Genomic DNA, 486,863 nt, shown 5'->3' with positions numbered 1-486,863 from the left:
CCAAGGTAGTCCAAATTGGGGGTGCTACCATCCAATACCTGGATTAAAGCTTTCAAAGCCATCTCTTTGATATCATCCAATACTTCTCTGGGGATACCTGCTGCTTGATCATCTGGTAGCCTGTGTTGTCCTTCTCCAGCTAGATGGCTGATTGTCAATTCTGTCCTTGCCTCATTATTAGCATAGTCTGCTATTAATTGATTTAGTAAACACTTCCATCCCCCTTCCCATAGGGTGTATTCTGTACGTGACAACCACCTGGTCATGATATAATTTAAATTATAGGGGGTTAAAGCATGTGCTGTAAACATGGCCCTCATTAGGCCATTAAAACAAGGTAAGTCCTTCCTATGGTCTTTAGCTGCCCTACACAGATCCTTGATTTCCTCATAAACCAATGGCTGTCACCTGGGATTCTGCCCCCTTCTTTCATAACATACCAGGGCAATGTGGAGTTTCAAGACTATTTGCCAGTCTCCTTCCTTAACTGCTTCTTTCTGGATCCTTTCCTAGGGATATTTTGGGCCTGAGGGGCAAGGTGGCTCTGAGGAATCCAAACTGTCTTCTGGGGAGGAAGAATAACTTGGAGCAGAAACATTTGGATCAGAAATAGTGTGACAGTTGGGCTTAGTATCTGTGATTATGGGGTTATATTGTTGCTGGAGGGTGAGGCAAAGGCCCCTGCCATTTTTTCAGGCGTTCCGGGCCTTGATTTAGGATGGCGGACTTATGGGGTGGAGTTCTGGAGGCATGGCCCAGGATGGAGGTGGAATGATTGACAGTGGGGGCGTGACCCGCAGTTGTGGGGGTGGAGTCTGGAGGTTCATTCAGGGCGGAAGAGAAGGCTGTGGTAGCAGGAAATGGAGGAGCCAAGATGGAGGGAGGATAGTCGAGCTCCCGAGCCACATTCAGGCTCCTTTCGTCCTGAGTCTCCAGGGCATGATGCTCCAAGACAGCGTGGCCATTGCCATCTTGGACCATCATGGAAGGTCTGAGAAAGGCAGGTTTGAGGGGAGGTCCCGAGTTAGGAGTGACCAATGGATTGAGTTTTCGAGACACTGCTTGCTGGCGAAGGGTGGTGTGGAAGATGGGGAGCATGTGGGATGCAATGGGGTCCATTTTGATCAAAAGGTTGTGTATTTTAACTCCCACTGAGTCCCAAAATTCAGTGGTATGGATTTCATGAGCAGAGGCATATGGAAAATTTTTAATGATCCTCCTCATTATTGATTTTAATTTCTTCTTTGAAAATATTTGGTCATGATCAGAGAGAATTAAAGCACCTATATATGCTCCTTTCTACTTTGGACATCTGGCTGCCCATTTTTCTCTTTCTCTGCCTTATGGGGAAGAGCCACCGGAGGACCCCAAGTCAATTATGGGACGTGGGTGCATGTTGTAAAAACACAGTGGCAAAATGGGCAATAAATGTCTTGCATTTCCCCAAACCCACCTGCAATCCTGTGCAGGTGAAGCTGTCGCTGTCCCTGCTGATCCTGTGCAAGGTCCCTCAAAGCAACAATGAATCCACTGAGCCGGGCACAATCCAAAATCCCAGGGAGCGCTGGCCTATCCATCAGCCAACCCCAGCTGACGTGACTGACACAGGGAGCCCTGAGTGTCATGGTCCCTGTTTGGGTGCCAAATGTCACAATGAGGGTGGCTGTGACAAACCTCTCTGGTTCCCTGACTTCAGGGCCAGGGTGGGGAAAATGAAAAGGTGTGGGTTCGATGGAGTTGCCCAAAAAGAACTTTAATAACAGGGTGAAAAACAATAAACATGGAGAAATTGAGCACAGTACAAGGGGCAGGATCCGAAGACCTGAGAAAAAGGGGAAGCAACAACATAGACACTTGGGGATAGCACACTCTGGAACAATCCTTGTTTCCATATAAGGGAAACAAGTAACCAATAGGAGAATAGAACTTGGACAAGTTAGCATAGAAACACCAAAGGCTTATTGGGGAACTCTCAAGCTCACCCTAAGTTAAACAAATGATTCCCAGGGCTTGAAACTCACGCCCAGTTCTTTCGGGGTATAATCTGGCTGACTCTGAGTTACAGCCAGGCTAACTCCCAAACTGCTGCTTTGCTCTGGCCCCTTGGTTCCATTGCAGTCCAGTAGTGCAACAATGATTCCCTTGGTTCCACAGGTTCCCATAGTGTCACAATGGCCCCTTCCCTCCATGGGGCCCTGCGGGGTCACAATGGTCTCCATGATTCCATGGGGCCTTGCAATGCCACAATGCTCTCCATGGATCCACAGTGCCCTGCAGGATCACAACGGCCCTTTGGCTCCACGAGGCCCTGAAATGCAGCAATGGCCTCTTGGCTCCACACTGGCCCCTTGGGACCATGTGGCCTAACAGAGCCACAAAGATGTCCTTGCTTCCACAAGGCCCCACAGTGTCACAGTGGCCCCTTGGATCCATGGTACCCTGCAGGGTCACAATGTTCCCCTTGGTTCCACAAGTTCCTACAGTGTCACAGGTTCCACAAGGGCCTGCAGTGTCACCATGGCCCTTTGGTTCCACAATGCTCTGCAGTGTCACAATGGTCTCCATAGGAAGGAAACAAGTGAGCCCCAGTGGTGCAGGGGCAGATGAGAGGCAGTCACCAGAGGCCAAGGCTGTCCAGACTTGACTGTATGGGCAGATTTTGTCTGGGAGTAACCCTTGGATATAGGGAATTTTAGATGCAGAATCCCAATTTTGGCCATGGGTGCCTAGACAAGAAAGACAGTTCTTTCCCACAGGAATAAAAGCACAGAGCCCCAGTGCTTCACGGTCAGATGGGAAGTGGCCCTTGACATGTTAAATTCAGTGGGACCTGTGAGGCAGTCCCCAGGAGGCCAAACGAGGAATTTTAGAAGTCCAGGGGTCCTGCAGGGGTTTGAGGATCCATGGTGGCTATTGGGTGTCATTTCTCCACCTCATGTCTCAGCAGGAATTTCTCCAAAAAAGAAATAAAGCTTTTTCCTGAAGCTCCCACTGTGCCCATGGCAGGAACCCCTGAGAGTGTCTGGGACATCCCGGTCTTTGGCAGCCTGGGCAGTCCTGGGATGTCACCGTGGAGCCCCCGTGAGTGCCTGTGACAGATCGGTGCCTTTGCAGCCCAAGGTGCCCTGGGATGTCACCATGGAATGGCTGTGACTGCCTCTGACCACAGGGCCTTTACCATCCCAGAAAGCCCTGGGAGGTCTCCATGGAGCCCCTGTCCATGCCTGTGACATTCCAGCTCTGGAACAACCTGGAGACTCTTGGAAAGTCCCCATGGAACCCCTCTGAGGGCCTGTGACAAATCTCATCCTGAGCAGGCAACCATTACCAGCCCCCTGTTGCTTGGTCAGTTTCCATGGCAACCATCCCCAGCCCCCTGTTGCTATGCTCAGTCCCTTGGCAGCTCCATGGAGACCCCATGCCAGGGGTGGTTGCCATGGACACCAGCTCAGGCCTGCAGCCAGAGCCTGTTGCCATGGCAACCATTGGCAGCCCCATCCCCAGGCTGATGGGATCCCAGAAGCACAGAATTGGCTGAGCTGGGAGGGACCCATCAGGATCCTCCAGTCCAACTGCTGGCCCTGCACAGGACACCCCAACAATGCCAGCCTGGGTCTGGCAGCGCTGGCCAAACGCTGCTGCAGCTCAGAGAGCCCTGGAGCTGGGACCCTTCCCTGGGGAGCCTGGCCAGGGCCCCAGCAGCCTCTGGCCAAAAACCTTTTCCTGACATCCAACCTGAGCCTGCCCCGACTCAGCTGCAGCCGCTCCCTCCACTCCTGTCCCTGGGCACCAGAGGGAAGAGGTTCCCACAGCCCCAGCCAGGGACCCGCTCCCAAGGCTGCTGCCATGGCCACCAGGGCTGCCACCAGCTGGGATGCTCGGTTTCCACGGGCCGGGCTTCAGCAATGGGATTCCCCAATTTCCTGCTCCCACTAAAACCGCGCTGCCCTCGCTGCCCTCCCGCCTCCCATGGAAAGCACAAAAGGCAAAGATCCCAGGCTGGGATAAGAACAATTTATTGGGAACAGAAACAAGATAAGGAACAAACAGGAATAGAAACAATATTGATAACAGAAGGAATAGGAAAATTATATACAGGGAAAAGTACAACAAAACTGACTGGCTCTTTCCAGCATTTTATTTTCTCTTGCCTGGAAAGGACGCCATTCTACTCCGGGACAGAAAGAGAGAGTCCCTTTCCTGCCCCTGGCAATGACCTGAGGTGGGAGTGAATGTAATGACAGGGCCATGGCCAGACCCTCATGTGCTTCATTCCCACCTCATGCCATTGGTAGGAGCAGGAAAAGGGACAGGTGTCTTCCCAGCATGGATCAGAGGGAAAATGGATCACCAGTGCTCTTCCCAATATGGATCCTCCAATGGGGGATGAAGCTGGAACTAGGCATAAAGCTCCTCCTGAACTTGGAGCATTCGCAGGACTTCCCTTACTGGTGCCTCCATTGGTGTCTGGTCAAGTCATTGCTCTGGATGAAGTTCTTGCCACAGGTGGGACACTCGTAGGGCCTCTCCCCAGTATGGATGCGCTGGTGGCAGATCAAGAGGGACTTCTGCCTGAAGCTCTTTCCACATTCCCCACATTCATAGGGCCGTTCACTGGTGTGGGTCCTCTGGTGGCAGATCAGGTTTGAGCTCTGGCTAAAACTCATCCCACATTCCCCACACTCGTAAGGCCACACCAGTCTCCCTGGTGTGGATGTGCTGGTGCCTGATGAGGTGGGAGTTGCGCTTGAAGCCCTTCCCACAGTCAGGGCAGGGGACGGGCCTCTCATCCATGGGAATCAGCTGGTGGGGGAGGAGATGGGAGCTGGTGTGAAACCTCTTCTGACACTGAGGACACTCGTAGGACCTCTCCCCGGTGTGGATCATCTGGTGGCTGATCAGGGTGCTGCTCTGCCTGAAGCTCTTCCCACACTCCAAGCACTTGTGGGGCTTCTCCCCATCGTGAAGCTGCTCAGGGACCACCAACTCTGAGCTCTGGCTGAACCTCTGTCCACCTTCCTGGATCAGGGTGGGTCTTTCCTCCTTGGAACACACTGGGCTGGGGGGAGTGTGGGAAGGGCTTCAGCTGCAGATCCACCCTTTTGACCCTCCAATGCATCCACACTGGGGAGAGGCCCTACGAGTGTCCTGAGTGTCAGAAGAGGTTTCACACCAGCCCTGATCTCGGCAGGCACCAGCAGATTCACACAGAGGAGAGGCCCTTCCACTGCCCTGATTGCGGGAAGGGATTCAAGCGCAAGTCCCACCTCAACAGGCACCAGCGCATCCACACTGGGGAGAGACCCTACGAGTGCCGCACGTGTGGGAAGAGGTTTCGGACCAGCTCAAATCTCCTCCTGCATGCGCAGATTCACACGGATGAGAGGCCCTTCCGCTGCCCTGACTGTGGGAAGGGCTTCAAGCACAATTCCACCCTCATCAGGCACCAGCGCATCCACACTGGGGAGAGGCCCTACGAGTGTCCCCAGCGTGGGAAGAGCTTCACCCAGAGCTCTAGCTTGACCAGACACCAACGGAGTCACCAGTAAGGAAAGGCCTGCAAATGCCCCAATTGCAGGAACAGCTTCATGCACCACTCCAGCTTCATCCCCCATGGGAGAAGCCAGATTGGAAAGAGTCCTGGTGATCCATGTTCCCTGTGATCCATGCTGGGAAGACACCTGTACCTTGTCCTGCCCTTGCCAATGACCTGATGTGGCATTGAAAAACATGAGGGACTGGCCATGGCCCTGTCATTACATTCAGTCCCACCTCAGGCCATTGCCAGGGACAGGAAAGGGAGACTCTCTCTCTCTCTCTGTCCCTGAGGAGAAGGCTGTCCTTTCCAAGCAGGAAAAATTTTAGCCAGCAGACCCTGTGAGTTGTGTTGTACTTTTCCCTGTATATAATTTTCCTATTCCTTCTGTTATCAATATTGTTTCTATTCCTGTTTGTTCCTTATCTTGTTTCTGTTCCCAATAAATTGTTCTTATCCCAGCCTGGGATCTTTGCCTTTTGTGCTTTCCATGGGAGGCGGGAGGGCAGCGAGGGCAGCGCGGTTTTAGCGGGAGCAGGAAATTGGGGAATCCCATTGCTGAAGCCCGGCCCGTGGAAACCAAGCATCCCAGCTGGTGCCAGCCCTGGTGGCCATGGCAGCAGCCTTGGGAGCGGGTCCCTGGCTGGGGCTGTGGGAACCTCTTCCCTCTGGTGCCCAGGGACAGGAGTGGAGGGAGCGGCTGCAGCTGAGTCGGGGCAGGCTCAGCTTGGATGTCAGGAAAAGGTTTTTGCCCAGAGGCTGCTGGGGCCCTGGCCAGGCTCCCCAGGGAAGGGTCCCAGCTCCAGGACTCTCTGAGCTGCAGCAGCGTTTGGCCAGCGCTGCCAGGCCCAGGCTGGCATTGTTGGGGTGTCCTGTGCAGGGCCAGCAGTTGGACTGGAGGATCCTGATGGGTCCCTCCCAGCTCAGCCAATTCTGTGCTTCTGGGATCCCATCAGCCTGGGGATGGGGCTGCCAATGGTTGCCATGGCAATGGGCTCTGGCTGCAGGCCTGAGCTGGTGTCCATGGCAACCACCCCTGGCATGGGGTCTCCATGGAGTTGCCAAGGGACTGAGCATAGCAAGAGGGGGCTGGTGATGGTTGCCATGGAAACTGACCATAGCAACAGGGGCCTGGTGGTGGTTGCCATGGAAACTGACCATAGCAACAGGGGGCTGGTGATGCTACCTGCTAAGGATCAGATTTGTCACAGGCCCTCAGAGGAGTTACATGGGATCTATCCAAGAGTCTCGAGGCTGTTACAGAGCTGGGATGTCCCAGACACTCACAGGGGTTCCTGTCATGGCCACAGTGGGAGCTTCAGTCAAAAGCTTTATTTCTTTTTTGGAGAAACTCCTGCAGAGTCATGAGGTGAAGAAATGACACCTAACAGCCACCATGGATCCTCAAACCCCTGCAGCACCCCTAGACTTCTAAATGCCTTCTAAGAGAGGAGACTGGGAGTGGCTGGATCCAACTCCTGCCGCAGACTTTGTCAAAGGTGTAAAAAATTGAACAGGCGGAATTGAACTTTAACACAATTTGTCCTGCAGGATTAATGATAGAATGCCAGATAGATTTATTTAACTATGTCTCTGGCTCGTTCTGATCATGGTCAGATGGAAAGATCACTTGCACAGTTATTTAACCCACAGTTCAATTCCTATAACAATTATCAGAATATAATGCTGTAGGAAGCAATATTGAAGTCAACAGGCCCTTGCTGGAGTTGTTGGAGCCCATTGCAGGCAGAGCCTCCTGCTCCAGCAGGAACTGCCTTTCCTGTGCCATCAGCAGGGCAGGTCCCACTGCAGGAAAAGCCCCAGGCCAGCCCCAGCACAGGGAAGGCCTCGGGCACAAGGGCAGAGTGCCATGCTGGGAGCTGTGCCAGGGAGAGCCTAAGGCACCAAAGGCACCTTGGCAGCAGCAGCTGCTTGCAGGCCATGGCCAGAAGCCTCCCTTGGCAGCCCGGCCTGGTGGCCACCACTGCAGAGCTGCTGCCTCAGGGCTCATTCCTGGCTGGCCTCTGAAAAGCCACTTCTGCTCCAGGAGCCTGACTGGGAAGCCATTTGCCTCAGCACCTTGGGGACAAGATATCAATGACAAAACTCTTCATGCCAGCAGAGCCAAGGCAGGGGCAGAGGAAAGGGCAGAGCCAGGCCCAGGGGACAGGGCTGCCATGGTGATGGCTGTGAGGTCACTGCCCCTGCAGCAGCCTGGCTGCCCTCAGCAGACATTCTGGCCAGAAGCGTTGTGAGGGCACCCAGCACATCAGAGAACCCACACTACAGGAATTCTGTCATGGGGGAGGGCAGGGGGTTTCACTGGGTCAGGTTGCACAAAGCTCCTGCTCTTGGACAGTTCCTGTGATGGGGCATCCAATTCTCTGGAATAACTCTTGCAGTTTTTTTCCACTCCTAAAATTCTAAAATTTTTCCTCTTTCTAACAAATGTACATCCACCCTCATTCAGTTTAGTGATGTTCACCGTTGTTTTGTCACTTCAAGATTTGGGAGAAAATCACTTTGATGACTATTTTTCCATTTTCACAGACCTTGGAGAGGACCCAAAAATCTCCCACAATGGGGTTTGGAGGCCTCATCATAAAACTGGCAGGGAGAGGCTGAGGTCTCTGGGGTCAGTGGTGTGGAGACTGAGGACAGAACAGGAATAGCCTGGGAGGGATGGAAGGGTGGTTTCAGAGAGGCTGGAGCTTTTCTTCCTATTTGGAATGAGCCTGAAGAAGACATAATAGCACCAAGGGCAGCTGAGGAGGCCCAGAGTGGACACCAGGAGAAAGGAATTTCCCTGCCAGGGCAGGGCTGTGGTGCAGCACGTCCCCCAGCAGGAGCCTGGAGCAGCCCCAGGCTTTGTGTGGGCAGGCAGAGGCAGGCAGGAGGCAGAGCTGTCAGCAAAGGAAGGGGCCAGCCAGGTGGGGCAGCCGGGGGATGCCCACAGCCTGCAGGGACAGAGGCGCAGGTTTGCTCAGCACCAGAGACACCTTTGCCTTGCTTGTCCCCAGCTGTCATCACTGCCACCAGTGCTCTGCTCTGCCTGGAACCTGGGGACATTTTCTCAGTCCTGTCCCTCAGGAGGATCTATTTAAAGTATGAGAAACATCAGTGTTTCAGCCTCTTTTGAGTCCCTGAGAAGTTCTTTGAGCACACTCTGAGGGACTGAGTCTGATGCAAAGAGCACCAAAGCCCCAGAGGGTCATTACAGTCCTTGTGCTGTGTCTGTGCTGCTGAGCTGGGCCGGGCTCCTGGCCCAGAGGCAGCTCCTGGCAAGGGCAGCAGAGCTGCAGAGAGACAGCTCTGGCCAGGAGCAGCTCCTGTGCACAGCCCAGCAGGGCTGGGGCACTGCCAGGGCCCCTCAGGGACACCAGCAGGGCACAGACAGAGCTCCCAGGGGCTCAGCACTGGCAGGGGCTGTGGCATGTCCCAGAGGGGGCTGTGTCACAGCAGCGCCTCTGTGGCTGTCATGGAGGCACAGAGCAGCTGTGATGTCAGCAAGGGGCTGTGTGACAGCACAGAGTGGGTTGTGTGAGGTCACCGATTGGGCTATGACATCACAGAGTTTGTTGTGTGAGGTCACTGAGCAGCTACAGCATCATAGAGGGAACTGTGTGACATCACAGGGCAGGCTGTGACATCATGGCATGGCTATATGATATCATAGAGCAGACTGTTAGGTCAAAGTGTGCGCTGTGACATTACAGAGTGGCAGTATGACATCACAGAGTGGGTCTTGTGGCAGCTCTGAGGGAGTTGTGACATCACAGAGCTGTCTGTGACATCATAGTGTGAGGCCATAGAGCAGACTCTGCCATCATAGAGGGTGGCTCAGTGACATCCGAGAGTGGTGACATCACTGGGTGACTGTGTAATATCATAGAGCAGTCTGTGCTGTCACAGAGACTTCTGTGACATCACAGAGACTTCTGTGACATCACAGAGCAGCTGTATCACATCATAGGGTAACATCTCATCGTTGACTGTGTGACATCACAGGGCAGCTGTGTGACATCACAGGGGACTGTGTGACATCACAGGGGACTGTGTGACATCACAGGTGCTGTGTGACATCACAGGGGCTGTGTGAGGTCACTGGGGAGTTCACTCTGCCCCGGCCCCCCTCACAGTTCCCCCAGAGCAGTCCAACCCTGCTCGTGCACAGCAGGGTCCCCTGTCCCCCCGGGTCCCCCCGCCCCCGGCGCCGCAGCCTCCCCCAGAGGATGTTCCACGAGATCGACCCCAGAGCCTGACACGGGGACGGGGCCCGGGGCCCTGGGGGTGGCACAGGGGGACAGGGACCCCCCCAGCAGCGTCCCCATGTCCCCCAGGGCCAGAGCCTGGGCCAGGGCTCCTTCACCCTGGTACAAACGAGGCCTTGAGAGCGCTGAAAAAATCCCCAGCAAGGGATCAGCAAAAACCAGATTGAATATTAAGGGACAGCAGCACAAAGTTCCTTGGCAAGAGTCACTGAGCTCCTGACTGGACACTTCAGGCACACCAAGGAAACAAAGCAACAACAAAACCAAACAGAATCCAGGCAATCAAACCAGAAATGAGCTGAGAACTGGCCCAGGAGAGCTCCAAGGGCTCCTTTTGGAGCGCTGTTTGCAGGGCCCCAAGAGAGGGGCTTCAGTCCCAGCAATGGTTCATCCTGGCCACACTTGGCACCAACAGCTTTCTTTGGCAGTGTGAGAACAGGGATGTTGTGCCACTGAGGGAACAAAACCAGTTCCCAGGGCTGCTCCTCCAGAAAGCAGGAGCTGGTTGGGCAGCAGCAGTGCCTGGAGCAGACAGTGTTTGTGATGAGCTGCAGAGGAACTGAGCCCAGGGGCTGTTGGCCAAGGCCGAGCCCCAAGGAGAATTTCTCAGCTGGCAGGGTGGCCTGAGATGGGGAGAAGGGAATGCAGCAGCACAGGGCCCATGGAAGCAAGGGACCATTGTGACCCTGGGAGCCCTGTGAGACCAAGGGACCATTGTGACACTGTGGGGCTCCATGGAATTTAGGGATCATTGTGACACTGAGAGGCCCCATCAAACCAAGAATCCATTGTGACACTGTGAGACCCCATGGTCTCACAATGGTGCCAAAGGTCCATTGTGACATTGCAAGGCTTCATGGAACCATGGAGACACCATCAGGACAATTTACAGCCTCATGGAACCAAGGAGACCATTGTGACACTCTGAGGCCCCATGGAACCAGTGAGACCATTGTGACCCTGGGGGTTCCCACAGAACCAAGAGGATCATTGTGATACTGTGGGGCCTCATTTAACCAAAATGCCTTTGTGGCACTGCAGGACTCCATGGAACCAGAGGTCCATTGTGACATTGTGGAACCTCGTGTCATCAGGGGTCCATTGTGACACTGGGAACCAAAGGAGACCATTGTTACATGGCAAGGCTGCATGGAAACTTGGGACCATGGTGACATTGCGGAACCCCATTCAACCAAGGGTTCATTGTGACACTGCAGAGCTTCATGGAACCAAAGCTCCAGGGTGACACAGAGGGGCCTCCAGTCATCAATGGTCCATTGTGACACTGTGGAGCCAAAGGAGACCATTGTGACACTGCAAACCCCAGGGTCCAAAGGTCCATTGTGACATTGCAGGGCTCATGGAACAGAGGAGTCACGTGTCATTGTGGGGCCTGTGGAACCGTGGAGACCATTGTGAAACTGCAAGGCCTTCTGGAATCTTGGGGCCACTGTGACATTGTGGGACCCCATCAAACCAAGGGTCCATTGTGATACTGCAGGACTTTGCCATTCTGACACTGCTGGACCCCATAGAAACCAGTGACCCTTACGGTACTGTGGGGCCTCACGGATCCAAGGCATCATTGTGACACTATGGGGCCCCCAAAACCAAGGGAGCACAGAACAGGTCTGGCTGCTTTGGCCTCCCATGGGCTGCCTGACTGCTCCAGCTGACCTTGGCATGTTGAGGGTCTCTTCTCTTCTGCTATTAAAGCACTGGGCCTCCGTGCTTTCCTTCCTAAGGAAAAGAACTGTCCTTCTTCTCCAGGCACCCTGGCCAGATTTGGGATTTCACTTCCAAATTTCCTTATATCCAGGGATTATTCCAATAGGAATATTGTCAGGACAGGTCTGGCTGGCAATGGTTTCACAATGGTCACCTCTCATCTGTCCCCAAAACACTGGGGAAGGCTCCGTGCTTTCCTTCCTATGGGAAAGAACTGTCCTGCTTCTCCAGGTGCCCATGGCTGAGACTCGGTTTCCACCTTCAAAATTGCCTTAATTGAAAGACTGATCCCAGACAAAATCTGCAATTCTTGAGAAGTCTGCCTGGCCATGGCCTACTTAGGCTCTCACCTGCCTTCCAAACACTGGGGCTCTGGGCTTTCCTTCCTATGGAAAAGAACTGTCCTTCTTGTCCCAGTGCCCATGGCCAGACTGGAATTCCACCTCCAATACTGCCTTACTGTGAGACTGAAGGAGATTGTTGACCCAAAACATTTCATGTGTGGGGGAGGAAGGGGCAGGTCCAGCCTTGCCCTGCCCTGGAAACCCAGCCCTGCCCTGCCCTGGAACCCCAATCCCCCCAGAGCCTCTATCCCAGCCCAGCAGTGGCTGCCAGTCCCTGGCACAGCACAGGCAATGCTCCACAGCCACCTCTGCAGCCCCAGCCCAGCTCCTGAGGGACCAAATGAGCCCAAGCCCCACCTGGGGGAAGGGCCCAGGGAGACCAAGGGGTATTGAAGGCTGACCACAAGGCAAGTAGAGTTCTTGTCCCTACCTCCTCTTGGAATTTCCATCAGAACTGCACTGGAATCCAGGAGTTGGAAGCTCTGTGTGTGCTTCTCTAAATGTTATTTGTCTTTTACTTATTCCCCCTTCTTGCAAAATTTGAGTAATTAAAATGGAACAGGCTTAGAGTTTGTGAAGTTGAATGAGCAAAGTTAATGTTATGAGAAGTGTTCCTTGTTGATTGAATGTTGTATTAAACCTTTGGCCAAAGTTTCTCTGATATTCTAAATTTCCCAGTAAAGTTCCTGTTTTGTTGTTTAGAGCTCCTGAGAATCTCTTGCGGATATTTATCCAGTGAGTCCAACTCAGTGTACACAAAGAATTGTAATTCCTTTTAAATGTCTTGTTGAGTAAGCTTTTTAGTGGATATGGGTCAGGGCTTGTGTGTTCTGCTTGGCCCAGCCCAGGCAGGGCTTTCCCAGCCACATTCCACACTCCATTGCCCAGCTGGAGCCGCTGGTGTCTCTGGGTTGTGCTGGCAGGAAGGACATGGAGGGGCTGGAGTGTGTCCAGAGAAGGGCAACAAGGCTGGGGAAGGGTCTAGAACACAAGTCCAGTGAGGAGCAGCTGAGGGAGGTGGGGTTATTTATCCTGGAGAAGAGGAGGCTCAAGGGAGACAAGGCAGTGTCAGGGCACAGGTTGGACTTGATGATCTCCAAGGCCTTTTCCAACCTTGCTGATTCTGGGATTCTCTGAAACCACCCTTGGAGCAGTTGCAGGATGAGCCCTGGGCCTCCTCTTCAGCAGCTCCAGCAGCCCAGGTCCCTCAGCTTCTCCTGGCAGCCCCAAAGCCCATCCTGTCAGTCCTGCAGAGCCCCTGCAGCTCCTCCTCATTGCCCAGAACAGGGAGCCCCAGAGGCAGACACAGCAGCCCAGATGTGCCCCCCTGGCCTGGGGTGCCTCTGGCAAGGGAGCAGCAGCAGGCACTGCAGGAGCCTGCAGACAATTCCTGCAGCACTTGTAGGATGATCCTGCTGCCCAAGGGACGTTCCCATGGGGCCAAGTAAGGAACTGCAATGGGGAGTGGGGCCAGAGAGGAAAGGGCAAACAGGGATGGGCTGTTTGCAGGGGAGGGAACAGGGCTGGGCATTGGGTAGAAATTTCTACCAGGAAGTGTAAAGAAAGCAAAGGTGAAGCAGAGGAAATGCTCAGGGCAGTTTGGGGGTGGCTGCCAAGCAGCCCTGGCTCTGAGCAACAGCATCTGCAGTGGCACAGGAAACTCCCAGCTGATGGGAACAAACTTTCTGGCTGAGTGCAGAGGCCAGGACAAAGCTGAGTGGTTTCCCTGGTGTCCCGCAGGCCTTGCTGGCCCCAGGGGCTGCTGGCATTTGTGCTCCCTCAGGTTCATGTCCCCACAGCAACAGCATGGGGGTGCTGGCCCTGCTGTGTGCAATGCAAACAGGGGCTGCTGAGGCAGTGCTGCCGTGTCTGTGCCTGCAAGGATGGGGCACCTGTGTGAGCTGGGGGAGAGGCCAGGGCTGCAGAGGGGGGATGTTGTTGGCAGCTGCATGAGGACGCTCTGGGACGCTGCCCTGGGCTGTGCAGCGCACTGGGCATGGATCAGCTCCTGCTCTGCTGCTCCTTCCCGTCTGCCCCAGGGCCCTTGCAGAGCCCCAGCCATGCTGTTTGCCCCCAGCCTGCCCACGGCCAGCCTGGGGCTGCTGACGGGGGTTTCTGTGCTGAGCATTGGCCTGGCCGTGTTCTTGAGAGAGCCTGGGCAAGGAGCCTGGAGCCCCCAGGGCCTGGCCTGAGGCGTCAGCGCTGCCCCAGCAGTGCCCATGGCCTGTCCCTGCTGCAGCCCCGGCACTGCCACCCCCAGGGCTGTGCCCGGCCCCGAGAGCACTCAGGCCCTGCAGCAACACCAGGGCCACCAGGGCAGCGGGGCAGGGCCACGGCAGCAGCACTGGCAACACCAAGTGCTGCTGCTGCTGCTGCTGCTGGGCACAGCTGCTGGGCCAGCACTGATCTGCCCCAGCTCTGCACACAGACATTGCTGCTGCAGCTCCCGAGAAGGCAACACAAGGGCATCTCGGCAGAAAACTCTGCTGGGAGATCCTTTAGTTCCTTTAAAGGCACCAAGAGCACAGCCCCTCATTGACACAGTCTGTGGCCACAGGGAAGGTTGAGAGAAACAAAATGAGAAATGGCACATACAATGACATTTATTTGTGGACAACATAAAAAAATGTAAAAAACCAAAAAGAACCTTAAAAATGAAACCAAAAACAAGTATCAAAAATAAGTTTTATTAGAAGTGATTCGGCAAAATAGGCCAGCTGTTTAATGTTCCTGAAACCATCCAGTCATCAGTGACCACACTGCAGCCTTGAGCTCCTGGTTCCTCAGGCTGTAGATGAGGGTGTTCAGGGCTGGAGGCACCACTGAGTACAGAACTGACAGGGCCAGATACAGGGATGGGGAGGACAGGGAAGGGGGCTTCATGTAGGCAAACGCTGCAGTGCTGATAAACAGAGAGACCACAGCCAGGTGAGGGAGGCAGGTGGAAAAGGCTTTGTGCCGTCCCTGCTCAGAGGGGATCCTCAGCACAGCCCTGAAGATCTGCACATAGGAGAAAACAATGAACACAAAACAGCCAAATGCCAAAAAGAAACTAACAGCAATGAGCCCCAGTTCCCTGATGTTGGAGTGTGAACAGGAGAGCTTGAGTACCTGGGGCACCTCACAGAAGAACTGTCCCAGGACATTCCCCTGGCACAGGGGCAGGGAAAATGTACTGGCTGTGTGCATGAGAGCAGTGAGAAAGGCACTGGCCCAGGCAGCTGCTGCCATGTGGGCACAAGCTCTGCTGCCCAGGAGGGTCCCGTAGTGCAGGGGTTTGCAGATGGACACGTAGCGGTCATAGCACATGATGGTCAGGAGAGAAAGCTCTGCTCCCATGAAGAAGAGAAAGAAAAAGACTTGGGAAGCACATCCAGTGTAGGAGATGTTGCTGGTGTCCCAGAGGGAATTGTGCATGGCTTTGGGCACAGTGGTGCAGATGGAGCCCAGGTCAGCGAGGGCCAGGTTGAGCAGGAAGAAGAACATGGGCGTGTGCAGGTGGTGGCCGCAGGCTACGGCGCTGATGATGAGGCCGTTGCCCAGGAGGGCAGCCAGGGAGATGCCCAGCAAGAGGCAGAAGTGCAGGAGCTGCAGCTGCCGCGTGTCTGCCAATGCCAGCAGGAGGAAGTGCCTGATGGAGCTGCTGTTGGACATTTGATGGGGCTGCACATGGGCACCTGTTCATGGAGAAAGGACAGTGAAGAGTTAGAGGAGATACCTGTAAACAAAATCAAAGGCTTTTCCCATACACCTACCCTGGAACACACATAGATACACTTCTCTTTTTAAGAATTCTGGTGTTTACTTTAAAGCTTCCCCATACCTCTGCTGGTGTTCTTGAATATCAGAAACCCTCACCATTTCTACTGCCCTTAGGGAATAGAGAGCATGTTCTGAGAGGCAAAGTGATAAGTGGAGAGCTAGTGGACATTGTCTGTCATTCTGACCTGTTCATAATTTCGCTGGGCTTTAACCTTTGCCAGTTGGAAGGTGATCACCTCCCCATGTTTCCCTTTAAAATTCCCCCAGGTACTGCTGAGAGCAGATGGATCCACCACAGCCCAGCTCCACATTTGTAGCCAAGGACTCACTTTGCTCATTTCACCAACCCAGCAGCATTTTCAGTTTCACAACACCTCTGCCTTTCCCCATCAATCTCATAACTCCGAGATGCTCTAGGACAGGTTTGCACCCTGGATTGGAGCTCCCAGCTTGGACTGAAATCTCAGGGAGACTCCCAAGTGTCCTTCTGATGGCATTGGATGAAGGGAGATGCAGCTCCTTCCCTGGCTGCCCTGACAGCATTGCCCAGAGCCGGGCCCTGGGGACAGCGTCACCCTGAGCCAGCTGTGCCCCCTGCCAGAGCCCCCAGGGCCCGGCAGCTGCTCCCAGCCCTGTGCTCTGCAGAGGGAACTGGGCCCGGGGCTGCAGAGCTGCCCCACGGCTCTGCTGCAGCTCTGCCTGCACAGGAGGGGCTGCACGCCTTGGAGCCCCGGGCCTGAGGGCAGAGGCTTGGCTGGGGCACAGGAGGGAGGGGGCTTGTTCAGAGGGAGGGGCTGCACTGCAGGGGCTCCTGTGGGCATCTCTCAACTCTCCCTGCCACAGCATTGCTGAGTTTGTTTTCTCTCATTGCCTGATCTTCTCTCTGCTTCCTGCAGATTTCGCTCCTGCAGGTGTTTCCCTGTGCCTGATCTCTCCCTGCCAGCACTCACAGACCCCAAATCTCTGTGCACTCTCCTTGGCCCTAAAGAACCCTGCCTGTTGGCAGGGCACTGGCTGGGGGCAGGTTCTGTTTGCAGCTTGGAGAAAGGACAGCTCAGGCTGAGCCTGATGGCTCCAGCAAAGGTGATGCTGCTGCTGTCCATGGGCAGAGTGGCAGAAAGCACATTAGGGATCTCCTACCGTTCACTAAAAGAAACATTTGGATGTCTCAGGCACTTGTCAAAATTAATAATTATAATTCATAATCAACCTTTATACTTATCCCCCCTTCTCTGCCATTGTCCAATAGTAGGAAACTGAATACAAAGTCTTTAAAAGTTTCCTCATTTTTTACAAAGTCCTTGTCTTGGAAATATTCTGTGAATGATCAGAACCCCTCAGCATGTCAGATCTTCATGATCATTTCACCTCCCCTGCACCAGAAATACCCAGAGTTGTACTCACAGGCTCTGCAGGCATTGGGATGTTCCAGCTTGAGGAGATGGCTCCAGGAGCTGCAGCTGCATTGTCCTGCAGCCAGAGGTTCCTGTGCCAAGGGCTGGCAGTGATTGTGCCCCAGGCACTTCTCAGCCCCTTCCCAGCCCTGACTGATTGAAGCTCTCTGTGCCTCTGGGCTGTGCCCGGGCTGGCTGCAGGCAGTGCCCCAGCCCTGCTGGGCTGGCACAAGAGCTGTTCATCAAGAGAAATGTGCTTTTGAAGCTCTTCTTGGTGACCAGGAGCTGCCTCTGGGCCAGGAGCCCAGCCCAGCTCAGCAGCACAGACACAGCACAAGGACTTTAATCAGCCTCTGGGGCTTTGTGCTCAGGCCCTGAACATCAGTCCCTGAGAGGCAGCTGAAGAAACCTCTCCAGAACTCCAAGGCAGAATCCAACTCCAAAGTTTCTTGGACTTTTAATGGGTCCCAGAGAGGGACACGACTGAGCAAGTGTCCCCAGGCCCCAGGCAGAGCAGAGAACTGCAGGCAGTGATGACAGGTGGGGACAAAGAGAAGCCAAGTCTTGGTGCCCTGGGGCACAGCAGGGTCTGTGCCAGCAAGGGCTGGGAGGAGACACCTTGTCCTGAGGCCCTGGGGCCTCCTGGCACAGCCCCAGCCAGGCTGGGCACTGTCAGCCCCTTGTGCTGCCCTCAGCATCCCCCCCTAGCCCACATCCCAGTGGCCTCAAGGATCTGCTGCAAGGAGTCCCTGGGGAGCCTTGCTCAGCAATGGCCCTGGGGGCTCCTTCATGCTCCCTGCAGGGACTGCAGGTTTTTCAAAGGACTTTGGCTTTGGCTTTTGCCTTGGAGTCTCTGAGAGGTTTGTGCAATCATGGCCTCCAATTATCTGCTGTAATTAGTCCCTGGAGAGGCTTTGTCAGTAACAACACTCAGTGGGGCTCATTAATACTTCAGGGTACTTCAGTTATTTGAAGGTACTTGGTGTTTCCCTTTTGATATAGACTCTGTGAGGAGTTTGTGCAATCATGGCCCCGATTATCTGCTTTAACAAGTCCCTGGAGATCTTTGTACTGACACTCAGTGGTGCTCAGTAATGCTTTGAGATACTCAAGGTTTTTAAGGTACTTTGGATTTTCCTTTCCACTTTGAATCTCTGAGAGTTTTTTTGTGCCATCCTGGCCTCCAATTGTCTCCACTTTGCTCTGCCAGTGGGCACACCCAAAAAGCATCTTTTACGTCTATCATGCTAAACCACTGGTGTTCTGGGGGGATATTACTCAGTAGTGTATAGGGGTTAGGCACTACTGGGTAAGGATTCACTGTTCTTTTGTTCAGTTCTCTCAAATCGTGGACAAACCTGTAAGTCCCATCTGACTTCTTTACTGGTAATATGGGTGTATTATGGGGGGACATACATGGTTCTAAGGTCCTGTCCTCAAGTGGGTTCTGGATCAGTGGCTGCAGTCCTCGTCTCCCTTCCCGGGAGAGTGGATATTGCCGTACCCAAACTGGATGGTTCTCATTAACTATTTTTATTACTATAGGTTTCATGTTCAATTTACCTTGGTTTTTTGGTTTTGCCCACACCATCTCATGAATTTTCTCCTCATCTTCTTCCCTTAATTGGAGAAGCTTAACTATCATTTTCCCTTACTCTAGAAGCACTCCAATGTCAAACTGCACCTGTAAATCCTGTCCTAATAAATTTCACCCTGCATCTGGAACTAATAGAACATCCCTGGTTCCTATTTTCTTTGTTCCTTCAAACTTTATTTGCTTTACAACTGAGGCTTTGAACCCTTTCCCTTTAGCACCTACTACTTGCTCAGTATCTTGACTCTTTCTGCACCCCTTTAGGATTCTACAAACACAAGTTCTTTCAGCCCCTGTGCCTACTAATAATTCAAATTCTTCCTCCTGGGGATCTATTTTTAAAGTTATCAAGGGCTCCTGATGGTATTCTGTCCCCAGGAGGTAGAGCCCCTGACACCCCTAGTCTTCCACTTCTCCTTTTTGCTCAGTCTCATAGACCCTCAGATCCTTTTCCTTCTGGGGGCAATTCTTTCTTATATGCCCACTCTCTTTACAGGAAAAGCAAACTGGTCCTGGGTTCCCTTGTTTCCTAAACTCTCCTTTTTGTGTGGAGGCCCAGGGGCCTGCATCCTCCCTCCACCTATCCTCCCGCACTCAGAATCTCCCTCCCTTACCTGAGTTGTTCTTTGCATGCTGGTTTCCTTCCCTAATGGCAGCTACCATTTGATTTTGCCTTGGCCTTCACTTCATCCCTTTTTACATACACCTTCTGTGCTTCCCTTAAAAGGTCTTCTAACCTCCTTTCTTGCCAACCATCTAACTTTTCTAACTTTCTCTGTATATCTGGCCAGATGGGAGTGACAAAATTTATCTTTAGTAAGATCTGTCCAGCCACCGTGTCATGGTCAACCCCTGAATACTGCCTTATATATTTCCTCAACCTTTCTAAACACTCTGTGGGGGTTTCTTTGCTCTTTTGCTGCTCATTGAAGGCCTCATGGGCATTTTGGTAAAGTGGAGCTGCTTCTTTGATGCCTCTTATAATCAATGTTCTATATTCCTCCATGTCTTGCCTCCCCCCAGTGCTGCTGTGGTCCCTGGTGGAGCGCACTATGGGCATTTTCAGATCCCCAGGAGGTCCTTGCACATGCTCCCTTTCCCATATTTGTATCCCAGCCGCTCGGATCATGTGTCTTTCTTCTGGTGTGAACAACATAATCATTAATGATTGCATTTCCTCCCATGTATAAATATTGGGCCCCAGAAACTGGTCTAACTGCTCTGTGGCGTCGTGTGTTTTAAAATGTTTATGTGAGTTCAGTTATGAACTTGTTTATCCCTTCTATAAGTTAGAAATATGGTTTGGCCCTCGGTTCCCCCCGTGTACTTCCCTCATAATGGTTTCTCCCTAAGTTGGTTACCCCTTGTTTTCCTGCCAATGGCTTTGTCCCTCAAGGTGACTGATCCCTTGATCCTTCCCTTTATGCCCTTATAAGTTTATTTCCTCCCTCCTGGTGCTGCCCACTTCCCCTGTCTATCATTGCAACCACCCCTCTTTATTTCGAGAACCTTCTGTGTCAATCATCCCTTACTCAATGTATGATTTGCCTCCAGAGGCTCTTCCCTCCCTTATGTAATCCTTATTGGTCCCGCTGTGTCCCACGCTCCTCCCCTGATCTCCGTTTATTGGTCACCTTGAGTCTCCTCCTGTCACGCTCATTCCCTTTATCAGTGCCTCCCTAAGCCGTCCTCCTCTGAAACCCATCACTGGTCGGGCCTGGGAAATAAAGCACTGTGGCATCCACACGAGTGTGCACTCTCTCCTTCCTTTATCTCGGGACTTGGTAGCCACGCTCTTGCCTGCGCCCCCCAGGCCGCAGACAGCACCACTACCCAAGGGTTTTTGAGGAGAGCCTGGGGGTGGCAGATCTTGTGCTCTCCTCCGGCCACACACCGGGAGCAGCTGGCCGGCATTTGTCCAGCTCCCGTGGCCGCAGAGCAGGCTACAGGGAAAAAACTTTTCCTGAGATCCAAGCTGAGCCTGCCCCGACTCAGCTGCAGCCGCTCCCTCCACTCCTGTCCCTGGGCACCAGAGGGAAGAGGTTCCCACAGCCCCAGCCAGGGACCCGCTCCCAAGGCTGCTGCCATGGCCACCAAGGCTGGCACCAGCTGGGATGCTCGGTTTCCACGGGCCGGGCTTCAGGAATGGGATTCCCCAACTTCCTGCTCCCGCTAAAACCGCGCTGCCCTCGCTGCCCTCCTGTCTCCCATGGAAAGCACAAAAGGCAAAGATCCCGGGCTGTGAGAAGAACAATTTAATGGGAACAGCAACGAGATAAGGAAAAAAGGGAACAGAAACAATATTGATAACAGAAGGGATCAATAAAACTGTTTACAGGGAAAACTACAACATCAACTAATGGCTCTCCCCAGTTTCGTATTTCCCCTCCCTGGAAAGGACACCCTTCTCCTCAGGAAGAGAGAGAGAGAGAGTCCCTTTCCTGCCCCTGGCAATGTTCTCAGGTGGGAGTGAATGTAATGACAGGGCCATTGCCAGACCCTCATGTTCTTCCATCCCAAATCATGTAATTGGCAGGGCCAGGAAAAGGTACAGGTGTCTTCCCAGCATGGATCAGAGGGAAAATGGATCTCCAGGGCTTTTCCCAATATAGATCCTCCAATGGGGAATGAAGCTGGAGCAGTGCACAAAGCTCCTCCTGCACTTGGGGCATTTGCAGGACTTCCCTTACTGGTGTCTCTGTTGGTGTTTGGTGAGGTCAGAGCTCTGGGTGAAGCTCTTCCCACACTGGGGACACTCGTAGGGCCTCTCCCCAGTGTGGATGCGCCGGTGCCTGATGAGGGTGAAGATGCGCTTGAAGCCCTTCCCACAGTCAGGACAGCGGAAGGGCCTCTCATCAGTGTGAATGCGCTCATGCAGGCGGAGATTTGAGCTGGTCTGAAACCTCTTCCCACAGGTGGGACACTCGTAGGGTCTCTCCCCAGTGTGGATGCGCTGGTGCCTGATGAGGTGGGAGTTGCGCTTGAAGCCCTTACGACAGTCAGGGCAGAGGAAGGGCCTCTCCTCTGTGTGAATCTGCTGGTGCCTGGCGAGATCAGAGCTGGTGTGAAACCTCTTCTGACACTGGGGACACTCGTAGGGCCTCTCCCCAGTGTGGATGCGTTGGTGGATGATGAGGGCAGAGCTGCAGCTGAAGCCCTTCCCACACTCCCCACACTCATAGGGCCATTCCCCAGTGTGGATCATCTGGTGGCTGATCAGGCTGCTGCTCTGCCTGAAGCTCTTCCCACACTCCAAGCACTTGTGGGGCTTCTCCCCATTGTGAAGCTGCTCATGGACCACCAGCTCTGAGCTCTGGCTGAAGCTCTGTCCACCTTCCTGGCTCAGGGTGGGTCTTTCCTCCTCAGAGCACTCTGGGCTGGGTTTGGAGCCCCTCCTCTTGTGGGATCTCTGGGGATTTTCCTCCACATTGGATTCCTGTGCCCTGGAGTCACGCAAAATGGCCTCTTCCATGAGGTCCTGCCCTGGGGATTTTTCCTCCCTGGTCTCCATCCTCAGCTTCTTTTCTGGGGGAGGAAGGCCAAGGAGAGGATGGGATTTGCCTCCGTGCCAGAGGGAAGGGGAAGGAGATCCCCCCAGTGCATCCCCAGCAGGACAGGGTTGGCAGCAGGGTTGTCCTGCAGCCGGGGGCTGTGCTGGGCTGGGAGATGGAGCAGGAGAGAGGGGGAAAGGGGCACTGACTTCCTCCTCACCTGCCTGAATGTCCCGGGGCTCCTTCCTTTTCCTTGCAGCCTCCTCCTCCATCTGGCAAAGGTTTGGGGATGTGAAATCCTGTTTTGGGAGGAAAGAAAGGGATGAGCACATTGAATTTTGTAGTGGTTTCAAGGCAAACCTGTGGAGGGTCTAGGCGATAATTACAATTTAATAAGAGAATGAAGATCAAGGCAATGATACAGAAACACTGCCCTAAACTGACAGAGTCAGGATATAACCTGACACCCTGTTGCTGGTCAGGCTGGTATCAGCAGTCCCATTAAATGGTGGCTGCAGTCCTGTTGGAGAGATGAACGTGATTCTGTCCAAGCAGTGATCCTGTAGAAGGGTCTGGTCTTCCTCTGGAGGTCCAGTGGTGGTTCTGGAGCTCTTGTCCTCTGGGAATCCAGTAGGCAAGCTGCTCCTGGTGTTGCAAGGCTCAGCTTATATGCAGGTAGGAATGCTTGGATCCTCCCCCTGGGCGGAGCATCCCACAATGGGAGGATGGAATTTGATCAGTCCTGCAGTGACACTCAATGGCCCATTCCCAGAAGATATCTCCCCTGGAGGGCGTTATCAGGGCTGAGTCATGGAAGAGATCAAGAACACTGCCCCACCTGTTTCTAGCAGTTGATGAAGATGGGGATTGAAAACATGGATTTGGTTCCATCTTACACTGCAGCCTGAAACAGTGGGGGAATCCCTGCTCAGGGGGTGAACACCACCCCCCTTACCCAAACTGGCTCAGGTGTGAAACCCCCACCCTGGGAAGGCCACACACACAGGGGACAATGTCACACTTGCCCTGCCCCAGGGGAGGTCTCTGTCCCTGTCACCCTGTGGCTGTCCCCCCTTTTCTCTTTCACAGGCTGGGAGGCTTTTTGAAATGTGAGAATAATTTTTCTCTTTGTCCCTGTCACCTTTGTGACAACTACACAGAGCTTTCCCTTCCTTTTCATAATCTGTGTTGGGCCAAATTTCCACATTTCTTCTTATCAGAATGTGCCAGCAGCTGAGCTGGAGCTTTCAGGCACCAATGAGACTTGGAATTGCCACAGAATTGTTTGTACTGTCAGTTTATTTAAGTTTGGGATTTGTTGCATTTCCATCACAAGTGACTTGTGGGAAGAGAAAATTCAAGGCATTTTATGTAGGGTAAAGTTTTTTTTTCTGACAAGAAACAGCTTTATTTTGTCCGGTGCCCAGGGGATGCTCAAGAGGTCTCTGTGCCTCTCGCCCTGGGGGATGCTTGGGAGGAACTTGGGGGGGTTGTCCCTGTCTCTGTAACCCCCGTCCATTCCCCAGGGGTGTCCCTGTCCCTCTCACCCCAGATTTTCCCCCCTCTCTTTCCTGTGGGATGATGAAGCCCAGCTGCCCTTTTCTTCTGGTGCCTCCTCCTCTCCTCGGCTGAGGATGTCAAACTCCCCAGGAGCAGGAAAATCCCCATTCCCTGTTTGCTTGTGGCTGCAGCCTGGAACATCCACCCAGAGTGAAGGACTTTCTGACAGCCCTGCTGAATGACACTGGGAGGATGTTTGTGAGAAGGGGAAGAAATTGTATTTTGATAGGAAATAAATATGCAAAATTATTTCTTTCTCTCATATTCCTTTTCAGTCTGTTCTGTTGTGTTTTCAGAGTGCCACCTTCTCAGCTGATTGTCTTTGTGTCCCCCTTTCTCTCCTGCCTCTCTTTGCCCGCTCTGTTTCTCTCTCAGTGTCTCCCTTGAACCAGGGCAGCTCCCACCAAAGACCCTGCCCTGATTTAATTCCCAATCCAGGAGCTACAACAACCATGGGTGAAGTTATGAAGGCCAGCAGTGAAATGTCACTGTAAGATCTTGCTCCACTTGACCTTTGGCTCCTTCTTGAGAGCTTTGCCTTCCAGGGCAGGAACATCTTTTGCTGGCTGGGAACTGGAATTCCAGCCCCTGGCAGTGTGTGCCATGGATCCCAGAGGGGCATTCCCGAGGCTGCCAGGGTGCTGCTCCTGCCGTGCCTCCCAAGGAGCTGTGCAGGGCCAGGGGACAAGGTCCAGCAGCTCTGTGGGCTCCCAGAGCACACGGCAAAGGTGGCTTTGATGGACATTTCCCAGCACCTTCCCCGCTGGAAGCACAGGGAGGGAGGAAATGGAAGCGAGTCCCAGACAAAATCTTGGAAGGATTGGGCTGGGAATGGACCCTGCCCGTGGGTTACGATTTCGCGAGGGAGAGACGCCTCTGCCCCAGTGAAGGTGCGAATGAGAGCGTGGGAACGCAACCTGTGGATCTGCTCGAACTTGGATTGAACTGAACAAGAAATGGGGAGGAGAGAGGGAGAGAAAGAAATCGGGAAGAGATCTCAGAGAGAGAAAGAAATAGGAAAGAGTTCTCAGAGGGGGAGAAAGAAAGAGGAAAAGGCTCCGGCCCGGACTCCGCAGCTCCCAGGGCCACCCGCAGGGCGCAGCGCCTTTCACAATTCCAGCCAATCAGAGGAGGCGCTGAACAATTTCCAGCCAACCAGAGCTTTTCTCGCCGGTGACTCACCGGTTGCCAGGCGGACCCGCAGAGCCCAGCGGCCCCGGAGCGGAGTTTGGGGCTCGGGCCGGGGGCACGGATCCGCCCCGGGGGGGTCCCCGAGCCCCCTGCCCACCCCTGGGGCCGATCGGGGGCTCCCCCACCCAGCAGCCGGGGCCGCGGGGCCGCGGGGCAGAGGGGTGGGAAAGGGGGGTCCGGGCTGGCAGCGGAGGAAATGCGGGAGGAAGAGGAGGGAGAGGAGAAGCAGGAGCGGGAGCGGGAGCGGGAGAATCCCGGCGCTCGCAGCGCCCGCACGCTGAGCCTGCAGCAGCCCCTGCCCCGGGAGCATCGCCCCCAGCCCCGAGCCGCAGGTGAGGGCGAGGCCGAGCTCGCCCCGGCTCCAGCCAGGGGTGTCCGGGAGGATTTTTTTGGAGAGTGTTCGGAGCCGGCAGATCCCGGACTCGAGCCCCGGGTATCTCCGGGCTCCCTAAGAGGAGCTTTTTCGGGGGCAGAGGAGCCGCGATCGCCCCTCGGGAGGGTCCCGGGGGTCCACGTGGGGATGGCCCGGTACCGACGGGGCGGGACATTGGTTTTGGGGATCCCCGTGAGAGCCGGGGCTGTGGAACGGGGGACCCCCGGGGCGGGGAGAGGGGAAGGGGCGATACCGGAGCTGGGGCACCCCCGGCAGCCCGGAGATGAGGCGGGGACGGGACCCCCTGACCCTGACAGGGGCGCGTCCTGGGGTGACTTCATGATGCTCGTGCCCCATCGGTCCGTTTAGCCCAGAAATGAGTTCTGCACCTTTAAGGCTGGTTCTGAGAGCCAAGGGGAGGAGGAAGAAGCTGCAGTTTGTTTTCAGACACTGCACTCACTCCTCCGCATTCCGGCTCCTGGATGGACAGAAGGCGGGACAGAGCTCTCCTTTGCTTTTAGTTAGTTATTAGCTCTCTGAGGCAGAGAAGTTCCCTGGACTGTGGTTTTTCTTTTTCTTTGGAGCTGTTTACACCTGCTCTGGACTGAACACCCAGAACACCACCGGCAGCTCCCACCTGTGGCCCACCGGGCTGAGCCTGGGTTGCAGCATTTCCAATACAGGAGGGACTGATAAGAAACTGATAAGGGACTGATAAGAGACTGATAAGACACTGAGTGAGCCAAGCCCCAGCCCAAGGAAGGACTTTGGGAGTTTGTCACCTATTTTCCAGCAGCAGGAGGTTTTATTGGTTAATATTGTTCAAATTTTGTGCTGGTGAATGCTTTGCCTGTTAAATAAAGTGGTTTTTTCCACTTTTCTCCAAGGAAATATTTTCCCAAACTGGCTGAGGGTGGGGCTGCTGAATCTGCATTCTAGAGGAAACCCCTTTTGGGAGTTTTCTCCCAAATTTGCCCTAAAGCAGGACAGGGTGGTGGGAAGAGGGGGGAACCCCAAGTGGCTGGATTGAGGGGAGGCTGGAGAGAGGGACCTTGGGACCCCAAAACCCCCCAGCATCCCCAAGCAGGACCCTGGAGAGGGGGGATCCCCAGGACCCATGGGATCCCCAAAAGCCCAGAGACAGGGGACCACCAAAACCCCAGAGGGATGAGACTGGAAATGGGACATTCCAGGTGGCTTTTTTTTTATTCACTCTTGATTTTTGGAGGTTTTTATGGACATCAGGTGACTTCTAGAGATGGACTTGGTAAAGAGGAATCCCCAACCCAAGGCATTCACACCTTGTTTCTCCCCAAACCAGGATTTTCCCCAAACCTTCCCACAGTGACATCCCCTCCTGTCCTGCTCTGGATGAGCTCACTCCCAAACCTGACCCTGATCCTGGTCTCAATCTCACTCCATGTTCAGACACACTCACAGTTCTGTATTAAATCTCATCCCAGCCCCAAACTCATCTAGCCCCAGACCCAATCCCAACCCCAGCCCTAAAGCCAATCCCATGTCTAGCCTTAGCCCCAATCCCAGCTCTAATCCAAATCTCAGCCCCAACTCCAAGCCCAGGCCCAATTCCAGCCCCTTCCTAAATCCTCAGCCCCAAACCAAATCCCAGGCTCAGCCCTTCTGGGGCTTTGGGGGTGTCTCTGTCCCTGTGACCCCGATGACGTTTGGGTGGGGTCCCAGCAGGGCTGAGAGGGACAGAGACCCCCCCGGCCTCGCCAGGGGTGAGAAGGTGGCAGAGCCCCCCCAGCCCCGAGCAGCCTCAGCGGTGAGAGGGACACAGAGCCCCTGGTGCCCAGCCCTGCACAGGCATTGCCTGAGGCCAGAGGGATGGAGACCCCCCGAGCATCCCCCAGGGCCAGGGGACAGAGAGCCCCAAGCATCCCCTGGGCTGAGAGGGACAGAGACTGCCCCGAGCACCCCCTGGCACAGGGGAGAGAGGGAGGGAGACCCCCCAGGCATTCCCTGGGTGAGAATGATGGAGACCCCTGGGGAATGGCCTGGGGTGACAGGGACAGGGACACCCCTGGGGAATGGCCTGGGGTGACAGGGACAGGGACACCCCTGGGGAATGGCCTGGGGTGACAGGGACAGGGACAACCCTCCCAAGCCCCTCCCAAGCATCCCCCAGGGCGAGTGGAACAGAGACCCCTTGAGCATCCCCAGGGCACTGGACAAAGTAAAGTTGTTTCTTGACAAAAATCAATCTTAACCCTACAGAAAATGCCTTGAATTTGCTCTTCCCACAAGTCACTTGTGGTGAAAACGCAAACAAATCCCAAAATTCAATAAACTCACAGTAGAAGCAATTCTGTGGCAATTCCAAAATCCATTGGTCCTGCACAGCTCCAGCTCACCTGCTGGCACATTCTGATAAAAGAAAAGTGGAAATTCGGCCGAATACATTGTGATACCTCTTTTCTGAAAAGAGTATGAAAAGGAAGGGAAAGCTCCGTGTAGATTTCACAAAGGTGACAGGGACAAAAGAAAAATTATTCTTAGAATTGGCAAAGCCCCCGGCCCGTGAAAGAGAAAAGGGGGGAAAGCCATGGAGTGACAGGGACAGAGACCTCCCCTGGGGCAGGGCAAGTGTGACATTGTCCCCTGTGTGTGTGGCCTTCCCGGGGTGGGGGTTTCACACCTGAGCCAGTTTGGGTAAGGGGGGTGGTGTTCACCCCCTGAGCAGGGATTCCCCCACTGTTTCAGGCTGCAGTGTAAGATGGAACCAAATGCATGTTTTCAATGCCCATCTTCATCAACTGCTATCAACAGGTGGGGCAGTGTTCTTGATCTCTTCCATGACTCAGCCCTGATAACGCCCTCCAGGGGAGATATCTTCTGGGAATGGGCCATTGAGTGTCACTGCAGGACTGATCAAATTCCATCATCCCATTGTGGGATGCTCCGCCCAGGGGGAGGATCCAAGCATTCCTACCTGCATATAAGCTGAGGCTCTCAACACCAGGAGCAGCTTGCCTACTGGATTCCCAGAGGACAAGAGCTCCAGAACCACCACTGGACCTCCAGAGGAAGACCAGACCCTTCTACAGGATCACTGCTTGGACAGAATCACGTTCATCACTCCAACAGGACTGCAGCCACCATTTAATGGGACTGCTGCCACCACCCTGAGCAACAGGGTGTCAGGTTATATCCTGACTCTGTCAGTTTAGGGCAGTGTTTCTGTATCATTGCCTTGATCTTCTTTTCTTCTTAAATTGTAATTCTGGTTTAGACTCTCCCCCAGGTTTGCCTTGAAACCACTAAAATATTCAATGCGCTCATCCCTTGCTTTCCTCCCAGAACAGGATTTCACATCCGCAAACCTTTGCCAGATGGAGGAGGAGGCTGCAAGGAAGAGGAAGGAGCCCCGGGACATGCATGAAGGTGAGGAGGAAGTCAGTGCCTCTTTCCCCCTTTCTCCTGCTCCATCTCCCAGCCCAGCACGGCCCCCAGCTGCAGGACAACCCTGCTGCCAACCCCGTCCTGCTGGGGATGCACTGGGGGGATCTCCTTCCCCTTCCCTCTGGCACGGAGGCAAATCCCATCCTCTCCTTGTCCTTCCTCCCCCCGGGAAGGATCTGAGCATGGAGACCAGAGAGGAGAAATCCCCACAGCAGAAACTCATGGATGAGGCCATTTTGAGGGACTCCAGGGCACAGGAATCCAATGGGGAGGAAAATCCCCAGAGGTTCTGCAGGAAGAGGGGCTGCAAACCCAGCCCAGGGTGCTCTGAGGAGGAAAGACCCACCCTGAGCCAGGAAGGTGGACAGAGCTTCAGCCAGAGCTCAGAGCTGGTGGTCCATGAGCAGCTTCACAATGGGGAGAAGCCCCACAGGTGCTTGGAGTGTGGGAAGAGCTTCAGGCAGAGCAGCACCCTGATCAGCCACCAGATGATCCACACCGGGGAACGGCCCTATGAGTGTGGGGAGTGTGGGAAGGGCTTCAGCTGCAGCTCTGCCCTCATCATCCACCAATGCATCCACACTGGGGAGAGGCCCTATGAGTGTCCTGAGTGCCAGAAGAGGTTTAGACCAGCTCCAGTCTCCTCCAGCACCAGCAGATTCACACAGAGGAGAGTCCCTTCCGCTGCCCTGACTGTGGGATGGGCTTCAAGCGCAACTCCACCCTCATCACCCACCAGCGCATCCACGCTGGGGAGAGGGAGAGGCCCTACGAGTGTCCCCAGTGTCAGAAGAGGTTTTACACCAGCTCTGATCTCCTCCTGCATGAGCGGATTCACATGGATGAGAGGCCCTTCCGCTGCCCTGACTGTGGGATGGGCTTCAAGCGCAACTCCCACCTCATCAGGCACCAGCGGATCCACACCAGGGAGAGGCCCTACGAGTGTGGGGAATGTGGGATGAGCTTCAGCCAGAACTCTAACCTGATCTCCCACCAGAAGACCCACACCAGGGAACGGCCCTATGAGTGTGGGGAATGTGGGAAGAGCTTTAGGCAGAAGTCTCTCTTGATCTGCCACCAGAGGATCCACACTGGGGAAAGGCCATACAACTGCGGGGAATGTGGGATGACCTTTAGTAGGAAGACCCAAATGATCATCCACCAAATGATCCACACAGGGGAGAGGCCCTACCAGTGCCCCGAGTGTGGGAAGAGGTTTCACACCAGCTCTCAGCTCCTCCAGCACCAGCGCATTCACACGGATGAGAGGCCCTTCCTCTGCCCCGATTGCGGGAAGGGCTTCAAGCACAACTCCACCCTCGTCACCCACCGGCGCATCCACACTGGGGAGAGGCCCTATGAGTGTCCCCAGTGTGGGAAGAGCTTCACCAGCAGCTCTCATTTGACAAGACACCAACGGAGGCACCAGTGAAAGAAGCCCTGCACATGCCTCAACTGCAGGAAGAGCTTCATGCACCGCTCCATCTTTATCCCCCATTGGAGACCCCACGTTGGTCAGAGCCCTGGTGATCCATGTTCCCTGTGATCCATGCTGGGAAGACACCTGTACCTTTTGTTGCACCTGCCAATGACATGATGCGGGGTTGGAGAACATGATGGTCTGGCCAGGGCCCTGTCATTACATTCACTCCCACCTCAGGTCATTGCCAGGGGCAGGAAAGGGACTCTCTCTCTCTCTCCCTGAGGAGAAGGGTGTCCTTTCCAGACAGGAGGAAATACATTGCCAGGAAGAACTAGTTGTTGATGTTGTAGTTTTTTCTGTAAATAGTTTTACTTATCCCTTCTGTTATCAATATTTTTTCTGTTCCTGTTTGTTCTTTATCTCCTTGCTGTTCCCAATAAATTGTTCTTATCCCAGCCCGGGATCTTTGCCTTTTGTGCTTTCCATGGGAGGCGGGAGGGCAGCGAGGGCAGCGTGGTTTTAGCGGGAGCAGGAAATTGGGGAATCCCATTCCTGAAGCCCGGCCCGTGGAAACCGAGCATCCCAGCTGGTGCCAGCCCTGGTGTTCATGGCAACCACCCCTGGGATGGGGTCTCCATGGAGCTGCCAAGGGACTGAGCATAGCAACAGGGGGCTGGTGATGGTTGCTATGGAAACTGCCCATAGCAACAGTGGACTGGTGATGGTTGCCTGCTAAGGATCAGATTTGTCACAGGCCCTCAGAGGGGTTCCATGGGGACTTTCCAAGAATCTCCAGGCTGTTCCAGAGCTGGAATGTCACAGGCAGAGACAGGGGCTCCCTGGAGACCTCCCAGGGCTTTCTGGGGATGGTAAAGAGCCCTGTGGTCAGAGGCAGTCACAGCCATTCCATGGTGACATCCCAGGGCACCTTGGGCTGCAAAGGCACCGATCTGTCACAGGCACTCACGGGGGCTCCACGGTGACATCCCAGGAGTCCCCAGGCTGCCAGAGAGCTGGGATGTCCCAGACACTCACATGGGTTCCTGTCATGGGCACAGTGGGAGCTTCAGGCAACATTTATTAGAGAAGCTCCTGCTTGGTCACAAGGTGCAGAAACGATCCCCAATGGTCCCCATAGATCCCCAAATGTCACTGTTGAATCAGTGTTCCGTGGTTTCTTTCCAATGGAAAACAACCATCCTTATCCTCCAGTGTCCATGTCTGAAATTGGGATTCCACCTCCAAAATTCTGGATATCCAAAGGTTACTCCCAGGAACAATCTGCCAGTACCATCAAGTCTGGCTGGCCTTGGCCTCTGGTGACTGCCCCTGCAACACTGGGGCTGGGTTCTTCCCTTCCCATGGAGATCACTGGGACACTGTGGGAATCTCATGGAACCATGGGGATCATTGTGGCACCACTGGAGCCCATGGAACCAAGGGGCCGTGGTGACCCAGCGGGGCTTCATGGAACCCAGAGACCATTATGGCTCTGTGGGGCCTGATGGAACCATGGAGACCATTGGGACCCTTCAGGGCCTGGTGTCACCAAGGGGGCATTATGGCACCTCAGGGCCTCATGGAAGCAAGGGACCATTGGGACACTGTGGGGCCTGATGGAACTGAGGGAACATTGAACAGGCCTGGCTGGCTTGGCCTCCCAGGGGTCCCCTGACAGCTCTGGCTGATGTTGGGATGTCAAGGGCTGCCTCTCATCAGCTCCTGGAAAACTGGGGCTCCGTGCTTTTCTTGCTATGGGAAAGAACCGCCCCCCTTTTCCGATGCCCATTGCCAAAATTGGAACTCTCCCTAAAACAATTCCTATATGCAAGGATTTCACTCAGAACAAAATCCTGCTTGCTCTGGCTGGCCTTGGCCTCTGGTGGCCATTTCTCATCTGCCCCTGAAACACTGGGGCTCTGTTCCTTCCTTCCTATGGAAAAGAACCGGCTTTCATGTCCAGGGACCATGGCCAAAATTAGAATTTGGCCTCTCAATTCTGTTTATCCAAGGACTGATCTCAGACAAAAGTAGCCAGGACAGACAGGTCAGGCTTGCCCTGTCCTCTCGTGATTTTCTTAGACCTTGAGCTGAATGTTTTCATTTGAAAACACCTTGGACGGGGCCCAGAGATCTCCCAAGGAGGCATTTTGAAACCACGGGCACATGAGCACTACATATGGACAAAGGAGCTCTGTGCTCTGTGCTGTTGTGGTGATTTTGCATCACAGAAGTGATGTCCTAAAAGAAGCTGCTAGCAGTTTCATCTGTGTCTGACAAAAAAAAACAATCAGTAATTATCTTTGAGAATTGACAATCTGTTAAACCACTAAGGAAACTGTACACGCCTCTGTGAAGACACATGTTAAAGATGGGAAAGCCTGGCAGGGTCTCTTTCCCTTCTGGCTGGCACAGAGGTAACAAGGCTGACCCGGCCCCGTCTCAGCCAGGCCGGGCCGGGCGGCTCCTGCCGTGGGGCCGGGCCCCTTCCCAGGGACCCCGCCAGGCCCCATCGGCTGCCGGGCAGGGCAGGGGAGGCCGCGGGGCCGAGGCCGGGCCGGGCCATGGCTGCAGTTGGGAACATCTGGGCCCTGCTGAGCCCTGCCCAGCCGCCAGCCTGGGCCCAGCCAGGATCCGCCGGGCCCCAGGAGCAGCCCCGGGCCGGGCCGGCTCGGCCAAGATTCTGCCACCCTTGGGCTTCAGCCGCAAGCCCCGGGCAGGGGCAGGAGAAGCCATCGGCCCCCGGCCGTGCTGCTGCTGTGCTCTGGCCTGGCTGCTGAGATCCTGGCCCTGCCCCAGCGCGGCCCATCCTGACACAGCCCCAGCGCAGCCGCTGCAGAAACCTCCATCGTAAAACAGCTCCGGCCGCAAGCACCGAGCCCGGCCGGGGGCACGGAACCATCTGCAGGCCCCGGGTGAGATATGAACTCTTTCAGTGCTTCCATCCTCCCTCCAGTGAGAGAAAAGGACAAACTGCAGGCACAGAGAGGAGCAACATGAAGACACCCAGGTAAGTGAAGGGGAAGTTGAGTCCCAGATGGAAGGGATGAGGAGATGCCTTGATCTTGGGGCTGAAATCCTCTTGAAAAGCTATGGGGAAGGATGTAATTAATATATCAGACTGTCTTTTTCCCTATAACTAATTGAAAATATGGGGAGATGACCTGTTCAGCAAAAACCTCCATGCTAAAGTCGGCAAATGTTGAAGTAGCTGTGATCCTATGAGAAGTTTAAACAGAGAAAGAGAGAAGATTGGTGAGATCCTGTGCCCTCAGGGAGTGAAGAAGAAGATCTCTGTTGTCAGAGATGAAGATGATTTCAGAAATAGATGAAGAGAATCTTTGCCCTTGAACAGCTCATCTTTAAACTCATACCCCATAAGTTGACATGACCCATAAAAACAGCTGTGGGAAAAGCTTTGAAAAATGGGAGGGACTTCACATTTGAAGATTTTCTGGGCAGCTGCTCTTCGTGGCAACTGAGAGCCGTGAGAGAACTTTTTTCTTATGGAGAAGTCTCCATAGCATGAAAGAGAGACTCCTCTCCCTAAGTGAACTGAAGAAAGACTGTTCTAGATGGTGTAAACTGACTGAAACTTTCAGGTTTTGTCTCCTTACATTGTCAGTAAGAAAGAAAAGGTTATAGGGAAAGGAGAAGTGTTCAGATCCTTATTACTCTTTCTTCTATTTACTGGTAATAAACTTTTCCATATACTCTTTTAAAATTTTGAGACTACTTTGCCTTTCTCCTAATCCTATCTCACAGCAGGAAATGAGTAAATATATTCCAGTGAGTGCAATGATAATTAGCCAACACAGATCCCACTGCACTAATAGATGCATTGGCAGAGAAATCTCAAATTAGCAAACCAAAATCACTCCAGATACATTCCTGATAAACTGCATAAGAGCAGAGGAAAATCAAGGCAGAGCCATGGTTTGTCAGGACTTGCTGCATCCTGATGAGCCCTGTGGTGCATTTGGAGCTGAGCCCTTGAACCTCAGGGCCTGAGAGGAGATTGCACAAACCTTTCCAGGAGTCAAAGCCAGAAGAAAACCCCAAAGTGTGAAATGGGTCTCAGTGAGGTCCATCCCAACACAGGCTCCTCATGGACTCCTTGGAGGAGACAAGTGGAGAACAGGATTGACCAAAAACCTCTCAGAGTCTCAGTGTGGAAAGGAAATTCCAAACTACCTTAAAAATTTGGGAAGCTCAAAGCCTTACTGAGCACCTCTGAGTGTCAGTACAAAGCTCTCAAGGGACTAATTAAAGCAGATAATTGGGGCCTTGATTGCACAAACCTCTCACAGAGTCTGTATCAAAAGGGAAACACCAAGTACCTTCAAATAACTGGAGTACCTGAAAGCATTAATGAGCCCCACTGAGTGTTGTTACTGACAAAGCCTCTCCAGGGACTAATTACAGCAGATAATTGGAGGCCATGATTGCACAAACCTCTCAGAGACTCCAAGGCAAAAGCCAAAGCCAAAGTCCTTTGAAAAACCTGCAGTCCCTGCAGGGAGCATGAAGGAGCCCCCAGGGCCATTGCTGAGCAAGGCTCCCCAGGGACTCCTTGCAGCAGATCCTTGAGGCCACTGGGATGTGGGCTACGGGGGGATGCTGAGGGCAGCACAAGGGGCTGACAGTGCCCAGCCTGGCTGGGGCTGTGCCAGGAGGCCCCAGGGCCTCAGGACAAGGTGTCTCCTCCCAGCCCTTGCTGGCACAGACCCTGCTGTGCCCCAGGGCACCAAGACTTGGCTTCTCTTTGTCCCCACCTGTCATCACTGCCTGCAGTTCTCTGCTCTGCCTGGGGCCTGGGGACACTTGCTCAGTCGTGTCCCTCAGTGGGACCCATTAAAAGTCCAAGAAACTTTGGAGTTGGATTCTGCCTTGGAGTTCTGGAGAGGTTTCTTCAGCTCCCTCTCAGGGACTGATGTTCAGGGCCTGAGCACAAAGGCCCAGAGGCTGATTAAAGTCCTTGTGCTGTGTCTGTGCTGCTGAGCTGGGCTGGGCTCCTGGCCCAGAGGCAGCTCCTGGTCACCAAGAAGAGCTTCAAAAGCACATTTCTCTGGATGAGCAGCTCTTGTGCCAGCCCAGCAGGGCTGGGGCACTGCCTGCAGCCAGCGCGGGCACAGCACAGAGGCACAGAGAGCTTCAATCAGTCAGGGCTGGGAAGGGGCTGAGAAGTGCCTGGGGCACAATCACTGCCAGCCCTTGGCACAGGAACCTCTGGCTGCAGGACAATGCAGCTGCAGCTCCTGGAGCCATCTCCTCAAGCTGGAACATCTCAATGCCTGCAGAGCCTGTGAGTACATTCTCTGCTTGTCTCTTGTGCAGAGCAGCCAGGGGTGCCCAGGGCTGTCCTGCAGAGCAGGGTCCTGCAGCCCAGGGCGCTGTGCTGGGGCAGGGACTCTGCTGCCTGCCAGGGACAGCTCTCAGCCAGCCCTGGCAGCTGCTCCCAGCACTGGGGGACAAGATCTGGCTGGGAGGAGACAGCTGGTGAGGCTTGGAAGTGTTCTCCTTGTGTGGGGAGGATGCTGCATTGTTCAGGACTGCTCCCAGCATGGCATTTAACTGCAGAACATTTCCAAGTAGATTATACAGGGAGCATAGCAAGGGAGGGGCTGCATAAAAGGAAATTCCTGCTTTCTAAATCTACTGTTGTGGGTTGCTGGATGAGAATCTTCATGTATATTTTCATCTCTCAGTTCAGGGAGAAAAAAAATAAAGAAATTTTCTCTGACATCTGTAAAAACCAGGCAGCAACAGCAATCACCACAGGACCCCTTAGAGGCAACATCAGTGTTGCTTTTCCAGCCTCCTCAGGGTTGCTCTGACGTTGCCGTCAGAGCCTGCAGAGCCAGAGCTGCCCCTGGGCAGTGCCTGAGCTGGGAGGGCTCTGCAGGGCAGAGCTGAGCCCCCAGGGCTGGGCTGGGCTCTGGCAGCACTGGCAGGGCCCAGCCCTGGGCACAGGGAAGCAGCTGCTGGCAGGGACAGCTCCAGGCAGCAGAGCCCTGGGCAGGCAGTGGGGGGAAAGTGTCCCCAGCCTGTGCTGGGATATCTCAAGTCCTCTCCAAACCCAACTATTCCATGATTATTTGTTTACAGATCGTTTTGCCAAGGCACCACAAATGTCGAACAGCAGCTGCATCAGGCACTTCCTCCTGCTGGCATTGGCAGACACGCGGCAGCTGCAGCTCCTGCACTTCTGCCTCTTGCTGGGCATCTCCCTGGCTGCCCTCCTGGGCAACGGCCTCATCATCAGCGCCGTAGCCTGCGGCCACCACCTGCACACGCCCATGTTCTTCTTCCTGCTCAACCTGGCCCTCGCTGACCTGGGCTCCATCTGCACCACTGTCCCCAAAGCCATGCACAATTCCCTCTGGGACACCAGCAACATCTCCTACACAGGATGTGCTGCTCAGCTCTTTTTCTTTGTTTTCTGTGCTACAGCAGAGTATTTCCTCCTGACCGTGATGTGCTACGACCGCTACGTGTCCATCTGCAAACCCCTGCACTACGGGACCCTCCTGGGCAGCAGAGCTTGTGCCCACATGGCAGCAGCTGCCTGGGCCAGTGCCTTTCTTTATTCACTGCTTCACACAGCCAATACATTTTCCCTGCCCCTGTGCCATGGCAATGCCCTGGGCCAGTTCTTCTGTGAAATCCCACAGATCCTTAAGCTCTCCTGCTCCAAATCCCACCTCAGGGAAGTGGGGCTCATTGCTGTTAGTGTCTGTTTGGTACTTGGTTGTTTTGTGTTCATTGTTTTCTCCTATGTGCAGATCTTCAGGGCTGTGCTGAGGATCCCCTCTGAGCAGGGACGGCACAAAGCCTTTTCCACCTGCCTCCCTCACCTGGCTGTGGTCTCCCTGTTCCTCAGCACTGCAATGTTTTCCTACGTGAAGCCTCCCTCCATGTCCTCCCCATCCCTGGATCTGGCCCTGTCAGTTCTGTACTCGGTGGTGCCCCCAGCCCTGAACCCCCTCATCTACAGCCTGAGGAACCAGGAGCTCAAGGCTGCAGTGTGGAGACTGATGACTGGATGCTTTCAGAAACATTAAACTGTTAGCCAGCTTCTGCAAATCACTTGTAATGAAAGTAATCTTAGATCCTTCTTGTTCATTTAATTTTGGAGGTTCTTCTCCTTTGTTTTAGTATTCTCATATTGTCAACAAAGAAATGTCAATCTTTGTGCCATTTCACCTTTTGTTTCACTCCACCTTCCCTGTGACCATAGACTGTGTCAATAAGGGGTTGTGCTCTTGGTGGCTTTAAATGAGCTAAAGGATCTTTCCCAGCAGAGTTTTCTGCAGAGATGCCCTTGTGTTGCCTTCTCTGGAGCTGCAGCAGCAATGTCTGTGTGCAGAGCTGGGGCAGATCAGTGCTGGCCCAGCAGCTGTGCCCAGCAGCAGCAGCAGCAGCACTTGGTGTTGCCGGTGCTGCTGCTGTGGCCCTGCCCCGCTGCCCTGGTGGCCCTGGTGTTGCTGCAGGGCCTGAGTGCTCTCGGGGCCGGGCACAGCCCTGGGGGTGGCAGTGCCGGGGCTGCAGCAGGGACAGGCCATGGGCACTGCTGGGGCAGCGCTGACGCCTCAGGCCAGGCCCTGGGGGCTCCAGGCTCCTTGCCCAGGCTCTCTCAAGAACACGGCCAGGCCAATGCTCAGCACAGAAACCCCCGTCAGCAGCCCCAGGCTGGCCGTGGGCAGGCTGGGGGCAAACAGCATGGCTGGGGCTCTGCAAGGGCCCTGGGGCAGACGGGAAGGAGCAGCAGAGCAGGGGCTGATCCATGCCCAGTGCCCTGCACAGCCCAGGGCAGCGTCCCAGAGCGTCCTCATGCAGCTGCCAACAACATCCCCCCTCTGCAGCCCTGGCCTCTCCCCCAGCTCACACAGGTGCCCCATCCTTGCAGGCACAGACACGGCAGCACTGCCTCAGCAGCCCCTGTTTGCATTGCACACAGCAGGGCCAGCACCCCCATGCTGTTGCTGTGGGGACATGAACCTGAGGGAGCACAAATGCCACCAGCCCCTGGGGCCAGCAAGGCCTGCGGGACACCAGGGAAACCACTCAGCTTTGTCCTGGCCTCTGCACTCAGCCAGAAAGTTTGTTCCCATCAGCTGGGAGTTTCCTGTGCCACTGCAGATGCTGTTGCTCAGAGCCAGGGCTGCCTGGCAGCCACCCCCAAACTGCCCTCAGCATTTCCTTTACTTCTCCTTTGCTTCCTTTCCTCTTTCCTAATCCAGATTTCTTCCTCTTGCCCAGCCCTGTTCCCTGCCCTGCAAACAGCCATCCCTGTTTGCCCTTTCCTCTCTGGCCCCACTTCCCATTGCAGTTCCTGACTTGGCCCCATGGGAACGTCCCTTGGGCAGCAGGATCATCCTACAAGTGCTGCAGGAATTGTCTGCAGGCTCCTGCAGTGCCTGCTGCTGCTCCCTTGCCAGAGGCACCCCAGGCCAGGGGGGCACATCTGGGCTGCTGTGTCTGCCTCTGGGGCTCCCTGTTCTGGGCAATGAGGAGGAGCTGCAGAGGCTCTGCAGGACTGACAGGATGGGCTTTGGGGCTGTCAGGAGAAGCTGAGGGACCTGGGCTGCTGGAGCTGCTGAAGAAGAGGCCCAGGGCTCATCCTGCAACAGCTCCAAGGGTGGTTTCAGAGAATCCAGAATCAGCAAGGTTGGAACAGACCTTGGAGATCATCTAGTCCAGCCTGTGCCCTGACACTGCCTTGTCTCCCCTGAGCCTCCTCTTCTCCAGGATAAACAACCCCATCTCCCTCAGCCACTCCTCACAGGACTTGTGCTCCAGACCCCTCCCCAGCCTTGTTGCCCTTCTCTGGACACGCTCCAGCCCTTCCAAGTCCTTCCTGAATTGGGGGGCTCAGAACTGCAAACAGCACTCGAGGTGCTGCCCAAGCAGTGCCCAGCACAGGACAAGAATCCCTGCCCTGCTCCTGCTGGCCACACCATTCCTGATCCAGGCCAGGAGCCATTGGCCTTCTTGCCCACCTGGGCACACTGCTGCCTCATGTCCAGCCTGCTGTCCATCAGTCCCTGCAGGTCCCTTTCTGCCTGGCTGCTCTCCAGCCACTCTGTCCCCAGCCTGTAGTGCTGCAGGGTTGTTGTGGCCAAAGTGCAGGACCGGGCACTAGGACTTGTTAAACCTCACCTTGTTGGATTTGGGCCCTGGATCCAGCCTTTCCAGGGCCCTGTACAGAGCCCTCCTATGCTCCAGCAGATCCACACTCCCAGATAGCTTGGTGTCACCATGGTTCCATGAGGCCCCTGAGTGTCCCAATGCTCTCCATGGTTCCATGAGGCCTCCCAGTGTCACAATGTCCCTTTGTTTCCATGGGACCCCTTGGTGTCACAAAGTCCCTTGGATCCTTGGGCCCTGCAGTGTCACAATGGCGCCATGGTCCCCCCAGGCCCTGCAGTGTCACAGTGGATCCTTGGTTCCATGAGGTCTGGCAGTGCAGCAATGCTCTCCTTGGTTCCACTGTGTCACAATGGCCTCTTGGTCCCAAGGGCCACCACAGTGTCAAACATGTTTCCTTCATTCCAGGAGTCCCTGAGGAGCAGCCCTGGCCCCTTGGTTCCATGGGGCCCTGCAGTGTCACCATGGCCCCATCGTGACACCAGCTCCTGCTCTGTCACAATGCTCTGCATGGTTCCACAAGGCCCTGCAGGGTCACAGTGGCCTCTGTGGTTCCAGCAGGACCCAGACTGTCACCATGGACTCCTTGCTTCCATTCAGCCCCACAGTGTCACCATGGCCCCTTGGCTCTGTGCTGCCATGTCGCACACAGTGTCACCATGGTCCTCTTAGTGCCACCAGGCCCTGCAGTGTCACAATGGCCCCTTGCTTCCCCAGGGCCCTGCAGGGTCACAATCATCAGAGAATCAGCCAGGCTGGAAAAGACCTTGGAGAGCATCCAGTCCAATCTGGGACCCAACACCACCTTGTCACCCAGACCATGGCACTGAGTGCCACATCCAGTCTTTCTTTAAACACTTCCAGGGATGGTGACTCACCCACCTTCCTGGGCAGCCCATTCCAATGCCCAATCACCCTTTGTTTTAAGAATATTCCCTATTGTCCAGCCTAAACTTCCCCTGGTGCAGCTGAAGGCTGTGTCCTCTTGTCCTGTCCCTGTTCCCTGGGTGAAGGGCCCGACCCCCACCTGGCTGCACCCTCCTGTCAGGGAGTTGTAGAGAGAGATGAGGTCTCCCCTGAGCCTCCTCTTCTCCAGGATAAACAACCTCAGCTCTCTCAGCTGCTCCTCACAGGACTTGTGTTCCAGACCCCTCCCCAGCCTTGTTACCCTTCTCTGGACATGCTCCAGCCCCTCCATGTCCTTCCTAAATTGGGGGCCCAGAACTGGACACAGCCCTCGAGGTGCTGCCCAACCAGTGCCCAGCACAGGGGAAGAATCCCTGCCCTGCTCCTGCTGGCCACACCATTCCTGATCCATAGGAGTGCCAGGGGTTGGACGAGGGAAATGGTGGGGAGGGCGTAGAGACAGAGTCTGATTGATTGTCAGCCATGAAGGGTCTTGATTTTCCTATCTATTCAAACTGCACAAGGAGGTACCTGGATTCAATGCCAACTGGAGATTGCACATATTAATATATCAACAGGAAAAGAAAACCTAAATAGGACCTAAAAATTCTTTTCTCGGTGTCTTTTAAAATAGAATTTATTCAGTTTGAATACACTACTGAAATCTGTCAAATTAACCAAAAAGGATTTGAAAATTAAAATCAAATTACTCCCAGAGTCTTGGCTTGTTAAGGGCCTGGGACACTGAATTCCTGCACTGAAGAGCTGAAGGCTGAACAAGCCTCTGGAGCAGGAAAATTCAGCAACGGCCTCCAAGTTGCTGAGGATGTCAGCAGCCCCCATTGAGGCCATCCCTGCCCAGAGACTTTGGGGGAATGGGCAGATGTCATGGTTTAGGGCAAATTTGGAGGAGAATTTCCAAATTAGGGCCCCTCCAGTAAGCAAACCCACACGGCCCCTCCCCCCAACCGGTTCGGGAAGGATTCCTCGGAGAGGAGTGGAAAGAACCTGTTTATTTAACAGGCACAGCATCCCCCAGCACACAAAATGAACAATACCGGATGACACCGCTCTGAAAAAAGATGAAAAATTCAGAAAGTCTCTCTTGGGGGGTGGTCACTCTGTTCTCAGTCCCTCCGGCGCTGGGGCAGCTGCTGCAGGCCACAGGGTGCAGATTCTTGGTGTTTCCCAGGTCCCAGTCCGCAGCAGGTTCAAAATGGTCAGAAAAAGGAAAGGAGAAACAGTCCAGGAAGCAAGTAGGACAGTTTGGCTAAACTAGCTAATGAGCAGAAGCAAGCAGAAGCGAAGCAAGCAAGAGCGAGAGAGCAAAGCAAAGCAAATGCAGAAAAAACAAAAGCTGCAGTCTCTGTGTCCCGCCAGGCTGATAAGAAAACCAAAACAAAACTTTCCCTCTTCAGAGCCGGTCTTAAAGGCATAGAACATAATATCCAACATTAACAGAACACATGAATGGGGATACAAGCATCATAATGTCACCCTAGGACATTCCACCCCTTTTCCCCATATCATCAACATACTACCACACATCATGCAGTTATTCACACAAAATTTCCATCTGTTCCCCCAAAAATTACAAGCAATACCCATCATGCCCTCATCACATCCCCACACTGGACCACTGAATCCAGGCCCTATGCTACAGAGCTGCAGGATTTCACCCCTTTCACCTTACTCACTCAAAGCTCCATCTTTCACTTCCTCAGATCTTCGACACTTGCACATCTCCTTCTCCATCTTCCACTTGCCCAGACCTTCAGCACTTACACATTTCCTTCTGTCTCATGTCTGTATGGTGTAATGTACAGACAATGGCAGTAACATCCAACAAACAGTGATATTGCATATCATTCTCACCCCACAATCAGATCTCCCTGAGGTACACATGGTGTTGTTCCATCTCTTTGCATTATCCACCATGTGCAACCTGGTCCCTGAGCAAAGACAACCCCACAAATGGGTTTGTCTGTACTCGAGGCAGAATTGATCCACACAGTCTTCCCTAACAAATCTCTGACATGCACCACTGGGACTTTATCTCCATCTATTACATTCAGGGACTCAGACTGGGCAGGACCTGCTCGGTTGGTGGAACCTCGGGTGTTAACTAACCAGGTGGCCTTTGCTAAATGCTGCTCCCAATTTTTGAAAGATCCCCCACCCAAAGCTTTCAGCTGGGTTTTAGTAGTCCATTGTACCTCTCCACTTTGCCTGCAGCTGGTGCATGGTAGAGGATATGGTTCACCCACTCAATGCCATGTTCCCTAACCCAGGTGTTGATGAGGCTGTCCTTGAAATGAGTCCCGTTGTCTGACTCAATCCTCTCAGGGGTACCATGTCTCCACAGGATTTGGTTTTCGAGGCCCAGGATGGTGTTCTGGGAAGTAGCATGAGGCACAGGGTAGGTTTGCAACCATCCAGTGGTGGCTTCCACCATGGTCAGCACATGGCGCTTGCCCTGGCGTGTCTGGGGCAGTGTGATGGAGTCAATCTGCCAGGCCTGCCCATACTTGTACTTGGACCACAGCCCACCGTACCATAGGGGCTTCACTCGCTTGGCCTGCTTGATGGCAGCACACGTCTCACAGTCATGGATAACCTGAGAAATACTGTCCATGGTTAAATCCACCCCTTGGTCTCTTGCCCACTTATAGGTGGCATCTCTGCCCTGATGGCCTGAGGCATCATGGGCCCATCGAGCTAGGAATAACTCTCCCTTCTGTTGTCAATCTAAGTCTATCTTTGACACCTCTATTTTTGCTACCTGATCTACCTGTTTGTTGTTTTGGTGTTCCTCATTAGCCGAGAGCCCCGGGAGTTGTGCCAAGGTTACATTTAAAGGGAGGTGGAAACCCAAAGTAGATAACATTTTACTAACCAAGAAGTGACCCTAAGGGATGGGTACTGGGGGATGGACATTTAGGACAGCGTATGGGGCAGGGCTTGGGGGGCTGACCCCTGGCCTCTGGCTGATCACTCGACATCCTGGACCGAAGCTTCTGGATAGAGGGGATGGGATGCTGAGTGATTGACAGAGAGCCAGGGTGGGGGTTTGGGGATGATCTCAGCAAGGGAAAGGGATTACACAGGTAAAGGGAGGGGGGTACCATCTGGGATTAACCATTTGGGAAAAATACGGGGATTCAAAAACAAAACTATTACAAAGTATTACAAAGTATAAAAACACACTACAACACACCACCCAGATCTGGTGTTTGCTGCGCAAGTGCCCAGATCCGGAAATTTCCCTGTTCTGGCACAGCCCAAGTTCAGCAATTTCCTGGCACAGAAAGCCAAAATGCGGCAATTTCCTGATGCCAATACAGGTGCCCAGACCTGGTGTTTGCTGCCACTGCCAGTGCCCAGATCTGGGTATTTCCCTGTTCTGGCAGAGCCAAGTCCAGCAATTTTCTGGCAAAGAAAGCCACAACCCAGCACTGCCAAGATCTGGTGTGTTGGGGTTTGTTTAAAAGAAGAGGGAGACCTCGGCTTAAGGCCATGGGAAAACCCTCTTTAGTCAGGGTCAGCAGGAGCTCCCACCCATAATCCTCTTGTTCAGTTATGCAGATTGTTACGAGAAAGTTCTGAGTTCTCTTTGCTACCATTGGTTACTTTATACTGCAAAAATTGTAATATTCTTAATCCTTCCTTCCTCTTGGATCCTTCCCTCAGATCCCACCTTAACCCCTCCCCATAAATAAATGGATAAATATCCCTGCTAGACCCTGGACCCAGGCTTTTTTCTGCTTTGCTCTCTCTACTGTGCACACCGTCCTGTTTGTTGTGTTTGCCTTCATTAAAGTTCTGTTTCCAGAGCACCAGATGAAAGCAGTCTCTGTCTGTAAAGTGGCCAGAGCTGGTTCTCAGGGAAACCACTGGTCAACGGTCCGGATGAGGGCCAGAAGGTTTCACTGGTGTTTGCTGGCACCGCCAGTGCCCACATCTGGAAATTTCCCTATTCTGACACAGCCCAAGTGCAGCAGCAATTTACTGGCACAGAAATCCAAAACCCGGCAACTTTCTGCTACTGGCTCTGGCACCACCCACATCTTGTGTTTGCTGCGCCAGTGCCCAGATTTGGAAATTTCTCAGTGCCAGCGGAGCCCAAATCCAGCAGATTTCTGTCACTGGCAACGACACCACCCAGATCTGGTGTTTGCTGGCAGTGCCAGTGCCCAGATCTGAAAACTTCCTGGAGCCAGCACAGCCCAAGTCCAGTGATTTGCTGGCACAGAAAGCCAAAATTTGGAAATCTGCAGGTTCTGGCTCCAGCACCATCCAGATCTGGTGTTTGCTGGGACCGCCAGTGCCCAGATTTGGAAATTTCCCAATGCCTTCACAGCCCAGGTCCAGCAATTTGGTTTTAGGCTAGGTTAGGCAGAGAAGTTCCTGGGACTGTGACTTTACTTTCTCTTGGAACTGTTTAAACCTGCTCTGGACTGAAAACCCAGAAAAACACCGGCAGCTCACACCTGTGGCCCACCGAGCTCTGGGACGCTGCATTCCAGCACCAGAGGGACTTAGAAGAGACCGAGTGAGCCAACTACAACCCACAAAAAGGACTTTCTGAATTTGCCATCTCTTCAGCACTGTCAGAGGTTTTATTTAATATTATGCATTTTTCATGCTTCTGAATACTTCACTTGTTAAATAAACTGGGGTTTTTGCACTTTTTTCGAGGGAAGTCTTTTCCTGAACTAGTAGGGGGAGGGGCCGCTTGAACTTGCTTTCTAGGCAGATCCCCTTTTGGAGGTTTCCTCCCAAAATTTGACCTAAGCCAGCACAAACAGTCATCATGAAAATTTCACCAGTGGCATAATTTCCTGCTGGCAAATCTTGTGACAGAAGCTTGACCTTGTTCTCCATGAGACATTCTTGGGAAGAGAGACAGGAGAAGATTCCTGGAAAACTGAAACAGCTTTCCAGAAGGGAAATGAAAATGAAAGAAACAATCCAAGATGTTTTCCTCTATTTATTTCTATGCTCCCCTTTTCCATGTTGCACTACTTCTCCATCCCAGGAATTCCAGATGCACCGCACCTCTAAGATCGGTGACTTAGTGATTTTTAGACACTCGAAAATACCATGAGCCACACAGAGATTTCCTTCCCCTGTTTTTACGGGAAGGCAACACTGGAGATGTAAGTGCAGTGCTGGGGTCAGGTAGGAATCCTACAGCAAGGGAAGGTGGCCCGACAGTGTTTGACCCTCAGCCAGGCCAATGCAGAGCAGCAAGCGAGGGGATTGCTGTGCCAGTGTGCAGGAGTCAGGGCTCTGCATCTGGGCTCACCGCTGCAAAGTTCCCGTGTTTGGACAGACTCAGGGGCTGTGCCCGGGGCGCGCGGGGCTCGAACGTGGGGCTCGTGGGGCGAGCGGGGAACGGACACGGGGACGAACGGCCCCGGTGCTTCAGTTGCAGCGGCGGCAGCGGCGGCAGCAGCAGCGACAGCAGCAGAACAGATATTTTAGATCACTCTTTCTTACTTTCTCTTTATCTTTTTCTTTCTCTATCTCTCCCTTTCCCGCGGTCGGGCACCCTTCTCTCGGGGTCCCTTGCCCGGCGTCCCTCTCCTCTCCCCGCCTCCCTCTCCCCTGCCGGGCCGGGCCATGCCCCCGGCCCGCCCCCGGCCCCGGGCGGGGCTGCCCCGTGCCCGGCCCCGCCCGTCCCGCCGCACTCTCGCCTCCGCCCGGCTCTGGCCGTACTGGCGGTGGCGCTGCTGGGCGGGCGTCAGTGCCTGGTGCGGGGGCGGCATCGCCGCCCTTCGGCTCCGCCTGGCCCGAGCCCGGCCCCGGACCCGACGCAGGGTCCAGTCCCGGCCCCGGCCCCGACCCCGCCCCCGCCCCCGGCCCCGGCCCCGGCTCCTCCCGGGGCCCGCGGAGGACACAGGCGGCGCGGCCGCTGCCGCCGCCTCCGCTGCGGCTTCCCCGGCCCGAGCTCCGCCGCTCGGCAGCGCGGCCGCCGGCCCCGAGCCTCCCGTGCCGCGTTCCAAAGAGCGAACGCCCGGGCATGGCCGGCCCGGGGCGGCTGAGGGGCGCTCGGGGGCCGTTGCTGGCCCCGGGCCGAGCTCTGACAGCCGCGTCTCGCCCGCAGGGAAGGCGCACGAGGCCCTGCAGGAGCGGTACCGAGTGGGTTCGCTGCTGGGGCGCGGAGGATTCGGCAGCGTCTTCGCGGCCACGCGGCTCTCGGACGGCGCCCCGGTGAGCGGCGGGGCCGGCGGCGGGCGCAGGAGGAGGGGGCGGAGGAGGAGGAGGAGGAGGATGGGGCTGGGCAGGGCGGGCGGCGAGCTGAGCCCGCTGCTGTCCTTGGCTTGCAGGTGGCCATCAAAAGGGTGCCACGGAACCGCGTCCGGCACTGGGGCGAGCTGGTGAGTGAGCGGGGCCAGCGGCAGCAGCCGGGGCTGCCGGGCGGGGATGAGCCGAGGCCCGGCACGGTGGAAGCCGCCAGGACGCCTCGACGGAGAGCGGGCGTGGGTCCAGCGCAGGGCGCAGAGCATCCCGGGCTGGCTGAGGGCTCCCCGAGCCCCGGCACGGCATCGGCCCCACTGAGGGCATCGTGCTCCTCCCGCAGCCCGACGGCAGCAGGGCCCCGCTGGAGGTCGTGCTGCAGGCCAAGGTGTCCACTGGCTTCCCTGGTGTGGTGCAGCTGCTGGAGTGGCTTGAGCTGCCCAACCACATCGTGATGGTGCTGGAGCGGCCAGAGCGGTGTCAGGACCTGCAGCGTTTCATTGGGGCACGGCGGTTCCTGCCCGAGGAGGAGGCGCGGGAGCTGTTCCGCCAGGTGCTGGAGGCCGTGCGGCACTGCACCAGCTGCGGGGTCCTGCACAGGGACATCAAGCCAGAGAACATCCTGCTTGACCTGGCCACCGGGAAGGCCAAACTGATCGACTTTGGCTGTGGCACCTACCTGCAAGAGACAGCCTACACTCACTTTGCAGGTCAGCCCACGTAAGGGTGTACTCCTGGTCCCGGGATCTCATGGCCCAACATCTCCCAGCCCAAGCTGGCTGTGGCAGAGGGGATTCTCCCTTTTGCTGCCAGTCAGGGGACTGAGTCTTCAGCTGAGTTGCTTTAGAGCGGGGCTGGGTGGGGAGCCATCTTCCAGCCCTGCTGGCAGCCTTTGCCAGCCACTCTGCCCAGGACTGGGGCTGGGCTGGGGCAGCCAGCCCGACCAAAACCCCCGTGGGTGGGGGTAGCAGAGATGGGGGCGGAACCTGTGCCCCAGCCAGTTTGGTGTGCAGGCAAGAGGAAGGGCTTGGACTGATCCACTCTCCCTGTTTGCCTTGGCTTCCTAATATTTTTGGGGCAATGCAGGCAGGGAGGATAAGGGCATGTTTTCCCCAGCACAGAGAGGGTTTTTCCTTTGCAGGTCATGGTCAGGCTTAGCCAGGGCTTCCTCTGCCCTCTTCTGACACCAGTGGCTTCTTTTCCAAGCCTTAGCTTGTGCACAAGTCCCAGGTGCTGGCGAGAGGGCAGTGGTGACCCTGTGTGCCACTGATGCAGCCCCCGCAGGCCCAGGGATGCTGGGGCCAGGCTCTGGGAGCAGCAGCATCCCCCTGCTGAACTCCATCTGTATTCCATAGGAACACTGTCCTACAGCCCCCCGGAATGGAACGACTTTGGCTGGTACCATGGCGAGGCAGCAACGATCTGGTCCCTGGGCATCCTGCTGCACCAGATGGTCTGCGGGGAGCACCCGTTCAGGAGGGGCCGGAACCTCAGCTGGGGCCAGCTCCCGCTGCCACAAGGGCTCTCTCAAGGTGGATCCTCTTCTCTGGGCACGGGGGGAATCCCAGTGCTGGGAGCCAGCAGCGGGCTCGTGAGCATCCCGCTCTGGCAGCTGCTGAGGAGGTGGCACATGTCCTGCTCTCCTCCAAAACAGGGAATTGATGGGAAAGTTTAGGCCCAACCCTGAGCACATCCAGAATGGCCTGGCCATGGGAATAGTGGGACAAAGCAGACAGGAGCCTTCTCTGGCTGACCGTCAGTTTCTGCTTTCTCTTGCCAGAGTGCAAAGATCTGATCAGGTGGTGTTTATCCGTGAACTCCTTGGAGAGACCCACATTAGAAGACCTGGTCTGTGATCCTTGGGTGCAGGATATTCCTCTGCCATAGAAGAAGGGAGAGAGCCACAGGCACACTTTGATCCAGGGCCCTGGTAAGTTGCAGCTCCACACATGCTTTGGCAATGAGAAGCAAAGGAACCCAGACCTTTTTGTGCTGCCTGTGTCACTGCACTGGGGCCATGGGATGGGCACACGCAGCCCTTGTGCTGGAGCTGAGCTGCTCTGCCCAGCACTGGTGGCCGCCATCCAAGCTGGTTTTGCTTGTGCTGGTTCCCTGACAGCTGGGGCCCTGGGCAGAGCCCTGAGAGCCTGGTCTCCCCCCAGGGAAGGAGCAGGAGCCCCTGGAGAAGCTGTACCGGGTGGGGATGCTGCTGCTGCTGCTGCTGCTGCTGCTGCTGGAGACAGCCAGGATGACATCAAGGATGACAAGCTCTTCCTCAACCTGGCCACTGGAGGCTGAAGGTGATGGACTTTGATTCTGGCACCTTCTTCAAAGCCAAACTCCACAGGGAATTTGCAGATGAGTCCCCAGCTGGGGAAATTCTGCCAGATTTGGGCATGGCCCAGCCTGGCTGGGAAGCAAAGGTTCCCCCTTTGCTGGGGCAGATGCAACTCATCCTTCAGTCGCTGCCCAGCTGCTTTTTGGCAGGGCTGGGGCAGGGGCTGGGCTGGGTATGAAATGGGAGTGGGCTCCTGGCCCTGCCAACAGCCCCCAGCACCCACCGTGCCCCGGGCTGGGGCTGGGGCTGGGGCTGGGGCAGCCAGCCCGACACAAACAAAGCCCCATGGTGGGAGCAGAGGTGGGACTCCAGAACCTGTGCAGGGGCTGCTTTGCTGTGCAGGCAAGGAAGGGCTTGGGCTGCTCCACTGCCCTCGTTTGCTTTGGGATCACGGTGATTTTGGGGGGCAGTGCAGGGGGGAAGAGAGAAAGTGTGGGCGTCCCTCAGCCATGGCTGGGTTTTTCCCTACCATGTAGGAGTTGGGCCTCCCTCAAGGCCCTGACAGAGATAAGAGTTTTTCCCGTTTTTCTTGTTTTCCCTTTTTGCATTTAGTCTATTTTCAATAATGTGTTGTTTGTTTTTCCAGAGGAAGCGTTCTAGGTGGTCCAGTGTGGATGGGGAAGTGCTTGGGAGCAGCTGTGGCGTGGATGGGCCGTGCCCTTGGAGAAGGCTGAGGCCATGGTTTGGGAGCAGCTTTTCTTGCAGCCGTGGCTGGCGTGAGGTGGGTCCCTGTGTGCTTGACAGGGTGGGATCAGAGCTTTTGGGAGATGGCAGCGAGCACAGGAGCATCCTGCTCTGGGCAGCTGCTGAGGGCTGGATGTGCCGTGGCTGGCTGCAGGCTGGGCACATGTCCTGCCCTCCTGCTCTGCTGCCAAAGGCAGCAGGGATGGGCAGCTCTGGGCACAGCTCTGGGCACAGCCAGCATAGCCTGGGCCCCGCAGGCCTTGGCACAAGGGCACAGGAGCCCTCAGCTGACGGGCGGTTTCTGCTTTCTCTCCTTGCAGCCGGGCTCTGCGGCTGCTGAGGCTGCTCTGGGCTCTGCCAGGGCTCTGCTGGGCTCAGCCCTGGGCCCAGCTGGGCTGGCTCTGCCCTCACATTGCTCTGACAGCTCTGCATCAGATGAGCCCGTTGTGAGCACAGCGCCTGAGCTTTCTGCTTTGGCAGCTGAGTGAGACTCTGCTGCAGGCCCAGAGATTGCAGCTGGGGACACACATCCAATTGGCAAGGACCCAAACTCTCCACAGTCCCAGCTGAACGCCTGCATCTGCACAGGCGTTCCATTCTTCCTTCTTGATTGGCTGGAATTGTGCAGTTGCACTTTCTTCCTCCTCTAGCAGTGCCACGAGTGGGCCAAAGCTGGCGAGTGGGCCGTGCTCCTGAGGCAGTGCAGTCTGGAGCTGGTGGATGGAGAATTGCCCTTCTGCACTGCCAAACCAGAGCAAAAAGCTGCAAGTGGGACTTTTTGTCTTTAAGAAACCCCTGACATTTTCAACGGGAATGTGCAGCTCATTCACAGGCTGAGAAGGAAGGGCATCTTCTAAAGGATTTGGGGTTTGACAGAGTTTCCATTCCCAGTCCTGCTTGGAGCTGGCAGGGCACAAAGCAATTTCCCATTGCTTCACCCACAATTTAACAATATTGGAAACAACCTCAAAAACTTATAAAAAGGGGTGCTGAGGTCAGCAAGATGGATCCATGCCATCAGCACATTTACAATGTAAATAACTGAGTTCTCTTTTTCAAAAGATCATTTACCTCCTAATGCAAAGAATGTAACTTTGCATTTATGTTTTGTTTTTTTCACTAACATTATGTTCAGTTTTTTCTCTAACACTTGGATTTTATTCTTATCTTTTACAATTTACCTATTTTTTTCCCTTTTTCTTTTTTTTTCCTTTAAATAGAAAACATGTCCTATCGAAAGAATGTCCTCTGCTCCTGGTTCCCGTGTGGAGCAGCTCCCTTCCTGCTGGCTGAGCTGCTCAGGCAGAGCCCGGCAGCTCCTGGCCCTGCAGGGCTGAGGCTTTTCCCCGTTGCTGGGCACAGACTGATGGAGCAGCACTGCTGAACACGGGCACACAGAGGGACCAGGAGCAGCTGCCTTTGCACACCTGAGGCTCCAGGGCCCAACCTCTGAGCAGCCAGGGCTGGAAGAGACTGGCAGGATCTGATCCCTGACTCTGGGCCAGGGCTGCACAAATGACCCCACAGCAGCAGCAGCAGCAGCAGCAGCAGATGGAGCTGACTTTCAGCACAGCCCCTGCCCCTGTTCCCTCCCGTGTGCAGCGGTGTCACAGCAGCCTGAGGCACCTGGGAGCCCCCAGTGCCAGCAGGGACTTGAGATGGCAGCCCTGGGCTCCTGGAGGCTGTGCAAGGAACGGAGCTGGGCACTCCCTGTCCATGGGGAGCTTGCAGATGGAAAAGGCTACTGTGCCCAGGCAGCTCCAAGGGCACAGAAAGGAGGCTCTGGAGCACTGGATCTGTGCCAGTGCCACAGTCCTGGGCAGCAGCCAGCCAGCCCTGGGGGAACAGAGGGCACAGCACGAGGGACAGAAGCAGGCAAGGGCAGAGACTGGAGAGAGCCAGAGCCAGGAGCAGGAACAGCTGCTCCATTGCACTCTTGGAGAAAGCTCTTGGCTGGTTCCAAGCGCTGAAAGGCGTGAAGGGCAGAGAGGAGGCCACAGCAAACAATGCTCCTGTTTGCACAGCCTCCCCTCTCCGTGTCCCAGAAGGAATTGCATGGACTGTGCTCTTCTCTCCGAGTCGTCTCGTTCAGCATGAGCAGCTCAGCACCAGGAGCTGAAGGAGCTGAAGCCTCAGGCCACAGGAGCTGGGCAAGAGGAGACTTTCTGAGCAAATGAATGCTGCTAACATGGACCCAGCTGAATGCAGTGGATAGAATCATGGAATCACAGAATCCTTTCTGTTGGAAAAGCCCTCTGAGCTCACCCAGTGCAGCCGCTCAGCCAGCAGTGCCAAGCCCAGCACTAAACCACGTCCCTGAAGTGCCAAGGCCTGGACAGCAGCCCTGAGTGAGGCCTGAACAGCAGGCCCTGAGCCAAAGGTGGCCTCTGGAGGAACCTTCCAACCAAAGGTTATCTTTGTATCTGCTCCCTAATCAAATATGCATGGTCATTAGCACTGTGATAGATGTAGCCACTCCTTAGTGAAACATGTATTGATCTTTGTGTATTTAGAAGCCAGGCAAGGCCATGAAATCTGACATCTGGCCTTGTTTGGGGCTGAATGGTCAAAGTCACCTCCCTTGGTTCCTCCTGGGGCCCTGGCCAGGCTGTGGGAGGGAGCCAAGAGGAGGATGAAACCAGATGTTGCCACACTAGCAGTGCTGTCAGTTTGTCCATTCAGCACTGTCAGAGCTGGGCCCTCTCCCAGCGGGGTTGGAGCCTCAGCTGTGGCTGGAGGCACCTGCAGGAATTGCCAGTGCCCAGGAGTGGCTCTGCAGCCCTTGGCTGTGACAGCTTCCCCAGCTGCTGTGTGGGTCTGGGGCATGGTAAAGGCTGAGGGTAACTGGGGCTGGATCTTTCTCAATCACTGCAGGCAATCTTTGGTGGGGATGGTTGGGTGCATTGCTGAACTGCTCCTGTTGTGATTCTTTGCTGCTTTGAGCTGCAGGAAATGACACTGATTCCTTCAGTTGGTGTCTGTGTCTTTGGTGCTGACCCTGCCCACTGGCAAAACAAAACTGGCACAGTCTGGCCAGATCCCAACAAAATGTCACTTGTTCAGTGTAACTGTGAGGAATCAGTGCCATCAGAAATTCCCAGATGGGAAGCCCTTCCCTCGAGTTCCCTGGCTCTGGAGTGGGCTGAGGTCGGAGCCCCGTGGGAGCAGTGGGGCAGTCAGGTAAAAGAGGCTGAACCCCTGGATGGCTTCAAATGCATCCAAAAATTGCACATGGAAAAGGAAAAGAACTTGTGGGTTTGGGAAGACGAGGGTGAACTTTGTTAATGACACTTTGGAAACAGCACCAACAGAAGGAAAAATTGTTGTTGTCACTCCCACACGGAGTGACAGAAGGTTTCAATCTTGAGCTCAGGTTCATTTGTGCTAGTGATATAATTATAATGATAGTAGTAATAATAATAATAATAATAAATTAATCGTAATAGTTATATATAATACAACACAATAATTTATATTTTTATCTATGTAATTAGAAATTGATACTATTAAATAAGGCGGACAGTACTAATATGTCAGCTTTAGCTGCTCATTTTGACACTAAATACTCTACAGAAAAGGACTGCCCAAGACCCAAATGTCAGTGGTAAACTTTGTGAACTCTATACAAGGCATAAAGGAGGAAGGGATGAAATTGGCTATTTCTATAGGATTTGCTGATACTGTGATGCAGAGTGCTTTTTCTATTACTGTGAGAAATGCAGTGATTAAGACTGCCGGGTTTTTCATATCCCAGACAAACCACAAGTTGCAGGATTGGTTGAATGGGTGAAGGGGTTGTTAAAAGAGCAGCTGAAAAAATGAGGAGATGGGAACCTGTCCCCATGGAGAACCCATCTCCCAGATGTGCTCCATGCCCTTAACAATGGCCCACTGGGGAAATGGAAACCCCTGGCTGTGCATGGCTGCACCCAATTTACATTAATGAACTAAATCAATTATTAGAAGAAGTAAGAAGTGATGCTGTTAAAATATCCAACAGCACATCCTGCGAGCTCCAACAAACACAAATGGGGCTCTGCAGAACTGCACGGCCTTGGATTATCTGCTTGCTGGCCAGGGAGGATCCTGGGCTATTCCAGGACAGGAATGTTGCAGGAATGTCTATCAGTGCTGGGTTTGAGGTCCAGCAATCAGGAATCACCTCAATAGAAAGATGGGTAGAAGACAGTCAGAAAGAAGAAAATTCCTCATGCTGGGATTGGCTCCCAAATTGGAGGCTGCTGTGAAATGCATTCGTGGCAGTCACTGGAATCATTGCATTGTGAGCACTTGGTGTGTTATGATTCCATGTGACACCTTGTGCTGGAAATGGAGTACTGGGACTTGTCTGAAAAGAGACACAGTCTCAAGGATAAAAGGGGCATTTGATAAATAACAGAGAATAGCAACTAATTAGGCATGTTTTAAAAGGAATGCAAATTGTAGCTCTGAGTAATGAACTTGAGCAGCACTTAATTGAAGAACAAGAGCTGATGCCTTTGTGCCTAATACCTAAATTTAAACTGTGTTATTGCAATTGTTCTGAAGGTTGCAGTTCATCTGTAGGTCAAAGCACTGAGTGAAGCACTGAGGCCTCAGCAGGCCCTGAGTGAGGCCTGAACAACAGGCCCTGAGGCAAAGCTGAGCTCCAGATGAACCTTTCAACCAAAGGTTATATTTGTATCCACTCATCAATGTATCATTATTAGCAATATGATCTCTGTATGTGTTCATTGGTGAAATATGGATTTACATTCCTGTATTTAGAAAGCAGGCCAGATCCCATCTGGCTTTGTTTGAGGCTGTGGGATCAAAGTCACCTCCCTTGGTTCCTCCTTGAGCCCTGGCCAGGCTTTGGGAGAAGCCAATCAGGAGAATGAAACCAGATGTTCCCACACCAGCAGTGGTGTCAGCTTGTTTGTTTAACAGTGTAAAAGCTGGGCCCTCTCACAGTGAGGTTGGAGCCTCATTGTCTGCAAAGGTGGGTGCACCTGCAGGAATTCCCAGTGTCCAGGAGTGGCTCTCCAGTCCTTGGCTGTGAAAGGGTTAAAAGCACTGTGCCCGGGCATACCTGGGCAAGAATAAGAGACACTGCACCCAGTATGGAAGCTTGCAAAAATTCAGCCACAAGCTCAAGAGACAGGATGAAACTTGGCAAGAAACAGGGAACAAAACTGGCAGAAATGAAGGGCAGAGCTTGCTAAAACCAGTGAGGAAATTGCTGAAACAGCCAACAAGAGACTGTGCATGCCTAGAGGAGAAAGGTGCAAAGGGCATGGCGATGAAGACGTCCAGCCTTCATCAGGAGACTCCCGAGGAAGACGCGGAGCCTTCCTCAGCGCCAGCACCAGTGCGCGCTGCACCTGCGCCTGGCGCATGCTAATGATGGTAATGAGTGCTGAGAGATCGTTTGCATAACCACACCTTTTCTAAGGAAAACCATGAATGTGCATAGAGTATAACCATCCATTGTAATCTCTGTGTGCTGTGTGCTGTCAGGAGGAGATATCCCCGCACACCCGGCGCTGAATAAAGCAAATCCCCCTCCCTGGGCTTTGTCTGGGAAGTGTCTCTGGGCCCCGTTTGGGGCCATCCACGTCCATGGGGTTCTGTCAAGTCCCAGTGGAACCTTGGTGCCACGTTGTTCCCCAGCCTCACAGTGCTCTCCTGCTGCCATGAGGTCCCTCCCTGTGTGACACCCTGCAGCCCTGGCTCCATCAGGGTCTCTGGGGTTCCTTGGTGCACGCCTTTCTCCCATCTGAGCCTTGCTCCCATGGGTTCCATGGACTGACAGTGGCCCTCTGCATTCCATGGGGCCCAGCTAGATCACAGCAGAGCCTGGCTTTCATCAGGTTCTGATACCTGTTCTGCCAGCTGACAGGGCTGATTTAAAGAACACAGAAACCAATGGGAAGAATGGTCTTATTTTACTGTGAGTGTTAAGGCAACACAAAAGTAAAATTCTACATTCAATAAAACTACGTCCTTGGCTTTAGCAACAAGCAAAAAGAAGCAAGGTAATACACCTAATCATTATTACAGGAGAGAAGGGATAGGGACTGAGAAAGACACATCCCCAATTGCCTAAACACTTTACCATCATCCAGAGTCTGCAGTCACTGGGGAGCCCCATTTCACAGCGAGGACCTGGAGAACTCTTGGAAGCACTTGGGAAAATCCACGTGGTGCATCCACCCGTAGGTGAGGTCTCCAAATTTGCTCCAAAAGTGGGTCCAGGTATTTAGGCCCAAATCAGCAAGTCAAAAGAACTGGATTATATTTTTAGTCCATGAACTCCTGGGTCTCCTGGCACTTTTGCTGACCAGGAGGACCCATGGCTTGGCCAGAGCCCAGTCCCTGGCTTGGAGGGTTTCCCCTAAAATATCCTACAAGCCTCTATTCATGTCAGTTGGGAAAATTTCTTGGAATGACACATTTCTTGCAGGTAACTACACAAGATTATGTGAAAGTCTCCAAAGCAGCTGGCTTGGTGTTAAACAGCTGCAGAAGCACCTTGGTCATCTATTTTTAGCTAACTAAAACTGATGGTGTTAGTCACATAATGCCCAGGGTTTGTCCTGTAAGCCAGCTCTGGCTGAGGGCTGCCACTCAGGCCTGAGCACATCAGCAGCTGAAGTGGCCACGACTAGGAATGGCAAAAACACCCCCTGGGACTGGCCCAGAGGCCCTGGGACTCCCTGGCATGGATCACCTCAGGAGACAGGATTTCAGGGAGCCCAAAGGACTTTTGGGAGAGCTGCTGTGGACACAGAGGGAATTGCACAGCTGGATCCCTTGCCTGGGCTCCCAGAGGACCCTTCTGCTGTGGGGCTGCTGAGGGTGGAGGAGCAGCAGGAACCCATGGCCACCCCAAAGCAGGGCCCCGTTGGCAACACGGCCCCGACCGGGGCTGCGGGACCCCATCCCTGGGATGAGTCAGGAGCTGCAGAGCTGGGAGTGCTCAGCCAGAGCCGCTGAGCCTTCAGCAGCCCCACACGGCCAGAGCGTGAGCCCAGTGGGGAGTGGGCACTGACAGGGACTGTGGGGCCTGAACCAAGGCCCAGCCCCACTGAGAGCGGCTGTGCCGGACACGCTGCAGCTCCAGGAGCAGCTGGAGCCCCAGGCAGCCAAGGGGAGCCACCATGGATGTTTCTTTCTTCCCCTCAGAAAGGACACTGGGAAGCTGGGGAAGTGTCAGTGAAAGGAGCAGGGATGGTGGGAGCTGTGGAACAGCACTGACACGAGAAACCCAAACTCTCCTGAGAAAGGAGGGCAGAAATCCCTGGTGTCCAGCATCCTGCCAGAGAAACCCATTCCCAGAATTACCAACATAAAGCCATCCTTCAATTCTCTGGATTGTGCTGCTCCTGACCCACTTACACCTTCCCCCCAGAGTGAAGCTCTGAAGTGGGATTGATGGAGGAAAGCTGAGCCCTGAGCCAGGCCAGGGTCAGTGCCAGGATCATCCCCTGGCGCTGTTTGACAGCGGCTCTGCAGGAGCTGGGGATGCAAACAGGACAAACCTGAGCATCTCCCACCATCAGATACCTCAGAGCTCACACAGCAACACGGCCGTGGCTCTCCCAAACTGGATTTAGGAGTGGCACACCTACTGCAGCCATTGGATCCAGATCAGCCCAGATCCCTTTGGGACTGTTATAAATGAGAAACTTGACTGGGCCATTATTCAAGCACAAACCAGTGCCAGCAGTGAGCGGGGCCCATTGTTTCAGGACTGGTTCCCATGGGAAACATCCCGCTTCCCATGGCAGACATCCCGCTCCAGTCAGGCCAGCACCCCTGGGTTAGAATTTGAAGGGTCTCAGCCTCAGTCCTTGGGGAGGGCTTCAAGCTCCATCCTTGACAGTGATTATGAGGCATGTTATGAATAAGAAGCTTGACTAGGCCAATATTCAAGCAGCAATCAATTTATTAATTAATATGGTCAAGTATGAGCAATACAGCGCTGGGGACAGTGGGGGAAGTTTTCCCTCCAACTGCACCCCGATAATTGAGGGTTACAGGTATTTATAGGGGTACTCATCAGCTTTTTTCAACAGTTTATATTTCCAATTTTTACTCATCAGCAATTTTTATTCCAAATTATTACATCACAATTTTATACACTATTGTGATTTTAATTTCTCAGGACGTATTTTCAAAGGTGTATCCCCAGATGGTGATGGTCCAGTTTCCAAAAGAAGAAAGACGAATCCCATCTGGTGGAGTCCAGCTCCCCAGATGTGTCCACCTTTTAATTGCAGAGACTCTAAATCTCATAACAGTGATGTCCAGCTTCCCTATGGACGAAACCATAAATCCTTGAGGTGATGTTCATCTTCCTTTCTCAAACTGTTTTTCTCTGCTTCAATAAGGCGTGAGATAAGCATATTTCCTATATATATGATCCAAAGCTATAGTTTCAAGGATACAAGTAATGTTCTAAAATTATACTTCAAAATGTTATTATTGCAGAGCTTTTTTATGGATTAAATGCAAGAAAAAAGCAACATCCTTAACACCTTAATTCCAATGCTCTTAAATCAACCAGGGTTAATTGCAAACAAAAGATAGGGTCAAAGGCCTTTTTCCATGCTTTATTTTCCTCAGTTATTATTAGAATTCGCAACTATCCCATTGTCGATGTCCTCACATTTTGCATTCGCAAGTACACACTTCACCTGTTTGCACCTGACATGAAACACAGCTTTGCATCTCACAGGCAGATGAGGGATCTTTGCACCATCTTTTACAGACTGACATCCCAAAACATAAAAATAATCATGCATTTCCTCTTAAAAATAAAATTTACTGAATTAATAAAATTATTTTTCTTATTTATAAAAGAATTATTCTATATTTGTATTACCAAATTTGAATGTTTATATTGAAAATCCATACCATTTTAGCAAGCAAAAAATTTATTGGTCATTGGTTCTAAGTAACACAATTCCCTTCATTAATTCATTGACCAGTGTGGCTATTGATTTCTCCGTCTTTATGCTAATTAGTCCTATTTTCAATCCTTCTGTCATCTTTTTTATCATTTTCACAGGCAGGATAAACGGGGCCACTTTGGGGTCCAGGGAGAACTTTCTGGGGCACATTTGGGGCAGTTCTGGGTCTGGGGAGGGAATTCAAAGAGAATTGAGGGTCTGGAGGACACTTGGGGGAGCCGGATGGGCACCTGGAGGGGCACTCAGGGATTCCGAGGGACAGTTCGGGGTCCGGGACAGCACTTGGGGGTCCAGGGGGGCCCTTGGAAGTCAGGGAGGAGAATTTGGGGCCCTGCGGGGTCCAGGTGGGCCCTTGGGGGCGCTGATGGGGCTCTCTGGGGCGCGGGGGGTAATGGGAGTTGTAGGCGCGGGTCTAATACAGTTTAACGGGGCCGGGGAGCATCACGGGAGTTCGACGCGCAGCTGCAATGGCTCTCGGTGGGGCGCGGGGCATGATGGGAGATCAAGTCCCGGCTGGAAAAGCTCTGGACGTGCGCCGCGGAGCATGATGGGAGCCGTAGTCCCGGAAGTGGTTCGAACGCTTAGTTTAGGGGTCTGGGAAGGCACTTGGGGGACACTTTTGCGTCCGAGCCGCGACTTGAGATCCTCGTGGTAACGTAAACGGTTCGGGAGAACTTGCGGGGATCTCAGGGAGCTCTAACCGGGCTCTTTAGGGCGTGGGGCACAGGAGGAGTTTTCGGCGCTGGACCGTGTTATAAGGGCTCTGGGGCCGCGGGGGATGAGAGGAGATGAATTCCCAGAAGTGGCTGTACCGGGCATCTGTGGGCTTGGGAGCTCTGGGGGGTCCGGGAACGCTTCTGGGGGGGTTCTGAATGGGCGCTGAGGGTGCACTGAGGGATCCTGGAGGGTCTGGGGGACACTTAAGGGATAGAGGGGGTGCGGATACCGGGGGTTCTGTGGAGCGCGCGGCATGACGGGCGTTGTAGTCCCGGCTCCAATGGGGCTCAATCGGCCCGCGGGGCATGACGGGAGTTGTAAGCACAATGAAAATATGTTGCCCACCCTAGACACCGCCTTCGAGGCCCCGATCCCGGCGCTGATTGGCTGCGGGTGGTGATGGGCGGAAGCCTCGGCAAATGGGATGCGGTGAAGACCGGAACAGCCCATTCCACTTCTCCAGTCCCTCCCAGTACAGCCCAGTTCATCCTCAGTACAGACCAACTGATCCCAAGTAGAACCCAGTACAACCCCAGTGCCCCTCCAATCCCTCCAAGGACAGCCAAGTCCCTCCCAAGACACCTGAGTTTATTCCCAGTCCCTTCCAGTTCTGCCCAGTATCATCCACAGGATGCCCCAGTGTCTCCCAGTCTGCTCTGCAATGGCCCCAGTGTCCCCAGTTTGTCCCAGTATCTCCCAGTATCACTCCCAGTATGTCCTGGTATGTCCCGGTCTGTCTCAGTGCACCCCCACAGTCCATCCCAGTCCACAGATTCTCCTTCAGCATTCCTCATGTCCCCAGTATGTCCCAGTGTGTCCCACAGCACTCCCAGTGTCCCCAGTATGTCCCAGTCCTCCCCAGTGTCACTCCCAGTATGTCCCAGTGTCTCCCACAGCGTTCCCAGTGTTCCCCAGTATGTCCCAGTCCCCCCCCAGTGTTTCCAAGGACAGTTTAATTTCTCTCGGTGCCCGTGGCAGCCAAACCCAGCAGTGGGGTCAGTGCAGTGCCCATGGCCACAGCCCCTTGCAGTGGCCCAGTGCAGCTTGGGCTGATGATCCACCCTCACAGCCGGCCCAGGGCAGCTCTGCAGTGCCTTTGGTGGCACCTGGGGCTGGCACACACCTGAGCAGTGTGTCTGTTTGCAGTGGGGAAACTCAGGAGTTTGAGATTGCTGCAAAAAGCACAAAAAGGGAAAACCCCTCTTCGGATGGGTGCAGCCAGCTCTCCAAGCACAGCAGGTCCCAGGGCAGTGAGGACAGACAGGATGGGACTGGGCAATGTGGAGCAAGGTTGTCCACGCTGGGTCAGAGCTCCAGGCACAGCTTCTGTGAGCAGGCCAGGGCTGCTGAGGAGAGACCCTGGGTCAATATCAATCACAGAATGCTGCAATCACCTCTGCTCTAAAGAGAAATAAAAGAAACCCCTTAAAATAGGAATGTGTATTTCTTACAAGTTCTTTGAAATCTTTTTCCATAACTGGACTAGGAAAACTTTAATGACCCTTTCAGGGCTTTGGTGTTGTTTACATCAGACTCAGTGCCTGAGAGTGTCTTGAAAAAACTCAAAAACTCCAAGTCAATTTCAAACTCCAAATTTTCTTGACGTTTTAATGGATCCCACTGAGGGACTTGACTGGGAAAATGTCCCCAGGTTCCAGGTAGAGCAGAACACGGGAGGCAGTGATGGCAGCTGGGCACAAGCAAGGCAAAGGTGTCTCTGTTGCTGAGCAAAGCTGGATGTGTTTCAGGAATGCAAAGGATCAAGGCCTGAGCCCCAGCCCCTGGCCAGGCAGATCCTGTCCCTCTCTCATTGCTCAGGGTCGACAGCCTGCAGGGACAGAGGCGCAGGGCAGGGACACCGTAGGACAGCCTGGGCTGCACAGGGCACAGGGATGGGCAGCAGCTGCAAGACAGCCCTGACAGAGCCAACTTGGGCAGCACTTTGGCCATGGCTGCTGGCCCTGGGCCTGAGGCCACGAGGGGACAAGTGACCCTTGCAGGCCTGGGGCCTCATTGCCTCCTTGTCCCTGCTCAGCAGCCTGGCAGGGGCTGTCCCATGCTCCTGCCCTTAGCATTGCCCATCCCCACATCCCAGTGCCCATCCCGGGAAGAGCCCTGAGCAATGAGGGAGGGACAGGATCTGCCTGGCCAGGGGCTGGGGCTCAGGCCTTGGCACTTTGCATTCCTGAACCACATCCAGCTTTGCTCAGCACCAGAGATGTTAGTGTTCACAAACACATAATCACATCAGCGATTATATGTGGTGCTTTTTATTCAAGAGCTCTGGGAATCGGGGTAGTTTCCACCCAAATCTGATTCTAACCATACATTCGAGGTGAACGTGTTTTATACTCTATCATTACATAACTTTCATGTTAATTATTAAACTTATATTGTTCTATTGTATACACAGATTTCAGCTAAACATAGCCCCCTTTAAATTTCCAACATAGTTTCTCATGATTCTTCTTATGGTTATGTAATAATTACATTTAATTACTAAACAACCACCACATCTAATAATTATATCTTTTATCATACTGCTTACGCAGGTGCAGCAATCTGAGAAAACACAAAGCCCAATATTTTCAAAGACTATTTTTAACATTTTCCAGGGCTCCACTATCAGAGACACCTTTGCTTTGCTTGTCCCCACCGGTCATCACTGCCTCCCGTGTTCTGCTCTACCTGGAACCTGGGGACATTTTCCCAGTCGTGTCCCTCTGTGGGACCCATTAAAACTTCAAGAAAATTTGGAGTTTGAAACTGACTTGGAGTTTTTGAGAAGTTTTTTCAAGACACTCTCAGGCACTGAGTCTGATGTAAACAACACCAAAGCCCTGAGAGGGTCATTAAAGTTTTCCTAGTCCAGTTATGGAAAAAGATTTCAAAGAACTTGTAAGAAATACACATTCCTATTTTAAAGGGTGTCCTTTATTTCTCTTTAGATCAGAAGTAGTTGCAGCATTCTGTGATTGATATTGACCCAGGGTCTCTCCTCAGCAGCCCTGGCCTGCTCACAGAAGCTGTGCCTGGAGCTCTGACCCAGCGTGGACAACCTTGCTCCACATTGCCCAGCCCCATCCTGTCTGTCCTCACTGCCCTGGGAGCTGCTGTGCTTGGAGAGCTGGCTGCACCCAGCCGAAGAGGGGTTTTCCCTTTTTGTGCTTTTTGCAGCAATCTCAAACTCCTGAGTTTCCCCACTGCAAACAGACACACTGCTCAGGTGTGTGCCAGCCCCAGGTGCCACCAAAGGCACTGCAGAGCTGCCCTGGGCCGGCTGTGAGGGTGGATCATCAGCCCAAGCTGCACTGGGCTGCTGCAAGGGGCTGTGCCCATGGGCACTGCACTGACCCCACTGCTGGGTTTGGCTGCCACAGGCACCGAGAGAAATTAAACTGTCCTTGGAAACACTGGGGGGGACTGGGACATACTGGGGAACACTGGGAGCACTGTGGGAGACACTGGGATATACTGGGAGGGACACTGGGGGGACACTGGGACATACTGGGGACACTGGGAACATTGGGGGAAGACTGGGAGACACTGGGGCATCCTGTGGATGACATTGGGTGGGAACTGGAAGGGACAGGGAATGTACACTCAGGTGTGTTGGGAGGGACTGGGGAGGAACTGGGGTTTTACTGGGCTGTCCTGGGAGGGACTGGAGGGGCACTGGGGTTGTACTGGGGTAGTACTGGGGATGAACTGGGCTGTACTTGGGATGAACTGCGCTGTACTGGGAGGGACTGGAGAGGTTGAATGGGCTGTTCCCGCCTCCACCGCATCCCATTTGCCGAGGCTTCCGCCCATCACCACCCACAGACAATCAGCGCCTGGAAAGGGGCCCCGAAGGCGGTCCTCGGCTGGGCGCCATCTTTCCTTTTTGCCTACACTCCCGTCATGCCCCGCGGCCCGATTGAGCCCCATTGGAGCCGGGACTACAACGCCCGTCATGCCCCGCACTCCACAGAACCCCCGGTACCCGCCCCCCCTCTGTCCCCTAAGTGTCCCTCAGACCCTCCAGGATCCGTCAGTGCCCCCTCAGCGCCCATTCGGGACCCCCCAGAAGCGTCCCCGGATCCCCCAGTCCTCACAACCCCACAGATGCCCGGTACAGCCACTTCTGGGAATTCATCTCCTCTCATCCCCCGCGGCCCCAGAGCCCCTCAGAACAGTCCCGCGCCGAAAGCTCCTGCTGTACCCCGCACCCTAAACAGCCCGGTTAGAGCTCCCCGAGATCCCCGCAAGTTCTCTCGAACCGTTTACGTTACCACGAGGATCTCAAGTCGCGGCTCGGACGCAAAAGTGTCCCCCAAGTGCCTTCCCGGACCCCTAAACAAAGTGTTCGAGCCACTTCCGGGACTACGGCTCCCATCATGCTCCGCGGCGCACGTCCAGAGCTTTTCCAGCCGGGACTTCATCTCCCGTCATGCCCCGCGCCCCACCGAGAGCCATTGCAGCTGCGCGTCGAACTCCCGTGATGCTCCCCGGCCCCGTTAAACTGTATTAGACCCGTGCCTACAACTCCCATCACCCCCCGCGCCCCAGAGAGCCCCATCAGAGCCCCCCAAGTGCTGCCCCGGACCCCGAAGTGCCCCAAATTCCCCTCCCTGACCTTCAAGGGCCCCCCTGGACCCCCCAAGTGCTGCCCGAGCCGCCGAACTGTCCCTCGGAATCCCTGAGTGCCCCTCCAGGTGCCCACCCGGCTCCCCCAAGTGTCCTCCAGACCCTCAAGTTCTCTCTGAATTCCCTCCCCAGATCCAGACCTGCCCCAAATGTGCCTCAGAAATGTCTCCCTGGACCCCAAAGTGGCCCCTTTTATCCTGTCTGTGAAAATGATAAAAAAGATGACAGAAGGATTTAAAATGGGACTAATTAGCATAAAGAAGGAGAAATCAATAGCCACACTGGTCAATGAATTAATGAAGGGAATTGTCTTCCTTAGAACCAATGACCAATAAATTTTTTGCTTGCTAAAATGGTATGGATTTTTAATGTAAACATTCAAATTTGATAATACAAATATAGAATAATTCTTTTATAAATAAGAAAAATAATTATAATGTTATTAATTCAGTAAATTTTATTTTTAAGGGGAAATGCATAATTATGTTTTGGCATGTCAGTCTGTAAGAGACGGTCCAAAGATCCCTCATCTGCCTCACAACCACTGTCAAGGACAGAGCTTGAAGCCCTCCCCAAGGACTGAGACTGAGACCCTTCAAATTCTAACCCAGGGGTGCTGGCCTGACTGGAGCGGGATGTCTGCCATGGGAAGCTGATGTTTCCCATAGGAACCAGTCCTGAAACAACGGGCCCCGCTCACTGCTGGCACCAGTTTGTGCTGTTCAGAACTGGGCTGTCTGTACCTGTTCTCAATGCATTTATTCTCCACTGTTCCCTCCATGTGCCGTCCTGCTCCCCTCCCGGTGGTAGATTATAAAAGAGCCCTGAGTTAACCAAAGACTTTGAGATTCTCCCCGATGTGACAAGACAGATCTATTGGCCGGACCACGAGGATTTCATCTCTCTGTTGGCAGCTATTCCCCCCCTCCTTTTCTCTGTCTCTCTATCCTTTATCTGCTTTCCAATCCTTGTGTTGCATCTGCTATGGGCACTCAATAAAAGGTGCATTTGTTTTGGTTAATACTGAAGGTCCCCTGCTGTGTGTCTTTGCGCTCTGAGATCAGTAAAACGAACCATTGTGACCCCCCTTGTGCCAGGGGATGGTGACACGGCCTGATGGGGTTGCTGCCCACAGCATGTGAACGTGATCTCCTTGGTGGCGACTACACTGGCTCATCTGCTCTTGCTTTCTGGTCTGCCTATCCCAGAATTACCCATGCCACCTGCTTTTCTTATATTGTGGTTCTCTGTGGTTCCTTCAATAGTCAGCCCTTCTTAGGTTCACTCTTGGAATAGGGGATCATCACCTCCCCATCATATCGAGTGCATTGGAATGCATTCAATGCATTTTGCATGCATTCAAAGTACGGTCCCTGTTTTTGCTTTACTGTGGAATCTCTGTTTGTATTTTCTACCTCTGTCGAGGCTGGGACTGAAGATACTTGAGATGATATTTTGCATTCAGATTCAGGTTGTTTTTGTTTCTTATCAGTGACACAGCCTCACAACCGTGAGTTCTGCAGCCTTTCATCTAAGGCACAAAATGGCTCAGTACCTCTTGTTACAAGGCCTGGATGGTACCAAGGAGACCATGGTGATACTGGGGATCCAAGGAGACCGTGGTGACACCATGGAAACTCATGGAACCATGGGCATTGTGACACAGAAGGGCTTCATGGAACCAAGGAGTCAATTGGGACTCTACCAAACCTCATGGAACCAAGGGCCCATTGTGACACTGAAGAACTTCAGGGACCCAAGAGTCTCTTGTGACACAGGGGGTACTCGTGAAACCATGGAGACCATTGTGAACCTTCAAGACCTGATGGAACCAAACCATACTGGCACTTCTGAGCCTTGGAACCAAAGGGACCACAGTGACACAGTGGGGCTCTGTGGAACCAAGGGGCCGTGGGGACATTGTGGAGTGTCATTGAACCAACTGTCCATGGTGACACTGCAGGGCCTGATGGAATCATGGGCACCATTGTGACACTGCAGGGCGTCATGGAAGCAAGGGGCCATTGTCACACGATGGGGCCTCTTGGGATCCAAGGGCAGTTGTGATACCATGGAAATTATGGCAGCTGTGGCACCATGAAACCAAGGAGACCATTGTGACCCTACAGGGCCCCATGGAACTAAGGATTCATGGAACAGTGCAGGACACATGGAACCGAGGGGCCATAGTGAAGCTGTGGAACCAAAAGAGCCCATTGTGACACTGTGGGCCCCCATGGATCCAAAGGTCCATTTTGACATTGCAGGGGCTCATGGAATTAGATGAGATTTATAGTCCTTGCAATTAAAATGTGGACCCACATCTGCAGAGCCGGACCCCACCATGTGGGAGACTTCTTCCTTCTTTCAGAAACCGAACCACCACCATCTGGGGATACTCCTTTCTGGGAAACATCCTGAGAAAGACTAAATCACAATAGTGTATAGAATTGTGAGGTAAAAATTGGGAATAGAAACTGCTGAGAAAGCTGATGAGTACCCCTATAAATACCCGTAAGCCTCAACTATGGGTGTGCAGTTGGAGGGAAAACCTCCCCCACGGTACCCAGCGCTGTATTGCTCATGCTTTACCATATTAATTAATAAATTGATTGTTGCTTGAATATTGGGCTAGTCAAGCTTCTCATCTATAACACAGTGCTCAGTGGATGCTCGAGGGGTCTCTGTACCTCATGCCCTGGGAATGCTTGGGAGGGGCTGGGGGGGTTGTCCCTGTCCCTGTCATCCCAGGCCATTCCCCAGGGTTGTCCCTGTCCCTATCACCCCCAGGCCATTCCCCAGGGGTGTCCCTGTCCCTGTCACCCCAGGCCATTCCCCAGGGCTGTCCCTGTCCCTGTCACCCCAGGCCATTCCCCAGGGGTGTCCCTGTCCCTGTCACCCCAGGCCATTCCCCAGGGATCTCCATCATTCTCACCCAGGGAATGCCTGGGGGGGGTCTCCCTCCCTCTCTCCCCTGTGCCAGGGGGTGCTCGGGGCAGTCTCTGTCCCTCTCAGCCCAGGGGATGCTCGGGGCTCTCTGTCCCCTGGCCCTGGGGGATGCTCGGGGGGTCTCCATCCCTCTGGCCTCAGGCAATGCCTGTGCAGGGCTGGGCACCAGGGGCTCTGTGTCCCTCTCACCGCTGAGGCTGCTCGGGGCTGGGGGGGCTCTGCCACCTTCTCACCCCTGGCGAGGCCGGGGGGGTCTCTGCCCCTCTCAGCCCTGCTGGGACCCCACCCAAACATCATCGGGGTCACAGGGACAGAGACACCCCCAAAGCCCCAGAAGGGCTGAACCTGGGATTTGGTTTGGGGCTGAGGATTTAGGAAGGGGCTGGAATTGGGGCTGGGCTTGGAGTTGGGGCTGAGATTTGGATTAGAGCTGGGATTGGGGTTAAGGCTAGACATGGGATTGGCTTTAGGGCTGGGGTTGGGATTGGGTCTGGGGCTAGACGAGTCTGGGACTAGGATGTGATTTAATACAGAACTGTGAATGTGTCTGAACATGGAGTGAGATTGAGACCAGGATCAGGGTCAGGTTTGGGACTGAGCTCACCCAGAGCAGGACAGGGGGGATGTCACAGCAGGATGTCCCTGGCATTGTCCCAGCCCTCCTCAGGCACCTCCAAACATGGGGGGCAGCTGGGTGCCCCAAGATCCAGGTGCTCCCACGCTGCCCCTCAATACCAGATGAGCATTCCCTGAGGGCAGCCCTGACTGTGACCCTTGGGGCTCTGGGATCAGCCCTCACATCCCTGTGGGAGCAGCTGCAGACAGGATGAGAGATTTCCCCCCTCTCTTTCCTGTGGGAGGATGAAGCCTGGCTGCCATTTTCTTCTGGTGCCTCCTCCTCTCCTCAGCTGAGGATGTCACTCCCCAGGCGCAGGAAAATCCCCATTCCCTGTTTGCCTGTGGCTGCAGTCTGGAACATCCACCCAGAATTAAGGACTTTCTGACAGCCCTGCTGAATGACAACGGCAAAAGGTTTGTGAGAAGGGGAAAAAATTGTAGTTTGATAGGAAATAAAAGGTGCAAAATTATTTCTTTCTCTCATATTCCTTTTCAGTCAGTTCTGGTCTGTTTTCAGAGTGCCACCTTCTCAGCTGGTTGTGCTTGTGTCCTCCTTGTTATAAAATTGACTCAAAACGAGTAATTTCCAATCAAAGAATTTATTAATTATTGAAGCAGTTATACTACGTAAGCAAAGGCTCAGCGCTGGGCAACAGGGGAGTCTCCGCTCCACCTACTGCCGCCCCAACTAGTTTCTGATTCAGTCCTTTTATCCTCTCTATCCTTCAGGAGTCCATGTCATCTCGGAGTTCTCTGCGCCTGCGCTGGTTGTTGCTAGAGGGTCATCCTTCTGTCTCCTGGTGGTCGGTGATAAAGGCTGCGGAGTCTTCCTCAGCTGCGTCTTCTTCACCCTATGTCCTTATTTGGTGACTTCTCCGTGGAAAATTACCAAAATCTTATGATTAACGCAATATGTGTCCTATCAAGCTTAAGCAAGCAAATATCCTGTCTTGCAGATTGTTTATCTGTCCCTGCCCCTTCCCCAGCCTTTCCCTGGTCGTTATTTCTGTTATTTATCTGTTTGTACCATTTGCTGGGTGGGACTATGTGTGGGCTCCTGCAACCCCTTCCCTGGTATCCTTGTGGCTCATATCTCATGAAGTAGTACAGAAATAGTCAGCAGACAACTCTTGTAACACACTGGTCTCTTTTTCGTGATGAACAAAATGTAGTCCCTCATCTCACTCCTTTCTCTCCTGCCTCTCTTTGCCTGCTCTGTTTCTCTCTCAGTGTCTCCCTTGAACCAGGGCAGCTCCCACCAAAGACCCTGCCCTGATTTAATTCCCCATCCAGGAGCTACAACAACCATGGGTGAAGTTATGAAGGCTGGCAGTGAAATGTCACTGTAGGATCTTGCTCCACTTGGCTTTTGGCTCCTTCTTGAGAGCTTTGCCTTCCAGGGCAGGAACATCTTTTCCTGGTTGGGAACTGGAATTCCAGCCCCTGGCAGTGTGTGCCATGGATCCCAGAGGGGCATTCCCGAGGCTGCCAGGGTGCTGCTCCTGCCGTGCCTCCCAAGGAGCTGTGCAGGGCCAGGGGACAAGGTCCAGCAGCTCTGTGGGCTCCCAGAGCACACAGGAAAAGTGGCTTTGCTGGACATTTCCCAGCACCTTCCCCGCTGGAAGCAGAGGGAGGGAGGAAATGGAAGCGAGTCCCCGACAAAATCTTGGAAGGATTGGGCTGGGAAGGGACCCTGCCCATGGGTTACGATTTCGCGAGGGAGAGACGCCTCTGCCCCAGGGAAGGTGCGAATGAGAGCGTGGGAACGCAACCTGTGGATCTGCTCGAACTTGGATTGAACTGAACAAGAAATGGGGAAGAGAGAGGGAGAGAAAGAAATCGGGAAGAGATCTCAGAGAGAGAAAGAAATAGGAAAGAGTTCTCAGAGGGGGAGAAAGAAAGAGGAAAAGGCTCCGGCCCGGACTCCGCAGCTGCCGGGGACACCCGCGGGGCTCAGCGCCTTTCACAATTCCAGCCAATCAGAGGAGGCGCTGAACAATTTCCAGCCAACCAGAGCTTTTCTCGGCGATGACTCACCGGTTGCCAGGCGGACCCGCAGAGCCCAGCGGCCCCGGAGCGGAGTTTGGGGCTCGGGCCGGGGGCACGGATCCGCCCCGGGGGGGTCCCCGAGCCCCCTGCCCACCCCTGGGGCCGATCGGGGGCTCCCCCACCCAGCAGCCGGGGCCGCGGGGCCGCGGGGCAGAGGGGTGGGAAAGGGGGGTCCGGGCTGGCAGCGGAGGAAATGCGGGAGGAAGAGGAGGGAGAGGAGGAGCAGGAGCGGGAGCGGGAGAATCCCGGCGCTCGCAGCGCCCGCACGCTGAGCCTGCAGCAGCCCCTGCCCCGGGAGCATCGCCCCCAGCCCCGAGCCGCAGGTGAGGGCGAGGCCGAGCTCGCCCCGGCTCCAGCCAGGGGTGTCCGGGAGGATTTTTTTGGAGAGTGTTCGGAGCCGGCAGATCCCGGACTCGAGCCCCGGGTATCTCCGGGCTCCCTAAGAGGAGCTTTTTCGGGGGCAGAGGAGCCGCGATCGCCCCTCGGGAGGGTCCCGGGGGTCCACGTGGGGATGGCCCGGTACCGACAGGGCGGGACATTGGTTTTGGGGATCCCCGTGAGAGCCGGGGCTGTGGAACGGGGGACCCCCGGGGCGGGGAGAGGGGAAGGGGCGATACCGGAGCTGGGGCACCCCCGGCAGCCCGGAGATGAGGCGGGGACGGGACCCCCTGACCCTGACAGGGGCGCGTCCTGGGGTGACTTCATGATGCTCGTGCCCCATCGGTCCCTTTAGCCCAGAAATGAGTTCTGCACCTTTAAGGCTGGTTCTGAGAGCCAAGGGGAGGAGGAAGAAGCTGCAGTTTGTTTTCAGGCACTGCACTCACTCCTCCACATTCCAGCTCCTGAATGGACAGAGGGCGGGACAGAGCTCTCCTTTGCTTTTAGTTAGTTTTTAGCTCTCTGAGGCAGAGAAGTTCCCTGGACTGTTGTTTTTCTTTTTCTTTGGAGCTGTTTAAACCTGCTCTGGACTGAACACCCAGAACACCACTGGCAGCTCCCACCTGTGGCCCACCGGGCTGAGCCTGGGCCGTGGCATTTCCAATACAGGAGGGACTGATAAGAGACTGATAAGAGACTGATAAGAGACTGATAAGACACTGAGTGAGCCAAGCCCCAGCCCAAGGAGGGATTTTTGGAGTTTGTCACCTATTTTCCAGCAGCAGGAGGTTTTATTGCTTAATATTGTTCAATTTTTGTGCTGGTGAAAGCTTGGCCTCTTAAATAAAGTGGTTTTTTCACTTTTCTCCAAGGAAATATTTTCCCGAACTGGCTGAGGGTGGGGCTGCTGAATCTGCATTCTAGAGAAAACCCCTTTCGGGAGTTTTCTCCAAAAATTGCGCTAAAGCAGGACAGGGTGGTGGGAAGAGGGGGGAACCCCAAGTGGCTGGATTGAGGGGAGGCTGGAGAGAGGGACCTTGGGACCCCAAAATCCGCCTGCATCCCTTAGCAGGACCCTGGAGAGGGGGGATCCCCAGGACCCATGGGATCCCCAACAGGCCAGAGACAGGGGACCACCAAAACCCCAGAGGGATGAGACTGGAAATGGGACACTCCTGGTGGCTTTTTTTTTATACACTCTTGATTTTGGAGGTTTTTATGGACATCAGGTGACTTCTAGAGATGGACTTGGGCAAGAGGAATCCCCAACCAAGGCATTCACAGCTTGTTTTTCCCCAATCCACGATTTTCCCCAAACCTTCCCACAGTGACATCCCCTCCTGTCCTGCTCTGGGTGAGCTCAGTCCCAAACCTGACCCTGATCCTGGTCTCAATCTCACTCCATGTTCAGACACACTCACAGTTCTGTATTAAATCACATCCTAGTCCCAGACTCGTCTAGCCCCAGACCCAATCCCAACCCCAGCCCTAAAGCCAATCCCATGTCTCGCCTTAACCCCAATCCTAGCTCTAATCCAAATCTCAGCTCCAACTCCAAGCCCAGCCCCAATTCCAGCCCCTTCCTAAATCCTCAGCCCCAAACCAAATCCCAGGTTCAGCCCTTCTGGGGCTTTGGGGGTGTCTCTGTCCCTGTGACCCCGATGATGTTTGGGTGGGGTCCCAGCAGGGCTGAGAGGGGCAGAGACCCCCCCGGCCTCCCCAGGGGTGAGAAGGTGGCAGAGCCCCCCCAGCCCCGAGCAGCTTCAGCGGTGAGAGGGACACAGAGCCCCTGGTGCCCAGCCCTGCACAGGCATTGCCTGAGGCCAGAGGGATGGAGACCCCCCGAGCATCCCCCAGGGCCAGGGGACAGAGAGCCCCGAGCATCCCCTGGGCTGAGAGGGACAGAGACTGCCCCGAGCACCCCCTGGCACAGGGGAGAGAGGGAGGGAGACCCCCCAGGCATTCCCTGGGGTGAGAATGATGGAGACCCCTGGGGAATGGCCTGGGGTGACAGGGACAGGGACACCCCCGGGGAATGGCCTGGGGTGACAGGGACAGGGACACCCCTGGGGAATGGCCTGGGGTGACAGGGACAGGGACACCCCTGGGGAATGGCCTGGGGTGACAGGGACAGGGACAACCCCCCCAAACCCCTCCCAAGCATCCCCCAGTGTGAGAGGGTCAGAGACCCCTTGACCATCCCCAGGGCACTGGACAAAGTAAAGTTTTTTCATGACAAAAATCAAACTTAACCCTACAGAAAATGCCTTGAATTTGCTCTTCCCAAAAGTGACTTGTGGTGAAAACGCAAACAAATCCCAAAATTCAATAAACTCACAGTAGAAGCAATTTTGTGGCAATTCCAAAATCCATTGGTCCTGCACAGCTCCAGCTCAGCTGCTGCCACATTCTGATAAAAGAAACATGGAAATTCGGCCCAATACATTGCAATTCCTCTTTTAGGAAAAGATTATGAAAAGGAAGGGAAAGCTCTGTGTAGATATCACAAAGGTGACAGGGACAAAGGAAAAACTTATTCTTAGATTTGGCAAAGCCCCCGGCCTGTGAAAGAGAAAAGGGGGGACAGCCACAGACTGAGAGGGACAGAGACCTCCCCTGGGGCAGGGCAAGTGTGACATTGTCCCCTGTGTGTGTGGCCTTCCCAGGGTGGGGGTTTCACACCTGAGCCAGTTTGGGTAAGGGGGGTGGTGTTCACCCCCTGAGCAGGGATTCCCCCACTGTTTCAGGCTGCAGTGTAAGATGGAACCAAATGCATGTTTTCAATGCCCATCTTCATCAACTGCTAGAAACAGGTGGGGCAGTGTTCTTGATCTCTTCCATGCCTCAGCCCTGATAACGCCCTCCAGGGGAGATATCTTCTGGGAATGGGCCATTGAGTGTCACTGCAGGACTGATAAAATTCCATCCTCCCATTGTGGGATGCTCCGCCCAGGGGGAGGATCCAAGCATTCCTACCTGGATATAAGCTGAGCCTTGCAACAGCAGGAGCAGCTTGCCTACTGGATTCCCAGAGGACAAGAGCTCCAGAACCACCACTGGACCTCCAGAGGAAGACCAGACCCTTCTACAGGATCACTGCTTGGACGGAATCACGTTCATCACTCCAACAGGACTGCAGCCAACATTTAATGGGACTGCTGCCACCAGCCTGACCAGAAACAGGGTGTCAGGGTATATCCTGACTCTGTCAGTTTAAGGCAGTGTTTCTGCATCATTGCCTTGATCTTCATTTTCTTATTAAATTGTAATTCTGGTTTAGACTCTCCCCCAGGTTCGCCTTCAAACCAGAAAAAAAGACAATGTGTGCACCCTTTGTTTGGTTCCCAGAACAGGATTTCCCATTCCCAAACCTCCCCTCCTCAATGGAGGAGGAGGCTGCGAGAAACAGGAAGGAGCCCTGGGATACCCAGGCAGGTGAGGAGGAAGTCAGTGCCCCTTTCCCCCTCTCTCCTGCTCCATCTCCCAGCCCAGCACGGCCCCCGGCTGCAGGACAACCCTGCTGCCAACCCCGTCCTGCCGGGGATGCACTGGGGGGATCTCCTTCCCCTTCCCTGTGGCACGGAGGCAAATCCCATCCTCTCCTTGGCCTTCCTCCCCCAGAGAAGGAGCTGAGGATGGAGACCATGGAGAAAAAATCTCCATGGCAGACCCTTGTGGAAGTGGCAGTTTTGAGTGACTCCACAGTGCAGAATTCCAATGGGGAGGAAAATCCCCAGAAATCCCCCATGAGGATGGGCTCCAAACCCAGCCCAGTGTGCTCTGAGGAGGAAAGACGCACCCTGAGCCAGGAAGGTGGACAGAGCTTCAGCCAGAGCTCAGAGCTGGTGGTCCCTGAGCAGCTTCATGATGGGGAGAAGCCCCACAAGTGCTTGGAGTGTGGGAAGAGCTTCAGGCAGAGCAGCACCCTGATCAGCCACCAGATGATCCACACTGGGGAATGGCCGTACGAGTGTGGGGAGTGTGGGAAGGGCTTCAGCTGCAGCTCTGCCCTCATCATCCACCAACGCATCCACACTGGGGAGAGGCCCTACGAGTGTCCCCAGTGTGGGAAGAGGTTCACCAGCAGCTCTCACTTGAGCAGACACCAACGGAGCCACCAGTAAGAGAAGCCCTGCCAATGCTCCAATTTCAGGAGGAGCTTCCTTCACTGCTCCAAATTCGTCCTCCATTGGAGGTCCCACATTGGGCAGAGCCTCGGTGATCCATGTTCCCTGTGATCCATGCTGGGAAGACACTTGTCCCTTTTCCTGCCCCTCCCAGTGACATGATGTGGGATGGAAGAACATGAGGGTCTGGCCATGGCCCTGTCATTACATTCACTCCCACCTCAGGTCATTGCCAGGGGCAGGAAAGGGACTCTCTCTCTCTCTATCCCTGAGGAGAAGGGTGTCCTTTCCAGACAGGAGAAATTGTGGCCAGGCAGACCCAGTGAGTTGTGTTGTAGTTTTCCCTGTAAACAGTTATATTTATCCCTTCTGTTATCAATATTGTTTTTGTTCTGTTTGTTCCTTATCCCATTGCTGTTCCCAATAAATTGTTCTTATCCCAGCCTGGGATCTTTGCCTTTTGTGCTTTCCATGGGAGGCGGGAGGGCAGCGAGGGCAGCGCGGTTTTAGCGGGAGCAGGAAATTGGGGAATCCCATTGCTGAAGCCCGGCCCATGGAAACCGAGCATCCCAGCTGGTGCCAGCCCTGGTGGCCATGGCAGCAGCCTTGGGAGCGGGTCCCTGGCTGGGGCTGTGGGAACCTCTTCCCTCTGGTGCCCAGGGACAGGAGTGGAGGGAGCGGCTGCAGCTGAGTCAGGGCAGGCTCAGGTTGGATGTCAGGAAAAGGTTTTTGGCCAGAGGCTGCTGGGGCCCTGGCCAGGCTCCCCAGGGCAGGGTCCCAGCTCCAGGGCTCTCTGAGCTGCAGCAGCGTTTGGCCAGCGCTGCCAGGCCCAGGCTGGCATTGTTGGGGTGTCCTGTGCAGGGCCAGCAGTTGGACTGGAGGATCCTGATGGGTCCCTCCCAGCTCAGCCAATTCTGTGCTTCTGGGATCCCATCAGCCTGGGGATGGGGGCTGCCAATGTTTGCCATGGCAACGGGCTCTGGCTGCAGGCCTGAGCTGGTGTCCATGGCAACCACCCCAGCATGGGGTCTCCATGGAGCTGCCGAGGGACTGAGCATAGCAACAGGGGCCTGGTGATGGTTGCCATGGAAACTGACCATAGCAACAGGGGGCTGGTGATGGTTGCCTGCTAAGGATCACATTTGGCACAGGCCCTCAGAGGGGTTCCATGGGATCTTTCCAAGAGTCTCCAGGCTGTTCCAGAGCTGGAATGTCACAGGCAGAGCCAGGGGCTCCATGGAGACCTCCCAGGGGTTTCTGGGATGGTAAAGAGCCCTGTGGTCAGAGGCAGTCACAGCCATTCCATGGTGACATCCCAGGGCACCTTGGGCTGCAAAGGCACCCATCTGTCACAGGCACTCACGGGGGCTCCACAGTGACATCCCAGGAGTGCCCAGGCTGCCAAAGAGCCGGGATGTCCCAGACACTCACAGGGGTTCCTGTCATGGGCACAGTGGGAGCTTCAGGCAAAGTTTATTAGAGAAGCTCCTGTTGGGTCACAAGGTGCAGAAAGGATCCCCAATAGCCCCCACAGATCCCCAAATGTCACCACTGAATCAGAGATGACACAGACTCAGATCAGAAGGCTAAGGACTAAAAGCCACCTGTTTTTTCAATCCTCTTGTTTTATGTCTTGTTTTGCTACAGGTGGACCTCATTGGTCATTTAATCAACACATTTCATATGATTGGCTAATTAAGCCAACACCCTTCAGTAAACAACTTTATGGAAAAAACCCAACTTATTTCAAACCTTGTCAGAGCACCAGTTTTTTATGTTTGTTTTACATTGGGCCTTTCTGGGGGCTCCCTGGATGGGAGAAACCCTCCTGTAGCAGTTCTGTGCCAGGTAAAAGGAGATGCATGGGACTTTTTTGGTCTTCAGCTTATTGATATCTTAAATAAAGTTTTGCACGCTGTCCACACCAGGCTCAGCACGCTGGAAATGCACCACAAAATGGCCCCAAAATGTACAGTTTCAAGGTCTTTTAAAGTTGTCTCATCCAATTAACTCTTAAAACATACATTATTTCTACTTATCGACCAATAACTCATCCCTTGACTGTCCACATAACCTCTGCACTGTGCTTTCCTTGACCAATGACCCTGTCCCACCAACACTGTAAAAAATGGAGTAGATGAAGAAGACAGGGACTACACCCAAATTCCTGCATCTTGCTTCCTATCTACACCATACTAAAAATCCCAAAACCTAAATTTCTCACCCAAGGAACATAGTGCACTCCCCTCTAATCTATTCCACACTTTGCTAAATTCTAGTCGGTCTCTATGTCCTGGAAGTCCTCTCCATGGGTGAAGGTTAAAGGCAGTGTTTCTCTGGGGGACAGGACTCCTCAGAGCAGACAGAGAAATATTCCCTGTGCCCTGGATTCCCACACATTTAACCTAAAAAACTTTAACTTTTAAGATTTTAAGTTACCCAGAAATGTTCCAGGTAAGTAGGATTAGAAGGAGAAGAAATAGAGAACAACAGAAAGACAGAAGATCCATAGAAAGACACACACATGGGTACCTACTGCTGGGGTTCCAGCATCGCCAACAGAGGAACCCCAGCAGAAGGCAGGATCCAGACCCTGGGCTGGCCTCGTGCTCCGGCTTTTAACCTCCTGGGCCTTCATGGCCCCGCCCCTGGGGTGGGACTGCCAGTTGCTTGTCCAATCACAGCCAGGGTAGCACCAGCTGCTGGTGTGTGATTGATTGATTGATTGATTGACAGCTGGGCCAGTCAGAGCTGGGTTAGCACTGCCCCTGCTGTGTGATTGACAGCTCTGCCAGGCCAGGGCTGGGGGCGGGGCTCTGTCCCACCACAAACCAAGGCCTGACCCGGCCCTGGCCCCACACGGGCATTCCGAGCATCCCAAGGTGTCTCGGGACATGGATCTCATCCAGCCTCTGACAGCAACCACGGTGACACTACGGAACCTCATGGAGCCATGGGCCAGTTGTGACAATGGAGATCCAAGGAAACAATGGTGAGACTGTGGAATCCAGGAATCATGGAATCAAGGAGACCATTGTGCAAATCATGGGCCCTATGGAAGCAAGGATCAATGATCAAACTGTGGTTTGATTTGGATTGATTTAAAATAGAAACAAGGAGCCATTGTGACACAGCGGGGCCACATGGAGCCACGGGAACCCTGTGACTCTGTTGGGTCTCATGAAACCAAGAATCCATTGTGACATTGCCAGAGCTCATGGAATCAAGGATTACAATGTGACAGTGTGGGGACCCATGAAATCAATGGAATATGGAACAGGTCTGCCTGGTTTGGCCTCCTGGGGGCTGTCTGACAGGTCCCACTGAATTTGGCATGTCAAGGGCCACTTCCCATCTGACTGTGAAGCACTGGGGCTCCATGCTTTTCTTCCTATGGAAAAGAACTGTCTTTCTTGTCTCGGCTCACATGGCTGAAATTAGGATTCTACCTTTAAAATTCCATATATTCAAGGGTTACTCTCCAAAATAATCTGCCAATACAGTCAAGTCTGGCCAGCCTTGGCCTCTGGTGACTGCCTCTCATCTGACCTTGAACCACTGGGGCTCACTTGTTTCCTTCCTATGGAGACCATTGTGACACTGCGGAGCATTGTGGAACCAATGGGCCATGGTGACACTGCAGGCCCTTGTGGAACCTGTGACACTGTAGGAACTTGTGGAACTAAGGGGATCATTGTGACACTTTGGGGCCTCGTGGAACCAAGGACATCTTTGTAGCTCTGCTGGGCCACATGGTCCCAAGGGGCCAGTGTGAAGCAGCAGGGCTTTGTGGAACCCAGAGGCCATTGCTGCATTTCAGGGCCTCATGGAGCCAAAGGGCCGCAGTGATCCTGCAGGGTACTGTGGATCCATGGAGAGCAATGCAAGGCTCCATGGAATCATGGAGACCATTGTGACACTGTGGGGCCCCATGGAACCAAAGGAACATTGTGACCCTGCAGGGCCTCATGGATGAAAAGGGCTGTTGTGACACTCTGGGAAGTTGTGGAACCAAGGGAATCATTGTTGCACTACTGGACCCCAATGGAACCAAGGGGCCATTGGACACAGCCAGGCTTCATGGAACCCAAAGACCATTAGGACACAGTGAGGCCTTGTGGAACCATGGAGACCATTAAGATCCTTAAGGACCTGTGTAATCAAGGGGCCATTATGACACCTGAGGGCCTCATGGCAGCAAGGAGCCATTGTGACACTGCAGGGCCCTGTGGAACCAAGGGAACATGAAACAGGTGTGGCTGCCTTGGCCTCCCAGGGATCACCTGACAGGCCTGGCTGGCCTTGGAATGTGGAAGGCCACTCCCATCTGCCCCTGAAACATTGGGGCTCTGGGCTCTTCTTTTTATGAAAAAGAACTGTCCATTTTTTCCAGGCATCCATGGCCAAAATTAGGATTCCACCTCCAAATTTTTGTGTGCTAAAGGATTGCTCCCAGACAAAAGCTGCCAGGATAGACAAGTCTGGCTGGTCTTTGATTCCTGAGGGGCTGCACTCAGCTATTTTCCAAACACTGGAAAGGGCTCTGTGCTTTTCCTTTTATGAAAAAAAACTCCATCCCTCTTCTCCAGGCCAAATGTCTGAAATTAGGATTCCACATTCATAATTTCAAATATCCAAGGGTTGCTCCAGGCAAACCTGCCAGGACAGACAGGTCAGGCTTGCCTTGGCCTCTGGTGGTTGCTGTTCATCAGCTCCTGAAACATGGGGGCTCCGTGGTTTCCTTCCTATGGAGACCAATGTGACACTTGGGAGCCTTGTGAAATGAAGGGGCCATTGTGGCACTGCAGAGCACCATGGATCCAAGGGACCATTGTGACACTGTGGGGCCCCGTGGAACCAAGGACATCATTGTGGCTCTGTTGGCCACATGGTCCCAAGGGACCAGAGCAAAGCAGCGGTGTGGGAGTTAGCCCAGCTGTAACTCAGAGTCAGACAGATTTTACCCTGGAAGAACTGGGCACGAGTCTCAAGCCATTGGAATAATTTGTTTAATTTAGGGTGAGTTTGAGAGTTCCCCCATAAGCCTTTAGTGTTGTTATGCTAAGTTGTCCAAGTTCTCCTCCCCTATTGGTTACTTGTTTCCCCTATCGGGTTATTGTTCCGGAGTGTTCTACCCTCAAGTGTATATATTGTTGCTTTGCCTTTATCTCAGGTCTTTGAATCCCACCCCTCATACTGTGCTCGACTTCTCCATGTTTATTGTTTTTCACCCTGTTACTAAAGTTCTTTTTGGGCAACTCCATTGATCCTGCTTGTAGGAGTGTCGGGGGGTAGGACAGTTGGGATGGATGGAGACGAGAGATCTCTGAATCCAGGTCTTGGAACTTGTGGTTTATTGCAAAGGGTGTGGGTGCAGGGGCCCTGTTTGGAGCTGCCAGCCACAGCTCGGAGCAGGCCGAGAGAGGAGCTCGAAAGAGGCGCCCAAAATGGATGCCCGAAAGAGGAGGGGAGTTCCCATTACAGTACAATAAATCTTCTTCTGTGCTGCATATTCTAATTTTCACTAACCAATCTGGTACAAGATACAAATCTTATAGCATTTACATACAGCCTATGAGAATCATTACATTACCATACTGTGTTACATTTTAAACCCTAAAAACGACTCTTTGGACCCCTTCTGCCAAGCTAGTAGGGTCTGCTCTGACCCTTGGACCTGTCTGCAAGCAGAGGGTATTGTTTCATCATAAGAAGATTACCTTCAGCTGGCCATACCATTGTTTTCCAGTTGTTCAGTAACTAAGGCTTGGTATCTCAAAGCTTGCTTTCATTTCAATCTCCCTTATAGTTTCCATATTCTCAAATTTTTTTGCCAGGCAATCATATTTATAAGGCTTTCCTGTTTCATCTTCCCCAGCATCTTCTCCTTTTCATTTTCACCACCCTTGCCCTGAAGTTGGGGAACCAGAAAGGTTTGTCACAGCCACCCTCATTGTGAGCTTTGGCGCCCGAACAGGGGTCCTGACATTCAGTCAGGTCAGCTGGGGTTAGCTGATGGATAGGCCAGGGCTCCACGGGATTTTGGATTGTGCTGGGCCGGCAGATTCATCATTGCTTCAAGGGACCTTGGCCAGGATCCACAGGGACAGCGACAGTTTCACCTGCATAGGATTGCAGGTGGCTTTGGGGAAACACAAGACATTTATTGTCCATTTTGCCACTGTGTTATATGGGATATGCACCCACATCCCATAACTGATTTGGGGTGTTCCGGTGGCTCTTACCCATAAGGCAGAGAAAGAGAAAAATGGGCAGCCAGATGTCCAAAGTAGAAAGAAGCATATATGGATGATTTAAGTAATTCCCACTGATAACGGCAAAATATTTTCAAAGAAGAAATTAAAATCAATCATGAGGTGGATCATTAAAAATTTTCCAGAGGCCTTTCCTGATGAAATCCATACCACAGAATTTTGGGACTCATGAGAGTTAAACTGTACAACTTTCCATCAAAGGGACCCCATTGCACCCCACATGCTCCCCATCTTCCACACCACCCTTCACCAGCAAGCAGTGTCTCGAAAACTCAATCCATTGGTCACTCCTAACCTGGGACCACCCCTCAAACCTGCCTTTCTCAGACTTTCCACGATGGTCCAAGATGGCAATGGCCACGCTGTTTTGGAGCATCATGCCCTGGAGACTCAAGACAGAAGGAGCCCGAATGTGGCTTGGGAGCCCAACCATCCTCCCTCCATCTTGGCTCCTCCACTTCCTTCTACCACAACCTTCCCTTCTGCCCTGAATGAACCTCCAGACTCCGCCCCCATGACTGTGGGTCATGCCCCCACTGTCAATCATTCCACCTCCTCCCTGGGCCATGCCTCCAAAACTCCACCCCAGAAGTCCGCCATCCTAGATCAAGGTCCTTCCTCCCCAACACCTGACAAAATGGCAGCGCCCTCTGCCTCACCCTTCGGCAACAATATAACCCCATGGTCAAAGATACTAAGCCCAGCTGTCACACTATTTCTAATCTGAATGTTTCTGCTCCAAGTTATTCTTCCTCCCAGGAAGAAAGTTTGGACTCCCCAGAGCCACCTCGCCCCTCAACCCCAGAAGATCCCTGGGAAAGGATCTAGAAGGAAGCAGTTAAGGAAGGCGAATGGCAAATTGTCTCAAAACTCCTTGTTGCCCCCATATGTTATGAAAGAAGGGGGCAGAATCCCCCGTATCAGCCATTGGTTTATGGGGAAATCAAGGATCTGTGTAGGGCAGCTAAAGACCATAGGAAGGACTTACCTTGTTTTAATGGCCTAATGAGGGACACGTTTACAGCACATGCTTCAACCCTCTATGATTTAAAATATATTATGACCATGTTGTTGTCACCTATAGAATACACCCTGTGGGAAGAGGGATGGAAACGTTTGCTAAATGAATTAATAGAAGACCGTGCTAATAATGAGGCAAGGGCAGAACTGACAATCAACAATCTAGCTGGAGAAGGACCACACAGCCTGCCAGATGATAAAACAGCAGGTATCCCCAGAAGAGCATTGGATGATATCAAAGAGATGGCTTTGCAAGCTTGAATCCAGGTACCGGATGGTAGCACCCCCAGTTTGGACTACGTAAACATAAGACAAGAACCTGGAGAGCCCTACATGAAATTTATTGATCACCCTAAACAGGCACTAGAGAAACAAGTCTGGAATGAAAAGACTCAAAATGAATTACTAAAATCGTTGGGGGTAGCCAATGCCAACCCGGAATGTAAGAAAGTGCTGTGTGCCCTTCCACTAGAGCTGGAACCCACACTCCTGCAGATGACTGAGGCCTGAAATTGCTTCAGAACAACAGAACACAGAGCAGCTGTACAAGCCCAGGCCTTTGGGCAAGGAGTTGCAGAAGCCCTAGGGGCCATGAAATTCCCCTTTAAGGGGCCCCAGCAACATCTACAGGGCCCAAAAATATGTTTCCAGTGTGGTCAACAGGACATTTTAGAAAAGATTGTCCCCAAGGAGGAGGGGCCTATCCGGTCCCTAATGGATAATCAACATTAACTTAGGTGGAATTTCTCAAAAGGTAACTACACCAAGCAGCCAAAAACTGCCATTGGAGTGCAAGGTGGCCTCAGGCTATGACACAAATGTTCAAGCCAATGATGCCTACAATCGCTGAATTGTACACCCATTACAGATAATGTAGCCCTAAACTCCAGCACCTCATCTCCCATTTGCCAACCACCTTACCACCAGGGGCAAAATTGAAGTTGGTGAGTCTGGAATCTGTTGTTTTAACTGATTATTTTGCCCATGAAATATCGACAGGACAGCTGGGGCCCGAAGATCAGCCCTGTGAACTATTAATTTTAGTAAACTGCCAATCAAGCACTGAAGGATTTTTTGTATTGCCATCCATACTATCAATGTCCTCACAATGAGAAATTACAGTGCTGGCCCTGTCTCCCAACCCACCTTGTTTTATACCCCAAGGACTAACAATTGCCCAAGCAGGATGCTGATGACACTTCACTAGGGATGTGATAAATCAGGATTGACCAAAAATCACCTGCACTCTGGAACTTAACAGTGAAAAGATTGTTTTGACAGGGCTTCTGGACATGGGAGCAGATGTGACAGGTATCTCACGTTCCAAGTGGGCTCCTAACTGGGCGTTTACAGCTACTGCAGGAATATTGTCCGAGATTGGAGGTGACCGTGACAGTATCCGAAGTGCAGAACTTATTAACATCAAAGGACCTGAAGGCCAAATTGCCACAATGAGACCAGTTGTGATAAAGGACCTTGGTGTATCCCAGATAAGAACATCAAGCCCTGCCTGTAGCCACTGAGTGTGGATTCTGCAAAGGAACCCCCAAGTCCACCCCAAGACAAAACCCACCAGACAGTGACTCTAGCACCTGGACTAGACAATTCTTTTGAAGATGACACATAGGAAGCTTCTACTCACATTCCTCAGCCTGTTTGCAACCATGCTCCTGACGAGTGGATGGGTAGCCCTCCAAAACACAAAGCACAGTGTATGGGTAACTCTAGCAAAGCCATGAAACAAGACACCCTGTGCCTGTCTGTCGCTAGCCCTGACGACCCCTTCTCCACCTGCCTACTGGGGTTGCCTACAGATGTCTGGCCAATACCTGAGGGTGCCATCTGCAGTATGCCAGGGGACAACCCTGACAGCAAATAAAGTGTAACCCTGTCGGTGCTTGGGACTACTGGACCCAGAAGCTCCTGCATGCACCACTCGAACTCAGGGGGTAGAAATTCTCAGCTCTGTAAAAATGGACTTTTGTGTAAGGTTTTATTACTGTCTGAGATGGGGGGAGGGTGAAAGACACAAAATTACAAGAAAAAAGAAACTATCAGGAGAGACATCTCCCCATACCATCCCACTTACAAAAACCAGACCTGATGGTGTAATTACACCTCTTCCATCATTTCTTGGTCCAGTAGCTACCCACTCAACTTGCTGCAGGGTGTGTTTCTTATTTGCAAGGATAGAGCATGGCCTGTGAAGGTGTCCCTTCACACATCAAAGGCAGACTTGTAGCTTGGGGACGCTTACCTTTCTGGCACCCAAAACAAAAATGATTACTGGTCAGAGAAACAGAGCAAAAAGATCTACACACTACTTTGAATCTGATTGCAAAAATAATGTCATCTATTGGAGTCAAAACAAAAGAATAGCAGCCTCCACCTTACTACTTTGGGTGGCTGCAGCTAAAGCTTTAGGACAATTAGACCATCCTGGGTGCCTGTTAAGTAAGCAAACCAATGCTGCCTCCCTCACATTGAGTGGGCTGCTCTCAGACACAGAGACCATCAGACACGCCACCTTGCAGAACAGCGATAGAGTTTTGACTCTGGGCACATGGGCATGGCTGTGTAGACTCTGAGGGCATGTGCTGCATGAACCTCTCCAGCCACAGCCAGTCAATCCACAAGAGCATTCAGGTACTGAAGGAAGGGTGCAAGAAGCTTCAAGTGGAAAACAAAGACGGAGTCAAAATACTTTTCCAATCCTGGGGACTAAAGGGCTTGGATGAGGTTGAGCTAAAAGAGGACAATAATTTCTCTTAGTGGATATTGTCGTATTCTTAATTATCCCATGTTTTTTTCGATGCTTTTAGAAAGTCCTACAAAATTCTTTCAGTTCCATCTTTGTTGTAAAAGAGAAAGGGGGAAGATACCCAACACAGGCTCCTCATGGACTCCTTGGAGGAGAGAATTGGAGGCCAGGATGGCACAAAAACCTCTCAGAGACTCAGTGTGGGAAGGAGAATCCTTAAAAGTACCTAAAAATATTCTTAAATCCATAAAGTACCTTAAAAACCTTGAGTTTCTCAAGGCATTAATGAGCACCACTGAGTGTGAGTGCAAAGTTCTCAAGGGCCTCATTAAAGCAGATAATTGGGACCATGATTACACAAACCTCTCACAGAGTCTGTATCAAAATGTAAACACCAAGTACCTTCAAATAACTGAAGTACCCTGAAGTATTAATGAGCCCACGGAGTGTTGTTACTGACAAAGCCTCTCCAGGGACTAATTACAGCAGATAATTGGAGGCCATGATTGCACAAACCTCTCAGAGACTCGAAGGCAAAAGCCAAAGCCAAAGTCCTTTGAAAAAGCTGCAGTCCCTGCAGGGAGCATGAAGGAGCCCCCAGGGCCATTGCTGAGCAAGGCTCCCCAGGGACTCCTTGCAGCAGATCCTTGAGGCCACTGGGATGTGGGCTAGGGGGGGATGCTGAGGGCAGCACAAGGGGCTGACAGTGCCCAGCCTGGCTGGGGCTGTTCCAGGAGGCCCCAGGGCCTCAGCACAAGGTGTCTCCTCCCAGCCCTTGCTGGCACAGACCCTGCAGTGCCCCAGGGCACCAAGACTTGGCTTCTCTCTGTCCCCACCTGTCATCACTGCCTGCAGTTCTCTGCTCTGCCTGGGGCCTGGGGACACTTGCTCAGTCGTGTCCCTCAGTGGGACCCATTAAAAGTCCAAGAAACTTTGGAGTTGGATTCTGCCTTGGAGTTCTGCAGAGGTTTCTTCAGCTCCCTCTCAGGGACTGATGTTCAGGGCCTGAGCACAAAGCCCCAGAGGCTGATTAAAGTCCTTGTGCTGTGTCTGTGCTGCTGAGCTGTGCTGGGCTCCTGGCACAGAGGCAGCTCCTGCTCACCAAGAAGAGCTTCAAAAGCACATTTCTCTGGATGAGCAGCTCTTGTGCCAGCCCAGCAGGGCTGGGGCACTGCCTGCAGCCAGTGCGGGCACAGCCCAGAGGCACAGAGAGCTTCAATCAGTCAGGGCTGGGAAGGGGCTGAGAAGTGCCTGGGGCACAATCACTGCCAGCCCTTGGCACAGGAACCTCTGGCTGCAGGACAATGCAGCTGCAGCTCCTGGAGCCATCTCCTCAAGCTGGAACATGCCAATGCCTGCAGAGCCTGTGAGTACATTCTCTGCTTGTCTCTTGTGCAGAGCAGCCAGGGGTGCCCAGGGCTGTCCTGCAGAGCAGGGTCCTGCAGCCCAGGGCGCTGTGCTGGGGCAGGGACTCTGCTGCCTGCCAGGGACAGCTCTCAGCCGGCCCTGGCAGCTGCTCCCAGCACTGGGGGACAAGATCTGGCTGGGAGGAGACAGCTGGTGAGGCTTGGAAGTGTTCTCCTTGTGTGGGGAGGATGCTGCATTGTTCAGGACTGCTCCCAGCATGGCATTTACCTGCAGAACATTTCCAAGCAGATTATACAGGGAGCACAGCAAGGCAAGGGCTGCATGAAAGGGAAAATCCTGCTTTTTTAATCTACTACTCTGTGTTGCCTGGATGAGAAATTGCCCATAGATATTCATCTTTCAGTTGAGGCTGAGAAGAATAAAAAAATTTTTCTCAGATTCTACTGAACCAGGCAGGGACAGAAATCAGCACAGGGCCCCTCAAAGGCAGCATCAGTGTTGCTTTTCCAGCCTCCTCAGGGTTGCTCTGACGTTGCCATCAGAGCCTGCAGAGCCAGAGCTGCCCCTGGGCAGTGCCTGAGCTGGGAGGGCTCTGCAGGGCAGAGCTGAGCCCCCAGGGCTGGGCTGGGCTCTGGCAGCACTGGCAGGGCCCAGCCCTGGGCACAGGGAAGCAGCTGCTGGCAGGGACAGCTCCAGGCAGCAGAGCCCTGGGCAGGCAGTGGGGGGAAAGTGCCCCCAGGCTGTGCTGGGATATTTCAAGTCCTCTCCAAACCCAATTCCATGATTACTATTCCATGATTACTTTTCTTACAGATCCCCATGCCAAGGTAGAGAAAATGTCCAACAGCAGCTCCATCAGGCATTTCCTCCTGCTGGCATTGGCAGACACGCGGCAGCTGCAGCTCCTGCACTTCTGCCTCTTGCTGGGCATCTCCCTGGCTGCCCTCCTGGGCAACGGCCTCATCATCAGCGCCGTAGCCTGCAGCCACCACCTGCACACGCCCATGTTCTTCTTCCTGCTCAACCTGGCCCTGGCTGACCTGGGCTCCATCTGCACCACTGTCCCCAAAGCCATGCACAATTCCCTCTGGGACACCAGCAACATCTCCTACAAAGGATGTGCTTCCCAAGTGTTTTTTTTTGTTTTCTGTGCAGCAACAGAGTTTTATCTGCTGACCATCATGTGCTACGACCGCTACGTGTCCATCTGCAAACCACTGCACTATGGGACACTCCTGGGCAGCAGAGCTTGTGCCCACATGGCAGCAGCTGCCTGGGCCAGTGCCTTTCTCTTTTCACTTCTGCACACGGTCAATACATTTTCCCTGCCCCTGTGCCATGGCAATGCCCTGGGCCAGTTCTTCTGTGAAATTCCACAGATCCTCAAGCTCTCTTGCTCCAAATCCTACCTCAGGGAATTTGGGCTCATTACTGCTAGTGTGTGTTTAAATTTTGGTTGTTTTGTGTTCATTGTTTTCTCCTATGTGCAGATCTTCAGGGCTGTGCTGAGGATCCCCTCTGAGCAGGGACGGCACAAAGCCTTTTCCACCTGCCTCCCTCACCTGGCCGTGCTCTCCCTGTTCCTCAGCACTGCAGCGTTTGCCTACCTGAAGCCCCCCTCCATGTCCTCCCCATCCCTGAATCTGTCCCTGTCAGTTCTGTACTCAGTGGTGCCTCCAGCCCTGAACCCCCTCATCTACAGCCTGAGGAACCAGGAGCTCAAGGCTGCAGTGTGGAGACTGATGACTGGATGCTTTCAGGAATATTAAACTGCTGGCCAATTTCTGCAAATCACTTCTAATAAAGAACATGGCCAGGCCAATGCACAGAAACCCCCGTGAGCAGCCCCAGGCTGGCTGTGGGCAGGCTGGGGGCAAACAGCATGGCTGGGGCTCTGCAAGGGCCCTGGGGCAGACGGGAAGGAGCAGCAGAGCAGGGGCTGATCCATGCCCAGTGCGCTGCACAGCCCAGGGCAGCGTCCCAGAGCGTCCTCATGCAGCTGCCAACAACATCCCCCCTCTGCAGCCCTGGCCTCTCCCCCAGCTCACACAGGTGCCCCATCCTTGCAGGCACAGACACGGCAGCACTGCCTCAGCAGCCCCTGTTTGCATTGCACACAGCAGGGCCAGCACCCCCATGCTGTTGCTGTGGGGACATGAACCTGAGGGAGCACAAATGCCATCAGCCCCTGGGGCCAGCAAGGGCTGCGGGACACCAGGGAAACCACTCAGCTTTGCCCTGGCCTCTGCAGTCAGCCAGAAAGTTTGTTCCCATCAGCTGGGAGTTTCCTGTGCCACTGCAGACGCTGTTGCTCAGAGCCAGGGCTGCCTGGCAGCCACCCCCACACTGCCCTGAGCATTTCTTCTGCTCCACCTTTGCTTTCTCCATTCCTCCCTCTTTGAATTTCTTCTTCTTGCCCACCCCTTTTCCCTCCCCTGCAAACAGCCCATCCCTGTTTGCCCTTTCCTCTCTGGCCCCACTCCCCATTGCAGTTCCTGACTTGGCACCATGGGAAGGTCCCTTGGGCAGCAGGATCATCCTACAAGTGCTGCAGGAATTGTCTGCAGGCTCCTGCAGTGCCTGCTGCTGCTCCCTTGCCAGAGGCACCCCAGGACAGGGGGGCACATCTGGGCTGCTGTGTCTGCCTCTGGGGCTCCCTGTTCTGGGCAGTGAGGAGGAGCTGCAGAGGCTCTGCAGGACTGACAGGATGGGCTTTGGGGCTGCCAGGAGAAGCTGAGGGACCTGGGCTGCTGGAGCTGCTCAAGAGGAGGCCCAGGGTTCATCCTTCAACTGCTCCAAGGGTGGTTTCAGGGAATCCCAGAATCAACAGGGTTGGAAAAGTCCTTGGAGATCATTAAGTCCAACCTGTGCCCTGACACTGCCTTGTCTGCTCTGAGCCTCCTCTTCTCCAGGATAAACAACCCCAGCTCCCTCAGCCTCTCCTCACAGCACTTGTGTTCCAGACCCCTCACCAGCCTTGTTGCCCTTCTCTGGACACACTCCAGCCCCTCCATGTCCTTCCTAAATTGGGGGGCCAGAATTTGACACAGCACTCGAGGTGCTGCCCAACCAATGCCCAGCACAGGGGAAGAATCCCTGCCCTGCTCCTGCTGGCCACACCACTCCTGATCCATAGGAGTGCCAGGGGCTGGATGAGGGAAATGGTGGGGAGAGAGTGGGGAAAAATTCTGATTGATTGTCGGCCATCAAGGGTCTTGATTTCTATATCTGTTCAAACCGCATTAAAAGCTGCTGGGGATCAATATCAATTGGAAATTGCTAAGATCAAGCTATAAACAGGAAAATAAAACTTAACTGAACAAAACTGTACTCTCGGCATTGTTTTATACTATTGTATATTCACTTTGAGTACACTTCCGTCATCTGTCTAATTAACCACATTAAGAACTGAAAACTTGAAATATTCCCCATGGGGCCTTTTTTTGTTCAGGTATTCTGAACAAATGTTTATGAGCTCTTCTCACTGAATTCCTGAACTGAAGAGCCCAATAAACAAGAAGCCTCTGGAGTTGCAAAATTCATCAGCAACCTCCAAGTGGCTGAGGATCCATCTCCATCAGAGCATCAATGAACAGAAATGGGCACAGCTTTGTGGCTGACCCAGCTCTGGCATGGGCCCTGGTCCTGGAGCAAGAGCAGCTCTTGAGGGTCACAAGGCCGGGGCTCTGGTGCTGCCCTGGGCAGATGGGATGGCAGCAGGGGCTGCAGAGCTCTCAGCACCTCAGCCCCAGGGGAGCAGGGCAGCCAGGGAGCCTCCTTTGGCCTTGACCAAGCACCTTCCCCCATGGCTGGGGCTGAGTCCTGTGGCAGCTGCAGCTGCTGCTGTGGCCTTGGCAGGGGCTGAGGCCGTGGGGCCAGTGCCCAGAGCAGCCTGGCCTGAGCAGAGCTGTGGGGCCAGAGCCGGCTGGGCTGGGGTGGGCTCAGAGAGGCCCTTGGTGCTGCCCAGAGCTCAGGGCAGCTGGCAGAGCTTGCAGGGAGCTGGGCTGGGCTCCGAGAGCCTGGCCCAGAAACCATCAGTGTCCATCTCAGCCTGGCCGAGCGTGCAGGGGCAGGACTCAGGCCAGGCCTTGTGGGGCAGGGCCAGCGCCTGTGCAAGGCATTGCAAACAGGCAAGTGGCCCAGAGAGGAGGCTGCTCTGTGCCCTTGGTGGCATGGACAGAGCAGGGAGGGGGCCCAGGACATTTGTCAGTGCCAGCCTCTGTGCCCATGTGTTGGCAGCCCTGGCTGCTGAGCCCAGCTTTGGCCTGGGCTGAGTTTGGCTGTGGCCCAGCTCCATCCTCCTGCGGGGCTCAGGGCCTGTTCCCGGCCATGGCCAGCCCTGGCTGCCTCTCTGCTGGCCCAGAGGCCGGCAGAGCCCGGGGCAGGGCTGTCTGTGCAGCCCCACAGGTGCCACGGGCTCTGCAGGAGCTGGCAGAGGCTGCCCAGCAGGGAGGCCATGGGGCACAGAGCCCCAAGGCTGCTGTGGGCACCACGGCACAGGGGCCGTTCCCAGCCGCAATGCTCCTGGCCTGGGCTGGGCCTGCACAGGGGCTGGGCCACCATGGCTGGGCCAGCACAGGGCCACAAAGGGGCCACGCAGCCGCTGCCGGGGCTGACAGCAAGGCCAGGCACACACAAGCAATTGCTGAGCATGGCCTGCGCTGGCCAGGCCTGACTGTGCCAAAGGCAGAGCTCAGCTGCCCTTGGCGGCTGCGGCAACACTCCAGAGCCCAAAGAGCCTCCATGGCTGGGCTGGAGACCAAGGCTGCAGCAGGGAAATGCAGGGCTGCTGTGGGATGGGGAGGCCATTGAATTCCAGCACACACCTCAGCTCTCTGATGATCCCGGCACCATGCTGGGCCCTGTTTCAGACTGGAGCAGAGCAGATGTTGATGGGGCAGGAGCCCTGCGGGGCTGTCAGGGTCCTGCAGCTTGCAAGGTGCTCTGCTCTCCCTCAGGTGCTCTGGGAGAGATCCAATCCCAGCTGGGCACCTCAGGGCACAAGTGGCACTACCTGTTCATGGGCACACAATTGATGTCTGCCTGGAAAGGGGCACAGGTTTTAATTCCTGTTAGTTTTATAATATACAAGCAAATCTTTGTTATCTGGGTCACTTGAGTATTTTAAGTAATGGCAACGTTTTCCCACCAGGAAGAGGAATTTCCTGGATCTACTGGATCCTTCTACTGATGTCACGGGAAGAAATACAGATCTTCCCCTCTGCCACTGACATTCAGTCTTATATTTAATGACCCCCTTCCTTCAGGTTTATTGGCTACAGGTTTCCAGCTCTCCTGTTTAAATGGCCGTGTTTAAGGACATCTCTTCACTGGATCAGCTGGATCTATGTCCTTCCTGCTGCTCTCAGATTTCCTCCTCCAGATGCTGTCTGGTCATTTGAACGCCTCTCAACTGACTGGTTTCATGCTTTGAACTTCAGGGAGTGGCCAAATATTTCATGTTAAAAAAAAAAGTATGAATTGAGTATCTCACTGTGGTTATATCTATCACTGAATTTCCATTTCTTATGTATTTGCTTAAAAACTATTCCTGTTCAGAAAGCCGTGGGTGATGGTGGACATGTCAGATGCTGCTGGGACATCCCAGAGAGCTGAAGGAAGAGCTGTGATGGTTATTAAATTGTTCAAATGTTCAACTTGTGTTTGTTGGCAAGAAACCTTTCTGTGCCTCTGAGTGTCACCAGGCCCTGAGCCCAAAGGACACAAACCTGATGAGTTGTGGTTCCCACTGCAGGGGCTGCACTTGGACCTTGACTCTGCACAGGAGAGCTCTTCATCCCCTTTCTCTCTTTTCCGCCCTCTGGGCATGGAGGGAGCTCCTGACTTCAGCCTGTGACTCGTGTGTGCAAAGAGCAAATCTGGGCAGAATCGGGGCAGGGAGGGTTTGGGGGGACCTTGGGATCTGTGCTGGGCACAGAAGGTGTTTTCCATTGCTCTGAGACTGTCTGCAGTGCAAAGTGGATTTAATATCCAGCAGAGGAATGACTTTTGCATTTGATGGAGCTGTGCCTTCCCTTGGCTTTGCTGGCTGACAAGAAATGAACATCCCTCTGTGTCTCGGGCAGCTCCTTCTCCAAGGAAAGCAGGTGGGAGTTGGAGCCAAGGAGCTGAAAGCTGCAGGTGCAGCCGGGGCTGGAGGGAGCTCAGATTTGCACAAGGCTGCTCTGAGTGCCAGGGCTTGGATGGGGGAAATGGTGGGGTGGGGGTAGGGACAGAGTCTGATTGATTGTCAGCCAGGAAGGGTCTTGATTTGCATATCTATTCAAACTGCATGAGGAGGTACCTGGATTCAATGTCAATTGGAGATTGTGCATATCATTGTATTAACAGGGAAAAAAAAAACCTAAAAAGGACCTACAGAATGTTTTCTCACTGTCTTTTTAAATAGAACATATTCAGTTAAATGCACTTTGAAATCTCTCTTATTAACCACACAAGATTTGGAAACTGAAATCAAATGATTCCCAGAGGCTTGGCTTGTTCAGGTGTTCAGGTGCCACTCAAAATGGCCTCTTCCATGAGGTTCTGCCTTGGGGATTTGTCCTCCGTGGTCTCCATCCTCAGCTCCTTCCCTGGGCGAGGAAGACCAAGGAGAGGATAGGATTTGCCTCCGTGCCACAGGGAAGGGGAAGGAGATCCCCCCAGTGCATCCCCAGCAGGACGGGGTTGGCAGCAGGGTTGTCCTGCAGCCGGGGGCCGTGTTGGGCTGGGAGATGGAGCAGGAGAGAGGGGGAAAGGGGCACTGACTTCCTCCTCACCTGCCTGGGGCTCCTGGGGCACCTTCTTCTTCCTCACAGCCTCCTCCTCCATCTGGCCAAGTTTAAGGGATGGAAAATCCTGTTTTGAGAAGAAAACAAGGGATAAGTACATTGAATTTTGTACTTGTTTGAAGGCAAACCTGGGGAGGGTCTAAACCAGGATTACAATTTAATAAGAAAATGAAGATCGAGGCAATGATGCAGAAACACTGCCCTAAACTGACAGAGTCAGGATATAACCTGACACCTTGTTGCTGCTCAGGGTGGTGGCAGCAGTCCCATTAAATGGTGACTGCAGTCCTGTTGGAGTGATGAACGTGATTCTGTCAAAGCAGTGATCCTGTAGAAGGGTCTGGTCTTCCTCTGAAGGTCCAGTGGTGGTTCTGGAGCTCTTGTCCTCTGGGAATCCAGTAGGCAAGCTGCTCCTGGTGTTGAGAGCCTCAGCTTATATCCAGGTAGGAATGCTTGGATCCTCCCCCTGGGCGGAGCATCCCACAATGGGAGGATGGAATTTGATCAGTCCTGCAGTGACACTCAATGGCCCATTCCCAGAAGATATCTCCCCTGGAGGGCGTTATCAGGGCTGAGGCATGGAAAAGAGATCAAGAACACTGCCCCACCTGTTTCTAGCAGTTGATGAAGATGGGCATTGAAAACATGCATTTGGTTCCATCTTACATTGCAGCCTGAAACAGTGGGGGAATCCCTGCTCAGGGGGTGAACACCACCCCCCTTACCCAAACTGGCTCAGGTGTGAAACCCCCACCCCGGGAAGGCCACACACACAGGGGACAATGTCACACTTGCCCTGCTCCAGGGGAGGTCTCTGTCCCTCTCAGTCCGTGGCTGTCCCCCCTTTTCTCTTTCACAGGCCGGGGGCTTTGCCAAATCTAAGAATAAGTTTTTTCTTTGTCCCTGTCACCTTTTGATATCTACACAGAACTTTCCCTTCCTTTTCATAATCTTTTCATAAAAGAGGTATCACAATGTATTGGGCCAAATTTCCACTTTTCTTTTATCAGAATGTGGCAGCAGCTGAGCTGGAGCTGTGCAGGACCAATGGATTTTGGAATTGCCACAAAATTGCTTCTACTGTCAGTTTATTAAATTTTGGGATTTGTTTGCGTTTTCACCACTAGTGACTTGTGGGAAGACCAAATTCAAGGCATTTTCTGTAGGGTTAAGTTTGATTTTTGTCAAGAAACAACTTTACTTTGTCCGGTGCCCAGGGGATGGTCAAGGGGTCTCTGTGCCTCTCATACTGGGGGATGCTTGGGAGGGGCTTGGGAGGGTTGTCCCTGTCCCTGTCACCCCATGCCATTCCTCAGGGGTGTCCCTGTCCCTGTCACCCCAGGCCATTCCCCGGGGGTGTCCCTGTCCCTGTCACCCCAGGCCATTCCCCAGGGGTCTCCATCATTCTCACCCAGGGAATGCCTGGGGGGTCTCCCTCCCTCTCTCCCCTGTGCCAGGGGGTGCTCGGGGCAGTCTCTGTCCCTCTCAGCCCAGGGGATGCTCGGGGCTCTCTGTCCCCTGGCCCTGGGGGATGCTCGGGGGGTCTCCATCCCTCTGGCCTCAGGCAATGCCTGTGCAGGGCTGGGCACCAGGGGCTCTGTGTCCCTCTCACCGCTGAGGCTGCTCGGGGCTGGGGGGGCTCTGCCACCTTCTCACCCCTGGCGAGGCCGGGGGGGTCTCTGTCCCTCTCAGCCCTGCTGGGACCCCACCCAAACATCATCGGGGTCACAGGGACAGAGACACCCCCAAAGCCCCAGAAGAGCTGAACCTGGGATTTGGTTTGGGGCTGAGGATTTAGGAAGGGGCTGGAATTGGGGCTGGGCTTGGAGTTGGGGCTGAGATTTGGATTAGAGCTGGGATTGGGGTTAAGGCTAGACATGGGATTGGCTTTAGGGCTGGGCTTGGGATTGGCTCTGGGGTTAGACGAGTCTGGCACTGGGATGGGATTAAATACAGAACTGTGAGTGTGTCTGAACATGGAGTGAGATTGAGACCAGGATCAGGGTCTGGTTTGGGACTGATCTCACCCAGAGCGGGACAGGGGGGATGTCACTGTGGGATGGTTTGGGGAAAATCCTGGTTTGGGGAAAAACAAGGTGTGAATGCCTTGGGTTGGGGATTCCGCCCACACAAGTCCATCTCTAGGAGTCATCTGGTATCCATACAATCCTCCAAAAATCAAGAGTGAATCAAAAAAAGCCACCAGGAGTGTCCCATGTCCAGTCTCATCCCTCTGGGGTTCTGGTGGTCCCCCATCTCAGGGCTGCTGGGGATCCTCAGGGGTCGTTGTGATCCCCCCTCTCCAGGGTCCTACTTAGGGATGTTGGGGGCTTTGGGGTCCCCTTCTCCAACCTCACCCCAGACCAGCCACTTGGGGCTCCCCCCTCTTCCCAACACCCCGTCCTGGTTTATGGCAAATTTGGGAGAAAATCTCCAAAAGATTTTCCTCTACAAAGCAAATACAAGCAGCCCCTACCGCAGCCGGATCGAGAAAAGATTTCCTCGGAGAAAAGCGAAAAAAAATCTGTTTATTTAGCAGGCAAAGCATTCACCAGCACAACAAATGAAAAATATTAAACAATAAGACTTCTTGCTTCTCCAAAAGAGATGATGAACTCGGAATGTTCCTCCTTGGGCTGTAGCTCAGCTCACTCAGTCTCTTATCAGTCTCTTATCAGTCTCTTATTAGTCTCTTATCAGTCTCTTATCCGTCTCTTTTCAGTCTCTGCAGTGCTGGAAATGCCAGGGCCCAGGCTCGGCCAGGTGGGCCATAGGTGGGAGCTGCCGGTGGTGTTCTGGGTGTTCAGTCCAGAGCAGGTTTAAACAGCACCAAAGAAAAAGAAAAACCACAGTCCAGGGAACTTCTCTGCCTCAGAGAGCTAAAAACTAACTAAAAGCAAAGGAGAGCTCTGTCCCGCCCTCTGTCCATCCAGGAGCCGGAATGTGGAGGAGTGAGTGCAGTGTCTGAAAACAAACTGCAGCTTCTTCCTCCTCCCCTTGGCTCTCAGAACCAGCCTTAAAGGTGCAGAACTCATTTCTGGGCTAAACGGACCGATGGGGCACGAGCATCATGAAGTCACCCCAGGACGCGCCCCTGTCAGGGTCAGGGGGTCCCGTCCCCGCCTCATCTCCGGGCTGCCGGGGGTGCCCCAGCTCCGGTATCGCCCCTTCCCCTCTCCCCGCCCCAGGGGTCCCCCGTTCCACAGCCCCGGCTCTCACGGGGATCCCCAAAACCAATGTCCCGCCCTGTCGGTACCGGGCCATCCCCACGTGGACCCCCCGGGACCCTCCCGAGGGGCGATCGCGGCTCCTCTGCCCCCGAAAAAGCTCCTCTTAGGGAGCCCGGAGATACCCGGGGCTCGAGTCCGGGATCTGCCGGCTCCGAACACGCTCCAAAAAAATCCTCCCGGACACCCCTGGCTGGAGCCGGGGCGAGCTCGGCCTCGCCCTCACCTGCGGCTTGGGGCTGGGGGCGATGCTCCCGGGGCAGGGGCTGCTGCAGGCTCAGCGTGCGGGCGCTGCGAGCGCCGGGATTCTCCCGCTCCCGCTCCTGCTTCTCCTCTCCCTCCTCTTCCTCCCGCATTTCCTCCGCTGCCAGCCCGGACCCCCCTTTCCCACCCCTCTGCCCCGCGGCCCCGCAGCCCCGGCTGCTGGGTGGGGGAGCCCCCGATCGGCCCCAGGGGTGGGCAGGGGGCTCGGGGACCCCCCCGGGGCGGATCCGTGCCCCCGGCCCGAGCCCCAAACTCCGCTCCGGGGCCGCTGGGCTCTGCGGGTCCGCCTGGCAACCGGTGAGTCACCGGCGAGAAAAGCTCTGGTTGGCTGGAAATTGTTCAGCGCCTCCTCTGATTGGCTGGAATTGTGAAAGGCGCTGAGCCCCGCGGGTGTCCCCGGCAGCTGCGGAGTCCGGGCCGGAGCCTTTTCCTCTTTCTTTCTCCCCCTCTGAGAACTCTTTCCTATTTCTTTCTCTCTCTGAGATCTCTTCCCGATTTCTTTCTCTCCCTCTCTCCTCCTCATTTCTTGTTCAGTTCAATCCAAGTTCGAGCTGATCCACAGGTTGCGTTCCCATGGTCTCATTCGCACTCCCCTGGGGCAGAGGCGTCTCTCCCTCGCGAAATCGTAACCCACGGGCAGGGTCCTTTCCCAGCCCAATCCTTCCAAGATTTTGTCGGGGACTCGCTTCCATTTCCTCCCTCCCTCCCTCTGCTTCCAGCGGGGAAGGTGCTGGGAAATGTCCATCAAAGCCACCTTTGTTGTGTGGTCTGGGAGCCCACAGAGCTGCTGGACCTTGTCCCCCGGCCCTGCACAGCTCCTTGGGAGGCAAGGCAGGAGCAGCACCCTGGCAGCCTCGGGAATGCCCCTCTGGGATCCATGGCACACACTGCCAGGGGCTGGAATTCCAGTTCCCAACCAGGAAAAGATGTTCCTGCCCTGGAAAGCAAAGCTCTTAAGAAGGAGCCAAAAGCCAAGTGGAGCAAGATCCTACAGTGACATTTCACTGACAGCCTTCATAACTTCACCCATGGTTGTTGTAGCTCCTGGATTGCGAAGGAGGGGCAGGGTCTTTGGGGGGAGCTGCCCTGGTTCAAGGGAGACACTGAGAGAGAAACAGAGCAGGCAAAGAGAGGCAGGAGAGAAATGGGGACACAAACACAATCAGCTGAGAAGGTGGCACTCTGAAAACACAACAGAACTGACTGAAAAGGAATATGAGAGAAAGAAATAATTTTGCATATTTATTTCCTATCAAAATACAATTTCTTCCCCTTCTCAAAAACCTCCTCCCAGTGTCATTCAGCAGGGCTTTCAGAAAGTCCTTCATTCTGGGTGGATGTTCCAGGCTGCAGCCACAAGCAAACAGGGAATGGGGATTTTCCTGCTCCTGGGGAGTTTGACATCCTCAGCTGAGGAGAGGAGGAGGCACCAGAAGAAAAGGGCAGCTGGGCTTCATCCTCCCAGAGGAAAGAGAGGGGGGAAAATCTGGGGTGAGAGGGACAGGGACACCCCTGGGGAATGGACGGGGGTTACAGAGACAGGGACAACCCCCCCAAGTTCCTCCCAAGCATCCCCCAGGGCAAGAGGCACAGAGACCCCTTGAGCATCCCCTGGGCACTGGACAAAATAAAGCTGTTTCTTGTCAGAAAAAAAAAAAAACTTTACCCTACATAAAATGCCTTGAATTTTGTCTTCCCACAAGTCACTTGTGATGGAAATGCAAAAAAATCCCAAACTTAAATAAACTGACAGTACAAACAATTCTGTGACAATTCCAAGTTTCATTGGTTCCTGCAAAGCTCCAGCTCAGCTGCTGGCACATTCTGATAAAAGAAATGTGGAATTTTGGCCCAACACAGATTATGAAAAGGAAGGGAAAGCTCTGTGTAGCTGTCACAAAGGTGACAGGGACAAAGAGAAAAATTATTCTCACATTTGAAAAAGCCTCCCAGCCTGTGAAAGAGAAAAGGGGGGACAGCCATGGAGTGACAGGGCCAGAGACCTCCCCTGGGGCAGGGCAAGTGTGACATTGTCCCCTGTGTGTGTGGCCTTCCCGGGGTGGGGGTTTTACACCTGAGCCAGTTTGGGTAAGGGGGGTGGTGTTCACCCCCTGAGCAGGGATTCCCCCACTGTTTCAGGCTGCAGTGTAAGATGGAACCAAATCCATGTTTTCAATGCCCATCTTCATCAACTGCTATAAACAGGCGCGGCAGTGTTCTTGATCTCTTCCACGACTCAGCACTGATAACGCCCTCCAGGGGAGATATCTTCTGGGAATGGGCCATTGAGTGTCACTGCAGGACTGATCAAAAATTCCATCCTCCCATTGTGGGATGCTCCGCCCAGGGGGAGGATCCAAGCATTCCTACCTGGATATAAGCTGAGCCTTGCAACAGCAGGAGCAGCTTGCCTACTGGATTCCCAGAGGACAAGAGCTCCAGAACCACCCCTGGACCTCCAGAGGAAGACCAGACCCTTCTACAGGATCACTGCTTGGACAGAATCACGTTCATCCCTCCAACAGGACTGCAGCCACCATTTAATGGGACTGCTGCCACCAGCCTGACCAGCAACAGGGTGTCAGGTTATATCCTGACTCTGTCAGTTTAAGGCAGTGTTTCTGTATCATTGCCTTGATCTTCACTTTCTTATTAAATTGTAATCCTGGTTTAGACCCTCCCCAGGTTTGCCTTCAAACAAGTACAAAATTCAATGTACTCATCCCTTGTTTTCTTCTCAAAACAGGATTTTCCATCCCCAAAACTTGGCCAGATGGAGGAGGAGGCTGTGAGGAAGAAGAAGGTGCCCCAGGAGCCCCAGGCAGGTGAGGAGGAAGTCAGTGCCCCTTTCCCCCTCTCTCCTGCTCCATGTCCCAGCCCAGCACAGCCCCCAGCTGCAGGACAACCCTGCTGCCAACCCCGTCCTGCCGGGGATGCACTGGGGGGATCTCCTTCCCCTTCCCTCTGGCACAGAGGCAAATCCCATCCTCTACTTGGCCTTCCTCGCCCAGGGAAGGAGCTGAGGATGGAGACATGGCAGGGCAAATCCCTGTGGCAGAACCTCATGGAAGAGGCCATTTTGAGCGTCTCCACATTGCAGAATTCAAACAGGGAGGATAAGTCCCAGAGATCCCACAAGAGGAGGGGCTCCAAACCCAGCCCAGGGTGCTCTGAGGAGGAAAGACCCACCCTGAGCCAGGAAGGTGGACAGAGCTTCAGCCAGAGCTCAGAGCTGGTGGTCCATGGGCAGCTTCGCAATGGGGAGAAGCCCCACAAGTGCTTGGAGTGTGGGAAGAGCTTCAGGCAGAGCAGCACCCTGATCAGCCACCAGATGATCCACACTGGGGAATGGCCCTACGAGTGTGGGGAGTGTGGGAAGGGCTTCAGCTGCAGCTCTGGCCTCATCACCCACCAACGCATCCACACTGGGGAGAGGCCCTATGAGTGTCCCCAGTGTCAGAAGAGGTTTCACACCAGCTCTGATCTCGCCAGGCACCAGCAGATTCACACAGAGGAGAGGCCCTTCCTCTGCCCTGACTGTCGTAAGGGCTTCAAGCGCAACTCCCACCTCATCAGGCACCAGCGCATCCACACTGGGGAGAGGCCCTACGAGTGTCCCACCTGTGGGAAGAGGTTTCAGACCAGCTCAAATCTCCGCCTGCATGAGCACATTCACATGGAGCAGAGGCCCTTCCGCTGTCCTGACTGTGGGAAGGGCTTCAAGCGCAACTTCACCCTCATCAGGCACCGGCGCATCCACACTGGGGAGAGGCCCTACGAGTGTCCCCAGTGTGGGAAGAGCTTCACCCAGAGCTCTGACCTGACCAAACACCAACAGAGACACCAGTAAGGGAAGTCCTACAAATGCCCCAAGTGCAGGAGGAGCTTCGTGCACTGCTCCAGCTTCATCCCCCATTGGAGGATCTATATTGGGAAAAGCCCTGGAGATCCATTTTCCCTGTGATCCATGCTGGGAAGACACCTGTACCTTTTCCTGGCCCTGCCAATTACATGATTTGGGATGGAAGAACATGAGGGTCTGGCCATGGCCCTGTCATTACATTCACTCCCACCTCAGGTCATTGCCAGGGGCAGGAAAGGGACTCTCTCTCTCTCTCCCTGAGGAGAAGGGTGTCCTTTCCAGGGAGGGGAAATACGAAACTGGGGAGAGCCATTAGTTGATGTTGTAGTTTTCCCTGTAAACAGTTTTATTGATGCCTTCTGTTATCAATATTGTTTCTGTTCCCTTTTTTCCTTATCTGGTTGCTGTTCCCAATAAATTGTTCTTCTCCCAGCCCGGGATCTTTGCGTTTTGTGCTTTCCATGGGAGGTGGGAGGGCAGCGAGGGCAGTGTGGTTTTAGCGGGAGCAGGAAATTGGGGAATCCCATTGCTGAAGCCTGGCCCATGGAAACCGAGCACCCAGCTGGTGCCAGCCCTGGTGGCCATGGCAGCAGCCTTGGGAGCGGGTCCCTGGCTGGGGCTGTGGGAACCTCTTCCCTCTGGTGCCCAGGGACAGGAGTGGAGGGAACGGCTGCAGCTGAGTCGGGGCAGGCTCAGGTTGGATCTCAGGAAAAGTTTTTTCCCTGTAGCCTGCTCTGCGGCCACGGGAGCTGAACTAATGCCGGCCAGCTGCTCCCGGTGTGTGGCCGGAGGAGAGCACAAGATCTGCCACCCCCAGGCTCTCCTCAAAAACCCTTGGGTAGTGGTGCTGTCTGCGGCATGGGGGGCGCAGGCGAGAGCGTGGCTACCAAGTCCCGAGATAAAGGAAAGAGAGTGTGCACACTCGTGTGGATGCCATAGGGCTTGATTTCCCAGGCGGGACCAGTGATGGGTGTCAGAGGAGGACGGCTTAGGGAGGCACTGATAAAGGGAATGAGCGTGACAGGAGGAGACTCAAGGTGACCAATAAACGAAGACCACGCGAGGAGCGTGGGACACAGCTGGACCAATAAGGATTACATAAGGGAGGGAAGAGCCTCTGGTGGCAAATCATACATTGAGGAAGGGATGATTGACACAGAAGGTTCTTGAAATAAAGAGGGGTGGTTACAATGATAGGCAGGGGAAGTGGGCAGCACCAGGATGGAGGAAATAAACTTATAAGGGCATAAAGGGAAGGATCAAGGGATCAGTCACCTTGAGGGACAAGCCATTGGCGGGAAAACAAGGGGTAACCAGCTTAGGGAGAAACCATTATGAGGGAAGTACATGGGGGGAACCGAGGGCCAAACCATATTTCTAACTTTATAAAGGGATAAACAACTTCACAACTGAACTCATATAAATATTTTAAAACACACGACAGCCACAGAGCAGTTAGACCAGTTTCTGGGGCCCAATATGTATACATGGGAGGAAATGCAATCATTAATGATTATGTTGTTCACACCAGAAGAAAGACACACGATCCGAGCGGCTGGGATACAAATATGGGAAAGGGAGCATGTGCAAGGACCTCCTGGGGATCTGAAAATGCCCATAGTGCGCTCCACCAGGGACCACAGCAGCACTGGGGGGAGGCAAGACATGGAGGAATATAGAACATTGATTATAAGAGGCATCAAAGAAGCAGCTCCACTTTACCAAAATGCCCATGAGGCTTTCAATGAGCAGCAAAAGAGCAAAGAAACCCCCACAGAGTGTTTAGAAAGGTTGAGGAAATATATAAGGCAGTATTCAGGGGTTGACCCTGACACGGTGGCTGGACAGATCTTACTAAAGATAAATTTTTTTACTCACGTCTGGCCAGATATACAGAGAAAGTTAGAAAAGTTAGATGGTTGGCAAGAAAGGAGGTTCGAAGACCTTTTAAGGGAAGCACAGAAGGTGTATGTAAAAAGGGATGAAGTGAAGGCCAAGGCAAAATCAAAGGTAATGGTAACTGCCATTAGGGAAGGAAACCAGCATGCAAAGAACAACTCAGGTAAGGGAGGGAGATTCTGAGTGCGGGAAGATAGGTGGAGGGAGGATGCAGGCCACTGGGCCTCCACACAAAAAGGAGAATTTAGGAAACAAGGGAACCCAGGACCAGTTTGCTTTTCCTGTAAAGAGAGTGGGCATATAAGAAAGAATTGCCCCCAGAAGGAAAAGGATCTGAGGGTCTATGAGACTGAGCAAAAAGGAGAAGTGGAAGACTAGGGGTGTCAGGGGCTCTACCTCCTGGGGACAGAATACCATCAGGAGCCCTTGATAACTTTAAAAATAGATCCCCAGGAGGAAGAATTTGAATTCTTAGTAGGCACAGGGACTGAAAGAACTTGTGTTTGTAGAATCCCAAAGGGGTGCAGAAAGAGTCAAGATACTGAGCAAGTAGTAGGTGTTAAAGGGAAAGGGTTCAAAGCCTCAGTTGTAAAGCAAATAAAGTTTGAGGGAACAAAGAAAATAGGAAGGAGGGACATTCTATTAGTTCCAGATGCAGGGTGAAATTTATTAGGACAGGATTTACAGGTGCAGTTTGACATTGGAGTGCTTCTAGAGTAAGGGAAAATGATAGTTAAGCTTCTCCAATTAAGGGAAGAAGATGAGGAGAAAATTCATGAGATGGTGTGGGCAAAACCAAAAAACCAAGGTAAATTGAACATGAAACCTATAGTAATAAAAAGAGTTAATGAGAACCATCCAGTTCGGGTACGGCAATATCCACTCTCCCTGGAAGGGAGACGAGGACTGCAGCCACTGATCCAGAACCTACTTGAGGACAGGACCTTAGAACCATGTATGTCCCCCCATAATACACCCATATTACCAGTAAAGAAGTCAGATGGGACTTACAGGCTTGTCCAAGATTAAGAGAAGTGAACAAAAGAACAGTGAATCCTTACCCAGTAGTGCCTAACCCCTATACACTACTGAGTAATATCCCCCCAGAACACCAGTGGTTTAGCGTGATAGACGTAAAAGATGCTTTTTGGGTGTGCCCACTGGCAGAGCAAAGTGGAGACAATTGGAGGCCAGGATGGCACAAAAAAACTCTCAGAGATTCAGAGTGGAAAGGAAAATCCAAAGTACCTTAAAACCTTTGAGTATCTCAAAGCATTACTGAGCACCACTGAGTGTCAGTACAAAGCTCTTCAGGGACTCGTTAAAGCAGATAATTGGGGCCATGATTGCACAAACTCCTCACAGAGTCTGTATCAAAAGGGAAACACCAAGTACCTTCAAATAACTGAAGTACCCTGAAGTATTAATGAGCCCCACTGAGTGTTGTTACTGACAAAGCCTCTCCAGGGACTAATTACAGCAGATAATTGGAGGCCATGATTGCACAAAGCTCTCAGAGACTCCAAGGCAAAAGCCAAACCCAAAGTCCTTTGAAAAACCTGCAGTCCCTGAAGGGAGCATGAAGGAGCCCCCAGGGCCATTGCTGAGCAAGGCTCCCCAGGGACTCCTTGCAGCAGATCCTTGAGGCCACTGGGATGTGGGCTAGGGGGGGATGCTGAGGGCAGCACAAGGGGCTGCCAGTGCCCAGCCTGGCTGGGGCTGTGCCAGGAGGCCCCAGGGCCTCAGGACAAGGTGTCTCCTCCCAGCCCTTGCTGGCACAGACCCTGCTGTGCCCCAGGGCACCAAGACTTGGCTTCTCTTTGTCCCCACCTGTCATCACTGCCTGCAGTTCTCTGCTCTGCCTGGGGCCTGGGGACACTTGCTCAGTCGTGTCCCTCTCTGGGACCCATTAAAAGTCCAAGAAACTTTGGAGTTGGATTCTGCCTTGGAGTTCCTGAGAGGTTTCTTCAGCTCCCTCTCAGGGACTGATGTTCAGGGCCTGAGCACAAAGCCCCAGAGGCTGATTAAAGTCCTTGTGCTGTGTCTGTGCTGCTGAGCTGGGCTGGGCTCCTGGCACAGAGGCAGCTCCTGGTCACCAAGAAGAGCTTCAAAAGCACATTTCTCTGGATGAGCAGCTCTTGTGCCAGCCCAGCAGGGCTGGGGCACTGCCTGCAGCCAGCCCGGGCACAGCCCAGAGGCACAGAGAGCTTCAATCAGTCAGGGCTGGGAAGGGGCTGAGAAGTGCCTGGGGCACAATCACTGCCAGCCCTTGGCACAGGAACCTCTGGCTGCAGGACAATGCAGCTGCAGCTCCTGGAGCCATCTCCTGCAGCTGGAACGTCCCAATGCCTGCAGAGCCTGTGAGTACAACTCTGTGTATTTCTGGTGCAGGGGAGGTGAAATGCGCATGAATTTCTGACATGCTGAGGGGTTCTGATCAGTCCTAGAATATTTCCAAGTCAAGGATTTTGATAAAAATGAGGAAATTTCAAAAGATTTTATATTCTGTTTCTTACTACTGGAGAATGGCAGGGAGAAGGGGATAAATATTAGAGGTTGATTATTAATCATTAATTATGAATTCTGACAAGAGCTTGACACATCCGCACTGTTACTTTTAATGATCACTAGGTTCACAGTAGATCCCTAATGTGCTTTCAGCCACTCTGCCCATGGACAGCAGCAGCATCACCTTTGCTGGAGCCATCAGGCTCAGTCTGAGCTGTCCTTTCTCCAAGCTGCAAACAGAACCTTGCCCCAGCCTGTGCCCTGCAAACAGGCAGGGTTCTGTCAGGCCAAGGAGAGTGCACAGAGATTTGGGGTCTGTGGGTGCTGGCAGGGAGAGATCAGGCACAGGGAAACACCTGCAGGAGGGAAATCTGCAGGAAGCAGAGAGAAGATCAGGCAATAAGAGAAAACAAAACCCAGCAATGCTGTGGCAGGGAGAGTTTAGAGATGCCCACAGGAGCCCCTGCAGTGCAGCCCCTCCCTCTGAACAAGCCCCCTCCCTCCTGTGCCCCAGCCAAGCCTCTGCCCTCAGCCTGAGAGTGCCTGATATCTAAGAATATAAGGAGAGACATAGGGGGAGCTTAAAAAGAAAACCCTAGAATTCTTAAAGACCAAAGGCTGTCTGTGTGTGCCAGGGGAGGGTGTATGGGAAGAGGCTTTGATTTTGGTTACAGGAATCTCCTCTAACTCTTCACTGTCCTTTTCTCCATGAACATGTGCAGCCGCAGCAAATGTCGAACAGCAGCTGCATCAGGCACTTCCTCCTGCTGGCATTGGCAGACACGCGGCAGCTGCAGCTCCTGCACTTCTGCCTCTTGCTGGGCATCTCCCTGGCTGCCCTCCTGGGCAACGGCCTCATCATCAGCGCCGTAGCCTGCGGCCACCACCTGCACACGCCCATGTTCTTCTTCCTGCTCAACCTGGCCCTCGCTGACCTGGGCTCCATCTGCACCACTGTCCCCAAAGCCATGCACAATTCCCTCTGGGACACCAGCAACATCTCCTACACTGGATGTGCTGCTCAAGTCTTTTTCTTTGTGTTCTTCCTGGCAGCAGAGCTTTCCCTCCTGACTGTGATGTGTTACGACCACTACGTGTCCATCTGCAAACCCCTGCACTACGGGACCCTCCTGGGCAGCAGAGCTTGTGCCCACATGGCAGCAGCTGCCTGGGCCAGTGCCTTTCTCTATTCATTGCTGCACACGGCCAAATCATTTTCCCTGCCCCTGTGCCATGGCAATGCCCTGGGCCAGTTCTTCTGTGAAATCCCACAAATCCTCAAGCTCTCCTGCTCACATTCCTACATCAGGGAACTTGGTCTCATTGTGGGTAGTCTTTGTATAGCTTTTGGCTGCTTTGTGTTCATTGTTTTCTCCTATGTGCAGATCTTCAGGGCTGTGCTGAGGATCCCCTCTGAGGAGGGATGTCACAAAGCCTTTTCCACCTGCCTCCCTCACCTGGCTGTGGTGTCCTTGTATATCAGCACTGGCATATTTGCTCACCTGAAGCCCCTCTCCATCTCATCCCCATCCCTGGATCTGATGGTATCAGTTCTGTACTCGGTGGTGCCTCCAACCCTAAACCCCCTCATCTACAGCCTGAGGAACCAGGAGCTCAAGGCTGCAGTGTGGAGACTGATGACTGGAAAATTTCAGAAGCATTAAACTGCTGGCCAGTGTTTGCAAATCACTTGTAATAAAATTAATCTTTCATAATTCTTGTTGGTTTGATTGTGGGCTTTTTTTCATTTGTTTTAGCTTTTTCATATTGTCCACAAAAAAAAGCTGTTTGTTGTGCCATTTCTCATTTTGTTTCTCTTCACCTTCCCTGTGGCCACAGACTATGTCAATGAGGGGTTGTGGTCTAAATGGCTTTAGCGGAACTAATGGATCTCTGAGCAGAGTTTTCTGCAGAGATGCCCTTGTGTTGCCTTCTCTGGAGCTGCAGCAGCAATGTCTGTGTGCAGAGCTGGGGCAGATCAGTGCTGGCCCAGCAGCTGTGCCCAGCAGCAGCAGCACTTGGTGTTGCCAGTGCTGCTGCCGTGGCCCTGCCCCGCTGCCCTGGTGGCCCTGGTGTTGCTGCAGGGCCTGAGTGCTCTCGGGGCCGGGCACAGCCCTGGGGGTGGCAGTGCCGGGGCTGCAGCAGGGACAGGCCATGGGCACTGCTGGGGCAGCGCTGACGCCTCAGGCCAGGCCCTGGGGGCTCCAGGCTCCTTGCCCAGGCTCTCTCAAGAGCACGGCCAGGCCAATGCTCAGCACAGAAACCCCCGTCAGCAGCCCCAGGCTGGCCGTGGGCAGGCTGGGGGCAAACAGCATGGCTGGGGCTCTGCAAGGGCCCTGGGGCAGACGGGAAGGAGCAGCAGAGCAGGGGCTGATCCATGCCCAGTGTGCTGCACAGCCCAGGGCAGCGTCCCAGAGCGTCCTCATGCAGCTGCCAACAACATCCCCCCTCTGCAGCCCTGGCCTCTCCCCCAGCTCACACAGGTGCCCCATCCTTGCAGGCACAGACATGGCAGCACTGCCTCAGCAGCCCCTGTTTGCATTGCACACAGCAGGGCCAGCACCCCCATGCTGTTGCTGTGGGGACATGAAGCTGAGGGAGCACAAATGCCAGCAGCCCCTGGGGCCAGCAAGGCCTGCGGGACACCAGGGAAACCACTCAGCTTTGTCCTGGCCTCTGCACTCAGCCAGAAAGTTTGTTCCCATCAGCTGGGAGTTTCCTGTGCCACTGCAGACGCTGTTGCTCAGAGCCAGGGCTGCCTGGCAGCCACCCCCAAACTGCCCTGAGCATTTCCTTGGCTGCACCTTTGCATTCTTTACTCCTCCTAATACAAATTTCTTTCTATTGCCCACTCCAGGGAGCCCAGAACTGGACACAGCACTCGAGGTGCTGCCCAACCAGTCCCCAGCGCAGGGGAAGAATCCCTGCCCTGCTCCTGCTGGCCACACCATTCCTGATCCAGGCCAGGAGCCATTGGCCTTCTTGGCCACCTGGGCACACTGCTGCCTCATGTCCAGCCTGCTGTCCATCAGTCCCTGCAGGTCCCTTTCTGCCTGGCTGCTCTCCAGCCACTCTGTCCCCAGCCTGTAGTGCTGCAGGGGTTGTTGTGGTCAAAGTGCAGGACCCGGCACTTGCACTTGTTAAACCTCACCTTGTTGGATTTGAGCCCTGGATCCAGCCTGTCCAGGGCCCTGTGCAGAGCACTCCTACCCTCCAGCAGATCCACACTCCCAGCCAACTTGGTGTCACCATGGTTCCATGAGGCCCCAGAGTGTCCCAATGGTCTCCATGATTCCATGAGGCCTCCATGTGTCACAATGTCCCTTTGATTCCATGGGACCCCTTGGTGTCACAAAGTCCCTTGGATCCTTTGGCCCTGCAGTGTCACAATGGATCCTTGGTCCCATGAGGTCTGGCAGTGCAGCAATGCTCTCCTTGGTTCCACTGTGTCACAATGGCCTCTTGGTCCCAAGGGCCACCACGGTGTCAAACATGTTTCCTTCATTCCAGGAGTCCCTGAGGAGCAGCACTGGCCCCTTGGTTCCATGGGGCCCTGCAGTGTCACAAGGGTCCCATTACGACACCAGGTCCTGCTCTGTCCCAATGCTCTGCATGGTTCCACAGGGCCCTACAGGGTCACAGTGGCCTCTTGGTTCCAGGAGGCCTAAGAGTGCCACAATGAATTCCTTGGTGCTGCAGTGTCACAATGGAGCCCTGGTGACACAAGATCCTGCAGTGTCACCAGGGACCCTTGGTTCCATGGGGCACCACAGTGTCATAATTGTTCCCTCAGTTCCCAGAGTCCTTTCAATGCAGCAATGGCCCCTTGATTCCATTGTCCCCAGGCTCTCCCAAGGCTCTCCTTGGTTCCACAGTGGCACAATGGCCCCTTCGTTCCACAAGGCCCTGCAGGGTCACAGTGGCCTCTGTGGTTCCAGCAGGACCCAGACTGTCACCATGGACTCCTTGCTTCCATCCAGCCCCACAGTGTCACCATGGCCCCTTGGCTCTGTGCTGCCATGTCATACATAGTGTCACCATGGTCCTCTTAGTGCCACCAGGCCCCGCAGTGTCACAATGGCCCCTTGCTTCCCCAGGGCCCTGCAGGGTGACAGTCATCAGAGAATCAACCAGGCTGGAAAAGACCTTGGAGAGCATCAAGTCCAACCTGAGACCCAACACCACCTTGTCACCCAGACCATGGCACTGAGTGCCACATCCTGTCTTTCCTTAAACACCTCTAGGGATGGTGATTCACCCACCTCCCTGGGCAGCCCATTCCAAAGCCCAATCACCCTTTGTGTGGAGAATATTTCCTAATGTCCAGTCTAAAAATCCCCTGGTGCAGCTGAAGGCTGTGTCCTCTGGTCCTGTCCCTGTTCCCTGGGAAAAGCACCTGACCCCCACCCGGCTGCACCCTCCTGTCAGGGAGTTGTAGAGAGTGATGAGGTCTCCCCTGAGCCTCCTCTTCCCCAGGATAAACAAACCCAGCTCCCTCAGCCGCTCCTCACAGGACTTGTGCTCCAGACCCCTCCCCAGCCTTGTTGCCCTTCTCTGCACATGCTGCAGCCTCTCCATGTCCTTCCTAAACTGGGGGGCCCAGAACTGGACACAGCACTCGAGGTGCTGCCCAAGCAGTGCCGAGCACAGGGGAAGAATCACTGCCCTGCTCCTGCTGGCCACACCATTCCTGATCCATAGGAGTGCCAGGGGTTGGATGAGGGAAATGGTAGGAAGGGGGAGGGGACAAAGTGTGATTGATGGTTATTGATTGTCAGCCATAAAGGGTCTTGATTTTCATATCTGTTCAGACTGCATTATAAGGTGCTGGGGGTGAATATCAATTGGACATTAGAATGCACTTCGGAAATTTGTCTAACTAACCAGAAAAGAATAGAAAACTTAAATTATTCCCAGGGGCTTTTCTTGTTCAGGTGTTTCGAACAAATATTTATGCGCTTTTCTCACTGAATTCCTGAACTGAAGAGCTCAAGAAAGAAGAGGCTTCTGGAGTAATAAAATTCATCAGCAACCTTCAAGTGTCTGAGGATCAATCTCCATCAGAGCAGCAATGAACAGAAATGGGCACAGCTTTGTGGCTGCCCCAGCTTTGGCATGGGCCCTGGACCTGGAGCAGGAGCAGCTCTTGAGGGCCCCAAGGTTGGGGCTCTTGTGCTGCCCTGGGCAGATGGGATGGCAGCAGGGGCTGCAGAGCTCTCAGCACCTCAGGCCGAGGGGAGCAGGGCAGCCAGGGAGCCTCCTTTGGCCTTGGCCAAGCACCTTCCCCCATGGCTGGGGCTGAGTCCTGTGGCAGCTGCAGCTGCTGCTGTGGCCTTGGCAGGGGCTGAGGCCGTGGGGCCAGTGCCCAGAGCAGCCTGGCCTGAGCAGAGCTGTGGGGCCAGAGCCGGCTGGGCTGGGCTGGGCTCAGAGAGGCCCTTGGTGCTGCCCAGAGCTCAGGGCAGCTGGCAGAGCTTGCAGGGAGCTGGGCTGGGCTCCGAGAGCCTGGCCCAGAAACCATCAGTGTCCATCTCAGCCTGGCTGAGCGTGCAGGGGCAGGACTCAGGCCAGGCCTTGTGGGGCAGGGCCAGCGCCTGTGCAAGGCATTGCAAAGAGGCAAGTGGCCCAGAGAGGAGGCTGCTCTGTGCCCTTGGTGGCATGGACAGAGCAGGCAGGGGGCCTGGGACATTTGTCAGCGCCAGCCTCTGTGCCCATGCGTTGGCAGCCCTGGCTGCTGAGCCCAGCTTTGGCCTGGGCTGAGTTTGGCTGTGGCCCAGCTCCATCCTCCTGCGGGGCTCAGGGCCTGTTCCCGGCCATGGCCAGCCCTGGCTGCCTCTCTGCTGGCCCAGAGGCCAGCAGAGCCCGGGGCAGGGCTGTCTGTGCAGCCCCACAGGTGCCACGGGCTCTGCAGGAGCTGGCAGAGGCTGCCCAGCAGGGAGGCCATGGGGCACAGAGCCCCAAGGCTGCTGTGGGCACCACGGCACAGGGGCCGTTCCCAGCCGCAATGCTCCTGGCCTGGGCTGGGCCAGCACAGGGCCACAAAGGGGCCACGCAGCCGCTGCCGGGGCTGACAGCAAGGCCAGGCACACACAAGCAATTGCTGAGCATGGCCTGCGCTGCCCAGGCCTGACTGTGCCAAAGGCAGAGCTCAGCTGCCCTTGGGGGCTGCAGCAACACTCCAGAGCCCAAAGAGCCTCCATGGCTGGGCTGGAGACCAAGGCTGCAGCAGGGAAATGCAGGGCTGCTGCAGGATGGGGAGGCCATTGAATTCCAGCACACACCTCAGCTCTCTGATGATCCCAGCACCATGCTGGGCCCTGTTTCAGACTGGAGCAGAGCAGATGTTGATGGGACAGGAGTCCTGCAGGTGTGGCAGGGACCTGCAGCTTGCAAGGTGCTCTGCTCTCCCTCAGGTGCTCTCGGAGAGATCCAATCCCAGCTGGGCACCTCAGGGCAGAAGTGGCACTGCCTGTCCATGGGCACACAACTGATTTCTACCTGGAAAGGGGCACAGGTTTTAATACTTGTAAATTTTATAATATGCAAGCACATTTTCATTATCTGGGTCATTTGAGTACTCTTTAGACATGGCAAAATTTTCTCACCAGGAACAGCAATTTCCTGGAAGTATACTGATGGCAGGAGAAGAAATACTGATCTTCCTCTCTGCTTGAGTCTCCAATAATCTGTGTATTATATCATCTCCCTTTTCCTCACCGGTGTTACCTGTGCTGTTTAAATGGCCGTCTCTGTGTATGTCTCTTCACTAGACACACTGGATCTTTGTCATTCCCACTGCTTCCAGATTTCTTCCTCCAGATGCTCCCCGGTCATTCAAGTGCCTCTCAACTGACTGGATTCCTGCTTTGAACTTCAGGGAGTTTCCCAATCTTTCTGATATTCAATAAATATCACCTTAGTCAACATCCTAATTGTGTTTATATCTATCACAGAATTACCTTTTCTTATGTCTTTATCTAAAACTGTTCCAGTACAGAAATCCCTTGAGGATGGGGGACATGTCAGATGCGGCTGGGACATCGCAGAGAGCTGAAGGAAGAGCTTGATGGTTATTACACTGTCCAAATGTTCATCTTGTGTTTGTTGGCAAGAAACCTTTCTGTGCCTCTGAGTGTCACCAGGCCCTGAGCCCAAAGGACACAAACCTGATGAGTTGTGGTTCCCACTGCAGGGGCTGCACATGGACCTTGGCTCTGAACAGGAGAGCTCTTCATCCCCTTTCTCTCTTTTCCTCCCTCTGAGCATGAAGGGAGCTCCAGACTTCAGCCTGTGACTCGTGTGTGCAAAGAGCAAATCTGGGCAGAATCGGGGCAGGGAGGGTTTGGGGGGACCTTGGCATCTGTGCTGGGCGCAGAAGGTGTTTTCCATTGCTCTGAGACTGTCTGCTGTGCAAAGTGGATTTAATATCCAGCAGAGGAATGACTTTTGCATTTGATGGAGCTGTGCCTTCCCTTGGCTTTGTTGGTTGACAATAAATGAACATCCCTCTGTGTCTCGGGCAGCTCCTTCTCCAAGGAAAGCAGGTGGGAGTTGGAGCCAAGGAGCTGAAAGCTGCAGGTGCAGCCTGGGCTGGAGGGAGCTCAGATTTGCACAAGGCTGCTCTGAGTGCCAGGGCTTGGATGGGGGAAATGGTGGGCTGGGGGTAGGGACAGAGTCTGATCGATTTTCATATCTATTTAACTGCTTGAGGAGTTACTTGGATTCAGTGTCAATTGGAGATTGCACATTTCAATGTATTAACAGGAAAAAAAATCCCTAAACAGCACCTAAAAAAATCTTTGCTTACTGTTGTTGTAAATAAAATACATTCACTTTGAATACACTACTGAAATCTGTCAAATTAACCACAGAAGATTTGGAAACTTAAATCAAATGATTCCCAGAGGCTTGGCTTGTTCAGGTGTTCCGAATGTTAATGAGCCCTGGGACACTGAATTCCTGCACTGAAGAGCTGAAGGCTGAACAAGCCTCTGGAGCAGGAAAATTCAGCAGCAGCCTCCAAGTTGCTGAGGATGTCAGCAGCCCCCAGTGAGGCCATCCCTGCCCAGAGACCGTGGGGGAATGGGCAGACAAGGAGAGCGTCCCTGGGGCTGGGGCAGCACAACTCAGAGGCACCAGCGGCTCCAGCTGGGCAATGGAGTGTGGAATGTGGCTGGGAAAGCCCTGCCTGGGCTGGGCCAAGCAGCACAGACAAGCCCTGACCCCCATTCCCCAAACAATTCTCTCAAGGAGACATTTAAAATAATTGCAATTGTGTACTCTGAGTTGTATGTACTGGAGAAATACCAACAAGGGATTCTCAGGAGTTGAAAACAACCAAACAGCCTTTACTGGAAACTTTAGAAAATCAGAGAAACTTTGGCAAAAGGTTTATTACAACATTCAATCAACAAAACACTTCTCAAAGCATTAATTTGTGCCATTCAACTTCACAAATTCTAGGCCTGTTCAATTTTAAGTTGCTCAAAATTTTACAACAAGTGGGAATAGGAAAGATACAGGGAATCACACACACAGCTACCAACTCCTGGATTCCAGCACTGTTCCAATGGAAATTCCAAGAGGAGGTAGGGTCAAGATGTGTGCTTGCCTTGTGGTCAGCCTTCAATACCCCTTGGTCTCCCTGGGCCCTTCCCCCAGGTGGGGCTTGGGCTCATTTGGTCCCTCAGGAGCTGGGCTGGGGGCTGCAGAGGTGGCTGTGGAGCATTGCCTGTGCTGTGCCAGGGCCTGGCAGCCACTGCTGGGCTGGGATAGAGGCTCTGGGGGGATTGGGGTTCCAGGGCAGGGCAGGGCTGGGGTTCCAGGGCAACGCAGGGCTGGGCCTTCCTCCCCCACACATGAAATCCTTTGAACCACAATCTCCTCCATTCTGTCACAACAGGCAGTGTTGGAGGTAAAATCCCAATTCTGGCCATGGGCACCTGGCCAAGAAGGGCAGTTCTTTTTCATAGAAAGGAAAGCACAGAGCTCCAGTGCTTGGAAGGCAGGTGAGAGCCTCAGTAGGCCAAGGCCATCCAGACTTGTCAGAAATGACATATTTTGTCTGGGTCCTATGTTTGGATGTAGGTAATTTTGGAGGTGGAAGTCCAATCTTGGCCATGGGCACCTGGAGAAGCAGGACAGTTCTTTCCCATGGGAAGCAAAGCTCAGAGCCTTTCCCAGTGTTTTGGGGACAGATGGGAGGTAACCCTTTTAAAACCAATGCAAGACAGACTTGTCCTGGCAATATTCCTCTGGGAACAGTCTCTGGATACAAGGAAATTTGGAGGTGAAATCCCAAGTCTGGCTCTGGGTACCTGGTGGAGAAGCAGAGTTCTTTTCCATTGTGAAGGAAAGCACAGAGCCCCAGTGTTTCAATAGCAGATGAGAAGAGACCCTCAACATTCTAGGGTCATTTGGACCAGTCAGGCAGTCAATGGGAGGCCAGACCAGCCAGACCTGTTCCGTGTTCCCTTGCTTTTATGAGGTCCTGCAGTATCACCATGGTCCCCTTGGTTCCATGGGGCCCCGTACTGTCCCAGTGGTGCTTTGATTCCATGGGGTCCAGCAGTGTAACAATGGACCCTTGGTTCCAGAAGGCTCTGCAGTGTCACAATGGTCTCTGTGGTCCACAGGAGACGCCCCACAGTGTCACGGGACTCCTCTGTTTCATGAGCCCTGAAATGTCACAATGGACCTTTAGACCCTGGGGGTTTGCAGTGTCACAATGGTCTCCTTTGGCTCCACAGTGTCACAATGGACCAATGATGACAGGAGGCCCCTCTGTGTCACCCTGGAGCTTTGGTTCCACACACCCCTGCAGTGTCACAAAGGCCTCTTGGTTTCACGAGTCCCCACAGTATCACAATGTTCCTCTTGGTTGTGTGGGGACTCCCAGGGTCACAATGGTCTCACTGGTTCCATGAGGCCTCATAGTGTCACAATGCTTTGCTTATTCCATTCGCCGACATAGCACCACAATGATCTCCGTGATTCCATGAGTCCCCTCAGTGTCACAATGGTCCCTCGGTCCCACAAGGCCCCACAGTGTCACAATGGTCCCTTGGTCTCACAGGGCCCCACGGTGTCACAATGGTCCCTTGGTCTCACAGGGCCCCACAGTGTCAGAATGGTCCCTTGGTCTCACAGGGGCCCCACAGTGCCACAATGGTCCCTTGGTTCCATGGGCCCTGTGCTGCTGCATTCCCCCCTCCCCTTCTCAGGCCGCCCTGCCAGATGAGAAATGCTCCTTGGGCCTGGGCCTTGGCCAACAGCCCCTGGGCTCAGCTCCTCTGCAGCTCATCACAAACACTGTCTGCTCCAGGCACTGCTGCTGCCCAACCAGCTCCTGCTTTCTGGAGGAGCAGCCCTGGGAGCTGGTTTTGTTCCCTCAGTGGCACAACATCCCTGTTCTCACACTGCCAAAGAAAGCTGTTGATGCCAAGTGCGTCCAGAATGAAACATTGCCTGTAGGTAAGGTTAATTCACAAGGTCTGTTGTTTTGCGGAGAGAGAGAGAAAAAAACTCCACAACATTGTGAAAGTTGTAAAGTCGGTATGTTTATTATTACAGCGCTGGATGCTGGACACATGCGGAGATTACTCTCTGTAAAAGGCATGTGTACCTCTGGGAACTTCAGGTCCCTTTTTATCCCCCTTCTCAAATACATATGCATACAGTTTCCCAACAGGTTCAAAATATTCATTTTTACAAATTTCGCATGACATTTGCCGCCAGTTCTTCTTTATCAGAAAGAATTCCTAGGTCAGGCTGACCTGCTTTTACAGCAGTCTTTCTGTCTCTCTTTATCACCCTCTGTCGTGTCGTTCCCCCCCCCCCCCCTCTTATCTCTGTCCTTCATTCATGCAGTTTCCCTTGAGCCTAGGCCTTGAAGTCAGGCCACATATACTTAGAGATGTATATTTCACCTAAATCAAAATGGATTTCTACTCTGGGGAATTTTTACTCTGTCTCACTATGTGAAGTTAAATGCTGCTAAGAGTTCTTTTGCGAAGTTATGTTTTATTTAAGGTATAAGCTGAGTTAAACACTGTTAAATGTTAATCCTCTGTTAAATGAAAACTCATAGGTTGTAGGTTAGGTTAAATACTGTTAGCTACTGAGCTTTTTTTGGCAAAATTGTCCCCTTAAATTTGAGCTACATTAAGCTTTCAGGCCGTATTCCTTTCATCCTTGTCCTCACTGTCCTTGTGTCTCACACACACACACACAGGGACAGTTCTCGGCTCATTTCTGGTTTGATTGCCTGGATTCTGTTTGGTTTTGTTGTTGCTTTGTTTCCTTGGTGTGCCTGAAGTGTCCAGTCAGGAGCAGAGTGACTCTTGCCAAGGAACTTTGTGCTGCTGTCCCTTAATATTCAATCTGGTTTTTGCTGATCCCTTGCTGGGGATTTTTTCAGCACTCTCAAGGCCTTGTTGGTACCAGGGTGAAGGAGCCCTGGCCCAGGCTCTGGCCCTGGGGGACACGGGGACGCTGCTGCCGGGGGGTCCCTGTCCCCCTGTGCCACCCCCAGGGCCCCGGCCCCCCGTCCCCGTGTCAGGCTCTGGGGTCGATCTCGTGGAACATCCTCTGGGGGAGGCTGCGGCGCCGGGGGCGGGGGGACCCGGGGGTACAGGGGACCCCACTGTGCACGAGCAGGGTTGGACTGCTCTGGGGGGAACTGTGAGGGGGGCCGGGGCAGAGTGACCTCCCCAGGGACCTCACACAGCCCCTGTGATGTCACACAGCCCCTGTGATGTCACACAGCTACTCTGTGATGTCATACAGTCCCAGTGATGTCACCCAGCTTCCTCTGTTTTCACACAGCCCCTGTGATGTCACACAGCCTCCCTGTGATGTCACAACCCACTCTCTGATGTCACAGAGCCACATTCTATTATGGCAGAGTCTTATCTATGGCCCATCATCCTACTCTATGATGTCACAGCCATCTCTATGATTTCACAACCCCCTCAGTGATGTCAAAAAACCCTCTCTGAGATGTTATACTGACACTCTTTAATGTCACAGCACACACTTGGACCTCACAGCCCCCTCTATGATGTCATACAGCCATGCCATGATGTCACAGCCTGCTCTGTGATGTCACAGAATCCCCTCTATGTTGCCATAGCTGCTAAATGACCTCACACAACAAACTCATGTCATAGCCCAAACTGTGACCTCACACAGCCCACTCTGTGCTGTCACACAGCCCCTTGCTGACATCACAGCTGCTCTGTGCCTCCATGACACAGCCACAGAGGAGCTGCTGTGACACAGCCCCCTCTGGGACATGCCACAGCCCCTGCCAGTGCTGAGCCCCTGGGAGCTCTGTCTGTGCCCTGCTGGTGTCCCTGAAGGGCCCTGGCAGTGCCCCAGCCCTGCTGGGCTGTGCACAGGAGCTGCTCCTGGCCAGAGCTGACTCTCTGCAGCTCTGCTGCCCTTGCCAGGAGCTGCGGCCCAGCTCAGCAGCACAGACACAGCACAAGGGCTTTAATGACCCTCTGGGGCTTTGGTGCCCTTTGCATCAGACTCAGTCCCTCAGAGTGTGCTCAAAGAACTTCTCAGGGACTCAAAAAGAGATTGAAACACTGAAGTTTTTCAGACTTAAAACAGATCCTTCTGAAGGACAGTACTGAGAAAGTGTCCCCAGGTTCCAAGCAGAGCAGGACACTGGAGGCAGTGATGACAGCTGGGAACAAGCAAGGTAAAGGTGTCTCTGATGCTGAGCAAACCTGGATGTGGTACAGGAATGCAAAGGGCCAAGGCCTGAGCCCTTTGGAATTAATTCTTCCTTTCTCCTGCTGTTCTCTACTATGTCAAAAGGATCCACCATCTCTGAAACCACCCTTCAATCCCTCCCAGGGCTCTCCTCCGACATCCTCAGTCTCCACCCCACTGAGCACAGAGCTCCTGTGTCCCTATACAGTGGTCAAGTGCTTGAGGCCAAGAGCACCTGGACAAGAGGCACAGTTCTTTTCTATAGGAAGGAAACCACAGAACCCCAGGGTTTTGAAGGCAGATGAGAAGCAGTCACCAGAGGCCAAGGCAAGCCAGACTTGTCTGTTCTTGTTGCTTTTGACTGAAAGCAGTCTTTGGTTATATGGGGAGTTTTGGGGGTGGAATTCCATTTCAGCCATGGGTTCCTGGACTGGAATGACAGTTCTCCACACAAAGGAAAGGGTGGAGTTCCAGTGTTCCAAAGGCTGATTAGAGGCAGCTCCAAGGGGGCCAAGGCCAGCCAGACTTGTTGTCAGGGAAGAATCCTTGGAGAGACAGAATTTGGGAGGTCAAACCCCACTTTTGTCTATTGGGCTCTGGACGAGAAGGACAGTTCTTTTCCATAGGAAGGAAAGTGCAGAACCCCAGTGCTTCAAAGGGAGATGAGAGCTGGCCCTTAGGAAGCCAAGGGAACCTAGATAGTCCTGGAAGCTTTTGTCTGGAGCTGTCCTTGGATTTAAGGAATTCTGGAGGCGAATTTTCAGTTTTGGCCATGGATGCCTGGACTTGAAAGATGGGTTTTTTCCCATGGGAAGAAAAGCACAGGCCCCTGGTGTTTTGAAAGCAGATGAGAGGTGGCCCCCAAAAGGCCAAGGCCAGCCAGAGCTGTCTGTCCCTCCAGGTGACATATGGGAATAATCCTTGGATATAATCAAATTTGGAGGAGGAATCCCAATTTCAGCCATGAACCCCTGGAGGAGAAGGACAGTTCCCACAGGAAGGAAAGCACACAACTCCAGGGTTTCAGTGGCTGATGAGAAGTGACCCTCAATGGAGCGGTGGCCGGTGGAAAGTGAAACGCCCAGGCTAGATAAGTGTCCAGCCAACCTCCGGCCAGTAAGGCACTTCCCCAACCCGAAGTCAGGGCTTTGTGCCCAAGGCGATGTCAAGCCTTGCGGATGTGTGGCCGCAGTAGAGAGCTCCGAAGTCGCAGGATTAAATGAAGAGGCGACCCTCAGTTTCTTCAGGGAGGGTGGTTTTATTGGTAGGGAAACGTGGAGTTTTTCGGTGGAAGAAGCTGAGAGCCCCGAGGCAGGGAAAGCCTCGGGTTTTACAGAGGGTGGGAGGGGTGAAAGATTGCAAATCAGAGAGGGATACATTAAGGATTGGCATGATCGGAGAACCCATCAAACACAGTTGCGGGAGGGACCCTGGCCCCTAACCCAATCACTCGACACCCTGGCCCGAACTCTCTAGAAAAAGAGGCAGGGGTGTCGAGTGACAGGCAGGCTGCCAGGGGTGGGGAACAAGAAAGATAACCAAGACAACTGGGGAGGGGTTTGGGGATTGACACAAACTGGTAACAGGGCAGGACCTTCTGAGAGAACAATGGGGGGGAAAATTGAACAAACATAAAACACACCACAACATCTCCCCCTTTTTCGTTTAAAAACGAAAGAACTGTAAGGGCAAACACCGTTCAAGTAAACCTAAAAGGGTGGAAAGTATAGTCTTCAGGATGGACTCAGCCCAGCTTGACAGGCCCCATCCTTGAAAGAGGTCCCCCAGCCAGTCTGATGTCTGTTGTTTTATTTGGTGGACAAGGCCTTGCATTTTATCTATGGCCACCCTCGCGTCCTCGGCCCGAGATGACAAATTAAGGCAGCAGAGGCCCTCAAACTCCTCGCAGCGGTGGTGATGCAGTAAAAGCAGGAAGTCAATTGCCGCGCGATTTTGGAGGGTCGCCTTCCTTGTAATTTCCTCGTCTGTGAGGAGGTCTGATAGCGTCGCTGATGTTAAATTGGCTTGCTTAGCTACCCAACACTCCAGGTGGGCCAATTCACCTAGAGACTTGGCCACAGACACCCAGGGCAAAAACAGGGTGAGGGCTACAGTTTTTGGTTTCGATCAATGTTCAATTTGGGAGTTACAATCTGGGTCGAGATCTTTGAGATCTCTTTTGGAGCGGGCCGAATTCGGTTGTGCTCTTTTCATTTTCCAATCGCGAATTTGGGTAATGTTGGGTGTAAGCAGCGACAGCCGCCCAAAAGTGCAGATTCCTCCGGCTAGACGAGCGGGGATGCCAGCCCAAGCTCGGTCTCCGCAAATGAAAAAGATACCTCGGGGCAGGGACAGCGGTTGGCTACCCAGGGTGGAAGCAAGTGGCATCTCGATGGTCATTCGACACCACTGGGCAGCTTTGTACTTGGGCCTTGATGGTTTGATCCACGAGTACCTGCTGTCCCAAGGGTTAGGGGCGAACTGAAACCAAATACAGAGGGAATCATTGGCTGAGCCGAGCAAATTAAGCTCTGGAGGTTCAGAGCTCAAAGGGGCCAGCCCCTTGACTCCTTCTCCCCAGGCATTTTGTGCATTGATTTTTAGAGGAGGGGTCTTGGATAAGAGGGAGGTAAGGGAAGTATTGAAAGGGGAGGGAAATTCATTAAGGGAGAGAGAGATCCCCACAAGGCATGACGACATAGGGTCCTCTGCTGAGCCCATATCTAAACATATGTGTTCTTGGCCGAGGGCACTCGCGAGGGTGCGCCAAACGTTGGCCTTGGGCTGAGGGACGATCCATGGGCCCACTGATGGCATCAGGGTCCAGATGAGGACGGCTGTCAAGCGGGCTAAGACGTAGACACGTTCCATCGGGGGAAAACTAAAATCAAACAAGAGACAGACATAAGGAATGACTCTGAATCAGGTCCTGCCCGGGGCAGGGAGAGGGTTAAACTGGGAGTGGCTCCATCCCTGGGAGCTTCCGCCGCCGCCGCCAACATGCCTCCGTGACCTGTTCTACGTTTCCTGCTCTCAGAGTCTTCCCAGGGCGGAAGGGCTTGACCCACTTAGCGGGGATCCATCTCGGACCTGAGGGGGTGGACACGCAAGCGTATCCCCTTCCCCAGGTCACGAGATCGAAAGGCCCTTCCGTTTTCCAGGTCTCCGGATCCTTAATCAGGACAGGAGGCCTGGCCCTGGCCTGCAGCTGCTCATGTCTCCCGAAATGTCGCACGATAGGCGGATTGAGATTTTCAAACAAACAGTTTAGGAAATTAATGGTAAAAAGAGCCTTCGCGAGATGGATATGGGGGGACTCCACCTTCACGGCCACTCGTTGTTGTTCCAGAACTCTTTTTAAGCTCTGGTGGGTCCTTTCTACCACGGCTTGACCTGTCGGGGAATAGGGGATGCCGGTCTTATGCTCTATTCCCCATTGTTGCAGGAAGCTTCGCAGCTCCCTGGATTTATACGCTGGGCCATTGTCTGTTTTCAGGACCTTGGGGATGCCCAGGACAGCGAACGCTTGAACTAGATGTTTTTCACAATCTGCTGCCTTTTCCCCTGTGTGGGCAGAGGCATAGACTGCGCTGGAGAAGGTATCCACTGAGACATGTACGAATTGCAGACGGCCAAAGGAAGGAATGTGGGTAACATCCATCTGCCACACCTCGCAACTAGATAGACCTCTGGGGTTAGCTCCCAAGGGTATTGTTGGGAGCTGGTGGGACTGGCATTGAGGACATGTAGCCACGATCGCTTTGGCCTGTTCGCGTGTAAGATGGAATTGTCGAACAAGGCCAGGGGCGTTCTGATGAAATTGCTGGTGGCTGATCTTGGCCTGACTGAACAGATCAGGGAGTGGGGCAGCTTGAACAGGAGCGGCAAGGGCGTCAGCACGCCTATTGCCTTCCGCAATAAACCCAGGCAAATCGGTATGTGACCTGACATGCATCACATAAAAGGGTTGCTCTCGGTGGGAGACTAAGTTCACAAGCTTAGAGAGCAAGTTAAACAAAGGGATGTTTGATACCTCCTGTAAAATTGCATTTTCGGCTCTGGAAACTACACCCGCGACATAGGCTGAATCAGTGACCAAATTGAATGGTTCAGAGAACCTCTCAAAGGCTCTGACGACTGCGTCCAACTCAGCAACTTGAGGTGAGCCTTCCACCTCGGTGACATCTGCCTCCCACCGCTGAGTCTGAGGATCCTTCCAAGTCATCACTGACTTGTGGGATGCTCCAGACGCGTCTGTAAAAACTGTCAAAGCCTTCAGAGGGGTTCTACTCTGAACTGATTTTATAGACAATGTGAATTCCTGATTGAATAATTTGTGGGCCGGCCGATCTACTGCAATTTGGCCGGTGTAGCTGTCCAAAGCCAGTTGAAGCGTCTCATTTGTTTCCAGAAGGTTATCAATCATCTTTCTTTTTAGATGGCCTGAATTGAATTTTAAAGGAATGTGGATGCAGTCAAAGTCACAACCTGCCAACTCTCTGATCCGTGATCTAGCCTTTCTGATCAATTCTGCCACCAGCTCAGCTGGCTGCGTCATCCTTTTGGACCTGTGATGGCTGAGGAACACCCACTCTATGATTAAGAGGGGATCCCCCGAGCCCCGGTCCTTGCCCTTGATGGAATCGTCCCACTGGAAAATCACCCCATGGAGGTGTGGCAGCTTACCTAGAACAATAAATTTAAATGGCAGGCCCGGGTGATATCTGTGGGCCTGCCTGGCCAAGATGGAGTTTTGGATCTTCTCCAGCGCTGTCTGGGCCTCTGGGGTAAGGACCTTGGAGAACTAAGCTCTTCTCCCCCTTTCAATAAATTGAAAAGGGGGGCTAGGTCTTCTGTTGGAATGCCTAGCCAAGGCCTTACCCAATTCAAGGACCCACACAGCTGGTGGACATCCGCCAGGTTTTTGATGTTAGTTTTAATAGCCAATTTTTGCGGAACAATGGTCCGCTTCGTTATTTCCAGGCCCAGGTACTTCCAGGGTGGCATCTGTTGAATCTTATCTTGCTGGAGCTCGAACCCTGCAACAACTAATGCATCGATTGTCAGGTCAAGCGCGTGGGTAAGTAGGTCGTTGGTCGGAGCACACACTAGGATGTCATCCATATAATGGTAAATAATGGTGTCTTTGGTGGCTGCACGTACTGGGGACAGCAAGGAGGCGACGTACCATTGGCAGATCACTGGGCTGGCCTTTAGGCCTTGTGGAAGGACCCGCCAATGATAGCGCTTGCTTGGGGCTTCACGGTTGATGGCAGGAACCGTGAAGGCGAAACGCGGAGCATCGTCCGGGTGTAAGGGAATTTGGAAAAAGCAATCTTTTATGTCAATTACGACCAAATTCCAATTTTGGGGGAGCATCGTTGGGGATGGCATCCCTGGTTGGAGAGGCCCCATATCTTCAATGATGTTGTTAATTTGGCGGAGGTCGTGAAGGAGCCGCCACTTATCTTTGTTGGGCTTTTTGATAACGAACACTGGGGAGTTCCATTCGGACATGGTCTCCACCAGGTTGCCCTTCAGTAGCTGCTCCTTGACAAGCTCATTGAGCGCCGCTAATTTTTGCTTGTTGAGCGGCCACTGCACTACCTGCACTGGTTTATCTGATTTCCAATTCAGTTTCCAGGTAGGGCGCTCATCAGTGACCGCTGCCCGAAAAACCTGGGGAGCTACTGGGAGGTCAGTTTGGGCTCCCCACTGGGCCAAGAGGTCTCTCCCCCACAGGGGTTCCGTGTAATCTAATACGAATGGGCGCACTGAAGCCAATTGCCCATCCGGCCCCGTAATTTGTACAACGCTCTTAGATTGGCGTGCCAATTGTAAACCCCTGACACCTCGGACGTGGCCAGGCGCGTTTTGCAATTCCCACTGTGACGGCCATTCCCGGGAAGGAATGATCGTCACATCTGCTTCAGTGTCCAACAAGCCTTTAAGAGGCTTGCCCTCTCCCCCTTTCGAGATATGGCAGGTGATATGAGGCCTTTCCCGCCCCAGGACCTGGGCCCAAGCTACTGTTGGATTTTGGAGTTCAGCCGGAGGAAACCCCAGGGCCCAAGTCATTTCGGGAACAGGGATCGCTTGTGCAATCACCTGTCCCTTGGGCAGGAAAGTGGGGGGTTGGACACAGTGCAGCCCCACAGCGAACAGTCCCAGGCCAGATGGCAGAAGACCCGGGATTATGTTCACCTCTAAAGGTGTGTGTTTAGTGTCTCCGACAACGACGTACTTACACCTTATCCGCCCCCAGTTTCCTGGGCATTCCGGGCTGACTGACACGAGTTGAAAATTGGAGTTCTTAAGATGTAGCGGTTCCGTCAGCTGCAGCCGGAAGGGTCTGAAAGCAGAAAAGGTAGTTAGCACGGGTCTAGGTTGGAGACATGCAACATATGACAAGTCCGGTGAGAATATGTCTTGTTTGGCAGGCGGCGGTCCCTGAGATCTCCCCTCCCTGCGTGGTGTTGGTTGTCCCGCCCTATTTTTATCATGGCGCAGGGGGGAACTGCGCTCAGATGTTAGTTTTTTGTCTGGGTCTTCCCCAGGAGTCCCTGCCCCTTTTTGAATTCATAAAATTCCCGCCGCAGCGGGCAGTCGGGCATCCAATGCCCGAGCTTTCCGCACAGATGACAGGGTGATTTGGCAGCGGAAGGACCGGGAGCAGGTGAGCGGCAGGTGGCTTCAGAGAAGGTGTTTTCAGGCGCTTCTTCTGCGGCGCTGACTCGGGGCGGCAGCTGTTTTTTCTTCTCTCCCTCCCTAGATGGCATGATTAGGACCTTCTGGGTGCAGACCTCGAGCATATCGTGCAGCGAGGGGGGCGGGTGCACCGGGAGGCTGAGGATGGCGTCCCTACATGCAGAGTTTGCATTCGTGGACGCCACTTCCTTCAGGATATGTTCCCGGGCAACCTCGTCCGCCACTTGCTGCTCAACAGCTTTTCGAAGACGCTTGACAAAATCGAGGAAAGATTCCTCGGCGCCCTGAAAGATCTTGGAAAAAGAAAGGAGAGGAGCCGCCCCCGGCAGCGCCAGGAACGCCTTCTCGGCTGCCCGTGCTGACTCCCGGAGCGCTTCCTGGGGGATGGCACTCGCCTGCGAGTGCCCATCTGCCCAGCTCCCGGTCCCAAGGAGTTGATTGACGGCCAGGACATTGCCCGTTAGGTCCAGCCCCGTGTGGGGCTGTTCCCCCAGGCTCGGGAGGGCTTCCGTCACTCCCCTCTTCCAGGCTGCCTCCCACATAGCCCGCTCGGTGGGATTGAGCAGGCACGTGAAGAGGCGCCGGATGTCAGAGGGGGTGACATCGGCTTCGGTAAGTGTTGCCTGCAACACTCCCCGAAAGTATTCGCTGTCCCAGCCGTAATCTTTCTGTGCCTTGCACAGCTCCTTGATCTGAGAATGGTGTAAGGGGACCCATTGGCGACGCATCCCACCATCTCCCTCTGGATGGTAAACAACCAGGGCTGCAGATGGTATCGCAGCAGACCCCGGTTCCCGGTTCCCAACTCCCCCCCCCCCCCCGGAACCCAAAGCGCGGGAGCCGGCAGGGAGAGCGTGGGAACCGGGAGAGGAGGAGGTAGGGGCATGGCTGGGAACTTGAGCAGGGTGGTCCGATATCGAGGGACCCTCCCAGGAGGCGGAGACAAGGGGTGGAACTTTTTGACTGGCAGGGGGTGGAGAGATGGGAGGTGATATGGGAGGGACCAAGGGAGGAGCCATGGGCGGGCATGTGGGAGGAGAAAGGGGAGGGACTACTGAAGGGGAGGTTTCTGGAAAGGAGGAGGGACTAGGAGGGGGGAAGGACGAGGGGGTAGAACATTGGGAGTGGCCGAATGGCAGGAAGGGGTTGGAGCTTGGGAAGAAGGGATTCTGGGGAGAAGAAGAGGGCTTTCCCGCCATTTCGGCCATGTGGCTGCCTCCATCTTGGGCCCCATAGGAGCCATTTTGGGGAATTGGAGGCGACTGGGAGCAAACTGGGGACTTAGAAATTAGGGTTTTGGATTTTGGGGTTTTAGAAACTGAGGACCTGGGGACGGGAACAGGGGAGGTAGGGGAAGACGAGGAGCCCCTAAGAGACTGGCCAGGACTCTTAGGGCGGGGGGGCCGAGGATTCCGAAGGGGGCCAGGGGACGAATGGTCACCCTGCGCGGGGCTGGAGCGTGCTGCACCCTTCAGAATCCCGGTTTTACGTTTATGGGGACGGGAAGGGGGTTAGGGGTAGAGGGAGAGGCGGAAGAACTGGGGTGTGAACTAAAACTGACCGAAGGTTTTTCTGAGTTTCCTCCTGCTTTCAAGATAGATCGAATTTGTGAAATCCAAAAAGCTAACGGAGAAAGCGAGGTGTCTCCTGATCTAATCAAGTTTGATAACTTGGCATTTGCCCTCTGCCAAAAGGCAGGATCCTTAATTAGATCGGGGGAGACTTCGGGAAACTCAGAAAAAAGCCATCGGATTAATTTTTTAACTTCCTTTTTATCAACTGAACAACCCCCCCCAACTAGGATACCCACAACTTGGTAAAACAGCCCCTTCTGAGCTGCCGAGAGCAAAAAGTTCGCACCCATCGCTCGATGTTATAAGTGGCAGCTGCGGTTAAGCCCCCCCGTTCCAGTAAACGCAAAAGAAAGAAAGAAATAAGGGTGCCCACCCCCAGCCCCTGTCTAGAGAAAAAGAAGGGTGGTGACGAAACACCAATAGAGGGGAAGGCGACAGGGAGAGTAGCAGAATACTCACAAAGTCCGGAGGCGACAAACGAAAAGCTGGAACGAGGAGGGTCCTGCGACAAGGACGACTCCAGGGTGCAAGGAGCTGCCGTCCAGGGTCCCTGGGGAGCGCTACCTCGCGAACAAGGTCTGCTCGACCACAGGGTAGTTCCGTGACTGCTGGGATTCTCGAAATCCTGTCCGTGGGGTCCACGAATCCGAAAAGGGGGGCCCCATGCCGGGCGCCAAAACTGGCGTAGTGGCCGGTGAAAAGTAAAACGCCCAGGCTAGATAAGTGTCCAGCCAACCTCCGGCCAGTAAGGCACTTCCCCAACCCGGGGTCAGGGCCTTGTGCCTAAGACGATGTCACGCCTTGCGGACGTGTGGCCGCAGTAGAGAGCTCCGAAGTCGCAGGATTAAATGAAGAGGCGACTCTCAGTTTCTTCGGGGGGGGGTGGTTTTATTGGTAGGGAAACGTGGAGTTTTTCGGTGGAAGAAGCTGAGAGCCCCAAGGCAAGGAAAGCCTCGGTTTTACAGAGGGTGGGAGGGGTGAAAGATAGCAAATCAGAGAGGGATACATTAAGGATTGGCATAATCGGAGAACCCATCAAACACAGTTGTGGGAGGGACCCTGGCCCCTAACCCAATCACTCGACACTCTGGCCCGAACTCTCTAGAAAAAGAGGCAGGGGTGTCGAGTGACAGGCAGGCTGCCAGGGGTGGGGAACAAGAAAGATAGCCAAGACAACTGGGGAGGGGTTTGGGGATTGACACAAACTGGTAACAGGGCAGGACCTTCTGAGAGAACAATGGGGGGAAATCTGAACAAACCTAAAACACACCACAACAAACTGTGTACGACATGGCAGCACAGAGCCAAGGGGCCATGGTGACACTGTGGGGCTGGATGGAAGCAAGGAGTCCATGGTGACAGTCTGGGTCCTGCTGGAACCACAGAGGCCACTGTGACCCTGCAGGGCCTTGTGGAACCATGCAGAGCATTGTGACAGAGCAGGACCTGGTGTCACGATGGGGCCATTGAGACACTGCAGGGCCCCATGGAACCAAGGGGCCAGGGCTGCTCCTCAGGGACTCCTGGAATGAAGGAAACATGTTTGACACCGTGGTGGCCCTTGGGACCAAGAGGCAATTGTGACACTGTGGAACCAAGGAGAACATTGCTGCACTGCCAGACTTCATGGAACCAAGGATCCATTGTGACACTGCGGGGCCCAAGGATCCAAGGGACTTTGTGACACCAAGGTTTCCCATGGAAGCAAAGGGACATTGTGACACATGGAGGCCCCATGGAGTCATGGAGACCATTGAAACACTCAGGGGCCTCATGGAACCATGGTGACACCAAGTTGTCTGGGAGTGTGGTTCTTCTGGAGGGTAGGAGGGCTCTGAACAGGGCCATGGACAGGCTGGATCCAGGGCCCAAATCCAACAAGGTGAGGTTTAACAAGTCCAAGTACCGGGTCCTGCATTTTGGCCACAACAACCCCTGAAGCCCTACAGGCTGGGGACAGAATGGCTGGAGAGCAGCCTGGCAGAAAGGGACCTGCAGGGACTGATGGACAGCAGGCTGGACATGAGGCAGCAGTGTGCCCAGGTGACCAAGAAGGCCAATGGCTCCTGGCCTGGATCAGGAATGGTGTGGCCAGCAGGAGCAGGGAAGAGATGGGCTGTTTGCAGTGAAGGGAACAGGGGTGGGCAATGGGAAGAAATTTGTACCAGGGAAGAGTAAAGAAAGCAAAAGTGAAGCCAAGGAAATGCTGAGGGCAGTTTGGGGGTGGCTGCCAGGCAGCCCTGGCTCTGAGCAACAGCGTCTGCAGTGGCACGGGAAACTCCCAGCTGATGGGAACAAACTTTCTGGCTGAGTGCAGAGGCCAGGACAAAGCTGAGTGGTTTCCCTGGTGTCCCGCAGGCCTTGCTGGCCCCAGGGGCTGCTGGCATTTGTGCTCCCTCAGCTTCATGTCCCCACAGCAACAGCATGGGGGTGCTGGCCCTGCTGTGTGCAATGCAAACAGGGGCTGCTGAGGCAGTGCTGCTGTGTCTGTGCCTGCAAGGATGGGGCACCTGTGTGAGCTGGGGGAGAGGCCAGGGCTGCAGAGGGGGGATGTTGTTGGCAGCTGCATGAGGACGCTCTGGGACGCTGCCCTGGGCTGTGCAGCGCACTGGGCATGGATCAGCCCCTGCTCTGCTGCTCCTTCCCGTCTGCCCCAGGGCCCTTGCAGAGCCCCAGCCATGCTGTTTGCCCCCAGCCTGCCCACGGCCAGCCTGGGGCTGCTCACGGGGGTTTCTGTGCTGAGCCTTGGCCTGGCTGTGTTCTTGAGAGAGCCTGGGCAAGGAGCCTGGAGCCCCCAGGGCCTGGCCTGAGGCATCAGCGCTGCCCCAGCAGTGCCCATGGCCTGTCCCTGCTGCAGCCCCGGCACTGCCACCCCCAGGGCTGTGCCCGGCCCCGAGAGCACTCAGGCCCTGCAGCAACACCAGGGCCACCAGGGCAGCGGGGCAGGGCCCCGGCAGCAGCACTGGCAACACCAAGTGCTGCTGCTGCTGCTGCTGGGCACAGCTGCTGGGCCAGCACTGATCTGCCCCAGCTCTGCACACAGACATTGCTGCTGCAGCTCCAGAGAAGGCAACAAAAGGGCATCTCTGCAGAAAACTTTGCTAGGGGAGATCCTTTAGTTCCTTTAAAGCCAGAGAGTGTTAGGAACATTAATCCACAAACGCCAGCGTTTTATGTCCAAAATGGAGACAGGGGAGTAGTTTCTAGCTTTATTCGAATAAAGGGAGAAGACATGGGGAATTCCCCTGGGATCTCTCCAATTTTTACAGGATGCAGCTGTCTTTTTATCCTAATTTCCTGGCTGCATTTCCCTTCTCTCTTTCCATATTGGCTGAGGTACTTGGGAGGTACAGACTCCCCAATAGGCCTGATACTGAAGATTTTCCAAAGATTTCCCTCTAATGTATAACCCTGCCTTTTAATTTTAATTCTTATGGAATTTAGGGATTTTTCTTCCCCATTGTTTTTTATATCTCTCAATCTTTCATTTCATTCATCAGCAAAGCTAAAGTTTATTTGTAAAAGCAAATATCTTTTTCCATTCATCAATCAGTGGAATCCTTCACGTTGTTTCTTTTATCTTCCAGATCTAGTTTTATCTATCAGCAGACCCACAGCTTTTTTGTAAAGACAAATCCTCTATTCCTCTCAATAGCACAGCCCCTCATTGACACAGTCTATGGCCACAGGGAAGGTGGAGAGAAACAAAATGAGAAATGGCCTAGAGGAATGAGATGTCTTTGTGCACAATCAGAAAAAAGTAAAACAAAAGAAAAAACCCCACAACCAAAGCAATGAGAAGTATCCAATACTACTTTTATTGCAAGTGATTTGCAGAAATTGCCCAGCAGTTTAATGTTTCTGAAAGCATCCAGTCATCAGTGTGCACACTTCAGCCTTGAGCTCCTGGTTCCTCAGGCTGTAGATGAGGGGGTTCAGGGCTGGAGGCACCACTGAGTACAGAACTGACAGGGCCAGATCCAGGGATGGCGAGGACATGGAGGGAGGCTTCAGATAGGTGAGCAATGCGGTGCAGACAAACAGGGAGACCACGACCAGGTGAGGGAGGCAGGTGGAAAAGGCTTTGTGCCGTCCCTGCTCAGAGGGGATCCTCAGCACAGCCCTGAAGATCTGCACATAGGAGAAAACAATGAACACAAAACAACCAAACACCAAAAAGGCACTAACCCCAAGAAGCCCCAGTTCCCTGAGGTTGGATTTGGAGCAGGAGAGCTTGAGGATCTGTGGGATTTCACAGAAGAACTGGCCCAGGGCATTGCCATGGCACAGGGGCAGAGAAAATGTATTGGCCGTGTGCAGCAGGGAATAGAGAAAGGCACTGGCCCAGGCAGCTGCTGCCATGTGGGCACAAGCTCTGCTGCCCAGGAGGGTCCCATAGTGCAGGGGTTTGCAGATGGACACGTAGCGGTCGTAGCACATGATGGTCAGCAGGGAAAGCTCTGCTCCCATGAAGAAGATAAGCAGAAATACTTGGGCAGCACATCCAGTGTAGGAGATGTTGCTGGTGTCCCAGAGGGAATTATGCATGGCTTTGGGGACAGTGGTGCAGATGAAGCCCAGGTCGCTGAGGGCCAGGTTGAGCAGGAAGAAGAACATGGGCGTGTGCAGGTGGTGGCCGCAGGCTACGGCGCTGATGATGAGGCCGTTGCCCAGGAGGGCAGCCAGGGAGATGCCCAGCAAGAGGCAGAAGTGCAGGAGCTGCAGCTGCCACGTGTCTGCCAATGCCAGCAGGAGGAAGTGATTGATGGAGCTGCTGTTGGACATTTGCTGTGCCTTGGCAAGAAGATCTGTAAGAAAAGCAATCATGGAATAGTTGGGTTTGGAGAGGACTTGAAATATCCCAGCACAGCCTGGGGGCACTTTCCCCCCACTGCCTGCCCAGGGCTCTGCTGCCTGGAGCTGTCCCTGCCAGCAGCTGCTTCCCTGTGCCCAGGGCTGGGCCCTGCCAGTGCTGCCAGAGCCCAGCCCAGCCCTGGGGGCTCAGCTCTGCCCTGCAGAACCCTCCCAGCTCAGGCACTGCCCAGGGGCAGCTCTGGCTCTGCAGGCTCTGATGGCAACGTCAGAGCAACCCTGAGGAGGCTGGAAAAGCAACACTGATGCTACCTCTAAGGGGCCCTATTTTGATTTCTGTCACTGCCAGGTTTAATCAGACCAAAGGGAAACTTTTTTTTTTTTTTTTCCCCCTCAGGCTGAACTGAGGGATGAATATCAATGTGCAATTTCCCATCCCAGCAAACCAGATTAGTAGATTAAAAAAACAGGATTTTCCCTTTTATGCAACCCCTGCCTCACTGTGCTCCCTGTATGATCTACTTGGAAATGTTCTGCAGTTAAATGCCATGCTGGGAGCAGTCCTGAACAATGCAGCATCCTCCCCACACAAGGAGAACACTCCCAAGCCTCACCAGCTGTCTCCTGCCACCCAGATCTTGTCCCCCAGGGCTGGCAGCAGCTGCCAAGGCTGGCTGAGAGCTGTCCCTGGCAGGCAGCAGAGTCCCTGCCCCAGCACAGCGCCCTGGGCTGCAGGACCCTGCTCTGCAGGACAGCCCTGGGCACCCCTGGCTGCTCTGCACAAGAGACAAGCAGAGAATGTACTCACAGGCTCTGCAGGCATTGGCATGTTCCAGCTGCAGGAGATGGCTCCAGGAGCTGCAGCTGCATTGTCCTGCAGCCAGAGGTTCCTGTGCCAAGGGCTGGCAGTGATTGTGCCCCAGGCACTTCTCAGCCCCTTCCCAGCCCTGACTGATTGAAGCTCTCTGTGCCTCTGGGCTGTGCCCGGGCTGGCTACAGGCAGTGCCCCAGCCCTGCTGGGCTGGCACAAGAGCTGCTCATCCAGAGAAATGTGCTTTTGAAGCTCTTCTTGGTGACCAGGAGCTGCCTCTGTGCCAGGAGCCCAGCCCAGCTCAGCAGCACAGACACAGCACAAGGACTTTAATCAGCCTCTGGGGCTTTGTGCTCAGGCCCTGAACATCAGTCCCTGAGAGGGAGCTGAAGAAACCTCTCAGGAACTCCAAGGCAGAATCCAACTCCAAAGTTTCTTGGACTTTTAATGGGTCCCAGAGAGGGACACGACTGAGCAAGTGTCCCCAGGCCCCAGGCAGAGCAGAGAACTGCAGGCAGTGATGACAGGTGGGGACAAAGAGAAGCCAAGTCTTGGTGCCCTGGGGCACAGCAGGGTCTGTGCCAGCAAGGGCTGGGAGGAGACACCTTGTCCTGAGGCCCTGGGGCCTCCTGGCACAGCCCCAGCCAGGCTGGGCACTGGCAGCCCCTTGTGCTGCCCTCAGCATCCCCCCCTAGCCCACATCCCAGTGGCCTCAAGGATCTGCTGCAAGGAGTCCCTGGGGAGCCTTGCTCAGCAATGGCCCTGGGGGCTCCTTCATGCTCCCTGCAGGGACTGCAGGTTTTTCAAAGGACTTTGGCTTTGGCTTTTGCCTTGGAGTCTCTGAGAGGTTTGTGCAATCATGGCCTCCAATTATCCGCTGTAATTAGTCCCTGGAGAGGCTTTGTCAGTAACAACACTCAGTGGGGCTCATTAATGCTTCAGGGTACTTCAGTTATTTGAAGGTACTTGGTGTTTCCCTTTTGATACAGACTCTGTGAGAGGTTTGTGCAATCATGGTCTCAATTATCTGCTTTAATGAGTCCCTTGAGGGCTTTGTACTGACACTTAGTGGGGCTCATTAATACTTTCAGATACTCAAGGTTTTTAAGGTACTTTGGATTTTCCTTTCCACTCTGAATCTCTGAGAGGTGTTTTTTCCAATTCTGGTCTCCAGTTCTCCCCTCCCAGGAGTCCATGAGGAGCCTGTGTTGGGGATGGACCTCAGAGGGACCCATTCATGCTTTGAGACACTCTGAGTTTTTCCTCTGACTTTGACTCCTGGAAAAGTTTCTGCAATCTCAGGCCCTGAGGTTCCAGGGCTCAGCTCCAAATGCACCATGAGGCTCATTAGGGTCAAGCAAGTCCTGACACACCATGGCTCTGCCTTGATTTCCCTCGGCTCTGGAGCGTTTATTAGGCAGATTTCCTTTTACAGTTGTGAAGAAATATTTCAATGACCTTCTAAGGAATAAGTAATCCTATTTTCAAGAGTGTATTTTATTACTGTTCTCTTCAGAGAAGAGCTGATTGCAGCTTTCTGTGATTTATATTGATGTAGGGCTGCTCCTAAGGAGGTCTCACCAGGTCAGAGAAGTTTTACCTTGAGAGTTGACCCAGTGTGGACAACCTTGCCCCACATTCTCCAACCTCATGTGAGAAACCATTTTCACTTTCAAAAATTTAAAATATCAAGATCTTATCAAAACACAACAGAAAACTGAATAAAGAAAATAACACAGTGCGAGAAGCAAAGGATTCAGTCAGGATGTGCTCATCTACAAAATGGATGCTCTGTCTTTTATACCTCTGGCCCCTCCCAAAGTCTTGTCAATCGACTCCTTCTTCACTGTCCAGTGGTGGAGATCACTGTCTCACACCTTGATTGGAGGTCAGGTGTCACAGACATCTTTTCATGAAAAATCCTTTCTTTAGGATGTTTCCTCCTGAGAAGCTGAGAGGCCTCAGGAACAAAATGTAAACAATGGTTATCTGCTGCTGTGGAATGCAACAGGTGGATCTGTGATTGGTCTCATAGAGTTGTTTCTAATTAATGGCCAGTCACGGTCATCTGGCTTGGACTCTCTGTCTGAGACAGAAGCTTTTGTTATCATTCCATTCTATTCTTAGCTTAGCTAGCCTTCTGATGAAAACTTTTCTTCTATTCTTTTAGTATAGTTTTAATATAATATATATAATAAAATAATAAATAAACCTTCTGAAACATGGAGTCAACATTCTCATCTCTTCCCTCATCCAAGAACCCCTGTGAACATCACCACAGTCAGGTGCTGCCATAGGAACAAGCCAACCCTCCCAAATGCCCCAACTACTGAGGCCATCCTGTGATAACAATGCAAGGGGGAGGGGAAGGATAACTGTACACCAACAAAACTTCTCATAACATATATTTAATATTCACCCCTTAATTGTGAGAGCCAACCATAGGATTACTCATCTATAACAAACCCCCGTTTTCTTTTTCTATAAGTCATTTTGCTCAAACAGTTAAGTAAAAAATTTTTTCTCTCTCTTGAATGAGTCATACCAGCATCTGTTGATGTGGGCAAGGACAGTGGGAACAGGAGAAAAAAATCTCAGGTTTTCCTTAGACACACTCATTAGGAATGGACAAAAGGGCATCCCAGAGGTCCAGTGTGGCTTTGACTCCCATCTACCATGCCTGTGCTGCTGCTACCCATAGTTGGTGCATCTTAGGGGTGAGTCCAGAGGCCAACTCGGTCCTGCCCTCCAGTCCCTGTTGAATTAAAAGACAACTGAGGAATGACAGAGGTCTGGTCTGGCCTTTTGTCCCAACCTTACCGTGCCTACAGGGTTGCTGCCCACAGCAGGGCTATGGAGCCTTCTTGGTAGTGAACAAAGGGGCCAACCCAGCCTTGCCCTCCTTCCTTTGTCTTATTTTCTTGAAGAAGCTGTCCCATTACCTTTTACAGTCCCTTGTGTACTCCCCCTCAACAGATGCTGGTAATTCTCACCCATGAAAACAGGAAGACAGTTCTTGAGATGGTTGGTGGAAGCTTGACTCTACTTTTTGGGAGTCTTGGTGTTTTTCTGGTTTTCTCTCAGTCTGTTTTAGAGTCAATCTTGTTTCACCCAGCCTGGATGTTACAGTCACTCTTTGGGTTCTTCTCCTGGGCCTTTGACTCTGTTGCCATGAGTCCATCCCCGCTCTGCAGCTCGCACGGCCGATTCGGTGCTGAGCAGTGCCTGAAAGGGACCTTCCCACTGAGGAGTTAGAGGCTGATCTCTCCATGGCTTAATCATCACCCAATCCCCAGGATTAATATTATGGATTCTGAAATCCAGGGTGGTAGTTTGAGGAATTGCCCCTTTATGTCTTAGCCCTTCTAAGGTTTGTGCTATAGACATCATTTATTTCTTGGCATTGGCTTCCCCTTCCTCATAGGTGGCAGCCTTCTGGGGTGAGGTCAGGAAGGGAAACCCAAACATCATTTCATAGGGTGACACCCCCAGATCTGACTGGGGTTAGGTTCTCATTCTTAATAAGGCCAAAGGGAGACATTTTATCCATGACATTTGCATTTCAATCATTAGCTTAACTAGAGCTCTTTTAAGAGTTGGATTCATTCTCTCAACCCAATGGGAACTCTGTGGATGCCATGGAGTGTGTAATTCCCATTTTACTCCCAGGGCCTGAACAACTTTCTGCAATATCTTCAATGTGAAATGAGTTCTCTGGTCTGAATCAATCCTGTTTGCCATCCCATATTGGGGAATGATTGATTCTAGAAGTGTTTTACTCACAACATTGGCATTGGCTTTCACAGTGGGTACCACCTCTATCCAATGAGCTACGTGATCTACTATCACTGGTAAAAACTTCCACCATTGTACCTGGGGAAGCTCAGTAAAGTCTACTTGGATGTTTTGAAGGGCCTTAAGGCCAGTTCTTGCCCTCCTCTGGGTGTTTGCCTCATGATTTTCTTATTCACTTGTTGACATATCACACCCTGTTCAGTTACTTGCTTAGCGATTCTGAAAATTCCTGTGCATCCCCAATTCCTTAGAAATTGATCCCTTAGCACTTGTGTACCCCAATGTGTTGTTCCATGTATGCCTTCTAGCATTTTCCTGGCAAGGGGTTTATTATTATTTCCTTCCATCTGCTCATTTCCCTTTGTTATCTTTCTTGGCTCCTGTTTTAAGGAGTTCTTCTTCTTCTGTCCCACTGAATACAGGGACTTTTTGCATTTCTCTCATGGGGGTTAATACTATTATTAGTTTTTCTGTCTCTGATTCAGTTGCATTTTTAGCTTCTAAATCAGTGAAATTGTTCCCTTGCTCCCTTCTTGATGTCCTTTAACATAAACCACCACTACTTCCTCTGGTAATTGTAAGGTTTCTAACTCTTCTAAGACAAATTTTTCATGAATCAGTCCCTTTCCCTTTGAATTTACTAGCTCCCTCTCTTCCCAAATTTTTCCAAAGATATGCACTGTTCCAAAAGCATATTTTCAGTCTGTATATTTTGTTCCCCTTTTCTGTGCCAATATTTCCAGAGCTCCTTTTAGGGCATACAACTCACATGCTTGCGCTGACCAGCTGGAAGGTAACTTTCCCTTTTCTATGGCCACCATCCCTTCATGCACTGTAGCGTACCCCGATACCCTGTGCCCTTTTATTACCCGTGAAGATCCATCGATGCTCAGTCATTTTCCACCTTGGAGTGTTTGATCTCTTAGGTCCTCTCTTCCTTTAGTTTGATAGTTTATAACCTCTAGGCAATTATGTATTAGTTCCTCACTTGGTTCTCCATACAAAAACTGGGCAGGGTTGAGTTGGTTACTCATGATCAGCTCTAAACCATTATCTATTAAGATGGCTTCATACTTTAGCACTTGGGAATCAGTGAGCCATTTCTCAGCCTTTTGGCTCAGGATACTCCTTACTGAGTTTGGGATATATATCTTCAATTTTCCCCCAAAGGGTAATTTTTTGCTTTCTGCTATGAGTAGGGCAGTCACTGCCACAGCCTGAATGCAGGTTGGCCACCCCGGGCTGACAGGGTCTGGCAGTTTTGATAAATAGGCCACTGGTTTCCTGGATCCTCCCCAGTCCTGGGCTAACACTCCATGTGTTATCCCTTTTTCTACATCCACAAACAATAGAAAGGTTTGTCTAATGCAGGAAGACTCTGTGCCAGTGCACTGACTGATTTTTGCTTTAAAACTTCAAACTTTTGTTCATTGTCTTTTCCCCACCTAATCTCTTCTTCTGCTAACTTTTCATACAAGAACTGGATGGACTGCGTGTATCCTTCAATCCATAGCCTACAATATCCCAACAGGCCTAAAAACCTTCTGACTTCCCTCTTAGTTTTTGGCGGTGGGACTGAAGCAATCCCTGTAATTCTCTCAGGGTTCAGCCGCCAGCTCCCTTGACAAATCACATGTCCTTGGTATTTTACTTCCCTCTCTACAAAATCAAGTTTCTCTTTTAATATCCAAAGTCCTTGGTCCCCCAGAAAATTTAACAACACTATGGTGGATTCCCAAACTTCTTTTTCTTCCTGTCCTGAGAGAAGCAAATCATTTACACATTGGATGAGCTTTATCTCAGGTTTGATGGAGAAGAGTTGTGTTACTTCTCCTAGGGTTTGACCAAAGAGGTTTGGGGATTCAGAAAACCTTTGGGGTAACCCAGTCCAACAGAGCTGTTGTTTCCTCCCAGAATCAGGGTTCTCCCATTCAAAGGTAAATATATCCGACTTTGCTCTGCCAGTGGGCACACCCAAAAAGCATCTTTTAGGTCTATCACGCTAAACCACTGGTGTTCTGGGGGGATATTACTCAATGGTGTATAGGGATTAGGCACTACGGGGTACGGATTCACTGTTCTTTTGTTCACTTCTCTCAAATCTTGGACAAGCCTGTAAGTCCCATCTGACTTCTTTACTAGTAATATGGGTGTATTATGGGGGGACATACATGGTTCTAAGGTCCTGTCCTCAAGTAGGTTCTGGATCAGTGGCTGCAGTCCTCGTCTCCCTTCCAGGGAGAGTGGATATTGCCGTACCCGAACTGGATGGTTCTCATTAACTCTTTTTATTACTATAGGTTTCATGTTCAATTTACCTTGGTTTTTTGGTTTTGCCCACACCATCTCATGAATTTTCTCCTCATCTTCTTCCCTTAATTGGAGAAGCTTAACTATCATTTTCCCTTACTCTAGAAGCACTCCGATGTCAAACTGCACCAGTAAATCCTGTCCTAATAAATTTCACCCTGCATCTGGAACGAATTGAACATCCCTGGTTCCCATTTTCTTTGTTCCCTCAAACTTTATTTGCTTTACAAATGAGGCTTTGAACCCTTTCCCTTTAGCACCTACTACTTGCTCAGTATCTTGACTCTTTCTGCACCCCTTTGGGATTCTACAAACACAAGTTCTTTCAGTCCCTGTGCCTACTAAGAATACAAATTCTTCCTCCTGGGGATCTATTTTTAAAGTTATCAAGGGCTTCTGATGGTATTCTGTCCCCAGGAGGTAGAGCCCCTGACACCCCTAGTCTTCCACTTCTCCTTTTTGCTCAGTCTCATAGACCCTCAGATCCTTTTCCTTCTGGGGGCAATTCTTTCTTATATGCCCACTCTCTTTACAGGAAAAGCAAACTGGTCCTGGGTTCCCTTGTTTCCTAAACTCTCCTTTTTGTGTGGAGGCCCAGGGGCCTGCATCCTCCCTCCACCTATCCTCCCGCACTCAGAATCTCCCTCCCTTACCTGAGTTGTTCTTTGCATGCTGGTTTCCTTCCCTAATGGCAGCTACCATTTGATTTTGCCTTGGCCTTCACTTCATCCCTTTTTACATACACCTTCTGTGCTTCCCTTAAAAGGTCTTCTAACCTCCTTTCTTGCCAACCATCTAACTTTTCTAACTTTCTCTGTATATCTGGCCAGATGGGAGTGACAAAATTTATCTTTAGTAAGATCTGTCCAGCCACCGTGTCATGGTCAACCCCTGAATACTGCCTTATATATTTCCTCAACCTTTCTAAACACTCTGTGGGGGTTTCTTTGCTCTTTTGCTGCTCATTGAAGGCCTCATGGGCATTTTGGTAAAGTGGAGCTGCTTCTTTGATGCCTCTTATAATCAATGTTCTATATTCCTCCATGTCTTGCCTCCCCCCAGTGCTGCTGTGGTCCCTGGTGGGGCGCACTATGGGCATTTTCAGATCCCTAGGCGGTCCTTGCACATGCTCCCTTTCCCATATTTGTATCCCAGCCGCTCGGATCATGTGTCCTTCTTCTGGTGTGAACAACATAATCATTAATGATTGCATTTCCTCCCATGTATACATATTGGGCCCCAGAAACGGGTCTAACTGCTCTGTGGCTGTCGTGTGTTTTAAAATGTTTATATGAGTTCAGTTGTGAAGTTGTTTATCCCTTCTATAAGTTAGAAATATGGTTTGGCCCTCGGTTCCCCCCGTGTACTTCCCTCATAATGGTTTCTCCCTAAGTTGGTTACCCCTTGTTTTCCCGCCAATGGCTTGTCCCTCAAGGTGACTGATCCCTTGATCCTTCCCTTTATGCCCTTATAAGTTTATTTCCTCCCTCCTGGTGCTGCCCACTTCCCCTGTCTATCATTGCAACCACCCCTCTTTATTTCGAGAACCTTCCGTGTCAATCATCCCTTCCTCAATGTATGATTTGCCTCCAGAGGCTCTTCCCTCCCTTATGTAATCCTTATTGGTCCAGCTGTGTCCCACGCTCCTCGCGTGGTCTTCGTTTATTGGTCACCTTGAGTCTCCTCCTGTCACACCCATTCCCTTTATCGGTGCCTCCCTAAGCCGTCCTCCTCTGACACCCATCACTGGTCGGGCCTGGGAAATAAAGCACCTTGGCATCCACACGGGTGTGCACTCTCTCCTTCCTTTATCTCGGGACTTGGTAGCCACGCTCTCGCCTGCGGCCCCCAGGCCGCAGACAGCACCACTACCCGAGGGTTTTCGAGGAGAACCTGGGGGTGGCAGATCTTGTGCTCTCCTCCGGCCACACACCGGGAGCAGCTGGCCAGCATTTGTCCAGCTCCGTGACCACAGAGCAGGCTACAGGGAAAAACATTTTCCTGAGATCCAAGCTGAGCCTGCCCCGACTCAGCTGCAGCCGCTCCCTCCACTCCTGTCCCTGGGCACCAGAGGAAAGAGGTTCCCACAGCCCCAGCCAGGGACCCGCTCCCAAGGCTGCTGCCATGGCCACCAGGGCTGGCACCAGCTGGGATGCTCGGTTTCCACGAGCCGGGCTTCAGCAATGGGATTCCCCAATTTCCTGCTCCTGCTAAAACCGCGCTGCCCTTGCTGCCCTCCCGCCTGCCATGGAAAGCACAAAAGGCAAAGATCCCAGGCTGGGATAAGAACAATTTATTGGGAACAGCAACGAGATAAGGAAAAAAGGGAACAGAAACAATATTGATAACAGAAGGGATCAATAAAACTGTTTACAGGGAAAACTACAACATCAACTAATGGCTCTCCCCAGTTTAGTATTTCCCCTCCCTGGAAAAGACACCCTTCTCCTCAGGGAGAGAGAGAGAGAGAGTCCCTTTCCTGCCCCTGGCAATGACCTGAGGTGGGAGTGAATGTAATGACAGGGCCATTGCCAGACCCTCATGTTCTTCAATCCCACATCATGTAATTGGCAGGGCCAGGAAAAGGTACAGGTGTCTTCCCAGCATGGATCACAGGGAAAATGGATCTCCAGGGCTTTTCCCAATATAGATCCTCCAATGGGGGATGAAGCTGGACCAGTGCACGAAGCTCCTCCTGCACTTGGGGCATTTGTAGGACTTCCCTTACTGATGTCTCTGTTGGTGTTTGGTCAGGTCAGAGCTCTGGGTGAAGCTCTTCCCACACTGGGGACACTCGTAGGGCCTCTCCCCAGTGTGGATGCGCCGGTGCCTGATGAGGGTGAAGTTGCGCTTGAAGCCCATCCCACAGTCAGGACAGCGGAAGGGCCTCTGCTCCGTGTGAATGCGCTCATGCAGGCGGAGATTTGAGCTGGTCTGAAACCTCTTCCCACAGGTGGGACACTCGTAGGGCCTCTCCCCAGTGTGGATGCGCTGGTGCCTGATGAGGTGGGAGTTGCGCTTGAAGCCCTTACGACAGTCAGGGCAGAGGAAGGGCCTCTCCTCTGTGTGAATCTGCCGGTGCCTGGCGAGATCAGAGCTGGTGTGAAACCTCTTCTGACACTGGGGACACTTGTAGGGCCTCTCCCCAGTGTGGATGCGTTGGTGCCTGATGAGGGCAGAGCTGCAGCTGAAGCCCTTCCCACACTCCCCACACTCGTACGGCCATTCCCCAGTGTGGATCATCTGGTGGCTGATCAGGGTGCTGCTCTGCCTGAAGCTCTTCCCACACTCCAAGCACTTGTGGGGCTTCTCCCCATCATGAAGCTGCTCATGGACCACCAGCTCTGAGCTCTGGCTGAAGCTCTGTCCACCTTCCTGGCTCAGGGTGGGTCTTTCCTCCTCAGAGCACCCTGGGCTGGGTTTTGAGCCGCCCCTTCTGTGGGATCTCTGGGGCTTTTCCTCCACGTTGGAATTCTGCACCGTGGAGCCATTTATAATGGCCTCTTCCACGAGATTCTGCTGTGGGGATTTGTCCTCCCTGGTCTCCATCCTCAGCTTCTTCCCTGGGGGAGGCAGGACAAGGAGAGGATGGGATTTGCCTCCGTGCCAGAGGGAAGGGGAAGGAGATCCCCCCAGTGCATCCCCAGCAGGACGGGGTTGGCAGCAGGGTTGTCCTGCAGCCGGGGATGATGCTGGGCTGGGAGATGGAGCAGGAGAGAGGGGGAAAGGGGCACTGACTTCCTCCTCACCTGCCTGGGGCTCCTGGAGCACCTTCTTCTTCCTCACAGCCTCCTCCTCCATCTGGCCAAGTTTAAGGGATGGAAAATCCTGTTTTGAGAAGAAAACAAGGGATAAGTACATTGAATTTTGTACTGGTTTGAAGGCAAACCTGGGGAGAGTCTAAACCAGAATTACAATTTAATAAGAAAATTTAGATCAAGGCAATGATACAGAAACACTGCCTTAAACTGACAGAGTCAGGATATACCCTGACACCCAGCTGGTCAGGCTGGTGGCTGCAGTCCCATTAAATGGTGGCTGCAGTCCTGTTGGAGTGATGAACGTGATTCTGTCCAAGCAGTGATCCTGTAGAAGGGTCTGGTCTTCCTCTGAAGGTCCAGGGGTGGTTCTGGAGCTCTTGTCCTCTGGGAATCCAGTAGGCAAGCTGCTCCTGGTGTTGCAAGGCTCAGCTTATATCCAGGTAGGAATGCTTGGATCCTCCCCCTGGGCGGAGCATCCCACAATGGGAGGATGGAATTTGATCAGTCCTGCAGTGACACTCAATGGCCCATTCCCAGAAGATATCTCCCCTGGAGGGCGTTATCAGGGCTGAAGCATGGAAGAGATAAAGAACACTGCCCCACCTGTTTCTAGCAGTTGATGAAGATGGGCATTGAAAACATGCATTTGGTTCCATCTTACATTGCAGCCTGAAACAGTGGGGGAATCCCTGCTCAGGGGGTGAACACCACCCCCCTTACCCAAACTGGCTCAGGTGTAAAACCCCCACCCTGGGAAGGCCACACACACAGGGGACAATGTCACACTTGCCCTGCTCCAGGGCAAATGGCATCTCTCTAATATTTTCTTAACCAGATTGCAAAATTATTTTGGCACAGTGAGTTCAGGGCACTGTTCTTTGACCCCAGTTGCCTTTGACAACAGCATGGTTCCTTCCTCTGAGGAGGTTGTGTGTCTCTCTGGAGGAACTCTTGGAAACTTGGATGCAGCTTCGTCTGAGCGACCTATGGGGGAACTGATGAGGAAAATGGCTGTTGTGGGACTGGAGTGTAAAGAAAATACTTTGTTGTCCCTACTTGAAAAGTTTGTTAAAATCACTGGAGGAAATGGAGCAAATGATACCAGCAAGACTGACAAGGTTCATTCACCACATGGTGAGGAACACAAGGCTGCTAAAAGTCCCACAAGAAGCCCAGCTCAAGTAGCTCAATTCCCAAATAACTACTGAATTCCCAGGCTTGGGTTTTTTCCAAATGTGAGAATCATTATTCTCTTCATCCCTGTCACCTTTGTGACAGCTACACAGAGCTTTCCCTTCCTTTTAATAATATCTGTATTGGGCCGAATTTGCACTTTTCTTTAATTGTAACCTGCCAGCAGCTGAGCTGGAGCTGTGCAGGAACCAAGGAAACTTGGAATTGCCACAGACTTGCTTCTATTGTCAGCCGGTGCTGCGGCGGCCGTGGGGCAGAGGGGTGGGAAAGGGGGGTCCGGGGTGGCAGTGGAGGAAATGCCGGGCCCGGGGGCTGAGCACAGGGCTGAGCACGCAGAGATGGTTTTGTTCTTGCTGAGCTCGCACTGAGCCAAGGCCTGTCCTGCCCCTCATTCGGCCACGCTGGGGAGGGGCTGAGGGTGTGGGGGAGCTTGGGAGGGGACACAGCCAGGACAGGAGATCCCAGCTGACCCCAGGGATACCCCAGACCATAGGACATCATGATCAGTGCATGAAGTGTGGGGAACAAGGAGGAAGGGGGCACATTTGCAGTCAGGGTTTTGTCTCCCCAGGTAACACTTAGGCAGGATTGGGCCCTGTTTCGCCAGTGGGCAGGGCCCGCACCAAAGACACAGACACCAAACTTAACTTAAGGAACAGTGTAATTAGATAATGCAAATTTGCAAAAAATTACAAAAATATTAGGTACGCAAAGCAAATAATCATTAGTCAATAATTCCAAAAGAGAAGATGTTGAAATGAGTATCACACAACTGTCCATTTCTGGCTGCAGGCTCTGGAGATTCTATCTCTGCCTTCAATCAGGGTTGCATTCCCTAAAGAATCCTGGTACCAAATCCTGCTTTCCAAGGCTGGAACAGTGTCTCAGGTTTAGCTGGGTGTGTATTCAATTACCCTTTGTTAAAGGTGGGGCAATTATCATCTGTTGATTGAGCAATTTACTTTATCTTTTCCACATGAATCCTCCCTCCAGGGAGATATCTTCTGTTAATGGGCCATTGAGTGTCACTGATAAAAATTCCATCATCCCATTGTGAGAAGCTCTGCCCAGAGGGAGGAGCCAAGCATTCCTACCTGGATATAATCTGAGAATGTGAACAACAGAGTCAGCCTTCTCCCACAGGATTCCCAGAAGAGCAGCTTTCAGCTCCACTGGATCCCAGAGGAAGACCAGGCCGATCGACGCCACAACTGGACCTTCAGAGGAAAACTCCACCCTTCCACAGGATCACTGCTCCAACAGAACCACACCTGTCCCTGCAGGAGCACTGCAGCCACCATTTAACAGGAGTGCTACCAACACTCTGACCCACAGGGTGTCAGGACGTATTCTTACTCTGTAAGTAGTTTTTAGTACTACTGCATGTGTATTTTTAATTTTCCTTCTGAAGAATTGTTATTCCTATTCCCATAGACTTTGCTTGACAGCCTCTTGTTTTGAAAATTATAATTCCAAGTGAAGGGATTAACATTTTCCATTTCAAGGGAGTCTCCTGCCTTCCTTAGCAGACACCTGTCTTTTCAAACTGACACAATGCCCTGGGACAGCCAGGCAGGTGAGGAGGAAGTCAGTGCCCCTTTCCCCCTCTCTCCTGCTCCATCTCCCAGCCCAGCACAGCCCCCGGCTGCAGGACAACCCTGCTGCCAACCCCGTCCTGCCGGGGATGCACTGGGGGGATCTCCTTCCCCTTCCCTCTGGCATGGAGGCAAATCCCATCCTCTCCTTGTCCTTCCTCCCCCAGGGAAGGAGCTGAGGATGGAGACCAGGGAGGAGAAATCCCCACAGCAGAATCTCGTGGAAGAGGCCATTATAAATGGCTCCACGGTGCAGAATTCCAACGTGGAGGAAAAGCCCCAGAGATCCCACAGAAGGGGCGGCTCAAAACCCAGCCCAGGGTGCTCTGAGGAGGAAAGACCCACCCTGAGCCAGGAAGGTGGACAGAGCTTCAGCCAGAGCTCAGAGCTGGTGGTCCATGAGCAGCTTCATGATGGGGAGAAGCCCCACAAGTGCTTGGAGTGTGGGAAGAGCTTCAGGCAGAGCAGCACCCTGATCAGCCACCAGATGATCCACACTGGGGAATGGCCGTACGAGTGTGGGGAGTGTGGGAAGGGCTTCAGCTGCAGCTCTGCCCTCATCAGGCACCAACGCATCCACACTGGGGAGAGGCCCTACGAGTTTCCCCAGTGTCAGAAGAGGTTTCAGACCAGCTCCAGTCTCCTCCAGCACCAGCAGATTCACTCAGAGGAGAGGCCCTTCCACTGCCCTGACTGTGGGAAGGGCTTCAAGCGCAACTCCACCCTCATCACCCACCAGCGCATCCACGCTGGGGAGAGGGAGAGGCCCTACGAGTGTCCCCAGTGTCAGAAGAGGTTTTACACCAGCTCTGATCTCCTCCTGCATGAGCGGATTCACACGGATGAGAGGCCCTTCCGCTGCCCTGACTGTGGGATGGGCTTCAAGCGCAACTCCCACCTCATCAGGCACCAGCGGATCCACACCGGGGAGAAGCCCTACAAGTGTGGGGAATGTGTGATGAGCTTCTGCCAGAACTCTAACCTGATCTCCCACCACAAGACCCACACCAGGGAACGGCCCTATGAGTATGGGGAATGTGGGAAGAGCTTTAGGCAGAAGTCTCTCTTGATCTGCCACCAGAGGATCCACACTGGGGAAAGGCCATACAACTGCGGGGAATGTGGGATGACCTTTAGTAGGAAGACCCAAATGATCATCCACCAAATGATCCACACAGGGGAGAGGCCCTACCAGTGCCCCGAGTGTGGGAAGAGGTTTCACACCAGCTCTCAGCTCCTCCAGCACCAGCGCATTCACATGGATGAGAGGCCCTTCCACTGCCCCGACTGCGGGAAGGGCTTCAAGCACAACTCCACCCTCGTCACCCACCGGCACATCCACACTGGGGAGAGGCCCTGCGAGTGTCCCCTGTGTGGGAAGAGCTTCACCAGCAGCTCTCACTTGACCAGACACCAACGGAGGCACCAGTAAAAGAAGCCCTGCACATGCCCCAACTGCAGGAAGAGTTTAATGCACTGCTCCAGCTTTATCCCCCATTGGAGACCCCACGTTGGTCAGAGTCCTGGTGATCCATGTTCCCCATGATCCTTGCTGGGAAGACACCTGTCCCTTTTCCTGCCCCTGCCAATGACATGATGTGGGGTTGGAGAACATGATGGTCTGGCCATGGCCTTGTCATTACATTCACTCCCACCTCAGTTCATTGCCAGGGGCAGGAAAGGGACTCTCGCTCTCTCTCTCCCTGAGGAGAAGGGTGTCCTTTCCAGACAGGAGGAAATACATTGCCAGGAAGACCTAGTTGTTGATGTTGTAGTTTTCTCTGTAAATAGTTTTACTTATCCCTTCTGTTATCAATATTGTTTCTGTTCCTGTTTGTTCTTTATCTCGTTGCTGTTCCCAATCAATTGTTCTTATCCCAACCTGGGATCTTTGCCTTTTTTGCTTTCCACGGGAGGCGGGAGGGCAGCGAGGGCAGCGCGGTTTTAGCGGGAGCAGGAAATTGGGGAATTCCATTCCTGAAGCCCGGCCCCTGGAAAGCGAGCATCCCAGCTGGTGCCAGCCCTGGTGGCCATGGCAACCACCCCTGGCATGGGGTCTCCATGGAGCTGCCAAGGGACTGAACATAGCAACAGGGGGCTGGTGATGGTTGCCTGCTAAGGATCAGATTTGTCACAGGCCCTCAGAAGGGTTCCATGGGATCTTTCCAAGAGTCTCCAGGCTGTTCCAGAGCTGGAATGTCACAGGCAGAGACAGGGGCTCCATGGAGACCTCCGAGGGGTTTCTAGGATGGTAAAGAGCCCTGTGGTCAGAGGCAGTCACAGCCATTCCATGGTGACATCCCAGGAGTCCCCAGGCTGCCAAAGAGCTGGGATGTCCCAGACACTCACATGGGTTCCTGTGATGGGCACAGTGGGAGCTTCAGGCAACATTTATTAGAGAAGCTCCTGTTGGGTCACGAGGTGCAGAAACGATCCCCAATGCTCCCCATAGATCCCCAAATGTCACTGTTGTATCAGTGTTCCGTGCTTTCTTTCCAATGGAAAACAAGCATCCTTATCCTCCAGTGTCCATGTCTGAAATTGGGATTCCACCTCCAAAATTCTGTATATCCAAGGGTTGCTCCCAGGCACAATCTGCCAGTACCATCAAGCCTGGCTGCCCTTGGCCTCTGGTGACTGCCCCTGCCACACTGGGGCTGGGTTCTTTCCTTCCCATGGAGAACACTGGGACACTGTGGGGACCTCATGGAACCATGGGGATCATTGTGGCACCACTGGAGCCCATGGAACCAAGGGGCCGTGGTGACACCGCGGGGCTTCATGGAACCCAGAGACCATTATGGCTCTGTGGGGCCTGATGGAACCATGGAGACCATTGGGACCCTTCAGGGCCTGGTGTCACCAAGGGGGCATTATGACACCTCAGGGCCTCAGGGAAGCAAAGGACCATTGGGACACTGTGGGGCCCCATGGAACCGAGGGAACATGGAACAGGCCTGGCTGGTTTGGTCTCCCAGGGGTCCCCTGACAGGTCTGGGCGATGTGGGGATGTCAAGGGCTGCCTCTCATCAGCTCCTGGAGCACTGGGGCTCCGTGCTTTCCTTGCTATAGAAAAGAACTGTCCCTCTTTTTAAATGTCCATTGCCAAAATTGGTATTCTCTCAAAAAATTTTCCTATCTGCAAGGGTTTCTCTCAGAAAAAAACCTGCCACTTCTGGCTGGCCTTGTCCTCTGGTGGTCACTCTCTTCTTCCTGGCAAACACTGGGGCTCTGTTCCTTCCTTCCTACGGAAAAGAACCAACCTTCATGTCCAGGGTCCATGGCCAAAATTAGAATTTGGCCTCCCAAATTCCATATATCCAAAGATTGCTCCCAGAAAAAAGTAGCAAGGACAGACAGGTCAGGCTGGCCACGTCTTCTGGTGATTTTCTTAGACTCTGAGTTGAATGCTTTCAGTTGAAAAAACCTTGGAAAGGGCCCAGACATCTCCCAAGAAGAGTTTTTGAGGACTTGGGCACATGACTACTACATATGGACGAAGGAACTCTGTGCTCTGTGCAGTTGTGAGGGTTTGGCATCATGGAAGTGATGTCCTAAAAGAAGCTGCTAGCAGTTTCCTCCGTGTCTGACTAAAAAACCAATCAGTAATTAACTTTGAGAATTGACAATCTGTTAAACCGCTAAGGGAACTGTACACCCCTCTGTGAAGACACATGTTAAAGATGGGAAAGCCTGGGAGGGTCTCTTTCCCTTCTGGCTGGCCCAGAGGTAACAAGGCTGACCCGGCCCCGTCTCAGCCAGGCTGGGCTGGGCGGGTCCTGCCGTGGGGCCGGGCCCCTTCCCAGGGACCCCGCCAGGCCCCATCGGCTGCCGGGCAGGGCAGGGGAGGCCGCGGGGCCGAGGCCGGGCCGGGCCATGGCTGCAGTTGGGAACATCTGGGCCCTGCTGAGCCCTGCCCCGCCGCCAGCCCGGGCCCAGCCAGGATCCGCCGGGCCCCAGGAGCAGCCCCGGGCTGGGCCGGCTCGGCCAAGATTCTGCCACCCTTGGGCTTCAGCCGCAAGCCCCGGGCAGGGGCAGGAGAAGCCATCGGCCCCCGGCCGTGCTGCTGCTGTGCTCTGGCCTGGCTGCTGAGATCCTGGCCCTGCCCCAGCGCGGCCCATCCTGACACAGCCCCAGCGCAGCCGCTGCAGAAACCTCCATCGTAAAACAGCTCCGGCCGCAAGCACCGAGCCCGGCCGGGGGCACAGAACCATCTGCAGGCCCCGGGTGAGATATGAACTCTTTCAGTGCTTCCATCCTCCCTCCAGTGAGAGAAAAGGACAAAGTGCAGGCACACAGAGGAGCAACATGAAGACACTAAGGTCACTGAAGGGGAAGTTGAGCCCCAGATGGGAGGGATGAGGAGATGCCTTGATCTTGGGGCTGAAATCCTCTTGTAAAGCTATGGAGAAGGATGTAATTAATATGTCAGACTCTCTTTTTCCCAATATGTAATTGAAAATATGGGTAGATGACTTGTTCAGCAAAAACCTCCATGCTAAAGTAAGCAAATGTTGAAGGAGCTGTGATCCCATGAGAAGTTTAAATAGAGAAAGAGAGAAGAGTGGTGAGATCCTGTGCCCTCAGGGAGAGAAAAGAAGATTTCTGTTCTCGAAGATGAGGATGATTTCAGAAATAGATGAAGAGAATCTTTGCTCTTGAACAGCTCATCTTTGAACTAATAACCGATAAGTTGACATGGCCCATAAACACAACTGTGGGGAAAACTGAAAAAAAATGGGAAGGACTTCACGATTGCAGATTTTCTGGGCAGCTGCTCTTCGTGGGATTTGAGAGCCACGAGCAAACGTTTTTCTTATGGAGAAGTCTCCATAGCATGAAAGAGAGACTCCTCTCCCTAAGTGAACTGAAGAAAGGCTGTTCTAGATGGTGTAAACTGACTGAAACTTTCAGGTTTTGTCTCCTTACAGTGTCAGTAAGAAAGAAAAGGTTGTAGGGAGAGGAGAAGTGTTCAGATTCTTATTACTCTTTCTTTTATTTACTGGTAATAAACTTTTCTATATACCCTTTTAAAATTTTGAGCCTGCATTGCCTTTCTCCTAATCCTATCTCACAGCAGGAAATGAGTAAATATATTCCAGTGAGTGCAATGGTAATCAGCCAACACTGATCCCACTGCATTAATAGATGCATTGGCTGAGAAATCTCAAATTAGCAAACCAAAATCACTCCAGATACATCCCTGATAAACTGCATTAGAGCAGAGGGAAATCAAGGCAGAGCCATGGTTTGTCAGGACTTGCTGCATCCTGATGAGCCCTGTGGTGCATTTGGAGCTGAGCCGTGGAACCTCAGGGCCAGAGAGGAGATTGCACAAACCTTTCCAGGAGTCAAAGTCAGAAGAAAACCCCAAAATGTCTCAAAGCATGAATGGGTCTCAGTGAGGTCCATCCCCAACACAGGCTCCTCATGGACTCCTTGGAGCAGACAATTGGAGGCCAGGATTGACCAAAAACCTCCCAGAGTCTCAGTGTGGACAGAAAATTCCAAACTACCTTAAAAAATGTGAAGTACCTCAAGGCATTACTGAGCCCCACTGACTGTCAGTAGAAAGCTCTCCAGGGACTCGTTAAAGCAGATAATTGGGGCCATGATTGCACAAACCTCTCACAGAGTCTGTATCAAAATGGGAAACACCAAGTACCTTCAAATAACTGGAGTACCTTGAAGCATTAATGAGCCCCACTGAGTGTTGTTACTGACAAAGCCTCTCCAGGGACTAATTACAGCAGATAATTGGTGCCATGATTGCACAAACCTCTCAGAGAGTCCAAGGCAAAAGCCAAAGCCAAAGTGCTTTGAAAAAGCTGCAGCCCCTGCAGGGAGCATGAAGGAGCCCCCAGGGCCATTGCTGAGCAAGGCTCCCCAGGGACTCCTTGCAGCAGATCCTTGAGGCCACTGGGATGTGGGCTAGGGGGGGATGCTGAGGGCAGCACAAGGGGCTGACAGTGCCCAGCCTGGCTGGGGCTGTGCCAGGAGGCCCCAGGGCCTCAGGACAAGGTGTCTCCTCCCAGCCCTTGCTGGCACAGACCCTGCTGTGCCCCAGGGCACCAAGACTTGGCTTCTCTTTGTCCCCACCTGTCATCACTGCCTGCAGTTCTCTGCTCTGCCTGGGGCCTGGGGACACTTGCTCAGTCGTGTCCCTCTCTGGGACCCATTAAAAGTCCAAGAAACTTTGGAGTAGGATTCTGACATGGCGTTCTGGAGAGGTTTCTTCAGCTCCCTCTCAGGGACTGATGTTCAGGGCCTGAGCACAAAGCCCCAGAGGCCGATTAAAGTCCTTGTGCTGTGTCTGTGCTGCTGAGCTGGGCTGGGCTCCTGGCACAGAGGCAGCTCCTGGTCACCAAGAAGAGCTTCAAAAGCACATTTCTCTGGATGAGCAACTCTTGTGCCAACCCAGCAGGGCTGGGGCACTGCCTGCAGCCAGCGCGGGCACAGCCCAGAGGCACAGAGAGCTTCAATCAGTCAGGGCTGGGAAGGGGCTGAGAAGTGCCTGGGGCACAATCACTGCCAGCCCTTGGCACAGGAACCTCTGGCTGCAGGACAATGCAGCTGCAGCTCCTGGAGCCATCTCCTGCAGCTGGAACATGCCAATGCCTGCAGAGCCTGTGAGTACATTCTCTGCTTGTCTCTTGTGCAGAGCAGCCAGGGGTGCCCAGGGCTGTCCTGCAGAGCAGGGTCCTGCAGCCCAGGGCGCTGTGCTGGGGCAGGGACTCTGCTGCCTGCCAGGGACAGCTCTCAGCCAGCCCTGGCAGCTGCTCCCAGCACTGGGGGACAAGATCTGGGTGGGAGGAGACAGCTGGTGAGGCTTGGAAGTGTTCTCCTTGTGTGGGGAGGATGCTGCATTGTTCAGGAGTGCTCCCAGCATGGCATTTAACTGCAGAACATTTCCAAGTAGATCATACAGGGAGCACAGCAAGGCAGGGGCTGTATAAAAGGGAAAATCCTGCTTTTTTAATCTACTCCTCTGGGTTGGAATTTGCACATAGATATTTACCTCTCAGTTCAGGTTTTAAAACACAATCTTCTCAGATGTTTATAAACCAGGCAGTAAAAAAATCAGCACAGGGCCCCTCACAGCAGCATCAGTGTCACTTTTCCAAGCCTCCTCAGGGTTGCTCTGACGTTGCCATCAGAGCCTGCAGAGCCAGAGCTGCCCCTGGGCAGTGCCTGAGCTGGGAGGGCTCTGCAGGGCAGAGCTGAGCCCCCAGGGCTGGGCTGGGCTCTGGCAGCACTGGCAGGGCCCAGCCCTGGGCACAGGGAAGCAGCTGCTGGCAGGGACAGCTCCAGGCAGCAGAGCCCTGGGCAGGCAGTGGGGGGAAAGTGCCCCCAGGCTGTGCTGGGATATTTCAAGTCCTCTCCAAACCCAACTATTCCATGATTACATTTTCTTACAGATCCCCATGCCAATGCACAGCCAATGTCCAACAGCAGCTCCATCAGGCACTTCCTCCTGCTGGCATTGGCAGACACGCGGCAGCTGCAGCTCCTGCACTTCTGCCTCTTGCTGGGCATCTCCCTGGCTGCCCTCCTGGGCAACGGCCTCATCATCAGCGCCGTAGCCTGCGGCCACCACCTGCACACACCCATGTTCTTCTTCCTGCTCAACCTGGCCCTCAGCGACCTGGGATTCATCTGCACCACTGTCCCCAAAGCCATGCACAATTCCCTCTGGGACACCAGCAACATCTCCTACACTGGATGTGCTGCTCAGCTCTTTTTCTTTGCTTTTTTTATTTCAGCAGAGCTTTCCCTCCTGACCATCATGTGCTACGACCGCTACGTGTCCATCTGCAAACCCCTGCACTACGGGACCCTCCTGGGCAGCAGAGCTTGTGCCCACATGGCAGCAGCTGCCTGGGCCAGTGCCTTTCTCTATTCACTGCTGCACACAGCCAATACATTTTCCCTGCCCCTGTGCCATGGCAATGCCCTGGGCCAGTTCTTCTGTGAAATCCCACAGATCCTCAAGCTCTCCTGCTCAGACACATACCTGAGGGAATTTGGGCTTCTTGCTTTTAGTGCTTTTCTTTTTTTGGGTTGTTTTGTGTTCATTGTTTTCTCCTATGTGCAGATCTTCAGGGCTGTGCTGAGGATCCCCTCTGAGCATGGCCGGCACAAAGCCTTTTCCACCTGCCTCCCTCACCTGGCTGTGGTCTCCCTGTACCTCAGCACTGGCACATTTGCTCATCTCAAGCCCCCCTCTATGTCCTCCCCATCCCTGGATGTGGTTGTGTCAGTTCTGTACTCGGTGGTGCCTCCAGCCCTGAACCCCCTCATCTACAGCCTGAGGAACCAGGAGCTCAAGGATGCCCTGAGGAAAATGATGACTTTATCTTTCAGAAATAATAAACTCTCTCTTTTCTGCTTCAGAACCTTCAGAATGTAACTCTTTACAATCTCTCAGACATTTTTTCCTATTTGTCTATTTTTTCATGGGGACTTTTTCTTATTATTTTTCCAGTGTTATAATGTTTTTTATAAAATGCTGTAATACTACACTGAGCATTTCTACATGAACATCTACTTTTTTTGAAACACAAAGAGTTTCAGGAGGCTTGTTCCCTGTTCATTTCAATAAAATCCAGTGTCTGCCCTGCCTTGTGTGTCCAAGGCATTTCCTCAGCCCTTCTCTGGCTCTGCAGGGGCAGTGCCTGTGAGCAGAGGCTGAGGGAAGGGGCTCCCAGCACAGCAGCACGGCCAGGGACAATGGCCCTGCCTCTTTGCACATCTGCTCCCCCCAGCTCCACACTCCCCTCCCCAGCCCTGCTGTGGGTGCAAGGCCAGAGTGCTCTGGCAGCTTGGTCCCTGTCCTGCTGCGTGTCCCTGCTGTGACCCCAGGCAGGGACAGGCCATGGGCACTGCTGGGATACAGCTGGGCTCCAGCACAGCAGCTCCATCAGCAAAGGGCATCTCCTGAGGCAGGGCAGGGAGGCTTTGCTCCTCTGCAGAGACACTCTAAGGCCTCTCAAGAGGCTCCTTGTGTTCCTTGCTCTCCCAGGGCTCAGTGGGATGAGATCAGGGTCTCACTGGGGCCTTCAGGGGACTCAGGTCTGGGTCAGGCTTTGCTGGTTGCTGGCCAGTGCCCATCAGATGCTGAATGGTCTGTGCTGAACCTTCCTGGGGCTCTGCAGCTTGTGCCAGGGCTGATGGCAGGGGAATGTTTGTCTGGAGGGCCTTGGGAGCTGCAGGAGAGCACAGGGGACCTGCAGGGACAGAGTGTGCCAGGGACCAGCAGGGAGTGGAGCTCACTGGGCACAGGCCTGGCCAGCGTGGGGTCACCCTGAGATCAAGGCCTGAATGTCTGCTGTGAGCCAGGAGAGCTCTGCAGCCCAGGGACACAGCAGGCACAGGGAAAGGAGTCTGGGCACTGACTCCTCTGCCCCTCAGGGATCTCCCCCAGGAGGATCCAGGGCAGCCCCGAGCCCCTCTAGCAGCCCTGGAACAAGGCAGGCACCTCTGAGCCCCTCCATGGCCCCGCAGAGCCCGTGTGGGAGGGGGTCAGGGCAGAAGCACCCTCAGCTGCCTCTGTGTCCCAGGCTGAGCAGCAGAGCCCAGCAGAGGCAGCCCAGGGCCCCGGGCAGCACAGCCCCCGTGCTCTGCAGAGCAGCAGCCCCAGCTCGGGGCTCTGGGCAGCAGGGCAGGGCTGCAGCAATGGCTGCTCGGGCCAGCACAGACGTGTTCCCCTGGGAAAGGCTCTGGGGGCAGCTGGCATGGGCCAGGAGCAGGGCAGGAGCCCGTGGGGGTGCAGAGGAGCCCTGGCAAGAGGCTGCCCTGTCCCTGGGCCAGCAGGAGCTGCCTGAGGAGCCCCGGGGCCAACTCTGCTGCTGGGCTGGGCAGCGGGGCTGGCCCTGGGGCTGCAGGAGCTGCCCGAGCTGAGCATCTGCTGAGCATCCCAGACACAGAGTGGCTGTCCCTGACCTTCAGGGCCTCCAGTTCCTGCTGCAGGGCCTGACCTGACTCTGCTGCTCTGCTGGGCTGGGGCAGGGGCAGGGAAAGGCTGAACTGGGCAGTGCCAGGGAGGGGAAAACAATGGACCCCTTGTCCCCATGAGTCCCCACAGAGTCAGAATGGTATCTGTGGTTCCTTGAGCCCCACGGTGTCACAATGGCCCCTTGGTTCCATTAGGCCCCATAGGGTCACCACGGTCCCCTGGTTACAGGAGGCCCTGCTGTGTCACAAGGGTCCCCTTGGTTCCATGGAGCCCACAGGCTGAGTTTTGCCAGTGGGCAGGGTCAGCACCAAACACACAGACACCAACTGAAGGAATTGTGTAATTTATCTAATGTATGTCTGCAAAAAATTACAATAGGAGAGGCTCAGCAAAGCACATAATCGTTAGAAAATAATTACAAAAGCAGAAGCTCAGCAATGCACCCAACCATCCCCACCAAAGATTGCCTGCAGTGATTGAGAAAGATCCAGCCCCAGTTACCCTCAGCCTTTACCATCCCCCAGACCCACACAGCAGCTGGGGAAGCTGTCACAGCCAAGGGCTGCAGAGCCACTCCTGGGCACTGGCAATTCCTGCAGGTGCCTCCAGCCACAGGTGAGGCTCCAACCCCGCTGGGAGAGGGCCCAGCTCTGACAGTGCTGAATGGACAAACTGACAGCACTGCTAGTGTGGCAACATCTGGTTTCATCCTCCTCTTGGCTCCCTCCCAAAGCCTGGCCAGGGCCCCAGGAGGAACCAAGGGAGGTGACTTTGACCATTCAGCCCCAAACAAAGTCAGATGAGGCCTTTTCTAGTTTCCAAAAACAAAAAAAAGTAAATCCATATTTCACCAATGAACATGTACAGAGCTTATATTGCTAATAATGATTTATTAATGAGCAGATACAAAGATAACCTTTGGTTGGAAGGTTCATCTGGAGCTCAGCTTTGCCTCAGGGCCTGTTGTTCAGGCCTCAGTCAGGGCCTGCTGAGGCCTCAGTGCTTCACTCAGTGCTTTAACCTACAGATGAACTGCAACCTTCAGAACAATTCTTTGGATAACACAGTTTAGATTTAGGTATTAGGCACAAAGGCATCTCTTGTTCTTCAATTATGTGCTGTTCAAATTCATTACTCAGAGCTACAATTTGCATTCCTTTTAAAACCTGCCTAATTAGTTGCTATTCTCTGTTCTTTATCAAATGCCCTCATTTTTCTTGAGACTGTGTCTCTTTTTAGACAAGTCCCAGTACTCCATTTCCAGCACAAGGTGTCACAATAACTCCAACATGGAATCATAACACACCAAGTGCTCACAATGCAATGATTGCAGTGACTGCCACGAATGCATTTCACAGCAGCCTCCAATTTGGGAGCCAATCCCACTATGAGGAATTTTCTTCTTTCTGCCTCTCTTCTCCTGATCTTTCTATTGAGGTGATTCCTGATTGTTGGACCTCAAACCCAGCACTGATAGACATTCCTGCAACATTCCTGTCCTGGAATAGCCCAGGATCCTCCCTGGCCAGCAAGCAGATAATCCAAGGCTGTGCAGTTCTGCAGAGCCCCATTTGTGTTTGTTGGAGCTCGCAGGATGTGCTGTTGGATATTTTAACAGCATCACTTCTTACTTCTTCTAATAATTGATTTAGTTCATTAATGTAAATTGGGTGCAGCCATGCACAGACAGGGGTTTCCATTTCCCCATGGGCCATTGTTAAGGGCATGGAGCACATCTGGGAGATGGGTTCTCCATGGGCAAAGGTTCCCATCTCCTCATTTTTTCAACTGCTTTTTAAACAACCCCTTCACCCATTCAACCAATCCTGCAGCTTGTGGTTTGTCTGGGATATGAAAAACCCTGCAGGCTTCATCACTGTATTTTTCACAGCAACAGACAAAGCACTCTGCATCACAGTATCAGCAAATCCTGTAAAAACAGCCAATTTCCTCCCTTCCTCCCTTTATTCCTTGTATACAATTCACAAAGTTTACTACAGACATTTGGGTCTTGGCCAGTCCTTTTCTGTAGGGTATTTAGTGTCACAGTGAGCAGCCAAAGCTACCAAATTAGTATTGTCAGCATTATTTCACATTATCAATTTTTAATTACATAGATAAAAATATAAATTATTGTGTTATATTACATTAAAGTATTACATATTATAATTAAAATTATTATTATTATTATTATTTCTTCACTTGTATAGGTGAACCTGAGCTCAAGATTAAAACCTTCTTCTGTCACCCCATGTGGGAGTGTTCCCACAACAGCTTTTCCTTATGTTGGTGCTGTTTCCAAAGTGTCATTTACAAAATTCACCCTCGTCTTCCCAAACCCACAAGTTCTTTTCCTTTCCCATGTGTAATTTTTGGATGCATTTGAAGCCATCCAGGGGTGCAGCCTCTTTTACCCGACTGCCCCACTGCTCCCACGGGGCTCCCACCTCAGCCCACTCCAGAGCCAGGGAACTCCAGGGAAGGGCTTCCCATCTGGGAATTTCTGATGGCACTGATTCCTCACATTTACACTGAACAAGTGACATTTTGTTGGGATCTTGCCAGACTGTGCCAGTTTTGTTTTACCAGTGGGCAGGGTCAGCACCAAAGACACAGACACCAACTGAAGGAATCAGTGTCATTTCCTGCAGCTCAAAGCAGCAAAGAATCACAACAGGAGCAGCTCAGCAATGCACCCAACCATCCCCACCAAAGATTGCCTGCAGTGATTGAGAAAGATCCAGCCCCAGTTACCCTCAGCCTTTACCATCGCCCAGACCCACACAGCAGCTGGGGAAGCTGTCACAGCCAAGGGCTGCAGAGCCACTCCTGGGCACTGGCAATGCCTGCAGGTGCCTCCAGCCACAGGTGAGGCTCCAACCCCGCTGGGAGAGGGCCCAGCTCTGACAGTGCTGAATGGACAAACTGACAGCACTGCTAGTGTGGCAACATCTGGTTTCATCCTCCTCTTGGCTCCCTCCCAAAGCCTGGCCAGGGCCCCAGGAGGAACCAAGGGAGGTGACTTTGACCATTCAGCCCCAAACAAGGCCAGATGTCAGATTTCATGGCCGGGTCTGGCTTCTAAATACACAAAGGTCAATACATGTTTCACTAATGAGTGGCTACATCTATCACAGTGCTAATGACCATGCATATTTCATCAGGGAGCAGATACAAAGATAACCTTTGGTTGGAAGGTTCCTCCAGAGGCCACCTTTGGCTCAGGGCCTGCTGTTCAGGCCTCACTCAGGGCTGCTGTCCAGGCCTTGGCACTTCAGGGACGTGGTTTAGTGCTGGGCTTGGCACTGCTGGCTGAGCGGCTGCACTGGGTGAGCTCAGAGGGCTTTTCCAACAGAAAGGATTCTGTGATTCCATGATTCTATCCACTGCATTCAGCTGGGTCCATGTTAGCAGCATTCATTTGCTCAGAAAGTCTCCTCTTGCCCAGCTCCTGTGGCCTGAGGCTTCAGCTCCTTCAGCTCCTGGTGCTGAGCTGCTCATGCTGAACGAGACGACTCGGAGAGAAGAGCACAGTCCATGCAATTCCTTCTGGGACACGGAGAGGGGAGGCTGTGCAAACAGGAGCATTGTTTGCTGTGGCCTCCTCTCTGCCCTTCACGCCTTTCAGCGCTTGGAACCAGCCGAGAGCTTTCTCCAAGAGTGCAATGGAGCAGCTGTTCCTGCTCCTGGCTCTGGCTCTCTCCAGTCTCTGCCCTTGCCTGCTTCTGTCCCTCGTGCTGTGCCCTCTGTTCCCCAGGGCTGGCTGGCTGCTGCCCAGGACTGTGGCACTGGCCCAGATCCAGTGCTCCAGAGCCTCCTTTCTGTGCCCTTGGAGCTGCCTGGGCACAGCAGCCTTTTCCATCTGCAAGCTCCCCATGGACAGGGAGTGCCCAGCTCCGTTCCTTGCACAGCCTCCAGGAGCCCAGGGCTGCCATCTCAAGTCCCTGCTGGCACTGGGGGCTCCCAGGTGCCTCAGGCTGCTGTGACACCGCTGCACACGGGAGGGAACAGGGGCAGGGGCTGTGCTGAAAGTCAGCTCCATCTGCTGCTGCTGCTGCTGCTGCTGCTGTGGGGTCATTTGTGCAGCCCTGGCCCAGAGTCAGGGATCAGATCCTGCCAGTCTCTTCCAGCCCTGGCTGCTCAGAGTTTGGGCCCTGGAGCCTCAGGTGGGCAGAGGCAGCTGCTCCTGGTCCCTCTGTGTGCCCGTGTTCAGCAGTGCTGCTCCATCAGTCTGTGCCCAGCAACGGGGAAAAGCCTCAGCCCTGCAGGGCCAGGAGCTGCCGGGCTCTGCCTGAGCAGCTCAGCCAGCAGGAAGGGAGCTGCTCCACACGGGAACCAGGAGCAAAGGACATTCCTTTGATAGGACATGTTTTCTATTTAAAAGAAAAAAAAGGAAAAAGGAAAAAAATAGGTAAATTGTAAAAGATAAGAATAAAATCCAAGTGTTAGAGAAAAAATATAACATAATGTTAGTGAAAAAAACAAAACATAAATGCAAAGTTACATTCTTTGCATTAAGAGGTAAATGATCTTTTTAAAAAGAGAACTGAGTTATTTACATGGTAAATGTGCTGATGGCATGGATCCATCTTACTGACCTCAGCAGCCTTTTAAAAGATTTTGGGCTTTGTTTCCAACATTGCTACTTGAAATTGTGGTCGAAGCAAGAGGAAATTGCTTTGTGCCCTTCCAGCTCCAAGCAGGACTGGGAATGGAAACTCTGTCAAAGCCCAAATCCTTTAGAAGATGCCCTTCCTTCTCAGCCTGGAAATGAGCTGCACATTCCCTTTGAAACTGTCAGGCATTTCTTAGAGACACCAAGTCCCACTGACAGCTTTTTGCTCTGGTTTGGCAGTGCAGAAGGGCAATTCTCCATCCACTAGCTCCAGACTGCACTGCCTCAGGAGCACGGCCCACTCGCCAGCTTTGGCCCACTCGTGGCACTGCTAGAGGAGGAAGAAAGTGCAACTGCACAATTCCAGCCAATCAAGAAGGAAGAATGGGACAGACAAAACAGCCTGTACAGATCCAGGCGTTCAGCTGGGACTGTGGAGACTTTGGGTCCTTGCCAATTGGATGTGTGTCCCCAGCTGCAATCTCTGGGCCTGCAGCAGAGTCTCACTCAGCTGCCAAAGCAGAAAGCTCAGGCGCTGTGCTCGCAACGGGCTCGTCTGATGCAGAGCTGTCAGAGCAATGGGAGGGCAGAGCCAGCCCAGCTGGGCCCAGGGCTGAGCCCAGCAGTGCCCTGGCAGAGCCCAGAGCAGCCTCAGCAGCCGCAGAGCCCGGCTGCAAGGAGAGAAAGCAGAAACCGCCCGTCAGCTGAGGGCTCCTGTGCCCTTGTGCCAAGGCCTGCGGTGCCCAGGCCATGCTGGCTGTGCCCAGAGCTGTGCCCAGAGCTGCCCATCCCTGCTGCCTTTGGCAGCAGAGCAGGAGGGCAGGACATGTGCCCAGCCTGCAGCCAGCCACGGCACATCCAGCCCTCAGCAGCTGCCCAGAGCAGGATGCTCCTGTGCTCGCTGCCATCTCCCAAAAGCTCTGATCCCACCCTGCCAAGCACACAGGGACCCACCTCACGCCAGCCACGGCTGCAAGAAAAGCTGCTCCCAAACCATGGCCTCAGCCTTCTCCAAGGGCACGGCCCATCCACGCCACAGCTGCTCCCAAGCACTTCCCCATCCACACTGGACCACCTAGAACACTTCCTCTGGAAAAACAAACAACACATTATTGAAAAGAGATTAGATGCAAAAAGGGAAAACAAAAACAACGGGAAAAACTCTTATCTCTGTCAGGGCCTTGTGGGAGGCCCAACTCCTACATGGTAGGGAAAAACCCAGCCATGGCTGAGGGAAGCCCACACTTTCTCTCTTCCCCCCTGCACTGCCCCCCAAAATCACGGTGATCCCAAAGCAAACCAGGGCAGTGGAGCAGCCCAAGCCCTTCCTTGCCTGCACAGCAAAGCAGCCCCTGCACAGGTTCTGGAGTCCCACCTCTGCTCCCACCATGGGGCTTTGTTTGTGTCGGGCTGGCTGCCCCAGCCCCAGCCCCAGCCCCAGCCTGGGGCACGGTGGCTGCTGGGGGCTGTTGGCAGGGCCAGGAGCCCACTCCCATTTCATACCCAGCCCAGCCCATCCCCCAGCCCTGCCAAAAAGCAGCTGGGCAGCGACTGAAGGATGAGTTGCATCTGCCCCAGCAAAGGGGGAACCTTTGCTTCCCAGCCAGGCTGGGCCGTGCCCAAATCTGGCAGCATTTCCCCGGCTGGGGACTCATCTGCAAATTCCCTGTGGAGTTTGCCTTTGAAGAAGGTGCCAGAATCAAAGTCCATTACCTTCAGCCTCCAGTGGCCAGGCTGAGGAAGAGCTTGTCACCCTTGATGTCATCCTGGCTGTCCCCAGCAGCAGCAGCAGCAGCATCCCCACCCGGTACAGCTTCTCCAGGGGCTCCTGCTCCTTCCCTGGGGGGAGACCAGGCTCTCAGGGCTCTGCCCAGGGCCCCAGCTGTCAGGGAACCAGCACAAGCAAAACCAGCTTGGATGGTGGCCACCAGTGCTGGGCAGAGCAGCTCAGCTCCAGCACAAGGGCTGCGTGTGCCCATCCCATGGCCCCGGTGCAGTGACACAGGCAGCACAAAAAGGTCTGGCTTCCTCTGCTTCTCATTGCCACGGCATGTGTGGAGCTGCAACTTACCAGGGCCCTGGATCAAAGTGTGCCTGTGGCTCTCTCCCTTCTTCTATGGCAGAGGAATATCCTGCACCCAAGGATCACAGAACAGGTCTTCTAATCTGGGTCTTTCCAAGGAGTTCACGGATAAACACCACCTGATCAGATCTTTGCACTCTGGGGAGAGAAAGCAGAAACTGACGGTCAGCCAGAGAAGGCTCCTGACTGCTTTGCCCCACTATTCCCATGGCCAGGCCATTCTGGATGAGCTCAGGGTTGGGCCTAAACTTTCCCATCAATTCCCTGTTTTGGAGGAGAGCAGGACCTGTGCCACCTCCTCAGCAGCTGCCAGAGCGGGATGCTCACGAGCCCGCTGCTGGCTCCCAGCACTGGGATTCCCCCCGTGCCCAGAGAAGAGGATCCACCTTGAGAGAGCCCTTGTGGCAGCGGGAGCTGGCCCCAGCTGAGGTTCCGGCCCCTCCTGAACGGGTGCTCCCCGCAGACCATCTGGTGCAGCAGGATGCCCAGGGACCAGATCGTTGCTGCCTCGCCATGGTACCAGCCAAAGTCGTTCCATTCCGGGGGGCTGTAGGACAGTGTTCCTATGGAATACAGATGGAGTTCAGCAGGGGGATGCTGCTGCTCCCACAGCCTGGCCCCAGCATCCCTTGGCCTGCGGGGGCTGCATCAGTGGCACACAGGGTGACCACTGCCCTCTCGCCAGCACCTGGGACTTGTGCACAAACTTAGGCTTGGAAAAGAAGCCACTGGTGTCAGAAGAGGGCAGAGGAAGCCCTGGCTAAGCCTGACCATGACCTGCAAAGGAAAAACCCTCTCCGTGCTGGGGAAAACATGCCCTTATCCTCCCTGCCTGCATTGCCCCAAAAATATTAGGAAGCCAAGGCAAACAGGGAGAGTGGATCAGTCCAAGCCCTTCCTCTTGCCTGCACACCAAACTGGCTCGGGCACAGGTCCCGCCCCCCTCTCTGCTACCCCCACCCACGGGGGTTTTGGTCGGGCTGGCTACCCCAGCCCAGCCCCAGTCCTGGGCAGAGTGGCTGGCAAAGGCTGCCAGCAGGGCTGGAAGATGGCTCCCCACCCAGCCCCACTCTAAAGCAACTCAGCTGAAGACTCAGTCCCCTGACTGGCAGCAAAAGGGAGAATCCCCGCTGCCACAGCCAGCTTGGGCTGGGAGATGTTGGGCCATGAGATCCCGGGACCAGGAGTACACCCTTACGTGGGCTCACCTGCAAAGTGGGTGTAGGCTGTGTCTTGCAGGTAGGTGCCACAGCCAAAGTCGATCAGTTTGGCCTTCCCGGTGTGCAGGTCGAGCAGGATGTTCTCGGGCTTGATGTCCCTGTGCAGGACCCCGCAGCTGGTGCAGTGCCGCACGGCCTCCAGCACCTGGCGGAACAGCTCCCGCGCCACCTCCTCGGGCAGGAACCGCCGTGCCCCAATGAAACGCTGCAGGTCCTGACACTGCTCTGGCCGCTCCAGCACCATCACGATGTGGTTGGGCAGCTCAAGCCACTCCAGCAGCTGCACCACACCAGGGGAGCCAGTGGACACCTTGGCCTGCAGCACGACCTCCAGCGGGGCCCTGCTGCCGTCGGGCTGCGGGAGGAGCACGATGCCCTCAGTGGGGCTGATGCCGTGCCGGGGCTCGGGGAGCCCTCAGCCAGCCCGGGATGCTCTGCGCCCTGCGCTGGACCCACGCCCGCTCTCCCTCGAGGCGTCCTGGCGGCTTCCACCGTGCCGGGCCTCGGCTCATCCCCGCCCGGCAGCCCCGGCTGCTGCCGCTGGCCCCGCTCACTCACCAGCTCGCCCCAGTGCCGGACGCGGTGCCGTGGCACCCTCTTGATGGCCACCTGCAAGCCAAGGACAGCAGCGGGCTCAGCTCGCCGCCCGCCCTGCCCAGCCCCATCCTCCTCCTCCTCCTCCTCCTCCTCCTCCTCCTCCTGCGCCCGCCGCCGGCCCCGCCGCTCACCGGGGCGCCGTCCGAGAGCCGCGTGGCCGCGAAGACGCTGCCGAATCCTCCGCGCCCCAGCAGCGAACCCACTCGGTAGCGCTCCTGCAGGGCCTCCTGCGCCTTCCCTGCGGGCGGGACGCGGCTGTCAGCGCTCGGCCCGGGGCCAGCAACGGCCCCCGAGCGCCCCTCAGCCGCCCCGGGCCGGCCATGCCCAGGCGTTCGCTCTTTGGAACGCGGCACGGGAGGCTCGGGGCCGGCGGCCGCGCTGCCGAGCGGCGGAGCTCGGGCCGGGGAAGCCGCAGCGGAGGCGGCGGCAGCGGCCGCGCCGCCTGTGTCCTCCGCGGACCTCGGGAGGAGCCGGGGACGGGGCCGGGGCCGGGGGCGGGGCCAGGGCCGGGACTGGACCCTGCGTCGGGTCCGGGGCCGGGCTCGGGCCAGGCGGAGCCGAAGGGCGGCGATGCCGCCCCCGCACCAGGCACTGACGCCCGCCCAGCAGCGCCACCGCCAGTACGGCCAGAGCCGGGCGGAGGCGAGAGCGCGGCGGGACGGCCGGGGCCGGGCACGGGGCAGCCCCGCCCGGGGCCGGGGGCGGGCCGGGGGCATGGCCCGGCCCGGCAGGGGAGAGGGAGGCGGGGAGAGGAGAGGGACGCCGGGCAAGGGACCCCGAGAGAAGGGTGCCCGACCGCGGGAAAGGGAGAGACAGAGAAAGAGAAAGATAAAGAGAGAAAGAGTGCTCTAAAATATCTGTTTTGCTGCTGCTGCTGCTGTCGCTGCTGCTGCCGCCACTGCTGCTGCCGCTGCCGCTGCCGCTGCAACTGAAGCACCGGGGCCGTTCGTCCCCGTGTCCGTTCCCCGCTCGCCCCACGAGCCCCACGTTCGAGCCCCGCGCGCCCCGGGCACAGCCCCTGAGTCTGTCCAAACACGGGAACTTTGCAGCGGTGAGCCCAGATGCAGAGCCCTGACTCCTGCACACTGGCACAGCAATCCCCTCGCTTGCTGCTCTGCATTGGCCTGGCTGAGGGTCAAACACTGTCGGGCCACCTTCCCTTGCTGTAGGATTCCTACCTGACCCCAGCACTGCACTTACATCTCCAGTGTTGCTTTCCAGTAAAACCAGGGGAAGGAAAACTCTGTGTGGTTCATGGTTTTTTTGAGTGTCTAAAAATCACTAAGTCACCGATCTTAGAGGTGCGGTGCATCTGGAATTCCTGGGATGGAGAAGTAGTGCAACATGGAAAAGGGGAGCATAGAAATAAATAGAGGAAAAGATCTTGGATTGTTTCTTTCATTTTCATTTCCCTTCTGGAAAGCTGTTTCAGTTTTCCAGGAATCTTCTCCTGTCTCTCTTCCCAAGAATGTCTCATGGAGAACAAGGTCAAGCTTCTGTCACAAGATTTGCCAGCAGGAAATTATGCCACTGGTGAAATTTTCATGATGACTGTTTGTGCTGGCTTAGGGCAAATTTTGGGAGGAAACCTCCAAAAGGGCTCCGTCTAGAAAGCAAGTTCAAGCATCCCCTCCCCCTACTAGTTCAGGAAAAGACTTCCCTCGAAAAAAGTGAAAAAAACCCAGTTTATTTAACAAGTAAAGTATTCACAAGCATGAAAAATGAATAATATTAAATAAAACCTCTGACAGTGCTGAAGAGATGGCAAATTCAGAAAGTCCTTTTTGTGGGTTGTAGTTGGCTCACTTGGTCTCTTCTAAGTCCCTCTGGCGCTGGAATGCAGCGTCCCAGAGCTCGGTGGGCCATAGGTGTGAGCTGCCGGTGTTTTTCTGGGTTTTCAGTCCAGAGCAGGTTTAAACAGTTCCAAGAGAAAGGAAAGTCACAGTCCAAGGAACTTCTCTGCCTAAGCTAGGTAAAACCAAATTGCTGGACCTGGGCTCTGCTGGCACCGGGAAATTTCCAAATCTGGGCACTGGCGGTCCCAGCAAACACCAGATCTGGATGGTGCTGAAGCCAGAACCTGGAAATTTCCAAATTTTGGTTTTCTGTGCCAGCAAATCACTGGACTTGGGCTGTGCCAGCACCAGGAAGTTTTCAGATCTGGGTGCTGGCACTGTCAGCAAACACCAGATCTGGGTGGTGTCGTTGCCAGCGACAGAAATCTGCCGGATTTGGGCTCTGCTGGCACCAGGAAATTTCCAAATCTGGGCACTGGCGCAGCAAACACAAAATGTGGGCAGTGCCAGAGCCAGTAGCAGAAAGTTGCCGGGTTTTGGATTTCTGTGCCAGTAAATTGCTGCTGCACTTGGGCTGTGTCAGAATAGGGAAATTTCCAGATCTGGGCACTGGCGGTGCCAGCAAACACCAGTGAAACCTTCTGGCCCTCGTCCGGACCATTGACCAGTGGTTTCCCTGAGAACCAGCTCTGGCCACTTTACAGACAGAGACTGCTTTCATCTGGTGCTCTGGAAACAGAACTTTAATGAAGGCAAACACAACAAACAGGATGGCGTGCACGGTAGAGAGAGCAAAGCAGAAAAAAGCCTGGGTCCAGGGTCTAGCAGGGATATTTATCCATTTATTTATGGGGAGGGGTTAAGGTGGGATCTGAGGGAAGGATCCAAGAGGAAGGAGGGATTAAGAATATTACAATTTTTGCAGTATAAAGTAACCAATGGTAGCAAAGAGAACTCAGAACTTTCTAGTAACAATCTGCATAACTGAACAAGAGGATTATGGGCGGGAGCTCCTGCTGACCCTGACTAAAGAGGGTTTTCCCACGGCCTTAAGCCAAGGTCTCCCACTTCTTTTAAACCAACCCCAACACACCAGATCTGGGCAGTGCTGGGTTTTGGCTTTCCTTGCCAGACAATTGCTGCATTTGGGTTGTGGTGGCACAGGGAAATTGCCAGATCTGGGCACTGGCAGTGCCAGCTAACCGCAGATCTGGGTGGTGCCGGTGCTATCACCAGAAAATTGCCGGGTTTTGTCTTTCTGTGCCAGCAAACTGCTGGACTTGGGCTGTGCTGCCACTGGGAAACTGCTGGATCTGAGCACTGGCAGTGCCAGCAAACACCAGATCTGGGTGGGGCCAGCACCAGGTATTTGCAAGGTTTTGGCTTTCTTTGCCAGAAAATTACTCGACTGGGGCTGTGCCGGCACTGGGAAATTCCTGCATCCGGGCACTGGTGGTGCCAGCAAACACCGGATCTTGGCATTGCCAATGATGGTAGCAGGGAATTGCCAGATTTTGGCTTTCTTTGCCAGAAAATTGCTGGACTTGGCTCTGCCAGAACAGGGAAATACCCAGATCTGAGCACTGGCAGTGACAGCAAAGACCAGGTCTGGGCACCTGTATTGGCATCAGGAAATTGCCGGATTTTGGCTTTCTGTGCCAGCAAATTGCTGAACTTGGGCTGTGTCAGCCCTGGGAAATTTCCGGATCTGGGCACTTGCGCAGCAAACACCAGATCTGGGTGGTGTGTTGTAGTGTGTTTTTATACTTTGTAATATTTTGTAATAGTTTTGTTTTTGAATCCCCGTATTTTTCCCAAATGGTTCATCCCAGATGGTACCCCCCTCCCTTTACCTGTGTAATCCCTCTCCCTTGCTGAGATCATCCCCAAATCCCCACCCTGGCTCTCTGTCAATCACTCAGCATCCCATCCCTCCATCCAGAAGCTTCGTTCCAGGATGTCAAGTGATCAGCCAGAGGCCAGGGGTCAGCCCCCCAAGCCCTGCCCCATACGCTGTCCTAAATGTCCATCCCCCAGTACCCATCCCTTAGGGTCACTTCTTGGTTAGTAAAATGTTATCTACTTTGGGTTTCCACCTCCCTTTAAATGTAACGTTGGCACATCTCCCGGGGCTGTGGGCAGGAGTGCCCTGAGGTGTAGGGGCTCCTTTGGGACTCCTAGAATAAAACCTTGGATTAACCCCTGCTAAGAGTCGGCCCTTTATCTTCTACCGATGTCTCTGGTGTCTCTTGTGCTGCACAGGCCACCAGCCCAGGTGCCCTCAGTACCCTCGGGGCACAGAGAGTGTCTCCCCGCTGTCGGCCATGTCGGGGCTGCCCCCGGTGTCTGCCGACTCGGGACTGGCTCAGGGTTCCTGAGAGGCTCCCAGATGGACAGAGACAGCACCCATATAGGTAAACTGAATCACCCTGGGATTTTGGAGGTAATTACAAATGGGCCTGAAGGTGAGAATTTTGGTGTCACAGATGAAGAACAAGAACCAGTGACACGGGCTGAAGAGGCTCCTCCATATAACCAACTGCCCCCAGAGGAAACACGCTATGCTCTTTTCACTGATGGTTCCTGTCGCATCATAGGGATGAACAGGAAGTGGAAAGCAGCCGTATGGAGCCCCACACGACAGGTCGCTGAGGCCACTGAAGGAGAAGGTGGATCAAGCCAACTTGCTGAACTCAAAGCCATTCAGCTGGCCCTGGACATTGTAGAAAGAGAGAAGTGGCCAAAGCTCTACCTCTACACTGATTCATGGATGGTAGCCAATGCTCTGTGGGGATGGCTAGAGAGGTGGAATGAGTCCAACTGGCAGCGTAGAGGAAAACCAATTTGGGCTGCTGAAGACATTGATACCAGGGTAGGGAGGCTACCTGTGAAGGTCCACCATGTAGATGCTCATGTCCCCAAGAGTTGGGCTAATGAGGAACACCAAAACAACAAACAGGTAGATCAGGTAGCAAAAGTAGAGGTGTCGAAGATAGACTTAGATTGGCAACAGAAGGGGGAGTTGTTCCTAGCTTGATGGGCCCATGATGCCTCAGGCCATCAGGGCAGAGATGCCACCTATAAGTGGGCATGAGACCGAGGGGTGGATTTAAGCATGGACAGTATTTCTCAGGTTATCCATGACTGTGAGACGTGTGCTGCCATCAAGCAGGCCAAGTGAGTGAAGCCCCTATGGTACGGTGGGCAGGGGTCCAAGTACAAGTATGGGGAGGCCTGGCAGATTGACTCCATCCCACTGCCCCAGACACGCCAGGGCAAGCGCTACGTGCTGACCATGGTGGAAGCCACCACTGGATGGTTGGAAACCTACCCTGTGTCTCATGCTACTGCCCAGAACACCATCCTGGGCCTTGAAAAGCAAATACTGTGGAGACATGGCACTTCTGAGAGGATTGAGTCAGACAATGGGACTCATTTCAAGAACAGTCTTATCAACACCTGGGCTAGGGAACATGGCATTGAGTGGGTGTACCATATCCCCTACCATGCACCAGCTGCAGGCAAAGTGGAGAGGTACAATGGACTACTAAAAACACAGCTGAAAGCTTTGGGTGGGGGATCTTTCAAAAATTGGGAGCAGCATTTAGCAAAGGCCACCTGGTTAGTTAACACCCAAGGTTCCACCAACCGAGCAGGTCTTGCCCAGTCTGAGTCCCTGAATATAACAGATGGAGATAAAGTCCCAGTGGTGCATGTCGGAGGTTTGTTAGGGAAGACTGTGTGGATCAATTCTGCCTCGAGTACAGACAAACCCATTTGTGGGGTTGTCTTTGCTCAGGGACCAGGTTGCACATGGTGGATAATGCAAAGAGATGGAACAACACCATGTGTACCTCAGGGAGATCTGATTGTGGGGTGAGAATGATATGCAAATATCACTATTTGTTGGATGTTACTGCCATTGTCTGTACATTACACCATACAGACATGAGACAGAAGGAAATGTGTAAGTGCTGAAGGTCTGGGCAAGTGGAAGATGGAGAAGGAAATATGCAAGTGTCGAAGGTCTGAGCAAGTGAAAGATGGAGCCTTGAGTGAGTAAAGTGAAAGGGGGGAATCCTGCAGCTCTGTAGTATAGGGCATGGATTCACTCGTCCAGTGTGGGGATGTGATGAGGGCATGATGGGTATTGCTTGTAAATTTTGGGGGAGCAGATGGAAATTTTGTGTGAATAAATGCATGATGTGTGGTAGTATGTTGATGATATGGGGATAAGGGGTGGAATGTCTTAGGGTGACGTTATGATGCTTGTATCCCCATTCATGTGTTCTGTTAATGTTGGCTATTATGTTCTGTACCTTTAAGACCGGCTCTGAAGCGGGAAAGTTTTGTTTTGGTTTTCTTATCAGCCTGGCGGGACACAGAGACTGCAGCTTTTGCTTTTGCTGCTTTTGCTTTTCGCTTTGCTCTCTCGCTCTTGCTTGCTTCGCTTCTGCTTGCTTTTGCTCATTAGCTAGTTTAGCCAAACTGTCCTACTTGCTTCCTGGACTGTTTCTCCTTTCCTTTTTCTGACCATTTTGAACCTGCTACGGACTGGGACCTGGGAAACACCAAGAGTCTGCACCTTGTGGCCTGCAGCAGCTGCCCCAGCGCTGGAGGGACTGAGAACAGAGCAACCACCCCCAAGAGAGAGTTTCTGAATTTGTCATTTTTTTCAGAGCGGTGTCATCTGGTATTGTTCATTTTGTGTGCTGGGGGGTGCTGTGCTTGTTAAATAAACAGGTTCTTTCCACTCCTCTCCGAGGAATCCTTCCCGAACCAGTTGGGGGGAGGGGCTGTGTGGGTTTGCTTACTGGAGGAGCCCTAATTTGGAAATTCTCCTCCAAATTTGCCCTAAACCAGGACAGAGACCAAGAAGAAGAAGGAGAAAGACTGGACAACACCCAGATTTCTCCATCTTGCCTCCTGAACCCCCATTCTAAAAACTCCCAAAAATCTATTTTTCACCCCATGACTAACTATTATTCTACTTAGAATTTCGTGGCTTGCAGATCTTCATATAAAGGTTGGTAATTTTTTTTTCCATGGGTCAAAATCCAAGTTACAGGGGTCATGGGCTCTGTGCCAGCGTCTCTGAGCCCCCTGGGCAGGGGCTAGAGCCCTCCAGGGCAGCCAGAGGAATTTCCTGGGTTCTGACACTTACCAGTAACTCTGTGTGGGGATTTGCATCCCTTGTCAATAACCCAAAGGAAAACAATTTAAATGATGCCTTCACTTAGGCCAGGGATCTTGCCTCAAGTCCCTGAAGGTCTAAAGTTGAGGTTCTCCCTGAAAATTCCTCAGTGCTGGCTGGAGATCTGTGGATTCATTGAAGCTCTAGGCTGATCTTCTGGCTGGCTCTCCAATTTACTGCCACAAAATCTCCAAAATACTGGAACAAGACTCCTTAACACTAATTTGGTTTAAAGAGGCATAATTTATTCAGGCCTGAGGTCACACAAAGGATACTCCTAACCATTCGTGCACACATGATTTTACAAGTAAGCAATTTACATATTACAATTTACCCATTACCATCAAGCTCAGATTCAGTCCTTGTTTTGTCTATTCCTACATTCTTGAGCCGGATGTCCTTCTTCTTCTCTTCCAACTGTTCTTGCTGGGAAAAGCAGTTTTTGTGTGCCTTGTTTCTCTGCTGAAAGTTCACAGGCCCAGTAAAAACTAAATTAATTCCTTTGCTGTCACATAGCACGGAAGCCTCTCTCCAGCTTCCTTCCCTGAGCCCTCCTGCTCCTGCAGAACCACCCTGATAATGGATCTGCGTGTGTTGGACATGGTGGCTGTCACCTTGACGTGGCCAACACTCACCTGGACGGGCTCCTGGCAGGTGTCCAGGGTGACGTGGCAGCACGCAGTGGTCCCGTTGGTGGTGAAGGATGTTCTCATCTGGGACATGCGGTGGTAGGTGTCCTCCAACCTGCCCAGGTGAGCTTTGAGCAGGGACAGCTCCAGGCCCAGCTCCATGGCAAAGCGGTTGTAGTCCAGGGGGTTGGAGAAGAAGATGGCCACGGTGAAGGTGGGGGCCTCATAGACCAGGACTCCACAACAGCCACGGAACAGGGGGCTGGAGAACTGGCAGGTGTCAGAGGAGCCTGGGGGCACGGAGGGGCTGGGGGGGATGGAGCTGTGCCCGCTGTAGAAATAGGTCCTGGGGAGGAGAAACAGGGGTGTGCCATCAGGGGAGGATGGTGAGACCACCAGTGTCACAGACATCTTTTATGAAAAATCCTTTTCTTGGGATTTTTCCTCCTGAGAAGCTGAGAGGCCTCAGGAACAAAATGTAAACAATGGTTATCTGCTGCTGTGGTATGCACCAGGTGCATCTGTGATTGGTCTCATAGTGTTATTTCTTATTCATGGCCAATCACAATCAGCTGGCTCAGACTCTCTGTCTGAGACACAAGCTTTTGTTATTCATTCTTTCTTTTTCTATTCTTAGCTAGCCTTCTGATGAAATATTTTCTTCTATTCTTTTAGTATAGTTTTAATATAATATATATCATAAAATAATAAATCAAGCCTTCTGAACCATGGAGTCAGATCCTCGTCTCTTCCCTCATGCTAAGACCCCTCTAAACATGGTCACACACCAGGAGATGCTGGTGGAGCAAGTGGTAGGTGGTGGAACCAGCAGGAGACAGTCTCAGCACCACTGGGAGGTGCTGGGAGCACTGGGAGGTGCTGGGGGCACTGCTGGGAGGTGCTGGGAGCACTGGGAGACAAGTAGGAGATTGACCAAGCCCTAGGAGATGCTCCCACCGTGGGATGATGACCCCACCCTGTGGTGGTGTTCACAGGGGTCTCAGGATGAGGGAAGAAATGAGAATGTTGACTTTATGTTTTAGAAGGCTGATTTATTATTTTATGATATAGATTACATTTAAAGAAAATGATATATTAAAACTTACTAAACGAAGAGAAGATTTCATCAGAAAGCTAGCAAAGAATAGAAATTATAATAAAGAAAGCATAGAATGATAATAAAATCTGGTGACTGACCAGAGAGTCTGAGACAGCTGGACTGTGATTAATTATTAATTAAAAACAATTACATGGGACCAATCAAAGATGCACTTGTTGCATTCTACAGCAGCAAATAATCATTGTTTACATTTTGTTTTTGAAGTCTCTCAACTTCTCAAGAGAAAAAATCTTAAGGAAAAGATTTTTCATTAAATATGTCTGCGACACCACCCTGTCCTGGTTTGGAATGGGAGGAAAATTCAGGGAAGTGATGCAAAGCTTTTTGTGTAACTGACGGGCTGCTGAACCCCTGAGAAGCTGGGCACAACTCTGTGAAACACACACATTAAAAACCAAAAACCCCAAAAACTCTCTCTTTCCTTTCCAATCAACAAAACGCAGCAAACCCCAACCTCAACCCCCATCTCAACCAAACCAAGCCAAACAGTGTCACCGTGATATTTTATGGAAAATCCCTTCACCAGGATTTCTTCTCCTGGGAAGGTGGGAAGCTTCAGCTTCTCCCTGTTTTGCTGCTTTGGAATGTGATTTGGAGGATTGCTTACCCAGCATGGGAATTGTTTTAATTTAATCACCAATCCCAGTCCAGCTGTGTCAGGACTCTGGTCAGTCACAGGTTCTTATTATTCATTCTTTTCCAGCCTTCTGATGTATCCTTTCTCTTTCTTTAGTTTAGTTTTAGTATATCATTTGTTTTAATATAATATTGAGGGAACTCACGACATTCCTCTGGCTGCCCTGGAGGGCTCCAGCCCCTGCCCAGGGGGCTCAGAGACCTTGGCACAGAGCCCAAGATCCCTGTGCCTTTGATTTAGCCCTTGGAAAAAACAATTTCCAACCTTTATAGGAAGAATTACAAGTCAAGAAAGTTTAAGTAGAATAATAGTTAGTTTATCACGGGGTGAAAAATAGATTTTTGAGATTTTTAGAATGGGGGCTTGAAGTCCAAAGATAGAAGAATTTAAGTGTGCCTTGTCCCTTTTCCTTCTTCTTCCTTCCTTCCTTTCCTTCTTCCTCCATCTTTTAAGTGATGTTGGCATTTTTAGATTAGTTTAGAGTAAACACCCACTGTCTAACATAGGTGATAAGTATTGAGAAGTTATTGTAAATAGTGTACACGTAGTTTTTAGTATAAAAAGATAACACCACCCCAAGGATGGGCAGGGTGCCTCAGCCCGACCTGCCAGACAGAGCTCAGCGAGGCAAAAAAAGAATTTTATAGATAAAAACACCAATAAACAACCTTAAGAACAGGAATAGAAGAGTTCTGACTCCTTCTTCAACTACAGGGCTGGGAAAAGAGACTTTCTAACACATCTCGGGGTCACTGTGACCAGCAGAGATTCTGAGATAATATAATATCATAAAATAATAAATCAGCCTTCTGAGGACATGGAGTCAAATTCAAATGTAATGTTAACCCTTTCAGTGCCTCAATCCTCCCTCAAATGAGAAAAAACCCCAAAATACAAACATGTAAAAGAACAGCATAAAGTCATCAAAGTCAGTGTAGAAGAAGTCCCAAATAAGAAAGAAAAAGAAATGCCTTGTTTTTTAGAGCTAAAATCCTCTCATAAGCAATAGAGAAAATGCTCTTTTTCCTTGTAGCACATAAAACTATAAAGAGATAAAAGTGTATCAAATTGATATCAAACAAAAGCCTCCATACTAAAATAAACAAATGTTTATGGAGCTAAAATCCTCTTATAAGCTATAGAGAAAAGACTCTTTTTCCTTATAGCCCATAAAACTATAAAGAGATGTGTTCAAATTAATATCAAACAAAAGTCTCCATACTAAAATAAACAAATGTTAAAATAGCTGTAATTCCATAAAAAGTTTAAACAGAAAAAGAGTAGTCCTATGCTTCCAAAAAAAAAAAGAAAATCTCTATTCTCAAAAATAAAAGTAATTTTAAAAATAGACAATAAAGAGAATTTTTCCTTTTAAACAACTCATCTTTAAAACAATCATCATAAATCAATATAACCCATCAATAAGCTATGAAAGTGCTTATAACAATAAGAAAAATTTCATCATAGCAAAATTCCACAAAGAACTGTTGTTCGTAACCAATTAAGAACCACAAAAAACCCTGTTTCCTTTCCTCTTATAAAAAAGTCTCCATAACCTTAAAAGAAAAGACTTCTCTCCCTCAGTAAACTATTTTAAAAGTCGTAAACTAACTAAAAATCTTAAGTGTAATTTCTTTACATTATCAGTGAGGAAGAAAAGTTGTGAGAAGCAAAGTGCTCTAAAAGGTTTGTTTTAATTCTTACTATTTTTTTGCTTCTAATTACTTCTAATAAAATTTGCTTTATACCTTCTTAAAGTTTTAAAACTACTTTATCTTTCTCCTAATCCTATCTCACAACAAAAACTAAATGTATCAGTAATTAGCCAACACCAAACCTACCACATTCTTTAGTACATCAGCCAAAAAAACTTCAAATTAAAAAAATCCTTAATTAGCAAACCTAAACCACAACACACAATTAGCTTTTCCACCCAATTTCAAACTAAAACCACCACATACCCAGGGGTCCTCCCATGCCTTCCCCTCACCTGGGGTTCTCCAGGGTGACATTCCGGGTGCTGTTGGATATCTGGATCTCCACAGCCCTCTCCAGGAAATTCCACATCTCGGCACGCGATTGGCTGCTCCAGGGGGACAGAATCTACTCCTCCAGTCTGGGGTTTCCTCAGATCTGGGATCGTGACCTTGGAGACAGAATTTTCTCAGCTCTGGGGTCTCCTTGAATCCGTAATCTTCTCACTCCAAGGTCTCCTCCTCAGCTCCAGATTCTCTCTGTTCCAGAGTCTTCTTCCTGAATCTAGGATCTTTTCCGCAGCTCTGGGGTCTCCTTGGATTCAGAATCTTCTCAGCTCTGGAATCTTGTTCCTGTCTCTGGGAAATTCTTGAATCTGGAATCTCTTCAGATCTGGAATCTCCTCAGATTCAGTGTCTCTTCGGATCCAGGGTCTCCTCAGCACTGAAATCTTCTCCTCAGCTCCGGGGTTTCCTCAGTCCCGGGCTCTCGTCAGCACTCCTTGGATTCAGGGAGATCCTGGATCCAGAATCTCCACCCCAGCCCCTGACCTTCCCTGTGGTCTCCCCCTCTGAGCACCTTCTGGGTCTCCGCTGGTGTTGGGAATGTCCTGGGGCAGGGAAATCCCTCCCCTGGCTGGAAAAATCCTAAATTACAACTTCCTGGTGATAAAATGGAACCAACTTCCTGGTGGTGAATCTGGGGCAAAGTCCTCCAGGGCCTGGCACCTTCAGCTGGTGTAACTGGTTTAACTGGCTGAATTGTCTAATGTAACTTGTTTAATTGATTTCTCTAATTTAAGTAATTTAATCTAATCTATTTTACCAGATCTAACTCAGCTGGTTTAAATGTTTTAAATTATGTAAATGGTTCCACAATAAGTTTATAACTGGTTCAACCGGTTTAACTGGTTCATCTAATTGAACGAGTTTAATTGGTTTATCTAGTTAAACTGGTTGAATTCTCTCACTGCCTGAATTGGTCTAAGTGGTGTAGCTGACCAGAGGAGCAGATGATTGGCTCAAAGCAACCCAGTGGGGAGTGGTGGGTGATTTGTGGAAAAAAACTCCTCAACTTGTAAAAGATGTAAAGCTGGTATGATTTATTTCATTGCTGGCCATGCTCCCCAAGGACATGTGCACCCCTGAAAATTCCCAAGTCTACTTTATCCCCTAATCTGTGCATTTGCATTAAAAATATGCCTATGTATTCAACTTATCAATTTTATGAGCCTGTGCAGTTCTTCAGTCATGTAGTTGTAATTTGGTGTTTATAACCCAGATTCAGTTTTTCTGTTTGCTTCAGTCTCAAGATCAGCAGGGAGCCTCTTCTTATCTCCAGCATTACTTTCTTGCCACATTCACATTTTCTGAAAAATCCCTTGGCCCAGGATTTTTCTCCCGGGAAGCTGAGAAGCCTCAGAGGAAAAGGAAAACAATAATTATCTGATTTGCTTCTCCTGTATTTTGCTGCTTTGGAATGTGTTTGGAGATTGTTTATCCAACAGGTGACTGTTTCATTGGTTTCATGTGATTTGTTTTGACTTATTGACCAATCAGGGTCAAGCTGTGTTGGAGCTCTGGAAAGAGTCATGAGTTTTCATTATTATCTTTTTAGCCTTCTGTAAGTATCCTTTCTGTATTCTTTAGTATAGTTTCCTATACTATTCTTGAATATAATATAGTATCTTAAAATAATAAATTAGCCTTCTGAGGACATGGAGGCAGATTCATCATTCCTTTCTTCATCTGGGCACCCTGCAAATCAAATACAATATTTTCTGAGTTGCCTTGAGTCTCCTTTGTTCTCTCTCTGCAGGCCTTTTGGCGAGCATGCAAGTTAAAAGACTAAACAAAAAAGTAAAAAATTGGTTTCTACCCTGAGTTAAATTTCCAATCCCCTGCTTCATTCCTCCCTTTTCTAGAAACAAGTAAATTATTTTACTTAGTACAAATTTCTACGATAATAGGTGTCCCTTAATGCTTTGCCATGTACATTTGATAAGGAGGTCAACACTGCTATTTGCTGTAGTATTCTCCAATTCCAAATTAGCACTAGATAACCCTAAACTCGCCCTAACTAATACCAATAAATTTGTAAGGCTGCCAACAACAGTCTCCTTGGTTCCACAGTGTCACAACAAACCCTTTGCTCCATGGGGTTCATCGGTGTAACATGGACGCCCTGATTCCATGAGGTTGTGTAGTGTCACAATGATCTCCTTGGTTCTGCAGCCCTGCTGTGGCTGCTGTGTAACAATGGACCTGTGCTACCATGAGGTTCCATAGTGTCACCATGGTCCCTTTGGTTCCACAAGGCCTTGCTGGGCCACAATGGCCCCTTGGTTCCAAGAGCTTCCATCCTGTCAACAATGATCTCCTTGGTTCCACAGAGTCACAATGGACCCTTGGTTCCATGGGGTGCCTGGCCTCCCACAGCCCCTCACAGACTCTTATGGCCCTTCATGGCCCCTCACAGCCCCTCATGGCTCCCTCACAGTTCTCCATGGCCCCTCATAGCTCATGGCCCCTCATGACCCCTCACAGCCTCTCATGGCTCCCTCACAGTTCCCCATTGCCCTTCATGGCCCCTCACAGCCTCTCACAGCTCATGGCCCCTCACAGCCCCTCACGGCTCCCTCACAGTTCCCCATGGTCCCTCACAGGCTCCCCATGGCCCCTCACAGTTCCCCAAGACCCCTCACATCCTCTCACAGCTCATGGCCCCTCACAGCCCCTCACGGCTCCCTCACAGTTCCCCATGGTCCCTCACAGGCTCCCCATGGCCCCTCACAGTTCCCCAAGACCCCTCACAGCCCCTCACAGCACTTCATGGATCCTCACAGACCCTTATGGCCCCTCACAGCCCCTCATGACCCCTCATGGCTCCCTCACAGTTGCCCAAGACCCCTCACAGCCCCTCACTGTGGATGCCATGGGACAGAGAGAGAGAGAAACAGCAAGTGTTTCTCACAGCAGCTTGTGAGAATTATTAGCAAGTTGTAAGAATGTGAGAACTTAAGTAGAAACAATCTGCAGGTGGTGTTCTTCTACTTCGTCTTTCTCTTCTTCTCAAGGACAGTGTATAAAGAATGTTTTTTGTTAACTAGCCAATCAAATAGAATATATCGTATCACTCTATAAAAACCGCACGGTTCTCTTGAATAAAACCTTCTTTTAGTCTTTCTGCAATACTGCCTCCTGTCTGTTCCTATGGCATTCTCGGCGCAAGAGTGACACCTCACGGCCCTTCATGGACCCTCACAGCTCAAGGCTCTTCACGGCCCCTGAGCCGCCTCCGGCCTCGCCATTGGCAGCGCTCTTTGCTGCTCGCCAATGGCGACCCGAGTCTGCAGTGACGTCACCGGTCGCCGGGCAAAGGACGGCCTGGGGCTGAGGTGCCCCGGGCTGGCCGGGAATGGGGTCCGAGGGTCCCCGGGCTCATGGAAACGGGGGATCCAGGGGCTGGGAGAGGAGGATACCCGGGAAAGGGGGTGCAGGGGGTGACGGGGCAGGATAAGGGGGTGCAGGGGGTCCTGCAGCTGGGGAAGGAGATGCGAAGGGTCCCAGTGCCCAGGAATGGGCATTCAAGGGGGTCCCCGGGGGGCTCCCCAAAGCCCCTCCCAGGGGGCAGCAGGAGCTGGCTCAGGAGCTCTGGGCAGAGAAAAAGGGGTGACCCCGGCTTGCGGGGACATGGGGGACTCACACACGCTCCCGGGGGACACGACCCCCGGGGACCCCCCCTCACCTTGTCCCGCAGGGGAGGCCGAGCCCCAGCCCAGGCAGACGAAGCCCCCGAGCCCCGGCAGCATCTTGGGGGGCGTGCGGGGCCGGGAGGGGCAGGATCCGGGAAAGGGCGGCGGCTGCCGGGTTCCGCGAGTGCCTGGAAACCACGAAGGCGGCGGCAGCGTCTGTGACAGCGGCGCGGCCTCAGTTGCCTGAGAACGCGGCCCTGGCTGCTTGTGCGCAGCCTGGGCTCCTGCAGGCGGCTTCACTGGGCGATTCGCCAGGGGAATTGTTCGCGGAGCATTGGCCTCTGCAAAGTTCCTGAGCGTGCAGAGCACTGGCCTCTGCAAGGAGGTCATCAACGTGCAGAGCACTGGCCTCTGCAGAAAGTTCCTGAATTTCCTTTGAAGGTAAAGATTGACTCAAGTTGAACTTTTTGGTTTTGTCTCATCTGCACTCTGAGAGAGAATGCCAAAGGGAAATACAGGATGGGATAATGCCCGTCTTCTGGTGCAGCAGTTCAGTGGCCTGCACTGTCACAGACATGTTTTATGAAAAATCCTTTCCTTTGGGTTTTTTCTCTTGAGAAGCTGAGAGACCTCAGGAACAAAATGTAAACAATGGTTATCTGCTGCTGTGGAATGCAACAGGTGCATCTGTGATTGGTCTCCTAGAGTTGTTTCTAATTAATGGCCACTCACAGTCAGCTGGCTCAGACTCTCTGTCTGAGACACAAGCTTTTGTTATTCATTCTTTCTTTTTCTATTCCTAGCTAGCCTTCTGATGAAATCCTTTCTTCTATTCTTTTAGTATAATTTTAATAGAATATATATCATAAAATAATAAATCAAGAGTCAGATCCTCATCTCTTCCCTCATCCTAAGACCCCTGTGAACACCACCACAATGCACAGCTGAGTGGATGAACAATATATGCTCTACTGATTGTGCTTTTTTTTTTTTGCACTGAAGGAATGAAACATTTTCTAAATGTACTGGTCTATACTTTTTTTCCTGTATAGTGGTTGCTTAAACTGCTTAAAGGTGAATGAAGTCTGTTCAAGTTTCAGTGGGTTGTTATCATCTGGTTATTAAAATTATTAGGGAGAGGCCTGTGAATTATGGTGCAAATGAGACCATATGCCAAAATCAATAGTCTGGATTTTATGTAACAGTAAATAGGAGGAAGAGAGAGAGAAAGGAAAAGAAAAAGAAGCGGGGGGGGGGGGGGGGTGGAATGGGGGGTTGGGAAGAAGGCAAGAAAGAGAGTGACAGAGACAGATTAAGTGAAAAACATCACCATTCCATGGATCCCATTGGCATACCATTAAATCCTCTTCTGGTCTTCTCTGTGGTGAGGTCTGGCAAAAGGTAAGACTCCAATGGATTCCTGCAGATTTGGGCAGGGTGGGACCTCCCAGGTGCCTCCCTGGGGTGGGGCAAGTTGGACTCTGTCTATTGCTACTTTCAAATAATATAAAATCTTTAGCATCTGTCTGTCCTTTGAGTCTGCCATCAATTGGCTTCTGGATTTTCAGATCTGTTGTGTTACTTTGCGTGCCCTGCAGTCGTCTGGTGCAAGGCCTCAGGAATGGGTCTGGGGGCACTGTGGAGGTCTTTGATGGAAGGTTTGTGTGCAAACCTGGCCTCAGCAGACGAGTCTGTGGCTATGACTTGCCCACCTTGAAGCCAGACAGAGCTGATTTTCAGGACAGCTGCTGGGTTTGGCTTTGTTGTGGATAGGTTTTTCTCTGCAGCCTTATTTACTTCTCCCCAGACCTGAGCTAATGGGACAATAGTGTCACCTTGATCTTGTCTCAAGTTCCCTTAGGCAGCTTAACTCACAGTCCCAAGTTCCAGTCAGGAGACATTTTCAGGGAGGGGTGGACTTCGGTGGTCGCAGCTTCTTTATACAGTTTTGTCACAATGGGCAGAAAGTCCTTTATGATGATATTTAAGCCATTAGCCATAACATTCCAGTCTCTCACGAGTGTCTCAGCTGTGAGGAACAGCTGAGAGAGCAGGGGTGCTTTAGCCTAAAGAAGAGGAGGCCCACTCTAGCTATCTTTAAGTAATATTTAAGCTACAGCTTTGTCTGTTCCAACTATTATTAATGTTCAGATTTTTAGCTCCAGGTTTCAGTACGATCCATCTTTGAATTGCACAAGGCAGCCATATAGTTCAAATAAAGTCCTACTAGAGGCCTAACTATACTAGCTACTTAGACCAAACAAGCTCTTAGCTACTTTCAAATAATATAACATTTTTAGCACCAGTATATCCCTAGAATCTGCCATGAATTGGGTGCTGGATTTTCAGAGTTCCATTGTTGCTCCTTCCAGTTTTGTTGAGGCATTGTCGCTCATCTGCGACATCCTCCCTAGGAAATGGCATCAGGATTGCCAAAGAAGACACCAACACCTCGTCTTTTGTCCAGGGAAGGACTGAAGCCTGATACTGTGAGTAGCCCCTGGGGCTGTGTTCAGGCTGGCAGTGCCCTGGTGTCCCTGCTCTCCCTGCCCCTGTTGTCCAGCAGTGCTGTGGAGCTGCAGAGCCCCTCCCCAGCCCTTTGTGCCTGCTCCTGCTGCTGGGGCTGTCCTGGTGCAGTAGGGAACACTGTGGGATGCTTCAGTTGTGCCTTGCCTGGCTGTGCCAGCAGAGCCAAGTGAAACCAATGTACAGATGAAGCCCTGAGCATGTGTTCTGTCCCTTTCCCTTTGCCACAGGAATTCCTTCTGTCAGGCTGAGCACTCACCTGTGCTGCTCTGACCATCTGCCCTTGGGCACCTGGGCATGTGGGGGGGAAGCTCAAACTCTGCCCAAAGCCTTGAGAGCTATAGAATATTAATCCCGATGTTTCCGGGTGTGTCCTGCCTGGCTTCGTCTGGCCCTTGCTGCTGGACCAAAGGCTGCAGCTGTGGCGTTTTCACATCAGAGATACCTTTGGCCGGCTGGATGCTGCAGCTGGGCAGTCGGAACAAATCCAGGCAAAGTAGGAACTCAGTTTACCTCTGGTGGAAAAGGTTCAGGCAACAGTGAAGAGAAAAGAATGGATTCTATTGTAGAGTCTTAATCCAGAGTTTTATTTTAGGGTGGTAGACCTCTGAATGTGGTAACAGCTCCCAGAGAGACACCGGCCGCGTGGTCTCGTGTCCTTTTAAGCCCCGGGGACAGGGGGAGGGGAAGGGACAGGTGAGGGCCAACCAGGTGTGAGGAGGGGAAGGATCAAGGGATGTAGATGCTTGGACAGGCCAATGAACCCGGACCTAAGGGGCATCTTTTGAACTTCTGCCAACCACAGGATGCCCTTGCTGGAATGTTAAGATTGATGGACAGCTCTTAGCAGGAGGGCAAAAGGGAGAGGGGAAAGGCTGGCACACCTTGGGGGAATCACACTGCAACAAAAGTGTGTACTGTGACCATACAAAGTGGCAATATGACATCACAGAGAGGGTTTTGAGATATCACTGAGGGGGTTGTGACATCACACAGCTTTCTGTGACATCATAGTGTGAGGCCATAGAGCAGATCTTGCCATCATAGAGGGTGGCTCTGTGACATGAAGGAGTGGGTTGTGACATCACCAGGTGGCTGTGTAACATCATAGAGCAGGCTGTGACATCACAGAAAAAACTGTGACATCACAGTGTGACTCTGGCATCAGAATCATCTGTGACAACACAGAACAGCTGTGTAACATCACAAGGGACTGTGTGACATCACAGGATGCTGTGTGACATCCCAGGGGCTGTGTGAGGTCACTGGGGAGGTCACTCTGCCCCGGCCCCCCTCACAGTTCCCCCCAGAGCAGTCCAACCCTGCTCGTGCACAGCGGGGTCCCCTGTCCCCCCGGGTCCCCCCGCCCCCGGCGCCGCAGCCTCCCCCAGAGGATGTTCCACGAGATCGACCCCAGAGCCTGACACGGGGACGGGGGGCCGGGGCCCTGGGGGTGGCACAGGGGGACAGGGACCCCCTGGCAGCGTCCCCATGTCCCCCAGGGCCAGAGCCTGGGCCAGGGCTCCTTCACCCTGCTACCAACGAGGCCTTGAGAGCGCTGAAAAAATCCCCAGCAAGGGATCAGCAAAAACCAGATTTAATTTTAAGCAACAGCAGCACAAAGTTCCTTGGCAAGAGTCACTCTGCTCCTGACTGGAGACTTCAGGCACAGCAGGGAAACAAAGCAACAACAAAACCAAACAAAATCCAGGCAAGGAAAACAGAAATGAACTGAGAACTGTCCCTGTGTGTGTGCGTGACACAAGGACAGTGAGAGCAACGATAAAAGGAATATGGCCTAAAGGTTCAAAGAGCTCAAACTAAACAGGACTTAACTTACACCTTAACTTTAACTGATACCATCAATTTCACAATTTAGCAAAAGAACAGCACTTAAGAGTATTTAACCTAACTTATAACCTATGACATTGCAATTTAACAAATCTAATAATTAAACTTAAATAATAATTTAAATTAAACTTAACAACTTAGAAAAAGAACAACTCTTAGGAGCATTTAACTTAGTTTAGACCTTTTGATTTAACCTTACTTACTGATGTTTGGATATCTGACTGACACAGCTATCCAAGGCTCTCAAGCCCCTCAGAGAGCAGATTTCTGCCACAATGCCCCAGCATGGGCACTCCTGTGTGCACACAGACACAAAGAGTCAGTGCAAGGCACCTGGGAGAAATTCCCTGAGGGCAGGAAATGCTCCCTGTGGATCCTTTGGCATCTCCCCAGAGGGTGAAGGGTTGAGCCTGGAGGAGAGGGGGGATCAGCCCAGGCTCCGTCGTTGTTGGGGATCCCCGAGTGCAGCAAACGGGAGAGTTCCCGGCTGGGAGAGGCCCCACTCAGAGGGAGTCGCTGGCCCAGGAGAGCTCCAAGGGCTCCTTTTGGAGCGCTGTTTGCAGGGCCCCAAGAGAGGGGCTTCAGTTCCAGCAATGGTTCATCCTGGCCGCACTTGGCACCAACAGCTTTCTTTGGCAGTGTGAGAACAGGGATGTTGTGCCACTGAGGGAACAAAACCAGTTCCCAGGGCTGCTCCTCCAGAAAGCAGGAGCTGGTTGGGCAGCAGCAGTGCCTGGAGCAGACAGTGTTTGTGATGAGCTGCAGAGGAGCTGAGCCCAGGGGCTGTTGGCCAAGGCCAAGCCCCAAGGAGCATTTCTCAGCTGGCAGGGCGGCCTGAGAAGGGGAGGGGGGAATGCAGCAGCACAGGGCCCATGGAACCAAGGGAGCATTGTGACACTGTGGGGCCCTGTGAGACCAAGGGACCATTGTGACACTGTGGGGCCTCATGGAATCATGGAGAACACTGTGACATTGCTGGGCCTCATGGAAACAAGGGGACAGTTCTGATGCTGTGTGGCTTCATGGAATGTTGGGATCATTGTGACACTGAGAGGACCCATGAGACCAAGGGTCCATTGTGACAGCACGGGGCCTCATGGTACCGTGGAGACCATTTTGACACTTTGGGGTGTCATGGGACCAAGGGGCCATTGTGACACTGCGAGACCCCATGGAGCCAAAGGTTCATTGTGACATTGCAAGGCCTCATGGAACCATGGGGACACCATTAAGACACTTCATGGCCTCATGAAGCCAAGGGGCCATTGTGACACTGTGGGGCACCATGGAACCAAGGAGACCATTGTGACACTGAGGGGACTCATGGAATCAAGGAGACCATTGTGATGCTATGTGGGCTAATGGAATAGGGAAAGCATTGTGACACTCTGAGGCTTCATGGAACCAGTGAGACCACAGTGACCCTGGGAGTCCCCACACAACCAAGAGGACCATTGTGATACTGTGGGGCCTGGTGAAACCAAGAGGCCTTTGTGACACTGCAGGGCTGCATGGAACCAAAGGTCCAGGGTTATATTGCAGGGCCTTGTCATCAGTGGTCTATTGTGACACTGTGGAGCCAAAGGAGACCATTGTGACACAGCAAACCCCCAGGGTCCAAAGGTCCATTGTGACCTTGCAGGGCTCATGGAACAGAAGAGTCCTGTGACATTGTGGGGCCTGTGGAACCACAGAGACCATTGTGACACTGCAAGGTCTCATTAAACCAAGGTGTCATTTTGACACTATAGGGAACCATAAAATTAAGGGAACATGGAACAGGTCTGGCTGCTTTGGCCTCCTAGGCTCCCTTATGGATCCAGCTATCCATGACATAGTGAGGGTCTCTTCTCATCTGCTGCTGAAACACTGGGGCTCCATGCTTTCCTTCCTATGGAAAAAAAGTGTCCTTTTCGGCCAGATGCCTATGGCCAAATTTGGGTTCCACCTCCAACATTCCCTGTTGTGACAGACTTGAGGAGATTCTTGGCTCAAAACATTTCATGTATGGGGTATGAAAGGGCAGGTCCAGCCTTGCCCTGCCGTGGAAGCCCAGCCCTGCCCTGCCCTGGAACCCCAATCCCCCCAGAGCCTCTATCCCAGCCCAGCAGTGGCTGCCAGTCCCTGGCACAGCACAGGCAATGCTCCACAGCCACCTCTGCAGCCCCAGCCCAGCTCCTGAGGGACCAAATGAGCCCAAGCCCCACCTGGGGGAAGGGCCCAGGGAGACCAAAGGGTATTGAAGGCTGACCACAAGGCAAGCACACATCTTGACCCTGCCTCCTCTTGGAATTTCCATTTGAACCCCATTGGAATCCAGGAGTTGGTAGTTGTGTGTGTGTGCTTCTCTAATTTTTTTTTTTGTCTTTCTCTCTGTGTCTTCTTCTTTTGCTTCTGACTTCTTGCAAATTTTGATTAACTTTAAATTGAACAGGTGAAAACTTTGTGAAGTTGAAGGGCCAAGTTAATGGTTTGAGAAGTGTTTTTTGTTGATTCGATATTGTATTTAACATTTTGCCAAAGTTTCTCTGATTTTCTAAATTTGCCAGTAAAGTCTATTTTGTTGCTTTGAGCTCCTGACAATCCCTTGTTGGTGTTTCTCCAGCACATCCAACTCAGAGGACACAAACAATTGTAAATTCCTTTTAAATGTCTCCTTGAGAGAGTTGTTTGGGGGATGGGAGTCAGGGCTTGTGTGTCCTGCTTGGCCCAGCCCAGGCAGGGCTTTCCCAGCCACATTCCACACTCCATTGCCCAGCTGGAGCCGCTGCTGCCTCTGAGTTGTGCTGCCCCAGCCCCAGGGACGCTCTCCTTGTCTGCCCATTCCCCCACGGTCTCTGGGCAGGGATGGCCTCACTGGGGGCTGCTGACATCCTCAGCAACTTGGAGGCTGCTGCTGAATTTCCCTGCTCCAGAGGCTTGTTCAGCCTTCAGCTCTTCAGTGCAGGAATTCAGTGTCCCTGGGCTCATGAACATTCAGAACACCTGAACAATCCAAGCCTCTGGGAATCATTTGATTTTAATTTTCAAATCCTTTGTGGTTAAGTAATCTCAGTAGTGTATTCAAAGTGAATACATGATATTTAAAAAGACAGTGAGAAAACATTTTTTAGGTTCCGTTTAGTTTTTTTTTCCTGTGAATTCATTGAGACCTGCAATCTCCAACTGACATTGAATCCAAGTACCTCCTCATGCAGTTTGAATAGATATGAAAATCAAGACTCTTCATGGCTGACAATCAATCAGACTCTGTCCCCACCCCCAGCCCACCATTTCCCCCATCCAAGCCCTGGCACTCAGAGCAGCCTTGTGCAAATCTGAGCTCCCTCCAGCCCAGGCTGCACCTGCAGCTTTCAGCTCCTTGGCTCCAACTCCCACCTGCTTTCCTTGCAGAAGGAGCTGCCCGAGACACAGAGGGATGTTCATTTCTTGTCAGCCAACAAAGCCAAGGGAAGGCACAGCTCCATCAAATGCAAAAGTCATTCCTCTGCTGGATATTAAATCCACTTTGCACAGCAGACAGTCTCAGAGCAATGGAAAACACCTTCTGCGCCCAGCACAGATCCCAAGGTCCCCCCAAACCCTCCCTGCCCCGATTCCGCCCAGATTTGCTCTTTGCACACACAAGTCACAGGCTGAAGTCAGGAGCTCCCTCCATGCCCAGAGGGAGGAAAAGAGAGAAAGGGGATGAAGAGCTCTCCTGTGCAGAGCCAAGGTCCAAGTGCAGCCCCTGCAGTGGGAACCACAACTCATCAGGTTTGTGTCCTTTGGGCTCAGGGCCTGGTGACACTCAGAGGCACAGAAAGGTTTCTTGCCAACAAACACAAGTTGAACATTTGAAGAGTTTAATAACCATCCCAGCTCTTCCCTCAGCTGTCTGGGATGCCCCAGCCGCATCTGACATGTCCACCATCCCCCACGGCTTTCTGTACAGAACAGTTTTAGGCAAAGACATAAGAAAAATTCAGTGATAAATAGAGACACTATTAAGATGGTGACTAGTGTGGTATTTATTTGAACTTCATAAATATTGGGCAATCCCTGCAGCTCAAAGCATGAAACCAGTCATTTGACAGGCACTTGAATGCCCAGAGAGCATCTGGAGGAGGAAATGTGAAAGCAGCAAGGTGGACATAGGTCCAGCTGGTCTAGTGAAGGGGTGTCCTTAGACATGGGCATTTAAACAGGAGAGCTGGAAACACCTGAAGGAAGAGGGAGAGGAAGTAATACAGTGGATATTGGTGACACAAGTCCACATGAAGACCAGCATTTCTTCTCCTTCTGCCATCAATACACTTCCAGGAACTTCGTTTTCCTGGTCGGAAAATTTTGCCATTTCTTTAAAGTACCCAAAAAATAAAGATTTGCTGGTATATTATGAAACTAACTGGTATTAACACTTGTGTCCCTTTCCAGGCTGACATCAGCTGTGTGCCCATGAACAGGCAGTGCCACTTGTGCCCTGAGGTGCCCAGCTGGGATTGGATGTCTCCCAGAGCACCTGAGGGAGAGCAGAGCACCTTGCAAGCTGCAGGTCCATGACAGCCCCGCAGGGCTCCTGTCCCATCAACATCTGCTCTGCTCCAGTCTGAAACAGGGCCCAGCATGGTGCCGGGATCATCAGAGAGCTGAGTTGTGTGCTGGAATTCAATGGCCTCCCCATCCTGCAGCAGCCCTGCATTTCCCTGCTGCAGCCTTGGTCTCCAGCCCAGCCATGGAGGCTCTTTGGGCTCTGGAGTGTTGCTGCAGCCCCCAAGGGCAGCTGAGCTCTGCCTTTGGCACAGTCAGGCCTGGCCAGCGCAGGCCATGCTCAGCAATTGCTTGTGTGTGCCTGGCCTTGCTGTCAGCCCCGTGAGCGGCTGCGTGGCCCCTTTGTGGCCCTGTGCTGGCCCAGCCATGGTGGCCCAGCCCCTGTGCAGGCCCAGCCCAGGCCAGGAGCATTGCGGCTGGGAACGGCCCCTGTGCCGTGGTGCCCACAGCAGCCTTGGGGCTCTGTGCCCCATGGCCTCCCTGCTGGGCAGCCTCTGCCAGCTCCTGCAGAGCCCGTGGCACCTGTGGGGCTGCACAGACAGCCCTGCCCCGGGCTCTGCCGGTCTCTGGGCCAGCAGAGAGGCAGCCAGGGCTGGCCATGGCCGGGAACAGGCCCTGAGTCCCGCAGGAGGATGGAGCTGGGCCACAGCCAAACTCAGCCCAGGCCACAGCTGGGCTCAGCAGCCAGGGCTGCCAACGCATGGGCACAGAGGCTGGCGCTGACAAATGTCCTGGGCCCCCTCCCTGCTCTGTCCATGCCACCAAGGGCACAGAGCAGCCTCCTCTCTGGGCCACTTGCCTGTTTGCAATGCCTTGCACAGGTGCTGGCCCTGCCCCACAAGGCCTGGCCTGAGTCCTGCCCCTGCACGCTCAGCCAGGCTGAGATGGACACTGATGGTTTCTGGGCCAGGCTCTCGGAGCCCAGCCCAGCTCCCTGCAAGCTCTGCCAGCTGCCCTGAGCTCTGGGCAGCACCAAGGGCCTCTCTGAGCCCAGCCCAGCCCAGCCGGCTCTGGCCCCACAGCTCTGCTCAGCCCAGGCTGCTCTGGCCACTGGCCCCACGGCCTCAGCCCCTGCCAAGGGCACAGCAGCAGCTGCAGCTGCCACAGGACTCAGCCCCAGCCATGGGGGAAGGTGCTGGGCCAAGGCCAAAGGAGGCTCCCTGGCTGCCCTGCTCCCCTCGGCCTGAGGTGCTGAGAGCTCTGCAGCCCCTGCTGCCATCCCATCTGCCCAGGGCAGCACAAGAGCCCTGGCCTTGGGGACCTCAAGAGCTGCTCCTGCTCCAGGCCCAGGGCCCATGCCAAAGCTGGGGCAGCCACAAAGCTGTGCCCATTTCTGTTCATTGCTGCTCTGATGGGGATGGATCCTCAGCCACTTGGAGGTTGCTGATGAATTTTACTCCTCCAGAGGCCTTGTCTTTTTTGAGCTCTTCAGTTGAGGAATTCAGTGAGCAAAGCTCATAAATAATTGTTTGAAACACTTGAAAAGAAAAGCCCATGGGAATAATTGAAGTTTTCAATTGTTCTGTGGTTAATTAGACATATTTCAGAAGTGTATTCAAAGTGAATATGCTATATTGCAAATAATGCAGAGTGAATAGTTTTGCCTCTTTAAGTTTTCTTTTCCTGTTTATAGATTGATATCAGCAATGTCCAATAGATATTCGCCCCCAGCACCTCCTCATGCACTCTGAACAGATATGAAAATCAAGACCCTTCATGGCTGACAATCAATCACACTTTGTCCCTATCCCCTCCCCACCATTTCCTTCACCCAACCCCTGGCACTCAGAGCAGTTGAGGAATGGAGTCACATCCAGGGGTGTCCCCAGGGCTCGGGATTGGGGACAGATCAATTCAATCTCTTTATTGCTGATCTGGATGAGGCCACCGAGGGCACCCTCAGTCAGTTCCCAGGTGAGCCCTGGCTGGGTGGGAGTGTGGCTGTGCTGGAGGGCAGGAAGCTCTGCAGAGGGATCTGGACAGGCTGGAGCCATGGGCCCAGGACAATTGGATGAGACTCACCAAGGCCAAGGGCCAGGTCCTGCCCTGGGCTCACAACCACCCCAAATCCCTGGCATGCCCTGCCCCTGATCCCCACAGCCTGTCCTGTTTCCTTCATCCCTGCATTGCCAGGGACTCTCTGGGACAAGGGAGCTCTGCTCTGGGGATGGAGGGAGGTGCAAGTGCCACCACTGGACTGGGAACCACAACTCATCAGGTTTTTGTCCTTTGGGGGTCAGGAACTGCTGAGACTCAGAGGCACAGAAAGTTTCTCTTCATGGCAAAAACACCATGGTTGAACAGGACACAATTTAATAAAAATCACACTCTTCCCTGAGCCATGTGCAACGTCCCAGCAGTGTCTGATGAGTCCACCATCCACAAGGGATTTCCATCCTAAAAGTAATTTCAAACAAATGTGGGTCTGTGATCGATATAAACACAATTAAGTTCTTGTATCAGGATGCTCATCCTGGAGTGGGGGCAAAACAGCTCCAACAATTCCTGATTTGCAAAGCTGTCGGTGGTGGATGGAGAAGGGAGGTCAGGCTGCTCTTGGTGCTGAGGAAATGCTGAAACCAGCCTGACTCATTTCATCTCCTCCTGTCCTGGCTGATCTCCCCTCTTTCCCCTTCCACCCATTGGCTTTTGTCTCCCACCAGGCCCCCGGTGAAGAGCCTGGCTCTGTGTTCTCCATCCCCTCCTCGCTGGCACTGCCAGGCTGGGATGAGGAGCCCCTCAGCCTTCCCTGCTCTGGGCTGGACAAGCCCAGCTCCCTCAGCCTCTGCTCACAGCCCAGGGGCTCCAGCCCCACCTTGGAGGCCCTTCCCAGACCCTGCTCCAGCTGCCAGACATCTTTCCTGCCCTGGGCAACCCAACCCAGGCCACAGTGACCTGGATAATCCCCGTCCTTGATGTCCTGGTCACACAGCCCTGGCCCCTTGTCCCCATGTCAGGCTCTGGGGTGGATCCTGTGGAACATCCTTTGGTGGAGGCTGTGGCTCCAGGTGGGCCGGGGGGATCCCGGGGGACAGGGACCCTGCTGGGCATGGACAGCATTGGACTTGTTGGGAGAAACTGTGAGGGGGAGCTGGGGCAGAGTGACCAACCCAGTGACCTGACACAGCCCTGCTGGGATGGCACACAGCCCCTCTGGGATGTCACAGCCCATTCTCTAATGTCACACAGCTGGTCTCTGATGTCACAGCCAAGTCCGTGATGTCATAGTCTGCTCTGGGATGTCACAGCTGGCTCTGTGATGTCACAGAGGCAGTCTGTGATGTCATAGCTGATCAATGACCTCACATTACCCACTCTGTGATGTCATAGCCCACTCTGTGACCTCATGTTACCAGATGATCAATTGCCTACACCAGGTGAGCTCACACCTGGAGCTTGTTCTCCACATCCCCAGGCCTATGGAAACCACACAGTGCCCATTGTGTGAGAAGGGGAACTGGAAGTTCAGCAGCCTCAGGGTCCTGCCAGCTCAGCCAGGCCCACTGGAACATTGGGGTTTTCAAGTTTTCAATATTCTGGGTAAGAGAGTGAGGCAGTAACAAAACATCTACACAGCAATTAGGAAGGGCAGACTTTGGCCTGTTCAGGATGCAGATTTGGGGAGTACTAAATAAGGTACTGATTTTTTTAAGGGAAACAGCCCTTAAAAACAAATGGGGTCTGGGATGGGTGGACACATTTCAAGAAAGTAATTTTAAGGGGGAAGGAGCAGCCTGTCCCAGTGTGGCAAAAGATGAGCTGGTGAGGAAAATGACTGGCCTGGCTGCCCATGGAGATTTTGTGGGAACTCGGGAAAGAAAAGGATACATGAACTTTTGACAGAAGATCAGGCAACTTAGGAAGGGTTTAAGGATGTTGTTAGGTTATGCAGGAATAAAAGATCAGATGTGAAAGCTCAATTAGAGCTTAACCTGGCCCCTTGTGCGAAAAATAATAGAAAATGTTTCTATAAATAAATTAATTTCAAATTATAAGATAATGAGAACCTCTACTCTTTTTTGAGTGCAGTGGGGAATACAGTAACTTAAGATAAGGAAAAGGCTAAGCTACTTTACACTTGTTTGCCTCACTTTTCAATACAGGACAGGTTGTCCTCAGGACAAGTGTTCTCCTGAGCTGGTGGATGGGCACAGGGAGCAGAACAGCCCCCTGGAATCCAGGAGGAAGCAGCTGCTGACCTGATGAGCCACTCAGATGCTCACAGGTGTGTGGGATCAGATGGGATCCATCCCAGGGGGATGAGGGAGCTGTGGATGAGCTCCCCAAGCTGCTCTCCATCATTTACCATCAGTCCTGCCTCAGCAGGGAGGGCCCAGAGCACTGGAGGTGCCAGTGTGAGCCCATCCCCAGGAAGGGCTGGAAGGAGGAGCTGGGGAACTCCAGGCCTGTCAGCCTGACCTGGGTGCCTGGCAAGGTTATGGAACAGATCACCTTGAGTGCCACCACAGGGCACCCACAGGATGGCCCAGGGATCAGAGCCAGCCAGCGTGGATTTCAATACCTGCATTGATGATCTGCATGAGGGGATTGAGTCCATGATCAGCAAATTTGCAGATGGCACCAAGCTGGGTGTGAGTGGATCTGCTGGAGGGTAGGAGGGCTCTGCACAGGGCCCAAATCCAACAAGGTGAGGTTGAACAAGTCCCAGTGCCGGGTCCTGCACTTTGGCCACAACAACCCCTGCAGCACTACAGGCTGGGGACAGAGTGGCTGGAGAGCAGCCAGGCAGAAAGGGACCTGCAGGGACTGATGGACAGCAGGCTGGACATGAGGCAGCAGTGTGCCCAGGTGGCCGAGAAGGCCAATGGCTCCTGGCCTGAATCAGGAATGGTGTGGCCAGCAGGAGCAGGGCAGGGATTCTTCCCCTGTGCTCAGAACTGCTTGGGCAGCACCTCGAGTGCTGTGTCCAGTTCTGGGCACCCCGATTTAGGAAGGACATGGAGGGGCTGGAGCATGTCCAGAGAAGGGCAACAGGGCTGGGGAGGGGTCTGGAGCACAAGTCCTGTGAGGAGGGGCTGAGGGAGCTGAGGTTGTTTATCCTGGAGAAGAGGAGGCTCAGGGGAGACAAGGCACTGCCAGGGCCCAGGTTGGACTTGATGATCTCCAAGGTCTTTCTGAGCCTTGCTGATTCTGGATTCTCTGAAACCACCCTTGGAGCAGTTGCAGGATGAGCCCTGGGCCTCCTCTTCAGCAGCTCCAGCAGCCCAGGTCCCTCAGCTTCTCCTGCCAGCCCCAAAGCCCATCCTGTCAGTCCTGCAGAGCCTCTGCAGCTCCTCCTCACTGCCCAGAACAGGGAGCCCCAGAGGCAGACACAGCAGCCCAGATGTGCCCCGCTGGCCTGGGGTGCCTCTGGCAAGGGAGCAGCAGCAGGCACTGCAGGAGCCTGCAGACAATTCCTGCAGCACTTGTAGGATGATCCTGCTGCCCAAGGGACGTTCCCATGGGGCCAAGTCAGGAACTGCAATGGGGAGTGGGGCCAGAGGGGAAAGGGCAAACAGGGATGGGCTGTTTGCAGGGGAGGGAACCGGGCTGGGCAGTGGGTAGAAATTTGAAGCAGGAAGAGTGGAGAAAGCAAAGGTTCATCCAAGGAAATGCTCAGGGCAGTTTGGGGGTGGCTGCCAGGCAGCCCTGGCTCTGAGCAACAGCGTCTGCAGTGGCACAGGAAACTCCCAGCTGATGGGAACAAACTTTCTGGCTGAGTGCAGAGGCCAGGACAAAGCTGAGTGGTTTCCCTGGTGTCCCCCAGGCCTGGCTGGCCCCAGGGGCTGATGGCATTTGTGCTCCCTCAGGTTCATGTCCCCACAGCAACAGCATGGGGGTGCTGTCCCTGCTGTGTGCAATGCAACCAGGGGCTGCTGAGGCAGTGCTGCCGTGTCTGTGCCTGCAAGGATGGGGCACCTGTGTGAGCTGGGGGAGAGGCCAGGGCTGCAGAGGGGGGATGTTGTTGGCAGCTGCATGAGGACGCTCTGGGACGCTGCCCTGGGCTGTGCAGCGCACTGGGCATGGATCAGCCCCTGCTCTGCTGCTCCTTCCCGTCTGGCCCAGGGCCCTTGCAGAGCCCCAGCCATGCTGTTTGCCCCCAGCCTGCCCACGGCCAGCCTGGGGCTGCTGACGGGGGTTTCTGTGCTGAGCCTTGGCCTGGCCGTGTTCTTGAGAGAGCCTGGGCAAGGAGCCTGGAGCCCCCAGGGCCTGGCCTGAGGCGTCAGCGCTGCCCCAGCAGTGCCATGGCCTGGCCCTGCTGCAGCCCCGGCACTGCCACCCCCAGGGCTGTGCCCGGCCCCGAGAGCACTCAGGCCCTGCAGCAACACCAGGGCCACCAGGGCAGCGGGGCAGGGCCACGGCAGCAGCACTGGCAACACCAAGTGCTGCTGCTGCTGCTGCTGGGCACAGCTGCTGGGCCAGCACTGATCTGCCCCAGCTCTGCACACAGACATTGCTGCTGCAGCTCCAGAGAAGGCAACAAAAGGGCATCTCTGCAGAAAACTCTGCTGGGAGATCCTTTAGTTCATTTAAGGACACCGAGAGCACAGCCCTTCATTGACACAGTCTGTGGTCACAGGGAAGGTGGAGAGAAACAAAATGAGAAATGGCACAAGTAATGATATTTATTTGTGAACAATACGAAAAAGTTACAACAAAGGAAAAAAAATTCATAATCCAACAAGAAGAATCGAAGATGATTTTTATTACAAGTGGTTTGCAGAAATTGGTCAGCAGTTTAATACTTCTGAAACCATCTAGTTGTCAGTCTCCACACTGCAGCTTTGAGCTCCTGGTTCCTCAGGCTGTAGATGAGGGGGTTCAGGGCTGGAGGCACCACCGAGTAGAGAACTGACAGGGCCAGATCCAGGGATGGAGAGGACATGGAGGGGGGCTTCAGGTGGGAAAACACTGCAGTGCTGATGAACAGAGAGACCACGACCAGGTGAGGGAGACAGGTGGAAAAGGCTTTGTGCCGTCCCTGCTCAGAGGGGATCCTCAGCACAGCCCTGAAGATCTGCACATAGGAGAAAACAATGAACACAAAACATCCGAATGCTAAACAGGAACTCACAGCAATTAGCCCAAGTTCCCTGAGGTAGGATTTAGAGCAGGAGAGCTTGAGGATCTGAGGGATTTCACAGAAGAACTGGCCCAGGGCATTGCCATGGCACAGGGGCAGGGAAAATGTATTGGCTGTGTGCATGAGAGCAGTGAGAAAGGCACTGGCCCAGGCAGCTGCTGCCATGTGGGCACAAGCTCTGCTGCCCAGGAGGGTCCCGTAGTGCAGGGGTTTGCAGATGGACACGTAGCGGTCGTAGCACATGATGGTCAGGAGGCAAAACTCTGCTCCAATGAAGAACATAAAGAAAAAGAGCTGAGCAGCACATGCAGTGTAGGAGATGTTGCTGGTGTCCCAGAGGGAATTGTGCATGGCTTTGGGGACAGTGGTGCAGATGGAGCCCAGGTCAGCGAGGGCCAGGTTGAGCAGGAAGAAGAACATGGGCGTGTGCAGGTGGTGGCCGCAGGCTACGGCGCTGATGATGAGGCCGTTGCCCAGGAGGGCAGCCAGGGAGATGCCCAGCAAGAGGCAGAAGTGCAGGAGCTGCAGCTGCCGTGTGTCTGCCAATGCCAGCAGCAGGAACTGCCTGATGGAGCTGCTGTTGGACATTTGCTGGGGCTGCACATGGGCATCTGTAAGAAAAGTAATCATGGAATAATTGGGTTTGGAGAGGACTTGAAATATCTCAGCACAGCCTGGGGGCACTTTCCCCCCACTGCCTGCCCAGGGCTCTGCTGCCTGGAGCTGTCCCTGCCAGCAGCTGCTTCCCTGTGCCCAGGGCTGGGCCCTGCCAGTGCTGCCAGAGCCCAGCCCAGCCCTGGGGGCTCAGCTCTGCCCTGCAGAGCCCTCCCAGCTCAGGCACTGCCCAGGGGCAGCTCTGGCTCTGCAGGCTCTGATGGAAACATGGTAAAAACCTTAAGGAGCTCTTGGAAAAGCAAAACTGATGCTGCCCCTAAGGGCTGATTTCCTTAACTGCCTGGTTTTGTAACATCTGAGAAAAAATATTTCTCTACCTGAACTGAGGGATGAATATCTGTTTGCAATTTCCCATCCATGCAACCTAGAGCAGTAGAATAATAAAGCAGGATTTTCCCTTTTATTCAGCTCCTCCCTTGCTGTGCTCCCTGTATAATCTACTTGGAAATGTTCTGCAGTTCAATGCCATGCTGGGAGCAGTCCTGAACAATGCAGCATCCTCCCCACACAAGGAGAACACTTCCAAGCCTCACCAGCTGTCTCCTGCCACCCAGATCTTGTCCCCCAGTGCTGGGAGCAGCTGCCAGGGCTGGCTGAGAGCTGTCCCTGGCAGGCAGCAGAGTCCCTGCCCCAGCACAGCGCCCTGGGCTGCAGGACCCTGCTCTGCAGGACAGCCCTGGGCACCCCTGGCTGCTCTGCACAAGAGACAAGCAGAGAATGTACTCACAGGCTCTGCAGGCATTGGCATGTTCCAGCTTGAGGAGATGGCTCCAGGAGCTGCAGCTGCATTGTCCTGCAGCCAGAGGTTCCTGTGCCAAGGGCTGGCAGTGATTGTGCCCCAGGCACTTCTCAGCCCCTTCCCAGCCCTGACTGATTGAAGCTCTCTGTGCCTCTGTGCTGTGCCTGGGCTGGCTGCAGGCAGTGCCCCAGCCCTGCTGGGCTGGCACAAGAGCTGCTCATCCAGAGAAATGTGCTTTTGAAGCTCTTCTTGGTGAGCAGGAGCTGCCTCTGTGCCAGGAGCCCAGCCCAGCTCAGCAGCACAGACACAGCACAAGGATTTTAATGAGCCTCTGCGGCTTTTTGCTCAGGCCCTGAACATCAGTCCCTGAGAGGGAGCTGAAGAAACCTCTCCAGAGCTCCAAGGCAGAATCCAACTCCAAACTTTCTTGGACTTTTAATGGCTCCCAGAGAGGGACACGACTGAGCAAGTGTCCCCAGGCCCCAGGCAGAGCAGAGAACTGCAGGCAGTGATGACAGGTGGGGACAAAGAGAAGCCAAGTCTTGGTGGCCTGGGGCACAGCAGGGTCTGTGCCAGCAAGGGCTGGGAGGAGACACCTTGTCCTGAGGCCCTGGGGCCTCCTGGCCCAGCCCCAGCCAGGCTGGGCACTGTCAGCCCCTTGTGCTGCCCTCAGCATCCCCCCCTAGCCCACATCCCAGTGGCCTCAAGGATCTGCTGCAAGGAGTCCCTGGGGAGCCTTGCTCAGCAATGGCCCTGGGGGCTCCTTCATGCTCCCTGCAGGGACTGCAGGTTTTTCAAAGGACTTGGGGTTTGGCTTTTGCCTTGGAGTCTCTGAGAGGTTTGTGCAATCATGGCCTCCAATTATCTGCTGTAATTAGTCCCTGGAGAGGCTTTGTCAGTAACAACACTCAGTGGGGCTCATTAATGCTTCGGGGTACTTCAGTTATTTGAAGGTACTTGGTGTTTCCCTTTTGATACCAATTCTATGAGAGGTTTGTGCAATCCTGGCCCCAATTATCTGCTTTAATGAATCCCTGGAGAGCTTTGTACTGACACTCAGTGGGGCTCATTAATGCCTTGAGATACTCAAGGTTTTTCAGGTACTTTATGGATTTAAGGATACTTTTAGGTACTTTTAAAGATTTTCCTTTCCACACTGAGACTCTGAGAGGTTTTTGTGCCATCCTGGCCTCCAGTTCTCTCCTCCAAGGACTCCATGAGGAGCCTGTGTTGGGTATCTTCCCCCTTTCTGGTTTACAACAAAGATGGAACTGAAAGAATTTTCTAAGACTTTCTAAAAACATGCAAACAAACATGGGACAATTAACAATACAAGAACAACAACTAAGAGAATTCATAGCCCTGTTTTAGCTAGACATCATCCAACCCTTTAGTCCCTTGGATTGGAAGAGTTTATTGAACTAGTCTTTCTTTTCCACTTGAAGCTTCTTGAACCCTTCCTTCAGTACCTGAATGCTCTTGTGGATTGACTCGCTGTGGCTTGAGAGGTTCATCCAGCACATGCCCTCAGAGTCTACACAGCCTTGCCCATGTGCCCAGAGTAAAAACTCTATCGCTGTTCTGCAAGGTGGCGTGTCTGATGGTCTCTGTGTCTGAGAGCAGCCACTCAATGTGAGGGAGGCAGCATTGGTTTGCTTACTCAACAGGCACCCAGGATGGTCTGATTGTCCTAAAGCTTTAGCTGCAGCCACCCAAGGTAGTCCAAACTGGGGGTGCTACCATCCTAAACCTGGATTAAAGCTTTCAAAGCCATCTCTTTGATATCATCCAATACTTCTCTGGGGATACCTGCTGCTTGATCATCTGGTAGGCTGTGTTGTCCTTCTCCCGCTAGATGGTTGTTTGTCAATTCTGCCCTTGCCTCATTATTAGCATAGTCTGCTATTAATTGATTTAGTTAACACTTCCATCCCCCTTCCCACAGGGTGTATTCTATAGGTGACAACAACATGGTCATGATATATTTTAAATCATAGGGGGTTAAGACATGTGCTGTAAACATGGCCCTCATTAGGCCATTAAAACAAGGTAAGTCCTTCCTATGGTCTTTAGCTACCCTCCACAGATCCTTGATTTCCCCATAAATCAATGGCTGATACCTGGGATTCTGCCCCCTTCTTTCATAACATATGTGGGCGACAAGGATTTTCGAGACTATTTGCCAGTCTCCTTCCTTAACTGCTTTTTTCTGGATCCTTTCCTAGGGATCTTCTGGGGTCGAGGGGCAAGGTGGCTCTGGGGAAACCAAACTGTCTTCTGGGGAGGAAGAATAACTTGGAGCAGACACATTCAGATTAGAAATAGTGTGACAGTTGGGCTTAGTATCTTTGACCATGGGGTTATATTTTTGCTGGAGGGTGAGGCAGAGGGCGCCATTTTGTCAGGTGTTGGGGAGGAAGGGCCTTGATTTAGGATGGCGGACTTCTGGGGTGGAGCTCTGGAGGCATGGCCCAGGGGCCCAGGGTGAAGGTGGAATGATTGACAGTGGGGGCGTGACCCACAGTTGTGGGGGTGGAGTCTGGAGGTTCGTTCAGGGCGGAAGAGAAGACTGTGGTAGCAGGAAGTGGAGGAGCCAAGATGGAGGGAGGATGGTCGGGCTCCCGAGCCACATTCAGGCTCCTTCCACCTTGAGTCTCCAGGGCATGATGCTCCAAGACAGCGTGGCCATTGCAATCTTGGACCATCGTGGAAGGTCTGAGAAAGGCAGGTTTGAGGGGAGCTCCTGGGTTAGGAGTGACCAATGGATTGAGTTTTCAACTCGCTGCTCGCTGGTGAATGGTGGTGTAGAAGATGGGAAGCATGCAGGGTGCAATGGGGTCCCTTTTGATCGAAAGGTTGTACAATTTAACTCCCGCTGAGTCCCAAAATTCAATGGTATGGATTTCGTCAGCAGAGATGTCTGGAAAATTTTTAATGATCCACCTCACATTTGATTTTAATTTGTTCTTTGAAAATATTTGGTCATGATCAGTGAGAATTAAAGCATCTATGTATGCTCCTTTCTACTTTGGACATCTGGCTGCCCATTTTTCTCTGTGTCCACCTGAGGGGGAACAGCCACCGAACACCCCAAATCAATTATGGGACATGGGTTCATACTGTAAAAACACAGTGGCAAAAAGGGCAATAAATATCTTGCATTTTCCCAAAACCACCTGCAATCCTATGCAGGTGAAACCGTTGTTGTCCCTGCTGATCCTGGGCAAGGTCCCTTGAAGCAACGATGAATCCGCCGGGCCCAGCACAATCCAAAATCCCAGGGAGCCCTGGCCTATCCATCAGCCAACCCCAGCTGACGTGACTGACACAGGGAGCCCTGAGTGTCATGGTCCCTGTTCGGGCGCCAAATGTCACAATGAGGGTGGCTGTGACAAACCTCTCTGGTTCCCTGACTTCAGGGCAAGGGTGGGGAAAATGAAAAGGAGCAAGATCAATGGAGTTGCTTAAAAGGAACTTTAATAACAGGGTGAAAAACAATAAACATGGAGAAGTCGAGAACAGTATGAGGGGCAGGATCCTAAGACCCGAGACAAAGGGGAAGTAACAACATGTACACTTGGGGGTAGAACACTCTAGAACAATAACCCTATAGGGGAAACTAGTAACCAGTAGGGGAGGAGAACTTGGACAACTTAGCATACCAACACTTAAGGCTTATGGGCGAACTCTCAAGCTCACCCTAAGTTAAACAAATGATTCCCAGGGCTTGAAACTCATGCCCAGTTCTTCCGAGGTAAAATCTGGCTGACTCTGAGTTACAGCTGGGCTAACTCCGACATTGCTGCTTTGCTCTGGCCCCTTGGGACCATGCAGCCTAACAGAGCCACAATGATGTCCTTGGTTCCACGAGGATCCACAGTGTCACAATGGTCCCTTGGATCCATGGTGCTCTGCAGTGCCACAATGGCCCCTTCATTTCACAAGGCTCCCAAGTGTCACGTTGGTCTCCATAGGAAGGAAACCATGGAACCTCCTTGTTTCAGGAGCTGATGAACAGCAGCCACCAGATGCCAAGGCAAGCCTGACCTGTCTGTCCTGGCAGGTTTGCTTGGAGCAGCCCTTGGATATTTGAAATTATGAATGTGGAGTACTAAGTTCAGACATTTGTGCCTGGAGAAGGATGATTTTTTCCATAAAAGGAAAAGCACGGAGCCCTTTCCAGTGTTTGGAAAACAGGTGAGTTCTGGCACTCAGGAGTCAAAGACCAGCCAGATTTGTCTGTCCTGGCAACTTTTGTCTGGCAGCAATCCTTTCATACACAGAAATTTGGAGGTGGAATTCTAAATTTTGGCCATGGATGCCTGGAAAAGATGGACAGTTCTTTTCCATACAAAGAAAAGCCCAGAGCCCCAGTGTTTCAGGGGCAGATGGGAGTGGCCTTCCACATTCCAAGGTCAGCCAGACCTGTCAGATGGCCCCTGGGAGGCCAAGGCAGCCACACCTATTTCATGTTCCCTTGGTTCCACAGGGCCCTGCAGTGTCACAATGGCTCCTTGCTCCCATGATGCCCTCAGGTGTCATAATGGCCCCTTGGTTACGCAAGTCCTTAAGGATCTTAGAGGTCTCCATGTTTCCACAAGGCCCCACAGTGTCATAATGGCCTTTGGGTTCCATGAAGCCTGGCTGTGTCCAATGGCCCCTTGGTTCCATTGGGGCCCAGTAGTGCAACAATGATTCCCTTGGTTCCACAAGTTCCCACAGTGTCACAATGGCCCCTTCCTTCCATGGGGCCCTGCAGGGTCACAATGCTCTCCATGATTCCATGGGGCCTTGCAATGCCCCAATGCTCTCCATGGATCCACAGTGCCCTGCAGGATCACAGCGGCCCTTTGGCTCCACAAGGCCCTGAAATGCAGCAATGGCCTCTTGGTTCCACAAAGCCCTGCTGCTTCACACTGGCCCCTTGGGACCATGCGGCCCAGCAGAGCCACAGGGATGTCCTTGGTTCCACGAGGCTCCACAGTGTCACAGTGGCCCCTCGGATCCATGGTACCCTGCAGGGTCACAATGTTCCCCTTGGTTCCACAAGTTCCTACAGTGTCACAGGTTCCACAAGGGCCTGCAGTGTCACCATGGACCTTTGGTTCCACAATGCCCTGCAGTGTCACAATGGTCTCCATAGGAGGGAAACAAGTGAGCCCCAGTGGTGCAGGGGCAGATGAGAGGCAGCCACCAGAGGCCAAGGCTGGCCAGACTTGACTGTATGGGCAGATTTTGTCTGGGAGTAACCCTTGGATATAGGGCATTTTAGACGCAGGATTCCCATTTTGGCCATGGATGCCTAGACAGGAAAGACAGTTCTTTTCCATAGGAAGAAAAGCATGGAGCCCCAGTGCTTCATGGTCAGATGGGAGTGGCCCTTGACATGTCTAATTCAGTGGCACCTGTCAGACAGCCCCCAGGAGGCCAAACCAGGCAGACTTGTTCCATGTTCCCTTGATTTCATGGATCCCCACAGTCACAGTATTCTCCTTGATTCCATGAGGTCTGGCAATGTCACAATGGCTTCTTGGTTTCATGAGACCCAACAGAGTCACAAGGGTCCATTGGCTCCATGCGGCCCCACTGTGAAACAATGGCTCCTTGTTTCTATGGACCCCAATATTTGATCATTGATCCTTGCTTCCATAGGGCCCCTGAGTTGCACAACGGTCTCTTTGATTCTATGAGGTTCCGTAGTGCCCTTTGCCCCGCATTGTCACAACTGAGCCATGGCTCCTTGAGGTTCCGTAGTGTCACCGTGGTCGCTGTCAGAGGCTGGATGAGATCCATGCCCCGAGACACCTTGGGATGCTCGGAATGCCCGTGTGAGGCCAGGGCCGGGTCAGGCCTTGGTTTGTGGTGGGACAGAGCCCCGCCCCCAGCCCTGGCCTGGCAGAGCTGTCAATCACACAGCAGGGGCGGTGCTAACCCAGCTCTGATTGGCTGAGCTGTCAATCAATCAATCACACACCAGCAGCTGGTGCTACCCTGGCTCTGATTGGATGAGCAACTGGCAGTCCCATCCCAGGGGCGGGGCCAGGAAGGCCCAGGGGGTGAAAAGCCGGAGCACGAGGCCAGCCCAGGGTCTGGCTCCTGCCTTCTGCTGGGGTTCCTCTGTTGGTGATGCTGGAACCTGAGCAGTTGGTACCCATGTGCATGTCTTTCTATGGATCTTCTGTCTTTCTGTCGTTCCCTATTTCTTCTCCTTCTAATCCTACTTACCTGGCACATTTTTGGGTAACTTAACATCTTAAGGGTTACCGGTTTTTAGGTTAAATGGGCTAAATTTATGAAGTTAATACTATGATAAGCATTTTCTGTTGGAGTGGATGTTGTATTAAACCCTTTGCAAAAGTTCCTTGATTGTCTATATTTTGCCAGTAAAATTTTGTGTCATTTTGACCTCTTAGCTCTGTTGATTAGAGCATGGTGCTGGTATCACCAAGGTTGTGGTTTCAATCCCTGTGTGGGCCATTCACTTCAGAGCTGGACTTGATGATCCTTGTGGATCCCTTTCTAAAAAGAAGAATATCCTTTGCATCTGTCCATGTTGAGAATATCTGGTTGGTGTTTCTCCTGTGCACCAAACTCAAGGAAATGAACCTTTGGTAATGCCTAGCATTTCAGTGTTCTGGGCTGTTCCAGCCCTGCAGGCTCACAATGGCCTCTTGTTTCCATGAAACCCCACAGTGTCCCACTGGCCCCTTGGTTCCATGGCCCCAGCAGTGCCACAATGATCCCCTTGTTTCCACAACTTCCCACAGTGTCCCACTGGCCCCTTGGTTCCATGAGGGTCTGCAGTGTCACACAGGTTTATGGCATTTGTCCTTGCTGCCCCTCACATCCCAGTGCTCCACAAACAGCCCCGAGCCACCCGTGAGGGACAGGTCCTGCTGTCCCAGGCTGGGCTCAGGGCTTGGCCTTTCTGCTTCCCCCAGCCAGCCCAGGCCTTGCTCAGCATTGCAGTTCCCTGCTCAGAGCCTTGGGCTCCCTGCAATCCTGGCCTCAAGGATCTGCTCTCAGCACTCCCTGGGGAGCCTTTGGCACTCTGGTGGGTGACAAGGTTGGAGTTTTGCTTGAAGCCCTTCCCACAGTCGGGGCAGCGGAAGGGCCTCTCCTTGGTGTGAATCCACTGGTGCTTGAGGAGATGGGAGCTGGTCTGAAACCTCTTCTGACACTCAGGACACTCATAGGGCCTCTCCCCCGTGTGGATCATTTGGTGGATGATCAGCTGGGACCTCTGACTGAAGGTCATCCCACATTCCCCACACTTGTATGGCCTTTCCCCAGTGTGTATTCTCTGGTGGTGGATCAGGCTGGAGCTGCAGCTGAAGCTCATCCCACATTCCAGACACTCGTAGGGCCTCTCCTCGCTGTGGATCTGCTGGTGGGTGATGAGGTGGGAGTTTTGCTTGAAGCCCATCCCACAGTTGGGGCAGCAGAAGGGCCTCTGATCCGTGTGAATCTGCTCATGCAGGAAAAGACTGGAGCTGGTCTGAAACCTCTTCTGACACTGGGGACACTTGTAGGACCTTTCCCAGTGTGGATGATGAGGTGGGAGCTGCAGCTGAAGCCCTTCCCACACTCATAGGGCCATTCCCCAGTGTGGATCATCTGGTGGCTGATCAGGGTGCTGCTCTGCCTGAAGCTCTTCCTACACTCCAAGCACTTGTGGGGCTTTTTCCCATCATGAAGCTGCTCATGGGCCACCAGCTCTGAGCTCTGGCTGAAGCTCTGTCCACCTTCCTGGCTCAGGGTGGGTCTTTCCTCCTCAGAGTACCCTGGGCTGGGTTTGCAGCCCCTCTTCCTGTGGGATCTCTGGGATTTTCCTCCCCATTGGATTCCTGTGCCATGGAGCCACTCAAAATGGCCTCTTCCACGCAGTTCTACTGTGGGGATTTCTCCTCCCTGGTCTCCATCCTCAGCTCCTTATCTGGGGGAGGAAGGACAAGGAGAGGATGGGATTTGCCTCCGTGCCAGAGGGAAGGGGAAGGAGATCCCCCAGTGCATCCCCGGCAGGACGGGGTTGGCAGCAGGGTTGTCCTGCAGCTGGGGGCTGTGCTGGGCTGGGAGATGGAGCAGGAGAGAGGGGGAAAGGGGCACTGACTTCCTCCTCACCTGCCTGGGGCTCATGGAGCATCTTCCTTGCAGCCTTCTCCTCTATCCAGCCAAGGTTTGGGAATGGGAAATCCTGGTTTAGGAAAAATTCAATGCATTAGCACATTGGGTTAGGGGGTTCCCCCTGCCCAAGTCCATCTCCACAAGTCACCAGCCATCTGGGGTCCATAAAAACCTCCCAAACACCAAGATTCAGCCCTGAAAATGCCTCCCAGCAGTTCCCTGTCTCTGGTCTCTCCCATTTGGAGTTCGGGGTTCTCCCTATCCCAGCTGCTGGGGGTCAGATGTATTGGGGGTCCCTTGTCTACCCAGTCCCCGCCCTCTCCAGGCTGCTGGGAGTCCCAGCAATCCAAAAAGTTCCCCTTTTCCATCTCCCCACTTAGGGATGCTGGGGGTCATGCGGTCCCAGTGTCCCTTCTCCCTTTATTCTCTGCTTTGGGGTGCAGCGGCTCCAAGGAGTCCCCCCTGCCCCTCTCCAGGCTCTTGAGGGTCCCACCAATGGTGGCGCTCCCCCCTCTCTGGGCTCCCCACTTTGGGCTCCCGGGGCACACAGGGCTCTGCTCCTCCAGGCTGCCTCTGCCAGCAGCCGCCACCGGGACCCCCCAGTGTCCCCCCAAGGGGCATTTTCTGCTCAGCTTTGGAGTTCTTCGTTCTCCAAACATCCCCCCCAAAAACCCAACCCAGGGACCCCCCAGGGTATCTGGGCAGAGCTCCCCTGCCCAGGGCACCTGCGGGATGGGGGGTGATGATCCCACAGGTGGGGCTGCGAATTCAGGGAGGGCTCAACCTCTTGGTTCCTTCTTCTTTCCCTGATCCTCCTTTGTCCCTCCTCTTCCTCCCACTCCTCCTCTTCCATCCCTCCTCCTCCTCCTCCTCCTCCCTAAGCCCACCTCCTTCCCCTACTTCCATCCCTTCTGGCTCTCCTCCTTCATCCCTGCCCTTCCCTCCCTCCTCCTCCTCCCCCAGCAGCAGCCACACCCTCGGTGCCCGTTCCCGCAGCCCTCGCAGCCCGCGGCAGGAGCGGGGATGGAGCCGGGACAGGTCGGGATGGGCAGCGCGGGGCTCTCAGCTGCTCCCAGCCGCTGTGGGCGGGGGAACCCGGCCCGGGCCAAAGGAGAGGCAAACTGGGCAAACTGGGGGCTGCACATCCAAACTGGGCCTTGCTGGGGACCCTGGCTGGGCACTGCCAGCCCTTGGGGCTCCTCTCGGGAGATCTGGGAGGGGGGAACGCAGAGAGGGGTGGGGGATCCCAGGAGTGGCGTCTCTGGGAGGGACTGGGCTGTACTGGGATCATACTGGGATCATACTGGGATCATACTGGGATCATACTGGGAGTGAGTGGGAGGCTGCAGGGGGCAATTGAGACCATGCTGGGGGCAAATGGGATATACTGGGAGAGAGTGGGATCATTCAGAGGGTGACCAGGAGCAGCTGTGAGCAACTGGCATCATGCTGGAAGGAACTGGGAGTCACTGGGAGTCACTGGGTGCATGCTGGGCATGATTGGAAGCAACTGGGCTTATACTGGGATGAACTGGGATCATGCTGGAAGTGACTGGGATCATACTGGCAGTGAGTGCAGCTACCCTGAGGCTGACTGGGAGTGGCTGGGAGCAAATGGGATCAGGCTGGAAGGAACTGGGACTGACCTGGAATATGCTGGAAAGAACTGGGTGAGACTGGGAGTGACTGGAACAAAAGTGAGGCTGAAAGGGAGCGACTGGAACCATGTGGGGCACAACTGGTTCATACTGGCAGTGACTGGGAGCACACTGGGATCATCTCTGGATCATACTCGGAGGGACTGGACTAATACTGGGAATGTCTGAGAGTGACTGGGAACACACCATGCACATCATCCTCCATACTGGAGGGGACTGGGAGCAACTGGGAGCACGCTGGCAGCAAATGGCATCATACTGGGACTGACTGGGTTGATCTAGCTGGAGGCAACTGGGACCATACTGGGAGTGATTGGAAGTTACTGGGATTATACTGGGACCATACTGGGAGTGCTGGCATGTGACAAGGATCATACTGGAGGTTACTGGGCTCATATTGGTGTAGAAAGGGAACAACTGGGATCACACTTTGGGCTACTGGGAGCAACTGAGAGAAACTGGGATCATGCTGCAAGCAAACTGGAGGGACTGGGAATGACTGGATGCGTGCTGGAGGCAACTGGGATATACTGGGCATGACTGAGATCATCCTGGGATAACAAGCACCTTACTGGGACCACTGGGAGTGTCTGGGAATGACCACGGACATGCTGAGGGCAACTGGGATGTACTGGGAGTGTCTGTAACCATACTGGTGATGACTGGGAACACACTGGGAACAGCAGGGACCATGCTGGGGAGAACTGGGACCCCATGCTGGGGGCAACTGGGAGTGAGTGGAAGAGACTGAGTCTACACTGGGGGCAACTGGGCATGACTGGGACCATGCTGGGAGGGACTGGGATCATCTGTGGAGTGACTGGGACTACAGAAGGGACAACAGGCTTCAACTGTTATCACACTGGGAGGAACAGGGGGCAACTGGAACCAGGCTGGGGGCAACTGGGATCATACTGGGTCATACTTGGAGCAACTGGGACTGCACTGAGGGTGACTGGGAGTGGCTGTGAGCAACTGGGATCAGGCTGGAAGCAACTGAGGACAACTGGGACTAACTGGGAACCTGCTGGGAGTAACTGGAATACGCTGGGAGTGATTGAAACCACAGTTGGGGTAAATGGGAGCAACTGGAACCACACTGGATGATAATGGGAGCAGCTGTGCCCATGCTGGAGTCATACTGGAACTGAGTGGGATCATACTGGGAGTGCCTTGAAAAGTATTAGGAGTATCTGAGAATGACTGAGATCCTGCTGGAACCAGACTGGGAGTGACTGGAAAGGTGCTGGCTATGACTGGAACCATGTTGGAGGTGACTGGGAGCAACTGGGCCCACACTGGGAGTGACAAGGAGTCACTCTGGGCATGACTGGAATCATACTGGGAGGATCTGGGAATGACCGGGGTCATACTGGGAGTGACTGGAACCACACTGCGGGGAGGGGACTGGGTACAACTGGGATCATCCTGGGAGCCACTGGGATTACAGCAGGTGTGAATGGATCCTGACTGGGGGGTACTGGGAGCTACTGGGCCCATGTTGGGAGGAAAATGTGGCACATTGGGAGCAACTGGGATCAACTGGAAGATACTGGAACCGTGCTAAGGGGACTAAGGACACAACTGGAGCAACTGGGTGTGAGACTCTGTCCGAAATTTCCCTCATCTGCCTCACGATTGTCATTGGGGACCACTGGAGAAAAGATCCCCTGTCTTAAATCTCTGGCCCTGTAGGAGAAAGTTACATGCTAAGGGCCCCGAGGCCTGAGAGCATTGCTAAGCTATTGTTTCACAGGTGTGTTTACTGTATGCTACACTGAGCTCCATGAAAAGAAGAGAAGGACATTCTGCCCTTTTTGCAACAATAGCTCTGGGATTTTCCCCCCCCCCCACCTCTGGCTGGACTTCTCTCGAGTTTTGGGTGGTCCTCCAAAGAAGACCCCTCTCGCTCCTTTGCAATCACCGTGACAGACAAACTGAGATGTAAGAAGCCTCTTCACCAGAGAAAAACCGAGACATGAAATCCCTCGGTGAGAAGGGCCCCTCTCACACTTTCCAAGGACCGGGACTGAGACCCCCAACCTGGGGGAGGTGTGTGGGGGAGGCAAGCTGACCAAGATGGATGTTGCAGGTGTGAGCAGTGGACCACAAAGACAATGGCTCTCGCCCACTGCTGAGAACATGGACTGTGTGTACCCTTCTCTAAATACCATTCTTTCCCCCAAAGATACAATAGACTACCTTTGATTCGGTTTCAAGATCTATTCCCCTTCCCCCATCAAAAGAGAGTATAACCAGAGTCCAGAAGGACTGCACCGCTGAGATCTGCCCAGACGTGACCTGGTGAACTCCATTGGCTGGACATCGAAGGACTTCGCCGTTCTACATTTGGTAGCTCTATACCCATTCATTCCCTCCCTCTTTTCCCTTATTTTTTCCTTTTTTTCCTCACTTCCTCCCCAACGCATTTTTGCTGTGGTTATTTCAAAAGAGGTGCATTTGTTTGGATTATCCCTGCAAACCCCCTTGTACCATGTCGGTTCTTTTGCACTCTGACATCGCGAACGATCACAAAACTTGTTTGTAAGGATGGATCATGACACTAGGTCACTGTGGCCTGGTTTGGGTTGCCCAGGGCAGGAAAGATGTCTGGCAGCTGGAGCAGGGTCTGGGAAGGGCCTCCAAGGTGGGGCTGGAGCCCTTGGGCTGTGAGCAGAGACTGAGGGAGCTGGGCTTGTCCAGCCCAGAGCAGGGAAGGCTGAGGGGCTCCTCATCCCAGCCTGGCAGTGCCAGCGAGGAGGGGATGGAGAACACAGAGCCAGGCTCTTCACCGGGGGCCTGGTGGGAGACAAAAGCCAATGGGTGGAAGGGGAAAGAGGGGAGATCAGCCAGGACAGGAGGAGATGAAATGAGTCAGGCTGGTTTCAGCATTTCCTCAGCACCAAGAGCAGCCTGACCTCCCTTCTCCATCCACCACTGACAGCTTTGCAAATCAGGAATTGTTGGAGCTGTTTTGTCCCCACTCCAGGATGAGCATCCTGATACAAGAACTTAATTGTGTTTATATCTATCACAGAACCATGTTTATCTGAAATTAATTTTAGTATGTAAATCACTTGTGGATGGTGGAACTCATCAGACGCTGCTGGGACATTGCACATAGCTCAGGGAAGAGCGTGAGTGTTATTGAATTGTGTCCTGTTCAACCATGCTCTGTTGGCCATGAAGAGAAACTTTCTGTGCCTCTGAGTCTCAGCAGTTCCTGACCCCCAAAGGACACAAACCTGATGAGTTGCTGCTCCCACTCCAGTGGCTGCACTTGGACCTCCCTCCATCCCCAGAGCAGAGCTCCCTTGTCCCAGAGAGTCCCTGGCAATGCAGGGATGAAGGAAATAGGACAGGCTCTGGGGATCAGGGGCAGGGCAGAGCCAGGGAGAAGAATGACTTTGGCATTGGATGGAGCTGTGCCTTCCCTTGGCTTTGTTGGCTGACAAGAAATGAACATCCCTCTGTGTCTCGGGCAGCTCCTTCTGCAAGGAAAGCAGGTGGGAGTTGGAGCCAAGGAGCTGAAAGCTCCAGGTGCAGCCTGGGCTGGAGGGAGCTCAGATTTGCACAAGGCTGCTCTGAGTGCCAGGGCTTGGATGGGGGAAGTGGTGGGGTGGGGGTAGGGACAGAGTCTGATTGATTGTCAGCCATGAAGGGTCTTGATTTTCATATCTATTCAAACTGCACTAGGAGGTACTTGGATTCAATGTCAGTTGGAGATTGCACATATCATTGTATTAACAGGAAAAACAAAAACCTAAACAGGACCTACAAAATGTTTTCTCACTGTCTTTTTAAAAAGAATCTATTCAGTTTTAATACACTACTGAAATCTGTCTAATTAACCACAGAAGATTTGAAAATGAAAATCAAATGATTCCAGAGACTTGGCCTGTTCAGGTGTTCTGAATGTTCATGAGCCCTGGGACACTGAATTCCTGCACTGAAGAGCTGAAGGCTGAACAAGCCTCTGGAGCAGTGAAATTCAGCAGCAGCCTCCAAGTTGCTGAGGATGTCAGCAGCCCCCAGTGAGGCCATCCCTGCCCAGAGACCGTGGGGGAATGGGCAGACAAGGAGAGCGTCCCTGGGGCTGGGGCAGCACAACTCAGAGGCACCAGCGGCTCCAGCTGGGCAATGGAGTGTGGAATGTGGCTGGGAAAGCCCTGCCTGGGCTGGGCCAAGCAGCACACGCAAGCCCTGACTCCCATCCTGGAAACAACTCTCTCAAGGAGACATTTAAAAGGAATTATAATTGTTTGTGTCCTTTCAGTTGGGCTCCCTGGAGAAATACCAACAAGAGATTCTCAGGAGCTCTAAAGAACTAAACAGCCTTTACTGGTGACTTTAGAAAATCAGAGAAATTTTTGGAAAGGGTTTTTTATGACATTGTAGTTGTTTTGGTTTGTTAATTTAAATTTTTCCTAGTATTGAGATTTCTTAATTAATGTATTGATGAATGTGGTGTGTTTTAGTGTCAGTTAAGTATTTATGTATTTATTTTGTTGTGAGATAGGATTAGCAGAAAGGTAAAGTAGGCTTAAAATTCCAAAAGGGATAAGGAAAATTTTATTAAAAGTAACTAAAAGAAAAAAAAATAGTAAGAAATAAAATAAACTCTTTAGAACACTTTATTTTTCTTTACAATGTTTTCTTTTTATGATAATGTAAAGAAACTAAATCTAAAATTTCTAGTTAGTTTACTATTTCTAGAATAGTCTTTTTTTAGTTGACTTAGGGAGAGAAGTTTTTCTTGTTAAGGTTATGGAGATTTTTTTACAAGAGGAAAAAATAGGAATTTGTGGTTCTTAATTTTGTCATGGATCACAGTAGTCTGGGGAACTTTGTTATTCTGAAGTTGGTTTTTGTGCTACAAGCTGTTTAACAGCTTGTTGATGGGCCATGTTGACTCATGGGGTATTGTTTTAAAGATGAATTCTTTAAAGGTATAAGTTTTTATTATTTACTTTACAAACTGTTTTTATCTCTGGGACTAAAGTTCTTCTCTAGGGGGTAGTGGATTAAGTTTTTTTTTTCTGTTTAAACTTTTTATGAAATTACAGGTTTTTTTAAGTTGTTTATTTTAGTATGCAGGTTTTTGTTTGATATTATTTTGAATACTTTTATTTTTTTATAGTTTTATGTGTTATAAAGTAAAAGAGTTTTTTCATTATAGTTTAAAAGGGGAATTTTAATTTTAAAATTAAGATTTTTTTCCTTCTTTTTAATAAGAATTTAGATTCTTATTTACTGACTTTGATGGTTTTATGGGTATTTATATGCTTATATTTTCTTTTTTTCTTTTACTCAATGGAGCAATGAAGTATTGAAAGGATTAACACCTAAACTGTCAGTAACTTGTGGTGGAAGTTGTGGTTGGGTTGTGTTAGGATTGGCTTTATGGTTGGTTTTGGGTTTTTCTTTGTGTTTAATTTTAGTTGTAGCGTTATTTTGTACGGGTGGTAGGTTGTAGGGGCTTTTGGTTTGAGTTGTGTTGGGGAGAGGGGACTTGATGGTGAGATTTTAATAGCTGTGGCTGGCTTTGTTCTGGTTGGGGTTTTGTAGCCTCTTTTGTTTTCCTGTTTGGGAGCTGTTGGGGTTTGGTTTGGTCAGAATGGGGCCAATGGGGAGGGGGCAGCCTGGGGAGGGGGGAAGGGGCTCAGCCCATGGCAGGGTTGCTTGGTTTGGTTTGGTTTGGTTTGGTTTGGTTTGGTTGAGATGGGGCCGGGGCCAGGGCCTGCTACTTCTTTGTTGACTGGAAACGAAAGAGGAGGTTCCTGGGTTTTTTCATCTTTAACATTTGTGTTTAACAGAAGCGTGTTCAGTATCTCAGTAGTTTAACTTTTTGTGTAATTGACAGTCTGTTATGTATTACTTTTTAAAATTCTTCTCATGTCAATTTACAACAGATATTCAATCAACAAAAAACACTTCTCAAAGCATTGACTTGGCCCATTCAACTTCACAAACTCTAAGCCTGTTCAATTTAATGTTAATAAGAATTTACAGGAGCACAGAAACAGAAGAAGATGCAGAAAGAGATAAAAGACAAAAAAGATACAGAGAAGCACACACACAGCTACCAACTCCTGGATTCCAGCACTGTTCAGATGGAAATTCCAAGAGGATGCAGGGTCAAGATGTGTGCTTGCCTTGTGGTCAGCCTTCAATACCCCTTGGTCTTCCTGGGCCCTTGCCCCAGGTGGGGCTTGGGCTCATTTGGTCCCTCAGGAGCTGGACTGGGGCTACAGAGGTGGCTGTGGAGCATTGCCTGTGCTGTGCCAGGGACTGGCAGCCACTACTGGGCTGGGATAGAGGCTCTGGGGGCATTGGGGTTCCAGAGCGGGCAGGGCAAGGCTGGACCTGTCCCTTCCTCCCCCACACATTAAATGTTCTGAGCCAACAATCTCCTCCAATCTATCACAACAGACAATATCAGAGGTGGAACTCAAATTCTGGCCATGGACACCTGGCCGAGGACAGTTCTTTCCCATAGGACGGAAAGCACAGAGCCCCAGTGTTTGGAGAGCCTCACTAGTCCAAGGCCAGCCAGACTTGTCAGGAATGGAAGATTTTGTCTGGGACCAGACTTTGGATATAGGGAATATTAGAGGTGGAACCCCAACCTCAGCCATGGGCACCTGGAGAAGCAGGACACGTCTTTTCCATAGGAAGGAAATCACAGAGCCTTCCCCAGTGTTTTTTGAGACAGATGCAAAGTGACCCTTGTAAAACCACTACAAAATAGATTTGTCCTGGGAATATTCCTATTGGAGCAATCGCGATATAAGGTGTTGTTGTTCTATTTCTGGAGTCCCATAATGCTGTTGTCAGATTTCTAAAGTCCCATACCTCCTTGGTGTGTTCTTATGGCTGCAGATCTTCACAGCACAGACTCCTTCTGCTGCAGCATGCTCTTTCTCACTTCAGGGCTCCTCCAAGGCTCTCCCTGACTGGCTAACCCGCCCTTTTATCCCAGTTATCTTCATTAGCCACAGCTGCAGCCCAATTAAGGACATCGCAGCTGCAGCCCATCAAGGACAACCGGGACCTCCTGGGGCAAGGCCTCCATACAGATATTCAAATACAATACATTTCCTCTACTATAATAAGGAAATTTGGAGGTGGAATCCCAGTTCTGGCCACGGGTGCCTGGAGGAGGAGGAGAGTTCTTTTCCATAGGAAGAAAAGCACAGAGCCCCAGTGCTTCAGCAGCAGATGAGAAGAGACCCTCAACATGCCAAGGTCAGCTAGAGCAGTCAAGCAGCCCCTGGGAGGCCAAACCAGCCAGATCTGTTCTGTGTCCCCTTGGTTTTGTGGTGCCCTACAGTGCCACAATGGTGCCTTGGATCCATGGGGCCCCGCCGTGCCATAATGGTGGCTTGATCCCATGGGGTCCAGCAATGTCATGATGGACCCTTGTTTCCATGGGGTCCAGCAGTGTCACAATGGCCCCTGGCTTCCAGAAGGACCCGCAGTGTCACAATGGTCCCACTTATTCCATGAGGCCCTGCAATGTCACAATGGACCTTTGGACCCTGGGGGTTTGCAGTGTCACAATGGTCTCCTTTGGCTCCACAGTGTCACAATGGACCATTGATGACAGGAGACCCCTCTGTGTCACCCTGGAGCTTTGGTTCCATGCATCCCTGCAGTGTCACAAAGGCCTCTTGGTTTCATGAGGACCCACACAATCACAATGGTCCTCTTGGTTCTGTGGGGACCCCCAGGGTCACAATGGTCTCACGGTTCCATGAGGCCTCACAGTGTCACAATGGTCTCTGTGATTCCATGAGTCCCGTTAGTGTCACATTGGTCTCCTTGGTTCCATGAGGCTGTGACATGTCTTAATTGTGTCTCCATGATTCCATGAGGCCTTGCAAAGTCCCAATGGACCTTTGGCTCCATGGGGTCTCGCAGTTTCACAATGGACCCTTGGTCCCATGACCCCTCAAATTGCCTGTCCTTGCAGCTTTAGTCTGAAAACAACCCTTTAATATTTGGGGAGTATTAGGGGTGGAATTCCATTTCAGCCATGAGTTCCTGGAAGGAAGGTTGGATCCCAGTGTTTCAAAGTCTGATTAGAGGTGGCCCCAAGGAGGCCAAGGCAAGCCAGACCTGTTGTCAGGGAAGAATCCTTGGAGAGACAGAAATTTGGGAGGCCAAACCCCACTTTTGTCTATGGGTATCTGGACAAGAAGGACAGTTATTTTCCATAGAAAGCAAAGTACAGAGCCCCAGTGTTTCAAAGGATGATGAGAGCTGGCCCTCAGGAAGCCAAGGGAACCTGGACAGGCCTGGAAGCTTTTGTCTGGGAGCCATCCTTGGATATAAGGAATTTTGGAGGTAGATCCTCAGTTTTGGCCATGGATGCCTGGACATAAAAGATGGTTTTTTGCATGGGAAGAAAAGCACAGGCCCCTGGTGTTTTGAAGGCAGATGAGAGTTGGCCCCCAAAAAACCAAACCAGCCAGAGCTGTCTGTCCTGACAGGTGACATACGGGAATAATCCTTGGATATAATCAAATTTGGAGGAGGAATCCCAATTTCAGCCATGAACCCCTGGAGGAGAAGGACAGTTCTCTCCCACAGGAAGGAAAGTACACAACTCCAGGGCTTCAGGGGCTGATGAGAAGTGACCCTCAATATGCCAAGGTCAGCTGGACCAGTCAGGCAGCCCCCAGGAGGCCCAGCCAGCCAGACCTGTTCCATGTTCTTGGATCCTTGGGGCCCTGCAGCATCACAATGGCCCCTTGGTTCCATGAGGCTCTGTAGGATCACAACAGATCTTTGTTTCCATGAGGCCCAGTGATATAACAATGGTCTCCTTGGCTCCACAGTGGCACAATGGCCCCTTGCTTCCATGAGGCCTTGCAGTGTCAAAATGGTTTCCTTGTTTCAATGGGATTGTGCATGCCACAATGGCCCACTGGTTCCATGAGGTTCCAGAGTCTCAAAATGGCCCTTTGGTTCTATTGGGTTGCCCATGATCACAATGGCCCCTTGGTTCCAGCAGGCCTCGATGTGTTACACTGGTCGCTTGCTTCCATGAGACCTTGCTGTGTCACAGTGGTTGCCTTGGTTCTATGAGGTCCTGTGGTGTCACAATGGGGACTTGGCTCCATGGGGACTTGGAATGTCAGAATGGTCTCATTGGTTCCATGAAGCCCCTCAGTGTCATAATGGTCTCTTTTGGTTCCACAGTATCACAATGGCACCTTGGTTCTGTGAAGCCCTGAAGTACGGAATGGCCCCTTGGTTCCATTGGGCTCCTCACTGTCACATGAGTTCTCAGTTCCATGGAGCCCTGCAGTGTCACAGTGCTCTCCTTGGTTCCACGGTGCCACTCAGGGTCACAAGGGCCCCTCAGTTCTACAAGGGCCCACAGTGTCACAATGTCCCCTTGGTCCCATGAGGCTGTGCCATGTCACAATGGTCTCATTGGTTCCACGAGGCCCTGCAGCTCCACAATGGCCCTTGAAGTGTCACAATTGTCTCAGCAGGTTCCCCTGCTGGTTCACAATGGCCTTGGTTCCATGAAGCCCCGCGGTGTCACCATGGCCCCTTGGTTCCATGGGCTCCAGTGGTGCCACAATGATCCCCTTGGTTTCATGAGGTCCCCACAGTGTCCCAGGGATCTCCATGGGAAGGAAAGAACCCAGCCCCAGTGTTGCAGGGGCAGCCACCAGAGGCCAAGGCCAGCCAGACTTGATGGTACTGGCAGATTTTGTCTGAAAGCAACCCTTGGATATAGGGAATTTTGGAGGTGCAGCCCCAATTTTGGCCATTTCTGTGTAGATAATAAGGACAGTTCTTCTCCAAAGGAAGGAAAGCACAGAGCCCAAGTGTTTCAAAGGCAGATGAGGAGAGAGGTGGCTCCTGGGAGGCCAAGTCAGCCTGACCTGTTTTTCTGGTAGCTTTTGTCATAGAGGATTCCCTGGATATATGGAGTTTTGGAGGAGAAATCTCAATTTGTACAACACACCCTGGGTGTGACCGTGTTCACAGGGGTTCTTGGATGAGGGAAGAGACGAGAATGTTGACTCCATGTTCAGAAGGCTTGATTTATTATTTTATGATATATATATATTGCATTATAACTATACTAAAAAGAAAAAGAAGGACAGGTTTTCTCAGAAGCTAGCTATGCTAAGAATAGAAAAGAATGACTAACAAAGATCTGTGTCTCAGACAGAGAATCCAAGCTATCTGGTCTGTGGTTGGCCATTAATTGTAAACATTCAAGATGGCCCAATCACAGATGGACCTGTTGCATTCCACAGCAGCAGATAACCATTGTTTACATTTGTTGCTGAAACTTCTCAGCTTCAGCAGGAAAAATCCTAAGAAAGATTTTCACAAAAAGATGTCTGCAACACCCTTGAGAAGAAAGAAGGTTTTTTCCATAGGAAGGAAAGCACTGAGCCCCAGTGTTTGGAAAGCAGGTGAGAGGCAGCCCCCAAGAGGTCAAGGGCAGCCAGACCTGTCTGTCCTGGCTGCTTTCACTTGGGAGCAATCCTTGGATGTCTGGAGTTTTGGAGGTGGAATCCCAGGTTTGGCCATGGGCACACGGTCATGATGGATGGCTTTTTCCTATAGGACAGAAAAGCACAAAGTCCAGGTGTTTTGGTAGAAGATGATGAGAGGTTGCCACCCTTAGGCCAAGCCAGCCAGCCCTGTCTCTCCTGGCACCTTTCATCTAGGGGCTATCCTTGGACATAGGGCATTTTGGAGGTGGAATATCAGTTTTTGCCATTGGCACCTGGACAAGAAGAAGAGTTCTTTTTATGAGTGTAATATATGTTATGAAATAATTCATGCTATAGAGAGAATGTATTTTATAAAAATTGTGAAATCCAAACGAGTCTCTGACCACAAGCAGCCCAAAGGCAGACATCTACTCAAATTCTGAGATTCCTGGAGGTGGCAGGAGAACAATCCGCAGTTAGCTTGCCCAGCGCGATGATCACCACTATCCCGAGCCATCAGAAGATGCCTAAGAGTGATCATCTCCCTGTTGATAACATCAATCAAGATAGCCAGAGTCACCAGAAAGATACATCTGAATACACAACTTCCCCAGACTCGATTAACACTGGCTATTGACCAGGAAACAGTGATTGTCCAGCTCTGCATAGTGAAAGAACCAGCTTTGAATATGCAGAGTTACAAAAGAAACTGGGACTCCTCTGCCTCAGGAGTAATAAACTGTATAAAACAACCCGCAGGAAGCGGCTCTCATGAACGGGGAAGGGTCCAATGCGATAGAGGTCCGATCCAGGTTCACCCAGCACCGAACCTGGGCTCAATGCTGTCTCTTTGGCTGTGGTGATTTTGAGGACCATATTTTGGTCGCAGAAAAAGATAAATAAAATATTTTCTCATTTTTGATAATCTGGCTTCTTGATTGATCATTTATAGCATCTATGAAACCATACTTGCCCTTCTGGACAAGCATGACTCCCCCATCCTAAAGGAGGACCTTAAGTCACCTTTAGTCCCATCCTGGAGAATACTTTTTAAGATGTTGAAAAAGTGAGAGCAGTCAGATGCTGCCGGCCCCCTACCCTGCTCTGGCTCTCCTCAGTCTGACTCTCCCTGCCCCCTTGAAACTGGCACCTCCCATACTGAAGAGCGGCCACAGCCATTAACCTTGCCCCTGCCCTGACAAAGGAGGGGAAGGCATCCTTTCTCACAGTCATTAGCAGTTTATATCACTGACCGAGGCTCTAGCAGGCAGGAGGGGGAGCCCTTTGACCCAGGGCCAATAGACTCAGAGTATGAGACTGATCCATTCCTTCCTGACCCTTCCCTTAGGATGCAACTAAAGAAAAATGGAGCAGGACCCCCAAATTTGCGGGAAATCTCGGCATTTGAAAAAGGACTGTTTTGAAAAGAGGGAAGCCAGATCCAAAACTCCTGGTATTTGCCCCTGGTGCTGTTATCAATGTCTGTCAAGTATGATTTTGAAGGGTGTCCGATATCGGGAAACCGGAGCAGAAGCGCTGAGCGGCGCCGTGTGAGACACAGATGCCCCAGCCGATGCCTCGGAGGGACCACGCAAGCCTCAGCCCGGTCTCCCCAAGCAGCCTTCGCCGGACCACAGGCAGCCCTGGCCGGACCATCCCCGAGCAGCCACCCCAGCGCAGGGATGGACCTGGCAACCTCCAACACAGTAACGTTGCTTGATTCATCTGTTCATGTGCTTCCCACAGGAGCCTTCAGACCACCTAGACAGTGTATGCATACTTTGTTTGCTCTCCCTTGGCTATGGACTCTGATTCCCTTGGAGAAATAAAGATCATGGCTTGGACTCCCCAGCTGCCCTGTACAATCCTGGCCGTGAGCCATATAACACAACTCATACTCTTTCCAGCAGTACCCCTATCTGCATCCCCGATAACTGAACAGAAGGAGGGGGATTTTTAGTTCCACAGAAGTCCCACAGATTTTATAGACACAGTATATTACATCTGAGCGTCTAACATGCCCATGCAAGGTGACTCTGAAAGGCAGAGACACTCCTAACACACTCATTGATACAGGAGCCAATGTGACTGTTATCTCAAGGAGCCAATGTCCCAATGAGTGGCCATTAACAACTCAGGAACTCTCTGGCATAAATGGAAGGAGAGAAATCCTGAAAAGCCAACACTTGGTGCAAATAACAGGAGCCTGATAAGCAGATCGCCACAGTTAAACTTTTTGTGCTGTCTGTCCCCCTAGTTTTGTGGGGGAGAGATTTGTTAACACAGTGGGGAATTTTTATGCATTCAGATTTTGTACAGGAGTCATTGGGGACGCTGACACCCCCACAATGGTCCCTGGCTGAAGTGCCCCAGACACTTTCAAGCATTGGAAGGAGCAGACCAGCTATCAAAAGCCACAGTTCACACAGATCTAAAGCCCTGAGAGACACCTAGCCTTGGTCAAATTTCCAGTTACTTGCCTTTTTTTTAAACAATGTATTTGTTGTGAATTTTTTGGTACAGCTATTTAGTACTATATAACTACATCTCTTTTTGGTTTAGCCTTCAATGCTTATATCCCATTGCTCTTATTAAGCCAAACTTAAATCTATCCTACAAGCAATCTTTAAAGCTGCTGCAGGGGGTGCACCTGCCCCCCCGCCCTGTCTGGCACCAGCCAGTGTTGAGATTCACCTTCTAACTTTGTGATTTGTGATTTTTAACAAGATTGTTACTAGAAAAATTCACAAGTGTTTGTATAGAAGTAGTGTCTTTTACCTATTAGTAACATAGGAAAAAATACGTTGTTCACCTAAGAGGAATTAGATAAGTTTGAAATTCAAAATTCTTTAGCTCCCATTCAAGACAAATCTTGAACTTTATCTGTACTGATTATTTGAGACTTAATTCCACTGTCAGCTTTGTTAAGTGCTTGCTTTTTACTCCATAGTTCTAACAAGGTAATTTTATTGTAAAGATTTCAGTACAGTTGTTTACTTGCATGTTGTTTACTCTGATGTTTAACTGTTATATGACAAATTTCCAGTAACCTTTTTGTAATAATAGAGTTTAAATAAGTTAATTCTTGTTAAGATTGATTTTGTTTAGTCTCAGTGATGTTAACTTTAGGTTCTTTTAGAGATACTTTATTAAAGTTAAGTTTTAGTGAAGTTGATTTTAAGTTTTGTTGAAGTATACCTGTTTGAGTTATAAGATATAATTCCTTTCCTATACAAGTCTATGACATAAAGTCTGAATGAATTTTTGTCAAAATTTGCTCATTTAAATACCAAGATAATGCTATTTTGCTATAGAAATAAGAACAATTTTTGCTATTTTATTTTTTATAAGTAGTATTGAAGAATGAGTCTCCATATTATGACTGTAATTAGTTATGAGTTGTTGGATGCTTTCTTTTACTTTTTTGCTTTAATGTCATATATGTCTAGGGAAATAAAGCTCAATTTCTTAAGACAATTTCTACTGATATATTACGTAACCCTGATTATGTTGTTTATCTTATGATGTGAATTCACTAACTTTTTATAACAAGCATTACTTTCTTCATTTGCTATTTGTCTATGGTACCATTGACTAACTAACAATAAATGAGAAAGCCAACTACTTTACAAACCTTCACTTATTGTTGTGTGTAGAGAGCTTTTTGGATAATTGGTTAGCTGAGAAAGGACATTCCGATGTGATACCGATGGATAAGGGTAAGAGAAACAAGCTGGGAACTGAGCAACCGGTGCCTAATTACTGACGAAGGTCACAGTGACCTTCTCTAAAACGGGAAGACGGGGGAGAAAATTGCTTGCCAGAAAATGTAGTTATCCCAAGGTAGAGAAATTAGAAGAATGTACACATAGAAGCAAAATAATTGTTAAGAGATAGAAGTAGGTGTGTTTGATCATAGTGTGCTTTAACCAATAATGAGCTCAGATTTTGCAATATGCATAAGCTTCATTAACACTAATATAAAAATGTGTAAGCTTTCAATAAACTTCGAGATTTGCTATTCATCGCATATGGTGTGTCGCATCTCTCCCGCCGTTACGACAAATGGTGACCCCGGACGTGTTCCTTCGGGACTAGCCACGGTCGGAGGCGTAAAAGTCAAGTGCAGGTCCTTTCGCAGCTGGGGACGGCAAAAAACACCGCTGAAAAAGGAAGGTGTCCAGTGCCCCGGGTGACCTCAGAGGAGAGCCCGGCTGCTACGTGCTGCCGGACCTGAATAGAGCCGCAGGAAGCGCGCAATCGTCGTTAAAATGGATAAAGACAGGCAAGCAGCATATGATTTATTTACTGACTTTTTACGAGGGCGTCAGATTAGAGGAATAGATTTACAGAAAGAGCTTCCTGGGTTGTTAGCTTATGGGTGTGCACAGGGGTTTTTTCGTAATCCGCATACAGTGCATGAGTTGTCGGAATGGCGTATATTCGGGGATAAGCTGTGGCGTGCAATCATAGATGAGGATAAGACCGCGAAAGAGTTGGGAAATTTATGGCGAGTCGTGCATGCTGAATTCTTGAAATACAAGGCAGAGGAAAGAGCTGCCCAGCAGACTAGTGCAGCCCGTGAAAGCAACAGGAGTTGCAGAGACTGGTTTGGGTCCCCGCCGATACAAGCTCCTGCTCTAAACAGCAGCTCCCTGCAGCTATCGGCTTCTGCCACGGGCAGCAGCCCCCCCGCGCGTACTCCAGCCATGCCGTCCGCGCCGCCTGCCCCGGTGTTAAACCCTGCACCGCCTCCGCCTCCTCCCGCTCCGGACCCGCACCCTCCGCCGCCCTGCCGCAGCACACAGCCCGCAGCCGCCCCGCCGGAGAGGCTCGTGCTGGCCCCGGCCCTGGGCGACTCAGCAGCTGCAGCGCGGCCGCCTCCCGCTCCGCAGCCGCCAGCACCGCTCCGCAGCCGCCCCGTCCCCGAGCCGAGGGGGGGACGGCAGGACGGGCCTCCCGCCCCCCGTGCGGAAGCGGGCTCCGGTGAGTCCGCCCGCCCCGCGGCTGCCCAGTGCAGTTCTGCTTCCCGGCCACCAGCTCTCCACGCCCGGACACAGATAGCAGCTATCACCACTTCGGCTAAACCTGCCTTCAGCCCGCAACCGCCGAGAGCCTCGGAGTGGACCTGGCAGCAGCAGCAGACAGTGACTTTGGTGACTATTCACCCACAAAAGTCCCAACAGGAGTAAAGAGACCACTCATTATTGATGGATTATCTGTGAGAGTTTTGCTTTTAAGACATTTCTCGGCTACAGTGTTGGGATTGTTTGTTTTATCTAGAATAATGGACGCTGGCTATGTAGGGGAGAGTTCTATTATGCTGTATATTCTTTTTCCACCTATGCGAATCGAACAATGAACTGTTAGATGAACTTTGACCTTTGTTAAAGGGAACTAATCCAGCACAGCCTGTTCGTATAACCCCTGAACGGGCTGAAACACTGCAGCAGATATTGGACTGTGTTACACAAGGCAGTGTTCAGAGACGTGATTTTGATCTCCCTGTACAGCTGACAGTTTGGTGTAGACAAAAATTTTTTACTGGGTGCACTTACTTAGCATAACAGAAAAACGGGGGAAGATATGGGCCTTGGAATGGATATCTCCTCCACTTCAACAACATAAAACTCTTTTTCAGAAAATTGAAATTTTAGCTGATTTGTTCAAAAAAGGTCGTGATAGGACAGTGGGGTTGGATTCAATGCCCAAAAAGATCACTAAAGTCCTTATCGGATGCTATAACTGCTTACACAGATGCAAGAAGAAAATCCAAACAACTGTTACTCATTGTATACATTTATATGTTTAGAAAACTGGACTGGATGTCATGTAACATTTAGAATTATAATTTAACCTGAATGTTAGTTTGCAAAAAAAAAAAAAAAAAAAAAAAAAAAGGGCCCCCTCCAAACAACAAAAACAACAAAACTTCCACTCAAAACAGATACTAAAATATATAATAGACTTCCAACCATAATATTAATATTATTATTATTATTATTGTGGACAATTTTGATAAATAATTACCAAAAAGAATATATTCATCCCTACTGTTTAAGCATCAATTGACTTTTAAAACATAAAGCATAAACACTGATGTTTGAGGCCTAGAAAACATTCATTCTATTGTTTGAATAATGATTTCAGTCTACAGGAAAACTGTTGCTTAGCTTTTCCTGTAACATCGAACAAAGAGTATTTTGTACTTAGTTGTTATCCTTTTTCTTTGTCCAAGTGAGAACACAATATGTCATTTAAAATATTCTCTCATTTAATTTACATTTTAATCTGAAAGAGAATATGAGTTTAAAAAATCATACCACAGCATTAACGTCCCTTTGTACTTAGAAACATATTTCTTGTACCTGTTCAATTTAAAGCAAACCTGCAATACTCTAAGCACCTGACTCAACTTGTAACTTCTCCATCACTTCTTATATTTTTTTCCCTCTGAAAATAACCAGTGTGAGCTGTAGCTTGTCTCACATGTGTTAAGTTCTTCACTGGCTTTGCATAAGGAGATTCACAAGCACATGAGTTATTCTACACTGCTTATTTGTCTCAAATATCCGATCTAAAACACATCATCTGATTTGTATTTCTTAATATTTTATAGGTGAGTTAGTTCTAAGTTATTTTTCTCTGTTTCCTGTGTTTAACCAAGATGCTGAAAGACTTTGTTGATACGTCAGACTTCACTGAAACAAAGGCTTCACACAGATCAGGAATCTAAACTATTTGTTCATTTCAAAAGTGGTATTTTGGCTACAGTATGTTTTTTCCACTTGTGTGGTATGCATTTGCAGCTGACTGCCAGGACGATGTAAAGTTTTGGTCCCCAGCAGCCATAGTTGCAGCATCTTTCTTAACTCCAAGAGTATCAGCAGCAGGTGCTCATGCTATTTTAAATAAGTTAGGATGTTGGCTTGCTAAACAAACAAATGCAACTTCCTTAGCAATTTCCAGTCTTTTGCTTGATGTAGATTCTATTCGCCATGCAACGCTTCAAAATAGAGCTGCGATTGATTTTCTCTTACTTGCACAAGGCCATGGCTGTGATGAATTTGAGGGCATGTGTTTCATGAATCTTTCTGATCATGCACAGTCTGTTCACTCACAGCTCTCTGAGTTACGGAGGTTAACTGGGAACTTACAGGTGGAATCAGGCCCTGGTATTGATGGATGGCTCAAATCTTTAAACTTAGAATCATGGTTACGTTCTATTATTAAGATGAGTATTGTAGTAGCTATTGTAGCTTTGCTGTTAGTATTAGTTTTGCCTTGTTTTTGTATATGCTTGCAGAATATGGTGCGAAAGATGATAACTACTGCATTTAATCAAACTATGCTTGTTCAACAGAAAAACAGGGGAGATGTAGAGAGCTTTTTGGATAATTGGTTAGCTGAGAAAGGACATTCCGATGTGATACCGATGGATAAGGGTAAGAGAAACAAGCTGGGAACTGAGCAACCGGTGCCTAATTACTGACGAAGGTCACAGTGACCTTCTCTAAAACGGGAAGACGGGGGAGAAAATTGCTTGCCAGAAAATGTAGTTATCCCAAGGTAGAGAAATTAGAAGAATGTACACATAGAAGCAAAATAATTGTTAAGAGATAGAAGTAGGTGTGTTTGATCATAGTGTGCTTTAACCAATAATGAGCTCAGATTTTGCAATATGCATAAGCTTCATTAACACTAATATAAAAATGTGTAAGCTTTCAATAAACTTCGAGATTTGCTATTCATCGCATATGGTGTGTCGCATCTCTCCCGCCGTTACGACAGTTGTGAAACTATTTATAAGACATACATTATTTTTCTAACTACTATTACTAAGAGGTTTCTAAAATACATTAAAAAGATTCTTCCAGTTAAAAGCCTGGACCTTGGCCAAGTCCTGGCCTTAACTAGTAGAGAAAATATTCTGCGCCAAAATTATATTCAAGTAATTTTGACTTACCAAAATTTCACCTATAACAGCTAAACCTCCTTTTAAGGTAAACTTAGAAATCTTACTCGGGAATGATTTTCCAAACCCTCACTTTAAAAAATAAAGCTTGCCAATTACTACAGACTCTTATTAAAGAAATTGATAAGGCATTGTTTTAAATCACCCTTCTATTTTTCACGTGCTACTAATTGTATCTATTATCTGATTTATTTTTACTTAACATGTTTATTGTTATGTTACATGTTGTTTTGCTTTGATGTTACCTTCATGTTTGTAATGAGAAACACACATGTTATTAAAAACCAAAAAATTAGGGGGGAATATTGCTCCTCCAGAACTTTACACTAAAAAAATTAATTTTTTTGAAAGCAGATCAAATCACATCAAATTGGATCCCTTACCCTCCTGAAACACCACTAGTGGAACCCCAAGAATTAGAATTCCTGGGTTCTGTGAAATTGGATTTTTGTGTTCATTTTAAATACATGGGAAGGAATCAGTCTAAAAATGTTTCTCCCTATCACCCTGTGTATAAGAATCAAAACTTTTGGTAAAATTACACTTCTGGCAGCCTTTCTAAATCTAGTAATGCGACTGCCAATAGGAATGTTTTTAGTCTATAAAAATCAAGCCTGAACCTTTTAGTGGCTACAGTTTTTAACTAAAAGATTCTTTTTAAGATAGGTATGTATGTGATAATTTTGATAATAATTGTATTAATCATGATACCTCTCAATGTGTGCAGAGATTAATTATTAAAGTCATTCAAGAGTATTTTTAGTCAAAAGGAAAGGGGGAAATTTTGGAATGTTGAGGGACACAAGAGAGATGATGGACTTTGAACTTGGTTAACATAAGAGATTTGATAACAGGATGCCTTAGCAGAAGCAAACGGAACTTTGAAAATTAGACCTGGATTGCAAGAAAATTAAATCAGACAGGTTTGCCGGAAAAAGAAAATCCCATTAAACTCAGCAAGCAAGAGATGTTGTTATATGCATAAGTTTGTGTATGTGATTTTAACCTAATCATTGTAGTACACATTACCAGTCTTCCTGAAATAGTATATAAGCATTTGTATCCCACAATAAAATCGGATTCTGATCACCGAGTCAGGCTGCCTGTCTCTCTCCATCGCCGACAAGAGTGGGCTGTGTGAGGTCACAGGTTGGGCTATGACATCACAGAGTTTGTTGTGAGAAGTCACTGAGCACCTACAGCATCACAGAGGGGATTCTGTGACATCACAGAGCAGGCTGTGACATCATGGCATGGCTGTCTGGCATCATAGAGCAGGCTGTGAGGTCAAAGTGTGTGCTGTGCCATTACAGAGTGGCAGTATGACATCACAGAGAGGGGGCTGTGACATCACTGAGGGGGCTGTGACATCACAGAGCTGTCTGTGTCATCATAGAAGAGGGTGTGAGGCCATAGAGCAGATTCTGCCATCATAGAGAGTGGCTCTGTGATATCAGAGAGTGGGTTGTGACATCACTGGTGGATGTGTAACATCATATAGCAGGCTATGACATCACAGAAAAGATTCTGACATCAAATGGTGGCTTTCTGACATCAGAAAGTCTTCTGGGATATCACAGTGCAGCTGTATGACAGCACAGGATGACATCACAGAATTGGCTCTGTGACAGCAGAAGGGTGTTGTATAATGTCCCAGAGTGGGCAGTGACATAACACTAAGTTGTGTGACATCACTGGGGCTGTGTGACATCACAGGGGACTGTGTGACATCAGAGGAGGCTGTGTGACACCACAGGATGCTGTGTGAGGTCCCTGGGGAGGTCACTCTGCCCCGGCCCCCCTCACAGTTCCCCCCAGAGCAGTCCAACCCTGCTCGTGCACAGCGGGGTCCCCTGTCCCCCCGGGTCCCCCCGCTCCCGGCGCCGCAGCCTCCCCCAGAGGATGTTCCACGAGATCGACCCCAGAGCCTGACACGGGGACGGGGGGCTGGGGCCCTGGGGGTGGCACAGGGGGACAGGGACCCCCCGGCAGCGTCCCCGTGTCCCCCAGGGCCAGAGCCTGGGCCAGGGCTCCTTCACCCTGGTACCAACGAGGCCTTGAGAGCGCTGAAAAAATCCCCAGCAAGGGAGCAGCAAAAACCAGATTTAATATTAAGCAACAGCCCCAAAAAGTTCCTTGGCAAGAGTCACTCTGCTCCTGACTGGACACTTCAGGCACACCAAGGAAACAAAGCAACGACAAAACCAAACCAAATCCAGGCAATCAAACCAGAAATGAGCCGAGAACTGTCCCTGTGTGTGTGTGTGTGACACAAGGACAGTGAGAGCAAGGATGAAAGGAACACGGTGCAAAAGCATAACAGAGCTCAAACTTAACGGGACTTAACTTATACCTTAACCTTAACTGATACCTTAAATATCACAATTTAGCCAAAACCAGCGGCTAACAGTATTTAAGCTAAATTATAACCTATGCCTATGCAATTTAACAGAGGAATAACATTTAACAGTATTTAACTCAGCCTTTAACTTATATTAAACATAACAACTTAGCAAAAGAACAACTCTTAGCAGCATTTAACTTCACATAGACCTTTTGACTTAACCTTACCTACTGGCAATGTTTCATCCTGGCCGCACTTGGCACCAACAGCTTTCTTTGGCAGGGTGAGAACAGGGATGTTGTGCCACGGAGGGAACAAAAGCAGTTCCCAGGGCTGCTCCTCCAGAAAGCAGGAGCTGGTTGGGCAGCAGCAGTGCCTGGAGCAGACAGTGTTTGTGATGAGCTGCAGAGGAGCTGAGCCCAGGGGCTGTTGGCCAAGGCCAAGCCCCAAGGAGCATTTCTCAGCTGGCAGGGCAGCCTGAGAAGGGGAGGGGGGAATGCAACAGCACAGGGCCCATGGAACCAAGGGACCATTGTGACACTGTGGGGCCCTGTGAGACCAAGGGACCATTGTGACACTGTGGGGCCTCATGGAATCATTGGGACCATTGCGACACTGCAGGGCCTCATGGAACCTAGGGGCCACTGTGAAACTGTGAGACCCCCATTGAACCAAAGGTCCATTGTGACACTGCTGGACCCCATGGAAGCAAAGCGTCATTAGGATGCTGAGGGGCCCCATGGAACCAAAGGGACCATGGTGATATTGCAGGGCCTCATAAAAGCAAGGGAACATGGAACAGGTCTGGCTGGTTTAGCCTCCCATGGACTGCCTGACTGGTCCAGCTGACCTTGGCATGTTGAGGGTCTCTTCTCATCTGCTATTGAAACACTGGTGCTCTGTGCTTTCCTTCCGATGGAAAAGAACTGTCCTTTTCCTCCAAGCACCCATGGCCAGAATTGGGATTTCATCCCCAAATTTCCTTCTATCCAAGGATTGTCCCCATAGGAATATTGCCAGGACAAGTCTGTGTTGCAGGGGTATTACAACGGTCACTTCCCATCTGTCCCCAAAAGTGTGGGGAAGGCTCCATGCTTTCCTTCCTATGGGAAGGAATTGTCCTGCTTCTCCAGGAACCCATGGCCGAGATTGGGGTTCCACCTCCAAATTCCCTATATCCAAAGACTGCTCCCAAAGAACATCTGCCATCCTGAAAAGTCTGGCTGGCCTTGGCCTTGTGAGACTCTCACCTGCCTTCTAAAAACTGAGACTCCCTGCTTTCCTTCCTATGGAAAAGAACTGCCCTTCGCAGCCAGGTGCCCATGGCCTGGTATGGGATTTCACCTCCAACATTTCTTATTGCAATAGACTGGAGGAGATTGTTGGCTGGAAACATTTCATGTGTGGAGGAGGAAGGGGCAGGTCCAGCCTTGCCCTGCCCTGGAAGCCCAGCACTGCCCTGCCCTGGAACCCCAATCCCCCCAGAGCCTCTATCCCAGCCCAGCAGTGGCTGCCAGTCCCTGGCACAGCACAGGCAATGCTCCACAGCCACCTCTGCAGCCCCCAGCCCAGCTCCTGAGGGACCAAATGAGCCCAAGCCCCACCTGGGGGAAGGGCCCAGGGAGACCAAGGGGTATTGAAGGCTGACCACAAGGCAAGCACACATCTTATCCTGTATCCTCTTGGAATTTCCATCTGAACTGCGCTGGAAACCAGGAGTTTGTAGCTGTGTGTGTGCTTCTCTATCTCACATTTTTCTCTCTTCCTGTGTCTTCTTCTATTTTTGTCCCCTTGCAAATTTTGACTAACTTAAAATTGAACAAGCTACGAGTTTGTGAAGTTGAATGGGCCAAGTTAATGCTTTGAGAAGTGTTTTGTGTTGATTGAATGTTGTATTAAACCTTTTGCCAAAGTTTCTCTGATTTTCTAAATTTGCCAGTAAAGTCTGTTTTGTTGCTTTGAGCTCCTGACAATCCTTTGTTGGTATTTCTCCAGCATATCCAAGTCAGAGGACACAAACAACTGTAAATTCCTTTTAAATGTCTCATTGAGAGAGTTGTTTGGGGGATGGGAGTCAGGGCTTGTGTGTCCTGCTTGGCCCAGCCCAGGCAGGGCTTTCCCAGCCACATTCCACACTCCATTGCCCAGCTGGAGCCGCTGCTGCCTCTGAGTTGTGCTGCCCCAGCCCCAGGGACGCTCTCCTTGTCTGCCCATTCCCCCATGGTCTCTGGGCAGGGATGGCCTCACTGGGGGCTGCTGACATCCTCAGCAACTTGGAGGCTGCTGCTGAATTTCCCTGCTCCAGAGGCTTGTTCAGCCTTCAGCTCTTCAGTGCAGGAATTCAGTGTCCCAGGGCTCATGAACATTCAGAACACCTGAACAAGCCAAGCCTCTGGGAATCATTTGATTTTAATTTTCAAATCCTTTGTGGTTAAGTAGATCTCAGTAGTGTATTTAAACTGAATACATGATATTTAAAAAGACAGTGAGAAAAGATTTTTTAGGTCCTGTTAAGGATTTTTTCCTGTTTATAAATCGATATGTGCTGTCTCCAATTGACACTGAATCCAAGTACCTCCTCATGCAGTTGGAATAGATATGAAAATCAAGACCCTTCACGTCTGACAATCAATCAGACTCTGTCCCTACCCCCAGCCCACCATTTCCCCCATCCAAGCCCTGGCACTCAGAGCAGCCTTGTGCAAAGCTGAGCTCCCTCCAGCCCAGGCTGCACCTGCAGCTTTCAGCTTCTTGGCTCCAACTCCCACCTGCTTTCCTTGCAGAAGGAGCTGCCCGAGACACAGAGGGATGTTCATTTCTTGTCAGCCAACAAAGCCAAGGGGAGGCACAGCTCCATCAAATGCCAAAGTCATTCCTCTGCTGGATATTAAATCCACTTTGCACAGCAGACAGTCTCAGAGCAATGGAAAACACCTTCTGTGCCCAGCACAGGTCCCAAGGTCCCCCCAAACCTTCCCTGCCCCGATTCTGCCCAGATTTGCTCTTTGCACACACGAGTCACTGGCTGAAGTCAGGAGCTCCCTCCATGCCCAGAGGGAGGAAAAGAGAGAAAGGGGATGAAGAGCTCTCCTGTGCAGAGCCAAGGTCCAAGTGCAGCCCCTGCAGTGGGAACCACAACTCATCAGGTTTGTGTCCTTTGGGCTCAGGACCTGGTGACACTCAGAGGCACAGAAAGGTTTCTTGCCAACAAACACAAGTTGAACATTTGATCAGCTTAAGAACCATCACAGCTCTTCCCTCAGCTCTCTGGGATGTCCCAGCAGCATCTGACATGTCCACCGTCCCCAACGGCTTTCTGAACAGGAATAGTTTTTAAGCAAAAACATAAGAAATGGAAATTCTGTGATAGGTATAACCACACTGAGATACTCAATTCATGGTTTTTTTTAACTTGAAAGATTTGGCCACTCCCTGAAGTTCAAAGCATGGAACCAGTCAGTTGAGAGGCGCTCAAATGACCAGAGAGCATCTGGAGGAGGAAATCTGTGAGCAGCAGGAAGGACATAGATTCAGCATATCCAGTGAAGAGATGTCCTTAGACATGGCCATTTAAACAGAAGAGCTGGAAACACCTCAAGGAAGGTGGTCATTAATTATTAGACTGAATGTCAGTGGCAAAGGTAGAGGGGATTGTGGTGGTTTGACAGGAAATGTGGTTTTTGGGATGCTGTGGGTGGGCCAATGGATATTCAGATTTTAATACTGGCATCTAACCTGGCCATTAGGGCATTGGATCCGCCTCTGAGAACACGGGGTTAAAAGCAGAGCTCTCCCCTGGGAGGCTCTCTTGGGTTTCCAGCGGGAAAGAGTTCGGGTCTCTGCCCCGGCCCAGCCCAGCTGCTGGCTGGGCAGGGGGAGGGGAAAGCCATGTGGCCAGGAGAGGTAGGCCTGAGCCCGGGGGTGGAAGGGTGGAAGAGAGAGAGAGACCGGGAGCCATCGGGCAGCCCCCCCTGAGAGACACAGAGAGAGACAGAGAAAGAAAGAGAGAGCCGCTGCCTGGGACTGTAACCTTGAAACTGGATAAACATGGGCCTGTGCCGGCAGCACGGCTGGGACGGAGAAGAAGGGGGGGGTTCAGCCGGCCGCTTGTAGGAGCTTTTAACCCCTTTTCGGAGAATGAGAACTTTACAGAACATTGACCTCTCCCAGAAAAGAGATAGAGGGGAAGATGAGGAAGGAAATGTGCAATTGTGAGAGAGATCTGGGCGAGTGAGAGAGTGGAAGAATAGAGAAGAATCTTAGTGGGAAGAGATGAAGGAGTGGCTTTTGCTGGATTCTTTTTGTACAGCCATGGACAGAACCATGTTCCTTGTGACACAGAGACTGCATTCTAGGGGGAGGCAATGGCCACAGAACCAAGAGGGTTCAGTGTTGGTGCCCCTCGGCCCCAGGGGGTGAAAAAATATGGGGGGGACAGGTGTCCCAAAGGAGAGATTGTGGGGACAGGTGTCCCAAAGGAGAGACTGTGCCTTTTTTGGATCGGGACAAAGCATCCTTAAAAAGACAACCCTAGAAGCAGCTCTGATCCGTGTTCAGTGGTGAGAGCACTGGACATGAAAGGAAGAGGTCACAACGGCAGATGTACTCCGGGCAGTGCCATGAGTGACACGGAAACACACGAGGCTTCAGCTGTGTTTCCAGGGGAAGCCCATGGTACAAGAAGGACTCCTCTCCTCTTGATGAACTGAGGATTGATTGTCTGAAGGGTGGTGCTGGACCAAGAGTTGGTGATTTAAGGAATAGATGTATTGTATTGGAAATTTGGTGGGGGGAGGAGAAAATGTATTTGTAAGGTTTTCATCTTCCCTGTGTGTGTTCCTTTTTATATATAGTTGTAGCGTAGTTAATAAAGTTTTGTTATCTTCATTTCCAAGTAGGAGCCTGCTTTGCTTATTCCTGGTCACATCTCACAGCAGAAACCAGGGAGAGGGCATCCCTCATGGGGGCACTGGCATTGTGCCAGTGTCAAACCATGACAGAATGTTAATGAGCCATGGGACACTGAATCCCTGCACTGAAGAGCTGAAGGCTGAACAAGTGATTTGGAAAATTAAATCAAATTATTCCCTGAGGCTTGGCCTGTTAAGGTGTTCTGAATGTTAATGAGCCATGGGACACTGAATCCCTGCACTGAAGAGCTGAAGGCTGAACAAGTGATTTGGAAAAATAAATCAAATGATTCCCAGAGGCTTGGCTTGTTCAGGTGTTCTGAATGTTCATGAGCCCTGGGACACTGAATTCCTGCACTGAAGAGCTGAAGGCTGAACAAGCCTCTGGAGCAGGGAAATTCAGCAGCAGCCTCCAAGTTGCTGAGGATGTCAGCAGCCCCCAGTGAGGCCATCCCTGCCCAGAGACCATGGGGGAATGGGCAGACAAGGAGAGCGTCCCTGGGGCTGGGGCAGCACAACTCAGAGGCACCAGCGGCTCCAGTTGGGCAATGGAGTGTGGAATGTGGCTGGGAAAGCCCTGCCTGGGCTGGGCCAAGCAGCACACACAAGCCCTGACTCACATCCACTAAAAAATGCTCTCAAGGAGACATTTAAAAGGAATTCAAGTTGTTTGTGTACTCTAAGTTAGATGCACTAAGAAATATCAATAAGAGATTTTTAGGAGCTCAAAACAACAAAACAGAAACTTTACTTGGAACTTCAGAAAATCAGAGAAGCTTTGGCAAAAGTTTTAATATGACATTCAATCAACAAAAAACACCTATCACAGCATTTTCTTGGCCCATTCCACTTCACAAACTCTAAGCCTGTTCAATTTAAAGTTAAACAAAATGTCCAAGAGAACATATATAGAAGTAGACACAGAAAGAGAGAAAATATGATTTAAAGAAGTGCACACATGTCAGGACCCTGAATATACCCCTGGCTGTCCTGAGCAGCCAAGACCCCTGCCAGGGGTCTCAGAGACCGTGGCACAGAGCCCAAAACACCTGTGGTTTTGATTATGACCTGTGGAGCAAATTACCAACCTTGTATGAAAATCAGCAAGCCACAACAGTTTAAGTAGAATATTAGTGAAGTTATCATGGGGCGGAAAAGTAGATTTTAGGGTTTTTGGTATGGGGGTCCAGGAGGCAACATGGAGGGAACTTGGAACTGGGTATTTTCTCCTTCTTCTTCTTGGCCTCCATTTTCTGCTGTGATGTTGGCACTTAGAGATTGGTTTCGAGTAGAAGCTCACAGTCTAACATAGGTGAAAGGTATTGGAAAGTAATTGTAAACATTGTACACGTAGTTTTTAGTATAAAGACATAACACCACCCCGGGGGCAGGCAGAATGCCTCAGACTGTCCTGCTGATCGGACCTTGGCAGGGCAGAAGAAAATTTTTTATAGATAAGGTAAAATAACCTTGAGACCAAGAAATGAAGAGCTCTGACTTCTTCTTCAAGCGCCAGGCTGGGAAAAGAGACTTTCAAACTTTTCTCGGGGTCACTCTGACAAGCTAACGATCCCGAAACAGACACAGCTACCAACTCCTGGATTCCAGCACTGTTCAGATAGAAATTCCAAGAGGAGGTAGGGTCAAGATGTGTGCTTGCCTTGTGGTCAGCCTTCAATACCCCTTGGTCTCCCTGGGCCCTTCCCCCAGGTGGGGCTTGGGCTCATTTGGTCCCTCAGGAGCTGGGCTGGGGCTGCAGAGGTGGCTGTGGAGCATTGCCTGTGCTGTGCCAGGGACTGGCAGCCACTGCTGGGCTGGGATAGAGGCTCTGGGGGGATTGGAGTTCCAGGGCATGGCAGGGGTAACGGGGCAGGGCAAGGCTGGACCTGCCCCTTTCTCCCCCACACATGAAATGTTTCGAGCCAACAATCTCCTCCAGTCTGTCCCAACAGGCAATGTTGGATGTGGAACCCCATTTCTGGATATGAGCACCTGTTTGAGAAGGACAGTTCTTTTCCATAGGAAGGAAAGTACAGAGCCCCAGTGTTTGGAAGACATGTGAGAGCCTCACTAGGCCAAGGCCATTCAGACTTGTCAGGAATGGCAGATTTTGTCTGGGAGCAGTCTTTGGATTGAGGGAATTGTGGAGATGGAAGCCCAATCTCACCCAGGGGTGCCTGGAGAAGCAGGACAGTTCCTTCCCATAGGAAGGGGAGCATGGAGTCTTCCCCAGTGTTTTGGGGACAGATGAGAGGTGACCCTTGTGAAACCATTGCCAGCCAGACTTGTTCTGGCAATATTCCTATTGGAACACTCCCTGGATAGAAGGAAATTTGGAAGTGAAATTCCAATTCTGGCAATGGGTGCCGGGAGAAGAAGGACAGTTCTTTTCCATAGGAAGGAAAGTACAGAGCCCCAATGTTTCAGCAGCAGATGAGAAGAGACCCTCAACATGCCAAGGTCAGCTGGACCAGTCAGGAAGCCCCTGGGGGGCCAAATCAGCCAGACCTGTTCTGTGTTCCCTTGGTTTTGTGGGACCCCACAGTGTCACAATGATGCCTTGGATCCATGAGGCCCCACAGTGCCCTAATGGTGACTTGGTTCCATGGGGTCCCACAGGGTCACAGTGGCCCCTAGATTCCAGAAGGCCCTGCAGTGTCACAATGGTCCCAACAATTCCATGGGGCCTTGCAGTGTCACAATGGTCTCAGTAGTTCCCCAGGCCCCACTGTGCCACATGACTCCTGTATTCCATGAGCCCTGCAATGTCACAATGGACCTTTGGACCCTGGGGGTTTGTGGTGACCCAATGGTCTCCTTTGGTTCCACAGTGTCACAATGGACCACTGATGACATCAGGCCCAGCAATGTCACAATGGACTTTTGGTCCCATGCAGCCCTGCAGTGTCACAAAGGCCTCTTGGTTTCAGGAGGCCCCACAGTATCACAATGGTCCTCTTGGTTCTGCGGGGATCCCCAGGGTCACAATGGTTCCTTGGTTCCATGGGCCCTGTGCTGCTGCATTCCCCCCTCCCCTTCTCAGGCCGCCCTGCCAGCTGAGAAATGCTCCTTGGGGCTCGGCCTTGGCCAACAGCCCCTGGGCTCAGCTCCTCTGCAGCTCATCACAAACACTGTCTGCTCCAGGCACTGCTGCTGCCCAACCAGCTCCTGCTTTCTGGAGGAGCAGCCCTGGGAACTGCTTTTGTTCCCTCCGTGGCACAACATCCCTGTTCTCACCCTGCCAAAGAAAGCTGTTGGTGCCAAGTGTGGCCAGGATGAACCATTGGTGGGACTGAAGCCCCTCTATTGGGGCCCTGCAAACAGCGCTCCAAAAGGAGCCCTTGGAGCTCTCCTGGGCCAGCGACTCCCTCTGAGTGGGGCCTCTCCCAGCCGGGAACTCTCCCGTTTGCTGCACTCGGGGATCCCCAACAACGACGGAGCCTGGGCCAGTCTCCCCACTCCTCCAGGCTCAACCCTTCACACACTGGGGAGATGCCAAAGGATCCACAGGGAGCATTTCCTGCCCTCAGGGGAATTTCTCCCAGGTGCCTTGCACTGACTCTTTGTGTCTGTGTGCACACAGGAGTGCCTGTGCTGGGGAAATGTGGCAGAAATGCTGCTCTCTGAGGGGTTTGAGTGCTTTGGATAACTGAGTCATTCAGGCCTGTAGGTAAGGTTAAATCACAAGGTCTAAGTGATGTTAAATGCTGGTAAGAGTTCCTCTTTTGCTAAGTTGTTATGTTTAATATAAGTTATAAGCTGAGTTAAATTCTGTTAAATGCTAATCCTCTGTTAAATTGAAAAGTCATAGGTTATAAGTTAGGTTAAATACTTTTAAGTGCTGGTTTTGGTTAATTGTGACATTTAAGGTATCAGTTAAGGTGTAAGTTAAGTCCAGTTAAGTTTGGGCTCTGTTAAGCCATAGGCTGTATTCCTTTTATCCTTGCCCTCACTGTCCTTGCCTCACACACACACACACAGAGACAGTTCTCTGTTCATTTCTGGTTTGATTGCCTGGATTCTGTTTGGTTTTGTTGTTGCTTTGTTTCCTTGGTGTGCCTGAAGTCTCCAGTCAGGAGCAGAGTGACTCTTGCCAAGGAACTTTGTGCTGCTGTCCCTTAATATTAAATCTGTTTTTTGCTGATCCCTTGCTGGGGATTTTTTCAGGGCTCTCAAGGCCTCGTTGGTACCAGGGTGAAGGAGCCCTGGCCCAAGCTCTGGCCCTGGGGGACACGGGGACACTGCCGGGAGGTCCCTGTCCCCCTGTGCCACCCCCAGGGCCCCGGCCCCCGTCCCCGTGTCAGGCTCTGGGGTCTATCTCGTGGAACATCCTCTGGGGGAGGCTGCGGCGCCGGGGGCGGGGGGACCCGGGGGGACAGGGGACCCCGCTGTGCACGAGCAGGGTTGGACTGCTCTGGGGGGAACTGAGAGGGGGCTGGGGCAGAGTGACCTCCCCAGTGACCTCACACAGACCCTGTGATGTCACACAGCCCCTGTGATGTCACACTGCCCCCGTGTGATGTCATACAGCCTCTGTGATGTCACAGAGCCAATTCCATGATGTCACCCTGTTATGTCATACAGCACTGCTGTGATGTCACAAAGTCACCATGTGATGTCTCTGTGTGTTCTGTGATGTCACAGCCTGCTCTATGATGTTACACAGCCACCTGGTGATGTCACAACCCACTCTGATGTCACAGAGCACCCCTCTATGATGGCAGGATCTGCTCTATGGCCTCACACCCTACTCTATGATGTCACAGCCAGATCTTTGATGTCACAACCCACTCTCCAATGTCACAAACTCCTCTTTGTGATATCATACTGCCACTCTGTAATGTCACAGCACACACTTTGACCTCACAGCCCCCTCTCTGATGTCATACAACCATGCCATCATGTCATAGCCTGCTACTCTGTGATATCATAGCTGTCTAGGTTTGGAAAGGCAGGTGTCTGATAAGGAAGGCAGGAGCCTCCTCTGAAATGGAAAATGTTAAACCGCCCTATCAAATTGCTCTAAATTTTAAATTCAGGGGCTCTCAGGCAAAAAAAGTATGGGAGCAGGGAATAACAGTTCTTTAATAGGGAAGAAAATATAAAGATAAAATAAACTATTCAGTAAAGTAAATCAGCACTGACAGAGTCAGAACACAACCTGACACCATGTTGGTCAGGGTGTTGTTAGCAGTCTAATTGGAAACGTGGCTGCAGCCCTCCTGGAGCATCAGGTGTGTTTCTGCTGGAGCAGGGATCCGGTAGAAAAGGGTGTGGTCTTCCTTTGAAGATCCAACGGAAGAAGAGAGCAGCTGTTCCTCTGGGAAATCCAGTGGAGAAGCCGTGCTGGTGTTCCAGAATTTCCAGATTATATATGGGTAGAATGCTTGGCTCTTCCCTCTGGGCGGAGCATCTCCCAATGGGATGCCGTAGTTCTTATCAATCATGCAGTGACATTCAATAGCTGTTATCAGCAGATGTCTCCCAGGAGGGAGGAGTGGTTGTGGAAGAGGTAAGGAAAACTGCCCACTTAACAGAAGACAACTGCCATACAGATGGCAAATAGAATACAATTTGCTTGACAATCCAGACAGGCGGAAAGACCCACCCTGAGCCAGGAAGGTGGGCAGAGCTTCAGCCAGAGCTCAGAGCTGTTCATCCATGAGCAGTTTCATGATGGGGAGAAGCCCTGTAAGTGCTTGGAGAGTGGGAAGAGCTTCGGCTGCAGCAGTACCCTGATGTGCTACAGATGATCCACACCGGGAAATGGCCCTATGAGTGTGGGGAGTGCGGGAAGGGCTTCAGCTGCAGATCCACCCTCTTTACCCATCAACGCATCCACACTGGGGAGAGGCCCTACGAGTGTCCTGAGTGTCAGAGGAGGTTTCAGACCAGCTCCGATCTCCTCCAACATGGATGAGAGGCTCTTCCACTGCCCCAGCTGCGAGAAGAGCTTCAAGCAAAACTTCAGTCTTGTCAGGCACAAGCACATCCACACTGGGGAGAGGCCCTACGAGTGTCCCCAGTGTGGGAAGAGCTTCACCCAGAGCTCTCACTTGACCAGACACCAATGGAGGCACCGGTAAGGGAAGCCCTGTGAGTGCCCCAACTGTAGGAAGAGCTTAGTGCGCTGCCCCAGCTCCATCCCTATGGGAGGACCCATGTTGGTCAGAGCCCTGGTGATCCATGTTCCCAGTGATCCCTGCTGAGGAGACACCTGGCTGCTTATCCATGTCCTCCTGGATCCCCTGGATGAACACAGCAGCAGGAACATCCATCAGGACTCTGATCTAAACTGGAAATTGATTGGGAAGAAGTGATTTTTTGAATTTACACCCCAAAAAATCTCACCTGCTCTGTTCAATTGTTTCTTCTGGTGGCATCAAGCAGTGCTGCATGATCTTGGAGGTCTTTTCCATCGAAATAATTTCCATTTTCACCCTCTCTAAACAACCAAATCTGGGGTGAAAATAAAGAAATTAAACAAAGAGATCTAAAGCTGCACCATTTACTGGGATTTGGGGGTGAATTTGGGCTTGGTTCAATGGAATATTTGAGAGGATTTGGGTGTTCTGAGGCTGTCAAAACCAGGGGACATGGCCACAACCTCATACATATGTCGGTAGAATGTGTTCACCTGACTCCATCTGTTCTCCAGGAATTCTGGTTGTCTGTCCCAGTTCCTGGCCTGGGTCCCCCCATTTGGGGTGTTCCCTCAAAGTGCCCAAATCACTGCTGAAGTGCCAAGCTGCTCCTGGCTGGGGATGTTCCTGTCCACCAACCTCTCCTGCTCAGTGCCATGGGAGGTGGGAGGGGTTTTAGGGACTCCTGTGGGGACTGAGAGAGGCTCTTGTGGCTCTTGGGAGAATTTGTCTTGCTGGGAGAGGGTTTGGGGGCCTTCTGGGAGGTTTGTGAGGATTTGTGTGTGTTGGCAGGGCTGTGTGTTATGGAGAGAATTTGGGTGGGACTTAGGGGAGATGGGAAGGGGTTTTGTGGTTTTTGGGGACATTTGCGTTGCAGGGAGTGGTTGGGGGTGTCCTGGCCAGGAGCTGTGGGGTGGTGCGAGGGGACTGGGAGTAGCTGTAGGGTTGGGAGGGGGTTTTTGGGTGGTCGTGACCCCCCAGACCCCCAAAGCAGCCACCAGACCCCACCCCACGAGATACTGCCAGGGGTCAGGGGCTCCATGTTGGGGTTCATCCTCCTGGTGCTGCAGGAGAAGGTGAGGGGGGGTCCTCAGGGACTGTGTGTGACCCCCCCCTAGAGCATGTGTGACCGTCCCATCCTGGTGTCACCTCCTTGTCCCTGCCCACAGGGCTCCTGCCCCAGCTCCTGCTCCCCCAGAGGGAATTTGGGGAGGGGGCAGAGGGGGTGCACAGCCCCCACTGGGGGATGACCCCAGCCCAGCCCCTCTGTTCAGCATCAAGCTGGGCTCAGGGCTGCAGGAGGAAGAGCCGATGGGAAGCAGATCCTGCAGCTGGGACAGTGCTTGGGGTCAGGGCAAGGTCCTGCCCTGCACACCTGGCTCAGGTGTGACCCTGCCCTGGCAAGGGAGCGGGACATTCCCATGCCCACGGATCAGGGCTGGGAGCAGCACTTGGAGCACGGACATGGAAATACTGGGAGCAACTGGGAGCACACTGAGGGCTACTGGGAGCAACTGGGAATGATGGGTGAGTGCTGGGGGCAACTTGGATATACTGGGAATGAGTGAGATCGGCCTGTGGGCAACTGGGGTGACTGGGAATGAGCAACTGGAATATACTGGGAGTGTCTGTAATGATACTGGAGGGGACGACACTGGGAACAGCTGGGACCATGTTGGGAGCAACCGGGGGCAACTGGGAGTGACTGTGTCTATACTGGGGGCCAGTGAGATCATACTGGCAGTGACTGGGACTGTACTGGGGCAAGTGGGGGCAAGTGGGATCATACTGGGTGGAATTCAGACGATATTGAGGGGGACTGGGATCATACTGGGAGTGACCAGGAGCATGCTGAGGGCAGTTTGGACAATGTTGGAGACAACTGGGATATACTGGGAGAAACTGGAACTGCACTGGAGAGTGATTTGGAGTAGCTGTGAGCAACCGGAATCATGCTGGAAGCAACTGGAAGTGGGAGTGACTGGGAGCATGCTGGGATCAACTGGGATATACTCAGTGAGACTGGGAGTCACTGGGATCATACTGGGAGTGACTGGAACCAGGGCAATGGCCTGGGCTGGGTGATGTGAGGCCTCAGGGAGCACAGGGAGCACTGTGACACTGCAGGGCCTGATGGAACCAGGGGGACATTGTGACACTCTGGGCCCGCCCTGGCCATGGGGTGTTTCAGGAGCCCTGGGGTGCCCAGGGCAGCAGAGCAGAGCCCCTGCCTCAGGGGCAGTAGCTCCCCGGGACACCCTGGGCGGGCAGCAGGAGATGCCCAGGGAGAAGAGGAAGCCAAGGCCCAGCGCCCCAAGGGCAGCACTGGCTGAGGGACGGGGCAGGAGGGAGAGGCCAATGCTGGGACAGTGCCGGGGCTGCCCAGCACTGAGCCAAGGTTGTGTGACATCACAGGGGGCTGTGTGACATCATAGTGTTGGCTGTGTGAAATCACAGGGGTGGTGTGACATGATAGAGTTGGCTGTGTGACAAGCCACAGCTGGCTGTGTGACATCACAGACTAGGCAGAGACATCAACTGGGCTGTGTGACATCATAGAGTTAGTTGTGTGACATCACAGGGAGCCTGTGTGACATCACAGGGGTGTGTGGCTGTTTTGAGAAACTCCATGGCACGGGAATCCAAGGGAGAAGAAAAGCTACAGAGATCCCACAGGAGGAGGGGATCAAAACCCAGCCCAGGGTACTCTGAGGAGGAAAGACCCACCCTGAGCCAGGAAGGTGGACAGAGCTTCAGCCAGAGCTCAGAGCTGGTGGTCCATGGGCAGCTTCACGATGGGGAGAAGCCCCACAAGTGCTTGGAGTGTGGGAAGAGCTTCATGCAGAGCAGCACCCTGATCAGCCACCAGATGATCCACACTGGGGAATGGCCCTACGAGTGTGGGGAGTGTGGGAAGGGCTTCAGCTGCAGCTCTGCCCTCATCAACCACCAACGCATCCACACTGGGGAGAGGCCCTACGAGTGTCCTCAGTGTCAGAAGAGGTTTCAGACCAGCTCCAGTCTCCTCCAGCACCAGCAGATTCACACCGATGAGAGGCCCTTCTGCTGCCCTGACTGTGGGATGGGCTTCAAGTGCAACTCCACCCTCATCAGGCACCAGCGGATCCACACTGGGGAGAAGCCCTACAAGTGTGGGGAACGTGGGATGAGCTTCAGCCAGAACTCTAACCTGATCTCCCACCAGAAGACCCACACCAGGGAACGACCCTATGAATATGGGGAATGTGGGAAGAGCTTTAGGCAGAAGTCTCTCTTGATCTGCCACCAGAGGATCCACACTGGGGAAAGGCCATACAACTGTGGGGAATGTGGGATGACCTTTAGTAGGAAGACCCAAATGATCATCCACCAAATGATCCACATAGGGGAGCAGCCCTATGAGTGCCCTGAGTGTGGGAAGAGGTTTCACAGCAGCTCTCAGCTCCTCCAGCACCAGCGCATTCACACGGATGAGAGGCCCTTCCTCTGCCCCAACTGCGGGAAGTGCTTCAAGCACAACTCCACCCTCATCACCCACCAGCTCATCCACACTGGGGAGAGGCCCTACGAGTGTCCCCAGTGTGGGAAGAGCTTCACCAGCAGCTCTCACTTGAGCAGACACCAATGGAGGCACCAGTAAAAGAAGCCCTGCACATGCCCCAACTGCAGGAAGAGTTTAATGCACTGCTCCAGCTTTATCCCCCATTGGAGACCCCATGCTGGGAAGAGCCCTGGTGATCCATGTTCCCTGTGATCCATGCTGGGAAGACACCTGTACCTTTTGTTGCACCTGCCAATGACCTGACGTGGGCTTGGAGAACATGATGGTCTGGCCATGGCCCTGTCAATACATTCACTCCCACCTCAGGTCATTGCCAGGGGCGGAAAAGGGACTCTCTCTCTCTCTCTCCCCAGGGAGAAGGTGTCCTTTCCAGACAGGAGGAAATACATTGCCAGGAAGAACTAGTTGTTGATGTTGTAGTTTTCTCTGTAAATAGTTTTACTTATCCCTTCTGTTATCAATATTGTTTCTGTTCCTGTTTGTTCCTTATCTCGTTCCTGTTCCCAATAAATTGTTCTACTCCCAGCCCGGGATCTTTGCCTTTTGTGCTTTCCACAGGAGGCGGGAGGGCAGCGAGGGCAGCGCGGTTTTAGCGGGAGCAGGAAATTGGGGAATCCCATTGCTGAAGCCCGGCCCGTGGAAAGCGAGCATCCCAGCTGGTGCCAGCCCTGGTGGCCATGGCAACCACCCCTGGCATGGGGTCTCCATGGAGCTGCCAAGGGACTGAGCATAGCAACAGGGGCCTGGTGATGGTTGCCATGGAAACTGACCATAGCAACAGGGGGCTGGTGATGGTTGCCTGCTGTAGAGAGCTTTTTGGATAATTGGTTAGCTGAGAAAGGACATTCCGATGTGATACCGATGGATAAGGGTAAGAGAAACAAGGTGGGAACTGAGCAACCGGTGCCCAATTACTGACGAAGGTCACAGTGACCTTCTCTAAAACGGGAAGACGGGGGAGAAAATTGCTTGCCAGAAAATGTAGCTATCCCAAGGTAGAGAAATTAGAAGAATGTACACATAGAAGCAAAATAATTGTTAAGAGATAGAAGTAGGTGTGTTTGATCATAGTGTTCTTTAACCAATAATGAGCTCAGATTTTGCAATATGCATAAGCTTCATTAACACTAATATAAAAATGTGTAAGCTTTCAATAAACTTCGAGATTTGCTATTCATCGCATATGGTGTGTCGCATCTCTCCCGCCGTTACGACAGCCTGCTAAGGATCAGATTTGTCAGAGGCCCTCAGAGGGGTTCCATGGGGACTTTCCAAGAATCTCCAGGCAGTTCCAGAGCTGGAATGTCACAGGCAGGGACAGGGGCTCCATGGAGACCTCCCAGGGCTTTCTGGGGATGGTAAAGAGCCCTGTGGTCAGAGGCAGTCACAGCCATTCCATGGTGACATCCCAGGGCACCTTGGGCTGCAAAGGCACCCATCTGTCACAGGCACTCACGGGGGCTCCACGGTGACATCCCAGGAGTCCCCAGGCTGCCAAAGAGCCGGGATGTACCAGACACTCACAGGGGCTCCTGTCATGGGCACAGTGGGAGCTTCAGGCAACACTTATTAGAGAAGCTCCTGTTGGGTCACAAGGTGCAAAAAGGATCCCCAATAGGCCCCACATATCCCCAAATGTCACCGTTGAATCAGTGTTCCGTGGTTTCTTTCCAATGGAAAACAAGCATCCTTATCCTCCAGTGTCCATGTCTGAAATTGGGATTCCACCTCCAAAATTCTGTATATCCAAGGGTTGCTCCCAGGCACAATCTGCCAGTACCATCAAGTCTGGCTGGCCTTGACCTCTGGTGGCAGCCCCTGCAACACTGGGGCTGGGTTCTTCCCTTCCCATGGAGATCACTGGGACACTGTGGGGACCTCATGAAACCAAGGGAATCATTGTGGCACCACTGGAGCCCATGGAACCAAGGAGCCATGGTGACACAGCGGGGCTTCATGGAACCCAGAGACTATTATGGCTCTGTGGGGCCTGATGGAACCATGGAGACCATTGGGACCCTTCAGGGCCTTGTGTCACCAAGGGGGCATTATGGCACCTCAGGGCCTCAGGGAAGCAAGGGACCATTGGGACACTGTGGGGCCCCATGGAAGTGAGGGAACATGGAACAGGTCTGGCTGGTTTGGCCTCCCAGGGGTCCCCTGAGAGGTCTGGCTGATGTTGTGATGTCAAGGGCTGCCTCTCATCAGCTCCTGGAAAACTGGGGCTCCGTGCTTTTCTTGCTATGGAAAAGAACCGTCCCCCTTTTCCAATGCCCATTGCCAAAATTGGAACTCTCCCTAAAACAATTCCTATATGCAAGGATATCACTCAGAACAAAATCCTGCTTGCTCTGGCTGGCCTTGGCCTCTGGTGGCCATTTCTCATCTGCCCCTGAAACAGTGGGGCTCTGTTCCTTCCTTCCTATGGAAATGAACCGGCTTTCATGTCCAGGGACCATGGCCAAAATTAGAATTTGGCCTCTCAATTCTGTATATCCAAGGACTGATCTCAGACAAAAGTAGCCAGGACAGACAGGTCAGGCTTGCCCTGTCCTCTCGTGATTTTCTTAGACCTTGAGCTGAATGTTTTCATTTGAAAACACCTTGGATAGGGCCCAGAGATCTCCCAGGGAGGTATTTTGAAACCTCGGGCACATGAGCACTATATATGGACAAAGGAGCTCTGTGCTCTGTGCAGTTGTGGTGGTTTTGCGTCACAGAATTGATGTCCTAAAAGAAGTTGCTAGCAGTTTTCTTCCATGTCTGACAAAAAACCAATCAGTAATTAGCTTTGAGAATTGACAATCTGTTAAACCACTAAGGAAACTGTACACGCCTCTGTGAAGACACATGTTAAAGATGGGAGAGCCTGGGAGGGTCTCTTTCCCTTCTGGCTGGCACAGAGGTAACAAGGCTGACCCGGCCCCGTCTCAGCCAGGCCGGGCCGGGCGGCTCCTGCCGTGGGGCCGGGCCCCTTCCCAGGGACCCCGCCAGGCCCCATCGGCTGCCGGGCAGGGCAGGGGAGGCCGCGGGGCCGAGGCCGGGCCGGGCCATGGCTGCAGTTGGGAACATCTGGGCCCTGCTGAGCCCTGCCCCGCCGCCAGCCCGGGCCCAGCCAGGATCCGCCGGGCCCCAGGAGCAGCCCCGGGCCGGGCCGGCTCGGCCAAGATTCTGCCACCCTTGGGCTTCAGCCGCAAGCCCCGGGCAGGGGCAGGAGAAGCCATCGGCCCCCGGCCGTGCTGCTGCTGTGCTCTGGCCTGGCTGCTGAGATCCTGGCCCTGCCCCAGCACGGCCCATCCTGACACAGCCCCAGCACAGCCGCTGCAGAAACCTCCATCGTAAAACAGCTCCGGCCGCAAGCACCGAGCCCAGCCGGGGTCACGGAACCATCTGCAGGCCCCAAGTGAGATATGAACTCTTTCAGTGCTTCCATCCTCCCTCCAGTGAGAGAAAAGGACAAAGTGCAGGCACACAGAGGAGCAACATGAAGACACCAAGGTCACTGAAGGGGAAGTTGAGTCCCAGATGGGAGGGATGAGGAGATGCCTTGATCTTGGGGCTGAAATCCTCTTGTAAAGCTATGGGGAAGGATGTAATTGATACATAAGACTCTCTTTTTCCCTATAACTAATTTAAAATATGGGGAGATGACTTGTTCAGCAAAAACCTCCATGCTAAAGTAGGCAAATGTTGAAGTAGCTGTGATCCCATGAGAAGTTTAAACAGAGAAAGAGAGAAGAGTAATGAGATCCTGCGCCCTCATGGAGAGAAGAAGAAGATCTCTGTTCTCAGAGATGAAGATGATTTCAGAAATAGATGAAGAGATTCTTTGCTCTTGAACAGCTCATCTTTAAACTCATACCCCATAAGTTGACATGGCCCATAAAAACAGCTGTGGGAAAAGCTGTGAAAAATGGGAGGGACTTCACGATTGCAGATTTTCTGGGCAGCTGCTATTTGTGGGAATTGAGAGCCACAAGAGAACTTTTTTCTTATGGAGAAGTCTCCATAGCATGAAAGAGAGACTCCTCTCCCTAAGTGAACTGAAGAAAGACTGTTCTAGATGGTGTAAACTGACTGAAACTTTCAGGTTTTGTCTCCTTGCATTGTCAGTAAGAAAGAAAAGGTTGTAGGGAGAGGAGAAGTGTTCATATTCTTATTACTCTTTCTTCTATTTACTGGTAATAAACTTTTCTATATACCCTTTTAAAATTTTGAGCCTACTTTGCTTTTCTCCTAATCCTATCTCACAGCAGGAAATGAGTAAATATATTCCAGTGAGTGCAATGGTAATTAGCCAACACTGATCCCACTGCACAAATAGATGCATTGGCTGAGAAATCTCAAATTAGCAAACCAAAATCACTCCAGATACAGGCCTGATAAACTGCATTAGAGCAGAGGGAAATCAAGGCAGAGCCATGGTTTGTCAGGACTTGCCGCATCCTGATGAGCCCTGTGGTGCATTTGGAGCTGAGCCCTTGAACCTCAGGGCCTGAGAGGAGATGGCACAAACCTTTCCAGGCGTGAAAGTCAGAAGAAAACCCCAAAGTGTCTCAAAGCATGAATGGGTCTCAGTGAGGTCCATGCCCAACACAGGCTCCTCATGGACCCCTTGGAGGAGACAAGTGGAGTTCAGGATGGCACAAAAACCTCTCAGAGTCTCAGTGTTGGAAGGAAATTCCAAACTACGTTAAAAAATGTGAGAAGCTCAAAGCATTACTGAGCACCACTGAGTGTCAGTACAAAGCTCTCCAGGGACTCATTAAAGCAGATAATTGGGGCCATGATTGCACAAACCTCTCACAGAGTCTGGATCAAAAGGGAAACACCAAGTACCTTCAACTGGAGTACCTGAAAGCATTAATGAGCCCCACTGAGTGTTGTTACTGACAAAGCCTCTCCAGGGACTAATTACAGCAGATAATTGGAGGCCATGATTGCACAAATCTCTCAGAGATTCCAAGGCAAAAGCCAAACTCCAAGTCCTTTGAAAAAGCTGCAGTCCCTGCAGGGAGCATGAAGGAGCCCCCAGGGCCATTGCTGAGCAAGGCTCCCCAGGGACTCCTTGCAGCAGATCCTTGAGGCCACTGGGATGTGGGCTAGGGGGGGATGCTGAGGGCAGCACAAGGGGCTGACAGTGCCCAGCCTGGCTGGGGCTGGGCCAGGAGGCCCCAGGGCCTCAGGACAAGGTGTCTCCTCCCAGCCCTTGCTGGCACAGACCCTGCTGTGCCCCAGGGCACCAAGACTTGGCTTCTCTTTCTCCCCACCTGTCATCACTGCCTGCAGTTCTCTGCTCTGCCTGGGGCCTGGGGACACTTGCTCAGTCGTGTCCCTCTCTGGGACCCATTAAAAGTCCAACAAATTTTGGAGTTGGATTCTGCCTTGGAGTTCTGCAGAGGTTTCTTCAGCTCCCTCTCAGGGACTGATGTTCAGGGCCTGAGCACAAAGCCCCAGAGGCTGATTAAAGTCCTTGTGCTGTGTCTGTGCTGCTGAGCTGGGCTGGGCTCCTGGCACAGAGGCAGCTCCTGGTCACCAAGAAGAGCTTCAAAAGCACATTTCTCTGGATGAGCAGCTCTTGTGCCAGCCCAGCAGGGCTGGGGCACTGCCTGCAGCCAGCGCGGGCACAGCACAGAGGCACAGAGAGCTTCAATCAGTCAGGGCTGGGAAGGGGCTGAGAAGTGCCTGGGGCACAATCACTGCCAGCCCTTGGCACAGGAACCTCTGGCTGCAGGACAGTGCAGCTGCAGCTCCTGGAGCCATCTCCTCAAGCTGGAACATCCCAATGCCTGCAGAGCCTGTGAGTGCATTCTCTGCTTGTCTCTTGTGCAGAGCAGCCAGGGGTGCCCAGGGCTGTCCTGCAGAGCAGGGTCCTGCAGCCCAGGGCACTGTGCTGGGGCAGGGACTCTGCTGCCTGCCAGGGACAGCTCTCAGCCAGCCCTGGCAGCTGCTCCCAGCACTGGGGGACAAGATCTGTGTGGCAGGAGACAGCTGGTGAGGCTTGGAAGTGTTGTCCTTGTGTGGGGAGGATGCTGCATTGTTCAGGACTGCTCCCAGCATGGCATTGAACTGCAGAACATTTCCAAGCAGATTATACAGGGAGCATAGCAAGGGAGGGGCTGCATAAAAGGAAAATCCTGCTTTCTAAATCTACTGCTGTGGGTTGCTGGATAAGAATCTTCATGTATATTTTCATCTCTCAGTTCAGGGAGAAAAAAAATAAAGAAATTTTCTCTGACATCTGTAAAAACCAGGCAGCAACAGCAATCACCACAGGACCCCTTAGAGGCAGCATCAGTGTTGCTTTTCCAGCCTCCTCAGGGTTGCTCTGACGTTGCCATCAGAGCCTGCAGAGCCAGAGCTGCCCCTGGGCAGTGCCTGAGCTGGGAGGGTTCTGCAGGGCAGAGCTGAGCCCCCAGGGCTGGGCTGGGCTCTGGCAGCACTGGCAGGGCCCAGCCCTGGGCACAGGGAAGCAGCTGCTGGCAGGGACAGCTCCAGGCAGCAGAGCCCTGGGCAGGCAGTGGGGGGAAAGTGCCCCCAGCCTGTGCTGGGATATTTAAGTTCTTTTCCAAGCCAAACTATTTTATGATTACTTTTTTTACAGATCCCCATGCCAAGGCATCACAGCAAATGTCGAACAGCAGCTCCATCAGGCACTTCCTCCTGCTGGCATTGGCAGATACGCGGCAGCTGCAGTTCCTGCACTTCTGCCTCTTGCTGGGCATCTCCCTGGCTGCCCTCCTGGGCAACGGCCTCATCATCAGCGCCGTAGCCTGCGGCCACCACCTGCACACGCCCATGTTCTTCTTCCTGCTCAACCTGGCCCTCAGCGACCTGGGCTCCATCTGCACCACTGTCCCCAAAGCCATGCACAATTCCCTCTGGGACACCAGCAACATCTCCTACACTGGATGTGCTGCACAGCTCTTTTTCTTTATGTTCTTCATCTCAGCAGAGCTTTCCCTTCTGACCATCATGTGCTACGACCGCTACGTGTCCATCTGCAAACCCCTGCACTACGGGACCCTCCTGGGCAGCAAAGTTTGTGCCCACATGGCAGCAGCTGCCTGGGCCAGTGCCTTTCTCAATGCTCTCATGCACACAGCCAATACATTTTCCCTGCCCCTGTGCCATGGCAATGCCCTGGGCCAGTTGTTCTGTGAAATCCCCCCAGTCCTCAAGCTCTCCTGCTCCAAATCCTACCTCAGGGAAATTGGGCTTATTGCTGTTAGTGTGTGTTTAGCACTTGGTTGTTTTGTGTTCATAGTTTTCTCCTATGAGGATCCCGTCTGAGCAGGGACGGCACAAAGCCTTTTCCACCTGCCTCCCTCACCTGGCTGTGGTTTCCGTGTTCGTCAGCACTGGCACATTTGCTCACCTGAAGTCCCCCTCCATGTCCTCCCCATCCCTGGATCTGGCCCTGTCAGTTCTGTACTCGGTGGTGCCTCCAGCCCTGAACCCCGTCATCTACAGCCTGAGGAACCAGGAGCTCAAGGCTGCAGTGTGGAGACTGATGACTGGATGGTTTTGGAAACATTAAAATGCTGGCCAATTTCTGTAAACTACTTGTAATTAAAGTCATCTTTGATACTTCTTCTTGGCTTCATTTTGGTGATTCTTTTTCTTTATTTTACTTTTTTTCATATTGACCAGAAATAAATGTCATTATTTGTGCCATTTCTCATTTTGTTTCTCTCCCCCTTCCCTGGGGCCACAGACTTTGTCAATGAGGGGCTGCGCTCTCAGTGGCTTTAAAGGAACTAAAGGATGTCCCAGCAGAGTTTTCTGCAGAGATGCCCTTTTGTTGCCTTCTCTGGAGCTGCAGCAGCAATGTCTGTGTGCAGAGCTGGGGCAGATCAGTGCTGGCCCAGCAGCTGTGCCCAGCAGCAGCAGCAGCAGCAGCACTTGGTGTTGCCAGTGCTGCTGCCGTGGCCCTGCCCCGCTGCCCTGGTGGCCCTGGTGTTGCTGCAGGGCCTGAGTGCTCTCGGGGCCGGGCACAGCCCTGGGGGTGGCAGTGCCGGGGCTGCAGCAGGGACAGGCCATGGGCACTGCTGGGGCAGCGCTGACGCCTCAGGCCAGGCCCTGGGGGCTCCAGGCTCCTTGCCCAGGCTCTCTCAAGAACACGGCCAGGCCAATGCTCAGCACAGAAACCCCCGTCAGCAGCCCCAGGCTGGCCGTGGGCAGGCTGGGGGCAAACAGCATGGCTGGGGCTCTGCAAGGGCCCTGGGGCAGACGGGAAGGAGCAGCAGAGCAGGGGCTGATCCATGCCCAGTGCGCTGCACAGCCCAGGGCAGCGTCCCAGAGCGTCCTCATGCAGCTGCAGACAACATCCCCCCTCTGCAGCCCTGGCCTCTCCCCCAGCTCACACAGGTGCCCCATCCTTGCAGGCACAGACACGGCAGCACTGCCTCAGCAGCCCCTGTTTGCATTGCACACAGCAGGGCCAGCACCCCCATGCTGTTGCTGTGGGGACATGAACCTGAGGGAGCACAAATGCCATCAGCCCCTGGGGCCAGCCAGGCCTGGGGGACACCAGGGAAACCACTCAGCTTTGTCCTGGCCTCTGCACTCAGCCAGAAAGTTTGTTCCCATCAGCTGGGAGTTTCCTGTGCCACTGCAGACGCTGTTGCTCAGAGCCAGGGCTGCCTGGCAGCCACCCCCAAACTGCCCTGAGCATTTCCTTGGCTTCACCTTTGTTTTCTTTACTCTTCCCTTGTACAAATCTCTTCCTCTTGCCCAGCCCTGTTCCCTGCCCTGCAAACAGCCCATCCCTGTTTGGCCTTTCCTCTCTGGCCCCACTCGCCATTGCAGTTCCTGACTTGGCCCCATGGGAACGTCCCTTGGGCAGCAGGATCATCCTACAAGTGCTGCAGGAGTTGTCTGCAGGCTCCTGCAGTGCCTGCTGCTGCTCCCTTGCCAGAGGCACCCCAGGCCAGGGGGGCACATCTGGGCTGCTGTGTCTGGCTCTGGGGCTCCCTGTTCTGGGCAATGAGGAGGAGCTGCAGAGGCTCTGCAGGACTGACAGGATGGGCTTTGGGGCTGGCAGGAGAAGCTGAGGGACCTGGGCTGCTGGAGCTGCTGAAGAGCAGGCCCAGGGCTCATCCTGCAACTGCTCCAAGGGTGGTTTCAGAGAATCCCAGAATCAGCAGGGTTGGAAAAGGCCGTGGACATCATCAAGTCCAACCTGTGCCCTTGCATTGCCTTGTCTCCCCTGAGCCTCCTCTTCTCCAGGATAAACAACCCCAGCTCCCTCAGCCTCTCCTCACATGACTTGTGTTCCAGAACCCTCATCAGCCTCATTGCCCTTCTCTGGACATGCTCCATCCTCTCCATGTCCTTCCTAAATTGGGGGGCCCAGAATGGGACATAGCACTCAAGGTGCTGCCCAACCAGTGCTGAGCACAGGGGAAGAATCACTGCCCTACTCCTGCTGGCCACACCATTCCTGATCCATAGGAGTTCCAGGGGTTGGATGAGAGAAATGGTGGGGAGGGGGTGGGGACAAAGTGTTATTGATTGTTAGCCATGAAGGGTCTTGATCTTCATATCTGTTCCGACTGCATTAAAGCTGCTGGGGATCAATATCAATTGGAAATTGCTAAGATCAAGCTATAAACAGGAAAATAAAACTTAACTGAACAAAACTGTGCTGTCAGCATTGTTTTATACTATTGTATATTCACTTTGAGTAGACTTCTGTCATTTGTACAACTAAACACATTAAGAATTGAAAATTTGAAATATTCCCCAGGGCCTTTTCTTGTTCAGGTATTCTGAACAAATGTTTATGATCTCTTCTCACTGAATTCCTGAACTGAAGAGCTCAAGAAAGAAGAGGCCTCTGGAGGAAAAAAATTCATCAGCAAACTCCAAGTGGCTGAGGATCCATCCCCATCAGAGCAGCAATGAACAGAAATGGGCACAGCTTTGTGGTTGCCCCAGCTCTGGCATGGGCCCTGGGCCTGGAGCAGGAGAAGCTCTTGAGGTCCCCAAGGCCAGGGCTCTTGTGCTGCCCTGGGCAGATGGGATGGCAGCAGGGGCTGCAGAGCTCTCAGCACCTCAGGCCGAGGGGAGCAGGGCAGCCAGGGAGCCTCCTTTGGCCTTGGCCAAGCACCTTCCCCCATGGCTGGGGATGAGTCCTGTGGCAGCTGCAGCTGCTGCTGTGGCCTTGGCAGGGGCTGAGGCCATGGGGCCAGTGCCCAGAGCAGCCTGGCCTGAGCAGAGCTGTGGGGCCAGAGCCGGTTGGGCTGGGCTGGGCTCAGAGAGGCCCTTGGTGCTGCCCAGAGCTCAGGGCAGCTGGCAGAGCTTGCAGGGAGCTGGGCTGGGCTCCGAGAGCCTGGCCCAGAAACCATCAGTGTCCATCTCAGCCTGGCTGAGCGTGCAGGGCCAGGACTCAGGCCAGGCCTTGTGGGGCAGGGCCAGCGCCTGTGCAAGGCATTGCAAACAGGCAAGTGGCCCAGAGAGGAGGCTGCTCTGTGCCCTTGGTGGCACGGACAGAGCAGGGAGGGGGCCCAGGACATTTGTCAGCGCCAGCCTCTGTGCCCATGCGTTGGCAGCCCTGGCTGCTGAGCCCAGCTTTGGCCTGGGCTGAGTTTGGCTGTGGCCCAGCTCCATCCTCCTGCGGGGCTCAGGGCCTGTTCCCGGCCATGGCCAGCCCTGGCTGCCTCTCTGCTGGCCCAGAGGCCGGCAGAGCCGGGGGCAGGGCTGTCTGTGCAGCCCCACAGGTGCCACGGGCTCTGCAGGAGCTGGCAGAGGCTGCCCAGCAGGGAGGCCATGGGGCACAGAGCCCCAAGGCTGCTGTGGGCACCACGGCACAGGGGCCGTTCCCAGCCGCAATGCTCCTGGCCTGGGCTGGGCCTGCACAGGGGCTGGGCCACCATGGCTGGGCCAGCACAGGGCCACAAAGGGGCCACGCAGCGCTGCCGGGGCTGACAGCAAGGCCAGGCACACACAAGCAATTGCTGAGCATGGCCTGCGCTGGCCAGGCCTGACTGTGCCAAACGCAAAGCTCAGCTGCCCTTGGCAGCTGCAGCAACACTCCAGAGCCCAAAGAGCCTCCATGGCTGGGCTGGAGACCAAGGCTGCAGCAGGGAAATGCAGGGCTGCTGCAGGATGGGGAGGCCATTGAATTCCAGCACACACCTCAGCTCTCTGATGATCCCGGCACCATGCTGGGCCCTGTTTCAGACTGGAGCAGAGCAGATGTTGATGGGACAGGAGCCCTGTGGGGCTGTCAGGGACCTGCAGCTTGCAAGGTGCTCTGCTCTCCCTCAGGTGCTCTTGGAGAGATCCAATCCCAGCTGGGCCCCTCAGGGCACAAGTGGCACTGCCTGTCCATGGGCACTCAGCTGATGTCTTCCTGGAAAGGGGCACAGGTTTTATTACCTGTTAGTTTCTTAATACTCAGGCAATCTTTATTATCTGGGTCAGTTGATTCCTTTTAAGAAATGGCAATGTTTTCCCACCAGGAATGGGAATTTCCTGGAAGTTTGCTGATGGCAGAAGAAGAAACATTGATCTTCCCCTCTATTCCTCTCACCAATGATCAGTCTATTATTTCCTCTCCCTCTTCCGTCAGGTGTTTCAATCTCTCCTGTTGAAATGGCCATGTCTGACTACATCTCTTCACTAGACCAGCTGGATCCATGTACTTCCTGCTGCTCTACGATTTCCCCCTCCAGATGCTCTCTGGTCATTCAAGTGCCTCTCAACTGACTGGTTTCATGCTTTGAGCTTCAGGGAGTGGCCAAGTCTTTAAAGTTCAAATAAATATGAATTAAATATCTCATTATGGTTATATCTATCACTAAATTACCTTTTCTTATGTCTCTGTCTAGAACTGTTCAGAAATCCCTTGGGGATGGGAGACATGTCAGATGCTGCTGGGACATCTCAGAGAGCTGAGGGAAGAGCTGTGATGGTTATTAAACTGTTCAAATGTTCTTTTTGGGTTTTTGGGAAGAAACCTTTCTGTGCCTCTGAGTGTCACCAGGCCCTGAGCCCAAAGGACACAAACCTGATGAGTAGTGGCTCCCACTGCAGGGGCTGCACTTGGACCTTGGCTCTGCACAGGAGAGCTCTTCATTCCCATTCTCTCTTTTCCTCCCTCTGGGCATGGAGGGAGCTCCTGGCTTCAGCCTGTGACTCGTGTGTGCAAAGAGAAAATCTGGGCAGAATCGGGGCAGGGAGGGTTTGGGGGGACCTTGGGATCTGTGCAGGGCACAGAAGGTGTTTTCCATTGCTCTGAGACTGTCTGCTGTGCAAAGTGGATTGAATATCCGGCAGAGGAATGACTTTGGCATTGGATGGAGCTGTGCCTTCCCTTGGCTTTGTTGGCTGACAAGAAATGAACATCCCTCTGTGTCTCGGGCAGCTCCTTCTCCAAGGAAAGCAGGTGGGAATTGGAGCCAAGGAGCTGAAAGCTGCAGGTGCAGCCTGGGCTGGAGGGAGCTGAGATTTGCACAAGGCTGCTCTGAGTGCCAGGGCTTGGATGGGGGAAATGGTGGGGTGGGGGTAGGGACAGAGTCTGATTGATTGTCAGCCAGGAAGGGTCTTGATTTGCATATCCATTCAAACTGCATGAGGAAGTACCTGGATTCAATGTCAATTGGAGATTGCACATGTCCATGAATTAACAGAGGAAAAAAACCTAAACAGGACCTAAAAAATCTTTTCTCACTGTCTTTTTAAAGATATTGTATTCACTTTGGATAGACTACTGAGCTCTGTCTAATTAACCACAAAGGATTTGAAAATTAAAATCAAATTAAAATCACATGATTCCCAAAGGCTTGGCTTGTTCAGGTGTTCTGAATGTTCATGAGCCCTGGGACACTGAATTCCTGCACTGAAGAGCTGAAGGCTGAACAAGCCTCTGGAGCAGTGAAATTCAGCAGCAGCCTCCAAGTTGCTGAGGATGTCAGCAGCCCCCAGTGAGGCCATCCCTGCCCAGAGACCGTGGGGGAATGGGCAGACAAGGAGAGCGTCCCTGGGGCTGGGGCAGCACAACTCAGAGGCACCAGCGGCTCCAGCTGGGCAATGGAGTGTGGAATGTGGCTGGGAAAGCCCTGCCTGGGCTGGGCCAAGCAGCACAGACAAGCCCTGACTCCCATCCCCCAAACAACTCTCTCACGGAGACAATTAAAAGGAATTACAATTGTTTGTGTACTCTGAGTTGGAGCACTAGAGTAATACCAACAAGAGATTCTGAGGAGCTCAAAAAAACAAAACAGCCTCTACTGGCAACTTTAGAAAATCAGAGAAACTTTAGCAACAGATTTAATACGACATTCAATCAACACAGAACACTTCTTATAGCCCTGACTTGGCCCATTCAACTTCACAAACTCTAAGCTATTTGAATTTTATATTACTCAAATTTGCAAAAGGACAGAAATAGAAGGAAAGGACTGAAAGAGAGAACGGCAAAAAAGATACAGAGAAGCACACACACAGCTACCAACTCCTGGATTCCAGCACCATTCAGAAGGAAATTCCAAGAGGATGCAGGGTCAAGGTGTGTGCTTGCCTTGTGGTCAGCCTTCAATACCCCTTGGTCTCCCTGGGCCCTTCCCCCAGGTGGGGCTTGGGCTCATTTGGTCCCTCAGGAGCTGGGCTGGGGCTGCAGAGGTGGCTGTGGAGCATTGCCTGTGCTGTGCCAGGGACTGGCAGCCACTGCTGGGCTGGGATAGAGGCTCTGGGGGGATTGGGGTTCCAGGGCAGGGCAGGGCTGGGCTTCCAGGGCAGGGCAAGGCTGCACCTGCCCCTTCCTCCCCCACACATGAAATATTTCCAGCCAACAATCTCCTCCAGTCTGTCACAACAGGGAATGTTGGAGGTGGAACTCCAATTCTGGCCATGGGCACCTGGCTGAGAAGGACAGTTCTTTTCCATAGGAAGGAAAGCCCAGAGCCCAATGTTTGAAAGGCAGCTGAGAGACTCACTAGGCCAGGGCCAGCCAGACTTGTCAGGAATAGCAGATTTTGTCTGGGAGCAGTCTTTGGATTATGGGAATTTTGGAGGTGGAAGCCCAATCTTGGCCGTAGGCTCCTGGAGAAGCAGGACAGTTCTTTTCCATAGGAAGGAAAGCATGGAGCATTTCCCAGTGGTTTGGGGACAGATGGAAAATTCACACTTGTGAAACCACAGCAAGACAGACTTGTCCTGACAATATTCCTATGGGAACAATCCCTGGATATAAGGAAATTTGGAGGTGATATCCCAATTCTGGCCATGGGTACCTGGCGGAGAAGGAGAGTTCTTTTCCATTGGGAAGGAAAGCACAGAGCCCCAGTGTTTCAATAGCAGATGAGAAGAGACCCTCAACATTCCAGGGTCATTTGGACCAGTCAGGCAGTCAACAGGAGGCCAGACCAGCCAGACCTGTTCGGTGTTCCCTTGCTTTTATGAGGCCCTGCAGTATCACCATGGTCCCCTTGGTTCCATGGGGCCCTGCAGTGTCCCAGTGGTGCTTTGATTCCATGGGGTCCAGCAGTGTCACAATGGACCCTTGGTTCAATGGGGTCCCAGAGTGTCACAATGACTCCTAGGTTCCAGAAGGCCCTGCAGTGTCACAGCGGTCCCAATGATTCCATGAGGCCTTGCAGTGTCACAATGGTCTCCGTGGTTCCCCAGCCCCCAGAATGTCACGGGACTCCTCTGTTCTATGAGCCCTGCAATGTCACAATGGACCTTTGGACCCTGGGGGTTTGCAGTGTCACAATGGTCTCCTCTGGCTCCACAGTGTCACAATGGACCATTGATGACATCAGGCCCTGCAATATCACCCTGGAGCTTTGGTTCCATGCAGCCCTGCAGTGTCACAAAGGCCTCTTGGTTTCACGAAGCCCCACAGTATCACAATGGTCCTCTTGGTTCTTTGGGGATCCCCAGGGTCACAATGGTCTCACTGGTTCCATGAGGCCTCACAGTGTCACAATGCTTTGCCTATTCCATACGCCAACATAGCACCACAATGGTCTCCATGGTTTCAGGAGTCCCCTTGGTGTCACAATGTCCTCTTGATTCCTTTAGGCTGTGAAGTTGCTTAATGGTCTCTCCAGTAGGTTCCGTGCGGCCTTGCAATGTCACAATGGACCTTTGGCAACATTGTGAGACCATGGGGTATCACTGTGTCACAATGGCCCCTTGGTACCACGATACCCCAAAGTGTCACAATGGTCTCCACAGTTCCATGAGGCCCTGCAGTGTCACAATGGACCCTTGGTTTGATGGGGCCTCTCAGTGTCACAATGATCCCTGTATTCCATGGAGACACACTGCATCAGTATGGTTCCCTTGATTCTATGAGGTCCAGCAATGTCACTGTGCTCTCCATGATTCCATGAGGCCCCACAGTGTCACAATGGTCCCTTGGTGTCACAGAGCCCCACAGTGTCACAATGGTCCCTTGGTGTCACAAGGCCCCTGTCGAGGTTTAGGGCAAATTTGGAGGAGAATTTCCAAATTAGGGCTCCTCCAGAACGCAAACCCACACGGCCCCTCCCCCCAACCGGTTCGGGAAGGATTTCTCGGAGAGGAGTGGAAAGAACCTGTTTATTTAACAGGCACAGCACCCCCCAGCACACAAAATGAACAATACCGGATGACACCGCTCTGAAAAAAAGATGACAAATTCAGAAACTCTCTCTTGGGGTTGGTTACTCTGTTCTCAGTCCCTCCGGCGCTGGGGCAGCTGCTGCAGGCCACAAGGTGCAGACTCTTGGTGTTTCCCAGGTCCCAGTCCGGAGCAGGTTCGAAATGGTCAGAAAAAGGAAAGGAGAAACAGTCCAGGAAGAAATTGGACAGTTTAGCAAACTAGCTAATGAGCAAAAGCAAGCAGAAGCGAAGCAAGCAAGAGCGAGAGAGCAAAAGCAAAAAGCAAAAGCAGCAAAAGCAAAAGCTGCAGTCTCTGTGTCCCGCCAGGCTGATAAGAAAACCAAAAAAAACTTTCCCTCTTCAGAGCCGGTCTTAAAGGTGCAGAACATAATATCCAACATTAACAGAACACATGAATGGGGATACAAGCATCATAACATCACCCTAAGACATTCCACCCCTTATCCCCATGTCATCAACATACTACCACACATCATGCATTTATTCACACAAAATTTCCATCTGCTCCCCCAAAATTTACAAGCAATACCATCATGCCCTCATCACATCCCCACACTGGACCACTGAATCCATGCCCTATACCACAGAGTGGCAGGATTTCACCCCTTTCACCTTACTCACTCAAAGCTCCATCTATCACTTGCTCAGACCTTCAACACTTGCACATCTCCTTCTCCATCTCCCACTTGCCCAGACCTTCAACACTTACACATTTCCTTCTATCTCATGTCTGTATGGTGTAATGTACAGACAATGGCAGTAACATCCAACAAACAGTGATATTGCATATCATTCTCACCCCACAATCAGATCTCCCTGAGGTACACATCGTGTTGTTCCATCTCTTTGCATTATCCACCATGTGCAACCTGCTCCCTGAGCAAAGACAACCCCACAAATGGGTTTGTCTGTACTCGAGGCAGAATTGACCCACACAGTCTTCCCTAACAAACCTCTGACACGTACCACTGGGACTTTATCTCCATCTATTACATTCAGGGACTCAGACTGGGCAGGACCTGCTCGGTTGGTGGAACCTCAGGTGTTAACTAACCAGGTGGCCTTTGCTAAATGCTGCTCCAAATTTTTGAAAGATCCCCCACCCAAAGCTTTCAGCTGGGTTTTTAGTAGTCCATTGTACCTCTCCACTTTGCCTGCAGCTGGTGCATGGTAGGGGATATGGTACACCCACTCAATGCCATGTTCCCTAGCCCAGGTGTTGATAAGGCTGTTCTTGAAATGAGTCCCGTTGTCTGACTCAATCCTCTCAGGGGTACCATGTCTCCACAGGACCTGCTTTTCAAGGCCCAGGATGGTGTTCTGAGCAGTAGCATGAAGCACAGGGTGGGTTTGCAACCATCCAGTGGTGGCTTCCACCATGGTCAGATGGTAGCGCTTGCCCTGGCGTGTCTGGGGCAGTGTGATGTAGGCAATCTGCCAGGCCTCCCCATGCTTGTACTTGGACCACTGCCCACCATACCATAGGGGCTTCACTCGCTTGGCCTGCTTGATGGCAGCACACGTCTCACAGTCATGGATAACCTGAGAAATACTGTCCATGGTTAAATCCACCCCTCAGTCTCGTGCCCACCTCTAGGTGGCATCTGTGCCCTGATGGCCTGAGGCATCATGGGCCCATTGAGCTGGGAATAAATCTCCTTCATGTTGCCAATCTAGGTCTATCTTTGACACCCCTATCTTTGCTACCTGGTCTACCTGCTCATTTTTTTGGTGCTCCTCATTGGCTCTACTCTTGGCGACATGGGCATCTACATGGCGGACCTTCACAGGTAGCCTCCCTACCCTGGTAGCAATGTCTTTCCACTCATCAGCAGCCCAAATTGGTTTTCCTCTACGCTGACAGTTAGCCTTTTTCCACCTCTCCAGCCATCCCCACAGAGCATTGGCTACCATCCATGAATCAGTGTAGAGGTAGAGCTTTGGCCACTTCTCTATTCCTACAATGTCCAGGGCCAGCTGAATGGCTTTGAGTTCTGCAAGTTGGCTTGATCCACCTTCTCCTTCAGTGGCCTCTGTGACCTGTCGTGTGGGGCTCCATACGGCTGCTTTCCACTTCCAGTTCATCCCTACGATGCGACAGGAACCGTCAGTGAAAAGAGCATAGCGCGTTTCCTCTGGGGGCAGTTGGTTACATGGAGGAGCCTCTTCAGCCCGTGTCACTGGTTCTTGTTCTTCATACGTGACACCAAAATTCGCACCTTCGGGCCCATTTGTAATTACCTCCAAACTCCCAGGGCGATTCAGTTTACCTATACGGGCACTGTCTCTGTCCCTCTGGGAGCCTCTCAGGAACCCTGGGCCAGTCCCGAGTCGGCAGACACCGGGGGCAGCCCCGACATGGCCGACAGCGGGGAGACACTCTCTGTGCCCCGAGGGTACTGAGGGCACCTGGGCTGGGCGCCTGTGCAGCACAAGAGACACCAGAGACATCGGTAGAAGATAAAGGGCTGACTCTTAGCAGGGGTTAATCCAAGGTTTTATTCTAGGAGTCCCAAAGGAGCCCCTACACCTCAGGGGCCTCCTGCCAAGAACCCCGGGAGATGTGCCAAGGTTACATTTAAAGGGAGGTGGAAACCCAAAGTAGATAACATTTTACTAACCTAAACATTTTACTACTAAGAAGTGACCCTAAGGGATGGGTACTGGGGGATGGACATTTAGGACAGCGTATGGGGCAGGGCTTGGGGGGCTGACCCCTGGCCTCTGGCTGATCACTCGACATCCTGGAATGAAGCTTCTGGATGGAGGGGATGGGATGCTGAGTGATTGACAGAGAGCAAGGGTGGGGATTTGGGGATGATCTCAGCAAGGGAAAGGGATTACACAGGTGAAGGGAGGGGGGTACCATCTGGGATGAACCATTTGGGAAAAATACGGGGATTCAAACCCAAAACTATTACAAAATTATTACAAAGTATAAAAACACACTACAACACACCACCCAGATCTGGTGTTTGCTGAGCAAGTGCCCAGATCCAGAAATTTCCCAGGGCTGGCACAGCCCAAGTCCAGCAATTTGCTGGCACAGAAAGCCAAAATCCGGCAATTTCCTGATGCCAATACAGGCGCCCAGACCTGGTGTTTGCTGCCACTGCCAGTGCTCAGATCTGGGTATTTCCCTGTTCTGGCAGAGCCAAGTCCAGCAATTTTCTGGCAAAGAAAGCCAAAATCTGGCAATTCCGTGCTACCGTCATTGGCAATGCCAAGATCCGGTGTTTGCTGGCACCACCAGTGCCCAGATGCGGGATTTTCCCGGTGCCGGCACAACCCGAATCTAGTAATTTTCTGGCAAAGAAAGCCAAAACCTTGCAAATACCTGGTGCTGGCCCCACCCAGATCTGGTGTTTGCTGGCACTGCCAGCGCTCAGATCCAGCAGTTTCCCAGTGGGAGCACAGCCCAAGTCCAGCAGTTTGCTGGCACAGAAAGACAAAACCCGGCAATTTTCTGGTGATAGCACCGGCACCACCCCGATCTGCGGTTAGCTGGCACCGCCAGTGCCCAGATCTGGCAATTTCCCTGTGCCACCACAACCCAAATGCAGCAATTGTCTGGCAAGGAAAGCCAAAACTCAGCACTGCCCAGATCTGGTGTGTTGGGGTTGGTTTAAAAGAAGAGGGAGACCTCGGCTTAAGGCCGTGGGAAAACCCTCTTTAGTCAGGGTCAGCAGGAGCTCCCGCCCCTAATCCTCTTGTTCAGTTATGCAGATTGTTACTAGAAAGTTCTGAGTTCTCTTTGCTACCATTGGTTACTTTTTACTGCAAAAATTGTAATATTCTTAATCCTTCCTTTCTCTTGGATCCTTTCCTCAGATCCCACCTTAACCCCTCCCCATAAATAAATGGATAAATATCCCTGCTAGACCCTGGACCCAGGCTTTTTTCTGCTTTGCTCTCTCTACTGTGCACACCGTCCTGTTTGTTGTGTTTGCCTTCATTAAAGTTCTGTTTCCAGAGCACCAGATGGAAGCAGTCTCTGTCTGTAAAGTGGCCAGAGCTGGTTCTCAGGGAAACCACTGGTCAATGGTCTGGACAAGGGCCAGAAGGTTTCACTGGTGTTTGCTGGCACCGCCAGTGCCCACATCTGGAAATTTCCCTATTCTGACACAGCCCAAGCGCAGCAGCAATTTACTGGCACAGAAATCCAAAACCCGGCAACTTTCTGCTACTGGCTCTGGCACCGCCCACATCTTGTGTTTGCTGTGCCAGTGCCCAGATTGGGAAACTTCCCAGTGCCAGCAGAGCCCAAATCCGGCAGATTTCTGTCACTGGCAATGACACCACCCAGATCTGGTGTTTGCTGGCAGCGCCAGTGCCCAGATCTGAAAACTTCCTGGTGCTGGCACAGCCCAAGTCCAGTGATTTGCTGGCACAGAAAGCCAAAATTTGGAAATCTGCAGGTTCTGGCTCCAGCACCATCCAGATCTGGTGTTTGCTGGGACCGCAAGTGCCCAGATTTGGAAATTTCCCGATGCCTTCACAGCCCATGTCTAGCAATTTGGTTTTAGCTAGCTTAGGCAGAGAAGTTCCTGGGACTGTGACTTTCCTTTTTCTTGGAACTGTTTAAACCTGCTCTGGACTGAAAACCCAGAAAAATACCAGCAGCTCACACCTGTGGCCCACCGAGCTCTGGGATGCTGCATTCCAGCCCCAGAGGGACTTAGAAGAGACCGAGTGAGCCAACTACAACCCACAAAAAGGACTTTCTGAATTTTCCATCTCTTCAGCACTGTCAGAGGTTTCATTTAATATTATTCATTTTTCATGCTTGTGAATACTTTACTTGTTAAATAAACTGGGGTTTTTTTCACTTTTTTCGAGGGAAGTCTTTTCCTGAACTAGTAGGGGGAGGGGCTGCTTGAACTTGCTTTCTAGACTGATCCCTTTTGGAGGTTTCCTCCCCAAATTGGCCCTAAGCCAGCACAAACAGTCATCATGAAAATTTCACCAGTGGCATAATTTCCTGCTGGCAAATCTTGTGACAGAAGCTTGACCTTGTTCTCCATGAGAGATTCTTGGGAAGAGAGACAGGAGAAGATTCCTGGAAAACTGAAACAGCTTTCCAGAAGGGAAATGAAAATGAAAGAAACAATCCAAGATCTTTTCCTCTATTTATTTCTATGCTCCCCTTTTCCATGTTGCATTACTTCTCCATCCCAGGAATTCCAGATGCACCGTACCTCTAAGATCAGTGACTTAGTGATTTTTAGACACTCGAAAATACCATGAGCCACACAGAGTTTTCCTTCCCCTGGTTTTACTGGAAGGCAACACTGGAGATGTAAGTGCACAGTGCTGGGGTCAGGTAGGAATCCTACAGCAAGGGAAGGTGGCCCGACAGTGTTTGACCCTCAGCCAGGCCAATGCAGAGCAGCAAGCGAGGGGATTGCTGTGCCAGTGTGCAGGAGTCAGGGCTCTGCATCTGGGCTCACCGCTGCAAAGTTCCCGTGTTTGGACAGACTCAGGGGCTGTGCCCGGGGCGCGCGGGGCTCGAACGTGGGGCTCGTGGGGCGAGCGGGGAACGGACACGGGGACGAACGGCCCCGGTGCTTCAGTTGCAGCGGCGGCAGCGGCGGCAGCAGCAGCGGCAGCAGCAGCAGCGACAGCAGCAAAACAGATATTTTAGAGCACTCTTTCTTTTTTTCTCTTTATCTTTCTCTTTCTCTCCCTTTCCCTCGGTCGGGCACCCTTCTCTCGGGGTCCCTTGCCTTGCGTCCCTCTCCTCTCCCCGCCTCCCTCTCCCCTGCCGGGCCGGGCCATGCCCCCGGCCCGCCCCCGGCCCCGGGCGGGGCTGCCCCGTGCCCGGCCCCGGCCGTCCCGCCGCGCTCTCGCCTCCGCCCGGCTCTGGCCGTACTGGCGGTGGCGCTGCTGGGCGGGTGTCAGTGCCTTGTACGGGGGCGGCATCGCCGCCCTTCGACTCCGCCTGGCCCGAGCCCGGCCCCGGACCCGACGCAGAGTCCAGTCCCGGCCCCGGCCCCGGCTCCTCCCGGGGCCCGCGGAGGACACAGGCGGCGCGGCCGCTCCCGCCGCCTCCGCTGGGGCTTCCCCGGCCCGAGCTCCGCCGCTCGACAGCGCGGCCGCCGGCCCCGAGCCTCCCGTGCCGCGTTCCAAGGAGCGAACGCCTGGGCATGGCCGGCCCGGGGCGGCTGAGGGGCGCTCGGGGGCCGTTGCTGGCCCCGGACCGAGCTCTGACAGCCGCGTCCCGCCCGCAGGGAAGGCGCAGGAGGCCCTGCAGGAGCGGCACCGGCGGGGTTCGCTGCTGCGTCGCTCTCCAGACACACACATGGAGCAGAGAGCCCCGAGAGTGCGCAAGGTGGTCTGGCTGGATCAGGAGGAGGAGGAAGAAGGCCCTGGAGCTGGCCCAGCACAGGAGACCAATGCGGCGGTGCCGTTCCATCCACCGCAGGAGGGTGAGTGGCCGAGCTGGGCTGCAGGGCTGGAGCCTGCAGCCAACTTGGCCCCATCCCATCCCATCCCATCCCATCCCATCCCATCCCATCCCATCCCATCCCATCCCATCCCATCCCATCCCATCCCATCCCATCCCATCCCATCCCATCCCATCCCATCCCATCCCATCCCCTGGGGAAATGCCCAGGGACAGGACGGAAGAGGGGCCGGGCAGACACTCGGCAGTGGCCGTGCTCCATCCCCCTGGAGCATCCCGGGGCTCTCCCTGCCTGGGCAGCGCAGGGCTGGGCTGTGTTCTCCGGCCTCTCCCGCAGCCCCTCAGCTCTGGCTGCGCTCGCTCTTTGCCAGATGCAGCCCTGGAGCGCACACAAGGGCAGGAATCCAGCCGTGGCCGCTTCCGCAGCACAGCACAGGTACCTGCAGCCACCCCCACCTGGGCTGGGCCTGCTGTCCCTGCTCAGCCCAGCACCGTGTGTGCAGCACTCCATGCAACATCCCTGGCTTCTTGCCCTTCTCCTACAGCTCGTTTGCGACTTCATCCGGAGCATCCGGCGGGAAGAGACCAGCACCATGGGCACTGGGCTCAGAGCTCACTCCGAGCTCCTCAATCATGAGACCAGTGCCGCCCTGCTGGATTTGCTCCTGGAGAAGGGTGCTGCCAGGCCAGAACAAGTGAGCAGCCTGGGGCCAGGCTTCAATTCCCCGATGAGTCCCGTGGCTTCCCCAGCCAGGCCTGCTGGTCCCTGGGAGCCTTTGAGGCCATGGCAGTGCGCTGGCAAGGGAAGCATTCTCTGGGGACCCTGGGGACATTGCTCCCTCTGGCAGCTTTCCAAGTCTCCCCGTGCCTTCTCCAGGTGCCCACCATGGTGAGGTACATTCACCGATGGCTCCTGGCCAATGATTCTGCCGAGCACAGGCTGGACGAGGCCCTGCTGACTCTCACCAAAGCACACCCGGGTGACGCAGTCGTGACGCTGCTGCGTGTGGCCCCGTCCTGTGACAGGTATGGGGCCCACCTGCCCAGAGGGCTCAGCCCTCCCCAGCCCATCACCCTGTACTGCCTGGCCCAGGTGTCTGACCAACAGAGAGTTCCAGGGCCCTCTGGCTGCTGCCTTTTCCAGCCCTGGCACGTCAGCCCCCGAGCCTGCTGCCATGCTCCCTTGCCGCCCCTCAGGGCTCTGTCCCCACAGGGCTGGGCTGCCTGGCTGGTGCTGGCGAGGGCCAGTGGGCAGAGGCAGAGCCGGCCATCAGCCCGGGCCCCTAGGGATGCCCAGGCCATGGTGCTGTGTCTGAGACCCCCCTGAGACAGAGCTCTAACCCCACAGAGCTGCCATCACCATGTGGAAGACCATCATGGGCTCGCTCAGGACTGCGGAGCCAGTGCAGCTGATACTCCTGGATGTGCTGGGGAGCTGGCCCAAGCACAGCACGTGCACCTCTGATGGGGACAAAACGGGTGTCTTTGGCCTGGCTGTGAGTTTCTGCAAGTGGCCTTTGCTGGCCCCAAGGCCGCCTCTCCAGCAGCTCTCCATCCTCCTTCCCCCACTGCATCTCCCTGCCTCAGGCAGGGCCCAGGGGCAGCTTCAGGCCCAGCAAGCCCCGTGCTCCCCCTGCCAAGGTCTCTCCAGGCCTCTCCCTGCCAAGCTCAGGCCCTGCCACATGGACACCTCGGCACTGAGCGCTGTCTCGGGGGGCTTTGTCCCTTGCAGGCAACCATGGTGATGTGGAAGATCCTCCAGGAGCCCCCTGTCCCACGTGTAGTGGCTCCGTATTTCCCCCGCCTATTTTTGCATCTGCTCTTCCAAGTGTTCTTCAGCACAGAAGAGATGCCAGAGGAGGTCGATGCCTTCTGGAAGGGATGCCAGGAAGAGCATGGCCTTGCCACCAGCCCCAACAGGTGCTCCATGCCAGTCCTCCTGTCCCTGCCATGTGGCCTGCCAAGGAGCCAGTGCTGCCAGTGTGACCTGGGCTTTGCTGTGCACACAGGTTTGCAGTGCAGACCCTGAAGTCCCTGCTCTGCCTTGTCCAGTGTGAGCACGTGGTGGTGTCAATGGAAGGCAAGCGTGGCTGGGACACGCTGCTCTGTGTTGATACCCACCACTATGCCGTGGCTCTGCTGGCGAGGTGAGACCCCCCTTGTCCCCATTGCTCCCGGCATTTGTGCCCTGAGCCCGGGCTGTCCCACATGGTCCCCATGGCTGTGGGCCAAAGGGACGAGGGACAGCCAAGTGGACTGGGAAAGGCTGGGAAAGGAGGGTGCCCAGGAGCGGCCACATCACAAAGGGCCCAGGTCCCCTGGCAGGGCGGTGGCAAAAGACAAGAACCGTGTGAGTCAGTGCTGGGAGAGGCTTCCTTCCCCCCCCGGCTCAGGGTCTTAGTGCCATTTTCCACCTTCCAGGGAGATTCGCCATGCATCCAGGCCCTTGTGTAAAAGGATCTTATGCTGCCTCCTTGAGATGCTCAGCAAAGAGATGCCATACTGGGATTTCCCTGCCCTGGCATTCCTTGTGGAGGTGAGCCTGAAGGCCAGCATGACCTGGCTGAGCTGCCTCCCAGCTCTCTGCCCTCTCGTCGCCGCAGCCGCCTGGGACGGTGCCCGTGCCCTGCGCTGCTGCCTGGGCCCAGCCCTGTGCGGCTCCGGGCTCCTGCCAGCCGGCTCCCCCGTCACTGGCCTGTGCCTTTCAGCTCCTTGAGTGCCTGGACTTGAGGGAATGCAGGGACAGCATCATGGATCTTGTCTTGTCATGGCACCTGCAGAGGGAGCGCGCAGACATTGGCAGCCAGCTTCTCAGGGCCCTCCTCCCGCTCAGGGACCATTCCCCGCTGGTGAGAAGGGGGCAGTGGCTGAAGCCCTGCAGGCAGCGTGGGGCTGGGCAACGCAGTCGCTTGGCCTTGCCTGGCCTTTGGGCGCTGGGGCAGCTGCTCCCAGCTCTCCTGCCTCCCGCTTCAGCTGCCCGAGTGCTTCAGGACAGGCCTTTGGCCTCTGGGCCCCATGGCAGCAGGGTGGCCTTTCACAAACTTGCCTTCCGCACAGGCCGAAAGAATGTGGAGCCTGACCGAAAGACTCGTGGAGCTCCTGCGGGTCAGGATGACCACCATGCTACTGGGCTATCTGTTCCTGGATAATGGTGCCCGCATACCCAGCCCCATCGCCCTGCATTTGGCTAACGTGTTCCTGCCACTCTTTGACTACGTAAGGCTCTGTGTCCCCAGCCACGGCCACTGGCTGCTGCCCGGACACTCGGTGCCCTGTGGAGATGCAGGCCTGCACCAGTGTGAGCCAGAATCAGCTGATGCTGAGCTCTTGCTGCCTTCCTGTTCTACAGGGTGATAGCCAGGTGCAGCAGCTCTCCATGATTGTCTTTCACACCTTGATGTCTGCTGTAGAAGAAGAAGGAAAAAAGGCCCTGATGACACAAGTGTGGCAGAGCCTGCTCCCACTGCTCTTCCACTGCCACGATGAGAATCTGCGTGTGGCACAGGTGAGGACTCGTGGGCTGCTGCTGTCCCCCTGGCAGGGGGCTCGGCTGCCTCCTGCCCTGCGCCTGCTGGACTGCAGCCTCCTCCAGGCTGCGGCTCCTGTGCCCTGGGCTCTGGGGCCATCTCCGCGTCTCTGCTGCTCTCCAGACTTCTCGGGAAACGCTGCTTTGTGCGGTCAAGTTCCTGAAAAGGAAAGATCTTGAGAAAAGTGTGAAGAAAGAGAAACTCTCCAAGTTCGCTGAGCTCCTGGTAAGGAGGGCTTGCAAGCCCCAGCCTCAGGCTGGAGAAGGCCCCTGAGGGCAGTGCTCAGTGTGCGGGGCTGGCAGCTGTGCCCCTGCCTGCTGCTGCAGCCAGAGGCCACACGGGCTCTTCTCCAGGCTCCCGTGGGCCCGAGCCGGGTGCCCATGGAGCCCCGGCCTGGCGGGGCTGCGGGCCGGCACCGCGGCTCCCCGGGCAGCAGCCGGCCCTCTGCCCCCTGCCCTCGGGGGCCCTTGGCCAGCGGCTGCTGGCCCCGCCTCAGGGCTGTGCGGCCAGGGGAGGCCGGGGCTGGGTGCAGGCAGCGCCCGGCCCCGGGGCTGAGCCCGCACCAACCCTTCCCTCCTGCCGCTCTCTGCAGCTGGCAGAGGACAGGAGCCGAGCGGCCGAGCACCTGCGCCGGGCCCTGCGCTACCTGCAGAGCCCACAGGAGCCCCTGCGAGAGGCGGCCATCAGGTTCACGGGTGAGCCACGAGCCCGGGCTCCCTCCCCGGCCCGCCGCAGCTCGGCCCCGGCCCCGCCTGCTGCCCCGGCAGCGCCAGCCGGGCCCGGCGCCGTGGAGCCCCGCCTGGGCTGGGCATTGCTGCTGCCGCCCTCTGGCAGCCGTGCCCTGGGGCGGCAGCGTGCGCCAAGGGCCGGGCTGAGCCCTGCCGGGCCAGCAGCCCGTGTGGCCACAGCGCCGGCAGCGCCGCTGGCAGGGAGCTGTGCCGCTGGGGCCGTGACAGGCTCTGTGTTCACAGGCATGGCCGGGCGGTGCCTGAGGGGGCAGCAGCGAGAGCTGCAGCTGATCTGCACTGGTGAGTGAGGGCAGCGGGCTGGCAGCGGGGGCTGCCGGGGGGAGAGCTGCAAGCCCTGCCCCGGCTGCGGGGGGCTCTGCTCCCGTGGCCAGAGCACACGGAGCTTTCAGGGCCACGTGGGCCATTGGTGGCCAGCAGCTTCGGGCTGATCCCTTTGGCCCCTGCTCCCTCCTGGCCATGGCCAGAGCCAGCTGGGATGGCCCTTGCAGGGGGCTCTCCTCGGCTCCCCACAGATCCGGCTCTGACCGTGGCTCTGTTCCTCTGTCTTGCAGCCCTGGAACGCCTGACGGAGGACGTGAGCAGTGCCGTGTCACAGCTGGCACTTGAAACACTGCATGTCCTCCGGGCAATAGAGCGTGGGCGATATTCCACCATCCAGAGGCTGCAAGATCAGCTGCGCAGGGCATGGAGGACTCGGCCTCGCCTGTCGGGGTTCGGCTGCCTGCACTGCCGGATGACTTAGGAGGAGAGCTGATCTGGGAGGCTGTCTTTGCTGGGGCAACCTGAGCCAGAGGTAATTTTCTTTAAGATTTTTCTTCTTTTCCATTTTTTATCTATATTGTAAATAAATAAATTGTAGAGTATATAGAATAATATATATTATTATAGATTACAGGTTACTGTAAATAATTCTAGAATGTGTTATGATATGCAGACTGCCAGGAGCTTTTCTTTGCTGCCCAGGGTCTGCAGGGCAAGAGGCAGGAAAGGGTGAAAAGGGAGCTTGTGCTCAGCAGCACAGCAGGCTGAGGGGTCCTGAGGCCCTGAAGGGGGAAAAGGGTGCTTGTGCTCAGCCAGCTGCCCGGGCGTGCAGCGGGCAAGGGGAAATGGCCAGAAGCCCCTTGGCCTGTGGTGGTTCTGCTGAAGCCTTTGTGCTGCCCACAGAGCGGCTGGGCAGGGGCCGGAGCTGCGGGGATCCCTGCCAGAGCGGTGCCTGGAGATGGCCACAAGCCCTGTGCCAGGCAGGAAGCGCCATCCGTGCCCTCCTGCCCGTGTGCTGCTGGCTGCCTTGCTGAGGGCTCCCAGGTGCCTCTGGCTGGGGCTGCTCTGGAGCTGCTGTGGGGCTGCGGCGCTGCTGCCGGGCAGCTTGGCCGGGCTGGGGCAGGGCCTGAGGGGCTGGGGCGCTGGCAAGCCCTGAGCAATGGGGCTGTCAGAGGCCACAAGCAGCCCCCGGCAGCCGCCTTGTTCCTGACAGAGTTGACTTGCAAGAGGGATCCTGGGCACTCTGGAACTAACAGCATCGGTGGTGTTGGAAAGCCAAATGCAGGGAAATCCCAGACCTTTGGTCTTGTCAGCAAAGCTTAGAATTAAACCCAGGATTTGATCTGAGACCTTGGAAAGGGCTTCCAAACTTAGGTGCTAGAAGCAAGAATGTGGATTTCTAGTTTCTAGCAGAGACACGGGGAGGAAAATTGAAGTGGAGGAAAGTTTAGAGTTTTAGAGTTCAAGATGCAGAAAAAGTAAAAGTAGTTACAATGGTAAAGAAGAAGTGTAGGATGCAGTGCTGTAGGTTTGTGTGTCATAAGATGATTGGCTAAGGAAGCTTGCACTGTAGCATGAGTCCATAAGATGAAAGATTGAAGGATTGGCTCCAAAACACAAATATCCTTGTTGGCAGTGTCTTCTTGGCCAAGAAATCCTTCAAAGCTCTTGTAACTACAAGTCTTGCGGCCCTGTGAGCTGTGCAGTGCAGATGGGAGCCAAACTCACCCTTCCTGTCTATGTAGAAGAGAAGAAAAAGCAATGGCATCATCTAAAAAACTCAGAGCTCCGCTCTCTAGCTCATACCAAACTCCTTCAACTCCCCCAAAGTGGGATTTAGCTACAAACACATGGCAAGGACTCTTAGTGCTGCCTCTTTGACTCCAGAGCAGCTGCTTTAGAATCTTTCCCATAAGCCTGTGTAGTTATGTGCCAGAAATGTATCATTTGAAGAAACTTTCCCAACTGACTTGCATGGAGGTTTGTTTGAAGGGTGTTTGAGGAGAAAGGCTCCCAGCAGAGGTCTGGGCTTTGGCCGAGCTGTGTCCCCTGCTGATTGTGAAGTGTGCCATCGGCTGCAGGGCTTTCTGGGCTAAAAATATCATCAAGTCACTTGGACTTGCTCATTTTGGCCTGTAAAAGCTGCACCCAATTTTGGGGCAAATTTGGAGACCTCATCTATGGGTGATGGAGCACCTAGGATTTTCCCAGTTGCTGGGAATGGTTCTCCAGGTCCCTGGAGTATCCAGGGCCCTGGTAAGTTGCAGCTCCACACATGCTGTGGCAATGAGAAGCAGAGGAAGCCAGACCTTTTTGTGCTGCCTGTGTCACTGCACCGGGGCCATGGGATGGGCACACGCAGCCCTTGTGCTGGAGCTGAGCTGCTCTGCCCAGCACTGGTGGCCGCCATCCAAGCTGGTTTTGCTTGTGCTGGTTCCCTGACAGCTGGGGCCCTGGTCAGAGCCCTGAGAGCCTGGTCTCCCCCCAGGGAAGGAGCAGGAGCCCCTGGAGAAGCTGTACGGGGTGGGGATGCTGCTGCTGCTGCTGCTGCTGCTGCTGCTGCTGCTGCTGCTGCTGGAGACAGCCAGGATGACATCAAGGATGACAAGCTCTTCCTCAGCCTGGCCACTGGAGGCTGAAGGTGATGGACTTTGATTCTGGCACCTTCTTCAAAGGCAAACTCCACAGGGAATTTGCAGATGAGTCCCCAGCTGGGGGAATTCTGCCAGATTTGGGCATGGCCCAGCCTGGCTGGGAAGCAAAGGTTCTCCCTTTGCTGGGGCAGATGCAACTCAACCTTCAGTCGCTGCCCAGCTGCTTTTTGGCAGGGCTGGGAGGATGGGCTGGGCTGGGTACGAAATGGGAGTGGGCTCCTGGCCCTGCCAACAGCCCCCAGCACCCACCGTGCCCCGGGCTGGGGCTGGGGCTGGGGCTGGGGCAGCCAGCCCGACACAAACAAAGCCCCATGGTGGGAGCAGAGGTGGGACTCCAGAACCTGTGCAGGGGCTGCTTTGCTGTGCAGGCAAGGAAGGGCTTGGGCTGCCCCACTGCCCTTGTTTGCTTTGGGATCACGGTGATTTTGGGGGGCAGTGCAGGGGGGAAGAGAGAAAGTGTGGGCTTCCCTCAGCCATGGCTTGGTTTTTCCCTACCATATTGGAGTTGGGCCTTCCTCAAGGCCCTGACAGAGATAAGAGTTTTCACCATTTTTCTTGTTTTCCCTTTTTGCATCTAATCTCTTTTCAATAATGTGTTGTTTGTTTTTCCAGAGGAAGCGTTCGAGGTGGTCCAGTGTGGATGGGGAAGTGCTTGGGAGCAGCTGTGGCGTGGATGGGCGGTGGCCTTGGAGAAGGCTGAGGCCATGGTTTGGGAGCAGCTTTTCTTGCAGCCGTGGCTGGCGTGAGGTGGGTCCCTGTGTGCTTGGCAGGGTGGGATCAGAGCTTTTGGGAGATGGCAGTGAGCACAGGAGCATCCTGCTCTGGGCAGCTGCTGAGGGCTGGATGTGCCGTGGCTGGCTGCAGGCTGGGCACATGTCCTGCCCTCCTGCTCTGCTGCCAAAGGCAGCAGGGATGGGCAGCTCTGGGCACAGCTCTGGGCACAGCCAGCACGGCCTGGGCACCGCAGGCCTTGGCACAAGGGCACAGGAGCCCTCAGCTGACGGGCGGTTTCTGCTTTCTCTCCTTGCAGCCGGGCTCTGCGGCTGCTGAGGCTGCTCTGGGCTCTGCCAGGGCTCTGCTGGGCTCAGCCCTGGGCCCAGCTGGGCTGGCTCTGCCCTCACATTGCTCTGACAGCTCTGCATCAGATGAGCCCGTTGCGAGCACAGCGCCTGAGCTTTCTGCTTTGGCAGGTGAGTGAGACTCTGCTGCAGGCCCAGAGATTGCAGCTGGGGACACACATCCAATTGGCAAGGACCCAAACTCTCCACAGTCCCAGCTGAACGCCTGGATCTGCACAGGCTGTTTTGTCTGTCCCATTCTTCCTTCTTGATTGGCTGGAATTGTGCAGTTGCACTTTCTTCCTCCTCTAGCAGTGCCACAAGTGGGGCAAAGCTGGCGAGTGGGCCGTGCTCCTGAGGCAGTGCAGTCTGGAGCTGGTGGATGGAGAATTGCCCTTCTGCACTGCCAAACCAGAGCAAAAAGCTGCAAGTGGGACTTGGTGTCTTTAAGAAACCCCTGACAGTTTCAAAGGGAATGTGCAGCTCATTAACTGAGGGTGAGAAGGAAGGGCATCTTCTAAAGGATTTGGGCTTTGACAGAGTTTCCATTCCCAGTCCTGCTTGGAGGTGGCAGGGCACAAAGCAATTTCCCATTGCTTCACCCACAAATTAACAATGTTGGAAACAACCTCAAAAACTTTTCAAAAAAGGGTGCTGAGGTCAGTAAGATGGATCCATGCCATCAGCACATTTACAATGTAAATAACTGAGTTATCTTTTTAAAAAGATCATTTACCTCTTAATGCAAAGAATGTAACTTTGCATTTATGTTTTGTTTTTTTTCACTAACATTATGTTATGCTTTTTCACTAACACTTGGATTTTATTCTTATCTTTTACAATTTACCTATTTTTTTCCCTTTTTCTTTTTTTTTTTCTTTTAAATAGAAAACATGTCCTATCAAAGGAATGTCCTTTGCTCCTGGTTCCCGTGTGGAGCAGCTCCCTTCCTGCTGGCTGAGCTGCTCAGGCAGAGCCCGGCAGCTCCTGGCCCTGCAGGGCTGAGGCTTTTCCCCGTTGCTGGGCACAGACTGATGGAGCAGCACTGCTGAACACGGGCACACAGAGGGACCAGGAGCAGCTGCCTTTGCCCACCTGAGGCTCCAGGGCCCAAACTCTGAGCAGCCAGGGCTGGAAGAGACTGGCAGGATCTGATCCCTGACTCTGGGCCAGGGCTGCCCAAATGACCCCACAGCAGCAGCAGCAGCAGCAGCAGCAGCAGCAGCAGCAGCAGATGGAGCTGACTTTCAGCACAGCCCTGCCCCTGTTCCCTCCCGTGTGCAGCGGTGTCACAGCAGCCTGAGGCACCTGGGAGCCCCCAGTGCCAGCAGGGACTTGAGATGGCAGCCCTGGGCTCCTGGAGGCTGTGCAAGGAACGGAGCTGGGCACTCCCTGTCCATGGGGAGCTTGCAGATGGAAAAGGCTGCTGTGCCCAGGCAGCTGCAAGGGCACAGAAAGGAGGCTCTGGAGCACTGGATCTGTGCCAGTGCCACAGTCCTGGGCAGCAGCCAGCCAGCCCTGGGGGAGCAGAGGGCACAGCACGAGGGACAGAAGCAGGCAAAGGCAGAGACTGGAGAGAGCCAGAGCCAGGAGCAGGAGCAGCTGCTCCATTGCACTCTTGGAGAAAGCTCTCGGCTGGTCCCAAGCGCTGAAAGGCGTGAAGGGCAGAGAGGAGGCCACAGCAAACAATGCTCCTGTTTGCACAGCCTCCCCTCTGTGTGTCCCAGAAGGAATTGCATGGACTGTGCTCTTCTCTCCGAGTCGTCTCGTTCAGCATGAGCAGCTCAGCACCAGGAGCTGAAGGAGCTGAAGCCTCAGGCCACAGGAGCTGGGCAAGAGGAGACTTTCTGAGCAAATGAATGCTGCTAACATGGACCCAGCTGAATGCAGTGGATAGAATCATGGAATCACAGAATCCTTTCTGTTGGAAAAGCCCTCTGAGCTCACCCAGTGCAGCCGCTCACCCAGCAGTGCCAAGCCCAGCACTAAAGCACGTCCCTGAAGTGCCAAGGCCTGGACAGCAGCCCTGAGTGAGGCCTGGACAGCAGGCCCTGAGCCCAAGGTGGCCTCTGGATGAACCTTCCAACCAAAGGTTATCTTTGTATCTGCTCCCTGATGAAATAGGCATGGTCATTAGCACTGTGATAGATGTAGCCACTCATTAGTGAAACATGTATTGACCTTTGTGTATTTAGAAGCCAGACAAGGCCATGAAATCTGACATCTGGCCTTGTTTGGGGCTGAATGGTCAAAGTCAGCTCCCTTGGTCCCTCCTGGGGCCCTGGCCAGGCTTTGGGAGGGAGCCAAGAGGAGGATGAAACCAGATGTTGCCACACTAGCAGTGCTGTCAGTTTGTCCATTCAGCACTGTCAGAGCTGGGCCCTCTCCCAGCGGGGTTGGAGCCTCAGCTGTGGCTGGAGGCACCCGCAGGAATTGCCAGTGCCCAGGAGTGGCTCTGCAGCCCTTGGCTGTGACAGCTTCCCCAGCTGCTGTGTGGGTCTGGGCGATGGTAAAGGCTGAGGGTAACTGGGGCTGGATCTTTCTCAATCACTGCAGGCAATCTTTGGTGGGGATGGTTGGGTGCATTGCTGAGCTGCTCCTGTTGTGATTCTTTGCTGCTTTGAGCTGCAGGAAATGACACTGATTCCTTCAGTTGGAGTCTGTGTCTTTGGTGCTGACCCTGCCCACTGGTAAAACAAAACTGGCCCAGTCTGGCCAGATTCCAAGAAAATGTCACTTGTTCAGTGTAAATGTGAGGAATCAGTGCCATCAGAAATTCCCAGATGGGAAGCCCTTCCCTGGAGTTCCCTGGCTCTGGAGTGGGCTGAGGTCGGAGCCCCGTGGGAGCAGTGGGGCAGTCAGGTAAAAGAGGCTGCAGCCCTGGATGGCTTCAAATGCATCCAAAAATTGCACATGGAAAAGGAAAAGAACTTCTGGTTTGGGCAGACAAAGATGAATTTGTTAAGAGTGCATTGGAAACAGCAGCTTCAGAAGGAACAATTACTGTTGGAATGCTCCCACATGGAGCAAGAGAAGAAGGTTTTAATCTTGAGCTCAGCTGCATTGGTGCAAGTGAAATATCAATATAGTAAATAACTATATATGTATTTATAGTACAATAAGATCTTCATATATATATATATTTTATATATATTTATATGTATGTCTAGGTCTGTCTATCTATATCAATATGTTTATCTACATATAAAATTATAATAATGTGAAGTAGTGCTGACAATACTAATTTGGTAGCTTTCACTGCTCAGGGATGTAACACTAAATACCCTACAGGACAGGATTGGCCAGGACCCTAATGTCAGTGGTCAACTTTGTGAGATTGTATACAATGAATAAAGGAGGAAGGGAGGAAATTGGCTGTTTTTACAGGGTTTGCTGATACTGTGATGCAGAGTGCTTTGTCTATTCCTGTGAAAAATTCAGTGATTAAGCCTGCAGGGTTTTTCATGTACCAGACTATGCACAAGCTGCAGGATTGGTTGAAAGGGTGAAGGGGTTGTTTAAAAAGCAGTTGAAAAAGTGAGGAGATGGGAACCTTTGCCCATGGAGAACCCATCTCCCAGATGTGCTCCATGCCCTTAACAATGGCCCATGGGGAAATGGAAACCCCCTGGCTGTGCACAGCTGCCCCCAGTTTGCAAATCCAACCATGGGCAGTGAGACTTGAACTGCCTGGGAAATTGTTCTGGCTGTGATGGCCCCTGGCAGGGCCAGCCCAGAGGCTGCAGGGCTGGGCCTTCATGCACTGGAATTAGTTTGGATAAATTCAAAGCAAATGAGAGCTATCAATACTGAAACAGGAATTCAAATTCCTCCAGGACACTTTGCTTTGATAACTGCTCCCTTGGAGCTTGGCCTTGCAAAGTGGTCATGTCATGGCAGGAGGAATTGATGCAGAATATCAAGGAGAAATTAAAGGAATTGTGTTAAACAATAGTGACCAGGATTGGATTAGTCGATCCCATGACAGGGTAGCACAATTATCAATATTGCAATGTTAAGAAGGATTGTGAAAAAAGGAGATCCACCTGCAATCACCACCGTTTGTGGAGATAAAGGGTTTGGATCCAGCAGCCCTAATAATGGAGCCAGAGTGCGGGTCCGGAGGCCAAATGGCCCTCCCGAGGCAGCTGAAGGAGCAGCTCCTGGGAAAGACAACTCTGAGTCCTGAAACCTGGGCAGGAACAATGGGAATGTGTCCCTGCAGCCAAGTGTTCTGTGTGAGAACAAGTAGATCTGACAGGATATTGTTTTACACATGCTGCCAGACCAAATCTCCCTGTTTGCCCCAAGGGCCCCTTTGGGAAATGCTCTGATCCACGGGGCTCCATGTGAAGGCTGCTGTGACACTGAGGGACTTGCACAGGAATTGCATCCAGAAGCCCGGGTGCCCCTCAGGGACTGGGACCCGGCCCCTTCCAGCCAGAGGGGAAAGGGCCCCCCCAGGCCTTGTTAGCCACAGACAGCATGGTAAAGCTGCACAGCAAAGGGCCTGGGGGCATTATTCTGGAATTAACATGGTGCCAGCTCCATGGACAACAGAATTCTTGTTCCTAACTCGAATGAGGTTGAGAAAAATGAATGAAGAATGGTGTCACAAAAGTACTACTGGTGTCTGTATGTTGTACCTTGATAGTCAGCCAGAATCTTTGTCTGCCACAAACACCTCTAGTGTTTGACCAAGGGGTTAGTCATCAAAATGTAATGATGAGTTCTGATGGATTGCTGAGCTTCTTTTGTAATTCTTTGCTAATGATGATGTGCTTTGCTGAGCTTATCCTTTTGTAATTCTTTGCAGCTGTGCATGATATAAATGACACAATTCCTTCAGTTGGTGTCTGTGTCTTTGGTAGTGACCCTGCCCACTGGTGAAACAGGGCCCCCTCTTGCCTGAGTGTTACCTGGCAAGGCAAAAACCCTCCCTCCAAAATTCCCCCCTTCCTCCTTATTCCCCCCCTTCATACCTTGAGCATGATGTGCTCTGGTCTGGGGTGTGCCCGGGGTCAGTTGGGGTCACCTGTCCTGGCTGTGTCCCCTGCCCAGCTCCCCCGCAGCCCCAGCCCCTCCCCAGCGTGGCTGGACGAGGGGCAGGACAGGCCTTGGCTGTGCTGCAGCTCAGCAAGAACAAAACCATCTCTGCGTGCTCAGCGCTGTGCTCAGCACCCGGCCCAGCAGTGTCTCAGTGCCAGGGGCTGTGCCCCCAGTGCCTGCCAGGGGTTTCCATGGCAACTGCCAGGCCAGGTGACCCAGGTGTCCCCCCCAGTGCCAGTTGCCATGGAAACAGTGCCCAGCGCTGCCCCTTTCTGTCTGGCTGACCTGGCCTTTGGCCCTGGCAGTGCCCTTGGCTGCTGGTTCCTGGTGCCCGAGCGGCCAGCGCGGCACAGGGCAGGTGGCCATGGCACAGCCCCCAGCAAGGGATCCCCTCTGGCTCTGGGCACTGACACCAGCCCTGAGCAAGGGGCCCAGGGCAGCTTTCCATGGCCACCAACCATCACAACGGCTCCGGGCATTGGTTGCCATGGCACCAAACCAAGGAACGGGTCCCTGTGTCCGTTGCCATGGCACCTGGTGGCACCAACGAGTGTCACTGCAATTGTACCTGGAACAGCCCTGGCACCGCTTTGTCCTCAGGGTTGCCATGGGAGCCGAGGGCAGCAACAGCTCTGCAGGCAAGGGGCCATGGAAGCTGGCTGCAGAAATGGCTCCTTGGGCTGGTTTCCAAGGAAACCTGAACTGATGGGGGTTGCCATGGCACCCAAACCCAGCAGTGGGGTCCCTTCAGTGACCATGGCAACAGTCCCTTGCAATGAAGCAGTGCAGGTTGGGATGATGATCCACCCTCACAGCTGGCCCAGGCAGGTCTGGAGTGCTCTTGGCAGCTTGGGCTTGGCACACACTTGAGGAGGATGTCTGTTTGCAATGGGGAAACTCAGGAGTTTTAGATTGCTTCAAAAAATTAAAAAGTCAAAATCCCTCTTCAGCTGAGTGAAGTCAGTTCTCCAAGCAAAGCAGGTCCTAGGTGAGTGAGGAGAGACAGGATGGGGTAGGGGAATGTGGAGCAAGGTCATCCAAACTGATCAGACCTCAAGGCACAGCTTCTCTGACCAAGCCAGATTTCCTCAAGAGTGTCCCTGGGTCAGTATCAGTCACTGAATGCTGCAATCCCCTCTTGTATACTAAGAAAAGTAATAAAGGACACTATAAAATATGATATATATTTCCTAGAAGCTCTTTGAAATATTTTTCCATACCAGCAGCAGGAAAGTTCCTAACGAACTGGCCCAGATCAGAGGGAAATCAAGGCAGAGCCATGGTTTGTCAGGAATATCTTGGTCCTAATGAGCCCTGTGCTGCATTTGAAGCTGAGCCCTGGAACCTCGGGGCCTGAGAGGAGATTGCACAAACTTTCCTGGAGTCAAAGTCAGAGGAGAAACCCCCAAGTGTCTCAAAGCATGAATGGGTCCCATTGAGGTCAACACAGGCTCCTCATGGACTCCTTGGAGGAGAGAATTGGTGGCCAGGATGGCACAAAAACCTCTCAAAGACTCAGAGTGAAAAGGAACATCCAGAGTACCTTAAAAACCTTGAGTAGCTCAAAGTATTAATGAGCCCCACTGAGTGTCAGTACAAAGCTCTCCAGGGACTCGTTAAAGCAGATAATTGGGGCCATGATTGCACAAACCTCTCCCAGAGTCTGGATCAAAAGGGAAACACCAAGTACCTTAAAATATCTGAAGTACCCTGAAGTATTAATGAGCCCCACTGAGTGTTGTTACTGACAAAGCCTCTCCAGGGACTAATTACAGCAGATAATTGGAGGCCATGATTGCAGAAACCTCTCAGAGACTCCAAGGCAAAAGCCAAACCCCAAGTCCTTTGAAAAACCTGCAGTCCCTGCAGGGAGCATGAAGGAGCCCCCAGGGCCATTGCTGAGCAAGGCTCCCCAGGGACTCCTTGCAGCAGATCCTTGAGGCCACTGGGATGTGGGCTAGGGGGGGATGCTGAGGGCAGCACAAGGGGCTGACAGTGCCCAGCCTGGCTGGGGCTGTGCCAGGAGGCCCCAGGGCCTCAGGACAAGGTGTCTCCTCCCAGCCCTTGCTGGCACAGACCCTGCTGTGGCCCAGGGTACCAAGACTTGGCTTCTCTTTGTCCCCACCTGTCATCACTGCCTGCAGTTCTCTGCCCTGCCTGGGGCCTGGGGACACTTGCTCAGTCGTGTCCCTCTCTGGGACCCATTACAAGTCCAAGAAAGTTTGGGGTTGGATTCTGCCTTGGAGTTCTGCAGAGGTTTCTTCAGCTCCCTCTCAGGGACTGATGTTCAGGGCCTGAGCACAAAGCCCCAGAGGCTGATTAAAGTCCTTGTGCTGTGTCTGTGCTGCTGAGCTGGGCTGGGCTCCTGGCACAGAGGCAGCTCCTGCTCACCAAGAAGAGCTTCAAAAGCACATTTCTCTGGATGAGCAGCTCTTCTGCCAGCCCAGCAGGGCTGGGGCACTGCCTGCAGCCAGCGCGGGCACAGCACAGAGGCACAGAGAGCTTCAATCAGTCAGGGCTGGGAAGGGGCTGAGAAGTGCTTGGGGCACAATCACTGCCAGCCCTTGGCACAGGAACCTCTGGCTGCAGGACAATGCAGCTTCAGCTCCTGGAGCCATCTCCTCAAGCTGGAACATGCCAATGCCTGCAGAGCCTGTGAGTACAACTCTGGGTATTTCTGGTGCAGAGGAGGTGAAATGCTCATGGAGCTCTGACATGCTGAGGGGTTCTGATCAGTCATAGAATATTTCCAAGACTAGGATTTTGATAAAATGTAAGAAACTTCTTAAGACTTTGTATTCAGTTTCCTACTACTGAAGAATGGTAGGGAGGTGGTGATAAATATTAAAGGATGATTATAAATTTTGACAATTGCCTGTAATATCTGACCTGGTAAATTTTGCTTATGAATTATTAATTTTGAAATTTTAAAACTTCCCAAGACACCCAAACTGTTACTTTTAGCGATCAATAGGCTCACAGGAGATCCCTAATGTGCTTTCAGCCACTCTGCCCATGGACAGCAGCAGCATCACCTTTGCTGGAGCCATCAGGCTCAGTCTGAGCTGTCCTTTCTCCAAGCTGCAAACAGAACCTGACCCCAGCCAGTGCCCTGAAAACAGGCAGGGTTCTGTCAGGCTGTCAGGCCAAGAAGAGGGCACAGAGATTTGGGGTCTGTGAGTGCTGGCAGGGAGAGATCAGGCACAGGGAAACACCTGCAGGAGGAAAATCTGCAGGAAGCAGAGAGAAGATCAGGCAATGAGAGAAAACAAAGCCCAGCAATGCTGCGGCAGGGAGAGTTTAGAGATGCCCACAGGAGCCCCTGCAGTGCAGCCCCTCCCTCTGAACAAGCCCCCTCCCTCCTGTGCCCCAGCCAAGCCTCTGCCCTCAGGGCCGGGGCTCCAAGGCGTGCAGCCCCTCCTGTGCAGGCAGAGCTGCAGCAGAGCCGTGGGGCAGCTCTGCAGCCCCGGGCCCAGTTCCCTCTGCAGAGCACAGGGCTGGGAGCAGCTGCCCGGCCCTGGGGGCTCTGGCAGGGGGCACAGCTGGCTCAGGGTGACGCTGTCCCCAGTGCCCGGCTCTGGGCAATGCTGTCAGTGCAGCCAGGGAAGGAGCTGCATCTCCCACAATCCAATGCCATCAGAAGGACACTTGGGAGTATCCCTGAGATTTCAGTCCAAGCTGGGAGCTTCAATCCAGGGTGCAAACCTGTCCTAGAGCATCTCTGAGTTATAAGATTGATGGGAAAAAGCATTGGTGTTGTGACCCTGAAAATGCTGCTGGGTTGGTGAAATGAGCAACGTGAGTCCTTGGCTACAAATGTGGAGCTGGGCTGTGGTGGATCCATCTGCTCACAGCAGTGCTTGGGGGTTTTTAGGAGAAACATGTGAGTGTGCACATTCTCCATTTCAGAAAAGTGAAAGCCCACAGAAACTCCAAAGAGAATAAAGGGACAGACCATCTCCCCTCATTCTCCACTCATCATCTTATATCAGGGAACCCACTCTGTTCTACCAGAGGGAAGCAGAATTGCTGCGGGTTTCTACTATCCAAGAATAGCAGGAGAGTCATGGCGGGAGATTAAAAAGAAAACCTCAGAACTCTTAAACACAAAAGCATGTCCATGTATGTTATAGAGGATGGTATATGGGAAATGGCTTTGATTTTGGCTGCAGCTATCTCCTCTAACACTTCACTTTCCTTTTCTCCATGAACAGGTGCCCATGTGCAGCCCCAGCAAATGTCCAACAGCAGCTCCATCAGGCACTTCCTGCTGCTGGCATTGGCAGACACGCGGCAGCTGCAGCTCCTGCACTTCTGCCTCTTGCTGGGCATCTCCCTGGCTGCCCTCCTGGGCAACGGCCTCATCATCAGCGCCGTAGCCTGCGGCCACCACCTGCACACGCCCATGTTCTTCTTCCTGCTCAACCTGGCCCTCGCTGACCTGGGCTCCATCTGCACCACTGTCCCCAAAGCCATGCACAATTCCCTCTGGGACACCAGCAACATCTCCTACACTGGATGTGCTGCACAGCTCTTTTCTTTTGTTTTCTGCGCAACTACAGAGTTTTGCCTCCTGACCATCATGTGTTACGACCGCTACGTGTCCATCTGCAAACCCCTGCACTACGGGACCCTCCTGGGCAGCAGAGCTTGTGCCCACATGGCAGCAGCTGCCTGGGCCAGTGCCTTTCTCAATGCTCTCATGCACACGGCCAATACATTTTCCCTGCCCCTGTGCCATGGCAATGCCCTGGGCCAGTTCTTCTGTGAAATCCCACAGATCCTCAAGCTCTCCTGCTCAAAATCCTATCTCAGGGAACTTGGGCTACTTGCTGTTGGTGTCTGTTTAGGACTTGGTTGCTTTGTATTTATTGTTTTCTCCTATGTGCAGATCTTCAGGGTCGTGCTGAGGATTCCCTCTGAGCAGGGACGGCACAAAGCCTTTTCCACCTGCCTCCCTCACCTGGCTGTGGTCTCTCTGTTCATCAGCACCGGTACATTTTACTACCTGAAGCCTCCCTCCATGTCCTCCCCATCCCTGGATCTGGCCCTGTCAGTTCTGTACTCGGTGGTGCCTCCAGTCCTGAACCCCCTCATCTACAGCCTGAGGAACCAGGAGCTCAAGGCTGCAGTGTGGAGACTGATGACTGGATGCTTTCAGGGACATTAAACTGCTAGCCAAATTCTGCAAATCACTTGTAATAAAAGTTTTCTTTGATGTTTCTTGTTGGTTTGGTTAGAGGGTATTTTTTCCTTTGTTTTAGTTATTCATATTGTCCAGAAAAAAAAGCAACTGTTTGTACCATTTTTCATTTGATTTCTCTCCACCTTCACTGTGGCCACAGACTGTGTCAATGCGGGGCTGCGCTCTTGGTGGCTTTAAAGGAACTGAAGGATCTCCCAGCAGAGTTTTCTGCAGAGATGCCCTTTTGTTGCCTTCTCTGGAGCTGCAGCAGCAATGTCTGTGTGCAGAGCTGGGGCAGATCAGTGCTGGCCCAGCAGCTGTGCCCAGCAGTAGCAGCAGCAGCAGCACTTGGTGTTGCCAGTGCTGCTGCCGTGGCCCTGCCCCGCTGCCCTGGTGGCCCTGGTGTTGCTGCAGGGCCTGAGTGCTCTCGGGGCCGGGCACAGCCCTGGGGGTGGCAGTGCCGGGGCTGCAGCAGGGACAGGCCATGGGCACTGCTGGGGCAGCGCTGACGCCTCAGGCCAGGCCCTGGGGGCTCCAGGCTCCTTGCCCAGTCTCTCTCAAGAACACGGCCAGGCCAATGCTCAGCACAGAAACCCCCGTCAGCAGCCCCAGGCTGGCCGTGGGCAGGCTGGGGGCAAACAGCATGGCTGGGGCTCTGCAAGGGCCCTGGGGCAGATGGGAAGGAGCAGCAGAGCAGGGGCTGATCCATGCCCAGTGCGCTGCACAGCCCAGGGCAGCGTCCCAGAGCGTCCTCATGCAGCTGCCAACAACATCCCCCCTCTGCAGCCCTGGCCTCTCCCCCAGCTCACACAGGTGCCCCATCCTTGCAGGCACAGACACGGCAGCACTGCCTCAGCAGCCCCTGTTTGCATTGCACACAGCAGGGCCAGCACCCCCATGCTGTTGCTGTGGGGACATGAACCTGAGGGAGCACAAATGCCATCAGCCCCTGGGGCCAGCAAGGCCTGGGGGACACCAGGGAAATCCCTCAGCTTTGTCCTGGCCTCTGCACTCAGCCAGAAAATTTGTTCCCATCAGCTGGGAGTTTCCTGTGCCACTGCAGACGCTTCTGCTCAGAGCCAGGGCTGCCTGGCAGCCACCCCCAAACTGCCCTGAGCATTTCCTTGGCTTCACCTTTGCTTTCTCCACTCTTCCCTTGGACAAATTTCTTCCCATTGCCCAGCCCTGTTCCCTCCCCTGCAAACAGCCCATCCCTGTTTGCCCTTTCCTCTCTGGCCCCACTCCCCATTGCAGTTCCTGACTTGGCCCCATGGGAACGTCCCTTGGGCAGCAGGATCATCCTACAAGTGCTGCAGGAATTGTCTGCAGGCTCCTGCAGTGCCTGCTGCTGCTCCCTTGCCAGAGGCACCCCAGGCCAGGGGGGCACATCTGGGCTGCTGTGTCTGCCTCTGGGGCTCCCTGTTCTGGGCAATGAGGAGGAGCTGCAGAGGCTCTGCAGGACTGACAGGATGGGCTTTGGGGCTGGCAGGAGAAGCTGAGGGACCTGGGCTGCTGGAGCTTCTGAAGAGGAGGCCCAGGGCTCATCCTGTAACTGCTCCAAGGGTGGTTTCAGAGAATCCCAGAATCAGCAGGGTTGGAAAAGGCCGTGGACATCATCAAGTCCAACCTGTGCCCTTGCATTGCCTTGTCTCCCCTGAGCCTCTTCTTCTCCAGGATAAACAACCCCAGCTCCCTCAGCCTCTCCTCACATGACTTGTGTTCCAGAACCCTCATCAGCCTCATTGCCCTTCTCTGGACATGCTCCATCCTCTCCATGTCGTTCCTAAATTGGGGGGCCCAGAACGGGACATAGCACTCAAGGTGCTGCCCAACCAGTGCTGAGCACAGGGGAAGAATCACTGCCCTACTCCTGCTGGCCACACCATTCCTGATCCATAGGAGTTCCAGGGGTTGGATGAGAGAAATGGTGGGGAGGGGGTGGGGACAAAGTGTTATTGATTGTTAGCCATGAAGGGTCTTGATCTTCATATCTGTTCCGACTGCATTAAAAGCTGCTGGGGATCAATATCAATTGGAAATTGCTAAGATCAAGCTATAAACAGGAAAATAAAACTTAACTGAACAAAACTGTGCTGTCAGCATTGTTTTATACTATTGTATATTCACTTTGAGTAGACTTCTGTCATTTATACAACTAAACACATTAAGAATTGAAAATTTGAAATATTCCCCAGGGCCTTTTCTTGTTCAGGTATTCTGAACAAATGTTTATGATCTCTTCTCACTGAATTCCTGAACTGAAGAGCTCAAGAAAGAAGAGGCCTCTGGAGGAAAAAAATTCATCAGCAAACTCCAAGTGGCTGAGGATCCATCCCCATCAGAGCAGCAATGAACAGAAATGGGCACAGCTTTGTGGCTGCTGTCCCAGCTTTGGCATGGGCCCTGGGCCTGGAGCAGGAGCAGCTCTTGAGGGCCCCAAGGCCGGGGCTCTGGTGCTGCCCTGGGCAGATGGGATGGCAGCAGGGGCTGCAGAGCTCTCAGCACCTCAGGCCCAGGGGAGCAGGGCAGCCAGGGAGCCTCCTTTGGCCTTGGCCCAGCACCTTCCCCCATGGCTGGGGCTGAGTCCTGTGGCAGCTGCAGCTGCTGCTGTGCCCTTGGCAGGGGCTGAGGCCGTGGGGCCAGTGGCCAGAGCAGCCTGGCCTGAGCAGAGCTGTGGGGCCAGAGCCGGCTGGGCTGGGCTGGGCTCAGAGAGGCCCTTGGTGCTGCCCAGAGCTCAGGGCAGCTGGCAGAGATTGCAGGGAGCTGGGCTGGGCTCCGAGAGCCTGGCCCAGAAACCATCAGTGTCCATCTCAGCCTGGCTGAGCGTGCAGGGGCAGGACTCAGGCCAGGCCTTGTGGGGCAGGGCCAGCGCCTGTGCAAGGCATTGCAAACAGGCAAGTGGCCCAGAGAGGAGGCTGCTCTGTGCCCTTGGTGGCATGGACAGAGCAGGGAGGGGGCCCAGGACATTTGTCAGCGCCAGCCTCTGTGCGTTGGCAGCCCTGGCTGCTGAGCCTACCTTTGGCCTGGGCTGAGTTTGGCTGTGGCCCAGCTCCATCCTCCTGCGGGGCTCAGGGCCTGTTCCCGGCCATGGCCAGCCCTGGCTGCCTCTCTGCTGGCCCAGAGGCTGGCAGAGCCCGGGGCAGGGCTGTCTGTGCAGCCCCACAGGTGCCACGGGCTCTGCAGGAGCTGGCAGAGGCTGCCCAGCAGGGAGGCCATGGGGCACAGAGCCCCAAGGCTGCTGTGGGCACCACGGCACAGGGGCCGTTCCCAGCCGCAATGCTCCTGGCCTGGGCTGGGCCTGCACAGGGGCTGGGCCACCATGGCTGGGCCAGCACAGGGCCACAAAGGGGCCACGCAGCCGCTCACGGGGCTGACAGCAAGGCCAGGCACACACAAGCAATTGCTGAGCATGGCCTGCGCTGGCCAGGCCTGACTGTGCCAAAGGCAGAGCTCAGCTGCCCTTGGGGGCTGCAGCAACACTCCAGAGCCCAAAGAGCCTCCATGGCTGTGCTGGAGACCAAGGCTGCAGCAGGGAAATGCAGGGCTGCTGTGGGATGGGGAGGCCATTGAATTCCAGCACACACCTCAGCTCTCTGATGATCCCAGCACCATGCTGGGCCCTGTTTCAGACTGGAGCAGAGCAGATGTTGATGGGGCAGGAGCCCTGCGGGGCTGTCAGGGACCTGCAGCTTGCAAGGTGCTCTGCTCTCCCTCAGGTGCTCTGGGAGAGATCCAATCCCAGCTGGGCACCTCAGGGCACAAGTGGCACTGCCTGTTCATGGGCACACAACTGATATGTGCCTGGAAAGAGGCACAGGTTTTTGTACCTGTTAGTTTCAAAATATACAAGCAAATCTTTATTACCTGGGTCATATGAGTCCTTTTAAGAAATGGCTAAGTTTTCCCACCAGGAATGGGAATTTCCTGGAAGTGTGCTGATGGCAGGAGAAGAAATATTGATCTTCCCCTCTACCTTTGCCACTGACATTCACTCTAATATTTAATGACCCCACCTACTTCATGTGTTTCTTGCTCTCCTTTTTAAATGTCCATGTCTAAGAATATCTCTTCATTTAGAGCAACTGGATCTATGTCCTTTCCATCACTCCCAGATTTTCTCATCCAGATGCTCTCTGGTCATTCAAGTGCCTCTCAAATGACTGGTTTCATGCTTTGAGCTTCAGCTAGTTGCCATCTTTCTGAAGTTCAAATATATACGACATTAGTGGTATATATTTGAACTTCACATATTATATATACAACTCCACATTACATATAAACATCCTAATTGTGTTTATATGTATCAGAGAATTACCTTTGCTCATGTCTCTGTCTAAAACTGTTCCTGTAAGAAATCCCTTGGGGATAGGGGACATGTCAGATGCTTCTGGGCATCCCGGAGAGCTGAGGGAAGAGCTGTGATGGTTACTAAACTCTTCAAATGTTCATCTTCTATTTGTTGGCAAGAAACCTTTCTGTGCCTCTGAGTGTCACCAGTCCCTGAGCCCAAAGGACACAAACCTGATGAGTTGTGGTTCCCACAAGTGCAGGGGCTGCACTTGGACCTTGGCTCTGCACAGGAGAGCTCTTCATGCCCTTTCTCTCTTTTCCTCCCTCTGGGCATGGAGGGAGCTCCTGACTTCAGCCTGTGACTCGTGTGTGCAAAGAGCAAATCTGGGAAGAATCGGGGCAGGGAGGGTTTGGGGGGACCTTGGGATCTGTGCTGGGCACAGAAGGTGTTTTCCATTGCTCTGAGACTGTCTGCTGTGCAAAGTGGATTTAATATCCAGCAGAGGAATGACTTTGGCATTTGATGGAGCTATGCCTTCTCTTGGCTTTGTTGGCTGACAAGAAATGAACATCCCTCTGTGTCACGGGCAGCTCCTTCTCCAAGGAAAGCAGGTGGGAGTTGGAGCCAAGGAGCTGAAAGCTGCAGGTGCAGCCTGGGCTGGAGGGAGCTGAGATTTGCACAAGGCTGCTCTGAGTGCCAGGGCTTGGATGGGGGAAATGGTGGGGTGGGGGTAGGGACAGACTCTGATTAATTGTCAGCCATGAAGGGTCTTGATTTTCATATCTATTCAAACTGCATGAGGAGGTACCTGGATTCAATGTCAATTGGAGATTGTGCATATCATTGTATTAACAGGGAAAAAAAAACCTAAACAGGACCTAAAAAATGTTTTCTCACTGTCTTTTTAAATATCATGTATTCAGTTTCAATACACTACTGAGATCTACTTAACCACAAAGGATTTGAAAATTAAAATCAAATGATTCCCAGAGGCTTGGCTTGTTCAGGTGTTATAAATGTTAATGAGCCCTGGGACACTGAATTCCTGCACTGAAGAGCTGAACTGAACAAGTGATTTGGAAATTAAATCTAATTATTCCCAGAGGCTTCGCTGGTTAGGATGTTCTGAATGTTAATGAGCCCTGGGACACTGAATTCCTGCACTGAAGAGCTGAAGGCTGAACGAGCCTCTGGAGCAGGAAAATTCAGCAGCAGCCTCCAAGTTGCTGAGGATGTCAGCAGCCCCCAGTGAGGCCATCCCTGCCCAGAGACCGTGGGGGAATGGGCAGACAAGGAGAGCGTCCCTGGGGCTGGGGCAGCACAACTCAGAGGCACCAGCGGCTCCAGCTGGGCAATGGAGTGTGGAATGTGGCTGGGAAAGCCCTGCCTGGACTGGGCCAAGCAGGACACACAAGCCTTGACTCCCATCTCCCAAACAAGTCTCTCAAGGAGACATTTAAAAGGAATTAAAATTGTTTGTGTACCCTGATTTGAAAACACTGGAGAAATACTGACAAGAAATTCTCAGGAGCTCAAAACAACACAGCAGCCTTTACTGGCAACTTTAGAAAATCAAATAAATTTTCGCAAAAGGTTTAATAGGACATTCAATCAACAAAACAACACTTCTCAAAGCATTAATTTGGCCCGTTCAACTTCACAAACTCTAAGCCTGTGCAATTTCATGTTAATCAAAATTTGCAAGAGGACAAAAATAGAAGAAGTATTTTTCTTTCTCTCTCTCAAAGAGATAGAAAGACAAATAAGATTCAGAGAAGCACACACACAGAGCTTCCAACTCCTGGATTCCAGCACTGTTCAGATGGAAATTCCAAGAGGATGCAGGGTCAAGATGTGTGCTTGCCTTGCGGTCAGCCTTCAATACCCCTTGGTCTTCCTGGGCTCTTCTCCCAGGTGGGGCTTGGGCTCATTTGGTCCCTCAGGAGCTGGGCTGGGGGCTGCAGAGGTGGCTGTGGAGCATTGCCTGTGCTGTGCCAGGGACTGGCAGCCACTGCTGGGCTGGGATAGAGGCTCTGGGGGGATTGGGGTTCCAGGGCAGGGCAGGGCTGGGCTTCCAGGGCAGGGCAAGGCTGGACCTGCCCCCTGCTCTCCCCCACACACAAAATGTTTTTAGCCAACAATCTCCTCCAGGCTGTCACAACAGGCATTGTTGGAGGTGAAATCCCAAATTTGGCCATGTGTGCCTGGCCCAGAAGGACAGTTCCTTTCCATAGGAAGGAAAGCACAGACCCCCAGTGTTTGGAAGCCAGGTGAGAGCCTCTCTAGTCCAAGGCCAGCCAGACTTGCCAGGATTTGCAGATTTTGTCTGGGAGCAGTCTTTGGATATAGGGAATTTGGAGGTGACTCTTTGTGTGCACACAGGAGTGCCTGTGCTGGGGAAATGTGGCAGAAATGCTGCTCTCTGAGGGGTTTGAGAGCCTTGCATAGCTGAGTCGCTCAGGCCTGTAAGTAAGATTACATCATGAGGAATAAGTTAAAAGCTATTAAGAGCTTTTTTTTGCCAAGTAACGTTTCATATGATATAAGTTAAGTTGAATATTTTTTAACGTTATTCTACCATTAAATCATTAAGTAGTAGTGTGTAAGTTAGGTTAAATACTGTTTGTGGGAATCCATAAAATTAGAGGGTTCTAGGAAAGCTGCAAAAGGCAGGCCTCAGATACAGCAGAATTGTGAACAGTGCTAAAGCAATAGTCATGAGATAGGTCAGCAGAAAAATTATTTAAACTGTAGAAAAGGCAAGGGCAAATAGAACAATAGCCTATGTATTAATGCTTGTCTGAATAGCTCTCTAAGTTGCAGAAAGTTTATCTAGCAAGATATTAGGAAGGTTAAAGCTTAGTAATGGAGGTCTATGCGTTGTCTCTTACAAACGGGTATTGTATTCTAAATAAGCAAGCATTGTTTTAACCAAAGGTATGTGTGCTTATGGTGATTGGATAGAACTACTCTCAATATGCTTTTGCTTTGTGTGATTGGTCAAGAAGCTTATAAAGTATGTTGTAACATTATGTTTTCTGGCCTGCTGCCTGGATTGTGAGCTGCTAGCATCTTCCCATTATCATAATCATGTAATGAGACTGATGCTGAAAAAAGAAACAGCTCGAGACACTTTCCATAGCACCCCCATCTCGTTCGCATCTGTAAATAAACCCCCGGCCGGTGTTAAAGTTAAGTGCTGTTCTTTTGCTAAATTGTCAAGTTGAAGGTATCAGTTAAGGTTAAAGTGTAAGTTAAGTCCTGTTAAGTTTGAGCTCTGTTCAGCTTTTGGGCCGTATTCCTTTTATCCTTGCCCTCGCTGTCCTTGTGTCACACACACAGACACAGGGACAGTTCTCGGCTCATTTCTGGTTTGATTGTCCAGACTTTAATTGGTTTTGTTGTTGCTTTGGTTCCTTGGTGTGCCTGAAGTGTCCAGTCAGGAGCAGAGTGAGTCTTGCCAAGGAACTTTGTGCTGCTGTCCCTTAATATTAAATCTGGTTTTTGCTGCCCCCTTGCTGGGGATTTTTTCAGCGCTCTCAAGGCCTCGTTGGTACCAGGGTGAAGGAGCCCTGGCCCAGGCTCTGGCCCTGGGGGACACGGGGACGCTGCTGGGGGGTCCCTGTCCCCCTGTGCCACCCCCAGGGCCCCGGCCCCCCGTCCCCGTGTCAGGCTCTGGGGTCGATCTCGTGGAACATCCTCTGGGGGAGGCTGCGGCGCCGGGGGCGGGGGGACCCGGGGGGACAGGGGACCCCGCTGTGCACGAGCAGGGTTGGACTGCTCTGGGGGGAACTGTGAGGGGGGCCGGGGCAGAGTGACCTCCCCAGTGACCTCACACAGCCCCTGTGATGTCACAGAGCCAAATCTGGGATGTCACCCTGGAATGTCATGCAGCTGCACTGTGATGTCGCAGAAGACTCTGTGATGTCAGAAAGTCACTCTGTGATGTCACAATCTGTACTGTGATGTCATAGCCTGCTCTATGATGTTACACAGCTGGCCAGTGATGTCACAATGCTCTCTCTGATGTCACAGAGCCACCCTCTATGAATTCAGGATCTGCTCTATGGCCTCACACCGTACTCTGTGATGTCACAGACAGATGTGTGATGTCACAAACCCCTCAATGATATCACAAAACCCTCTCTGTGATGTCATATTGCCACTTTGTAAGGTCACAGTATACACTCTGACCTCACAGCCAGCTCTATGATGCCATACAGCCATGCCATGATGTAACAGCCTGCTCTGTGATGTCACAGAACCCCTCTATGATGTCATACAGTTCCCTCTATGATGCTCTAGCTTCTCAGTGACCTCACACAAAGAACTCTGTCTTGTCATAGCCCAGTCTGTGACCTCACACAGCCCGTTCTGTGCTGTCACACGGCCCCTTGCTGACATCACAACTGCTCTGTGCCTCCATGACACAGCCTCAGAGGAGCTGCTGTGACACAGCCCCCTCTGGGACATGCCACAGCCCCTGCCAGTGCTGAGCCCCTGGGAGCTCTGTGTGTGCCCTGCTGGTGTCCCTGAGGGGCCCTGGCAGTGCCCCAGCCCTGCTGGGCTGTGCACAGGAGCTGCTCCTGGCCAGAGCTGTCTCTCTGCAGCTCTGCTGCCCTTGCCAGGAGCTGCCTCTGGGCCAGGAGCTCGGCCCAGCTCAGCAGCACAGACACAGCACAAGGACTGTAATGACCCTCTGGGGCTTTGGTGCTCTTTGCATCAGACTCAGTCCTTCAGAGAGGGCTCAAAGAACTTCTCAGGGACTCAAAAAAAGAGTGAAACTGAAATTTCTCATACTTTAAAGAGATAAATCTGAGGGACATGACTGAGAAAGTGTCCCCAGGTTCCAGGTAGAGCAGAACACTGGTGGCAGTGATGACAGATGGGGACAAGCAAGGCAAAGGTGTCTCTGGTGCTGAGCAAACCTGTGCCTCTGTCCCTGCAGGCTGTGGGCATCCCCCGGCTGCCCCACCTGGCTGGCCCCTTCCTTTGCTGACAGCTCTGCCTCCTGCCTGCCCCTGCCTGCCCACACAAAGCCTTGGGCTGCTCCAGGCTCCTGCTGGGGGATGTGCTGCACCACAGCCCTGCCCTGGCAGGGAAATTCCTTTCTCCTGGTGTCCACTCAGGGCCTCCCCAGCTGCTTTTGGTGCTATTATGTCTTCTTCAGGCTCATTCCCACTATGAAGAAAAGCACCAGCATCTCTGAAACCACCCTTCCATCCCTCCCAGGCTACTCCTGTTCTGTCCTCAGTCTCCACCCCGCTGAGCACAGAGCCCTCAGCCTCTCCCTGCTGGTTTTGTGATGAGACCTCCAAACCCCATGTTGGGAGATTTTTGGGTCCTCTCCAAGGTCTGTGAAAGTGGAAAAATAGTGATCAAGTTATTTTCTTCCAAATCTTGCAGTGACAAAACAAGGGTCAATACCTCTAAACTGAATAAGGGTGGATTTACATTTGTTAGAAGAGGAAATATTTTGCAGTTATGAAAGTGACATGAAAGTGCAACTGTTTTTCCAGAGAAGTGGATTCCTCATCCCAGGAATTGTCCAAGATCAGGAGCTTTGTGCAACCTGACCCAGTGAAACTCCCTGCCCTCCCCAGTGACAGAATTCCTGTTGTGTGGGTTCTCTGATGTGCTGGGTGCCCTCACAACGCTTCTGGCCAGAATGTCTGCTGAGGGCAGCCAGGCTGCTGCAGGGGCAGTGACCTCACAGCCATCACCATGGCAGCCCTGTCCCCTGGGCCTGGCTCTGCCCTTTCCTCTGCCCCTGCCTTGGCTCTGCTGGCATGAAGAGTTTTGTCATTAATATCTTGTCCCCAAGGTGCTGAGGCAAATGGCTTCCCAGTCAGGCTCCTGGAGCAGAAGTGGCTTTTCAGAGGCCAGCCAGGAATGAGCCCTGAGGCAGCAGTTCTGCAGTGGTAGCCACCAGGCCGGGCTGCCAAGGGAGGCTTCTGGCCATGGCCTGCAAGCAGCTGCTGCTGCCAAGGTGCCTTTGGTGCCTCAGGCTCTCCCTGGCACAGCTCCCAGCACGGCACTCTGCCCTTGTGCCCGAGGCCTTCCCTGTGCTGGGGCTGGCCTGGGGCTTTTCCTGCAGCGGGACCTGCCCTGCTGATGTCACAGGAGAGGCAGTTCCTGCTGGAGCAGGAGGCTCTGCCTGCAATGGGCTCCAACAACTCCAGCAAGGGCCTGTTGACTTCAATATTGCTTCCTACAGCATTATATTCTGATAATTGTTATAGCAATTGAACTGTGGGTTAAATAACTGTGCAAGTGATCTTTCCATCTGACCATGATCAGAATAAGCCAGAGACATAGTTAAATAAATCTATCAGGCATTCTATCATTAATCCTGCAGGACAAATTGTTTTAAAGTTCGATTCCACCTGTTCAATTTTTTACACCTTTGACAAAGTCTGTGGCAGGAGTTGGATCCAGCCGCTCCCAGTCTCCTCTCTTAGAAGGTATTTAGAAGTCTAGGGGTGCTGCAGGGGTTTGAGGATCCATGGTGGCTGTTGGGTGTCATTTCTTCACCTCATGACTCTGCAGGAGTTTCTCCAAAAAAGAAATAAAGCTTTTGCCTGAAGCTCCCACTGTGCCCATGACAGGAACCCCTGTGAGTGTCTGGGCCATCCCGGCTCTTTGGCAGCCTAGGCACTCCTGGGATGTCACCGTGGAGCCCCCGTGAGTGCCTGGGACAGATGGGTGCCTTTGCAGCCCAAGGTGCCCTGGGATGTCACCATGGAATGGCTGTGACTGCCTCTGACCACAGGGCTCTTTACCATCCCAGAAAGCCCTGGGAGGTCTCCATGGAGCCCCTGTCCATGCCTGTGGCATTCCAGCTCTGGAACAGCCTGGAGACTCTTGGAAATCCCCATGGAACCCCTCTGAGGGCCTGTAACAAATCTGATCCTTAGCAGGCAACCATCACCAGCCCCCTGTTGCTATGGTCAGTATCCATGGACCATCACCAGGATCCTGTTGCTATGGTCAGTTTCCATGGCAACCATCACCAGCCCCCTGTTTCTATGGTCAGTCAGTTTCCATGGCAACCATCACCAGCCCCCTGTTGCTATGGTCAGTTTCCATGGCAACCATCACCAGCCCCCTGTTGCTATGCTCAGTCCCTTGGCAGCTCCATGGAGACCCCATGCCAGGGGTGGTGGCCATGGACACCAGCTCAGGCCTGCAGCCAGAGCCCGTTGCCATGGCAACCATTGGCTGCCCTATCCCCAGGCTGATGGGATCCCAGAAGCACAGAATTGGCTGAGATGGGAGGGACCCATCAGGATCCTCCAGTCCAACTGCTGGCCCTGCACAGGACACCCCAACAATGCCAGCCTGGGCCTGGCAGTGCTGGCCAAACACTGCTGCAGCTCAGAGAGCCCTGGAGCTGGGACCCTTCCCTGGGGAGCCTGGCCAGGGCCCCAGCAGCCTCTGGCCAAAAACCTTTTCCTGACATCCAAGCTGAGCCTGCCCCGACTCAGCTGCAGCCGCTCCCTCCACTCCTGTCCCTGGTCACCAGAGGGAAGAGGTTCCCACAGCCCCAGCCAGGGACCCGCTCCCAAGGCTGCTGCCATGGCCACCAGGGCTGGCACCAGCTGGGATGCTCGCTTTCCATGGGCCGGGCTTCAGGAATGGGATTCCCCAATTCCCTGCTCCCGCTAAAACCGCGCTGCCCTCGCTGCCCTCCCGCCTCCCATGGAAAGCACAAAAGGCAAAGATCCCGAGCTGGGAGAAGAACAATTTATTGGGAACAGGAACGAAATAAGGAACAAACAGGAACAGAAACAATATTGATAACAGAAGGGATAAATAAAACTATTTACAGAGAAAACTACAACATCAACAACTAGGTCTTCCTGGCAATGTATTTCCTCTTGTCTGGAAAGGACACCCTTCTCCCTGGGGGGAGAGAGAGAGAGAGTCCCTTTCCTGCCCCTGGCAATGACCTGAGGTGGGAGTGAATGTAATGACAGGACCATGGCCAGACCATCCTGTTCTCCAAGCCCACGTCAGGTCATTGGCAGGTGCAACAAAAGGTACAGGTGTCTTCCCAGCATGGATCACAGGGAACATGGATCACCAGGGCTCTGACCAACGTGAGGTCTCCAATGGGGGATAAAGCTGGAGCAGTGCATTAAACTCTTCCTGCAGTTGGGGCATGTGCAGGGCTTCTTTTACTGGTACCTCCGTTGGTGTCTGGTCAAGTGAGAGCTGCTGGTGAAGCTCTTCCCACACTGGGGACACTTGTAGGGCCTCTCCCCAGTGTGGATGCGCCGGTGGGTGATGAGGGTGGAGCTGTGCTTGAAGCCCTTCCCGCAGTTGGGGCAGAGGAAGGGCCTCTCATCCGTGTGAATGCCCTGGTGCTGGAGGAGCTGAGAGCTGGTGTGAAACCTCTTCCCACACTCGGGGCACTGGTAGGGCCGTTCGCCTGTGTGGATCATTTGGTGGATGATCATTTGGGGATTCCTACTAAAGGTCATCCCACATTCCCCGCAGTTGTATGGCCTTTCCCCAGTGTGGATCCTCTGGTGGCAGATCAAGAGAGACTTCTGCCTAAAGCTCTTCCCACATTCCCCACATTCATAGGGTCGTTCCCTGGTGTGGGTCTTCTGGTGGGAGATCAGGTTAGAGTTCTGGCTGAAGCTCATCGCACATTCCCCACACTCGTAGGGCTTCTCCCCGGTGTGGATCCGCTGGTGCCTGGTGAGGTGGGAGTTGCGCTTGAAGCCCATCCCACAGTCAGGGCAGCGGAAGGGCCTCTCATCTGTGTGAATCCGCTCATGCAGGAGGAGATCAGAGTTGGTGTAAAACCTCTTCTGACACTGGGGACACTCGTAGGGCCTCTCCCTCTCCCCAGTGTGGATGCGCTGGTGGGTGATGAGGGTGGAGTTGCGCTTGAAGCCCCTCCCACAGTCAGGGCAGAGGAAGGGCCTCTCCTCAGTGTGAATCTGCTGGTGCTGGAGGAGACTGGAGCTGGTCTGAAACCTCTTCTGACACTGGGGACACTCGTAGGGCCTCTCCCCAGTGTGGATGCATTGGTGGATGATGAGGGCAGAGCTGCAGCTGAAACCCTTCCCACACTCCCCACACTCGTAGGGCCATTCCCCAGTGTGGATCATCTGGTGGCTGATCAGGGTGCTGCTCTGCCTGAAGCTCTTCCCACACTCCAAGCACTTGTGGGGCTTCTCCCCATTGTGAAGCTGCCCATGGACCACCAGCTCTGAGCTCTGGCTGAAGCTCTGTCCACCTTCCTGGCTCAGGGTGGGTCTTTCCTCCTCAGAGCACCCTGGGCTGGCTCTGGAGACCCTCTTCCTGTGGGATCTCTGGGGCATTTCCTCCACGTTGGAATTCTGCACCATGGAGCCACTTAATATGGCCTCATCCATGAGTTTCTGCTGTGGGGATTTCTCCTCTCTGGTCTCCATCCTCAGTTTCTTCCTGGGGGGAGCAAGGCCAAGGAGAGGATGGGATTTGCCTCCGTGCCAGAGGGAAGGGGAAGGAGATCCCCCCAGTGCATCCCTGTCAGGACGGGGTTGGCAGCAGGGTTGTCCTGCAGCCGGGGGCTGTGCTGGGCTGGGAGATGGAGCAGGAGAGAGGGGGAAAGGGGCACTGACTTCCTCCTCACCTTCCTGCATATCCTGGGGCTCCTTCCTCTTCCTTGGAGCCTCCTCCTCCATCTGGCAAAGGTTTGGGGATGTGAAATCCTGTTTTGGGAGGAAAGCAAGGGATGAGAGCATTGAATTTTGTACTGGTTTCAAGGCAAACCTGGGGGAGAGTCTAAACCAAAATTACAATTTAAGAAGAAAATGAAGATCAAGGCAATGATACAGAAACACTGCCCTAAACTGACAGAGTCAGGATATAACCTGACACCCTGTTGCTGCTCAGGGTGGTGGCAGCAGTCCCATTAAATGGTGGCTGCAGTCCTGTTGGAGAGATGAACGTGATTCCGTCAAAGCAGTGATCCTGTAGAAGGGTCTGGTCTTCCTCTGGAGGTCCAGTGGTGGTTCTGGAGCTCTTGTCCTCTGGGAATCCAGTAGGCAAGCTGCTCCTGGTGCTGCAAGGCTCAGCTTATATTCAGGTAGGAATGATTGTATCCTCCCCCTGGGCGGAGCATCCCACAATGGGAGGATGGAATTTGATCAGTCCTGCAGTGACACTCAATGGCCCATTCACAGCAGATATCTCCCCTGGAGGGCGTTATCAGGGCTGAGTCATGGAACAGATCAAGAACACTGCCCCTCCTGTTTATAGCAGTTGATGAAGATGGGGATTGAAAACATGCATTTGGTTCCATCTTACATTGCAGCCTGAAACAGTGGGGGAATCCCTGCTCAGGGGGTGAACACCACCCCCCTTACCCAAACTGGCTCAGGTGTGAAACCCCCACCCCGGGAAGGCCACACACACAGGGGACAATGTCACACTTGCCCTGCCCCAGGGGAGGTCTCTGTCCCTGTAACTCCTTTTTCTCTTTCTTTCCATGTCTCTCTCTACCCCACATTTTCTCCTTCTTTCCATCTCTCTCTCTACCTCACATGTAGTGTTCAATAAAATACACTTTGGATTTGGTCTCGTTAGCACCTTAATTGGGGCAGAGGCATCTCTGTAACCATTTTCTTAACCAGATTGCGACATTATTTTGGGACTGTGAGTTTAGGCACTGTTCTCTGATCCCAAGTGCCTTTGACAACAGCATGGTTCCCTCCTCTGAGGAGGTTGTGGTTCACTCTGGAGGAACTCTTGGAAACTTGGACACACCTTCCTCTGAGCAACTTACAGGAGAACTGATGAGGAAAATGGCTGTTGTTGGTGGCCAGTGTAAAGAAAATATTTTGTTGTTTTTCCTTGAAAAGTTTGTTAAAATCGCTGGAGGAAAGGGAGCAAATGTTACCAGCAACACTGACAAGGTTCATTCACCCCAAGGTGAGGAACACAAGGCTGCTAAAAGTCCCACAAGTAGCCCAGCTCAAGTAGCTCAATTCCCAAATAACTGCTGAATTCACAGTCTTGGGGGCTTTGCCAAATGTAAGAATAATTTGTCTCTTTGTCCCTGTCACCTTTGTGACAGCTACACAGAGCTTCTCCTTCTTTTTCATAAGCAGTATTTTGCCGAATTTCTACTTTTCTTTTGTTGGAACCTGCCAGCAGCTGAGCTGGAGCTGTGCAGGAATGGATTAAACCAGGAACTGCCACAGAATTTCTTCTATTGTCAGTTTATTTATGATTGGGATTTGTTTGTGTTTGCATCACATGTGACTTGTGGGACAATCAAATATTCATCAAAGTGATTTATGCAGAGCTAAGTTTGATTTCTGCCAAGTTTATTTTGTCCAGTGCCCAGGGGATGCTTAAGGGGTCTCTGTGCCTCATGCCCTGGGGGTGCTTGAGAGGGGTTTGGGGGGGTTGTCCCTGTCCCTGTCACCCCAGGCCATTCCCCAGGGGTGTCCCTTTCCCTGTCACCCCAGGCCATTCCCCAGGGTTGTCCCTGTCCCTGTCACCCCAGGCCATTCCCCAGGGGTGTCCCTGTCCCTGTCACCCCAGGCCATTCCCCAGGGGTGTCCCTGTCCCTGTCACCCCAGGCCATTTCCCAGGGGTCTCCCTGTCCCTGTCACCCCAGGCCATTCCCCAGGGGTCTCCATCATTCTCACCCAGGGAATGCCTGGGGGGTCTCCCTCCCTCTCTCCCCTGTGCCAGGGGGTGCTCGGGGCAGTCTCTGTCCCTCTCAGCCCAGGGGATGCTCGGGGCTCTCTGTCCCCTGGCCCTGGGGGATGCTCGGGGGGTCTCCATCCCTCTGGCCTCAGGTAATGCCTGTGCAGGGCTGGGCACCAGGGGCTCTGTGTCCCTCTCACCGCTGAGGCTGCTCGGGGCTGGGGGGGCTCTGCCACCTTCTCACCCCTGGGGAGGCCGGGGGGGTCTCTGTCCCTCTCAGCCCTGCTGGGACCCCACCCAAACATCATCGAGGTCACAGGGACAGAGACACCCCCAAAGCCCCAGAAGGGCTGAACCTGGGATTTGGTTTGGGGCTGAGGATTTAGGAAGGGGCTGGAATTGGGGCTGGGCTTGGAGTTGGGGCTGAGGTTTCGATTAGAGCTGGGATTAGAGTTAAGGCTAGACATGGGATTGGCTTTAGGGCTGGGGTTGGGATTGGGTCTGGGGCTAGATGAGTTTGGGGCTGGGATGGGATTAAATACAGAACTGTGAGTGTGTCTAAACATGGAGTGAGATGGAGACCAGGATCAGGGTCAGGTTTGGGATGGAGCTCACCCAGAGCAGGACAGGAGGGGATGTCACTGTGGGAAGGTTTGGGGAAAATACTGATTTGGGGAGAAACAAGGTGTGAATGCCTTGGGTTGGGGATTCCTCCCCCACAAGTCCATCTCTAGAAGTCACCTGATGTCCATAAAAACCTCCAAAAATCAAGAGTGTATAAAGAAAGCGCCACCAGGAATGTCCCATTTCCAGTCTCATCCCTCTGGGGTTCTGGTGGTCCCCTGTCTCTGGGCTGTTGGGGATCCCATGGGTCCTGGGGATCCCCCCTCTCCAGGGTCCTGCTAAGGGATGCAGGCGGATTTTGGGGTCCCAAGGTCCCTCTCTCCAGCCTCTCCTTAGTCCAACCACTTGGGGTTCCCCCCTCTTCCCACCACCCTGTCCTGCTTTAGGGCAAATTTGGGAGAAAACTCCCGAAAGGGGTTTCCTCTAGAATGCAGATTCAGCAGCCCCACCCTCAGCCAGTTTGGGAAAATATTTCCTTGGGGAAAAGTGGAAAAAACTTTATTTAACAGGCAAAGTGTTCACCAGCACAAAATTGAACAATATTAAGCAATAAAACCTCCTGCTGCTGGAAAATAGGTGACAAACTCCAAAAATCCTTCCTTGGGCTGGGGCTTGGCTCACTCAGTGTCTTATCAGTCTCTTATCAGTCCCACCTGTATTGGAAATGCTGTGACCCAGGCTCAGCCCGGTGGGCCACAGGTGGGAGCTGCCCGTGGTGTTCTGGGTGTTCAGTGCAGAGCAGGTTTAAACAGCTCCAAAGAAAAAGAAAAACCACAGTCCAGGGAACTTCTCTGCCTCAGAGAGCTAATAACTAACTAAAAGCAAAGGAGAGCTCTGTCCCGCCTTCTGTCCATCCAGGAGCCGGAATGTGGAGGAGTGAGTGCAGTGTCTGAAAACAAACTGCAGCTTCTTCCTCCTCCCCTTGGCTCTCAGAACCAGCCTTAAAGGTGCAGAACTCATTTCTGGGCTAAAGGGACCGATGGGGCACGAGCATCATGAAGTCACCCCAGGACGCGCCCCTGTCAGGGTCAGGGGGTCCCGTCCCCGCCTCATCTCCGGGCTGCCGGGGGTGCCCCAGCTCCGGTATCGCCCCTTCCCCTCTCCCCGCCCCGGGGGTCCCCCGTTCCACAGCCCCGGCTCTCACGGGGATCCCCAAAACCAATGTCCCGCCCTGTCGGTACCAGGCCATCCCCACGTGGACCCCTGGGACCCTCCCGAGGGGCGATCGCGGCTCCTCTGCCCCCGAAAAAGCTCCTCTTAGGGAGCCCGGAGATATCCGGGGCTCGAGTCCGGGATCTGCCGGCTCCAAACACGCTCCAAAAAAATCCTCCCGGAGACCCCTGGCTGGAGTTATTGGGGAATTGAGCTACTTGAGCTGGGCTTCTTGAGGGACTTTCAGCAGCCTTGTGTTCCTCAACATGTGGTGAATGAACTTTATCAGTCACTCTGATATCATTTGCTCCCTCTCACCATGTGATTTTAAGAAACTTTTCAAGCAAGGACAACAAAATATTTTCTTTTTCACTGGCCACCCACAAAAGCCATTTTCCTCATCATTTCTCCCATAAATTCCACAGGAGGAAGGAGGGATTGTGTCCAAGTTTCCAAGAGTTCTTCCAGAAGGAGCCACAACCTCCTCAGTGGAGGTAACCGTGCTGTTGTCTAAGGCACTTGGGGTCAGATAAGAGTGCCCTAAACTCACTGTGCCAAAATAGTCTCGCAATCTGGATTAGAAAATATTCAGAGAGATGCCTCCGCCTTAATATAAGGTGCTAACAAGACCAAATCCAAGGCGGATTTTATTAAACAGTAAATGTGAGGTAGACAGAGAGATGGAAAGAAGGAGAAAAGGGGAGAGAGCAAGGGAGTGACAGGGACAGAGACCTCCCCTGGGGCAGGGCAAGTGTGACATTGTCCCCTGTGTGTGTGGCCTTCCCGGGGTGGGGGTTTCACACCTGAGCCAGTTTGGGTAAGGGGGGTGGTGTTCACCCCCTGAGCAGGGATTCCCTCACTGTTTCAGGCTGCAATGTAAGATGGAACCAAATGCATGTTTTCAATGCCCATCTTCATCAACTGCTATAAACAGGAGGGGCAGTGTTCTTGATCTGTTCCATGACTCAGCCCTGATAACGCCCTCCAGGGGAGATATCTTCTGGGAATGGGCCATTGAGTGTCACTGCAGGACTGATCAAATTCCATCATCCCATTGTGGCATGCTCCGCCCAGGGGGAGGATCCAAGCATTCCTACCTGGATATAAGCTGAGGCTTTCAACACCAGGAGCAGCTTGCCTACTGGATTCCCAGAGGACAAGAGCTCCAGAACCACCCCTGGACCTTCAGAGGAAGACCTGACCCTTCTACAGGATCACTGCTTGGACAGAATCACATTCATCACTCCAACAGGACTGCAGCCACCATTTAATGGGACTGCTGCCACCAGCCTGACCAGCAGCAGGGTGTCAGGTTATATCCTGACTCTGTCAGTTTAAGGCAGTGTTTCTGTATCATTGCCTTGATTGTAATTTTCTTATTAAATTGTAATTCTGGTTTAGACCCTCCCCAGGTTTGCCTTCAAAAGAGTACAAAATTCAGTGTACTTATCCCTTGTTTTCTTCTCAAAACAGGATTTTCCATCCCCTAAACTTGGCCAGATGGAGGAGGAGGCTGTGAGGAAGAAGAAGGTGCCCCAGGAGCCCCAGCCAGGTGAGGAGGAAGTCAGTGCCCCTTTCCCCCTCTCTCCTGCTCCATCTCCCAGCCCAGCACAGCCCCCGGCTGCAGGACAACCCTGCTGCCAACCCCGTCCTGCCGGGGATGCACTGGGGGGATCTCCTTCCCCTTCCCTCTGGCACAGAGGCAAATCCCATCCTCTCCTTGTCCTTCCTCTCCCCGGGAAGGAGCTGAGGATGGAGACCAGGGAGGAGAAATCCCCACAGCAGAAACTCATGGATGAGGCCATTTTGAGTGACTCCAGGACACAGGAATCCAATGGGGAGGAAAATCCCCAGAGATCCCACAGGAAGAGGGGCTCCAAACCCAGCCCAGGGTGCTCTGAGGAGGAAAGACCCTTCCTGAGCCAGGAAGGTGGACAGAGCTTCAGCCAGAGCTCAGAGCTGGTGGTCCATGAGCAGCTTCACGATGGGAAAAAGCCCCACAAGTGCTTGGAGTGTGGGAAGAGCTTCAGGCAGAGCAGCACCCTGTTCAGCCACCAGATGATCCACACTGGGGAATGGCCCTACGAGTGTGGGGAGTGTGGGAAGGGCTTCAGCTGCAGCTCTGCCCTCATCATCCACCAACGCATCCACACTGGGGAGAGGCCCTATGAGTGTCCCCAGTGTCAGAAGAGGTTTCAGACCAGCTCCAGTCTCCTCCAGCACCAGCAGATTCACACTGAGGAGAGGCCCTTCCACTGCCCTGACTGTGGGAGGGGCTTCAAGCGCAACTCCACCCTCATCACCCACCAGCGCATCAACGCTGGGGAGAGGGAGAGGCCCTACGAGTGTCCCCAGTGTCAGAAGAGGTTTTACACCAGCTCTGATCTCCTCCTGCATGAGCGGATTCACACGGATGAGAGGCCCTTCCGCTGCCCTGACTGTGGGATGGGCTTCAAGCGCAACTCCCACCTCATCCGGCACCAGCGGATCCACACCGGGGAGAAGCCCTACGAGTGTGGGGAATGTGGGATGAGCTTCCGCCAGAACTCTAACCTGATCTCCCACCAGAAGACCCACACCAGGGAACGACCCTATGAATGTGGGGAATGTGGGAAGAGCTTTAGGCAGAAGTCTCTCTTGATCTGCCACCAGAGGATCCACACTGGGGAAAGGCCATACAACTGCGGGGAATGTGGGATGACCTTTAGTAGGAATCCCCAAATGATCATCCACCAAATGATCCACACAGGCGAACGGCCCTACCAGTGCCCCGAGTGTGGGAAGAGGTTTCACACCAGCTCTCAGCTCCTCCAGCACCAGGGCATTCACACGGATGAGAGGCCCTTCCTCTGCCCCAACTGCGGGAAGGGCTTCAAGCACAGCTCCACCCTCGTCACCCACCGGCGCATCCACACTGGGGAGAGGCCCTACGAGTGTCCCCAGTGTGGGAAGAGCTTCACCAGCAGCTCTCACTTGAGCAGACACCAATGGAGCCACCAGTAAAAGAAGCCCTGCACATGCCTCAGCTGCAGGAAGAGCTTCATGCACTGCTCCAGCTTTATCCCCCATTGGAGACCCCACACTGGGAAGAGCCCTGGTGATCCATGTTCCCTGTGATCCATGCTGGGAAGACACCTGTCCCTTTTCCTGCCCCTTTTCATGTCCTGTCCCTTTTCATGTCCCAATGACATGATGTGGGATTGGAGAACATGAGGGTCTGGCCATGGTCCTGTCATTACATTCACTCCCACCTCAGGTCATTGCCAGGGGCAGGAAAGGGACTCTCTCTCTCTCTCCCCCCAGGGAGAAGGGTGTCCTTTCCAGACAAGAGGAAATACATTGCCAGGAAGACCTAGTTGTTGATGTTGTAGTTTTCTCTGTAAATAGTTTTATTTATCCCTTCTGTTATCAATATTGTTTCTGTTCCTGTTTGTTCTTTATCTCATTGCAGTTCCCAATAAATTGTTCTTATCCCAGCCCGGGATCTTTGCCTTTTGTGCTTTCCATGGCAGGCGGGAGGGCAGCGAGGGCAGCGCAGTTTTAGCAGGAGCAGGAAATTGGGGAATCCCATTGCTGAAGCCCGGCCCGTGGAAAGCGAGCATCCCAGCTGGTGCCAGCCCTGGTGGCCATGGCAACCACCCCGGTATGGGGTCTCCATGGAGCTGCCAAGGGACTGAGCATAGCAACAGGGGGCTGGTGATGGTTGCTATGGAAACTGATCATAGCAACAGTGGACTGGTGATGGTTGCCTACTAAGGATCAGATTTGTCACAGGCCCTCAGAGGGGTTCCATGGGGACATTCCAAGAATCTCCAGGCTGTTCCAGAGCTGGAATGTCACAGGCAGGGGCTCCATGGAGACCTCCCAGGGGTTTCTGGGATGGTAAAGAGCCCTGTGGTCAGAGGCAGTCACAGCCATTCCATGGTGACATCACAGGAGTCCCCAGGCTGCCAGAGAGCTGGGATGTCCCAGACACTCACATGGGTTCCTGTGATGGGCACAGTGGGAGCTTCAGGCAACATTTATTAGAGGAGCTCCTGTTGGGTCACAAGGTCCAGAAACGATCCCCAGTGCTCCCCATAGATCCCCAAATGTCACTTGTAATCAGTGTTCCGTGCTTTCTTTCCAATGGAAAACAAGCATCCTTATCCTCCAGGTGTCCATGTCTGAAATTGGGATTCCACCTCCAAAATTCTGGATATCCAAAGGTTACTGCCAGGCACAATCTGCCAGTACCATCAAGCCTGGCTGGCCTTGGCCTCTGGATGGCTGCCCCTGCAACACTGGGGCTGGGTTCTTCCTTTCCCATGGAGATCCCTGGGACACTGTGGAGACCTCATGGAACCAAGGGGATCCTTGTGGCACCACTGGAGCCCATGGAACCAAGGAGCCATGGTGACCCAGCGGGGCTTCATGGAACCCAGAGACCATTATGGCTCTGTGGGGCCTGATGGAACCATGGAGACCATTGGGACCCTTCAGGGCCTGGTGTCACCAAGGGGGCATTATGGCACCTCAGGGCCTCAGGGAAGCGAGGGACCATTGGGACACTGTGGGGCCCCATGGAAGTGAGGGAACATGGAACAGGCCTGGCTGGCTTGGCCTCCCAGGGGCCACCTGAAAGGTCTGGCTGATGTGGGGATGTCAAGGGCTGCCTCTCATCAGCTCCTGGAACACTGGGGCTCCATGCTTTCCTTGCTATAGAAAAGAACCGTCCCTCTTTTTAAATGTCCGTTGCCAAAATTGGTATTCTCTCTAAAAATTTTCCTATATGCAAGGGTTTCTCTCAGAAAAAAAACCTGCCGCTTCTGGCTGGCCTTGTCCTCTGGTGGTCACTCTCTTCTGCCTGGCAAACACTGGGGCTCTGTTCTTTCCTTCCTATGGAAAAGAACCAACCTTCATGTCCAGGGTCCATGGCCAAAATTAGAATTTGGCCTCCCAAATTCCATATATCCAAAGATTGCTTCCAGACAACAGTAGCAAGGACAGACATGTCAGGCTGGCCATGTCTTCTGGTGATTTTCTTAGACTCTGAGTTGAATGCTTTCAGTTGAAAAAACCTTGGAAAGGGCCCAGAGATCTCCCAAGAAGGGTTTTTGAGGACTTGGGCACATGACTACTACATATGGACAAAGGAGCTCTGTGCTCTGTGCTGTTGTGGTGGTTTTGCATCATGTAAGTGATGTCCTAAGAGAAGCTGCTAGCAGTTTCATCTGTGTCTGACAAAGAAACCAATCAGTAATTAGCTTTGAGAACTGACAATCTGTTAAACCACTAAGGAAACTGTACACGCCTCTGTGAAGACACATGTTAAAGATGGGAAAGCCTGGGAGGGTCTCTTTCCCTTCTGGCTGGCCCAGAGGTAACAAGGCTGACCCGGCCCCGTCTCAGCCAGGCCGGGCCAGGCGGCTCCTGCCGTGGGGCCGGGCCCCTTCCCAGGGACCCCGCCAGGCCCCATCGGCTGCCGGGCAGGGCAGGGGAGGCCGCGGGGCCGAGGCCGGGCCGGGCCATGGCTGCAGTTGGGAACATCTGGGCCCTGCTGAGCCCTGCCCCGCCGCCAGCCCGGGCCCAGCCAGGATCCGCCGGGCCCCAGGAGCAGCCCCGGGCCGGGCCGGCTCGGCCAAGATTCTGCCACCCTTGGGCTTCAGCCGCAAGCCCCGGGCAGGGGCAGGAGAAGCCATCGGCCCCCGGCCGTGCTGCTGCTGTGCTCTGGCCTGGCTGCTGAGATCCTGGCCCTGCCCCAGCGCGGCCCATCCTGACACAGCCCCAGCGCAGCCGCTGCAGAAACCTCCATCGTAAAACAGCTCCGGCCACAAGCACCGAGCCCGGCCGGGGGCACGGAACCATCTGCAGGCCCCGGGTGAGATATGAACTCTTTCAGTGCTTCCATCCTCCCTCCAGTGAGAGAAAAGGACAAACATGAAGTCACCCAGGTCACTGAAGGGGAAGTTGAGTCCCAGATGGGAGGGATGAGGAGATGCCTTGATCTTGGGGCTTAAATCCTCTTGTAAAGCTATGGAGAAGGATGTAATTAATATATCAGACTCTCTTTTTCCTTATAACTAATTGAAAATATGGGGAGATGACCTGTTCAGCAAAAACCTCCTTGCTAAAGTAAGCAAATGTTGAAGTAGCTGTGATCCCATCAGAAGTTTAAACAGAGAAAGAGAGAAGAGTGGTGAGATCCTGTGGCCTCAGGGAGAGAAGAAGATCTCTGTTGTCAGAGATGAAGATGATTTCAGAAATAGATGAAGAGAATCTTTGCTCTTGAACAGCTCATCTTTAAACTCAGATCCCATACATTGACATGGCCCATAAAAACAGCTGAGGGTAAAGCTGTGAAAAATGGGAGGGACTTCACAATTGCAGATTTTCTGGGCAGCTGCTCTTCGTGGGAATTGAGAGCCATGGGAGAACGTTTTTCTTATGGAGAAGTCTCCATAGGATGAAAGAGAGACTCCTCTCCCTAAGTGAACTGAAGAAAGACTGTTCTAGATGGTGTAAACTGACTGAAACTTTCAGGTTTTGTCTGCTTGCATTGTCAGTAAGAAAGAAAAGGTTGTAGGGAGAGGAGAAGAGTTCAGATCCTTATTATTCTTTTTTCTATCTAGTGGTAATAAACTTATCTATATACCCTTTTAAAATTTTGAGCCTACTTTGCCTTTCTCCTAATCCTATCTCACAGCAGGAAATGAGTAAATATATTCCAGTGAGTGCAATGGTAATTAGCCAGCACTGATCCCACTGCACTAATAGATGCATTGGCTGAGAAATCTCAAATTAGCAAACCAAAATCACTCCAGATACATTCCTGATAAACTGCATTAGAGCAGAGGGAAATCAAGGCAGAGCCATGGTTTGTTAGGACTTGCTGCATCCTGATGAGCCCTGTGGTGCATTTGGAGCTGAGCCCTTGAACCTCAGGTCCTGAGAGGAGATGGCACAAACCTTTCCAAGAGTCAAAGCCAGAAGAAAACCCTAAAGTGTCTCAAAGAATGAATGGGTCTCAGTGAGGTCCATGCCCCACACAGGCTCCTCATGGACTCCTTGGAGGAGAGCATTGGAGGCCAGGATTGACCAAAAACCTCTCAGAGTCTCAGTGTGGAAAGGAAATTCCAAACTACCTTAAAAAATTTGAGGAGCTCAAAGCATTACTGAGCACGACTGAGTGTCAGTATAACGCTCTCCAGGGACTCATTAAAGCAGATAATTGGGGCCATGATTGCACAAACCTCTCACAGAGTCTGTATCAAAAGGGAAACACCAAGTACCTTTAAATAACTGAAGTACCCCGAAGTATTAATGAGCCCCACTGAGTGTTGTTACTGACAAAGCCTCTCCAGGGACTAATTACAGCAGATAATTGGAGGCCATGATTGCAGAAACCTCTCAGAGACTCCAAGGCAAAAGCCAAACCCCAAGTCCTTTGAAAAACCTGCAGTCCCTGCAGGGAGCATTCAGGAGCCCCCAGGGCCATTGCTGAGCAAGGCTCCCCAGGGACTCCTTGCAGCAGATCCTTGAGGCCACTGGGATGTGGGCTAGGGGGGGATGCTGAGGGCAGCACAAGGGGCTGACAGTGCCCAGCCTGGCTGGGGCTGTGCCAGGAGGCCCCAGGGCCTCAGGACAAGGTGTCTCCTCCCAGCCCTTGCTGGCACAGACCCTGCTGTGGCCCAGGGCACCAAGACTTGGCTTCTCTTTCTCCCCACCTGTCATCACTGCCTGCAGTTCTCTGCTCTGCCTGGGGCCTGGGGACACTTGCTCAGTTGTGTCCCTCAGTGGGACCCATTAAAAGTCCAAGAAAGTTTGGAGTTGGATTCTGCCTTGGAGTTCTGGAGAGGTTTCTTCAGCTCCCTCTCAGGGACTGATGTTCAGGGCCTGAGCACAAAGCCCCAGAGGCTGATTAAAGTCCCTGTGCTGTGTCTGTGCTGCTGAGCTGGGCTGGGCTCCTGGCACAGAGGCAGCTCCTGGTCACCAAGAAGAGCTTCAAAAGCACATTTCTCTGGATGAGCAGCTCTTCTGCCAGCCCAGCAGGGCTGGGGCACTGCCTGCAGCCAGCGCGGGCACAGCACAGAGGCACAGAGAGCTTCAATCAGTCAGGGCTGGGAAGGGGCTGAGAAGTGCCTGGGGCACAATCACTGCCAGCCCTTGGCACAGGAACCTCTGGCTGCAGGACAATGCAGCTTCAGCTCCTGGAGCCATCTCCTCAAGCTGGAACATGCCAATGCCTGCAGAGCCTGTGAGTACAACTCTGGGTATTTCTGCTGCACAGGAGGTGAAATGCTCATGGAGTTCTGACATGCTGAGGGGTTCTGATCAGTCATAGAATATTTCCAAGACAAGAACTTTGTAAAAAATGAGGAAACTTTCAAAGACTTTGTATTCAGTTTCCTACTATTGGAGAATGGCAGGGAGGGGGGGATAAGTACAAAGGTTGATTATGAATTATAATTATGAATTTTGACAAGTGCCTGAGACATCCCAACTGTTACTTTTAGTGACCAGTAGGAGATCCCTAATGTGCTTTCAGCCCCTCTGCCCATGGACAGCAGCAGCATCACCTTTGTTGGAGCCATCAGGCTCAGTCTGAGCTGTCCTTTCTCCAAGCTGCAAACAGAACCTGCCCCCAGCCAGTGCCCTGCAAACAGGCAGGGGTCTGTAGGGCCAAGGAGAGTGCACAGAGATTTGGGGTCTGTGAGTGGTGGCAGGGAGAGATCAGGCACAGGGAAACACCTGGAGGAGGGAAATCTCCAGGAAGCAAAGAGAGGATCAGGAAATAAGGCAAAGTAAAAGCAAGAAATGCTGTGGCAAGGAGAGTTTAGAGATGCCCACAGGAGCCCCTCCAGTGCAGCCCCTCCCTCTGAACAAGCCCCCTCCCTCCTGTTCCCCCAACCAAGCCTCTGCCCTCAGCCTGAGAGTTTCTGATATCTAAGAATAGAAGAAGAGACATAGGGGGAGCTTAAAAAGAACACCCTAGAACTCTTAAACACCAAAGGCTGTCTGTGTGTTCCAGGGGAGGGTGTATGAGAAATGGCTTTGATTTTGATTACAGGTATCTCCTCTAACTCTTCAATGTCCTTTTCTCCATGAACAGGTGCCCATGTGCAGCCCCAGCAAATGTCCAACAGCAGCTCCATCAGGCACTTCCTCCTGCTGGCATTGGCAGACACGCGGCAGCTGCAGCTCCTGCACTTCTGCCTCTTGCTGGGCATCTCCCTGGCTGCCCTCCTGGGCAACGGCCTCATCATCAGCGCCGTAGCCTGCGGCCACCACCTGCACACGCCCATGTTCTTCTTCCTGCTCAACCTGGCCCTCGCTGACCTGGGCTCCATCTGCACCACTGTCCCCAAAGCCATGCACAATTCCCTCTGGGACACCAGCAACATCTCCTACACTGGATGTGCTGCTCAGCTCTTCTTTTTTCTGTTCTTCATTTCAGCAGAGTATTTCCTCCTGACCATCATGTGCTATGACCGCTACGTGTCCATCTGCAAACCCCTGCACTACGGGACCCTCCTGGGCAGCAGAGCTTGTGCCCACATGGCAGCAGCTGCCTGGGCCAGTGCTTTTCTCAATGCTCTCATGCACACAGCCAATACATTTTCCTTGCCCCTGTGCCATGGCAATGTCCTGGGCCAGTTCTTCTGTGAAATCCCTCACATCCTCAAGCTCTCCTGCTCAAACTTGTACCTCAGAGAACTTGAGCTTCTTGTGTTTTCCTTCTGTTTGGGCTTTGGTTGTTTTGTGTTCATTGTTTTCTCCTATGTGCAGATCTTCAGGGCTGTGCTGAGGATCCCCTCTGAGCAGGGACGGCACAAAGCCTTTTCCACCTGCCTCCCTCACCTGGCCGTGCTCTCCCTGTTCCTCAGCACTGCCACATTTTCTAACCTGAAACCCCCCTCCATGTCCTCCCCATCCCAGGATCTTTCAGTGTCAGTTCTATACTCAGTGGTGCCTCCAGCCCTGAACCCCCTCATCTACAGCCTGAGGAACCAGGAGCTCAAGGCTGCAGTGTGGAGACTGATGACTGGATGGTTTCAGGAACATTAAACTGCTGGCCAATTTCTGCAAACCACTTGTAATAAAAGTCACCTTTGATACTTGTTGGCTTCATTTCAGAGGTTCTTCTCCTTTGTTTTACTTTTTTTAATCTTGACCACAAAGAAAAGCCATTGTTTGTGCCATTTCTCATTTTGTTTCTCTCCACCTTCCCTGTGGACACAGACTGTGTCAATGAGGGGCTGCGCTCTCGGTGGCTTTAAAGGAACTAAAGGATCTCCCAGCAGAGTTTTCTGCAGAGATGCCCTTTTGTTGCCTTCTCTGGAGCTGCAGCAGCAATGTCTGTGTGCAGAGCTGGGGCAGATCAGTGCTGGCCCAGCAGCTGTGCCCAGCAGCAGCAGCAGCAGCAGCACTTGGTGTTGCCAGTGCTGCTGCCGTGGGCTTGCCCCGCTGCCCTGGTGGCCCTGGTGTTGCTGCAGGGCCTGAGTGCTCTCGGGGCCGGGCACAGCCCTGGGGGTGGCAGTGCCGGGGCTGCAGCAGGGACAGGCCATGGGCACTGCTGGGGCAGCGCTGAGGCCTCAGGCCAGGCCCTGGGGGCTCCAGGCTCCTTGCCCAGGCTCTCTCAAGAACACGGCCAGGCCAATGCTCAGCACAGAAACCCCCGTGAGCAGCCCGAGGCTGGCCGTGGGCAGGCTGGGGGCAAACAGCATGGCTGGGGCTCTGCAAGGGCCCTGGGGCAGATGGGAAGGAGCAGCAGAGCAGGGGCTGATCCATGCCCAGTGCGCTGCACAGCCCAGGGCAGCGTCCCAGAGCGTCCTCATGCAGCTGCAGACAACATCCCCCCTCTGCAGCCCTGGCCTCTCCCCCAGCTCACACAGGTGCCCCATCCTTGCAGGCACAGACACGGCAGCACTGCCTCAGCAGCCCCTGGTTGCATTGCACACAGCAGGGACAGCACCCCCATGCTGTTGCTGTGGGGACATGAACCTGAGGGAGCACAAATGCCATCAGCCCCTGGGGCCAGCAAGGCCTGGGGGACACCAGGGAAATCCCTCAGCTTTGTCCTGGCCTCTGCACTCAGCCAGAAAATTTGTTCCCATCAGCTGGGAGTTTCCTGTGCCACTGCAGACGCTGTTGCTCAGAGCCAGGGCTGCCTGGCAGCCACCCCCAAACTGCCCTGAGCATTTCCTTGGCTTCACCTTTGCTTTCTCCACTCTTCCCTTGGACAAATTTCTTCCCATTGCCCAGCCCTGTTCCCTCCCCTGCAAACAGCCCATCCCTGTTTGCCCTTTCCTCTCTGGCCCCACTCCCCATTGCAGTTCCTGACTTGGCCCCATGGGAACGTCCCTTGGGCAGCAGGATCATCCTACAAGTGCTGCAGGAATTGTCTGCAGACTCCTGCAGTGCCTGGTGCTGCTCCCTTTCCAGAGGCACCCCAGGCCAGGGGGGCACATCTGGGCTGCTGTGTCTGCCTCTGGGGCTCCCTGTTCTGGGCAGTGAGGAGGAGCTGCAGAGGCTCTGCAGGACTGACAGGATGGGCTTTGGGGCTGCCAGGAGAAGCTGAGGGACCTGGGCTGCAGGAGCTGCTGCAGAGGAGGCCCAGGGCTCATCCTGCAACAGCTCCAAGGGTGATTCCAGAGAATCCCAGAATCATCAAGGTTGGAAAAGACCTTGGAGATCACCAAGTCCAACCTGTGCCCTGACACTGCCTTGTCTCCCCTGAGCCTCCTCTTCTCCAGGATAAACAACCCCAGCTCCCTCAGCCAATCCTCACAGGACTTGTGCTCCAGAGCCCTCCCCAGCCTTGTTGCCCTTCTCTGGACATGCTCCAGCCCCTCCATGTCCTTCCTAAATTGGGGGCCCAGAACTGGACACAGCACTCGAGGTGCTGCCCAACCAGTGCAGAGCACAGGGAAAGAATCCCTGCCCTGCTCCTGCTGGCCACACCATTCCTGATCCATAGGAGTTCCAGGGGTTGGATGAGGGACATGGTGGGGGTGTTGGGGAAAATGTGTTACTGATTGTCTGCCATGAAGGGTCTTGATTTTCATATCTATTCAGACTACATTAGAAGGTGCTGAGGGTCAATATCAGTTGGACATTGCTGATATCAATCTATTAACAAGAAAAGAAAACCAAAGAATACATAACAATTCTCCTGGCATTTTTTTCAATATAGCAGATTCACTTAAAATACTCTTCTGAAATCTGTCTGATTAATCACAGAAGAAATGAAAACATAGATTATTCCCAGAGGTTTTTCTTGTTCAGGTATTCTGAACAAACGTTTTTGAGCTCTTCTCACTGAATTCCTGAAGAGCTCAAGAAAGAAGAGGCCTCTGGAGTAGTAAAATTCATCAGCAAACTCCAAGTGGCTGAGGATCCATCCCCATCAGAGCAGCAATGAACAGAAATGGGCACAGCTTTGTGGCTGCCCCAGCTTTGGCATGGGCCCTGGGCCTGGAGCAGGAGCAGCTCTTGAGGGCCCCAAGGCCGGGGCTCTGGTGCTGCCCTGGGCAGATGGGATGGCAGCAGGGGCTGCAGAGCTCTCAGCACCTCAGGCCGAGGGAGCAGGGCAACCAGGGAGCCTCCTTTGGCCTTGGCCCAGCACCTTCCCCCATGGCTGGGGCTGAGTCCTGTGGCAGCTGCAGCTGCTGCTGTGGCCTTGGCAGGGGCTGAGGCCGTGGGGCCAGTGGCCAGAGCAGCCTGGCCTGAGCAGAGCTGTGGGGCCAGAGCCGGCTGGGCTGGGCTGGGCTCAGAGAGGCCCTTGGTGCTGCCCAGAGCTCAGGGCAGCTGGCAGAGCTTGCAGGGAGCTGGGCTGGGCTCCGAGAGCCTGGCCCAGAAACCATCAGTGTCCATCTCAGCCTGGCTGAGCGTGCAGGGGCAGGACTCAGGCCAGGCCTTGTGGGGCAGGGCCAGCGCCTGTGCAAGGCATTGCAAACAGGCAAGTGGCCCAGAGAGGAGGCTGCTCTGTGCCCTTGGTGGCATGGACAGAGCAGGGAGGGGGCCCAGGACATTTGTCAGCTCCAGCCTCTGTGCCCATGCATTGGCAGCCCTGGCTGCTGAGCCCAGCTTTGGCCTGGGCTGAGTTTGGCTGTGGCCCAGCTCCATCCTCCTGCGGGGCTCAGGGCCTGTTCCTGGCCATGGCCAGCCCTGGCTGCCTCTCTGCTGGCCCAGAGGCCGGCAGAGCCCGGGGCAGGGCTGTCTGTGCAGCCCCACAGGTGCCACGGGCTCTGCAGGAGCTGGCAGAGGCTGCCCAGCAGGGAGGCCATGGGGCACAGAGCCCCAAGGCTGCTGTGGGCACCACGGCACAGGGGCCGTTCCCAGCCGCAATGCTCCTGGCCTGGGCTGGGCCTGCACAGGGGCTGGGCCACCATGGCTGGGCCAGCACAGGGCCACAAAGGGGCCACGCAGCCGCTGCCGGGGCTGACAGCAAGGCCAGGCACACACAAGCAATTGCTGAGCATGGCCTGCGCTGGCCAGGCCTGACTGTGCCAAAGGCAGAGCTCAGTTGCCCTTAGGGGCTGCAGCAACACTCCAGAGCCCAAAGAGCCTCCATGGTTGGGCTGGAGACCAAGGCTGCAGCAGGGAAATGCAGGGCTGCTGCGGGATGGGGAGGGCATTGAATTCCAGCACACACCTCAGCTCTCTGATGATCCCAGCACCATGCTGGGCCCTGTTTCAGACTGGAGCAGAGCAGATGTTGATGGGACAGGAGCCCTGTGGGGCTGTCAGGGACCTGCAGCTTGCAAGGTGCTCTGCTCTCCCTCAGGTGCTCTGGGAGAGATCCAATCCCAGCTGGGCACCTCAGGGCACAAGTGGCACTGCCTGTTCATGGGCACACAGCTGATGTCTGCCTGGAAAGGGGCACAGGTTTTAATTCCTGTTAGTTTTATAATATACAAGCAAATCTTTGTTATCTGGGTCACTTGAGTATTTTAAGTAATGGCAACGTTTTCCCACCAGGAAGAGGAATTTCCTGGATCTACTGGATCCTTCTACTGATGTCACGAGAAGAAATACAGATCTTCCCCTCTGCCACTGACATTCAGTCTTATATTTAATGACCCCCTTCCTTCAGGTTTATTTGCTACAGGTTTCCAGCTCTCCTGTTTAAATGGCCGTGTCTAAGGACATCTCTTCACTGGATCAGCTGGATCTATGTCCTTCCTGCTGCTCTCAGATTTCCTCCTCCAGATGCTCTCTGGTCATTTGAACGCCTCTCAACTGACTGGTTTCATGCTTTGAACTTCAGGGAGTGGCCAAATATTTCATGTTAAAAAAAATATGAATTGAGTATCTCACTGTGGTTATATCTATCACTGAATTTCCATTTCTTATGTATTTGCTTAAAAACTATTCCTGTTCAGAAAGCCGTGGGTGATGGTGGACATGTCATATGCTGCTGGGACGTCCCAGAGAGCTGAAGGAAGAGCTGTGATGGTTATTAAATTGTTCAAATGTTCATCTTCTATTTGTTGGCAAGAATCCTTTCTGTGCCTCTGAGTGTCACCAGGCCCTGAGCCCAAAGGACACAAACCTGATGAGTTGTGGTTCCCACTGCAGGGGCTGCCCATGGACCTTGGCTCTGCACAGGAGAGCTCTTCATCCCCTTTCTCTCTTTTCCTCCCTCTGGGCATGGAGGGAGCTCCTGGCTTCAGCCTGTGACTCGTGTGTGCAAAGAGAAAATCTGGGCAGAATCGGGGCAGGGAGGGTTTGGGGGGACCTTGGGATCTGTGCAGGGCACAGAAGGTGTTTTCCATTGCTCTGAGACTGTCTGCTGTGCAAAGTGGATTGAATATCCGGCAGAGGAATGACTTTGGCATTGGATGGAGCTGTGCCTTCCCTTGGCTTTGTTGGCTGACAAGAAATGAACATCCCTCTGTGTCTCAGGCAGCTCCTTCTGCAAGGAAAGCAGGTGGGAGTGGGAGCCAAGGAGCTGAAAGCTGCAGGTGCAGCCTGGGCTGGAGGGAGCTGAGATTTGCACAAGGCTGCTCTGAGTGCCAGGGCTTGGATGGGGGAAATGGTGGGCTGGGGGTAGGGACATAGTCTGATTGATTGTCAGCCATGAAGGGTCTTGATTTTTATACCCAAACTGCATGAGGAGGTACTTGGATTCAGTGTCAATTGGAGATTGCACATATCATTGTATTAACAGGGAAAAAAAAACCTAAACAGGACCTACAAAATGTTTTCTCGCTGTCTTTTTAAATATCATGTATTCAGTTTCAATACACTACTGAGATCTACTTAACCACAAAGTATTTGAAAATTAAAATCAAATGATTCCCAGAGGCTTGGCTTGTTCAGGTGTTATAAATGTTCATGAGCCCTGGGACACTGAATTCCTGCACTGAAGAGCTGTAGGCTGAACAAGCCTCTGGAGCAGGGAAATTCAGCAGCAGCCTCCAAGTTGCTGAGGATGTCAGCAGCCCCCAGTGAGGCCATCCCTGCCCAGAGACCGTGGGGGAATGGGCAGACAAGGAGAGCGTCCCTGGGGCTGGGGCAGCACAACTCAGAGGCACCAGCGGCTCCAGCTGGGCAATGGAGTGTGGAATGTGGCTGGGAAAGCCCTGCCTGGGCTGGGCCAAGCAGCACAGACAAGCCCTGACTCCCATCCCCCAAACAACTCCCTCAATGAGACATTTAAAAGGAATTTACATTTGTTTGTGTTCTCTGAGTTGGAGAAATAGTAACAAGGGATTGTCAGCAGCTCAAAGCAACAAAACAGACTTTACTGGCAAATGTAGAAAATCAGACAACCTTTGGCAAATGGTTTAATACAACATTCAATCAACACAAAACATTTCTCAAAGCATTAACTTGGCCCATTCACCTTCACAAACTCGTAGCGTGTTCAATTTTAAGTTAGTCACAATTTGCAAGGGGACAAAAATAGAAGACACAGGATGAGAGAAAAATGTGATATAGAGAAGCACACACACAGCTACCAACTCCTGGATTCCAGCATTGTTCAGATGGAAATTCCAAGAGGATGCAGGGTCAAGATGCGTGCTTGCCTTGCGGTCAGCCTTCAATACCCCTTGGTCTCCCTGGGCCCTTCCCCCAGGTGGGGCCTGGGCTCATTTGGTCCCTCAGGAGCTGGGCTGGGGCTGCAGAGGTGGCTGTGGAGCATTGCCTGTGCTGTGCCAGGGCCTGGCAGCCACTGCTGGGCTGGGATAGAGGCTCTGGGGGGATTGGGGTTCCAGGGCAGGGCAGGGCTGGGGTTCCAGGGCAGGGCAAGGCTGCACCTGCCCCTTCCTCCCCCACACATGAAATGTTTCCAGCCAATAATCTCCTCCAGTCTGTCACAATAGGGAATATTGTAGGTGAAATCCCAATTCTGGCCATGGGCACCTGGCTGAGAAGGACAGTTCGTTTCCATAGGAAGGAAAGCACAGAGCTCCAGGATTTCAGCAGCAGATGAGAAGAGCCCTTCAACATGCCAAGGCCAGCTAGACCAGTCAGGTGGTCCCTGGAAGGCCAAACCAGCCAGACCTGTTCCATGTTCCCTTGGCTTTATGGTGCCCCATAATGTCTTAATGGTGCCTTGATTCCATGGGATCCAGCAGTGTCACAATGGACCCTTGGTTCAATTGGGTTCCACAGCGTTGCAGTGGGTCCAAGTTTCCAGAAGGCCCTGCAGATTCACAATGGACTTTTGAACTGTGAGGGTTTTTGGTGTCACAATGGTCTCCTTTGGCTCTACAGTGTCACAATGGACATTGATGACAAGGGGCCCCTCTGTGTCACCGTGGAACTTTGTTTCCATGTAGCCCAGCAGTGTCACAAAGGCCTATTGGTTTCATGAGGCCCCACAGTATCACAATGGCCCTCTGGGGTGTGTGGGGACTCCCAGGGTCACTATGGTCTCACTGGTTCCATGAGGCCTCAGAGTGTCACAATGCTTTGCTTATTTCATGGGGCCTCATAGTGTCACAATGGTCTCCAGGATTCCATGAGCCCCCTCAGTGTTACAATGGACTCCTTGGTTCCATGGTGCCCCAGTGTCACAATGGCCCCTTGGTTCCATGAGGCGATGAAGTGTCTTAATGGTGTGTCCACGGTTCCATGAGGCCCTGTGGTGTCACAGTGGACCCTTGGTCAGATGGGGCCTCTCAGTGTCACAATGATCCCTCCATTCCTTGGAGCCACACAGCGTCAGTACAGCCCCTTTGGTTCCATGAGGCCCAGTGATGTCACAGTGCTCTCCATGATTCCATGAGGCGCCACAGTGTCATAATGGTCCCTTGGTCTCACAGGGCCCCACAGTGTCACAATGGTCCCTTGGTCTCACAAGGCCCCACAGGGTCACAATGGTCCCTTGGTTCCATGGGCCCTGTGCTGCTGCATTCCCCCCTCCCCATCTCAGGCCACCCTGCCAGATGAGAAATGCTCCTTAGGGCTTGGCCTTGGCCAACAGCCCCTGGGCTCAGCTCCTCTGCAGCTCATCACAAACACTGTCTGCTCCAGGCACTGCTGCTGCCCAACCAGCTCCTGCTTTCTGCAGGAGCAGCCCTGGGAACTGCTTTTGTTCCCTCCGTGGCACAACATCCCTGTTCTCACACTGCCAAAGAAAGCTGTTGGTGCCAAGTGTGGCCAGGATGAACCATTGCTGGGACTGAAGCCCCTCTCTTGGGGCCCTGCAAACAGCGCTCCAAAAGGAGCCCTTGGAGCTCTCCTGGGCCAGCGACTCCCTCTGAGTGGGGCCTCTCCCAGCTGGGAACTCTCCCATTTGCTGCACTCGGGGATCCCCAACAACGACAGAGCCTGGGCTGATCCCCCCACTCCTCCAGGCTCAACCCTTCACCCTCTGGGGAGATGCCAAAGGATGCACAGGGAGCTTTTCCTGCCCTCAGGGGAATTTCTCCCAGGTGCCTTGCACTGACTCTTTGTGTCTGTGTGCACACAGGAGTGCCCGTGCTGGGGAAATGTGGCAGAAATGCTGCTCTCTGAGGGGTTTGAGTGCCCTGGATAGCTGAGTCAGTCAGGCCTTGAGGTAAGGTTAAATCACAAGGTCTAAGTAAAGTTAAATGCTGCTAAGAGTTGTTCTTTTCCTAAGGTATTAAGTTCAATTTAATTTATTAGCTAAGTTGAATAGTAAATGTTATTCTTATGTTAAATTGGTAAGTCATATGTTTTAAGTTTGGTTAAATAGCGTTAAGTGCTGTTCTTTTGCTAAATTGTGAAATTGATGGTATCAGTTAAGGTTAAGGTGTAACTTAAGTCCTGTTAAGTTTGAACTCTGTTCAGCTTTTGGGCCATATTCCTTTTATCCTTGCCCTCACTGTCCTTGTGTCACACACACACAGGGACAGTTCTCAGTTCATTTCTGGTTTGATTGCCTGGATTTTGTTTGGTTTTGTTGTTGCTTTGTTACCTTGGTGTGCCTGAATTGTCCAGTCAGGAGCAGAGTGACTCTTGCCAAGGAACTTTGTGCTGCTGTCCCTTAATATTCAATCTGGTTTTTGCTGTTCCTTTGCTGGGGATTTTTTCAGCGCTCTCAAGGCCTCGTTGGTACCAGGGTGAAGGAGCCCTGGCCCAGGCTCTGGCCCTGGGGGACACGGGGACGCTGCTGGGGGGTCCCTGTCCCCCTGTGCCACCCCCAGGGCCCCGGCCCCCCGTCCCCGTGTCAGGCTCTGGGGTTGATCTCGTGGAACATCCTCTGGGGGAGGCTGCGGCGCCAGGGGCGGGGGGACCCGGGGGGACAGGGGACCCCGCTGTGCACGAGCAGGGTTGGACTGCTCTGGGGGGAACTGTGAGGGGGCCGGGGCAGAGTGACCTCCCCAGTGACCTCACACAGCAACCTGTGATGTCACACAGCCAACTGTGATGTCACAGAGCCAAATCTGGGATGTCACCCTGGAATGTCATGCAGCTGCACTGTGATGTCACAGAAGACTCTGTGATGTCAGAAAGTCACCCTGTGATGTCACAATCTGTACTGTGATGTCATAGCCTGCTCTATGATGTTACACAGCTGGCCAGTGATGTCACAATGCTCTCTCTGATGTCACAGAGCCACCCTCTATGAATTCAGGATCTGCTCTATGGCCTCACACCGTACTCTGTGATGTCACAGACAGATGTGTGATGTCACAAACCCCTCAATGATATCACAAAACCCTCTCTGTGATGTCATATTGCCACTTTGTAAGGTCACAGTATACACTCTGACCTCACAGCCAGCTCTATGATGCCATACAGCCATGCCATGATGTCACAGCCTGCTCTGTGATGTCACAGAACCCCTCTATGATGTCACACAGTTCCCTCTATGATGCTCTAGCTGCTCAGTGACCTCACACAACAAACTCTGTCTTGTCATAGCCCTGTCTGTGACCTCACACAGCCCACTCTGTGCTGTCACACAGCCCCTTGCTGACATCACAACTGCTCTGTGCCTCCATGACACAGCCACAGAGGAGCTGCTGTGACACAGCCCCCTCTGGGACATGCCACAGCCCCTGCCAGTGCTGAGCCCCTGGGAGCTCTGTGTGTGCCCTGCTGGTGTCCCTGAGGGGCCCTGGCAGTGCCCCAGCCCTGCTGGGCTGTGCACAGGAGGTGGTCCTGGCCAGAGCTGTCTCTCTGCAGCTCTGCTGCCCTTGCCAGGAGCTGCCTCTGGGCCAGGAGCCCGGCCCAGCTCAGCAGCACAGACACAGCACAAGGACTGTAATGACCCTCTGGGGCTTTGGTGCTCTTTGTGTCTGCCATGGCCAAAGTGCTGCCCAAGTTGGCTCTGGCAGGGCTGTCTTGCAGCTGATGCCCATCCCTGTGCCCTGTGCAGCCCAGGCTGTCCTACGCTGTCCCTGCCCTGCGCCTCTGTCCCTGCAGGCTGTGGGCATCCCCCGGCTGCCCCACCTGGCTGGGCCCTTCCTTTGCTGACAGCTCTGCCTCCTGCCTGCCTCTGCCTGCCCACACAAAGCCTTGGGCTGCTCCAGGCTCCTGCTGGGGGATGTGCTGCACCACAGCCCTGCCCTGGCAGGGAAATTCCTTTCTCCTGGTGTCCACTATGGACCTCCCAAGCTGCCTTTGGAATTAATTCTTTCTTTCTCTGGCTGTTCTCTCCTATGTCAAAAGGATCCACCATCTCTGAAACCACCCTTCCATCCCTCCCAGGACTCTCCTCTGCTGTCCTCAGTGTCCACCCCACTGAGCACAGAGCTCCTGTGTCCCTATAGAGTGGTCAAGTGCTTGAGGCCAAGAGCACCTGGACAAGAGGGACAGTTCTTTACTATAGGAAGGAAACCACAGAACCCCAGGGTTTGAAGGCAGATGAGAAGCAGTCACCAGAGGCCAAGGCAAGCCAGACATGTCTGTCCTTGCAGCTTTTGTCTGAAAGCAGCCTTTGGATATATGGGGAGTTTTGGATGTGGAATTCCATTTCAGCCATGGGTTCCTGGACTGGAATGACAGTTCTCCATAGGAAGGAAAGGACAGAGCCCCAGTGTTTTAAGGGCTGATTAGAGGCAGCCCCAAGGAGGCCAAGGCAGCCAGATCTCTTGTCAGGGAAGAATCCTTGGACAGACAGAATTTGGGAGGCCAAACCCCACTTTTGTCCATTGGGCTTTGGACAAGAAGGACAGTTCTTTTCCATAGGAAGGAAAGTGCAGAACCCCAGTGCTTCAAAGGGAGATGAGAGCTGGCCCTTAGCAAGCCGAGGGAACCTAGATAGTCCTGAAAGCTTTTGTCTGGAGCTCTCCTTGGATTTAAGGAATTCTGGAGGTGAATTCTCAATTTTGGCCATGGATGCCTGGACTTGAAAGATGTTTTTTCCCATGAGGAGAAAAGCACAGGCCCCTGGTGTTTTGAAGGCAGATGAGAGGTGGCCCCCAAGAGGCCAAGGGCAGCCAGAGCTGTCTGTCCCTCCAGGTGACCAATGGGAATAATCCTTGGATATAATCAAATTTGGGGGAGGAATCCCAATTTCAACCATGAACCCCTGGAGGAGAAGGACAATTCTTTCCCACAGGAAGGAAAGCACAGAACTCCAAGGTTTCAGGGGCTGATGAGAAGCAACCCTCAATATGCCAAGGTCAGCTGGACCAGTCAGGCAGCCCCCAGGAGGCCCAGGCAGCCAGACCTGTTCCATGTTCTTGGATCCTTGGGGCCCTACAGCATCACAATGGCCCCTTGGTTCCATAAGACCCTGTAGGATCACAACAGATCTTTGTTTCCATGAGGCCCAGCGATATAACAATGGTCTCCTTGGCTCCACAGTGGCACAATGGCCCCTTGCTTCCATGAGGCCTTGCAGTGTCCATGAGGCCTTGCTTGTTTCCATGGGACTGTGCAATGCCACAATGGCCCCTTGGTTCCATGAGGTCACAGAGTCTCAAAATGGCCCCTTGGTTCTTTTGGGTTCCTGAGGATCACAATGGCCCCTTGGTTCCAGCAGGCCTGGATGTGTTACACTGGCCCCTTGCTTCCATGGGGACCCGCAGTGTCACAATGGTCCCTTGCTTCCATGAAACCTTGCAGTGTCACAGTGGCTGCCTTGGTTCTATGAGGCCCTGTGGTGTCACAATGGCCCCTTGGTTCCAGGGGGACTCAGACTGCCAGAATGGTCTCATTGGTTCCATGAAGCCCCTCAGTGTCACAATGGTCTCTTTTGGTTCCACAGTATCACAATGGCACCTTGGTTGTGTAAAGCCCTGAAGTAAAGAATGGCCCCTTGGTTCCATTGGGCTCCTCACTGCCACACGAGTTCTCAGTTCCACGGAGCCCTGCAGTGTCACAGTGCTCTCCTTGGTTCCATGGTGCCACACAGGGTCACAAGGGCCCCTCAGCTCTACAAGACCCATAGTGTAACAATGGCCCCTTGCTCCCATGAGGCCGTGCCATGTCACAATGGTCTCATTTGTTCCACGAGGCCCTGCAGCTCCACAATGGCCCTTGAAGTGTCACAATAGTCTCAGCAGGTTCCCCGACTGGATCACAATGGCCTCCTTGGTTCCATGATGCCCCATAGTGTAACAATAGTATCCTTGGTTTCACAGTTAGAATGGTCCCATGGTCTCATGGAGCCCCACAGCCCCTTGTGGAGCCCCACAGGGTCACTGTGATCTCCTTGATTCCATGAGGCCCTGCTGTGCTACAATGGCTCCTTGGTTCTATGAGGCCCTGTGGTGTCACAATGGCCCCTTGGTTCCAGTGGGTCCCTAAGTGTCATATCAGTCTCCTTGGTTCTATGAGGCCCCACAGTGTCACAATGGACTTTTTGTTCCATGAGCTTTTGTACTGCCAAAACCAGACAACAACAGTCTCCTTGGTTCCATGGTGTCACACTAGACCTTGGTTCCATGGGTACTCACAATGTCAGAAGGGGCTCCTTGGTTCCATGAGGCCCTGCAGAGCCCCGTGATTCAACGAGGCCTCAAAGTGTCATCATGGCCTCCAGGATGTCATGAGGCCCTGCAGTGTCATAATGGACCTTTGGTTCCATGTGTTCCGGCACTGTTCCACAAATCCTTAGTTCCATGGAGCCCTGTAGTGTCACAATGGACTCCTTGGTGCAACACAGTGTGACAACTGCCCCTTGGCCTGCCAACGCTCCATGGTACCACAATGATTCCTTGCTTCCAAGAGGCCTTGTAGTGTCACAATGGCCCCTTGTTTCAATGAGGCCTTTGGTGTCACCATGGTCTCCATGATTCCATAAGGCCTCGCAGTGTCACAACAGACCATTGCTTTCACTGAGACCCGCAGTGTCACTGTGGTCCCCTTGGCTCCACAAGGTCCTGCTGTGTCACAATGGACCTTTGGTTCCATGATGCCCCAGAGTGTCACAATGGTATCCTTGGTTCCTTGGACCCTTCATCCCATGGAGACCCCCAAGGTTCACTGTAGTCCCCTTGATTCCGTGAGGCCGTGCCATTCTATAATGGTCCTTTGATTCCAGTGGGTCCCAAAGTGTCAGAACAGTCTCCATTGTTCCATGAGGCCCCACAAAGTCACTGTGGTCCCCTTGGTTCCACCGGCCCCACAGTGTAAAAATGGACTCTCGGTTCCATGAGGTTTCTCAATCCCAATGGCCTCCTTGGATCTGCAGTGTCACAGTAGCCCCTTGGCTCCATGTGGCCACGCTGTGTCACAATGGCTCATGATTCCATGAGGCCACAGAGTTTAACAAGGGACCCTTGGTTCCATAAGGCCTTGCTGTGTCACAATGGATTTCTGGTTCCATGAGCTTTCACACAGCCAACAGCATCTCCTTGGTTCTGCAGGGTCACCATGGACCATTTGTTCCATAAGGTTCCATAGCAGAACACGGTCACCTTGGTTCCGTGAGGTTCTGCAGTGTCACAATGGACCCATGGTTCTACCAGGCCTTGCTGTGTCAGAATGGCCCCATGGTTCCCAGAGGTTTTTCAGTGTCACAATGGTCTCCTTGAATGTGCAGTTTCACAATGGGCCATTTTTTCAATGTGGCCCCAATGTGCCAAAATGGATTTTGGTTCCATGGGGTTCCATGGTGTCACAATGGACCCTTTATTCCATGGGTTTGCTCAGTGTCACAGCTGAATCCTTGGTTCTGTGAGGCCTCACCACTATCAAAGCCAAAATATCAGAATAGGACTCATTAACACTAAATTGCTGTTTAAGAGGGTATCATTTATTCAGGCCTGAGATCTAGTTAGGGATAACTCCTAACCCTATGTGGATGTGTAATTCTACCAGCGTCACTAAATGTGTATTACAATTTACCCATTACCATAAAATCCACCCCAAGTTCCCAGTTTCAGTCCTTCTTTTTTCTGCCATTACATTCTTAAGCCAGATGTCTTCTTGTCTTCCAACCATCCTTGCTGGGAAAGCAGCCCCTGAATACCTTGTTTCTCTGTGAAAGATCACAGGCACAGTAAAAATTGAATGAACCCTTTTGGTATCAGCACAAGGCTTTGTGTGGGCAGGCAGAGGCAGGCAGGAGGCAGAGCTGTCAGCAAAGGAAGGGCCCAGCCAGGTGGGGCAGCCGGGGGATGCCCACAGCCTGCAGGGACAGAGGCGCAGGGCAGGGACAGCGTAGGACAGCCTGGGCTGCACAGGGCACAGGGATGGGCATCAGCTGCAAGACAGCCCTGCCAGAGCCAACTTGGGCAGCACTTTGGCCATGGCAGACACAAAGAGCACCAAAGCCCCAGAGGGTCATTACAGTCCTTGTGCTGTGTCTGTGCTGCTGAGCTGGGCCGGGCTCCTGGCCCAGAGGCAGCTCCTGGCAAGGGCAGCAGAGCTGCAGAGAGACAGCTCTGGCCAGGACCACCTCCTGTGCACAGCCCAGCAGGGCTGGGGCACTGCCAGGGCCCCTCAGGGACACCAGCAGGGCACACACAGAGCTCCCAGGGGCTCAGCACTGGCAGGGGCTGTGGCATGTCCCAGAGGGGGCTGTGTCACAGCAGCTCCTCTGTGGCTGTGTCATGGAGGCACAGAGCAGCTGTGATGTCAGCAAGGGGCTGTGTGACAGCACAGAGTGGGCTGTGTGAGGTCACAGATTGGGCTATGACATCACAGTGTTTGTTGTGTGAGGTCACTGAGCAGCTACAGCATCATAGAGGGGATTCTGTGACATCACAGAACAGGCTGTGACCTCATGGCATGGCTGTATGACATCATAGAGGGGGCTGTGAGGTCAAAGTTTGTGCTGTGACATTACAGAGTGGCAGTATGACATCACAGAGAGGGTTTTCTGACATCACTGAGGGGGTTGTGACATCACACATCTGTCTGTGACATCATAGAGAGGGGTGTGAGGCCATAGAGCAGATCCTGCATTCATAGAGGGTGGCTCTGTGACATCAGAGAGAGGGTTGTGACATCACTGGCTGGTTGTGTAACATCATAGAGTAGGCTATGACATCACAGTACAGATTGCGGAATCAGAGGGTGACTTTCTGACATCACAGAGTCTTCTGTGACATCACAGTGCAGCTGCATGACATTCCAGGGTGACATCCCAGAGTTCGCTGTGTGACATCACAGGTTGCTGAGTGACATCACAGTGGCTGTGTGACATCACAGGTGGATGTGTGACATCACAGGGGCTGTGTGACATCACAGGGGCTGTGTGACATCCCCGGGGCTGTGTTAGGTCACTGGGGAGGTCACTCTGCCCCGGCCCCCTCACAGTTCCCCCCAGAGCAGTCCAACCCTGCTCGTGCACAGCGGGGTCCCCTGTCCCCCCGGGTCCCCCCGCCCCCGGCACCGCAGCCTCCCCCAGAGGATGTTCCACGAGATCGACCCCAAAGCCTGACACGGGGACGGGGGGCCGGGGCCCTGGGGGTGGCACAGTGGGACAGGGACCCCCCAGCAGCGTCCCCGTGTCCCCCAGGGCCAGAGCCTGGGCCAGGGCTCCTTCACCCTGCTACCAACGAGGCCTTGAGAGCGCTGAAAAAATCCCCAGCAAGGCAGCAGCAAAAACCAGATTGAATATTAAGGGACAGCAGCACAAAGTTCCTTGGCAAGAGTCACTCTGCTCCTGACTGGACACTTCAGGCACGCCAAGGAAACAAAGCAACAACAAAACCCAACCAAATCCAGGCAATTAAACCAGAAATGAGCTGAGAACTGTCCCTGTGGGTGTTTGTGTGTGACACAACTACAGTGAGGGCAAGGATAAAAGGAATATGGTCTAAGAGCATAACAAAGCCCAAACCTAACAGGACTTAACTGCTACCTTCAACTTCACAATTTAACAAAAGAACAGAGCTTTACAGTATTTAACCTAGCTTATAACCTATGACTTTGCAATGTAAAAGAGGAATAACTCTTAAAAATATTTAACTCAGCTTATAACTTATATTGAACATAAAACTTAGCAAAAGAAAGACTCATAGCAGCATTTAGCATCACTTAGACCTTATGATTTAACCTTACCTTCAGGCCTGACTGACTCAGCTATCCAAGGCACTCAAAACCCTCAGAGAGCAGCATTTCTGCCACATTTCCCCAGCACGGGCACTCCTGTGTGCACACAGACACAAAGAGTCAGTGCAAGGCACCTGGGAGAAATTCCCCTGAGGGCAGGAAATGCTCCCTGTGGATCCTTTGGCATCTCCCCAGTGGGTGAAGGGTTGAGCCTGGAGGAGTGGGGGGATCGGCCCAGGCTCCGTCGTTGTTGGGGATCCCCGAGTGCAGCAAATGGGAGAGTTCCCGGCTGGGAGAGGCCCCACTCAGAGGGAGTCGCTGGCCCAGGAGAGCTCCAAGGGCTCCTTTTGGAGCACTGTTTGCAGGGCCCCAAGAGAGGGGCTTCAGTCCCAGCAATGGTTCATCCTGGCCACACTTGGCATCAACAGCTTTCTTTGGCAGTGTGAGAACAGGGATGTTGTGCCACGGAGGGAACAAAAGCAGCTCCCAGGGCTGCTCCTCCAGAAAGCAGGAGCTGGTTGGGCAGCAGCAGTGCCTGGAGCAGACAGTGTTTGTGATGAGCTGCAGAGGAGCTGAGCCCAGGGGCTGTTGGCCAAGGCCGAGCCCCAAGGAGCATTTCTCAGCTGGCAGGGCAGCCTGAGAAGGGGAGGGGGGAATGCAGCAGCACAGGGCCCATGGAACCAAGGGAGCATTGTGACACTGTGGGGCCCTGTGAGACCAAGGGACCATTGTGACACTGTGGGCCTCCTGTGAGACCAAGGGACCATTGTGACACTGTGGGCCTCCTGTGAGACCAAGGGACCATTGTGACACTGTGGGGCCTCATGGAACTGTGGAGATCATTGTGACAGTTTGGGGTGTCATGGAACCAAGGGGCCATTGTGACACTGCGAGACCCCATGGTCTCACAATGGTGCCAAGGGTCCACTGTGACATTGCAAGGCATCATGGAAACATGGGGAGTCCATTAAGACACTGCATAGCCTCATGGCACCAAGGAGACCATTGTGACACTGAGGGGACTCATGGAATCATGGAGACCATTGTGGTGCTATGTCGGCGAATGGAATAGGCAAAGCATTGTGACAGTGTGAGCCTTCATGGAACCAGTGAGACCATTGTGACCCTGGGGATCCCCAAAGAACCAAGAGGACCATTGTGATACTGTGGGGCCTGGTGAAACCAAGAGGCCTTTGTGACGCCGCAGGGCTGCATGGAACCAAAGCTCCAGGGTGACATTGCCAGGCCTCGTGTCATCAGTGGTCCATTGTGACACTGTGGAGCCAAAGGAGGCCATTGTGACACTGCAAACCCCCAGGGTCCAAAGGTCATTGTGACACTGCAGGGCTCATGGAATAGAGGAGTCCCGTGACATTGTGGGGGCCTATGGACCACGGAGACCATTGTGACACTGCAAGGCCTCATGGAATCCTTGGGACCGCTGTGACACTGCAGAGCCCTCTGGAACCAAGGGTCCATTGTTACACTGCTGGACCCCATGGAATCAAAGCACCACTGGGACAGTACGGGGCCCCATGGAACCAAGGGGACCATGGTGATACTGCAGGACCTCATAAAAGCAAGGGAACATGGAACAGGTCTGTCTGGTCTGGCCTCCCGTTGACTGCCTGACTGGTCCAAATGACCCTGGAATGTTGAGGGTCTCTTCTCATCTGCTATTGAAACACTGGGGCTCTGTGCTTTCCTTCCCAATGGAAAAGAACTCTGCTTCTCCACCAGATACCCAGGGCCAGAATTGGGATTTCACCTCCAAATTTTCTTGTATTCAGAGATTGTTCCCAGAGGAATATTGCCAGGACAAGTCTGTCTTGCATTGGTTTTAAAAGGGTCACCTCCCATCTGTCCCCAAAACACTGGGAAAGGCTCTGAGCTTTGCTTCCCATGGGAAAGAACTGTCCTGCTTCTCCAGATGCCCATGGCTGAGATTGGGCTTCCATCTCCAAAATTCCCTACATCCAAAGATAGGACCCAGACAAAATATGTCATTTCTGACAAGTCTGGATGGCCTTGGCCTAGTGAGGCTCTCACCTTCCTTCCAAGCACTGGAGCTCTGTGCTTTCCTTCCTATGAAAAAGAACTGCCCTTCTTGGCCAGGTGCCCATGGCCAGAATTGGAATTTCACCTCCAACATTGCCTGTTGTGAGAGACTGGAGGAGATTGTTGGCTCCAAACATTTCGTGTGTGGGGGAGGAAGGGGCATGTCCAGCCTTGCCCTGCCCTGGAAGCCCAGCCCTGCCCTGCCCTGGAACCCCAATCCCCCCAGAGCCTCTATCCCAGCCCAGCAGTGGCTGCCAGTCCCTGGCACAGCACAGGCAATGCTCCACAGCCACCTCTGCAGCCCCAGCCCAGCTCCTGAGGGACCAAATGAGCCCAAGCCCCACCTGGGGGAAGGGCCCAGGGAGACCAAGGGGTATTGAAGGCTGACCACAAGGCAAGCACACATCTTGACCCTACCTCCTCTTGGAATTTCCATCTGAACTCTGCTGGAATCCAGGAGTTGGTAGCTGTGTGTGTGATTCCCTGTATCTTTCCTATTCCCACTTGTAAAATTTTGAGTAACTTAAAATTGAACAAGCTATGAATTTTTGAAGTTGAATGGCACAAATTAATGCTTTGAGAAGTGTTTTCTGTTGATTGAATGTTGTAATAAACCTTTTGCCAAAGTTTCTCTGATTTTATAAAGTTGCCAGTAAAGGCTGTTTGGTTGTTTTCAGCTCCTGAGAATCTCTTGTTGGTATTTCTCCAGTACATACAACTCAGAGTACACAATTGCAATTATTTTAAATGTCTCCTTGAGAGAATTGTTTGGGGAATGGGGGTCAGGGCTTGTGTGTCCTGCTTGGCCCAGCCCAGGCAGGGCTTTCCCAGCCACATTCCACACTCCATTGCCCAGCTGGAGCCGCTGGTGCCTCTGAGTTGTGCTGCCCCAGCCCCAGGGACGCTCTCCTTGTCTGCCCATTCCCCCACGGTCTCTGGGCAGGGATGGCCTCAGTGGGGGCTGCTGACAACCTCAGCAACTTGGAGGCTGCTGCTGAATTTTCCTGCTCCAGAGGCTTGTTCAGCCTTCAGCTCTTCAGTGCAGGAATTCAGTGTCCCTGGGCTCATTAACATTCAGAACACCTGAACAAGCCAAGCCTCTGGGAATCATTTCATTTAAGTTTCCAAATCTTCTGTGGTTAATTAGACAGATTTCAGTAGTGTATTCAAAGTGAATGTATTTTATTTACAACAACAGTAAGAAAAGATTTTTTTAGGTGCTGTTTAGGGTTTTTTTTTCCTGTTAATACATTGAAATGTGCAATCTCCAATTGACACTGAATCCAAGTAACTCCTCAAGCAGTTAAATAGATATGAAAATCGATCAGACTCTGTCCCTACCCCCACCCCACCATTTCCCCCATCCAAGCCCTGGCACTCAGAGCAGCCTTGTGCAAATCTGAGCTCCCTCCAGCCCAGGCTGCACCTGCAGCTTTCAGCTCCTTGGCTCCCACTCCCACCTGCTTTCCTTGGAGAAGGAGCTGCCTGAGACACAGAGGGATGTTCATTTCTTGTCAGCCAACAAAGCCAAGGGAAGGCACAGCTCCATCCAATGCCAAAGTCATTCCTCTGCCGGATATTCAATCCACTTTGCACAGCAGACAGTCTCAGAGCAATGGAAAACACTTTCTGTGCCCAGCACAGATTCCAAGGTCCCCCCAAACCCTCCCTGCCCCAATTCTGCCCAGATTTGCTCTTTGCACACACGAGTCACACGCTGAAGTCAGGAGCTCCCTCCATGCCCAGAGGGAGGAAAAGAGAGAAAGGGGATGAAGAGCTCTCCTGTGCAGAGCCAAGGTCCAAGTGCAGCCCCTGCAGTGGGAACCACAACTCATCAGGTTTGTGTCCTTTGGGCTCAGGGCCTGGTGACACTCAGAGGCACAGAAGGGTTTCTCGCCAACAAACACAAGATGAACATTTGGACAGTGTAATAACCATCACAGCTCTTCCTTTAGCTCTCTGGGATGTCCCAGCAGGATCTGACATGTCCCCCTTCCTCAAAGGATTTCTGTACTGGAACAGTTTTATATAAAGACATAAGAAAAATTAGGATGTTGACTAAGGTGATATTTACTGAATATCAGAAAGATTGGGAAACTCCCTGAAGTTCAAAGCAGGAATCCAGTCAGTTGAGAGGCACTTGAATAACCAGGGAGCATCTGGAGGAAGAAATCTGGAAGCAATGGGAATGACAAAGATCCAGTGTGTCTAGTGAAGAGACATACATAGAGACGGCCATTTAAACAGCACAGGTAACATCTGTGAGGAAAAGGGAGATGATATAATACACAGATTATTGGAGACTCAAGCAGAGAGCAAGATCAGTATTTCTTCTCCTGCCATCAGTATACTTCCAGGAAATTGCTGTTCCTGGTGAGAAAATTTTGCCATGTCTAAAGAGTACTCAAATGACCCAGATAATGAAAATGTGCTTGCATATTATAAAATTTACAAGTATTAAAACCTGTGACCCTTTGCAGGTAGAAATCATTTGTGTGCCCATGGACAGGCAGTGCCACTTGTGCCCTGAGGTGCCCAGCTGGGATTGGATCTCTCCCAGAGCACCTGAGGGAGAGCAGAGCACCTTGCAAGCTGCAGGTCCCTGACAGCCCCACAGGGCTCCTGTCCCATCAACATCTGCTCTGCTCCAGTCTGAAACAGGGCCCAGCATGGTGCCGGGATCATCAGAGAGCTGAGGTGTGTGCTGGAATTCAATGGCCTCCCCATCCCGCAGCAGCCCTGCATTTCCCTGCTGCAGCCTTGGTCTCCAGCCCAGCCATGGAGGCTCTTTGGGCTCTGGAGTGTTGCTGCAGCCCCTAAGGGCAACTGAGCTCTGCCTTTGGCACAGTCAGGCCTGGGCAGCGCAGGCCATGCTCAGCAATTGCTTGTGTGTGCCTGGCCTTGCTGTCAGCCCCGTGAGCGGCTGCGTGGCCCCTTTGTGGCCCTGTGCCGGCCCAGCCATGGTGGCCCAGCCCCTGTGCAGGCCCAGCCCAGGCCAGGAGCATTGCGGCTGGGAACGGCCCCTGTGCCGTGGTGCCCACAGCAGCCTTGGGGCTCTGTGCCCCATGGCCTCCCTGCTGGGCAGCCTCTGGGCTGCCAAGGGCTGGGGACAGAGGCTGGCGCTGACAAATGTCCTGGGCCCTCTCCCTGCTCTGTCTGGGCCACCAAGGGCACAGAGCAGCCTCCTCTCTGGGCCACTTGCCTGTTTGCAATGCCTTGCACAGGCGCTGGCCCTGCCCCACAAGGCCTGGCCTGAGTCCTGCCCCTGCACGCTCAGCCAGGCTGAGATGGACACTGATGGTTTCTGGGCCAGGCTCTCGGAGCCCAGCCCAGCTCCCTGCAAGCTCTGCCAGCTGCCCTGAGCTCTGGGCAGCACCAAGGGCCTCTCTGAGCCCAGCCCAGCCCAGCCGGCTCTGGCCCCACAGCTCTGCTCAGGCCAGGCTGCTCTGGGCACTGGCCCCACGGCCTCAGCCCCTGCCAAGGCCACAGCAGCAGCTGCAGCTGCCACAGGACTCAGCCCCAGCCATGGGGGAAGGTGCTTGGCCAAGGCCAAAGGAGGCTCCCTGGCTGCCCTGCTCCCCTCGGCCTGAGGTGCTGAGAGCTCTGCAGCCCCTGCTGCCATCCCATCTGCCCAGGGCAGCACAAGAGCCCCAGCCCTGGGGCCCTCAAGAGCTGCTCCTGCTCCAGGCCCAGGGCCCATGCCAGAGCTGGGGCAGCCACAAAGCTGTGCCCATTTCTGCTCATTGCTGCTCTCATCGGCATGGATCCATGGAGGTTGCTGATGAGTTTTACTACTCCAGAGGCCTCTTCTTTCTTGAGCTCTTCAGTTCAGGAATTCAGTGAGGAAAGCTCATAAACATTTGTGCAAAAAATCAAGAACAACAAAAGCCACAGGGAATATTCTATGTTTTTATTTATTCTGAGAATAATTAGACAGATTTCAGACATGTATTCTAAGTGAATACACTGTCCTGAAAACAATGCAGAGAGAAGTGTTTTTTCATGTTAAGTTTTCTTTTCCTATTTGTAGATTGGTATCAGGAATGTCCATTTGATTTTGACTTCTAGCACCTTGTAATCCAGTCTGAACAGATATCAAAAAAAATCAAAACCCTTCATGGCTGACAATCAATAACGCTTTGTCCCCACTCCCTCCCCACCATTTCCCTCATCCAACCCCTGGCACTCCTATGGATCAGGAATGGTGTGGCCAGCAGGGGCAGGGCAGGGATACTTCCACTGTGCTTGGCATTGGTTCTGCAGCACCTCAAATGCTGTGTCCTGTTCTGGGCCCCCCAATTTAGGAAGGACATGGAGGGGCTGGAGCGTGTCCAGAGAAGGGAAATAAGGCTGGGGAGGGGTCTGGAGCAGAAGTCCTGTGAGGAGCGGCTGAGGGAGCTGGGGTTGTTTATCCTGGAGAAGAGGAGGCTCAGGGGAGACCTCATCACTCTCTACAACTCCCTGACAGGAGGGTGCAGCCAGGTGGGGGTCGGGCTCTTTTCCCAGGGAACACTGACAGGACAAGAAGACACAGCCTTCAGCTGTACCAGGGGAAGTTTAGGCTGGACATTGGAAATATTCTTCACACAGAGGGTGATTGGGCATTGGCATGGGCTGCCCAGGGAGGTGGGTGAGTCACCATCCCTGGAGGTGTTTAAGGAAAGACTGAATGTGGCACTTAGTGCCATGGCCTGGGTGACAAGGTGGTGTTGGGTCCCAGGTTGGACTTGATGCTCTCCAAGGTCATTTCCAGCCTGGTTGATTCTCTGATGATTGTGACACTGCAGGGCCCCGGGGAAGCAAGGGGCCATTGTGACACTGCGGGGCCTGGTGGCACTAAGAGGACCATGGTGACACTGTGTGCGACATGGCAGCACAGAGCCAAGGGGCCATTGTGACACTGCAGGGCTGAATGGAAGCAAGGAGTCCATGGTGACAGTCTGGGTCCTGCTGGAACCACAAAGGCCACTGTGACCCTGCAGGGCCCTGTGGAACCATGCAGAGCATTGTGACAGAGCAGGACCTGGTGTCATGATGGGGCCATTGTGACACTGCAGGGCCCCATGGAACCAAGGGGCCAGGGCTGCTCCTCAGGGACTCCTGGAATGAAGGAAACATGTTTGACACCGTGGTGGCCCTTGGGACCAAGAGGCCATTGTGACACAGTGGAACCAAGGAGAGCATTGCTGCACTGCCAGACCTCATGGAACCCAGGATCCATTGTGACACTGCTGGGCCTTGGGGGACCACAGTGCCATTGTGAAACTGGGAGGCCTCATGGAACCCTGGTGACACCAAGTTGGCTGGGAGTGTGGATCTGCTGGAGGGTAGGAGTGCTCTGCACAGGGCCCTGGACAGTCTGGATCCAGGGCTCAAATCCAACAAGGTGAGGTTTAACAAGTCCCAGTGCCAGGCCCTGCACTTTGGCCACAACAACCCCTGCAGTGCTACAGGCTGGGGACAGAGTGGCTGGAGAGCAGCCTGGCAGAAAGGGACCTGCAGGGACTGATGGACAGCAGGCTGGACATGAGGCAGCAGTGTGCCCAGGTGGCCAAGAAGGCCAATGGCTCCTGGCATGGATCAGGAATGGTGTGGCCAGCAGGAGCAGGGCAGGGATTCTTCCCCTGCCCTGGGGACTGGTTGGGCAGCACCGCGAGTGCTGTGTCCAGTTCTAGACCCCTTGGGGTGGGCATTAGAGAGAAATATATACCAGGAAGAGTAAAGAAAGCAAAGGTGGCACAAAGGAAATGCTCAGGGCAGTTTGGGGGTGGCTGCCAGGCAGCCCTGGCTCTGAGCAACAGCGTCTGCAGTGGCACAGGAAACTCCCAGCTGATGGGAACAAACTTTCTGGCTGACTGCAGAGGCCAGGACAAAGCTGAGTGGTTTCCCTGGTGTTCCCCAGGCCTTGCTGGCCCCAGGGGCTGATGGCATTTGTGCTCCCTCAGGTTCATGTCCCCACAGCAACAGCATGGGGGTGCTGGCCCTGCTGTGTGCAATGCAAACAGGGGCTGCTGAGGCAGTGCTGCCGTGTCTGTGCCTGCAAGGATGGGGCACCTGTGTGAGCTGGGGGAGAGGCCAGGGCTGCAGAGGGGGGATGTTGTTGGCAGCTGCATGAGGACGCTCTGGGACGCTGCCCTGGGCTGTGCAGCGCACTGGGCATGGATCAGCCCCTGCTCTGCTGCTCCTTCCCGTCTGCCCCAGGGCCCTTGCAGAGCCCCAGCCATGCTGTTTGCCCCCAGCCTGCCCACGGCCAGCCTGGAGCTGCTGACGGGGGTTTCTGTGCTGAGCATTGGCCTGGCCGTGTTCTTGAGAGAGCCTGGGCAAGGAGCCTGGAGCCCCCAGGGCCTGGCCTGAGGCGTCAGCGCTGCCCCAGCAGTGCCCATGGCCTGTCCCTGCTGCAGCCCCGGCACTGCCACCCCCAGGGCTGTGCCCGGCCCCGAGAGCACTCAGGCCCTGCAGCAACACCAGGGCCACCAGGGCAGCGGGGCAGGGCCACGGCAGCAGCACTGGCAACACCAAGTGCTGCTGCTGCTGCTGCTGCTGGGCACAGCTGCTGGGCCAGCACTGATCTGCCCCAGCTCTGCACACAGACATTGCTGCTGCAGCTCCAGAGAAGGCAACACAAGGGCATCTCTGCAGAAAACTCTGCTGGGAGATCCTTTAATTCCTTTAAAGCCATTGAGAGTGCAGCCCCTCATTGACACAGTCTGTGGCCACAGGGAAGGTGGAGAGAAACAAAATGAGAAATGGCAGAAACAATGACATTTCTTTGTGGACAATAAGAAAAAATTAGAACAAAGATAAAAAACTCTAAAATGAAATCAAGAAGAAGTATCAAATATGACTTTTATTACATGTGATTTGCAAACACTGGCCAGCAGTTTAATGCGTCTGAAATTTTCCAGTGATCAGTCTCCTCACTGAATCCTTGAGCTCCTGGTTCCTCAGGCTGTAGATGAGGGGGTTCAGGGCTGGGGGCACCACCGAGTACAGAAATGACAGGGCCAGATCCAGGGATGGGGAGAAGATGGAGGGGGGCTTCAGGTAGGCCAACACGACAGTGCTGACAAACAGGGAGACCACGACCAGGTGAGGAAGGCAGGTGGAAAAGGCTTTGTGCCGTCCCTGCTCAGAGGGGATCCTCAGCACAGCCCTGAAGATCTGCACATAGGAGAAAACAATGAACACAAAACAACCAAATACCAAAGACACACTGACAGCAATGAGCCCAAATTCCCTGAGATAAGATTGGGAGCAGGAGAGCTTGAGGATCTGTGGAATTTCACAGAAGAATTGGCCCAGGGCATTGCCATGGCACAGGGGCAGGGAAAATGTATTGGCTGTGTGCAGCAGTGAATAGAGAAAGGCACTGGCCCAGGCAGCTGCTGCCATGTGGGCACAAGCTCTGCTGCCCAGGAGGGTCCCGTAGTGCAGGGGTTTGCAGATGGACACGTAGCGGTCGTAGCACATGATGGTCAGGAGGGAAAACTCTGCTGAGAGGAAGAAGAGAAAGAAAAAGAGCTGAGCAGCACATCCAGTGTAGGAGATGTCCCTGGTGTTCCAGAGGGAATTGTGCATGGCTTTGGGGACAGTGGTGCAGATGGAGCCCAGGTCAGCGAGGGCCAGGTTGAGCAGGAAGAAGAACATGGGCGTGTGCAGGTGGTGGCCGCAGGCTACGGCGCTGATGATGAGGCCGTTGCCCAGGAGGGCAGCCAGGGAGATGCCCAGCAAGAGGCAGAAGTGCAGGAGCTGCAGCTGCCGCGTGTCTGCCAATGCCAGCAGCAGGAAGTGCCTGATGGAGCTGCTGTTCGACATTTGCTGTGCCTTGGCAAGGGGATCTGTAAGAAAAGTAATCATGGAATAGTTGGGTTTGGAGAGGACTTGAAATATCCCAGCACAGGCTGGGGGCACTTTCCCCCCACTGCCTGCCCAGGGCTCTGCTGCCTGGAGCTGTCCCTGCCAGCAGCTGCTTCCCTGTGCCCAGGGCTGGGCCCTGCCAGTGCTGCCAGAGCCCAGCCCAGCCCTGGGGGCTCAGCTCTGCCCTGCAGAGCCCTCCCAGCTCAGGCACTGCCCAGGGGCAGCTCTGGCTCTGCAGGCTCTGATGGCAATGTCAGAGCAACCCTGAGGAGGCTGGAAAAGCAACACTGATGCTGCCTCTAAAGGGCCCTGTGCTGATTTCTGTCACCGCCTGGTTTATTAACATCTGATAGATTTTTTGTTTTCTCAACCTGAACTGAGAGATGAATATTCATGTGGAATTTCCCATCCAAGCAACACAGAGCAGTAGATTAAAAAGCAGGATTTTCCCTTTTATGCAGCCCCTGCCTTGCTGTGCTCCCTGTATAATCTACTTGGAAATGTTCTGCAGTTAAATGCCATGCTGGGAGCAGTCCTGAACAAGGCAGCACCCTCCCCACACAAGGAGAACACTCCCAAGCCTCACCAGCTGTCTCCTGCCACCCAGATCTTGTCCCCCAGTGCTGGGAGCAGCTGCCAGGGCTGGCTGAGAGCTGTCCCTGGCAGGCAGCAGAGTCCCTGCCCCAGCACAGCGCCCTGGGCTGCAGGACCCTGCTCTGCAGGACAGCCCTGGGCACCCCTGGCTGCTCTGCACAAGAGACAAGCAGAGAATGTACTCACAGGCTCTGCAGGCATTGGCATGTTCCAGCTTGAGGAGATGGCTCCAGGAGCTGCAGCTGCATTGTCCTGCAGCCAGAGGTTCCTGTGCCAAGGGCTGGCAGTGATTGTGCCCCAGGCACTTCTCAGCCCCTTCCCAGCCCTGACTGATTGAAGCTCTCTGTGCCTCTGTGCTGTGCCCGGGCTGGCTGCAGGCAGTGCCCCAGCCCTGCTGGGCTGGCACAAGAGCTGCTCATCCAGAGAAATGTGCTTTTGAAGCTCTTCTTGGTGACCAGGAGCTGCCTCTGTGCCAGGAGCCCAGCCCAGCTCAGCAGCACAGACACAGCACAAGGACTTTAATCAGCCTCTGGGGCTTTGTGCTCAGGCCCTGAACATCAGTCCCTGAGAGGGAGCTGAAGAAACCTCTCCAGAACTCTAAGGCAGAATCCAACTCCAAACTTTCTTGGACTTTTAATGGGTCCCACTGAGGGACACAACTGAGCAAGTGTCCCCAGGCCCCAGGCAGAGCAGAGAACTGCAGGCAGTGATGACAGGTGGGGAGAAAGAGAAGCCAAGTCTTGGTGCCCTGGGGCACAGCAGGGTCTGTGCCAGCAAGGGCTGGGAGGAGACACCTTGTCCTGAGGCCCTGGGGCCTCCTGGCACAGCCCCAGCCAGGCTGGGCACTGTCAGCCCCTTGTGCTGCCCTCAGCATCCCCCCCTAGCCCACATCCCAGTGGCCTCAAGGATCTGCTGCAAGGAGTCCCTGGGGAGCCTTGCTCAGCAATGGCCCTGGGGGCTCCTTCATGCTCCCTGCAGGGACTGCAGGTTTTTCAAAGGACTTGGGGTTTGGCTTTTGCCTTGGAGTCTCTGAGAGGTTTGTGCAATCATGGCCTCCAATTATCTGCTGTAATTAGTCCCTGGAGAGGCTTTGTCAGTAACAACACTCAGTGGGGCTCATTAATACTTCAGGGTACTTCAATTTTTTAAGCCACTTGGTGCTTACCTTTTGCCACAGACTCTATGAGAAAGATTGTGCAGTCACAGCATCCAATTATCTGCTTTAATGAGTCCCTTGAGAGCCTTAATCAGTAATGACAATCATTGAGGTCATTAATGCTTCAAGATACTTCAGTTATTTTAAGGTATTTGGTTTTTTCATTTTGATACAGACTCTGTGAGAGGTTTGTGCAATCATGGCCCCAATTATCTGCTTTAACGAGTCCCTTGAGAGCTTTGTACTGACACTCCGTGGGGCTCATTAATACTTTGAAATACTCAAGGTTTTTAAGGTACTCTGGATGTTCCTTTCCACTCTTAGTCTTTGAGAGGTTTTTGTGCCATCCTGGCCTCCAATTCTCTCCTCCAAGGAGTCCATGAGGAGCCTGTGTTGACCTCAGTTGGACCCATTCATGCTTTGAGACACTTTGGGTTTTTCGACTGACTTTGACTCCTGGAAAGGTTTGTGCAATCTCCTCTCCGGCCCTGAGGTTCCAGGGCTCAGCTCCAAATGCACCACGGGGCTCATTAGGATCAAGCAAGTCCTGACAAACCATGGCTCTGCCTTGATTTCCCTCTGCTCTGGAGCAGTTCATCAGGAAGATTTCCTTTTACAGTTATGGAAAAATATTTCAAAGAGCTTCTAGGAAATATGTATTCCTTTCTTAAATGGTGCCTTTATTGCTCTTTTTATTATACAAGAGGTGATTGCAGCATTCTGTGATTGATCTTGATCCAGGGTCTCTCCCGAGGAGGTCTGGCCAGGTCAGTGAAGTTGTACCTTGAGAGCTGACCCAGTGTGGACAACCTTGCCTCACATTCCCCAACCCCAAGTGAGAAACGATTTTTACTTTCAAAAGTTTAAATGCTTTATTAAGACCTTATCAAAATACAACAGAAGACTGAAGAAAGAAAAGAATACAGCACCAGGAGCAAAGGATTCAGTCACCATGTGCTCATCTACAAAATGGATGTTCTGTCTTTTACACCTCCAGCCCTTCCCAAAGTCTTGTCAATCGACTCCTTCTTCACTGTCCAGTGGTGGAGATCACTGTCTCACACCTTGATTGGAGGTCAGGTGCTGCCATAGGAACAAGCCAACCCTCCCAAATGCCCCAACTACTGAGGCCATCCTGTGATAGCAATGCAAGGGAGAGGGGAAGGATAACTATACATCTACAAAACTTCTCCAAACATATATTTAATATTCACCCCTTAATTGTGAGAGTCAACCATAGGATTACACATCCATTATAAGCCCCTCTTTTCTTTTTCTAGAAGTCACTTTGTTGGATCGGCGGAAGAAATGCAGCATTCAATATGAGTGATCAGCAAGTCTCAAACTTTATTGATAGTTCACACATATTTATATTGGTCTTAATGAAGCTTATACATATTGCAAAGCAGAGCTCATTATTGGCTAATTACTTATCGCTCAACCACACCTACTTCTATATTCTTATAATTATCTTGTTACTACTTCTACATTCTTGCGGTTATTCTGCTGAAACTATCTGCATATTTTTGGCACAAGATGCTCTCCTCTATCCTGTTGTTGCACGAAGGGCACAATGTCCTTGTCAGTGGTTGGACACTGACTGCTGAATCCTAGACTTGCCTTCCTTTAACTTAACCAACGGTATCATGTCGACGTGACCTTTCTCAGCTAGCCAACTGTCCACAAAGCTCTCCACATCACTTGTTTGAAAAATTAAGCAAAAAAATTTTCCTGTCTCTTGAATGAGTCATACCAGCATCTGTTGATGTGCGCAAGGACAGTGGGAACAGGAGAAAAAATCTCAGGTTTTCCTTAGACACACTCATTTGGAATGGAAAAAAGGGCATCCCAGAGGTCCAGTGTGGCTTTGACTCCCATCTACCGTGCCTGTGTGGCTGCTGCCCATAGTTGGTGCATCTTAGGGGTGAGCACAGAGGCCAACTCAGTCCTGCCCTCCAGTCCCTGAATTAAAAGACAACTGAGGAATTACAGAGGTCTGGTCTGGCCTTTTGTCCCTACCTTACCGTGCCTACGGGGTTGCTACCCACAGCAGGGCCATGGAGCCTTCTTGGTAGCGAACAAAGGGGTCAACCTGGCCTTGCCCTCCTTCCTTTGTCTTATTTCCTTGAAGAAGCTGTCCCATTACCTTTTACAGTCCCTTGTGTACTTCTCCTCAACAGATGCTGGTAATTCTCACCCATGAAGACAGGAAGACAGTTCTTGAGCTGGTTGGTGGAAGCTTGACTCTACTTTTTGGGCGTTTTGGTGTTTTCCTGGTTGTCTCTCAGTCTCTGTTTGAGAGTCAATCTTGTTTCACCCAGCCTGGATGTTACAGTCCACTCTTTGGGTTCTTCTCCTGGGCCTTTGACTCTGTTGCCATGAGTCCATCCCCGCTCTGCAGCTTGCACGGCCGATTCGGTGCTGAGCAGTACCTGAAAGGGACCTTCCCACTGAGGAGTTAGAGGCTGATCTCTCCATGGCTTAATCATCACTCAATCCCCGGGATTAATATTATGGATTCTGAAATCCAGGGTGGTAGTTTGAGGAATTGCCCCTTTATGTCTTAGCCCTTCTAAGGTTTGTGCTATAGACATCACTTATTTCTTGGCATTGGCTTCCCCTTCCTCATAGGTGGCAGCCTTCTGGAGTGAGGTCAGGAAGGGAAACCCAAACATCATTTCATAGGTGACACCCCCAGATCTGACTGGGGTTGGGTTCTAATTCTTAATAAGACCAAAGGAACACATTTTATCCATGACATTTGGGCTTCAATCATTAGCTTAACTAGAGCTCTTTTAAGAGTTTGATTCATTCTCTCAACCCAACGGGAACTCTGTGGATACCATGGAATGTGTAATTCCTATTTTACTCCCAGGGCCTGAACAACTTTCTGCAACATCTTTGATGTGAAATGAGTTCCCCAGTCTGAATCAACCCTGTTTACCATCCCACATTGGGGAATGATTGATTCTAGAAGTGTTTTACTCACAACATTGGCTTTGGCTTTCACAGTGGGTACCACCTCTACCCAACGAGTCACATGATCTACTATCACTGGCAAAAAATTCCATCATTGTACCTGGAGAAGCTCAGTAAAGTCTCCTTGGATGTTTTGAAAGGGCCATAAGGCAGTTCTTGCCCTCCTCTGGGTGTTTTCCTCATGATTTTTCTCTTGTTGACATATCACACACTGCTCAGTTACTTCTTAGCTATTCTGAAAATTCCTTTGCATCCCAAATCCTTCAGAAATTGATCACTTAGTGCTTGTGTACCGCAATGTGTTGTTCCATGTATGCCTTCTAGCATTTTATTGGCAAGGGGTTTATTCAACATTTGCCTCCCATCTGCTAATCTCCGCTTCCCTTCGTTATCTTTCTTGGCTCCTATTTTAAGGAGTTCTTCCTCTTCTGTCCCACTGAATACGGGGACTTTTTGTCTAAACTTATGTCAGGATTGATATTTCAGCCATGGGTCCAACTTTAGACACTGTTACATGCATATAACAAAGATAATAGTTCAGTGACCTTGTTGCACTGTAACAGCTTAAAGACTGAATGCATCAACCATACTAATGACCATTTCGGAGCCAAGATCCCACAGTCTATTTCTGTGGTGCCATCTCTGAAAATGCCTTGACTTTCAGAACATGAGCTTCATTCCCTTTTGGACCAGCCATCTATCCATGCCCTATAATTCCACTGCTGATGACCTCCTGTGGAAGTCATTTGAATATGCCATCTCCCTTTTTCCTCTTCTCTTTCTACTGCTACTAATTTTCTCATCCCTTGTTTGTATCCTTCCTCTCAACTGCTAAAACCCCTCCATGCCTCTTCTAATAAGGCTTCTAAATTTCACCCCATAGGCCCCCAAATCTTCTACACCTTACACCTAATGTCTCCTGTTTCCCAAAGCCAAATTTACTAACTGTTGTATCCCATCCTGGGAATCAGGATCTAAAGATGTATGATGATGCATTGCCTCCCACAAGTGGTCTAAAAATTCAGGACTTCCAGAAGGGCCTTGTCTCACTGCATATAGGGCAGCCCAGTTTATGGTTTTAGGGATTGACCTTTCCATTCCCTTTATTATAATCTCCTGATAATCCTCCAGTTTGGCCAAATCTTCTGGTTTAGTTCGATCCCATCATGGATCTCGAAGGGGGAAAAATTCCTTAGCATCAAGTTCAGCTGGTCTACAAGTGTCTTCCATGAAGTTCCTGTTAATTTTCAAAATTAACTGCTTTTCCATCTCAGTAAAAGCATCCAACAGGAATTGAATGTCAGTCCAATCTGGGTTGTGTTGTTTCATCATATATTTTAATCATTTAGCAGTGCCTATCAGATCACTCTGATAGTTCTTGGCAACCCTTTCCATAGCTCAAATCCCAGGAGTCAACTCACCCCACTATTCTCATACAACAAGCTGTCCCTGTTACAGCTCTAACAACCCACAAACACCAGTTCAAGCTAAAGACATCTAAAAGGGGTGGCCTAAAGGGCTGAACCATTTCAACCCGGGCTCAAGCTTCAACTGCCACCACAAGACATCCAACAACACACAGCTATAGCCAACAATCACAGCTGCACAAGGCAAAAATTACCAGGTTTTTGCCATTATAACTTTTGACACAAGATAGCAGTATGGCAGTATTGTACTAAAAATACACACTAACCATCAAAACCCCAAACCACACCAAATAAACCCAAGAAAATAAAGGCATTACGACTTCACAAACCCTGCAAAAAGGGACCACAAAGACACTGTGTTACAGCATCCGACCCTTGCCTCTCAAGTTCCAGAGGCAGGGCATTGGTGAAACCCAAACCCAAAACATTGGCAGGGACCAGTTAAACCCAACCACCAGGTGTTAAAGGGAACACCATCCCCTGCAACTAAAAAGTCCACACACAGAGATGGGGTATCTCTTTTTCAAGGGATAAAGTGTTCACCTCCTCTCAACACACAGCATACAGCACCTTAGCATGCACCCACATTCACCTCACCAATCAGCTCACACAAACACATCAAAATCAAAACACAATCAAAATAACAACACACAATCAAATAGCAGCAATAAACCAGAATTTGCTCAATTCACCCAGAATTGCTAGCGGGTCCTTATCAACACAGAAAATCCTTCTGCTGGCAACAAACCCAAAGGGAAACTGTACAGGCTCACGTTGTGTGCAGGATGTCTCTGTGTGGCTTACCAACAGCCCTTCCCCTACGTACGGCTTGTGGGTTACTTTACACAGATTTAAACGTACCCATTATCCACAGTCCCAGCAGTTCTTGTCTGTCCCTGCAATGAACAGCCGAGAGTGTAGGTCCCTCCAGGAAAGGAATGTCCTGGGGGTGCCCAGAGACACGCTCAGCCTGGCTGCTCTCGCCAGGGCAGAGAAGTGTCCTGCCATGGTCATCAAATGAGGTGTGGAATAGAACTCCCCAAGCAGTTAAAGTTAGAAAGTGGTGTGCTTATCGACAGCGCCAGACACAAGCAGAGTAATCTCCCAAAGGCATGTGCAAAGAATTACAGGCTCTGGCTCTCTATTTATCTGAAAAAGTCTTATATATTCATATAATGTCCAAAGTGCCTAATACATATTCATTACCTAACCCTGCCTATCCCCACTTCATATTAAAAAGTATTATAATTGCGTCCAAAGTTCCTTCACGCTTGTGCAGTCTTTCCCTTCAAATGGGTCAGGAGTTTTTAAAATGGGAGTGGTCTCCTTCTGATGAAGGCAAAGATGTCTTCCTCAATTTGACCTCTTTACTTATGACTTGTTGGCAGGCTTTCCAAACCCATGGCTACAGCTGAAGTTTCAGGGCACAGGTGCAGGCCACAGTCCTCTTCCACAATTCAATCCACATCCCACCCTGCTTTTTGTGACAGCTACAGAGAGTTTCCCCTTCCCCAAAAGAAACTTGGCAGAAATCAATCTTAACTCTGCATAAATCACTTTGATGAATATTTGATTTTCCCACAAGTCACATGTGATGAAAACACAAACAAATCCCAAGCACGAATAAATCAACAATAGAAGCAATTTCGTGGCAATTCCAAGTTTCATTGGTTTCTGCACAGCTCCATCTCAGCTGCTGGCAGGTTCCAATAAAAGAAAAGTGGAAATTAAGCCCAGTACAGGTTATGAAAAGGAAGGGAAATCTCTGTGTAGCTGTCACAAAGGTGACCGGGACAAAGAGAAAAATGATTCTCACATTTGGCAAAGAACCCAAGCCTGGGAATTCAGGAGTTATTCAGGAATTTAGCTACTTGAGCTGGGCTTCTTGTGGGACTTTTAGCAGCCTTGTGTTCCTCACCTTGGGGTGAATGAACCTTGTCAGTGTCGCTGGTAACATTTGCTCCCTTTCCTCCAGTGATTTTAACAAACTTTTCAAGGAAGGACAACAAAATATTTTCTTTACACTGGCCACCCACAACAGCCATTTTCCTCATCAGTTCTCCTGTAAGTTTCTCAGAGGAAGCTGCGTCCAAGTTTCCAAGAGTTCTTCCAGAGAGACCCACAACCTCCTCAGAGGAGGGAACCATGCTGTTGTCAAAGGCACTTGGGCTCAGAGAACAGTGCCTAAACTCACTGTGCCAAAATAATCTCACAATCTGGATAAGAAAATCATGAGAGAGATGTCTCCGCCTCAATTAAGGTGCTAATGAGACCAAATCCAAAGTGGATTTTATTGAAAAGTAAATGTGAGGTAGACAGAGAGATGGAAAGAACGAGAAAAGGGGAGAGAGCAAGGGAGTGACAGGGACAGAGACCTCCCCTGGGGCAGGGCAAGTGTGACATTGTCCCCTGTGTGTGTGGCCTTCCCAGGGTGGGGGTTTTACACCTGAGCCAGTTTGGGTAAGGGGGGTGGTGTTCACCCCCTGAGCAGGGATTCCCCCACTGTTTCAGGCTGCAATGTAAGATGGAACCAAATGCATGTTTTCAATGCCCATCTTCATCAACTGCTAGAAACAGGTGGGGCAGTGTTCTTGATCTCTTCCATGACTCAGCCCTGATAACGCCCTCCAGGGGAGATATCTTCTGGGAATGGGCCATTGAGTGTCACTGCAGGACTGATAAAATTCCATCATCCCATTGTGGGATGCTCCACCCAGGGGGAGGATCCAAGCATTCCTACCTGGATATAAGCTGAGCCTTGCAACACCAGGAGCAGCTTGCCTACTGGATTCCCAGAGGACAAGAGCTCCAGAACCACCACTGGACCTTCAGAGGAAGACCAGACCCTTCTACAGGATCACTGCTTGGACAGAATCACGTTCATCTCTCCAACAGGACTGCAGCCACCATTTAATGGGACTGCTGCCACCAGCCTGAGCAGCAGGGTGTCAGGTTATATCCTGACTCTGTCAGTTTAAGGCAGTGTTTCTGCATCATTGCCTTGATCTTCATTTTCTTATTAAATTGTAATTCTGGTTTAGACTCTCCCCCCAGGTTTGCCTTCAAACAAGTACAAAATTCAATGTACTTATCCCTTGTTTTCTTCCCAAAACAGGATTTTCCATCTCGTAAACTTGGCCAGATGCAGGAGGAGGCTGTGAGGAAGAAGAAGGTACCCCAGGAGCCCCAGGCAGGTGAGGAGGAAGTCAGTGCCCCTTTCCCCCTCTCTCCTGCTCCATCTCCCAGCCCAGCACAGCCCCCGGCTGCAGGACAACCCTGCTGCCAACCCCGTCCTGCCGGGGATGCACTGGGGGGATCTCCTTCCCCTTCCCTCTGGCACAGAGGCAAATCCCATCCTCTCCTTGTCCTTCCTCCCCCAGGGAAGAAGCTGAGGATGAAGACCAGGGCAAATCCCTGTGGCAGAACCTCATGGAAGAGGCCATTTTGAGTAGCTCCACGCTGCAGAATTCCAACAGGGAGGACAAGTCCCAGAGATCCCACAGGAGGAGGAGCTCCAAACCCAGCCCAGGGTGCTCTGAGGAGGAAAGACCCACCCTGAGCCAGGAAGGTGGACAGAGCTTCAGCCAGAGCTCAGAGCTGGTGGCCCATGGGCAGCTTCACAATGGGGAGAAGCCCCACAAATGCTTGGAGTGTGGGAAGAGCTTCAGGCAGAGCAGCACCCTGATCAGCCACCAGATGATCCACACTGGGGAATGGCCCTACGAGTGTGGGGAGTGTGGGAAGGGCTTCAGCTGCTGATCCGCCCTCATCATCCACCAGCGCATCCACACTGGGGAGAGGCCCTACGAGTGCCCCACCTGTGGGAAGAGGTTTCAGACCAGCTCAAATCTTCACCTGCATGAGCGCATTCACACGGAGCAGAGGCCCTTCCGCTGCCCTGACTGTGGGAAGGGCTTCAAGTGCATCTTCACCCTCATCAGGCACCGGCGCATCTACACAGGGGAGAGGCCCTACGAGTGTCCCCAGTGTGGGAAGAGCTTCACCCAGAGCTCTGACCTGACCAAACACCAACAGAGGCACCAGTAAGGGAAGTCCTACAAATGCCCCAAGTGCAGGAGGAGCTTCATGCACCACTCCAGGTTTATCCCCCATTGGAGGATCTATATTGGGAAAAGCCCTGGGAGATCCATTTCCCTCTGATCCATGCTAGGAAGACACTTGTACCTTTTCCTATCCCTGCCGATGATATGATGTGGGATTGAAGAACATGAGGTATGGCCATGGCCCTGTCATTACATTCACTCACACCTCAGGTCATTGCCAGGGGCAGGACAGGGACTCTCTCTCTCCCTGAGGAGAAGGGTGTCCTTTCCAGACAGGAGGAAATACATGGCCAGGCAGACCCCGTCGTTGATCTTGTAGTTTTCCCTGTAAATCCTTTTTCTTATCCCTTCTGTTACCAGTATTGTTTCTGTTTCTGTTTGTTCCTACCTCGTTGCTGTTCCCAATTGTTCTTACCCCAGCCCAGGATCTTTGCCTTTTCTGTTTTCCATGGGAGGTGGGAGGGCAGCGAGGGCAGCGCGGTTTTAGCGGGAGCAGGAAATTGGGGAATCCCATTCCTGAAGCCCGGCCCGTGGAAACCGAGCATCCCAGCTGGTGGCAGCCCTGGTGGCCATGGCAGCAGCCTTGGGAGTGGGTCCCTGGCTGGGGCTGTGGGAACCTCTTCCCTCTGGTGCCCAGGGACAGGAGTGGAGGGAGCGGCTGCAGCTGAGTCGGGGCAGGCTCAGGTTGGATGTCAGGAAAAGGTTTTTGGCCAGAGGCTGCTGGGGCCCTGGCCAGGCTCCCCAGGAAAGGGTCCTGTCGGGAACAGCAGAAGAATTGCAGCACACAATATGCGTGAACAGCAAATCTCCAAGTTTATTGATAGCTCACACATATTTATATTGGCGTTAATGAAGCTTATACATATTGCAAAGCTGAGCTCATTTTTGGTTAAAACACACATGAATCAACCACACCTACTTCTATGCTCTAATGATTATTTTGTTTCTATGTTTACATTCCTGTGGCTATTCTACCTAGGCTATCTTCATTTTTCTGGCAAGATTTTCTCCCCCATCTTCATGTTGCAGCAAAGGTCATCATGACCCTTGTCAGTGATTGGACACTGACTACTTAATCCCCAGCTTGTTTCCCTTAATCTTATCCAACGGTATCACATCAAAGTGGCCTTTCTCAGCTAGCCAATTATCCACAAAGCTCTCCACATTTCCCCCGTTTTTCTGTTGAACAAGCATGGTCTGATTGAATGTGGTAGATGTCATCTTTTGCACCATATTCTGTAAGCATATACAAAAACAAGACAAAACTAATACTAACAACAAAGCTACAATGGCTACTATAATGCCAACCTTAACAATAGAGCGTAACCATGATCCTAAGCTTAAGGATTTGAGCCATCCCTCAATACCAAGGCCTGATTCTACCTGTAAGTTCCCAGTTAACCTCTGCAACTCAGAGAGCTGTGAGTGAACAGACTGTGCATGATCAGAAAGATTTATGCAACACATGCCTTCAAATTCTTCACAACCATGGCCTTGTGCAAGTAAAAGAAAATCAATTGCAGCTCTATTTTGAAGTGTCGCATGGCGAATAGAATCAACATCAAGTAAAAGACTAGAAATTGCCAAAGAAGTTGCATTTGTTTGTTTAGCAAGCCGACATCCCAACTTGTTTAAAATAGCATGAGCACGTGCTGCTGATACCCCTGGAGTTAAAAACGATGCTGCAACTATGGCCGCTGGAGACCAAAACTTTACATCATCCCGTCAGTCTGCTGCAAATGCAGGAGCCATTTGTTTGCTTCTACGATGGCGGCAGCTCATGTTCAGTATCATGGACATGTTGGGTGTAAGTAGAGACAGCCGTCCAAGTGTACATGGTCCCCCGTGCAGCATTGATGGGATACAGGCCCAAGCACGGTCTCCACATATCAGGAAGTATCCTGCTGGCAATTGAATAGGGTCATTTGATGAGACTGACACTCTCTTTGTTGTATAATTGCACCAGGCCGATGCATTTCGGTAGACAGCCATGCTGGAAGTTACAACAATAGAGTGGTTCTTGACTGACAGCAGGCTTCTATAGTTAAAATGAATGCATGCATCTGCCATCACTGACCCTAACAACTCTAACTCTTAGGGTTCCTGTGGTGCTATAGGAAAGCGGGAAATCCACTGATCCCAATTGTCCACACTCATCCTAGCATTGCTGACCTTACAAGTTGGCACATGTAAAGGGCACGGCCAGGGATCTGCTGGTAATCCAACCAAACAAGTTGTGAAAGGATTGCCAGGAGAAGACAGTGACAGGCAAATAGTCTCTTGTTTGGTTAAGTTTGCCAGGGTGACCCATATGTTAGTTTTGGGCTGAGGTGGGGCCCATGCCTGATGGTCTACACTGTCCCCAAAAGAAGCAAAAATTTAATAAAGCAACAACATAAAATTTCCATCCCATCTTGATTTTCCCAGGCACCCTTTTGGGCCACTCGGCCATCATGTCTGTCACAAACTCTTAAGAATGTCTCTTTCTCCTCAGCTTCAGCTTCCTTAAGTTCTTCAGACAATCCTCTCACACTTGGTTGGGACCCTGACCTCCCAAAATAGGACCTATCACGTTCGACTGTGCCAGAGGAATATTTCTACCACACAAGTGGAAAAAATATACTGTAGCTAAAATACCACTTTTGAAATGAACAAATAGTTTAGATGCCTGATCTGTGTGAAGCCTTTGTTTCAGTGAAGTCTGATGTATCAACAAAGTCCTTCAGCATCTTGGTTAGACACAGGAAACAGAAAAAAATGACTCAGAACTAACTCACCTATAAAATATTAAAAAATACAAATCAGATGACGTGTTTTAGATCAGATGTTTGAGACAAATAAGCAGGGTAGAATAACTCATGTGCTTGTGAATCTCCTTATGCAAAGCCAGTGAAGAACTTAACACATGAGAGACAAGCTACAGCTCACACTGGTTATTTTCAGAGGGAAAAAAAATATAAGAAGTGATGGAGAAGTTACAAGTTGAGTCAGGTGCTTAGAGTATTGTGGGTTTGCTTTTAAATTGAACAGGTACAAGAAATATGTTTCTGAGTGCAAAGGGACGTTAATGCTGTGGTATGATTTTTAAACCCATATTCTCTTTCAGATTAAAATGTAAATTAAATGAGAGAATATTTTAAACGACATACTGTGTTCTCACTTGGTCAAAGAAAAAGAATAGCAACTAAGTACAAAATACTCTTTGTTCGATGTTACAGGCAAAGCTAAGCAACAGTTTTCCTGTAGACTGAAATCATTATTCAAACAATAGAATGAATGTTTTCTAGGCCTCAAACATCAGTGTTTATGTTTTATGTTTTAAAAGTCAATTGATGCTTGAACAGTAGGGATGAACATATTCTTTTTGGTAATTATTTATCAGAATTGTCCCCAATAATAATAATAATAATAATAATAATAATAATAATAATAATAATAATAATAATAATAGTATTAATATTATGGTTGGAAGTCTATTATATATTTTAGTATTTGTTTTGAGTGGGAGTTTTGTTGTTTTTGTTGTTTGGAGGGAGTTTTTTTTGTGCAAACTAACATTCAGGGTAAATTATAATTCTAAATGTTACATGACATCCAGTCCAGTTTTCTAAACATATAAATATGTACAATAAGTAACAGTTGTTTGGGTTTTCCTCCTGCATCTGTGTAAGCAGTTATAGCATCCGATAAGGGCTTTAGTGATCTTTTTGGGCATTGAATCCAACCCCACTGTCCTATCACGACCCTTTTTGAGCAAATCAGCTAAAATTTCAATTTTCTGAAGAAGGGTTTTATGTTGTTGAAGTGGAGGAGATATCCATTCCAAGGCCCATATCTCCCCCGTTTTTCTGTTATGCTGAGTAAGTGCACCCAGTAAAACTTTCGGTCCACACCAAACTGTCAGCTGTATAGGGAGATCAAGATCACGTCTCCGAACACTGCCTTGTGTAACACAGTCCAATATCTGCTGCAGTGTCTCACCCTGTTCAGGGGTTGTACAAACAGGCTGTGCCGGATCAGTTCCCTTTAACAAAGGTCAAAGTTCATCTAACAGTTCATTGTTCGATTTGCATAGGTGGAAAAGCAGTATGCAGCATAATAGAACTCTCCCCTATATAGCCAGCGTCCATTATTCCAGATAAAACAAACAATCCCATCACTGTAACCGAGGAACGTCCTAAAAGCAAAATTCCCATAGGTAATTCATCAATAATGAGTGGTCCTTTCACTCCAGTTGGAACCTTTTCTGGGTGAGTAGTTATCAGGGTTACTGTCCGCTGCTGCTGCCAGGTCCAACCTGAGGCTCTCGGCGGTGGCGGGCTGGAGGCCGGTCGAGCTGAGGAGGTGACAGCTGCCGCTTGTGTCCGGGCGCAGGGAGCTGGTGGCCGGGAAGCAGAGCTGTGCCGGGCAGCCGCGGGGCTGGCGGACCTCCCAGAGCCCGCTGCTCCACGGGGCGTGGGAGGCCCATCCTGCCGCCCCCTCGGCTCGGGGGTCGGGGCGGCTGCGGAGCGGAGCGGAGCGGGAGGCGGCCGCGCTGCAGCTGTTAAGTTGCCCAGGACCGGGGCCGGCACGAGCCTCTCCGGTGGGGCGGCTGCGGGCAGCACGGCTGGAGTACGCGCGGCGGGGGGGCTGCTGCCTGAAGCAGGAGCTGATAGCTGCAGGGAGCTGCTGTCTGGAGCGGGAACTCGTGTCGGCAGGGAGCCGCCGCTTAACGGAGATGCCGGTGCCGGCAGGGGACCGCCGTATGGGGCAGGAACCGAAGTCGGCGAGGGAGTGCCACTTAAAACAGGTGCTGATGTCGGCGGGGCCGTGTTGCTTAGAGCAGGCGCTGATGGGGGTAGGGAACTGCCGTTTAGAGCAGGAGCTCGTGTCGGCGGGGACCCAAACCAGTCTCTGTAACTCCTGTTTCTTTCACGGGCTGCACTAGTCTGCTGGGCAGCTCTTTCCTCTGCCTGGTATGTCAAGAATTCAGCATGCACGACCCGCCATAAATCTCCCAACTTTCTCGCGGCTTTATCAGCATCTATGACTGTCTGCCACAACTAATCCCCAAATATACGGCAGTCTGATAACCTATGCACTGTGCAAGGAGTCCGAAAAAGTCTTTGAGCATACTCATGAGCTAACAACCCATGAAGCTCTTTCTGCAAATGTATACCCGTAACCGTACGCTTTTATAAAAAGCTAGGAAATAAATTATATGCTTCTTGCCTCTCTTTATCCATGTTAACGATAATAGCGCGCTTCTTGCAGCCCTTTTCCAGGTTCGGTAGCACGTATCAGCTGGGCTCTGCTATCAGGTCACCCGGGGCCTCGCACCTTCCCTTTTTCAGCGGTGCTTTTGCCGTCCTCGGCTGCGATAGGACCTGAACTCCGCTCACGCCGCCGACCATGGCTAGTCCCGATGTCCGGGGTCACCATTTGTCGTGAACGGCGGGAGAAATGCGACACACCATATGGGTGAATAGCAAATCCCGAAGTTTATTGAAACCCCACACATATTTATATTGGTGTTAATGAAGCTTATACATATTGCAAAAGCTGAGCTCATTATTGGTTAAAGCACACTTAGATCAACCACACCTCCTTCTATCTTCTAACAATTATTTTGCTTCTATGTTTGCATTCTTCTAACTTTTCTACCTAAGATAACTACATTTTCTGGCAAGCGATTTTCTCCCCCGTCTTCCCGTTTCAGGGAAGGTCACTGTGACCTTTGTCAGTAATTGGGCACTGGTTGCTCAGTTCCCAGCTTGTTTCCCCTATCCTTATCCATTGGTATCACATTGAAATGTCCTTTCTCAGCTAACCAATTATCCAAAAAGCTCTCTACAAATTAATACTTGTTCAATAATGGGAACCTTAAAGGCCTCCCCTTTTGCTCCAATTACTTGAGCTGTTTTCCTGCTGATTTTGCATCCTTTTGGTAATCTTTGCACTGTTGATCTTTCAGCACCTGTATCTACTAAAAAGGTGAATTCTTCACCTTCGGGACCTATTCTTAATTTTATCAAGGGCTCTTGCGATGGTCTGGTCCCTAATAAATAGAGCCCCTGACACCATTAATCCTGGTCAAACAGTTTTTGATCTGCCTTCCATTTCTTGCAAAACTTTTTAACATGTCCTTCCTTACCACAGTAAAAGCAGGTAGCTTTTTTAGAACCCTCACCTGTTACTTTTCTCATGGTTTTAGCCTTCCCTGAAGATGCACCACTGTTCTGTACCTCCTTTACCGCAGCCACAAAGACCTTAGCTTTAGCTTTGGCCTTTTCTTCATCTCTGCGAATGTAAATTCTCTGTGCTTTCCTTAACAATTCTTGCAAACCTCTCTCTTGCCAACCATCTAACTTTTCAAGTTTCCTTCTTATATCCTCCCAGCACTTGGCCGGAAACTGAGTTTTGATTAATGCTTCCCCCACTGCTGTATCAGGATCTAATCCTGAATACATTTGTATACTCTTACTTGTCCTTTCTAACCAATCTATGGGTGACTCATCTTTCCCCTGACATTCATTCAGGGCCTTGCTAATATTTTGCCCTCTGGGGACTGCTTCTCGGATTCCCTGAATAATTATATTCCTGAGATCCACCATATTCTGCCTGTCCTGGTCATTGTTATGGCCCCAGTTAGGGACTGCCAGGGGCCATTTCATTTCTCCTAAAGGTCCATGCTGGTGATCTCTATCCCAAATTCTCATGCCAGCCTGCCTTATCAGCTGCCTCTCCTCTGCTGTAAATAAAATACTTAAAATTGACTGAATCTCTGTCCAGGTGTACATACTGGGTCTTAGAAACTGATCTAACCTTTCAGACACCCCCAGGGGATCTTCAAGTAACCTTCCCATTTCTTTTTTAAAAGCCCTTACATCCCCGGTGTTCAGGGGTGCTGACACACACCCAGTGACTGGTCTCCCTTGATTTCCTACTAATGGTACTTCCCTTAATGGGTACAGCTGCCCCCCCCTTCCCTTCTTTATTGCTATCCCCACTGCTTTCTGCCCACGCCCTTTCCTGGCTTCTTGTTCTGTGTGCTGGTGGTGAATCAAGTACCGGGAGCGGAGCCAGTGGGGCTTGTGGCAATGGGAGCGGAGCCACCGGGGCTTGTGGCAATGGGAACGGAGCTACCGGGGCTTGTGGCAGCGGGAGCGGAGCCACCGGGGCTTGTGGCAGCGGGAGCGGAGCTACCGGGGCTTGTGGCAATGGGAGCGGAGCCACCGGGGCTTGTGGTGCAGGGGGTGCTGGATTGGGTGCTAGGGGTGCTGGAATAGGTTCAAAGGGTGCTGGGTTAGGTGCTGGATGAGGCACCTCTGCCAGTGCAGCTGGCTGTGGTAGATAAGGGGGGGAAGGTTATCTAAGGGGTCCCACCGATCCCTTTTCTTTTTGGTTTTTAATGCATACAGAGGAGTAGGCCAGGACCCATGCCATAAAGCAGCAAAATCACTTTCTTCTTGTTAATAGGGTCCTTTTTGTTTACATAGGCATTCAAGGCCTTACAGATCCACCCTTCAGATGACCCGTACATTGGCCAGTATAAATTATCAGGTCGTATCGTTTCCTTAGTCCATTCTACCACACAATATTGTATCATTTTCTCTTTACTTTTTCCTCTCCTGGATTCACATTTGTCCCACAATTTTAACATTACCCCAAGGGGGCTGTCCTGGGGTATATCTGGCAAAATGCTCCCTCTTTTTCCAGTATTTTCAGTACCTTTATTTTCCTGCTGGTTTATACCAGCTCCTGGGTTTTTGCTTTGGCATTGACCCATTTTTCCCGAACGGGTGTTCCCTCACTCGCTTTAACCTCACTTGTTCAGACCTTAGTCCCTTCTTGTCAAGAATTTCCTTAATAAAAAGTTCCTTCTAACACCTCTTGCCTCTGACTCTTTACCAGGAAAAAAAAAAAAATCCTCTTCATACTATTATCTTATCTCACCCCCCACTCTGACCTTTTATATACAGAAAATCCTTTTCCACACACTTCATTCCTTCACCTGCCACGCCCCTTGCGGGGTAGCAGAACTGAGGTTAGAAGAACTCACCACTCTTGTGTTGTGACTAGGTCACGTCTCATACACACACCATTCACACTCTCACACACCTACACCCACCCGTTCTTATTCCCCAAACCAAGCGATACTCACAGCCTCCTTTTCTCGCCTGGGTCTTTGTGCACGAGTTTTTACAGGTGAATTTACTGCAGTCTACTCCAGGAGCTCAAAACTCTTTGCTCATAATTTACCTTATGGATTTCCTCTTCCCTGAGAGATTCCCCTGTCACTCAGGGCCACCAGAGGCAGAAGCTTCCAAGGTGGGGCGCCTCCCCAAGATCAGGAGTCTCCCTCAATGGATTTGGAAATTCCTGGCCAACGCACCAAATCTGTTATGAATAAGAAGCTTGACTAGGCCAATATTCAAGCAGCAATCCATTTATTATTTAATATGGTAAAGTATGAGCAATACAGCGCTGGGTACAGTGGGGGAAGTTTTCCCTCCAACTGCACACCAATAATTGAGGGTTACAGGTATTTATAGGGGTACTCATCAGCTTTTTCAGCAGTTTCTATGTCCAATTTTTTTATTCATCAGCAATTTTTATTCCAAATTATTACATCACAATTCTATACACTATTGTGATCTTAGTTTCTCAGGATGTATCTCAAAAGGAGGATCCCAGATGGTGATGGTCCAGTTTCCGAAAGAAGAAAGATGAATCCCATCTGGTGGAGTCCAGTTCCCCAGATGTGGGTCCACCTTTTAATTGCAGAGACTATAAATCTAACAACAGTGATGTCCAACTTCTCTTTGGTCGAAACCATAAATCCTTGAGGTGATGTTCATTTTCCTTTCTTAAACTGTTTTTCTCTGCTTCCATAAGGCATGAGATAAGCATGTTTCCTTTATATATATTCCAAAGCTATAGTTTCGAGGATACAAGCAATATTCTAAAATTCTACTTCAAAAGGTTATTATTGCAGAGCTCTTTATGGATTAAATGCAAGCAAAAAGCAACATCCTTAACACCTTAATTCCAATGCTCCTAAATCAACCAGGGTTAATTGCAAACAAAAGATAGGTTCAAAGGCCTTTTTCCATGTTTTATTTTCATCAGTTATTATTAGAATTCACAGCTCTCCCATTGCCGGAGTCCACACATTTTGCATTCACAAATACACATGTCACCTGTTTGTACCTGACACGAAACACAGCTTTGTATGTCACAATATGGACAAAGGAGCTCTGTGCTCTGTGCTGTTGTGGTGGTTTCGCATCCCAGAAGTGATGTTCTATGAGAAGCTGCTAGCAGTTTCCTCCATGTCTGAATAAAACTAATCAGTAATTAGCTTTGAGAATTGACAATCTGTTAAACCACTAAGGAAACTGTACATGCCTCTGTGAAGACACATGTTAAAGATGAGAAAGCCTGGGAGGGTCTCTTTCCCTTCTGGCTGGCACAGAGGTAACAAGGCTGACCCGGCCCCGTCTCAGCCAGGCCGGGCCAGGCGGCTCCTGCCGTGGGGCCGGGCCCCTTCCCAGGGACCCCGCCAGGCCCCATCGGCTGCCGGGCAGGGCAGGGGAGGCCACGGGGCCGAGGCCGGGCTGGGCCATGGCTGCAGCTGGGAACATCTGGGCCCTGCTGAGCCCTGCCCCGCCGCCAGCCCAGGCCCAGCCAGGATCCGCCGGGCCCCAGGAGCAGCCCCGGGCCGGCCGGGCCGGCTCGGCCAAGATTCTGCCACCCTTGGGCTTCAGCCGCAAGCCCCGGGCAGGGGCAGGAGAAGCCATCGGCCCCCGGCCGTGCTGCTGCTGTGCTCTGGCCTGGCTGCTGAGATCCTGGCCCTGCCCCAGCACGGCCCATCCTGACACAGCCCCAGCACAGCCGCTGCAGAAACCTCCATCGTAAAACAGCTCCGGCCGCAAGCACCGAGCCCGGCCGGGGGCACGGAACCATCTGCAGGCCCCCAGTGAGATATGAACTCTTTCAGTGCTTCCGTCCTCCCTCCAGTGAGAGAAAAGGACAACGTGCAGGCACACAGAAGAACATGAAGACACCCAGGTCAGTGAAGGGAAAGTTGAGTCCCAGATGGGAGGGATGAGAAGATGCCTTGATCTTGGGGCTGAAATCCTCCTGTAAAGCTATGGAGAAGGATGTAATTAATATATCAGACTCTCTTTTTCCCTATAACTAATTGAAAATATGGGGAGATGACTCGTTCAGCAAAGGCCTCCATGCTAAAGTAAGCAAATGTTGAAGTAGCTGTGATCCCATGAGAAGTTTCAACAGAGAAAGAGAGAAGAGTGGTGAGACCCTGTGCCCTCAGGGAGAGAAGAAGAAGATCTCTGTTCTCAGAGATGAAGATGATTTCAGAAATAGATGAAGAGATTCTTTGCTCTTGAACAGCTCATCTTTAAACTCATACCCCATAAGCTGACATGGCCCATAAAAACATCTGTGGGAAAAGCTGTGAAAAATGGGAGGGACTTCACAATTGCAGATTTTCTGGGCAGCTGCTCTTCGTGGGAATTGAGAGCCACGGGAGAACTTTTTTCTTATGGAGGAGTCTCCATAGCATGAAAGAGAGACTCCTCTCCCTAAGTGAACTGAAGAAAGACTGTTCTAGATGGTATAAACTGACTGAAACTTTCAGGTTTTGTCTCCTTGCATTGTCAGTAAGAAAGAAAAGGTTGTAGGGAGAGGAGAAGTGTTCAGATTCTTATTAATCTTTCTTCTATTTACTGGTAATAAAGTTTTCTATATACACTTCTAAAATTTTGAGCCTACTTTGCCTTTCTCCTAATCCAGTCTCACAGCAGGAAATGAGTAAATATATTCCAGTGAGTGCAATGGTAATTAGCCAACACTGATCCCACTGCAATAAGAGATGCATTGGCTGAGAAGTCTCAAATCAGCAAACCAGAATCACTCCAGATACATTCCTGATAAACTGCATTAGAGCAGAGGGAAATCAAGGCAGAGCCATGGTTTGTCAGGACTTGATGCATCCTGATGAGCCCTGTGGTACATTTGGAGCTGAGCACTGGAACCTCAGGGCCTGAGAGGAGATTGCAAAAACCTTTCCAGGAGTCAAAGTTAGAAGAAAACCCCAAAGTGTCTCAAAGCATGAATGGGTCTCAGTGAGGTCCATGCCCAACACAGGCTCCTCATGGACTCCTTAGAGGAGAGAATTGGAGGCCCAGGATTGACCAAAAACATCTCAGAGTCTCAGTGTGGAAAGAAAATTCCAAACTACCTTAAAAAATTTGAGAAGCTCAAAGCATTACTGAGCACCACTGAGTGTCAGTACAAAGCTCTCAAGGGACTCATTAAAGCAGATAATTGGGGCCATGATTGCACAAACCTCTCACAGAGTCTGCATCAAAAGGGAAACACCAAGTACCTTCAAATAACTGAAGTACCCTGAAGCATTAATGAGCCCCACTGAGTGTTGTTCCTGACAAAGCCTCTCCAGGGACTAATTACAGCAGATAATTGGAGGCCAGGATTGCACAAAGCTCTCAGAGACTCCAAGGCAAAAGCCAAACCCCAAGTCCTTTGAAAAAGCTGCAGTCCCTGCAGGGAGCATGAAGGAGCCCCTAGGGCCATGGCTGAGCAAGGCTCCCCAGGGACTCCTTGCAGCAGATCCTTGAGGCCACTGGGATGTGGGCTAGGGGGGGATGCTGAGGGCAGCACAAGGGGCTGACAGTGCCCAGCCTGGCTGGGGCTGTGCCAGGAGGCCCCAGGGCCTCAGGACAAGGTGTCTCCTCCCAGCCCTTGCTGGCACAGACCCTGCTGTGGCCCAGGGCACCAAGACTTGGCTTCTCTCTGTCCCCACCTGTCATCACTGCCTGCAGTTCTCTGCTCTGCCTGGGGCCTGGGGACACTTGCTCAGTCGTGTCCCTCTCTGGGGCCCATTAAAAGTCCAAGAAACTTTGGAGTTGGATTCTTACTTGGAGTTCTGGAGAGGTTTCTTCAGCTGCCTCTTAGGGACTGATGTTCAGGGCCTGAGCACAAAGCCCCAGAGGCTGATTAAAGTCCTTGTGCTGTGTCTGTGCTGCTGAGCTGGGCTGGGCTCCTGGCACAGAGGCAGCTCCTGCTCACCAAGAAGAGCTTCAAAAGCACATTTCTCTGGATGAGCAGCTCTTGTGCCAGCCCAGCAGGGCTGGGGCACTGCCTGCAGCCAGCGCGGGCACAGCCCAGAGGCACAGAGAGCTTCAATCAGTCAGGGCTGGGAAGGGGCTGAGAAGTGCCTGGGGCACAATCACTGCCAGCCCTTGGCACAGGAACCTCTGGCTGCAGGACAGTGCAGCTGCAGCTCCTGGAGCCATCTCCTCAAGCTGGAACATCCCAATGCCTGCAGAGCCTGTGAGTGCATTCTCTGATTGTCTCTTGTGCAGAGCAGCCAGGGGTGCCCAGGGCTGTCCTGCAGAGCAGGGTCCTGCAGCCCAGGGCGCTGGGCTGGGGCAGGGACTCTGCTGCCTGCCAGGGACAGCTCTCAGCCAGCCCTGGCAGCTGCTGCCAGCGCTGGGGGACAAGATCTGGGTGGGAGGAGACAGCTGGTGAGGCTTGGGAGTGTTCTCCTTGTGTGGGGAGGATGCTGCATTGTTCAGGACTGCTCCAAGCATGGCATTTAACTGCAGAACATTTCCAAGTAGATTATACAGGGAGCACAGCAAGGCAGGGGCTGCATGAAAGGGAAAATCATGCTTTTTTAATCTACTGCTCTGGGTTGCCTGGATGCAAAATGGCACATATATAATAATCACTCAGTTCAGGTTCAGAAAAAGAAAAATTTTTTTCTCATATCTTACTAAACAGGGCAGTTAAAGAAAACAGCACAGGGCCCATTAGAGGTAGCATCAGTGTTGCTTTTCCAGCCTCTTCAAGGTTTCCATCAGAGCCTGCAGAGCCAGAGCTGCCCCTGGGCTCTGCCTTAGCTGGGAGGGCTCTGCAGGGCAGAGCTGAGCCCCCAGGGCTGGGCTGGGCTCTGGCAGCACTGGCAGGGCCCAGCCCTGGGCACAGGGAAGCAGCTGCTGGCAGGGACAGCTCCAGGCAGCAGAGCCCTGGGCAGGCAGTGGGGGGAAAGTGCCCCCAGGCTGTGCTGGGATATTTCAAGTCCTCTCCAAACCCAACTATTCCATGATTACTTTTCTTACAGATCCCCATGCTGAAGCAGCAGCAAATGTCGAACAGCAGCTCCATCAGGCACTTCCTCCTGCTGGCATTGGCAGACACGCGGCAGCTGCAGCTCCTGCACTTCTGCCTCTTGCTGGGCATCTCCCTGGCTGCCCTCCTGGGCAACGGCCTCATCATCAGCGCCGTAGCCTGCGGCCACCACCTGCACACGCCCATGTTCTTCTTCCTGCTCAACCTGGCCCTCGCTGACCTGGGCTCCATCTGCACCACTGTCCCCAAAGCCATGCACAATTCCCTCTGGGACACCAGGAGCATCTCCTACACTGGATGTGCAGCTCAGCTCTTTTTCTTTCTCTTCTTCCTCTCAGCAGAGTTTTCCCTCCTGACCATCATGTGCTACGACCGCTACGTGTCCATCTGCAAACCCCTGCACTACGGGACCCTCCTGGGCAGCAGAGCTTGTGCCCACATGGCAGCAGCTGCCTGGGCCAGTGCCTTTCTTTATTCCCTGCTGCACACGGCCAATACATTTTCCCTGCCTCTTTGCCATGGCAATGTCCTGGGCCAGTTCTTCTGTGAAATCCCACAGATTCTCAAGCTCTCCTGCTCAAATTCCTACATTAGGGAACTTGGTCCTCTTCTGGGTAGTGTTTTTCTGGTTTTTGGTTGTTTTGTGTTTATTGTTTTCTCCTATGTACGAATCTTCAGGGCTGTGCTGAGGATCCCCTCTGAGCAGGGACGGCACAAAGCCTTTTCCACCTGCCTCCCTCACCTGGCCGTGCTCTCTGTGTTCCTCAGCACTGGCACCTATGCTAACCTGAAGCCCCACTCCATCTCCAGTCCATCGCTGGATCTGGTTGTGTCAGTTCTGTACTCAGTGATGCCTCCAGCCTTGAACCCCCTCATCTACAGCCTGAGGAACCAGGAGCTCAAGGCTGAAGTGTGGAGGCTGATGACTGGATGGTTTCGGAAGTATTAAACTGGTGGCCAGTGTTTGCAAATCACTTGTAATAAAACTCATCTTTTATTTTTCTCCGTGGTTTCATTTCCTTTGTTTTTTCTTTCACTTTTCCTTTGTTTTTCTTTTTTCATATTGTCAAAGAAGAAAAGCCATTCCTTGTGCAATTTCTCATTTTGTTTCTCTCCTCCTTCCCTGTGGCCACAGACTGTGTCAGTGAGGGGCTGCGCTCTTGGTGGCTTTAAAGGAACTAAAGGATGTCCCAGCAGAGTTTTCTGCAGAGATGCCCTTGTGTTGCCTTCTCTGGAGCTGCAGCAGCAATGTCTGTGTGCAGAGCTGGGGCAGATCAGTGCTGGCCCAGCAGCTGTGCCCAGCAGCAGCAGCAGCAGCAGCACTTGGTGTTGCCAGTGCTGCTGCCGTGGCCCTGCCCCGCTGCCCTGGTGGCCCTGGTGTTGCTGCAGGGCCTGAGTGCTCTCGGGGCCGGGCACAGCCCTGGGGGTGGCAGTGCTGGGGCTGCAGCAGGGACAGGCCATGGGCACTGCTGGGGCAGCGCTGACGCCTCAGGCCAGGCCCTGGGGGCTCCAGGCTCCTTGCCCAGGCTCTCTCAAGAACACGGCCAGGCCAATGCTCAGCACAGAAACCCCCGTCAGCAGCCCCAGGCTGGCCGTGGGCAGGCTGGGGGCAAACAGCATGGCTGGGGCTCTGCAAGGGCCCTGGGGCAGACGGGAAGGAGCAGCAGAGCAGGGGCTGATCCATGCCCAGTGCGCTGCACAGCCCAGGGCAGCGTCCCAGAGCGTCCTCATGCAGCTGCCAACAACATCCCCCCTCTGCAGCCCTGGCCTCTCCCCCAGCTCACACAGGTTCCCCATCCTTGCAGGCACAGACACGGCAGCACTGCCTCAGCAGCCCCTGTTTGCATTGCACACAGCAGGGCCAGCACCCCCATGCTGTTGCTGTGGGGACATGAACCTGAGGGAGCACAAATGCCATCAGACCCTGGGGCCAGCAAGGCCTGGGGGACACTAGGGAAACTACTCAGCTTTGTCCTGGCCTCTGCACTCAGCCAGAAAGTTTGTTCCCATCAGCTGGGAGTTTCCTGTGCCACTGCAGATGTTGTTGCTCAGAGCCAGGGCTGCCTGGCAGCCACCCCCAAACTGCCCTGAGCATTTCCTCTGCTTCACCTTTGCTTTCTTTACACTTCCTGGTAGAAATTTCTACCCAATGCCCAGCCCTTTTCCCTGCCCTGCAAACAGCCCATCGCTGTTTACCCTTTCCTCTCTGGCCCCACTCCCCATTGCAGTTCCTGACTGGCCCCATGGGAACATCCCTTGGGGAGCAGGATCATCCTACAAGTGCTGCAGGAATTGTCTGCAGGCTCCTGCAGTGCCTGCTGCTGCTCCCTTGCCAGAGGAACCCCAGGCCAGGGGGGCACATCTGGGCTGCTGGGTCTGGCTCTGGGGCTCCCTGTTCTGGGCAATGAGGAGGAGCTGCAGAGGCTCTGCAGGACTGACAGGATGGGCTTTGGGGCTGCCAGGAGAAGCTGAGGGACCTGGGCTGCTGGAGCTTCTGAAGAGGAGGCCCAGGGCTCATCCTGCAACTGCTCCAAGGGTGCTTTCAGAGAATCCCAGAATCAGCAAGGGTGCAACAGGCCATAGAGATCATCAAGTCCAACCTTTGGCCTGACACTGCCTTGTCTCCCCTGAGTCTCCTCTTCTCCAGGATAAACAACCCCAGCTCCCTCAGCCCCTCCTCACAGGACTTGTGCTCCAGACCCCTCCCCAGCCTTGTTGCCCTTCTCTGGACACACTCCAGCCCCTCCATGTCCTTCCTAAACTGGGGGCCAGGAACTGGACACAGCACTCGAGGTGCTGCCCAAGCAGTGCTGAGCACAGGGGAAGAATCCCTGCCCTGCTCCTGCTGGCCACACCATTCCTGATCCAGGCCAGGAGCCATTGGCCTTCTTGGCCACCTGGGCACACTGCTGCCTCATGTCCAGCCTGCTGTCCATCAGTCCCTGCAGGTCCCTTTCTGCCTGGCTGCTCTCCAGCCACTCTGTCCCCAGCCTGTAGTGCTGCAGGGGTCGTTGTGGCCAAAGTGCAGGACCTGGCACTGGGACTTGTTAAACCTCACCTTGCTGGATTTGGGCCCTGGATCCAGCCTGTCCCGGGCCCTGTGCAGAGCACTCCTACCCTCCAGCAGATCAACACTCCCAGACAACTCGGTGTTACCATGGTTGCTTGATACCCTAAAGTGTCCCAATGGTCTCCATGACTCCATGAGGCCTCCCAGTGTCACAATGTCCCTTTGGGATCCCTTGGTGTCACAAAGTCCCTTGGATCCTTGGGCCCTGCAGTGTCACAATGGATCCTTGGTCCCCCAAGGCCCTGCAGTGTCACAATCGATCCTTGGTTCCATGAGGTCTGGCAGTGCAGCAATGCTCTCCTTGGTTCCACAATGTCACAATGTCCTCTTGGTTCCAAGGGCCACCACGGTGTCAAACATGTTTCCTTCATTCCAGGAGTCCCTGAGGGGCAGCACTGTCCCCTTGGTTCCATGGGTCCCTGCAGTGTCACAATGGCCCCATCATGACACCAGGTCCTGCTCTGTCACAATGCTCTGCATGGTTCCAAAAGGCCCTGCAGGGTCACAGTGGCCTCTGTGGTTCCAGGAGGCCTCAGAGTGCCACAATGAATTCCTTGATACTGCAGTGTCACAATGGAGCCCTGGTGACACAAGATCCTGCAGTGTCACCAGGGACCCTTGGTTCCATGGGGCACCACAGTGTCACAACTGTTCCTTCAGTTCCAAGAGTCCTTGCAATGGAGCAATGGCCCCTTGATTCCATTGTCCCCAGGCTCTCCCAAGGCTCTCCTTGGTTCCACAGTGGCACAATGGCCCCTTGGTTCCACAGTGGCACAATGGCCCCTTGGTTCCACAAAGCCCCACAGTGTCACCATGGCCCCTTGGCTCTGTGCTGCCATGTCGTTCACAGTGTCACTATGGTTCTCTTAGTGCCACCAGGCCATGCAGTGTCACAATGGCCCCTTGCTTCCCCAAGGCCCTGCAGTGTCACAATCATCAGAGAATCAGCCAGGCTGGAAAAGATTTTGGAGAGCATCAAGTCCATCCTGGGACCCAACACCACCTTGTCACCCAGACCATGGCACTGAATGCCACATCCAGTCTTTCCTTAAACACCTCCAGGGATGGTGACTCCCCTACCTCCCTGGGCAGCCCATTCCAATGCCCAATCACCCTTTGTGTGTAGAATATTTCCTAATGTCCAGCCTAAACATCCCCTGGTGCAGCTGAAGGCTGTGTGTTTTGTCCTGTCACTGTTCCCTGGGAGAAGAGTCCGACCCCCACCTGGCTGCACCCTCCTGTCAGGGAGTTGTAGAGAGTGATGAGGTCTCCCCTGAGCCTCCTCTTCCCCAGGATAAACAACCCCAGCTCCCTCAGCCACTCCTCACAGGACTTGTGCTCCAGACACCTCCCCAGCCTTGTTGCCCTTCTCTGGACATGCTCCAGCCCCTCCATGGCCTTCCTAAACTGGGGGGCCCAGAACTGGACACAGCACTCGAGGTGCTGCCCAACAAGTGCTGAGCACAGGGGAAGAATCACTGCCCTGGTCCTGCTGGCAACACCATTCCTGATCCATAGGAGTGCCAGGGGTTGGATGAGGGAAGTGGTGGGGAGGGGCTTGGGGACAAAGTTTCATGTGTTACCAGCCATGAAGGGTCTTGATCTTTATATCTCTTTAGAGTGCATTAGAAGTTGCTGGGGGTCAATATCAATTGGACATTGCTGATACAAACTATAAGGAAAACAAAACAGGACAAATCAGTTCTCTCTGCATTGTTTTAAATACAATATATTCACATTAAATAAACTACTGAAATCTTTTTAATTAACCAGAGAAGAATTGAACATTTAAATGATTCCCAGGGGCTTTTCTTGTTCAGGTGTTTTGAACATGTGTGTATGAGACTTTTTCACTGAATTCCTGAACTGAAGAGCTCAAGAAAGAAGAGGCCTCTGGAGTATTTAAATTCATCAGCAACCTCCAAGTGGCTGAGGATCCATCCCCATGAGAGCAGCAATGAACAGAAATGGGCACAGCTTTGTGGATGCCCCAGCTTTGGCATGGGCCCTGGGCCTGGAGCAGGAGCAGCTCTTGAGGGCCCCAAGGCCGGGGCTCTTGTGCTGCCCTGGGCAGATGGGATGGCAGCAGGGGCTGCAGAGCTCTCAGCACCTCAGCCCCAGGGGAGCAGGGCAGCCAGGGAGCCTCCTTTGGCCTTGGCCCAGCACCTTCCCCCATGGCTGGGGCTGAGTCCTGTGGCAGCTGCAGCTGCTGCTGTGGCCTTGGCAGGGGCTGAGGCCGTGGGGCCAGTGGCCAGAGCAGCCTGGCCTGAGCAGAGCTGTGGGGCCAGAGCCGGCTGGGCTGGGCTGGGCTCAGAGAGGCCCTTGGTGCTGCCCAGAGCTCAGGGCAGCTGGCAGAGCTTGCAGGGAGCTGGGCTGGGCTCCGAGAGCCTGGCCCAGAAACCATCAGTGTCCATCTCAGCCTGGCTGAGCGTGCAGGGGCAGGACTCAGGCCAGGCCTTGTGGGGTAGGGCCAGCACCTGTGCAAGGCATTGCAAACAGGCAAGTGGCCCAGAGAGGAGGCTGCTCTGTGCCCTTGGTGGCATGGACAGAGCAGGGAGGGGGCCCAGGACATTTGTCAGCGCCAGCACCTGTGCCCATGTGTTGGCAGCCCTGGCTGCTGAGCCCAGCTGTGGCCTGGGCTGAGTTTGGCTGTGGCCCAGCTCCATCCTCCTGCGGGGCTCAGGGCCTGTTCCCGGCCATGGCCAGCCCTGGCTGCCTCTCTGCTGGCCCAGAGGCCGGCAGAGCCCGGGGCAGGGCTGTCTGTGCAGCCCCACAGGTGCCACGGGCTCTGTAGGAGCTGGCAGAGGCTGCCCAGCAGGGAGGCCATGGGGCACAGAGCCCCAAGGCTGCTGTGGGCACCACGGCACAGGGGCCGTTCCCAGCCGCAATGCTCCTGGCCTGGCTGGGCCTGCACAGGGGCTGGGCCACCATGGCTGGGCGCCGGCACAGGGCCACAAAGGGGCCACGCAGCGCTGCCGGGGCTGACAGCAAGGCCAGGCACACACAAGCAATTGCTGAGCATGGCCTGCGCTGCCCAGGCCTGACTGTGCCAAAGGCAGAGCTCAGCTGCCCTTGGGGGCTGCAGCAACACTCCAGAGCCCAAAGAGCCTCCATGGCTGGGCTGGAGACCAAGGCTGCAGCAGGGAAATGCAGGGCTGCTGCGGGATGGGGAGGCCATTGAATTCCAGCACACACCTCAGCTCTCTGATGATCCCAGCACCATGCTGGGCCCTGTTTCAGACTGGAGCAGAGCAGATGTTGATGGGGCAGGAGCCCTGCGGGGCTGTCAGGGACCTGCAGCTTGCAAGGTGCTCTGCTCTCCCTCAGGTGCTCTGGGAGAGATCCAATCCCAGCTGGGCACCTCAGGGCACAAGTGGCACTGCCTGTACATAGACACACAACTGATGTCTGCCTGGAAGGGGACACAAGTTTTAATTCCTGTTAGTTTCATAATATACAAGCAAAACTTTATTATCTGGGTCACTTGAGTATTTTAAGAAATGGCAATGTTTTCCCACCAGGAACAGGAATTTCCTGGATCTACTGGATTCTTCTAATAATGGCAAAAGAAGAAATACTGATCCCCGCCTCTACCTGTGTAGATATTCACCAATACTCAGTCTAATATTTCCTCTCTCTCTTCCTTCATGTGTTTGCAGCTCTCTTGTTTAAATGGCCATGTCTAAGGGCATCTCTTCACTAGGCTCTCTGGAACTTTATTCTTCCCATTCCTTCCAGATTTTCTCCTCCAGATGCTCTCTGGTCATTCAAGTGCCTCTCAACTGACTGGTTTCATGCTTTGAGCATCAGGGAGTTGTCCAGTCTTTCTGAATTTCAAATAAATACCACGCTAGTCAACATCTTAATTGTGTTTTTATCTATCACAGAATTACCATTTCTTATGTATTTGCTTAAAAACTATTCTTGTTTAGAAATCCCTTGGGGATGGTGGACATGTCAGATGCTGCTGGGCCATCCCAGAGAGCTGAGGGAAGAGCTGTGATGGTTATTAAACTGTTCAAATGTTCATCTTCTATTTGCTGGCAAGAAACCTTTCTGTGCCTCTGAGTGTCACCAGGCCCTGAGCCCAAAGGACACAAACCTGATGAGTTGTGGTTCCCACTGCAGGGGCTGCACTTGGACCTTGGCTCTGCACAGGAGAGCTCTTCATCCCCTTTCTCTCTTTTCCTCCCTCTGGGCATGGAGGGAGCTCCTGACTTCAGCCTGTGACTCGTGTGTGCAAAGAGCAAATCTGGGCAGAATTGGGGCAGGGAGGGTTTAGGGGGGACCTTGGGATCTGTGCTGGGCACAGAAGGTGTTTTCCATTGCTCTGAGACTGTCTGCTGTGGAAAGTGGATTTAATATCCAGCAGAGGAATGACTTTTGCATTTGATGGAGCTGTGCCTTCCCTTGGCTTTGTTGGCTGACAAGAAATGAACATCCCTCTGTGCCTTGAGCAGCTCCTTCTCCAAGGAAAGCAGGTGGGAGTTGGAGCCAAGGAGCTGAAAGCTGCAGGTGCAGCCTGGGTTGGAGGGAGCTCAGATTTGCACAAGGCTGCTCTGAGTGCCAGGGCTTGGATGGGGGAAATGGTGGGCTGGGGGTAGGGACAGAGTCAGATTAATTGTCAGCCATGAAGGGTCTGGATTTGCATATTCATTCAAACTGCATGAGGAGGTATTTGGATTCAGTGTCAATTGGAGACAGCACATATCGATTTATAAACAGGAAAAAATCCTTAACAGGACCTAAAAAATGTTTTCTCACTTTCTTTTTAAATATCATGTATTCACTTTGAATACACCACTGAAATTGATGTAACCACTAATGATTTGAAAATTAAAATCAAGTTATTCCCAGAGGCTTGGCTTGTTCAAGTGTTCTGAATGTTCATGAGCCCTGGGACACTGAATTCCTGCACTGAAGAGCTGAAGGCTGAACAAGCCTCTGGAGCAGGAAAATTCAGCAGCAGCCTCCAAGTTGCTGAGGATGTCAGCAGCCCCCAGTGAGGCCATCCCTGCCCAGAGACTGTGGGGGAATGGGCAGACAAGGAGAGCGTCCCTGGGGCTGGGGCAGCACAACTCAGAGGCACCAGCGGCTCCAGCTGGGCAATGGAGTGTGGAATGTGGCTGGGAAAGCCCTGCCTGGGCTGGGCCAAGCAGGACACACAAGCCCTGACTCCCATTCCCCAAACAACTCTCTCAATGAGACATTTAAAAGGAATTTACAGTTGTTTGTGTCCTCTGACTTGGATATGCTGGAGAAATACCAACAAAGGATTGTCAGGAGCTCAAAGCAACAAAACAGACTTTACTGGCAAATTTAGAAAATCAGAGAAACTTTGGCAAAAGGTTTAATACAACATTCAATCAACACAAAACACTTCTCAAAGCATTAACTTGGCCCATTCAACTTCACAAACTCGTAGCTTGTTCAATTTTAAGTTAGTCAAAATTTGCAAGGGGACAAAAATAGAAGAAGACACAGGAAGAGAGAAAAATGTGATATAGAGAAGCACACACACAGCTACAAACTCCTGGTTTCCAGCACTGTTCTGATGGAAATTCCAAGAGGATGCAGGGTCAAGATGTGTGCTTGCCTTGTGGTCAGCCTTCAATAGCCCTTGGTCTCCCTGGGCCCTTCCCCCAGGTGGGGCTTGGGCTCATTTGGTCCCTCAGGAGCTGGGCTGGGGCTGCAGAGGTGGCTGTGGAGCATTGCCTGTGCTGTGCCAGGGACTGGCAGCCACTGCTGGGCTGGGATAGAGGCTCTGGGGGGATTGGGGTTCCAGGGCAGAGCAGGGCTGGGGTTCCAGGGCAGGGCAAGGCTGGACCTTCCTCCCCCAAACACAAAATCCTTTGAGCCACAATCTCCTTCAGTCTGTCACAACAGGCGATGTTGGAGGTGAAATCCCAATTCTGGCCATGTGCACCTGGCCAAGAAGGGAAGTTCTTTTCTATAGGAAGGAAAGCACTGAGCTCCAGTGTTTGGAAGGCAGGTGAGAGCCTCACTAGTCCAAGGCCATCCGGACTTGACAGAAATGACATATTTTGTCTGGGAGCTATCTTTGGATGTAGGGAATTTTGGAGTTGGGAGCCCAGTCTCAGCCATGGGCACCTGGAGAAGCAGGACAGTTCTTTCCCATGGGAAGGAAAGCTCAGAGCCTTCCCCAATGTTTTAGGGACAGATGGGAGGTGACCCTTGTAAAACCAATGCAAGACAGACTTGTCCTGGCAAGATTCCTATCGGAACAGTCCCTGGATATAAGGAAACTTGGAGGAGAAATCCCAATTCTGGCCATGGGTGCCTGGCGGAGAAGGAGAGTTCCATTGGGAAGGAAAGCACAGAGCCCCAGTGTTTCAATAGCAGATGAGAAGAGACCCTCAACATTCCAGGGTCATTTGGACCAGTCAGGCAGTCAACGGGAGGCCAAACCAGCCAGACCTGTTCCGTGTTCCCTTGCTTTTATGAGGTCCTGCAGTATCACCATGGTCCCCTTGGTTCCATGGGGCCCCGCAGTGTCCCAGTGGTGCTTTGATTCCATGGGGTGCAGCAGTGTCACAATGGACCCTTGGTTCAATGGGGACCCAGAGTGTCACAATGGCCCCTAGTTTCCAGAAGACCCTGCAGTGTCACAGCGGTCCCAAGGATTCCATGATGCCTGCAGTGTCACAATGGCCTCCGTGGTTCCACAGGCCCCACAACGTCACGGGACTCCTCTGTTCCATGAGCCCTGCAATGTCAAAATGGACCTTTGGACCCTGGGGGTTTGCAGTGTCACAATGGTCTCCTTTGGCTCCACAGTGCCACAATGGACCACTGATGACAGGAGGCCCCTCTGTGTCACCCTGGAGCTTTGGTTCCATGCAGCCCTGCAGTGTCACAATGAACCTTTTGTTGAATGGGGTTCCAAAATGTCACCATGGCCCCTCGGTTCTATGCAGCCCTGGAGTGTCACAATGGTCTCCTTTGGCTCCACAGTGTCACAATGGACCACTGATGACATGAGGGCCTGCAATGTCACCCTGGAGCTTTGGTTCCATGCAGCCCTGCAGTGTCACAAAGGCATTTTGGTTTCATGAGGCCCCACAGTATCACAATGGTCTCCTTGGTTCCATGTGGCTGTAAATTGTCCTGATGGTGTCTCCATGGTTCCATGAGGCGTTGCAATGTCACAATGAACCTTTGGCACCATTGTGAGACCATGGGGTCTCACAGTGTCACAATGGCCCCCTGGTTCCATGACCCCCAAAGTGTCACAATTGTCTCCACAGTTCGATGAGGCCCCACGGTGTCACAATGGACCCTTGGTTTGATGAGGCCTCTCAGTGTCACAATGATCCCTACAATCCATGGAGCCTCACAGCATCAGTATGGTCCCCTTGGTTCCATGAGGCCCAGCAATGTTAGAGTGCTCTCCATGATTCCATTCAGCCCCAGAGTGTCACAATGGTCCCTTGGTCTCACAGGGCCCCTCAGTGTCACAATGGTCCCTTGGTCTCACAGGGCCCCACAGTGTCACAATGCTCCCTTGGTTCCATGGGCCCTGTGCTGCTGCATTCCCCCCTCCCCTTCTCAGGCCGCCCTGCCAGCTGAGAAATGCTCCTTGGGGCTCGGCCTTGGCCAACAGCCCCTGGGCTCAGCTCCTCTGCAGCTCATCACAAACACTGTCTGCTCCAGGCACTGCTGCTGCCCAACCAGCTCCTGCTTTCTGGAGGAGCAGCCCTGGGAACTGCTTTTGTTCCCTCAGTGGCACAACATCCCTGTTCTCACACTGCCAAAGAAAGCTGTTGGTGCCAATTGTGGCCAGGATGAACCATTGCTGGGACTGAAGCCCCTCTCTTGGGGCCCTGCAAACAGCGCTCCAAAAGGAGCCCTTGGAGCTCTCCTGGGCCAGTTCTAGGTTCATTTCTGGTTTGATTGCCTGGATTTGGTTTGGTTTTGTTGTTGCTTTGTTTCCTTGGTGTTCCTGAAGTGTCCAGTCAGGAGCACAGTGACTCTTGCCAAGGAACTTTGTGCTGCTGTCCCTTAATATTAAATAGGGTTTTGTTGATCCCTTGCTGGGGATTTTTTCAGCGCTCTCAAGGCCTCGTTGGTAACAGGGTGAGGGAGTCCTGGCCCAGGCTCTGGCCCTGGGGGACACGGAGACGCTGCCGGGGGGTCCCTGTCCCCCTGTGCCACCCCCAGGGCCCCGGCCCCCCCTCCCCGTGTCAGGCTCTGGGGTCGATCTCGTGGAACATCCTCTGGGGGAGGCTGCGGGGCCGGGGGCGGGGGGACCCGGGGGGACCCGGGGGGACAGGGGACACCGCTGTGCCCGAGCAGTGTTGGACTGCTCTGGGGAGAACTGTGAGGGGGGCCGGGGCAGAGTGACCTCCCCAGTGACATCACACAGTCCCGGGGATGTCCCCTGTGACATCACAGAGCCAATTCAAATATGTCACTTTGTTATGTCATACTGCAGTGCTGTGATGTCACAGAAGACTGTAATGTTACAAAATTAACCTGTGATATCACAATCTGTTCTGTGATGTCACAGCCAGCTCTATGATGTTACACAGCCACCTGGTGATGTCACAACCCACTCTCTGATGCCACAGATCCATACTCTATGGTGGCAGAGTCTGCTCTATGGCCTCACATCCTATTCTGTGATGTCACAACTCCCTCAGTGATGTCACAAAACCCTCAAGAACTCAGTTACATTGAAACACTGAAGTTTCTTGTACTTTCTAGAGATCCCTGTCAGGGACACAACTGAGAAAGTGTCCCCAGGTTCCTGTCAGAGCAGAACCCTGGAGGCAGTGATGGCAGCTGGGGACAAGCAAGGCAAAGGTGTCTCTGGTGCTGAGCAAACCTGGATGTGTTCCAGGAATGCAAAGGGCCAAGGCCTGAGCCCCAGCCCCTGGCCAGGCAGATCCTGTCCTTCCCTCATTGCTCAGGGCTCTTCCCGGGATGGGCACTGGCATGTGGGGATGGGCAATGCCAAGGGCAGGAGCATGGGGCGGCCCCTGCCAGGCTGCTGAGCAGGGACAAGGAGGCAATGAGGCCCCAGGCCTGCAAGGGTCACTTGTCCCCTTGTGGCCTCAGGCCCAGGGCCAGCAGCCATGGCCAAAGTGCTGCCCAAGTTGGCTCTGGCAGGGCTGTCTTGCAGCTGCTGCCCATCCCTGTGCCCTGTGCAGCCCAGGCTGTCCTACGGTGTCCCTGCCCTGCGCCTCTGTCCCTGCAGGCTGTGGGCATCCCCCGGCTGCCCCACCTGGCTGGGCCCTTCCTTTGCTGACAGCTCTGCCTCCTGCCTGCCTCTGCCTGCCCACACAAAGCCTTGGGCTGATACCAAAAGGGTTAATTCAATTTTTACTCTGCCTGTGAACTTTTAGCACAGGAACAAGCCATGCAGGGGCTGCTTTCCCAGCAGGAATGGTTGGAAGAGAAGATGAAGACATCTGGTTTGAGCATGCAGTGATAGAAAAAGGAAGGACTGAATCTGGGAACTTGGGGTGGGTTTTATAGAAATGGGTAAATTTCAATATACACGTAGTGACTGTATCTAAGTGATACACTTGTAGAATCATGTGTCCACCTAAGGAGTTATCACCTGCTGCACCTCAGGCCTGAATAAATGCTGCTCTCTTAAACACCAAATTCATGTTCAGGAGTCTTATTCTGATATTTTGGGCATTTGGTGACATCAGAGGCTCACAGACACAACGATCCAGCTGTGACACTTGGAACCTCATGGAACAAAGGGTCCATTGTGATGCAGTGGACCCCCATGGAACCAAAAGTTCTTTCTATCAGAGCAAGGCCTCGTGGAACCCAGGAGACCATTGCTGACAGTGTGGAAGTTCATGGAGCCATGGGGTCATTGCGAGAGTTTGGGGCTGCATGGAACCGAGGGTCCATTGTGACACTGCAGAACCTTCTGGAATCAAGGCGATCATGTTACGCTATGGAACCTCATTGAACAAAGAATCCATGGTGACACTGCAGTGCTCAGACCATTGTTGACAGTGCAAAAGCTCATGGAACCAAGCGTCCATTGTGGCTCTGTAGGGCTTCACAGAACCAAGGAGACCATTTTGACACTGTGGGGCCTCATGGAACCACCTGCCACTGTGACACAGAGGGGCCACATGAAGCCAAGGGGCCACTGAGACACTGAGGAACCTCATGGAATCAAAGTCTATTGTGATGCAGTGGAACCTCATGGAACCAAAGGTCCATTGTTACACTGTGGGGCCCTGTGGAATCAGTGGGACCATGGTGACACTGTGGTGCTCCATGGAACCAAGGGGCCATTCTGATTCTGCTTTGCCTCATGGAACCAAGGGGCCACTAAAGCACTGCAGGCCCTCGTCAAACTAAGGCAGCCTTGTGACACTGGGGCCCCCTTGGAACCAAGGATCCATTGGGTTATTGCAGGGCCTCATGGAACCATGGAGACCATTATGATCCTTTGGAACCCATTGTAACCAAGGGGTCATTGTAGTACAGAGGGGCCTCATGGAACCAAAGGGACCACAGTGACACTGTGGGGCTCCATGGAACAAAGGGGCCACTCTGACACCGTGGAACCAAGGAGACCATTCCTATGCTACGGGACATCATGGAACCAAGGAGGCCATTGTGACACATGGGGCCACATGGAACCAAGGGACCATTGTGGCACTGCAGGATCTCATGGAACCAAAGGCACAATGGTGACACTGTGGGGCTCCGAGGGACCAAGGGGGCATTCTTAAAGTGCAGAACCAAGGAGGCTGTTGTGACCTTCTGGGACATCATGGAGTTGAGGGTCCATTGTGAAACAGCACGGCCTCGTGAAACCATGGAGGCCATTTTTAGACTTTGAGGACTTGTGAAGCCAAAGGGCCATTGTGGACTTTGTGTCCCCAGGGAACCAAGGAGCCTGCTGTGACACTATGAGGCCCTATGGGCCAAAGGGCAATTGTGGCACTGTGTGGCACCACTGAACCAAGGAGAAAATTGAGACACTACAGGGCCCCATGGAACTAAGGATTCATGGAACAATGGGGGACCCCGTGGAACCAAAGGTTCATTGTGACAATGCAGGGCCTCATGGAATACTGGAGACCACCATGACAATTCAGGGACTCATTTAACCAAGAGGCTCTGCAGGACGTTGTGGAACCAAGGAGACCATTGTGACCCTGCAGGGCTTCACGGAAGCACGGGGCCATTGTGACACTTCAGAGGCAAGGAGAACATTGAGACACTTGGGGCCTCATGCAATGAAGGGGACATGGGACAGATTCAGCTGGTTTGGCCTCCCAGGGGCCACCTGACAGGTGAAGCTGATCTTGGAATGTTGAGGGCTGCCTCTGATCAGACTCTGGAGAACTGGAGCTCTGTGCTTTCCTTCCTATGGAAAAGAACCATCTGTCTTTCCAGGTGCCCATGGCCAAAATGGACACTCCTCCTGAAAAATTCCCCATATGCAAGGGCTCTCCCAGACAAAAGCTGCCAGGACAGACTGCTCTGGCTGGCCTTGGCCTCTGGTGGTCAACTCTAATCTCAAGAATGCCCTGAGGAAAGTATTTGAACAGGTTTGACTACAAGAACATCAATGAATCTATCATTCTCTAAAAAAGTCAGATGCTCATCTGATCATGTGCCTTTTTTCCCCCACTGGGTATTATGCATGAAATACTATATTCAGCTAAAAAATATAATTCTTATCAATTTACCAGTGTTATTTGACACCAAATTCCTCATCTACATATGACTCCAGGTCACCTGTATAAGCAAACACAATAAACAATCCAGCAGCAATTATTTGTGTCTGCTCCCATCTGTCAGATCTCCTCTGGAGCTGGGGGTGCAGCCCCAGCACATGAGAGGGCTCAGGGGGTCACAAGCTCAGCTCCCACCCAGAGAACTTGCAGACCCTGGGCTGCTCTTCTTGGCCCCTGCACGCTCAGCCAGGCTGAGATGGACACTGATGGTTTCTGGGCCAGGCTCTCAGAGCCCAGCCCAGCTCCCTGCAAGCTCTGCCAGCTGCCCTGAGCTCTGGGCAGCACCAAGGGCCTCTCTGAGCCCAGCCCAGCCCAGCCAGCTCTGGCCCCACAGCTCTGCTCAGGCCAGGCTGCTCTGGGCACTGGCCCCACGGCCTCAGCCCCTGCCAAGGCCACAGCAGCAGCTGCAGCTGCCACAGGACTCAGCCCCAGCCATGGGGGAAGGTGCTGGGCCAAGGCCAAAGGAGGCTCCCTGGCTGCCCTGCTCCCCTGGGGCTGAGGTGCTGAGAGCTCTGCAGCCCCTGCTGCCATCCCATCTGCCCAGGGCAGCACCAGAGCCCCGGCCTTGGGGCCCTCAAGAGCTGCTCCTGCTCCAGGCCCAGGGCCCATGCCAAAGCTGGGGCAGCCACAAAGCTGTGTCCATTTCTGTTCATTGCTGCTCCCATGGGGATGGATCCTCAGCCACTTGGAGGTTGCTGATGAATTTAAATACTCCAGAGGCCTCTTCTTTCTTGAGCTCTTTAGTTCAGGAATTCAGTGAGAAGAGATCATAAACATTTGTTCAGAATACCTGAACAAGAAAAGGCCCTGGGGAATATTTCAAATTTTCAATTCTTAATGTGTTTAGTTGTACAAATGACAGAAGTCTACTCAAAGTGAATATACAATAGTATAAAACAATGCAGACAGCACAGTTTTGTTCAGTTAAGTTTTATTTTCCTGTTTATAGCTTGATCTTAGCAATTTCCAATTGATATTGATCCCCAGCAGCTTTTAATGCAGTCGGAACAGATATGAAAATCAAGACCCTTCATGGCTGACAATCAATAACACTTTGTCCCCACCCCCTCCCCACCATTTCTCTCATCCAACCCCTGGAACTCCTATGGATCAGGAATGGTGTGGCCAGCAGGAGTAGGGCAGTGATTCTTCCCCTGTGCTCAGCACTGGTTGGGCAGCACCTTGAGTGCTGTGTCCCGTTCTGGGCCCCCCAATTTAGGAAGGACATGGAGAGGATGGAGCATGTCCAGAGAAGGGCAATAAAGCTGATGAGGGTTCTGGAACACAAGTCATGTGAGGAGAGGCTGAGGCAGGGGGGTTGTTTATCCAGGAGAAGGAGGCTCACGGGAGACAAGGCACTGCCAGGGCACAGGTTGGACTTGATGATCCCCAAGGACTTTTCCAACCTTGCTGATTCTGGGATTCTCTGAAACCACCCTTGGAGCAGTTGCAGGATGAGCCCTGGGCCTCCTCTTCAGCAGCTCCAGCAGCCCAGGTCCCTCAGCTTCTCCTGCCAGCCCCAAAGCCCATCCTGTCAGTCCTGCAGAGCCTCTGCAGCTCCTCCTCATTGCCCAGAACAGGGAGCCCCAGAGCCAGACACAGCAGCCCAGATGTGCCCCCTGTCCTGGGGTGCCTCTGGCAAGGGAGCAGCAGCAGGCACTGCAGGAGCCTGCAGACAATTCCTGCAGCACTTGTAGGATGATCCTGCTGCCCAAGGGACGTTCCCATGGGGCCAAGTAAGGAACTGCAATGGGGAGTGGGGCCAGAGAGGAAAGGGCAACCAGGGATGGGCTGTTTGCAGGGGAGGGAGCAGGGGTGGGCAAGAGGAAGAAATTTATAGCAGAAAGAGTAGAGAAAGCAAAGGGGAAGCTGAGGGCATGCTCAGGGCAGTTTGGGGGTGGCTGCCAGGCATCCCTGGTTCTGAGCAACAGCGTCTGCAGTGGCACAGGAAACTCCCAGCTGATGGGAACAAACTTTCTGGCTGAGTGCAGAGGCCAGGACAAAGCTGAGTGGTTTCCCTGGTGTCCCGCAGGCCTTGCTGGCCCCAGGGTCTGATGGCATTTGTGCTCCCTCAGGTTCATGTCCCCACAGCAACAGCATGGGGGTGCTGGCCCTGCTGTGTGCAATGCAAACAGGGGCTGCTGAGGCAGTGCTGCCGTGTCTGTGCCTGCAAGGATGGGGCACCTGTGTGAGCTGGGGGAGAGGCCAGGGCTGCAGAGGGGGGATGTTGTTGGCAGCTGCATGAGGACGCTCTGGGACGCTGCCCTGGGCTGTGCAGCGCACTGGGCATGGATCAGCCCCTGCTCTGCTGCTCCTTCCCGTCTGCCCCAGGGCCCTTGCAGAGCCCCAGCCATGCTGTTTGCCCCCAGCCTGCCCACGGGCAGCCTGGGGCTGCTGACGGGGGTTTCTGTGCTGAGCATTGGCCTGGCCGTGTTCTTGAGAGAGCCTGGGCAAGGAGCCTGGAGCCCCCAGGGCCTGGCCTGAGGCGTCAGCGCTGCCCCAGCAGTGCCATGGCCTGTCCCTGCTGCAGCCCCGGCACTGCCACCCCCAGGGCTGTGCCCGGCCCCGAGAGCACTCAGGCCCTGCAGCAACACCAGGGCCACCAGGGCAGTGGGGCAGGCCCACGGCAGCAGCACTGGCAACACCAAGTGCTGCTGCTGCTGCTGCTGCTGGGCACAGCTGCTGGGCCAGCACTGATCTGCCCCAGCTCTGCACACAGACATTGCTGCTGCAGCTCCAGAGAAGGCAACACAAGGGCATCTCTGCAGAAAACTCTGCTGGGAGACCCTTTAGTTCATTTAAAGACACCAACAGCATAGACCCTCATTGACACAGTGTGCGGCCACAGGGAAAGTGGAGAGAAACAAAATGAGAAATGAAACAATGACCTTCATTTGTGGACAAGATTAAAAGACTAAAATACAAAGTACTTTCCAAATGAAACAAACAAGAAGTATCAAAGATAACTTTTATTACAAGTGATATGCAGTATTTTTCCAGCAGTTTAATGTTTCCAAAACCATCCAGTCATCAATCTCCACACTGCAGCCTTGAGCTCCTGGTTCCTCAGGCTGTAGATGAGGGGGTTCAGGGCTGGAGGGACCACCGAGTACAGAACTGACAGGGCCAGATCCAGTGATGGGGACGAGATGGAGGGGGGTTTTATGTGGGCAAATATGGCAGTGCTGACTAACAGAGAGAGCACAACCAGGTGAGGGAGGCAGGTGGAAAAGGCTTTGTGCTGTCCCTGCTCAGAGGGGATCCTCAGCACAGCCCTGAAGATCTGCACATAGGAGAAAACAATGAACACAAAACAACACAATGCTAAACACACACTAACAGCAAGAAGCCCAAGTTCCCTGAGGTTTGAGTGTGAGCAGGAGAGCTTGAGGATCTGAGGGATTTCACAGAAGAACTGGCCCAGGGCATTGCCATGGCACAGGGGCAGGGAAAATGTATTGGCCGTGTGCATGAGAGCATTGAGAAAGGCACTGGCCCAGGCAGCTGCTGCCATGTGGGCACAAGCTCTGCTGCCCAGGAGGGTCCCGTAGTGCAGGGGTTTGCAGATGGACACGTAGCGGTCATAGCACATCACGGTCAGGAGGCAAAAGGCTACTGAAAAAAAAAAGACAAAACAAAAGAGCTGTGCAGCACATCCAGTGTAGGAGATGTTGCTGGTGTCCCAGAGGGAATTGTGCATGGCTTTGGGGACAGTGGTGCAGATGGAGCCCAGGTCAGCGAGGGCCAGGTTGAGCAGGAAGAAGAACATGGGCGTGTGCAGGTGGTGGCCGCAGGCTACGGCGCTGATGATGAGGCCGTTGCCCAGGAGGGCAGCCAGGGAGATGCCCAGCAAGAGGCAGAAGTGCAGGAGCTGCAGCTGCCGCGTGTCTGCCAATGCCAGCAGGAGGAACTGCCTGATGGAGCTGCTGTTGGACACTATCAGTGTACTGGCATGCATGGGGATCTGTAAAAAAAAGTAATCATGGAATAGTTGGGTTTGGAGAGGACTTGAAATATCCCAGCACAGGCTGGGGGCACTTTCCCCCCACTGCCTGCCCAGGGCTCTGCTGCCTGGAGCTGTCCCTGCCAGCAGCTGCTTCCCTGTGCCCAGGGCTGGGCCCTGCCAGTGCTGCCAGAGCCCAGCCCAGCCCTGGGGGCTCAGCTCTGCCCTGCAGAGCCCTCCCAGCTCAGGCACTGCCCAGGGGCAGCTCTGGCTCTGCAGGCTCTGATGGCAACGTCAGGGCAACCCTGAGGAGGCTGGAAAAGCAAAACAGATGCTGCCTTAAAGGGACCCTGTGCTCATCTCAGTAACTGCCCAGTTTATTCAGATATAAGAGAAATAGTTTTTATTTTTTACTGCCTGAAATCAGAGATGAATATCTATGTGCTATTTCACATCCAGGCAACCCAGAGCAGTAGATTAAAAAAGTAGGATTTTCCCTTTTACGCAGTCCCTGCCTTGCTGTGCTCCCTGTATAATCTACTTGGAAATGTTCTGCAGTTAAATGCCATGCTGGGAGCAGTCCTGAACAATGCAGCATCCTCCCCACACAAGGAGAACACTTCCAAGCCTCACCAGCTGTCTCCTCCCACCCAGATCTTGTCCCCCAGTGCTGGCAGCAGCTGCCAGGGCTGGCTGAGAGCTGTCCCTGGCAGGCAGCAGAGTCCCTGCCCCAGCACAGCGCCCTGGGCTGCAGGACCCTGCTCTGCAGGACAGCCCTGGGCACCCCTGGCTGCTCTGCACAAGAGACAAGCAGAGAATGTACTCACAGGCTCTGCAGGCATTGGCATGTTCCAGCTTGAGCAGATGGCTCCAGGAGCTGCAGCTGCATTGTCCTGCAGCCAGAGGTTCCTGTGCCAAGGGCTGGCAGTGATTGTGCCCCAGGCACTTCTCAGCCCCTTCCCAGCCCTGACTGATTGAAGCTCTCTGTGCCTCTGGGCTGTGCCCGGGCTGGCTGCAGGCAGTGCCCCAGCCCTGCTGGGCTGGCACAAGAGCTGCTCATCCAGAGAAATGTGCTTTTGAAGCTCTTCTTGGTGAGCAGGAGCTGCCTCTGTGCCAGGAGCCCAGCCCAGCTCAGCAGCACAGACACAGCACAAGGACTTTAATCAGCCTCTGGGGCTTTGTGCTCAGGCCCTGAACATCAGTCCCTGAGAGGGAGCTGAAGAAACCTCTGCAGAACTCCAAGGCAGAATCCAACTCCAAAGTTTCTTGGACTTTTAATGGGTCCCAGAGAGGGACACGACTGAGCAAGTGTCCCCAGGCCCCAGGCAGAGCAGAGAACTGCAGGCAGTGATGACAGGTGGGGACAGAGAGAAGCCAAGTCTTGGTGCCCTGGGGCACAGCAGGGTCTGTGCCAGCAAGGGCTGGGAGGAGACACCTTGTCCTGAGGCCCTGGGGCCTCCTGGCACAGCCCCAGCCAGGCTGGGCACTGTCAGCCCCTTGTGCTGCCCTCAGCATCCCCCCCTAGCCCACATCCCAGTGGCCTCAAGGATCTGCTGCAAGGAGTCCCTGGGGAGCCTTGCTCAGCAATGGCCCTGGGGGCTCCTTCATGCTCCCTGCAGGGACTGCAGGTTTTTCAAAGGACTTGGGGTTTGGCTTTTGCCTTGCAGTCTCTGAGAGCTTTGTGCAATCATGGCCTCCAATTATCTGCTGTAATTAGTCCCTGGAGAGGCTTTGTCAGTAACAACACTAAGTGGGGCTCATTAATACTTTTGGTACTTGAATTATTTGAAGGTACTTGGTGTTTCCCTTTTGATACAGACTCTGTGAGAGGTTTGTGCAATCATGGCCCCGATTATCTGCTTTAATGAGTCCCTGGAGAGCTTTGTACTGACACTCAGTGGTGCTCAGTAATGCTTTGAGCTTCTCAAAATTTTTAAGGTAGTTTGGAATTTCCTTTCCACTCTGAGTCTCTGAGAGGTTTTTGGTCAATCCTGGCCTCCAATTCTCTCCTCCAAGGAGTCCAGGAGGAGCCTGTGCGGGCCATGGACCTCACTGAGACCCATTCATGCTTTGAGACACTTTGGGGTTTTCTTCTGACTTTGACTCCTGGAAAGGTTTGTGCAATCTCCTCTCAGGCCCTGAGGTTCAAGGGCTCAGCTCCAAATGCACCACAGGGCTCATCAGGATGCATCAAGTCCTGACAAACCATGGCTCTGCCTTCATTTCCCTCTGCTCTAATGCAGTTTATCAGGAATGTATCTGGAGTGATTTTGGTTTGCTAATTTGAGACTTTTCAGCCAATGCATCTCTTATTGCAGTGGGATCAGTGTTGGCTAATTACCATTGCACTCACTGGAATATATTTACTCATTTCCTGCTGTGAGATAGGATTAGGAGAAAGGCAAAGTAGGCTCAAAATTTTAAAAGGGTATATAGATAAGTTTATTACCACTAGATAGAAAAAAGAATAATAAGGATCTGAACTCTTCTCCTCTCCCTACAACCTTTTCTTTCTTACTGACAATGCAAGGAGACAAAACCTGAAAGTTTCAGTCAGTTTACACCACCTAGAACAGTCTTTCTTCAGTTCACTTAGGGAGAGGAGTACTCTCTTTCATGCTATGGAGACTTCTCCATAACAAAAACGTTCTCCCATGGCTCTCAATTCCCACGAAGAGCAGCTGCCCAGAAAATCTGCAATTGTGAAGTCCCTCCCATTTTTCACAGCTTTCCCCACAGCTGTGTTTATGGGCCATGTCAGCTTATGGGGTATGAGTTTAAAGATGAGCTGTTGAAGAGCAAAGAATCTCTTCATCTATTTCTGAAATCATCTTCATCTCTGACAACAGAGATCTTCTTCTCTCCCTGATAGCACAGGATCTCAACAGTCTTCTCTCTTTCTCTGTTTAAACTTCTCATGGGATCACAGCTACTTCAACATTTGCTTACTTTAGCAAGGAGGTTTTTGCTGAACAGGTCATCTCCCCATATTTTCAATTAGTTATAGGGAAAAAGAGAGTCTGATATATTAATTACATCCTTCTCCATAGCTTTACAAGAGGATTTCAGCCCCAAGATCAAGGCATCTCCTCATCCCTCCCATCTGGGGCTCAACTTTCCCTTCACTGACCTCGGAGTCTTCATGTTGCTCCTCTGTGTGCCTGCACTTTGTCCTTTTCTCTCACTGGAGGGAGGATGGAAGCACTGAAAGAGTTCATATCTCACCGGGGCCTGCAGATGGTTCCGTGCCCCCGGCTGGGCTCTCTGCTTGCGGCCGGAGCTGTTTTACGATGGAGGTTTCTGCAGCGGCTGCGCTGGGGCTGTGTCAGGATGGGCCGCGCTGGGGCAGGGCCAGGATCTCAGCAGCCAGGCCAGAGCACAGCAGCAGCACGGCCGGGGGCCGATGGCTTCTCCTGCCCCTGCCCGGGGCTTGCGGCTGAAGCCCCAAGGGTGGCAGAATCTTGGCCGAGCCGGCCCGGCCCGGGGCTGCTCCTGGGGCCCAGCGGATCCTGGCTGGGCCCGGGCTGGCGGCGGGGCAGGGCTCAGCAGGGCCCAGATGTTCCCAACTGCAGCCATGGCCCGGCCCGGCCTCGGCCCCGCGGCCTCCCCTGCCCTGCCCGGCAGCCGATGGGGCCTGGCGGGGTCCCTGGGAAGGGGCCCGGCCCCACGGCAGGAGCCGCCCGGCCCGGCCTGGCTGAGACGGGGCCTGGTCAGCCTTGTTACCTCTGGGCCAGCCAGAAGGGAAAGAGACCCTCCCAGGCTTTCTCATCTTTAACATGTGTCTTCACAGAGGCGTGTACAGTTTCCTTAGTGGTTTAACAGATTGTCAATTCTCAAAGCTAATTACTGATTGGTTTTTTAGTCAGACACGGAGGAAACTGCTAGCAGCTTCTCTAAGAACATCACTTCCATGATGCAAAATCACCACAACAGCCCAGAGCCCAGAGCTCCTTTGTCCATATGTATTGGTCATGTGCCCAAGTCCTCAAAAACCCTTCTTGGGAGATCTCTGGGCCCTTTCCAAGGTTTTTTCAACTGAAAGCATTCCACTCAGAGTCTAAGAAAATCACCAGCAGACATGGCCAGCCTGACCTGTCTGTCCTTACTACTTTTGTCTGGGAGCAATCTTTGGATATATGGAATTTGGGAAGCCAAATTCTAATTTTGGCCATGGACCATGGACATGAAGGTTGGTTCTTTTCCGTAGGAAGGAAGGAACAGAGCCCCAGTGTTTGCCAGGCAGAAGAGAGGTGACCACCAGAGGACAAGGCCAGCCAGAAGCGGCAGGTTTTTTTCTGAGAGAAACCCTTGCATATAGGAAAATTTTTAGAGAGAATACCAATTTTGGCAATGGACATTTAAAAAAAGGGATGGTTCCTTTCTATAGCAAGGAAAGCACGGAGCCCCAGTGTTCCAGGAGCTGATGAGAGGCATTCCTTGACATTGCAACATCAGCCAGAGCTGTCAGGTGGCCCCTGGGAGGCCAAGCCAGCAAGGCCTGTTCCATGTTCCCTCGGTTCCATGGGGCCCCACATTGTCCCAATGGTCCTTTGCTTCCCTGAGGCCCTGAGGTGTCATAATGCCCCCTTGGTGACACCAGACCCTGAAGGGTCCCAATGGTCTCCATGGTTCCATCAGGCCCCACGGAGCCATAATGGTCTCTGGGTTCCATGAAGCCCCGCTGGGTCACCATGGCCCCTTGGTTCCATGGGCTCCAGTGGTGCCACAATGATCCCCTTGGTTCCATGAGGTCTCCACAGTGTCCCAGTGTTCTCCATGGGAAGGAAAGAACCCAGCCCCAGTGTTGCAGGGGCAGTCACCAGAGGTCAAGGCCAGCCAGGCTTGATGGTACTGGCAGATTGTGCCTGGGAGCAACCCTTGGATATACAGAATTTTGGAGGTGGAATCCCAATTTCAGACATGTACACCTGGAGGATAAGGATGGTTGTTTTCCATTGGAAAGAAAGCACGGAACACTGATACAACAGTGACATTTGGGGATCTATGGGGAGCATTGGGGATCGTTTCTGCACCTCGTGACCCAACAGGAGCTTCTCTAATAAATGTTCCCTGAAGCTCCCACTGTGCCCATGACAGGAACCCATGTGAGTGTCTGGCACATCCCAGCTCTCTGGAAGCCTGGGGACTCCTGGGATGTCACCATGGAATGGCTGTGACTGCCTCTGACCACAGGGCTCTTTACCATCCTAGAAACCCCTCGGAGGTCTCCATGGAGCCCCTGTCTCTGCCTGTGACATTCCAGCTCTGGAACAGCCTGGAGATTCTTGGAAAGTCCCCATGGAACCCTTCTGAGGGCCTGTGACAAATCTGATCCTTAGCAGGCAACCATCACCAGCCCCCTGTTGCTATGCTCAGTCCCTTGGCAGCTCCATGGAGACCCCATGCCAGGGGTGGTTGCCATGGCCACCAGGGCTGGCACCAGCTGGGATGCTCGGTTTCCACAGTCCAGGCTTCAGGAATGGGATTCCCCAATTTCCTGCTCCTGCTAAAACCGCGCTGCCCTCGCTGCCCTCCCGCCTCCCATGGAAAGCAAAAAAGGCAAAGATCCCGGGCTGGGATAAGAACAATTTATTGGGAACTGCAAGGAGATAAAGAACAAAAAGGAACAAAAACAATATTGATAACAGAAGGGATAAGTAAAACTATTTACAGAGAAAACTACAACATCAACAACTAGGTCTTCCTGGCAATGTATTTCCTCCTGTCTGGAAAGGACACCCTTCTCCTCAGGGAGAGAGAGAGAGAGAGAGTCCCTTTCCTGCCCCTGGCAATGACCTGAGGTGGGAGTGAATGTAATGACAGGGCCATGGCCAGACCCTCATGTTCTCCAATCCCACATCATGTCATTGGCAGGGGCAGGAAAAGGGACAGGTGTCTTCCCAGCATGGATCACAGGGAAGATGGATCACCAGGGCTCTGGCCAACGTGGGGTCTCCAATGGGGGATGAATTCTGAGCAGTGTACGAAGCTCCTCCTGCACTTGGGGCATGTGCAGGGCTTCTTTTACTGGTGTCTCCATTGGTGTCTTGTCGAGTGAGAGCTGCTGGTGAAGCTCTTCCCACACTGGGGACACTCGTAGGGCCTCTCCCCAGTGTGGATGCGCTGGTGGGTGACGAGGGTGGAGTTGTGCTTGAAGCCCTTCCCGCAGTCGGGGCAGAGGAAGGGCCTCTCATCCGTGTGAATGCGCTGGTGCTGGAGGAGCTGAGAGCTGGTGTGAAACCTCTTCCCACACTCGGGGCACTGGTAGGGCCTCTCCCCTGTGTGGATCATTTGGTGGATGATCATTTGGGTCTTCCTACTAAAGGTCATCCCACATTCCCCGCAGTTGTATGGCCTTTCCCCAGGGTGGATCCTCTGGTGGCAGATCAAGAGAGACTTCTGCCTAAAGCTCTTCCCACATTCCCCACACTCATAGGGTCGATCCCTGGTGTGGGTCTTCTGGTGGGAGATCAGGTTAGAGTTCTGGCTGAAGCTCATCCCACATTCCCCACACTCGTAGGGCTTCTCCCCGGTGTGGATCCGCTGGTGCCTGATGAGGTGGGAGTTGCGCTTGAAGCCCATCCCACAGTCAGGGCAGCAGAAGGGCCTCTCATCCGTGTGAATCCGCTCATGCAGGAGGAGATCAGAGCTGGTGTAAAACCTCTTCTGACACTGGGGACACTCGTAGGGCCTCTCTCTCTCCCCAGCGTGGATGCGCTGGTGGGTGATGAGGGTGGAGTTGCGCTTGAAGCCCTTCCCACAGTCAGGGCAGTGGAAGGGCCTCTCCTCTGTGTGAATCTGCTGGTGCTGGAGGAGACTGGAGCTGGTCTGAAACCTCTTCTGACACTGGGGACACTCGTAGGGCCTCTCCCCAGTGTGGATGCGTTGGTGGATGATGAGGGCAGATGTAGAGAGCTTTTTGGATTATTGGTTAGCTGGGAAAAGACATTCCGATGTGATACCAATGGATAAGGGTAAGAGAAACAAGCTGGGAACTGAGCAACCGGTGCCTAATTACTGACGAAGGTCACAGCGACCTTCTCTAAAACGGGAAGACGGGGGAGAAAATTGCTTGCCAGAAAATGTAGTTATCCCAAGGTAGAGAAATTAGAAGAATGTACACATAGAAGCAAAATAATTGTTAAGAGATAGAAGTAAGTGTGTTTGATCATAGTGTGCTTTAACCAATAACGAGCTCAGATTTTGCAATATGCATAAGCTTCATTAACACTAATATAAAAATGTGTAAGCTTTCAATAAACTTCGAAATTTGCTATTCATCGCATATGGTGTGTCGCATCTCTCCCGCCGTTACGACAGGCAGAGCTGCAGCTGAAGCCCTTCCCACACTCCCCACACTCGTAGGGCCATTCCCCAGTGTGGACCATCTGGTGGCTGATCAGGGTGCTGCTCTGCCTGAAGCTCTTCCCACACTCCAAGCACTTGTGGGGCTTCTCCCCATCATGAAGCTGCTCATGGGCCACCAGCTCCATGCTCTGGCTGAAGCTCTGTCCACCTTCCTGGCTCAGGGTGGGTCTTTCCTCCTCAGAGCACCCTGGGCTGGGTTTGGAGCCCCTTCTCCTGTGGGATCTCTGGGACTTGTCCTCCCTGTTTGAATTCTGCACTGTGGAGCCACTCAAATTGGCCTCTTCCATGAGGTTCTGCCACAGGGTTTTGCCCTCCCTGGTCTCCATCCTCAGCTTCTTCCCTGGGGGAGGAAGGACAAGGAGAGGATGGGATTTGCCTCTGTGCCAGAGGGAAGGGGAAGGAGATCCCCCCAGTGCATCCCCGGCAGGACGGGGTTGGCAGCAGGGTTGTCCTGCAGCCGGGGGCTGTGCTGGACTGGGAGATGGAGCAGGAGAGAGGGGGAAAGGGGCACTGACTTCCTCCTCACCTGCCTGGGGCTCCTGGGGCACCTTCTTCTTCCTCACAGCCTCCTCCTCCATCTGGCCAAGTTTAGGGGATGGAAAATCCTGTTTTGAGAAGAAAACAAGGGATAAGTACACTGAATTTTGTACTCTTTTGAAGGCAAACCTGGGGAGGGTCTAAACCAGAATTACAATTTAATAAGAAAATTACAATCAAGGCAATGATACAGAAACACTGCCTTAAACTGACAGAGTCAGGATATAACCTGACACCCTGCTGGTCAGGGTGGTGGCTGCAGTCCCATTAAATGGTGGCTGCAGTCCTGTTGGAGTGATGAACGTGATTCTGTCCAAGCAGTGATCCTGTAGAAGGGTCTGGTCTTCCTCTGAAGGTCCAGGGGTGGTTCTGGAGCTCTTGTCCTCTGGGAATCCAGTAGGCAAGCTGCTCCTGGTGTTGCAAGGCTCACCTTATATGCAGGTAGGAATGCTTGGATCCTCCCCCTGGGCGGAGCATCCCACAATGGGATGATGGAATTTGATCAGTGACACTCAATGGCCCATTCCCAGAAGATATCTCCCCTGGAGGGCGTTATCAGGGCTGAGTCATGGAACAGATCAAGAACACTGCCCCACCTGTTTCTAGCAGTTGATGAAGATGGGGATTGAAAACATGCATTTGGTTCCATCTTACATTGCAGCCTGAAACAGTGGGGGAATCCCTGCTCAGGGGGTGAACACCACCCCCCTTACCCAAACTGGCTCAGGTGTAAAACCCCCAGCCTGGGAAGGCCACACACACAGGGGACAATGTCACACTTGCCCTGCTCCAGGGCAAATGGCATGTCTCTAATATTTTCTTAACCAGATTGCAAAATTATTTTGGCACAGTGAGTTCAGGGCACTGTTCTTTGACCCCAGTTGCCTTTGACTACAGCATGGTTCCTTCCTCTGAGGAGGTTGTGGGTCTCTCTGGAGGAACTCTTGGAAACTTGGATGCAGCTTCGTCTGAGTGACCTATGGGAGAACTGATGAGGAAAATGGCTGTTGTGGGACTGGAGTGTAAAGAAAAGACTTTGTTGTCCCTCCTAGAAAAGTTTGTTAAAATCACTGGAGGAAATGGAGCAAATAATACCAGCAAGACTGACAAGGTTCATTCACCACATGGTGAGGAACACAAGGCTGCTAAAAGTCCTACAAGAAGCCCAGCTCAAGTAGCTAAATTCCTGAATAACTACTGAATTCCCAGGCTTGGGTTTTTTCCAAATGTGAGAATCATTATTCTCTTCATCCCTGTCACCTTTGTGACAGCTACACAGAGCTTTCCCTTCCTTTTAATAATATCTGTATTGGGCCAAATTTGCACTTTTCTTTAATTGTAACCTGCCAGCAGCTGAGCTGGAGCTGTGCAGGAACCAAGGAAACTTGGAATTGCCACAGAATTGCTTCTATTGTCAGCCGGTACTGCGGCGGCCGTGGGGCAGAGGGGTGGGAAAGGGGGGTCCGGGGTGGCAGTGGAGGAAATGCCGGGCCCGGGGGCTGAGCACAGGGCTGAGCACACAGAGATGGTTTTGTTCTTGCTGAGCTCGCACTGAGCCAAGGCCTGTCCTGCCCCTCATTCGGCCACGCTGGGGAGGGGCTGAGGGTGTGGGGGAGCTTGGGAGGGGACACAGCCAGGACAGGAGATCCCAGCTGACCCCAGGGATACCCCAGACCATAGGACATCATGATCAGTGCATGAAGTGTGGGGATCAAGGAGGAAGGGGGCACATTTGCAGTGAGGGTTTTGTCTCCCCAGGTAACACTTAGGCAGGATTGGGCCCTGTTTCGCCAGTAGGCAGAGCCTGCACCAAAGACACAGACACCAACTTAACTTAAGGAACAGTGTAATTTAGATAATGCAAATTTGCAAAAAATTACAAAAATATTAGGTAGGCAAAGCAAATAATCATTAGTCAATAATTCCAAAAGAGAAGATGTTGAAATGAGTATCACACAACTGTCCATTTCTGGCTGCAGGCTCTGGAGATTCTATCTCTGCCTTCAATCAGGGTTGCATTCCCTAAAGAATCCTGGTACCAAATCCTGCTTTCCAAGGCTGGAACAGTGTCTCAGGTTTAGCTGGGTGTGTATTCAATTACCCTCTGTTAAAGATGGGGCAATTATCATCTGTTAATTGAGCAGTTTACTTTATCTCTTCCGCAAGGAATCATCCCTCCAGGGAGATATCTTCTGTTAATGGGCCATTGAGTGTCACTGATAAAAATTCCATCATCCCATTGTGAGAAGCTCTGCCCAGAGGGAGGAGCCAAGCATTCCTAGCTGGATATAATCTGAGAATGTGAACAACAGAGTCAGCCTTCTCCCACAGGATTCCCAGAAGAGCAGCTTCCAGCTCCACTGGATCCCAGAGGAAGATCAGACCAATCGACGCCACAACTGGACCTTCAGAGGAAAACTCCACCCTTCTACAGGATCACTGCTCCAACAGAACCACACCTGTCACTGCAGGAGCACTGCAGCCACCATTTAACAGGAGTGCTACCAACACTCTGACCCACAGGGTGTCAGGTTGTATTCTTACTCTGTAAGTAGTTTTTAGTACTACTGCATTTGTATTTTTAATTTTCCTTCTGAAGAACTGTTATTCCTATTCCCATAGACTTTGCTTGACAGCCTCTTGTTTTGAAAATTATAATTCCAAGTGAAGGGATTAACATTTTCCATTTCAAGGGAGTCTCCTGCCTTCCTTAGCAGACACCTGTCTTTTAAAACTGACACAATGCCCTGGGACACCCAGGCAGGTGAGGAGGAAGTCAGTGCCTCTTTCCCCCTCTCTCCTGCTCCATCTCCCAGCCCAGCACAGCCCCCGGCTCCAGGACAACCCTGCTGCCAACCCCGTCCTGCTGGGGATGCACTGGGGGGGATCTCCTTCCCCTTCCCTCTGGCACGGAGGCAAATCCCATCCTCTCCTTGTCCTTCCTCCCCCAGGGAAGAAGCTGAGGATGGAGACCAGGGAGGAGAAATCCCCAAGGCAGAACATCGTGGAAGAGGCCATTTTGAGTGGCTCCACGGTGCAGAATTCCAACGTAGAGGAAAGGCCCCAGAGATTGCACAGGAGGAGGGGCTGCAAACCCAGCCCAGGGTGCTCTGAGGAGGAAAGACCCACCCTGAGCCAGGAAGGTGGACAGAGCTCACAGCTGGTGGTCCATGGGCAGCTTCACAATGGGGAGAAGCCCCACAAGTGCTTGGAGTGTGGGAAGAGCTTCAGGAAGAGCAGCACCCAGATCAGCCACCAGATGATCCACACTGGGGAATGGCCCTGTGAGTGTGGGAATGTGGGAAGGGCTTCAGCTGCAGCTCTGCCCTCATCATCCACCAACGCATTCACACTGGGGAGAGGCCCTACGAGTGTCCCCAGTGTCAGAAGAGGTTTCACACCAGCTCCAGTCTCCTCTGCCACCAGCGAATTCACACCGATGAGAGGCCCTTCCGCTGCCCTGACTGTGGGAAGGGCTTCAAGCACAACTCCACTGTCATCACCCACCAGCGCATCCACACTGGGGAGAGGCCCAGTGTCCCCAGTGTGGGAAGAGCTTCACCAGCAGCTCTCCCTTGACCAGACACCAACGGAGCCGCCAGTAAGGAAAGCCCTGCAAATGCCCCAGCTGCAGGAACAGCTTCATGCACCACTCCAGCTTCATCCCCCTTTAGAGGACCCGCATTGGGAAGAGTCCTGGGGATCCGTGTTGCCCATGATCCATGCTGGGAAGACACCTCTCCCTTTTCCTGCCCGTGGCATGATGTGTGTTTTAAGAACATGAGGGTCTGGCCATGGCCCTTTCATTACATTCACTCCCACCTCAGGCCATTGCCAGGGGCAGGAAAGGGACTCTCTCTCACTCTCTCTCTCCCTGAGGAGAAGGGTGTCCTTTCCAGACAGGGGAATTTGTGGCTGGGAAGAGACAGTCAGTTGTATTGTAGTTTTCCCTGTCAAAGTTTTATTTATCCCTTCTGTTATCAATATTGTTTCTGTTGATTTTTTCTTTATCTTGTTGCTGTTCCCAATAAATTGCTCTTATCCCAGCCCGGGATCTTTGCCTTTTGTGCTTTCCATGGGAGGTGGGAGGGCAGCGAGGGCAGCGCGGTTTTAGCGGGAGCAGGAAATTGGGGAATCCCATTCCTGAAGCCTGGACTGTGGAAACCGAGCATCCCAGCTGGTGCCAGCCCTGGTGGCCATGGCAACCACCCCTGGCATGGGGTCTCCATGGAGCTGCCAAGGGACTGAGCATAGCAACAGGGGGCTGGTGATGTTTGCTATGGAAACTGCCCATAGCAACAGTGGACTGGTGATGGTTGCCTGCTAAGGATCAGATTTTTCACAGGCCCTCAGAAGGGTTCCATGGGGACATTCCAAGAATCTCCAGGCTGTTCCAGAGCTGGAATGTCACACACAGAGACAGGGGCTCCATGGAGACCTCCAAGGGGTTTCTAGGATGGTAAAGAGCCCTGTGGTCAGAAGCAGTCACAGCCATTCCATGGTGACATCCCAGGAGTCCCCAGGCTGCCAGAGAGCTGGGATGTCCCAGACACTCACAGGGGCTCCTGTGATGGGCACAGTGGGAGCTTCAGGCAACATTTATTAGAGGAGCTCCTGTTGGGTCACAAGGTCCAGAAATGATCCCCAGTGCTCCCCATAGATCCCCAAATGTCGCTGTTGAATCAGTGTTCCATGGTTTCTTTCCAATGGAAAACAAGCATCCTTATCCTCCAGGTGTCCATGTCTGAAATTAGGATTCCACCTCCAAAATTCTGGATATCCAAAGGTTACTCCCAGGCACAATCTGCCAGTACCATCAAGCCTGGCTGGCCTTGGCCTCTGGTGGCTGTCCCTGCAACACTGGGGCTGGGTCCTTCCCTTCCCATGGAGATCACTGGGACACTGTGGAGACCTCATGGAACCAAGGGGATCCTTGTGGCACCACTGGAGCCCATGGAACCAAGGAGCCATGGTGACCCAGTGGGGCTTCATGGAACCCAGAGACCATTATGGCTCTGTGGGGCCTGATGGAACCATGGAGACTATTGGGACCCTTCAGGGCCTGGTGTCACCGAGGGGGCATTATGGCACCTCAGGGGCTCAGGGAAGGAAGGGACCATTGGGACACTGTGGGGCCCCATGGAAGTGAGGGAACATGGAACAGGCCTGGCTGGCTTGGCCTCCCAGGGCCACCTGACAGGTCTGGCTGATGTGGGGATGTCAAGGAATGCCTCTCATCAGCTCCTGGAGCACTGGGGCTCCGTGCTTTCCTTGCTGTGGAAAGAACTGTCCCTCTTTTTAAATGTCCATTGCCAAAATTGGTATTCTCTCAAAAAATTTTCCTATATGCAAGGGTTTCTCTCAGAAAAAAAACTGCCGCTTCTGGCTGGCCTTGTCCTCTGGTGGTCACTCTCTTCTGCCTGGCAAACACTGGGGCTCTGTTCCTTCCTTCCTATGGAAAAGAACCAACCTTCATGTCCAGGGTCCATGGCCAAAATTAGAATTTGGCTTCCCAAATTCCATATTTCCAAAGATTGGTCCCAGACAACAGTAGCAAGGACAGACAGGTCAGGCTGGCCGTGTCCTCTGGTGATTTTCTTAGACTCTGAGCTGAATGCTTTCAGTTGAAAAAAACTTGGAAAGGGCCCAGAGATCTCCCAAGAAGCGTTTTTGAGGACTTGGGCACATATGCACTATATATGGACAAAGGAGCTCTTGGCTCTGTGCTGTTGTGAGGGTTTGGCATCATGGAAATGATGTTCGAAGAGAAGCTGCTAGCAGTTTCCTCCACGTCTGACAAAAAACCACTGAGTAATTATCTTTGAGAATTGACAATCTGTTAAACCAGTAAGGAAACTGTACACACCTCTGTGAAGACACATGTTAAAGATGAGAAAGCCTGGGAGGGTCTCTTTCCCTTCTGGCTGGCACAGAGGTAACAAGGCCAGCCCAGCTCCCCATCTCAGCCAGGGTGGGCCATGTGGGTTCCCTGCTTGCTTTTTCTATTTCTCTTTGGCTCAGGATTGAAGGCACTTGAGATGACAGGACGTGTTCAGACTCAGGTGTTTATTGTTTCTTACCCATGTTACATTCTTAAGGCCGTGAGTTCTGCACTCTTTCATTAGCAGGGTACAAAATGGCAAACTATCTCTTGTTACAAGGTCTTTTAAGGCTAAACTATCCAATTAAGAAAAGGTACCTAAATTATTTTCCCTTTTAACCCAATAATTGATCATTTGAAGCCTGCAATGCAGACTTTTATGTTCAATTACAAAATACCACCCAAACCCATGAAGAAGAAGGAAGAAGAAGGTGAAGAAGAAGGAAGAAGGTAAAGAAGAACAAGCTGTCTTCACCCTAAAACCTCCATCTGGCTTCATATTTATTATTATCTTCTAAAACCCCAAAGTCTTAAGATTTTTCTGTGATATTATACACTTCTAACCAACTACACACCCATAATCCCAATGCTATTGATCAATTTTGGAAGCCTTCTCCACAGCCTCAGGTCAAATGCAGTGTTCTCTTGCAGGTCTGTGCCGTTCAGCAGAGAAAGTTAAAATGTCTCAGCATCCAGGGTTCCAGCAAGGCCGGGCGGCTCCTGCCATGGGGCCGGGCCCCTTCCCAGGGACCCCGCCAGGCCCCATCGGCTGCCGGGCAGGGCAGGGGAGGCCGCGGGGCCGAGGCCGGGCCGGGCCATGGCTGCAGTTGGGAACATCTGGGCCCTGCTGAGCCCTGCCCCGCCGCCAGCCCGGGCCCAGCCAGGATCCACCGGGCCCCAGGAGCAGCCCCGGGCCGGGCCGGCTCGGCCAAGATTCTGCCGCCCTTGGGCTTCAGCCGCAAGCCCTGGGCAGGGGCAGGAGAAGCCATCGGCCCCCGGCCGTGCTGCTGCTGTGCTCTGGCCTGGCTGCTGAGATCCTGGCCCTGCCCCAGCGCGGCCCATCCTGACACAGCCCCAGCGCAGCCGCTGCAGAAACCTCCATCGTAAAACAGCTCCGGCCGCAAGCACCGAGCCCGGCCGGGGGCACGGAACCATCTGCAGGCCCCGGGTGAGATATGAACTCTTTCAGTGCTTCCATCCTCCCTCCAGTGAGAGAAAAGGACACCGTGCAGGCACAGAGAAGAGCAACATGAAGATACCGAGGTCAGTGAAGGGGAAGTTGAGTCCCAGATGGGAGGGATGAGGAGATGCCTTGATCTTGGGGCTGAAATCCTCTTGTAAAGCTATGGGGAAGGATGTAATTGATACATCAGACTCTCTTTTCCCCTATAACTAATTGAAAATATGGGTAGATGAGTTGTTCAGCAAAAACCTCCATGCTAAAGTAGGCAAATGTTGAAGTAGCTGTGATCCCATGAGAAGTTTCAACAGAGAAAGAGAGAAGAGTAATGAGATCCTGCGCCCTCATGGAGAGAAGATCTCTGTTCTCAGAGAGGAAGATGATTTCAGAAATAGATGAAGAGATTCTTTGCTCTTGAACAGCTCATCTTTAAACTCATACCCCATAAGCTGACGTGGCCCATAAACACAGCTGTGGGGAAAGCTGTGAAAAATGGGAGGGACTTCACAATTGCAGATTTTCTGGGCAGCTGCTCTTCGTGGGAATTGAGAGCCACGAGCGAACATTTTTCTTATGGAGAAGTCTCCATAGCATGAAAGAGAGACTCCTCTGCCTAAGTGAACTGAAGAAAGGCTGTTCTAGATGGTGTAAACTGACTGAAACTTTCAGGTTTTGTCTCCTTGCATTGTCAGTAAGAAAGAAAAGGTTGTAGGGAGAGAAGAAGTGTTCAGATTCTTATTACTCTTTCTTCTTTTTACTGGTAATAAACTTTTCTATATACCCTTTTAAAATTTTGAGCCTACTTTGCCTTTCTCCTAATCCTATCTCACAGCAGGAAATGAGTAAATATATTCCAGTGAGTGCAATGGTAATTAGCCAACACTGATCCCACTGCACTAATAGATGCATTGGCTGAGAAATCTCAAATTAGCAAACCAAAATCACTCCAGATACATTCCTGATAAACTGCATTAGAGCAGAGGGAAATGAAGGCAGAGCCATGGTTTGTCAGGATTTGTTGCTTCCTGATGAGCCCTGTGGTGCATTTGGAGCTGAGCCCTTGAACCTCAGGGCCAGAGAGGAGATTGCACAAACCTTTCCAGGAGTCAAAGTCAGAAGAAAACCCCAAAGTGTCTCAAAGCATGAATGGGTCCCACTGAGGTCCATCCCCAACACAGGCTCCTCATGGACTCCTTGGAGGAGAGAATTGGAGGCCAGGATTGACCAAAAACGTCTCAGAGTCTCAATGTAGAAAGGAAATTCCAAACTACCTTAAAAAATTTGAGAAGCTCAAAGCATTACTGAGCCCCACTGAGTGTCAGTACAAAGCTCTCCAGGGACTCATTAAAGCAGATAATCGGGGCCATGATTGCACAAACCTCTCACAGAGTCTCTATCAAAAGGGAAACCCCAAGTAGCTTAAAATAACTGAAGTACCTTGAAGCATTAATGAGCCCACTGAATGTTGTTACTGATAACGGCTCTCCAGGGACTCATTAAGCAGATAATTGGAACCTGTAAATGCACAATCTTTCTCATAGAGTCTGTATCAAAAGGGAAAGAGGAAGTAGCTTAAAAAACTTAAGTACCCTGAAGTATTAATGAGTCACAATCAATGCTGCAACCAGCAGAGAATCTCTAGGGACTAATTACAGCAGATAATTGGAGGCCATGATTGCACAAAGCTCTCAGAGACTCCAAGGCAAAAGCCAAAGCCAAAGTCCTTTGAAAAAGCTGCAGTCCCTGCAGGGAGCATGAAGGAGCCCCCAGGGCCATTGCTGAGCAAGGCTCCCCAGGGACTCCTTGCAGCAGATCCTTGAGGCCACTGGGATGTGGGCTAGGGGGGGATGCTGAGGGCAGCACAAGGGGCTGACAGTGCCCAGCCTGGCTGGGGCTGTGCCAGGAGGCCCCAGGGCCTCAGGACAAGGTGTCTCCTCCCAGCCCTTGGTGGCACAGACCCTGCTGTGCCCCAGGGCACCAAGACTTGGCTTCTCTTTGTCCCCACCTGTCATCACTGCCTGCAGTTCTCTGCTCTGCCTGGGGCCTGGGGACACTTGCTCAGTCGTGTCCCTCACTGGGACCCATTAAAAGTCCAAGAAACTTTGGAGTTGGATTCTGCCTTGGAGTTCTGCAGAGGTTTCTTGACCTCCCTCTCAGGGACTGATGTTCAGGGCCTGAGCACAAAGCCCCAGAGGCTGATTAAAGTCCTTGTGCTGTGTCTGTGCTGCTGAGCTGGGCTGGGCTCCTGGCACAGAGGCAGCTTCTGGTCACCAAGAAGAGCTTCAAAAGCACATTTCTCTGGATGAGCAGCTCTTGTGCCAGCCCAGCAGGGCTGGGGCACTGCCTGCAGCCAGCACGGGCACAGCCCAGAGGCACAGAGAGCTTCAATCAGTCAGGGCTGGGAAGGGGCTGAGAAGTGCCTGGGGCACAATCACTGCCAGCCCTTGGCACAGGAACCTCTGGCTGCAGGACAATGCAGCTGCAGCTCCTGGAGCCATCTGCTCAAGCTGGAACATGCCAATGCCTGCAGAGCCTGTGAGTCCATTCTCTGCTTGTCTCTTGTGCAGAGCAGCCAGGGGTGCCCAGGGCTGTCCTGCAGAGCAGGGTCCTGCAGCCCAGGGCGCTGTGCTGGGGCAGGGACTCTGCTGCCTGCCAGGGACAGCTCTCAGCCAGCCCTGGCAGCTGCTCCCAGCATTGGGGGACAAGATCTGGGTGGCAGGAGACAGCTGGTGAGGCTTGGAAGTGTTCTCCTTGTGTGGGGAGGATGCTGCATTGTTCAGGACTGCTCCCAGCATGGCATTTAACTGCAGAACATTTCCAAGTAGATTATACAGGGTGCACAGTGAGGCAGGGGCTGCATAAAGGGGAAAATCCTGCTTTTTTATTCTACTGCTCTGGGTTGCTGGGATGGGAAACTGCACATAGATATTCTTCTCCCAGTTCAGGTTATAGAAATCACCACAGGGCCCCTCACAGGCAGCATCAGTGTTGCTTTTCCAGCCTCCTCAGGGTTGCTCTGATGGCAACCAAGCCAGAGCTGCCCCTGGGCAGTGTCTGAGCTGGGAGGGCTCTGCAGGGCAGAGCTGAGCCTCCAGGGCTGGGCTGGGCTCTGGCAGCACTGGCAGGGCCCAGCCCTGGGCACAGGGAAGCAGCTGCTGGCAGGGACAGCTCCAGGCAGCAGAGCCCTGGGCAGGCAGTGGGGGGAAAGTGTCCCCAGCCTCTGCTGGGATATTTCAAGTCCTCTCCAAACCCAACTATTCCATGATTACTTTTCTTACAGATCCCCATGCCAAGACATCACAAATGTCCAACAGCAGCTCCATCAGGCACTTCCTCCTGTTGGCATTGGCAGACACGCGGCAGCTGCAGCTCCTGCACTTCTGCCTCTTGCTGGGCATCTCCCTGGCTGCCCTCCTGGGCAACGGCCTCATCATCAGCGCCGTAGCCTGCGGCCACCACCTGCACACGCCCATGTTCTTCTTCCTGCTCAACCTGGCCCTCGCTGACCTGGGCTCCATCTGCACCACTGTCCCCAAAGCCATGCACAATTCCCTCTGGGACACCAGCAACATCTCCTACACTGGATGTGCTGCACAGCTCTTTTTCTTTGTGTTCTTTACTGGAGCAGAGTTTTCCCTCCTGACCATCATGTGCTACGACCGCTACGTGTCCATCTGCAAACCCCTGCACTACGGGACCCTCCTGGGCAGCAGAGCTTGTGCCCACATGGCAGCAGCTGCCTGGGCCAGTGCCTTTCTCAATGCTCTCATGCACACAGCCAATACATTTTCCCTGCCCCTGTGCCATGGCAATGCCCTGGGCCAGTTCTTCTGTGAAATCCCCTCAATCCTCAAGCTCTCCTGCTCACACTCCAACCTCAGGAAATTGGGATTTCTTGTGTTTTCCATCTGCTTAGCTCTTGGTTGTTTTGTGTTCATTGTTTTCTCCTATGTGCAGATCTTCAGGGCTGTGCTGAGGTTCCCCTCTGAGCAGGGACGGCACAAAGCCTTTTCCACCTGCCTCCCTCACCTGGCTGTGGTCTCCCTGTTCCTCAGCACTGGCACATTTTCCAACACCAAGCCCCCCTCCATCTCGTCCCCATCACTGGATCTGGCCCTGTCTGTTCTGTACTCGGTGGTGCCTCCAGCCCTGAACCCCCTCATCTACAGCCTGAGGAACCAGGAGCTCAAGGCTGCAGTGAGGAGACTGATGACTGGATGGTTTCAGGAACATTAAACTGCTGGCTATTTTCTGCAAATCACTTGTAATAAAAATCATCTTTGACATTTCTTGGGTTCTCATTTCAGAGGTTCTGTTTCTTTCTTTTACTTTTTCCATATTGTCGACAAAGAAATGTCATTGTTTGTGCCATTTCTTATTTTGTTACTCTCGAAGTTCCCCGTGGCCAGAGGTTCTGTCAATGAGGGGCTGCGCTCTTGGTGGCTTTAAATGAACTAATGGATCTCCCAGCAGAGTTTTCTGCAGAGATGCCCTTTTGTTGCCTTCTCTGGAGCTGCAGCAGCAATGTCTGTGTGCAGAGCTGGGGCAGATCAGTGCTGGCCCAGCAGCTGTGCCCAGCAGCAGCAGCAGCAGCAGCACTTGGTGTTGCCAGTGCTGCTGCCGTGGCCCTGCCCCGCTGCCCTGGTGGCCCTGGTGTTGCTGCAGGGCCTGAGTGCTCTCGGGGCCGGGCACAGCCCTGGGGGTGGCAGTGCCGGGGCTGCAGCAGGGACAGGCCATGTAACATAAATCACCTTTTAATTCTTTTGGGTTTGGTTGTGGGTTTATTCTTTTTTTCCCCATGTTTCAGTTTTTCAGTATTGTCCACAAAGAAAAGCCATTGGTTTTGCCATTTCTCATTTTGTTTCTCTCCATCTTCCCTGTGGCCACAGATTGTGTTGGTGAGGAGCTGCACTCCATGTGGCTTTAAAGAAACTAAAGGATCTCCCAGCAAAGTTTTTTCCGGAGATGCCCTTGTGTTCCCTTCTCTGGAGCTGCAGCAGCAATGTCTGTGTGCAGAGCTGGGGGCAGATCAGTACTGGCACACTAGAAGCTCTGCTCCTGCTGGCCACACCATTCCTGATCCAGGCCAGGAGCCATTGGCCTTCTTGGCCACCTGGGCACACTGCTGCTTCATGTCACGCCTGCTGTCGATCAGTCCCTGCAGGTCCCTTTCTGCCTGGCTGCTGTCCTGGAAGTGTGTCCCCAGCCTGTAGCACTGGGGCCAAATATCAGCTCCTGGCATTTGGATTTGTTAAACCTCACCTTGTTGGATTCATCCCCCGGATCCAGCCTATCAAGGTCCTTGTGGAGACCACTCCTATGTTCTCTCAGATCAAAACTCACATCCAGCGGTGTGACATCTACAAAGAAGTCCTTGGTTCCAAGGGGCCCCTCAGCGTCACAATGGCCTCTTGGTTATACCAGGCCCTGCACTGTCCCACTGGTCTCCTTGGTTTCATGAGACCATGCAGAGCAACAATGTTCTCCTTGGCTCCATGGGTCCCAAAATGTGACAATGGACTCCTTGGTTCCACGGGGCTTCACAGTGTCACAATGTTCTCGTTGGTGCTGCAGTTTCACAGTGGCCCCTTGGTTCCATGGGGCCCCAGGGTGTCACAATGGCCCCATGGTCACATGAGGTCCCACACTGTCACCATGGTCTCTGGGATTCCACAAGTCCCCTCAGTGTCACAATGGACTCCTTGTTTCCACAAGGCCACACAGTGTCACAACGTTCTTCCAGATCCCTTGAGGCCCCATCGTGTCACTGTGGCCCCTTGGTTACACAGGATCCTGCAGTGTCACAATGTCCCCTTAGTGCCATGAGGCCCTGCAGTGTCAGAACAGCCCCTTGGTTCCACTGGGCCCTGCAGTCTCCCAATGGTCCCCTTGGTTTTGCAGTGTCAAAATGGTGAAACCCCTTGGTTCCACGAGGCCCTGCAGTGTCACAATGGCCTCTGTGGTTCCACGAGGACCCAGAGTGTCACGGGGCACTCCCTGGGTCCATTTGGCCCCACAGCACCACAATGGAGCCCTGGTTCTGTGGGGCTGCACGGTGTCACCATGGTCCTCTTAGTTCCACAAGGCCCTGCAGTGTCACAATGGCCCCAGAGTGTCCCAGTCATCACAGAATGACAGAATCAAATAGGCTGGAAAAGACCTTTGGGATCATCAAGTCCAACCAATGCCCTAATACTGCCTTGTCACCCAGACCGTGCCACTGAGTGCCACTGGAGAGGGACAGTGACTCTGCCACCTCCCCCCTGGCCAGCCCATTCCAGTTCCCACTCACCCTTTCTGTGAAGAACTCCTTCCTATTGTCCAGCCTGAGCCTCCCCTGGTGCAGCTTAAGGCTGGGTCTTCTTGTCCTGCCCTCCAGCAGATCCACACTCACACCCAGCTTGGTGCCATCTGCAGTTTGTGAATGCTGCACTCGATCCCCTCACCCAGATCATCAGTGAAGATATTAAACAGGACTGGGCCCAGCACAGATCCCTGGGGACAGCACCAGTGCCTGGACACCAGCTGGGTGCAGCACCATCCCCACCACTCTCTGGGCCCAGCCTCCAGCCAGCTCTTAAATCTCCCAGCCAGGAGGGAACCTGCCCAAGCCGTGGGCTGCAGCTTTTCCAGGGAATGCTGTCAGAGACAGAGTCAAAGGCTCTGCTGGAGTCCAGGCACACAACATCCACAGCCTTTCCCACATGCACAGGTGGGTCACCTGGGCATAAAAGGAGACCAGGTTGGTCAGGCAGGACCTGCCACCCCTAAATCCACTGAGCTGGCTGGCTCTGATCCCTGGGCCATCCTGTGGGTGCCCTGTGATGGCACTCAAGGTGATCTGTTCCATAACCTTGCCAGGCACCCAGGTCAGGCTGACAGGCCTGGAGTTCCCCAGCTCCTCCTTCCAGCCCTTCCTGGGCATGGGCTCACACTGGCACCTCCAGTGCTCTGGGCCCTCCCTGCTGAGCCAGGACTGATGGTAAATGATGGAGAGCAGCTTGGGGAGCTCATCCACAGCTCCCTCATCTCCCTGGGATGGATCCCATCTGATCCCATACACCTGTGAGCATCTGAGTGGCTCAGCAGGTCAGCAGCTGCTTCCTCCTGGATTCCAGGGGGCTGTTCTGCTCCCTGTGCCTATCTACCAGCTCAGGAGAACACTTGTCCTGAGGACAGCCTGTCCTAATATTGAAAATTGAAACAAACAAGGTGTTAAGTAGCTCAGCCTTTTCCTTATCTTTAGTTACTATATTCCCCATTCCATCCAATGAAGAGTGGAGGTTCTCCTTCTCCCTCCTTTTGCTATAAATTTTTTTATAAAACATTTTTATTTTTTTACAGAAGCATATAGGTTAAGTTCTGATTGAGTTTTCAACTCTCAACTTTTCTTTCTGCATAACCTAATGACATCCTTAAACACTTCCTGAGTTGTCAGTCTGTTTTCCCCTTGACTTCCCACTAAATCTCCATGTGGAGCCAGGACAGTCATTTTCCTCACCAGCTCATCTTTTGCCACACTGGGACAGGCAGCTCCTTCCCCCTTAAGATTACTTTCTTGAAATGTGTCCATCCTTCCCAGCCCTCTTTGTTTTTAAGGGCTGTTTCTCTTTAAAAAAATCAGTACCCAATTTGGTACTCCCCAAATCAGCATCCTAAACAGGCCAAAGTCTGCCCCTTCCTAATTCCAGTGTAGAGGTTTTGTTGCTGCCCCTCCTTCTTTCACAGAACATTGAAAACTTGATTATTTCATGGTCACTGTGCCCCAGGCAGCCTCCGAGCCCCACATCTGCCCCCAGCCCTTCTCTGTTTGTGAACAGCAGCAGACAGAGCTTTCCTTGGCAGTGGGAGTGTCACCAAAAATTCAATAAAACAGAAAACTCTTTTTAACCCCAGTGTAGCATTAAAAAGCAGCATTCTTTATTCAGCTGGATGCATGGGGGAGAGCTCCTGCCAAAGCCATGCATGCTGAGTACAGGAAAGTTTCTGTTTATATTCTGTATTTTGCACACACATTCATTGATTGTCCTGGACTAAACATACAAATGATAATCATTTCCCCAAAATCATTAACATATTCCCCCCTCCCCTTTACCCATGTGTTCTTCTGTCCTGGGGGTCTCTCTGGTGGTCCCTGGTGCTCGTGGACCCCAATGTTCCAGTGGGCCTGGCTGAGCTGGCAGGACCCTGAGGCTGCTGAACTTCCAGTTCCCCTTCTGACACAATGGGCCTTGTGTGGTTTCCATAGGCCTGGGGATGTGGAGAACAAGCTCCAGGTGTGAGCTCACCTGGTGTAGACAATTGATCATCTGGTGACATGAGGTCACAGAGTGGGATATGACATCACAGAGTGGGGGATGTGAGGTCATTGCTCAACTATGGCATCATAGACTATCTCTGTGACATCACAGAGCCAGCTGTGTGACCTTAGAGAATGGGCTGTGACATCACAGAGCAGGCTGTGACATCCCAGAGGGGCTGTGTGACATCCCAGCAGGGCTGTGTCAGGTCACTGGGTTGGTCACTCGGCCCCAGCTCCCCCTCACAGTTTCTCCCAACAAGTCCAATGCTGTCCATGCCCAGCGGGGTCCCTGTCCCCTGGGATCCCCCCGGCCCACCTGGAGCCACAGCCTCCACCAAAGGATGTTCCACAGGATCCACCCCAGAGCCTGACATGGGGACAAGGGGCCAGGGCTGTGTGACCAGGACATCAAGGACGGGGATTCTCCAGGTCACTGTGGCCTGGCTTGGGTTGCCCAGGGCAGGAAAGATGTCTGGCAGCTGGAGCAGGGTCTGGGAAGGGCCTCCAAGGTGGGACTGGAGCCCTTGGGCTGTGAGCAGAGGCTGAGGGAGCTGGGCTTGTCCAGCCCAGAGCAGGGAAGGCTGAGGGGCTCCTCATCCCAGCCTGGCAGTGCCAGCGAGGAGGGGATGGAGAACACAGAGCCAGGCTCTTCACCGGGGGCCTGGTGGGAGACAAAAGCCACTGGGTGGAAGGGGAAAGAGGGGAGATCAGCCAGGACAGGAGGAGATGAAATGAGTCAGGCTGCTTTCAGCATTTCCTCAGCACCAAGAGCAGCCTGACCTCCCTTCTCCATCCACCACTGACAGCTTTGCAAATCCCTGTGCCAAGGAATTGTTGGAGCTGCTTTGTCCCCACTCCAGGATGAGCATCCTGATACAAGAACTTAATTGTGTTTATATCTATTACAGGACCACGTTTGTCTAAAATTAATTTTAGGATGTAAATCACTTGTGGGTGGTGGACTCCTCATATGCTGCTGGGACATTGTGCATAGCTCAGGGAAGAGTATGATTGTTACTAAACTGTGTCTTCTTCAACTATGGTTTCTGTGCCTCTGAGTCTCACCAGTTCCTGACCCCCAAAGGACATAAACCTGATGAGTTGTGGTTCCCACTCCAGTGTTGGCACTTGCACCTCCCTCCATCCCCATAGCAGAGCTCCCCTGTCCCAGAAAGTCCCTGGCAATGCAGGGATGAAGGAAACAGGAGAGGCCGTGGGGATCAGGGGCAGGGCATGGCCAGCGATTTGGGCTGGTTGTGAGCCCAGGGCAGGAAGAAGAGCTCAAGAAAGAAGAGGCCTCCGGAGTAGGAAAATTCATCATCAACCTCCAAGTGGCAGAGGATCCATCCCCATGAGAGCAGCAATGAACAGAAATGGGCACAGCTTTGTGGCTGCCCCAGCTTTGGCATGGGCCCTGGGCCTGGAGCAGGAGCAGCTCTTGAGGGCCCCAAGGCCGGGGCTCTTGTGCTGCCCTGGGCAGATGGGATGGCAGCAGGGGCTGCAGAGCTCTCAGCACCTCAGGCCGAGGGGAGCAGGGCAGCCAGGGAGCCTCCTTTGGCCTTGGCCCAGCACCTTCCCCCATGGCTGGGGCTGAGTCCTGTGGCAGCTGCAGCTGCTGCTGTGGCCTTGGCAGGGGCTGAGGCCGTGGGGCCAGTGGCCAGAGCAGCCTGGGCTGAGCAGAGCTGTGGGGCCAGAGCCGGCTGGGCTGGGCTGGGCTCAGAGAGGCCCTTGGTGCTGCCCAGAGCTCAGGGCAGCTGGCAGAGCTTGCAGGGAGCTGGGCTGGGCTCCGAGAGCCTGGCCCAGAAACCATCAGTGTCCATCTCAGCCTGGCTGAGCGTGCAGGGGCAGGACTCAGGCCAGGCCTTGTGGGGCAGGGCCAGCACCTGTGCAAGGCATTTAATATCCAGCAGAGGAATGACTTTTGCATTCGATGGAGCTGTGCCTTCCCTTGGCTTTGTTGGCTGACAAGAAATGAACATCCCTCTGTGTCTCGGGCAGCTCCTTCTGCAAGGAAAGCAGGTGGGAGTTGGAGCCAAGGAGCTGAAAGCTGCAGGAGCAGCCTGGGCTGGAGGGAGCTCAGATTTGCACAAGGCTGCTCTGAGTGCCAGGGCTTGGATGGGGGAAATGGTGGGGTGGGGGTAGGGACAGACTCTGATTGATTGTCAGCCATGAAGGGTCTTGATTTTCATATCCATTCAAACTGCATGAGGAGGTACTTGGATTCAGTGTCAATTGGAGACTGCACATATCAATGTATTAACAGGGAAACAAAAATAAACAGGCCTTACAAAATCTTTTCTCGCTGTCTTTTTAAATATCATGTATTCAGTTTCAATACACTACTGAGATCTACTTAACCACAAAGGATTTGAGAATTAAAATCAAATGATTCCCAGAGGCTTGGCTTGTTCAGGTGTTCTGAATGTTAATGAGCCCTGGGACACTGAATTCCTGCACTGAGGAGCTGAAGGCTGAACAAGCCTCTGGAGCAGTGAAATTCAGCAGCAGCCTCCAAGTTGCTGAGGATGTCAGCAGCCCCCACTGAGGCCATCCCTGCCCAGAGACCGTGGGGGAAAGGGCAGACAAGGAGAGCGTCCCTGGGGCTGGGGCAGCACAACTCAGAGGCACCAGCGGCTCCAGCTGGGCAATGGAGTGTGGAATGTGGCTGGGAAAGCCCTGCCTGGGCTGGGCCAAGCAGCACAGACAAGCCCTGACCCCCATCCCCCAAACAATTCTCTCAAGGAGACATTTAAAAGGAATTACAATTGTTTATGTGCTCTGAGTTTGACTCCCTGGAGAAATACCAACAAAGATTCTCAGGAGCTGAAAAGAACAAAACAGGCACTACTGGCAAATATAGAAAATCACAGAAACTTTGGCAAATGGTTTATTATGGCATTGTAGTGGTTTTAGTTTGTTAATTTAAGATTTTTCTAATATTGAGATTTCCTAATTAATGTATTGATGAGTATGGTGAGTTTTAGTGTCGGTTAATTATTTATGTATTTATTTTGTTGTGAGATAGGATTACGGGAAAGGTAAAGTAGGCCTAACATTTTAAAAGGGTATAGAGAGATTTTTATTAAAAGTAAATTGAAAAAGAAAAAAAGTAGTAAGAATTAAAATAAACCCTTTAGAACAGTTTTTTTTCTTGATAACTTTTTCTTTGTACTGACAATGTAAAGTAAGTAAACTTAAAATTTCTAGTTCGTTTACTATTTCAAGAATAGTCTTTTTTTAGTTTACTTTAGGAGAGAAGTTTTTTTTGTTAATGTTATGGAGATTTTTTTACAAGAAGAAAATTTTTTTTGTTGTTGTTCTTAATTCTGTCACGGATAACAATTGTCTGGGGAACTTTGTTATTGTGAAGTTGTTTTTATTGCTACAAGCTTTTTTACAGCTTGTAGATGGGCCATGTCAACTTATGGGGTATTGTTTTAAAGATGAGTTCTTTAAGGGTAAAAGTTTCTATTTTTTGCTTTTAAAATTATTTTTATCTCTGGGAATAGAGATCTCCTCTTGTGGATACAGGATTACTTGGATTTTCTCCCTGCTGTTTAAACTTTTGATGAAATTACAGTTATTTTAACATTTGTTTATTTTAGTATGGAGGGTTTTTTTTTATATTAATTGTAATTTTTTAAAAAAGTTTTTTGTGTTAAAAAGAAAAAGAGTTTTTTCATTATAGTTTACAAGAGGATTTTAGTTTTAAGATTAAGATATTTTTTCTTTTTTTATTTGGGATTTAATTTCTCCTTTACTGACTTTGATGGTTTTATATATTTTTTTATATTCTGGTATTTTGTTTTTTTCATTTACTCGATGGAGCAATGAGGTATTGAAAGGATTAACACTTGACCTGCCAGTAACTTGTGCTGGAAGTTGTGGTTGGGTTCTGTTAGGATTGGTTTTATGGTTGGTTTTGGGGTTTTTACTGTGTTTAAGTTTTTAGTTGTAGGGTTATTTTGTACGGGTGGTAGGTTGTAGGGGTTTTTGGTTTGAGTTGTGTTGGGGAGAGGGGACTTCATGGTGAGATTTTAATAGCTGTGGCTGGCTTTGTTCTGGTTGGGATTTTGTAGCCTCTTTTGTTTTCCTGTTTGGGAGCTGTTGGGGTTTGGTTTGGTCAGAATGGGGCCAATGGGGAGGGGGCGCTGGGGAGGGGGGAAGGGGCTCAGCCCATGGCAGGGTTGCTTGGTTTGGTTTGGTTTGGTTTGGTTTGGTTTGGTTTGGTTTGGTTGGGTTTGGTTGAGATGGGGGCTGGGGCCAGTGCCCGCTGCTTCTTTGTTGACTGGAAAAGAAAGAGGAGGCTCCTGGGTTTTTTCATCTTTAACATTTGTATTTCACAGAGGCAAGTTCAGTATCTCAGTGGTTTAACAGATTGTCAGTTACACAAAAAGTTAAGTATCACTTTTTAAAATTCTTCTAATGTCAAACTACAACAGATATTCAATCAAAAAAAACACTTCTCAAAGCATTGACTTGGCCCATTCAACTTCACAAACTCTAAGCCTGTTCAATTTAGTGTTAATAAGAATTTACAGGAGCACAGAAACAGAAGAAGACACAGAAAGAGAGAAAGACAAAAAAGATGCAGAGAGGCACACACAGCTACCAACTCCTGGATTCCAGCATTGTTCAGATAGAAATTCCAAGAGGATGCAGGGTCAAGATGTGTGCTTGCCTTGTGGTCAGCCTTCAATACCCCTTGGTCTCCCTGGGCCCTTCCCCCAGGTAGGGCTTGGGCTCATTTGGTCCCTCAGGAGCTGGGCTGGGGCTGCAAAGGTGGCTGTGGAGCATGGCCTGTGCTGTGCCAGGGACTGGCAGCCACTGCTGGGCTGGGATAGAGGCTCTGGGGGGATTGGGGTTCCAGGGCAGGGCAGGGCTGGGGTTCCAGGGCAGGGCAGGGCTGGACCTGCCCCTTCCTCCCCCACACATGAAATGTTTTGAGCCAACAATCTCCTTCAGTCTCTCACAGTAAGGCAGTGTTGGAGGTGGAAATCCCAATTCTGGCCATGGGCACGTGGATGAGAAGGACAGTTCTTTTCCATAGGAAGGAAAGCAGAGAGCCCCAGTGTTTGGAAGGCAGGTGAGAGCCTCAGTAGGCCAAGGCCATTCAGACTTGTCAGGAATGGCAGATTTTGTCTGGGAGCAGTCTTTGGATATAGGGAATTTTGGAGGTGGAATCCCAATCTCAGCCATGGGTGACTGGAGAAACAGGACAGTTCTTTCCCATAGGAAGCAAAGCACAGAGGCTTCCCACAATGTCACGGGACTCCTCTGTTCCATGATCCTGCAATGTCACAATGGACCTTTGGACCCTGGGGGTTGGCAGTGTCACAATGGTGTCCTTTGGCTCCACAGTGTCACAATGCACCATTGATGACAGGAGGCCCCGCAGTGTCTCAAAGGCCTCTTGGTTTCATGACGCCCCACAGTATCACAATGGTCCTCTTGGTTCTGTGGGCACCCCCAGGGTCACCATGGTCTCACAGGTTCCATGAGATCTCACAGTCTCTCAATACTTTGCCTATTCCATTAGCCCACATAGCATAAAAATGGTCTCCATGATTCCATGAGTCCCCTCAGTGTCACAGTAGAACTTTGGCTCCATGGGGTCTTGCAGTGTCACAATGGCCCCTTGGTTCCTTGACACCCCAAAGTTTCACAATGGTCTCCACAGTTCCATGAGGCCCCACAGTGTCACAATGGACACTTGGTTTGATGGGGCCTCTCAGTGTCACAATCATGATCCTTGTGACACTAGTTTGGGGACCCAGGGGGACAGGGGACCTCACTGTGCACAAGCAGTGTTGGACTTTTCTGAGGTAAACTGTGAGGGGAGGCTGGGGTGGATTGACCTCCTCAGTGACCTCAAACATTCCCTTTGATGTCACACAGGCCCTGTGATGTCATACAGCCCCCTGGGATATATACCACAGCCTTCTCTATGATGTCACACTGCCCTTGTGATGTCACACAGATCCTGTGATATCACAGAGCTATCTTTGTTATGTCACCCTGTAATGTCATACAGCAGTGCTATGATGTCAGAGAAGATTGTGATGTCACAAAGTCACTCTGTGATATCGTAGTCTTTTCTGTGATGTCACAGCCCACTCTATGATGTTTCACAGCTACCTGGTGATCTCACAACCCACTCTCTGATGCCACAGAGCCACCCTCTATGATGGCAGAATCTGGTCTATGGCCTCATATCCTACTTTGTGATGTCACAGACAGCTGTGTGATGTCACAACTACCTCAGTGATGTCACAAAGCCCTCAAGAACTCAGCTACGTTGAAACCTGAAGTTTCTTGTACTTTTAAGAGATCCTTGTCAGGGACACAACTGAGAAAGTGTCCCCAGGTTCCAGGTAGAGCAGAACACTGAAGGCAGTGATGACAGGTGGGGACAAACAAGGGAAAGGTGTCTCTGGTGCTGAGCAGACTTGGATGTGTTTCAGGAATGCAAAGGGCCAAGGCCTGAGCCCCAGCCCCTGGCCAGGCAGATCCTGTCCCTCCCTCATTGCTCAGGGCTCTTCCCGGGATGGGCTCTGGGATGTGGGGATGGGCAATGCCAAGGGCAGGAGCATGGGGCAGCCCCTGCCAGGCTGCTGAGCAGGGACAAGGAGGCAATGAGGCCCCAGGCCTGCAAGGGTCACTTGTCCCCTCGTGGCCTCAGGCCCAGGGCCAGCAGCCATGGCCAAAGTGCTGCCCAAGTTGGCTCTGTCAGGGCTGTCTTGCAGCTGCTGCCCATCCCTGTGCCCTGTGCAGTCCAGGCTGTCCTACAGTGTCCCTGCCCTGCGCCTCTGTCCCTGCAGGCTGTGGGCATCCCCCGGCTGCCCCACCTGGCTGGCCCCTTCCTTAGCTGACAGCTCTGCCTCCTGCCTGCCCCTGCCTGCCCACACAAAGCCTTGGGCTGCTCCAGGCTCCTCCTGGGGGACGTGGTGCACCACAGCCCTGCCCTGGCAGGGAAATTCCTTTCTCATGGTGTCCAATCTGGACCTCCCCAGCTGCCCTTGCCATTAATTCTTTCTTTCTCTGACTGTTTTCTACTATGTCAAAAGGATCCACCATCTCTGAAACCACCCTTCCATCCCTCCCAGGGCTCTCCTCTGCTGTCCTCAGTCTCCACCCCCCTGAGCACAGAGGTCCTGTGTCCCTATAGAGTGGTCCAGTGCTAGAGGCCAAGAGCACCTGGACAAGTGGGACAGTTCTTTTCTATAGGAAGGAAACCACAAAACCCCAGGGTTTTGAAGGCAGATGAGAAGCAGTCACCACAAGCCAGGGCCAGCCAGACCTGTCTATCCTTGTAGCTTTTGTCTGAAAGCAGCCTTTGGATATTTGGGGAGTTTGGGGTGTGGAATTCCATTTCAGCCATGGGTTCCTGGACTGGAATGACAGTTCTCCATAGGAAGGAAAGGGCAGAGCCCCGGTGTTTCAAAGGCTGATGAGAGGCAACCCCAAGGAGGCCAAGGCCAGCCAGACTTGTGTCAGGGGAGAATCCTTGGAGAGACAGAATTTGGGAGGCCAAACCCCACTTTTGTCCAGGGGCATATGGACAAGAAGGACAGTTCTTTTCTATAGGAAAGAAGTACAGAGCCCCAGTGTTTCAAAGGAAGATGAGAACTGGCCCTCAGGACACCAAGGGAACCTGGATAGTCCTGGCAGCTTTTGTCTGGGAGCTATCCTTGGATATAGGGAATTCTGGAGGCTGATTCTCAATTTTGGCCATGGATGCCTGGACTTGAAAGATGGTTTTTTCCATGGAAAGAAAATCACAGGCCCCCAGTGTTTTGAAGGCAGATGAGAGGTGGCCCCCAAGAGGCCAAGGCCAGCCTGAGCTGTCTGTCCTGGCAGGTTTCATATGGGAATAATCCTTGGATATAATCAAATTTGGAGGAGGAATCCAAATTTCAGCCATGAACCCCTGGAGGAGAAGGACAGTTCTTTCCCACAGGAAGGAAAGCACACAAATCCAGGGTTTCAGGGGCAGATGAGAAGTGACCTTCAACATGCCAAGGTCAGCTGGACCAGTCAGGCAGCCCCCAGGAGGCCCAGCCAGCCAGATCTGTTCCATGTTCTTGGATCCTTGGGGCCCTGCAGCATCATAATGGCCCCTTTGGTTTCACGAGACCCTGTAGGATCACAACAGATCTTTGTTTCCATGAGGCCCAGTGATATAACAATGGTCTCCTTGGCTCCACAGTGGCACAATGGCCCCTTGCTTCCATGAGGCCTTGCAGGGTCAAAATGGTTTCCTTATTTCCATGGGACTGTGCAATGCCACAGTGGCCCCTTGGTTCCATGAGGATGCAGAGTCTCAAGATGGCTCCTTGGTTCTATTGGGTTCCTCACGGACACAATGGCCCCTTGGTTCCAGCAGGCTGGATGTGTTACACTGCCCCCTTGCTTCCATGGGGACCCACAGTGTCACAATGGCCCCTTGCTTCCATGAGACCTTGCAGTGTCACAGTGATTGCCTTGGTTCTACGAGACCCTGAGATGACACAATGGCCCCTTGGTTCTATTGGGTCCTGAAGTGTCATATCAGTCTCCTTGGATCTATGAGGCCCCACAATGTCACAATGGACTTTTGGCTCCATGAGCTTTTGTACTGCCAACAACAGCCAACAACAGTCTCCTTGGTTCCACAGTGTCACAATGGACCCATGGTTACATGGGGACTCACAATGTCAGAGGGGTCTCCTTGGTTCCATGAGGCCCTGCAGAGCCCCTTGGTTCAACGAGGCCTCAAAGCGTCATCATGGCCTCCAGGATTCCATGAGGCCCTGCAATATCACAATGGACCTTTGGTTCCATGTGTTCCAGCACTGTTCCACAAATCCTTAGTTCCATGGGGCCCTGTAGTGTCACAATGGACTCCTTGGTGCCACACAGTGCCACACAGTGCCACAACTGCCCCTTGGCCTGCCAACACTCCAGAGTGTCACAATGGTTCCTTGCTTCCATGAGATTTGTAGTGTCACAATGGCCCCTTGGTTCAGTGAGGCCTTTGGTGTCACATGAATCTCCATGATCCCATAAGGCCTTGCAGTGTCACAACACACTATTGGTTTCACTGAGCCCCACAGTGTCACTGTGGTCCCCTTAGCTCCACAAGGCTCAAAGTGTAAAAATGGCCTGCAAGGTTCCATGAGGCCCTGCTGGGTCATAATGGACCTTTGGTTCCCTGATATCCCAGAGTGTCACAATGGTATCCTTGGCTCCATTGGACCTTCATCCCATGAAGACCAACAGTGTTCACTGTAGTCCCCTTGATTCCATGAGGCTCTGCCATGCTGTAATGGCCCCATGGTCCCAGTGGGTACAAAGTGTCAGAACAGTCTCCATTGTTCCATGAGGCCCCACAAAGTCACTGTGCTCCCCTTGGTTCCACAGGGCCCCACAGTGTGACAATGGACTCTTGGTTCCATGAGGTTCCTAAGTCACAATGGTCTCCTTGGATCCACAGTGTCACAGTGGCCCCTTGGCTCCATGTGGCCACGCTGTGTCACAATGGCTCATGGTTCCATGAGGCCACAGAGTTAAACAAGGGACCCTTGATTCTACGAGGCCTTGCTGTATCACAATGGACTCCTGGTTCCATGAGCTTTCACACTGCCCACTGTAGTCTCCTTGGTTCTGCAGGATCACCATGGTCCCTTTGTTCCATGAGGTTCCATAGCAGAACATGGTCACCCTGATTCTGTGAGGTTCTGCAGTGCCACAATGGACTCATGGTTCCACCAGGCCTTGCTGTGTCACAATGGCCCCTTGGTTCCAAGAGGTTTCTCAGAGTCACAATAGTCTCCTTGGAGCTGCAGTATCACAATGGACCATTGGTTCAATGTGGCCCCGGTGTACCAAAACGGATTTTGGTTCCATAGGGTTCTGCAGACTCACAAAGGACCCTTTGTGCCCTGACTTTGCTCAGTGTCACAGATGGCTCCTTGTTCTGTGAGGCCCCGCCACCACCAAATATCCAAAATATCAGAATAAGACTCCTTAAAACAAATTTCTTATTTAAGAGGATATCATTTATTCGGGTCTGAGGTCTAGTGAGGGATAACTTGTAGCCTTATGTGGACATGTAATTCTACCAGCATCACTAACTGCATATTACAATTTACCCATTACCATAAACCCCACCTCAAATTCCCAGATTCAGTCCTTCGATTTTCTGTCACTGCATTCTTGAGCCAAATATATTCTTCTTGTCTTCCAACCATCCTTGGTGAGAAAGCAGCCCCTGAATGCCTTGTTCCCATACTAAAAGTTCGCAGGCACAGTAAAAATGGAATTAACCCTTTTGGTATCAAGGCCAAGGCTTTGTGTGGGCAGGCAGAGGCAGAGCTGCCAGCAAAGGAAGGGGCCAACCAGGTGGGGCAGCCGGGGGATGCCCACAGCCTGCAGGGACAGAGGCGCAGGACAGGGACACCGTAGCACAGCCTGGGCTGCACAGGGATGGGCAGCAGCTGCAAGACAGCCCTGACAGAGCCAACTTGGGCAGCACTTTGGCCATGGCTGCTGGCCCTGGGCCTGAGGCCACGAGGGGACAAGTGACCCTTGCAGGCCTGGGGCCTCATTGCCTCCTTGTCCCTGCTCAGCAGCCTGGCAGGGGCCGCCCCATGCTCCTGCCCTTGGCATTGCCCATCCCCACATCCCAGAGCCCATCCCAGGAAGAGCCCTGAGCAATGAGGGAGGGACAGGATCTGCCTGGCCAGGGGCTGGGGCTCAGGCTTTGGCCCTTTGCATTCCTGAAACACATCCAAGTCTGCTCAGCACCAGAGACACCTTTCCCTTGTTTGTCCCCACCTGTCATCACTGCCTTCAGTGTTCTGCTCTACCTGGAACCTGGGGACACTTTCACGTGAGTTGTGTCCCTTAGTGGGACCCATTAAAAGTCAAAGACAGTTTGGATTTTAATCTCACTTTGAGTTTTTGAGTAGATCTTTGAGCACACTGTGAGGGACTGAGTCTGATGCAAAGAGCACCAAAGCCCCAGAGGGTCATTAAAGCCCTTGTGCTGTGTCTGTGCTGCTGAGCTGGGCCAGGCTCCTGGCCCAGAGGCAGCTCCTGGCAAGGGCAGCAGAGCTGCAGAGAGACAGCTCTGGCCAGGAGCAGCTCCTGTGCACAGCCCAGCAGGGCTGGGGCACTGCCAGGGCCCCTCAGGGACACCAGCAGGGCACAGACAGAGCTCCCAGGGGCTCAGCACTGGCAGGGGCTGTGGCATGTCCCAGAGGGGGCTGTGTCACAGCAGCTCCTCTGTGGCTGTGTCATGGAGGCACAGAGCAGCTGTGATGTCAGCAAGGGGCTGTGTGACAGCAGAGAGTGGGCTGTGTGAGGTCACAGATTGGGCTATGACATCACAGAGTTTGTTGTGTGAGGTCATTAAACAGCTATTACATCATAGAGGGGACTGTGTGACATCATAGAGCAGGCTGTGAGGTCAAAGTGCGTGCTGTGACATTACAGAGTGGCAGTATGACATCACAGAGGGGGTTTTGTGGCATCACTGAGGGGATTGTGACATCACACAGCTGTCTGTGACATCATAGTGTGAGGCCATAGAGCAGATCTTGCCATCATAGAGAGTGGCTCTGTGACATGAGGGACTGGGTTGTGACATCACTGGGTGGCTGTGTAACATCATAGAGCAGCCTGTAACATCACAGAACAAACTGTGACATCGCAGAGTGACTCTTTGACATCAGAGTCTTCTGTGACATCACAGAGCAGCTGTGTAACATCACAGGGGACTGTGTGGCATCACAGGGGTCTGTGTGAAATCATAGGAGGCAATGTGACATCACAGGGGACTTTGTGACATCCCAGGGGCTGTGTGAGGTCAGTGGGGAAGTCACTCTGCCCCGGCCCCCCTCACAGTTCCCCCCAGAGCAGTCCAACCCTGCTCGTGCACAGCGGGGTCCCCTGTCCCCCCGGGTCCCCCCGCCCCTGGCGCCGCAGCCGCCCTCAGAGGATGTTCCACGAGATCGACCCCAGAGCCTGACACGGGGACGGGGGGCCGGGGCCCTGGGGGTGGCACAGGGGGACAGGGACCCCCCGGCAGCGTCCCCGTGTCCCCCAGGGCCAGGGCCTGGGCCAGAGCTCCTTCACCCTGGTACCAACGAGGCCTTGAGAGCCCTGAAAAATCCCCAGCAAGGGATCAGCAAAAACCAGATTTAATATTAAGCAACAGCAGCACAAAGTTCCTAGGCAAGAGTCACTCTGCTCCTGACTGGACACTTCAGGCACACCAAGGAAACAAAGCAACAACAAAAACAAACCAAATCCAGGCAATCAAACCAGAAATGAATCGAGAACTGTCCCTGTGTGTATGACAAGAGGACAGTGAGGGCAAGGATAAAAGGAATATGGCCCAAAACCTGAACAGAGTTCAAACTTAACAGGACTTAAGTTACACCTTAACCTTAACTGGTACCATCAATTTCACAATTTAGCAAAAGAACAGCACTTAACACTATTTAACCAAACTTGAAACATTTGACTTACCGATTTAACATAAGAATAACATTTACTATTCAACTTAGCTAATAAATTAAATTCAACTTAATACCTTAGGAAAAGAACAACTCTTAGCAGCATTTAACTTCACTTAGACCTTGTGATTTAACCTTACCTCAAGGCCTGAATGACTCAGCTATCCAGGGCATTCAAACCCCTCAGAGAGCAGCATTTCTGCCACATTTCCCCAGCACAGGCACTCCTGTGTGCACACAAAGAGTCAGTGCAAGGCACCTGGGAGAAATTCCCCTGAGGGCAGGAAATGCTCCCTGTGGATCCTTTGGCATCTCCCCAGAGGGTGAAGGGTTGAGCCTGGAGGAGTGGGGGGATCGGCCCAGGCTCCGTTGTTGTTGGGGATCCCCGAGTGCAGCAAACGGGAGAGTTCCCGGCTGGGAGAGGCCCCGCTCAGAGGGAGTCGCTGGCCCAGGAGAGCTCCAAGGGCTCCTTTTGGAGCGCTGTTTGCAGGGCCCCAAGAGAGGGGCTTCAGTCCCAGCAATGGTTCATCCTGGCCACACTTGGCACCAACAGCTTTCTTTGGCAGTGTGAGAACAGGGATGTTGTGCCACGGAGGGAACAAAAGCAGCTCCCAGGGCTGCTCCTCCAGAAAGCAGGAGCTGGTTGGGCAGCAGCAGGGCCTGGAGCAGACAGTGTTTGTGATGAGCTGCAGAGGAGCTGAGCCCAGGGGCTGTTGGCCAAGGCCGAGCCCCAAGGAGCATTTCTCAGCTGGCAGGGCGGCCTGAGAAGGGGAGGGGGAATGCAGCAGCACAGGGCCCATGGAACCAAGGGACCATTGTGACACTGTGGGGCCCTGTGAGACCAAGGGATCATTGTGACACTGTGGGGCCTCATGGAATCATGGAGAGCACTGTGACATTGCTGGGACTCATGGGACCAAGGGGACAGTGCTGTCACTGTGTGGCTCCATGGAATTTAGGGATCATTGTGACACTGAGAGGCCCCATCAAACCAAGGGTCCATTGTGACACCGCAGGGCCTCATGGAACCGTGGAGACCATTGTGACACTTTGGGGTGTCATGGAAACAAGGGGACATTGTGACACTGCGAGACCCCAGGGAGCCGAAGGTTTATTGTGACATTGCACGGCCTCATGGAACCATGGAGACACCATTAAAACACTTCACAGCCTCATGGAACCAAGGGGCCTTTTTGGACTATGGGGCACCATGGAATCATGGAGATCATTGTGACACTGAGGGGACCCATGGGATCATGGAGACCTTTGTGATGCTATGAGGGCCCATGGAATAAGCAAAGCATTGTGACACTGTGAGGCTTCATGGACCAGTGAGACCATGGTGACCCTGAGGGTCCCCAAAGAACCAAGAGGATCATTGTGATGCTGTGGGGCCTCATGAAACCAAGAGGCCTTTGTGACACTGCAGGGCTGCATGGAACCAAAGCTCCAGGGTGACACAGAGGGGCCTCCAGTCATCAATTGTGACACTGTGGAGCCAAAGGAGACCATTGTGACACTGCAAACCCCCAGGGTCCAAAGGTCCATTGTGATATTGCAGGGCTCATGGAACAGAGGAGTCCTGTGACGTTGTGGGGCCTGTGGAACCAAGGAGACCATTGTGACACTGCAAGGCCTTGTGGAATCGTGGGGAACATTGTGATACTTTGGGGCCTTCTGAAACCTAGGGGCCACAGTGACATTGTGGGACCCTATCAAACCTAGGGACCAGTGTCACACTGCAGGTATTCTTGTAATCAACAGGCCATTGTGACACTGTGGGGCCCCACAAAACCAAGGGGACAGACAGCATATCTGGCTCTTTTGGCCTCCCATGGACTGCCTGACTGGTCCAGCCGACCATTGCATGTTGAGGGGCACTTCTCATCTCCTGCTGAAACACTGGGGCTCTGTGCTTTCCTTCCCAATGGAAAAGAACTCTCCTTCTCTGCCAGGCAACCATGGCCAGAATTGGGATTTCACCTCCAAATTTTCCTTATATCCAAGGATAGTTCCAATAGGAATATTGCCAGGACAAGTCTGGCTGGAAATGGTTTCACAAGGGTCAGGTCTCACCTGTCCCTAAAACCCTGGGGAAGGCTCCATGCTCACCTTCCTATGGAAAAGAACTTTCCTGCTTCTGCAGGTGCCCATGGGTGAGATTATGGTTCCACCTCCAAAATTCCTCAAATCTGCCATTCCTGATAAGTCTGGCTGGCCTTGGACTAGTGAGGCTCTCACCCGCCTTCCAAACACTGGGGCTCTCTGCATTCCTTCCTATGGAAAAAAGCTGCTCTTCTTGTCCAGGTGCCCATGGCCAGAATTGGCATTTCATCTCCAACATTCCCTGTTGTGAAAGACTGGAGGAAATTCTTGGCTCAAAACATTTCATGTGTGGGGGAGGAAGAAGCAGGTCGAACCTTGCCCTGCCCTGGAAGCCCAGCCCTGCCCTGCCCTGCAACCCCAATCCCCCCAGAGCCTCTATCCCAGCCCAGCAGTGGCTGCCAGTCCCTGGCACAGCACAGGCAATGCTCCACAGCCACCTCTGCAGCCCCCAGCCCAGCTCCTGAGGGACCAAATGAGCCCAAGCCCCACCTGGGGGAAGGGCCCAGGGAGACCAAGGGGTATTGAAGGCTGACCACAAGGCAAGCACACATCTTGACCCTGCCTCCTCTTGGAATTTCCATCTGAACTCTGCTGGAATGCAGGAGTTGGTAGCTGTGTGTGTGCTTCTCTGTATCTTTTTTGTCTTTCTCTCTTTCTGTGTCTTCTTCTATTTCTGTGCTCCTGTAAATTTTGATTAACATTAAATTGAACAGACTTAGAGTTTGAGAAGTTGAATGGGCCAAGTCAATGCTTTGAGAAGTGTTTTCATTGGTTGAATGTTTGTCATAGTTTGACATGAGAAGAATTTTAAAACATAATATGAAACTTTTTGTGTAACTGACAATCTGTTAAACCACTAAGATTCTGAACATGCCTCTGTTAAACACAAATGTTAAAGATGAAAAAACCCAGGAACCTCCTCTTTCTTTCCAGTCAACAAAGAGCAGCAGGCCCTGGCCCCAGCCCCCATCTCAACCAAACCCAACCAAACCAAACCAAACCAAACCAAACCAAACCAAACCAAACCAAGCAACCCTGCCATGGGCTGAGCCCCTTCCCCCCTCCCCAGGCCACCCCCTCCCCATCAGCCCCATTCTGACCAAACCAAACCCCAACAACTCCCAAACAGGAAAACAAAAGAGGCTACAAAACCCCAACCAGAACAAAGCCAGCCACAGCTATTAAAATATTACCATCAAGTCCCCTCCCCCCAACACAACTCAAACCAAAAACCCCTACAACCCACAACCCACACAAAATAACCTACAACTAAGAACTTAAACACAAAAAAAGCCAAAAGCAATCCATAAAACCGATACTAACACAACCCAACCATAACTTCCACCACAAGTTACTGGCAGGTCAGGTGTTAATCCTTTCAATACTTTAATCCTCCCTCGAGTATAAGAAAAAAACAAAATACAAGCATATTAAAAACAATATAAAACCATCAAGGTCAGTGCAGAAGAAATTAAATCCAATTTAAGAAAGAAGAAAAATTACCTAAATCTTAAAACTAAAATCCTCTTATAAACTGTAAAGAAAAAACTCTTTTCCTTTAAAACACAAAAAACTATTTAAAAAATTTCAAATTAATATCAAACAAGAACCTCCATTCTAAAAAAACCAAATGTTAATATAACTGTAATTTCATCAAAAGTTTAAACAGGGAAGAAAAAAAATCCAGTATTCCCAGGAGAAGATCTCTATTCCCAGGGATAAAAATAATTTTAAAAGTAAATAATAAAAACGTATACATTTAACGAACTCATCTTTAAAACAATACCCTGTAAGTCGACATGGCCCATCAACCAGCTGAAAAATAGCTTCTAGCAATAAAAACAACTTCACAATAATAAACTTCCCCAGACCTCTGATATCCTTGCCAAAATTAAGGACCACAAAAAAACCTATTTTTTCCTCTTATAAAAAAATCTCCATACCCTTAACAAGAAAAACTTCTCTCCCTAAGTAAACTAAAAAAAGACTATTCTAGAAATAGTAAACTAACTAGAAATTTTAAGTTTACCTTATATAGATTGTCAGTAAACAGAAAAAGTTGTAGAGAAAAAAAAAAGTGTTCTAAAGAGTTTATTTTAATTCTCACTACCTTTCTCTTTTTAATTTATTTTTTAAAAAAACTTATACCGTATAAAAATTTTCAGCATACTTTACCTTTCTTGTAATCCAATCTCAAAATAAAATAAATAGATAAATAATTAACCGACACTAAAACCTAGCACACTCATCAATCCATTAATTAGGAAATCTCAAGAACAGATCTCAAGAAATCTCATAGAAAAATCTTAAATTAACAAACCAAAACCACTACAATGTCATAACAAACCTTTTGCCAAAGTTTCTCCGATTTTCTAAAGATGCCAGAAATGACTGTTTGGTTCTTTTGAGCTCCTAGAATCTCTTGCTGATATTTCTCCAGTGCGTCCAACTCAGTGTACCCAAACAACTGCAATTCCTTTTAAATGTCTCCTTGAGAGAATTGTTTGGAGGATGGGAGTCAGGGCTTGTCTCTGCTGCTTGGCCCAGCCCAGGCAGGGCTTTCCCAGCCACATTCCACACTCCATTGCCCAGCTGGAGCCGCTGGTGCCTCTGAGTTGTGCTGCCCCAGCCCCAGGGACGCTCTCCTTGTCTGCCCAGTCCCCCACGCTCTCTGGGCAGGGATGGCCTCACTGGGGGCTGCTGACATCCTCAGCAACTTGGAGGCTGCTGCTGAATTTCACTGCTCCAGAGGCTTGTTCAGCCTTCAGCTCTTCAGTGCAGGAATTCGGTGTCCCAGGGCTCATTGACATTCAGAACACCTGAACAAGCCAAGCCTCTGGGAATCATTTGATTTTAATTTTCAAATCCTTTGTGGTTAAGTAGATCTCAGTAGTGTATTGAAACTGAATACATGATATTTAAAAAGACAGCAAGAAAAGATTGTTTAGGTCCTGTTTAGTTTTGTTTTCCAGTTAATTCACTGATATGTGCAATCTCCAACTGACACTGAATCCAAGTACCTCCTCATGCAGTTTGAATAGATATGAAAATCAAGACCCTTCATGGCTGACAATCAATCAGACTCTGTCCCTACCCCCACCCCACCATTTCCCCCATCCAAGCCCTGGCACTCACAGCAGCCTTGTGCAAATCTCAGCTCCCTCCAGCCCAGGCTGCACCTGCAGCTTTCAGCTCCTTGGCTCCAACTCCCACCTGCTTTCCTTGGAGAAGGAGCTGCCCGAGACACAGAGGGATGTTCATTTCTTGTCAGCCAACAAAGCCAAGGGAGGGCACAGCTCCATCAAATGCAAAAGTCATTCCTCTGCTGGATATTAAATCCACTTTCCACAGCAGACAATCTCAGAGCAATGGAAAACACCTTCTGTGCCCTGCACAGATCCCAAGGTCCCCCCAAACCCTCCCTGCCCCGATTCTGCCCAGATTTGCTCTTTGCACACACGAGTCACAGGCTGAAGTCAGGAGCTCCCTCCATGCCCAGAGGGAGGAAAAGAGAGAAAGGGGATGAAGAGCTCTCCTGTGCAGAGCCAAGGTCCAAGTGCAGCCCCTGCAGTGGAAACCACAACTCATCAGGTTTGTGTCCTTTGGGCTCAGGGCCTGGTGACACTCAGAGGCACTGAAAGGTTTCTTTCCAGCAAACAGAACCTGATCATTTGAACAGTTTAATAACCATCACAGCTCTTCCCTCAGCTCTCTGGGATGTCCCAGCAGCATCTCACATGTCTCCCATCCCCAAGTGATGTCCATACAGGAAAAACTTCAGACAAAGACATAAGAAAAAGTAATTCTATATAAGATGGAAACGTAAATAGGATGTTGACTAATATAATTTTTTTGAACATCAGAAAGACTGGGCAATTTCCTGTTGCTCAAAGCATGAAACCAGTTGGTTGAGAAGCATATGAATTACCACAGAGCACCTGGAGAAGGAAATCAGAGAGCAGTAGGAAGCACATAGATCCACCTACTCTAAATGAAGAGATGTCCTTTGAAATGATCATTTAAACAAGAGAGCTGTAAATACCTGAAGGAAGAGGGAGAGGAAACAATGAACAGAATATTGGTGACACCAGTAGAAGGCAAGATCAGTATTTCTCCTCCTACCATCAGTAACCTCCAGGAAATTCCTGTTCCTTGTGGGAAAACATTGCCATTTCTTAAAAAGTAATGAAATGACCCAGATAATAAAGATTTGCTTGTATATTATCAAACCAACAATTATTAACACCTGTGCCCCTTTCCAGGCAGACATCAGCTGTGTGCCCATGAACAGGCAGGCCCACTTCTGCCCTGAGGTGCCCAGCTGGGATTGGATCTCTCCCAGAGCACCTGAGGCAGAGCAGAGCACCTTGCAAGCTGCAGGTCCCTGACAGCCCCGCAGGGCTCCTGTCCCATCAACATCTGCTCTGCTCCAGTCTGAAACAGGGCCCAGCATGGTGCTGGGATCATCAGAGAGCTGAGGTGTGTGCTGGAATTCAATGGCCTCCCCATCCCGCAGCAGCCCTGCATTTCCCTGCTGCAGCCTTGGTCTCCAGCCCAGCCATGGAGGCTCTTTGGGCTCTGGAGTGTTGCTGCAGCCCCCAAGGGCAGCTGAGCTCTGCCTTTGGCACAGTCAGCCTGGACACAGCAGGCCATGCTCAGCAATTGCTTGTGTGCCTGGCCTTGCTGTCAGCCCCGGCAGCGGCCGCGTGGCCCCTTTGTGGCCCTGTGCTGGCCCAGCCATGGTGGCCCAGCCCCTGGGCAGGCCCAGCCCAGGCCAGGAGCATTGCGGCTGGGAACGGCCCCTGTGCCGCGGTGCCCACAGCAGCCTTGGGGCTCTGTGCCCCATGGCCTCCCTGCTGGGCAGCCTCTGCCAGCTCCTACAGAGCCCGTGGCACCTGTGGGGCTGCACAGACAGCCCTGCCCCGGGCTCTGCCGGCCTCTGGGCCAGCAGAGAGGCAGCCAGGGCTGGCCATGGCCGGGAACAGGCCCTGAGCCCCGCAGGAGGATGGAGCTGGGCCACAGCCAAACTCAGCCCAGGCCAAAGCTGGGCTCAGCAGCCAGGGCTGCCAACGCATGGGCACAGAGGCTGGTGCTGACAAATGTCCTGGGCCCCCTCCCTGCTCTGTCCATGCCACCAAGGGCACAGAGCAGCCTCCTCTCTGGGCCACTTGCCTGTTTGCAATGCCTTGTACAGGCGCTGGCCCTGCCCCACAAGGCCTGGCCTGAGTCCTGCCCCTGCACGCTCAGCCAGGCTGAGATGGACACTGATGGTTTCTGGGCCGGCTCTCGGAGCCCAGCCCAGCTCCCTGCAAGCTCTGCCAGCTGCCCTGAGCTCTGGGCAGCACCAAGGGCCTCTCTGAGCCCAGCCCAGCCCAGCCGGCTCTGGCCCCACAGCTCTGCTCAGGCCAGGCTGCTCTGGCCACTGGCCCCACGGCCTCAGCCCCTGCCAAGGGCACAGCAGCAGCTGCAGCTGCCACAGGACTCAGCCCCAGCCATGGGGGAAGGTGCTGGGCCAAGGCCAAAGGAGGCTCCCTGGCTGCCCTGCTCCCCTCGGCCTGAGGTGCTGAGAGCTCTGCAGCCCCTGCTGCCATCCCATCTGCCCAGGGCAGCACCAGAGCCCTGGCCTTGGGGCCCTCAAGAGCTGCTCCTGCTCCAGGCCCAGGGCCCATGCCAAAGCTGGGACAGCAGCCACAAAGCTGTGCCCATTTCTGTTCATTGCTGCTCTGATGGGGATGCATCCTCAGCCACTTGGAGGTTGCTGATGAATTTTGCTCCTCCAGAGGCCTTGTCTTTTTTGAGCTCTTCACTTCAGGAATTCAGTGAGAGAAGCTCATAAATATTTGTTTGAAACCCCCAAACAAGAAAAGCCTATGGGAATAATTTAAGTTTTCAATTGTTCTGTGGTTAATTAGACATATTTCAGAAGTGTATTCTAAGTGAATATGCTAAATTGAAAATAATGCGGAGAGAATTGTTTTGCCGGTTTAAGTTTTCTTTTCCTTTTATAGATTGGTATCAGCAATGTCCAATAGATATTGGCCCCCAGCACCTCCTCATGCACTCTGAACAGGTATGAAAATCCAGACCCTTCATGGCTGACAATCAATCACACTTTGTTCCTATCCCCTCCCCACCATTTCCTTCACCCAACCCCTGGCACTCAGAGCAGCTGAGGAATGGAGTCACATCCAGGGGTGTCCTCAGGGCTCAGGATTGGGGACAGATCAGTTCAATCTCTTTATTGCTGATCTGGATGAGGCCATCGAGGGCACCCTCAGTCAGATCCCAGGTGAGCCCCGGCTGGGTGGGAGTGTGGCTGTGCTGGAGGGCAGGAAGCTCTGCAGAGGGATCTGGACAGGCTGGAGCCATGGGCCCAGGACAATTGGATGAGGTTCACCAAGGCCAGGGGCCGGATCCTGCCCTGGGCTCACAACCACCCCAAATCCCTGGGCATGCCCTGCCCCTGATCCCCACAGCCTGTCCTGTTTCCTTCATGCCTGCATTGCCAGGGACTTTCTGGGACAAGCGAGCTCTGCTTTGGGGATGGAGGGAGGTGCAAGTGCCACCACTGTTGTGGGAACCACAACTCATCAGGTTTGTGTCCTTTGGTGGTCAGGAACTGGTGAGACTCAGAGGCACTGAAAGGTTTCTTTCCAGCAAACAGAACCTGATCATTTGAACAGTTTAATAACCATCACAGCTCTTCCCTCAGCTCTCTGGGATGTCCCAGCAGCATCTCACATGTCTCCCATCCCCAAGGGATGTCCATACAGGAAAAACTTCAGACAAAGACATAAGAAAAAGTAATTCTATATAAGATGGAAACGTAAATAGGATGTTGACTAATATAATTTTTTTGAACATCAGAAAGACTGGGCAATTTCCTGTTGCTCAAAGCATGAAACCAGTTGGTTGAGAAGCATATGAATTACCACAGAGCACCTGGAGAAGGAAATCAGAGAGCAGTAGGAAGCACATAGATCCACCTACTCTAAATGAAGAGATGTCCTTTGAAATGATCATTTAAACAAGAGAGCTGTAAATACCTGAAGGAAGAGGGAGAGGAAACAATGAACAGAATATTGGTGACACCAGTAGAAGGCAAGATCAGTATTTCTCCTCCTACCATCAGTAACCTCCAGGAAATTCCTGTTCCTTGTGGGAAAACATTGCCATTTCTTAAAAAGTAATGAAATGACCCAGATAATAAAGATTTGCTTGTATATTATCAAACCAACAATTATTAACACCTGTGCCCCTTTCCAGGCAGACATCAGCTGTGTGCCCATGAACAGGCAGGCCCACTTCTGCCCTGAGGTGCCCAGCTGGGATTGGATCTCTCCCAGAGCACCTGAGGCAGAGCAGAGCACCTTGCAAGCTGCAGGTCCCTGACAGCCCCGCAGGGCTCCTGCCCCATCAACATCTGCTCTGCTCCAGTCTGAAACAGGGCCCAGCATGGTGCTGGGATCATCAGAGAGCTGAGGTGTGTGCTGGAATTCAATGGCCTCCCCATCCCGCAGCAGCCCTGCATTTCCCTGCTGCAGCCTTGGTCTCCAGCCCAGCCATGGAGGCTCTTTGGGCTCTGGAGTGTTGCTGCAGCCCCCAAGGGCAGCTGAGCTCTGCCTTTGGCACAGTCAGCCTGGACACAGCAGGCCATGCTCAGCAATTGCTTGTGTGCCTGGCCTTGCTGTCAGCCCCGGCAGCGGCTGCGTGGCCCCTTTGTGGCCCTGTGCTGGCCCAGCCATGGTGGCCCAGCCCCTGGGCAGGCCCAGCCCAGGCCAGGAGCATTGCGGCTGGGAACGGCCCCTGTGCCGTGGTGCCCACAGCAGCCTTGGGGCTCTGTGCCCCATGGCCTCCCTGCTGGGCAGCCTCTGCCAGCTCCTGCAGAGCCTGTGGCACCTGTGGGGCTGCACAGACAGCCCTGCCCCGGGCTCTGCCGGCCTCTGGGCCAGCAGAGAGGCAGCCAGGGCTGGCCATGGCCGGGAACAGGCCCTGAGCCCCGCAGGAGGATGGAGCTGGGCCACAGCCAAACTCAGCCCAGGCCAAAGCTGGGCTCAGCAGCCAGGGCTGCCAACGCATGGGCACAGAGGCTGGTGCTGACAAATGTCCTGGGCCCCCTCCCTGCTCTGTCCATGCCACCAAGGGCACAGAGCAGCCTCCTCTCTGGGCCACTTGCCTGTTTGCAATGCCTTGTACAGGCGCTGGCCCTGCCCCACAAGGCCTGGCCTGAGTCCTGCCCCTGCACGCTCAGCCAGGCTGAGATGGACACTGATGGTTTCTGGGCCAGGCTCTCGGAGCCCAGCCCAGCTCCCTGCAAGCTCTGCCAGCTGCCCTGAGCTCTGGGCAGCACCAAGGGCCTCTCTGAGCCCAGCCCAGCCCAGCCGGCTCTGGCCCCACAGCTCTGCTCAGGCCAGGCTGCTCTGGGCACTGGCCCCACGGCCTCAGCCCCTGCCAAGGGCACAGCAGCAGCTGCAGCTGCCACAGGACTCAGCCCCAGCCATGGGGGAAGGTGCTGGGCCAAGGCCAAAGGAGGCTCCCTGGCTGCCCTGCTCCCCTCGGCCTGAGGTGCTGAGAGCTCTGCAGCCCCTGCTGCCATCCCATCTGCCCAGGGCAGCACCAGAGCCCCGGCCTTGGGGCCCTCAAGAGCTGCTCCTGCTCCAGGCCCAGGGCCCATGCCAAAGCTGGGGCAGCCACAAAGCTGTGCCCATTTCTGTTCATTGCTGCTCTCATGGGGATGCATCCTCAGCCACTGGGAGGTTGCTGATGAATTTTGCTCCTCCAGAGGCCTTGTCTTTTTTGAGCTCTTCACTTCAGGAATTCAGTGAGAGAAGCTCATAAATATTTGTTTGAAACCCCCAAACAAGAAAAGCCTATGGGAATAATTTAAGTTTTCAATTGTTCTGTGGTTAATTAGACATATTTCAGAAGTGTATTCTAAGTGAATATGCTAAATTGAAAATAATGCGGAGAGAATTGTTTTGCCGGTTTAAGTTTTCTTTTCCTTTTATAGATTGGTATCAGCAATGTCCAATAGATATTGGCCCCCAGCACCTCCTCATGCACTCTGAACAGGTATGAAAATCCAGACCCTTCATGGCTGACAATCAATCACACTTTGTTCCTATCCCCTCCCCACCATTTCCTTCACCCAACCCCTGGCACTCAGAGCAGCTGAGGAATGGAGTCACATCCAGGGGTGTCCTCAGGGCTCAGGATTGGGGACAGATCAGTTCAATCTCTTTATTGCTGATCTGGATGAGGCCATTGAGGGCACCCTCAGTCAGATCCCAGGTGAGCCCCGGCTGGGTGGGAGTGTGGCTGTGCTGGAGGGCAGGAAGCTCTGCAGAGGGATCTGGACAGGCTGGAGCCATGGGCCCAGGACAATTGGATGAGGTTCACCAAGGCCAGGGGCCGGATCCTGCCCTGGGCTCACAACCACCCCAAATCCCTGGGCATGCCCTGCCCCTGATCCCCACAGCCTGTCCTGTTTCCTTCATGCCTGCATTGCCAGGGACTCTCTGGGACAAGCGAGCTCTGCTTTGGGGATGGAGGGAGGTGCAAGTGCCACCACTGTTGTGGGAACCACAACTCATCAGGTTTGTGTCCTTTGGTGGTCAGGAACTGGTGAGACTCAGAGGCACAGAAAGTTTCTCTTCATGGCCAACAGACCATAGTTGAACAGGACACAATTTATTAACACTCACGCTCTTCCCTGAGCCATGTGCAACGTCCCAGCAGCATCTGATGAGTCCACCATCCACAAGTGATTTCCATACTAAAATTAATTTTAGACAAACGTGATCCTGTAATAGATATAAGCACAATTAAGTTCTTGTATCAGGATGCTCATCCTGGAGTGGGGGCAAAACAGCTCCAACAATTCCTGATTTGCAAAGCTGTCAGTGGTGGATAGAGAAGGGAGGTCAGGCTGCTTTTGGTGCTGAGGAAATGCTGAAACCAGCCTGACTCATTTCATCTCCTCCTGTCCTGGCTGATCTCCCCTCTTTCCCCTTCCACCCATTGGCTTTTGTCTCCCACCAGGCCCCCGGTGAAGAGCCTGGCTCTGTGTTCTCCATCCCCTCCTCGCTGGCACTGCCAGGCTGGGATGAGGAGCCCCTCAGCCTTCCCTGCTCTGGGCTGGACAAGCCCAGCTCCCTCAGTCTCTGCTCACAGCCCAAGGGCTCCAGCCCCACCTTGGAGGCCCTTCCCAGACCCTGCTCCAGCTGCAGACATCTTTCCTGCCCTGGGCAACCCAACCCAGGCCACAGTGACCTGGATAATGCCCGTCCTTGATGTCCTGATCTCACAGCCCTGGCCCCTTGTCCCCATGTCAGGCTCTGGGGTGGATCCTGTGGAACATCCTTTGGTGGAGGCTGTGGCTCCAGGTGGGCTGGGGGGATCTCGGGGGACAGGGACCCCACTGGGCATGAACAGCATTGGACTTGTTGGGAGAAACTGTGAGGGGGAGCTGGGGCCGAGTGACCAACCCAGTGACCTGACACAGCCCTGCTGGGATGGCACACAGCTCTGCTCGGATGGCACAGCCTGCTCTGTGAGCTCACAGCCCATTCTCTAATGTCACACAGCCTGTCTCTGATGTCACAGCCAACTCAGTGATGTCATAGACTGCCTCTGTGATGTCAGACCTCTGCCCTGTGGTGTCACAGCTGGCTCTGTGATGTCACAGAGGCAGTCTATGATGTCATATGTGCTCAATGACCTCACATGCCCCACTCTGTGATATCATACCCCACTCTGTGACCTCATGTTACCAGATGATCAATTGCCTACACCAGCTGAGCTCACACCTGGAGCTTGTTCTCCACATCCCAGTCCTATGGAAACCACACAAGGCCCATTGTGTGAGAAGGGGAACTGGAAGTTCAGCAGCCTCAGGGTCCTGCCAGCTCAGCCAGGCCCACTGGAACATTGGGGTTTTCAAGTTTTCAATATTCTGGGTAAGAAAGTGAGGCAGTAACAAAACTTCTACACAGCAATTAGGAAGGGCAGACTTTGGCCTGTTCAGGATGCAGATTTGGGGAGTACCAAATCAGGTACTGATTTTTTTAAGGGAAACAGCCCTTAAAAACAAATAGGGTCCGGGATGGATGGACACATTTCAAGAAAATAATCTTAAGGGGGAAGGAGCTGCCTCTCCCAGTGTGGCAAACGATGAGCTGGTGAGGAAAATGACTGGCCTGGCTGTCCATGGAGGTTTTGTGGGAACTCAGGGAAAAAGGGCCAGCAACTCAGGAAGTGGTTAAGGATGTTGTTTGCTTATGCCGAAAGAAAAGTTGAGAGGTGAAAGCTGAGTTAGAAATTAACATGGCAGCATCTGTAAAAAAATGTTAAGTCGTTTTTATATAAAATTTAATAGCAAAAAGGAGGGAGAAGGAGAACCTCTACTCTTTATTGGATAAAGTGGAGAAAACAGTAACTAAAGAAAAGGAAAAGGCTGAGCTACTTAACATCTTGTTTTTCTCAATTTTCAATATTAGGACAGATTTCCCTCAGGACAAGTGTTCTCCTGAGCTGGTAGATGGGCACAGGGAGCAGAACAGCCCCCTGGAATCCAGAAGGAAGCAGCTGGGGACCTGCTGAGCCACTCAGATGCTCACAGGTGTATGGGATCAGATGGGATCCATCCCAGAGGGATGAGGGAGCTGTGGATGAGCTCCCCAAGCTGCTCTCCATCATTTACCATCAGTCCTGGCTCAGCAGGGAGGGCCCAGAGCACTGGAGGTGCCAGTGTGAGCCCATGCCCAGGAAGGGCTGGAAGGAGGAGCTGGGGAACTCCAGGCCTGTCAGCCTGACCTGGGTGCCTGGCAAGGTTATGGAACAGATCACCTTGAGTGCCATCCCAGGGCACCCACAGGATGGCCCAGGGATCAGAGCCAGCCAGCGTGGATTTCAATATCTGCATTGATGATCTGCATGAGGGGGATTGAGTCCATCATCAGAAAATTTGCAGATGACACCAAGCTCTGTGTGAGTGTGGATCTTCTGGAGGGCAGGAGGGCTCTGCACAGGGCCCTGGACAGGCTGGATGCAGGGCCCAAATCCAACAAGGTGAGGTTTAACAAGTCCATATGCTGGGCCCTGCACTTTGGCCACAACAACCCCTGCAGCTCTACAGGCTGGGGACAGAGTGGCTGGAGAGCAGCCAGGCAGAAAGGGACCTGCAGGGACTGATGGACAGCAGGCTGGATATGAGGCACCAGTGTGCCCAGGTGGCCAAGAAGGCCAGGCCTGGCCAAGAAGGCTCCTGGCCTGGATCAGGAATGGAGTGGCCAGCAGGAGCAGGGCAGGGATTCTTTCCCTGTGCTGGGAACTGGTTGGGCAGCACCTCGAGTGCTGTGTCCAGTTCTGGGCTCCCCAATTTAGGAAGGACATGGAAGGGCTGGAGCGTGTCCAGAGAAGGGCAACAAGGCTGGGGAGGAGTCTGGAGCACAGGTCCTGTGAGGAGGGGCTGAGGGAGCTGGGGTTGTTTATCCTGGAGAAGAGGAGGCTCCGGGGAGACAAGGCAGTGTCAGGGCACAGGCTGGACTAGATGATCTCCAAGGCCTTTTCCAACCCTGCTGATTCTGGGATTCTCTGAAACCACCCTTGGAGCAGTTGCAGGATGAGCCCTGGGCCTCCTCTTCAGAAGCTCCAGCAGCCCAGGTCCCTCAGCTTCTCCTGGCAGCCCCAAAGCCCATCCTGTCAGTCCTGCAGAGCCTCTGCAGCTCCTCCTCACTGCCCAGAACAGGGAGCCCCAGAGGCAGACACAGCAGCCCAGATGTGCCCCCCCTGGCCTGGGGTGCCTCTGGCAAGGGAGCAGCAGCAGGCACTGCAGGAGCCTGCAGACAATTCCTGCAGCACTTGTAGGATGATCCTGCTGCCCAAGGGACGTTCCCATGGGGCCAAGTCAGGAACTGCAATGGGGAGTGGGGCCAGAGAGGAAAGGCCAAACAGAGATGGGCTGTTTGCAGGGGAGGGAACAGGGCTGGGCAAGAGGAAGGAATTTGTATTAGGAAGTGTAAAGAAAGTAAAGGTGAAGCAGAGGAAATGCTCAGGGAAGTGTGGGGGTGGCTGCCAGGCAGCCCTGGCTCTGAGCAACAGCGTCTGCAGTGGCACAGGAAACTCCCAGCTGATGGGAACAAACTTTCTGGCTGACTGCAGAGGCCAGGACAAAGCTGAGTGGTTTCCCTGGTCTCCCGCAGGCCTTGCTGGCCCCAGGGGCTGATGGCATTTGTGCTCCCTCAGGTTCATGTCCCCACAGCAACAGCATGGGGGTGCTGGCCCTGCTGTGTGCAATGCAAACAGGGGCTGCTGAGGCAGTGCTGCCGTGTCTGTGCCTGCAAGGATGGGGCACCTGTGTGAGCTGGGGGAGAGGCCAGGGCTGCAGAGGGGGGATGTTGTTGGCAGCTGCATGAGGACGCTCTGGGATGCTGCCCTGGGCTGTGCAGTGCACTGGGCATGGATCAGCCCCTGCTCTGCTGCTCCTTCCCATCTGCCCCAGGGCCCTTGCAGAGCCCCAGCCATGCTGTTTGCCCCCAGCCTGCCCACGGGCAGCCTGGGGCTGCTGACGGGGGTTTCTGTGCTGAGCATTGGCCTGGCCGTGTTCTTGAGAGAGCCTGGGCAAGGAGCCTGGAGCCCCCAGGGCCTGGCCTGAGGCGTCAGCGCTGCCCCAGCAGTGCCCATGGCCTGTCCCTGCTGCAGCCCCGGCACTGCCACCCCCAGGGCTGTGCCCGGCCCCGAGAGCACTCAGGCCCTGCAGCAACACCAGGGCCACCAGGGCAGCGGGGCAGGGCCACGGCAGCAGCACTGGCAACACCAAGTGCTGCTGCTGCTGCTGCTGCTGGGCACAGCTGCTGGGCCAGCACTGATCTGCCCCAGCTCTGCACACAGACATTGCTACTGCAGCTCCAGAGAAGGCAACAAAAGGGCATCTCTGCAGAAAACTCTGCTGGGAGATCCTTTAGTTCCTTTCAAGCCACCAAGAGCGTAGCCCCTCAGTGACACAGTCTGTAGCCACAGAGAAGCTGGAGAGGAAAAAAATGAGAAATGACACAAAGAATGGCTTTTTTTGTGGACTATATTATAAAAGTAATACAAAGGAAAAAATCTCCACAACCAGTGGAAGAAGAAGTATCAAAGATGCCTTTTATTACAAGTGATTGCAGAAATTGGCTAGAATTTTAATGTTGGAATTTTAATGCTAGAATTTTAATGGAAAGCATCCACTCATCAGTCTCCTCACTGCAGCCTTGAGCTCCTGGTTCCTCAGGCTGTAGATGAGGGGGTTCAGGGCTGGAGGCACCACTGAATACAGAACTGACAGGGCCACATCCAGGGATGGGGAGGACATGGAGGGGGGCTTCAGGTGGGTAAACACTGCAGTGCTGAGGAACAGAGAAACCACAGCCAGGTGAGGGAGACAGGTGGAAAAGGCTTTGTGCCGTCCCTGCTCAGAGGGGATCCTCAGCACAGCCCTGAAGATCTGCACATAGGAGAAAACAATGAACACAAAACAACCAAATACCAAACACACACTAAGAGCAAGAAGTCCAACTTCCCTGAGGTAAGATTTGGAGCAGGAGAGCTTGAGGATCTGTGGGATTTCACAGAAGAACTGGCCAAGGGCATTGCCATGGCACAGGGGAAGGGAAAATGTATTGGCTGTGTGCAGCAGTGAATAGAGAAAGGTACTGGCCCAAGCAGCTGCTGCTATGTGGACACAAGCTCTGCTGCCCAGGAGGGTCCCGTAGTGCAGGGGTTTGCAGATGGACACGTAGCGGTCGTAGCACATGATGGTCAGGAGATAAAGCTCTGCTGAGATGAAGAACGTAAAGAAAAAGAGCTGAGCAGCACATCCAGTGTAGGAGATGTCGCTGGTGTCCCAGAGGGAATTGTGCATGGCTTTGGGGACAGTGGTGCAGATGGAGCCCAGGTCAGCGAGGGCCAGGTTGAGCAGGAAGAAGAACATGGGCGTGTGCAGGTGGTGGCCGCAGGCTACGGCGCTGATGATGAGGCCGTTGCCCAGGAGGGCAGCCAGGGAGATGCCCAGCAAGAGGCAGAAGTGCAGGAGCTGCAGCTGCCGCGTGTCTGCCAATGCCAGCAGGAGGAAGTGCCTGATGGAGCTGCTGTTGAACATTTCTTCTCTCTTGGCATGGGGATCTGTAAGAAAAGTAATCATGGAATAGCTGGGTTTGGAGAGGACTTGAAATATCCCAGCACAGCCTGGGGGCACTTTCCCCCTACTTCCTGCCCAGGGCTCTGCTGCCAGGAGCTGTCCCTGCCAGCAGCTGCTTCCCTGTGCCCAGGGCTGGGCCCTGCCAGTGCTGCCAGAGCCCAGCCCAGCCCTGGGGGCTCAGCTCTGCCCTGCAGAGCCCTCCCAGCTCAGGCACTGCCCAGGGGCAGCTCTGCCTCTGCAGGCTCTGATGGCAACGTCAGAGCAACCCTGAGGAGGCTGGAAAAGTGACACTGATGCAGCCTCTAAAGGGGCTCTGTTCTGATTTCTGTCATTGCCTGCTTTATTCAGATCAGAGAGAATTTTTTTTTTTTCCACCTGAACTCAGCGATGAATATCTATGTGCAGTTTCCCATACAGGCAACCCAGAGCAGTAAAATAAAAAGCAGGATTTTCCCTTTTATGCAGCCCCTGCCTTGCTGTGCTCCCTGTATAATCTACTTGGAAATGTTCTGCAGTTAAATGCCATGCTGGGAGCACTCCTGAACAATGCAGCATCCTCCCCACACAAGGAGAACACTTCCAAGCCTCACCAGCTGTCTCCTCCCAGCCAGATCTTGTCCCCCAGTGCTGGGAGCAGCTGCCAGGGCTGGCTGAGAGCTGTCCCTGGCAGGCAGCAGAGTCCCTGCCCCAGCACAGCGCCCTGGGCTGCAGGACCCTGCTCTGCAGGACAGCCCTGGGCACCCCTGGCTGCTCTGCACAAGAGACAAGCAGAGAATGTACTCACAGGCTCTGCAGGCATTGGCATGTTCCAGCTGCAGGAGATGGCTCCAGGAGCTGCAGCTGCATTGTCCTGCAGCCAGAGGTTCCTGTGCCAAGGGCTGGCAGTGATTGTGCCCCAGGCACTTCTCAGCCCCTTCCCAGCCCTGACTGATTGAAGCTCTCTGTGCCTCTGGGCTGTGCCCGCGCTGGCTGCAGGCAGTGCCCCAGCCCTGCTGGGCTGGCACAAGAGCTGCTCATCCAGAGAAATGTGCTTTTGAAGCTCTTCTTGGTGAGCAGGAGCTGCCTCTGTGCCAGGAGCCCAGCCCAGCTCAGCAGCACAGACACAGCACAAGGACTTTAATCAGCCTCTGGGGCTTTGTGCTCAGGCCCTGAACATCAGTCCCTGAGAGGGAGCTGAAGAAACCTCTGCAGAACTCCAAGGCAGAATCCAACTCCAAAGTTTCTTGGACTTTTAATGGGTCCCAGTGAGGGACACGACTGAGCAAGTGTCCCCAGGCCCCAGGCAGAGCAGAGAACTGCAGGCAGTGATGACAGGTGGGGACAAAGAGAAGCCAAGTCTTGGTGCCCTGGGCCACAGCAGGGTCTGTGCCAGCAAGGGCTGGGAGGAGACACCTTGTCCTGAGGCCCTGGAGCCTCCTGGCACAGCCCCAGCCAGGCTGGGCACTGTCAGCCCCTTGTGCTGCCCTCAGCATCCCCCCCTAGCCCACATCCCAGTGGCCTCAAGGATCTGCTGCAAGGAGTCCCTGGGGAGCCTTGCTCAGCAATGGCCCTGGGGGCTCCTTCATGCTCCCTGCAGGGACTGCAGGTTTTTCAAAGGACTTGGGGTTTGGCTTTTGCCTTGCAGTCTCTGAGAGCTTTGTGCAATCATGGCCTCCAATTATCTGCTGTAATTAGTCCCTGGAGAGGCTTTGTCATTAACAACACTCAGTGGGGCTCATTAATGCTTCAGGGTACTCCAGTTATTTGAAGGTACTTGGTGTTTCCCTTTTGATACAGACTCTGTGAGAGGTTTGTGCAATCATGGCCCCAATTATCGTCTTTAATGAGTCCCTTGAGAGCTTTGTACTCACACTCAGAGGTGCTCAGTAAGGCTTTGAGCTTCTCAAATTTTTAGAGGTAGTTTGGAATTTCCTTTCCACACTGAGACTCTGAGAAGTTTTTGGTCAATCCTGGCCTCCAATTCTCTCCTCCAAGGAGTCCATGAGGAGCCTGTGTTGGGGATGGACCTCACTGAGACCCATTCATGCTTTGAGACACTTTAGGGTTTTCTTCTGGCTTTGACTCCTGGAAAGGTTTTTGCAATCTCCTCTCAGGCCCTGAGGTTCAGGGGCTCAGCTCCAAATGCTCCACAGGGCTCATCAGGATGCAGCAAGTCCTGACAAACCATGGCTCTGCCTTGATTTCCCTCTGCTCTAATGCAGTTTATCAGGAATGTATCTGGAGTGATTTTGGTTTGCTAATTTGAGATTTCTCAGCCAATGCATCTATTAGTGCAGTGGGATCAGTGTTGGCTAATTACCATTGCACTCACTGGAATATATTTACTCATTTCCTGCTGTGAGATAGGATTAGGAGAAAGGCAAAGTAGGCTCAAAAATTCAAAAGGGTATACAGAAAGGTTTATTACCAGTAAATAGAAGAAAGAGTAATAAGGATCTGAACACTTCTCCTTTCCCTACAACCTTTTCTTTCTTACTGACAATGCAAGGAGACAAAACCTGAAAGTTTCAGTCAGTTTACACCATCTAGAACAGTCTTTCTTCAGTTCACTTAGGCAGAGGAGTCTCTCTTTCATGCTATGGAGACTTCTCCATAAGAAAAAGTTTGCTCGTGGCTCTCAATTCCCATGAATAGCAGGTGCCCAGAAAATCTGCAATTGTGAAGTCCCTCCCATTTTTCACAGCTTTCCCCACAGCTGTGTTTATGGGTAATGTCAACTTATGGGGTATGAGTTTAAAGATGAGCTGTTCAAGAGCAAAGATTCTCTTCATCTATTTCTGAAATCATCTTCATCTCTGACAACAGAGATCTTCTTCTCTCCCTGATAGCACAGGATCTCATTACTCTTCTCTCTTTCTCTGTTTAAACTTCTCATGGGATCACAGCTACTTAAACATTTGCTTACTTTAGCAAGGAGGTTTTTGCTGAACAAGTCATCTACCCATATTTTCAATTACATATAGGTAAAAAGAGAGTCTGATGTATCAATTACATCCTTCCCCATAGCTTTACAAGAGGATTTCAACCCCAAGATCAAGGCATCTCCTCATCCCTCCCATCTGGGGCTCAACTTCCCCTTCAGTGACCTGGGTGTCTTCGTGTTGCTCCTCTCTGTGCCTGCAGTTTGTCCTTTTCTCTCACTGGAGGGAGGATGGAAGCACTGAAAGAGTTCATATCTCACCCGGGGCCTGCAGATGGTTCCGTGCCCCCGGCCGGGCTCGCTGCTTGCGGCCGGAGCTGTTTTACGATGGAGGTTTCTGCAGCGGCTGCGCTGGGGCTGTGTCAGGATGGGCTGCGCTGGGGCAGGGCCAGGATCTCAGCAGCCAGGCCAGAGCACAGCAGCAGCACGGCCGGGGCCGATGGCTTCTCCTGCCCCTGCCCAGGGCTTGCGGCTGAAGCCCAAGGGTGGCAGAATCTTGGCCGAGCCGGCCCGGCCCGGGGCTGCTCCTGGGGCCCGGCGGATCCTGGCTGGGCCCGGGCTGGCGGCGGGGCAGGGCTCAGCAGGGCCCAGATGTTCCCAACTGCAGCCATGGCCCGGCCCGGCCTCGGCCCCGCGGCCTCCCCTGCCCTGCCCGGCAGCCGATGGGGCCTGGCGGGGTCCCTGGGAAGGGGCCCGGCCCCACGGCAGGAGCCGCCCGGCCTGGCCTGGCTGAGACGGGGCCGGGTCAGCCTTGTTACCTCTGTGCCAGCCAGAAGGGAAAGAGACCCTCCCAGGCTTTCCCATCTTTAACATGTGTCTTCACAGAGGCGTGTACAGTTTCCTTAGTGGTTTAACAGATTGTCAGTTCTCAAAGCTAATTACTGATTGGTTTCTTTGTCAGACACAGATGAAACTGCTAGCAGCTTCTCTTAGGACATCACTTACATGATGCAAAACCACCACAACAGCACAGAGCACAGAGCTCCTTTGTCCATATGTAGTGCTCATGTGCCCAAGTCCTCAAAAACACTTCTTGGGAGATCTCTGGGCCCTTTCCAAGGTTTTTTCAACTGAAAGCATTCAACTCAGAGTCTAAGAAAATCACCAGAAGACATGGCCAGCCTGACATGTCTGTCCTTGCTACTGTTGTCTGGAAGCAATCTATGGATATACGGAATTTGGGAGGCTAAATTCTAATTTTGGCCATGAACCCTGGACATGAAGGTTGGTTCTTTTCCATAGGAAGGAAGGAACAGAGCCCCAGTGTTTGCCAGGCAGAAGAGAGTGACCACCAGAGGACAAGGCCAGCCAGAAGTGGCAGGTTTTTTTTCTGAGAGAAACCCTTGCATATAGGAAAATTTTTAGAGAGAATACCAATTTTGGCAATGGACATTTAAAAAGAGGGACGGTTCTTTTCTATAGCAAGAAAAGCATGGAGCCCCAGTGTTCCAGGAGCTGATGAGAGGCAGCCCTTGACATCCCCACATCGCCCTGACCTTTCAGGTGGCCCCTGGGAGGCCAAGCCAGCCAGGCCTGTTCCATGTTCCCTCAGTTCCCTGAGCCCCTGAGGTGCCATAATGCCCCCTTGGTGACACCAGGCCCTGAAGGGTCCCCATGGTCTCCATGGTTCCATCAGGCCCCACAGAGCCATAATGGTCTCTGGGTTCCATGAAGCCCCACGGTGTCACCATGGCCCCTTGGTTCCATGGGCTCCAGTGGTGCCACAATGATCCCCTTGGTTCCATGAGGTCTCCACAGTGTCCCAGGGATCTCCATGGGAAGGGAAGAACCCAGCCCCAGTGTTGCAGGGGCAGCCACCAGAGGCCAAGGCCAGCCAGGCTTGATGGTACTGGCAGATTGTGCCTGGGAGTAACCTTTGGATATCCAGTATTTTGGAGGTGGAATCCCAATTTCAGACATGGACACCTGGAGGATAAGGATGCTTGTTTTCCATTGGAAAGAAACCACGGAACACTGATTACAAGTGACATTTGGGGATCTATGGGGAGCATTGGGGATCGTTTCTGGACCTTGTGACCCAACAGGAGCTCCTCTAATAAATGTTGTCTGAAGCTCCCACTGTGCCCATCACAGGAACCCATGTGAGTGTCTGGGACATCCCAGCTCTTTGGCAGCCTGGGGACTCCTGGGATGTCACCATGGAATGGCTGTGACTGCCTCTGACCACAGGGCTCTTTACCATCCCAGAAACCCCTCGGAGGTCTCCATGGAGCCCCTGTCTCTGCCCGTGATATTCCAGCTCTGGAACAGCCTGGAGATTCTTGGAATGTCCCCATGGAACCCCTCTGAGGGCCTGTTACAAATCTATCTGATCCTTAGTAGGCAACCATCACCAGTCCACTGTTGCTATGGGCAGTTTCCATAGAAACCATCCCCAGCCCACTGTTGCTATGCTCAGTCCCTTGGCAGCTCCATGGAGACGGCATGCCAGGGGTGGTTGCCATGGCCACCAGGGCTGGCACCAGCTGGGATGCTCGGTTTCCACGGGGTGGGCTTCAGGAATGGGATTCCCCAATTTCCTGCTCCTGCTAAAACCGCTCTGCCCTCGCTGCTCTCCCGCCTCCCATGGAAAGCACAAAAGGCAAAGATCCCGGGCTGGGATAAGAACAATTTATTTGGAATAGCAACGAGATAAAGAACAAACAGAAACAAAAACAATATTGATAACAGAAGGGATAAGTAAAACTATTTACAGAGAAAACTACAACATCAACCACTAGGTCTTCCTGGCAATGTATTTCCTCCTCTCTGGAAAGGACACCCTTTTCCTCAGGGAGAGAGAGAGAGAGTCCCTTTCCTGCCCCTGGCAATGACCTGAGGTGGGAGTGAATGTAATGACAGGGCCATGGCCAGACCCTCATGTTCTCCAATCCCACATCATGTCATTGGCAGGGGCAACAAAAGGTACAGGTGTCTTCCCAGCATGGATCACAGGGAACATGGATCACCAGGGCTCTGACCAACGTGGGGTCTCCAATGGGGGATAAAGCTGGAGCAGTGCATTAAACTCTTCCTGCAGTTGGGGCATGTGCAGGGCTTCTTTTACTGGTGCCTCCGTTGATGTCTGCTCAAATGAGAGCTGCTGGTGAAGCTCTTCCCACACTGGGGACACTCGTAGGGCCTCTCCCCGGTGTGGATCCGCTGGTGCCTGATGAGGTGGGAGTTGCGCTTGAAGCCCATCCCACAGTCAGGGCAGCGGAAGGGCCTCTCATCCGTGTGAATCCGCTCATGCAGGAGGAGCTGAGAGTTGGTGTAAAACCTCTTCTGACACTGGGGACACTCGTAGGGCCTCGGCCTCTCCCCGGTGTGGATCCGCTGGTGCCGGATGAGGTGGGAGTTGCGCTTGAAGCCCCTCCCACAGTCAGGGCAGTGGAAGGGCCTCTCATCAGTGTGAATCTGCTGGTGCTGGAGGAGACTGGAGCTGGTCTGAAACCTCTTCTGACACTGGGGACACTCGCAGGGCCATTCCCCAGTGTGGATCATCTGGTGGCTGATCAGGGTGCTGCTCTGCCTGAAGCTCTTCCCACACTCCAAGCACTTGTGGGGCTTCTCCCCATTGTGAAGCTGCCCATGGACCACCACCTCTGAGCTCTGGCTGAAGCTCTGTCCACCTTCCTGGTTCAGGGTGGGTCTTTCCTCCTCAGAGCACCCTGGGCTGGGTTTGGAGCCCCTCCTTCTGTGGGATCTCTGGGGATTTTCCTCCCCATTGGATTCCTGTGCCCTGGAGTCACGCAAAATGGCCTCTTCCATGAGGTCCTGCCCTGGGGATTTTTCCTCCCTGGTCTCCATCCTCAGCTCCTTCCCTGGGGGTGGAAGGCCAAGGAGAGGATGGGATTTGCCTCCATGCCAGAGGGAAGGGGAAGGAGATCCCCCCAGTGCATCCCCGGCAGGACAGGGTTGGCAGCAGGGTTGTCCTGCAGCCGGGGGCTGTGCTGGGCTGTGAGATGGAGCAGGAGAGAGGGGGAAAGGGGCACTGACTTCCTCCTCACCTGCCTGCGTGTCGTGGGGCTCCTTCCTCTTTCTTGCAGCCTCCTCCTCCATCTGGCAAAGGTTTAGGGATGTGAAATCCTGTTTTGGGAGGAAAGAAAGGAATGAGCACATTGAATTTTGTACTGGTTTCAAGGCAAACATGGGGAGGGTCTAGGCGATAATTACAATTTAAAAAGAAAAGAAGATTATGGCAATGGTACAGAAACACTGCCGTAAACTGACAGAGTCAGGATATAACCTGACACCCTGTTGCTGGTCAGGGTTGTGGCAGCAGTCCCATTCAATGGTGGTTGCAGTCCTGTTGGAGTGATGAACGTGATTCTGTCCAAGCAGTGATCCTGTAGAAGGGTCTGGTCTTCCTCTGGGGGTCCAGTGGTGGTTCTGGAGCTCTTGTCCTCTGGGAATCCAGTAGGCAAGCTGCTCCTGGTGTTTCAAGCCTCAGCTTATATCCAGGTAGGAATGCTTGGATCCTCCCCCTGGGCGGAGCATGCCACAATGGGATGATGGGATTTGATCAGTCCTGCAGTGACACTCAATGGCCCATTCCCAGAAGATATCTCCCCTGGAGGGCGTTATCAGGGCTGAGTCATGGAAGAGATCAAGAACACTGCCCCGCCTGTTGATAGCAGTTGATGAAGATGGGGATTGAAAACATGCATTTGGTTCCATCTTACACTGCAACCTGAAACAGTGGGGGAATCCCTGCTCAGGGGGTGAACACCACCCCCCTTACCCAAACTGGCTCAGGTGTAAAACCCCCACCCCGGGAAGGCCACACACACAGGGAACAATGTCACACTTGCCCTGCCCCTGGGGAGGTCTCTGTCCCTGTCACTCCGTGGCTGTCCCCCCTTTTCTCTTTCACAGGCTGGGGGCTTTGCCAAATCTAAGAATAAGTTTTCTTTTGTCCCTGTCACCTTTGTGACATCTACACAGAGCTTTCCCTTCCTTTTCATACTCTTTTCAGAAAAGAGGTATCACAATGTATTGGGCCGAATTTCCACTTTTCTTTTATCAGAATGTGCCAGCAGCTGAGCTGGAGCTGGGCAGGACCAATGGATTTTGGAATTGCCACAGAATCGCTTCTACTGTCAGTTTTTTAAATTTTGGGATTTGTATGCGTTTTCACCACAAGTGACTTGTGGGAAGAGCAAATTCAAGGCATTTTCTGTAGGGTTAAGTTTGATTTTTTTCAAGAAACAACTTTACTTTGTCCGGTGCCCAGGGGATGCTCAAGGGGTCTTTGAGCCTCTCATACTGGGGGATGCTTGGGAGGGGCTTGGGAGGGTTGTCCCTGTCCCTGTCACCCCAGGCCATTCCCAAGGGGTGTCCCTGTCCCTGTCACCCCTCACCCCAGGCCATTCCCCAGGGGTGTCCCTGTCCCTGTCACCCCAGGCCATTCCCCAGGGGTCTCCATCATTCTCACCCAGGGAATGCCTGGGGGGTCTCCCTCCCTCTCTCCCCTGTGCCAGGGGGTGCTCGGGGCAGTCTCTGTCCCTCTCAGCCTAGGGGATGCTCGGGGCTCTCTGTCCCCTGGCCCTGGGGGATGCTCGGGGGGTCTCCATCCCTCTGGCCTCAGGCAATGCCTGTGCAGGGCTGGGCACCAGGGGCTCTGTGTCCCTCTCACCGCTGAGGCTGCTCGGGGCTGGGGGGGCTCTGCCACCTTCTCACCCCTGGGGAGGCCGGGGGGGTCTCTGTCCCTCTCAGCCCTGCTTGGACCCCACCCAAACATCATCGGGGTCACAGGGAGAGAGATACCCCCAAAGCCCCAGAAGGGCTGAACCTGGGATTTTGTTTGGGGCTGAGGATTTAGGAAGGGGCTGGAATTGGGTCTGGCCTTGGAGTTGGGGTTGAGATTTGGATTAGAGCTGGGATTGGGGTTAAGGCTAGACATGGGATTGGCTTTAGGGCTGGGGTTGGGATTGGGTCTGGGGCTAGATGAGTCTGGGACCAGGATGTGATTTAATACAGAACTGTGAGTGTGTCTAAACATGGAGTGAGATTGAGACCAGGATCAGGGTCAGGTTTGGGACTGAGCTCACCCAGAGCAGGACAGGGGGGATGTCACTGTGGGAAGGTTTTGGGAAAATACTGATTTGAGGAAAACTAAGGTGTGAATGCCTTGGGTTGGGGATTCCTTCCACAAAAGTCCATCTCTAGAAGTCACCTGATGTCCATAAAATCCTCCAAAAATCAAGACTGAATAAAAAAAAGCCACCAGGAGTGTCCCATGTCCAGTCTCATCCCTCTGGTGTTCTGGTGGTCCCCTCTCTCTGAGCTGTTGGGGATCCCATGGGTCCTGGGGATCCCCCCTCTCCAGGCTCCTCCTAGGGGATGCAGGCGGATTTTGGGGTCCCAAGGTCCCTCTCTCCAGGCTCCCCTCAATCCAGCCACTTGGGCTTCCCCCCTCTTCCCACCACCCAGTTCTGCCAGGATGAACCACAACCTCCTCAGAGGATGGAACCATGCTATTGTCAAAGGCACTTGGGGTCAGAGAACAGTGCCTAAACTCACAATGCCAGAATAATGTCACATTCTGGTTAAGAAAATTGTTAGAGAGATGCCTCTGCCCCAATTAAGGTGCTAACAAGACCAAATCCAAAGTGGATTTTATTGAACAGTAAATGTGAGGTAGAGAGAGAGTTGGAAAGAAAGAGAGAAGGGGGGGACAGCAAGGGAGTGTCAGGGACAGAGCAAGTGTGACATTGTCCCCTGTGTGTGTGGCCTTCCCGGGGTGGGGGTTTTACACCTGAGCCAGTTTGGGTAAGGGGGGTGGTGTTCACCCCCTGAGCAGGGATTCCCCCACTGTTTCAGGTTGCAATGTAAGATGGAACCAAATGCATGTTTTCAATCCCCATCTTCATCAACTGCTATCAACAGGCGGGGCAGTGTTCTTGATCTCTTCCATGACTCAGTCCTGATAACGCCCTCCAGGGGAGATATCTTCTGGGAATGGGCCATTGAGTGTCACTGCAGGACTGATCAAATCCCATCATCCCATTGTGGGATGCTCCGCCCAGGGGGAGGATCCAAGCATTCCTACCTGGATATAAGCTGAGGCTTGAAACACCAGGAGCAGCTTGCCTACTGGATTCCCAGAGGACAAGAGCTCCAGAACCACCACTGGACCCCCAGAGGAAGACCAGACCCTTCTACAGGATCACTGCTTGGACAGAATCACGTTCATCACTCCAACAGGACTGCAGCCACCATTTAATGGGACTGCAGCCACCACCCTGACCAGCAACAGGGTGTCAGGTTATATCCTGGGTCTGTCAGTTTAAGGTAGTGTTTCTGTATCATTGCCTTGATCTTCATTTTCTTATAAAATTGTAATTCTGGCTTAGATTCTCCCCCAGGTTTGCCTTCAAACCAGAAAAGACGACAATGTCCGCACCCTTTATTTTCTTCCCAGAACAGGATTTCCCATTCCCAAGTCTTGACTGGATGGAGGAGGAGGCTGCAAGGATGAGGAAGTGTAGAGAGCTTTTTGGATAATTGGTTAGCTGAGAAAGGACATTTCGATGTGATACCGATGGATAAGGATAGGGGAAATAAGCTGGGGATTATGTAACCGGTGTCCAATCACTGACAAAGGTCATAGTGACCTTTGCTGAAACGGGAAGACGGGGGAGAAAATCGCTTGCCAGAAAATGTAGATATCTTAGGTAAAGAAGCTAGAAGAATTCAAACATAGAAACAAAATAATCATTAGAGCATAGAAGTAGGTGTGGTTGATCTAAGTGTGCTTTAACCAATAATGAGCTCAGCTTTTGCAATATGTATAAGCTTCATTAACACCAATATAAATATGTGTGAGTTTTCAATAAACTTCGGGATTTGCCATCCACACATATTGTGTGCTGCAATTCCTCCGCCGTTCATGACAAGGAAGGAGCCTTGGGACACCCAGGCAGGTGAGGAGGAAATCAGTGCCCCTTTCCCCTCTCTCCTGCTCCATCTCCCAGCCCAGCACGTCCCCTGCTGCAGGACAACCCTGCTGCCAACCCCGTCCTGCCGGGGATGCTCTGGGGGGATCTCCTTCCCCTTCCCTCTGGCACGGAGGCAAATCCCATCCTCTCCTTGGCCTTCCTTCCCCAGGGAAGAAGCTGAGGATGGAGACCAGGGAGGACAAATCTCTGTAGCAGAACCTCGTGGAAGAGGCAATTTTGAACAGCTCCATGGAACAGGAATCCAACCTAGAGGAAAAGCCCTGGAGATCCCACAGGAGGAGGGGCTGCAAACCCAGCCCAGGGTGCTCTGAGGAGGAAAGACCCACCCTGAGCCAGGAAGGTGCACAGAGCTTCAGCCAGATCTCGGAGCTGGTGGTCCATGAGCAGCTTCATGATGGGGAGAAGCCCCACAAGTGCTTGGAGTGTGGGAAGAGCTTCAGGCAGAGCAGCACCCTGATCAGCCACCAGATGATCCACACTGGGGAATGGCCCTACCAGTGTGGGGAGTGTGGGAAGGGCTTCAGCTGCAGCTCTGCCCTCATCATCCACCAATGCATCCACACTGGGGAGAGGCCCTACGAGTGTCCCCAGTGTCAGAAGAGGTTTCAGACCAGCTCCAGTCTTCTCTGCCACCAGCAGATTCACACCAAGGAGAGGCCCTTCCACTGCCCTGACTGTGGGAAGGGCTTCAAGCGCAAGTCCCACCTCATCAGGCACTGGCGCATTCACACTGGGGAGAGGGAGAGGCCCTACGAGTGTCCCCAGTGTCAGAAGAGGTTTCAGACCAGCTCCAGTCGCCTCCAGCACCAGCAGATTCGCACCGATGAGAGGCCCTTCCGCTGCCCTGACTGTGGAAAGGGCTTCAAGTGCAACTTTACCCTCGTCACCCACTAGCGCATCCATTCCGGAGAGAAGCCCAATGAGTGTCCCCAGTGTGGGAAGAGCTTCACCCAGAGCTCTATCTTGACCAGACACCAACAGAGGCACTGGTAAGGGAAGCTCTGCCAATGCCCCAAGTGCAGGAGGATTTTTGTGCACTGCCCCAACTTCATCCATAATTGGAGGATCTATGTTGGGAAGAGCCCTGGTGATCCATGTTCCCCATGATCCATGCTGGAAAGACACCTGTCCCTTTTCCTGCCCTTGCCAATGACATGATGTGGCATTGAAAAACATGAGGGTCTGGCCATGGCCCTGTCATTACATTCACTCCCACCGCAGGTCATTGCCAGGGACAGGAAAAGGACTCTCTCTCTCTCTCTCTCCCTGAGGAGAAGGGTGTCCTTTCCAGGCAGGTGAAATTGTGGCTGGGAAGACCCAGTGGGTTGTGTTTTAGTTTTCTCTGTAAACAGCTTTATTTATCCCTTCAGTTATCAATATTGTTTCTGTTCCATTTGTTTCCTTATCTCGTTGGTGTTCCCAATAAATTGTTCTTCTCCCAGCCCGGATCTTTTCCTTTTGTGATTTCCATGGGAGGCGGGAGGGCAGCGAGGGCAGCGCAGTTTTAGCGGCAGCAGGAAATTGGGGAATCCCATTCCTGAAGCCCGGCCCCTGGAAACCGAGCATCCCAGCTGGTGCCAGCCCTGGTGGCCATGGCAGCAGCCTTGGGAGCGGGTCCCTGGCTGGGGCTGTGGGAACCTCTTCCCCCTGGTGCCCAGGGACAGGAGTGGAGGGAGCGGCTGCAGCTGAGTCGGGGCAGGCTCAGCTTGGATGTCAGGAAAAGGTTTTTGCCCAGAGGCTGCTGGGGCCCTGGCCAGGCTCCCCAGGGCAGGGTCCCAGCTCCAGGGCTCTCGGAGCTGCAGCAGTGTTTGGCCAGCGCTGCCAGGCCCAGGCTGGCATTGTTGGGGTGTCCTGTGCAGGGCCAGCAGTTGGACTGGAGGATCCTGATGGGTCCCTCCCAGCTCAGCCAATTCTGTGCTTCTGGGATCCCATCAGCCTGGGGATGGGGCTGCCAATGGTTGCCATGGCAACGGGCTCTGGCTGCAGGCCTGAGCTGGTGTCCATGGCAACCACCCCTGGCATGGGGTCTCCATGGAGCTGCCAAGGGACTGAACATAGCAACAGGGGGCTGGTGATGGTTGCCATGGAAACTGACCATAGCAACAGAGGGCTGGTGATGGTTGCCATAGATATTGACCATAGCAACAGGGGCCTGGTGATGGTTGCCATGGAAACTGACCATAGCAACAGGGGCTGGTGATGGTTGCCTGCTAAGGATCAGATTTGTCACAGTCACCCAGAGGGGTTCCATGGGGACTTTCCAAGAGTCTCCAGGCTGTTCCAGAGCTGGAATGTCACAGGCAGAGACAGCGGCTCCATGGAGACCTCCCAGGGCTTTCTGGGGATGGTAAAGAGCCCTGTGGTCAGAGGCAGTCACAGCCATTCCATGGTGACATTCCAGGGCACCTTGGGCTGCAAAGGTACCCATCTGTCACAGGCACTCACGGGGGCTCCACGGTGACATCCCAGGAGTCCCCAGGCTGCCAAAGAGCCGGGATGTCCCAGACACTCACAGGGGTTCCTGTCATGGCCACAGTGGGAGCTTTAGGAAAAGTTTATTAGAGAAGCTCCTGTTGGGTCACGAGGTGCAGAAGGGTCACGAGGTGCAGAAAGGATCCCCAATAGCCCCCACAGATCCCCAAATGTCACCACTGAATCAGAGATGACACAGACTCAGATCAGAAGGCTAAGGGCTAAAAGTCACCTGTTTTTTCAATCCTCTTCTTTTATATCTTGGTTTGCTACGGTTGGACCTCATTGGTCATTTAATCAACACATTTGACATGATTGGCCCATTAAGACAACACCCTTCAGTGAACAACTTTATGGAAGAAAGCCAACTTATTACAAACATTGTCAGCGCACCAGTCATTGAGGTTTGTTTTATGTTGGGCCTTTCTGGCGGCTCCCTGGATGGGGGAAACCCTCTGTAGCAGTTCTGTGCCAGGTAAAAGGACACACATGGAACTTTATTGGTCTTCAGCTTCTTTTTAATGGTTATCTTATCTAAAGTTTTGCATTTCTGTCCACACCAGGCTCAGCACATTGGAAAAACTCCTCAAAATGGCCCCAAAATGTACAGTTTCAAGGTCTGTAAAAGTTGTCTCATCCAATTATCTCTTAAAATGGACATTATTTCTACTTATCTACTAATAACTCATCCCTTGACTGTCCACATAACCTCTGCACTGTGCTTTCCTTGACCAGTGACCCTGTGCCACAATCACTGCAGGAAAGGGAGTAGATGAAGAAGACAGGGACTACACCCAAATTCCTCCATCTTGCTTCCTATCTACACCATACTAAAAATCCCAAAACCTAAATTTCTCACCCTAGTGAAATACAATACTACCCTCTGATCTATTTCACACTTTGGTAAATTCTAATCTGTCTCAAAGTCCTGGAAGTCCTCTCCATGGGTGAAGGTTAAAGGCAGTGTTTCTCTGGGGGTCAGGACTCCTCAGAGCAGACAGAGAAATATTCCCTGTGCCTGGGATTCCCACACATTTAACCTAAAAAACTTTAACCTTTAAGATTTTAAGTTACCCAAAAATGTTCCAGGTAAGTAGGATTAGAAGGAGAAGAAATAGAGACTAACAGAAAGACAGAAGATCCATAGAAAGACACACACATGGGTACCAACTGCTCAGGTTCCAGCATCACCAACAGAGGAACAGGAACCCCAGCAGAAGGCAGGATCCAGACCCTGGGCTGGCCGCATGCTCCAGCTTTTAACCCCCTGGGCCTCCATGGCCCCGCCCCTGGGGTGGGACTGCCAGTTGCTTGTCCAATCAGAGCCAGGGTAGCACCAGCTGCTGCTGTGTGATTGATTGATTGATTGATTGACAGCTGGGCCAATCAGAGCTGGGTTAGCACTGCCCCTGCTGTGTGATTGACAGCTCTGCCAGGCCAGGGCTGGGGGCGGGGCTCTGTCCCACCACAAACCAAGGCCTGACCCGGCCCTGGCCCCACACGGGCATTCCGAGCATCCCAAGGTGTCTCAGGACATGGATCTCATCCAGCCTCTGACAGCCACCACAGTGACACTGCGGAACCTCATGGAGCCATGGGTCAGTTGTGACAATGGAGATCCAAGGAAACGATGGTGAGACTGTGCAATCCAGGAATCAGGGAATCAAGGAGACCATTGTGCAAATCATGGGCCCTATGGAAGCAAGGATCAATGATCAAACTGTGGTTTGATTGTGATTGATTTAAAATAGAAACAAGGAGCCATTGTGACACAGAGGGGCTGCGTGGAGCCATGGGAACCCTGTGATTCTGTTGGGACTCGTGAAACCAAGAAGCTATTGTGACATTGCCAGACCTCATGGAATCAAGGAGACCATTGTGACAGTGTTAGGACCGATGAAGTCAATGGAACATGGAACAGGTCTGCCTGGTTTGGCCTCCTGGGGGCTGTCTGACAGGGTCCCACTGAATTTGACATGTCAGGGGCCACTTCCCATCTGACTGTGAAGCACTGGGGCTCTGTGCTTTTATTCCTATGGGAAGTGTCTTTCTTGTCTAGGCACCCATGGCTGAAATTGGGATTCTGCATCTAAAATTCCCTATATCCAAGGGTTACTCCCAGACAAAATCTGCCCGTACAGTCAAGTCTGGCCAGCCTTGGCCTTGGGTGACTTCCTCTCATCTGACCTTGAACCACTGGGGCTCACTTCTTTCCTTCCTATGGAGACCATTGTGACACTGTGGAGCATTGTGGAACCAATGGGCCATGGTGACACTGCAGGCCCTTGTGGAACCTGTGACACTGTAGGAACTTGTGGAACCAAGGGGATCATTGTGACCCTGCAGGGTACCATGGATCCAAGGGGCCACTGTGTCACTGTGGGGCCTCATGGAACCAAGGACATCACTGTGGCTCTGCTGGGCCGCATGGTCCCAAGGGGCCAGTGTGAAGCAGCAGGGCTTTGTGGAACCAAGAGGCCATTGCTGCATTTCAGGGCCTCGTGGAGCCAAAGGGTCGTTGTGATCCTGCAGGGCACCGTGGATCCATGGAGAGCATTGTGGCATTGCAAGGCCCCATGGAATCATGGAGACCCTTGTGACACTGTGGGGCCTCATGGAAGGAAGGGGCCATTGTGACACTGTGGGAACTTGTGGACCCAAGGGAATCATTGTTGCACTACTGGGCCCCAATGGAACCAAGGGGCCATTGGACACAGCCAGGCTTCATGGAACCAATAGACCATTATGACACTGTGGGGCCTTGTGGAACCATGGAGACCATTAGGATCCTTAAGGACCTGTGTAATCGAGGGGCCATTATGACACATGAGGGCCTCATGGAAGCAAGGAGCCATTGTGCCACTGCAGGGCCCTGTGGAACCAAGGGAACATGAAACAGGTGTGGCTGCCTTGGCCTCCCAGGGGTCACCTGACAGGTCTGGCTGACCTTGGAATGTGGAAGGCCACTCCCATCTGCCCCTGAAACACTGGGGCTCTGGGCTCTTCTTTTTATGGAAAAGAACTGTCCATTTTTTCCAGGCATCCATGGCCAAAATTAGGATTCCACCTCCAAATTTCTGTGTATCCAAGGATTGCTCCCAGACAAAAGTTGCCAGGAAAGACAAGTCTGATGGGTCTTTGACTCCTGAGGAGCAGCACTCACCTGTTTTCCAAACACTGGAAAGGGCTCTGTGCCTTTCCTTTTATGAAAAAAAACCAAACATCCCAGGCACAAAGTTTGAAATTAGGACTCTGCATTCTTAATTGCAAATATCCAAGTGTTGCTCCAAGCAAACCTGCCAGGACAGACAGGTCAGGCTTGCCTTGGCCTCTGGTGGTTGCTGTTCATCAGGTCCTGAAACACGAGGGCTCCGTGGTTTCCTTCCTATGGAGACCAATGTGACACTTGGGAGCCTTGCGAAATGAAGGGGCCACTGTGACACTGCAGAACACCATGGATCCATGGGACCATTGTGACACTGTGGGGCCTCGTGGAACCAAGGACATCATTGTGGCTCTGTTGGCCACATGGTCCCAAGGGGCCAGAGCAAAGCAGCGGTGTGGGAGTTAGCCCAGCTGTAACTCAGAGTCAGACAGATTTTACCCTCGAAGAACTGGGCGTGAGTTTCAAGCCCTGGAAATCATTTGTTTAACTTAGGGTGAGTTTGAGAGTTCCCCCATAAGCCTTTAGTGTTGTTATGCTAACTTGTCCCAGTTCTCCTCCCCTATTGGTTACTTGTTTCCCCTACAGGTTTATTGTTCTACAGTGTTCTACCCTCAAGTGTTTATGTTGTTGCTTCGCCTTTATCTCAGGTCTTTGAATCCTACCCCTCATACTGTGCTCGACTTCTCCATGTTTATTGTTTTTCACCCTGTTACTAAAGTTCTTTTTGGGCAACTCCATTGATCCTGCTTGTAGGAGTGTCGGGGGGTAGGACAGTTGGGATGGACGGAGACGAGAGATCTCTGAAGCCAGGTCTTGGAACTTGTGGTTTATTGCAAAGGGTGTGGGTGCAGGGGCCTTGTTTGGAGCTGCCAGCCACAGCTCGGAGCAGGCCGAGAGAGGAGCTCGAAAGAGGCGCCCAAAATGGATGCCCGAAAGAGGAGGGGAGTTCCCAATACAATACAAGAAATCTTCTTCTGTGCTGCAAATTCTAATTTTCACTAACCAATCTAGTACAAGATACAAATCTTATAGCATTTACATACAGCCTATAAGAATCATTACTATACCATACTGTGTTACATTTTAAACCCTAAAAACTACTCTTTGCACCCCTTCTGCCAAGCTAGTAGGGTCTGCTCTGCCCCTTGGACCTGCCTGCAAGCAGAGGGTGTTGTTTCATCAAAAGAAGATTACCTTCAGCTGGCCATACCATTGTTTTCCAGTTGTTCAGTAACTCAGGCTTGGTATCTCAAAGCTTGCTTTCATTTCAATCTCACTTATAGTTTCCATATTCTCAAAATCTTTTGCCAGGCAATCATATTTATAAGGCTTTCCTGTTTCATCTTCCCCAGCATCTGCTCCTTTTCATTTTCACCACCCTTGCCCTGAAGTTGCGGAACCAGAAAGGTTTGTCTCAGCCACCCTCATTGCGACGTTTGGCACCTGAACAGGGGCCCTGACATTCAGTCATGTCAGCTGGGGTTAGCTGATGGATAGGCCAGGGCTCCCCGGGATTTTGGATTGTGCCAGGCCCAGCGGATTCATCGTTGCTTCGAGGGACCTCGCCCAGGATCGGCAGGGACAGCGACAGCTTCACCAGCATAGGATTGCAGGTGGGCTTGGGGAAACGCAAGACATTTATTGCCCATTTTGCCTCTGTGTTTTTACAATATGCACCCACATCCCATAACTGATTCGGGGTGTTCTGGTGGCTCTTCCCCATAAGGCAGAGAAAAAAAAAAGGGTAGTCAGATGTCCAAAGTAGAAAGGAGCATACATGGATGCTTTAACTCTCACTGATCTTAATATTTTCAAAGTACGAATTAAAATCAATCATGAGGTGGATCATTAAAAATTTTCCAGATGCCTCTGCTGATGAAATCCATACCACTGAATTTTGGGACTCCGTCGGAGTTAAAAGGGACCCCATTGCACCCTGCATGCTCCCCATCTTCCACACCATCCTTGAGACCCTTCACCAGCAAGCAGTGTGCTGAAAACTCAATCCGTTGGTCACTCCTAACTCGGATCCTCCCCTCAAACCTGCCTTTCTCAGACCTTCCACGATGGTCCAAGATGGCAATGGCCACGCTGTCTTGGAGCATCATGCCCTGGAGACTCAAGAGAGAAGGAGCCTGAATGTGGCTCGGGAGCCCAACCATCCTCCCTCCATCTTGGCTCCTCCACTTCCTGCTACCACAGCCTTCTCTTCTGCCCTGAATGAACCTCCAGACTCCACCCCCACAACTGCGGGTCACGCCCCCGCTGTCAATCATTCCACCTTCACCCTGGGCCATGCCTCCAGAGCTCCACCCTGGAAGTCCGCCATCCTAAATCAAGACCTGGAACACCTGACAAAATGGCAGCGCCCTCTGCCTCACCCTCCAGCAACAATATAACCCCATGATCAAAGATACTAAGTCCAACTGTCATACTATTTCTAATCCAAATGTTTCTGCTCCTAGTTATTCTTCCTCCCCAGAAGACAGTTTGGATTCCTCAGAGCCACCTTGCCCCTCAGCCCCAGAAGATCCCTGGGAAAGGATCCGGAAAGAAGCAGTTAAGGAAGGAGACTGGCAAATAGCCTCGAAACTCCTCATTGCCCATGTATGTTATGAAAGAAGGGGGCAGAATCCCAGGTATCAGCCATTGGTTTATGGGGAAATCAAGGATCTGTGTAGGGCAGCTAAAGACCATAGGAAGGACTTACCTTGTTTTAATGGCCTAATGAGGGCCATGTTTACAGCACATGCTTTAACCCCCTATAATTTAAATTATATCATGACCAGGTGGTTGTAACGTACAGAATACACCCTGTGGGAAGGGGGATGGAAGTGTTTACTAAATCAATCAATAGGAGACTATGCTAATAATGAGGCAAGGGTAGAATTGACAATCAACCATCTAGCTGGAGAAGGTCAACACAGCCTACCAGATGATGAAGCAGCAGGTATCCCCAGAGAAGTATTGGATGATATCAAAGAGATGGCTTTGAAAGCTTTAATCCAGGTATTGGATGGTAGCACCCCCAATTTGGACTACCTTGGGTGGCTGCAGCTAAAGCTTTAGGACAATCAGACCATCCTGGGTGCCTGTTGAGTAAGCAAACCAATGCTGCCTCCCTCACATTGAGTGGCTGCTCTCAGACACAGAGACCATCAGACACGCCACCTTGCAGAACAGTGATAGAGTTTTTACTCTGGGCACATGGGCATGGCTGTGTAGACTCTGAGGGCATGTGCTGCATGAACCTCTCCAGCCACAGCGAGTCAATCCACAAGAGCATTCAGGTACTGAAGGAAGGGTTCAAGAAGCTTCAAGTGGAAAACAAAGACTGGTTCAATAAACTCTTCCAATCCAAGGGACTAAAGGGTTTGATGATGTCAAGCTAAAAGAAGACTCGTAATTCTCTTAGTGGTTGTTGTTGTATTGTTAATTGTCCCATGTTTGTTTGGATGCTTTTAGAAAGTTATACAAAATTCTTTCAGTTCCCTCTTTGTTATAAAACAGAAAGGGGGAAGATACCCAACACAGGCTCCTCATGGACTCCTTGGAGGAGAGAACTGGAGGCCAGGATGGCACAAAAACCTCTCAGAGACTCAGTTTGGGAAGGAAAATCCTTAAAAGTACCTAAAAGTATTCTTAAATCCATAAAGTACCTGAAAAACCTTGAGTATCTCAAGGCATTAATGAGCCCCACTGAGTGTCAGTACAAAGATCTCAAGGGACTCGTTAAAGCAGATAATTGGGGCCATGATTGCACAAACCTCTCACAGAGTCTGTATCAAAAGGGAAACCCCAAGTACCTTCAAATAACTGAAGTACCCTGAAGTATTAATGAGCCCCACTGAGTGTTGTTACTGACAAAGCCTCTCCAGGGACTAATTACAGCAGATAATTGGAGGCCAGGATTGCGCAAACCTCTCAGAGACTCCAAGGCAAAAGCCAAAGCCAAAGTCCTTTGAAAAACCTGCAGTCCCTGCAGGGAGCATGAAGGAGCCCCCAGGGCCATTGCTGAGCAAGGCTCCCCAGGGACTCCTTGCAGCAGATCCTTGAGGCCACTGGGATGTGGGCTAGGGGGGGATGCTGAGGGCAGCACAAGGGGCTGACAGTGCCCAGCCTGGCTGGGCTGTGCCAGGAGGCCCCAGGGCCTCAGGACAAGGTGTCTCCTCCCAGCCCTTGCTGGCACAGACCCTGCTGTGCCCCAGGGCACCCAGACTTGGCTTCTCTTTGTCCCCACCTGTCAGCACTGCCTGCAGTTCTCTGCTCTGCCTGGGGCCTGGGGACACTTGCTCAGTCCTATCCCTCTCTGGGACCCATTAAAAGTCCAAGAAACTTTGGAGTTGGATTCTGCCTTGGAGTTCTGCAGAGGTTTCTTCAGCTCCCTCTCAGGGCCTGATGCTCAGGGCCTGAGCACAAAGCCCCAGAGGCTGATTAAAGTCCTTGTGCTGTGTCTGTGTTGCTGAGCTGGGCTGGGCTCCTGGCACAGAGGCAGCTCCTGCTCACCAAGAAGAGCTTCAAAAGCACATTTCTCTGGATGAGCAGCTCTTGTGCCAGCCCAGCAGGGCTGGGGCACTGCCTGCAGCCAGCGCGGGCACAGCCCAGAGGCACAGAGAGCTTCACTCAGTCAGGGCTGGGAAGGGGCTGAGAAGTGCCTGGGTCACAATCACTGCCAGCCCTTGGCACAGGAACCTCTGGCTGCAGGACAGTGCAGCTGCAGCTCCTGGAGCCATCTCCTCAAGCTGGAACATCCCAATGCCTGCAGAGCCTGTGAGTACAACTCTGGGTATTTCTGGTGCAGGGGAGGTGAAATACTCATGAAGTTCTGACATGCTGAGGGGTTCTGATCAGTCATAGAATATTTCCAAGAAAGGGTTTTTGACAAAAATATGGAAACGTCCTAAGAGTTTGTATTCAGTTTCCAACTATTGTAGAATGGCAGGAAGAGAGGGTTAAATATTAAAGATAGTATGAATTATTAGTTATGAATTTTGTCAAGTGCCTGAGGTACCTAAACTGTAATTTATTGGCTCACAGGAGATCCCTAATGTGCTTTCAGCCACTCTGCCCATGAACAGCAGCAGCATCACCTTTGCTGGAGCCATCAGGCTCAGTCTGAGCTGTCCTTTCTCCAAGCTGCAAACAGAACCTGCCCCCAGCCAGTGCCCTGCAAACAGGCAGGGTTCTGTAGGGCCAAGGAGAGTGTAGAGATTTGGGGTCTGTGAGTGCTGGCAGGGAGAGATCAGGCACAGGGAAACCCCTGCAGGAGGAAAATCTGCAGGAGGCAGAGAGAAGATCAGGCAATGAGAGAAAACAAAGCCCAGCAATGCTGTGGCAGGGAGAGTTTAGAGATGCCCACAGGAGCCCCTGCAGTGCAGCCCCTCCCTCTGAACAAGCCCCCTCCCTCCTGTGCCCCAGCCAAGCCTCTGCCCTCAGGGCCGGGGCTCCAAGGCGTGCAGCCCCTCCTGTGCAGGCAGAGCTGCAGCAGAGCCGTGGGGCAGCTCTGCAGCCCCGGGCCCAGTTCCCTCTGCAGAGCACAGGGCTGGGAGCAGCTGCCCGGCCCTGGGGGCTCTGGCAGGGGGCACAGCTGGCTCAGGGTGACGCTGTCCCCAGGGCCTGGCTCTGGGCAATGCTGTCAGTGCAGCCAGGGAAGGAGCTGCATCTCCCACAATCCAATGCCATCAGAAGGACACTTGGGAGTCTCCCTGAGATTTCAGTCCAAGCTGGGAGCTTCAATCCAGGGTGCAAACCTGTCCTGCAATATCTCTGTGTTATCTGAAAGCCCAAGGGTGAGGCACAGAAGTTCTAGGATGGGAAAATGCTGCTGGGTTGGTGAAATGAGCCCTGTGTGTCCCTGGGTACAAATGTGGGGCTGCGACCTTGAGAAAGGAATGGACATTTGGTGGACTGTGGGGGATCCATCTGCTCTCAGTAGCGTCAGGATGGTTTTTAAAGGAAACATGGGAGAGTGATCATCCTATGTCTAAGAAAGATGAAAGCCCAGAGAATCCTGGAACAGGACTGGGAGACAGACCTCCTCCCCTCACTCTCCACTCACCACCTTGCCTCAGAGAACTCACTCTGTTCTCCCTGAGGGCAGCAGAAATGCTGAGAGTTTCTGACATCTGAAAATAGCAAGAGAGGGGGAAGAGGAGCTGTAAAATCTCTAGAAGATTTAAACAGATTTTACCATTCCTGCTTTCTGGCAGTGGGGGTGCATATGCTCACAGGACCATCTGTATTAACAAGGTTTCAAAGTGGAACATGAGGACAGGTTCCTGTCCTCCTCCCACATCTGCACAGCAAGCATGAATTATAAAAACCCTGTGTGTAGCTGCCCTGAACCTGATGACCCACTCAGCCAGCACCAGCCAGGGATCCCCCCTTGGAGCTGAAGGAAAATCTGCTGGAAATTCAAAAGGGTTTCAGAGGGTTATACAAGAAGGGTCTATGGGAAAAGGCTTTGTTTTTGCTGGAAAAAATTCCTCCTAAACTGTCACTGACTTTTCTCCATGAACAGGTGCCCATGTGCAGCCCCAGCAAATGTCCAACAGCAGCTCCATCAGGCACTTCCTCCTGCTGGCATTGGCAGACACGCGGCAGCTGCAGCTCCTGCACTTCTGCCTCTTGCTGGGCATCTCCCTGGCTGCCCTCCTGGGCAACGGCCTCATCATCAGCGCCGTAGCCTGCGGCCACCACCTGCACACGCCCATGTTCTTCTTCCTGCTCAACCTGGCCCTCAGCGACCTGGGCTCCATCTGCACCACTGTCCCCAAAGCCATGCACAATTCCCTCTGGGACACCAGCAACATCTCCTACACTGGATGTGCTGCTCAGCTCTTTTTCTTTATGTTCTTCATCTCAGCAGAATTTCCCCTCCTGACCGTGATGTGCTACGACCGCTACATGTCCATCTGCAAACGCCTGCACTACGGGACCCTCCTGGGCAGCAGAGCTTGTGCCCACATGGCAGCAGCTGCCTGGGCCAGTGCCTTTCTCAATGCTCTCATGCACACGGCCAATACATTTTCCCTTCCCCTGTGCCATGGCAATGCCCTGGGCCAGTTCTTCTGTGAAATCCCCCAGATCCTCAAGCTCTCCTGCTCAAACTTGTACCTCAGGGAACTTTGGCTTCTTGTAGTTACCGGTAGTTTATCATGTGGCTGTTTTGTGTTCATAGTTTTCTCCTATGTGCAGATCTTCAGGGCTGTGCTGAGGATCCCCTCTGAGCAGGGACGGCACAAAGCCTTTTCCACCTGCCTCCCTCACCTGGCCGTGGTCTCCCTGTTCATCAGCACTGCAGTATTTACCTACCTGAAGCCCCCCTCCATGTCCTCCCCATCCCTGGATCTGGCCCTGTCAGTTCTGTACTCGGTGGTGCCTCCAGCCCTGAACCCCCTCATCTACAGCCTGAGGAACCAGGAGCTCAAGGCTGCAGTGTGGAGACTCATGACTGGATGGTTTCAGGAACATTAAACTGCTGGCCAATTTCTGACAATCACTTGTAATAAAAGTCATCTTTGATACTTCTTCTTGGTTTCATTTCGGAGGTTCTTTTTCTTTGTTTCACTTTTTAAATATCCACTGAAAGAAATGTCATTGCCTCTGACATTTCTCATTTTGTGTCTCTCCTTCTTCCCTGTAGCCACAGACTGTGTCAATGCACTCTCGGTGGCTTTAAAGGAACTAAAGGATGTCGCAGCAGAGTTTTCTGCAGAGATGCCCTTGTGTTGCCTTCTCTGGAGCTGCAGCAGCAATGTCTGTGTGCAGAGCTGGGGCAGATCAGTGCTGGCCCAGCAGCTGTTCCTCAGCAGCAGCAGCAGCAGCACTTGGTGTTGCCAGTGCTGCTGCCGTGGCCCTGCCCCGCTGCCCTGGTGGCCCTGGTGTTGCTGCAGGGCCTGAGTGCTCTCGGGGCCGGGCACAGCCCTTGGGGTGGCAGTGCCGGGGCTGCAGCAGGGACAGGCCATGGGCACTGCTGGGGCAGCGCTGACGCCTCAGGCCAGGCCCTGGGGGCTCCAGGCTCCTTGCCCAGGCTCTCTCAAGAACACGGCCAGGCCAATGCTCAGCACAGAAACCCCCGTCAGCAGCCCCAGGCTGGCCGTGGGCAGGCTGGGGGCAAACAGCATGGCTGGGGCTCTGCAAGGGCCCTGGGGCAGATGGGAAGGAGCAGCAGAGCAGGGGCTGATCCATGCCCAGTGCGCTGCACAGCCCAGGGCAGCGTCCCAGAGCGTCCTCATGCAGCTGCCAACAACATCCCCCCTCTGCAGCCCTGGCCTCTCCCCCAGCTCACACAGGTGCCCCATCCTTGCAGGCACAGACACGGCAGCACTGCCTCAGCAGCCCCTGTTTGCATTGCACACAGCAGGGCCAGCACCCCCATGCTGTTGCTGTGGGGACATGAACCTGAGGGAGCACAAATGCCATCAGCCCCTGGGGCCAGCCAGGGCTGGGGGACAGCAGGGAAACCACTCAGCTTTGTCCTGGCCTCTGCACTCAGCCAGAAAGTTTGTTCCCATCAGCTGGGAGTTTCCTGTGCCACTGCAGACGCTGTTGCTCAGAGCCAGAGCTGCCTGGCAGACACCCCCAAACTGCCCTCAGTATTTTTTTTCCTTCACCTTTGCTTTCTTTACTCTTCCTGCTACAAATTTCTTCCCATTTCCCACCCCTGTTTCCTCCCCTGCCAATAGCCCATCTCCGTCCTCATCCTGCTGGCCACACTATTCCTGATCCAGGCCAGGAGCCATTGGCCTTCTTGGCCACCTGGGCACACTGCCGCCTCATGTCCAGCCTGCTGTCCATCAATCCCTGCAGGTCCCTTTCTGCCTGGCTGCTCTCCAGCCACTCTGTCCCATGCCTGTAGTGCTGCAGGGGTTGTTGTGGCCAAAGTGCAGGACCCAGCACATGGACTTGTTAAACCTCACCTTGCTGGATTTGGGCCCTGGATCCAGCCTGTCCAGGGCCCTGTCCAGAGCCCTCCTACCCTCCAGCAGATCCACACTCACACCCAGCTTGGTGCCATCTGCAAATTTGCTGATGATGGACTCAATCCCCTCATCCAGACCATCAATGCAGATTTTGAAATCCACGCTGGCTGGCTCTGATCCCTGGGCCATCCTGTGGGTGCCCTGGGATGGCACTCAAGGTGATCTGTTCCATAACCTTGCCAGGCACCCAGGTCAGGCTGACAGGCCTGGAGTTCCCCAGCTCCTCCTTCCAGCCCTTCCTGGGGATGGGCTCACCCTGGCACCTCCAGTGCTCTGGGCCCTCCCTGCTGAGCCAGGACTGATGGTAAATGATGGAGAGCAGCTTGGGGAGCTCATCCACAGCTCCCTCATCTCCCTGGGATGGATCCCATCTGATCCCATACACCTGTGAGCATCTGAGTGGCTCAGCAGGTCCCCAGCTGCTTCCTCCTGGATTCCAGGGGGCTATTCTGCTCCCTGTGCCCATCTACCAGCTCAGGAGAACACTTGTCCTGAGGACAGCCTGTCCTAATACTGAAAATTGAGAGAAACAAGTGTAAAGTATCTCAGCCTTTTCCTTATTTTTAGTTACTCTATTCCCCACTGCACTCAAAAAAGAGTAGCGGTTCTCCTTATCTAATCGTTAGATAATAATTTATTTATAGAAACATTTCCTATTATTTTTCACAAAAGTGGCCAGGTTAAGCTATAAATGAGTTTTCACATCTGAACTTTTCTTTCTGCATAACCTAACAACATTCTTAAACACTTCCTATGTTGCCTGACCTTCTGTCAAAAGTTCATGCATCCTTTTCTTTCCCGAGCTCCCACAAAAGCACCATGTGGAGCCAGGCCAGTCCTTTTCCTCACCAGCTCATCGTTTGCCACACTGGGACAGGCTGCTCCTTCCCCCTTAAGATTACTTTCTTGAAATGTGTCCATCCTTCCTGGACCCCATTTGTTTTTAAGGGCTGTTTCCCTTAAAAAAATCAGTACCTGATTTGGTACTCCCCAGATCTGCATCCTGAACAGGCCAAAGTCTGCCCTTCCTAATTTCAGTGTAGAGGTTTTGTTGCTGCCCCTCCTTCTTTCACAGAACATTGAAAACTTGATTATTTCATGGTCACTGTGCCCCAGGCAGCCTCTGAGCCCCACATCTGCCCCCAGCCCTTCTCTGTCTGTGAACAGCAGCAGACAGAGCTTTCCTTGGCAGTGGGAGTGTTACCAAAAATTCAGTAAAACAGAAAACTCTTTTTAGCCCCAATGTAGCCCCCATTAAGAAGCAGCATTCTTTATTCAGCTGGATGCACAGGGGAGAGCTCCTCCCAAAGCCCTGCATGCTGAGTACAGGAAAGTTTCTGTTTATTTTCTGTATTTTGCACACATATTCATTGATTGTCCTGGACTAAACACACATATGATAATCATTTCCCCAAAATCATTAACATATTTCCCCTCCCCTATACCCATGCGTTCTTCTGTCCTGGGGTTCTCTCTGGTGGTCCCTGGTGGTCGTGGACCCCAATGTTCCAGTGGGCCTGGCTGAGCTGGCAGGACCCTGAGGCTGCTGAACTTCCAGTTCCCCTTCTCACACAATGGGCCTTGTGTGGTTTCCATAGGCCTGGGGTTGTGGAGAACAAGCTCCAGGTGTGAGCTCACCTGGTCTAGACAATCGATCATCTGGTAACATGAGGGCACAGAGTGGGTTATGTGAGGTCATGGAGAAGCTATGACATCATAGGCCATATCTGTGACACCACACGGCAGAGTTCTGACATCATAGCGCTGATGATGACATCAGAGATTTGGCTGTGACATCAGAGACCAGCTGTGTGATATTAGAGGATCAGCTGTGACATCCCAGAGGGGCTGTGTGACATCCCAGAGGGGCTGTGTGACATCCCAGCAGGGCTGTGTCAGGTCACTGGGTTGGTCACTCCGCCCCAGCTCCCCCTCACAGTTTCTCCCAACAAGTCCAATGCTGTTCATGCCCAGCGGGGTCCCTGTCCCCCGGGATCCCCCCGACCCACCTGGAGCCACAGCCTCCACCAAAGGATGTTCCACAGGATCCACCCCAGAGCCTTGACATGGCGACAAGGGGCCAGGGCTGTGTGACCAGGACATCAAGGACGGGGATTATCCAGATCACTGTGGCCTGGGTTGGGTTGCCCAGGGCAGGAAAGATGTCTGGCAGCTGGAGCAGGGTCTGGGAAGCGCCTCCAAGGTGGGGCTGGAGCCCCTGGGCTGTGAGCAGAGGCTGAGGGAGCTGGGCTTGTCCAGCCCAGAGCAGGGAAGGCTGAGGGGCTCCTCATCCCAGCCTGGAAGTGCCAGCGAGGAGGGGATGGAGAACACAGAGCCAGGCTCTTCACCGGGGGCCTGGTGGGAGACAAAAGCCAATGGGTGGAAGGGAAAAGAGGGGAGATCAGCCAGGACAGGAGGAGATGAAATGAGTCAGGCTGGTTTCAGCATTTCCTCAACACCAAGAGCAGCCTGACCTCCCTTCTCCATCCACCACTGACAGCTTTGCAAATCAGGAATTGTTGGAGCTGTTTTGCCCCCACTCCAGGATGAGCATCCTGATACAAGAACTTAATTGTGCTTATTTCTATTACAGGATCACGTTTGTCTAAAGTTAATTTTAGTATGGAAATCACTTGTGGATGGTGGACTCATCAGATGCTGCTGGGACATTGCACATAGCTCAGGGAAGAGCGTGATTGTTATTAAATTGTGTCCTGTTCAACTATGGTCTGTTGGCCATCAAGAGAAACTTTTCTGTGCCTCTGAGTCTCAGCAGTTCCTGACCACCAAAGGACAAAAACCTGATGAGTTGTGGTTCCCACTCCAGTGGTGGCACTTGCACCTCCCTCCATCCCCAGAGCAGAGCTCGCTTGTCCCAGAAAGTCCCTGGCAATGCAGGGATGAAGGAAACAGGACAGGCTGGGGGGATCAGGGGCAGGGCATGGCCAGGGATTTGGGCTGATTGTGAGCCCAGGGCAGGATCCGGCGCTTGGCTTTGGTGAACCTCATCCCATTGTCCTGGGCCCATGGCTCCAGCCTGTCCAGATCCCTCTGCAGAGCTTCCTGCCCTCCAGCACAGCCACACTCCCACCCAGCTTGGGCTCACCTGGGAACTGACTGAGGGTGCCCTCGATGGCCTCTCCAGATCAGCAGTAAAGAGATTGAATTGATCTGTCCCCAATCCTGAGCCCTGAGGACACCCCTGGATGTGACTCCATTCCTCAGCTGCTCTGAGTGCCAGGGGTTGGGTGAAGGAAATGGTGGGGAGGGGATAGGAACAAAGTGTGATTGATTGTCAGCCATGAAGGGTCTGGATTTTCATACCTGTTCAGAGTGCATGAGGAGGTGCTGGGGGCCAATATCTGTTGGACATTGCTGATACCAATCTATAAAAGGAAAAGAAAACTTAAACAGGCAAAACAATTCTCTCTGCATTATTTTCAATATAGTATATTCACTTTGAATACAATTCTGAAATATGTCTAATTAACCAGAGAAGAATTGAAAACTTCAATTATTCCCATGGGCTTTTCTTGTTCAGGTGTTTCAAACAAATATTTATGAGCTTTTCTCACTGAATTCCTGAACTGAAGAGCTCAAAAAGACAAGGCGTCTGGAGGAGTAAAATTCATCAGCAACCTCCAAGTGGCTGAGGATCCATGCCCATGAGAGCAGCAATGAACAGCAATGGGCACAGCTTTGTGGCTGCCCCAGCTTTGGCATGGGCCCTGGGCCTGGAGCAGGAGCAGCTCTTGAGGGCCACAAGGCCGGGGCTCTTGTGCTGCCCTGGGCAGATGGGATGGCAGCAGGGGCTGCAGAGCTCTCAGCACCTCAGCCCCAGGGGAGCAGGGCAGCCAGGGAGCCTCCTTTGGCCTTGGCCAAGCACCTTCCCCCATGGCTGGGGCTGAGTCCTGTGGCAGCTGCAGCTGCTGCTGTGCTCTTGGCAGGGGCTGAGGCCGTGGGGCCAGTGCCCAGAGCAGCCTGGCCTGAGCAGAGCTGTGGGGCCAGAGCCGGCTGGGCTGGGCTGGGCTCAGAGAGGCCCTTGGTGCTGCCTGTTATAAAATTGACTCAAAACGAGTAATTTCCAATCAAAGAATTTATTAATTATTGAAGCAACTATACTACGTAAGCAAAGGCTCAGCGCTGGGCGACAGGGGAGTCTGCGCTCCACCTACTGCCGCACCAACTAGTTTCTGATTCAGTCCTTTTATCCTCTCCATCCTTCAGGAGTCCATGTTATCTCGGAGTTCTCTGCGCCTGTGCTGGTTGTTGCTAGAGGGTCATCCTTCTGTCTCCTGGTGGTCCGTGATAAAAGGCTGCGGAGTCCTCCTCAGCTGTGTCTTCTTCACCCTATGTCTTTATTTGGTGACTTCTCCGTGGAAAATTACCAAAATCTTATGATTAACGCAATATGTGCCCTATCAAGCAAGCAAATGTCCTGCCTTGCAGTCTGTTTATCTGCCCCTGCCCCTTCCCCAGCTTTTCCCTGGTCGTTATCTCTGTGAGTTATCTGCTTGTACCATTTGTCAGCGGGAAAGGTTTCCCTGCTGGGTGTTAATCTGCCCCTACCCTTTCCCCAGCCTTTCCCTGTTCGTTATTTCTGTGAGTTATCTGTTTGTACCATTTGCTGGGTGGGACTATGTGTGGGCTCCTGCAACCCCTTCCCTGGTATCCTTGTAGCTCATATCTCATGAAGTAGTACAGAAATAGTCAGCAGACAACTCTTGTAACACACTGGTCTCTTTTTCGTGACGAACAAAATGTAATCCCTCATCTCAATCCCCCCTTTGTTTTGATACTCAATTTTGTTCGTCAAAACGCTCTAATTCCCTTTTGCTGAGCTCCAGAGATTCTTCTGGATCATCTATCTTCAAGGTTTCGTATTTTGCTCGTATGAGCATAAGGTGAGCAGCTTCTAATCTGCCTTTTACAATGCTAATCAATTTATTAAAAATACAAGGGCCAAATGTGAGTCCCAATAGTAAGAGAAGTAGTGGACCCGCTATCGTTGATAATAAAGTTGTAAGCCAAGGAGAATAGTTAAACCAATATTCATACCAGCTTTGGTGTTTTTCCCTTTCTCTTTGTCTTCTTTCTAGCCCCTCCCTTAGTTTTGCCATTGAGTCCCGTATAATTCCGCTCCTGTTTACATATGTGCAGCATTCTTCTCTTAAAGCAGCACATAGTCCTCCTTGTTGCAGGAATAATAGATTTAACCCCCTTCGATTTTGTAAGGCTACCTCTGCTAAGGAATCTAATGATTCTGTGAGGTCTTTGATGGAGGTTTCGATCCTCCTGAGGTCTTCATCTACAGAGGCTCTTAGTTCTTGGAATCCTCGGTGTTGCTGTATGAGTGAGGCTATTCCTGTTCCTGTCCCGGCTGCACCTATTCCTAGTAACATTGCCACAGTGAAGGTTGTGAATATTTCTCGTTTCACTATGTGGGGTCCTATATTTTGATATTGTTCATAAATGTACTCTACGGGGTGGTAAAGGACTCTGGGTACTATCAATACTTGAATACAAAAGTCACTGGATTCATTAAATCGGTCTATATTTATACATGGGATGACTCCGAGAGTGTTACAGACCCATTTAGTATTTGCTGCTGGCAGTATCCAGCTGGCAGGTTTCTTAGGGTCACTCAAATTCCCCATAACCTGACATAGATGTCGTTTTTCCACTGGTACTCGTCCTATACATCTTCCTCTCCCCATTACCCTTGCCAAGGTTATCCCTCTTGATTCTTCTCCTTCTTTTTTCCATAGGCACCTAGCTGGGTTGGTCCCATTTACTCGTCTGCTTTTTGCTGTTACCCCTATGGCTTCATAGAACGGGGGGTTTACGGTGTAACACAGCCAACATTCCTCAGTTAGATTTGGATGGGTCTCATTCAGGACTAGGAAAGTGGCCTGTAATATTTTCCACAAGTCCCCTTCTCCCGGGTTTTCAGGTCCTCGGGTCAAATTAGTAAAGTTTTGCTTATACATTTCTGGAAGACTAGTGGTTGGGGCTGTTTCTGATTCATTTTCATTATTTTCTCCTAGCATTAGTTCTCCAGCTATCGCCTGGTTTGGTCCAATTGGTTCGGGGTCGTGTGGCACGGTTGTCTTTTGGATCATAAAGTGCCCCCCTCTGTCTGTCCCTGGTTCCCATAATCGGGCTCCCCACATTTTCCCTAATAACCAGACTTGGTCATGTGGTTTTGTCACATTAATGTAAATCATATTGCATGTTCCATCTAACCCTCCTTCTTTCTGGGTATATGTGGAAGTGGGCTGTGTACACCCGTATGGACCCCATCCAGTTCTGATAAACCCGTCCTCGTTCCCCCCAAAGGAGCTTACTGATACACAGTCCCAATAAGCACAGTAAAAGTGTCCTGGATAGTTACAATACCCTTTTCCCGGGTTTAAGCTTGGACAAAAATAATATCCAAACTGATTTAAACATGGATTTACAGGTATTAAATCACACAAAGTACATAAAAAGCTGGGTGCGCCAGATGTGATTTTGGTCTGGATAACATACTGGTCTTCCCATCTAATCAGTGACCATTTGAAGGGTTGATGTGAATACCCTTCTGCCCCTGAACTTGTTACAATGCACCAGAAAAGAATTAAGGCTTGTAATTTGGGGCTGTCATTGTCGGAGCTCAGGTTAAATTTTACCTTTGGTTTCCCCAGTGGTGGGTTACCAATCCTGGGGCAGGACGGCCAACATTTCCTGGACATCCCATATGGGGGTCGAGGCTTCCGACGGACTCCACTGGTTATTACCTCTCTGCCTCGCCTGACGACTCGGTTGCTGCGAGCCTCGGGGTTTACCATCTTCTCAGCAGCAGAGGTATTCTTCAGGAGCCGGATAAACCTCCCGTTTCCACTTTTTTAGCACTGGCAGCCCAGTTATTAGCTTTTATTAATGAGAGGTCACGCCACAAATTGGGGGCTTTCTTCTGACACACCACTTCCAGGATGTCCAGGAGAAAGGGGATCGGTTCGTTAGGGTGGTAGCAGAACCGATCAGGATTTACCCCTTTGGAAAAGGTTTCCCACCACTCGTCAGATCCAAGCTTTACCTCCCCCGTAGCAACTCTGCTACTAAGAATGATAGAAGTTAGTCTCCTCTCTTTCTCATAGCACGGCGTGCAAATTCCCCTAGGTGTTCTACCACTCCGACAATGAGACCACCAAGGTTCGTGACACAATTTACAGGAAAAGCATACAAGGGGGTGACAGTCACAATCTAACCAGTTACACTTTAACCTTATATCTTTGTTTTGTGCTTTTTCCCCCTTCCATGGGTGCCCTTTATGTTCTAATCTCGGGGACTTAAAGTAGGGCTTTCTTAACTCGTCCTCTAAGAGTTTGCAATATCCAAGAGCCTCCCGATTCCCTATTAGGTGGGTTTGGAGATAATGGTTATCTCCAACCCAGATTACTATCCAAATCATTTATCAGTTCGTTTCAGCTTTAATTTGGTTTCTCCCGGGAGACTGCAAACCTCCCAGCTGTGAGGGGGTTTTACCGGTCCTTTTATGCGACTAGCATGAGTCTATCCTTTTTCAGCGGTTCGTATGGCTGCTTCTGTGCTGAGGAGTACTTGGAACGGTCCTTCCCACCTTGGAGTCAAGGGGTTTTCTTTCCAGCTTTTCACGAGCACCCAATCTCCTGGCTGTACCTGGTGTAAGATAAAATCTAAAGGAGGCCGTTGTGCTAACATACCTTTTTCCCATAATGCCTTTCTGTACTTTGTCAATTCCACCAAATATTTTTGTGTACATGTGTCATTAATGACAGGATGTTCGTTAGGATTTTCTAGGTTATACGGCATCCCATACATCATTTCAAAGGGTGATACCCCTAAATCAGCTCTAGGTCTTGTTCTTATATTTAGCAACGCTAGAGGAATACATTTAACCCAGGTCAAATTGGTTTCTGCTACCAGTTTGGTCAATTGCTTTTTGATTTCCCCATTCATTCGTTTAACTCGTCCAGAGCTCTGGGGATGCCAGGGGGCATGTTGTTCCCACCGTATGCCCAGAGCTGTTGCTAAGTTTTGGGTAATTTGGGAAATAAAATGCGGCCCTCTATCTGAGTCAATGACTTCTGGGACCCCATATCTCGGGATTATCTCTTCCATCAATATTTTCGTAACTACTTTGGCTGTTTCTCTTACGGTTGGGAAGGCTTCCACAAAATGTGTTAGGTGGTCCATCAAGACCAATAAATATTTGGTTCTCCCTACTTTGGGGAGCTCGGTGAAATCTATCTGAATGTGGGAGAAAGGCCTTTTCGCTAGCGGTCGGCCTCCCTCCGGTAATTTTCTCAAATTTTTTTTTTCTATTTACTTGTAAGCAAATTAGGCATCCTCTGGTTACTTGTTTGGCAATGTCCCAGATTCCCACACTCACATACTTTGCAGCAAAATAATCTACCAGTCCCTGTGATCCCCAATGTGTTGGTTTTTTTTTTTGTTTTGTTTTGTTTTGGTTTGGTTTTTTTTGATGTATCTTAGTCAGTAATCTATGTGCCGCATTTTGGTGGTCTCAATGGGGGTTCTGTAGGGGCCATTTAGTGTCCGCAGCCGGGCCTTGGACATGCTGCGTGTCCCAAATACGCATTCCTTCCCTTCTTATCATATTCCGTTCTTCAGTAGAGAACAGAATGCCCAAAATGGACTGCATTTCTTCCCAGGTATAGATGTTTGGTCCTAAGAACTGGTCGACCCTCTCGGCTACCCCAAAAGTGTCCTCTAATAAATATCCCATGTCCTTCTTAAAGTCTCGTACATCTGCCGAACTCAAGGGGACAGTAATAAATCCTATACCCGCCTGTGGTCCACCCATGGGCATCTCCCGTAGAGGGAATAGCCCCGTCTCAACCCTACTGCGGCTCCTTGTAATCGGGCCTTGGTAACCGGTTTGGTTAACCTCCCCTTGGTTACCCTCTTTATCATTGTTTGGTGCAGGTGGTTGTGGAGGTGGTGGGGCATTGGGTGCTAGCGGTGGGACATATGGGGGTGGTGCTATAATTAAGTCGCCCAAATGATTGTCCCTCTTCCCCTTTTTGTCCGGATCCCCTTTCCCTTCTCTTAATTGGAAAACATACACTTCGGGTCTTGCTACCCATATTTTGGCATAATCACTCTCCTCTTGCGAGAAGGGCTCTTTAGAATTTACCCATAGGTTCAAGTCCTGTCGAACCCAGTCTTCAGATGATCCAAACACGGGCCAAAAAACTTTTTTTTTTGAAATCTCTTTCCCACCCCATACTTCCATGCAATAATGTATCATTCTGGCCCTATCCTTAGTCTCGGTCCCCGGGTAATGCTTCCAATTACTAAGCATAAATCCTAGGGGATTGTCCCTTGGAATGGGGGGGAGTTTGACTTAGGTTGGGGTCTTGCTTTTCCCCTGCCCCATTCATCCGGAGTGCCTTCTTTCACTCTCAAATTCCTTTCACTTCCCCTTTTTCGTGGCCCGAGCCCTCGCGGGTCTGCAGGAACCGCACTACTCAAGGGTCCGCACTCACTTGGAGAGTCCGGCTGCCGGCCCTCCTCTCATTCACACTTGTCCACCGCCACACTCCGGGATCCCAACCCCGCCCGAACGGATTCCCTTTTATACTTACGCGTCCTGCGTCTTCGTCCAGACTCCGTGCACAGATTATTAAGGGGTTCACCGGTATAATTTGTCCCGTTTGCTTACTAGTATATATTTTAGGGTTGTCGGTGAGAGTGGCGGAGGTTCTCCCAGAGGGGCCACCCAGAAAGCACTGGATGAGGCGCCCCCCACTCTGGGTAGATCCTACCCGATCCAAACTCTCATCCGAGTCACGGCACCAAATTGTTATAAAATTGACTCAAAACGAGTAATTTCCAATCAAAGAATTTATTAATTATTGAAGCAACTATACTACGTAAGCAAAGGCTCAGTGCTGGGCGACAGGGGAGTCTGCGCTCCACCTACTGCCGCACCAACTAGTTTCTGATTCAGTCCTTTTATCCTCTCCATCCTTCAGGAGTCCATGTTATCTCGGAGTTCTCTGCGCCTGTGCTGGTTGTTGCTAGAGGGTCATCCTTCTGTCTCCTGGTGGTCCGTGATAAAAGGCTGCGGAGTCTTCCTCAGCTGCGTCTTCTTCACCCTATGTCTTTATTTGGTGACTTCTCCGTGGAAAATTACCAAAATCTTATGATTAACGCAATATGTGCCCTATCAAGCTTCAGCCTGCCTTGCAAACTGTGCTCTATCAAGCTTAAGCAAGCAAATATCCTGCCTTGCAGACTGTTTATCTGCCCCTGCCCCTTCCCCAGCTTTTCCCTGGTCATTATCTCTGTGAGTTATCTGCTTGTACCATTTGTCAGCGGGAAAGGTTTCCCTGCTGGGTGTTAATCTGCCCCTGCCCTTTCCCCAGCCTTTCTCTGGTCGTTATTTCTGTTAGTTATCTGTTTGTACCATTTGCTGGGTGGGACTATGTGTGGGCTCCTGCAACCCCTTCCCTGGTATCCTTGTAGCTCATATCTCATGAAGTAGTACAGAAATAGTCAGCAGACAACTCTTGTAACACACTGGTCTCTTTTTCGTGACGAACAAAATGTAGTCCTTCATCTCACCCTGCTCCCTCTGGCTGAGGTGCTGAGAGCTCTGCAGCCCCTGCTGCCATCCCATCTGCCCAGGGCAGCACAAGAGCCCCGGCCTTGGGGCCCTCAAGAGCTGCTCCTGCTCCAGGCCCAGGGCCCATGCCAAAGCTGGGGCAGCCACAAAGCTGTGCCCATTTCTGTTCATTCTGCCCATTTCTGCTCTCATGGGGATGGATCTTCAGCCACTTGGAGGTTGCTGATGAATTTTAATACTCCAGAGCCCGATTCTTTTTGGAGGTCTTCAGTTCAGGAATTCAGTGAGAAAGGCTCCTAAACATTTGCTCAAAATGCCCAAACAAGAAAAGACCCAGGGAATAATTCAAATTTTCAGTTCTTCTCTGGTATTTAGACTGATTTGAGAACTCTATTCAAAGTGAATGTACTATATCGAAAACAATGCGAGAGAATGGTTTGTCCTGTTTCCTTTTCCTGTTTATAGATGGATATCAGCTATCCTCACTTGATATTGATTCTCAGCAGCTTCTAATTGAGTTTGAATAGATATGAAGAAGAAGACCCTTCCTGGCTGACAATCAATAACACTTTGTCCCCATACCCTCCCCACCATTTCCCTCGTCCAAACCCTGGCACTTCTATGGATCAGGAATGGTGTGGCCAGCAGGAGCAGGGCAGGGATTCTTCCCCTGTGCTGGGCACTGGTTGGGCAGCACCGCAAGTGCTGTGTCCAGTTCTGGGCCCCCTGGGGTGGGCAAGAGGAAGAAATTCGTATCAGGAAGAGTAAAGAAATTAAAGGTGAAGCCAAGGAAATGCTCAGGGAAGTTTGGGGGTGTCTGCCAGGCAGCCCTGGCTCTGAGCAACAGCATCTGCAGTGGCACAGGAAACTCCCAGCTGATGGGAACAAACTTTCTGGCTGAGTGCAGAGGCCAGGACAAAGCTGAGTGGTTTCCCTGGTGTCCCCCAGGCCTTGCTGGCCCCAGGGGCTGATGGCATTTGTGCTCCCTCAGGTTCATGTCCCCACAGCAACAGCATGGGGGTGCTGGCCCTGCTGTGTGCAATGCAAACAGGGGCTGCTGAGGCAGTGCTGCCGTGTCTGTGCCTGCAAGGATGGGGCACCTGTGTGAGCTGGGGGAGAGGCCAGGGCTGCAGAGGGGGGATGTTGTTGGCAGCTGCATGAGGACGCTCTGGGACGCTGCCCTGGGCTGTGCAGCGCACTGGGCATGGATCAGCCCCTGCTCTGCTGCTCCTTCCCGTCTGCCCCAGGGCCCTTGCAGAGCCCCAGCCATGCTGTTTGCCCCCAGCCTGCCCACGGCCAGCCTGGGGCTGCTCACGAGGGTTTCTGTGCTGAGCATTGGCCTGGCCGTGTTCTTGAGAGAGCCTGGGCAAGGAGCCTGGAGCCCCCAGGGCCTGGCCTGAGGCGTCAGCGCTGCCCCAGCAGTGCCCATGGCCTGTCCCTGCTGCAGCCCCGGCACTGCCACCCCCAGGGCTGTGCCCGGCCCCGAGAGCACTCAGGCCCTGCAGCAACACCAGGGCCACCAGGGCAGCGGGGCAGGGCCACGGCAGCAGCACTGGCAACACCAAGTGCTGCTGCTGCTGGGCACAGCTGCTGGGCCAGCACTGATCTGCCCCAGCTCTGCACACAGACATTGCTGCTGCAGCCCCAGAGAAGGCAAGACAAGGGGGATCACTTCAGAAAACTTTGCTTGGAGATCCATTAGTTTCTCTAAAGCCATTGAGAGCACAACCCCTCACTGACACAGTTTTTGGCCACAGGGAAGGTGGAGGAAAACAAAATGAGAAATGGCACAAACAATGACATTTCTTTGTGGAAAATATGAAAATACTAAAAGAAAGGAAAATAACCTCCAAAATTAAATGAACAAGAAGAATCAAATATTACTTTTATCACAAGTGATTCGCAGAAATTGGCCAGCAGTTTAATGTTTCTGAAAGCATCCAGTCATCAGTCTCCACACTGCAGCCTTGAGCTCCTGGTTCCTCAGGCTGTAGATGAGGGGATTCAGGGCTGGGGGCACCACCGAGTACAGAACTGACAGGGCCAGATCCAGGGATGGCGAGGACATGGAGGGGGGCTTCAGGTGAGCAAAGATAATAGTGCTGAGGAATAGAGAGAGCACGGCCAGGTGAGGGAGGCAGGTGGAAAAGGCTTTGTGCCGTCCCTGCTCAGAGGGGATCCTCAGCACAGCCCTGAAGATCTGCACATAGGAGAAAACAATGAACACAAAACAACCAAATGATAAACTAGCAGTAACTACAAGAAGCCGAAGTTCCCTGAGATAGGATTTGGAGCAGGAGAGCTTGAGGATCTGTGGGATTTCACAGAAGAACTGGCCCAGGGCATTGCCATGGCACAGGGGCAGGGAAAATGTATTGGCTGTATGCAGCAGTGAATAGAGAAAGGCACTGGCCCAGGCAGCTGCTGCCATGTGGGCACAAGCTCTGCTTCCCAGGAGGGTCCCCTAGTGCAGGGGTTTGCAGATGGACACGTAGCGGTCGTAGCACATGATGGTCAGGAGGCAAAACTCTGCTACAATAAAGAAGAGAAAGAAAAAGAGCTGAGCAGCACATGCAGTGTAGGAGATGTTGCTGGTGTCCCAGAGGGAATTGTGCATGGCTTTGGGGACAGTGGTGCAGATGGAGCCCAGGTCAGTGAGGGCCAGGTTGAGCAGGAAGAAGAACATGGGCGTGTGCAGGTGGTGGCCGCAGGCTACGGCGCTGATGATGAGGCCATTGCCCAGGAGGGCAGCCAGGGAGATGCCCAGCAAGAGGCAGAAGTGCAGGAGCTGCAGCTGCCGTGTGTCTGCCAATGCCAGCAGCAGGAAGTGCCTGATGGAGCTGCTGTTGGACATTTGCTGTGCCTTTGCATGGGGATCTGTAAGAAAAGTAATCATGGAATAGTTGGGTTTGGAGAGGACTTGAAATATCCCAGCACAGCCTGGGGGCACTTTCCCCCCACTGCCTGCCCAGGGCTCTGCTGCCTGGAGCTGTCCCTGCCAGCAGCTGCTTCCCTGTGCCCAGGGCTGGGCCCTGCCAGTGCTGCCAAAGCCCAGCCCAGCCCTGGGGGCTCAGCTCTGCCCTGCAGAGCCCTCCCAGCTCAGGCACTGCCCAGGGGCAGCTCTGGCTCTGCAGGCTCTGATGGCAACGTCAGAGCAACCCTGAGGAGGCTGGAAAAGTGGCTCTGATGCTGCCTCTAAGGGCTGATTTCTGTCACTGCCCAATTTATTCATATCTGAGAGAAATTTTATTTTTTTTTTATCTCAGCCTGAACTGAGAGATTAATATCTATGGGCAATTTCCCATCCCAGCAACCCAGAGCAGTAGATTAAAAAAGCAGGATTTTCCCTTTTATTCAGTCCCTGCCTTGCTCTTCTCCCTGTATAATCTACTTGGAAATGTTCTGCAGTGAAATGCCATGCTGGGAGCAGTCCTGAACAATGCAGCATCCTCCCCACACAAGGAGAACACTTCCAAGCCTCACCAGCTGTCTCCTCCCACCCAGATCTTGTGCCCCAGTGCTGGGAGCAGCTGCCAGGGCTGGCTGAGAGCTGTCCCTGGCAGGCAGCAGAGTCCCTGCCCCAGCACAGCGCCCTGGGCTGCAGGACCCTGCTCTGCAGAACAGCTCTGAGCACCCCTGGCTGCTCTGCACAAGAGACAAGCAGAGAATGTACTCACAGGCTCTGCAGGCATTGGCATGTTCCAGCTTGAGGAGATGGCTCCAGGAGCTGCAGCTGCACTGTCCTGCAGCCAGAGGTTCCTGTGCCAAGGGCTGGCAGTGATTGTGCCCCAGGCACTTCTCAGCCCCTTCCCAGCCCTGACTGATTGAAGCTCTCTGTGCCTCTGGGCTGTGCCCGGGCTGGCTGCAGGCAGTGCCCCAGCCCTGCTGGGCTGGCAGAAGAGCTGCTCATCCAGAGAAATGTGCTTTTGAAGCTCTTCTTGGTGACCAGGAGCTGCCTCTGTGCCAGGAGCCCAGCCCAGCTCAGCAGCACAGACACAGCACAAGGACTTTAATCAGCCTCTGGGCCTTTGTGCTCAGGCCCTGAACATCAGTCCCTGAGAGGGAGCTGAAGAAACCTCTCCAGAACTGCAAGGCAGAATCCAACTCCAAACTTTCTTGGACTTTTAATGGGTCCCAGAGAGGGACAGGACTGAGCAAGTGTCCCCAGGCCCCAGGCAGAGCAGAGAACTGCAGGCAGTGATGACAGGTGGGGACAAAGAGAAGCCAAGTCTTGGTGCCCTGGGGCACAGCAGGGTCTGTGCCAGCAAGGGCTGGGAGGAGACACCTTGTGCTGAGGCCCTGGGGCCTCCTGGCACAGCCCCAGCCAGGCTGGGCACTGTCAGCCCCTTGTGCTGCCCTCAGCATCCCCCCCTAGCCCACATCCCAGTGGCCTCAAGGATCTGCTGCAAGGAGTCCCTGGGGAGCCTTGCTCAGCAATGGCCCTGGGGGCTCCTTCATGCTCCCTGCAGGGACTGCAGGTTTTTCAAAGGACTTTGGCTTTGGCTTTGGCCTTGGAGTCTCTGAGAGGTATGTGCAATCATGGCCTCCAATTATCTGCTATAATTAGTCCCTGGAGATTCTCTGCCTGTTGCAGCATTGATTGGGACTCATTAATACTTCAGGGTACTTAAGTTTTTTAAGCTACTTCCCCTTTCCCTTTTGATACAGACTCTATAAGAAAGATTGTGCATTTACAGGCTCCAATTATCTGCTTAATGAGTCTCTGGAGAGCCGTTATCAGTAACAACATTCAGTGGGCTCATTAATGCTTCAAGGTACTTTAGTTATTTTAAGGTTCTTGGTGTTTCCCTTTTGATACAGACTCTGTGAGAGGTTTGTGCAATCATGGCCCCAATTATCTGCTTTAATGAGTCCCTGGAGAGCTTTGTATGACACTCAGTGGTGCTCAGTAATGCTTTGAGCTTCTCAAATTTTTTAAGGTAGTTTGGAATTTCCTTTCCACACTGAGACTCTGGGAGGTTTTTGTGCCATCCTGGCCTCCAATTCTCTCCTCCAAGGAGTCCATGAGGAGCCTGTGTTGGGGATGGACCTCAGTGGGACCCATTCATGCTTTGAGACACTTTGGGGTTTTCTTCTGACTTTGACTCCTGGAAAGGTTTGTGCAATCTCCTCTCAGGCCTTGAGGTTCCAGGGCTCAGCTCCAAATGCACCACGGGGCTCATTGGGATGCAGCAAGTCCTGACAAACCATGGCTTTGCCTTGATTTCCCTCTGCTCTATTGCATTTTATCAGGGATGTATCTGGAGTGATTTTGGTTTGCTAATTTGAGATTTCTCAGCCAATGCATCTATTAGTGCAGTGGGATCAGTGTTGGCTAATTACCATTGCACTCACTGGAATATATTTACTCATTTCCTGCTGTGAGATAGGATTAGGAGAAAGGCAAAGTAGGCTCAACATTTTAAAAGGGTATATAGAAAAGTTTATTACCAGTAAATAGAAGAAAGAGTAATAAGAATCTGAACACTTCTCCTCTCCCTACAACCTTTTCTTTCTTACTGACAATGCAAGGAGACAAAACCTGAAAGTTTCAGTCAGTTTACACCATCTAGAACAGTCTTTCTTCAGTTCACTTAGGGAGAGGAGTCTCTCTTTCATGCTATGGAGACTTCTCCATAAGAAAAACATTTGCTCGTGGCTCTCAATTCCCACCAAGAGCAGCTGCCCAGAAAATCTGCAATCGTGAAGTCCCTCCCATTTTTCACAGCTTTTCCCACAGCTGTTTTTATGGGCCATGTCAGCTTATGGGGTATGAGTTTAAAGATGAGCTGTTCAAGAGCAAAGAATCTCTTCATCTATTTCTGAAATCATCTTCATCTCTGAGAACAGAGATCTTCTTCTTCTCTCCCTGATACCACAGGATCTCATTACTCTTCTCTCTTTCTCTGTTGAAACTTCTCATGGGATCAGAGCTACTTCAACATTTGCTTACTTTAGCATGGAGGTTTTTGCTGAACAGGTCATCAACCCATATTTTCAATTAGTCATAGGGAAAAAGAGAGTCTTATGTATCAATTACATCCTTCCCCATAGCTTTACAAGAGGATTTCAGCCCCAAGATCAAGGCATCTCCTCATTCCTCCCATCTGGGGCTCAACTTCCCCTTCACTGACCTCGGTGTCTTCATGTTGCTCTTCTCTGTGCCTGCACGTTGTCCTTTTCTCTCACTGGAGGGAGGATGGAAGCACTGAAAGAGTTCATATCTCACCCGGGGCCTGCAGATGGTTCCGTGCCCCCGGCCGGGCTCGGTGCTTGCGGCCGGAGCTGTTTTACGATGGAGGTTTCTGCAGCGGCTGCGCTGGGGCTGTGTCAGGATGGGCCGCGCTGGGGCAGGGCCAGGATCTCAGCAGCCAGGCCAGAGCACAGCAGCAGCACGGCCGGGGGCCGATGGCTTCTCCTGCCCCTGCCCAGGGCTTGCGGCTGAAGCCCAAGGGTGGCAGAATCTTGGCCGAGCCGGCCTGGCCCGGGGCTGCTCCTGGGGCCCGGCGGATCCTGGCTGGGCCCGGGCTGGCGGCGGGGCAGGGCTCAGCAGGGCCCAGATGTTCCCAACTGCAGCCATGGCCTGGCCCGGCCTCGGCCCCGCGGCCTCCCCTGCCCTGCCCGGCAGCCGATGGGGCCTGGCGGGGTCCCTGGGAAGGGGCCCGGCCCCACGGCAGGAGCCGCCCGGCCTGGCCTGGCTGAGACGGGGCCGGGTCAGCCTTGTTACCTCTGTGCCAGCCAGAAGGGAAAGAGACCCTCCCAGGCTTTCTCATCTTTAACATGTGTCTTCACAGAGCCGTGTACAGTTTCCTTAGTGGTTTAACAGATTGTCAATTCTCAAAGATAATTACTGATTGATGTTTTTGTCAGACATGGAGGAAACTGCTAGCAGCTTCTCTTAGGACATCACTTCTGTGATGCAAAACCACCACAACTGCACAGAGCACAGAGCTCCTTTGTCCATATATAGTGGTCGTGTGTCTGAGGCCTCAAAATACCTCCTTGGGAGATCTCTGGGCCCTCTCTAAGGTGTTTTGAAATGAAAACATTCAATTCAGAGTGTAAGAAAAATCACCAGAAGACATGGCCAGCCTGACCTGTCTGTCCTTGCTACTTTTGTCTGGATATATGGAATTTGGGAGGTCAAATTCTAATTTTGGCCATGGACCATGGACATGAAGGTTGGTTCTTTTCCGTAGGAAGGAAGGAACAGAGCCCCAGTGTTTGCCAGGCAGAACAGAGGTGACCACCAGAGGACAAGGCCAGCCAGAAGTGGCAGGTTTTTTTTCTGAGAGAAACCCTTGCATATAGGAAAATTTTTTGAGAGAATACCAATTTTGGCAATGGACATTTAAAAAGAGGGACGGTTGTTTTCCATAGCAAGGAAAGCACGGAGCCCCAGTTTCCAAGAGCTGATGAGAGGCGGCCCTTGACATCACAACATCAGCCAGACCTGTCAGGTGGCCCCTGGGAGGCCAAGCCAGCCAGGCCTGTTCAATGTTCCCTCAGTTCCATGGGGCCCCACAGTGTCCCAATGGTCCCTTGCTTCCCTGAGGCCCTGAGGTGCCATAATGCCCCCTTGGTGACACCAGGCCCTCAAGGGTCCCAATGGTCTCCATGGTTCCATCAGGCCCCACAGAGCCATAATGGTCTCTGGGTTCCATGAAGCCCCGCTGTGTCACCATGGCCCCTTGGTTCCATGGGCTCCAGTGGTGCCACAATGATCCCCTTGGTTCCATGAGGTCCCCACAGTGTCCCAGCGATCTCCATGGGAAGGGAAGGACCCAGCCCCAGTGTTGCAGGGGCAGTCACCAGAGGCCAAGGCCAGCCAGGCTTGATGGTACTGGCAGATTGTGCCTGGGAGTAACCTTTGGATATACAGAATTTTGGAGGTGGAATCCCAATTTCAGACATGGACACCTGGAGGATAAGGATGCTTGTTTTCCATTGGAAAGAAAGCACGGAACACTGATACAACAGTGACATCTAGGGATTTATGGGGAGCATTGGAGATCGTTTCTGCACCTCGTGACCCAACAGGAGCTTCTCTAATAAATGTTGCCTGAAGCTCCCACTGTGCCCATGACAGGAACCCATGTGAGTGTCTGGGACATCCCAGCTCTTTGGCAGCCTGGGGACTCCTGGGATGTCACCATGGAATGGCTGTGACTGCCTCTGACCACAGGGCTCTTTACCATCCCCAGAAAGCCCTGGGAGGTCTCCATGGAGCCCCTGTCTCTGCCTGTGACATTGCAGCTCTGGAACAGCCTGGAGACTCTTGGAAAGTCCCCATGGAACCCCTCTGATGGCCTGTGACAAATCTGATCCTTAGCAGGCAACTATCACCAGCCCCCTGTTGCTATGGTCAGTTTCCATGGCAACCATCACCAGCCCCCTGTTGCTATGGGCAGTTTCCATGGCAACCATCCCCAGCCCCCTGTTGCTATGCTCAGTCCCTTGGCAGCTCCATGGAGACCCCATGCCAGGGGTGGTTGCCATGGCCACCAGGGCTGGCACCAGCTGGGATGCTCGGTTTACATGGGCCGGGCTTCAGGAATGGGATTCCCCAATTTCCTGCTCCCGCTAAAACCGCGCTGCCCTCGCTGCCCTCCCGCCTCCCATGGAAAGCACAAAAGGCAAAGATCCTGGGCTGGGATAAGAACAATTTATTGGGAACAGCAACGAGATAAAGAACAAACAGGAACAGAAACAATATTGATAACAGAAGGGATAAGTAAAACTATTTACAGAGAAAACTACAACATCAACAACTAGTTCTTCCTGGCAATGTATTTCCTCCTGTCTGGAAAGGACACCCTTCTCCTCAGGGAGAGAGAGACAGAGTCCCTTTCCTGCCCCTGGCAATGACTTGAGGTGGGAGTGAATGTAATGACAGGGCCATGGCCAGACCCTCATGTTCTCCAATCCCACATCATGTCATTGGCAGGGGCAACAAAACGGAGAGGTGTCTTCCCAGCATGGATCACGGGGAACATGGATCACAAAGGCTCTGACCAACGTGGGGTCTCCAATGGGGGATAAAGCTGAAGCGGTGCAAGAAGCTGTTCCTGAAGTTGGGGCATGTGCAGGGCTTCTTTTACTGATGCCTCCGTTGGTGTCTGCTCAAGTGAGAGCTGCTGGTGAAGCTCTTCCCACACTGGGGACACTCGTAGGGCCTCTCCCCAGTGTGGATGCGCTGGTGGGTGACGAGGGTGGAGTTGTGCTTGAAGCCCTTCCCGCAGTCAGGGCAGAGGAAGGGCCTCTCATCCGTGTGAATGTGCTGGTGCTGGAGGAGCTGAGAGTTGGTGTGAAACCTCTTCCCACACTCGGGGCACTTGTAGGGCTGCTCCCCTGTGTGGATCATTTGGTGGATGATCGTTTGGGGCTTCCTACTAAAGGTCATCCCACATTCCCCACAGTTGTATGGCCTTTCCCCAGTGTGGATCCTCTGGTGGCAGATCAAGAGAGACTTCTGCCTAAAGCTCTTCCCACATTCCCCACATTCATAGGGTTGTTCCCTGGTGTGGGTCTTCTGGTGGGAGATCAGGTTAGAGTTCTGGCTGAAGCTCATCCCACATTCCCCACACTCATAGGGCTTCTCCCCGGTGTGGATCCGCTGGTGCCTGATGAGGTGGGAGTTGCACTTGAAGCCCATCCCACAGTCAGGGCAGCAGAAGGGCCTCTCATCCGTGTGAATCCGCTCATGCAGGAGGAGATCTGAGTTGGTGTAAAACCTCTTCTGACACTGGGGACACTCGTAGGGCCTCGCCCTCTCCCCAGCGTGGATGCGCTGGTGGGTGATGAGGGTGGAGTTGCGCTTGAAGCCCTTCCCACAGCCAGGGCAGCGGAAGGGCCTCTCCTCTGTGTGAATCTGCTGGTGCTGGAGGAGACTGGAGCTGGTCTGAAACCTCTTCTGGCACTCAGGACACTCATAGGGCCTCTCCCCAGTGTGGATGCGTTGGTGGATGATGAGGGCAGAGCTGCAGCTGAAGCCCTTCCCACACTCTCCACACTGGTAGGGCCATTCCCCAGTGTGGATCATCTGGTGGCTGATCAGGGTGCTGCTCTGCCTGAAGCTCTTCCCACACTCCAAGCACTTGTGGGGCTTCTCCCTATTGTGAAGCTGCCCATGGACCACCAGCTCTGAGCTCTGGCTGAAGCTCTGTCCACCTTCCAGGCTCAGGGTGGGTCTTTCCTCCTCAGAGCACCCTGGGCTGGGTTTGCAGCCCCTCTTATTGCAGAATCTCTGGGGATTTTCCTCCCCATTGGATTCCTGTGCCCTTGAGTCACTCAAAATGGCCTCATCCATGAGTTTCTGCTATGGGGATTTCTCCTCTCTGGTCTGCATCCTCAGTTTCTTCCCGGGGGGAGGAAGGCCAAGGAGAGGATGGGATTTGCCACCGTGCCAGAGGGAAGGGGAAGGAGATCGCCCCAGTGCATCCCCAGCAGGACGGGGCTGGCAGCAGGGTTGTCCTGCAGCCAGGGGCTGTGCTGGGCTGGGAGATGGAGCAGGAGAGAGGGGGAAAGGGGCACTGACTTCCTCCTCACCTTCCTGCATGTCCCGGGGCTCCTTCCTCTTCCTTGCAGCCTCCTCCTCCATCTGGCAAAGGTTTGGGAATGGGAAATCCTGTTTTGGGAAGAAAAGCAAGGGATGAGCGCATTGAATTTTTTACTGGTTTCAAGGCAAACCTGGGGGAGAGTCTAAACCAGAATTACAATTTTATAAGAAAATGAAGATCAAGGCAATGATACAGAAACACAGCCTTAAACTGACAGAGTCAGGATATAACCTGACACTCTGTTGCTGCTCAGGGTGGTGGCAGCAGTCCCATTAAATGGTGGCTGCAGTCCTGTTGGAGTGATGAACGTGATTCTGTCCAAGCAGTGATCCTGTAGAAGGGTCTGGTCTTCCTCTGAAGGTCCAGTGGTGGTTCTGGAGCTCTTGTCCTCTGGGAATCCAGTAGGCAAGCTGCTCCTGGTGTTGCAAGGCTCAGCTTATATCCAGGTAGGAATGCTTGGATCCTCCCCCTGGGCGGAGCATGCCACAATGGGATGATGGAATTTGATCAGTCCTGCAGTGACACTCAATGGCCCATTCCCAGAAGATATCTCCCCTGGAGGGCGTTATCAGGGCTGAGTCATGGAAGAGATCAAGAACACTGCCCCACCTGTTTAGAGTAGTTGATGAAGATGGGGATTGAAAACATGCATTTGGTTCCATCTTACATTGCAACCTGAAACAGTTGGGGAATCCCTGCTCAGGGGGTGAACACCACCCCCCTTACCCAAACTGGCTCAGGTGTAAAACCCCCACCCTGGGAAGGCCACACACACAGGGGACAATGTCACACTTGCCTGCCCCAGGGGAGGTCTCTGTCCCTGTCACTCCCTTGCTCTCCCTCCCCTTTTTTCTTTCTTTCCAACTCTCTCTCTACCTCACATTTACTGTTTAATAAAATCCACCTTGGATTTGGTCTTGTTAGCACCTTAATTGAGGTGGAGGCGTCTCTCCGGAAATTTTCTTATCCAGATTGTGAGATTATTTTGGCACAGTGAGTTCAGGGCACTGTTGTCTGACCCCAGGTGCCTTTGACAACAGCATGGTTCCCTTCACTGAGGAGGTTGTGGCTCTTTCTGGAAGAACTCTCAGAAACTTGTACACAGTCCCTCCTTCCTCTTGGGGAACTTATGGAAGAACTGATGAGGAAAATGGCTGTTGTGGGTGGCCAGTGAAAAAGAAAATATTTTGTTGTCCTTCTTTGAAAAGTTTGTTAAAATCACTGGAGGAAAGGGAGCAAATGATACCAGCGAGACTGACAGGGTTCATCCACCCCATGGTGAGGAAGACAAGGCTGCTAAAAGTCCCAGAGGAAGCCCAGCTCAAGTAGCTAAATTCCCAAATAACTCCAACCAGGGGTCTCTGGGAGGATTTTTTTGGAGAGTGTTTGGAGCGAGCCAAGGGGAGGAAGAAGAAGCCGCAGTTTGTTTTCATACACTGCACTCACTCCTCCACATTCCGGCTCCTGGATGGACAGAGGGCAGGACAGAGCTCTCCTTTGCTTTTAGTTAGTTTTTAGCTCTCTGAGGCAGAGAAGTTCCTCCAAATGTGTTTTTTCTTTTTCTTTGGAGCTGTTTAAATCTGCTCTGGACTGAACACCCAGAACACCACCGGCAGCTCCCACCTGTGATCCACCGGGCTGAGCCTGGGCCGGGGCCTTTCCAGTGCTGGAGGGACTGATAAGAGACTGATAAGAGACTGAGTGAGCCGAGCTAAAGCCCAAGGAGAGACTTGCAGAGTTTGTCATCTCTTTTGGAGCAGCAGGAGGTTTTATTGCTTAATATTGTTCAATTTTTGTGCTGTTGAATGCTTTGCCTGTTAAATAAAAAGTTTTTTTCCACTTTTCTCCAAGGAAATATTTTCCCAAACTGACCGTGGGAGGGGCTGCTGAATCTGCATTCTTGAGGAAACTCCTTTTGGAGGTTTTCTCCCAAATTTGCCCTAAACCAGGACAGGGTGGTGGAAAGAAGGGGGAAGCCCAAGTGGCTGGATTGAGGGGAGGCTGGAGAGAGGGGGACCCTGGGACTCCAGAATCCCCCAGAATCCCTAAGCAGGATCCTGGAGAGGTGGGATCCCCAGGACCCATGGCATCCCTAGTCCTGAGATGGGGGACCACCAGAACCACAGAGGGATGAGACTGGAAATGGGACACTCCTGGTGGCGCTTTTTTTATACACTCTTGATTTTTGGAGGTTTTTATGGACATCAGGTGACTTCTAGAGATGGACTTGGGCAAGAGGAATCCCCAACCCAAGGCATTCACACCTTGTTTCTCCCCAAATCAGTATTTTCCCCAAACCTTCCCACAGTGACATCCCCTCCTGTCCTGCTCTGGGTGAGCTCAGTCCCAAACCTGACCCTGATCCTGGTCTCAATCTCACTCCATGTTTAGACACACTCACTGTTCTGTATTAAATCCCATCCTAGTCCCAGACTCATCTAGCCCCAGACCTGATCCCAACCCCAGCCCTAAAGCCAATCCCATGTCTCGCCTTAACCCCAATCCCAGCTCTAATCCAAATCTCAGCCCCAACTCTAAGCCCAGCCCCAATTCCAGCCCCTTCCTAAATCCTCAGCCCCAAACCAAATCCCAGGTTCAGCCCTTCTGGGGCTTTGGGGGTGTCTCTGTCCCTGTGACCCCGATGATGTTTGGGTGGGGTCCCAGCAGGGCTGAGAGGGACAGAGACCCCCCCGGCCTCGCCAGGGGTGAGAAGGTGGCAGAGCCCCCCCAGCCCCGAGCAGCCTCAGCGGTGAGAGGGACACAGAGCCCCTGGTGCCCAGCCCTGCACAGGCATTGCCTGAGGCCAGAGGGATGGAGACCCCCCGAGCATCCCCCAGGGCCAGGGGACAGAGAGCCCCGAGCATCCCCTGGGCTGAGAGGGACAGAGACTGCCCCGAGCACCCCCTGGCACAGGGGAGAGAGGGAGGGAGACCCCCCAGGCATTCCCTGGGTGAGAATGATGGAGACCCCTGGGGAATGGCCTGGGGTGACAGGGACAGGGACACCCCTGGGGAATGGCCTGGGGTGACAGGGACAGGGACACCCCTGGGGAATGGCCTGGGGTGACAGGGACAGGGACAACCCTGGGGAATGGCCTGGGGTGACAGGGACAGGGACAACCCTCCCAAGCCCCTCCCAAGCATCCCCCAGGGCAAGAGGCACAGAGACCCCTCGAGGATCCCCAGAGCACTGGACAAAATAAACTTGGCAGAAATCAAAATTAACTCTGCATAAATCACTTTGATGAATATTTGATTTTCTCACAAGTCACATGTGATGAAAACACAAACAAATCCCAAACATGAACAAAATGACAATAGAAGCAATTCTGTGGCAATTCCAAGTTTCATTGGTTCCTGCAGAGCTCCAGATCAGCTGCTGGCAGGTTCTAAGAAAAGAAAAGCGGAAATTCAGCCCAATACATTTTACGAAAAGGAAGGGAAAGCTCTGTGTAGCTGTCACAAAGGTGACAGGGATAAAGAGAAAAATGATTCTCACATTTGGCAAAGCCCCCAAGCCTGTGAATCTGGGAGTTATTCGGGAATTTAGCTACTTGAGCTGGGCTTCTTGAGAGACTTTTAGCAGCCTTGTGTTCCTCACCTTGGGGTGAATGAACCTTGTCAGTCTCAATGGTAGCATTTGCTCCCTTTCCTCCAATGATTTTAACAAACTTTTCAAGGAAGGACATCAAAATATTTTCTTTACACTGGCCACCCACAACAGCCATTTTCCTCATCAGTTCTCCCGTAAGTTGCTCAGAGGAAGCTGCGTCCAAGTTTCCAAGGGGTTCATCCAGAAAAAAGCAAAACCTCCTCAGCGGAGGGAACCATGCTGTTGTCAAAGGCACTTGGGGTCAGACAACAGTGTCCTGAACTCACTGTGCCAAAATAATGTCACAATCTGGTTAAGAAAATGCTTAGAGAGATTCCTCTGCCCCGATTAAGGTGCTAAGAAAACCAAAAACAAAGTGGATTTTATTAAACTGTAAATGGGAGGTAGAGAGAGAGTTGGAATGAAAGAGAAAAGGAAGGGAGAGCAAGGGAGTGACAGGGACAGAGACCTCCCCTGGGGCAGGGCAAGTGTGACATTGTCCCCTGTGTGTGAGGCCTTCCCGGGGTGGGGGTTTCACACCTGAGCCAGTTTGGGTAAGGGGGGTGGTGTTCACCCCCTGAGCAGGGATTCCCCCACTGTTTCAGGCTGCAGTGTAAGATGGAACCAAATGCATGTTTTCAATGCCCATCTTCATCAACTGCTATCAACAGGTGGGGCAGTGTTCTTGATCTCTTCCATGACTCAGCCCTGATAACGCCCTCCAGGGGAGATATCTTCTGGGAATGGGCCATTGAGTGTCACTGCAGGACTGATAAAATTCCATCCTCCCATTGTGGGATGCTCCGCCCAGGGGGAGGATCCAAGCATTCCTACCTGGATATAAGCTGAGCCTTGCAACACCAGGAGCAGCTTGCCTACTGGATTCCCAGAGGACAAGAGCTCCAGAACCACCACTGGACTTCCAGAGGAAGACCAGACCCTTCTACAGGATCACTGCTTGGACAGAATCACGTTCATCACTCCAACAGGACTGCAGCCACCATTTAATGGGACTGCTGCCACCACCCTGAGCAGCAACAGGGTGTCAGGTTATATCCTGACTCTGTCAGTTTAGGGCAGTGTTTCTGTATCATTGCCTTGATCTTCATTTTCTTATTAAATTGTAATTGTGACTTACACTCGCTCCCAGGTTTGCCTTCAAACCAGAACAAAAGACAATGTGCGCACCCTTTGTTTTCTTCCCAAACCAGGATTTCCCATTCCCAAACCTTGACTGGATGGAGGAGGAGGCTGTGAGGAAGAGGAAGGAGCCCTGGGATACCCAGGCAGGTGAGGAGGAAGTCAGTGCCCCTTTCCCCCTCTCTCCTGCTCCATCTCCCAGCCCAGCATGGCCCCCGGCTGCAGGACAACCCTGCTGCCAACCCCGTCCTGCTGGGGATGCACTGGGGGGATCTCCTTCCCCTTCCCTCTGGCACGGACGCAAATCCCATCCCCTCCTTGTCCTTCCTCCCCCAGACAAGAAGCTGAGGATGGAGACCAGGGAGGACAAATCTCTCTAGCAGAACCTCATGGAAGAGGCTGTTTTTAGTGACTCCACAGTGCAGAATTCCAATGGAGAGGAAAATCCACAGAGATCCTGCAGGAGGGGATGCTGCAAACCCAGCCCAGGGTGCTCTGAGGAGGAAAGACCCACCCTGAGCCAGGAAGGTGGACAGAGCTTCAGCCAGAGCTCAGAGCTGGTGGTCCATGGGCAGCTTCATGATGGGGAGAAACCCCACAAGTGCTTGGAGTGTGGGAAGAGCTTCAGGCAGAGCAGCACCCTGATCAGCCACCAGATGATCCACACTGGGGAATGGCCCTACCAGTGTGGGGAATGTGGGAAGGGCTTCAGCTGCAGCTCTGCCCTCATCATCCACCAATGCATCCACACTGGGGAGAGGCCCTATGAGTGTCCCCAGTGTGGGAAGAGCTTCACCAGCAGCTCTCACTTGACAAGACACCAACAGAGGCACCGGTAAGAGAAGCCCTGCAAAAGGCTCAAATTCAGGAGGAGCTTTTTACCCAGCTCCAGCTTCAACCCCCATAGTAGAAGCTACATTGGGAAGAGCCCTGGTGATCCATGTTCCCTGTGATCCATGCTGGGAAGACACCTGTATCTTTTCCTGCCCCTGCCAATGACATGATGTGGAATGAAGCACATGAGGGTCTGGCCATGGCCCTGTCATTACATTCACTCCCACCTCAGGTCATTGCCAGGGGCAGGAAAGGGACTCTCTCTCTCTCTCTTCCAGAGGAGAAGGGTGTCCTTTCCAGACAGGGGAAATACGAAACTGGGAAGAGCCAGTTGTTGATGTTGTAGTTTTCCCTGTAAACATTTTTTTTGATCCCTTCTGTTATCAATATTGTTTCTGTTCCTGTTTGTTCCTTATCTGGTTGCTGTTCCCAATAAATTGTTCTTATCCCAGTCCAGGATCTTTGCCTTTTGTACTTTCCATGGGAGGTGGGACAGCAGCGAGGGCAGCGCGGTTTTAGCGGGAGCAGGAAATTGGGGAATCCCATTGCTGAAGCCCGGCCCGTGGAAACCGAGCATCCCAGCTGGTGCCAGCCCTGGTGGCCACGGCAGCAGCCTTGGGAGCGGGTCCCTGGCTGGGGCTGTGGGAACCTCTTCCCTCTGGTGCCCAGGGACAGGAGTGGAGGGAGCGGCTGCAGCTGAGTCGGGGCAGGCTCAGCTTGGATGTCAGGAAAAGGTTTTTGCCCAGAGGCTGCTGGGGCCCTGGCCAGGCTCCCCAGGGAAGGGTCCCAGCTCCAGGGCTCTCTGAGCTGCAGCAGCGTTTGGCCAGCGCTGCCAGGCCCAGGCTGGCATTGTTGGGGTGTCCTGTGCAGGGCCAGCAGTTGGACTGGAGGATCCTGATGGGTCCCTCCCAGCTCAGCCAATTCTGTGCTTCTGGGATCCCATCAGCCTGGGGATGGGGCTGCCAATGGTTGCCATGGCAACGGGCTCTGGCTGCAGGCCTGAGCTGGTGTCCATGGCAACCACCCCTGGCATGGGGTCTCCATGGAGCTGCCAAGGCACTGACCATAGCAACAGGGGGCTGGTGATGGTTGCCATGGAAACTGACCATAGCAACAGGGGCCTGGTGATGGTTGCCTGCTCAGGATCAGATTTGTCACAGGCCCTCAGAGGGGTTCCATGGGGACTTTCCAAGAGTCTCCAGGCTGTTCCAGAGCTGGAATGTCACACCCAGAGCCAGGGGCTCCATGGAGACCTCCCAGGGCTTTCTGGGGATGGTAAAGAGCCCTGTGGTCAGAGGCAGTCCCAGCCATTCCATGGTGACATCCCAGGGCACCTTGGGCTGCAAAGGCACCCATCTGTCACAGGCACTCACGGGGGCTCCACGGTGACATCCCAGGAGTCCCCAGGCTGCCAAAGAGCCGGGATGGCCCAGACACTCACAGGGGTTCCTGTCATGGGCACAGTGGGAGCTTCAGGAAAAAGCTTTATTTCTTTTTTGGAGAAACTCCTGCGGAGTCAGGAGGTGGAGAAATGACACCCAACAGCCACCATGGATCCTCAAAACCCTGCAGGACCCCTAGACTTCTAAAATTCTTTCTAAGAGAGGAGACTGGGAGCGCTGGATCCAACTCCAGCCCCAGACTTTGTCCATGGTGTCAAAGATTTGACAGGTGGAATTGAACTTTAACACAATTTGTCCTGCAGGATAAATGATAGAATGCCAGATAGATTTATTTAACTATGTCTCTGGCTTATTCTGATCATGGTCAGATGGAAAGATCACTAGCACAGTTATTTAAGCCACAGTTCAATTGCTACAACAATTATCAGAATATAATGCTGTAGGAAGCAATTTTGAAGTCATCAGGCCCTTGCTGGAGTTGTTGGAGCCCATTGCAGGCAGAGCCTCCTGCTCCAGCAGGAACTGCCTTTCCTGTGCCATCAGCAGGGCAGGTCCCGCTGCAGGAAAAGCCCCAGGCCAGCCCCAGCACAGGGAAGGCCTTGGGCACAAGGGCAGAGTGCCGTGCTGGGACTGTGCCAGGGAGAGCCTGAGGCACCAAAGGCACCTTGGCAGCAGCAGCTGCTTGCAGGCCATGGCCAGAAGCCTCCCTTGGCAGCCGGGCCTGGTGGCCACCACTGCAGAGCTGCTGCCTCAGGGCTCATTCCTGGCTGGCCTCTGAAAAGCCACTTGTGCTCCAGGAGCCTGACTGGGAAGCCATTGGCCCCAGCACCTTGGGGACAAGATATCAATGACAAAACTCTTCATGCCAGCAGAGCCAAGGCAGGGGCAGAGGAAAGGGCAGGGCCAGGCCCAGGGGACAGGGCTGCCATGGTGATGGCTGTGAGGGCACTGCCCCTGCAGCAGCCTGGCTGCCCTCAGCAGACATTCTGGCCAGAAGCGTTGTGAGGGCACCCAGCACATCAGAGAACCCACACTGCAGGAATTCTGTCACTGGGGATGAGAGGGGATTTCACTGGGTCAGGTTGGACAAAGCTCACGCTCTTGGACCATTCCTGGGATGGGGCACCCACTTCTCTGGAAAAACAGTTGCACTTTCATGCCACTTTCATAATTGTAAAATATTTCCTCTTCTAACAAATGTAAATGCACCCTCATTCAGTTTAGAGATATTGACCGTTTTTCTGTCATGGGAAGATTTGGAAGAAAATAACTTTGGTCTCTATTTTTCCATTTTCACAGAACTTGGAGAGGACCCAGAAATCTCCCAAGATGGGGTTTGGAGGTGCCATCACAAAACCAGAAGGAAGAGGCTGAGGGCTCTGGGGTCAGTGGTGTGGAGACTGAGGACAGAACAGGAATAGCCTGGGAGGAATTGGAGGGTGGTTTCAGAGAGGCTGGAGCTTTTGTTCCTAGTGGGAATGAGCCTGAAGAAGACATAATAGCACCAAGGGCAGCTGGGGAGGCCCAGAGTGGACACCAGGAGAAAGGAATTTCCCTGCCAGGGCAGGGATGTGGTGCAGCACGTCCCCCAGCAGGAGCCTGGATCAGCCCAAGGCTTTGTGTGGGCAGGCAGAGGCAGGCAGGAGGCAGAGCTGTCAGCAAAGGAAGGGGCCAGCCAGGTGGGGCAGCCGGGGGATGCCCACAGCCTGCAGGGACAGAGGTGCAGGTTTGCTCAGCACCAGAGACACCTTTGCCTTGCTTGTCCCCACCTGTCATCACTGCCACCAGTGTTCTGCTCCACCTGGAACTTGGGGATGCTTTTTCAGTCCTGTCCTTCAGATGGATCTTTTTTAAAGTATGAGAAACTTCAGTGTTTCACCCTCTTTTTGAATCCCTGAGAAGTTCTTTGAGCACACTCTGAGGGACTGAGTCTGATGCAAAGATCACCAAAGCCCCAGAGGGTCATTACAGTCCTTGTGCTGTGTCTGTGCTGCTGAGCTGGGCCAGGCTCCTGGCCCAGAGGCAGCTCCTGGCAAGGGCAGCAGAGCTGCAGAGAGACAGCTCTGGCCAGGAGCAGCTCCTGTGCACAGCCCAGCAGGGCTGGGGCACTGCCAGGGCCCCTCAGGGACACCAGCAGGGCACAGACAGAGCTCTCAGGGGCTCAGCACTGGCCGGGGCTGTGGCATGTCCCAGAGGGGGCTGTGTCACAGCAGCTCCTCCGTGGCTGTGTCATGGAGGCACAGAGCAGCTGTGATGTCAGCAAGGGGCTGTGTGACAGCCCAGAGTGGGCTGTGTGAGGTCACAGATTGGGCTATGACATCACAGAGTTTGTTGTGTGAGGTCACTGAGCAGCTACGGCATCATAGAGGGGACTGTGTGACATCACAGAGCAGGCTGTGACCTCATGGCATGGCTGTATGACATCATAGAGCAGGCTATGAGAAAAAGTGTGTGCTGTGACATTACAGAGTGGCAGTATGACATCACAGAGAAGGCTTTGTGACATCACTGAGGGGATTGTGACATCACAAAGCTGTCTGTGACATCATAGAGTAGGGTGTGAGGTTATAGAGCAGATTCTCCCATCATAGAGGATGGAACTGTGACATGAGGGAGTGGGTTGTGACATCACTGGCTGGCGGTAAAATCATAGAGCAGGCTGTGACATCACAGAAAAGACAGTGACATCACATGATGACTTTGTGATATCGCAGTGTCTTCTGTGACATCACAGAGCAGATGTATCACATCACAGGGTGACACCAAAGGGGACTGTGTGACATCACATGAATTTGTATGACATCACAGATGGCTGTGTGACCTCACAGGAAGTCTGTGTGACATCACCAGATGTTTTATGACATCACAGGGATTGTGACATCATAGGAAGATTGTGTGACATCACTGGGGGTGTTTTAAATCACACAGGGGGCTGTGTGAGATCACAGTGGCTGTGTGACATCACAGGGGCTGTGTGAGGTCACTGGGGAGGTCACTCTGCCCCGGCCCCCCTCACAGTTCCCCCCAGAGCAGTCCAACCCTGCTCGTGCACAGCGGGGTCCCCTGTCTCCCCGGGTCCCCCCGCCCCCGGCGCCGCAGCCTCCCCCAGAGGATGTTCCATGAGATCGACCCCAGAGCCTGACATGGGGACGGGGGCTGGGGCCCTGGGGGTGGCACAGGGGGACAGGGACCCCCCGGCAGCAGCGTCCCCGTGTCCCCCAGGGCCAGAGCCTGGGCCAGGGCTCCTTCACCCTGGTACAAACGAGGCCTTGAGAGCGCTGAAAAAATCCCCAGCAAGGGATCAGCAAAAACCAGATTGAATATTAAGGGACAGCAGGACAAAGTTCCTTGGCAAGAGTCACTCTGCTCCTGACTGGACACTTCAGGCACACCAAGAAAACAAAGCAACAACGAAACCAAACAAAATCCATGCAATCAAACCAGAAATGAACCAAGAACTGTCCCTGTGTGTGTGTATGACAAAAGTACAGTGATGGCCAGGATAAAAGGAATATGACCCAAAGGTTTAACAGAGCTCAAACTTAACAGGACTTAACCGAAACTGATAGCTTAAATGTCACAATTCAGGCAAAAAGAGCAGCAACAGTATTTAACCTAAATTATAACCTATGACTTTGCAATTTAACAGAGGAATAACACTTAACAGTATTTAACTTAGCCTAATAACTTACATTAAAATAACAACTTAGCAAGAGAACAACTCTCAGGAGCATTTATCTTAGCTCATACCTCATGACTGAACATTCCGTACAGGCCCGACTGTCTCAGCTATCCAAGGCACTCAAACCCCTCAGAGAGCAGCATTTCTGCCACATTTCCCCAGCACAGGCACTCCTGTGTGCACACAGACACAAAGAGTCAGTGCAAGGCACCTGGGAGAAATTCCCCTCAGGGCGGGAAATGCTCCCTGTGGATCCTTTGGCATCTTCCCAGCGGGCCAAGGGTTGAGCCTGGAGGAGTGGGGGGATCGGCCCAGGCTCTGTCATTGTTGGGGATCCCTGAGTGCAGCAAACGGGAGAGTTCCCAGCTGGGAGAGGCCCCACTCAGAGGGAGTCGCTGGCCCAGGAGAGCTCCAAGGGCTCCTTTTGGAGCGCTGTTTGCAGGGCCCCAAGAGAGGGGCTTCAGTCCCAGCAATGGTTCATCCTGGCCACAATTGGCACCAACAGCTTTCTTTGGCAGTGTGAGAACAGGGATGTTGTGCCACTGAGGGAACAAAACCAGTTCCCAGGGCTGCTCCTCCAGAAAGCAGGAGCTGGTTGGGCAGCAGCAGTGCCTGGAGCAGACAGTGTTTGGGATGAGCTGCAGAGGAGCTGAGCCCAGGGGCTGTTGGCCAAGGCCGAGGCCCAAGGAGCATTTCTCAGCTGGCAGGGCGGCCTGAGAAGGGGAGGGGGGAATGCAGCAGCACAGGGCCCATGGAACCAAGGGAGCATTGTGACACTGTGGGGCCCTGTGAGACCAAGGGACCATTGTGACACTCTGGGGCCCTGTGAGACCAACGGACCATTGTGACACTGTGGGGCCTCATGGAATCAAAGAGACCACAGTGACATTGCTGGGCCTCATGGAGCCATGGAGAGATCATTAAGACACTTCACTGACTCCTGGAACCAAGGAGACCATTGTTATACTCTGGGGCACTATTGAATCATGGAGACCATTGTGACACTATGAGGCCTAAGGGAATAAGCAAAGCATTGTGACACTGTGAGGTCTCATGGAACCAGTGAGACCATTGTGACCCTGGGGGTCCCCACACAACCAAGAGGACCATTGTGATACTGTGGGGCCTGTTCAAACCAA

At 52.6% G+C, this 486,863-nt stretch overlaps 15 protein-coding genes and 1 pseudogene across 15 annotated transcripts; 9 read left to right on the top strand and 7 right to left on the bottom strand.

Annotated features, from left to right (window-relative positions):
- Nucleotides 1-4,445: 4,445 nt before the first annotated feature.
- Nucleotides 4,446-5,287, bottom strand: LOC143692714 (uncharacterized). Its single transcript, XM_077172956.1, is given in 3 exon segments — nucleotides 4,446-4,697; nucleotides 4,699-5,059; nucleotides 5,268-5,287. Coding segments are annotated over 3 exon segments (633 nt in total).
- Nucleotides 5,288-14,600: 9,313 nt separating this feature from the next.
- LOC129132378 (olfactory receptor 14J1-like) lies at nucleotides 14,601-15,533 on the bottom strand. Its single transcript, XM_077172955.1, has 2 exons — nucleotides 15,345-15,533; nucleotides 14,601-15,137 (listed from the first exon to the last, which is right to left on the bottom strand). The coding sequence occupies exons 1-2, from the start codon at nucleotides 15,531-15,533 to the stop codon at nucleotides 14,601-14,603; spliced, it is 726 nt and encodes a 241-aa protein (XP_077029070.1).
- A 5,782-nt stretch (nucleotides 15,534-21,315) lies between these two features.
- On the bottom strand, nucleotides 21,316-474,170 carry LOC143692713 (uncharacterized). Its single transcript, XM_077172954.1, is given in 9 exon segments — nucleotides 21,316-21,962; nucleotides 139,324-139,911; nucleotides 201,105-201,460; nucleotides 289,653-289,667; nucleotides 292,186-293,248; nucleotides 381,342-382,257; nucleotides 382,671-382,858; nucleotides 434,437-434,946; nucleotides 473,672-474,170. Coding segments are annotated over 9 exon segments (4,782 nt in total).
- On the top strand, nucleotides 28,598-30,099 carry LOC143692611 (uncharacterized). The gene is given in 3 exon segments (XM_077172862.1): nucleotides 28,598-28,660; nucleotides 29,003-29,291; nucleotides 29,294-30,099. Coding segments are annotated over 3 exon segments (1,158 nt in total).
- On the top strand, nucleotides 36,222-37,154 carry LOC143692734 (olfactory receptor 14A16-like). Its single transcript, XM_077172977.1, has one exon. It carries the CDS (start codon nucleotides 36,222-36,224, stop codon nucleotides 37,152-37,154), a length of 933 nt encoding a protein of 310 aa, XP_077029092.1.
- Nucleotides 128,665-129,360, bottom strand: LOC143692610 (olfactory receptor 14C36-like). Its single transcript, XM_077172861.1, has one exon. It carries the CDS (start codon nucleotides 129,358-129,360, stop codon nucleotides 128,665-128,667), a length of 696 nt encoding a protein of 231 aa, XP_077028976.1.
- LOC143692609 (uncharacterized) lies at nucleotides 143,416-144,522 on the top strand (the record flags this gene model as incomplete). Its single annotated transcript, XM_077172859.1, has 1 exon — nucleotides 143,416-144,522. A coding segment is annotated over one exon (1,107 nt), but the record flags the coding sequence as incomplete, so codon positions are not given.
- Nucleotides 150,532-151,500, top strand: LOC143692732 (olfactory receptor 14J1-like). The gene has a single exon (XM_077172975.1). It carries the CDS (start codon nucleotides 150,532-150,534, stop codon nucleotides 151,498-151,500), a length of 969 nt encoding a protein of 322 aa, XP_077029090.1.
- On the bottom strand, nucleotides 185,030-193,183 carry LOC143692736 (olfactory receptor 14J1-like). The gene is made up of 2 exons (XM_077172979.1): nucleotides 192,288-193,183; nucleotides 185,030-185,060 (listed from the first exon to the last, which is right to left on the bottom strand). The coding sequence occupies exons 1-2, from the start codon at nucleotides 193,181-193,183 to the stop codon at nucleotides 185,030-185,032; spliced, it is 927 nt and encodes a 308-aa protein (XP_077029094.1).
- Nucleotides 235,242-239,275, top strand: LOC143692608 (uncharacterized). The gene is made up of 3 exons (XM_077172858.1): nucleotides 235,242-235,363; nucleotides 235,434-235,519; nucleotides 238,377-239,275. Exons 1-3 carry the CDS (start codon nucleotides 235,242-235,244, stop codon nucleotides 239,273-239,275), a joined length of 1,107 nt encoding a protein of 368 aa, XP_077028973.1.
- LOC143692607 (olfactory receptor 14A16-like) lies at nucleotides 278,757-279,689 on the top strand. The gene has a single exon (XM_077172857.1). It carries the CDS (start codon nucleotides 278,757-278,759, stop codon nucleotides 279,687-279,689), a length of 933 nt encoding a protein of 310 aa, XP_077028972.1.
- On the top strand, nucleotides 297,696-346,532 carry LOC143692606 (uncharacterized; annotated as a pseudogene).
- LOC143692605 (olfactory receptor 14A16-like) lies at nucleotides 356,599-357,531 on the top strand. The gene has a single exon (XM_077172856.1). It carries the CDS (start codon nucleotides 356,599-356,601, stop codon nucleotides 357,529-357,531), a length of 933 nt encoding a protein of 310 aa, XP_077028971.1.
- On the bottom strand, nucleotides 374,404-375,357 carry LOC143692604 (olfactory receptor 14A16-like). Its single transcript, XM_077172855.1, has one exon. It carries the CDS (start codon nucleotides 375,355-375,357, stop codon nucleotides 374,404-374,406), a length of 954 nt encoding a protein of 317 aa, XP_077028970.1.
- On the top strand, nucleotides 393,612-394,544 carry LOC143692603 (olfactory receptor 14J1-like). Its single transcript, XM_077172854.1, has one exon. It carries the CDS (start codon nucleotides 393,612-393,614, stop codon nucleotides 394,542-394,544), a length of 933 nt encoding a protein of 310 aa, XP_077028969.1.
- Nucleotides 427,420-428,355, bottom strand: LOC143692602 (olfactory receptor 14J1-like). The gene has a single exon (XM_077172853.1). It carries the CDS (start codon nucleotides 428,353-428,355, stop codon nucleotides 427,420-427,422), a length of 936 nt encoding a protein of 311 aa, XP_077028968.1.
- Nucleotides 474,171-486,863: the final 12,693 nt, after the last annotated feature.

This window comes from Agelaius phoeniceus (assembly GCF_051311805.1).
Source record: "Agelaius phoeniceus isolate bAgePho1 chromosome W unlocalized genomic scaffold, bAgePho1.hap1 SUPER_W_unloc_2, whole genome shotgun sequence".
Lineage (NCBI taxonomy): Eukaryota > Metazoa > Chordata > Aves > Passeriformes > Icteridae > Agelaius > Agelaius phoeniceus.
The sequence above is the reverse complement of the archived record's forward strand: the minus strand, read 5'-3'. Positions and strand labels throughout refer to the sequence as shown.

What these genes read in the sequence shown, in the direction of transcription:
- LOC143692732 (XM_077172975.1), top strand. Translation starts at nt 150,532, where the DNA reads ATGTCCAACAGCAGCTCCATCAGGCACTTCCTCCTGCTGGCATTGGCA.
- LOC143692610 (XM_077172861.1), bottom strand. Translation starts at nt 129,360, where the DNA reads ATGCATAATTCCCTCTGGGACACCAGCAACATCTCCTACACTGGATGT.
- LOC143692736 (XM_077172979.1), bottom strand. Translation starts at nt 193,183, where the DNA reads ATGTCCAACAGCAGCTCCATCAGGCAGTTCCTGCTGCTGGCATTGGCA. An exon ending in CAGGAGCTCAAAGCTGCAGT is followed by an intron (nt 185,061 to 192,287) that starts GTGGAGACTGAC and finishes TGGGCATTCAAG; the next exon opens with TGCCTGTCAAATGACTGGTT.
- LOC143692602 (XM_077172853.1), bottom strand. Translation starts at nt 428,355, where the DNA reads ATGTTCAACAGCAGCTCCATCAGGCACTTCCTCCTGCTGGCATTGGCA.
- LOC129132378 (XM_077172955.1), bottom strand. Translation starts at nt 15,533, where the DNA reads ATGTCCAACAGCAGCTCCATCAGGCACTTCCTCCTGCTGGCATTGGCA. An exon ending in TGTTCTTCTTCCTGCTCAAC is followed by an intron (nt 15,138 to 15,344) that starts CTGGCCCTCGCT and finishes CACTACGGGACC; the next exon opens with CTCCTGGGCAGCAGAGCTTG.
- LOC143692607 (XM_077172857.1), top strand. Translation starts at nt 278,757, where the DNA reads ATGTCCAACAGCAGCTCCATCAGGCACTTCCTGCTGCTGGCATTGGCA.
- LOC143692734 (XM_077172977.1), top strand. Translation starts at nt 36,222, where the DNA reads ATGTCGAACAGCAGCTGCATCAGGCACTTCCTCCTGCTGGCATTGGCA.
- LOC143692608 (XM_077172858.1), top strand. Translation starts at nt 235,242, where the DNA reads ATGATCCACACCGGGAAATGGCCCTATGAGTGTGGGGAGTGCGGGAAG. An exon ending in AGGCCCTACGAGTGTCCTGA is followed by an intron (nt 235,364 to 235,433) that starts GTGTCAGAGGAG and finishes CCACTGCCCCAG; the next exon opens with CTGCGAGAAGAGCTTCAAGC. An exon ending in GCCCTACGAGTGTCCCCAGT is followed by an intron (nt 235,520 to 238,376) that starts GTGGGAAGAGCT and finishes TGAGCCAGGAAG; the next exon opens with GTGGACAGAGCTTCAGCCAG.
- LOC143692603 (XM_077172854.1), top strand. Translation starts at nt 393,612, where the DNA reads ATGTCCAACAGCAGCTCCATCAGGCACTTCCTCCTGTTGGCATTGGCA.
- LOC143692604 (XM_077172855.1), bottom strand. Translation starts at nt 375,357, where the DNA reads ATGCATGCCAGTACACTGATAGTGTCCAACAGCAGCTCCATCAGGCAG.
- LOC143692605 (XM_077172856.1), top strand. Translation starts at nt 356,599, where the DNA reads ATGTCGAACAGCAGCTCCATCAGGCACTTCCTCCTGCTGGCATTGGCA.